This window comes from Schistocerca cancellata, chromosome 3, assembly GCF_023864275.1.
Source record: "Schistocerca cancellata isolate TAMUIC-IGC-003103 chromosome 3, iqSchCanc2.1, whole genome shotgun sequence".
Lineage (NCBI taxonomy): Eukaryota > Metazoa > Arthropoda > Insecta > Orthoptera > Acrididae > Schistocerca > Schistocerca cancellata.
In genome coordinates this window covers 401,675,472-402,197,739 of record NC_064628.1, presented here as the reverse complement: position 1 = coordinate 402,197,739, position 522,268 = coordinate 401,675,472, and the positions used below count along the sequence as shown (strand labels likewise).

General features: G+C 43.1%; 1 protein-coding gene across 3 annotated transcripts; it reads right to left on the bottom strand.

Annotated features, from left to right (window-relative positions):
* Positions 1-37,733: 37,733 nt before the first annotated feature.
* LOC126175147 (histone deacetylase 5) lies at positions 37,734-363,765 on the bottom strand. Of its 3 annotated transcripts, XM_049921708.1 has the most exons (23): positions 363,663-363,765; positions 290,006-290,102; positions 205,362-205,487; positions 160,968-161,110; positions 142,569-142,676; positions 142,354-142,485; positions 133,683-133,792; positions 132,020-132,147; positions 129,154-129,276; positions 128,219-128,355; positions 121,082-121,189; positions 119,257-119,401; positions 115,470-115,708; positions 97,916-98,065; positions 95,019-95,142; positions 92,671-93,171; positions 89,513-89,676; positions 84,065-84,184; positions 82,197-82,319; positions 69,442-69,582; positions 66,011-66,181; positions 49,227-49,369; positions 37,734-43,661 (listed from the first exon to the last, which is right to left on the bottom strand). In XM_049921708.1, the coding sequence occupies exons 4-23, from the start codon at positions 161,106-161,108 to the stop codon at positions 43,601-43,603; spliced, it is 3,069 nt and encodes a 1,022-aa protein (XP_049777665.1). In that variant the 5' UTR covers positions 161,109-161,110; positions 205,362-205,487; positions 290,006-290,102; positions 363,663-363,765; the 3' UTR covers positions 37,734-43,600. The 3 variants fall into 3 exon arrangements, with proteins under 3 accessions (XP_049777665.1, XP_049777664.1, XP_049777666.1); XM_049921707.1 differs by lacking the exons at positions 290,006-290,102; positions 363,663-363,765 and adding an exon at positions 260,066-260,218; XM_049921709.1 differs by lacking the exons at positions 205,362-205,487; positions 290,006-290,102; positions 363,663-363,765 and adding an exon at positions 260,066-260,218.
* Positions 363,766-522,268: the final 158,503 nt, after the last annotated feature.

The window sequence follows — 522,268 nt, the reverse complement described above, 5'->3', positions numbered from 1 at the left end:
GAAAGATTGCTCACCATACAGTGAAGTTGCTAGGTCACATACAGGCACAACAAAAAGATTACTAAACATTTAAGCTTTCATACAGAAGGTCTTCTCCTGAAACAGACAAAATGCACACACAGGCTTACACAAATGCAGCTGGAACACACTTGACCACTGTCTATGGCTGCCAGAGCCTTCTTCCAAAATAGAAATAGAAAACACACACACACATACAAATGCAGCTTTGCTTGGGTGAATGTGGGTGTGTGTATGTTTTCTATTTCAAAAGAAGGCTTTCTGGCCAAAAGCTTCTGTGTTTAAATAGTCTTTTTGCTGTGCCTGTCTGTGACTCAACATCTCCTTTTCATAATATTGTCATTAAACATTTCTGTAAGTTATTCACCTTTATCACACTTGCAGGTCACTTTTGTGTAACTAATTTACAAATACTCATACTAGAAATGTAAATAATTTCCATGTAGACAATGCAGTGCTCTCTAGGGTTAGTGGCTCCCACAATTTACCAGAATAATTGGATTTGAGAATCTAAAATCTGTGTAACTGTAATACTCATATTGCATAGTACCTGACTGCCTGTACATAGATGGCTAATAGCAGTCTTGTATTTAAATGCTTTTGTTAATTTACTGGATTAAAACAGCAGCTGGATAGCACCGGAAGAGGAGCAGTGGTCTTCTGCATAACAAATTTTTCTTCTGTCATACATACACAAAGTAATCTGGAAGTCATTATCATAGCAGTTGGAGTAGATTAGTGCCAGTCATAATTTGTTGTCAGTATACTTTACAGAAGTAGCCAGCAGTGGTAGCTGGCTGGTTTGACGTCCCAGAAGACTCTGCTATGTGGTATGATTTGTGGAATGTGACTCATGAATGAATGAATCTGAATTGAAGGGCAAACATACCACCTCATACCACACATAAAATTGTGATTATTGGTCCTGTCCCATGTTGCTTATAGTTCCCTCAAAGCTTACCAGGCTGAATTTTATGTACTCTAGAACACATGTAGAGTGGACAGCACAAATAAATTATTTGTCCTTACTGAGTTGTCACAGGTTGTGAGGCACATAACTGAATGTGCTGTTCTGTTCCAGCATATATAAGCTTTTGCAACAAATGGTTGCATCGTCAGGAAAGAGGGAAGGAGAGGGAAAGACGAAAGGATGTGGGTTTTAAGGGAGAGGGTAAGGAGTCATTCCAATCCCAGGAGCGGAAAGACTTACCTTAGGGGGAAAATAGGACAGGTATACACTCGCACACACACACATATCCATCCGCATATACACAGACACAAGCAGTCATTTGTAAAGGCAAAGAGTTTGGGCAGAGATGTCAGTTGAGGCGGAAGTACAGAGGCAGAGATGTTGTTGAAAGACAGGTGAGGTATGAGATGCGAAAATTGAAATTAGAAATTAGCGGAGATTGAGGCCTGGCAGATAGTGAGAAGAGAGGATATGCTGAAGGCTGAAGGGCAAGTTCCCATCTCCGGAGTTCTGACAGGTTGGTGTTAGTGGGAAGCATCCAGATAACCCGGACGGTGTAACACTGTGCCAAGATATGCTGGCCATGCACCAAGGCATGTTTAGCCACAGGGTAATCCTCATTACTAACAAACACTGTCTGCCTGTGTCCATTCATGCGAATGGACAGTTTGTTGCTGGTCATTCCCACATAGAAGGCTTCACAGTGTAGGCAGGTCAGTTGGTAAATCACGTGGGTGCTTTCACACGTGGCTCTGCCTTTGATCGTGTACGCCTTCCGGGTTACAGGACTGGAGTAGGTGGTGGTGGGAGGGTACATGGGACAGGTTTTACACCGGGGGCGGTTAAAAGGGTAGGAGCCAGAGGGTAGGGAAGGTGGTTTGGGGATTTCATAGGGATGAACTAAGAGGTTACGAACGTTAGGTGGACGGCGGAAAGACTCTCTCGGTGGAGTGGGAAGGATTTCATGAAGGATGGATCTCATTTCAGGGCAGGATTTGAGGAAGTCGTATCCCTGCTGGAGAGCCACATTCAGAGTTTGATCCAGTCCCGGAAAGTATCCTGTCACAAGTGTGGCACTTTTGGGGTTCTTCTGTGGGAGGTTCCGGGTTTGAGGAGATGAGGAAGTGGCTCTGGTTATTTGCTTCTGTACCAGGTCGGGAGGGTAGTTACGGGATGCAAAAGCTGTTTTCAGGTTGTTGGTGTAATGGTTCAAGGATTCCGGACTGGAGCAGATTCGTGTGCCACGAAGACCTAGGCTGTAGGGAAGGGACTGTTTGATGTGGAATGGGTGGCAGCTGTCATAATGGAGGTACTGTTGCTTGTTGGTGGGTTTGATGTGGACAGACGTGTGAAGCTGGCCATTGGACAGGTGGAGGTCAACGTCAAAGAAATTGGCATGGGATTTAGAGTAGGACTAGGTGAATCTGATGCAACCAAGGGAGTTGAGGTTGGAGAGGGAATTCTGGAGTTCTTCTTCACTGTGAGTCCAGATCATGAAAATGTCATCAATAAATCTGTACCAAACTTATGGTTGGCAGGCCTGGGTAACCAAGAAGGCTTCCTCTAAGCGACCCATGAATAGGTTGGTGTACGAAAGGGCCATCCTGGTACCCATGGCTGTTCCCTTTAATTGTTGGTATGTCTGGCCTTCAAAAGTGAAGAAGTTGTGGGTCAGGATGAAGCTGGCTAAGGTAATGAGGAAAGAGGTTTTAGGTAGGGTGGCAGGTGATCAGCGTGAAAGGAAGTGCTCCATCACAGCGAGGCCCTGGTGAATCCATCAGATTCACCTGGTCCCACTCTAAATCCCATGCCACTTTCCTTGACGTTGACCTCCACCTGTCCAATGGCCAGCTTCACACATCTGCCCACATCAAACCCACCAACAAACAACAGTACCTCCATTATGACAGCTGCCACCCATTCCACATCAAATGGTCCCTTCCCTACGGCCTAGGTCTTCATGGCAAACGAATCTGCTCCAGTCCGGAATCCTTGAACCATTACACCAACAACCTGAAAACAGCTTTCGCATCCAGCAACTACCCTCCCGACCTGATACAGAAGCAAATAACCAGAGCCACTTCCTCATCTCCTCAAACCTGGAACCTCCCACAGAAGAACCCCGAAAGTGCCACACTTGCGACAGGATACTTTCCGGGACTGGATCAGACTCTGAATGTGGCTCTCCAGCAGGGATACGACTTCCTCAAATCCTGCCCTGAAATGAGATCCATCCTTCATGAAATCCTCCCCACTCCACCAAGGGTGTCTTTCCGCCATCCACCTAACGTTCGTAACCTCTTAGTTCATCCCTATGAAATCCCCAAACCACATTCCCTACCCTCTGGCTCCTACCCTTGTAACTGCCCCTGGTGTAAAACCTGTCCCATGCACCCTCCCACCACCACCTACTCCAGTCCTGTAACCCGGAAGGCGTACACGATCAAAGGCAGAGCCACGTGTGAAAGCACCCACGTGATTTACCAACTGACCTGCCTACACTGTGAAGCCTTCTATGTGGGAATGACCAGCAACAAACTGTCCATTCGCATGAATGGACACAGGAAGACAGTGTTTGTTAGTAATGAGGATCACCCTGTGGCTAAACATGCCTTGGTGCAAAGCCAGCACATCTTGGCACAGTGTTATACCGTCCGGGTTATCTGGATACTTCCCACTAACACCAACCTGTCAGAACTCCGGAGATGGGAACTTGCCCTTCAGCCTTCAGCATATACTCTCTTCTTGCTATCCGCCAGGCCTCAATCTCCACTAATTTCTAATTTCAATTTGCCTCCGCTCATACCTCACCTGTCTTTCAACAACATCTTTGCCTCTGTACTTCCGTCTCGACTGACATCTCTGCCCAAACTCTTTGCCTTTACAAATGTCTGCTTGTGTCTGTGTATATGCGGATGGATATGTGTGTGTGTGTGCAAGTGTATACCTGTCCTTTTTTCCCCCTAAGGTAAGTCTTTCCGCTCCTGGGATTGGAATGACTCCTTACCCTCTCCCTTAAAACCCACATCCTTTCGTCTTTCCCTCTCCTTCCCTCTTTCCTGATGAAGCAACCATTTGTTGCGAAAGCTTGAATTTTGTGTGTATGTTTGTGTTGATATATATATATATACTCTTTGCCTTTACAAATGTCTGCTTGCGTCTGTGTATATGAGGATGGATATGTGTGTGTGTGCGAGTGTATACCTGTCCTTTTTTCCCCTAAGGTAAGTCTTTCCGCTCCCGGGATTGGAATGACTCCTTACCCTCTCCCTTAAAACCCAAATCCTTTTGTCTTTCCCTCTCCTTCCCTCTTTCCTGATGAGGCAACCATTGGTTGCGAAAGCTAGAGTTTGTGTGTATGTTTGTGTTTGTTTGTGCGTCTATCGACCTGCCAGCGCTTTTGTTTGGTAAGTCTCATCATCTTTCTTTTTAAATATATTTTTTCCCACGTGGAATGTTTCCCTCTATTATATATATATATATATATATATTTAAAAAGAAAGATGATGAGACTTACCAAACAAAAGCGCTGGCAGGTCGATAGACACACAGACAAACACAAACATACACACAAAATCTAGCTTTCGCAACCAATGGTTGCCTCGTCAGGAAAGAGGGAAGGAGAGGGAAAGACAAAAGGATTTGGGTTTTAAGGGAGAGGGTAAGGAGTCATTCCAATCCCGGGAGCGGAAAGACTTACCTTAGGGGGAAAAAAGGAGGGAAAAAAGGACAGGTATACACTCGCACACACACACATATCCATCCTCATATACACAGACACAAGCAGACATTTGTAAAGCAAATGTCTGCTTGTGTCTGTGTATATGAGGATGGATATGTGTGTGTGTGCGAGTGTATACCTGTCCTTTTTTCCCTCCTTTTTTCCCCCTAAGGTAAGTCTTTCCGCTCCCGGGATTGGAATGACTCCTTACCCTCTCCCTTAAAACCCAAATCCTTTTGTCTTTCCCTCTCCTTCCCTCTTTCCTGACGAGGCAACCATTGGTTGCGAAAGCTAGATTTTGTGTGTATGTTTGTGTTTGTCTGTGTGTCTATCGACCTGCCAGCGCTTTTGTTTGGTAAGTCTCATCATCTTTCTTTTTAAATATATTTTTCCCACGTGGAACGTTTCCCTCTATTATATATATATATTTAAAAACAAAGATGATGTGACTTACCAAATGAAAGTGCTGGCAGGTCGACAGACACACAAAAAAACACAAACATACACACAAAATCCAAGCTTTCGCAACCAACGGTTGCCTCGTCAGGAAAGAGGGAAGGAGAAGGAAAGACAAAAGGATATGGGTTTTAAGGGAGAGGGTAAGGAGTCATTCCAATCCCGGGAGCGGAAAGACTTACCTTAGGGGGAAAAAAGGACAGGTATACACTCGCACACACACACATATCCATCCACACATACACAGACACAAGCAGACATTTGTAAAGGCAAAGAGTTTGGGCAGAGATGTCAGTCGGGACGGAAGTACAGAGGCAAAGATGATGTTGAAAGACAGGTGAGGTATGAGCGGCGGCAGATTGAAATTAGAAATTAGCGGAGATTGAGGCCTGGCGGATAGCGAGAAGAGAGGATATGCTGAAGGGCAAGTTCCCATCTCCGGAGTTCTGACAGGTTGGTGTTAGTGGGAAGTATCCAGATAACCCGGACGGTGTAACACTGTGCCAAGATGTGCTGGCCATGCACCAAGGCATGTTTAGCCACAGGGTGATCCTCATTACCAACAAACACTGTCTGCCTGTGTCCATTCATGCGAATGGACAGTTTGTTGCTGGTCATTCCCACATAGAATGCATCACAGTGTAGGCAGGTCAGTTGGTAGATCACGTGGGTGCTTTCACACGTGGCTCTGCCTTTGATTGTGTACACCTTCCGGGTTACAGGACTGGAGTAGGTGGTGGTGGGAGGGTGCATGGGACAGGTTTTACACCGGGGGCGGTTACAAGGGTAGGAGCCAGAGGGTAGGGAAGGTGGTTTGGGGATTTCATAGGGATGAACCAAGAGGTTACGAAGGTTAGGTGGACGGCGGAAAGACACTCTTGGTGGAGTGGGGAGGATTTCATGAAGGATGGATCTCATTTCAGGGCAGGATTTGAGGAAGTTGTATCCCTGCTGGAGAGCCACATTCAGAATCTGATCCAGTCCCGGAAAGTATCCTGTCACAAGTGGGGCACTTTTGTGGTTCTTCTGTGGGAGGTTCTGGGTTTGAGAGGATGAGGAAGTGGCTCTGGTTATTTGCTTCTGTACCAGGTCGGGAGGGTAGTTGCGGGATGCGAAAGCTGTTGTCAGGTTGTTGGTGTAATGCCTCAGGGATTCCGGACTGGAGCAGATTCGTTTGCCACGAAGACCTAGGCTGTAGGGAAGGGACCGTTTGATGTGGAATGGGTGGCAGCTGTCGTAATGGAGGTACTGTTGCTTGTTGGTGGGTTTGATGTGGACGGACGTGTGAAGCTGCCCATTGGACAGGTGAAGGTCAACATCAAGGAAAGTGGCATGGGATTTAGAGTAGGACCAGGTGAATCTGATGGAACCAAAGGAGTTGAGGTTGGAGAGGAAATTCTGGAGTTCTTCTTCACTGTGAGTCCAGATCATGAAGATGTCATCAATAAATCTGTACCAAACTTTGGGTTGGCAGGCCTGGGTAACCAAGAAGGCTTCCTCTAAGCGACCCATGAATAGGTTGGCGTACGAGGGGGCCATCCTGGTACCCATGGCTGTTCCCTTTAATTGTTGGTATGTCTGGTTTTCAAAAGTGAAGAAGTTGTGGGTCAGGATGAAGCTGGCTAAGGTAATGAGGAAAGAGGTTTTAGGTAGGGTGGCAGGTGATCGGCGTGAAAGGAAGTGCTCCATCGCAGCGAGGCCCTGGACGTGCGGGATATTTGTGTATAAGGAAGTGGCATCAATGGTTACAAGGATGGTTTCTGGGGGTAACGGACTGGGTAAGGATTCCAGGCGTTCGAGAAAGTGGTTGGTGTCTTTGATGAAGGATGGGAGACTGCATGTAATGGGTTGAAGATGTTGATCCACGTAGGCAGAGATACGTTCTGTGGGGGCTTGGTAACCAGCTACAATGGGGCGGCCGGGATGATTGGGTTTGTGAATTTTAGGGAGAAGGTAGAAGGTAGGGGTGCGGGGTGTCAGTGGGGTCAGGAGGTTGATGGAGTCAGGTGAAAGGTTTTGTAGGGGGCCTAAGGTTCTGAGGATTCCTTGAAGCTCTGCCTGGACATCAGGAATGGGATTACCTTGGCAAACTTTGTATGTGGTGTTGTCTGAAAGCTGACGCAGTCCCTCAGCCACGTACTCCCGACGATCAAGTACCACGGTCGTGGAACCCTTGTCCGCCGGAAGAATGACGATGGACCGGTCAGCCTTCAGATCACGGATAGCCTGGGCTTCAGCAGTGGTGATGTTGGGAGTAGGATTAAGGTTTTTTAAGAAGGATTGAGAGGCAAGGCTGGAAGTCAGAAATTCCTGGAAGGTTTGGAGAGGGTGATTTTGAGGAAGAGGAGGTGGGTCCTGCTGTGACGGAGGACGGAACTGTTCCAGGCAGGGTTCAATTTGGATAGTGTCTCGGGGAGTTGGATCATTAGGGGTAGGATTAGGATCATTTTTCTTCGTGGCAAAGTGATACTTCCAGCAGAGAGTACGAGTGTAAGACAGTAAATCTTTGACGAGGGCTGTTTGGTTGAATCTGGGAGTGGGGCTGAAGGTGAGGCCTTTGGATAGGACAGAGGTTTCGGATTGGGAGAGAGGTTTGGAGGAAAGGTTAACTACTGAATTAGGGTGTTGTGGTGCCAGATTGTGTTGATCGGAATTTTGAGGTTTTGGAGGGAGTGGAGCTGGAAGTGGGAGATTGAGTAGATGGGAGAGACTGGGTTTGTGTGCAATGAGAGGTGGTTGAGGTTTGCTGGAAAGGTTGTGAAGGGTGAGTGAGTTGCCTTTCCGGAGGTGGGAAACCAGGAGATTGGATAGTTTTTTGAGGTGAAGGGTGGCATGCTGTTCTAATTGGCGGTTGGCCTGTAGGAGGATGCTCTGAATATCCCGCACGTCCAGGGCCTCGCTGCGATGGAGCACTTCCTTTCACGCCGATCACCTGCCACCCTACCTAAAACCTCTTTCCTCATTACCTTAGCCAGCTTCATCCTGACCCACAACTTCTTCACTTTTGAAAACCAGACATACCAACAATTAAAGGGAACAGCCATGGGTACCAGGATGGCCCCCTCGTACGCCAACCTATTCATGGGTCGCTTAGAGGAAGCCTTCTTGGTTACCCAGGCCTGCCAACCCAAAGTTTGGTACAGATTTATTGATGACATCTTCATGATCTGGACTCACAGTGAAGAAGAACTCCAGAATTTCCTCTCCAACCTCAACTCCTTTGGTTCCATCAGATTCACCTGGTCCTACTCTAAATCCCATGCCACTTTCCTTGATGTTGACCTTCACCTGTCCAATGGGCAGCTTCACACGTCCGTCCACATCAAACCCACCAACAAGCAACAGTACCTCCATTACGACAGCTGCCACCCATTCCACATCAAACGGTCCCTTCCCTACAGCCTAGGTCTTCGTGGCAAACGAATCTGCTCCAGTCCGGAATCCCTGAGGCATTACACCAACAACCTGACAACAGCTTTCGCATCCCGCAACTACCCTCCCGACCTGGTACAGAAGCAAATAACCAGAGCCACTTCCTCATCCTCTCAAACCCAGAACCTCCCACAGAAGAACCACAAAAGTGCCCCACTTGTGACAGGATACTTTCCGGGACTGGATCAGATTCTGAATGTGGCTCTCCAGCAGGGATACAACTTCCTCAAATCCTGCCCTGAAATGAGATCCATCCTTCATGAAATCCTCCCCACTCCACCAAGAGTGTCTTTCCGCCGTCCACCTAACCTTCGTAACCTCTTGGTTCATCCCTATGAAATCCCCAAACCACCTTCCCTACCCTCTGGCTCCTACCCTTGTAACCGCCCCCGGTGTAAAACCTGTCCCATGCACCCTCCCACCACCACCTACTCCAGTCCTGTAACCCGGAAGGTGTACACAATCAAAGGCAGAGCCACGTGTGAAAGCACCCACGTGATCTACCAACTGACCTGCCTACACTGTGATGCATTCTATGTGGGAATGACCAGCAACAAACTGTCCATTCGCATGAATGGACACAGGCAGACAGTGTTTGTTGGTAATGAGGATCACCCTGTGGCTAAACATGCCTTGGTGCACGGCCAGCACATCTTGGCACAGTGTTACACCGTCCGGGTTATCTGGATACTTCCCACTAACACCAACCTGTCAGAACTCCGGAGATGGGAACTTGCCCTTCAGCATATCCTCTCTTCTCGCTATCTGCCAGGCCTCAATCTCCGCTAATTTCTAATTTCAATCTGCCGCCGCTCATACCTCACCTGTCTTTCAACATCATCTTTGCCTCTGTACTTCCGTCCCGACTGACATCTCTGCCCAAACTCTTTGCCTTTACAAATGTCTGCTTGTGTCTGTGTATGTGTGGATGGATATGTGTGTGTGTGCGAGTGTATACCTGTCCTTTTTTCCCCCTAAGGTAAGTCTTTCCGCTCCCGGAATTGGAATGACTCCTTACCCTCTCCCTTAAAACCCATATCCTTTTGTCTTTCCTTCTCCTTCCCTCTTTCCTGACGAGGCAACCGTTGGTTGCGAAAGCTTGGATTTTGTGTGTATGTTTGTGTTTTTTTGTGTGTCTGTCGACCTGCCAGCACTTTCATTTGGTAAGTCACATCATCTTTGTTTTTAAATATATTTTTCCTTCGTGGAATGTTTCCTTCTATTATAACTATATATATATATATATATATATATATATATATATATATATATATATATATATATATATATATATATATATATATATATATATATATATATTATTGGTGTTTTGCCCTTAAAGAGCGCATTTGGACTAAACTACATGGCCAGTTCCTTTTGCTGCCTTCCTTGCTGCCCAAACTTCCCTCATTCGCTCACTGTGTTTCTGTTTCTGGTCCTCTGTCCATGCTTCTTGTCGGCTTTGTGTCTTCGGCTTCATCTTGATTGCCTTTTTGGTTGCCCATATTTCTTTCATCTTCTGGCTGTGATCTTGCTTGCGTTCTTCGGTCCATTTTATGCCTGTTCGTTTGTCACATTGTATCTCATGTAGTTTACTTTTCTTGATGATGTTTCTGAACTTTATTCTGTCGTTTATTGTGTCTGCTGTTATGTTGAGTTGGTTCAGGTCGTTTTCTACCTCTGCCACCCATTTGTTGTTTCTAGTGGTTACCCAGTCAAAGATCAGTTTGGTCAGCCTGTGTGATGGCATTCTGTATAGGTGTCCATAGAATTGTAGTCTGCGTTTTCTAATCTTTTCTGTGATTGTCTCCATAAGTTTGTACAGTTCCTCTGTAGATTTTTTGATCCATATTCCATTGTTGTTAGTTGCGCCAAATATTTTCCTAAGTATTTTCCGTTCTACTTTTTCTAATTGTCTGATACGTGTATGCCCTAGGATTAGTGTGGTCTCTGCTGCATATAGTGCCTCGGGGAGCACCACCGTGTAGTAATGGCGTAATTTGGCTTTTTGTGAGATAGACTTCTTGTTGTAATGATTCCACACTACTTTGTATGCCTTGTCCAGTTTAGTCTTTCTTTCTTTGTTTGAGTCTCTGTTATGTCCACTCATTTGTAGTGTTTCACCGAGGTATTTGAAGTTTGCCGTTTTGTAAATCGTGCCATACTTTGTGTTCAGAGATGAGAGTTTCTTTGTGCTCATAAACTGTGTCTTTTCGTAAGAGATCTGTAGTCCAGTTTTGGAAGCGATTTCGTGCAGTTTTTCAATAGCGTCTTTTGTTTCCTTTGTACCTTTCGTGACAATCGCCAAATCATCTGCAAAAGCCAGGCATTTAATCTGTAGGTTTCCTAAGGTTATCCCCTGTTGTGATGTTTTCCATTCTTTTATGATCTTATCTAACACCAGATTGAAAAGGAGAAGTGAGAGGCCATCGCCTTGTCGGACACCTGTGCGAATTTCAAAGGGCTCTGATAGTTCCCCACAGAACTTTACTTTGGAGGTCGTGTTGGTTAAAGTTTGCTCTATGATAGCTCATGTTTTGTTGTATACTTTGTATTCTGCTAGAATTTTGAAGAGAGTTTTCCGGTCGATAGAGTCGTACACCTTTTTAAAGTCAACATAAGTAATGATCAGGTTCTGTTTGTGTTGTAAAATCATTTTCAGGTTCCAAATTTGTTCCGCACAAGACCGCCCTTTACGGAAGCCTGCTTGGTATTCCCCAATCAAGTGGTCGGTCTGGCATTCTACTCTGTTCAGTAAAGCTTTAGAGAGGATCTTGTATGTGACCGGTAGTAGGGATATTCCTCTGTAGTTGTTCGGGTCAGTCTTGTCACCTTTTTTGTGTAGTGGGTGTATCAGGGCAGTTTTCCAGTCGTCAGGAATTTTCATGGTCTTCCAGATGTCTTCCAAGATCCTGTGGATGTCTTTGGTGAGTTCTGGGTCTTGTAACTTCCAGATTTCCGCGATGATGCCATCTTCTCCTGGTGCTCTACGATTCTTGAGTGACTTTATTATTTCTTTAACTTCTTCTAGAGTTGGAGGTTCACTATCTGGATTGTATGTGCTCGTTTCTGTCATCATTTCTTCCATGGGGGCGGGAGGGGGGGGGGGGGGGGGGGGGGTGTCCGTGTTGAGCAGTTTTTCAAAGTACTTTGCCAGAATGTCACAATTGTTTTTGGTATTGGTTTCTAGGGTTCCATCTGGTCTTCTGAAGCACAAGTTGGGTGGTCGATATCCAGTCATATTTTCTCTGAACGTTCTGTAGAAGTTTCTTGTATTGTTCTTCATGAAGTCCGATTCGATCTCTGTCAGTCACCGTTTGTCATACTGTCGTTTTTCACTGCAAATGATTTTGCTTGATTGCTTCTGTGTTTTCAAGAAGTTCATCCAATTCTCTTGGGATTTATGGCTACTAAATTTTTTCCATGCACTGATTCGTTGGTCAATAGCTTGGTCACATGTGTGGTTCCACCAACGGTGTTTCCATGTGCGTGGTGCTTGTGCTAGTTTCATGGCCTCTCGGATTCTTCGTGAAAGTTGTGTCCAGTCTGTCGTTTTCTCCATTTTAATTTTGTGTAATATTTTTGTCTGGTTTAAAGAAACGTATTCTGGATCTGGTCTAACAATTTTGTTCTTCTGGAGCTTTTTCTTGGGCAAAAGACGAATCCTGATCTGTAGTAGGTGGTGGTCTGAGTCGAAGTAGCCTTTACGGGTGTCTATGTTCAAAATTTCTTTTTGTGAGTCTTTCTGCACTATTACATGGTCGATTTGTAATTCTTGCTTTCTGCTGGGGAATTTCCATGTGGTAAGTTTTCGTGTTGGTTTCTTGAATTTTGTTGACATAATGGCAAGGTCGTGGCTTTTGCAAAAGTCTATCAAATGTTTTCCGTTTTTGTTGGTGTCCTTGTGTGGAGTATGTTTTCCTGTGATATGTCTGTATATCTTTTCTTTTCCGAGTTTGGCGTTGAAGTCTCCCAGTATTATTTTGACTCTATGTGCAGGAATTTCTCTGATAGTTTCTTCCATTGTCGTCCAGAAGTCATCAATTTCGTCCGGGTTTTTCCTGTTGTAGTCATTAGGCGATGCATGTGCGTTGATTATTGTGTAGGATTTATTGGCTGATTTCACTGTGATGGTGCTGATTCTTTCATTTGGTGATGAAAAGTCGATTATGCTGCCCGTGATGGACCTGTGTACTGCAAATCCTGTGCCAAAAAGCCTTAGGTTTTTCAGTTGTGTGTGTGTGTGTGTGTACAAACTGGCCAACAGTACTAGCTTACCCGCGACTTTGCATGGACTTAGGGCTCATTGGTAAAAAAACATTTCAATTATTTCAATTCAGTGCTATTTCTTACGGGGTATAACATGTAGATTTCATAAAATCTCTGCTTATTCATTTATTTACTTCCGAATGTAAACAATGGTGCCACCAATGTGGCTCTGTCATGTTAAATATATATGTTTATGCATTAAAACACGCACCAAATTACCAGAAATACGCTAAAAAGTGATATGTGTGGATGGATATGTGTGTGTGTGTGTGTGTGTGTGTGTGCGAGTGTATACCCGTCCTTTTTTCCCGCTAAGGTAAGTCTTTCCACTCCCGGGATTGGAATGACTCCTTACCCTCTCCCTTAAAACCCACATCCTTTGGTCTTTCCCTGTCCTTCCCTCTTTCCTGACGAAGCAGCCGTTGGTTGCGAAAGCTAGAATTTTGTGTGTACGTTTGTGTTTATGTGTGTCTATCGACCTGCCAGCGCTTTTGTTTGGTAAGTCTCATCATCTTTGTTTTTAGATATAAAAAATATACTAATTTGCACTTGAAATAAATGAACGTATGCGTGAATCCAACTGGAAAAATAGGAATCTAACTATTTATTAGGCATTTCTAACATTACAATAACACTAAACCAAATCTGAATTGATTTTAGTTTTGTCTTCTACTGTAAATTACTAAATATTTTTTCCAAATTTTTCAGAAAGGTCTTCATTATGTCTACCACATAGTTAGAACGCAGCATGTCATTCTCAATGGAGAGAAGTCTTCCAAAGTAAGAGTGATTTCAGGTGGGCCGCAGAGGTGTGTTGTAGGACCATTGCTATTTACAATATATATAAATGACCTTGTGGATAACATAAGAAGTTCACTGAGGCTTTTTGTGGATGATGCTGTAGTATATTGAGAGGTTGTAACAATGGAAAATTGTATTGAAATACAGGAGGATCTGCAACGAGTTGACACATGGTGCAGGGAATGGCAATTGAATCTCAATGTAGACAAGTGTAAGGTGGTGCGAATACATAGAAAGATAGATCCTTTATCATTTAGCTACAATATAGCAGTTCAGCAACTGGAAGCAGTTCCATAAATTATCTGGGAATAGGCATTAGGAGTGACTTAAAATGGAATGACCATATAAAATTAATCATCGGTAAAGCAGATGCCAGACTGAGATTCATTGGAAAAATCCTAAGGAAATGCAGTCTGAAAACAAAGGAAGTAGGTTACAGTACACTTGTTCGCCCACTGTTTAAATACTGCTCACCGGTGTGGGATCCATACCAGATAATTGTGTGGTAAATGGTATGTTTTGTTCTGTGCATTATGTTTTTGTTAGTTGTTTCATGGCTCACTTGCCCTGGCCAATTTTATTGTTTATATACTCCATACTTCTACCATTGGACAACAGTGTCACTCCCAGGTACTTAAAATTATGATACCCAGCACCAAGTTGTATGTCGTTAACAGCATTATCTCCCACTTTCAGATATTCTGTTCTAGATATGTTTATGACAAGACCCCATTTTTCATATTCTTTTCTTAATTTGCATAGAATGTAATTTGCATCTTCCTCATCTCCAGCTACTAACACTTGGTCATCAGCAAAAAATAAAGTGAACAAGATCTCATCATCTATGTAGTTACCCGTTGTAATGGTCGCCTGGTCGTAGATATTGCTAATTGCTATAATCGCACTATTTCACTCCCATTTATGGAGCTTGTTAGCACTTGATGTTAGGTTGGCGCCATTAAAATGCATTGTGTTGTAGTAATCGCTGCTACTTGCTGGATCGCTGCTGTCTCTCGATGCTGATGCTGGCTCTACATCTGGTTGTCTAGGGTTAAAAACATGAGGTCCCGTGTTTTTTATGTGCTTTTGATGATAAAGAATGAGCGAAACCAACAAATATGTAAACTTCAAATATTTATTACTCTGGTGGCCATCTTAATTCCACTGTCCACCAAAGACCATGACACAACGCAAAGTAGTATTTCCTTCACACGTTCTTTGCATTGTTTATCCACCTCAAACAATAACACACAAACACACTTTACCAAAGTGACATTCCGACTGCTTCTTGACCCTTCTTGCTGCTCGTATTTATAACATTGTCAAAGAACTACTAAAAAGAGATATAGTTTATAAGTCACATGTACATCTGTTATCATAATTTGTGCAGAAAAGTTATTAATTTGCATCGAGTGACATAATTTAACATGTTATTAAAATGAGAGACAGATTTGTTGACTTGACAGAATAATTCTTTGTTACAAAAAGGCTGTTTTTTTAGAAGTTTGTCAATTGACTTCTCTAATTTGCATAAATAAGTAAATAACATGAATTATTAAGAATTACATTGGTTTTCGTCTAAAATAGGATTGATTTCGTGAATACTGAGTGAAACAGCTCCTAATGAACAAATAGGTTTCACTGGGTGATTTTTATGTAAGGAGATCCAAAATACCTAAGGTGGCCACTATTTTTCATACTTCATATTAATTATTTAAGATGAACTTAGTGTTTTTACATGATGACATTTGCTGTATCAGTGATCAAGTGATATAAACTTTTGTGTGGGTCAGTTATTCAGTATTATTTAATGGGTTGACTGTTTATGGAGACATGTTATGCAATCATTGTTAACATACACAGTAACTTTTCTATAATCATAAATACTCGTTAAACTGGTTGAATTTGGAGGGTATCGCATACTTCGGACAGTAAAGCCTTTAATATGTTCCGTTACACCGTTCCTCTGCATTTCCTTTTCCAGGATTTTAGTGCCTCCTCTAGTTAGATCTTAAAGAGTGTAGGGGTGAGTGTGCATCCCTGGCGTAGTCCCTTTGTCACCTCAAACTCTTGAGATAGTTGATTTCTCACTTTTACCATTGCCATACAACCTTGGTAGAGGAGTCTGACAACTTTCATATCGTCTGTATCTTGTTCTGTGGGACTGTGTTATAAGCTCTCTGGAGGTCTACAAAGACAAGGTGGTTCATAAGGCCTCTTGCTGTCCTTTTCTCCACTAGGTTTTTGAGGGTAAATACTCCATCAGTACAGAAGTGACAAGATCTGAATCTATTTTGTTCTTCAGATTCAATTATTTCTTCTTCTATCCTCTTTTTTAGGATATGGCCATAGACTCTCACCATGGATGGCATCACACTAAAACCATGATAGTTTGCACAATTTCTCCTGTTGCCCTCCTTAAATATTCATGTAATTGTTGCCTTTTTCCACTCCTTTGGGGCTTCGACACCTCTGAGGCATTTGTCAAAAATCACTGTCAATATCACAAAGAGTTTTGACAGAGCTGCTTTAACCAGTTCTATATAAATTAATCCTGGCCCTGGCAACTTTCGGTTTTTCGTGGCATTAATTGCATTTTGGACTTCCTTCAGGGTTATCGGTGGTATATTGTCATTACTGATTTCAATGTCTCAGTGAATGCTGCTCTGATCTCAGTTAGTAGACCTTGGTAGTGTTGTACCCATTCCTGCATGCTAATGAGGTTTATATCCGCTTTATTGCGTGTTCTCATTGTTTTTAATACCTTAGAGGCTTTATTTTCCAGTGTATCCCCCATGCTTTTTTCTATCTCTTCAAGGGTTTTCTACCAGGCTTCTTTTTTGCCTGAATTACTGTTTCTGTGCATCTTTTCTCTGCTCTTTGTATTCTTGCCAATCATTGTTTGATCTTGACTTCAACCATTTATTTTAAGGTTTCTTCTTACTTTCTACCTTATCTTGTACCGAGTGGTGCTACCACTCATTACATATTCTATTACTCTTTTCAATTTCTTTTTTTCCCAATGCTTCATAAGCTGCATTATGAATGAATTCCTTAATCATCTCATACACATTGCCTGCAGAGGTCTCTTCAATGGTAGCAAGTTTTTCTGTTAGCCTTTGCTGGTACAAGAAATGGGTAGAACTATGGTCAAGGCTTTGTAAATTATATCGAATACTATTGGCTTTCTGTGGCTCAGTTTCCACTTGAATTTTTGTGTCTTTGATAAACTTGAAGAATATCTTAGACATTAGCAAAAAACGGTCTGACCCGCACTCCGCACTTCTCATAGCCCTCATGTCTTGTACTACTAGCTTTGTTGTTTGCTTTATTATGACGTAGTCTATAACGGACTTGAGGTTAACGCTTGGTTTTGTCCATGTGTATTTGTGGTTGTCCTTATGCTTGAACCATTCATTCAGAATTCTTCAGTCATTTTGCTTGCAGAATGCTGTCAATCTTTCACCATTATTATTTATGGCTTCTTCAGCATACTGTCCCACTATGTTGTCATTAGCTTTCCATCCTGTTCTGGCATTTAGGTCTTCTAGTAAAATGACTTCTTTGCAATTCCCTATATTTTCTTTTTACACTGCTATTACAGCAAGACCTGTTATATAGTCGCTCGTTACTCACTGAAGAACTCAGACAGCTTTTTAGTGATTCGTAACTTGAAAAAGCTATGTTCTGTAGAGAATACAGACACTGGCATGCACAAAAATATTCTTAATGTGATTATTGTTACAACATCTTGTCTTGTGTTGTAGCGTTAAGTCAAGCCCCGGCATGCCAGTCAGGAACATTAGTGCAGAGAGGGCTGTGAAGACGTCAGCCAATGACACGCAGATCGAGCCCTCTCTAGGACGACAACACGAAGAGAACATAAGCGCTGCACGCGACTGGCCTGTTCTCAGTTGGACAAGTTCTAGAGAAGTGTTATGACCTGCGACCTGCATAGAAGCATTCACTGTATTACTTCTCTTGTATTACAAATTGTATATACTGATGAGATGTCTTATTTGCATGTTGCCCTTTGCTTGCAACACACCATTGTAAATTCTCAGAGTTAAATACTGTCATTTATTTTCTGTAAATAAAATTAATTAATACGATTTGCTTGAATTGTTGTCTAGCGATCTGAGAAGGCAGGTTTCCTAGGCACCCTATATTTGATGAGTAGGCAGGATACAACATCTTGCAAGTTAGTTTCGAAGGTGTACTGAAGTATTCCCAGGGCTGGTTTAAAGCGGTCGTAGTTGTGGGAGGTTCCCAAGCTTGGTAGGGGGGCCCCTGTTCTCACTTTAGAAACAGTCAATTTTGCTGCTCAAAGAAAAAAATTCTTCAAATTAAGAATGTTAATAGGATGCATTCACACCAGTCCTGCAGTCAAGAGCACCTTCGTTGTTAATACTACTTTCAATACTGCTTTTCCTTAATACGGACAGCTTTGATTAATAGCGCACCAGCCGTTCTCCGTCTGAGCCAACAACACAGATAGTGAGGCAAGAACACGTCTTATGGTTTTTCATTGCTTACGTCACCTTTCAAATGATGAAGAAGTTAATCGAATGTTGTTTGTACATTCTCGAACAAAAAATGCTGTGTTTTGCTTTTATTAGAAGTTGATAAATTTGAGTGCTGGCTCTCTCACAAAAAATGGTTTAAGATACTGGTAAAGCTCGTCAGAAATTCTCTGTAACTGTGAACAGTACTGCAACCGTATTATTGTAATGTGCAGGTGGAAAAAGCTTTCACAGAGAATTAAAAACTAAAAATTAATGTATCAAGCAACTTGAGATCAAATTGTTCAAGAAGAAAAGCGGTGGAGATCGGTTTTGTTAAGCTTATTTTCCATAGTATGTTTACTTGTTGAAAGAAATCTTCCATTAAGAGCTGACCATGAAATGTGTGGAAATCCAGGTAATGGAAACTGTTTAGGGCAAGTCAAATTATTGGCAGAGTTCGATCCCGTATTAAATGATCATATTAATCATGCAGCTAAAACTCGAAGACTGGTTACTTAAGACTTAAGTGAGGGCAAACAAAATGGCATCATTATCATAATTTTTGATGGAGTTTTATTTGTCATAAGGAATACCATACTCAAAAATAAATATTATTCAGTAACATTGGTCTGTACACCATATTTAAGTCGCAAGGAGCAATGGTTTTAAGAGTGGTAAATGTGTTTTCCAAACCAAGAGCTCATTATATCAATTGCTGTGCTCGTAGCTTGAACTTGATCATTAGTGATGCAGTTAAATCATCTGTAACTGCACTACACTCTTTGTTGCTGTTGAAAAATTGTTCGCAATTTCTGGCTATGTGGAGTGGTAGGAAGCGTCCAAGAGACATGTAAAGCTGTCTCTGAAGCCACTGTGTGATACAATATGGGAGGCTAACATTGAAAGTGTTCAGGTTGCGAGCTTAAGAACATACAACTTGCATTAGCAGCATTAAAGAACTCTTGCAAAAATGCAAAAATTACATAATTTTCTCAGGGCTCGAGTTACATAGTTTACCCCCCCCCCCCCCCCCCCCCTTTTTTCTCTGCAATCTTGGTTGTGGTAACAGATTGATCTGTAGTGCAGCCCGAGACCTAGGTTAGGTTGTAAGGTGACAGTTTGGGGGTCAACTGAAGGTTCATTTTAGCAGCTCCCAGACAGCTTGACACACATGCGAGGAGCTGAAATCATGTATAAGTGGCGCCTCTTCGCGGTTCTGGCTACTTGGAGTGTGGCTGTTTGGTGTATAAGTATTGAGAGCAAGCAGGCAGATTCGTGCAAGCACAGAGCTTTCTGAATTAGAGTGGAGGTGTACACTACACATGATTCGTGTTTTGTTTGTGGCACATTTTTGAATTGTTTCAAAGCTATTGCAGGTTCCACATTTGGCTATTTCACTTTAACACTTCATTGTTAACTGTAAAAGTAAGCAAATTAGATATTTATCCACCACTTACACTCAGGAAAACCTAACCAGAAAAGAGAAGAGAAGCGTTTAAGCAGTGCAAAGACCAAATGCGGATATCTACGTCATTGTAGCTGCGCATGTGCACTAACATTTCCCCCCTTACAACTGATGTCAGAGTACTGGTGACACCATTTCAACATTACGTCTCAATGGTTATAATTGACCATGTGGAGTATGTGGCAGAAGGACTGCGTCAACTCTCCGACACCTCAACCTACAAAGCTGTTACCCAGGATCCCATTCCCTCCATCCAGACTGAGCTGCAGAAAATCCTAAAAATCCGAGGTCCCTCACAAGGCCTGACAACGGCTTCCATAGACTTACTCACTCCACCTGAGCCACGTACCCCTACCTTCTACCTGTTACCCAAAATCCACAAAGAGAACCATCCTGGCTGTCCCATGGAGGAGGCTTTCCTGAAGAACCAACAGCTGCTTCCCCTGGCCTGGTATAGGTTTATAGATGGCATCTTTGTGGTCTGGACTCATGGTGAAGAAACACTCCTTAATTTCCTCCATAACCTCAACTCCTTTTCGAATCTGAATTTCACCTGGTCCTTCTCGAAAACCCAAGCCACCTTCCTGGATGTTGACCTTCATCTTGTTGAAGCTCACATCCACACCTCTGTCCATATCAAACCCACAAACAAACAACAGTACCTTCACTTTGATAGCTGCCATCCATTCCACATCAAACGCTCCCTTCCCTACAGCCTAGGTATTCATGGCAAACGTATCTGCTCCAATGACGAATCCCTCAACAATTACACCAATAACCTGACCAGTGCTTTCCTCTCCCGCAACTATCCTGCAGACCTCGTCCACAAACAGATCTCCCAAGCAATACATTCCTCCCCGTCCAACAACAATGTTCCTACCCCCAGACCACACAGAAGCATCCCCCTTGTCACCCAATATTATTCTGGCCTCGAAAACATCAACAAATTACTCCGCCAGGGATATGACTTTCTCAAGTCAACCCCTGAAATGAGATCATCCCTTGACAAAATTCTCCCCACACCACCCAGAGTTGCCTTTCGTCGCCCCCCTAACCTCTGTAACATCCTTGTTAAACCCTACAATATTTCCAGACTACCTTCTCTATCCAGCGGTTCCTACCCCTGTAACCGACCCCGCTGCAAAACCTGCCCCATGCATCCCCCCACAACCACCTACTCCAGCCCCGCTACTGGTAAAACATACACAATTCAAGGCAGGGCCACGTGTGAAACTACACATGTCATTTATCAACTGACTTGCCTGCACTGCACAGCCTTTTACATCGGTATGACAACAACTAAACTGGCTGAGCGCATGAATGGACACAGACGAACTGTCCACCTAGGAAATGCCCAATACCCAGTAGCGGAGCATGCCCTCCAGCATAATTCTAGGGACCTAGGAACTTGCTACACCGTATGTGCCATTTGGCTTCTCCCACCCAACACCAGTCCCTCTGAACTGTGGAGATGGGAACTTGCACTCCAACACATCCTTTCATCCCGCCATCCCCCTGGACTGAACCTACGCTAAACAACCTCACTCCCATTTACTCTTCAGTCTTCTCCTCTTTCCCTTTCCTCTTTAGCCATTCACGCATCTTTTCATCCTACATAGTTGTGTTTATCTTTATACTATATACCTCTTTACTTCTGTATGCATCCTCTTTGGTTTGAAGCTGGCACAGTACTTACAGTAGAATATCTTTGGCTTCCCTCTGACAACCATGCCTCCATCCTTGCTACCCTCCCTATTTTCCTTTCCCTGTTGCTTCATAACCTGGGTTGTGAGTAACTGAATCTACTTTCCCTTCTTCCCTTTCTTTCCCCTCTCTTCTCCCTGATGAAGGAACATTTGTTCCGAAAACTAGGAACGTAAATTTTCGGTTCTGTTTTTTGTGTATCTATCGGCTGTACTGAGCTGAGGTAAGTACTGGCCAGCCCCTCTATCTCTTTGTTAGTATTTGTTTCACATCTTTATATGAGATTTTCCATTAATCATATTATCATCTTTGTGAGTGACATGGAGTAGCACATACAATGCTTAAGACGGCTGCAAGTTTAACATTGAGTACAGAGAATTCTAATTTTGTGTTAGAAGAGGTGTCATTCCTTGGTCACATAATTAGTGAGGACAGAAATATGACAGAACCAAGATTAGCTAAAAGCCATATGGGAATTGGTAAAGGAATTGCAATCATTCCTTGGTGTTGTGGTTTATTAAAGAAGATTCATGAAAGGATTTATGGATATTGCATGGCTGTTAACACAATTGCTGAAGAAAGGTTCAAAGTTCGTACAGTCGGAGGACTCTAAGCATGCTTTTGAGAAACTGAAAGAAGCTTTGACAGCAAGTCTAGTCTTGGTGTTTCTGAATTTCAGTAAGGAATTCGTTCTATCATGGAGTGCATCAAACATGCACTCGGTAGTGTGCTGAGTCAGGAGGTAGGGGATATTGGATGTCTGGTGGCCTATACATTAAGGCAGGTGAACTCAGTGGGGAAGAATTACTCCATGACAAAAATGGAAATGTTGAGCCTCATCTTTGGAATCATCTACCTCAAGTGCAATCTCCGTGGAAAAAAGCTTTTAGTGATAATGGATCATGCAACATTGACATTGTTGCTGTGGTTGAAGGATCCATGTAGTAGATTGACATGATGGGCAGTGTGATTGAATGAATTTGATTTTGAGGTCTTATGAAAACCCGGAAAGAAACACAGGAACACAGATGGATTTAATAGGAAGGTAAAGGTATTCCAAGTAGGAGGTAATGAACTTAAGGAATGGCAGACAGCAGCAGGAGATGGATGACAAATGTAAAAGGATTCTTAAACATTCACAGTTTTATGTGCGGGATGGGTTGGTGTGCAGAGAAACTAAGTTGAGACCTCGAGCGGTGGTACCAGGAAAGTTGAGGGTAAAGTATTACAGGAGTGGGTAAAGGGAGAGACTAGCAGAGATGTACTGATGGAGGAATAGGAAGGCAGACATGGACCAATATTTGTGGAATTTCATACAGTGAGCACAGAGTGTGGATTTGTGTTTGATAGGGTTGTCATTGCAGACGTTACATCAAGCATTAGTACTGATTCTGCTGTTTGTGATTGATGTCTTACTTTCCTTCAACAAAACAGCTTCAGGAAACAAATATGTACTCACAATTATAGACCATTTTTTGAGATGCATGGAAATGGTTGCAATGCCCAACTGACAGGCAGCAACAGTAGTGCAAGTGCTAGTAAATAATTAGATACTGAAATCCGGAGTACCTGAGATGACAGTGACAGATCAGGAAATCAACTTTATGTTGGACTAGCTGTTAACCACAGCTGATCTCCTGTATCAGTAGTGTTATTATGGTGAATGATGGTGATTAAGTAAGCTACTGTGCAATCAATAACATCAGCTGCCCCCATGTGTCTGCCTGTTTGTGATGTACACCAATATAATTTTTAGCTACATCCAGTGGTATATGTGAACACTGTCTGCAAAATGTGTCATGAGTCCAATTAGTAGTAAAGCAGTAATAAATTAAAATGTCAAGCAGTTTTACTGCATGAACGACAAAAAAAATACTTAGCACCAAACTTTTTTTCCTTTCATCTTTTAGTGGGGATAGTAAATGAGAAAAACGTTCATAAAGGTTTGAAATTATAAGTCCAAGTTTGTTACCAGTCACTAAGTGCTCTCATTCTCGGATATGGAGGAATAAAATCTGGGTAATTGTGCATTATGCCCTACGCTTCTTTTTCAGCCCCACCTCCATATGTTGGATGGGTACGTGGTTCTTACCCCCACAACACTTATTTGCAGATGGGATATGTGTACCAAGTTTGGTTGAAATTAGTCCAGTGGTTTTGGAGAAAATATGGAACATACACACGAGTACATACACTTTTATAATACATATGAATATCTTTTTTCTATGATCCGATTTTAATGAAATAAAGCCTATGCAGTGCCCCAAACTGTGCTCAAGTTACCTGCAAAATCTCCTTGGAAATTCATCAAGCAGCTTTGGAGATTAAAATGTTCAAAGACAAACACAACAGACACAATGGTTTTACAAATTTATTATTAGTATAGATTTGTTCAAAGAATTTTGTCAGATGTTGTGTGTAAAGAAATTGAGAATTAGTCCTCTCACCCTTAAGCTGATGGGAGGATGGAAGGGGTTCATAGAACATAGGGAATATGTTAGGATACTGTGTGCATGCATAACATACCAGTTGTGATGCCTGTTTAAAGTATGTTGTCTTAGTGTACAACTCGAAGCAGCATTCGAATACTTGATTGTCACTGTACAAGGTAATATATGATCATAAGATGCTACCATTACCATTCGACATGTTAAAGCTCAAGAAGGGTGAGATAGGAGAATCTGTTAAAGTGTTCATGAGAATGGTAAGAGAAATGTGGAACAGGGTGCGCAGAGCTAACACCGCGATGTCATCCAGATAATTGGAGCAAGAAGACACCTTCAGTGTCACTTGTTGTAAAAACTGTTGGAAGATGGCTGAAGAATGTCCACCTTGGTAGCTGCTCAGTCAGTGCAACAATTGCTGATGGAAGGAGCCAAGGTTTAATTCCCAGCTGGGCTGGGTCAGAGATTACCTCTGCTCGGGGACTGTTATGATTTGACTGTGACTGTTGAGATGGCTGTATGGGTGCATACCAAAAGCCAATTTAAAAAAATTCAGAGCAGAATCACTGCCAAAGCAGAGATGTTGATATGGAACAGCTCAATGTGAGCATTATTGACAAGGAGGAAATATTTTGTCAAATCATCCAAGGGAGTTGCAGATAAGCATCTTTGAAATCAATCTTTGAGAAGCACACGTCCCCTTGTACTTCGTTCACTAACTCTTCAGGGAGAGGGAGAGAGTACAATGCATTGACAGTGGACTTAAAACCTGCACAACAATTGAGTTGTCCATTGGATTTTCTGATGATGATGAGAGGTGATGCCCACAGACTGGCAAAGATGGATGTGACATTCCCCAGACCTGTGTATGCTTCAGCTCTGCTGCAGATTCCTCTCAAATGATTTGGGGGACATCTCATACTTTGATGAACTGTGCGTGTGCGGTACCTTTCAAGGTAATGTGGGTGAAAAAGTCTTTTGCCTTACTCAACAAGTTCTGAAAATACTTACAGTATTTACCACAGATCTTCATGAAGCTTTTGTGGGGGACATAGGAACAGGTCATTGCCACATGATCTGAGATTTGTAAGCCAAAGACGTCAAAGGCATTGAAACCCAAAATGTTAAGGCTTTCATAAGATGAAGCACAGTCACTGGAATTGCCTTAATTGTAAATCTGTACTGCATCTGTAGACATGTGGTAAGCATGACAACGTGATCCCCGTTGTACACGGCAGGTGGGGGGTGGAGGTGGTGTTGGAACTTTGAGCCACAGGAAGCTGAACTGTTTGAAGTGTACCTATTGATTGATGAAACAGAAGCCCAGTATTCAGCTCAAGTTGGACACCTGGTTCTGAAAACACAGGTGAATGAAAAGTGTCTTTGGCTTACATACAAGCACAGAGGGACATTGAGGGGTGACTCACAGCCCAGGATGATTTGAGCAGAGCAGAAATGCTGTAGCAGGTTTGAATTGGGAGCATCTCATCAGAAAACGTCTGATTTAGGAGTGCAGCATTGTTCATATTGACATGATGGACATCCATGGCTTCAGAACTGTGGTTGGCGTGTTAATAGATGGGCACCAAAATTTCTTTGAGCAAATGTCTTGGATATACACGATCTTTCTGCAAAACAGATATCTGGTTCAGCAGAAATGACAAGCGTCCCTATCATGAGAGATGTGGCATTGAAAATAGGATTGCAATTTGTCACCATTAGGCATTTGCCACAGGTGTGCTGTAGGTTGTTTACAGTGCCCAGCAAAAACAGAGACTTCGAGTGTAGAAGATCGATAGGTGACAATAGCGACCACTACAGACAGGAATATTCACAGCTCTGCAATTCCCGTGCCTCGATTATATGAATGACATCCTCAAGTGAGGGGTCTGATAGTTTAAGGACTTCTGAAGTCAGGAATCAGTAATATTTTGAACGACGGCATCCAACAATATGGCGTACTTGTACAATTTACCGCAGTGAAGTACAAATTTGCTGTTGTGGTTCATACCCCTGTAACTCCGTGAGCCACTGCAGATAGGACTGAGTAAGTTGGCACTTTGTTTAAAAGTGGCAGTGGGAGCTGACATGTAGGAGTCAAAATACTTATTAAGAGTGGCAGTGACCTCTGAGAAACTGGCTGAGTAAATGGAAGGAAAGTGTAATTCAAATGTGCAAGATGTTGGCACTGTCCAAGAAAAGAAATATGAAATATTGTTGCTGCAAAGTGTTGAAACAGCTGCCATTTACATTAGACCCACTCCTCTTGCACCACACCAAATTTGCAGAACAGCAAAGTCGATGAGTGTCCATTGTCATTCTCATCAGACCAGGTGACATGTTCAAGCAGGGCTCTCTGCAGAAGCTGTCACCTCATCCATCAGTTAAGAAAACTGCATCATATAAAACTCAAGAAACTCACATAACGAAACAGGTACCTCTTGTCAGGCGGCAGCCACGGTGAAAAAAAGAATATGTGGCAAAGATGCACAAAAGAAAAACAAAAAACATACACTTCACCCAAAATGTAAAGTTCAATGCTGGGGCTCAGGGAACCAAAGGAAGGTTGTACAGTGACCCCGTCATAGGTGAGTAGATACAGAACTGGAAAGCGAGGACGTGCCACCATGGTAGGAAACAGAAGACAACACCACAACCAGTCTCTGTCACCACTGATTTGTTGTATCGTGAATGATCGAACAACAGACAACAAATGGGGTGAGTAGTCAATGAGGTTTGTCCATCTACAGGCAAAGACAGAAAAACAGAATACAATAACACTTCAATAACTAGTGCTACCACTGAGAAGCGTGCACTACTTTAAGTGTTTTGTTTCCTGATTTGATTCCCTTTGCATCACCTGATTTAATTAGACTACGTCCCATTATCCTTACTTTGCTTTTATTGATGTTCATCTTATATCCTCTTTTCAAGACACTATCCATTCCATCAATGGCTCTTCCAAGTCTTTTGCTTTCTCCGACAGAATTACAATGTCATCGGCAAACCTCAAAGTTTTTATTTCTTCTCCCTGAACTTGAATTCCTACTCCAAATTTTTCTTTTGGTTTCCTTTACTGCTTGTTCAATGTAAGTATTGAATAACATAGGGGATAGGCTGTAACCCTGTTACATTCCTTTCTCAAACATTGCTTCCCTTTTGTGCCCCCCAACTCTTATAACTGCCATCTGGTTTCTGTAGAAGTTGTAAATAGCCTTTTGCTCTCTGTTTTTTACCTGCACTACATTCCGAATGTCAAAGAACAAATGCTATAAATGTGGGTTTGCATTTCCTTAATCTGTCTTCTAAGATAAGTTGTAGGGTCATCATCTCACGTGTTCCTACATTTCTCCAGAATCCAAACTGATCTTCCCTGGCGTTTGCTTCTACCAGTTTTGCCATTCTTCTGTAAAGAATTCATGTTAGTATTTTGCAACTGTGACATGAAATTGATTGTTTGGTAATTTTCACATCTGTTAGAAACTGCATTCTTTGGAATTGGAATTACTACATCCTTCTTGAAGTCTGAGTATATTTCAACTGTCTCATACATCTTGCACACCAGATGTAAAAGTTTTGTCATGGCTAGCTCTCCCAAGGCTATCAGTAGTTCTGACGGAATATCATATATTCCCAGGGCCCTGTTTCAACTTAAAATCTTTCAGAACTTTGTCAAATTCTTCTCACAGTATCATATCTCTCATCTCATCTTCAGCTACATCCACCTCCCTTTCTATAATATTGTTTTCAAGTTCATCTTCCTTGTATGGACCTTCTATATACAATGGTTGTTTGAAAAGTTCTTGGAACAGAGTAGAAAAAAAGTACTTACATCACTGAAATATTTTTTATTTTTCAATGTAGTCTCCTTGTAGATTAATGCATTTGGTCTAATGATGTTCCAGTGTGTTGATTCCATGTCAAAAATGAGTTTCCTCCAGGCCTGCAAAATAGTTGTCATTTCCGGCTATCACTTCTTAGGTTGACATGAATCTTCATCCACCAAGAAAAATTTTCAGTTTTGGGAAGCGATGGAATTCTGACCGAGCCTTATTCATAAGGTAGGTGTGGCAACAATTCATACCTTAATTCATGTAATTTTGCCATGGCGATGGCACATGTGTGCGGGAACATGTCAAGAGCCCATCTTGCAGATAGTTTTTTCATTTCTAATTCTTCAATTAAAATGTGATATACCCATTCAACTGGTGGCCCTCCACGACCATTTTGTGCACTTCTGCAATGATTTCTAGAGTGGTGACACATGTTACCTGACCACTGTGCGGATCATCATCTAAGGTCTCCCAACCAAATTTAAACTCATTTGTCCACTCTGCGTCAGCTGAATATGAAAGAGCAGAGTCCCCCAGAGTATTCTGGAAATTGGCATGAATGTCCTTTGCTTTCATACCTTTCTTTATGAAGTACTTAGTCACTGCTCAAATCTAAATTTTTCCATCTTTGCAAATCATTACATGGGAACAAGAACAGAGCCATGTCATTGCCACAGCTCTCTTCCAAGAGCACTGATGTGGCATGTGTTTACAGGCAAGAGTCTAATGAATATCACATGAACAACTCATTGCGCTAGCACTGACCTTTCGTGGTGATTCCGAGAACTTTTCAAACCACCATCATACTACTTCCACCTTTCAGCTCAGGGGTTCAGCATTTGTTTGCTGAGTACAGGCTTGGCGACCCCAGGGTTCCTTAGCTGGGGACTGGTAAGAGCTGCCAGTCCCCTGCCACCATAAGCTCTGGGCAAGCTTCAGCGACCATTGTGCAACACAGCTGTGGAACGTTGTGTGTCACAGGGAATGGGGATCTTGGCTCAACCGCCCAGATCATGAGGATGGGAATAAACCTCTATAAAAAAATACCCTCAATGTCAAGGTGTGCTGCACGCTGATGAGATGCATGGCTGTTGAGGTGGAACAGTCGTTAGTGGGCAACGTCTGGGGAACCTGCCGCACCTCAGTTGTATAAGGCTTACTCAGGCATGCTGGCCTCTGTCTGAGTGGAACCTTATTTCCCCAGCTGCTCGTGTGACTGAAATGGAACCCTAGAAATCTTCTTCTTCTCCTCCCAATGGGAAGGGTGTACCACCTGGGAGTTCTCACACCCATTCAACAAAAAGACTGAGGGAGGCTAGTCAACTTGTCAGTAGCGCGGCTCAAGGAGTCACGAATGACAACATCTTTGTAGTGATCATGAGGAAGGAGGGGACGTTTGGAAAAGTATCCCCCTTCTATATCCACAAAGGCTTAAAAGGGCTGACTGGTACACTAAAGTCTATTAAGCAGTTGTGCAATGGTTCCTTACTTGTTGAGACTAACAAGGCTAAGCAGGTGGTACTCCTTAAGAAGTCACAGAAATTGTGTGAGTACGACGTCATTGTGAGTTGCATAACTCCCTTAACTCCAGCAAAGGGATGGTAACCTGCCATGATATTATCGATATAGACGTTGCTGAACTCAAACAGGAATGGGCACCACAGGGGATCATAAATGTGGAACAAAGGACATGCAAGAACAGTGGAGAGACTGAGAAGACTGCCACTTTTATTGTGACCTTCAGTTCTTCAATGCTACCTGAACACATCACGGCAGGTTTCCTCCAACTTAGGGTAGGGTTCGGCCCTATGTACCTAACCCTATGCGATGCTTCAAATGTCAGCATTTTGGCAATACATACAACGCTGAATTACAGAGGCGATGTGACTTGTGGGACGTGTGGAAAGGCAGCCCATGAAGCTGGGACGGACTGTCCATCTCCAGCAGTCTGTATTAACTGCTATGGAAGTCACCCAGTTTGGAGCCAAGCCTGCCCTGTTTTTGTAGAGGAATGCAAAATTCAGGAAATCAAAGTGACCAAGCGATCCCCTATGCAGCAGTCAAAAAGGACTATCCGGCGATGAAACCCCTGTCTTTGCCACTTCTTATACTTCGTTGGTACAGAAACCCATTTCTAAGGATAACGCTTTGACTCAGATGACGTTCAGTGTTCCATTATCTACCTCTAGCATCTGTACTTGCACCTGTACGTGTCAGAGTAAAGGGAAAGACATAGCAATCCAGACAGCTACAACAGGAGAGACCAGTAATGCTTCCACAGTGCACAGACCGAAGGCACCCCAAAAGCAGAGTGCCCCTCAATGCCAAGTTTCTTCAAAGAAAAGTGGCTCTCACCATCCCCTTTCCCCCTCATCCTTGCTGGGAAAGGGAGCAGGGAAAGGATCCCAACATTTGGGTCGAAAGCTGATCTGGGCACTATCAGATGTCATTCTGGCATGTCTGCCTGATGATGAGGACATCATGGATTTTGATGCCTCATCACCAGACCTAGTCAGCCCCACCACTCCACCTCGCTCTGCAAGCGCCTCACCATCTTGGCACAAAGACAGGGGTAAATCAAGACCACATTGATGAAATGGCAGACCCTTTTGCCTCTGCCTTCAAGAGACTCATTTTAAAGAGACTGACACACCTGTACTTGGAGGCTATCACCTTTATAGAAATGACGACCCTACTGGTGACAGGGCAAAAGGTGGTGTTGCAGTGTTCATAAAGGACACTTTTTACTCATCACCTGTTCTCTTAACAACAATACTACAAGCGGTTGCTGTTCGGATAGTGGCCCATGTTGACATCACAGTGTGCTCTGTGTACTCACCACCCCATGAGCCTCTTGATAGTGGGGTCCTCACTCATCATGTTGATGAACTACCCACGGCCCTTTCTTCTTTTAAGGGACTTCAATGCACACAGTGCACTATGGGGGGTCTAACACCATGTGCCCCAAGGGTCATGTACTTGAGGATATGCTACACACAACAGATCTTATACTGCTGACCATGGGTCAAGTCACACATTTTAGCATCACTACAGGTTCATCTACAGCCATAGACCCCTCCTTCTGCTCGCCTGCTTTTGGGGACACTGCTCAGCCTTCATGGTAGTGACCATTTCCCTATTTGGATCCATCTGTCTGATGGAGCAGATCCTGAAAGAAAGCCACCGAGATGGTTATTCAAGAAGGCTAACTGGATGCTTTACAGGCAGTTAGCCATTTTTGAGCAATGTTATGGCATCCAGGACAGGGTGGATCACATTAGAGCTGTGATTCAGCCCATCCCAAAGACCCACAGTCCTCCTAGGCACTTCCACAGAGACCTGTTCTTTGGCGGAACAATGAGTGTCGTTTTGCAATCAGGCACAGGAGGGCAGCTATGCGCAGACTCAATCGATGCCCTACAGTTGAGAGTCTTGCAAACTTTAGAATGGGGCATACAAAGGCAAGGAGAATAATTTTGGAGAGTAAGCAGAGGTCTTGGCAAGAGTTCCTGAACTCCTTCAATAAGTCCACTTCCGCAAGTAAAGTGCGAGGAGCCATCAGGAGGATCTCAAGGCACAACTCTCAACTGCCAATAGCAGCTGTACGAATACAGGGGTCTCTGGTAACATCAATGAGGGATATAGCTCAGACAATAGCTGATTCATATAAATCCATTACGGCTGATTCCAACCAGGATCTCACCTTCCATCGATATCGGGAGGCCCAGGAAAAGGCTGATCTTGATTTCTGTTCCACCAACATGGAAGAATATGACCACCCTTTCTCTCTGTGGGAGCTGGATTCTGCATTGTCAGTTGCTTGTGATACCACCCCTGGAAGCTACCTGATAACCTACAGCATGTTGCAACAGTTGGACCGACGGTCGAAGAAACTCATCCTCCAGCTCTCAATAAAATTTGGATAACTGGCGACTTTCCCATCTTGTGGAAAGAATCTATTTTAATCCCAACTTTAAAAACCAGGAAAGGATCAGACATACCCTGGTAGTTATCATAGTATTAGCCTGACAAGCTGTATAGGAAAGACACTGAAGCGTTCGGTCAATCGGAGCCTAGTCTGGGTTCTTGAAACCAGGTCCCTACTCAGTCACTCCCAGCGAGGGTTCAGGAGGTGTCGCTCCACTCTCAATAACCTAATCCTGCTCGAAGCTGCAATTCAACAAGTTTTCCTTCATAGGCAACACCTTATTGGTATTTTCTTCAATTTGGAAAAGGCCTACAACACTACCTGGAGGCATAATATTTTGTCGCAGCTCCATCAGTGCGGATTCCGTGGATGTCTACTGACCTTCATATGGTCCTTTCTCTTGGATGGATATTTTGGATACAGGGTTGGGAATGCCCTTTCTGACCATTTTAAGCACGAGAATGGTGTCCCTCAAGGGAGTGTTTTAAGTGTCACGGCTTTCGCCATTGCAATCAATAGTATCACAACCACAGTACTATGTTCCTTGTTTGTGGAAGACTTCTCCATCTTTTGTGCACCCTCCAGCCTTGCCATGGCTACTCGGCAATTGCAACTGACAATCAGGCAGTTGGAGGAATAGTCTTACACCACAGGTTTTAAATTCTCATGAGAGAAAACAGTTTCTGCTGCTTTTAATTGTTGCCACTGTCTGTTTAAAACAGGTGGACACCATTCTCACTTTTAAGGAAAAGGTGAAGTATCTGGGTCTTATCTTTGATGAGAAGTTAACATGGTTGCCACACCTTAAAGAACTGAAACTGAGATGTCTCAAGGCCTTAAACATCCTTAAATGTGTCAGTCATAGGTCTTGGGGAGGTGACAGAGCACGTCTGCTCCAACTTTATGAGGCTTTTGTGCGACCACAGCTTGAATACAGATGCCAGATTTATGGGTCAGAAACGCCTTCATACCTTAAAATGTTGGATGCAGTTCATCGCGATGGCATTAGGCTGTCGACAGGGGCCTATCGCACGAGCCCTGTTATTAGTTTGTATGCAGGGTCTGGTGAGCCTCCACTGTATATTCTATGTCTTCTTCTTGTGGTATGCCAAGCTTAGGGAGCATTGTCCATTCCTACATCGCTAGCATCCAGTAATGTTGTTCAACCGCCATCAGAATGGCTGTTTGATCATCAACCACAAGCATCACGGCTATTTGGGATCCGTGCAAGGGAGAGCCTTGAGTTATTACAGGTGGGTGGCATTAAGGTCCTAAACCAGGGGTGGAGTAGGGCCTCCCCCTGGCTGCTACCAAGACCCAGATTAATTTTAGAACTGGCTGCTTACAAGAAGCATTGTACCACAGACTATGTTTTAAAAATTAAATTTAATGGAATTTTACATAGCCATCCAGATTTTATTACCATCTACACAGACGGTTCTAAGCAGGGAGAAGTTTTCAGTTGTTCTGTCATGTTCCTCAACACTGTCCTTAGGATAGGACTCCCAGAGCAGTTTTCAGTTCTTTTTGCTATCCTGAGGGCAGTGGAGCAGATGAGAAGGCATCGTGAGCAAACACTTCGTCTGTTCTGATTCTCCAAGTGCCCTTCTCGCTGTTGGACAGATGTACCCAGCAGATCAGATGGTGCAACAGGTACAGGATGCCCTCCTCCTCCTGCCCTCTGTGGGCTGTCACTTCATTTGTGGCCAGGAAGGCCATATGTTGGTGGGAGTCCCAGTGGCTGGAAGTGAGGAACTATAAACTTCATTCCATCAAGACTTCAGGGCAACCATGGATCACCTCCTTCCACTCACGATGGTGTGAAGAAGCAGCCCTTACTCAGCTTAGTGCGGGACATTGTCCATTAACACATGGCTTCCTCTTACGTATAGGGAGGAGCTCCCAGTATGTCAGAGGTGCGGGACACAGCTGTCAGTATGACATCTTTCAAATGAGAGTGTTTTATATGATGACCTGAGGGTTGAACTGGATCTCCCACAGCATCTTCCTTCTATTTGAACTGATAATGAGGTGAGTGTTGGTAATGTCTTAAAATTTTGTGTGGTGTACGGAATTCTTCCCAAAATAATGGGTGTGAGAACTTTATGTGTCACCGAGTGGCTGGGTCACATATGATTTCTAAGTCGTCATCAAGCCACGGATATTTGTCCCTTTTTAACAGCGTCCTTACAGGTATTTTATCCACGATTTTATTTCATTATCCTGACGTGTCTCGCTGGGATTTTATTACGAGCTTCAAAGAACCTCACCTTCTTGGGGTTGCTTTATGTTTCCTGTGGTGGGATCAGACGTAGTTTTCCAGTTTATTGATCTTCTTCCATAGATTGTGAAAATCTCCTTTGGTATAACATTAATGCAAGGGCGCTGATGACCTAACTGTTTAGCACCCTCCACCATAAATCATCATCATCATTCTTCTTTGCTTAGGACTGGTTTACCATCTGAGCTCTTGATATTCATACACTGTTTTTCATTTCCCTAAAAGCCTCTCTAATTAAAATTAATGCAATAACAATCCTCGGTCTTTGGACCCAGATTTTAGCACTACTATGAGTGCCTTCATCGGAAGTAAAACACTCAAACTAGCATGTCACACATAAAATAAATATCAAGCGATATTTAATTTTCCTGTAGGTGATATCTATCTTCCCCCTTGTGAAATATGCTTCTAAATCCTTACATTTAGCCATTCCTGCTTAGTAATTTTGCACTTCCTGTCACTCTCATTTTTTAACCTTTGTATTCCCTTTTGCCTTTTTATTTGCTGCGTTTTTAAATTTTCTTCTTTCATCAGTTAAATTCAATATCTCTTGTGTTATCAAAGGAGTTCTACTAGGCTCTGTCTTTTTGCCTATTTGATCCTCTGCTGACTTCACTATTTCATCCCTTAAAGCTACCCATTCATCTCCTACTCTATTTATTTCCCCTGTCGTAGTCAACCATTGTCTAGCGCTCCCTCCGAAACTCTCAACAACAACTGGTCCTTTCAACTTATCCAGGTCCCACCTCTGTAATTTGCTACCTTTTCCCAATTTCTTCAATTTTAATCTACAGTTCATAACCAATAAATAGTGGTCAGAGTCCACATCTGTCCCTGTAAATGTCTAACAATTTAAAATCTGGTTCCAAAATCTCTGTCTTATGATTATATAATCAATCTGAAACCTTCCAGTGTCTCCAGTCTCTTCCACGTATACGACCTTCTTTTATGATTCTTAAACCAAGTGTTAGCAATGATTAAATTATGTTCTGAGCAAAGGTCCACCAGGCAACTTCCTCTTTAACTCCTTTCCTCCATTCCATATTCAGTTTTACTGTATTAAATTTTCAGTACGTCGCTTTGTGTATCATCTTAGCAGTATGCGTGCGACAGCATGCTTACCAATATGTTCCAAAATGCTGCGTATAAGAATACGATTTCCCAATGCTTATACTTCAGGCTCAATTGGTGATAAAAAGGTAGAGTCAAGTGTTTTGGATAGCCTAAAACAAGGGACCATTTGTATATCCAACGGAAGGATTGTGTCACTATCCTACAGTACATGGTCAAAGTATGATCATTACACATTCCTACTGCTTAGGCAAAAGGAGCAAATTGGTTGGTTCTTTTTGCATTTGATGTGGTCTATGTTGGACTTGATGGATGTATGGAAGCACCATTAGTTCATGGCAGTTCTTCAGAAAATAAAAAAGAAAGGGTTTTTTATTATATTTTTGCTATCATCAGTGGACCAAACCCCAGCCACTGATTTCAAGACAACTACACACAGCAAATGGCTGAAATTTTTATGAGGTGTGTCTAAGATACCAATCTATAACTATGTTGGAAACTTTCTTGATATCTTTATCCCTTTCCAAGGTACAGAGGTTCAATGTTACATACAACAAAATTATTAAATGAATTGATTGATGATGGGTATACCTGTGATAAGCACATGATTTAATTAAACTGAAGGGTATAGCTGTGAATGAATTAATAATGAATGAGTAATGCATTTGCATAAATTCATGGGCAGTTCCTGAGAAAATCTCGTATTTTCACCGTCAGTAGTGGACCAAACCTGTCGCAGATTCCCAGATGGCTGTACATTGCAAATGGTTGTAATTTTTACGATATGTTCCAAAGAGCCCAGTCTTGAAAATTTTCTGTGCATCTTTATCCATTTCTGAGATACAGAGGTTCAAAGTTACCCAACTTGTACACATTAAATACCCTTATAAAATGCAGTGTCAGGCAAAAATGTAGTTTATGAAACGACACACCTCAGAAAAATATGGTGTACAGTGTGTCATTTTCATCAGACGGGTTCGGGAACTCCACGTTGTAGTACTGAAGTGCACAAAAATTTTTGTACACATAAAATCTGTTGTGAGGTGTAAAATTAGTTTTGTGTTATTTAAATTTCACATAAGTAAAGTATCAAAATTTTACGGATCCCTGCTGTGGCAAGCATAAGAAGGGAAGCAGCAGAAAAAAGGCGAATATGCTCCTTTTTATTTAAAGACTCTGAAAAGTGGGGTACCAGCTGCCTCAGTCTATCATCCTCAGATTCTCTAAAAAATTTTGCGAAAATATTGGTACGTAAACATATTCATGTTTTTTTTATGCTCGCAAAGAAGGTGACAGTGGCAGTAATTAAGAGATGGAGAAGTAATAAATACTGTAAGATAGCAGGCAGTGGTTGTGGTAAAGAAAGAGGGAGACAGAGAGGGACAAAGTGGCAGTGGAACATAGTAGACAGTGAGAGAACAGTGCTAGTGACAGCGAGAAGAGACAGCAACGGTGGGAAGGAATGAATGAGATGGTAGCAGTAAGAGAGAGTAAGAGAGAGACGGAGATAGTGAGAGGAGGCATTAGCAGTGGGGCAGTACGAAGGGGACTGTGGCTGTGACACCGGAGACAGCGACAGTTGGAGAGCCACAAAGAGGTAATAACAAAGAGTTGGGTCAAATGAATGAGTCGAGATGAGCAATCTGCAGTGGATGGGCACGAAAGACCTACAGCGAGGGACTGGTGGGTGTGAACGAGTTACAGGTAGGGCAGCTTGTGGGAGTGAGAGGTGAAGAGCACGTTTGAAAGAATGCGAATATGCTTGCATGGCAATATGTTGGTGAACATTTTTAAAGATGCTGAGAAAGATAGTATGAGGCAGCTGGTACTCCACTTTTCAGTCAGTCTTTTAATAAGGAGACCAATTTTTGTGCTACAATAGGAGCATTTTTCCACTGGTATACATATGGCTGTTTCTCATCTGTAAAATAAAAACTGAAGGATATTTTTAGTTCCATCTAGTCTGTAGACTACATATTTACCTGCTCCAAGTACGTCTTCCCCCTGAAATCCAAGTGTTATTCTTTTAATGCAAAAACCCCAAGTTTTTACTGAGTTTTTAGTTTCAGAAACTGCAATTGAAAACAAAATTCAGAATTTAACAACACAAATGTGTTTTATGTGTAATATTTCTATATTAAAAAAAAAAAGATAATCTGCTGTAAATTTGGAAAAGATGCAGTTTTATCACTCCCCTGTAAAATTTAGAAAAACCGACTTCTGTTGTTTCCACACTCACCGATTCAAATGTTGAATGTCTTTTTCTTATTAATTTAAGTTCAGTGGATAAATGAAAGGAAACAGACTAGACATGGTCTCAATGAATGGCATTATTTGTCTTGAATACAATTTCAGGAATGTAACTCGCTCAAAATTTTATGACTATATTTCAGACCAAGCAAAGATATTGAATAATGTTAATTTCTCAGAGAAATGCAATGAATTCATAAAAAACCATAGATATCTAAGCATACAGGTATAAAGTGCTTATGTTTTACAATAATGTAATGTGAAATTTTAGCTTCAAGGTATGATGGTCTATGAAATGTGGGAGCTCTGCATTTTAGACCTTCAAGTCCTACATTTCCCTTTAGCATCCAATATAATGCAATTTCATATTCCACTTTTCATTAAAACAATCCAGTAACTGTTTGCAGACAGCACAGCTTTAGTGCAGGCTAATTTCTTTTTCAGTATGCTAAAGGCTTGCAAATAGGGCATCACTCTACTCACAAGTTACAAACATCTGGAACTACACTTGAATAACCCTTACGTATTTCCACACAAATGTTACAACATACCTTAACACAAATGAAGTGACTAAAGAGACCAATATACCAACTTTCATCAAAATGGAAAATTTATTGATACATAAAATTCATTAGCGATAACAGTAACTTGCACGCTTCTGCTATTGCACACAATCATGCCATCAACAAATGTAAACATGTATTCTGAAAGACACTGACAACATACGACAGCATTATAGCTCTATACTTAATAATATTAACATGCTCTGTGGTTTAGCATTTACATATGGCAACTTTTATGTGACATAAAATTGTTACAACATATTCATAAAATAGATATAAATTTAACAATATACATCCACATGTTAAATGTAACAAGCAACAATCAAAAGTCACTACATGAGCATAACAATGAGGACCTACAATCTTTCAAACATTTATATTTCATCCTCGAAAGAAGCTTGAAATACACAATGCGAGACTACATCACAAGTCATACATGTGAAACACGGTGACAAAGTATATGAGATTCACTTAACAAGAGAGTAATTATACACTTGGTACCAAATTATTATTTTCACAGAATAATCTACACACAAAATATATATTAGAGATAGTGTGATTTACAGCATACCATATTTTATGAATTTAGATTGCTCGAGCAAATTCCTTCTGTCCTTGCTATACACACTGGTATAGTAATACATTTTATGACTGAAAACCAGACCAAACAAACTTGGATTTAAATAGCAGGTATTTCTTTACAGTTATTAGAAATCAGGTATAAATAACATTGTAAAGGGAGGGGGAGGGGTGAGAAGAGGGTAGAGAAATTTCTATTCTGCATATTTCTTCAAGAGTTATGGGAAAGTAATGTGGAGGCAAACCGTTAAAAACTCCTAGAATGACAGCAGGCACCTTCTAATTTATATAAACGGCATAAATTGTACTGCCAATTATATGCTACAGCCAGAATTCCACATCCACAAAATAAAAGTACAGAAATGTTCTACTAATGAATGAGAAATTCCTGTCCTGTAACACATTCACTGCAAGCGGTTATCGGCAGTAGGAAAGAAGGTCAAAATCAGTTGTTGGTACTATAGATAAGGTAAATACACACACTGCTGATGCAACCTTATAATGTGACACAAATACATACAGAATTAAAGTGCATTCTGTGGAAAAACTTAAAGAGATGTAGTGCATTTGATGCCAACTCATGTTTCTTTTGTACAGGAAGTGTTGACATTGAGTTCTTCAAAGCTAGGAGCTTTTCTATGAAAGAAGAAATACTTGCAGCATATATAATGATATTTTCAGTGACAGCATAAAACAAATTTCTTTTCAATTACTATATAGTTTTGTTGCTTTTTACTGGTGTAACAACTGCCCAACTATATTGTTAAGTCCAGCACGGAAACAATGCCAAATGTCTGTAGAGTTATATAGTATTTAAGGATCTCACAAAAAGAGATTCCATAAATGTGTCATTTTATGAATGTATAAAACAGCCTGAAACACAAGCTTTATGTTTGGTGTGAAAAGCTTCTGAATTCTGAGCAGCTGAGAATTAATTTTGTTCCAACCTGTCATCTACAGTTTATAATATTGTGGATTAACAACACATATCTTGTTAGCAACAGATCTGAGGAGAGACAGGAAAGTACTTCTGCTCATAAATTTAACAACTACTGAAAATTAGCTCTTGGTGTAGTTGACAATCACTGGAAATCCTGAACACGACAAAATGTTCACACAAAATTGTTAGCAGTCAAAATAAAGTCAGACACAGAATTTTGCATATCAGACAGATAAATCTCACACAACTGAAGCTCAAGTTTGGTAAGCTGATAGCATATATGCAACTCCTGTCCTATTGGACTGTCGTAAGACAACAACAAATACAGGAACTGCATTATATATGCTGCTTACAACATTTAAGCTTCTCTATAGGTTACGGAAATCCTTATTCTTCTATAGAATTTCGAAGAATTCCCCTCCTAATCACTTTTAATCCCCACAACTATGTAACAAAACATAATCATCTTGCAGCACTGATAGTTAAAACGGGTGGAAAATTATTTCCCCAATAATTAAGACTTTTAGGGATATGGTTAATTAAGATTCAATAGTTCTGCCATGATATTTTCTTGTACACCTAAAAATAATGTGGAGAAATATGCAACCTTCCAGTTCGTTTTATGCACACTACTTTCATTTTACATATGATGACTTATTTCTAAGAGCAAACCGTTAAAAGAAAAAGTTACCGGTGCTGTCATAAGAGACTAGGCAGCAGCATCTCTTATTACAAATCCTTCACACTGCAGCATTTAATGAGAGAAAAATTTGCTGAATTGCAATTAGACAATATTATGACAACTTTATCATCCTTTTTTTTTTTTTTTTTTTTTTACAAATTAAATCTGAGGGGCAAGGTCAGTGCTTTAAAAATTACGGATTACTGAAATAATACATTTATTTTAATTTTATTTACATTAGGTATCTGAAAATAAGGATTTATGTGAGCATTCCAACACATAGGCAAACTCACAAGTATTTCCCCACAAACTTTAAGTGACATTCAGGTACCTGAAACATATTTTATTTCTTTAAATGTATGGAATGTTCCACTGTAACTTTTGACTAGAATTAACAATGTGTATAAATACAAGTAAATTAATTTCAGTGTTCTCTGCCTTGGTTCCCCCTTTTTTATCAAGTGACATATACTTCAAAATATACTAACACACACACACACACACACACACACACACACACACACACACACACACACACACACATTATGACCACTCTGATAGATGATCTAAGCTGGATTATGCAGCTTTATTTATATGACAGAATGGGTTGATGTGTTATATATTTATGACACCCAGTATAAGTGAAAATTATTTTGATAACTTTCCTTGAACACACATTTGAGGGATATTATTGGTGTAATCTAATAAGAAACTGAAAAAGAGTTCCAAATCATTATTCGTGAATGTACACTACAAGAAAAGGAAAATACACTGAGAAAATCACTTACTTTCTCAAGAGTGAATGACTTTTCTTAGGATAAGCTACATGTGTTTAATTCATATGGTATGATTAATTAGAATGTTTATGTCAATTAGCACAATGTTCATACATATCTGTGACACATAAACCAAGGCAAAATCTGCCACACTTTCATTTGAGAGCTATCAGTGTAGAACTATTAACCATTTTTTTTTTTCTCACTGTGTGGTACACGTATTAAAAATTTATTCCACGTCTCTCAAGACCTCCAGGCAATATATTAAATGCTCAGTAAAGAGTAAACAATGTAATTACTTCCAAATGCAAAGCATTCTTCACAATGGTGAAGTTAATACAACTGGTATGTACAGAAGCACAAAAATTCAACCGAGTCAGGCTTATTTTATTGATTAACAAGATGCCCATCACACATTTCACACAGGTTCTGTTGTCTGTAACTTTGTATTAAATAACCAACTTGTTGAAATAGATACAAATTATCATAAGGACAAAAATACTTTTCCAATATTCTGTAGCTGATAAACTGTACACTTTCAACACTTTTGTCCTCACATATGTGCCATCATGAGACCAAACACTTTTCCTATTGTGCAACAGAAATATGGAAATATTTAGCAATTATAATATCTGCACAAACAGTCAACATAGTGAATGTGATACAGTTAGGTTTTAAGTTGATAAACAGCAAAATCAGAAGCAGAAATGGCACAGAATGTGTGTGTGTGTGTGTGTGTGTGTGTGTGTGTGAAAGTATACTTAGTTCACTAAGTAAATGGAGAAGAGTCAATAATTACCAATTTCATGACCTCAACCAAATTCTAGTGTATACATCTGTGTGCAAAAGTACAGCTAGAGTATTATGTAAAGACACACAATGAATAAAATACAGTAGATTAACATTACAAATAATGTTGTCTGCAAAACTAGGCCAGCAGCTAGGACAAACAAGGTAATAATCAAAGTGAGCCGCAAATTGCTGTTCACCATGCTCAACAAGTCCCAGCCGAACACAGGCACATGAGAGGGACAAATGTGCTGGTTGTATTTCCAAAACTACCCTCTACCTCCCTCCAAACTTCATTCCCTCTCTTCATGGCAAGGTGCTTCAAAGCAGTTTTCAGTGCAATAGGAAAGAGGATTGCTGTGTTCTGTCGGAATGTATCAGTATGACAAAGGAAAAAAAAAAAAAAAAAATAACGAAATAAGAAACCTGAACTTAACATGAAGTAATGACTTGCATGTGCCTGTTCACTGCTGACAGCTGTCAGCAATTTTTTTACTTACTTGTTTATTTAAAAGAAAAAAGAGTGTAAGAAGAGTGCCACGAGACATCAGTTAAGTGATGAAATACACTTCTTACGTTCCTGTAAGCTCAGATTTCAGGTAAGACAATGAATATGTGCAATCTTCACTTCTATTACAGATTCACGGCTACATAAATCAGGAACATTCAGTTCTACTTTCTCATACAGGAATGTCGGCATCTTACTTAGACAATACAGGCAGCTCTCATATATATACCATCATCACAACCATTTATAAAGCTCCTTCTCACAGTGAATGCAAACGGCTCATTATCGCATAAAATATTTGCAACTATAACAGTTATCTGTCAGATAAGAATAAACATTCTCTCACAACGACTATGGACAAACAACACTTGCATTTATTAAAAGTTTAACTTTTCAATGACATTAAAGACGGTCAGAATTTATATGTAACCACATATACAAATCTGTATAACAACAAATAATATTTCCCATTAAAAATTTGATCAGTTTTTTCTTTAAATATATATGTAAAATCCTTGACATAAAAATAAATGCTCTTCAAATCACGCCTGCACATTTATCACAATTACCATACAATTTAGCATCTCTGACATACCGAACAAGCTTGTACAACATATATTATACGTCGAGGTACACAAACATGAGCTCGACATACTTGTCATACAAATACTATGTAACACTTATGGACATGTAACTAATTACTTTTTCAACTGAAATTTAAAGTACATAACTGTTATATATTTTATCACAAAACTGGCTATTATATGCAACATCAATGTACAATTGCAACTCAAAACATGACGTTTAACACGTCACTTGTATAATCCCACAATATCTGACAAAGACAGAAAACTCGAGAAATAAAGTGTCCAGCACTTCATAAACTACTGTTACAATAAACTGTCAACATTTACCATTAGGCTATCAGTTACAGCCATATATTCACGCAATATACATAAAAAAAATAATGTGTAACATCTGACACTGTAAAAAGACATTTATATATATATATATATATACACATAGACACACACATGCATACATACAACACCTAATTTCATCAAATCATATTTCCTATAACTAATGTCTTTTGTATGAAATATTAATTACTTCACAAACAAATACTTCAGTAATAAATCTCCTTCTCAACTTCTTCACATAACAAGATACACTCTATGAAAAACAAAACATGCCAAAGTACTAAAGAAAATGTGTCAACAATACAACAGGGAGAGATATGGATCATACAAATACGTTTTTCACATTCGTTGCATCTGAACAAAAGTACAACACTGAATCAATACAGTCAACCAGTGACGTCTTTGCTTTCTAAGAACCTTCTCCGAATCAAACACAAACTTTGTGTTTCTTTCACAACAAACTAGGGCATCACATACATCGAGCCCAACAATCAAAAGTATGCATCATACATTTTCCAATAAGGAAGCCACTGCTCAATGAAACATTCTTAGAGATTTTTATAGCTGCACACAGCTTGCAGCCAAAGTACAATTCCAATACACTGGGTATATTTTCAACACCCATTTACAAAAAGCCTGCCTGGTTTGCAGTAGCCATTTATAACAATAATATTTTAGAAATGTGCAGTGGCTGTTCACTTCGCGTCATCCTGTTCCATAGGTTCCTCTGATGGCTCACGTGAATGTGGCGGTGACCTGCAACAACAATTTTCTTTGCAATAAGTGCTTTAGGAAATGTACAACAAGCACACATAAGTGCTACACAAAGAAAAATGTTTCCACCTTTCTACATGCAGGGTGATGCACCTAATTTTATTGAACAAAACAACTTTTAACTTTAAAGATACTTGTAATCTATTTTCAAGTTAATATGCAGTAACCAGGGCTTCAAAAAAAAGAGAACACAGCATTTTCACAATTTTGTTAATCAGTGAGATGTATACAAATTGGAACTTTGACCTTTTTGGTTTCAGACTAACACATACAGTCTGTTAACTAATATTGTGGCCAGGTTAACCAGCAGAAAAATGTATTTAACAACAAACTAAAACAAAACATATACACTCTACACAAATTGAAAGAGTGTCTGTATGTGGAAGGGGGGGGCGGGGGGGAGGGGGGGGGGGGGGAAAGAACATGGGAGGAATTCTTGATGTCAGCTGCATTTAGACTTTTTAGACTTTCTGCGGACTTAGCGATGACGCCTCAGAAAGAAATGCGTAACCTGCACTTGTGTCTCTTCTTGTGTATTTCACTTGAGAATTCAAAATAAACTACCTAAGGATAAACGCTCCCTCTATTGGGCTGTGAAACAACTAAGACGATATCTTTTACCACCTGTGCATAGTGCCTACCATGCTCTTACTAAGCAGACTATGTACAAAACAAATTCAGTGATATAGCTCTCTCATAGGTCTGATAATGAATTACAGAGTAAAGATACATTTAATACAGAGTTTATTTGTAACAATCCTGGATTTACCACCTGGAAGTTTACATGACTAATCCCTCAACCCAAGTGATACATGATGTACTGCTACTCATCACAGAAACCTGTGTCACTGGGATACGGGATACTTCATCAGATTGTAAGTTGGGCTGAAGTAATTTCTACACTATCACATTCCCTTTAGCACAAAAAATGTTTAGACCTTCGTGAATCCTATTGTTCAAGAGCAATTTGCATCTCAGTCTGGAGGCACTATTTTCTATGGAGAGCTGCATAAACCTTACAAGGCATGTTGTTGTTGTGGTCTTCAGTCCTGAGACTGGTTTGATGCAGCTCTCCATGCTACTCTATCCTGTGCAAGCTTCTTCATCTCCCAGTACCTACTGCAACCTACATCCTTCTGAATCTGCTTAGTGTATTCATCTCTTGGTCTCCCCCTATGATTTTTACCCTCCACGCTGCCCTCCAATACTAAATTGGTGATCCCTTGATGCCTCAGAACATGTCCTACAAACCGATCCCTTCTTCTGGTCAAGTTGTGCCACAAACTTCTCTTCTCCCCAATCCTATTCAATACTTCCTCATTAGTTATGTGATCTACCCATCTAATCTTCAGCATTCTTCTGTAGCACCACATTTCGAAAGCTTCTATTCTCTTCTTGTCCAAACTATTTACCGTCCATGTTTCACTTCCATACATGGCTACACTCCATACAAATACTTTCAGAAATGACTTCCTGACACTTAACTCTATACTCGATGTTAACAAATTTCTCTTCTTCAGAAACGCTTTCCTTGCCATTGCCAGTCTACATTTTATATCCTCTCTACTTCGACCATCATCAGTTATTTTGCTCCCCAAATAGCAAAATTCCTTTACTACTTTAAGTGTGTCATTTCCTAATCTAATACCCTCAACATCACCCGACTTAATTCGACTACATTCCATTATCCTCGTTTTGCTTTTGTTGGTGTTCATCTTATATCCTCCCTTCAAGACACCATCTATTCCATTCAAATGTTCTTCCAAGTCCTTTGCTGTCTCTGACAGAATTACAATGTCATCGGCGAACCTCAAAGTTTTTATTTCTTCTCCATGGATTTTAACACCTACTTCGAATTTTTCTTTTGTTTCCTTTACTGCTTGCTCAATATACAGATTGAATAACATCGGGGAGAGGCTGGAACCCTGTCTCGCTCCCTTCCCAACCACTGCTTCCCTTTCATGTCCCTCAACTCTTATAACTGCCATCTGGTTTCTGTACAAATTGTAAATAGCCTTTCGCTCCCTGTATTTTACCCCTGCCACCTTTAGAATTTGAAAGAGAGTATTCCAGTCAACATTGTCAAAAGCTTTCTCTAAGTCTACAAATGTTAGAAGTAAGGCATAGCACAATTAAAACTACTGCACTAATATAACGATATGAACCCTAATGACCGAGTACACTATGCAGACCAATAACCATTACGTTACTGAAGCTTTGTTCTTCCAGTAGTATGGTATAGTGTCAAATGAGTTATGATACTTTTCTTTGACAATACTGTTCTTCATCCTTTCCAGTTAGTCCCACGAACATTTATGCATTAACACATACTTTGGAATCATAAACAATTGTCATTAGCTCCTAAATCTTACTAAATGTCATCAAATGCACTGCTGTGGTATGCTGTAGCCTCTTTGCATGGGCATTCATTCAAACATTATGTTCTACAAATCATTTCATAAGCTAGAGACTTCAGAGATGGGAAATGAGTTGAGTTTTACATTAACAGGCATTCTTCTGTAGAACCACATTGTCTTTGTGTCTGAACTGCTTATCATATATGTTTCTTGAATTTCTTATCATACATGTTTCAGTTCCGTACATGGCTACATTACAAATAGCTTCAGAAAAGACTTACAAATACTTTAAGTTATATTCCATGTTAAAAATTGTCTTTTCTTCTTAAACACTTTTCTTGCCATTGCCAGTGTACATTTCATATCCTCTACTGCAACCACCATCAGTTATTTGACAAAGCAACACTGTCTTACAGTTTAAAATCTGCTTCTGAAACCTCTGCCTTAGCATTACATAGTCAATCTTAAATCTTGCAGTGTCCCCTAGTCTTTTCCTAGCCTAGTATACAATCTTTCTTCGTTATTGCAAACCAAATGTTAGTGATGCTTCAATTATGCTCCATGCTAAATTCTACCAGCAACTCCCTCATTCATTCCTTTCCGCTACTATTTTTCCACTGGTTCCTATCACAATTAAATATTCATCTCCCTTACAATCTGAATAATTTCTATTATCTAAATATACACATTCTTTCAATGTGGAGCTAGTGGGCATGTAAATTTGTACTACTGTGGAGGATTTGGCTTTGCTTTTATCTTGGCTATGATAATGCATTCACTATGCTACAGTTATGCAGCAGCTTCCCCACATTCCAATATTCTTATTCATTATTAGATCTATTCCTGCTCTAGTCCTATCTGCTTTTGTATTTATAATCCTATACTCACCTGAACAGAAGTCCTGTTCGTCCCACCACCGAACTTCACCAAAGTCCATTATATCTACCTTCAATCTGTTCATTCCCCTTTTTAAATTTTCTAACCTACTTACCTGATTAATGGATTTAACATTCCACACTCTGGCCTGTTGATGTCAGTTTTGTTCTTCCTGATGACGCTTTCCTGATTAGTTCCCGCCCAGAGATCCGAAAAGCGGATTATTCTGCCTCTGGACTGTTTTACCCACGACCTCTGGAATGTTTTACCCATGAGGATGCCATCATCATTTAGCCATATAATAGAGCTGCATGCCCTTGGGAAAAATAACAGCTGTAATTTCCCCTCAGTTTCAATTGTTCACAGTACCAGCACACCAAGGCAGTGTCAGCTGATGTTACAAGGCCAGATCAGTCAAGGCTATTTATATTCTGTGTTGTTGAGACGCAAACCATCCCACCTCGGCAAGGTCTGTGGTTCTAAATTTTCTCTTGTTTTTAACCGCAAATACTATTAGGGAGAATACATATTGGCGCACAAGTGTAACAAACCCCAACTCCCTGAAGACATAGAAAAGTGCTACCTCTGACTATTCTATCCTGAAAGGCATGGATAGAAACAGTTTATCATCAGTCATACCAGTAATACACCAAACCACACATTCCCATAAGTTCGCAATAGACTGAGTTCACGAAGTAAATGGAACATTGACAGTACGATGGCTTCCAATTCTAATGTGTGGTCTACTGGCTAACAGAGCAGTGATCTTACTAAATACCTCCCAATGTGCCACAGACATAGAAAAAGTTTGGGTCAAACTGAGTAACATGATTTGAAAACTTTCAGGGGATGGATCACCACCACTGATAAAATAACAGCCAGAGATTCCTGACCACCAGCTTTTGCCAGGCAGAAGTGACATTTTACCTTAAAGTCTGAATGACAAGTAGTAGTCTCATAGATGCCACTGTAAAAGCAGAATGATTTGTCGACATTTTAAAAACTTCCCGGATATGCTGGAAGTGGAGGAATAAATTAGAATCACCCAGAAGAATAGAAATGAATGATAAACAGTAATATCTTTCGTATGCCACTTGTGAATGGTATAGAAACCAAACACTACTGTCTAATTTCAAGAAAACTTCTTTCAGTGCTCCCACGAGCAGAGAAAGGGAGGCACCATGCAGTTATAGCTTCGGAGCAGCAAAGTATTCCCATTCTTTGCAAGGCAATGTGTGATACTAACTCGGCCATTGCTTCGACAATTGATATAATCTGAGAACACTGGAGAAAAATGCTGTTCAGGTTCAGAGCCATGCTGTCGAGCTGCTGAAGGGTCATAGACAAAACAAACCTCTTACCTGCCTCTCAAGACAGCAATGCCAGCTGTGATTGTACTTCTGGCGAGTAGCAAAAAGTCAGTCTCACATTTGGTGTACCACCATATAAACCTCTGTGTAAACTTTGCCTACTGATGTGTCATCCAGACCAAATTATCCTCAGAGGGTGTCTCATTATAGGAGGCTTAAATTAGGATGTATTTTTTGACTTTTGTTAAGTCATCCACTTCAGATTTGCACTATTATTCCTTAAACAAAATAGCAGCTGATCGATTCTATCATTTTGTGTAGTAAGTGCGAACATGTTTCCAAGATGCTGATCTAGCTCCAGTGGTAAGCACAAGAGAGACGTTTTGCATCATAGAGAAGTTTAACATTAAAATTACAAGATGTCAGGCAATGTATTACTTCCTTCCACATACACTTCACGAAATTACAACAGTATGAAAATCACAGGAATTATAGCTCATGTGGAGGGTTCCCAGTAGTCATTCTTTCTCCGCATCATTTTCAAATGGAACGAGAAAGGGAGGAACTAACAGTGATATCAGAAGTACCCTACTCCACACACTGAAATGACCTGCAGAGGATAAACGTCAATTAGATGTCAATTCAGATGCTCTTTTTGGTTGGTAATTGTGGTCTGAATAACTTCATTGTACATGTATGTCAACGATGCTAATTTTTTTCCCCTTTCTCGGGCATATCATCTAATATTTTTAGTCTTAACAGATCTACGTACACCTTTTTAAAGAGAGTACTTTCTGCTACTCAACTCACATTACCATTTTTAAGAAAAATACATGAAAGTAATAGTATAAAATTGTGTTACAAACTGTGTCATAAGAGTTTTGGCTAGAAGTGTGTGCCACATATGCCACTGCCCTCAGTATCTGGCTCTCCCTTCCCCACACCACTACATACAATGTCTTGACCCCGGCACTTGGTATGAGGGAACAGACAGCAGCACTTACTGCAGGCTGTTGGACTGATGCCGCATCGACAGGCTGGCCATGGCTGACAGTGTCTCCGACTCCTCCGCCTCCTTCTGCGCCGCCTCCATCGCGGACCAGCTGACCGTGTGTGCCGCTCTCTTCAGGCAGGGCCAGTGTGACAGCTGTAAATGAGTTGCATTTCAGTCTTACCCATTTCCACAACCACACATTGTCTTTCCAAGAAATTTTACACAAAAATCTTTCTTTCCTATACAGTTCCCCAACGGGGGCATTACGTCTTCACATTTTCACAGTGAGACCACGTCTCCGAGCATGCTGCAGGTTGTCAATTGGCACTGACACACCAGTTCTGGTGCAGAATGTTTATAGTAGAAACATTACTTGAGTAAAATAAAAGTTTTCTGGGTGGAGAGCTGTGCCGTGTAAAATAAAATGTATAAAAATGGCATTTCAACCAGAGCTGCTGCAACCAAAATATCAGTTTTATTCATTTAGTGACAGTTATTTTGCATCATGACAAATTTACACCCCAAAAACTTTTATGTGAACTGACAATCCTCAGTAATTAAAGTCAGTGATATTAGATTTAAAAGCAAATGCTTTCAAGGAAAATGTTAATTTCTCTAAATATTGTATATTTGAACATTTGAACTATGTGTGACACAATGGATTATGTGTAAAGTGACTGGCAAATCTCAACCTAAAGTAACAGCATCAATTGTAGTGAGTGGTGAAAAACTTAAGCAAAAATGAGACAGTTTATTCCAGGCATCAGCTTTATAGAACAGCAGGAAATTTTCAGCTTTGGACAGCATCATTTGCTGAACTCTGAAATCCTTACAGTAAGTGATTCTTTCCAATAAAATTGTCATACATCTTGTATACAGATCTTTCATCAGAGCCATGCTGAAAGCAGGGAAAATGAAAAAACGATGAAGGATGTAAGTTGTAGTGGAAAAATTATTAAAGAAGTGGATGCTTTCAAATATCTAGGAAGTAAGCCAGCCAGAAAAGGATACACACAGGAAGAAATTCCAGGGAGGATAGAAAACTCCTCAGAATTTTGTTACAGTGTATCAGATATAACTAGGAGCATACAGCTACACAGATATTCCTCAAACTACTGTACAGTGTGTGACAGGGGGTACCACTAGTCATTTCCTTTCCTGTTCCACTTGCAAACAGAGCGAGGGAAAAATGACTATCTATATGCCTCCGTATGAGTCCTAATTTCTTGTATCTTATCTTTGTGGTCCTTATGCACAATGTATGTTGGCAGCAATAGAACTGTGTGGCAGTTAGCTTCAAATGTTGTTTCTTTAACTTTTCTCAATAATATTTCTCGAAAAGAACGTCGCCTTTCCTCAAGGGATTCCCATTTGAGTTCCCGAAGCATCTCTGTAACACTTGCGTGTTGTTCAAAACTACCAGTAATACATCTAGTAGCCCGCTTCTAAATTGCTTTAATATCTTCTTTCAATCCGACCTGATACAGATCCCAAATACTCAAGCAGTACTCAAGAATAGGTCACACCTGTGTCTTGTACATGGTCTCCTTTCCAGGTGAATCGCTCTTTCCTAAAATTCTCCCAATAAACCAAAATCTACCTTCCATTTCATATTGCTTTGCAATGTTATGCCCAGATATTTAAAAAGAGTTGACTGTGTCAAGTATGACACTAGTAATACTGTATCCAAGCAAAATAAAATTATATAAAATAAAAAATATAGATTTGTTCTTCCTACTCTTCTGCATTAACTTACATTTTTCCACATTTAAGCAAACTACCTTCATCACACCAACTGGAAATTTTGTCTAAGTCATCTTGTATCTTCCTACAATCACTCAACTTCGACACCTTACTGTACACAACAGCATCATCAGAAAAAAACAGCAGGTTGCTGCCCACCCTGTCTGCCAAATTATTTATATATACAGAGAGAACAACAGTGGTCCCATCACACTTCCCTGGGACACTCTTGATGATACCCTTGTCTCTGACGAACACTCATCTTCGAGGACAATATACTGGCTTCTATTACTTAGGAAGTCTTCGAGCCACTTGCATATCTGTGAACTTATTCCATATGCCCGTACCTTTGTTAACAACCTGCAATGGGGCACTGTGTCAAATGCTTTCCAGAAATCTACAAATATGGAGTTAGCCTATTGTGCTTGATACATACCGTATTTACTCGAATCTCAGCCGCACTTTTTTTCCGGTTTTTGTAATCCAAAAAACCGCCTGCGGCTTAGAATCGAGTGCAAAGTAAGCGGAAGTTCTGAAAAATGTTGGTAGGTGCCGCCACAACTAACTTCTGCCGTCGAATATATGTAGCGCTACACAGGCATTCTTTGCAGGCACAAAGATAAATACTGGCGCCAAAACCTCTGCTTCAGTAAATAAATTAAGAAAAAAAAAAAAAAAAAAAAAAAAAAAGGTGGAAGACGAGCTTTTTTCTCCACCCCGAGTTTCGATCACTGCATTTTCATACATTATCCAACGAAGTAAATACAAATTCCGTATTGTTCATCATCGAATGTAGCAGCATTTCAATGTACTACGAAAATCCGACTGGCAAGACTGTTTGGGATGTTTGTTAATATGGCCAACTCTACGATTCTCTTCGCCATAAGAATAATACGAATATAAACATTTTGTCATGTATTCTTTTGTGTTTGCTGCTATCTCATTTAAATCCTGTCTGCCTAATAAACTACGAAACTAGAGTGAGACAACAGCAAACGTGGAAGAATACACATATCATGTCATGTTTATATTCATGACTAATTTCTGTGCAGAATGTAATGTACTAAAGAGGCGTCTGCAAAGATTTTCAAACGGAGAAAAATTTTCGCTAAACTCTTGTTCAGAACATCTATCATACGCAATCTATTATTTGGTTCTTGTTGATCATTATCAAAGAAGGCAGCAGTGTGAGTAACAACAAATAGCAGTCTCTAGACATTGTTTCGCTAATAAGACTATTCCTCTCTTTTTTTTTTTTTTTTTTAAATTGTAAGCGACGGTAGCGCGCACAAAAGCAAGCCATGCCAGGTCGTAAACACTCTTTATCGGAATGCAACAAACAATGCATGACACAGTACAGTAATGCATTGTCAGCTTAGAGTAACGTAAACACCTATAACAAAGAGAACGGCACTTATCTGATCAAAGAAAAATAAGCAATCAATTCAAACCAGACGAAGCACGTGAAAAAGGAAGGGTACCCGTATAAATATGGACGGAGCACCTGACGCATAGCAATGGCTACCTGGTGAAGCTTAACTGCTAAGCTTACGACTCGAACGAAACTACTGTAGCTGTATCGTCATTCATTTGACCTAAATTATGTCTCATATTACAATGGACCAACTTTGTTTTGATTTGGAGATGCGGCCTAAAACTTTTCTCTCCCCTTGAATTTCGAGTCTCAAATTTCAGGTGCGGCTTAGATTCGGGAAATTTTTTTTTCCTTGATTTTGAGTCTCATTTTTCAGGTGCGGCTTAGATTCGAGCGCGGCTTAGATTCGAGTAAATACGGTAGTTCACAGTATATCATGTGAGAAAAGGGAAAATAGCTGCCAAAGCAAAGATCATGATATAAAAATCATACTACCTACCAATTAATAACACTGGGTCAGAAAGCTGGGCCTGGACACAAGGGATCCTGTGGAATCATATAAAACACACTTCAAGTCAACCCCCCTAAAAAAAAAACTCTGGAGAGAAATGGGAGAGAGAGAAAGAGAGAGAGAGAGAGACCACCAAGAAGAGCTCTGGTACTGACAGAACCCAGAAGAAGAAGAAGAAGAAGAAGAATTCAGGGTGTGTAAGCGAAAAAAAGAAGAAAAAGCCTGGGTTTCCTGGTTAAAAATACACTTTCTCCCAGGTGAAAAATACACTTTTTCCTGGGTAAAAATACACTTTTTCCTTGTTGGGAGCACATTATTTTCATGTTACGTGACAATACTTTCCCTAGAGCTGTAAGACTTATCAATCCTTGGTGTGGTAAACGTCTTACACCAGCGCGCGACAAGCTACTAACTGCTGTAATCGCCGATTACAGTTAAAGATGACACACTTTTTTTACAATTAAGCATCCTTGGTATATAATTTTTCTACAATTTCAGTTGCAGGCATACTTCATACTTGTAAAACACACTATTAACCTGGGGGTATTTAAGACATTAACAGCTGTCAACGTGACAGGTGACAGCATGGAAGGCCACAGGGGTTGTTCAGCTACACGCTGCACTCCTGTAACTTTCCAGCAACAGCAATTAATGGTGCGCACGCATCCCATTGCAAGGTCCATCCCTCTTTTGCTTGCACTAGAGGAAGATAAGGAGGGCTATGCAACTGATAAAGGCAGTTGATAATCGTGTAATGCCAATGATTCTCTAACTCTTCTCAAGACACTTGTATTAATTCTTTCATGCACTACAGTGCTGAAAGTGTTCAGCAATAAATCACAGCACATATTTTAGTGTTTTAGTACATAATAGTATTTATTCATTATAGTTTTGTGAACAGGTATATTTTTTAATAAATTTAAATTAGTTTCTGCATAGGTGTGAAGCTGGATTCCTGAAGTAATATGGATGAAGTAGTGGGCTCCTAAAATGACACAAAGATATCAGTTAGTAAAAATGTGTGCTGGAAAGTCTGTGGAAACATCCATTTGGGGGACCTAGTTTTTAGGGGAAAAGTGACATCATCGAACAGGGACAGCCTAAACTAAATCTTCCACATTTAAATCCAGTAACTAAAAATTTTGTCAGGTATTTTCAAGAATCTTGGTACTCCTCTTACAAATGGTTGTGCAGCTGCAAGGAGATGCAAAAATTGTACCATGTTTTTTGTTTCCGTCCGATGTGTAGAGGACAAAAAATGGCATGAGTGACATGAACAATGTCAGCAACTTAGAGAACAGCATGGGAATTTCGAGGACCATATCACATCTGCATGGACCCTCATTAAATTTGGCAGTGCAAGGACAGATTTTTGTTTGACCAACATCTTGATATTAAGTGTTCAGTAGCGTCATTTCCTAGCTGCATAAGAACTTTGTGGGATGGCGGGTAAAATTTAATTATTTGTTTGTTCGCCGTTTTTCTAGCATGAGCCTGGCGACTAATTTAGTAGTCAGCCAGAAAGCGAAGGGAAACGTACTGACCTTAGTTTCCAGTCTGCATGGCCACATTCTGGTCCAGCCCACTGAAAGAAAAATTTCTATCCTCCTATTTCTTTGCATTTGTAAATTCACTATTTTCAATTGAAAACAAGTTTTTCTATACTATCAGCACATTTAGCAGTTCAGAGTTGACCTCTATGGCATGTTCCTACCAGATTATCTTTCGCCCTGACTAAAATTACTCAATGAAAGTTTGCAATAATTGTTCAAAATTAATGCTCGCCATAAAAGTGGAAATAAAGCCACCAGTTGCCACGCAGAATTGTAATTCACACAGACGCGGAATTGCAATTCACACAGATGGCACACTAACAGTTACTCTGGTGAATTCTAAGCGATCCAGGACGGTGTACAATCCTCGTGAGTTCACTATCCGTTTTTACTGCAAAATACGCGCTTTGTTACAGTTTGTCTCTGACGTCATCCGAGGCAGAGCGAGATCTGAAGTTTGACAGATGTGGATCTTACCGTAGCTGAGTGCGAAGTGAACCTCTTTACTGCCTCTCAGGCTGCATTTATATTGGTGCCGGAGCAGACGGCCAAGGGAACATCTGTTGTCTATGGCTAGCTACATACTGCAGCAGCCTCCACACGGCCGCTTTCTCAGGCAAATAAACTTTAATAATATAGTTACAAATTACTTCAGAAGCCTCTTAATTTTTATTTGTATTCAGTTAAGTTGTTTGAAATCAAAGAAAAAGTTTCAGCTCACTACAATTGCCTTCTAGAATTTTTAAAGTCGAACTAACGTAGATTGTTACCTCTGAACCAAATCTGTACTAGAACTTACGTCAGCAGTTATTAATACTACAACTCTCAAATTTAGTATAGCCCTATCACTTGGTATGTTTTATCATCCACTTTAACCAAAATTCTCTATCATTAAAAAGCACAGGTATTTAACCTACAACAATTTGGGTACATTTTAGTTACAAAATTTGTTTTTTACTTAATTACTCAAAAACTATAAGAGGTAGCTTAATGTGGTCTTTAAGTTACTGTTTTGGGGTGAACTGAAGCATAAAACAAATTTTCATGTTTCTAAGTCCATTATTTAGCGCCTCTCATTCTTCCCAAAAATGTGGATTCCGGTGTTAATTTTTTGTTATGTGGTTTTGGACACGTGCACCACTTATTTATGAGCTCTAACTGCACCTTCTGACAAAATTGTGGCTTTGTAGCTTCATTATTTAGTGCCGCTTATTTTTCTCTTAAAACGGCATTTCTACGTAAACTTAAGTCTAGAACATAAAGACTTAGTACTTAAACATTATAACACTAAACTATATTTTAACAAAGTTTTAAACATAAATTTTGAATTTTAATTTCATACTTAATTGTGGTGCAATACTTGCGTGCTACACGCAGACGTGTTAAGGTGACGTGGCGCTACTAGCAGTGAACTGGGGTAAGTCCCGTCACACTCGCTCACCTCTGTATCTCACACACGATACAGTGCTTGGGTTATTTCAACTTCCTTTCAGATGACAAGACGTAACAGAAGACAGTGATAATCGGGGTAATTATGTTGAACTGTTACACTTTATGGCACAGAAAAATGAATGTTTGTCAAACTACTTGCAGACTTCAACTGTTTTTCAAGATATCTCAAGTGACATACAGAATGACCTAAATGATTCCATTGCTGAAGTAATTTGTACAGAAATTTCGAAAGAACTAAAAGAAACGCCATTTGTTGAGGTTATTATGGATGAAACTTTAGGCGCTTCAAGCCAATCCGAACTTTCAACTGTTTTGCGATATGTAGTTATTATCCACTCGTGAAGTGTGTGAGAGATTTATGGGATTTGTTGATGTCAGTGATAATCGATGTGCTGCTAGTTTAATGGAGTATCTGTTTGGCTGCATAAAAGAACTTCATTGTGGTACAAAACTCAAGAGTCCAGACATACAATGGCTGTGCCATCAAGGCTGGCCAACATAATGGGGTACAAACACTTGTGAGATGCAAATACTCCTCAGTTCTCTTGCTACACTTATAAACTGAATTGAGGACTGAAAACAGTCTGCTGAACAATACACTGGACTGCAATTTTCCCCCCCCCCCCACATAGCTTCTGGTTTTGCCTATTTTTTTTTTTCTCCAAAATTGTCTAAATGATCCAATGCTTTGGATAAATTGATCAAACGACATTTTTCTTCAGTAACAGCAGATTAATCAAGCTACTGGCAAACTACAACATTGAGCTCACAGAGCTTTCCAAGCAATTTTACTGTGCTTTGTTTTGTGAAAATGTTGATAATGTCTTGCATCAGTTGACTGACAAATATGTTGACTTGGATAATTTGGAGTCCTTTCACATCTGAATTACAAAAAGTATAGCCAATATACAGGTAACTTCCCTGTGTCTGTATTTAATTCCTAGAAGGTATCCTATGGTGGGCATTTTGATATCCTTTGACTAAGGACTGAACTATTTCTGATATATTCTTCAGACGAATTCCAGAACCAGCCAGTATTTAGACAAAGTCAATATCTCACCTCCTGTGGTCTCACAGAAGCCATACCTGAAGCATCAAAACTAATGAAATCAATTTTAACCATTCCTGCAACCAGTGCTTTGGCATAAATATCATTTTCAGCGTTGGAGAGAATCAAAACGTATCTTAGAAATACGGAATTGTAAACCAGTCTGTCCCAACTTGCTTTGTTTTCCACTGAAAAACGATTGCTCAAGTCCATGAAACAACAAATGTCATTCTACGACTCTGTGATTGACGATTTTGATGAGAAGCAACCCAAAATTGACCTCAAATATAAATAAAAATTTGAGTACTGGAGCTTTTAATAATATCCTTATTCCTGTAAATACCATAAGAGGTATTTTCTGAGTATTCGGTATCACTCAGTAGGACTAATATTGACAAAGTTGTGTATTGTCCTTTAATAGATGGCATATGAAATTATTCAGTGTATTGCTAAGGCTTGATGCAATGCAGTAATGGTTAATCATAAACAATAACATGATGATTATAATAATAATAATAATAATAATAATAATAATAATAATAATCACAATAGTAAAGCTTCTCAAACTACCATTCCCAATATGTATCCGTAAGCTGTTAGAAATGTCAAAAGTAGTGACATCATGCCCACCGAAAGCAGTTCGTTGTTCCAAAGTATTGCATAAAGAGAAGCTTTACTTTCGAAGCAGATTTCCTTTTAACCAAGATGAGTTATGTTGTGCGTGAGAATGTGCAATGGATTTCTTAAATCACGGAGTGTTTGACTCTCATTCAGAACTTAGAGAACCACCGGGGTGGGCTAAATTATGCAGTGCGTTGAAGACAGCTCGACGGAGCGTGGTTATGCCAATGTGCCTGTACTGTCGTCGCACCAGATCTCACCAGAAATGCCACGGAAGGTGGTGCGGATGAATTGTAGTAAAGAGGCAGAGTCTGAAATCAGGTTTTGCATGTCCTTGTTGGCGGGTTGGAGGTTAGGCAGTTCAGAGAGATCTAACAGGAAATGAACGGCGTCGACTCGTGAAAGGAAATCAGCAACTATATTGTCAGCACCCTTTACGTGTCTTGACATCGGTGGTGAAGACCATGTATCTGAAGCGGCGAGGAGGCGGGTCAGCTGGCGGGTTTGTAATGGCCGGGGGTCACCAGTGAGGAGGATGCTTGGGTCGGTTTCACCAAACAACACTCCCGTTTTACAGTAGTTCATTTATTCACCTCTTTACAATACGCAAGGCTTACACAGAACTGACATGGCAGCACTGCACAAAGATAATGTTTAGCTTGTTTCAAAATATCTTTACTTTTAACAATTTTTTAAATGTTACGAATACCATAAGTATCGCCACTGTTTTATACGATGGTGCAGAACTTCCTGGAATTTTAGGAAAAGAAACCCAGCAAAAAACGGGTTTTGGAATGATCTTTGATGTGTGGTAACATGTACACTGCATATTTTCAAATCGTGAAAGCATAAATATGAATTCCACCCAATACAGCACTGTAGCTCCCAAAGCACTGAAACCGAGATTTCACTGCGCAAAGTGCTTTTGTCAGCCAATCGTAGCTCATGTTCTGTGATCTTGCCAGCCAATGACAGCACTTATTCAGAGCGTAGATTACGTGATGTCATCCACCAGTAACACCACTTTTAAGTAGCATGACCACACAAATAGGAAAAGTTGATGGTGTAGATTAATATGCATACAGTATAGCTACAAGAAAAGCTAAGCTTTCACACATAATTTTTAAATAATGGCATACATGGCTGGTCATCTGGGTTCAAAATTTTTCTAAGTAGCTGGTTCTCTAAGTTCTGAATGAGAGTCAAACACTCCGTGATTTAAGAAATCCAGTGCACATTCTCATGCACAACATAACTCATCTTGGTTAAAAGGAAATCTATTTCGAAAGTAAAGCTTCTCAAACTACCATTCCCAATATGTATCCGTGAGCTGTTATAAATGTCAAAAGTAGTGACATCATGCCCACCAAAAGCAGTTCGTTTTTCCAAAGTATTGCATAGTCTTTGTCCTAAAGCTTTTGACACATTTTTCTGTCAGCAGACACTTGCATGTGCACTGTGTTTTGCTGTTGTAAATGGCACATTTTCTTTGCAACTTAAGTTTTATTTTGGAGTTATTCTCTTGTTTTTTTATTGCTACAGTATTATTCTGTAGTGTAGTGAGCCAAAGTAAAGTTCTTTGCTGGAGTATCAGTTCTTACCAGTCAAAATTACAATAATTTAGCTGAAAGCCAAAACACTGAAAAATTCCTGCAATTCTACAAAATTCCCAGGTTTTTCCAAAATTCCCGCATTTACCCATATTCTCCAGAATGTATATCGTCGGTGAAGAAGCAATACCGTGTAAGTAGCAAAACAAGAATTTTACATGAAAGACAAAAAACTGTCTAAAATGCCTAATACATTTCACAGAGGCGCTAAATTTGCATCGTAGCACTAGAAGGAAATATTCGATCAAATAAAAATGTGGAGAAAAAACTACTCTTTAGAAAGCTGAATTGCGGCACATACGCAGAACTGTCTCAGTATTTATGCTATGATCTGTTACTTAAGCGGTATTTGTTTGTCAGTCTCCCAGCACGACTTGACACATGTACGATGGTATTTGTGTGCTGAGAAAGCTAGTAAGAACATGTTTTGGAACATTAATCATTTTTTTATTGAAACATTTCATAGAAACATTTTAAATAAATATACTGTTTTCATAGTTCCGATAATGTCTGCACATTTCTTAAAGAAAAATCCTAAATGTCACTCAAAGCTCCAACGTCAGGCACGTAATGGGGCCCCTTAGGGATATGGCTCCAAGGGAGGGGAAGAAAACCAATGTGCACTCCGCACTCCATGTGCATACCGGGGGGAAGTCACTCCAGATGTGTGAAGGGTCCTTCCGGATGCCGTGAAGGGTACAGGGTGCACCCATCTGCAGGTGGTCGCTAATGTCGGCACCAATGATGTGTGTCGCTACGGATCGGAGGAAATCTTCTCTAGCTTCCGGCAGCTACCTGATTTGGTGAAGACTGCCAGTCTCGCTACCGGGATGAAAGCAGAGCTCACCATCTGCAGCATCATCGACAGGACTGACTGCGGACCTTTGGTATAGAGCCAAGTGGAGGGTCTGAATCAGAGGCCGAGATGGTTCTGTGACCGTGTAGGCTGCAGATTCCTCGACTTGTGCCATAGGGTGGTAGCGTTTCGGGTTCCGCTGGATAGGTCAGGAGTCCACTACACCCAACAGGTGGCTAAACAGGTAGCAGGGGTTGTGTGGCATGGACTGGGCGGTTTTTTAGGTTAGATGGTCTCAGGCAAGTACAGAAAGGGCAACAGCCTCAAAGGGTGCTGGGCAAAGTCAGGACATGCGGGGACCAAGCAGCAATCGGTATTGTAACTGTAAACTGTCGAAGCTGCGTTAGTAAAGTACCGGAACTTCAAGCGCTGATAGAAAGCACTGAAGCTGAAATTGTTATAGGTACGGAAAGCTGGCTGAAGCCAGAGATAAATTGTGCCGAAATTTTTACAAAGGCACCGACGGTGTTTATAAAGGATAGATTGCATGCAACCAGTGGTGGCGTGTTTGTCGCTGTTAGTAGTAGTTTATCCTTTAGTGAAATAGAAGTGGATAGTTCCTGTGAATTATTATGGGTGGAGGTTGTGCTCAACAACCGAGCTAGGTTAATAATTGGCTCCTTTTACCGACCTCCCGACTCAGCAGCATTAGTGGCAGAACAACTAGGAGAAAATCTGGAATACATTTCACATAAATTTCCTCAGCATGTTATAGTCTTAGGTGGAGATTTCAATTTACCAGATATAGACTGGGACAGTCAGATGTTTAGGATGGGTGGTAGGGACAGAGCATCGAGTGGCATTATACTGAATGCACTATCTGAAAATTACCTTGAGCAATTAACAGAGAACCGACTCGTGGAGATAACATCTTAGACCTACTGATAACAAATAAACCTCAACTTTTCGACTCTGTAAGTGCAGAAAAGGGAATCAGTGATCATAAGGCTGTTGTAGCATTTCTGAATATGGAAGTAAATAGGAATATAAAAAAAGGGAGGAAGGTTTATCTGTTTAGCAAGAGTAATAGGAGGCAGATTTCAGACTACCTAACAGATCAAAACGAAAATTTCTGTTCTGACACTGACAATGTTGAGTGTTCATGGAAAAAGTTCAAGGCAATTGTTAAATGTGTTTTAGACAGGTACATGCCGAGTAAAACTGTGAGGGATGGGAAAAACCCACCGTGGTTCAACAACAAAGTTAGGAAACTACTGCGAAAGCAAAGAGAGCTTCACTGCAAGTTTAAACACAGCCAAAACCTCTCAGACAAAAGAAGCTAAACGATGTAAAAGTTAGCGTAAGGAGGGCTATGCGTGAAGCGTTCAGTGAATTCGAAAGTAAAATTCTATGTACTGACTTGATAGAAAATCCTAGGAAGTTCTGGTCTTACGTTAAATCGGTAAGTGGATCAAAACAGCATATCCAGACACTCTGGGATAATGATGGCATTGAAACAGAGGATGACACGTGTAAAGATGAAATACTAAACACCTTTTTCCAAAGCTGTTTCACAGAGGAAGACTGCACTGCAGTTCCTTCTCTAAATCCACGCACAAACGAAAAAATGGCTGACATCGAAATAAGTGTCCACGGAATAGAAAAGCAACTGAAATCACTCAAGAGAGGAAAGTCCACAGGACCTGATGGGATACCAATTCGATTCTACACAGACTACATGAAAGAACTTGCTCCCCTTCTAACAGCCGTGTACCGCAAGTCTCTAGAGGAACGGAAGGTTCCAAATGATTGGAAAAGAGCACAGGTAGACCCAGTTTTCAAGAAGGGTCGTCGAGCAGATGCGCAAAACTATAGGCCTATATCTCTGACATCCATCTGTTGTAGAATTTTAGAACATGTTTTTTACTCACGTATCATGTCATTTCTGGAAACCCAGAATCTACTCTGTAGGAATCAATATGGATTCCGGAAACAGCAATCGTGTGAGACCCAACTCACTTTATTTGTTCACCAGACACAGAAAATATTAGATACAGGATCCCAGGTAGATGCCATTTTCCTTGACTCCCGGAAGGCGTTCAATACAGTTCTGCACTGTCGCCTGATAAACAAAGTAAGAGCCTACAGAATATCAGACCAGCTGGGGGACTGGATTGATGACTTTTAGCAAACAGAATACAGCATGTTGTTTTCAATGGAGAGACGTCTACAGATGTTAAAGTAACCTGTGGCATGCCACAGGGGAGTATTATGGGACTATTGCTTTTCACAATACATATAAAGGTCCTAGTAGATAGTGTCAGAAGTTCTATGCGGCTTTTCGCGGATGATGCTGTAGTATACAGAGAAGTTGCAGCATTCGAAAATTGCGGCGAAATGCAGGAAGATCTGCAGTGGATAGGCACTTGGTGCAGGGAGTGGCAACTGACCCTTAACATAGACAAATGTAATGTATTGTAAATACATAGAAAGAAGGATCCTTTATTGTATGATTATATGATAGCGGAACAAACACTGGTAGCAGTTACTTCTGTAAAATATCTGGGAGTATGCGTACGGAATGATTTGAAGTGGAATGATCATATAAAATTAATTGTTGGTAAGGCGGGTGCCAGGTTGAGATTCATTGGGAGAGTCCTTAGAAAATGTAGTCCATCAACAAAGGAGGTGGCTTACAAAACACTCGTTCGACCTATACTTGAGTATTGCTCATCAGTGTGGGATCCGTACCAGGTCAAGTTGACAGAGGAGATAGAGAAGATCCGAGGAAGAGCGGCGCGTTTCGTCACAGGGTTATATGGTAAGCGTGATAGCTTTACAGAGATGTTTAGCAAACTCAAGTGGCAGACTCTGCAAGAGAGGCACTGTGCATCACAGTGTAGCTTGCTGTCCAGGTTTCGAGAGGGTGCGTTTCTGGATGAGGTATCGAATATATTGCTTCCCCCTACTTATACCTCCCGAGGAGATCACGAATGTAAAATTAGAGAGCTTCGAGTTCGCACGGAGGCTTTCCGGCTGTTGTTCTTTCTGTGAACCATACGCGACTGGAACAGGAAAGGGAGGTAATGACAGTGGCACGTAAAGTGCCCTCCGCCACGCACCATTGGGTGGCTTGTGGAGTATAAATGTAGATGTAGATGTAGAACAGAGAATTACACTGCACTGATACTCGTCACACAGTTACCTCTGTGATAATTTTCATTCATAAGGAATGTTGCCATAAGAACTATGACAATCTTCAGGAAGAACAGATTTAAGTTGTTGTAAATGATCCCATTTGGATTTCTTGATTTTCAGTCTTTCCTTGTATAGTTTCGGGAAGCAAACATCTCCAAGAATTTTTCTCAGACGCCTCGGTAATTCGATCCACACTTCGTTGAAAGAGCACTTGTAGTAAATAATACCACTTGGGAAGTACTGTATTGCCCTAAGATTGGTAACTGTAGGCTCATTTTTTACAGCTCTTCCAGGCTTGAGTTGTACAGCCACAAACTTTTCTCTGCATAGTTGATGAAAAAGGAATAATCCAGGTAATGGACTTTGTATGGCTGTGGCTTTTTCTCACTTCTTTAGATATCATAGCGTATTGGCTAGGAAGTGTAACTTCACGTCCTTTAAGCTTGCACTCAATGGAACTGTGAACTGAGTCACATTCCATCTGAGTACGGCCTTTCTCCAAAAACTTTTGTGTAATCAGTACTCCAGTATCAATTGCTAATCTTAAAAGAGCATTTGATAATATCACATTTATGTTCTGATATGTTCAGCCGTCAGAATATAGAATGATATGAACGGGATTTTCCTTAATCGTTCTGGATAAGGTGTCCATGATGAATGAGGCAAAACATGATGCAACCAAATCACCTTGTGTTTCATTGAACCAGTAGCTTACTGCATCACGACTTTCTAAATTATACATTGTAAAGTTATGAACAGCCAACTTTGTTTTATAATAAACTGCACTTGCACTTAAAACGAAGCTACTTTCACTGCCTGTAAGTCCAGTTTCTGCTGGGCTTCTTTCTTGTCAGCATCTTTTCGCATCCTTGCCTGCTCTTCCCGTTCTGTGTGTTGCCTTCACACGTCTTCACTCAAGTTACCAAGCCTGCATCTACAACACAAGTTGCACTGGCCTTTCTTGGGGGAAAATAAACTAATATTTCCATCTTCTAAAATCAAGTTAAAGGTAGCCCGACTTAATGGTGAAACATTCTCCGCATGACATTTTTCCACATAAGAGTCCATACAGCTGTTGTTTGGATTGTAGAATAGGCTCAAAGTGCAACTTCGAAGAGTATTTCCTGCAGTAATGCGACAGAAGTTTCGGAAGAGAGTCCAGGAATTCTTTCATGAAGGTTCTCTAATCTTTCTTCTCCATCTGTTTGATTCGAGGTCGTGACGATTCTGTATCAGGACTCGTCCCATGTGTGGAATTACCCAGCCAATATCGGACAGTCCATTCGTTAATCCCAAGAGTATTGAGAAACATCTTTTTGCATACTTTATGTTTCCCCAGCTCATTTTTCAAATGATAAATGAGTGTCCCTTTTCTCCTGGATTCGCCAGTGTTCTTCCCTGGATGTACGGTTGGAATTACCTCCACAAGGTTGATAAAGTAAACCTTCCTCTGATCCCATGACATCATTTCCCAAAATGTGTTAAATACTGCCAGCCTATCATCAGCAGAAAACTGATGACACTTCCTTTCAACGGATTTCTAGCACATCTTCGAAGTACATGTTGGACCTAATTGTCATGCCTCTCTCAGAGTATCATGAGTGATATTACCAATTTGACTTCTTTTGTATCCAACATACGACTGTCCATGCATTCTCAGAATTTTATTGGCATTTTTCTTCCAATCTTCAAGATGTGGTTTAGACTTCCTTTTCCTGTCACTGCTTACATCACCATAAAATTCTTGGCCTTCACTGTCAGCATCATTGTTGCTCCCTTGATCTTCCGATAATTTATCCAGAGTGTTTGGCAAACAATGAGCACCACCACATAGCAATGAGTGTGAAGTACTGTCATCTCTAGTGGAAACTGTGACTGTGGTTTCATTTTGAGCATTGTCGGATACAGCCACTGAAGTTTCTAGATGGAAAAATATTTATAAATTAATTTAAGGAGACCAAGATGGGACAGTCTAGAAATCTTTGGCAGAAATGAATAAAGCACAGAACGAGTGAAGTGGGGGTGTTCTGAATCATATCACAATAAGACTCTTGCAGTGCTACAAACATTCAAAGGTGAATAATAAAACAATTTTCTTACTGCTGTCAGTCACTCTGAGGAACGATTCTCCACTTTCATAAGCTGATTTCAGCTGAGAAACAATTTCTTCTTCAGTAAAAAGATCGTCATCTATTACGCTGTCTATTATCACGAATGAAGCTACAAGCACGGAACCACTTTTGAGCACTGTTAAATACGTAATAAGGCAGTAACAATGTGCTGTGGCTGTGCACGTTTTTGTATTTACACGGTATTGTTTACAGTATCCACAGATTGTACATACGCAGCATTTAATTCTCTACAGTTTTGCGGTATTGCCATCTATTTATTTGCTGTGTCACATACATGGTATTGTTTTGGATAGTCTTTTCATGGTAAATAATTAAAAATTCGGCATTATGGCGTTAAGAGCAGATGCACGTACTGTCAACAACATCTGCCTGAAAATTGAAAAATCAGCAATTTGTCAGTTACACGGTATTGTTTCTTCATCGACGATATATGCTCTATAATTGGAACACCATGAACAAGACGAAGAGACTAGGTGGAGGACGATGTGAAATGGAGAGGACTACAATGACAGGAAACAATGAATAATAGACTGTGGTAGAAAAGAGAAGATTGGAAGAGGCTTTTTGAATGAGCTGCATAAGCAGAAACTTTTCAGCAGGAGGAAGAAGAAGAAGAATCTTTATATGATAAATTCAGAAGCTCAATACTAGTGATTCTTTCTCTACAAATGATGTGATAAATCCTGAAGAAATATAATTTAAAAAATTAAAAATGAATTTTTCCATTCCAATCCAAAGATTGAGGCACAACTAACCTGAATTGCAATAGTCTTCTGCAGTGTGTCCACAGCATTCTGACACGGTGGTCGCTGCAGCTCGTCTTCAGACAGAGGGCTGGGTTCATCACCTAGGAGAGCTCGTACGCACTCTTCAGCTGAATCACATATGGAGGCCAGATCATATCCACCTTCTAGTGAGAGTATAACCTGAAAAAAAAAAAAAATAAATAAATAAATAAAAATGAAAAACCTTAATTATACTTTATCCACAAAACATATTAGCATTAATTCCTAGTTAACAATACAAACACAATAATAAGTAAATGGTGACAAAAGGGAGGGGAGAAGCTTAGACATAATTTGGTGAGGAAAGTCAGAAAATTCAAGAAAAAATTAATGTTCATTCAAATTTTGGATCACGATGAATTTAAGTGATTCTGTTAAAATGGCCAATAATCAACACACACAAATGCAATCTGATTCTGAGCTGGATAAAATATGAATGCAGAAGAGTCATTAAAGTAGTAGATGGATATTTCCACTTGCCATCTTTCTAAACACTAGCACAAATGTTGATGCTTAACACCCCAGAAGATGTAGAAACTGAGGAACAAATTATAAATGGAAACAATCTAAATCACAAAAGAGTTAACAGTGCAAACACAATAATAAAATGATGGGAGTGGGGACCAAAACTTCACACTATTCTCTTAACATATCAAAATGCAATCTTCCAAAGAATTGTTTACAACACTTGTTCGCTCGGTATAAGAAAGAAGCACTCCACACTGTGAATACAGCATAATCGAAAGGTAAATGCAGACAGTGCATGAGACCACTGTTATCTCAGTCTGGGTTGTCCATTCATAGTGCATAGTGTAGTCTCTTGATGAGCACACCACAGAACTGCAGAAACGCCTTAACAAATCTGTATTTGCAATTCGAGTGTTAGCAGACATAGGTGACAAAAAAATGAAAAAGCTTGCATACTTTGCCTACTTTCATTCCATAATGTGGTATGGTATAATATTTTGGGGTAACTCGTCAAGTCAAACAAAAGTTTTCAGAGTACAAAAGCGTGTAATACATATTATTTGTGGAGTAAATTCACGGACGTCCTGTAGAAACCTCTTCAAAGAACTGGGTATACTACTACTACCTCTCAGTATATTTACTCCTTAATGAAATTTGTCCTAAATAATATATCTCTTTTTCCAACAAACAGCTCAGTTCATACATAACAATACCAGGAACAAAAATGATCTGCACAAGGACTTAAAAGCACTTACTTTAGTTCAAAAAGGGGTCCACTACTCAGGAACACTCATCTTCAATAATTTGCCAGCAAACATAAAAAATTTAGTTACAAATAAAGATCAGTTTAAAAGGAGCCTGAAAGACTTACTAGTGGCCAACTCCTTCTACTCCATTGACAAATTTTTTAATAGAAACAAATGACGTATTGTATATATTCATACTATTAGTATTGTTATTTCAGCTTTAAAAAATTGACATGTTCCACATCCACGAGGATCTCCCATCACGGATCTATGGAACAAAAAACTAATCTAATCTAATGAAGTTGACAAAACAATACCACAAAGCCTGTTTTGCAGGGTAAAATACTATGCCACCTGGAAGGAGCTGGACACATAGCAAAGTCTCATTATCCTCAGATGTGCCACACAGTGTCACTTCGAGGTTTTGGCGACAGTTTTGAGACAAAGGAGACATTTGTCACAGGCTAGAATCAAGTCAACCGAGAATAACCACCCCACAGCAGGACCGGTATCTGGGCTTAACTGCTGGATGAAATCTGCAAGACAATTGGCTGCAGAGCATGCAGCTCCTTCAGGAGTAGTTGTTTCACAACAAACTGTGTATCGGGGACCCAGAACAGTAGGCTGTTTGCCAGATGTCAGGTCATGTGCATCCTGCTCACACACAGGCCCTTATTGCGGAGTCGGCAATATCAAAATTGGACCCTTTTCAGTATGCAAAATGGGTTTCATCACACATTACTACGGAGAGAAGCAGATAGCCAATACAACCCAAGGAACATCGTGGAAAGAGACTGGTTTTGTGGTGATGGCACCATGGTGCAGGAAGGCTTCACGTTAAATGGCCATACAGAGCTGCACACCTTCATTAGATAGTTAGCTAGTTACATGTTCCACAGATCATATGAACAGTTCTTTTACTGAAATGATGTGGAGTGAGTCAGTTTACAAGATATGTACAAATGGTTAATGTTTAATAATATTAAACATTTTATCATTTTCTTCCTACTCATGCAAGTACAATTAAAAACAAGTCTTCTTCTAATTTTTAAACTGGTTCCCAGATTTTAAATCTGCGAGCAGCAGTGCACTATGGGAAAGACAACAGGGTGGGGGTAAGGAGGAGGCTGGGGTGGGGTGGGGGAAGGATAGCAGGGTAGGGGACAGTAAAATGCCTAGGTTCAATTGGGAGGTTAGATGGAAGGGGGGGGGGGGGGGGGGGGGTTAGTGAAAAAGACGAGAAGCAAAAAGACTGGTACATTAGTGGTATGGAGGGCTGTGTTGTGCTGGAATGGGAAAAGGGAAGAGCCTAGAAGGTAAGCACAAGCGCTAACAAAGGTTGAGGCAAGAAGGTCTTGGGAACATAGGATAGCAGGGAGAGTTCCCAACTATGCAATTCAGAAAAGCTGGTGTTAGTGAAAGGATCCAGACGGCACAAGCTGTGAAGCAGTCACTGAAATGAAGAATGGCGTGTTCAGCAACAGGGTGGTCCAGGTTTTTCTTGGTCACAGTTTGTCAGAGGCCCTTCATGCAGACAGACGGGTTGTTGGTTGTCCTGCCCATGTAGAATACAGCACAGCGCTTGCAGCTTAGCTTGTAGATCACATGACAGGTTTCATAGGTAGCCCTGCCTTTGATGGGATACATGATGTCTGCTTTTGATGGGATAGGTGACTTTTGTGATGAGACTGGAGCAGATGGTGATAGGAGGATGTAATAAACTATTTGGTAAATGAAATATAAATATAGATTATATAAAATATTATTCAGGAACAGATCACACACCAGCTTACTTCTGTTGAGGGCTAATAAGGCTCAGCACCATGATTTATTCCTCAGACACCACTGTCAGATCAAATACACGTCCATGTGTTACTCTACTGTTGTGGGCACCTTACAACCATTCTGCTGGTTTCCAAAAATTAATTTTACGTGTTTCATTGTTTTAGTAGGGTTCTATTACTAAAAACGCATCAGTGTCAAATGGAAACATTAAAAAAAGGGGACAAAGAAAAGATAGGGAAAAGTACAATGTGTGCCATAGACTCAGTCCATAGGTTGCAAATTTCTGTAGCATCTGGTTAGAAATTTTTTTACTGAAAGAGTAGGGCAGGAAGGAGGGCTGACTGGGAATTTGTCCCTACTGAGACACTAAAAGAAGAGCATGTGACGATACAATGTACACACCTTTCCATCAGCGAGCTGCATCAGCTGATGAGTCATGTGGCCAAAGCACGCTGGGGAGACTTTGTAGCCACCCAAAGGAGCAGCATGCCCTGCAGCTGCATCAAACCCTGCAGACACCAGCACCACCTCTGGAGAGTACTCCTGAAAGTACAGGAAATTAATCAATAAATGGAGAATTTTATAGTTTCCTATTATTAACACACCTACATTACTTACATACAATGAGGAATTTTGTACCATCTTTCAACACCATTAGTGATAATAGAATGAAAAAAGCAGGGAAGGAAGAAATATTAAGAGTTTAACATCCCATTGACAATCAGGTAATTAATGACAGAGCACGAACTTGGATTAGGAAAGAAATTCGCCATGCCCTTTCATAGGAAGCATGCCAGCATTTGACTAAGCAATTTAGGGAATCATAGAAAACCAAAATCTGGATGGCGTGACAGGGATTTGAATCATCATCCTCTGAAATACAAACTGTGTGATAACCACTGCCATCCCCACTTGAAGACAATCAAATAATTTGTTTTTCATGATTCAAATTTTAAGAAACACCAAATTTCCTTTATGAACAACACGTATATCTACTGACAGAACACTTGTCAGTTCCGACTATTTCATAAGTTTCTATTATTATTTTGGGATTATGATCAAACACAAGGCACAGAGAAAGAAAAGTGGGGGAGGGGGAAGTGGGGGGGGGGGGTGAGTGAGACGTCAAAAGCTATTCCAATAACAATGATGCTGTCGCTGCTTTGTCAGTGTAACGGTACTTTGACTACCGCGCCTCCACCAATACAAAGATATGATTTACGATCGCACATGCAGAAGAGCGCTGCACCAGCGACCGATTTTTATAAATAATTTTGATATCTTTTTTTTACTTTTGCGTAGGTGTTTGTTTTTAACAACTAATTGATTACACTCTCTCTCTCTTGTCTTCATACGAAAGACGTGTATTTTTCGGCGCTGTGTTAAATATGCTTTTAAGTGGAAATTAAAATTATATTACGAAACGAAGTTGTTTCAATAGGGATTCGAAATGGTTATCCCCAAATTTGTAAATTGATCCTGACAGTGACAACTTGAAGAAATTTTCAACAGATGGAGAACAATGAAAACAGGTCATACTACAAGAAAATTATGAAGACAGCCACGAAGACTATATTGTAATTAGTACTGTGTTTCTAACAAGATTATAAGGTAAATTTCAACTAGTTTCTGATGCTATTTCTGTACAGTCGGAAATGCTATTTCCGTACACTATAGTTTGTAATGTTGCCGACCCGGTCTGCCATGCACGGTCAAATTACAGCACTATCTCAATCAATAATACGAAGTCCGCCTTATCCGTAACTTATTCCATCAAAATTCAAAACCCAATCAGATTTTCTGTTTTATATTTTCATGGCAGAAACCCGAGGAAAGGAAACACTACAGGGAAAGAAAAGTGGGGGAGGGGGAAGTGGGGGGGAGTGAGTGAGAGGTCAAAAGCTATTCCAATAACAATGATGCTGCTGCTGCTTTGTAAGATACTGATAAATTTACTTTAACAATTTCAATTTTCTGCAGTTTAAGATCAGTAATCCAGAACTGAAAGGGGGGAAAAACCATTATCAACTCAAAAACTAATTTCAAGATGAAATTTACCTGGCCCCTCCATCTACTAGCTGTTCATTTCGGCTTATAAATAAATAACATTTCATTTGATTTGATGGGAGAATGCTCGGAAATCAATTGGTTATGAAGAACAGTTTAACATTCATTATGAATGAAACGCTCGCAACCCTGTTGTAATATTCTACAATATTTATTATTTCTTATATGAACCAGTTTCCAGTTGTTACACCATTAGCACTTACAAAGATAAGTATGTGCTGTAGTGTGATTTTATTGGATCAAAGATTTTAAACTAGTGCATCTAGACAGTATCTCCATTTCCAGAGATGAAAAATGTTAATGTTAGAATTAGGAATAAACACGAAGGATTATTTCAATGTAAATGTGATGTAAGATTATTTAACTAAGATAAAATACGTGATAAGTTAACTCAACAAATTACAACAATTGTAAATAGAAGAAAATAATTGCACAATGAACTTCGGTGACATATCCCAAAGATGTGGCCGAACAAAATAATCTGGTCTTTAATAGGACCTAAATTAATAACAGGTAAGATATAACAGTGATATTAATCAGGTGAATGAAGCAGTTGTGATTATACAATGTAATTTTTTTAACACATCGGGAGCAATTATAGTAACCGAAATACAGGAAAATAGGGCATGTGAGTAGTAAGAGGGTAATTTACAACATGGCCTGGATAGGATTATGAGCAGTATATGCAGTTAGAAGTGGTGAGTAAGGGAACTGCATCTGGTAGTTAAGTACTAAGCTTGGGTTGATGAACATGGGTTTATTGAAGATAGCTAATCTTCCTTTATGGATGTGATGGAATATCGTGTTTCCCCTTGTAACTAAGGACTTCTTAAAGCAGATGATCTGCAAAAGCAGAATCTCCTTTTGTAAGTTTTCAACTTCTGTGGTGTTTCCTCAAGTGGGCCAATACTGCCCTGACAGATTGAAATATATAGAATTTGCCACAATTACAAGTAGTTCTATATATGTTCCACTCTTTTCCAAAGCTTGGGTGCTGTCTTCACCATGGGGCAAAAAGTGTCCAACAGTGTTGTGCACAAAAATGTTGTTTTTGCGTTACTGGATTTAAAGATGGCCATAGTTACAAGGTGAAACGTGATGTGTTATATCACATCCATAAAGAAACGAAGAAGAACTATCTTGAAAATTTGGAAATTAATAAACAATTAGCCATCAACCCAAGCCTATCACTGAATGATCAGATACAGTACCTGCCACTTCTTACTGCAAATACTACTCTTATTCACACGCCTGATTTTCCTTTACTTCAATTACTACACACATAAGAAAAAAGTTTCGCATCACTCGGTTCGAAGAGTTCCAGAATCTGTACATAAAATTGGAACAGAGATCAACATAAACACCATTTCCGTATTTTTTATTGCTCATGAAAAACCACACACTGCATGTTGTACCACCATACAGTGAGACCTTCAGAGATGGTAGTCCAGACTGCTGTACACAAAGGTACTTCTAACACACAGTAGCATGTCCTCTTGCACTGATGCATGCCTGTATTTGTCGTGGCATACTATCCATAAGTTCATCAAGGCACTGTTGGTCCAGATTGTCCCAGCCCTCAACGGCGTTTCGATGTAGATCCCTCAGAGTTGTTGGTGGGTCACGTCGTTCATAAGCAGCCCTTTTCAATCTATCCCAGCCATGTTCGATAGGGTTCATGTCTGAAGAACATGCTGGCCACTCTAGTTGAGTGATGTCGTTATCCTGAAGGAAGTCATTCACAAGATGTGCACGATGGGGCCATGACTGGGTGTCCATGAAGATAAATGCCTAGTCAATATGGTTGCACTATCGGTCGGAGGATGGCATTCACATATCATACAGCCATTACGGCGCCTTCCATGACCACCAGTAGCATATGTGGGCCCCACATAATGTCACCCCAAAACAGCAGGGAACCTCCACCTTGATGCTTCGCTGGACAGTGTGTCAAAGGCATTCAGGTTGACTGGGTTGCCTCCAAACACAACTCCTGTGGCTGCACGAAAAGCATTTTCAGCATGGTGGCATTGCTGTCAGGGTTCCTCTGAGCCATAATCCATAGGTAGCGGTCATCCACTGCAGTAGTAGCCCTTGGGTGGCCTGAGCGAGTCATGGCATCGTTAGTTCCTGTCTCTCTCTATCTCCTCCATGTCCGAACAAAATCGCTTTGGTTCACTCCGTGATGCCTGGACACTTCCCTTGTTGAGAGCCATTCCTGGCACAAAGTAGCAATGTGGACACGATCGAACTGCAGTCTTGACCGTCTAGGCATGGTTGAACTACAGACAACACAAGCCGTGTACCTCCTTCCTAGTGGAATGACAGCCGTGTACCGCAAGTCTCTAGAGGAACGGAGGGTTCCAAATGATTGGAAAAGAGCACAGATAGTCCCAGTCTTCAAGAAGGGTCATCGAGCAGATGCGCAAAACTATAGACCTATATCTCTTACGTCGATCTCTTGTAGAATTTTAGAACATGTTTTTTGCTCGCGTATCATGTCATTTCTGGAAACCCAGAATCTACTATGTAGGAATCAACATGGATTCCGGAAACAGCGATCGTGTGAGACCCAACTCGCCTTATTTGTTCATGAGACTCAGAAAATATTAGATACAGGCTCCCAGGTAGATGCTATTTTTCTTGACTTCCGGAAGGCGTTCGATACAGTTCCGCACTGTCGCCTGATAAACAAAGTAAGAGCCTACGGAATATCAGACCAGCTGTGTGGCTGGATTGAAGAGATTTTAGCAAACAGAACACAGCATGTTGTTATCAATGGAGAGACGTCTACAGACGTTAAAGTAACCTCTGGCGTGCCACAGGGGAGTGTTATGGGACCATTGCTTTTCACAATATATATAAATGACTTAGTAGATAGTGTCGGAAGTTCCATGCGGCTTTTCGCGGATGATGCTGTAGTATACAGAGAAGTTGCTGCATTAGAAAATTGTAGCGAAATACAGGAAGATCTGCAGCGGATAGGCACTTGGTGCAGGGAGTGGCAACTGACCCTTAACATAGACAAATGTAATGTATTGCGAATACATAGAAAGAAGGATCCTTTATTGTATGATTATATGATAGCGGAACAAACACTGGTAGCAGTTACTTCTGTAAAATATCTGGGAGTATGCGTACGGAACGATTTGAAGTGGAATGATCATATAAAACTAATTGTTGGTAAGGCGGGTACCAGGTTGAGATTCATTGGGAGAGTGCTTAGAAAATGTAGTCCATCAACAAAGGAGGTGGCTTACAAAACACTCGTTCGACCTATACTTGAGTATTGCTCATCAGTGTGGGATCCGTACCAGGTCGGGTTGACGGAGGAGATAGAGAAGATCCAAAGAAGAGCGGCGCGTTTCGTCACTGGGTTATTTGGTAACCGTGATAGCGTTACGGAGATGTTTAATAAGCTCAAGTGGCAGACTCTGCAAGAGAGGCGCTCTGCATCGCGGTGTAGCTTGCTCGCCAGGTTTCGAGAGGATGCGTTTCTGGATGAGGTATCGAATATATTGCTTCCCCCTACTTATACTTCCCGAGGAGATCACGAATGTAAAATTAGAGAGATTAGAGCGCGCACGGAGGCTTTCAGACAGTCGTTCTTCCCGCGAACCATACGCGACTGGAACAGGAAAGGGAGGTAATGACAGTGGCACGTAAAGTGCCCTCCGCCACACACCGTTGGGTGGCTTGCGGAGTATCAATGTAGATGTAGATGTAGAACTGATCCGGTGTCGGCCCCCCTCTGTCTAATGGGCACTACTCATGCATGGTTGTTTACATATTTGGGTGGGTTTAGTGACATCTCTGAACAACCAAAGGCACTTAGTCTGTGATACAATATCCACAGTCAAAGTCTGTCTTCAGGAGTTATAGGAACCAGGGTGATGCATAACTTTTTTTTGATGTGTGTATAATTTCTCTTGCTGTGTTGAAAAAATTACATTGTATAATCAAAGCTGCTTCACTCACCTGCTTAATATCACTATTGTATCTTATCTGTTTGTAATTTAGGACCTATTAAAGACCAGATTATTTTGTTCAGCCACATCTTTGGAATATGTCACCAAAGTATATTGTGTAATTATTTTCTTCTATTTACAATTGTTGCACTTTGTCTATAGTTCATTAATTAATGTGCCACATACTTTACAGTAGTTAAATAATCTTACATTACATTTACACTGAAATAATCCCTCTTGTTTTATTCCTAATTCTAACATTAAGATTTTTTACCTCTGGAAATGGAGATACTCTGTAGATGTACTAATTTAAAATCTTTGTTTCAACAAAATTTCAATGGCCCACATACTTATCTTTGAACCAGATGATCATGTAACAGTTGAAAACTAGTTTGTGTAACAAATAATAAATATTTGTACAATATTACACCAGTGTTGTGTGTGTTTCATTCATAATGTATAAAATATTCTACCAAGAACTCACAGAACAGTCAATCAATGCAGTTTAACATTCAGGTTAATTTAACTAAATTTAAAATACAAAAAAAAAAAAAAAATTATTTTTAAAAGCTATATATTTTCAAATTGTTTACAAAACAACCTTATCCACTTCAAAATATTCTCAACTAATATATTTGTCCCACCATTCCTCCCATTGTTCAAAACATTTTCTGTAGTCATCTTTAGAAATGGCTGACAGCTCCTCCTCCTCATTGTTTTATTTATTTATTTATTTATTTTTTCCTGGACTTCTGTAATGTTGTCAAATCAGTGCCCTTTCATGCCCCCTTTCCATATATGGAAATAAGAAAAAGGCATATGGAGCCAGATCGAGCGAGGCAGGTGCATGAGGCAGTGGAACCATGCCATTTTTAGCCAAAAACTGTCCAACAGAGATGGCTGTGTGTGCAGGTGTGTTGCCATTGTGGAAGAACCAGTCTCTTCCTGTCTCCCATAAATCGGGTCTTTTTGATGAACACTGTTGCGCAATCTTCTTAAAACGTCCAAATAATAGGTCTGATTGATGGTCGGACCGGGAAACAAACCCTGAAATTTGGACAGTCCATGGACATCCAGTACAAGGTTTGTCATCAATCGAAATGTCACCACTTTCAAATACAGCAAACCACTCGTACACTTCAGTTTTTCCCACAGTATTATCTTGGTAAGCTGTTTCCAACATTAAAACAGTTCCAGCAGCATTTTTACCAAGTAGAAAACAAAAGCTAACAGCTGCACATTGTTCCCTTAACCAAGCCACCATAAAAAACAAAACAAGAAAAAAACATTGCTAACAAACACAATCACTCCAGATGAACAGAACAAGCCAGGTCAACACAGGTGGCAGTGAACTGGCAATGAGTGGCAGAAACACAAACTACGCAAGATCCACCCATGTCAAGGTTTTTTTTTTTTTTTTTTTTTTTTTTTTTTTTTTTTTTTTTTTTTTTTGGGTGCGGAGATTACCCCCCCCCCCCCCCCCCCATAGGCATGCACTGTTCGAAAGCTACAAAACAAAACATAACAAACATCACTGTGGCAACCCTTCCACTACAAAAAGTACAATAAGGAAATCATTTCCAATTAATTTAATTCTTTGTACAAAATAAAGTCTGGCCTTAAGGAAAAAATTTACCCATATATTGTGTTATCTTAATAGAATAAAAGCAAAAATCGGGGCATACTTGCTAGGACGGATTTTAAGTACCAACCTACTTATAGAGAATTTTTATAAAGGTCTCTACTTTAACTTATATATTCTGAATACGACAAAATTGAATAAATATCCATAACATTTTTAATAAAACAAAATACATTACTGGAATTGTAAAAAATTGGCTGCACAAAACTTATGGGCTACATTTTTAACAATATTGAGTTTCAGAGGGCTTGAATTTTATGGAATAACAGAGATTTTAGTATATCAATACAATATAGATCAAATTAATGATATGAATATAATAGAGGGAAACATTCCACGTGGGAAAAATATATTTAAAAAGAAAGATGATGAGACTTACCAAACAAAAGCGCTGGCAGGTCGATAGACACACAAACAAACAAAAACATACACACAAAATGTCTGCTTGTGTCTGTGTATATGCAGATGGATGTGTGTGTGTGTGCGCGAGTGTATACCTGTCCTTTTTTCCCCCTAAGGTAAGTCTTTCCGCTCCCGGGATTGGAATGACTCCTTACCCTCTCCCTTAAAACCCATATCCTTTTGTCTTTCCCTCTCCTTCCCTCTTTCCTGACGAGGCAACCGTTGGTTACGAAAGCTAGAATTTTGTGTGTATGTTTGTGTTTGTTTGTGTGTCTATTGACCTGCCAGCGCTTTTGTTTGGTAAGTCTCATCATCTTTCTTTTTAACAATATACATCAAAGTTTTTCAAGGATGTTAGTATGTATTGTCTGCAGTTCACCAGGCACCTCGATACTAGCTCCAGCACCAGATTACAAAAAAAGGATGGTACAATTCGGATTTTTTGTTTACCACATTCCTGCTAGATGTGAAGGCCATATCGAATGACAGAGACTGTAGGAGCAACTGGGACTAGTGATCTAACAAATAAGTGAGGCAACAGTGTTGTCACGCATGTGACAAAAAAAAAAAAATGTGCCTGTTAAAGGTTGAAGAACAAAGAAAATAAGTGTGTTGTTGCAGGGCTATTTACATGGAAATATACTTCATTTCATTTAACAAGTACTTTTACAGATGCTTGGGTTAAATGATTATGTGATTTTCATTTAAAAATTAAAATGGGTTGTACAACAGAAACACGGTGAAGAAATATAAATCGTCAAATTTTAAGATTAAGAGAAAACTAATTTTATTTTCTATGAGGATACATTCATAAGAAAAGTGGTAGAAATTTTGTACTGTACATAAATATACATCAGGGATATGATGTGGAGGTTGATAAACTAGGAGAGAATAGTGAGAAGGTTTCTAGAATTGTGATTACCATTAAACAGATGGTGGGTAAGGCTGTGCAGAGGAAGGCCTCCTGCTGTAATGAACACTTCATTGATGGGATTATGAATTAAATCTGAGTGGCAACATCTCACATTAGGAGTTTGACAAACAAGTGAAAGTGTCCAACTCCTGAAAGACTAACTGAACACACAGACTATGTGTTATAAGGAACAGAACTATCCACATGAGTACCTGTAATCAATAATGACATGAACCATAATCATGAAAACAATCAAACCTGCACAAAATATAAATCATCATTAGCGAAAGCCAGAAGCTGGAAGAGGGCTACTGGTTGCTGACATCATCAAGTCAGACTCCTACCTTCTGAGTTCAATGAAGAAATTAAAGAACTTAAAGATAGCCTGTCCTTGATTGTTCAAACCCAAACAATGAAAGGCTCAGGGGAGAGTGCATACTGATTTCCAACAATCTTGACCAACATACCATGTCACTATCAAACACTGTCATAGTCATACAGTTAAATTACAGTAGATAGTTGTACAGTTAAATGCCAATAGAAGCAAACTCAAAAGTCTAGAAGTCTATAAACTCTGTCACAAACTAAGCACTGAAATACTTTGTCTACAGTAAGAGGTTAACCTGATGAGCATCCTGACTGTGTCTTCACTTGCAACCTGGACACAACATCAGCAATTTTAATATTAGATAATAGCTGGACCACTTCAAGAATCCACATATACGTGACAAACACATGGCTGCCATAGAAATAAATAAATATGCAAATAAAATCCAAGACTTCACAGATAAGATCCACAAGCTTGCATCATTTGCAAACAGAAGGAGACTGCTAGTGACCTCCAACATAAATGCTATATTCTACCTCTCGCATTCTAACTACACTCCTGGAAATTGAAATAAGAACACCGTGAATTCATTGTCCCAGGAAGGGGAAACTTTATTGACACATTCCTGGGGTCAGATACATCACATGATCACACTGACAGAACCACAGGCACATAGACACAGGCAACAGAGCATGCACAATGTCGGCACTAGTACAGTGTATATCCACCTTTCGCAGCAATGCAGGCTGCTATTCTCCCATGGAGACGATCGTAGAGATGCTGGATGTAGTCCTGTGGAACGGCTTGCCATGCCATTTCCAGCTGGCGCCTCAGTTGGACCAGCGTTCGTGCTGGACGTGCAGACCGCGTGAGACGACGCTTCATCCAGTCCCAAACATGCTCAATGGGGGACAGATCCGGAGATCTTGCTGGCCAGGGTAGTTGACTTACACCTTCTAGAGCACGTTGGGTGGCAGGGGATACATGCGGATGTGCATTGTCCTGTTGGAACAGCAAGTTCCCTTGCCGGTCTAGGAATGGTAGAACGATGGGTTCGATGACAGTTTGGATGTACCGTGCACTATTCAGTATCCCCTCGACGATCACCAGTGGTGTACGGCCAGTGTAGGAGATCGCTCCCCACATCATGATGCCGGGTGTTGGCCCTGTGTGCCTCGGTCGTATGCAGTCCTGATTGTGGCGCTCACCTGCATGGCGCCAAACACGCATACGACCATCATTGGCACCAAGGCAGAAGCGACTCTCATCGCTGAAGACGACACGTCTCCATTCGTCCCTCCACTCACACCTGTCGCGACACCACTGGAGGCGGGCTGCACGATGTTGGGGCGTGAGCGGAAGACGGCCTAACGGTGTGCGGGACTGTGGCCCAGCTTCATGGAGATGGTTGCGGATGGTCCTCGCCGATACCCCAGGAGCAACAGTGTCCCTAATTTGCTGGGAAGTGGCGGTGCGGTCCCCTACGGCACTGCGTAGGATCTTACGGTCTTGGCGTGCATCCGTGCATCGCTGCGGTCCGGTCCCAGGTCGACGGGCACGTGCACCTTCCGCCGACCACTGGCGACAACATCAATGTACTGTGGAGACCTCACGCCCCACGTGTTGAGCAATTCGGCGGTACGTCCACCCGGCCTCCCGCATGCCCACTATACGCCCTCGCTCAAAGTCCGTCAACTGCACATACGGTTCACGTCCACGCTGTCGCGGCATGCTACCAGTGTTAAAGACTGCGATGGAGCTCCGTATGCCACGGCCAACTGGCTGACACTGACGGCGGCGGTGCACGAATGCTGCGCAGCTAGTGCCATTTGACGGCCAACACCGCAGTTCCTGGTGTGTCCGCTGTGCCGTGCGTGTGATCATTGCTTGTACAGCCCTCTCGCAGTGTCCGGAGCAAGTATGGTGGGTCTGACACACCGGTGTCAATGTGTTCTTTTTTCCATTTCCAGGAGTGTATGATGACAGACAGCAGTATGATAATGCATAATTGAGGAAAGAAATCTTTACATGACAAACAAGGAGCCCCAGCCGCTCACTTACAATAGATAAGTTGGTTCTTCTAGCAACACAGATATTACACTGACAAATAACAGAGCCATACACTCCATCGGCGAATGGCAGAGTCACATAGGGCAAACACCAATGGCCACAATCCAATATTAATTACCTTAGGACATCAAACCTACAACACTGTAAAACATAAGCAGTTTCAAATTATACTAGAATAATTTATGACAATACATACAGAGGCAAGTACTTCGCAATATACAGGTAAACCCAAGGTCGTCTCTTGCCCACAGTTACAAAGACTTGGAGAAAACATGAGATGTAAATCCAAATTATATTAAAATGCACTCACTGCTATGGACAGACAAATTAGGTCAATGATATGTAGACTAGAAAAAGACTGCTTTAGGACAGCACTCATGACAACTGAACAAACTACAACAACTCTCTACAGGCACGAACACGATCTTATCATAATACACACATACTGTTACCTGCTCATTCACATGAGCAGTTGCTTTAGTAATAACTAAATTAAAGAAAAAGAAGTCCCCAGTACCCGACAGAATTTACTCTACAGAGATATAAATGATATCCTAAGAGTGAAGTGCACAAAACAGTCCAGAAAACAATAAATAGAGTATTTACAAAAAAATCTATAGATAAAGACACAGTATAACCAAAATTGTATAAGCAAGTTTGAATCATAAATAATTTGGCCCAAGTCCAAGAAAGGCTTTTGTGTAACTGCCTACGGCCCACAAAGAACTTCAAAACCTAAGCCCATATCATTTGACTTCAGGAAAGCAAATCTAGAGATAAACAATAAACGAAATACTCTGAATAGTAGAACAACCACATTGTAAATATGTATTTGCAATTTTACCAAACATTGCAGGTTGCAGTTTTAACAGACATTGCACTGCAAAGAGGTGTCCACAAGGATTGATGTGTGAATCCACCTTCTGGGACATCACTTGTCTACCTTTCCTAAAATTAATGGACGGGGATGACCATACTGTAAGTAATAGCCTCTGGAAACAATCTGTTACTGGTATTCTCAGCAAACATAAGAAGAGAAGTAAAGCCAGTGGAGCACCGCACACAATCAATTCATGGTTCAAAATTAATAACTTGACAATCTCTGCAGACAAAACCCAACACAATGCTCAAAGGTCTTTAAACGCAATAAATAAATGAATACTAACCCTCCCCTTGTCACATCACTTCCCTTGACTTTGAGACCACCCAGCCCATCTGAGCAACTGCCCATGGCATTCAGTCCATGCCATCGGGATTAAAAACATCTCCCCCTTCCTCTAATTTTGTGTGTGTGTGTGTGTGTGTGTGTGTGTGTGTGTGTGTGTGTGTGAGAGAGAGAGAGAGAGAGAGAGAGAGAGAGAGAGAGAGAGAGTTTCAGTTTTAATAGGTCTTGCTCTTAATATTTCCCATTGCATAGCTAGCAAACCAATGTTAAATAATCACAAATGTGAGCTAGTGCTGTCTGCCAACTCCTTAAAAAAATATTTTGTGTCAAAACTAGATTTTATTTTTATATTGACATGACTGTTACAAGATGAACACTAGGGTGCTCGACATGTGTTTTTCTGTTCACTTGAAAATTAGTTACAAACAAAATCAGCTAATCAAGGCTATATAAATGCACAACAGTTAAGACGGGAGATGCACACAACAAATATTATAAACTGCATTTATCTGCCACATACTGCTGCAAATGCACATAAATTTAAGAACTTTGCAAAGAGATAAGATGAATATAATTAACAGCAAATGGACAACAGGCACTACCTTTGCAATGGGCATGACCACAGTCCGGAATGCAGCTAAGTACTCCGCATCGCCCATCGGAGGAGCCAGGCCTCCCGACCACGCAACGTTTACATTGAAACCCAAGCCTTCCGCCATACCACACTGTAACAGAATAGCAAACTGTTACTTTCTAGAGGCAATTCTTAAACTCTAAATTAAGCTTAAACGTTTCTGTTTATTTATCTAGTTTGCAGACAAACAAATGGATAATTGGGTAATATGGAAAATCACAGAAAATTGTTCAAATCACGAAGAGACATTTGCTTTAGAGGTCGGACGCACAGTATAGCTAATAAATAACATGGGACAAAGGACAACTCAACCTTTCAGAATAATAGAATCCTTCTCCAGGGAGAAAAGAAGACATGGTTATGAGAGGTTGGGAAGTGGGCAGCAGACAGCTCACATCATGATAACATTAGAGTTACACAAATATAGCTACACAACCTCATGCTGCCTCCCAATGTCACATAGGATTCATCAATGATTTTGTGAATCTTTCTGAAGTGGGGAGGGGGGTAAGAATTTTCAGCAGGTGTGTGTATATAAAAAAGAATGTTATACTTGTAGAATCTTGTCTCATGGACTTCAAACTCAGTATGCAACATACACGAAAAAACGAAAATTATTATGTATATAACAGAGGGAAACATTCCACATGGGAAAAATATATCTAAAAACAAAGATGATGTGACTTACCAAACGAAAGCGCTGGCATGTCGATAGACACACAAACAAACACAAACATACACACAAAATTCAAGCTTTCGCAACCAACGGTTGCTTTGTCAGGAAAGAGGGAAGGAGAGGGAAAGACGAAAGGATGTGGGTTTTAAGGGAGAGGGTAAGGAGTCATTCCAATCCCGGGAGCGGAAAGACTTACCTTAGGGGGAAAAAAGGACAGGTATACACTCGCACACACACACACACACACACACACACACACACACATCTACACATACACAGACACAAGCCATGTATGTGCAGATGGATATATATGTGTGTGTGTGTGTGTGTGTGTGTGTGTGTGTGTGTGTGTGTGTGTGTGTGTGTGTGCGCGCGCGCGCGCGCGCTCGCACGAGTGTATACCTGTCCTTTTTCCCCCCTAAGGTAAGTCTTTCCGCTCCCGGGATTGGAATGACTCCTTACCCTCTCCCTTAAAACCCACATCCTTTCGTCTTTCCCTCTCCTTTCCTCTCTCCTGATGAAGCAACCGTTGGTTGCGAAAGCTTGAATTTTGTGTGTTTGTTTGTGTGTCTATCGACATGCCAGCGCTTTCGTTTGGTAAGTCACATCATGTTTTTAAAATTATTATGTATATTGAGATCAGATAGGATATGGCATAGGTCCTACACAAAGGAAAAAGACAAAGATAATAGAGTTCTTAAACAAGGAATTTTCTCATTAGAATTTAAATAAGACAAAAAAAGGTAGCTGAGGAGGACAAAAGTCATCTCCGAATATTGTGACAGAAGGAAACATGTAAAATAAATCATTTGAAGTTGGAATAAAGGATCAAATCGCTATTAGCACGAAACTCTACAACATCTGACACTTGAACAAAATGATTCTCTGTCCCTGCTTTTCATTTCTACATTCTTCCCATCACCATCAAGTGAAGACATGACAAGTTCCGAAAGCTTACGGTATGTCAACTTTCAACACTTTTGTCACATCACATCAGTGTCAACTATTGGTTTGTAGTTTCCTTGCAGAGGCTTACTAAAAGCTGACTTGTCACTTAGAAGCTTGTATCTACCTCAACTATTTCACAAGATCCTACTGCCTCATACAACTGCTATTTGCAACTTTGACTGAAGTGCTCTTTTACTGAAGTGCTCTTTTACCTCTGTAGGTCCTCCTGTGCCTGGGAAAAAATTTCCATCATCATGTCTATGGATTGATAGATACAAAATGCGTGGGTCATCGTAGAACATCTGTTGGGTGCCATTTCCATGGTGCACGTCCTAAAACATAAATTGTGAATGTTAGCTTATTGTGACAGATTCAGGTTACAGTTAGTAACAGCTTTATACACAGTTTTTAATACTGCAATCAGAAAAAAGGGCTCTACAAGATAAAAGAGTAAAAGCAATGTACATCCTATGTTTATATTTTAGGACAGTCCATAATTCAGGCTGTTCCAGCTTGCACATCTGCCATATGGCAATGGGCACAGACAGGCAGGGGTGAGCAAACGACTGACACGTGGGCAGTCTCACATACGCTCTGTCGTGTACGCTTTCGTACTCCAACGGTTGGGTGTCTCGTGTACATGCAGAATGCGTACAATACAGTCATCTGATGGGTGGCCTACACTATTTGCGACTGCCCGTGAGTGTGAAGAGGATAGCTGAGGGCACCCTTGCCCTTTGGGGCAGTGTTGGAACAGCCTGTATAATTGTTTGTATAATCCTTATTTATATTGGTCTTGATGACATCAAAAGTTGTTTTCAAACACTAATCTTCAGATTTCTAAAGTGTGTTGAATAATTCAAATTTCTAAGAAAATGTGAAGTATTAATTTCAGCCCCTTTAAAACACATTTATTGACAATATTCACATAAAATTTCTAAAAGAAACATAAAGAATAAATTTGTCCCACTTCTCCATATTCTATTCATAAAATAACTGGTAGTGTGGATGAGCCCATTTAGCTATTGCACTATGTAAATGTTTCCTAGCTTTCCTATGTGTCCACATTTATTTCATTGTTTTTTTCCCACTACATACCAATTTGCTCTGGACTGGCATTTTGAGGGAAATATTCTTTTTGAATGAAAACCTCTAATCACAGTGTGAGTGCAGAGTAGGTAACACTGTACATACCTTACATGTCAAATCACATACAAATGACAGATATTGAAAAAATGACATCTTTTTCTTTGTGGCAAACTACAAAGAATACAGGACAAACACTGTGGAAAAGAATACAGCTTAAATTTTACAAAATGGTGACTGTTCTAGTCCTGTTGTACAGGAATGAAACATGCATATTAAACTCTTAGATCCATGTAACAGAAATGACGTCTCTACATTTACTAAAGAAATAATTGAAAGGAGACTACACATGAAATGATAAAATCAGAAAAGAATTATAAATCTATCCAATAAGGCAAAAAACTGAGGATACCAAAACATATGACAACAAGAACGTAAATCACTACAAAATTAAGTGTGCATTACACTTATTCCAGATAATGTAGAAAGAGATGAGCTGTTAAACCAGAACAGGCAAGAGTCCCTAATATGCACAGTTGATGATGATGATGATGATGATGATGATGATGATGATGATGATAATGACAAGATGACATTATGACAAGGTAAACATCAAAACCGTACACAACTGTAATTCATCAACAATGAAGAAACATTACTTTCCCTAAGCACAGGGTATTCCTTAGAAACCGTAGTCATCATCATCACAATTTCTTGTTCTTCTTTCTTTTTCCTCCAGCCATGTCTAGCCACAGCAACTGTTCTTCTCTGATAATACTGGACTCTTAATTTCATAATCAATGTGATATTTGTGACTCCAAACATCTTATTTTAGTTTTAGTCCTGTACATCCCTTAAATTATGCGTGAATGGCTGGTGACATCACACAAAATCATCGTCACTCATAATGCGAAATATAGTTCATAAAGAAAGTCATCATCATCATCATCATTTAAGACTGATTATGCCTTTCAGCGTTCAGTCTGGAGCATAGCCCCCCTTATACAGTTCCTCCATGATCCCCTATTCAGTGCTAACATTGGTGCCTCTTCTGATGTTAAACCTATTACTTCAAAATCATTCTTAACCGAATCCAGGTACCTTCTCCTCGGTCTGCCCCGACTCCTCCTACCCTCTACTGCTGAATCCATGAGTCTCTTGGGTAACCTTGCTTCTCCCATGCGTGTAACATGACCCCACCATCTAAGCCTGTTCGCCCTGACAGCTACATCTATAGAGTTCATTCCCAGTTTTTCTTTGATTTCCTCATTGTGGACACCCTCCTGCCATTGTTCCCATCTACTAGTACCTGCAATCATCCTAGCTACTTTCATATCCGTAACCTCAACCTTGTTGATAAGGTAACCTGAATCCACCCAGCTTCGCTCCCATACAACAAAGTTGGTCGAAAGATTGAACGGTGCACAGATAACTTAGTCTTGGTACTGACTTCCTTCTTGCAGAAGAGAGTAGATCGTAGCTGAGCACTCACTGCATTAGCTTTGCTACACCTCGCTTCCAGTTCTTTCACTATGTTGCCATCCTGTGAGAAAATACATCCTAAGTACTTGAAACCGTCCACCTGTTCTAACTTTGTTCCTCCTATTTGGCACTCAATCCGTTTATATTTCTTTCCCACTGACATTACTTTCGTTTTGGAGATGCTAATCTTCATACCATAGTCCTTACATTTCTGATCTAGCTCTGAAATATTACTTTGCAAACTTTCAATCAAATCTGCCATCATAACTAAGTCATTCGCATATGCAAGACTGCTTATTTTGTGTTCACATATCTTAATCTCACCCAGCCACTCTATTGTTTTCAACATATGATCCATAAATAATATGAACAACAGTGGAGACAGGTTGCAGCCATGTCTTACCCCTGAAACTACTCTGAACCATGAACTCAATTTACCGTCAACTCTAACTGCTGCCTGACTATCCATATAAAGACCTTTAATTGCTTGCAAAAGTTTGCCTCCTATTCCATAATCTTGTAGAACAGACAATAACTTCCTCCTAGGAACACGGTCGTATGCCTTTTCTAGATCTATAAAGCATAGATACAATTCATTGTTCCACTCATAACACTTCTCCATTATTTGCCGTAAGCTAAAGATCTGGTCCTGACAACCTCTAAGAGGCCTAAACCCACACTGATTTTCATCCAATTGGTCCTCAACTAATACTCGCACTTTCCTCTCAACAATACCTGAGAAGATTTTACCCACAACGCTGATTAAAGAGATACCTCTGTAGTTGTTACAATCTTTTCTGTTTCCATGTTTAAAGATTGGTGTGATTACTGCTTTTGTCCAGTCTGATGGAACCTGTCCCGACTCCCAGGCCATTTCAATTATCCTGTGTAGCCATTTAAGACCTGACATTCCACTGTATTTGATGAGTTCCGACTTAATTTCATCCACCCCAGCCGCTTTATTGCACTGCAATCTATTGACCATTTTTTCGACTTCCTCAAATGTGATCCTATTTCCATCATCATTCCTATCCCATTCTACCTTGAAATCTGACACGTTACTGAACGCATTTTCACCTACATTGAGCAACTCTTCAAAATATTCCCTCCATCTGCCCATGGAGGGAATATTTTGAAGAGTTGCTCAATGTAGGTGAAAATGCGATCAGTAATGTTTCATTTTCTTTACAATTTGTTTTGCTCACTCTGCAAACTGCACATTATGGGAGTTGCTTGTTAAGTTAGGTTCCACTGTATTCTTTTATCTTCTCATTATATATCTCTTTCTCTCCTCAGACTATTTTGACACTGTCTTCTTCTGCTTATTGCCTTGGAATCCTTCCATTTTTAACACTTTCTTCTTAAGAATCTCTCTTTTGTTGCATCTTCTTTACCTATGTTGTTTCTTTTCAAATCTTTCCTAACTTCTTGAATCCAGTCTATTGTTGATGTCTTGTCCCAAAGATATTTAAAAATATGTCTGGTTAACCTATTGCCATTCATTCTGTATAAATGTCCAAAAAATAGCAGACACTTCTCCCGTAGTGTTTCAGTTATGTTTTCTATGTCGCAATATACTTCTTCATTACTTCTTAATTTCCATACCTCTCTATTTCCTAGTGGTCTGAGTATTTTTTGAATGATTCTTCTCTCTAGGGCTTCAAGTCTGTGTAACTTGTGATTCAATATTAAACATTCACTTGCATAAAGACTTTCTGGTTTTACTACTGTGTTGTAGTGCTGATTTTCAGATTTTTAGACAGAAACCTTTTGTTGTAAATGTTGCTAGATGTACCATATGCTCTCTCCATGTCATGTACTCTTTCTTCTACACAGCTGCAGTTTATAATAAAAATCCTTCAAGAAAGGGGAAAGTTAGTTTCAGTTCTCTCTTTGAAAATTAGGAAAAAATTACACAATATCTGTAACACCAACACAATGTTTCTACAAATGTTTTTAAAGACCCTGCCTAATCTTCACAACGGTAGCATTAAGTTTCTAGAGCCAGATGACTCATTTGGTAGGTTGGTAATTTTGTTGACAGGCCACTTAAGAGTTACAATTAAAATTCAGAGACTGTCATTAGATAATTTAAAATCGGCATTTTCGTATAACGTGTACCATTTAAACAGAGCATACCATAAAAGTACTTAGGAGACACAACTGTTATCCATTCCCTGTATGATTGGCATTTGGAGTGACGTCTTGTGGCAGTGATGGGAGCTGCGAGGTACTGTGCCACCCGATCCGCCTCCCCGCAGCGCCAGTCCGGCGCGAGCTATATTTTCTGTGCACTTGCTGAGAAGTATCCTCTACCGTGCAACGTTCACGCCAAGCTCCTGTATCCACATAACATCAGTATGAAGCACCTTCCTCTGAGCAAAATCGGTATAGAGCACCCTCTACTTTACAACATTAGTAAGAAGCACCCTCTTCCACATAAAACTGGTACGTAGCACACTATGTCACATAAAACTGGTAAGAAGTACTGTCCACCATCAGCACTGGTACAAAGGATGCTCTGCAACATAACATCGGTACAAAGCACCCCTTCTGCAAAACAGTGATATCAAGCACCCTCTGCCACGCAATATCTGTATGAAGCACTCTAAGCCACATAACGTGGGTATAAAGCCCCTCCATCACACAACATTGGTATAAAGCACACTTTACTACACAACATTGGTATGGAACACCCTTTGTCACACAATTCAGGGGCGCAGGATATTGGAGATGGCAATGGCATCAGTTTTACAATGGGAGGGACTTAAAATTCATCACAATTCAGCCAACTCGCAAGAAATATTTATAAATTCTATACACAAACCTTCCTTGTAAATCAGTCTACCTACTGGTGAAAATCGTGTCAAAATCTCTACAGCAGTTCCTGAGGTTTGGCCGAACATACAGACAATAGCGTTGTGTGGGATTTCAATTTATATATGTATACCAGAAGAAGAAGAAAAAGATGATGATGATGATGATGATGATGATGATGAAGACAGATGGATAGAAGACCACAAACTGTTGCGTTGTTGTTGATTAATTTAACACATCAACTCTGAAGTAAATATTCTTGTAGTTCTACTCACCCAGTCAACTACAAGGATCCTGTGTAGGTTTAACCTCTGTTGTAATAGTCGTGCTGCAATGGCCACTGAATTAAAGAAACAAAAGCCCATAGCCTGTGAAGCTTCTGCATGATGGCCTGGTGGGCGCACTATGGCAAATCCATTCTTGATGTCACCTGTTGCAGCTGGCAAAAATTTCAACTGTCAAAGCATTTAAAGCAACACAAAGCAACACACACACACACACACACACACACACACACAGATAGAGAGAGAGAGGGAGAGAGAGAGAGGTGTGCACTTGTGCAGCAGATAAACTGGATGGGTATGTAACAACTGAACAACATTCTAGTAGGAAGAACTGTTTACAGGGTTTCATCCCTTATACAGAGATCAATATTAAAACAAAGAAATAGAAACAAATTTGAACGCATTCTCTAAAATTTTGCTGTTCCTTAGCGCAATGTGAGCAGTTGCAATACATGCACAGTCATTTTTTCTAGAATCACAAGGAAAAGCCAAGAAGGAAAAGCGAAATATAGAAAAATGAATAAATAAGAAGGTATGTACCACTGGATCATAGCATCCAGCGGGCTTGCAGTATACTCGCTGGACACCATGAAGCGGCAGTGTATCTGGTAATTTAATACAAATTGAGAAATCACTTTGTACGTTGTTAAATGGTATGAAATCTGACTAAGATAAGCCCAAGAATTATAAAATTTAGCTTACAAGAGCTAGTTACAGAAGACTGCAAATAACTTTTTAAAGTAGAGGGTGAGATCAGCCGCCAGTTTAGCTCCTCCATGTTACTGTTACTCTCCCTGCCATTATTATCTTTTAGTCTGATATATTGTAAGTGTATTTGCGGTACCGTAATGTTGAATTAAACATACTTGCTGTGGAACAATATAGAGAATAATTAAAAATGACAGAATGGTCAGAGATAGTGGTCATGTACGCGAGAGGTGTGCTTGCTTGTGTGAATGAATGTGCATTTTCCTTTCTGAAGAAAACTTTAGCAAGCTCAACGTGTAAGTCTTTACTTTGTAGCTGTCTGCAACTCAAAGTGTCATCTTTACAGTGAGTACCAATTTGGCCTTTTCATAATATCATTAAATGGCAAAACAAAGCAATAAATATAGGTAAGCAAAATATTTGTATATTGAATGAACTATCTTCTGTTATCCAATGATTTTAACAAATATAAAATTGAAAAGTGCAGGTGCCAAAACAATGTTTTGTTACAATGAACTGTAGCTACATTTTTATTAGTAGGCAAATATGGCTAGCAATGAAACTTCCTGGCAGATTAAAACTGTGTGCTGGACCGAGACTCAAACTCAGGATCTTTGCCTTTTGCGGGCAAGTGCTCTACCATCTGAGCTACCCAAGCATGACTCACACCCCGTCCTCACAGCTTTACTTCTGCCAGTACCTCGTCTCCTACCTTCCAAACTTCACAGAAGCTCTCCTGCGAACATTGCAGAACTAGCACTCCTGAAAGAAAGGATATTGCGGAGACATGGCTTAGCCACAGCCTGGGGGATGTTTCCAGAATGAGATTTTCACTCTGCAGCGGAGTGAAAATCTCATTATGGATGGCTAGCAATGTCTCTAAATACTGTATCTAGGCTTATATTTTGACTTAACTACTAGTTCCTGTAGTCTTTATCTTAGGTGCTGAACATGGTAAGAACAAGTTATATTTGCTGGTATTTTCACAAGAGAACAGTTTCATGTCATCTGATTTTTTGTGTTCTTAACACTGTTAATAATACATAATTATTTCTCTTCTTGTCGACCTGCAGTTGTGTTTGACGGTCAACATTCAGAACTACAGCCGAGTGAGGCTCAAAGGTATATCTCACACACAACAAGCAGTATTTAAGAGTTAACATTAATTAATTCCCTGTAAGTAAATAAATAAGATAACCACTAATGCAGTAGTATTCTCACCATTAAGTGCAGATGGACTCTTCTATATCATATTTAACACATTTCACATATTTGTTAATTAGATGGACATGACCTAGACTTATATTTTATGAGTTATAAACATAGAAACTCTAATGAAACAATCTTAGTAGTGTGATGCTCTAACGAAAGATGTACTAATTCATTCTTCTGTCATTTTATCTCTAAATTTGTACAAAAACAGAGGCAAGAAAACTTTATATGTTCTTGGGAGTTACTAGCACTCCATTTTCTGTTCCAGTCAATTCTTCTTTCTAAACAGATTTAACCATCAGTGAGTGGGAACTGTCAACCATCAGTGAGTGGGAACTGCCACGGAGTAGAGGGCAGGCTGTTTTGTAGCCAATATCACACTAAATATTTTCATTTGGGTGTGGGGTGGGGGCGAATGGGGGGGAGGGGGGAGGGGGGGAGGGTGGTGGTGGTGGTGGTGGTGGTGGTGGTGGTGGTGGTGACGTGGCAGTGCACAGACCACTGGGAAAACTGAAGATGCCTTCTCTTGAAACCGCAAAGTACCAATCAAGAACAGTTAGGGGAGCGAGGAGGGTGAAGGAAAATTCTGTGTCCTTCAAGCACAGCTGGAAGAAACAAGGAAGGAACTGGTAAGCATTAGGAACTGGCAATTGGCAGAATGTCAGGGAAAAGAGAAAGTAATCTGGTAGTTCCATAATAACCACAGAAAATTTGTGTCAGCCAGTGCCAGAATTAGGCACAGAAGGGTTACAGGAAAATTTAGGAACAGCATATCAGGACATTGATGTGATCACACCAAGTGCAGGGCTCAGTAAAGTGATATAGGGCTTAAGAATCTACACAAGAGGATCACCTACTGATGGTGGGTGGGACAGGAGACTGGAATGGGATATATATATAACATACGGTTACAACAATCATACACCAATGTGCTTTTTGTCGAGATGTTCCAGTGTCTCTACTGACCCCACTTTAATGGAGTCATGAACTAAAGTCGTAAATGGCAATCATGGCAGCAGACTACTCTTATGTTGTACCAGTATTGTTCATGACTATCGATAAATCGGTTTCACAAAACACAGACTGCTTCTAATCTGGAGCGAGAAAGGAAGTTGGGACAAGTAATTAGTGAAGTACGAGTGTCAATTCGTACACTCTGAAATACACATTGCCACAACCTGAAATAAATAAACTAATTGCGCACTCATAAGTTCGACAGTAAATCTTACCTTTGAAAGCCAGGTCCACCACACACCCGACAGCTGTGCGTGCTGCTGTCGCCGTGTGAACGTCGTTCCAGGTGGTGTCCGAATCTACGCCGACCCCTCCGCATGGCAGCCGCACAAAGCTCTTGACCGGTAGCTGCGACAGCTTGCCGACGTCCAGTTTCTGCCTGTTGAGCGGGCTGGTGCCGAACAGCAGGGCATGTGCCTCCGAGTGGCAGGCACGGATCTCTTCGAGTGATGCCTTGCGCGCCCGTGGGCGCTGGCAGCGTGCCACCAGCCCCGTCTCCAGCAGACGTGCCCACACACTCTGCAGACGTCCGCCGTGCTCCGGGTGGCCCGAGTTGTCCCCGCAGACACAGGCGTGCTTCAGCATGGCCGAGTCAAATGCCAGAGCCGTCCCAGATGTGGGGCCAGCTCCCTCACTGGCACCTACAGCTACCAGAGGGCTGGACAGGGCTCGTGCCAGTGGCCTCCCAGACACTGACGGCCGGCCCAGAAATGAACCTGTGGTCGAACAAATTTTTTGTTCCTCGAGACCAGATAATCCTGTAGGTCTTTAATAATGACATACGTGACTGAGCAACGTGAGGAAAGCATAATTATTACACAAGACAATGAAATATGAGCCCAATAATGAGTGTACACGGTGAAGCAAAGAGAACGTTTTTCATGAATCGCGTAACTCAATAAAGAAAACAAAGTAATTAAAACTCCATTTAAAAATATGTTACAAGAGTGTCTCATGTAGAAATGTATCTACAGTATGAGTTTTTACATGACAATTAATGGAAACCCCAGGTTGGAATATCAACAATATTACGAAAAGAATAGAGTGCTACTCACCCAAAGCCTTCTTCAACATGAAAACACACACACATTTACACAGGCACCTCTTGCACACATGACCGCTGCCACCGGCAGCTCCGACTGTAATCAGTTCTGATCAGAGCTGTCTGTGATAACAGTGTGTGCATGAGGTGTGCTTGCCTGTGTGAATCAATGGGTGTGTGTTTTCTTACTGAATAAGGCTTTGGGCAAAAGCTGTACCATGCAACTGTCTTTTTGTTGTGCCTGCCTGCAACTCATGGGGTTATCTTTACAATGAGTAGCACTCTATCCTTCTCCTAATATTGTTGTTTATATTACAATTAAATGTAAGATATTACATTATAAAAAAATATGTAACAAGATACATAAACAGTTTTCATGTGACTTTAGAATGTGATCTTGGATTTTACTGTAACTATATGTCGTATTAACTGCAATAAAGTCTTGATATAATGTTGTGAAGGATACCAATAACAAATTATGACTAATACCCATCTACTCACAATGATAAGTTTTGAAATTTTGTGTGTGTGTGTGTGTGTGTGTGTGTGTGTGTGTGTGTGCGCGCGCGTGCACACACACTCACACGCAAGGGGAGGAAAAGAGCTACTTCTCTTCTACTACTTAGCTGTCACATACTTCAAACAAAGGACTTACTTAATTTTACACAGAACACTATCATCTGTCTCTACACTGGCGAAGTCACCATCTGTTTAACACAAACATTTGAGTTATAAGTAATTTACATCCCTGAGTGCCATTATTGTAATAACGAATGGCTAAGGAACTATTATCCCTCTGGACACCTAGGAACTTCACAAATGGAGACTCATTTAGTATGTGTCAGTCCATTTCTACTTCTGATTCCTGCAAGTCATTTTCATTTTTTTGGGATTACATAACATAAATCTTTATAAGATTAAGGATAAGCTGTTTCTTGTGAACTGACTGTAAAGCATGTTCCATTATTCTTCTAGAAGTGTCTTGTATGGGTGTATTTGGGCCCTTTAATATTGTCAACAACAGACATCACACTTTTTGAAAAGTCCTCTAATGCTCGCAGCAAATAAATTATGTAGGTAAGAAACAGAACTGGGTCAAGCACTAAACCTTGTGTGACACCATTAACATTTCTATGCTCAAAATTTAGTTTTCCACTGCTAATAAACAGTATCAAACAGCACATAACAAATTTCAGCCTTCAGTTTCACACAGACTTTGCAAAAACTGAATACCTCAAGTGACCACCACGAGATTTCCCAGTGTAAACGAGAGTGTGCAATACGTGCGTCATTATGTCAGCAATTAATCATTACATATTGTGTTCAACCCATTTGAAAACTATTTGGTCTCTAGGCTGAAAAACTTAGTTCAAAATGAGGTTGTGAAAGTTCATTTCAGCTGAGCCTTGTCCTCTGCCATCTTCAGTCTGTTAGTATTCTGAAGTTAACGCAAGAGACACGAATGAAATACAATAGTGTGCGATAATACGTGCCATCACGACGTGGAAAGGCTGTACTTACCATCACTGCCCTGTGCCGTGTGTCTCATCATGAGGTCACGCTGCTGCTGCAAGAAACGCTCGCGATCACGCTGCTGCCGAGACATTTCACTTTCGTCACTGCGGCGATCTGTGAGATCAATAATCTGAAACAAAAAAATTGTTTGACAGATCTGATCTGTTACAATGGAGCCAGTTACTGTCACACACAGAACTGCATGACGTATGCATTTCATTTTGGAATTTAAAATACTTCAATGAATTTTGAGCTTTAGTGTGTGTGTGTGCGCGAGTGTATACCTGTCCTTTTTTTCCCCCCTAAGGTAAGTCTTTCTGCTCCCGGGATTGGAATGACTCCTTACCCTCTCCCTTAAAACCCATATCCTTTTGTCTTTCCTTCTCCTTCCCTCTTTCCTGACGAGGCAACCGTTGGTTGCGAAAGCTAGATTTTTGTGTGTATGTTTGTGTTTGTGTGTCTATCGACCTGCCAGCGCTTTTGTTTGGTAAGTCTCATCATCTTTCTTTTTGAATATATTTTTCCCACGTGGAATGTTTCCCTCTATTATCTCCACCTACATAGATACTCAGCAATTCACCATACCACTACTAGTAGTATTACTACTACTAATAGTACCACTACTAGTCATTTCCTTTCCTGTTCCGCTCGCAAATAGAACAACAGAAAAATGACTGTCTATATGCCTCCGTATGAGCCCCAATTTATCTTCTCTTTGTGGTCCTTACTGGTAATGTACATTGGAGGCAGTAGAATCTTTCTGCAGTCAGCTTCAAATGCTGGTTCTCTAAACTTTCTCAATACTGTCCCTCAAAAAGAATGTTGTCTTCTCTCCAGGGATTTCCACCTAAATTCCTGAAGCATCTCTGTAATACTTGATGTTGTTTGAACCTACCAGATACAAATCTAGCAGCCTACTTCCGAATTGCTTCAATGTCTTCCTTTAGTCTACCACAGTACAGATCCTGAACACTCTAGCAGTACTCAAGACTAGATTGCACTAACATCCTATATGCATTCTCCTTTGCAGATAAGCCACACTTCCCTGGAATCCTCCCAGTAAACCGAAGTCGAACATTCGCCTTCCCTACAACAATCCTCAAATGCTCATTCCGTTTCACATTACTTTGCAATGTTATGCCCAGATATTTAAGTGACATAACTGTGTCAAGCAGGACACTATTAATGCTGCATCTGAACAGTATGTGTTTTATGGGTTTCTGCATTTCAAGCTTGCTGCCATTAATCATACCAACTAGAAATTTTGTCTAACTCATCTTGAATCCTCCTACAGTCGCTCAACTTTGACACCTTGCCGTTTACCACAGTGTCATCAGCAAACAACAGTAGAGTGCTACCCACTCCGTCCACCAAATCATTTATGCATACAGATAATTCCTTCTCACATTTCTTCCTTTCTCTCATTATTTCCTAAAAATCTTTGTCTAAAAGTTTTCTTTAAATGTTGCTGCTGTTTCAGTTTTTGCTGGTTTCAGATTTAATAATTTTTTTCTCATCAATATTGAGTGCTCTTCCACACCAACAATTCTTCAATATTAGGGCACACCCAACAAATATTTTAGTAAACAAATTCTACCTCATGATTTATACAAATCTTTTCGTGTGCCTGTCCACAACACATCATCTCTTTTGTTTGATGGGTACCAATTTATGGGATATTTCACCAAAATACAGACAAATTTAACAGTTCTTTAAACACGATTTTATTAGTCAAACATCAAATATTAAAAAAATAGAAATGGGGGCCCTCTACAGGGCATGATCATTCAATGTCTCACCCTTTAGCATGAAAATGGTCTCTAATCTCTTTCTGAAGTGTACGGATACACCACATTGTTAATCTGAGTTCATGTCAGTGAATTGTGAGGCCCTTTGAACTACACTGTACACATGCATAGTAATTCAGGGGATTTAAAAAAGGGCTTTCAGGTGGCCAAAATTCATTAGACCACAACATATAAAAATTTAACAAATTATACAAAAAACATTAAAGTTACCATTTAATTTTCTCCACTGATAACTAGTTTTGAGTCTAAGTTCATTACCAAATCATCCATTAAGAGCTGCAATACCATCCATTCCAACAGCCAAATGACCATTCATTCCAGTAAACACATCTTGTAAAGTAGTGCAGGAATGAACTTCATTCACCTAACCACGCAGCTGTCTATAGGAATTGCAAAATAAGAAAATTGTAGCAGAATACAGGAAGACCTGCAGAGGACTGACATTGGTTTAGGTTCCAGCAGTCTATCATCAGCATAAAGAATTGTAAGGTATCTTGTAAATAGGTGGAAAGATAAAGATTCATTACTGTTTGATAAAGTTATTGGTGATAAATCACTGGAAACAATTAACACCTGTTAAACTTCTAGGTGTAATCATTTGAAGCAACCTACAGTGAAACAAACACATAAAATTAATTGTAATGAAATTCGATAATAGACTGAACTTATGGAAATGTATTTTACCCAAGAAAGAGGCAGCTTACAAAACTTTCTTGAATATGGCTCATCAGTCTCAGACACTTATCACGTAGGGTTAATAGAAAGGATCAGAAAATCCAATGACGAGTGGCATTTTACATCACAGGTCGCCCTCCCATCACCCTCCCTTGGCAGGCATTACAAAACAGGCATTGTGCACCACAGGGAGGTCTAATGTTAAAATTCTGAGATGAATGTTGGAAGAAGAGTTAGGCAACACATTACTTCCTTCCATATACATCCAACGAAATAACTGCAACTGAAAAATCAGAGAAACCAGTGCTCATGTAAAAATTTATTGACAGTTATTCTTCCCACTCGTTGTTTGCGAGTAGAACATGATACCAGAAGTAACCTCCCCTTCCAATTATCCACCAACTGAGACACGAGACTGACCTCGGCTGAGTCATCAGCCTCCACCTCTGGGGCCTCGTCCAGCTGTCCAGCGGTGATCCCACCGGGCCCACCCCCACCAGCTGCTGCAGCTGCAGCTGCAGCTGCCTGACTGCGGCTGCCAGCCCGCGTCAGTACTGTCTGCCGGATTTGCTGAAACAATGTAGCAGCACGTCAGCATAATTAAAATTTTTTTTGAAAAACAGGACAATGACATAGGAAATATTTTTCTTTGACAGCTCAGTCTGTTCTTTTAGCTTTAAATGCCTTTTCTCCTTCATACGCAGCATTTAAATCATCATTCATTGTCAACATTCAGTATCAAACTGCCAGACAACTATACTACTTTAATTTCATTTACATTAGCAAGAAACAGTAGTTAATTTTTGGGTCACATAGACTTTTGAACTCTATAAATTCCCTAAATTTCCACTTACCATCTCCGGAAACCATTTAGGTGAGTTTAATGACAAAGTAAGACGTTCGAAGATGACTTCCATTACTTTCAGTGAATGCTCCAATCTCGCTTCAATTAGTTGATGTGTTTGTGGAATTAAGGGGAAGAAACGGTCGTTCGAAGACTGGCACAAATGGTCCTCTCTCTCTCTCTCTCTCTCTCTCTCTCTCTCTCTCTCCCCCCCCCCCCCTCCCTCCATGAAAAGCAAAGTGACCTCTGTCACACAGTGAGTGACATGTTGCTGAAATTCTTACAATGTTTTGCCAGTGGAATAGCATATATAATTCATTGTTACATTACAAATTTTGATGCACAAACAGGTAGTTGGATGAGAGAAAGTCAACCATCATCTTCGTCTTATATAAACTAGGAGCATATGCAAAGCCACAGTACAACATTATAAGAAGTCTGGGTATGAAAATAAAAATGCTCCAAGTGCAACATGCAGAAAGGTGCTTTCTTGGAAACTACTACAGTTTATACACAGCTGCTGTGAAAAATTCCCACTGCAAGAAAGTTGTTGATAAATAAAATAGTTTCGGTCAATGAAATCCCTACCATGCTAGAAGCAAACACGAAACTAAAATGCCAACAATTAATCTTCATCTCTTGTTCGAGAATATCTTCTCTAATTAATGTCAGCTCCTCAGTCACTCTCAAGAAATCAATATCAGTAAAGGACAGAAATAAAACACCACAAGACATGTTTTTGTCTTGTGGTGTTTTACTTCTGACCTTGACTGATATTGATTTCTTGAGAATTTGTATCAGGACAAGAGCACAAATACTAGTTCATGAGGAAAAAATAATGGAATGGACATTTGAATTAAATGAATATAATTTGGGGAAAGTAGGAGCTGAAGAAGGATGAGCTGCAAGTTGCAATGATGAGATCCTTCAGATACGTCCAAGATCATCAGCATTATTGATTACTCTAAATGAATCTCCCAGGGGAAAAAACACAGAAGAATGAAATGCAACATCTCCAGTGACTGATCTAACAACATCAAATACTCCATTTGATATTATTATGTTGCTGGTAACATATTTAAATCAGCATCTAATAGTGATTATCAATACAATAGAGCCTATGCAAGAAACAAAACATAAAGAGTACTCTCAACCTTGTACAAAAATGCATCTCCTGTGCCTTATCTTTCCAGTCACCCACCAACTCCCAAAGTCCCACCATCTGGTCACAGAGGATCATTCCCCTCCTGACTCAGTACCACCCAGGACTGAAGCAACTGAATTACATTCTCCGCCAAGGCTCTCTTGGTGTGCTCTGAAATTAGAAATGCCCTACTCACTATCCTTCCCACCCCTCTCATAGTGGTATTTCACCACCCAAAGAACCAACACAATATCCTCATCCATCTGTTCACAACCCCTGCTCCCAACTCCTTGTCTCACGGTTCATATCCCTGTAAAAGACCTAGCTGCAAGACCTGTCCCATACCTCCTCCCACCACTACCTACTCTCCAGTCTGGTCACAAACACCACCTATTCCACCAAAGGCAGGGCTACCTGTGAAATCTGTCATGTGATCTACAAGCTCAGCTTCAACCACTGTGCTGCATTCTACATGGGTATGACAACCAACAAGCATGAATGAGCATTGACAAACTGGGGCCAAGAAAAAACTGGACCACCCTGTTGCTGAGCACGTTGACAAACATACATCCTTCATTTCAATGACTGCCTCACAGTCTGTGTCATATGTATCCTTCCCACCAACACTAGCTTTTGTGATTGAGCAGGTGGGAACTTTTCCTGCAATATATCCTATGTTCCCATAACCCTTCTGGCCTCAGCCTTCGTTAAGTCATTGTCCTCACCAGTACAGCCTACCTGTTCCCATTCCAGCACTATAGAGCCCTCATTCCACCATCGCACCCAGTCTTTTTACTTCTCTTTTATTTTCCACTTTCCCCTCTTCCCACCTCCCCTGCCCACCGCCTAACCCCCAAACTGGAAATGACTGCCATACCCTCTCTCCACGTTGTCCCACGCACTCCCCAGCAGCACTGCACTGTCCACATCTTACTATCCCTCCCCCTCCCCGCCCCAGCCTTCTCCTTACCCTCACCAAGTCGCCACTCCCATCATGCGCTGGTGTTACTGCTTGCAGTGTGGGATTCAATTTCATTGCTACTCAAGGTTATTGCCGCTCTGCTCGGCAAAATGGCCAAGCAAGCATTCACAAGCTACAAATTTATCTACACAATATTGCAGATTACCCCATAATAAAACTGATAGATAGCTTCAACTTCTTCATTCATAATATGAAGTCAGTCTATCGCTGTCAAGCAGAGTAAGTGTTATGACAGGCACAGCGTAAATTTCAGACATTGACTGAATATGAGCATCTCTGTGAAACTCTTTTCCAAAGTTATTATTTCTGTGTATGTCTACCGCAATAGCTGATCTGCACTTTTGTGCCAGACTCTGAAGCAATGAATTCTCCTGCCTCTCCCCACCTCTCACACAGTAGCACCAATCAGTTTCCTGATTAGCCTTACTAGATAGCTTGACGAGTATAAAACAGTTACGAATCATTGTGTAAACACTGAATCACTAATGTGTATTACATGTATAACATGTAGCCCCCCTTTGAACATTAGAATGCTATATGAATTATCACAGACAGTTTAAACTAATAATGTATCAATGCAGGTACGGTATTAAAAAAATTTTCAAAAATCAAGATTTTTAAATAAAATTTAAGGTTTTTTCCCCGAGTTTGAAAATTCCCGGCTTTTTACAGTTTCCAAGATTTCAAGGTTTGCTGCACACCCTGTATTCCCATCAGCAGCCACATCTAAGTCATGTGAGGTTATCAGAATACAAGCATCCAATCATTATTGAGTATTCCTCAAATTTGGAAGCAACCGAGAGGAATGTCACATAACAGGACGCACAGGTTACATTATGTCAATGTAAGTAAACAACGGGTTGGATGTGATTGTACGGTGGGTTCCTTTATTGTTTACCAGAGAGATGACAGCTGACATATTGTGGGACCCTTCTCACCCATCCAATGTAAACACATCCTACTCACCTGCCCAAATGGTGCACTGTCGGCACACCCAGCTATCAGCGTGTACCGATGTTTACAGCAATTTGTCAGTCTGGCTGACCCTTTTTGATGCTTTGAACACCGGATGACAGGAATCCTGCACTCATCTAATATCTCCCACATGTCATACAGTGGAGCAGTTCATTCTGTACTCTGTACCAAGGTGGTGATTTTGCATGGTAAGACTGTTCGCCACTTTCTATCATCCAGCACCAAACGGGCAAGTGATCTGCCAGCACTGTTACAACCTGCAGAGACCCTGTCATCAACACATTGTAGGAGTTGACTGGAGGTGACAGTCTCCCCTGCATTTACAGTATGCCTCAACACAATCTCATGTGAAAAGCCCTGCGCCTATGTAAACTGTTGGGCCAAAGCCAGTAAGAAATCTGACAACATTCCAGTCACATACTGTGCTTATTAATTTAATTTGCCTGGTGATAGTCACAATTACAACAGATACTGCTAATTCAGCTACTTACAAGCTCAAATTTATAAAGCTCTGAGATTTGTTATCTGATCCATCATAAGATTTTTTTTCCATCACTTATTATTTCTTTCACCTAAGGCAATGATTTGTAAATGTGAAAAATTCTAAGCTGTATGCAGTTTAGAGTCCACTTCCACTGTATGCCCCCTTATTCCGACAGGGCAAAGGACTCTACATATGCACCAATTTACCAGCCAACTGAGCGACAAATTGGATATGTTTAGGTGCTTTGGATGACTGATTGACCAATTTTTCTTGTCAGCTGTTAGCTGGATATCACCACACTACAGCCCAACAGAAGTTCATCTCCTACATCTACATCTATAATCTGAGGACCACTGTGAACTGCATGGCAGAGGATACGTCCCACTATAACAGTTATTACGGATTTTTTCCATTCAATTTACATACGGAGTGCGGAAAAAACGATTTTTTTACATGCCTCAGGGCATGCTGTAATTAATCTAATCTTACCCTCATGATCCACAGGGAAATGAAATGTAGGGGCTTGTAGTAGATTCATAGAGTCATTTAAAGACAGTTCTTGAAACTTTGTCAGTAGACTTTCTCGTTTCTTCTTCTAATCTGAAATGAGTTTCTGAAACTTATAGGTGACACCTTCTATGCTACCTATATAAATAAATTAATAAATTTTACACGTACATCGTTTGTTTTGGTTTATGATCATGTATTTCCTGAGGAAACTAAAAGTCATGTTGCAGGTTTCAAGAATCATTTTAGTAATAACTGTGAGGACACAACTGCATTGAATTTGAGGGGTTTCAAGAATCATTTTAGTAATAAATGTGAGGACACAACTGCACTGAATTTGAGGTCCTCATAACTTTGAACACTGGCTAGAAACCATAATGCAGCTAACAGCCTCACCCTGCAGGTTACAGTTTCTCTCACAACTGTATTCTTTTTCATCGAATATGGTTTTTTGATGTTCAGTAGCTCCAAAACATATGTTCCCTCATTCTTATATAATTCAAAACATCATCAGCTTCCAGCTCCTTTAGTAACAGACCATGGGTGAATTACTGTCTCTGCATTAGCCGTGTCTTTGAGTCGTGTGAAGTTAGCACCCTTTTTTTCAGAAATGTATATTTTTTCAGAGTTCTTGATAGATATGAAATAGTTCTAGAGTTCTTTGTACAAAATTTCAATATTTCTGCAGAATTTAGCGAAGAAAACAACAATATTCGAAAACATTTTCATATCGAAAACATTCACTGTCAATTTTCGCAAAAATTAAACTCGTACAACAGTTCTGAGGACAGTTCTGACCAGAACCCCAAGAGCTCTATCGAAAATCCCAATAACATTTTTCTATGGCTATAATAGTTTATGAGATAAATTGATTTAATGTGGGATACACTTTCTCTACAGAAAATATAAATATATTCGTACAACAGTTCTGATGACAGTTCTGGACACCACGTGAAGAGTTCTATCGAAAATCCTGGTAGTATTTTTTTGTGCAGGTAATAGTTTAAGAGGAAATTGCAACATAATTAAGAACTCTATAAGAGCTCCCACTGTGAAGCTGGCACCCTTTTTTACAGAAATATATATTTTTTTCAGAGTTCTTGATAGATAAGCCATAGTTCTAGAGTTCTTTGTACAAAATTTCAATAGTTCTGCACAATTAAGCGAAGAAAACAACAGCACTCGTAAAAATTATGGTATTGAAACGATTTTCTGTCGATTTTTGCAAAAAGTAAATTCGTACAACAGTTCTGAGGACAGTTCTCAACAGAGCCCCAATAGTTCTATCGAAAATACAAATAACATTTTTTTGTGCAGCTAATAGTTTGCGAGATAATTGCAATTTAAGGAGAAAGTCTTTTCACTTACTGTGAAGTTGGCACCCTTTTTTTCAGAAATGTGTATTTTTTTCAGAGTTCTTGATAAATATGCCATAGTTCTAGAGTTCTTTGTACGAAATTTCAATAGTTCTGCAGAATTTAGCGAAGAAAACAACAATGTATAACATAGCTGATTCAGGAGTCCTTTCCTTCTGGTACAATTCTTACTGTTACCACAATAAAACACTTGTGCATAGATTCCAACCGTATTGATCATTACAAAAATATAACCAGTGACCAACGGCGCACATTTCTTGCAGCGTTGTACAAAGCATTCAGTTTATCCGCTGTGAAAATACCACACTTAACGCTATTGTAAAATTTACGATGGATGGCTTCTGTTTATCTACAGTGTCAGCATCTATTGAATTATCTTCATGCAAAAGTGATGCTAAGATCACACACTTCCCCTTTTTAGGTACGAAGGAAACTAGAGTTCAGTCTTGTGGAAGCGAAAAAGGGAACTGTGGGCAGCCCTTCTTTTACTGATAGCAAACTCTAGAGAAATCTCACGCTTGTTTTTCTTCATCATGCCAACAAAAGAGAAATTCTCCCTTCATAGCTCTATTATCATTCCAATACTAGTATACCAGTTGTCCGCTTTCGCATTTCTACCTGACTGATATATATGTTACACAGTCACAGAACAACATCAAAATGTTTATTGCTCAGTTGGTAAATCCTTCTGGTTGCAGCACAGGGTATATTTCCAAACTGTACAGGTAAAATACTTAAGAATCCACAAAATCATAGATTTTAAATCCATATTTGTTTGTATTGATAGGTACATATTGGTGAAAACTGCACCTTCCTCAGAATCCTTCCAGCTTCTTGTCTACTGTAACATTTTCTCCGAGGTATAAGATTTCTGGTTGTTGCGTACAAACACAGTAAATATTTCCCGAATTGCTGTTAGCTTGTCTACTTGTCTCCTTTCATCATGAATAGCGCGACTGTAAAATCTAAGGCACTCCACTATAAATTTGAAACGTTTTAAGTTCATTTGCGAGGTGAAATTTTTCAGTTCCATCCACATCAATTCCACAGAGATCTTCCAAGCTTTATCTGTTACTTTTGTTAACAACAATTAAAAACAAGAGACTGATGAAGGCTTTCAATTCAATAACATCTATTGATTTTACCGCTCTCTCACGCTGAAATGAAGCTTTGACGCTCTCAAAATGCTGAATGGAATACAAAACTACAATAGACAAATGTCGTCATCTATGAGGCAATTACAGCATCACAAAGGATGCTTTGGCTGCGCCTATTGTCCAGGTAAATTTCTAATAATATTATCCTCTTCGAACAATATGCTTTGGATTTCTTCAACATGATCTGGTACATACCACTTAAAATAATAAAATTCCTATAACATAACGCAACCAGGCGCAGTGTATTAATTTGATATCTGATGTTCAGACAGTGGACACTGACGATTAAACAGTTCAAACAGAATTTAAGTGCATTTTACATTATGGATTAGCTTTGTACTACTTACTACGTTGATAAACAAATAAATTAATTGCTGAAATGAAATACGAAAGGGCACAGTGGATAAAAACGAGCAATCGGCTCATATCTCATCAAGAGAGCATTAGCGTCGATACTGAATCATACAACAATGAAAGGCATACACAGAAAGGAAGCTATAACGTGAAGGCGCCAGTGCTGCCAATTGTTGACAAATAATTTACAGAATCACACAACAATGAAAGGCATACGGAAAAGGGAAGCTATTAACGAGAAGGCGCCAATACTGCAAATTGTTGAAAAGTAATTTACAGAAAATTTCGACATTTATCAATCTGAATAGCTGCGCCCGATGGAAGGATAATAAAAACTATGATACGTCCTTGAGACCTCTCAAGACCAAAAAATCATAAACAAAGCACAGCAACAATGCAAAAGTCGTGGCACTACATCAGGAAACAATGAACACGTGAACTGCGTCTTTTAAACAATCGACAAATGATGTCAGCGTAGCAGTTACAATAGAGGTAGCATGAAAGCTTCTCGCGGTAGCATCAAAGCTAATGACAACAACAGCTGCACTTTTTGGGTGGCGCGCGCCACGTCGTGTGAAGGCGCCCGCCAGCGCTGCATTTCACTCTTTGATCGGCCCCTAATGACTATACGTAAGAATACTACTCACTCTCCTGCGAATTATCATTATGCTCGTTCAGTCAGAGCTCTTGTGCAGTCGGTGCCTGTTGTGCAGTCGGTGCTGTTGTGTAAGTGATATTTATGAACCATAATACCCATAAAAATGTACAATTTACCAGAATTGAAACGTCTTCTCAGCATGGAGGAATTTAAAGTAATCGATGATAGAGGCATTCAATTCACTCCGTCTCATCCGGTCTTCCAAAAACTGTCTGATGCCATGGCCGACATCGACTCGAAAATGTCTTCAAAACATATTTACACAACAATTAAAGAAGATCGCCATGGCCTGCTTACTTTTGTTAGAAACACTTTCAGGCTGGAATGTTTCGTTGAAGAAAAAGACGACAACAGCAAAGATGAGTTGTGGAATGTTTTTGGTTCTTCATGCAACAAGGACATGACAAAGCAATTTGACTTACTACTGTCAGCAGAAAAATGGTCTTCCATAAAACCAACAAAGAGGAAACTTTGAAAGCCTTCAAGACTGGAAATAGAGAAATGGACCGATTTGATGGCTGATAAAATTTATGAACATCACAAAATTCCATGTGCCTTTTCTTTCAAATATGCGAAAATGTGTGAAAGTTCAAAGTACTTCTTGACGATCAAAGGAAGATGTACAGAATGCGGAGCCACTTTTGAAGGGATTACTCTGAAGAAGCGAAAAAAGGACAACGATAATATTCTGAACTGCAGACTTTCAAACTTTTCAGATGATAGTAATCACCTGAAAAGAAGACAACTTCGTGGCACGAGAAGACAACAGGTAGCTGCTAAACTGGTTGATTACAGGATGCCTGCAACTCTTTGGCGAAATGATGAAGCGAAAAATATGTCTTTCGGAGACATGATTCCTCCAAATTTACTAAATGCTGATGTCTTGAGAAAGGCTAAAGAACACGAAAGGGACAAACGATTTGGTATAACAACGAGTAAGTCTTTTGAAAACCTGTAAATCGCAAAGCATACAATCCATCGGGACGAAATTCACGCAGTCGGATTGGACCCATAATTCTGTATATATTGGCTGAAAGATCAAAGTCAGTTGCACAAATATTGTCATCAAATCAATAGCAGTGTATACGATTCAATAGATGCTACAGGTGGCATTGCATTTCGAGTTATTTCACGATTTGGGGATCTGTCAAACAGGGCTGACTGTGTGTAAATTAAGTCAAAGTACATATGCCTGTACCAGTACATGTGCATCCGCGAAGTAAACGTCACTAGTAAAGATCCAAATATCGTCAATCGATCATCTATCAGTTGCCCAACTTATCAGATGATATCCTCTAGGCATGACGCATAATTCTTGTCATTTTTCTTTATGGAAATCGTCAGATCTGGAGCTCCCATACCAAAAATCATGGTAACTGATTTTGGTAAGGCTTTGTTGGTTGCCATTTCTAGAACAATAGCCAATTGCTCGGACTTAACAGATTATTTGAATAGGTGTTATAGTCATATTGTTTTGCATGAAAGAGTAATTCTACCCTCGTGTTGTTTGAGAATAGATTTAAACCATTTTATGGTCATGATTTCGAGGTGGAAATGACAAGAAAACTGATGATGTTGAAAACAATGATGACTGACTTTTGGAATCAATTTTGAACTCTAAGGAATCTACTGCAAACTCGTGGGTTGATAAGGCAAAACGTATCTACAATGAAGCTGAAGTCATCACGAATCAGACTAATGATGACAATCCCTTTGATGTGAATCAGTACAACATTCCTAATGCTGCAGAGATGCTGAAAGAGTTGATGAACTATATACGACTGTGGACAGCTGTGATGTATCCTTCTTCTAGTATTCCTTTATCTATTCGTTCATCAGCAGCGATGGAAGGACAATTTTCATAATTATAGACAATAGGCTTTGGCAAGCTGCCTTTACGAGTAGACAAATTCATTTTTCAACATTTGAAGTGGCTGCATGAGGAAACAAAACTGTTAGCGCTACTTATGATGGAAAAAGAAGATTCAAAGCAAACTGTGAAGCACAAACCAACTGAAGTATCATTGCCTTACCATGAAGAAGAAAACTGGAGAGGAAAACATAAGAAGCTGAAGATAACAAACCCCAAAAGCAATCATATACTCGATAATTCTGAGAGCACACTGAACAATACCTTACGAAGTGAGACCCAACACGAAGATGGCAATGAGACAGAGTTAGACAAAATTTTAATAGTTTTTAATACAGATTTTCTCCTACTTCGAGCTCACTTATTATGAATGCGGAGAACAACAGTCAAGAGTGATAGTGTGTGTTTTCAGCGCTCTTCAGATAATAATTTACTGCCGAATTTGGACTCTAAAGAGATATTTCATTCCACAAAAGACTATCAAGAATCATACTTCACCAGGGATGCCACTGTAATTTCATCCTGTGGTTCGAAAAAAGAAGAAAACAGAGAGACCTGTAACAATAAAATGGAGGAGAGTGCGATGCTGAAAAAGCTTCAAAATGAAATCGTTGTCACATCGAGCATACAAGCTAAGAGCAAGAAAATACTACTTAGATGATTGCCCAAACTGGAATTCGACTAAGAAATTCATAGATATTAATTTGCCACTTTTCCTAAATGGGTCCTCAAGCAAATTCAAATCTGCTACCTACAACTTGAAGGGAACGTGCGGTTTCGATTCTTTGATGACCTTATTCATGCAAGCAATATCACTCAGTGATGATTTCAAAAGTAAAATTCAAATGGTGGGCCATCCATTTTTGGATCTGGCTTTGTATGTTTTGGACAAAAAATTATAAACTCCCAGCATTTTAAGCAGAGATTTGATATTTTATATGTGATACCGTTCCTAAAAAAAAAGGAGTAATCTCTCGAAAAATATTGTCTCTGAATGCAGGAATTATACGAGAAAATATTAAAAGATATCCCGATTTGCAACCAAAATATATCGTGTCTGACGTGCCTAAATTCACGCTATGTGAAACGACATTATATTTCCGTTGATACATATGTTCTTTTCAGACTTGGTTATAATTTCATGCAAGAGGCTGTAGATGCAACAAATGGAGTTCTAAAGACTATTTAAAATGCAAGAAATGTAAAGGAGAAGCAGTCGAAGAAAAGAAATTCGGATGCAACTTGATGATGGATACTAGTATAACAATTTGTCAACTAACTGAAGATCAGTTTCCTCCGAATCAAAGGAAGAAATGTGTTTTGCAAACGATCACGAAAGAAATCGTAGTCAACAATCAAGAGTACACTCTCGTTGGAGCCATTCATTCTAATATCTCCATCAAACACTACACGGCATATGTCTTCGATGGAACCTACTGGAAGCAGTACGATGACGTGTATAAAGATGTACAGAGAGTTTCAAAGGAAACGATAATTTCTCCGCACCTGTTCATGTATGTCACGACAGGAAAATTTTCAAATGGCAGCTACAAGACCGACGAGACGAAACAAGTAGTTCCCATAGGAACTTTGCTTTATAAGGTAAGCAACTGCTAAAAGTTGGTATCTAACATTACAAATACAGCTCTTATGTTAATTCTTAGTATCTTTGTTTCTGGTATCACAGCCTCCTGTTTTGGTTACTAGAATAAGAGCATTTTATGCCCTAAATTTCACGTATATATTTTTTGTACTTATTTTTCTTAGTTGTTTCACACCTCATAAATTCTAAGCTTATTTATTACTGAATTCCCTACATATGTATTTCCTTCTAGGTTTTATTGTATCCTGAAGAAGAGCTGTTAAAGGGACCTGTACATCACAGCCTGTAGTTTTTACTGGTACTTTGAAATTTAATAATGCAAGACTGTCAATAGATTCAGGAATGAAACTTTTATCAAAGAATTGATATATTGTGAGCTCCAGGTGAAAAAAATTGTAAATCTGTAGAATACACTGTGCAGTGAATATTGATGTTTTCTTACATACTGAATTACACGTAAATGTTATTTTAGGTTCAATGTACTTAACGCTATTCCAAATAAAAGATAAAAAACAAATTTTATTCTTTGAATTATTACATTGTTGAAACAGCAAACCAGTAATATTTACGTTTCATGTTTTGATTATTTTTAAAAAAATGTATTTAAGAGTAAATTTTTTCTCCTAATGATTTAAGAACATAATATGAGATACTGCAGCTTAAAATACTTAATCCATTGTTGAATAATGTGGTTCAGTGTGTAGGCAAGCACTATATTATTATTCATCCATTGCTTTGTTTATGTAGCTTTAATAGTGGATGAGATACCGGTAACAGTATCTCGGTATGCAAACACGTTGATTACAGAAAACTGAAACTAAAGATTTGTATGTCATTCTCTTCTCAATGTCGACATTGCAAACCATTCCTGCTCCATAATCTTGTTGATACCTTTCGTGTCCTTTTCATTTTCTTTATTTTTACTTCTTTTCTTTGTTATTCTGGCCTCCTTTTCATGCCTTCAGCAGCTTTTTCAGTTTATGTGACATGTTGCCTGTCCGCCCATACCAGCACAATGTTCATGTTGTTCCTAGTTTTGATGCCTGTTCTGCTCATTGTTTTTAATCTTTACTGCACCAGGCCGGCCAGAGTGGCCCAGCCGTTCTAGGCGCTACAGTCTGGAACCGCACGACCGCTTCGGTCGCAGGTTCGAATCCTGCCTCTGGCATGGATGAGTGTGATGTCCTTAGGTTAGTTAGGTTCACGTAGTTCTAAGTTCTAGGGGACTGATTACCTCAGAAGGTAAGTCCCATAGTGCTCAGAGCCATTTGAACCATTTTTACTCCACCATTAAAACAAATTGCTACTGTTGAAACGCATTCTGATTTTGTTTTATGGCATGTAAACATTTTTCCTGCACATACGACAGTCGACAGGTTCTTCAAAGAAATTACATAAACGAGGTTCTACGGAAACTGCAGCGCCCAAATTAAACAAAATGACATTTAAGCATCAGCATGACGAGGTACTGTACATGAAGTGTATATTTTTAGAATCAAGAAGAACCAGAAGAATTTTATTACGTAAAACTGTAATTGTTTTGAGCTCTCATGACATCCAGGACCCACTAACAGCTAAAAATATGCCCAGGACCCTCATGGATGAAAGTTAGGTGGCAACATCACCAGACGCTAGGATACATAAAAACATGTGCTGTGTGTAACGAATAAATTTGAAATTGCTATCGTTAATATTGTTGCAAACATTTGTTCTAGTTAGAAAGGAAGTGTGGAAGTTTGATGAGTTACACTACAGTGAGAGTCAAAAGTCTTTTCAATGTATAGAAATGTAAGTATATTTAAATGAATATATTGTACAAACGAACTAAGTAGTATGTTTAAATCGTAATTCAGTACATGACTGATAGAGGCGTTATTATGTTGAGGGAATAAAGTATTAACATTACTAAGGAGTTCGAAATTTGTAAACAAGAACCTCGTTTAGTTGGTCCTCACTAATCCAGATTTCCGGTTTATCCTGATTCATATTTCGTGTGCCTTGGTATTTTTCTCTTTTTTTCTTATAAAACGAAGATATGTAGTAGGTGAGGTACATAGGCTGCTTATCACTAGGCCGCTAATTTCGTCTAGTACTGCGTGATAAAGGAGCTCAGAGTGTTTGAATGACATTGTTTCTCAAGTATTGTACATTAATATAGCGGTGTATTGGTGTCAATCAAGTAAGTTGCATAGTAACCACGCCAACCGCACTCCACCAAAGCTCACTGTACCTCAGGTGTGCTTCTCGACAGGTGTGACACCACCTGGTTAGCGGCGTGTGTGAATGTATCTGCCCTCTCAGCCATCTGTTTTGCACTGACAAGCCTTCTCTCTTTGAATCATCTACGCGTGCACATCCCACGCTTCTACCTACAGTTACTACAAGCAGTCTTAAGAAGGTGTACCGGCATTTGTACAGTGCTGAACATTTAGACTTTTTGTATTTAGTAGAATATATATCCGGATTTTCGGTTATCCGGATTACTTCCGGTCCCACGTAGTCCGGATAAAAGAGCTTCTTGTGTACCGCACTGCACATTGTAACGTTGTTTATGTCTCACATAATTGCAAAATAAAAGTGAGAATTTACGATCTGTCCTCATAGCTGTACTTCTAGCAGTACCTCATCTCCTGCTTTCCCAATTTCGCAGAAGTTGTCCTACAAAAATTGCAGAAGTAGCACTCCTGGAAGAAAGGATATTGTGACGATGTTCCTTCGTCACAGCCTGGGGTTAGAGACACGGTCCGGCACACAGTTTTTATCTGCCAGTAAGTTTCACATCGGCACACACCCACTGCAGTGTGAACACACAATCTATTTCATAATCTATTGGCACCATAAAAATTTTATGAGGGTTTTTAAAAGAACTCTTTCGGTGCTATCCAGAACTGTCAGCAAAAGCGTTGTGCCAATTTATTATAATGTAGACCAAGTGGATCTCTCGTAAATGATATTATCTCATTAATTGTTATCCCCACAAAAAATGTTATTACAGTTTTCGGTAGAACTCTTAGGGTCCTATTAAGAAATGCCATCAGACCTTTTTTACGAATTTATTACTATTACATGACAAAAGTGAGTCCCACATTAATTATCCCATATAATGTCATCGTCACGAAAAATGTTATTATAGTTTTTGGTAGAACTCTGTAGGTGCTATTTAGAACTGTCATCAGAACTATTCTACGAATTTTGTTTTCGTAGAGAAAATGAGTATCAGATTAAAACAATTATCGTATAAACTATTATCGCCACAAAATTGTTTATATCAGTTTCAATACAACTCTTCGGGTGCTATCAAGAACTGCCAATAGAACTGTTATACAAATTTATTTTTTCCAAACTGACAAATAACTTTTTACTATACCAAAATTTTGCCCAGTTATTGTTTTCTACCCAAAATTCTGCAGAACTATTCATGTTTTGAGCAGGGAAATCTAGAACTATTGCATACATATAAAGAACTATGAAAAAACTGTATATTTCTCGTAAAAGGGGTGGCCAACTTCACGGGAAATGCTCATAAGCATTCCTTATTAAATGCAGTTACTACGTAAACAATTACTTGCACAGAATATGTTACCAGTATTTTCGATAGAACTCTTACATTGCTATCCAGAGCTGTCATCAGAACATACGAATAGACATAATTTTTTTAGAGTAAGTGAGCCCCACAATTAATCAATTATCTTACAAACTATTATAACCACAAAAAATGTTATTATGATTATTAATAGAAGTCTTGGGGTGTTATCCAGAACTGTTCATCAAAACTGTTGCACGAATTAATTTTTTTCTGTGGATACAGTAGGTCTACCATCAAAGCAGTTACCGTATAAACTATCATCGCCACAAAGAGATGTTATTAGGATTTTCGATAGAGCTCTTGGTGTTCTGTTCAGAACTGTTGTACGAATTTATTTTTTTCGAAAATTGACAAAGAATGTTTTCGATACGAAAATTTTTTCGAATTTTGTTGTTTTCTTTGCAAAATTCTGCAGGACTATTCAAATTTTGTACAAAGAACTCTAGAACTATGGCATTTCTATCAAGAACTCTGAAAAAAATGTACATTTCTGAAAAAAAGGGTGCCAAATTCACAGTAAGTGAAGAGGTTTCCTCCTTAAATTGCAATTATCTCGTAATCTATTAGCTGCACAAAAAACTGTTATTAGGATATTCGGTAGATCTATTGGGGTTCTGTTCAGAACTGTCCTCAGAACTGTTCTACGAATTTACTTTTCGCAAAAATTAACAAAGAATGTGTGCTATACGAAAATTTTTTCGAGTATTGTTGTTTTCTTCGTTAAATTCTGCAGAACTATTGAAATTTTGTACAAAGAACTCTAGAACTATGGCATATTTATCAAGAACTCTGAAAAAAATATACATTTCTGAAAAAAAGGGTGCCAACTTCACAGTAAGTGAAAAGACTTTCTCCTTAAATTGCAATTATCTCGCAAACTATTAGCTGCACAAAAAAATGTTATTTGTATTTTCGATAGAACTATTGGGGCTCTGTTGAGAACTGTCCTCAGAACTGTTGTACGAATTTACTTTTTGCAGAAATCGACAAAAAATCGTTTCGATACCACAATTTTTACGGGTGCTGTTGTTTTCTTCGCTAAATTCTGCAGAACTATTGAAATTTTGTACAAAGAACTCTAGAACTATGGCATATCGGTCAAGAACTCTGAAAAAAATGTACATTTCTGAAAAAAAGGGTGCCAACTTCACAGTAAGTGAAAAGATTTTCTCCTTAAATTGCAAAATTATCTCGTAAACTATTAGCTGCACAAAAAAATGTTACTGGGATTTTCGATAGAACTCTTGGAGCTCTATTCAGAACTGTGCTCATAACTGTCGTACTTATTTACATTTTGCGGAAATTGACAAAGAATGTTTTCGATACGAAAATTTTTTTCGAGTATTGTTGTTTACTTCGCTAAATTCTGCAGAACTATTGAAATTTTGTACAAAGAACTCTAGAACTATTTCATATCTATCAAGAACTCTGAAAAAAATATACATTTCTGAAAAAAAGGGTGCTAACTTCACACTACTGTGTCTTTGCCCACAGCTTTCTCTTGGTTGTTTTGGCTTCACTGCTCTAAACAGCCAAGGCAAATCACAGTTCTTGGGTCTGTGTAATATCAAGCAGTATCTCTTAGAACATAATCTCAATCAATATTCCTGCAACAATTCAAAACCAGCAATAGGACAGGGCAGCACTGTAATCACCAATTGCAGTTGTTCAGGACGTGTGTACGCTGCAACCAAATTTGTCAGTCGGCTGGACAGCCGATAAATTGGTGCGTGTGTCGGGCCCTTAAGTCACTTCAAAGGACATAGGAAGGCAAGGGCATTCCATCCCCAATTGAACTGTACCTAGTAAAGCAGTGTGGTAATGAAACTGACCTTTGGATTGATAACAGCTTTACTTTTACCAAGGGTGTAAATTGAATATGCGTAACATTATATCAGGGCTGCACTGTCGTTCAAGCTGAGCAACCTAATAAACTGCAAATAATCTTATGTCAGGGTGGAGAGATTATACTTCAATGAAGTTCATTTCTTATAGGAATCAATAAGTAACAGAAAGTTTTGAAGAGAAATTATGAAGATCAAGGGCAGAAACAATACAATATTTTATTTGGAAAACAAGGCATCATTCTTTCCCTGTTAAGACTGAACCTTGATAAATGATGTGCATTGTCTGACTAATTAGCAGGTGACTATACTGTCTTAATAATTTTCCATTGTTCAATTTAACAAAAATGTAAACTGTTTGAGGGTAACCAAACAATGATATTTCATGTTGTACACACAGAAGCACTGACTGCATCAAATACTAATGTACACAATTTGGTGCATAAGGCGGAAAAACAGACAAACTGAACAGAAATACATTACATCATTCCTCACTCCCGTGCTGGGCTGGTACAGCCAGAAATTAACACTCCACAGTAGTAAGGCACCAGTAGTGAGAGATCAGAGGAGCACTTACAGCCGAGGCTTACCTGTCTCAGGAAGTTGTGCTGCTGCTGTTGCTGCTGGTGCTGGAAGTCATCGTACTGAGAAGGAGAGTGCGACGGCGGCACAAGCGCCAGCACAGGGTGGCCCAGCGGAAGCGGTGCCGACTGCGTGCGTCCCAGTGGCCGGCGATTCAGACGGGCGTGTGCTACCTGTGCATCTGTAATGCCGGGTGCAGTTCCGAGTGTGGCACTGCCACCGGCATAGCTGTACTCACCGTCGATCACTGTCAGAAACAAGGCACTAATTCAGCTGGGAAATGTGGTATTTTTCATCTCGTTCCACATAAATTTCTATCGAGGTCATTAAGAGATGAAGCATGTGCTCGGACCGGGTAAAGATGGGGAAGGATATTGGCAGCGCCCTTTCGATGGAACTGTCCCAGCATCTGCCCCAAAATGATTTAGAGAAATGACACAAAATCTACATCTGAATGACTGGACAGTAATTTGAACTGCATCCTCCCAAATACGAGTCCAGTGTCTATCCACTTGCCACCCCACTCGGTTGGAGCTTTATTGACAATTCTCTATTAATTTTCTCATTTCCCTCTGAACAATACTCAAGTTGATTAACAGCTCAGAACACATGTAATCTCAGTCAGTCCATTAACGGGTCAGTATAATACAAGGTGTACAACTTGGCTTCCACCGGTTGCCGATAGGTGGCGACAACAGTAAGTAGCGGTTGAAAGAAACAGATCGCAGAAGTCAGGCAGTTAGCTTGGACCTTGCCAACATAAACTCATTCAAACATTAGTCGATTTGTGTCTGCATCATAAAGTTGTTCTTGATTGAAAATGTCATTTGCAGGTGGTGTTACTGGTTTGTTTCAGTATGAAGAAAACAGCAGCTGAGTCTCTTCGAATCCTCTCAAGTACGTTTGATAAGAATGCTATTAGTGAAAGAATGTGTCGTAAGTGGTTTCAACACTTCAAGAACGGTGATTTTAATGTCGTAGACCGGCATAGTGGTGGAAGAGAGAATGTTTTTGAAGATGCAGAACTGGAGACATTAATGAATGGAGACTCGCGTCAAAATCGAAAAGAATTTGCACGATTAGTGGGAATGATACAGCAAGCCATTTCAAAACATCTCAAGGCTATGGGCAAGATTCAGAAAGAAAGAACTTGGGTCCTGTGTAAGCTGAAGCCAAGAGACATTGAACGGTGTTTGTGAACAGTTGCTTCAGAGGCAAAAATGGAAGGGATTTCTGCATCGCATTCTGACCGGAACAAAAAATGAGTTCATTACAATAGCCCTAAATGCAAAAAATCATGGGAATAACACGGCCATGCTTCCATGTCGACAGCCAAACCGAATATTCATGGCTCCAAGATCATACTCTGCATTTGATGGGACCAGCTCGGCGTCACGTACTATGAGGTGTTAAAACCAAGTGAAACAATCACAGGTGCTCGTTATCGAACTCAATTAATATGCCTGAGCAGACCATTAAAGACAAACGGCCGCAATACAGCAAGAGGCACGATAATGTGATTTTGCAGCACGTCAACGCTCGACTCCACATTGCAAAAGAGGTCAAAACATACTGGGAATTGTTAAAATGGGAAGTCCTACCCCACCTGCCATATTCTCCAGACATTGCTCCCTGTGACTATCACCTGTTTAGATTAATGGGGCATGGGCTGGCTGACCGACACTTCCGATGTCATGAAAACATCACAAATTTGATTGATTTGTGGATCGCTTCAAAAGATGAACAATTTTTTCTACGTGGGATTCATACACTGCGCAAAAGATGGGAGAAATTAGTGGCTGGCGATGGAAAATACTTAAATACTTTGAATGATATGTGTGTAACCAATCTGTTTCATTAAAGCTTCAAATGTTGGGGGGGAAAAAAGCAGCGGAAGCAAAGTTGTACACCTTGTATAGTTTCATTTTGGTGGAACTATCCCACACATCTTATTTCTCCTTACAGCCATATTAATACAGTACACACAACTTCTCTTTTCACTAACTTTCATGCAATTTCTTTGCTTTGAGAGAATATGTGACTTTAAAATCTTGCCAAATACATGTGAACACCTTCACGGATAAGAAGTTTCAACATATCTAAAGCACTGTGCAGTCATCAGTCACAATACAGGAAATGTGATGCTCACTAAATTCTCATAATATTCTATTTGACCAGGAAAGCAGAGAAACTGAGTTATACACCTCAATAAAAGCAATGAACCTACAAATGTATTCACAGTACACCTTACAAACATTCAGTCCTCTAATTCCACCATATCACCCGGAACTAAATACTATAGAAATGGTAGGGAAGATATTAAACAACTGATTGGTATCAAATAATGTATATTTTAAACTCAAGAATGCTTGGAAACCATTTCAGTCACTCCAGAACAATGACCTGTAATTTGTAGAAATGTACAAGATTTTTTTTTTTTTTTTTTTTTTTTTTTTTTTAAATAGAAGTAGCATCTCACATCACGGTAAATGTTTGTTTTTAATTCTGGTTTCCAGTTTTGGTCTCTTAGTAGAACCTGTTAGCAGTTTGTGACAGTTACAACTTGTACTACACAGCAGCTGTGTGATGCAACACACCATTTTATAGCAGAACTAATGTTGCTAAGTATATGTCAACTTGACCCATAGTAAATTTATGTACTTCAGAACCTTGATCCGAGGATGGACTAAAAGACCAAAATTGGTAAGCAGAATTAAAAATAAAAATACTACGTACAAGCACTAAGCTGCACGATAAAGACAAAAATTATTATTGTATGAGGTGTCGAAAACAAAACTGACGAGCATAAAAATTGACAAATGAATAAGAAGAACTGGTTCTCAACCTTCATGTTAGTAATTCTGAAGATACCAGTGTCACTGACGGATCTAATCTCTTAAATTCTGACAACAATAAAAATAAATGTAACCTCATATATCGAATGTAAGTATGTATCTTCTCCTGCCCATTTTATCTTTCTAACAGGGTAGGATAAAAGAAAAGTGTCCTTCTCACAATGAGTAAAGAGCGTTTGCTTTGGATCAGTTATCGGTATATCCCCTCCCTCTTTCCAGAGCCTAGTGGTCTTTTGGCATCCGTATTTTGTGAACAGTCAGTCCTACTGTGTTACCCTACCAATAAAATCACTTGCTAACTCTCTGGCTGTGACCAAGTAGGCATGCAGCAGCCTGCAGAAAATGCATTCATGCACGGGCTTTGGCAACTGCACAGCATTTAACTTCACCACTTTTAACAGAGAGGTGCTGGTCAAGTTATATTCTAGGCACTATGCTCGCTGAAGCAGTGACCTTTCATTGGCCTTTCATTTGATCATTCCCCACAATTTATGATTCACCAGCACTCTGCCAATTGGCTCAAAATTCTATCTTTTACCATTTCCTCCATTAGTTATTGTCCCATGATACACCACAGTACTGGTACTCATTCTGAGTGAGTATCGAGCCTCACTGAGAATAGAGCAACTGCTCTTGTTGCTCTGAGGAGGGGACAGCAACTCTTGCGTAAGAATCAGTGCCCATACATCATTAAGAGAGGTGTAGCACATGTGCTTCACTCATTCTGTAATTCTTAAGTTGTTATAACCATTATTATTCTCAGCTCTTTATCGGTCACCTTCTGTAGCATACAGACAGCATTCTAATTTCAGAATAGCTTTCACTTTGTCATGGACTGCGCATCATTTTGAAAGTTCCTAGTGGAAAGCAGGAGAGAGTTAGTGGCAAAATTGTTTTACTTTGTATTTGTAGTTTGAAGGTTCTCACATTCAGCAGTTACCTGGTAATGTTGGGTAGAAAGGCAGAGTCCCCGGCAGCATTTGACCAGTGAGTGGCATTCCCAGCCTGGCTGTGAAGGCAGCGCGTACTTCCGCCTCTGACACTGTGCCCAACCCTGCACTTCCGTGCAAGTGCGTTGCATCCGGCTGAAACATTATAATATACAACTAACAAAATGTTACTGTCAAATTACCTTACTTAAGTCCAAACATTGTGCACTTGCACTTTCATTTAAACAATGACTATTTGTCATATAAAGCACTGATCTCAACAGAGATTTAAGGGAAGGAGGCCTCATGTATGAAGGTCATCCAGGAAGTAACAACCACATGGATTTAAAAAATCAACAAATATATTTCATTAACACACATAAAAAAACGAGGTTCACAAAACTGAAGATTACTTTATTTCTCTATATAATCATTTCCATTTAAGCACTTGACACTTCTGTCCATGAGCTTTAGAATTCTCTCATCAATGTTGGCTGTCACCAGTCCATTAAGCTACCTCCCTCTCACCACCACTTCCAAAATGTTTTCTGCACAGGAACTCTTTGAGCTTTGTGGCAAGGTGGAGATTGCTAGTGGCAAGATCAAGGCAGTCGACTGGATGTTCAAATAAGTACATCCAAGCTGATACAAGAATCCCTTGGTCATAACAGCAGTGTGAGTGTGAGCATTGTGACACAGAAGCATTGTACCACAATAAAGCATTTCACTCCCTCTAATTTGGGTTTCTCGCTGTAGTTTTATTGTTGTTGTTGTTGTTGTTGTTGTTGATGATGATGATGATGATGATGATGATGATGCTGTCATTGTGGTCTTGAGTCTGACAACTGGTGCATGTTTCCATGCTACTCTATCCTGTGCAAGCTTCGTTATCTCCGAATAACTATTGCAACCAATATCCTTTCGAACCTGCTTGCTGTATTAATCTTTCTTAAGGTGTCAAAATATAGATCTGCAGCAGTCATTATTTATTTTTGGCATGAAATCCACCACGAAGACACCCTCACAATCCAACAAAACAGTTACCAAACTGTTTACATTTACAAAGATACCTCAGTGTTCAGTCTGTGGTGAAGTAAGAAACCCCCCATCTCACAACCAGTGAGAAGCTGATCAACAAATCATTTCTATCTGTGCTATACCCTGCCCAAAATGTTAGTGCTATACCCATGTTCTGTTTTCTCTGTCAGTCACTCAGATCTCAGAAACTTCTGTGTAAAAATTTTACTACAGCTATGGTATTTGTACACATAGCAGGGAACGAGAAATTTTAAGTTGTCAAGTGTCAGGCATCTATCTTGCACTATTTTGTTCTTCACTGCATTCTTCAAATAGTCTGCGACGAGTGACACATGTCCGGTTTGAGTTCTGTTACTGTATCATCAAATGCTTCCTTTCGTCAAGTGTATGTTTCCACAATATCTACATTTGGTCATGCAAAAATTGTGTTACTCAAGGAACTTCGTATCACACAATTCATTTTAAACAGTTACAGAATGCACAATAACAACCGATTTCGATTAGCGTTCACGTGGCACTGAGACGAGTGCTGAGGAAACTGTTCACACTCACGTAGAGGTTCGATATCAGTTTGCACAGTGGGAACACACAACAGGTAACAGGTCATTACATCCTGGATTGCCCTCATATACTGGGCTCTTCAGTGCAGCAGACAGATGCCAGTAACAGCACTTACTTTTGAAGCTCAGACATTGTGAAAGTATAAATGAACTGGAACACTTAAACACTGCCAAAAACAGTTACCCCTAGCGTGTAGTGCAAATTATGTCAATCGACAGAGAGCTGGACACCACTGACCACAGAATGAGTCGGAGGGCGCCCCAGTGAGATGTTGGGCATGGATGGGCTGCTGTACAGTGAGAGCTCTCCCACGCTGCCCTGCTGGCTGCCACAGCCTTCACCTTCCTGTAAAACATTAGGTCTTAAGAGACAGAGAGAAAGTGTGTGTGTGTGTGTGTGTGTGTGTGTGTGTGTGTGTGTGTGTGTGTGTGTGTGTGTCTGTATCACATGGGAAAACACATGGAACATAAAAATTAAATACACTATTAAACATCTCTCTCTCTCTCTCTCTCTCTCTCTCTCTCTCTCTCTCACACACACACACACACACACACACACACGAGGTAAAACGGACCACAAAATTCTTTAATCCTCAATGAAGATGGCAATTCATGTCTTTGGATGGTTGGTCTACAGCTGCACTCTTTGTTTGACTTTTACTGATGCATGAGATGTCAAATCCACACTCCATCACAGTGTAAGTTTCTAGACTTAAGAATCATATTACTTTCCAATAATACACATTTAATTAGAAGTAATTGGTGTTATGTGCAGCTAAATAAATAAATACAACTTCAGATAATCTGAAGCCAGCATAGTTGCTTTTTTTTTTTTTTTTTTTTTTTTTTGTACAATACGTGTCTCACGACGACCGCAAACTTAACAAACAACAAAATCTTCAAAGACGTCACTGGAAATTTAAATTGTTATTGTGCCTACTGGACACATCTGAAACCATATGTTCGTTATCAATAATCTACTACACACAAGGTAGAGATATGTTAGATTTAATTATAATTATGTATACATTTTTAAAAAAAGGCTAAGTCAAATAGCAACTTATGCCATGCCCACATTCATATTCATGAAGTTGACTAAACTGTCTTACATTTTTAATACAGAAAACTGTTAATACTGCAGGCAAAGACCGACACATGCTTAGCAGAATGAAATAAAATATAAATTTCACTTAAAGTACTGAAGATAATCATATTTAATTGTTCTTTTCACAATCATCTTGACTGCCCTGAAAAATTTTCCAAGATTCAAGCTCAGTTAATTATATTTGTAAGGCAGAACTTTTTTGGCCACTGAATATGTAATTTGACTGTTATGACTCCACCTTTCTATTCAGAATGGTTTTACCCTTATTATTACATTATTGTTGTTGTTACATATCAAAAGTAATATGCTTCAGATATCTAAAACACAGCAACTGAAAGAATTGAACAAAAGCTCATCCCTTCTATTCCAGCCCCACACATTATCTCTCTTTCACTCTTGGCATTAAGCCAATGGCAAAGCAGTTGTTATTTTCATCACAATACAAAACAACAGAAATGTGAAAGCAGTAAGGTCACACACAGACAGATCTGCTCATTCAGCAAGAATTCCATTCATCAAAAAGTAGTGTCCTTAGAAAGGATACCAGAAGTAAGTCACTGGCTCGGCTGCTCACAGCTTTCTGTCCTTCCACAATGCATAATACTTTAGCATCCCTGCCAACAGACATACATATGGACAATGTGGCAAAGTAGTGCAGAAACCACAGACAGCACGAATGGACTGTCATATGAGCCACGAGTTCAGTTGCCGGTGGGGTTAGGCCAGGTCAGTCATTTCTTGTGCTGAGATCGACTAACATGGATGTGGCATTCACAACATGCATCACTAAAGAGTTCCACTTGTTACTGGTTTCCATCATTCGTGTTGGTCGTGTTTTGTGCTTTTCTCCATGTAAATCTCTATGCAGTGTTCGGACTCCTCTATGCAGTGTTCGGACTCCCTGCTCTCTCATAGATTGACCCATACATCGAGTTTTCTCTCTTGTGGAGTCTGCCCCACTGGCTTCAAGTTCGAGCATCTACCTTCAGCAGAGTAGTGACATTTGTGCTGACAGGATGATTTCATGCCAGCATCATGCCCGTACAGATACAAAATGTCCTACCTCTCATATGGGAGATCATATCATGTTGAAGAATGGCACATTGAGTTGCAGTGTGTCCTGTGACAACATCCTTAGCTTCCTCACCTGTGGCTTCATTTCACTTAGTTCTTACACGCAGATGTTTGATGTCACAATCTGATCATCATTATCTTCTACAGTGCCTACAAGATAACTTGTGACCCTGAATTACAGACAATATCAATTCAGTAAATTTATCTCGAGGACTTGGCCAGGAAATACCACTGAATAACTACTGGGGTCTCTGCTTAGATCTACTACAACAGCAGGCCCTCAACATTTTCAGTACATAGTTGGGGCTAGTGGTCTAGTTTTAAAGTGCTCATCTGGAAAGAAAAAGGCTTCAGGATCAGAAACATTTCAGTCTGCCTTTGACAAAGCCTCCATTTCCAAATGAAGTGAGGACTTGCCAGGAGTGAAATGTGATTCGCATTTCACATTAATCTGTAGGTCCTCTTTCCCCAATAGGATTACTTGGGTAGTACGGAGACATGCAGTTGCCAGAGTGACCTCCAGCTGAAAGACTTGCACTAGACCACCGAGCAGCATGGAGCCTTTGTAACAATCCATAGATTGTAGTGCACAACAAAACAAATGACACTTGCCCCTTGGGCCTGGAGGTCATATCTGGACCATTCCTGTAGTTGGCAGAAAAGGCTTAGAAGATAAGTTGTGAGAAAGGCTTAAACCAGAAGCCTCAAAGGTTCTGTGACAAGCTAAGCAATGGTTTCCAAGACATTATAAGAACTGTGGGGTCATTCCAAATGGCACTATACATCAGAGGCTACTACCCAAGTAGCTGACAGTGTGTGGGATCCATGCTACGATTTTTGTAGAGTAGGCAACTCTCCATCCAGTCCAGATAAGGATAGCTGTAGGAGATGGCAAAGCATTAGTATAAGAAACAAAAAATGATCCTTCGCAGATGAGAAAAATAAAATCATAGTTATCGACTGCTGAAGCATTTCGAATCCAGTGCAAGAGCTTGAAACCCATCTTAAACAGCAATGGATTTTATACAATATTTTGTACAGAACAGTGACTAATACTAAACATTGACAGCAATGAGAATTTTGCAGTGTATCTAAATGTATAGCAAAAGGATAGACTAATGGGAAATGGAGATCATGAATTTGTCTCAACAGACAAGAAACTTGGATCCACCAAGATAGAAATTAAAGCTGCATGCAAATTCGTTTGAGCAAGAGTAAGACACGGTATTAAGGGTGGGCATAAACTTCTAATTGGGCAATATCATCAATCAGAATATTCCCTAAATATTAAGAAAACATAAAAGAAAAACTCAGTTCTGTACTGTGAAGGAGACTTCAATCAATCAACAAATGAATGGTATAATTACAATTTTTACAAAGTTGGCATGACAACACATCCTATGAAGGAGCACAAAATGTCTTCTCTGAAAACTACCTAGAATAGACAAAACTAGAGCTAATGGCAACAAACAGATTTGACCTCTTTGAGGATGGTGATCCCAGTGGAGTTGCGGCAATAACGAGTACCAAAGTACAAGGAGCAACTAAAACAGGTGGAAGGATTTATACGTAGAGTGTTCAATCTTGAGGAGAAAATTAAATACTTACTTCTGGGCAGGAACATGCAGAGGAACTGTGGCTCAGGTTTAGAAGAATAACTGACAAAGGACTGGAGACAGACATATATAGTAGAACAATTCATGACAAGAGGAACGCTAAATGGTAAAAACTCTCTGTAAAGAAACTTTTGAGTAAATACAGACAACTGCATAATAAGTGTAAGACCAAATGATAAAGCTATAAACAGACAGATGATGAATGCAATGCAATTGGCTGTCAAATGACCAATGTGTGAAGCCTTCAATGGCCAATACGTGAAGCATTCAGTGTCTACGATAGCAAAACCTTAATGAAAACCTATCTTCAAAGCAACATGAAAAGACTGTAAGTGGTGCCAAAGGTACCATCCAGATACAGGAAACAGCACAATGAGAAGCAAAGCAAAAACAGAAAGGGTGAACTCAGTATACAAAGAAAAATCCACCAGTACTGCCCCAATTTAAGTTTTGCACCACTGCAAGAACTTGTAATACAAATATTAAACAAACAGGAAACTCCAGGTAGGAATATCAACAATGTAAGAGAAGACATATTGCTACTTAACCTGAAAAGACACATTAGGTTGCAGACAGGCACAATTAAAAGAAACTTACTAATGATTTCAGCCACAACCTTCATCAGTAAAAGTGAGAGACACACATCACTCACACACACAAGCAAATGCATGTCATGCACACATGACTGCCAACTCCAGCATCTCGGGCCAGAATGCAACTATCATGTGGGATGCAAGCAGTAATCTGGAAGGGGCAACTAAGGGAAGGGATAGTAGTCTACAGATGGGCAGAGAGAGATGAACGCTGTCTGGTGGAGTGTGCAGAGACTAGAATGCCAACAGATGCAACGTCAGGAAGTTGTGGGGCAGGGAGGTGGGGGAAAAAGGGAGAGGAGCAGGGGAAGATGGGTGGATGCACTGGAAGAGGGTAGCAAATAAACAGGGTGGGAGATGAGAATGGGGAGGAGATGACAGGACAGAGGGGGTGGGGGGTGGGGGGTGGAAACTGTTGAGTGGAAGATGTGGGAACAGTGTGTTACCATAGGTTGAGGCCCTTCTTTGAAGGGAAGGTACACAAACAAATCCATAGCATGGCCATGGGCACCTGCATGGCACCCTCCTATGCCAACCTTTTTACGGTCCATCTAGAGAACCGAAAACACCAAACCCCTTGTCCTGTTCCGGTTCATTGATGATATCTTCACAGTCTGGACTCAGGGCCAAGGCAACCGTATCCTCATTCCTTCACAACCTCAACACATTCTGTCCCACTGCTTCACATGGCTCTTCTCAACCCATTGTGCCACCATCTTAAATATATGTGTGTGTGCGTGTGGGGGGGGGAGGGGGGGGGGGATTATACTTCTACCTTTGAAGTGATAAAATAAATATTATTCATTTAATGAAGAAAGAGTTCTCAGGGCCAGGCACATCAAGTGATTAAATTCACAGGCTTATGGCCAAGCATTCGTTGGCTACTGTCAAGAAGTGTGACTGCCAGTGGGCTGCTGGTATGCCCCTTATGTACACTACCTGCCGGCTGTGACATCACTGGTGCCCATGGCATCGTCATATATGGGCGTGTGTAAACTCAGCATTCAGTGTGCCTGTTCGGCCCTGCCATTGCTGGATCCCACACCATGCCGAGCTGCAGGCCACAATTTCTATTTAGGGCATTATCAGTGATTTTTATTTCAATGGCTTCTTACACAGGACAAACATTACACGCTGTGGAACAATTCAGGAAGGAGCACAAAAGGTTTTATCGTCTATGCTACCCCGAGAAATCTGCCTTATCCGAGCATGCTTTAGAAAAGCAAACACTGTATAAAATTTGATGAAACATTTGTCGTTGCTCACACTAATGGCTTCTGGGATTGTGTAATTAAAGAAGCCCTTGAAATAAAAATCACCGTTAACACACTAAATACGGAGGGTCGCCTGCAGCTCGGCACGGTGTAGGATCCAGTGATCGTACGGTTGAAGTGGGTGCATCAAACAAATCAACATATGCCCATATGTGGAGATATCGTGAGCACCAGCAATGTCACAGTTGGCATTTATTGTAAATAAGGGTGTACCAGCAGCACACTGGCAGTCCTACCACTTGAGAATGGCCAAGGGGTGCTCAGCTGGAAGCTTGTGCAATTTTAATCACTTGATGCAGCAGCTGGAAACCTGAGAACTTTTTATTCAATGTTACCATCATGATACTCTGCATTCTTACATATTAATTTAATGCTCTAAAATGTAAACCTTATGAGGTTCCATAGATTTTCTATTACGTTGTGGCAAAGTGAGTCAATATCATTTCTAAATACTTCTTTTACACTTGGTTTGGTGTCAGCTGACGTAAATTCTCAGTCACGCTCCAAGTTTATTCGCTCCTTTGCTTTCACTTTTGCTTTCATTGTTACCATAGACAAAATCTACTTCTGCACCTGAAAGTTGTACCAAATGAAAATGATGGGCTTAAGGCTTTTATCAATAACAATGCATACTTGACACCAATTGTTCCACACCATATTGGCAGTCAGAGAATCCTCTTCATAAAATCTGAGAAATTTTACTACGATCAAAATTTGTAATTTGTAACATTCCTTCATTCACTGCAAACTTATCTTAGAACACACAGCATTTACTTCTCAATTTCCCAAATCAAGAAAACAACTTCTGACAGAAGTTATTATTGATGACATATGCTGACTACTAAATCTCGATGGGCTGCAAAAGAAATTACCAAGTCATAAGACTTGGAATGCTTTTCACAAGGTAAAGCAGCTTAAAAGACAAAAGTTGCAAATTGTCTGAAACAAAGTTCATGATCAGAGTGTGTATTAACAGTTTTGCCATATGGCAATGAGGTATGGGTTTTACACAGGGAGATCATTCAAAACTGAGCACTGCTCAGTGAGTGACAAAAGTATGGGTGACAAATAAAGTAATAGGAGAGAGGAAACCAAAGCAACAGATAAGGGAATGCATTGGAAGTTCTTTGCCACTTTCTGAAAGACCAAAAAAGGACATTGGAAAATATGTTGGATGTAGCTGTAGACTGTGGAGCACACAAAAGGCAAGGTGTTGTCTTCATTGAACTGTGGCTGTCAAATGGCTAATGATGATCTAATAAATATAAACAGTCATAACAGAGATTACTTTTAAAAATAATTTAGTCATGACCAAACCATATTTTTTTCTTCCATCCACAAACTGGGAATCAATGCACTACATTGTAGTTACAGTGCTCACATGAAACATTTAAATGTTTACTTTGGAATTAAGTCTGGGTAAAGCTCTCCCTTTACCCAAATTACGGTAGATCTTTTTAATTACCATACTGACAAATGACTAAATCACAAACTACATCAAAAGCCACTACGGCCTGTTCAGTGGAACAGTTGGATGATGTTTAAATGAAAGAGGTGTGAAGAGAGGTATATTTTGACTGCTTGGCAATATTTCTGAGGAATATGTGAGTCTGTCACTAATCACTCAACAACTCTGATATAGTTTTGAAACAATCTACTGTTTGCTGATCAAACCTATGTACACTTCTCTGAAGTGACTCAAGATATTTTTACCTCTTGAATTGGTGTGTTGCTGCGACCCATCTGGTGAGAGGGTGAGGGCTGGCGGCCTCCGCCACCTGGGATTGCAGGGGGGGAATTTGGACCAGAGTCCACACTGTTTGCTCCCACACCACCAGCATTCACTTCCGCTGCAACAATAATATCGGCAAGTTACATCTACATCGCTTAAGCTCGACAAATGTTAGTGTGATGTATCAAGAAATCATGCCGTGCATAACAAACATGCAAATTAGGCCAAGGCAACTAATAACTGGGAGCTGCCAATAAATTTTATCCGTATTTAAATATCAAAGAAAAGAGGTTTCACACTAAGTTCTGCCTGCAACTATTACCTATTAATATTTTCTCCTTTCAGATACCAGTAATTAAATGGTCATGATTACTCAATACAGATTTAATCTTGACATTTGAAATATATGCTGACACAAAAAAGCAATTTTCAATATTAATTTTTGCATCTACTGATGCTTTATTTGTGATACTGCTCCTAATACCATTTGAATATTTTGTTTTAAATAATAACTTAGAACTTGATACAGACAAAACATTTTCAATTTATTAAAAATAAAACTGAAGTTTCTGGGTAAAGTTTAATCAAGGGAGTAAAACGGTCTATCTCAAAATAACAAGTAGGAAAAGAAAACAAATGTATACTCAGTGCCGTATTTTTCCTATCCTCGCAAAAGAACAATAATAATTAAAGATTGTAGATTTCTAAAATCCCAAAGTACAGCTAACATAATTTTATTAAAAAGAGTATGCACAATGTATCCAAAATACTCTACTTAATGGGTGCAATAGTTTCCGAAATATCTGAAATGACTTTTTCTCAATAATAAAGATAATCATCAGTTACATCTGCCTAAGCTGTACTGTACATCACCAGGATGTATTTATTATTCCCACAACCAGGAAACCCCGCATACTTGCGAGTTGTGACTTCCTCTTGATGTTGGCCAGAAGTCGATCTTTGCGCCTGGCGATGGGGCTAGATCGGCGCTCAATCACCCTTTGCTTGAGTCGCACCTTGAGCAGGTTTGGTTCAGATGCTGTCGAGGGCATAGCATGGAGAGGAGTAGATACACCAATGTTAGAGCTACAGTCAGTCATATTATCGCTACGGTAAAACACACAGAGGCCACAGAGAGGATAGTGTGCTTGCAGCATGAAAGTACTTAGCATTCTGGAACACTACTCAAACTGAAGCAAGCTGATGTTCAAAGTAATGGATGAACATAAAAATGTCAGTAATTTTACCACATGTACTACTACCTCATTCTGCAAAAATCCTTCTGTGTCTCATTAAACATGCAAGATGCAACACACTGCAAAATAAATGAGCAGGTACGAAGACTCAGACAAATTTTTAAAAAAGCTACAGAACTTCAAGCAATTAATATTACATTTCTACATAATTATAATAAGAATTAATAGAGATATTAAGCAGTTAATATTCACACAAACACAAAACTGCATCAACAATAATTTAGTTACAGTTCTTGCTACAAAATGTTATCTTTAATAATTGTATTTCTACTTAATATCAAAAAGAAAAGCAACTTCAAAGAAACTGTGAAAATTCAGTATATATACTAGCTGTAAACTGCACTGAAATAGCATTACATCACAACTTAGAGAAGACAATGAAGAAGTAACATCAATGAAAATTACTGATCAAGTGTTGACGTAAGTACACTGAAACACCTGTTGAATTCTGAACTGGAGGAGATTAATTTATTTGAAACATGATTCAGTAAGTTACAAGATATTGAGGGGAAATGCTAAATTTATAAGTAAAAGCTGTGGGCCATACTGTTCCCACCCAAGGAAGTACTCAAGTGAAAAAGTACGGAAACAATTTGTATCTTATTCTTCAATGTCTTTCATTATTTTCTTATGGTGATAATGCAAAAATAATCCAGGCATTAACAGGCATTAACTTAGTATAATCTTAGAGCTGAGATAATTAAGACATGGTACTTCTCCTGTAAATTATAATCAAAAAAGGTAAAATGCCAAATAAAAGGAATTCTGACACACAGAGAAATCTGTTCCCCTGCATGTTAATGTCATCCTCACATTTCATAGTTACAATGATGTACAATCAAGGATATGAATGAAGCCAAGTTTTTAAAAAATAAAAGAATACTAACAATGTTATGCACAGTTACGGAGGGGGAAGAGAAGGAGAAAAAGCAACATTATCAGTTGGAAAAGAGTAAGGCACCAGGCCCCGATCGAACACTTCTTTACACAAAGTGATCTGTGGCATGAACCCCTTCCTTAGCTCACACTTAATATGAATCACTTGGGGGGGGGGGGGGGGGGGGGAAGAAAGACTGTGCCAAATGAATGGAAAAAAACTGGTAACTCTTGTACACAAGAAGGAGAAAACAAACAGAAACACGAAATTACAGACCAATATCCACAATGTCTGTCTATTGCAGTATCCCTGCGTGTATTCTAAATTTGTTCTGTCCTAAAATTAGCATGGATTTAAAAGCCACTGCCCATGTGTGGCAAAGCTGCTCATTTTCACAAACAATATCCTGAAACCACATGTGCAAGCCAACAAGCAAATTCACGCAAAGAATTTGACACTCTACAACAATGTTGACTGTCAACAAAAGTTCGAGCATGTGAAATAGTTTTTCAACTATATGGATAGTTTTCAGACTTTCGAGTGACAGAAGCCAGCATACTGTCCTGGAGTGTGAGCGTTTGTCGGAGACAAAGATGGCGTCAGGGATGTCCCAGGGAAGTGTGCTAGGACCGTTCCTGTTCTCCATGTACATTAACAATCTGTCAGATAAGAAGGCAGTGAACTGAGACTGTTTGCTGACGATGCTGCTGGATATGGGAAAGTATCAACCTCTAATGACTGTAGGGGGATTTGAGATGACTCTGACAGAATTTTTGTTTGGTGAGATTAAAGGCAGATTGCTGTAAATATAGGCAAATGTTAAGCTGAGGCAGGTGGGAGAAACATTCCCGTAAAGCTCATATACTGTATTATTGTTATCTTGTTTGACTTAATTACATCAATTGGATATATGGAATCAACATTGTGAAATAATACTAAATCTAACAATCATACAAAGTCAGTAGCAGCAAAAGTTAATAAGCATCTATGATTTGTTGAGACTGTTCTGCTCAAGTATAGTGCAAACGTGAAGGAAATCGGGCACATAATTCCTCTGAGACCCCACCTCAGGTACCACTCAAATGTCTAAGTGATTGGAAACCCTACTCTGTCAGATTATAGGTAGACACTGAGGCAATTCAGATGTGTTCTGATAAATTTGTTAGCACTCAGTTCAAACAGTACAAGACAAGAGTGTTATGGCAATGTTTCGTGTACTCGGATGGGAACTCTAAGAGGTAAGAAGACCGTCTCCTTGTGAAACGCTACTGAGCATGTTCAGAGAACTAGTAACTGTAACAAATTGCAGAACCCTTCTGCTGCTCTCAAAGTTCATCTTTCTTTAGAACAAATATGAGCTTGTAGAGGAGCATACAGGCAGTAATGTTTCCTTCACGCCATTTTTGAGTGGAATAGTAAATGGAACGACTACCAATGGTACAGAGCACCTTGCACTGCGTAACGCACAGTGGCTTGTGGTTATGTATGTAGAGGTAGAGGAGGAGGAAATGGGAACTGAAAAGAATAATAGGAAGAAATATATACAGCAAAAGAATGTCTAGAACAACTTTTCTTTACAAGTTCACTGATGCAGCTTTACACTGCAACGCGAAGTGGTGCAGCATTCAAGTTCCTGCAGTGCTGCTCACCTGTCTTCCTGAGAGGGAAGTCGTCGTCGTACTTGGCTACAATGGACGGCAGGCGGTACGGGTGTGCCCCTGCCGAGGACCCAGCTGCTGCCGTCCCCGGTCCTCCGTCATGACCGTGTAGGATACTCCTGTAACAGAAACTCACTGAGTTACCCTGACACTAATCGGCCAAAATTATTACCTGCAGTTTTAGTGGAGGCCCTGTACGCTACGATGTTGCAGTACTAATAGCTTTACGTGAGAGAGCTTTCGTCAAAAACATCTTCGTAAAACTTCATTTTACAGAAACTAAATGCTTCTATTAAAAACATACCATCTCATTATGACTATTGGAGGTAATGTGGAGCAAGCTGACAAAAGGGACTAATTGTCTCTCTGATTTTTGAGGCATATGTAATGAAAATTTTGGGATTGTGAGTGATACATATTTCTAGATGCAAATCTTAATGTCACTCTACTGTCAAGATGCTTTTAAGTCAGTTTGAGGACTTCTGAATGAGAGATGCATTTTAGAAGGAGAATCAACAACACACTGTGCATGGCAGCAGTAAGTTTATTAAGACTGTGCACAGTGCCAATTTAAACTGTGCGAAGTTCATTGAAAAGTAAGCCAAAATCACAGGATAATTGCAGTATGAGCTGTGCTGGGGGGGGGGGGGGGGGTTACTGCACCTTTGAGTAAGTGTGTGTGTGTGTGTGTGTGTGTGTGTGTGTGTGTGTGTGTGTGAGAGAGAGAGAGAGAGAGAGAGAGAGAAAGTGGATGCTCGAGCACCCAGGTGTGTTTATGGTAGGGGTTAAAAGGGAGCAACTTGTAAGAATAATTGAAAATAACTAACATCTACGCAATCCACAATTTTCAGGGTTGACAATTATGACATTTCGCCCCTAAAAAGGATTAGGATAAATAAGTAACTGGGCAATGTTGTGTAACTAGTGGATATTATCTATATTGTGGAACATTCTATGATACTCAAGCCATAAACCAAGATCACCTGACATGTCTTCACTTTTATCACCATTTTCTTTATGTATCACCGTCCAACATTTGTGAAAGCTGCATCTTCTGGTGTAATGTTTCCACTGACATTCTGACTATCTTTACCACTTTAATACTCTCTTCTGCAGTTAAAGAAATTATAAATGCACTTGGTGTACCAGCAGCTGTGTTTTATCTAAACTGTACAGGAATAAAGCATCAGCACCACCTTGCAGAAAAGTTAAGAAATGATAGAAGTACACAAGAGGACTGAAAGCACCTCATATTATGTATTACTCAACAACCCCAGACCCAATAAGCACACAAGAACTGACCACAGCACACAAGTCACAGTTCTACACGAGACTAAGGAGATACACTATTGTTTTACAAAATGCTCTCCCAGATTTTGAAAAATATTTTTGATAACTCAAAATCTAAGGAACTTTTCATTCTGTTTTACAGATTTTGTTTCTTGGGTTTGGCTGTTGTGCAAGTCCAGTGCTTACCTGCATTTCCTACACCACAACATTTTTACTAAAACATTTAATATTAATTACAGACACTGTTTAAGGATTATATTGTAACTCATACAGACTGTACCTGCTGCAATTATGAAACAGGTTATCAGAATTTTCTTCAAAAAATACTTTACTCAGAGTTAGCTGAAGTGCACAGCAGACTCACCAGTTGCGAAAATTTGACGCAGACCCCGACAGTGAAGACATCCCGGAGGCTGAAGTGGCTCCATTAGCAGCAGCTGCAGCCTCACACTGCTTCTTGTTTAGCAGGAAGTTCTGTAGAACAACAGAAGGGGATGTTTGTAAACAACAAGTGGGACGTCAAGGCTGTTACTGAATGTCACACAGCATGCAAAAATGTTATTACAATCTGGGCAATACACAAAATTTATTTCCTCACTAGTGGTCTACAGGGTGCCCCAGTACAGTGAAAAAGTAGAAGGCATAACGGGTTCAAGGAAACAGCTGATGTTTGTTTACTATAAAAAGAAGAACAGAACTCATCATGAATTGAGAAATATTTATGACAAATGAGAAGCAAATACAGAAACATTACATATCTGGATGGGAATGACAGCATAATAGTTACCCACATTTTCCACTGCCTTCTCGAGTGCCATGAGGAAGAACAGGCCAAATGACCTTACAAATGACAGCTGATACCAATTAAATAAAACACTCAGTAGCACCAATTAATCCCCTTTGAACACAACATATACACCATCATCAATTTATTATATCTTTCTGCATGTCTGACTTGTGAACAGAGACAAAAAAAGACTCCCTATAGCCTATAAATCTATTCATTGTGCAAATGTTTTCCATGTCCTTGGACAAAGCTTTTAAACTTTATCAGTGACTTAAACATAACCCCCACAACAACAAATAAAATGGTAACAGGAGTTAAGAGAAATAGAAATAGAAATAGAAATATTTGCAATGTACATATTAATGGAAGGAGTACTATCCAGACTGGCAGTCTCACTATGTGTAAATATAAAAATGAAAAAAACTTTAACAGACTTCAACTATTATTTATTCCACAAACATTCAAAGAGCCAGGTCACGCTCTGAAACAGCTACAAGTTTGGTGAAGGTGGACCTGAACCATATGAAAACCAGCAGACAGCAGTGGTATAGTTACTGGCCAGTCTTTGTTATATTAGTCTCTCGACTATATGGCACAGTAGGATAGGATGTGTGACTAACTGTGACTGCAATTGTGCACAGATTTCTATTAGGAATTGCCTGATATTATTCAGTTGATATACAAAAGAACAAAAACAGATAATGACACACAATTCCGGTTCTCATAATAATGGAAACACAAGTAAAAAAAAAGAGAGAAGAAGAAGAAGATTGGAGCCAAATGATATGCTATACAGAATTGACTGTTGTCAAATAAAGGTATTAAAATAACTGAATTCTTTCTAAACCTATTTTGTAGTAACATGCATGCAGCACTGGATAGTTTCAGTTGGTAATAATAGGGAATGAAATTTGCTCTAAAATCATCCAAAGACTCTTCGTTAATGTTAATATGCTAGGCTAGAGGAAACACTGGAGTAGTGTCCACATATTTCTGAAACAATGGCCTGACAGTCTAGGTGGGGCGAAGGAAGATCTGTGTTTAACAACCCTTCAGTGACAATATTACTAAGAGACAGGGATGAAGAAGAAAATCAGGTGTTTCTCATGATGATCTCCATTATTTCCAAAGGAAAGTTCTATCTGCAAGTCCGTATCTGAAACTCAACATCTCCACTGTATGCTGAGTTGCAGTCTATCCATTTCATAATATTGTATGTTAAGTGAAGTATTCTTTCCTTTATTGGTCACTGGACTTAGACAAAATAGTGTATATTTTACACAATCTTCTTATTTTGTGCCCATTCATATACATGCAGGTATTGACTACCTGAGAAATGGCCTCCACAGTTGATCAGTGGCAACCAACGCCTACTTTTCTGGATATCTGACTGTGCCATCAAGTCGTTTTATAGACCAACTACCCGTCGCATTCCCATCAACCTAGACATGTATAGAGTACACAAATTTCCCTTCCTCCCAAAAGTGTAATACCACGACATCTTCAATAGATTGTAAAAGTTATCCATGGATAAATAAATCTACTATTACTACTGATAGGGTGCTGTATATAATTTCATGGCATTTCTCTAGTATTTGGTCGTCATGAAAGCGTAAGCGCCTTTGTACCGTTTGAAATTATAAGCGCCCAGTGTCATCATAGATGCTGTGTTGCCTGGATGCTTGCTTGGACAATCTCTGCTGTGCAAGATGTGTGCACTGTTAATTGCGAGATGAGAAGACATAGTAGTCATCAATGGTGTTTTACAAGTAGTAGTACGGCATAGGCCGAGTAGTATGGTTGCAGTTACATACTGAGAAAGTGAAACATACTAATTTATTGATTAATTGTTCAAGATGAGGAAAGAGACTGAAGCACTTTGAGAAGAATATTTTATTATGATTATTTTGATGAGTAATACAAGAGAATCTAATTTAAGTCACCTGATTTCAGCTTTTGTACTTTACTGCGTCAGCTTTTAAAGAAAAAGAAGAAGAAGAAGAAAGTGAGTGAGTGTGTGAGTGTGTGTGTGTGTGTGTGTGTGTGTGTGTGTGTGTGTGTGTGTGAGAGAGAGAGAGAGAGAGAGAGAGAGAGAGAGAGAGCACTGCACCAGGCAAATCTCAGTAGTTAGTTGTAGCTCAGCAAATGCGACATGCAAGACAAGAGAAGTGTCACAATGTTTCCATTGTACATCAGATACGCCAAAAGTAAATAACAAAAAAGGAAGCACCGAGTTTTTCCAGAGCCAATTTATCATTTTAAAAGCTTAATGATTCACAGTGTTGAATTTAGACAGTATCCTTGTCATTATTAATATTTCAACAGACAGGGAATCAGATAGGCACTTTCATGTTACTTTCTCTCAGTCAGATTTTGCAACACATTCTTGCAGTCAAATTCTTATGTTTAAATTTTACGAATTCCTATGTTGTAAGTTTATGAAAGCTTACAAATAACTTGCACTGCCAGCAAGCAAAACTTTTAATAAATAATTACGATCATATTCTTTTTATTAAGATAACTTTCACAACAACAACAATAAAAATAACAACAACAACTACTACTACTACTACTACTACTACTACTACTACCACCACCACCACATTTCTGACACTGTGCAAATGACCATCAGGAAGATGTACTGACTGCCTATGCCCACACATCTGTCACATATCTAACATTTCAAAGATAAAAATTTATAAGCAGATTTGATCTTTAAACTTATAACAGACTTATTAATACTAAAAACATGATGGATTATACAGACATTTGCCAAGATGATGTTTTATAGCCCGATATTGGTCAATTCACACAGTAGTTTCCCTATAAGGCATTCGTAGTAAAACATTTTGTCCAGTTGTTAGAGCCAAATAAAGGAAAAATAACTTTGTTTAATAACTTTTTTTCAGGCCATGGATTGCTGTTTGAATATAATATATGAATGGTCCGGACAGATTTGAATTCCAGCACCTCATTACATGCCAGTATCCTGACCACCGTTGCATGTAACAGTGCAAACTAGACCAGTGTTACTTTCTGAAATGTTCACCTAAAAATTCATTGTAATTCCTGGCTACAAAAGTAATAATAAGGTCAATGAAATGTCATGAACCTAAGTAATCTGCGTAACAGTTTTCTGCAGGCACCCATATACATAATTAGATTAGATTAGATTAGATTAATACTAGTTCCATGGATCATGAATACGATATTTCGTAATGATCTGGAACGAGTCGAATTTTCCAATACATGACATAATTAGGTTAATTTAACAACATACTTAAGTTAATATAACAACTTTATTTTTTTGTGTGTTTTTTTTATTTTTCTTTATTTTTTATTTTTATTTTTATTTTTTTTTATTTTTTAATAATTTTTTTTCTTAATTTATATCTAAAAATTCCTCTATGGAGTAGAAGGAGTTGTCATTCAGAAATTCTTTTAATTTCTTCTTAAATACTTGTTGGTTATCTGTCAGACTTTTGATACTATTTGGTAAGTGACCAAAGACTTTAGTGCCAGTATAATTCACCCCTTTCTGTGCCAAAGTTAGATTTAATCTTGAATAGTGAAGATCGTCCTTTCTCCTAGTATTGTAGTTATGCACACTGCTATTACTTTTATCGTACTTTCTCCTAGTATTGTAGTTATGCACACTGCTATTACTTTTGAATTGGGTTTGGTTGTTAATAACAAATTTCATAAGAGAGTATATATACTGAGAAGCTACTGTGAATATCCCTAGATCCTTAAATAAATGTCTGCAGGATGATCTAGGGTGGACTCCAGCTATTATTCTGATTACACGCTTTTGTGCAATAAATACTTTATTCCTCAGTGATGAATTACCCCAAAATATGATGCCATATGAAAGCAATGAGTGAAAATAGGCGTAGTAAGCTAATTTACTAAGATGTTTAACACCAAAATTTGCAATGACCCTTATTGCATAAGTAGCTGAACTCAAACGTTTCAGCAGATCATCAATGTGTTTCTTCCAATTTAATCTCTCATCAACGGACATACCTAAAAATTTGGAATATTCTACCTTAGCTATATGCTTCTGATTAAGGTCTATATTTATTAATGGCGTCATACCATTCACTGTACGGAACTGTATGTACTGTGTCTTATCAAAATTCAGTGAGAGTCCGTTTACAAGGAACCACTTAGTAATTTTCTGAAAGACAGTATTGACAATTTCATCAGATAATTCTTGTTTCTCAGGTGTGATTACTATACTTGTATCATCAGCAAAGAGAACTAACTTTGCCTCTTCATGAATATAGAATGGCAAGTCATTAATATATAATAAGAACAACAAAGGACCCAAGACTGACCCTTGTGGAACCCCATTCTTGATAGTTCCCCAGTTTGAGGAATGTGCTGATCTTTGCATGTTACGAGAACTACTGATTTCAACTTTCTGCACTCTTCCAGTTAGGTATGAATTAAACCATTTGTGCACTGTCCCACTCATGCCACAATACTTGAGCTTGTCTAGCAGAATTTCATGATTTACACAATCAAAAGCCTTTGAGAGATCACAAAAAATCCCAATGGGTGGTTTTCGGTTATTCAGATCATTCAAAATTTGACTGGTGAAAGCATATATGGCATTTTCTGTTGAAAAACCTTTCTGGAAACCAAACTGACATTTTGTTAGTACTTCATTTTTACAGATATGTGAAGCTACTCTTGAATACATTACTTTCTCAAAAATTTTGGATAAAGCTGTTAGAAGGGAGATTGGACGGTAATTGTTGACATCAGATCTATCCCCCTTTTTATGCAAAGGTATAACAATAGCCTGTTGTTGAAAACAAAGTGATGGATGACTGTCAGGGATGATATTACTTCTTCCATTTATCACCAATATACACTCTAACACAAAAAAGGACATGCCATGAAGGAGTTATCCAAATGGGGCAGTAATTGGTACACATGATGTACATGTGGAGAAAAACAAATGATTACAATTTCAGAACAATCAGATCATTTATTCAGCAGAAAGAACTTCACAAATTACACACTTAAACAACATGTTGGTCTACCTCTGGCTCTCACACAAACACTGATTGAGAGAGAGTTGTTAGATATCTCTCTGAGGGATATCATGCCAAATTCTGTCCAATTGGCACTTATGGTCAACCTTAAGCACCAATTGGACAGAATTTGGCACGATATCCCTCAGGAGTACATCTGACAACATTTTTAATTGATGTGAGCTGAAAAACTGCTCGCATAAAGACCAGAGGTGGACTGACATGTTCTGACTTGCTCAATTTGTGAAGCTCTTTCTTGTGAATTAATCATTCAGTTTTTTCTAGAATTGTAAACATTTATTTATCTGTACATATACATCACATCTATTGATTTCTGGCCAATTTGGATAATTTCTCCATGGTGTGTCCTTTTGTCTTAGAGAGTATGTCACAACACCAGCATCATTTTCATTACACAAAAGAAGTCTTTGGAACTGCCTATGTTTTTGACTATGGTACACTGTTACAAATGTTTGGCTTTTGCAGCTTGCAGTGAACTGTAATTACACCAACAGTTTGGTTCAGATACTGATTAGCTTGGTATACCTTCTGTCAAAAAAACTCCACAAGTAACAGTAATTTCTTTCTATCTAACGAAGCCAATTGCAGAGAATAATTCGCCATTGACTTTCATTCTTGACAGAAGCTGTGTCATCACAAATAACCTTGCTTACAGTTACTGTTCATACATATAGTGTACAGCACTCTTCAATACACCTCTGGTACAAGAGACCCTTCTCCAATAGTACTATGCCTTCATTGTAAGTCACAGGGCTCCACCATTTCAACTCAAGAAAACAACTTTTAACTGTAATTGCCTATATGAATATGTGACATAGTGTCTAGTACACAGCAGGCTTACATTCATAACTGCACTAAAAAAACAACAGACTACGAGCACAACAATAAGAACTGAAAGTCACAAATAGACCACATTGCAGAACATCTGTAGTTCCACTGGTTTTTTTTTAAACTGTCTATGTTATGTACTATTTTACTTATGCTACGCATATTGCAGCTGCATAATTAGAACTTAATGCTGCATGCAATGTTTTCTGTATTAGTTTGACACACAAAAAAACTGTTGTAAAGTGTTTGTCCACTGTTACTCAGCTGATTAACTTCGATGTATCAGTGTAACAGCAGAAATCAACATCAGAAAACTCTTGTGCACTAATACATGGTAACCTACAGTTCTTTATTACTACAAAGAGATCTGTTTTTTGTTTCTGAATATGCCACTGTTTTCTCATATTTTTCACTTCTCAGATCGAACGTCAAAGTAACACCACTCAGTGAGTGTAAGGACCTCACGTGTGTGCTGTTTGTGCTGGCTTTTGATTCCAGTTAAAAATCCAATATTCACTCCCATGTACAAGAGCTGGTTTTGATATTAGATTGTAAAATGTGATTTGTATTTCTTTTATCATTTGTTTTACATACTGTTTATAGACTTTGAAACGGCCTTTGACAGTATAATTAGAACAAAAATATGGAGCTCACCACAAATTTTTGGAATTCCCAAGAAAACATTTGCTCTTTTCAAGTGCATAAATGAAAACTACATGGGCAGGTTCAATATCAAGGTCTGCTTTCAGATGCAATAGCAATGAAACCAGTAGTTAAGCATGTCTGCATGCTCTCAACAATACTATTTAACATAGTACTGATTCTTGTAATGACACAAGCAATGGATAAAGTGAGAGGAATAAAATGGAGCAATGGAACACATCTAGAAGACGTAGTTTTTGCAGATGACCTTTTCCTTCTGTCCCATAGCCTCAGCGACATGAAAGAGAAACCAGAAGATCTGAAATCTCTGGTGAAGAAAGTCGGTTTGAAAATTAATGTCCAAAAAACAAAAGATGTGCGGGCAAATGATAACACTGCAGAGCTTAAGCTTGGGAGCCAGATAATCGAAAGGGTGGATAAGTTTTGCTACCTTGGAAGCATAATTACACCATATGGCAGTGCAACAGAGGACATTAACAGCCACATCAACAAAGGCAAAGGCGCTTTTACAACTATCCGCTCTATCTGGGGATCGAAAGAAACAACGTTGAGGATCAAATTGCGGATATTTGAAAGTAATGTAAAATCTGTGCTTCTATATGGATGTGAAACATGGAAAGTGACAAAGCAGCTAATCCATAAGCTGCAGACATTCAACAACACACGTCTGAGGAACTTCCTGGGTATACAGTGGCCAAATGTCATCTCTAATGAAACACTCTGGGAAAGAACCATCCAGAAGCCAATTGAGCTGCAAATAAGAAGTAGAAAGTGGATACCAAATGAATATATTGCACGATGTAGAGACAATCAGTTGAAGCAGAAGGTCCACAGCAAGGAATGGGGTGGGAAAAAGCAAAAATACTAGCAGAAGACAGAACACGATGGCGATCCTATGTTGCAGCCCTATACTTCACATAAGGAGTTAAAGGAATTAATAAAAAACAAAATATCATTTGTTTAACAAAGTTTCTTGTTTAATATTCTATATTATTTATTGTACTTGGTTAAATTCTTCCCTGTATCTGTTTGTTTCATAAATTGGAAACTGGTTGACCAAACATATAAGATCTGTTACTTCATCTTCCCAGTGCTGTCGAATGAGTTTTTTTTTCCCCAGTTACATACACTGACTTTGTTTTAGTTTCAAGGTAGTACATAACCAAATTCAAACAAGTATCTAAAGGAACAATGGCATGCAGGAGACTTCTCAGGAAACATTTACACTCTTCTGTTCTCTTAAAACTTATTCATCTTCTTCTGTCAAGCTTCTACTTTCAAAAAAGACAATCATTCAGAAGATTAGCTATTACTATTGTCAATGCAATAATTAGGTGAACTAACAAATGTTTTTTCAGTACTTTCACTAAATCAAATTCCAGTAAATATTACACTGACAGCTAGTAAAATGAGCAAATGAAAATGACACACAAGTAACATTTTGTCCACCAGAAATACTTCTAAGGACTCATTATTAGGATAGTAATGGAAGCAATAGTTTTTGACAGGAAGCGGTAACTGTATGCTTAGGAATAATAACTCTAACGCGAAAAAGAAATGGCACTGCAGTACGTCTTTCTTCTTGCACAGAATGTAGTCACTTCTAGTGACCAGAAGCTACACACATACACAGTCGCCTTAACGCATTAAAGGGCACGCAGTTCTCTCGCGGTGCCCACTTCACCACACACCTGGAGCTTCTGCTTGACTTCAGTGGAGGCGACAGCGCTCTGCTCGTGCTTGTCCTTCTTCTTGATTGCCTCCAGCTTCTCCTTCTCCCTGCGTTCACGCTGTTCCTCCAGCTGCTTCTGCTGCTCCCACAGCTGTGGAAAAAAAGTGTGCTTATCGGCAGGTCCGGACTTCCTCTGTACAGCCGGAGAGAGGCCGAGACGGCGGGAGAGCTTACCTTGATGTGATGGCGGAGCTGCTGCTCGTGCTGCTCGGCCAGCTGCTGTCTCTGTGCCTGGAAGTGCTGCAGGAGGATCTGCTGCTGCAATTGCTGCTGCTTCTTCAGCTGCAACAACAAGCACCGGGCTTCACTTTTGTGTACCGAGAAAAACTACATGGCAGACGTGGAAAAGAATTTTCTACCGAGGAATCGAAGTGTACAATCAATTACACAACAGATACAAAGAGATAAGCAACAATCGACACATTCAAAAGACAGATACAGCATACTTAAAAATACTTACTATACAGTAGAGGGTTTCTTAAATTACAAAAGGACTTATGTATAGATTTGTGTTGAAATAAAGTCTCGTGACTGTTACGAAATGAAAAATCTCTCTACACTGTGGGAAAGACAACGGCGCCACTGATTTTGAAATACTTGAGTAGTGAACATTGTGCAAAATAAAATTCAACAGCACAAAATCTTACCGCAATTCCCTACTTCATTCATTTAACGAGATTTTATTTATTTCATGTTCCGTAGATCCAGTTAGTGAGTCAATCACAAGGATATGGAACGCGTCAAATTCTACAGGTTGCAATTTAAACTGACAATAAATACAAGGGCAATTCAATGCCAAATTGTACATAGTTTAAGACATACTATAAATACAGTAATAGATTCAATGTCAGCTAGATAACATAACAACCATTTATCAGAAAAAGGAGTTTCAAATAAAGGTTAAAAATAAGAGCACAAAGTTAAATCAGATATTAGGCCTACAAGAGTAAATACAGGTACAGCCAATCTGTTGTTACAAAATGTGTGCTAATGCTCAAATGCACAATAAAATCAATTGGACTACTACTAGACAATAAGTTTAGTGATGGTATAAATCATCTTTCAAATATTCATCCACAGTTTAAAAAGATTTCTCTGTCAGGTAATCTTTGAGAACTTGTTTAAATTTTGGCAGTTCTGTATGTACACATTTGATATGTAGTGGGAGAGCATTGAACAGCTTAATGCTGGAGTAGTAAACTCCTTTTTGTGCCAGAGCGAGACATTTCATTTCGAAATGTAGATTGTTTTTGTTTCTGGTGTTATCACCATGGAATTTACTGTTGTCTTGGTAGATAGAATAATTTTTGCACACAAAGGTCAGCAAGGAAAAAATATACTGTGATTCAGTTTTAGGATACCTATCTTCCGAAACAAGTGCCTGCAAGAGTGTCTTTGATGGACCCCAACCATTATTCTGACTGCCCTTTTTTTTTTTTTTTTTTTTACGGCGAAATTTTTTTTTTGCATGTGGTTGGTTCCCCCAGAATATGATAGCATATGACATCAATGAGTGGAAGTAGCCAAAGTAGGCAACCTTAATGGTGTCAACTTCAGCCACTGAATAAATTACCCGTAATGCATATGTTGCCGAGCTAAGTTTTTTTTACATAGATGAAGAATGTGAACTGACTAATTACATTTGCTGTCTATATACGCACCCAGGAAATTTGTATCTTCAACTTTCTGTATTGGTTGATCTCTACATTTTATGCTAATTTCATCGAGATTACTTTGTGATGTATGGAACCTCATAAAATGAGTTTTATTTGCATTGAGTGAGAGACCATTTGAGGAGAACCAATTTAAGATGTCGTTAAAAACAATATTTGTAGACTGTGATCTATCAAATCGTTAATTAGAATTGTGGTATCATCAGCAAACAGGGTAAATTTGCTGTTTGTCTCAGAACAAAGGGGAAGATCATTAATGAAGATGAGGAAAAGCAGTGGGCCCAAAATGGAGCCTTGAGGCACACCACACGTTATCGTGCCCCCTTCAGACGAGGCAGGTTCTCCAGAAGAGCCATTTAGCATTACAGTCTGCTTCCGATCCTTTAGATATGATTGTAGCCACAAGCCAACAGTACCACCTAAACCATAGTATTCTGCCTTTTTCAAAAGAATTTGATGGTTTACACAGTCAAAGGCTTTTGTAAGATCACAAAAAATACGCACTGGAGACATTTTTTTTGTTAATGGCTTCCAAAACTTGGTTGCTGAAAGAGAATATTGCCTGTTCAGTACAAAGACCGGCACGAAAACCAAACCGTTTTTTGCTTAAGATACTGTGGAAGTTAAGATGGTCTACAATCCTCCTGTGCATGAGTTTTTCAAGAATTTTCGAGAAGGTAGTTAATAGGGTCTACAATCCTCCTGTGCATTAGTTTTTCAAGAATTTTCGAGAAGGTAGTTAATAGGGATATTGGGCGATAGTTTGTAACAATGCTTTTATCACCTTTTTTAAAGAGAGGAATCACTACAGCCAATTTTAGTCTGTCAGGGACAATCCCTTCTTGTAGGGACGTATTGTATATTTATAACAGTGTTTCAGTATTTTACTAGAAATATTGTCCACACCAGCAGAATTTTTATTTTTTAATTATCTACTTACTCTTATGACTTCGCTTACAGTAACTGGAGGTAAAGATAACTGTGGGATTCTGTTGCTAATAGCTTTCTGTAGGAGGGACAATGATTCTTCCATAGAACCATTACAGCCTGTCTTCTCTGCTGCTCTCAAAAAGTGGTTATTAAATATTTCTGCAACCAACTCAGGTTTCTTTATGATACTGTCCCCTGTTTTAATCTCTACCTGAGACATGTTCCCTGTTGTCCTGCCAGTTTCCCTCTTTATTACATTCCATATAGTTTTAATTTTATTTTCTGAGCTTTCAATTTTTGTTTTTATGCACATACTTTTAGAGTTATTTATAAACTTCTTGAGAATGCTACAGTAAAGTTTGAAGTTTTGTCGTTTCTTTGGATCATTACAAGTCCTGAGAGAACTGTATAACATCCTCTTTGTTCTACAAGATGTTATTATCCCAATAGTGATCCAAGACTTCTTGGCATTGCCTATATAACTATTTCTAACTACTTTTTTGGGAAAGATGGACTCAAATACAGATGAGATCACCAGTAAAAGTTTGTTACAATTGTTTTATCAGTACGATATGAATCAGACATATACTGAATAATATTCGACGATTCTGTTCTAAAGCTTGTTTCTACGGTATTCCTCGCGATATATACGAAATTTTTCTCCGAGTGTCTGGCAGTTAAACTGTTTACACTCCCTCGCGAGTCAAACAAGCATGTGGACCTGCGGCGCCCTTCTTTGTCACCCACATCCGAGGGAGATTCGAGCACGGGTCGCACATGTGCTTCGTATGCAATCTCTTTTGCAGGTAGATACAGTTCCCCAGAGTTCCTACCGTTTGCTTTACCTACAACTCACCCTCCACTTGGAACCACTGCACACAGTTATTCCTAAATATTTTTCCGACGTGGGTGACTCCAGCTGTGACTCAATCCCGTAGTCAAGGCTTTTGCATTTCGTTAAGGGCACGACTCCGCTGCGCTTTTTACCGGGCAGAGCTTTGCCAGCTGCGCCGCCGGCCACACGTGAGTCATGGCAGTGACCTTGGGCGGCGGCGCCTCGCGTGCAGATCGATGTGGCAGGGGTGGTCGCCTCTTGGGCTCACTTTCGCGACACGGCTGGGCGAGCCCACGCCAAACCCAGCCTCTGCTACTCGGCCCGTTCTTTAACGCCAATGCACCACCGACATCAGTCCTAACCGATACTCCGTCACTCGTTATCTACAATAACGGAGCCACTCGAAAACTGAGACGCGGACTGAAAGGAAACTCGACTACTTATTTTGACCATTGTCACAAATCTTTTATTTTAACCAATATATTTATTTCCACACAGTAAAGAAAAATCCGCGCATCTGATATCACAGTGCCATCCATTCGTACTAGAAAACAAAAACGTCTATCGAAGTTTCTTCGGAAGAAAATGGAAGCCACAAATGACCAAGTGACCATTTGCACGACAAGCAGCGATCTTCAATTAGGGTAGTGCGAGAGAGTTTGGTTAGAATACTACGCGCGGAGCTTTTGATTGCGTAAGTACTCGTATTTGTTATTCAAGAAGTTCACTGTGAACTAAGAGAGAGTTAATATTTTGCCTTCACTATTTATATACGAACAGCTTCGTTAAAAATAAGAGACATCAACGTCCCTGGCATTGAAAAAAATCAAAATTACTCAAAGCGAAAAAGGCACCGGGGCCTGACAGAATTCCAGTAAATCACACCGAATACGCCACGCAATTAGCCTCTTTCTTGGATCATATTCGTCGATATCATCTTGCGCAACAGTCCCGTGCGACTGGAAAAAACGCAGGTCACTTCTGTTTACATCGTCGTCATAATCCTAGGTCGTTCCATGTTATTCAATGGGTCGGCGAATTTGGCTCCTTCACCAATTACGATCCTCGTACGTCTCTCCCTCTTCGATACTACCCCAGGTATGTCCTCTCTGCTTGATGTCAGCTTGTAAACAAATCTTGATCAGAGTTTCAGATCGTACATTGGCCTCGGTAGCCTTTTAGCATCCATGCGTCGTATGTCGTAAACGCCCACACAACCTCAGCCGCTGCGAGATTTTTTTCGCCTTGTAGTCTTTCTACTTGAGCCTGTTTTCGTATTTCCCCATTCATGGTCCTGAACGATACTCTAAGCATGAACATTACGGAAAGAAAATAAGCTTCTCTCAAGAGATCAGCACGGATTCAGGAAAATGCACTCGTGTCAAATACAGCTAGCTTTATTCGTAAACGACGAATTGCAAACAGTTCACGTTGGTGTAAAGTGCCGGATTTCCGAAATGCTTTCGACACTTCATATCGTCCACTACGAACCGAGATACGATCTTAGGGAATTCCTGAACAAATATGTTATTGCCTCGAGGTATATTTTATAAACACAACCCAGTGCGTTTTACTGGAGGGAAAAAGCTCCACAGAAACGAAAGCCGGCCAGTGTGGCCACGCGGTTAAAGGCGCTTCAGTCTGGAACCGCGCGACCGCTACGGTCGCAGGTTCGAATCCTGCCTCGGGCATGGATGTGTGTGATGTCCTTAGGTTAGTTAGGTTTAAGTAGTTTTAAGTTCTAGGGGACTGATGACCTCAGATGTTAAGTCCCATAGTGCTCAGAGCCATTTGAACCATTTGAACAGAAACGAAAGCAACATCCAATGTGCCCCACGACAGCGTATTAGGGCATCTAATGTTTTCAGGAGACGTAAACGATATACTAGATAGGATCAGTAGTAATATTCGACTACTCGCTGACGATGTGGCAACACATAATATTAGTACTAGGAAATGCGAATGGATACTTCTATTTGTTAAAAGGGTTGTGGTAAATGCAGTGTAACCGTAAAGGAAATCGCACGCAAGTCGCTTGCGCGACCAATTCTAAAATACTGTTCCAAAGTTTGGAGTCCTTATCGAGTGGGCACAACAGACGCTGAAGTAACTCAGGCGCACGATGCTGCGATCGTGGAACCCATACCAAAGTGTAACAGAAACGCTCTGAGAAATAAAAGACTACGTAGATCTGCTTTGTGCATTTAAACAACTTGTAGTTGACACTGTGCGGTCACTATTGCGTTTATAGCTTAGGGAACGTGAGATTTAGATAAGACTGATTAGGGAGTCTACGGAGGCATACGGAGACTCATTTCTTCGTCGTCCAATGCGCAAATGGAAAGGACATAAATTGGCTAATACTAGTACGGTGTACCCTAGGTAATAGCTTGCAGAGTGCATCTCGTGGACTGAACCTACACTAATTTCATGGAAACTAGCAAATGCTCGTTCAGGTTCTGAATAACCACGTTACAGGGAACGAGGCTCTCTATGTCCTAATTATCAGTCGTCTCGGAGCTACGAGCTTGTCCGTTTCCCAATATAATTTGTTCCCCGCTTGCGTAAATTCCCTCGGCTAGTTTCAAGAATCTGGCGGGAGAGCTCACACCCTGCACTGTGGACAGCGCTTCTTTTGATGAAGAACGTGAACACGGATGTTGAAAACACCGAAGCCCGTAAGGAAAGCTTCCCTGCCGAAAGTGGGCGCGCCGTACTGTATTACCCTATGACATGTTTCCTAGTCTGCGTGAACTGACCTCTGCGACGCTATTAACCCGCAGGTTACTCGTCTCCACAATCTCCTACCTAGGGAGTCACAGAACGGCAGTCTTACAAGGATTTATAGTTGATACAAAGCTCTTCCGCCGCTATTGTCAGCTTTCCACGCGACAGCCTCTAACTGTTCGTTGCAGCCCTCCTAGTATTGCTGCCCGCGAATTGGCGGCTGAGGGGCCATGTAGCTGGGGAAACGGCGACTCAAAATACCCGAATGTCGCATGTTAGGGACTTCTGCTAGATTTACACAACAACCTGGTTGCTCCCAGTATCGTTACCATTTCGTAACGGTAAATACGCCAGTATTGGAGTCACTATTTACCGTGTAAGTGACATTTAGAAAACTGTTGACAATGCACTATTTGCAACGAATAAAAAGTGTAGACGAATTTAATATAATTTTTTCTTACTTCAGCATCATACCCGACCACTCAAATGTTAATTACTGCACTGAATTTATTTACAGAGACACTGTGTATAGCGACTCTGACAGAAATAATTACTACGCGATGTGAACTCCTTGTTAACAAGCCACCTCGCAACGTCCGGTTGCCGAAGGTAAAGTTAGCAAAGGAGGGAGAAGAGACGCACAGACGCACACCAAAGTAAATTCCTTTGGGGTGCAGGAAATAGAATTACAATCTTCCCTGTGAAAACTTCCACATGACTGCTGACCCGCAGCGGGCACTTACAAACATAAAATTGTTGCCGAATTAGAAAAGGGTATATCTTTTATTCAGGCATTTGCTCTCGACAGTAGATATAATGCACGCAGATCAGGCATCGGAAAAAAGCAGTCCTTCGTTCTCTGACAGCTCCGAAATCTACAGAGACACGCCGGATCCACAACGTATGCTACTATAACATGACGTGTGTGTTACTGTTGTGAGGAAATGATATATTTCGGAATCCAGGTGTTAGAAATACAATAGAAAAGCTCTGTTTGAAAAATTATGATCACTGTTCCGGAGAGTCGTATGTCTAGGGAATGAGGAAATAACGAGTGCCTCGGGACAGACGAAGCCAACTGTCAATATCGCGTTTCCGCCCACCTCGTATTATCCTGGCTCGGCGTGACACTCGACGCGCGCCAGATGACGCCACTCAGCTTTCGCGGCTATGAATGTCGTGTGAACGGCGACTACTCGCCACCGCTACTCCACTGTCCGAACGTCTTGAAAAAGTAAGTACGCACCCCCCACCGGCGGGGAGTATATTTAGGTCACAATTAACGCGGGCTCTTAGGGGGAACTGCCAAAAGTCGGTGGTCGGACCTTTCAGAGGGATACCACGTGCCAGCGGTCGCAGGCCGACGGAAAGCAAAACGTGCAGTGCACAGAGAAAGAACGACTTGCTGCAGTGTCTTCCGCGCAGGGGAAACTTATGCAAGTTTCACCGTTTCCAACTTCATCCAATTCGAACAATTAAATCGAACGATTAAATTGCGACATTTGGGTGCAGAATAAAAATTCTGCACAATACCATGCTAACGTCATCGCGAAAAACCACCGACAATACATCTCGACAGTTTCAAATGCTGCGCACTTCAGTTTACGTGGGTGCGACGAGACTGCATTTCTGCTCACGAAGCAATACACACAATCTGAATTTAATTGTGAGCTATAAATGTGAGCCGAGCGGGAACAAAACGGCTCACTCGTCGATTGCGACGAGATGAAAAAGCCAGTCTGCGAGGTGTATTGAATCGAGGCGATGTGCGAGTTAAAGGTTCGTTGGTGCATGTCAACGCTTTCAAGTCGGGACAACAGAAAGCATAGCGAGAGGAACTAGTGGAAAACGTTGATACGGTATTTAGAGACGTCAAACGGCACTGGTGCTACCATTATCGTGACCCACTGAAATACACTGTCATCACCCGTGGCGAATTTCTCCTAGGTCTACAACTACAGGTGTAGCCTGCAAGACACTGTACAGTGCACCGTGAAGGGTGTTTCGTAGCAACGTTAGCCCTTTGGCGTAATGCGCAAGAGAAAAACGTCTATCTCTATGCCCCCGGTGCGTGCCCAACTGTCGCACAATCTTCTTCAAACACAAGTTAATAGTATTTATCCCGCAGGTGTTACGTAGCTGCTACGATTTTAATACTGGGACCATTAAATTTTCGTTTGGTCGGTGTTGTGCTTATTAGGACTCCACAAGCTGGTTCAGTGCTCTAGATGTGCTCGCAACTGCATTTGCAAATGCATTCCAGTTTTCCAGAATCCTTACAATAAATCCAAGTCTTCCGAGCACATTGACTAATATTGATTTTTCGTGATCGTCCCATTAGGTACCTCTACAAGACAGCGAACCGGAATTCCACCGATAAAATTTCCAAGATGATTGAGGGAGTATTTCGGTATAAGGTATCCGATGACACCGATGTATCCTCGAAGTGTATTTTATTCCGTTTCTTACCCCCATTTATCTCTGTGTCTTTACTACACAACAGTGCCCAAGTCGTCGGTACGCACTCCATTCACACGTGGTTACTGTTGCAGGCATCAGTAATATCCACTTTGCTCTTAGCACTCTGCACTGCTCGGGTTTGTTCTGCCGGCAGTGTCCGTTCTACTTCAGCAGTCGCCGTACACTCTGCAGTCATCGTGGTGGCTGACATTTTCAACAACACCTGTAGACGAACAGTTCTGCATTTTTATGTACATTACTATACAATGACAGAGCAGACTGAGCACATGGAGATAGAAGTGTACACGTATTCTGTGTTTAAAGTTTTGGTGATTGTGTATTGTAGGCTTTCTTAATGTAGCGCAGATATCTTCACAAACACAAAAGTAATTGCAGTAACAAGCAAAAGAAATGATAGTGACATCAACACTCTGCAACGTCCCACTGGATACCACAGCAGCCTTGTACAAGATCTCGGAAAATACCCCTTAATAAACTACGAAATTTTGTCTCTACATAAGATGTTACATGCTCCAGAACGTTACCACTACCTAGCAGTTGAGTGCTAATTGGTTATTTTTCCCCGTTATGGCTATTACCTTGCATTTTTTCACATACAAAAAAGAACTGTCTTTGATGACACTAGTGGGAAACTTTTTCAAAGTCTCTCTGAATACACTACTGGCCATTAAAATGGCTGCACCAAGAAGAAATGCAGATGATAAACGGGTATTCATTGGACAAATATATTATACTAGAACTGACATATGACTACATTTTCACGAAATTTGGGTGCATAGATACTGAGAAATCAGTATCCAGAACAACCACCTCTGGCCGTAATAACGGCCTTGATACGCCTGGGCATTGAGTCAAACAGAGCTTGGATGGCGTGTACAGGTACAGCTGCCCATATAACTTCAACACGACACCACAGTTCATCAAGAGTAGTGACTGGCGTATTGTACAGAATTCATCTTGATTTAAAATTTCATCTGTACAAACTACAGATGGTGCAACAATTGAGCCGGCCGCGGTGGTCTAGCGGTTCTGGCGCTGCACTCCGGAACCGCGGGACTGCTACGGTCGCAGGTTCGAATCCTGCCTCGGGCATGGGTGTGTGTGATGGCCTTAGGTTAGTTAGGTTTAAGTAGTTCTAAGTTCTAGGGGACTTATGACCTAAGATGTTGAGTCCCACAGTGCTCAGAGCCATTTTTTTGCAACAATTGAAGGACAACGATTACCAGTTACGATTAGGATTCTGTCAACAAATGATAACAAAAATAAACAATGACGATGAATTTCCAAAAAAAGTTGTGGTTGTCAGATGAGGCATATTTTCATCTCACAGGTTATGTGAATAAACAGAACTACCGTTACTGGGAAAACACAAATCCTAATGACATGCATGAGTGCCCTTTACACAATAGTTAAGTGACAGTATGATGTGGTGTTTCTTCACATGGAATTATCGGACCGTATTTTTTTTTCGCAAATTAACAGGGAAACACAATAACTGTCAATGGCGATCGTTACGTGGAGATGTTACGAACTTTAGTTACATCTGCATTGAAGAATTTTCCAAATGTTCAAGAATCCTGGTTTCAACAGGACGGGGCGACATCACACAGTGCACGGCAATGAATGACATGTGTGAGAAAAATGTTTGGCAACCGCATGATCTCACGATTCGGTAACATTCCCTGGCCCCTTAGATCGCCAGATTTATCCATTTGTGATTTTTTCTTGTGGGGCTACCTTACGAACAAAGTCTACACGAGTCAACCAAGAACCCTGTATGAGTTAAAACGGAGAATTCGGGATGCAATTCACAGATGTTGCAGCGGTCAATGAGGAATATCAACAGCAGATTTCACGAATGTATTCGTACAGGACGACGCCATCTAAAGGACGTATTTTTTTTTAAAAAATGATAAATGCCACCAATGTTTCGTAAATGGCAAAGTTGTAACGTTTCAATTACTAGGAATGCAATTTATTTCCCTCATCACTTCTAGTTTTATTGGATTGTGGAAAACGTTCCCGCTTTTCAATGTCACCCTGTACTTAGGTATAGACATGAGTGGTGAGACTGACCAGGTATATCTCCTGGTGAAAGCAGTGCTTTGGTACGATATGAGTGTTCAGAATGACCTGATTTATCTGCTAATGATAGGGTTACTTACATATATCGATGGGTAGTGACACTGATCTGTACCTGCTGGTGGAAGGGGAGGTATCGTGATGAGTGGTAAGACTGACCTGCTGCATCTCCTGGTGGAAGGTGTGCTTAGGTATTATTAGAAGTGGCAAGGCCAACCTGCAGCTGTAAGGTGTGCTTAAATATTGGATGAGTAATAGGACTGACCTGCTGTATCTGCTGGTGGATGGCGCGCTTAGATATCATGATGAGTGGTAAAACTGACTGATGTAACAGCTAGTGGGAGCCTTTCTTAGGTATCATGATGAGTAGTGAGACTGGCCTAATTTATCTGCTGGTGCAAAGCATACTTCAGTACAGTCTCAGCACACATGTGACAGTATGCGCAACCTAATGTATTCCAAACCCCTGCACATACAAACGGTATATTTCTGGGGCTCACATCTTGGGTTGTATTGGAGATAGAAAGGTAGGGTCAAGTGTTTTGGATAGCACTTGGGCCATGGCCACTTGTACACCCGACAGATGGATTGTCACAATGTCAGTATCGTACAGTGCAAGGTCAAAGTGTCAATATTGCACACTTGCTGTTAGTTATGCATACGGAGCAAATCGTTTGGTTCTACTTTGCATTTCATGTGGTCTATGGTGGGCCTTAAGCAACTTGTTGAGGCACCAGTAGCTCATGGGCAGTTTCTTCAAAACCTCAAAAAAGTGTTTTCCCACCATTTTTTCATATCAAGTTCCTGATTCCAAAGCAGCTACACACAGATAATGGCTGAAATTTTTACGATATTTTCCTAAGATCTCGATGTCAAACAACTAAGAAAATTTTCTTCATGTCTTTATTCACTTCCCAGCTACAGAGGTTCAAAGTTACCCTTCTTGTACACATATAATACGCACGCAAAATCACGTGAGGCGAAAACGTAGTTTATAAAGTGACGTAGCACGTAGAAATAAAATGTAAAGTGTCTTCGTTATCGCTAAAAAGTTGCTGTGAACTCCATTTTGTAGTACCGAAGAACACGCAAGATTTCTGTGCATGAAAATTTCAGTCTGAGGTGTAAAATTTTATTTTGCGTTATTTCATTTTCTGATAAACAAACTATCAAAATTTTACTGAGTCATAAAGTTCTTTTAATGTGAGTGACATGTCCTGCTGTGGCAGGGAAGAGAAGTGAACCACCACAAAAATGCTCCTATCAGACCACAAGAAAGGCAAATATTCTCCTGTTTAAAAGACTGACTGAAAAGTGGGATGCTAGCTGCCACATTCCGCCTTCCTCAGCACCTTCAAAAATTTTCCCAAAAATTTTGGCATGTGGATATATCACGCTTTCTTAGGCTGACAGGGAAGTAGACAGTGGTAGAGGGAAAGAGACAGAAAAGTAATAAATACTTAGGATAGTAGAGTGTGATTGTGGTACACAAAGGACAAAGGAGACAATAGCAGTGTGAGAGAAAGAAAGGGACACAGAGGCGGTGTAACATAGTTAATAGTGACAATCATCCTAAGAAAAGAGTGAAGGACAGGAATAAGGGAAAGGAGAAAGTGTAAATCGGTCAGAGCCAGTGACAATGAGAAACAGCCCGTGACAATGGCAACGAGGAAGAGAGAGATAATGACAATGAGAAGAGACAGCAGCAGTGGTAAGGACAGTGTATGAGAGAGAGGGGGGGACAGTGACAGCCAAAGGAGACAGGAGTAATGGGACAAAATGAAGATGACAGCAGCTGTCAGATAGGAGACAGTGACATGGAGGCACAGAGAGATAATGACAATGAGTTGGGCTGAATGAGTAACTGAGAATGGGCAAGTGAGAGTGGTCAGCTATGAGCGACTTACAGAGATGGACTGGTGTGTTTGAGTGATTTCTAGTTAGGGGAGCTTGTGGGAGTCAGAGGTGAGTTGCATGTTACAAAGAACTCTAATATGTTCACAGGCAAAAATTTTTGGGAAATTTTTTGAAGGTGCTGAGAAGGTAATATGAGGCAGTTGGCACCCCAATTTAGTGAGTGTCTTTTAAAAAGAAGCACATTTACCTTTTTTTCTTATCCAATCTTATCCAATAGGATAACTGATGTATGTGACGTAATTTCTCTGCTGGTGGAAGGGTTACTTATGTTTTTTCAAAATAATTACACCACCCTAGGTCGCAAGACACATTTATTCAAAGGTAACCGGTTTTGATCATTACACGATCATCTTCAGAGCTAGCCAGGTTGATGGACAATGGCTGTGTAGGGAGCAGGAACCGCTCACTGACAACAGTTTACTCTGACAACAGTTTACTACCGTCATTCAGCGGTACCTTCTCCATACACAGCCGTTGACCATCAACATGGCTAGGTGTGAATATCGTGCAATGAACGAAAGTAGTCGCCTTTGAATACATATGCCTTGCGATCTAGACTGGAATACGTATTTTCCAAGATTATAAATGGATCGCTTAAGCCTTCAATAATGTTTTCAAAAAACGTTTGTTAAGGTACACTGACGAGTAAGAGACTGACCTGTATCTGCTGGTGGAAGGTGTGCTTAGTTATATTACTAATGCTGAAGATTATGTAATTGCGGAAGGTGTACTTAGAAATAATGATGAATAGCAAGACTGACCATTTGTACCAGCTAGTAGAAGGTGCACTCGTTATACTGATGAGTGGTGAAAAATGCTTGCATCTGCTGGTAGAAGGCAGGGCTAGGAACAGTACAGAGTAGTGATACAAATTTCTTGTATCTACCAGTGGAAGGAACGCTTAGGCACAGTGATAACTGTTGCGTATACCCTGCTGTTATCTGCTGGCAGAATGCGTGCTTAGGTACAGTGTCGAATACTGAGCTGATCTATCTGATAGTGGAAGGCATCCTTTCGTACAGTGGGATTGTTGCGACTGACTTGCATTATATGCTGATGGAATGCGTACTTCGGTATGTCAATAAGCGGACAGAGGGTACAGTTGTATCTGTTGCTGGAATGAGTGCTTAGGTATGATCGTAAGTGGTGAGTCTGATCTGCTGTATCTACTGATAGAAGGCATGCTTAGGTATATTGATGAGTGGCAACACTGAGCTGCTGCATCTGTTGTTGGAAGGCGTGCCTCAGTATCGTGAAGAGTGGCAACACTGACCTCCTGTATCTGCTAGTGGAAGTCGAGCTTCGGTATCGTGAAGAGTGACAATACTGACCTGTTGTATCTCCAACTTACGTATTGTGGTGAGTGGTAACACTGACCTGCTGTATCTCACGGTGGAAGGCATGCTTAATGTTGTGGCGAGTGGCTATACTGACATGCTGTAACTGCTAGTGGAAGGTAGGCTTAGTGTAGTAGTGAGTGGCAACACTGACCTACTGTATCTGCTACTGGAAGACGGGCTTAGTGACATGGTAAGCAGCAACACTGACCTGTTGTATCTGCTGTTGCAAGGCGTGCTTCGGTATCGTGTAGAGTGGCACCACTGAACTGTTGCATCCACTGCTTAGGTATCATGGTGAGTGGCAACACTGACCAGCTGTATCTGCTGGTGGAAGGCATGCTTAAGTGTCATGGTGACTGGCAAGACTGACCTCCTGTATCTGCTGGTGGAAGTCGTTCTGTGCTTCGGTATCGTGAACAGTGGCAACACGGACCTGCTGTATATGCTGTAGCAAGACAAGCTATGCTTCAGTATCAGGTAGAGTGTCACCACTGACCTGTTGTATTCACTGCTTAGGTATTGTGGTGAGTGCAACACTGACCTGCTGTATCTGCTGGTGGAAGGCGTGCTTACTGTCATAGGGAGTGGCAACACTAACCCTTCTGTATCTGCTGCTGGAACCTGTGCTGTGCTTCGGTATTGTGTAGAGTGGCACCACTGACCTGTTGGATTCGCTGCTTAGATATCATGGTGAGTGGCTACACTGACCTGCCGTATCTGCTGGTCAAGGTGTGCTTCGGTAATTTGTAGAGTAGCACTACTGACCTGTTGTATCCACTGTTTACGTATCATGGTAAGCGGTAGCACTGACCTACTATATCTGCTGTTGCAAGGCATTGTTTCGGTACCGTGTAGAGTGGCACCAGTGACCTGTTGTATCCACTGCTTAAGTATTGTGGTGAGTGGCAATCCTTACCTGCTGTATCTGCTGGTGGAAGGCGCGCATAGTGGTCTAGCGGTTCTAGGCGCTCAGTCCGGAACTGCGAGACTGCTACGGTCGCAGGTTCGAATCCTACCTCGGGCATGGATGTGTGTGGTGTCCTTAGGTTAGTTAGGTTTAAGTAGTTCTAAGTTCTAGGGGACTGATGACCACAGATGTTAAATCCCATAGTGCTCAGAGCCATTTGAACCAAGGCGCGCATACTGACACGGAGAGTGGCAACACTGACATGCTGCGTCTGCTGGTGGAAGGCGTTCTGTGCTTCAGTATCATGTAGAGTAGCACCATTGAACCATTGTATCCGCTGGTTAGGTGTCATGGTGACTGGCAACACTGACCTGCTGTATCTACTGTTGCAGGCGTGCTTCAGTATCGTGTAGAGTGGCACCACTGACTTGTTGTATCCACTGCTTAGGTATCATGGTGAGTGGCAACACTGACCTGCTGATGGAAGGCGTGCTTCGTTAATGTGTAGATTAGTAACACTGACCTGTTGTATTCGCTGCATAGGTATAGTGGTGAGTGGCAACACTCACCTGCTGTATCTGCTGTTGCAAGGTGTGCTGCACTTCGATATCGTGTAGAGTGGCACCACTGACCTGTTGTATCCACTGCTTTGGTATCGTGGTGAGTGGCAACACTGACCTGCTGTATCTGCTGGTGGAAGGCGTGCTTAGTGTGATGGTGAGCGGTAACACTGACTTGCTGTATCTGCTCGTGGAAGGCTTGCTTCGGTATGATGTAGAGTGGCAACACTGACCTGCTGTATCTGCTGGCAGTAGGCGTGCTGTTCTTCGGTATCGTGTAGAGCAGGCTGTTCCAACCGAGCTCCAGGGAGCCGGAGCGCTCCGGAGTGCTCACTGCGGCAGCTCGGAGCCGGCGTGGAGGGGGAAAGCGAACTCACTGCCCCCTGGCCGCATACAGCCGCAACTGACGCAATAATCCGTGTTCAATGACAGCTATGACTAGCCGCGGGAGCCCTGTACCTCTATTGGAGGATACCTTTCTATTCATTGAGAGGGATGGTCGTCGGCAGTGTCTTGTATGTCATAAAGTATTTAATTCTGCGAAGAGGTACAATATACAACGACATTATACGCGTCTTCACGCAGCGCACTACGATCAGGTAGAAGGCGTTTCACGCAGAGAACTTGTAGCCAGGCTTAATAACGACATACCAGGAGACGCAAGTTTAAAAACGGTTTCGTAATACGGAGAGTATCAAAATATGCAACATAGTTCGTGTTCTGTAATGCGTGTATAATTTTCAGGTGAATGAGAGCGGAGAAAACACTACTGAATCTGCAGTTCGAGCAAGCTGCAGGGTCGCTCACATCATTGCGACGAGCGGCAAGCAGTTTTCGGTGGGACAACTCGTAAAATCGTGCATGGTAGCAGTTGCAGAATGTTTGTTTCCAAGGGAGGTGCAGGCAATTGATGGGGTTTGCCTGTCGAAGCAGACAATGTCCCGTCGAATCCTGGACATGGCAGCGGATTATGAAACACAGATCAGGAAAAAGGCGGAGAGCTTTGTTGAATTTTCGCTAGCGCTTGACGAAAGCACCGACATATCGGACCGTGCTCAGCTTGCAGTCTTTGTGCGTGGTGTCGACATGGAGCTGAAAGTAACTGAAGAACTCTTGGATGTGGTACCACTTGATGACACCGAAACAGGACGTGACATTTTTGAAGCTGTTTGTGAATCAGTGGACAATATGAATTTGCCGTGGGATAAGCTCCATTCTGTAGCGACATACGGTGCACCACAAATGATTGGGCGTCACCAAGGATTTGCTTCTCGTTTGAAAAATAAAATCAGGGATGAATTCGGGAAAGACATTTTGACTCTTCATTGTTTTATTCACCAAGAGGCACTGTGTGCTGCAACAGTAGAGCTAGGTGGCGTAATGAAAGATGTCGTGAAATGCGTGAATTTTGTGCGGCGTCACGGTATGAATCATCACCAATTCAAATGATTCCTGAAAGATATGGAAGCGGAGTATGGGGATATACCTTACCACAGTGCAGTTCGTTGGCTAAGTCGGGAAAAAGTTCTTGATGTTTTCTTTGCCATTCGTGAGGAAATATCCCATTTTCTCGAAATGAAAGGGGAAGAAATGCGTTGTCTGAAAGATATAAAATGGATATCTGACCTGGCGTTCCTATCTGACATAACTATGCATCTGAATAAATTAAATCTGTCTTTGCAAGGCAAAGGACAGCTAATCGTTGACATGCACGACGAGATCAAAGCGTTCATGGAAAAGTTACGTTTATTTGAGAGGCAGATGAGTAATGAACATTTAACGTTCTTCAATCGTTTTGCTTGTTTAAAAATACCTGAAGGTACTACTTTCGGCGATTACCAAGCAAAGTTAAAGCAGCTCATCACGTCGTTTGAAACACGATTCCGAGACCTCACTAGTTTGGAAATGGAACTTAAGGTGTTCAGCACTCGTTTTTCAGTTTCCCCCGATGCTTGTCATTGTCACTTCAATTAGAGATTATTGATTTGCAAAGTTCAACTTTCTTGAAAGAGAGGTACTACAACACGTCGGATCTGTCACGATGGTATCGTTCATTACAGCAAAAAACATTTCCCAAGCTTCACAACAATGCCACTCAGATCATGTGCATGTTGGCACGTATTGTTGTGAGCAGCTTTACTCAGCAATGAAAAGAGTAAATAGTAAGGAACGATCGTTTCTTCAGGATGTAACAATGAAGCTCATCCTCCGCATTAACGCTGCGAACACTTTGACGCCTGATATTTCCGATCTTGTAATGAAAAGAAAGTATCAAGCTACAGAGGCCCAATAAATTTAGTATGCAATTTCTTATAAAACAGTTGTTTCTAATTTATTTCCCGAACATCGTATTTCCTGGTGTAGCATGTCATCACGTCTTATCAGCTAAGAGTATGAGGTTGTCGATCTTGTAAGACGCAGCTGGCACATCAAAATGCTTGCCTTGCCGCCTGCCTCAGGCAGCCGTGCCACGCGCCGGCGTGCCGGCCCACTCGAGTGGCCACAGCGAGCGACGCGGCTCCCTGGAGCAGGGAGCGCTCCGCGGCTCACACCGGAGCCGACCAACTGGAACAGCCTGGTGTAGAGTGACACCGCTGACCTTTTGTATCCACTGCTTAGATATCATGGTGAGTGGCAATCCTGACCTGCTGAATCTGCTGGTAGAAGGCGTGCTTAGTGTCATGGTGAGTGTCAACACTGACCTGCTGTATCTGCTGGTGGAAGGCTTGCTTCGGTATCGTGTAGAGTGGCAACACTGACCTGTTGTATGCACTACGTAGGTACCGTGATGAGTGGCAACACTGAGCTGTTGTATCTGCTGGTTCAAGGAGTTCTTAGTGTCATGGTGACTGGCAACACTGACTTGTTGGATCCGCTGTTGCAAGGCATGCTTCGGAATCGTGTAAGTGGCAACACTGACCTGTTGTAGCCGCTGCGTAGGTATTGTGGTGAGTGGCAACACTGACCTGCTGTATCTGCTGTTGCAGGGCGTGCTGTTCTTCGGTGTTGTGTAGAGTGGCACCACTGACCTGTTGTATTCACTGCTTCGGTATCGTGCAGAGTGGCAACACTGACTTGTTGTATGCGCTGTATAGGTATCGTGGTGAGTTGCGACACTGACCTGCTGTATCTGCTGGTGGAAGGCGTGCTCCTTATCGAGTGGCATGCCGGGCAGTCCGACCCCAGCGGCAGCGATGCTGGCGCTGGTGGCGCCTCGGCGCTGAAGCACGGGGCTCGACGTGGGCGGTGAGTCACGCGCCATATCTGCAACCACCACGCCACCAACACTCGTAGAGTAAAGATCCTAATAGGCGTACGTCTTAGATAGTAGTGGAATGACTGGAAGCAGTATTTTAAAAAGATCAGTATTTTAAAAAGATAAATATAATGTTTCACCATATTTTGACGAAGTATTTGGAATGGGGTAAACGTAAACGGGACTATCTTCCGCGGTATTTCCCCAAGCATAGGCGGATATAGTGACCAACTCTTTTCTAAAAGACTTTCGGAAACATAATCTTTTGTAGAACGCTACACAGACAGTACCATTCTGTATGAAAAATGTGTAGGTTGTTTGCCTGTATAAAATTCTGTACGTCGCTTATATTACGTGCAAAAGTTACTATTTACTGGGTGTTATTTTCGTTATTCCCAGTCAGGAAAACTAACTACAGGTGTGAGAGCGTTGTGCTGACCTCGTGGAAAACCTAAATTAGGATGGCCGAACGCGTGTCTGAACAGTCGTTCTCGCGAATGCGAGTCCAGTATGCCAAGCACTGCGGCACCTCCCTCGGTTTCAGTTTAGTCTTCCACACACCGGATGGCCACAAACAGTCTGAAATGCTTGTAAGCGTGTTGCCGGTTAGGCTGTGATGAGAAATATTTGTTAAGAAAATAATTCGATACGTGGCGCCATTTCCGAGTTAATTAGCACTCAAGTTACCCAATCAGGCAGTTGCGAGCGCAAATTCAAGCGGTCCACCACGGACAATGTCGCCGAACGTGTTCTTCGTTTGGCTTCCTATAACCGAAGCATTATTTCTCACCACAACCTAGCGGGCAACACCCTTACAAGTTTTTCAGTCCGTTTCCTTCCACGCTGTATATTAAAGATAAACAAATTTTCACAATATTTGAAATCCGATTAAAACGAACAAGATAGATTAAATAAACGCATTTAGCAATATCACTTACACTCTTAAAATATCCGTATCACACTGATCAAAAGGATCAACGGATGTACTGTTTATACTTTATGTCATAACATACGAGAAACATCATGTAAGATTTCTTTAAAATCTGTAACTCATTTCTACTTGCATTATTTGTTTGCTTCGATCTACTTTGCTGTCTTTGTTTTCTGAGAACATAATCCTCCTTCGTAGTCTTCATGTGGAAATTCGAATTTGGAGCTGCACACATCAAAAATAGTTTGGTCCCTTTAATCTTTAAACCAACCAACCACATCAAAAAAAAATTCCTTCACCTCGGATCCAAAAGTTCCGGAACCTGTACAGAAAATTGGAAGAGAGATCAACATAAACATAATTTCCGCCCTTTTTACTGATAATGAAAACCACACATTGCATGTTGTATACCACCATACAGCGAGACTTCAGAGGTTGTGATCCAGACTGCTGTACACACCGGTACCTCTAATACCCAGTAGCATGTCATCTTGCATTGATTCATGGCTGTATTCGTCGTGGCATACTATCCACAAGTTCATCAAGGCACTTTTGGCCCGGACTGTCCCACTCCTCAACGGCGATTTGGCGTAGATCCCTCAGAGTGGTTGGTGGGTCACGTCGTCCATTAAAAGCCCTTTTCAATCTATCCCAGGCATGTCCGATAGGGTTCATGTCTGGAGAACATGCTGGCCACTCTAGTCGAGAAATGTAGTTATCCTGAAGGAAGTCATTCAAAAGAAGTGCACGATGGGAACGCGAATTGTCGTCCACGAAGACGAATGCCTCACCAATATGCTGCCGATATGGTTGCACTATCGGTCGGTGGATGGCATCCAGGCATCGTACAGCCGTTACGGCGCCTTCCATGACCACCAGCGGCTTCGTCGGCCCCCACGTGAAGCCACCCCAAAAAAAGCAGGGAACCTCCACCTTTCTACACTCGCTGGACAGTGTGTATAAGGCTTTCAGCCTGACCGGGTTGTCTCCAAACACGTCTCCGACGATTGTTTGGTTGAAGGCATATGCGACACTCGTCGATGAAGAGAACGTGATGCCAACCAATCCTGAGCAGTCCATTCGCCATGTTGTTGGGCCCATCTGTACCACGCTGCATGGTGTTGTTGTTGCAAAGATGGACCTCGCCATGGACGTCGGGAGTGAAGTTGCGCATCATGCAGCCTATCGCGCACAGTTTGAGTCTTAACACGACGTCCTGTGGCTGCAAGAAAAGCATTATTTAACATGGTGGCGTTGTCGTCAGGGTTCCTAAGAGCCATAATCCGTAGGTAGCCGTCATCCACTGCAGTAGTATCCCTTGGGTGGCCTGAGCGAGGCATATCATCGACAGTTCTTGTCTCTCTGTATCTCCTCCATGTCCGAACAACATCGCTTTGGGTCACTTCGAGACTCCTGGACGCTTCCCTTGCTGAGAGCCCTTCCTGGCACAAAGCAACAATGTAGACGCGATGGAAGCGCGGTATTGACCGTCTAGGCATGATTGAACTACAGACAACACGAGCCGTGTACCTCCTTCCTGGTGGAATGACTGGAACTGATCGGCTGTCGGACCCCCTCCGTCTAATAGGCGCTGCTCATGCATGGTTGTTTACATCTTTGGGCGGGTTTAGTGACATCTCTGAACAGTCAAAGGGACTGTGTCTGTGATACGATATCCACAGTTAACGTCTACCTTGCAAGAGTTCTGGGAAGTGGGGTGATGCAAAACTTTTATTGATGTATGTATTTCAATCTTGGAATATTTTAGCTACGAGGACGACATCATTAAATTATATTATACACTTACACGTCATGGCTAAATATAACAGCCGTAATTTCCCCTTGCTTTCAGAGAGGACATGTTGTCGTTCAGACATTTGCCCTGGCAACTGCTGCTTCTCCTCCTCAGGACCACACGTTAATCTCTCCAGGTAGCAGCCTGACATGGCTGTATCTGTAGTACGGCTATCAGTATCGTCGAGCAACGCCAGCCACCCAACCGCGTTAATGTTCACTGTATCATGAGGGAAGGGGCGGGACTTTTATTGAGAAACTACAGGTACTATTCTTATCTCTGTCAACAAATAAATATTTGACGCTAAATGTAAGCAACGTATAACTTTCTATAAGACAATATCTCGTCGGACTTTCCGCTTTAAATCTCCATAAAAAGCATTCGACTTTCTAACAATATTCACCAATTTCTTTGTAAGAACGCGTCTGACAGCCGAAGAAGTAACGGAATTAAGCAGATGTAAATGCAATGCCAAGGATGTAGCAATGACAGTGACCTCAAGCTAAACTGGATGTTAAAATGCAGTTGACTGAGCGTGGTGGCTGTAGATGGTGTAATTTCTTATCTTGCCTGACAAAAGGAAATAGTTTCCGATTCTCTGTCCACGTGAGGCTATTACATCGGATGTTGCATATTTCTGTAGAGGCACAAGATGAATTGCTTCAACAGCAGTGCCGAAAACGGTGACAGTGTCCGACCTCTCTGTGTGATATGACGTTGACATGCTGATCACGAACTTAAATCTGCTGTATCGTACGTAGACGGTAAAATTAACTAGCCCAAACAATGCAAATGCCTCTTTAACAAAGCTGGCATTCTTTCCTCAAACATGCCCCTACTGATGTTAAAAAGCACGAATTAACTAATCAAGTATATATTAAGCATAAAGTGATACTAAAATGTACTAGGGCATACACTTCTCGATCTACGTCTAAACATGTATTTTACGTACTCGCTGTCTAAATCGATGCACTGCCTACAATTATTTAGGATGCAAGTCAATGTCCTAGAGAGACGTACTAAAAGTATGACTACGTATGTCTCTGAGTACGAGATTAAATTTCTAGTTTTCAGCAAAATCGTACATAACTAGGCGGAATACTTGTACATGTACCCTGTAGTCAAAACAGACAAGGTTATAGACAACAGACTTCTGGAATAGTTTTGCAAATGATTGTCAGTTTCCTACAAGATGTACACAGTATAAGAGGGCGCGCTGAAAGGTAATGCCTCCGAATTTTTTATGTGAAAACTTTTCAACCTTTGTAAATAAAACAAACGCTATTAACATTATACATCTTTCTCCCTCATGCCCACATATTTATTTCTCAACACAGTCACCCTGGCAACGAACACACTTCTCCCAATGAGAGACTATTTTGTTGATACCGTCACTGTAGAATGCTGACTTTCTTGACTGCTTCATGATTATCAAAGTAAAGTCTCGAAGTGGCTCTTAAACTTTCGGAAAACAGATAAAAATCGGATGGGGCCAAGTCGGGTCTGTGTGGAGGATTATCGATGACAGTGAACCCAAGGATTTTGCAGATATCGCAGCGCTCGCGTGTGGACTGGCATTGTCATCCTGAAGGAGAGGGTGCTCTATATGTGGACGAACTCTTTGACTTCGGAACTCGATTACAGCACGCTGTAATGTACGGACATAGTCACATTACACACTACAATTCGGAGCCCTGTAGCGTCATGTAGACATGATGAATAAAAATGTACAACGTTAATAAGGTTTGTTATATTTAAAAAGCTTTACGAGTTTTCACACTAAAAATTCGGAGGCATTACTTTCCAGCACACCCTCGTATATATGGAGCAGTGTATTTTTTTGTTTCCGTTTGCAGGAGCCATTGTAGCTTATGAGGAGGAAGGAATTGCTCTGATTATGTGGGCACACTTTACTGATCTGATAGTTCCCTGCTTCAGAAACGGTTAAAGTCAATGGTATAGTTTTACAACCAGAAACAAATAATTCTTAATCACACTCAGACTGAGACGAGCGGTGGTCCCGATGACAAGTATCTGGCGAACAGTGCCACTGCCAGTCCTTTGTTTCCACTGCTACTTAGAATTCAGGACATTCTCGTTTGAAGTCTCTCGGCATGCAGTGCTAGCTTCCACACTTAGTAGAGTCTACTGAAGTTCTTCACACATGTTCTAATTTCTCCAGCTTCTTTGATTATTGGGTTCTAGCACGGATCTACTCAGGCTAAATCGTTAAGGCTATATTTGGCCACAGCAGATTTTTCTCCCCGAGATTTCTGTACTTGAAGTGCTGTTATAAATATTTTAACCCTGTCGGGTTGTTAGATCTTCCATCGGGCTCCCAGCCCATAGGTGGCAGATAGGGGAAACCCTCGCAGATATGGGTGGTACTGGAGAAATAAAATACGTAGGGTGGACCAAATACTAACATAGGCCTAAACCGAATAGTGTCTTTTGCGGCATCCAGCAGCTAGTGGTCGGCGTGTTGGCGCGGCTGCTACAAATATATCTGGATCTCAACAATCAAGTCTTGAACATTTGTGATGTCCAGCAGAGGTCACTACAACCACTCTCAACTAGGAAAAAACCAACAGGAAAAATATCCACTGCCCCAGGCCCGAGTAAATGTACTGGACGTCCCTGGTCATCGGATTCTGTGGGACCAGGAACATCATGAAATGGAGAATAGTCGGAGCGTCTCGAAATCTCTTCGCGAGTAGTATGCTGGCACACACTATGCAAATATGTCGGTCAAACTATGCAAACTTAAAACAGCTAACGGGTGTTCTAGGGAAAATTTTACACCAAAATCCTCGCAATACAAGAGCTGCGTTTCACAGACGAAAAACACTTCAACACAGAAAACTACAGGATCAACCTGCTGTCGGAAGAGGAACACCGACAATGTCTGGCACACGATTTTTGGTTCACAAATCAGTCAGAGGCAACATCCTACATTTCAGTTCAATACCAAAAAGAATCTCCACAATAACCTCCAAATCAGGAAAAAAAACATACACAATCATCAATGCACGTGCACCAACAAACGATCACAACGGAAAGGAACCACAAGAAGACGAAGTCTTTTGGGAAGACATTGAGGAAATAACAAACAAGACACCAGAAAAACAAGTTAAAATTGTATTAGAAGACTTCAATGCAGAACTAGACAAAGATAACACGTAGAAGGAAATCACAGGCCCATACATAGCACATAATCACACCAGGAAGAGTGGGGAACGTAGAAGGAAATCACAGGCATACATAGCACATAATCGCACCAGGAAGAATGGGGAACATCTCATACATAATTGTCCAAATTTTAACTTAAAAATTATTTCTACGTAATATCACATGCCAAGAGGAAAAGTCGAACATGGCAAACGCCCAATCATATACGAGGAGAATTCCAAGTAGATAGGGCAGGAAAAAAATAATAATACAAGAGAAATTATGAATGCAAGAACATGCAAAGGATTTTTCATGTCCAACCATCACTTGTTACAAGTAAAGATTACGCCAATCCCGAGAAGCTGAAAGACAACACATGACAAAATTGTAAGACCAGACAGAGAATAGTTGAAGACAAACAAAGACAAAATTATTGAAGAAATTAATCAAAATACAACAGAAAATTGGACAGACCACGCGACGGCAATTCAGAATGCAACGCGTTGGGATCAACTCCTAGGAAACGCAAGGTGGACCGCTATCAGGGCACTGAACGTAGACTCCTGGCATGGAAGTAGTTTAGCAACAACAGGGCATCAGAAACACGGCAGGATTTCCACAAAGTCCAGAAACAGTCCTCGAAAACTATTAGTAAAGTAAAAAGGACATACTACATAAGTATACTAAACGAAACCGACGAAGACTTCCACAGAAATAACATGTGAAATTTTTACAGAATATTTAGGGAAAATTCACAGGGTTATCACATTCTACATATCTGCTGCAAAAGAACAGAGGGATCTCTGGAAACAAATACTGAAGAAAATCTCAAAATTCTTAAAAAATACTTCGACAAACTCCTCAATTGCTAGAAGCCTAAAGAAAAATTACACTTCACGAAAACAATACCAAACGCAGATTCGAAACTGCCTACAATCACAAAGGTGGAGGAGATAATAAAACAACCAAAAACCAACAAAACCGCAGGAGAAGACGGACTCATCTCCGAGATCTGGAAACTCGAAGACCAGAACATCATACAGAAAATTCATAAAATTCTCACAGAAATAGGAGTACAAAGGATATTCTACAAGAATGGAAATGTGTGCTGATTCATCCATTCCACAAAAAGGGCGACAACACAGACCCTAACAACTACGGAGGTATCTCATAGCCTGTCCCCTACAAAATACTTTCCACGGCATTACTCACCAGGCTGGAACCACAAGCTGACACGAAGACAGGTGAATACCAAGCAGGCTTCGGAAAAGGAAGATCCTGCGCTGAACAGATTTGGAACCTGCGAAGGCTGCTGAAGGTCAGATAGACGAAGAACACTGTAGTCACATTCGTGGACTTTGAGAAGGCCTTCGACTCGACAGGCAGGCAGACTCTCTTTGACACACTACAAGAACATGGAATAGAAAAAAAAGTACGACACTCACACACTCAGACCCACTAGGGGTCAGACAAGATGATGTATCACCACTTTTATTCAACATGGTCTTGGACAAAATTATCAACCAATTGGAAGAAAAAGTAAAAGGGATACAGCTAGACAGAACATGCGCAAAACAATGCGATCATAAAATGTCAGGCATTTGCAGATGGTCTGGCAATAGTCAGCAACAACAGACAAGAAACACAAGAAGCACTGGAATATTAACATGAATCCTCTGCCAAAACAAGTCTACAGATATCACAGGAGAAAACGCAATACAAGGAAACAATAACACGCAGGCCATGCACACGAAATACTGAAAGATAAACGGAGTGGAAACTTTGAAATATCTATAAAGAAATAGCAGGATCAAACAAGGTTGGAACATAGAACAAAAACTTCGGAAAGCGTACAAATTGACATGGGCGCCCTACAATAAAAGAAACATTTCAAGACCGACCAAGCACTATAGTACAGTTGTACTACCAGAAGCCTCTACGCATCAGAAACGACCACAATCGGAGCAAAAGACATCACAGATACAGAAAAGAAAAAAATACATAGAAGTTAAAATCCTTAGAAAAAATTTTTAGAGCAGTACACAGACATGGTATATGGACGAAGACACTTACCAAAGAATTATACGAACACACAGACTCACAGACATGAATAGAAAATGCCCACTAAGAACACCCACTAACATTCTATGAACACATATGTAGAATGAATAACAGCAGCCGCGCGGGATTAGCCGAGCGGTCTAGGGCGCTGCAGTCATGGACTGTGCGGCTGGTCCCGGCGGAGGTTCGAGTCCTCCCTCGGGCATGGGTGTGTGTATTTGTCCTTAGAATAATTTAGGTTAAGTAGTGTGTAAGCTTAGGGACTGATGACGTTAGCATTTAAGTCCCATAAGTTAAAAAAAATTAATAACAGCAGACTCACAAAAAGGATTCTTGATGTATTAAACAGTTCAATAATAAAAAGAAATAGAAGACCTACAACAAGGATGAATCAGTAGGAAAATGATAAATGAAATAGATAAATTCAGGAACAAAACTATGAATACGAAATTCGGAGTAAAAGAAAGAAAGAAAACAGAGAGACATGGCAAAGGAAACAAGAACACAGACAAAGAACGAAGAAGCTTTGGGAAGAGAAAAAGAAGGAGACAAGAAAAAAAAATGAATAATCATTAACATTCAAGTTAATCACTGTCTTAGAGCAAAAATGTTTAATGTACACTGAGGTCACAGAAGTCATGGGATACCTCCTAACATCGTGAAACTTCCTGGCAGATTAAAACTGTGTGCCGGGCCGAGACTCGAACTCGGGACCTCTGCCTTTCGCGGGCAAGTGCTCTACCATCCGAGCTACCCAAGCACGGCTCACGCCCCAGCCCCCACAGCTTCACTTCTGCCAGTACCTCGTCTCCTACCTTCCAAACTTTACAGAAGCTCTCCTATAACATCGTGTTGGACTCCCTTTTGCCCGGCATAGTACAGCAACAAGACGTGGTATTGACTCAACACGTCGTTGGGAGTCCCCTGTCGAAATACTGAGCGGAAGCGTTGACGGTGCACGATTTTGTGCACGGACTGACCTCTCGATTATGTTCGATGGGTTTCATCTCGAGGGATCTGGGTGGCCAAATCGTTCACTTCAATTGTCCAAAATGTTCTTCAAACCAATGGCGGCCGGGTGACATGACACACTGTCGTACATTGTTTGGGAACATTAAATTCCATGAATGACTGTAAATGGGCTCTAAGCAGCCGACCATAACCATTTCCAATCAAGAAGCGGTTCAACTGCGCCAGAGGACCCAGTCCATTCCATGTAAACACTGCCCACACCATTATGGAGCCACTACCAACTTGCACAGTGCCATTTTGACAACTTGGCTTCGAGGGGTATGCGCCACACTCTAACCCTACCATCAGCTCGTACCAATCGAAAACGGGAATTATCTGACCAGGGCACCGCTTTCCATCCTTCTAAGGTCCAACAGATATGTCACGAGCCCAGGAGAGGTGCTAGAGGCGATGTCGTGCTATTAGCAAAGGCACTCGCGTCGGTGGTCTGCTGCCGTAGACCATTAACGCCAAATTTGGCCGAACTGTCCTAACGGATTCGTCCGTCGTACGTCCCACTCTGATTCTTGTGGTTATTTAATGCAGTGCTGCTGGTCTGTTAGCACTGACAACTCTACGCAAACACCGCTGCTTTCGGTTGTTACGCGAAGGCCGTCGGCAACTGCGTTATCCGTGGTGAAGGTAATGTCTGAAAAGTGGTAATCTCGCCACACTCTTTACACTGTTGATCCCGGTATACTAAATTCCCTGGCGATTTCCGCAATGGAAAGTCCTGTCGTGCGGCCATAATCACGTCGGAAACCTTTTCACACGAATCATCTGAGTACAAATGACAGCTCCGCCTATGCGCTGTCCTTTATACCTTGTGTACGCGCCAGCCGGGGTGGCCGAGCGGTTCTAGGCGCTACAGTCTGGAACCGAGCGACCGCTACGGTCTCAGGTTCGAATCCTGCCTCGGGCATGGGTGTGTGTGATGTCCTTAGGTTAGTTAGGTTTAAGTAGTTCTAAGTTCTAAGGGACTGATGACCTCAGAAGTTGAGTCCCATGGTGCTCAGAGCCATTTGAACCATTTGAACCTTGTGTACGTGATACTTCTGTCATCTGCATACATGCATATTGCTGCCCTACAATTTCTGTCACCTCAGTGTATTATATCTATAAAAATTATAAAAATGGATGTATGTACGTATGCAAGTATGTTCCACATCTCCTCCTAAAACACTGGATCGATTTCAACCAAAGTTGGTACACATATCACTTACAGTCTGGGAAGAATCACTGTGGGCGTAAGAACGACCCACCTATCAAAGGTTTGGAGTGAGCGTGAAAAAAAAAATACCCACACTTTAATTTTGCAGTATTCGAGAATGAGAGCACTTAGAGAGTTACAACAAATTTTACATATAATTTCAAAGCTTTACGATGCTACATTTTCGCTGTTCATGGAGTAAAACTGCCACATGAAGCGTGACGTGTTAATTTATTACTTATTTACTACTAACTGTATTCCTGACATATTTTGCAGACAGTATTCAAGTATACCACTGAATTCACCAGAAAAATTACATCATTGTACGACAACTTGTTCAGGAGATACGATGTCGTAAAAATTAACCTGCGTGAAAATGAAACTGCAGGGCGAAATTCGCTAGACATACAGGTGAAATACGTGTACAAACACGAGTGAAACATGTTAACCATATGTGAAATACATCTGACACGTGCGTATGCGATCAAAGCCACGGGTAAGCAGCTCATTCAAAATCCCTGGAACGATTTCAGTCAAGTTCGGTACAAATATTAGTTACAGTCTGGGAAGAAATACTACAGGGGTAAGACCCACCAGCCTCCTTTTGGGATGAGGGCGAGGAGATGGACAGACAGCGAGGGAGAAGGTGGTGCAGGAACAGATAAGAGGAAGACGGGGGGGGGGGGGGGAGATGGACACATATAGGGGAGGGGGGAAATGGACAGAGAAAGGGGAGTGGAAGAAATGCACAAGAAAGGAAAGAGGAGGAGATGGACAGACACAGGGGGAGAAAGACACTGGCAGAGGGATGGGGAAGGAGGAGATGAACAGAGAGGGAGTGGGAAGTAGAAAATGGACATAGATAATTGGGAACAGGGAATGGTCAAAGAGGTGGAGGTGGAAGTGCACAAAGAGAGGGGGGAAGGAGACTGGCAGGTGAGGTAGAGAGGTGGGGATGAACATAGGGAGGGAGGGAGGGAGGAGGGAAGGGTGAGGAGGAGGAGGAGGAGGAGGAGGAGGTGATGGACAGAGACGAGGAGTACTCCGTGTAAACATGTGCCGCTTTTTTAAGCTACTTCGCTATTCACACACTAATAGTGTTCACGGAGCGCAAAAAACGATTATTTATAAACAAAAAATAAATATCAAACGTAGTGACCACCGTAAGTAAAGAACAGGCGCCGCAAATACACAGAGAAAAAAAATTTCGAAATAACGTTATCTAATTATTTAAAAAAAAGGAACCTCAGTTATAAATTTCTTTTACACCAATGACCAGTACGTCCAATCTATTTCTCACACGATCTACTTTTAATATTAGGCGCAGATTCAGTACCGAGTCAATTGCTTTTTGGAAATCGAGAAATACTGCATTTTCCTGACTGTCTCGATGCAAGTCTTTCGGTATGTCACGTGACAAAAATATGTGTTCGGTTTCACATGATCGATGTTTCCGGAATTCATAAAGAAAGAAGGAAGTGTTTAACGTCCCGTCGACAGTGAAGTCATTAGAGACGGAGCAGAAGTTCGGATTGATCCAAGGATGGCGAAGGAATTCGGCTCTGACCTCCAAAAGAACCATCCCGGCATTTCTCTGGAGCGATGCAGGAAAATCGCGGAAAATTTAAACGTGGATGGTCAAACGTGGGCTCGAACCGTCGTTCTGCCGAATGCGAGTTCAAATGGTTCAAATGGCTCTGAGCACTATGGGACTTAACTTCTGTGGTCATCAGTCCCCTAGAACTTAGAACTACTTAAACCTAACTAACCTAAGGACATCACACACATCCATGCCCGAGGCAGGCTTCGAACCTGCGACCGTAGCAGTCGCGCGGTTCCGGACTGAGCGCCTTAACCGCGAGACCACCGCGGCCGGCCGGATGCGAGTCCTCCGGAATTTATGGTGGTTGGTATGGAGGAGGTCACTGTGTTCGAGTGTGTTTTATTCTGCCTATATCATTGTGATTTGTAAGCATATGTACTCTGTTTAGTGATACTTCTTTTATTCATTATTTTACTGGGGTAAGAACCACCAGCCTCCTGTTGTGCTGGTGTAAGATGACGCCGGCACACCATGGGGCAAAGAGGTTGCGACAAGATCGATAGTGCGCCTTCGTTTATTCATTATTTTACTGAGTATTTTACAACACTGCCCCCTCCCCCTTTCTGCTTTAATACGCCAGTACTGGGCCTCTTGTACTTTCATAATATTTCCTTGAAGCGTTTTTGCTTTGACACTCGTGTTTGTTACAGTTGCGTATTCGCGCCTAAGTGCTTCTCGTGCGTTTTTGCACATATTATAAAGAGTTTGCTCGATTTAACTGAGGCTGCGGACTCTTCATAAGCCACATGAATTTATTGGCAAACTTTTTTATCCCCCTCCCTTCTCCCTCTTTTGAACTCTCTACTTAATGTGTTAATTCTGGTAATGAAAATGTACTTGTGAAATCACACACGCTGCTCGTTGCAGCTATGCGCATATAGGGCGAGCAGGAGCGCCACCTATCAGAGGCGACCTAAGGTTAGTGCCTCTACTCTTCAGCCAGTTGGCGCATATTACCAGCTCTGTACGTAGCATATTTACACTGTGCAGGATCCGATGCCACTTTTCATATTTAAATCTCACGTGCTGGCGTAATATGCCATCATTCGCAGCACAGCAGGAATCGCAGTAGCAGTTAGCACTGCCACCAACACAGAGACAGGCAGCACATATTGTACGCGGGTTGGAACTTAAATAGTGACAACTATTTATTCACGACCGATATAAAAGAGATGCATGTTTGCATCTGTTCTCTCCTGCAAAGTAGTCACCAGCGTTGTGCAGAACCCGCTGCCAGCGATGTGGAAGGCGTAGTATACCGTTAGCAGAGCCTGTTCTGTTGATGGAGCGAATGGAGCGGTCTACTGCCTGTTGAATCTCTGGAACAGGTCTGAAGCGAACACCACGAAATGGTTCCTTCCTCTTCGAAATCAAATCAAAGTCACAAGGACTTAAGTCCGGGGAGTATTGTGGATGGTACAGTACTTCCCAGTCCCATCGACCGAAAAGAGCAGCCACAGCTTGCGCTGTATGCGCCCGCGCATTGTCGTGCAAAGCTGGTCGCAGGTGATGCCCCAAAAACGAACAGTAATACTGTGCCGTTAGGGTAACACCATCACAGTCGTACACGAGAATCACCATAACTTTAGACCGCTCCATTCGCACCATCAACACAACTGGCTCTTATACTACGCCTTCCACGTCGCTGGCAACGGGTTATACACAACGCTGGTGACAACTTTGAGTGACAGTAACAGGTGCAAACATATAACTCTTTGTATCGGTTGTGAATAAATAGTTGCCACTATTTAAGTTCCAACCCTCGTACATAGCGGACTTTGTAATTCAACAGCAGTGAGGCTAACGTGGACGAAGACCTTGCACCACAACGAGTTAAGTAAACTTTCCATTCTTATGAATAAAGAATCCAGTTAATCTATGCATGCAGTTTGTGTTATAGAAAGAGGATACCGGCCACCAAACAACATCCTCTACTTGCTTCTGTGGTACAGCTCTATAGAGACAACGAGATGACATAAACACACACACACACCCCTTTCAAGTGGCATATTACACGTTAATTGAGCCTGTGTCAAATATGTCTTAAGACAAAGCCCAATAGTAGAGAGCTACTACATTTAACTCACATATTTTAAAAGGTGAGTAAGTGATTGACATGCACATTTACTAGACAAATTTGTAAACATTTTCTGTAATTTTACTTGTTGTGATGATACTATCTCTGCCCCACACACGATGTCTTAATATTTGTTAATAGGTAGAATTCCTTCTGCAGGAGACAATTTTAAAACTGTAGAAACCATCGTTAAGGTTTAACAGACCTGTATCTTGCATCTGGCTGGCTATTATTTCCAATCTATTGAAACTTTGGGCTTGTATTTGTCCTGTATACACCGTGTTAATTATCGTAATAAACTGGTGATGGTTCCAAGGGGATGTTACTCTGGCACTCAAACACTGGTGGTTTACCCGACGAGATACTCGAATAAACGATTTTCATGCAGAAGATGTAGAGCACAGTAAGTGCTGAAAATGGGATGTATTTATGTGCCAAGTAGCACCTCTGCCTCTGCCCTCTGCGCAAGCATCCGCTGAGACTCTGCCCCGCACAGATGAGCTGTCCGCGTTTAATACACAACCTGCTGCGTCACTTACAGGGCGCTCATCAATCAGACTCTTTACTTAAAAGATACAGTTTTCTGATGTGTTTCCGCAGTATATCTTCATTATCTTGTAAAATACTTTACACGTTTGGTCACAACAACTGGCTGACACATCAAAATGTTATTAGTAAATATCAATTGCATTGCCCAACTGAAAGACGATTATTTCCTGTTTCATTATCTCAGAATTCTAAATACGTTTCAAAAATAATTAGCAGTACCTTTAAACAAATACAAGAAATGGACGAGTTGTATGCAATCAAAGCAAAGTAAATCGGGAAGTTTTCATTGACCGGAGATGATTAAATAATGTAAATTTCAAACAACTTACGGCCAAGCAGTTGGGTGAGGTCTGCTACAACCGCCGATATTTCGATAGATGCACACATAGCCACTTTCAAGGCAGAAATGCAAAGAGAGAGCTCTGTGCAACTGGACAGTTCTATGAACAGACAGATGGAATTAACGATGGGGAGCCCACTGTTACCTACTATTATCAATCTGTCTAAAGTATATTTCGAGGAACGTGCACTGGAGTCGGTGGCATTGATCCTTGCCTGCTTTTACAGATAAGTAGGTAACTCACTTTTGTTACTTAGTCTCATAGAAGTGAGAATTAAAAGAGCTTTTTGTGGTATCGCAGGAAGACTGGGACATGCCGTTTATTGGAAGCGAACTCACACTGATTTGTATCTTCAGGCTGCTAGTTTTCACTATCTGACTCAGCGTGAAGGGGTGCAAAGTATATTGGTTCATAGGGGCCATGTCTTCTTGGACCTTGGAAGATTGTCAGCTGAGTCCACTTCCAACTAATGTTACGCCAGAACGGTTCTAGTGAACGGCAGATAAGGCGCGCGTTGCACTAACGACTAACAGTGAATTGCGCGAGTGATAAAAATAACGAGATGGCACCTAAATTTACGGCATTTCGAACATGATGTCATACGTGTTTCTCCGACCATCATATAAGATGAGGGATATATTTAGGATGATGTTATCCTGAGCGTAAGCGTCACACCCAATTACAACAGCTGAGCGAATGTGCTAGTGCACTGTCTCGATACCGGTCATCGTGTGCAATAAAACACAGAGATTAATGATAAAAGTAAATAAAACTACAGCTATTAACAAGCAACAACAAGAAACACTACACAAACTGTTGTTCAGTTACATCTGCCTATTTACAAAGAAACCATGTTCGATTACCGAGCGAGGTGACGCAGTGGATAGACACTGGACTCGCATTCGGGAGGACGACGGTTCAATCCCGCGTCCAGCCATCCTGATTCAGGTTTTCCGTGATTTCCCTAAATCATTCCAGGCAAATGCCGGGATGGTTCCTCTGAAAGGGCACGGCCGACTTCCTTCCCCATCCTTCCCTAATCCGATGAGACCGATGACCACGCTGTCTGGTCTCCTTCCCCAAGCAACCAACCAACCATGTGCGATCAAAACATATCCATGTAAAGTGGAAGTTTATTCTCACGAAATCTTTTGTTCCACGTATATGATTCCTCTGTCTAAGCAGCCTGCGGTGTGTGAAGAAGTAAAGCAAATGCTTAAGTGGAATACCATATAACCATCAATATCTCCTTATTGCAGTCCATTATTAACTTAAATCAAACCAAACGGAAATATATGCTTAGTTCTGGATGCGCGTGCGATCAACAAAATCATCGTGCCAGTTCGCACAAAACCAGAAAATTTCGAAGGACAATTGCAGAAATTTTTAGGGTTACAGTACTTATCAACTTCAGATTAAAAAAATTAGTACTGGCAAGTAACACTGAGCAAAGAGTCAAGGAAGAATACTGCTTTTATTTCTGGTGGCCACAGTTACGGATTTTGAGTATTACCATTCGGACTCATTGTAAGTTCAGGTGTTTTTATTACTGCTCTATTCTCAGGTCTAGGCGCAGAATTACTGGAAAAAGTAACGTTGTACGTTGATGACATTCTTATAGCCACACAGACGAGGGAAGATCACGTTTATGTTTTAGAAAAAACACTTAAATTCACAAAAGAAGCTGTTGCAGTAAATATACAGAAATAAAAGTTTGTGCAAAATGAGATTAAGTACTTGGGACACATAATCAGCTGCGAAGGCAGTAGACCATATCCTCGTAAATTGGAGGCAATTAAGAATTTTCTTTAACTACACATCAGGAAACAATTAAAATAAATACACCTCCTGCTTGGTTTTCAAGGGAATACACTACTCCCCGTTAAAATTGCTACACCAAGAAGAAATGCAGATGATAAACGGGGTATTCACTGGACAAATATATTATACTAGAACTGACATGTGATTACATTTTCACGCAATTTGGGTGCATAGATCCTGAGAAATCAGTACCCAGAACAACCATCTCTGGCCCTAATAACGGCCTTGATACGCCTGGGCATTGAGTCAAACAGAGATTGGATGACGTGTACAGGTACAGCTGCCCATGCAGCTTCAACACGATGCCACAGTTCACCAAGAGTAGTGACGCGTATTGTGACGAGCCAGTTGCTCGGCCACCATTGACCAGACGATTTCAACTGGAGAATGTGCTGGCCAGGGCAGCAGCCGAACATTCTCTGTATATAAAAAGGCCCGTACAGGACCTGCGACATGCGGTCGTGCATTATCCTGCTGAATGTAGGGTTTCACAGGGTTCGAATGAAGGGTAGAGCCACGAGTCGTAACACATCTGAAATGTAACGTCCACTGTTCAAACTGCGTCCGCAGCTCGTGGTCGTGCGGTAGCGTTCTCGCTTCCCACGCCCGGGTTCCCGGGTTCGATTCCCGGCAGGGTCAGGGATTTTCTCCGCCTCGTGATGACTGGGTGTTGTGTGATGTTCTTAGGTTAGTTAGGTTTAAGTAGTTCCAAGTTCTAGGGGACTGATGACCATAGATTCTAAGTCCCATAGTGCTCAGAGCCATTTGAACCATTTTCTGTTCAAAGTGCCGTCAATGCGAACAAGAGGTGACCGAGACGTGTAACCGATGGCACCCCATACCATCACGCCGGGTCATATGCCAGTATGGCGATGACGAATAGACGCTTCCAATGTGCGATCACCGCGATGTCGCCAAACACGGATGAGACCATCATGATGTAAACAGAACCTAGATTCATCCGAATGGTTCAAATGGCTCTGAATACTATGGGACTTAACATCTGATGTCATCAGTCCCCTAGAACTTAGAACTACTTAAACCTAACTAACCTAAGGACATCACATACATTCATGCCCGAGGCAGGATTCGAACCTGCGACCGTAGCGGTCGCGTGGTTCCAGACTGTAGCGTCTAGAACCGCTCGGCCACACCGGCCGGCGATTCATCCGAAAAAATTACGTTTTGCCATTCGTGCACCCAGGTTCGCCGTTGAGTACACCATCGCAGGCGCTTCTGTCTGTCATGCAGCCATGGTCTCCGAGCTGATAGTCCATGCTGCTGCAAACGTCGTCGAACTGTTCGTGCAGATGGTTGTCGTCTTGCAAACGTCCCCATCTGTTGACTCAGGGATCGAGACGTGGCTGCACGATCCGTTACAGCCATGCGGACAAGATGCCTGTCATCTCGACTGCTAGTGATACGAGGCCGTTGGGATCCAGCATGGCGTTCCGTATTACCCTCCTGAATCCACCGATTCCATATTCTGGTAACAGTCATTCAATCTCGACCAACGCGAGCAGCAATGTCGCGATACGATAAACCGCAATTGCGATAAGCTACAATCCGACCTTTATCAAAGTCGGAAACGTGATGCTACGCATTTCTCCTCCTTACACGAGGCATCACAACAACGTTTCACCAGGCAACGCCGGTCAACTGCTGTTTGTGTATGAGAAATCGGTTGGAAACTTTCCTCAAGTCAGCACGTTGTAGGTGTCGCCACCGGCGCCAAACTTGTGTGAATGCTCTGAAAAGCTAATCATTTGCATATCACAGCATCTTCTTCCTGTTGGTTAAATTTCGCGTCTGTAGCACGTCATCTTCGTGGTGCAGCAATTTTAATGGCCAGTAGTGTATTATACGATTCTTCCCGCAAAATAGTGGCCACATCAGGGAACGCTGACGGAGGTGGCCAGCGATCACGTACGCTTCTCTCCAAAGTAAACCACAAAGGCTCAATGATACTGAAGATCTGGTGAATGTATTGACCAGGGGAAATGGGAGAAATACTCCTCGTGCTCACGAAACCAGTCCTGGACGATGTGAGCTGCGTGAACAGGGGCCCTGTCGTCTTCGAACAAGGCATCACCATTGCGGATGATGCGATTACGTGTTTAAAGGGACTAAACTACTGCGTCATCAGTCCTTCCTCATCATGAGAAATACACGTAAAACGGTGAAAAGCGAAAAAAGACTTGTCTAAGTAACCCACGGTCGCTTGGGGGGGGGAGGGGGTTATCCACCACGGGGGAGACTATCTACCCCACAACCACCCCCAACACTGGAAGTGGAGAAGTATTGTAGATTAGTGTGAAATCCGCTCTCCCTCAGGAAATGCAACGCTTTGGTAGTTGCCGTCTCGTCACCCACAAGCATCTGAGGCAGTGAGGCAGGCAAGCTGAAAGCGAACCTCAGATGGGCCGGCAGAGAACGTACTTTATCGTCAGTAGACGGCACAACACGACGGCGTCTTTCCGGGAGACCCGGAAAGGTGTGTGCCACAGCTCAGTCAAACCTTTAATCGCTCGCAACTTGTTTAGGATCGTAGTAGCCTGACATTCCAATCCCCAGAGCCTCTAAATATTGCGTCGTAGTTGTAATCTCAAGTGTGTGCCCGGTATCCTGATGTCAAGTTGATCTCTGGTAGTTGCGTCTCTAGTTACACGGTCGGCGATCACTTCCTGAAATGTCTATGTGACTAGGTGTCGAGACAAAGTTCACTGTCTTTCCAGAACTGTAGAGGTCAGCCAGTACGTCGTGGATGTTGGTGACCCAAAGATTTTTGGGACAGCACAGCAACTCGTGGAATCACTACAGATCAGAAAGTTTTTCACGGCCTGGGATTCGACGTACCGTAAAGCCTCAGATATGGTAACTCTGCGATATATGTACTGCAGGCACGCGGCAGAGAGTGCTTCTCGTATCCCCCTGCATGTTCAAAAGTGTAACCGACCCTGTCGTTGACTTTCGATCCGCCCGTGTAGATGCATACCGAATTAGAATAATCGTGAAGAATTGAAAGACACAAGTGTCGGAGAAGGGTAGGATCAGCATCTTTCTTGAGGCCACAGAAGGCCATATCACAGGACAGTGTACAGTCCACGAATGTTGTCCAGAGTTAGCTCTAAGAACACCGACTAACAGAGGAATATAGAGTCGGATCCCAGCTAGCCTACCCAGTTTGGGGCGATGTGAAAACAATCTGAACTGTTGGTTGTGGTTGGGTGGATGGTTTGGGGGGAGCGGACCAAACAGCGAGGTTATCGAATTAGGGAAGGATGGAGAAGGAAATCGGCTGTGCCCCTTCATAGAAACCGTCCCAGCTTTTGCCTGAAGCGGTAAGGATGGCCGGACGCGGATTTGAACAGTCGTCCTCCCCAATGCGAGTCCAGTGTGCTAACCACTGCGCCACCTCGCTCGGTATGTTAGTTGTCGAACAGAGTTGAGTGACATGGGTGGGTAGGCATTTGCCAGAAGCTGCTGACGACTAACACGCAGCGATGGGACACCGCCTCCCGCCAACGACCTGTCAACAGGACTCTAACGGAGAGCCCCGTTGCGAACCGCACGTCAGTTTGGTGAACAGGGTCTGGCAAGCTCAGTACAGACAGTGATGCCGAAACCACAGGCAACAGAGCTACAGCCCAAGATGAATAAAATCGGCGCTTTGTAAAATCTCAGAAGAACGGTGCGGTCCGCGCCCCACGAAGAGTGATAAGAAAAGAGAGAGCATTCAGCTTCTTCATGCAAGATGCCTTCATCCGGCAGACGAATCAGCTGTGTGTTAAATAAAATACCGAAGAACTGGAAAGTTCCAACGACGTCAAGTAACTAATCACCAAGATAAATGAGTCCGGGTGCACGGTCCGGAGTCTACAATAATGCGTAACCAGTGATTCTGCAGGAGAAAACTAATAGTCGTGATTCAGGGCCCTGTCACGGACTCTCCAGACAGCCCCCTGAAGTTGGCGCTCAGCGATGTGCAGTGATGCAGAAGCACAGTACATCGTCCACCACGTACAGTGACAGAGAGAGACTGTGGCGCCCGCTGCATTTACGGTACAATTGATGGCGATAGCGAACAGCGATACGCTCAGAACCCATCCCTCAGGGACTTCAGTTTCCTGCACATGTTGGTTGATGAGACTACGCCGGAAACTCCACTCGTGCGGTGTAGATAGGATGTGATGTCGCCAGGTGGTATCATATGTTTTCTGTAGGTCAAACAACACAACAATGAGATGTTGGCGATACGTAAAAGCATTGCGCACTGCAGATTCCAAACGAACCAGATGACCTGTGGTGGACCGGAAAGCCCGAAAGCCGCTCTGGAATCGTGATATATGCCCTCCAGCTTCAAGGCACCAACGACGGCGGTTGACCATTCGTTCGAATAGCTTACACAGGCCATTCGTCCGACGGATTGGTCCTTTCCCGGTTTCAGGTCAAGAATAATAAAACCTTCCCGCCATTGAGAGGGAAATACGCTCTCCCGCCAAATGCAATTAAAAAGCCCAAGGATATGTTTCAAGCTGTCGGCACGAAGATGTCTGAGCATTGGATTGTGGATTTTGTTGGATCCAGTGGCCGTATCTCAACACACTGCCTAAACGCTGCGAAGCTCCCAGTACTAAGAGGGGCATTATACGATACAGAGTCGTGTCCATGGAAAGATAGCGGTCGGCGCTCGGTAAGGTGTTTCCGGGTCAGGTAATGAGCATGATAATTATTGCAAGCCGTAAAACATTCGGCAAGTACCACGGGATCAGTGCAGACGTTACCAATGACAACGATGCCAGGAACCGCCATGGGTGGTGAATTGCCACAAATGCGGCGGAGTTTAGTCCATACTTGGGACGATAGGGTGTGGGACCGCATAGCTGAGACATATTGTTCCTGCTTCTTTTTGTTTATTAAAACCCGCGCTTTCGCCCGGAGTCTCTTGAATGCTATTAAATTATCCATAGAGAAATGGCCCTTGTACCGTTGAAGAGCCCTGCAGCGTTCCCCGACAGCTGCGGCTATAGCAGGGTATCGCTGCTGCTGCAGCATGAGTAATAGTATCAGTAGCATCCTGTCCCAAATTGTCGATATCCGTGACACGACTGGCTGCAAAGTAGGTGTAGAGGAGAAAGCCTACCAATACCAATCACATTTCGAAGCGACCAACGTGGTGCATGTTCTAGATATCTGTGAGTAGAGAGGGAGACAACGATAGGAAAATGGTCGCTGTCATAAAGGTAGTCATGGACACGCCACTGAATCAGAGGTAAGATACTTAGGCTGCAAACTGCGAGATCAATAGCTGAAAACCCTAGTATTCGGCCTCACAGTGTTGCCGTCCCATAGAGGATTACGGGCATTAAAGTCCCCAAGTAATGGGAATGGGGGATGGAGACGTGTCACTAAATCGAACAGCTCGTGATGACGGAAAGGTGCGTCTGGGTGTACATAAACATTACAATATAGTCGTCCGAACTGGCAGGTATACACTAATGGCCACGACCTCTAGCGCAGTGGTAAGGGGAAACTGCTCACTGAAAATATCATAACAGACCCCATCAGACGCTCTCTCAATATTAACGAGATTGGCACAGTAGGGTCTGTCGTATTTCAGAGCAAGGAGCTGAACAGCCGTAAACCGTGTTTCATGAAGAGCTATGCCAATTACGGAGTAAGTAGCCATTACATGTCGAAGTTCGGTCGAATGGCGCTACCAGCCATTACAGTTCCACTGAAGGGGCGTTGAATTCAGGTCCGAGAAATTGGCAAATGGAAAAGATGGGCGTGATTACTTCGGTACCGGGTCTTGGTCCACCTGATGGCGTAATCCGTGTTCCATGGGCATAGGCTTGACCATTGCAGGGCTGGGGTGTGGAACATCCCAGGCCTCAGAAAGTAGCTTCTCTTCTGCTTATACTTCTGAGACTTCGTTTTCTGTGAGGATTTCCCCATTTTTATCTTCTGCGAAAAAAAAAGGACTGTACATTCTAGTTCTTGCCTTGACAGGGGGGGGGGGGTGAGAAACCCAGACAGGTGTCCTCATCCTGACGCCAGAGGATTACTAGGCATCTCTGGCTGCACCGACTATGTGGGAACCACCAGCACTATACGTGTAGTGAATGAGGGAGCTGACGTTCCCTCCCCCAACTGTAGGCCAGGCCCTGGAACGCGACCAGGGCCTGGAGTTGTGCGAGACCCTGTCATCGTGTGAGGTGTGGACTGTGAAACGACAGTCGCAAAACTAGTGACATATTAGTTGGATGAAGTCTTTCAAACTTTTTCGTCGCATCTTAGTAAGACAGGTAGGAAGGGTTCTATACTCCAGAATTTTCTTCTCCCTCTCGAATACTGAGCATTTCAGTGTACGAGGAGGCTGCGGTTCTGGACAGTTGTCACTTTGAGAGGTTGGTCACAAGGGCTGTCTTTGCGGAACGCCTGTCCACATGCCCTGCAGACAGCCTCATTGGAACAGCTGGAGGACATGTGTCCGAACCTTTGGCACCTAAAACATCTCGTCGGACGAGGAAAGTAAGACCTGACATCACACTATGACCTGAACCTTCCCAGGTAAAATGTTGCCGTCGAAGGCTAGGATAAAAGCTCCAGTGTCCACTATACTATTCTCGAGTCCCTTCTAGATGAGGCGAACAAAATGGACTCGACGCCGTGTCAGATTACTACGCAGCTCAGTTTGAAGTGCTGAAGTGTTGAATTCTACTGAGGTTGTTATGAGGAGTAATGATAACTCCTATATCTCCTAACTTGACACAGGTCTGAAGTGCCTGTGATTGGTTGGCGTTTGATGTTTTGATCAGCAAAGATCCATTTCTCATCTTCTATATTTCCGCAACCTCCCCAAACCGATTTTCAAAATACTTTCGTCGCGCGGAGTGGCCGCGTGGTAAGAGGCGCCATGTCACGGACTGCGCAGCGCCTCCCGACGGAGGTTCGAGTCCTACCTAGGGCGCGCGCGCGCGCGCGTGTGTGTGTGTGTGTGTGTGTGTGTGTGTGTGTGTGTGTGTTTGTGTTCTTGGCGTAAGTTAGTTTAAGTAGTGTGTAACTCTAGAGTAGTGTGTAAGTCTAGGGACCGATGACCTCAGCAGTTTGGTCCCTTAGGAATTCACACAGATTTGAACATTGCAAAATATTTATAACGAAAAACGTAGGCCTCGTTGAAGCGAAAGGGCCGCCGCAAGTGCGGGAACAAATAAACAAGAACTCGGCAAACGGCCCACTTCCATTTCTCCTCACCTGGCTCTCTTCTTGAGGCACAGTCAGTGACGGACACATCGTAGGACTGTAAACTTCTGCATTAAAATCACTGTTTCTGACTGATGAGACGGCCGTGTTGGCACGGCCACCATTAAACTTGATCCGTTTCATTGCGGATCATCCGCCCCGATGCCACTCACTCCGATCGGTGGCTCTCCCCGTGGGCGCCGATCCGCCAAGGCAGAGGCCACAGGGGACAGTATCCGTTGCCTGGAGTTCCGGTATCCGGAAGTGGACAGGCGCCTACTCCTCGGCTGACACGGGAATTCAGCAGTTCAAGTATCGGCAGTGCGATCCCTGCATTGCCACGGCGCTACCACCGAAAGAGTACATGACAAGCCCACCACTACGGACTGGCTACCGCGCTGGATTTCGGATGCACAGGTAGATCCACTGGACTGGTAGGTCCAAAAGATAACAGCGCACAGAGGACAGTTAATGGACCCCAGTAAAGCGTCCCTCCCCAAACGGCCCGCACTTCGGCAAAACTTGGAAAGTCGAGGTCAAACCCAAAAAGGGAACCAGAAGCCGAAAAAGGAGAGAGAAAAAGCTGTAAAAAGTGAAATGGGCGAAAAAAATTCAAAAGTCCGAGAACAGTCACGAGACCAAGGTAAAAAAACTTGACCCAATAAAAAAAGACTTATTAGTCGCCTCTTAAGACAGGCATGGAAGGGCCGCAGGTCAATTCTAGCCCCCTGACACTGCAAGGGATACCACTGTGCAACCAACATTGTAGCATAGGATGGCCATGATCAGCGAAAATGGTTACATAATCACTGGCGGCAACGCAACTTTGCGGAGTTAACTATGGGGCCCGTGGAATATCACGACATGCCTCCACAAAACACCACCAAACCTCCACCACGTTTCATTCTTGAGACGTAAACTAGGCAAGAAGTTCGAAACGGTGTGAAACAAGACTCATCCGACCAAATGACATTCTTTCATTGCTCCACAGTCTAGGTTCTAAGGCTTCGGAACCACAGCGGTTTGTTGCCGCAGTATTGCCTCGAAAATGACAGGGCGGTCACCTATCGAAATATTTGCGGTTGTCGAAGTCATCCGGTTGCACTCCCGATAAATTGTTCGAACAACGTCGCCATTAAATTTGCGAAGTGCACAGCGAAGATTCGAGGCACGAACAGTTGTACTGCCGTCTATAGTGCGCATCATTTACGACGGAGGCCGAGTTTAGGTTCGTTCTGCGCATCTGACGTCACAAAATATAGTCCGCCAATGAACAGAGAACGACGTTGCCAGAGCTCGACTGCAGTGCAGAGCACGGACGAGTGTCTTCAGTTTTAGAAACGTTCAGTCATAAACAAAGTAATTGAATAAAAGCTATGTCTTGATAGCAGACTTTCTTTTATAGAAAGTTTGGAAAAAGCATTCTTTATACCCATTGCTTCATATTCTGTTAATTAATTAAACCAAATAAGCAATAAGCCTCCTAATTCAGGCGATAGCAAGGAAAGGTGTTTGTATCATTCTCATGAACCGCTTTTTCGTAATGAAGAACATCGGTAATTGTTTATTTCCTATTGTACTTCAACGAAACTTGAGTAATTCATAATCATAACAACAGTGTGCGTCGATATTTTGCGTAGTATTTTAGAGTCCTCTAGGAATACTGGTGAATGGCGAGCTGTGTTAGCGTAACGGTTAAGGTGTTTGGCTGCTAAGCGAAAAGTTCTGAGTTCAAACCTTGTTCTGTGCTTAAGATTTTCTTTACTTAAAAACAATATCGAAGTGTCTTACTTCATGAATTTATTCGTTTGAATGTAATTTTTTGAAATTTCTAGTGCTTTGTCTCTTCATTATAATCTTCAGTGGACAGTATTTTGTCTCCTCCATTGCCATGTCTCCTTTCGTAGTTTTGTGCTGCGGTAACACAATATTCAACGTTTGTGTCGGCTGATCAGTGTTTTAGCAAATAAATGCTGTTTGTGTGTGCCACACACAAAAATTATATTTGACAGCTCAGAGCACTTCACTGATACACAGTATATTCAACTAATGTTTTTGTATGTCCACAGTTTTGTTTAATGTATTTTGTCTACTTCCTTTTGACTGCTTGAAGTGCTTAAAATAAAGCTAAACGCGCCCGGTGTAAATAAAACTTTTATTACAGTCGCGAAAGACGAAATATTTCTCAATATTACATACGACACCTATCTGGTACTTAAATGAGATATTGTTATATAGTAAATGTTATATGAAATTTAGGTATCTTGTCCACATTTCATTCTCAACATTGTGGCAACTAAAATCTACCATACGGAAAGTATACGCTATGGAAACTCTTCAAAATTTCGTGCAATTGTTTACTACATTTAATGCTGCACAATAACTGCGTTGAAAACCGAAACAAAATTACGTCATTTGTGGGAGGAAGGTATCAGTCAAGAAGATGTGTAAAAATCAAATTTTTGGGCCAAATAGTTTTTGTGAAATCGAATGATAAGTGTGTCAAAGCAGTCGGAACACCAAGTGTCTGCACAGGCGAGTAGTGCAGTGATGACAAAATCGCGCACAGCACGGAATGTGGGGAGCACGTCTCTGTAGCAGCGAAAGGGTTAATGCGGCCGTGGTGGCTTTACTTCATAAACTGTGCGCTTCCCCCTAAAAGTAAGTTTGCTAACTATACTATATTACGGCGCTGCTTCTCTTGGTGCGTGCGTCGTTTGCAAACTGGCAACGCAGCAATCTCCCGCATCTGGGCGGGCACGCGCGAGCCGCCAAGATATAAGAATTTAACTATAGTGACTGCATAGTTGTACCAAACGACACAAACACGCTCGTAACGCGTTTGTCTCTCATAGTTATCTTTTTTCTTTTTTTATCACCAATATTAAAATTTTATTCCTTTTCTACGAGCTGCAGGATGGCTATTGGTAAGAGCCTTTTGGAAAGGCACAAGTAGAGAAACAAATGTTCTGAGCATCTGGAGATAATTAGTTAAAATCCCTAACTAGTTTCGCGTGGGTTACCAAAAGCAACAATATTAAACTGACTGGTAGCGGTATTTATGTTGATATTGAAAACTGATTTCAAGTCACGGATCTGAGATATCTATTGATTGATAATGGATAAGCCTAGTTGTTGCTGCATCGATAAGCAGAACGAGGCCGTATAAAGAGGGAAGCGGTCGTCCGCCGGAACTGCAGGCACTACTCGGTAGGGAGACGTATTCAGAGAGCGCTCGGGGCGCCAACAAAGCGGAAGACGCCACCCAGCGCCCCTGACAGTCACAGGTGGGTGACGTAAAGCGTCTCCGGCAGGGCTCCTGGGGGACCTGACTAAACGAGGAAGTCATCGAAAACCGATGGCGACGCCCGGCCACTCCGCACTGCTCCGGGGTCGAGACGGAGGGTACGCCACTCTCGGACTTTGCCGTCAGTAACCGTAGGCTCGCCGCACACGCCGCCTGTCGTGCGGGCGAGAGACTTCCTTCTCTCAACACAAGGCTCCGTCCTTATAACTGACACAGGACTATTACAACTACGGATGTTTTACCGACGGTTCGCCGTGCGATTCCAGTCACCGCCACACCCACAGCCCACGTCCCGACGGGGAAACGCCACTCCATTCTGATCTGCCATCAGCCGATTCACCCGTCACCATAGCGGTCACGTACCGAGCCAGACTCCTTCCGCGCGACGAATCTCAATCGGTGGCGACCTCTTCCTCGTGGGTGTGTCGGTGCGGCGGGAGGGGATGACACGGACGAACGAAGGCTGGCTATAGCGCGGTCTGCTGTTCCGCCGCTCCGGCTGAGTACCGCACGGTGACGCGTTCCCGAGCAGTCGTCTTAAATCATCGCAGAATTTGCTGAGAATTACCGCGGCACGCCGTGCGTGACGTCAAAGCCGCAGCATTTTTCCGCGCTACTCTGATTAATTTATACCACAGGAGGCTCTTCGGCCAGGTCTTAGCAGGTGGCGTCACGGAAGCCGTAAAACAAAGCACCTTCCGAAACCTTCTTACGCTAAGAAACCGGACCTCCCATTCTGCTTACAGCGTACCACACACTAAGTTTTCCTGAGGACGATATCCCTAGCCTCGGGACCCCTTTTCTTCCCTCGTGGTACAATTTTTTTTTTTTTTTTTTTTTTTTTTGTTAAGTTAGAGGCCGATACGGAAGTCAAGAGAGGCGGTAAGTTTTCTCTAGTCCGTTAATCGTCATCACTGTTCTGATACACGCCACCGGCCGCAGATCATACTTCACCTGTTTACAGGCCGATATTTATAATAAAAGTGAATCGACGTCTTCTTACCACTTTAATACAGCGGCACACCCGTTCGCGACGTCAGCAGTCGGTGATCTCTAGAAATTATTTACGGACGTCGCTGCTCCACGACTTATGGCCACTACACCGCTGGAACACTAGTTCAGCCCTTTCCCCAGAATAACCTCGTCGTTTTCGATTGAACTAAGTTCAGCATCAAAATAAACTGTGTGCAACCATAGCGATAACGTGGGTTCCCGTAACAAGCCTTAATAAGTTAGAATATTAAAATTAACAATGTAATACCACGATACCTTCGAGAACTGAGCATAAATCTCTGATGCGCCAAAAATTTGAAGTTCGCACAATTGAAAACGCATGGAATAGGTGTATACTCGAAAATCTCAGTTGATGATTATCAATTACCTTGTTGAAATGAGACGCTCATGTCACCTATCTCTGGCTTCACATTTTTAATGATTTGTCGCCACTATAGTTTTAAATACTAGGTAGTAAAGTTAATTTCCGGAGTACCCCAACGAAGTTTCATAGAACCGTTACTGTTTATAATGTATGAAAACGATCTAGTTGAAAGCGTCGGAAGCTCTGTAAGTCTGTCCGCGGATGATGCGGTTTTCTGTAAGAAAGTAGCAACGCCAGAAGACAGTGTCGATTTGCAGAATGACCTGCAGAGGATTGATAAATGGTGCATGGACTGGTAGCGTAACCTGAACGTAAATGTACGTACCTTATTGGGCATACATGCGAAAAGAAATCCATTACTGTATAACTACACTACTGAAGACAAAATGCTGGAAACAGTGAATACCATAAATTATCTAAGACTAACTATCCGCAGCAACCTTAAGCGGAATGAGCACATAAAACAAAAAGTAGGAAAAGCAGATACCAGATTCAGATTCATAGCACGAATCATACAAGGTCACAAGAAATGGTAAACAGTGTTTTTAAAAGTATCATTAACTGGTTTTCTGCGAATGGTCCCACCCTCAGCGACCAAGTGGTATGACCACACAACACAAAAAGTACGAAAAGCAGATACCAGACTCAGACTCAGAGCATGAATCATAAAGGAATACAAGAAATGGTAAACAATGTTCTTAAAATTATCACCGACAGGTTTTCTGCGAAAGGTCTCATTCTCAGTTTTAAAAAAGCACAACATATTCAGTTCTGCACATACAGAGGTACTAAACCAATATGTGTAACACATGGCGAGGAAATAATAAATAGGGTGGAAACTTCAAAATTCTTTGTGACCATATTGATGAGAATTTAAATAGAAAAAAAAACACATTTTCACATTTTGGAATTTGTAAAACAACTTATATCAGCCACATTTGCCTTAGAATCATTGTAAATCTTGGGGACACAAATAAGTATGTTGACATACTTTGCATAGCTTTAATAAATAGTGTCATATAAAATAATGTTCTGGGTATCTCATCTTAAAAGACAGAAAGTCTTCATTGCTCAGAAACGTGATGTAAGAATATGTGGTGCTCGACCACGATCATCTTGTAGACATCTGTTTTCTGAGTTGGGTATTCTGACTACCGCTTCACAGTATATTTATTCCCTCATGAGGTTTGTTGTAAATAATACACTGCAGTTCAAAAGGAACAATGATGTATATAATTACAATACTAGAACGAAGAAACGACATTCATTACGCCACATTAAGGTTGTCTTTAGCACAAAAAAATCCACCAAATTTTTGATAAATTACCCAGTAATATAAAATGTCTGGCAGATGGGAAAATAAAATTTGAAAACAAACTTAGAGTTTCTCCTACACAACTCCTCCTATTTTGTAGAAGAATTAATATAACTGTAAAGTGTAAAAGGTGGTGCGTAGAAATTACTAACTCACATCTGTAGAAACAATTTTTTTAAACGCTTTATAAATGTTCACCTTGTAGCCATATTTAAAAATTGTCATGTGTACGCAAAATGACTCGTTCCACATCATTACGATTTATCGTGCAATTGATCAATGGAACATGAAACCGACTGACCAATCAACCCAACCAACTTAGGGAAATAGAACTCATCCACGAAGGAAGTGGCTCACAAGACGCTTATTCGACCGATTCTTGAACACTATTGGTCAATCTGGGATCCTTACAGGTAGGAATCATAGAAGATCCGGTGCCAGACGCTGTAAGACAGATGTTGTGCATAACGGAGAGGTTTACTATTGAAATTTCGAGAGAGTACTTTCGGGGAAGAGTCGGACAACATATTACTTCCTCCCATACACATCTCGCGAAATGACCACGACGAGAAAATTCTAGAAATTAGCTAATACAGAGGCTTACCGACAATGATTCCTCCCATATGCCACTGGCGTGTGGAACAGGGAAGGGGAGGAACAGTTAGCGGTACCAGAAGTTGCGCAGGCCGCACGCCGTTAGATGGCTGCGGATAAATGAAGAAAGTAACACTAATTTTTTTATTCATAAAAATGGTAGTTGCAGACAAACTGAAACTGTTCATTTCCAATCATAAATGATTACGCGGCGTTAGTTTCCTTTGAGATTGGGCGTGTTGCGGTGATGTTCGTCAAGAATGCCTTTAGGGTGACAAAAATTACATTAACATCTCACTGAGTTTGAACGGGGTCGTGCTACGAGAAACTGGACATTCCTTCTACGATAGCGCAGAAAACTCTGGCATGAATGTAGCCACTGTATGTAACTACAGGTAGCAGTGGTCACGAGAATGTACGATCGTAAGAAGACTAGGCTCCAAATGGCCACATGGTATCACAGAGGGAAGACCACCGTGCCGGCGTACTGCTCTGGCGCATTGTACCGCATCTGCAGCAACTATTTGACCAGCAGTTGGCACCACAATGACGCAATGAACTGTTACAAATTGGTTTCTTCAACGACAGCTCCGAGCAAGGCGTCCTGTAGCATGCATTCCACCGACCCCAAACCACAGCCATTTGCACTTCAGTGGTGTGAAGCGAGAGCTCATTGGAGGACAGGTTGGAAGTCTGTTGTGTTTTATGATGAAATCTGGTTCTGCCTCGGTGCCAGTGATGGCCGTGTATTGGTGAGGAGCAGGCCAGTTGAGGCCCGCAACCTACCTGTCTGCGCGCTATAAACACACAGGACGTACAAGTGGAGTTATGGTCTGGGGTGGGATTTCATATGACACCAGGGGCACTCTCGTGGTTATCACACACACCCTGACTGAAAATTTGTGTGTCAGTCTGATGATTCGACCAGTTACGCTGCAATTCATGTACAGCATTCCATGGGGTGTATTCCAACAGGATAACACTCGTCCACAAACAGCTGTCGTAACCCGACATGCTCTACAGTGCGTCGGCATGTTGTCTTGACCTGATCGGTCATCAGATGTGTCTCCAATCGGCCACATACGGAAAGTCAGCGGACGACAACTCCAGAGTCGTCCCAAACAGCATTAACTGTCCCAATGTTGAGCGACCAGGTGAAACAATCGTGGAACTCCATCCCAGAAACTGATACGTGGCACCTGTGCAAGACACTGCAAGCACATCTGCATGCTTGCATTCAACATTCTGGTGGTTACACTGGTTATTAATGTACTAGCATTTCACATTTGCAATGGCTTATCTCACGCTTACGTTACCCTGTGATCTTGCAATGTTAATCATTTAAATGTATTACCTAGACAAATGAATTCTCAAAATTTCATTACTCTACATCATTTTTTGGTGTTGCGACTTTTTAAATACCTTTGCTGAGAAGGACATGTGAAGAACTTAACAGAGCGTGGAAGGCGAAGAAACACCTGAAAACGCACCACAGAGCGTAAATTCTAGATTTAGAAGCAATCTGGATTCACGTACAGAACACGTATGGAACATGTCTCAACAATATCTTTTGAACGGTGGGAAGTCTTGAGACGTAAAAGTAACTTCGGACGTGCCCCCAGGGGAATGATAAAGGGCCATTATATGCACTGGGTGGAATGCGTATAAGTGCAGATATTTTTATATGTGGCACTTCGACATGTACACACACCAGTGTGTTGGTTGTTTCTTTGCGTCCAACAGTCTTCCCACAAATATGTCACATAATTTACTACCTGCTGTTTTTTGAACAGCTCTAACTGCGCCAATAAGTGGACTAAGCCTGTCAGTACAGACCAACCGTTTTACGTACAGGCGTCCACGCTTCAACATCTGACCTGGTGCCCCAAGCATCAATGGCTTGTTCTTGCCACATGTACCTGGAGATATTGACTAACCTAAATACATGCTGCTCCTAATAACTACAATTATTAGTCTGCAAATGAAATAAAAACTGACGTAATGTTGTTGAGTACACCGTCTTCAGTCACCAATAGAAGTATACGTGCTTATACCCGTTACAGCCTGAACCTAGGAGATAACGTTCGAAGTTCCATTACGCTTTTCTAGGGTGATGTTTTATAAAGAGAAGTCGTGACAGTTTAGAAGTGTAGCGAAGTGCATAAAGACCTGCAGAATATTGACGCTCAGTACAGGGAGTGGCAATTAATCCTCGACGTAAAGAATGTACCACACTGTGAATACACAGACAGAAGCCTCTTTACTGTATGATTACAAAATTGCAGAACTATCATTGGAAGAAATTACGTAAATAAAATACCTAGTGTTGTGTCTAGACAAGACAGTCTAGACACAGGGTGAGGTTACCGAAAGGGCACGCGTCAACTCACACCGACTGGCGTGAAGTCTGGAACAGGATAAGTAATGAATGCTAATAAGAAAAGTACGTAGCTTGTATAATACTTATCTTTATTCCATCATTGTGGTACATCGCTATTGACGATACAAATTAGACTCTCTCCAGATAGGGTTAATGGCGCCTTGCTAGGTCGTAGTCATGGACTTAGCTGAAGGCTATTCTAACTGTCTCTCGGCAGATGAGAGAAAAGCTTCGTCAGTGTAGTCGCTAGCAAAGTCGTAGTACAACTGGGGCGAGTGCTAGTCCGTCTTTCTAGACCTGCCATGTGGTGGCGCGAGGTCTGCAAGTACTGACAGTGGCGACACGCAGGTCCGACATGTACTAATGGACCGCGGCCGATTTAAAGCTGCCACCTAGCAAGTGTGGTGTCTGGCGGTGACACCACACCTAGGACTATGGTTACGGAGCGATTTGAAACGAAACGACCACATAGAATTAAACGCGAAAAAGGCAGATGCCAGACTGAGATTCATTATAATAAAACCTCAAGTAATGTTGTGCATCAACAATGGACACAGCTTACAAAGCACCTGTTCGCCCAATACTTGAATATCGCTCGTCAGTGTGGAATCCGTACCAGATACGACTGATCGAGGAAGTAGAGAAGGTATAAAAAAAGCGGCGTGTTTCATTACATATCCATGTGGTAAGCATGAAAGCACCGGACAGATGGTTAACCTATTCCAGCGCCAGACGCTGCATGAGAAGCGTTCTGCATCACGGTGTGGTTTAGTGTTGAAATTCCGAGATCATAAGTTCCTGCAGGTGTCAACATATGTATTGTTTCCTTCTCCGTACATCCTGCGAAGGGACTATGAAACCGAAATTTGGATGCAATAATTACACGTCTGTTGTTTGGAACTGATAAACAATATTTCATTGAAAATATCCCCCCATGAACCATGGACCTTGCCGTTGGTGGGGAGGCTTGCGTGCCTCAGCGATACAGATAGCCGTACCGTAAGTACAACCACAACGGAGGGGTATCTGTTGAGAGGCCAGACAAACGCGTGGTTCCTGAAGAGGGGCAGCAGCCTTTTCAGTAGTCGCAGGGGCAACAGTCTGGATGATTGACTGATCTGGCCTTGTAACACTAACCAAAACAGCCTTGCTGTGCTGGTACTGCGAACGGTTGAAAGCAAGGGGAAACTACAGCCGTAATTTTTCCCGGTGGCATGCAGCTTTACTGTATGGTTAAACGATGATGGCGTCCTCTTGGGTAAAATATTCCGGAGGTAAAATAGTCCCCCATTCGGATCTCCGGGCGGGACTACTCAAGAGGACGTCGTTATCAGGAGAAAGAAAACTGGCGTTCTACGGATCGGAGCGTGGAATGTCAGATCCCTTAATCGGGCAGGTAGGTTAGAAAATTTAAAAAGGGAAATGGATAGGTTAAAGTTAGATATAGTGGGAATTAGTGAAGTTCGGTGGCAGGAGGAACAAGACTTTTGGTCAGGCGAATACAGGGTTATAAATACAAAGTCAAATAGGGGTAATGCAGGAGTAGGTTTAATAATGAATAAAAAAACAGGAATGCGGGTAAGCTACTACAAACAGCATAGTGAACGCATTATTGTGGCCAAGAGAGACACGAAGCCCACGCCTACTACAGTAGTAAACGTTTATATGCCAACTAGTTCTGCAGATGACGAAAAAATAGGAGAAATGTATGACGAAATAAAAGAAATTATTCAGATAGTGAAGGGAGACGAAAATTTGATAGTCATGGGTGACTGGAATTCGGTAGTAGGAAAAGGGAGAGAAGGAAACGTAGTAGGTGAATATGGATTGGGGCTAAGAAATGAAAGAGGAAGCCGCCTGGTAGAGCACAACTTAACCATAGCTAACACTTGGTTCAAGAATCATAAAAGAAGGTTGCATACATGGAAGAAGCCTGGAGATACTGGCAGATTTCAGATAGATGATATAATGGTAAGACAGAGATTTAGGAACCAGGTTTTAAATTGCAAGACATTTCCAGGGGCAGTTGTGGACTCTGACCACAATCTATTGGTTATGAACTGCAGATTAAAACTGAACAAACTGCAAAAAGGTGGGAATTTAAGGAGATGGGACCTGGATAAACTGACTAAACCAGAGGTTGTACAGAGTTTCAGGGAGAGCGTAAGGGAACAAATGGCAGGAATGGGGGAAAGAAATACAGTAGAAGAAGACTGGGTAGCTATGAGGGATGAAGTAGTGAAGGCAGCAGAGGATCAAGTAGGTAAAAAGACGAGTGCTAGTAGAAATCCTTGGGTAACAGAAGAAATATTGAATTTAACTGATGAAAGGAGAAAATATAAAAATGCAGTAAATGAAGCAGGCAAAAAGGAATACAAACGTCTCAAAAATGAGATCGAAAGGAAGTGCAAAATGGCTAAGCAGGGACGGCAAGAGGATAAATGTAAGGATGCAGGGGTAAGATAGATACTGCCTACAGGAAAATTAAAGAGACCTTTGGGAAAGAGAACCACTTGTATGAATATTAAGAGCTCAGATGGAAACCCAGTTCTAAGCAGGGAAGGGAAAGCGGAAAGGTGTAAGGAGTATATAGAGGGTCTATACAACGGAGATGTACTTCAGGACAATATTATGGAAACGGAAGAGGATGTAGATGAAGATGAAATGGGAGATATTGTACTGCGTGAAGAGTTTGACAGAGCACTGAAAGACCTGAGTCAAAACAAGGCCCCGGGAGTAGACAACATTCCATTAGAACTACTGACGGCCTTGGGAGAGCCAGTCCTGACAAAACTCTACCATCTGGTGAGCAAGATGTATGAGACAGGCGAAATACCCTGAGACTTCAAGAAGAATATAATAATTCCAATCCCAAAGAAAGCAGGTGTTGACAGATGTCAAAATTACCGAACTATCAGTTTAATAAGTCACGGCTGCAAAATACTAACGCGAATTCTTTACAGACGAATGGAAAAACTAGTAGAAGCCGACCTAGGGGAAGATCAGTTTGGATTCCGTAGAAATATTGGAACACGTGAGGCAATACTGACCTTACGACTTTATCTTAGAAGAAAGATTAAGGAAAGGCAAACCTACGTTTCTAGCATTTGTAGACTTAGAGAAAGCTTTTGACAATGTTGACTGGAATACTCTCTTTCAAATTCTGAAGGTGGCAGGGGTAAAATATAGGGAGCGAAGGGTATTTACAATTTGTATAGAAACCAAATGGCAGTTATAAGAGTCGAGGGGCATGAAAGGGAAGCAGTGGTTGGGAAGGGAGTGAGACAGGGTTGTAGCCTCTCCCCGATGTTATTCAATCTGTATATTGAGCAAGCAGTGAAGAAAACAAAAGAAAAATTCGGGTAGGTATTAAAATCCATGGAGAAGAAATAAAAACTTTTGAGGTTCGCCGATGACATTGTAATTTTGTCAGAGACAGCATAGGATTTGGATGAGCAGTTGAACGGAATGGATAGTGTCTCGAAAGGAGGATATAAGATGAACATCAACAAAAGCAAAACGAGGAAAATGGAATGTAGTCGAATTAAGTCGGGTGATGCTGAGGGTATTAGATTAGGAAATGATACACTTAAAGTGGTATAAAGGAATTTTGCTATTTGGGGAGCAAAATAACTGATGATGGTCGAAGTAGAGAGGATATAAAATGTAGACTGGCAATGGGAAGGAAAGCGTTTCTGAAGAAGAGAAATTTGTTAACATCGAGTATAGATTTAAGTGTCAGGAAGTCGTTTCTGAAAGTATTTGTATGGAATGTAGCCATGTATGGAAGTGAAACATGGACGATAAATAGTTTAGACAAGAAGAGAATAGAAGCTTTCGAAATGTGGTGCAACAGAAGAATGCTGAAGATTACATGGGTAGATCACATAACTAATGAGGAGGTGTTGAATAGGATTGGTGAGAAGAGAAGTTTGTGGCACAACTTGACTAGAAGAAGGGATCGGTTGGTAGGACATGTTCTGAGGCATCAAGGGATCACCAATTTAGTATTGGAGGGCAGCGTGGAGGGTAAAAATCGTAGAGGGAGACCAAGAGATGAATACACCAAGCAGATTCAGAAGGATGTAGGTTGCAATAGGTACTGGGAGATGAAGAAGCTTGCACAGGATAGAGTAGCATGGAGAGCTGCATCAAACCAGTCTCAGAACTGACAACAACAACAACAACAACAACAATAACAACAACAACATCCTCCATTGCTATTTATACATTTCTCCCACCTCTCCGACAGGCTATGAATGTCACACCAAAAAAGGTTCTTCTTTTGAAGTGATGCGATCATTTTCGTACATTTTCATACCAACTGAAGCGTAGTTCAGCGAGAGCGTGTCCCAGTGATGCAAACAGATGGTAATCAGACGGAGCCATGTCTTGAGAATAAGCCGCATGCCCTAGTATTTCCCAAGGGAACGCCTCGATCGTTTCCATGACCCGTTTTGCCGTGTGTGATGAGGCGTTATCGTGGAGCAATACGACTGTGTTGCCTTTTTCCATATTCCGTTCGGTTTTCACGTAATGCTCGGTGTAAATGGATCATTTGCTTTTGATAGCGATCAGTATTAATGATTTCACCAAGCTTCAGCAGCTCATAATAAATGACGCCCTTCTGATCCCACCAAATACAGAGCAGTGTCTTCTTTCCAAAGCGATTTTGTCTTGCAGTGAATATCCATGGTTTGCCTGGATTCACCCATGAGTTACGGCGCATAGGATTCTGAATATATATCCATTTTTCATTACCTACCACTATTCGATGGAGAAACGACTTTCTTTTGTATCTGGAGAGCAGCATTTCAGAAGTGGTCTTTCGATTTGCTTGCTGTCTTTCGTTCAGTTAATGCGGAACCCATTTTCCCACCTTCCGCACATTTCCCAGCTTCCAATGGAAGAGAAACGGCTTTCTGCGTCACATTCAACTGCTCCGCGAGTTCCTGTTGAATTTGAGTATCGTCATCATCCACTAAGATCTGCAATTCGTTGTCCTCGAACTTTTTCTATGGTTTCCCGAGTTCGTCGTTTCTCACGTCAGAATCACCACTTTTAAATTATTTGAACCACTCGGAACACTGTCTTTTCCCAATATCACGTTCGCCGAAATCTTCGACAAGCATTCCATGCGATTCTGCATCAGTTTCCTTCATATGATAACAGAAAACAATGTTGTCCGCAAATCGTAGTTCGTAGGCACAAAACTTGACATGTTTACGGGTTTGCAACCGATGTATGGAACTTGGGTTACTGTGTTGACATTTGTCGTCAGCCGTTACAGAAAGCAGATGGCGCTGCAGACGCGGTCTCACGGGCTAGCACCATCTATAGGGAAATTCCGATTTCATACCACCTGGTAGAATTAGACAGATTCCAATCGACACGGAGGCCTGCCGGCAACAGTTGTTCCCGCGCTCTATTCGCGACTGCAACAGGAAAATTGGTATGTGTCTCTGGTACACGAAGTGCCGTCCGCCACAACCTTGCGGAGTATACATGTAGATGCAGAAAAAAATCACAGGCTGTTTCCGTGGTTGTGCTCAGCCGGATCTACAAAGGGAAGCGCAGAGTAACCAAGTCCAGAATAGCAGATGGACGGCACTAAAGCTCTGCAGTAACAATGAGAGGTTCCCTACAAAACTGTAGTTGGAGACTCCCCAGTCTATGATCATATTCTACACTCCTGGAAATTGAAATAAGAACACTGTGAATTCATTGTCCCAGGAAGGGGAAACTTTATTGACACATTCCTGGGGTCAGATACATCACATGATCACACTGACAGAACCACAGGCACATAGACACAGGCAACAGAGCATGCACAATGTCGGCACTAATACAGTGTATATCCACCTTTCGCAGCAATGCAGGCTGCTATTCTCCCATGGAGACGATCGTAGAGATGCTGGATGTAGTCCTGTGGAACGGCTTGCCATGCCATTTCCACCTGGCGCCTCAGCTGGACCAGCGTTCGTGCTGGACGTGCAGACAGCGTGAGACGACGCTTCATCCAGTCCCAAACATGCTCAATGGGGGACAGATCCGGAGATCTTGCTGGCCAGGGTAGTTGACTTATACCTTCTAGAGCACGATGGGTGGCACGGGATACATGCGGACGTGCATTGTCCTGTTGGAACAGCAAGTTCCCTTGCCGGTCTAGGAATGGTAGAACGATGGGTTCGATGACGGTTTGGATGTACCGTGCACTATTCAGTGTCCCCTCGACGATCACCAGTGGTGTACGGCCAGTGTAGGAGATCGCTCCCCACACCATGATGCCTGGTGTTGGCCCTGTGTGCCTCGGTCGTATGCAGTCCTGATTGTGGCGCTCACCTGCACGGCGCCAAACACGCATACGACCATCATTGGCACCAAGGCAGAAGCGACTCTCATCGCTGAAGACGACACGTCTCCATTCGTCCCTCCATTCACGCCTGTCGCGACACCACTGGAGGCGGGCTGCACGATGTTGGGGCGTGAGCGGAAGACGGCCTAACGGTGTGCGGGACCGTAGCCCAGCTTCATGGAGACGGTTGCGAATGGTCCTCGCCGATACCCCAGGAGCAACAGTGTCCCTAATTTGCTGGGAAGTGGCGGTGCGGTCCCCTACGGCACTGCGTAGGATCCTACGGTCTTGGCGTGCATCCGTGCGTCGCTGCGGTCCGGTCCCAGGTCGACGGGCACGTGCACCTTCCGCCGACCACTGGCGACAACATCGATGTACTGTGGAGACCTCACGCCCCACGTGTTGAGCAATTCGGCGGTACGTCCACCCGGCCTCCCGCATGCCCACTATACGCCCTCGCTCAAAGTCCGTCAACTGCACATACGGTTCACGTCCACGCTGTCGCGGCATGCTACCAGTGTTAAAGACTGCGATGGAGCTCCGTATGCCACGGCAAACTGGCTGACACTGACGGCGGCGGTGCACAAATGCTGCGCAGCTAGCGCCATTCGACGGCCAACACCGCGGTTCCTGCTGTGTCCGCTGTGCCGTGCGTGTGATCATTGCTTGTACAGCCCTCTCGCAGTGTCCGGAGCAAGTATGGTAGGTCTGACACACCGGTGTCAATGTGTTCTTTTTTCCATTTCCAGGAGTGTAGTTTGAGAATAGCAGAATAGCGAAATATAGTTTGTTACTGATTTCTTTTGTCTTGTAATGGGTATACATCTAGAATTATAAATACTTTTACAAGACAGTGATACACTGGATTTACATTTTTTATGAAAAAAATCCTTTCATCGCAGCAATCTTACAAGTTCACGATTTATAGCGATCATAACCGCCCGCTGACAATATTTTTATTAGTGCAACCACTGGGAAGTGAAGAGTCACTCGTTTGCTTAAGCAGCCGTATCTTTCCCTGCCAGGGGACTAATGACCTCAGATGTTAAATCCCATAGTGCTCAGAGCCATTTGAGCCTTCCCTGCCTCGAACAATGTGAACACGAGAAGAAAGATTCCCGAAGAGATTCGGCACTCAAATCTTTCCCCGTGTGAGACACTGTTGCGCATATCTTCCTCCTGAGCAATGCTTTAACCTAATTAATCTCCGTAGGAACTGAAGAAAGTCGTTAAAATTGGACTGATAAAAAGCTGTTTTTCTAACGGAGTGCCAGAAACACGAAATCTATTGTTACATGAACCCAAGATGACTGAGTATTCATTGTATTACAGACACATGTAAGATTTCACGTAGTATTTGCAATTAATTTATAATGTTGTTGTTTTCGTTATTCCTCATCAACAATTTTTTTTATTGAAAGTTACAACAGCTTTCACGCAAACAACGCTGAAACAATATACAGTACGTAATAACACGTGTGAACTCATCTTGTCAAACCAATGCTGTCCTTTACCGATACAAATAATTCAGAAGGACGTATTAGCAGCACTCTTAGATTGTTAACAGGTGAAGCCGTCGTTTACGGTATAGTGTACTCAACGGAAGATCGAAACGAATTATAAATTATTTAGGCGAAACATATCAATCATGCGAAAACTGGTTGTCGCACCTGGTCAGCTAAAGTGAGAAATTCTTCTCGTGAGGGACGCCACCCACCTTGTTATATGATAACAAATAGAAAGGTAAAGATTGTCGATGCAACTGAATATCTTAAAGTTACGAAGTTCAATTGGATCCATCATCATATGAAAAATGTTGTAAGGAATGCGAAACAAAGACTTTGTGTTATATGCAGAACACCTGAGTGCACAAGTAACTGATTAAACTACGCTTGTCCATACTCTAATGAGTACTGCTGCGCAGCATGGTATCATTAACAAACGGAATTCGTCGAAGATATCTAAAAAGTTCAAATAAGGACGGACCGTTCAGTATTATAAAGAAATAAGCAAGAGGGCATCAAGAGTGTGATAAGCGATTTGGGATGGCAATCAAATCCACTGCGGCGAAATATTTTCACTAAGTTTCAATCAACAATTTTCACTTCCAAATAGCAAAGTATTTTGTCGATTCCCGCTTACGTAGAGAGGAATGATAATCGCAACAAAATACGGAAAACGAGAGAAAGAACGCCAACACTGAGGTGTCTACATTTCCTGCGCGTCATTCGAGAGTAGTACGGTAGAGATATAGATTGCAAGTTGTGTCTTCACGTGCGGACAGCAGACAATCGTGTAGACGTATGAGAGAAGCTGGACGCGCGGCTGTAACCAGAGTGGGGGGGGGGGGGGGGGGGCGGAAACGAGCCACTCCACACACGCAACCTCAAGGTGTTTGCGGCAGAAAGCTTTCGAGTGCTTATCGCAACTATTACGACATCTCTGTCAGATAACGTGTAGCGGGGAGTAAACATGCGTCAATGAGTTTTACGTACTGCACGTGTAGAAGCGACGCCTAGCAAATCGTGCTGTACACAATGGCGAATTCCCTTTAACACACAGCTAAGAACCTTACAATCGTTTACGAAACGGCTGATGGCTGATTTTATGTTAGTGACACGTTAGAGCGTACTAAGCACCTGTATCTAGGATTCCTATAGTAGACCGTCGTCGGTGATAGCAGGGATATTTTCTGTCTCCGATTGCGCATCTGACGTCTGACAAGTTTATAGTGTAAGGTGAGATGCAACACCACTGAACAACTGTGGATCCCGCTCTGCCTATCCGAGTCGTCGGATTAATGCTACACTACTGGCCATTAATATTGCTACACCAAGAAGAAATGCAGATGATAAACGGGTATTCATTGGACAAATATATTATACCAGAACTGACATCTGATTACATTTTCAAGCATTTTGGGTGCATACATCCTGAGAAATCAGTACCCACAACAACCACCTCCGGCCGTAATAACGGCCTTGATACGCCTGGGCATTGAGTCAAACAGAGCTTGGATGGCGTGTACAGGTACAGCTGCCCATGCAGCTTCAACATGATACCACAGTTCATCAAGAGAGTGACAGGCGTATTGTGACGAGCCAGCTGCTCGGCCACCATTGACCAGACGTTTTCAATTGGTGAGAGATCTGGAGAATGTGCTGGCCACGGCAGCAGTCGAACATTTTCTGTATCCAGAAAGGCCCGTACAGGACCTGCAACATGGGGTCGTGCATTATCCTGCTGACATGTAGGGTTTCGCAGGGATCGAATGAAGGGCAGAGCCACGGGTCGTAACACATCTGAAATGTAACACCCACTGTTCAAAGTGCCGTCAATGCGAACAAGAGGTGACCGAGACGCGTAACCAATGGCACCCCATACCATCACGCCGGGTGATACGCCAGTATGGCGATGACGAATAAACGCTTCCAATGTGCGTTCACCACGATGTCGCCAAACACGGATGCGACCATCATGCTGTAAACACAACCTGGATTCAACCGAAATAATGACGTTCTGCCATTCGTGCACCCAGGTTCGTCGTTGGGTACACCATCACAGGCGCTCCTGTCTGTGAGGCAGCGTCAAGGGTAACCGCAACCATGGTCTCTGAGCTGATAGTCCGTGCTGCTGCAAACGTTGTCGAACTGTTCGTGCAGATGGCTGTTGTCTTGCAAACATCCCCATCTGTTGACTCAGGGATCGAGACGTGGCTGCACGATCCGTTACAGCCATGCGGATAAGATGCCTGTCATCTCGACTGCTAGTGATACGAGGCCATTGAGATCCAGCACGGCGTTCCGTACTACCCTCCTGAACCCACCGATTCCATATTCTGCTAACAGTCATTCGATCTCGACCAACGCGAGCAGCAATGTCGCGATACGATAAACCGGAATCGCGATAAACTACAATCCGACCTTTATCAAAGTCGGAAACGTGATGGTACGCATTTCTCCTCGTTACACGAGGCATCACAACAACGTTTCACCAGGCAACGCTGGTCAACTGCTGTTTGTGTATGAGCAATCGGTTGGAAACTTTCCTCATGTCAGCACGTTGTAGGTGTCGCCACCGGCACTAACCTTGTGTGAATGCTCTGAAAAGGTAATCATTTGCATATCACGGGATCTTCTTCCTGTCGGTTAAATTTCGCGTCTGTAGCACGTCATCCTCGTGGTGTAGCAATTTTAATGCCAGTAGTGTATATTATGTCGCCATATGAAGGTTTTATTTGACACTTACCAAAAAATACAGTAAATACTCTCTGTTTAATTTAGAACACGTACTGGCGACATCTGTTCGACGAATGGCCCTAGGTCAATTCTTTGCCGTCTCCTGTGTTTTAATTTACACGCGGGATGCCGACAAATGTTATCAGCAAGCTTTAAAACTCTCCCAGTATGTAGGTGATCTACGCCTATTCTAAAACACGTCAGGTTACTGAGACAGGGTCATTCGCGCACTCATCTATCGGTTGGATGACTTCAGCTGCGACCGGCCGGAGTGGCCGAGCGGTTCTAGGCGCTACAGTCTGGAACCGCATGACCGCTACGGTCGTAGGTTCGAATCCTGCCTCGGGCATGGATGTGTGTGATGTCCTTAGGTTAGTTAGGTTTAAGTAGTTCTAAGTTCTAGGGGACTGATAACCTCAGAAGTTGAGTACCATAGTGCTCAGAGCCATTTGAACTTCAGCTGCAGAAACGTCGTTCACATGCACCTGGTGACAACATGCCACGCGCAGCTGCGACCTCTACGAACAGTACGCTGCCTTTGGGATCACATACGTTAACGGCGACGATGCTACCTCACTTCTCTCAAGCATATCGAACGGTAAGTTTCTATTCTGAAGCACTCTACTTCTACATAAGTCACCTTACGGAGCCTGGCTGAGAGTACTTGTGCAAATTTTGCTTGCACTTACCGTCTCGGAATTTTAACAGCGAACCAAACCGTGACGCGCAACGAACCTCTTGCAGCGTCTGCCACCGGTCTGCGGGTCTTCTCTACGGCGCCTATTAATCGGTCGAGGAGTTCTTTCGCGTCGCACACGTTCCGTGGTTACTTTCTCCTCTTTGCGTACCGTACGAATTCCGGAAGAAGAGAAGGACTCACCGTTGTGTGGTAGCGGCGGGGGCGGCAGGTGCGCGAAGGAGACGGCGGCGGGGGCGGCGGCGGCGTCCGGCCGGGGATGGCAGGGGCTGGCCGCGAGCGCGGCGGGCCGCAGGGGGCCTCCCGCTGCTGCAACACCACACATCACATCAGAAACGTATCTCTCCTTCTGCTGTGCCAGTTAGGAATAACACTATTTGCTGTATTAACAGAATGTCACTTGCTGAACTGCATCCCGAACCCACTTAAAAAATAAGGGAACGTGGAGGTACAACAATTGCTCTGTAAGGGGCTCATATCGAAACGAAGAATTCGGCATACGACAGTACATAATCCTGTCGCATGTTCGAGGCAACCTGTCAAAATACAGCCTAGTCTCTTGTGAAGAAAAGGAGATAGCCAGCTACGATTAACCCTTCATTACAATCGTGGGTTAATTTATTGTTCTCCCATTTACAGCTGCGTTTCTACTGTAACGTTGCCACTCTGCCTCTGTGTAATTGCAACGCAGGCTGTGCTTTCACATTGTGCAGGCGCGTGCTCAGCCACGACCATTATTTACGTAGTACGTTTCAGCTGAGGTCGAAATCTCCCCCACGAAGTTACAAAAGTTACTGTTCTTGTTTATTATCACAAACTGTTTTGTACCGAACAGAGCGGCGTTTGAACGGTGACCAAATTCTCGAGTTACTCTTAGATAGTGGAGACTCACGACTTACCAGATACACCGTCCGCCCCCGGTAGCTGAGTGGTCAGCGCGACAGAATGTCAATCCCCCGGGTTCTATTACTGGCTGGGTCGGAGATTTTCTCCGCTCAGGGACTCGGTGTTGTGTTGTCCTAATCATCATTTTTCATCCCCATCGATGCGCAAGTCGCCGAAGTGGCGTAACGTGGAAAGACTTGCACCCGGCGAACTGTTTACCCGACGAGAGGCCCTAGACACACGACATTTACTTTATCAGATACACCAGCTGCTTTTCAAAATACAGCCGACTTTAAAGACAATGATACAGAAATAGCTGAGCACCAAACTTACAGTGAAACAGAGGCCGATGAAGAGGCAGCAGAAGAGAACGTTCGGGATGAAAACCAAGAATAGCAAGATATGTGGCTTTTTATGGAAAAAACCGTTATAAATGCTCCAAAACCGCCCCAGGGTCGTTTACAACAAGATCTCACACTTGCCTAGCATCAAAAGCTCTGTTTTAGAAAGACCTAACTTGTCAATTGTTTGAGTCATGGTATTCGTTCTTTACCGACAATATTCAGTAATAGCTTATTTAATTGAACATGGTAATTAAAAAATAATAAAACTTACAGAAAAGAGTGCGAGCTCTGTATTTCCAACTTATACTAACTTGGTGAAGTTAAAACGAAGTCATTTCTAGGCATATTATTCCTTTCTCATGTATTCAAATCTAATCACGAAAATGTACTAACGTTATATTCTACCGGTGGAATACGACATAATGTGTCCAGAGCTCTAACGGGCTACAACATATTTTTATTTATTTTGTCTGCTTTGAGATTTGATCACATAAAGATCCGAGAATCTCAAAAGGAAACAGAGCGACTACTTTATGGACAACTGTAAAGCCATTATGTTTGCTCCAAATATACGACTTTAAATGAAATGTTAGTACCTCTGAGAGGACATTGTTTCTGTCCCATATATTTGAAATCAAAACTTGCAAAGTACGGTCTGAAAATTATGTGCCTATACGACGCAAAGACTCATTACTGTACTTATTGTCATCTTTCATAAATTCTGGCAAAGGGCAGACAATAATGACCATGACGATGATAATTTGTGGGGGATAATCCCCAACCCTGGCGGGAATCGAACCCGGGACCCCGTGATCCAGAGGTAGCAACGCTAGCCACTAGACTACCAGCTGCGGTCATCATTCGAGCAAGTACGTGCTTTGAAACAGTGTGATCTCATTTATGTTAGAACAATGTGGAAAATAAACGAGAAATCCCGAAAGAGATTCGGCCACAGATATCCATACGAGTTCACTCATTATTGTGTGGATTTATTCCTTATAAAACTCTGGTATCTTATTTGTCAAACAGAAATAAAGCAGTGGTTATAGTGTCATCGATGCACCATTCACCCGAGGTTAATTCACAGTCTTCCAAACTAAAAATCATCGAATTTCATAATTCAACTAAAGGCAGTGTGGACGCACGTGATCAGAAATGTGCACATTATTCAGTGCCCTAGGTTTTGGCCAACAACAGTATTTGGACCACTGTTGAATATATCTACGGTAAACAGTTTCATCATATGGAAAGCATCAAAGAAGAATAGCGAGATGGTGCGTCGAGACTTTATAAAACAACTCGGCATGGCATTTATGAAGGCAAATATGGAAGAGCGGAAAATTAATTCAGAAAATTTTCCTATGGGTTTCCTTACTGCAAATATTTTGGAAACGAGGAAATGATAGTAGGATCGTCGAACCTGCAGTGCAAGTCCAAGCGGGACCGAGTCAGCCAAAACACACAGATTCCACGAAGCCACATACATTCACGACTTAAAGACAAGAGAATTACCAAAACATGTTCTAAATGTCAAAAATACATGTGCAAAATGCATTCCATTGACAAAAAAGTTTGTCTTCACTCTGATGAATGAAAATAAGTGCCACTATTTAGAATAGGATCCTTTTCGTTGTTGTAGTTCATTCGTTCATGTACTACCTATTGTCATTTTTTGATTGAAAGTAGTTGTTTCAGTTTTCTTTATAGTTTACTTAACTGAGCATTATTTGAGTTAAAAAAATGTTTCTGAACATTGCTGAAGTAGATTTTCTTTGATTTTTCTAGTTAATTCCAAAAACTCTGTTAACAGGCCAATGTTAATGTAGAGCCTTAATTGTTGGGTATATCATGCTTCCTTTTTTCATGAAGATTGATTTTACATACATAGAAGTCTGTCTTTTATTGATTCTTTAACAATATTTTAGAGAAAAAGAAGACAGATATTAAATGGTTTTTGTTTTTGAGGGCGAAAACTACTCCAAGAAGCTACTAACGTCTAAACAGCGAGAGTAGTTACATGTTAAACTTAACTCCATCTGCCCCTAGTTTATATAAAAGATACAGGATCAGCTAAAACTGTTGCACATGGAACTATATGCTAACTGCTAGCATATAAGAAACAGCTTACAAGAACTAGCGCGAGAGCCCCATTCGACAGCTTTTACTCTACGCTGCAATAGGCATTCACGCCGTCTTGTCTTTCAGTTTTATCTCATTTCTTGGATGTTGTGTGAAACGTTTCAACGTCATCGTTATCAACCGTTATCACTGTACTCGAATTTTCACACGCTTTCGAATGAGATTATAAAAAAAATTAAAAAATAATTCCTACAACATCTGAAGGCTTAAGCGAATTAAACAACACGAACCTCTGCTTACTATCATGTGTCGAAAATTTCCTTTCGATGCTTTGAATAGTTCACGTAATGAAACAAAAATATGGTTCAAATGGCTCTGAGCACTATGGGACTTAACTTCTGAAGTCATCAGTCCCCTAGAACTTAGAACTACTTAAACCTAACTAACCTAAGGACATCACACACCTCCATGCCCGAGGCAGGATTCGAACCTGCGACCGTAGCGGTCGCGCGGCTCCAGACTGTAGCGCCTAGAACCGCTCGGCCACCCCGGCCGGCCGTAATGAAACAGGTCGAAGCCTTCGGTCTTTCACACTGTATCGTCACTTGCTTCTTTTTCGTTGCACATTAAGGAGGTTGTATGCCAGATTTTACATTTTTACTGCTAATCTTCTCCCACACAAAGAGACAAAATGTCTGAATGCGAGATACGATTTAGGTTTTACAAAACCTGAGCAGCAATCTGCAGCCCTTAGCTGATGACGCTGTGGTGTAAGGGAAGATGTTGTCGTTGATTGACTGTACGAGGATAAAAACACGAAATTTCTATTTGCCGTGATGAATACTAAGTTGGTCTAAATGTAGACACGTGTGAGTTATTACAGACGAGTAGGAAAGAAAAATTGCGTAATTTTAGAATACAGCGTCAGTACTGTGCTGCTTCACAGAGTCACGTCGATTAACTAGCTATGCGTAACGTTTCAAACCGATAGTCGACTTCGATGTACGGGGACAATTTGACGAAAGTGTAGCTCGTCTACAATGCAGACCGCATACAGAAAACAAGTACTGCTGGAGCGTTTGGAATCGCCATCAAGTCAAAAAATGAAGAGAGCGGACCAATTCAGAGGCGGGCTGCTAGATTTGATACAGGTAAGTTCGAACAACACGTAAATATTACGGAGATGCTTCCGGAATTCAAACGAGAATCCCTGGAGGGAAGACGATGTTCCCTTCTAGAAAAACTATAAAGAAAATTTAGAGATCCCGGCATTTGAAGCTGACTGCCACACGATTCTATTGCCGCCAACATACACTGCGCGTAAGGAGCACAAAAATAAGATACGAGATATTAGGGCTCAAAAGATAAGTCGTTTTTCCCTCGCTCTATTTGCGAGTGGAACAGGAAAGGTAACGACTGGTATTGATACGAGAGATCCTCCGCTATGCACCATTCGGTGGGTGCGGAGTATGTCTGTAAATATAAAAAAAAATCTATAATGTACATAAATAGATAAATTTCAGGTGGGTTTTGATAATTACAAAGAATAGATGAAGCAAAGTCTGACGGACATGCAGCCTTCCAAACAGTGTTTCTCGAGCAGAGAAATACTGATGTTTTCAACCCTAACCTGTAGCTGACTAATCTTGAGAAGTAGGAACGCTTCTATAGTCGTGGGTAGGTCCGACAGATCGTGTTATTTTGAAATGATAATAAAAATAAAAGTACGTTTTATTTTCATATTTGTTAATTAAATTTTGAAATTAAAAATGTTGTATTTAGCCAAATCAATTATACGAACTTCCGTTTTTCGCTCTAGTTTGTTGTTACACAAATCAATCTGCACTATGAAGAAGGTAGAAACCACTAGACAATGACAAAACACTTTTATGTTAAATTTTAAAATGTGTTTCTTAAAGGCTTAAAAACGAAAGTTTGAAATCTTCTTCTATGAACATTTCGACAAGGTCAAAGAGAGCCAAGTTACAAACACGAATTGCACAGTGGCTCAGAAGAAGTCACGCTAATAGGCAGCTTGCATTTAGCACAAAAGTATAGTGTGTCAGTATGACTCGTTATCATTAACTATTCATCATTATCTAAAAACGCATTTTTTGAATTGGTAGTCGGAAGGTGATTACGGGCTAGCGTTGAATTTTCGCCAATTTCATTTTCATACCTACATAATTCATCGTTCAACCAGTGCTCTAATATGCTACGTTGACTTTCAGGAACATTATTTAGAATTGCCATTACAAATATCCGCGATAAAACAGTGAAACAGAAAAAGTAACAAAAAGAAATAAACCGCATGACTACAGTCGCGGCTCCAGTATATCCGCGCGTACGCCGATACTCGCCTTAAGCCATCGGCACACCGACCGTGCATCGGAACACTGGGCGTTGACGTGCCGAGTTTTTGACTTCATAGCGTGGGGCAGCACGTTAGGGAGTCTTTCCGAACGAGCAGAGCAGCATCTAACATGTGAGATATTCTGAACGTGCGGTTGAACGTTGACCAATGAGATGGCAGAACGCCATCTACCTCACACGCACGCCATCTTCTTGGATGCAGAGTTGTGAGGCGCCATATTGGCTTCTATTTGCAGTTGAAGCCCGGATGTATACATGGCGTTTCTGAGACCCAGAAAACTGGGGAGCTCTCGAAAACCCTCCGATAACTGTACGATGCGTCGTAATAAAATGATAAGAAACGTTATATTCGCGATAAGGGAGTTATTGTAACTTGCGTATTATGAGAGTTGGCCATTTGAAATCAAATAGCATGTTGAGGATCCATTGTTCTTGGTACAATTTGTTATAATTAAATTTCAATTAGTAATATAGCTACATTTAAAGCTTTCAGGACAGGGTAACAAACTAGATGTGGTCTCCTAATACTTGTGATCCCGGTAGCGCAATGAGTAGCGTCACAGTTTCATGGCGAAAGTTTGAAGTTTTGATAGTTTGCATCCCACTACACCCAACAATTTTTTCTTCTAACCTTCGGTTTTTTAATAGGTTCTGATATTTTATTAGTTTAATGTACATACATGCTATAATGTTCGATGCTATGTAAATATACGGGCGCTGTTTTAGAGAGGTGAGTTTGTCCGATTGGCTTAATCTACAGGGCCCCTTGCACTACTTGCAGTAAGATATTTTGCCCGTTTTTAAGTTTTGTGATTCAGGTGTAGAGATTCTGCCACTGAGGAGGAACAGTAAGAATGACCTTAGGGTTGTACTAGAAAGTGACAATGATGAAACAATGTTTATCTTACGTGGAGAAGTATTCTAAACCTGTATAGCACTATTTGTAGCCGGCCTGGTGGCCGAGCGGTTCTAGGCGCTACAGTCTGGAACCGCGCGACCGCTACGGTCGCAGGTTCGAATCCTGCCTCGGGCATGGACGTGTGTGCTGTCCTTAGGTTAGTTAGATTTAAGTAGTTCTAAGTTCTAGGGGACTGATGACCTTAGAAGTTAAGTCCCATAGTGCTCAGAGCCATTTGAACCACTATTTGTAATGGAACTTATATAAGCCAAAGTCCTTATTTAGCGGACGTGGTACTCTCCTTTTTGTTTATAACATTTTCACGAATATTGAAGTTTCTACTTTTATATACTGCAGACAAAATAACCTGACTAGCATATGGGCAGGGGAGCAAAGTACGTTTTAAGAGTGTTAATATGGGAATTTTACGCCCGTCCATTACGTAAATAGTGTGATTTATGAGCCAGATACGGGCGGTAACTACCGCTGGAGCGCGTTGCGATCGCGTACACCACGTTGGGTTCGACGTACCGTACGCACAAGTCGCATCGTTTCTGAGCGTTCAGTAGCGCGTTGAACTCGGCACGCTCAACGTTGACGCTCGACAGCGCGGTCCGTGAGCCGACGGCTTTAGGAGCAGCTCCGAGCAAAACACATTCGTCACACAGCGCCGTCTTCGACTTACGGCCAGAAGGCACAAACGATCGGGAGAGTTCTGGCTCCCGCTACCATTTTTACACACGTTCAAAGACTGAACAGAGTTGTACTAGATCCACTACTACAGTTAAAAAGAGTTAAATATTTGGATGACACGTTTTCTACATTTCAGTTCCCAGCAGTGTGGTAAGTTTACCGTGCGACCTTTGTCAAGGAGAACCGACACGGTTTCTCCTATAGCGAATAATAAATCCCACTATCATTGCTAGTTCTTTAATGCTGAAACTGTCCGCCTGCTTAGCTGGCTGGTAACGTGCTTGCCTCCCATGCACTAGGCCCGGGTTCTATTCCCGGCCGGGTTGGAGATTTTCTCCGCTCAGGGACTGAGTATTGTGTTGTCCTCATCATCGGTCGCAAGTCGCCCAATGTGGCACCGAATTAAACAAGATTTGCGCTTGGCTGCCGACCCGAACGGGACATCCCGGCCAACGGTGCCATGGGAAAGAAAACTGTACGAAGATGAAAAACGAAAATTGTAAGAGGTATGACTTGTTTTAAACATCAGGTAACAGGTCTACAATTTGGCAATAAATAAATAAATACGATTATTTCATTTCAATGCGATACTATATCCGACCTTTTGTAGCACGAACGGCCCCATCCGCCGACCAGCCTGGACTGAGCGACGTGAAATTACGTCGACATTCCATATACTGCGAACACTCCACCATTTGACTGTGCTGTTCCGTTCTGTCCCGTTTCCGTGTACACGAGCAGAGCAGAGGTGGACAGGGACCTGGCAGGGCGGCAGCAGTTGAGTTGGCAGTGACGGCGCACAACAGGTGAGGGAGCCCTCGCGTGATGCCGAGGCAAGGCGAGGCTTGGCGGTCAAGGCCGCGCCTGCCCGCCGCCACACCGCCGCGCATTTCGCACCTTCCGCAACTATTCGACATACCTGAGCACCGAGCGGCAGGTAAGTCTCCTCATTAGGAAACCAGTGGCCAAGTTGTAACGTATACACTGTACGATCAAGTACAAGGTAGAAAACAGCCTATGGGATTAACACTTTCCACACTGAGCCGTTTATACATGTTTTGAACCTGCACTTGCAAGCATTTTCATGGACTTTTTATCGAAGTCGTGTAGAAAATATACAGATAGTAAACCACTTCCGTTAAAGTTTAAAACTTCTTCTTTCTAATGCTGTTATACGATTTTTTTCTGAACGTAAATACTTTTTTCTAGAAGGTCGAATGTTTTTCCAAAAAAAGGGTAAAAATCTAACTTCTAAACCCACGATTTTTAATGTTTGAAAGAAATAAGCATGTACAAAAGAACATATTTTATTGAAAAAAAAGTGCGTAGAAGAAAAATTCGATACGGAAGTGTAGCCCTTTTTTATCGAGCACAATTTATTCCGGTATGGTACTCTTTGAAACGATCAAAGTACGCAGAGACCAACATTCCACTGCTTATACCACCATCGTCTTTCTTTTTCACTGTTTCCCATTTCTTTGTTTCCTTTACCCACACACTTTACAGCACACTACGGCATTTTGTTTACATGCTGCAGCGGGGAACTTTTCTGGGAAGTGTCGCCCAAACACTCTGTCCGCCTTGGTGACGGTCCACCGTGTGAATCCTGAAGCCCCTCCACACCACCGTGAGTTGCTAGCTGTTTACCTAAGGCCTTCATGAAGCACATCAGAGATGTTGTCTTTTTGGTTGTTAGTTTGTACACAACCTAACTACTCACTATTGCAAAAGAAATAAAGGAAGGAAAACACTCTTCCACCATTTCAGTGCCCGCCGGGGTGGCCGAGCGGTTCTAGGCGCTACAGTCTGGAACCGCGCGATCGCTACGGTCGCAGATTCGAATCCTGCCTCTGGCACTGGTGTGTGTGACGTCCTTAGGTTAGTTAGGTTTAAGTAGTTCTAAGTTTTAGGAGACTGATGACCTCAGAAGTTAAGTCCCATAGTGCTCAGAGCCATTTGAACCATTTTTGAACCATTTCAGTGTCTTCCGACATAAAGGGTAATAGCTTAATAGCTGGTCAACCCTGTCTAGTCCAGTTTTACCATCGCTATAGTCTATTACAACATGTGGTTTACGTCTCTCTACTTGCCGTTTCTTGTTTCTGGTATTAGTAACAGTTCAAGTTCCTCGATGTTTGGTTGAAAACAGTACACTACCCTGGTTGATTCCCATTTTACCGCAAGTAAATATCCCTTCCTCCAAAGCGTCGTTTCCCCCATTCCAATCTTCACAACCTTCATTTCATTAGGTAGACCCTTCCTCTTTTTCATTACAGTGCATTCAATCAAAGTTTCATTCTACCACACATAGTCCAACACGGCAGAGGTTTGCATGGATCCTATCCATATGAATGCAGTGTGCTTTGCCAAAATAATCTCCACACAACCTCCCAATTACTGACAAGACAGCGTTATCTACATTGTTTGCTTTACCTGCGTAAATCTCACAATTCACAGCATAACCTGTTATTGAGTCACACAGTAAATAAAGTTTGATTCTGTATTTGTATGGTTTGCTTTTCATATACTCTCCGAATCCTATTCTGCCTCTTAAGGGGCATATTGCTTTTTCAGTTGTGAGGTTCAAATGTGGTTTGAAGTTATTATTACACCTTGTCACAAAAGAACTGAGGAAAGGCCTAATACCGTGTAGTGGATCATGTCCTGGCTGACCTCGTTTTTTCCGTGATGTTGTTCAAGAGCAGCATAAACAAAATTGAAGTAAATCTGTCTCTACTCATTACTCTGCTCGCCCACGAAGTATTTACAAATGCATCCTTTCACTAATAATCATGTGTTTTTAGCAACTTAACTACAGTCATATGCAAAACAATAGAGAAAAACAAGTATATTTCATGTATGTTTTCTACTGACTACCGTTGCCACATAAACTTCCTTTTCATAGACTACTACTAATTCATTTCATCAATTTTTTCTTCTGCATATCTGTTTGTTTCAAATTTTTATGTTGTTGTCATCTCATTGTCTAAAAACGCAGAGACATCAGTGACCACGTTTCGCGATGTATCAGGACAAGCGCCTGTTCTGGAACCCTCATCGTTATTTGTCCACGAGTGAATAAATACCGATATAAACCGCTATAAAAATATCAAAATAATTTGAGTCAACATTCCTTCTCTGCCCTGGAAAAATCACCAAACATAACCATGCTCCTTACACAACACAAACACAGTTACGCCCGTGGAAAACGATCGCACGGTGTCAACGTCCAAGCTACAGATTTATAGTGACCTCTGTCGGAAAGTAAATAAACTACTCTTGCCGCCAGTTCAGTTGACGGCAAAACGTTTTCGCATTACAAACGCCCAGAAACAGAAGTACCGTACAGTTCAAATGGCCCTGAGCACTATGGGACTTAACTTCTGAGGTCATCTGTCCCCTAGAACTTAGAACTAATTAAACCTAACCAACCTAAGGACATCATACACATCCATGCCCGAGGCAGGATTCGAACCTGCGACCGTAGCGGTCGCTCGATTCCAGATGTAGCGCCTAGAACCGCACGGCCACAACGTCCGGCGTACCGTACGGCATAAGGACTCTGTCCAAAGAGGTGTGCTTGCGAGATCGTATTGCGGATGGGCTTAGTGTGGAACAGGTGTTCGTTGCCTCCTGAACAACACGATCTTAGCTGTCTGTCACGCCGCACTTGGCACCTACTGAGGTCAATATTCACAAAACCGTGAATTCAGAAGCACAGAGCACGATTCCTTCATGTATATATTGTCTGTATGGGGGGCTTCTTTCATTCCAATGTACAGAATTATTTAGGAAGCCGTTACCTGTCAGCGTATAGGTAGTGAAACATGGTTCTATTGGAGCAAAGGTAACCGAATTAAAATTTAATCAGCGTGGTTCGGGCTTCAATTGTGGCTGTCAAGATTTTTTTTTTGTCATCCCATCTTTCACCTCTTACAATGAGTCGTAGGCGTGAAAAATAATACTCTGTGCGGTGGTTAGGAACCAGCATTTATCCGTCGAATCCACGGCAACTGATTAAATTTAACAGAAAGATAGGGCTGTACCACCTCTAATACAGCTGTCGAGGAAATCATTGTAGTTTTCAAACTAACCTTCGCGTCGATGACTGGTTGACATCCGAGCTACATTGACATTAAAGTGGGGAGAAAAGAAAACTGAACAGAATTACTGTTCTGAATTCGATGCGACGCAAGCACGGGAAAAAGTCGTTGCATTCTGTTAGGCAGACAAGCCAGGGTAATCTAACATAGCGAGAAATGAAATAGACTGTGCTGTTTCGCTTTACAACACTGTACTAGACGACAGCAGAAGGTAAACGTACACTGGATAACAAAAAGTGATGACTGAACTCACGCACCCCAACATCATTAGAGTTGCAGTTCTCTGTGACAAGTAGAACGGCCACTAGAATGCATCAGGTACTGAGTGATCACTGTAAAGAACACGGAGACGCCGCGTACTCGTGTAAATACCGCTACCAGCACGTGGCACTGTTGGGAAGGGGCCGCATAATCAGCCTCCATTTGGCCAGCATTTCCAATAGTGCAATAGCCACACTTGCGGGGCATCCGGACGTGACAGCGACCCGATGTGGACTGCATTGGAATGTGAGGACAGGCATACGCGTCGTCGAGGCTCCAGTCCGCCACATCTGCCCATCGAAAGGTAGCATCGCTGGCCGTGTTGTGCGCCAAGCAGGCCGTAAGCCCATCACATCTGCCCCTGCCGTCGCAGAACAAGTAACGTGGGAGACGGGGACTGGTGACGAATGTGTCAGCAATGAACCGTGGTTCTGCAGTAACTCAGATGACCGTCGTCGGCGATTATGGTAGCGACCTACGGAGAGGTCCCATTCTTCCAATGTGTTGCAGAGGCGCAAAGATGTTACTCCGGGCGTAACGGAGAGGGGAGCCATCGGGTAGGACTCGAGGTCACGACAGAGTGAACTCTGACGGCTCAATGGCGAGTCACGGGGCAAACTGCGTCCTCGTTTGTTACCTCCCTTGCGACAGTATTGTGATGCCATTTTTCAGCAGGACAAAACACACACACACACACACACACACACACACACACACACACACACACACACACAGCCTCCGCGATGTTGCCGTACTCTCGTGATCTGCAAGATCCCAGATCTGTCCCCGACAAAACATTTGTGGGAGTAGCGCGAAGTCAACTCTATCTCAGAGCCAATATCCGGGGTACCGAGGACCATTTACAAGAGGTGTGGACCAGTTTGCGTCAGGAGAGGATACAACGGCTTTAAGACAGTCTTCGCAACCAAATCAGTGGACGCATCCGAGCCACAGGAGTGCAACGTCATGCTAGTTCTTTGTTAATCTGAGTCGCTTTTTTAATCACTGAAATAACAACAATATGGGAATTCGCCTTGATGCAAAAAACTAAACTAGTTTCGGCGACAAATATCAGCATCATCAGTGGGTTCTTTAAATCTAAAAAATGCAGAAAAAAAGCACAATTATATAAACACAGTAACACATTATAACATTTTTACTGTTGGTTTTTTGAATTAAGGGTTTTCTATACATACTTTCATACTACCTTATTTATTGTATGTTATGGCATGTTTTTAGGAATTATTACCGCTGTTTGCGGCATATTTCCTGTGCTTTTTCTGTTGCTTTTTTTTTCTCAGCGTACATCATGTCATCTGCAACTGTGCGAACGGCTGTTAGTAAACGAATACTAAAATGTGAACTTACGTATGTCAGCGTTATACACTTGGGATGGAGGTAGTGTTGTGGCACACAGCTTTGGTGTATACTGGGCTGTTACTTAGTTATTCGAGCACTCACATTCGTTGGATGGCATATAGTTGATTCTATACACAGAAAAACTAAACTTTCACTTGATGCAGGATATAGAATGAGCTACATGCCGTCCAACGAACGTACACGAGTAACCAAATAACAGCCCGGTACACACCAAAACTGTATTCCACAACACTACCGCAACCCCGGGTGTATCATGCTGACATACGTTTACTAAACGGCCGCTCATTCTGTTGCAGATGACATGATGTACGCTGAGAAAAAACGGCAACAGAAAAAGAACAGCAAAAATGCCGCAAACAGCGGCAATGATTCCTAAAAACATGCCATAACATACAAGGTACTACATAACATACAAGGTACTATGAAAGTATGTACAGAAGCCCGCCCGGCTAGCCGCGCGCTCTAACGCGCTGCTTCCCGAGCGTGAAGGTGTGGGACCGATGACCGTAGCAGTCTGGTCCCTTTCATCCCCCAAACCAACCAACCAACCGTGAAGGTGTGCCGGTCCCCGCCACGAATCCGCCCGGCGGATTAGTGTCGATGTCCGGTGTGCTGGCCAGCTGTGGGTGGTTAAGAAGGTTTTCCATCTACCTCGGCGAATGCGGGCTGGTTACCCTTATTCCGTCTCCTCTACAATGTGTCGGCGATTGCTGCGCAAACACAGTTTTCATGTACGCGTACACCATAATTACTCTACCACGCAAACATTTGGGGTCACACTCGTCTGGTATGAGACGTCCCGGGAGTGTCCACTGGGGGCCGAACCGCACAATAACCCTGGGTTCGGTGTCGGGCGGCGGTGGGGTGGGTGGATGGACCGCTGTGGCCTGTTGGGTTGTGAACCACTGAGGGCTACGGCGGGGCGAAGCCTGTCCGTCGTTTCTAGGTCCCCCGGTTTAATACAATACAACTATAGAAAACCATCTTTCAAAATAAGAACAGTAGAAATGTAATAATGTGTTACTGTGTTTAATTTCACTATTTTCTGTATGTTTTAGATTTAAAGGACCACTGATGATGCTGATATTTGTCGCCGAAACTAGTTTGGGGGGATAAATAAATAAATAAATAAACAAATGAAGTGTTTTGCATCAAGGTGGATTCACAATTCCCATATTACTGTTTTTCTATGCAAACACGGACCAAATGGAAGAGTTCCAAGACAAAGTCGCTGAAATAACATCACATACTCTCCCAACAGGTGAAATTTCATTTAGTTTGCTCCACCCTTTGTGGGTGTTTCATGTTTTGTCGAGCTACAGTTGAGGGCCACGGACACTACCAATAGAAATAGTCTGGATAATTGAGGCAAGCTATCCCCTACATTTTAAAATACAAATACTCATTATGAAATTGTAGCACGATCCGCCGTCTGCGGTAACTCTCATAAATACGCAATGTACGAAACACTGCAGAATGTAACCGCACGACTAGCAAGTACATTCGATAACTTGCAGTTGTAATTGAGAGTAGTAGTTGTAGGTCAAATTAGCAAGTGTTTTACTTTCAATCCAAGACACTGGAATTGATCGGGTTATAGTTTCACTTTATTGGCTTTTTGTTCATAACAACACAGTCAATTAAGTATGAAAATTAACATTAACATTTTAAGATTACATGGTAATTTATAATTAAATCATTCAATTTATTTATGCCTGATATTTGTACGAATATTTTTAATGAGACAGGTCAGTGAACGCATAATTAGTTTTTACGATTATTAAAGACAGTCGAGTCCAAAGTATTCGGATATGTCGTACAATTTACAAGCAAAACGTAGAGTTTTTGTCCTTTCTTCTCTTAGCTAACCTGCTGTTACATTGTGTATTACGATACGATTCTGAATTGGGGGTTTTATGTTTGTTGTTAGGGAATCTGCATTTTCACTACGTTTTTCCACAATTTATTTTAGTGCAGAGCATTTGCAGTGCGACTTAATATAATGTGGTTCAGATCTGTTTACTCATCTACTAGATGTTCATTTAATGTGGGGGAATCTAACTCCGATCCTATGGCGTGCACGGAGAAACACGCGCGTTCAAACTTCTTGAATAACTGATGTAATATGTTTCCTATGCCTGTATTTAGGTCCAGATACGAATTTATTTTGGGGTTGAATTTAAGCTTACTACTTTCCATACTTTTTATTCGTGGCAGCCGGCCGTACTGGCCGAGCGGTTCTAGGCGCTACAGTCTGGAACCGCGCGACCGCTACGGTCGCACAGATTCGAATCCTGCCTCGGGCATGGATGTGTGTGATGTCCTTAGGTTAGTTAGGTTTAAGTAGTTCTAAGTTCTAGGGGACTGATGACCACATCAGTTAAGTCCCATAGTGCTCAGAGCCATTTTTTTTTATTCGCGGCACATACAGATATGGTACGAGACGAAGTTCAATTTAGTTAAATTTTGCAGCAGTAGGGATAGCTCTGATCAGAAACGACACGAGGATTCACCATTAATTTAGAATCCATGTTCAGAATAGCTTCTGGACTGTTCGGCGAGGAACGTGACCATAACGTGTTTCGGGCTGTCATGCCCCTGTGCAGAGGATTAACGTTTCTCATCACATTCTTTTCGTCAGCAGTACGTTGTCCGATCCTGCGGAGAACAAGGATATTTGAATATTTAGCGCCACATTAGCATGTTTTTACTATCAAAACAATATAAATGTGCGTGCATTTGATTAGATATAAAGTGAGACAGTTGTGTATACTTACATAGGCGGCGTATTGTCTCGCTACGGTCGTTGCGCTTTTCATGACAATGTATACGATGATGCAGTGCCAACAGCATACTACAAATACACTATATGATCAAAAGTATCCGGACACCTGCTTCAAAATGACTTGCAAGTTCGTGGCGCCCTCCATCGGTAGTGCTGGAATTCTATATGGTGTTGGCCACCCTTAGCCTTGATGAAGCTTCCACTCTCACAGGCATACGTTCAATCAGGTGCTGGAAGGTTTCCTGGGGAATGGCAGCCTATTCTTCACAGAGTGCTGCACTGAGGAGAGGTATGATGTCAGTTGGCGAGGCCTGGCACGAAGTCGGCGTTCCAAAATATCCCAAAGGTTTTCTATAGGATTTAGGTCAGGACTCTGTGCAGGCCAGTCTATTACAGGGATGTTATTGTCGTGTAACCACTCCGCCGGCAGGCCGTGCATTATGAACATGTGCCTGATCGTGTTGAAAGATGCAATCGCCGTCTCCGAATTGCTCTTCAGCAGTGGGAGGCAAAAAGATGCTTAAAACATCAACGTAGCTCTGTGCTGTGATAGTGCCACGCAAAACAACAAGGGGTGCAAGCCCCCCCCCCCCCCCCCCCCATGAAAAACGGGACCACACCATAACACCACCGCCTCCGAATTTTACTGTTGACACTACACACGGTAGCAGATTACGTCCACCGGGCATTCGCCATACCCGCACCCTGCCATCGGATCGCCACAGTGTGTACCGTGACTCGTCACTCCACACAACGGTTTTCCACTGTTCCATCGTCCAATATTTACGCTTCTTACACCAAGCGAGGCGTCGTTTGGCATTTTCCGGTGTGATGTGTGGCTTATGAGCAGCCGCTTGACCATGAAATCCAAGTTTTCTCACCTCCTGCCTGTTATTTTACTTGCAGTGGGTCCTGATGCAGTTTGGAATTACTGTGTGATGGTCTGGATAGATGTCTGCCTGTTACACATTACGACCCCCTTTGAAATGTCGGCGGTCTCTGTCAATCAACAGACGAGGTCGGCCTGTATGCTTTTGTTCTGTTCGTGTCCCTTCACGTTTCCACTTCATCGGAAACAGTGGATTAGGGCTGTTTAGGAGTTTGGAAATCTCGCGTACAGACGTACGACACAAGTGACACCCAATCAAATGGTTCAAATGGCTCTGAGCACTATGGGACTCAACTTCTGAGGTCATCAGTCCCCTAGAACTTAGAACTACTTAAACCTGACTAACCTAAGGACATCACACACATCCATGCCCGAGGCAGGATTCGAACCTGCGACCGTAGCGGTCTCGCGGTTCCAGACCGTAGCGCTGTTCGAAGTCCTTGAGTTCCGGGGAGCGCACCATTCTGCTCTCTCACGATGTCTAATGACTACTGAGGTCGCTGATATAGAGTACCTGGCAGCAAAATGCACCTAATATGAAAAACGTATGTTTTTGGGAGGGTGTCCGGATACTTTTGATCACATAGTATAAATCATTGTGGCACGATGGCTGGAGATGGGCACGATAGCCGGAAAGTGGTTCGGGATTGAAATAAAGCTTTCCAGTCGCAGCATCTGTGGGGCTGGTTGCGATATTCAGGAACAATCCTAGGCGGCGGCGTAGCTGGCGGCATCCAGCACGGCTTCCAAGTTGATCGGCAGCCGCGGCAGTCGCGCCCGCTCGCGGAGTGTCCGAGACGAGTGCGGTTAAAATGAACGAGTGTCAAAAGACGTTTTACTAAAACTTCCTATGAGGTGAGGTACACACATGCATAGTCCACGAACTGGAGGATCCTCTCGCCGGAGAGTTGGTTTTACTGAACGGAGCCCAATATCTCCATCCACTACTACTTCCCAATGGCGTGCTGGCACGACCTCCTGGCTCAACAGCTCTATGTCTGCTCCATTCCCTGGATTCCGACGTACTCTGGTCTTTCAGTTGAACAGGTACCGGAACAAATGAATCACTTTCTCTGTTGAGGACGCTGTTGAAACCACTTTTAGAGCGCTGAGTGAAGGAGCACAGAACAGGAAATTTTGCTCCAGTGCCATCCCGATCGCACGTAATTATGCACGTAAGACCAGAGTTCGCCTTTCACGGGAATTGAAACAGTCGTCCGGGAAAGTGGCAGAGCATAACGTAAATTCGACACCACTGTTACACGGGCGATATTTTCTGCGTTACTACCGAATAAGCAATATCGAATCTACAAATATAGTCAGTAAGACGGATTTCAATGTTACCAGTATCGCTTTGCCTGTTGCACTGATTAATGGAGCGCGAGAAGAGACCGCTGGCGAACTTCCGCGTGAGCCACAGTTCCTCTGACTACTCGGCGAGCTGTACACGGGCGTGGAAACACACGCTGTCGACTCCGCGGCGCCTCGGCGCGTCTGTTTTGCTCGGCGGCGGCTACTCCCCCGCGCGTGGGAGTGGCCGCGCTCTATTCCGGGCGCTGGCGTCTATTCCCGCGGCGGCGTCTATTCCCGGCCGCTAGACGCATCGCCACCGGCCACCTGCCCGCCGCTCTCGGCTCCGGCTCACTCCTGCCCTGTTCCGACGCGACTGCACTGCGAGTTGCAGTGGGGACGGCAGCTCCGTAGAAAACTTAGAAGATCTCACTCATCTGGTTGACGCATCTGCTGAGAATTTATCGTCCAGTGTCTACCTCTACTCGTGTATAAACACTTACTCCGCAAATCATCGCACAGAGCGTCGCTCTGGCTCCTTACTATAAAAATGCCAGTGAGATTTCTGTCCCATTTCTTTGCGTATTAGCGGTGGAAAAAGTGACTGTCTACTGTCTATATTCCTCGGTACGCGCCGTAATCTCTTATTGCCACGAAACCCGCTAAAAACGTACGATAGCAATAGAATTACCCTACAATTCCTTCGAATACCGGTTCTCTAAATTTACTCGACATGTTTCTGAGAAAACTGTGCCACCTCACTTCTAAAAATTCCTTTGCATGCGTCCCATGCATCGCTTTCTTTTATATGGCATCTACTGGTCTGTTAACAATCCCAGCAGCGTGTCTTACTCGTAAGTTATCTCTTGACTGACTGAGGGGAGGTTACGGGACTAAACGGCACAATATCTCTTGCCGTGCCTACTTGAAACGGTACTGGTACTAGCTCACGACCTGGCACGGTTCACGTGCACCTGACAGGGAAACAACGGCGGAGGGCCCGCGTGTTTTGTTTGGTCCGCGAGACAGCGGCGGCGCCACGTGGACGCGGCGGCGGCGCGCGGCTATTCTGGGTCCGCTAATCTTATCTGCGGCCCGCCTAGCGCAGCTCTCGCTGCTAGCCGCGTCGCGGCTCTGGCAGACCGAGCGCTCTCGCGCTACTTCGTCGCCCGACAACCTCTCTCCTCAAAGTACTCTGCCTGGACATGGGAGAAAGAAGAATCGCCGCGACAGCATCCTCCAGTTTCCAGCTTTTCATTTTTCGACGATTCGGGCTCTATGCCCATCCTTACGTGCACCTTCGTTTGTAAATCGCAGCCGCGTATCATAAGAGTCAAAGGGCTAGTACAAAACATTACCTGTGAATCGATACTCTACACAGTTCAGGTTGTTGACATACATGCAACATTCCTACACGGCATAGTGAATCTTCATTTTACTTTGCAACAGTACACACTTGCTTTTCGTGCGGTTTACAGTTACACAAAACGAGAGGAAACTTTCTTCATTTCTGTGTGACCACAGACTTGTAGTAACGAGCGAAATCACTCGAAACACCACAAAAATGTTCGACCCTTAAACGAATGATGTCAACAATGGTACACACTCTACGAGGTGTGTTCAAAAGTAAGGTGACTTTCCATTTTAATGAAAAAATGTTTATTTATTCGTCAATATTAATGTTGTCCCTTTCAAAGTAAACCTCCTCAGATACAATATACTTGTGCAAACGCTTCTTCCAATTCTCGAAGCACTTCTCATAAGCACTTTTTGGTACAGCCTTGAGTACTTCCAGCTACGCAGTTTTTATTTCCTCAATCGCTGAAAATCTTCGTCCTTTCATAGGTCTCTTTAGTTCTGGGAACAGGAAAAAGTCGCAGGGGGCCAAATCCGGTGAATACGGTGGCTGAGGCATATTGCCGTGTCGTTTCCGGCCTAAAAATCTCTCACAAGCAACGATCAATGAGTAGATGCATTATCGTGATGTAAAAGCCACGAATTGTTTTTCCACAATTCCGGACGTCTTTTGCGTATTGCTTCTCGCAAACGGCTCATAACGTCAATTTGATACTCCTCATTGACCGTACGACCTTGAGGCAAAAATGTATGATGCACTACACCACGGTAATTGAAAAAAACTATGAGCAAAACTTTGATATTTGATCGAACTTGGCGTGCCTTTTTCGGTCTCGGTTCTCCGGGATGCTTCCACTGGGACCATTCGGCTTTGGTTTCGAAGTCGTAACCGTAAACTCGTGTTTCGTCACCGATTGTGACCCTTTTCAGCAAATCAGCATCATCAGTGACGTCATTCAAGAGCTCCTGAGCAATGCTCATCCGACGGTTCTTCTGATCAAAATTGAGAAGTTTTGGAACAAACTTCGCTGACACACGTCTCGTGCCCAATACATCCCAAAAAATTGGATGACACGACCCGACCGATATGCCAACATCCTCAGCAACTTATCTTACAGTAATTCGACGATTTTCTCAAACAATTTTCTTCCCAGCTTCGACGTTATCATCTGTTTTTCATGTGCTGGGGCGTCCAGAGCGAGGTTGGTCATTGATATCTTCTCAGCCATCTCGGAAGAGCTTGTACCACTTGTAAACATTTTTTTTAACTTAGAACAGGCTCACCGTATGCCACTGTCAACATTTTACGTGTTTTAGAGCACCTGATTCAATTTTTCACACAAAAAGGGATGCAAATTCTTTGCTCAATATTTTATAATAATCGAAAATCGACGAGCACACTAAAACTTGTCTAACCTTTCTGTCTGTCAAAACAAACAAAGTATGCTGTACACCTGAAACTGTGAATGTATGTTCGAGAGATGAGTACCAACCTAACAAAAAAAAAGTCGATAATCGAATGTACGTTGTCTGCGCAATTTGAAAAGTTACACTTTTTGAACAGCCCTCGTACGTCTGCACCTACTCCTCTCTACTCCTTATGTGGGCTCACAACCTTTGTGGGAGCACGCGTGTGGCGAACCTGGAACCCTCAGCCACTACGGTACTTCTTCCTTTCCTGCGGTGCAGTCTCGCTCTCTGATTCTATTTTTCTCCGACTTGATCTGTAAGATAATACAACGTTAATAACCTAGCTTATCTACAGGGTACATTCTTACGCCACACTTTGGTTTACGCATGTTCGCCACCACAGCTGGGATAGAACTGCATATTTACAGAAACGCGGGCTCTGCGGGGACTGTCCCTGCCAACACCCAGCACAGTAGCCAGTTCCACGCGTGGTGTCTGGGGGCGGGGCTGTTGTTCGGGCTCCGCAACTAGGAAGGTAACACACTACTGGTGCCCGGGCTGCTCCTTCCCTGCGCATGGCGGACAGTAGGTGCTTCTTCTCTTCTGGACAATGGCCACTGCTCTGGCTGGGTGGTGAGAGCCCTCGACCGGAAGGCAACGTCGCAGCGGATAGCCGGCATTGTGGAAACACTTAAGTCACCAGTCGGTAGCCACGAGGCTTTGCCAGTCTCAATGCTCCAATGCAGATCGTTATGACCCCAACAACAAGTAACTGCTACCGCACATTCATTAGGAGAAATCCCTTCCCTCACTAAACTGCGAAGTAGTTCTGTCTTAATGAAATAGCCAGTCCCCGGCGTTGCTCTGTCGCAAGAAAGTCGGCGATACACCTGTCGGCGCAACATTCCAGAAGTGCCTGACATCATAAGAGGTATAATTTTTCACAGCGACTTACTGCTGCAGCCGGATGAGGAATTACGGGAAAACTTTAGAGAAACGAGATGTCCACTTCGTACGTTCAAGTCCGGTTATTTGCCCAATAACCATACGACAATTTCCTAATCGTGCGAATTACAGAATTCTTTTTCGTACAGGTGGTGTTGAGTCACTAACGCCCGCCCTCGAATGACGTTTCTCAATTGGAATGCGCTTCGAGGCTCTCCTTCGGGACCTCCGCCTACCCCCTCCCATCTTTAGTGTGCTTCCCGTCACATTTCGACGTCTGTTCCTCTCAGTACTTCCGCACTTTCAGGCTGCAGCGGAAAATGACATTGATGGCTTTAAAACCATGCATAGGACGGGATATCCTTTTGCATCGCTTGCCGGCGGGAACAGCATTCGTTGCTTAGAACGTGTACTGTTTTTACGGCGGGTCGATAGCCATTAAGAGAGCATGACACCGTGATGGAACACGTTTATTTTTAAGATTTTAAAAAATGAGGAAAAGTTGTTTCAGTTTTAAATCATAACACCAGAGAAATCGTGATAGAATGAAAAAACATTAGCATCAAAATGTAGAAAAAAAGAATGCCATGCTATTAATAGTTTCGACGGAAAACAGTTTGAGAAAACGTGGTCTAGAGAAGCGATTACCCGTCCAGTATTCATTCTGACGACGCTAGGCGCGGATCTGAAGTTTCAGGTAAAGGCCCTGCTCATTCGGAGATGACACATCACTGACTCCCCTAATTATGATGAAGATTGGTTTGTGGGCGACTACTCTAATTAACTGCACGCTGTCATGGAGACAACTGCTACGTGGCACATTTACTTCAGTTTGTTCCAGAAGGAATCCACCGTCGTACGTCGCCTCGGTATTGTTCGTATCAGATCAGCGCATACTTTTATATAATTACCCCCGCCCCCCACGTAGTGGGTGTGGAGCCTTACAGACAGCAGCTCACATCCTGGCGCAACACACCCTCCACCTGACTCTCCACCCAACGCACGGTCTTCGGACTCTTCGTCTCTAGTGTCGGAGGGCGAGGTATGCACGGTTTCCTCCGAGCGAGTGGCTTTTTAATTCTCAGACCTAGGTTTGACGGTCGTGGGAGGGACACCTCGCGCCTTACGCTGGGCCCCAGGGGACGCTAGACTGTGCTCACCTCACCCACTTACCAACCTCTTTATTTCTGTCATCTCGGGCCTACTGGTGCGCATTATGTTCTCTGTTTTTCCACTTTTACTTCTGCCTAGGAGGAGTTATTCACTTTTGTCTGATGGAATTACTTATCATCTGTGACATCAATATTGCTTTCAGTGCCTCATTTTACCACTCGTACACACTCTCACAATGCGATCAGATTTCTAACTCGTGGCACTAATTCCGGACGGACTACCCCACGAGTAACCTCGCTATTTACCCCTTCGACACTAAAGAAGCAACGACCCTGTTCCATTCCATTCGCAGGCGGCATGCGGGAAAAGACGCAGGAAGCGGCCTTCTGTATGAGACCGAATTTCTTTAATTTTACCGTTGTGATCTTCACGCAGGACACGTTTTGGAACAGGGAGTGACTAAGTTGCAACACTCGCCTAGAAAATCGAAAAATATTCAGAATTCTACGCCCCCGTATGGCAATCGTGAATTCTTGCACGGTTTCCACAAAATGGATTTGTACCCCACGAAAGGATCACTAACTCCAAAAACGTTACCCCTTTAAAAACCAGAGGGCTCGCAACACTGTCTCGACACTTGGGCCGCTCCGTCAGTTTCGAGAGCAGACTGCATGCCCCTTCAGTTGTCACTCTCGATGCCGCTAACAGCACCCCTTTCGAAAATGTTGCTTTCTACTGGGACTTTTCACAAGTATATTTTTAACATGTGCTGTGAAACATCTCACTTCCTGCGAAAGGAAGCCGCCCCCCCCCCCTCCAACCGGCGTTCCCCAACAGCCGGACGAGTACCGCATGGGACGGCCAGAAATGCCACGTTACAATGACCGTGTACACCGCTGCGCCCCGGAAGTTCACTCAGCACATCATTTGGGTATCCGAAGTGATCAAGTTCTAGATGACAAACGCGACCTTCGCTTGGAATAATTCTGTGAAACTGCTAAAATCCTAAATCGGAACGCACGGGTCCGGCAGCCAATTATCGGCACCTTTTACGACACAGGTAACTGTTTAACATCGTGCGCGTACTGCACCGACAGCTCACGGGATCGGCACACAGTATGAGCTAGGCGTCGCAGACTCGACTGCTGGGAAACGCTCACACCGCCGTGCTATTCGGCAGTGTGGCAAACGCCGGTTACCTGCGATGGTCCGTCGCGTGGATCGTCGGCGGGACAGCGCGACCTCCCGCGGACAAAGTGCCGGTCCCACGAATAGAGCGGCGCTGCTGCCTGGAGTTTCCTCCAGCGGGCCGCCGTATATTTAGCTTTATCGCGCGGGCCAGCAGGTTTCTTCATAAACATCTCGGCGCGGCTTTCACAACGCGCGCCTCGGAATAAACAAAGGCGCTATTTGTGGCCAAGGCCGCTGCCGGGCGGCGCGCCGCTTCCTGCCCGCGCGCTGGAGCGACACCACAGCGCTGTGCGGCTGCGAGTTCTGTGACGCATAACGTCAGAGCCTCTGTCAGATGCAGTCGTATAACGCAAGTTTTGGCGCTACCAGACTGTAGCATACTGCCTCGACTTCCGCAGAGGAACTTACCTCGACGTAAATAAACGTTGCGTATTGCTTATCAGAAAGCGAAAGAGTCAGTTCTGTTACACAACGCCACTGGAGATGAAGCACTGCAAACAGTAGAAATCTTTAAAGTGCTTTGGGTAACAGTCCGTAGCTATCTAGAATGCAACGATCACACAAAACTTTGTTGTAGCAAAACGATAAGTTGAGATTCACTCGAAGAATTAATCGAAATATGCGGCGTACTAATGTTTATATTCCGACAGCATACGTTCCGAGGAGTCAGGCAGCGTTTGAGTTCCACACGCATGTCCCGAAGTCGTGCCGACAGAAATGAGGAATTACTCAGACAGCGGCTTGCCGGCACTCGTTCTTCCCTGGCGCCATTCGCGAATGAAACACGGATGAGGGAAACGATTCTGGCACCAGAACTACCCGACGCCCGCTGAGTACAATCTCCATCTACATTTACACAGTCCTTCAAAAGGCCGCTGGCACAGAGTGTTTCCGGTTTTGTGTCACCGCTCGTTGTGAATGCTTTTTTCGCCTTGTTCTGCCTATGACGTATATAGTATGAAGATGGCGAATGTACTGCCGAAATCGGCTACCACTGTAAACTAATTCTGCGACTGCGCTCACAGTCGAAGCGCCCTTTTCCTCCAGTACGCAGCTGTAAAGCAAATATCAGCCGACGAACGCCTCTCAGAAGACGAGCCACACGCGAGCTAGCCCTAGCGCCACGCAAGTGCGGGCTTGACATTTGGACACGAGCCACGCCAGTCGCTTATAGAAGGCGGCACGCAGAGCTGGCGTGGCGTAGCGTGTCCCCTATCTAGACATCTACACGTGGTCCGAGCACGGATTTTACTTGTCGCCCTTGCTGCAACTTACGACAACCGCTCGGTTTCACAGACGGCAAACGGGTGTCGCTACCGCTGGCGCCTGGTGGAGGCACCCCGAGTTCCAGCCTTCTCATGGTTCCCTACACCACACAGGATTCTTGTAAAGTATACTCGGAGTAAAGAACTTAGCTACCGACGTTCCAAGCTTTTTTCCTTTTGGAGCCCCGCGTGCTGTTCTGTTCTGTTACGCAGGGCCTCGTCACATACGTGTAATTGGTTAATACTAGCCCCCTCCCACCCATCCACACCCCTTCCCACGCGATTGCAATCTGACAATCGAACCTAGTATCCCCAGCTCCAGAGGTAATTTGTAAACGGATCACCGCCACAGATCAATTCGTTCAACTTCATAAATCGGAATCTAGGTTATCGAAAGTAAAAAGCAAGGGAGTACCACACTCGAGGAACACAGAAAGCCATATGTGTTACGCCAAAAGTCCGAGAATGGTCAGATCGCGACTTGGCCGACAATTTCGCACTTTGGCCGAAGTCCGATTACCTGAAAGAATCGGCGAATATCTGACTTTGGCCAGCCATTTCGCGAATAGACCAGAGATTCCTGGCCAAAAGGTGATGTGAATCCACATACCTGTACGTCGGGAAATCCCTGGCTAAATAGCACTGCGCACTGTGATCAGGCAACAATGTGCGGTAGGCAGCATTTCTCTCACTCTCAGTGTTCACTGTGCCGTGCACGTGGTAGCTGCTACTTTTCGGAAAAGGTTCTGCCTATGCGCCTTGTTTTTCTTCATGACAAATTGGATGAACTGTGAGTACTGTTACGTTTTCTGGAATTTCCGTTTGTGGTATTTGTGCATCTTTCACATTTGGTAAGGGAAGGTCGGTTAATTACGTACGCTGCTTTTTTGTTTGTCTTTTTTTATTTGCTCCCACTTCGACGGTGAAGTTTCGTGAAATATGATGTATCGTCCCTCACTTGAGGTCCACCCTGGCCATTTTAAATAGAAAATATACTTACTAAACATACGTAAAGTGTGTCTTTTGTCTATTACTTTTTTCCTGTGAAGGCGGACGAAAAAATGATAATTACATTATTTTAAGCTTCATTATAACGAGTTTAATTAAGCTGGTTGTTTTGACAGCTGCCAAATGGTTCTCTACGATCGCGGATTTTTGAAAATAATTTCTCCACATAAGTAAATACAAATTAGGCGGCGACACCACCTTCGCAAATATGTCACTCACTCCATCGTCATTCGTGTGCTGCTTCCACTGTAATCTATATAAAACACTCTACTAACAAACGGTAGAACATACACATAAACTGAAAAAGTTTTTATTTTTTTCAAACAATGATTCAAAACACTTTAATAAAAATATGTTTTTATACAGAAACTGTATTAAACACTTTTTCAAAGACTTGAAAACATCTTGCTTTAACCACACCAATCCTGAGTAGGCCCTAGTATTCATGTTTATAACCGTCAGACAGACAGACAAGAAGGTTCCTGAAAATAGCAGGAGCAACTGTTTTAACCCTTTCGCGGTTGATGGGATACTTATTTCCCAACAAAATAATATGCAGTTTAGAGCATTTAAATCTCATATCTGTCTAGTGCTAGCATGCAGGGAGATGCTTTCAGAATTTTGAGAAAAATACTATGGACCATGGCGTGTGTATAAAGACGACTGTGGGCGATCAAAGGGGGGCGGCCTCTGTTCATAGGTGATACAGTGCATTTTTTTTTTTTTTTTTCACAACAGATCGGATCACCATCTTCTCCAATCAAAGAATGTCTGAAGTAACTAATTATTTTTCTGATACTTGACAAATATTGTTTTGAAACATTATTACACACCTCAGTAATTCCGATGGTGTGTACATAATTTATATTTAGTGCGATGTGTATGACCCCGGATACTTCACAGAACGCAAAAAACGTTTGTATGTGTTACTTCTATGCCAAAGACAAACGTTATGTTAAAAACTTTTGTCTGCGACATTTCACGTTTCTTATTGTCAGGAGAACAAAATGGGTTTTGGTACTGATCTGTTACGCTTTTCTGCATAATTGCCATCCTGATGAAATCATTCTAAAATTAAAAATTTAACTCCGAAAATCATAGGTCCACACGAAAACATGGATCTAGTTAGGTTCGTGGAACAGAAGTGTCCCAATTCACTTGTCCCACTTCACCGACTTTCAAAATTAGTCAGCTTGAAATTTCTTTGGGAGTGGAAATGTATTATTTATCACAAAGGAGAAAGGGTTAACAAACTGCTAAAAAACTGACATTTTTCTGATAAAGACTAATACCACTGAACCTTACTTTCATGAAAGTTCAGTCTTCCGAGATTTACTGTTACGTACCTTCTCAATTTCTAAATTTATGTGATCACTGAGAGATTTTTTTGTCAGTGAACTTGAGCTTAGCTTCCTTCCACAAAGGATTAACCATTCTCTGGGATGTTTGTTTCTATTTGTCAGCAGGCCAATTACATATACACTATAAAAGTTTTGGTACAAATTCATTTTAAACATACATTTGTGAGTTGCCGGTTATCACGACTTTGTCAACTTACATGCGTGAATTCGGCGGCTCTGGGAGGGAACTTCCCAAAAGGAAATCTGGCACTTGTGTGGCACACCTTTCAGATCGGCGAATCCCGGGCATAAGTACGTATAATGCATTCAGTTCAAATCACAGCCTACGTAAATACTGGTGAGTATTTTAACACTGTCTATGCTCGAGATTAATTTTAGAAAACAGGTTCGGGTTTAATTTTTTAAAACAAAATATTATCTTTTATAATACTGGGGGCTTTCTGAATTAAAAAGTTAACCTGAGATTATAATTCACCTCCCCCTTTAAATCAAAACTGGTAAGGTTTTGCCGGACTAATTTCCTCCATTCAGAGCTCACGTAATTGATGGACGTGCCCAAAATCGGCTACTGAACATACCGGTAGTAATTATTTGGTAGTAGGACCTAGGCTAACAGTCTTCCTCGGGCTGACCTATGGCTACTTCACACGGTAACGATTTTCACGATGAAGATGGGATACATGCAAATCGAGATTTGATATGAAAAGCAGATTCCTGGACACACTGAATACGCAGCTGCAAGAAAAGGCAAATAATAGCGGAATAATCACAAGAGACAGGTACTGTTCTTTTATAGAGGATGCTAAACAAGCCAAAGCAAAGCAGAGAAAAGAGAGTTCGACTATCGTCTACTACGGAAATGTAACGTTATTGCAGGTGGCGGAAAAGAAAAACAGTAAGAGGAGACAATAGCGCTATTTTGTACCATGTCCGTACAGAAGAACTGTTCGAAGTGCTCCACGATAATCATTTGATAATTGGACATGGAGATCGCACACGGATGGAAAAGAAACCGCAGTTTATAAACAAAAATGTCACCAAAGAGGTCATTCCTCTGTACCTTCGCTTACGCAAACTTTATCAGATTAAATTGTCTATTTCAAAGAAAGGTTTAGTTTATTTATCTAATATTTAAAGAAGTTAATTCAAGATGCCAGTTAGATCTGGTAGACATGCAAAGTAGCCCCGACGAGGAGTACAAGTTCATACTCAATTACCAAGATCACTTAACCAAATTTATATTATTACGACCCCTGGAAAGCAAAAGAGCAGAAGAAGTTGCTTACCATTTGCTTGACATCTTTATCACTATAGGTGCTTCAAGTGTGCTGCAGTCAGTTAAAGATACAGAGCTGTCTAACCGCGTTGTAAATGAGCTAAATGACATGTGGCCTGAACTGAAACTAGTACATGGAAAACCCAGAAACAACCAAACCCCAAGGTTCCGTCGAACTGGTCAACCACGATGTACAGAATATGATAATGACATGGATGCAGACAAATAACTCAGCACATTGGGCTGAGAGTCTTCGATTCATCCAATTCATGAAAACTATTTTTTTCATCACGGAATTCAGCAATCGCCATACGAGGCAATGCTTGGCTGTGAAGCAAAAATGGGGCTGAGTACTTCGAATTTGCCTAAAGAAATTATTGATAAATAATGACAGAGGAAGACCTTGAGAAAGTTAAACATGAAATGGAGGATGCTGTAAACGCAGGGATTACTCCCAACAATGAAACTGCAGCCGTGGAGGTTGAACCATCGGAAAAGTCGAGTCCAGTTACCTGACAGTAACAAGGTGAAAATATTCTATATGGTCTGTCAAGAAGAGTGTAGTGCAGCTCAATGTTGTATATCCTGCGGCAAAGATGTGCGTGCAGTTTGTGGAAGAAGTAATGAAACATCGGAAGCATACGGAAGGAAAATTATTTGTAAACTATGTAATGATAAACAAGAAATCAGCGAGAAGAGGGAAAGATCTCACTACAATTTGCAAACACAAGGTGCAACGAGGCTTAAAAATTCAGACGCAAATTTCCCACCTGCAAAAGTTGGTGATAATGTCATACCAGATGTTGACAGAGGTCGCGGAAGTTCCAGAAGCGTTCTTGCAGTTGTCTTGAACGTCGAAGGCATTTTCTACAAGCTGGCAATAGAACACTGGCGTTCTCAAGCAATTACATTCCAGAAACGAGTTCTCTACTCTGCGCGAGGAACTGCTCACGCTGGAACCCGTGGCCAAAGAACGATTTCGTCTTTACATTTACTGACCAGTGGCCAAGGATACGATCGATGCAGTTGCTTTACTAAATGCGCTGCAGGTGTAGAAATAAGAAAATATTGTGTAATCCCACATGTCATGAAGTAAATGAATACCAGTAGTTTCAAAAAAGATTTATAAAGCGAATAGACTGTATAAAGTTTATATTATTTATAAGTGAGATGGATAAAATAAATAGGGTACATAAAGCTTGAAATTATACATATTCATCCACATTCTATTTATCTTCCGATTCTGGCCGAACTATCTACGCCATTTCGCAAACTCGTCGACCAAGTAGCGAAGTTCAAATGGTTCAAATGGATCTAAGCACTATGGGACGTAACTTCTGAGGTCATCAGTACCCTAGAACTTAGAACTACTTAAACCTAACTAACCTAACGACATCACACACATCCATGGCCGAGGCAGGATTCGAACCTGCGACCGTAGCGATCGCGCGGTTCCAGACTTTAGCGCCTAGAACCGCTCGGCCACCCCGGCCAGACAGGGGCGTGTCAGAGCCCTTTAATGGAGTTAGTAAAGATGAGGTAAACGCTTCTCGCATCCTCTTCAGATTACGTGGAAATATTGATAAAGTTAGCACCAGATGAATAATTTTGCGATGGGAAGCACAATTAACTACAACAAATACACCGCTCAGCAATCTGGAGGACGAGATTACTAAAGTAACAGAACATATTAACAACCGGTGGCAATGACTGAAAGCGCGGAGCATGTTACCAGAGGTCTCCCAGTCGTGCCCAGAAAGCTAGATCTCACATGGCGTGACGTCAGATGACAACAGCGCCAGATGCGGCTGGTTCCGTAACAAGACGCAGTTAAAAGACCGTGAAAACACAGTGTGTTTGTCAGTCACTGAGCAGTTATCATGCACTGCGGTGGCGTCCATTACAACATAGCCCGGAGACAACATCTGGATAAAGGATGTCAAATTAAACACCTTGCAGTTGTGCCGTTTCCAACCTTATTTTATTTGGCAATCAGTTTCAGCGTATTACTACGCCACGCCTACGATTCTACCTCGGTTGTGATCTAAACATGGGCCAGCAATACTGGTACTAGTAGATTTTTCCTATAGCGAAGTAACTACGACGTCATTTTCTTTCTGTCGCTGGGTACCACAGTTTTGAAGCGCACGCAGCAGGTGTTGTCGAGTCCCCCCTATGGCCAGCGCCTGCAACAGCGGCTGGTGGTGCAGGCCGGCCGTTTCGCAACGCCAGCGGCAGCGGCGGCCGCCTGCGTCAGTGCGCCCAGAATAGACGCGCACGACGAACGCCGCCTCCATTCAAAACACGTCCGCTGCGCTGCGCCGCGCCCGGCGTACACACTGCCGCTCGCCTGGGGGATCCTTGAGCGTCTCCGACACGACGAGTTTCCTACCGATGGGAAACGCCTCTCCACAAATAAAGGCCCATTTAGAAAGCACCCACCGCTCGTGCCAAACACGGCTCGCCCTTTTCAAACGCGACATCCTGCGAGCCGTGGACGCAGGCCAACACACAAACTCTTTCTTTCTAATTTCCGGAGGGCGTCACGCTGTGGAATTCGCCGCCCTTTCTATCACATCACATCCGTCGACGTCCAATAGATTGCTTCAAACGAAAAGCTTACACCTTACATAATAAAAGTTTGTTCTGATGTAACATCACGATATTTTCGGCTACAACATAATTCTGCTTCAAACTGTCCGTCCACCGCGCGGGATTTGCCGAGCGGTCTGAGGCGCTGCAGTCGAGGACTGTGCGGCTGGTCCCGGCGGAGGTTCGAGTCCTCCCTCGGGCATGGGTGTGTGTATTTGTCCTTAGGCTAATTTAGGTTAAGCAGTGTGTAAGCTTAGGGACTGATGACCATAGCAGTTAAGTCCCATAAGATTTCACACACATTTTTTTGAAACTGTCCGTCTATCTTCACAACAGTCAGTTTAATCACACCGTGGCAACTGGTAGTGCATTTAAGTGAAGTTTTGGCTTTTGGTTTAGTATTTCCAAATTAATATTTATTGGAGCTTAGAACCACCTCTTTTTATTTATTCGTTCGGCATATACAAGGCACATATTACAGTGTCATTACAATCCACCAGGAAATTACAACACTACACAATGCTACTTATAGTTTTGAGCCAATCTATGGCTAGGTTAGGCAGGTAATGTATGTCCTTCAGTTCACCACTATATCCTGCCACTTCACACACCAGTGGGTGGTCCATTGTCTGGATTTCACCACATTCACACACGGGACTCTCCGCAAGTCCCCACTTATTCATTAGATGTTTGCATCTTCCCACGCTTGTTCTAAGGCGATTTAAGGCAACCCAGAGCTTCCGAGGGAGATCAAAACCATTTATCTTCTTGCTGGGGTCATCGATGAGCTTTTGGTTCTTGTGTGTCCCTTTGCGCCATGATTCCCCCCAGGCTAGCTTTGGGTCGAAGTCCTGTAATTCCCTGCCAATCTTCCAAAAGGGGGACCTAGATTTTAGCCTGTTGATGGGTGATAAGTCTTGGTGTATAGGGAGTTCTGGATAGTGTACGATCTTCCTATATATTCTTGAGGTCGCCATGGAGCGCCTTATATCAGGGGGTTCTATGTTGGCAAGGACTGGGAGCCAGTCACATGGGGCAGTCATAAGTGTGCCTGAGATAATTCTCATCGTCTCTTTCAGTTTGGTGTCTACTTTATTTACATGCGCACTTTTCGCCCAGACTGGTGAACAATATTCAGCCACGCTGTACACGAGGGCTAATGCTGACGTCCTTAGTGTATTAGCTCCGCACCCCCATGATGTTCCGGCCAGTTTAGACATAATGGCATTTCGAGATTTTAATTTCTGTTTGGTGTCTTCCAGATGGGAGCTATACGTTAGATAGTGCTCCCCGGGCAACGCTGCAGTAAAATGCAACGGCAAAAAGTCTACACAATTCCGGCGACCGGACGCTCAAATGCCTCCCGGCCGACAAGAAGGCAAACGATTCAGAACCACCTCTAATTTTCAATGAGATAATAAGTTTCTGGCAGACGGGGAGTAACTCCTACGAGCTAATCCTAATCCAACCATGTGTCACATAAGAGCATTGCCCCAATTTTTTTGACAAAAAAAAAAGTTTTTGGATCGTTGAGCGATCAGTCTAAGTATGAAGCCAAAATACTTCGATTTACTCAACTAGCTCCATACACAAGAAGTTTTAAATAATGAATTAAAATACCAATAAGAACTACTCTGTAGCTTCGAAAATACACTGCCCTGCCAGGATCTGATATCAGGTAGGTGACGGGGGCGGACAGCGGGTGGCGCCCTCCTCGCAGTACGGGAAGCTCCGGGAAGTGGTCGCCGCCCTCCCTCCAGAAGCCGCCGTCTTCGCCACCTCTTTCGGAACTGCCGTTGCACGCGCTGAAGAAAATACGCAGTAGGCGGTCGTCTCCCACTCCGTATCCCAGTATAGTTTAGGCGTATCTATCTGCGTTTGTAATAGGCCAAGAAGTTATGTCAAAACGAAGAAAGAAAATCAGCCAAGTGCCAACATTTTTCCTTGAAAACGGGAGGAGCAAAAACTATTACTTTGTCTTTCAGTTGAACAGGACTGACAATTTTAGTGAGTTATGGTAATATTTTTAGTACAGTCCCTTAGGGCAGATAAACTATATATTTCGTTGTTCTTTGTTTATTTTTGCCGTCTGCCATTAAATTGTTCTTGTTTTCCGCCCTACACGAAAGAAATAATTATATCACAGTTAATTTAAACCTCCATGTGATCAGCGAGTAATTCCACACCATTACTGCAGATTCATCCTCTTAGAAAACAACATAGGCCTAGATTTGTACCATACTAACCACAAAACAATGTTATACAAAATTCTCTTGTAACGTTCTATTTCCGCGTGATCAAAAGAAATATACATATTTTAATTGTTTCACTTCTGCATATTTCTAATTCATCTCCACAAACATTTCAGAGGCAAACTGTGCGTAAATGTATTAAAAACTTTCAGCGCAAACGTAAGGCAGTCTGCACACTCAACGTTCCTGACCAACTGCAGCAAATCTGAGTCTCTTAGACCGAACTGGCGCGAAATCTCAGTCTCTAAAACCAGCAGCGCTCTTGCTAGTTGTTTGTAGATTCGTAGGATCACAATTTCGCTGCTTCTGAAGTGACCTAACTCGACTGGGAAAGGGAAGTCGTCTTATCTCGAGTTATGTGACCTTCAGTAAAAGTCTGACTGGGCAGAAAGCGCTATAAAATATACTGGTGAAGCACTGTTCTCTTCAGAGTTACAGACATAAACTACACGCCATTTAAGAACATTAATAGTAGAATCTGTGGGTTCGCAGCACGTGCTGTGGCAACCACTCACATATGAGGCCTACAGAAAGCATTCTGGTGCGTTTGTGCACTGACCTCAGAAACGTCAACTGAGAAAGGTGCAAATATTAAATAAATACTTGTGTTCTGATATGGTGGCACATTATTCTCTGGCTCAAGAATCTCCCATGTAACGAAGACTACGCCATAATAATGATATGCCAGCCACACCAATGTTACTATTATTCCTTGACACAGTTTAGATAAAGCAGTTGATGCTCGCACACAGTTTGAGGCCGTGAAGTGCTCGCTACTACTATAACACACGCGACACTAATAGACTAGCGTCGTTGAAGTACAAAACAACATGCACAAAAACTGATATCAGTTCCGAGACTCTTCTCGTTTCCGTATTGGAATGTCTAGTTTCACAGAGAATCTGACTTCGTCGATTCGTCAATAGAATACTGAGATACGGACAGAAAGGTCACTAACGATCTGTGTAACTTTTGTGGCAGCAGTGACAGACGCACCAGTAGTACAGACAAAGATTGACGAAGTGTCGATACGAAAGACTACTTCTACAACTAGTAGACGTTTATTTGTTTAAGCCGCCTCCTCCGAGCACAGCTACTTCCTCTCCGAGGGACCGCCAGCGGGTGAAAGACAAACAGCAAAACGCTGCGCAGGTCACACTAAACGCTGCCGACACCAGAGAAACTCGCCTATACTTAAACTATTCTTTGTCATCTAACAGCACACGATTAAGTGGATATTTGAATGCTTGCACAGCTAAGGGCAAAACAACGAAATAGGGCGTGTAATAGACAACAGCAAAAAGAATTTTCAAATGTGGTACTAAATGAAACTCAGCAGTCATTTTGTACATAAAGCATCGCGGTTTTGCGTAGGCGACTCGATAAATTTGCTAGTACTTTTGTTAGTCATTTGTTTCCCCGTGTAGGTGGTTTCTGCCGTAAGTTTTTGAAATCTTGCTAATGTAACAGGTTTCTTTCTTTCTCTGCGAACTGCACTTCAGACAGCCTTCCGATTCTACCATTCTACACGTTCCTTGAGATTTAGTTATAAGCTTCTAGGGTGCCCGTCAGAGCAGCCTCTAACACCAGAATCCAACTGACGACTTTCAGCCCTTGCGTGGGAGGCAGCAAGCGAGGAAACAGTGTTTAGGTAAGCCGCAGCTACACTCTATTCGCTTCCATCACAACTCAAGTCAACTGCAAAAGATCGAGAGTGCCATCTGGATAAGTTCAACAGTGTGTAACGGGATATCCTCCTCTAGCTTTACTTTTCCTCAACAGTAGTTGTCGATAACAGTATTATTTTTCGAATTTTGGATAGGTCAATATTATCTCAGCTGCTTTTCTGGAAACATTCATATAATTCTATACACAGTACGTTATATTTAAAGTTAAATTTTGCGAAAAGGAAGTACTTTACTTCCGATGTTACAATCGATAAGCTCTAAATCTGAATGTACAGTTTCTTTTTTTTTTTCCTTTTCATTTTTTTAAAATTACGAATCATTTGGCACACTTAAATTTTCTATTATTAATTACCCAATCTAGTTCTGTTTGCTATGCTTATTTCTGGATTCATTTATAGAATGTTAACATGAATTAATAGAAATTCGTTTGTCAAGAAAAACTGTACACCCTTTGCAAAATGGTTACTACCGCGGAGTGAAGTAGTAATAAGCTTGTCTCTCATGTGATCGGACGTATTTTTGTGTTTTGGGCGAACAATGCAATTCCGGCTTGGTTAATGTGAAAATTCAAAACACACTATGGTAGACTAAAACGTGACAAAATATATTAACGAAACAACAAAAATTCTGCAACAACAATCTTCAAATTTATTTAGATCAATTCAACCATGAGGACGTAAAATGTGAGAATTTAAGCTTCAAGAATCAGATCCCTAGAGAAGAACAACTGGAGCCAACTCTACACGAAAACCTAAGTAAACTAGAAAGTTTATTGTAACCTTCGCTCCTCTCAAATTATTCATAAAAGTCTTTGCTTATTGCGGAAAATAACTGGAATTAGGAAGGAGGGAGGAGATTACAAGTAGAGCCCACTGCTTGTAACTGGAAGTGCTAAAACAGTGAAGCATTTTAGCGCTGAGTAAGAGTCCAGCACACCAACAAAAATTACCTCACACATGGTACCTATTTAAACTTATGCTTGCATGTGCGAATGTGTCGACAAAGCTGAGTTCAGTTTGGTATGTTTCGAGGCTGCAGTGCCGTCATTCAGGCTCGTATCGGAAAGCGAATACTACTCCAGCGTTCTTGTCAAAAACGGTTCAAATGGCTCTGAGCGCTATGGGACTTAACATCTGAGGTCATCAGTCCCCTAGAACTTAGAACTACTTAAACCTAACTAACCTAAGGAGATCACACACATCCATGCCCGAGGCAGGATTCGAACCTGCGACCGTAGCGCCTAGAACCGCTCAGCCACAGCGGCCGACAGCGTTCTTGTCGACAGCTTGACTTCTCTGCTCTCGTGGCGGGCTCAAGTTACACGAAATGGCAGAACTTCACAATAAATACGTCTGCGTAGTTTCAGGGGGAAAAGTGGGCATCCCTTCGCTGCACCACGGACTGCGAGTAGAAGTACTCGGGCACGCGTCCTCAGCAGCAGATCTGCGTCCTGTACACACGTGGAGACCACGCACAGTGCAACAAGTGTGCCTTCACGTCACGGAGCAGCTATGCGCGGGGCTGAGTCACGCGCCCCGGAACGAGGTCAGGCGGCGGCCGCGAGGTCCCAAATAAAAAACACCGCCCTGCCCTGCCCGCTACTCCAGCCTCACCTCACCTCACCCTCGTCCACTCCCCGGTGCAGTATACACGCTTATATCTGTAGACTCTCTGTGTTCCAACAACGTCTTGCTAAATGCACTTCTCTGAAACACTGTTCGCTCAGGAGCGAGACGTCTGCACCGAGCATGGCGCAAACTCATTCACTCTTCGTGTAGGCCTATAATTTAATAAGCTACTGTTCGTACACCGACATTGCAAAAGAGGCTTCATTTATTCGCTTATAGCAAGCTGACAACACTAAACTGTTTCAAATGAACAGCAGTGTCCACTCGACGGACAAAAAGGAATGGAGTGACGTTTGCCTTGAGAGCACATATTTCAACACCGTTCAAAAACTGCGCAATGTTCTGCACCTTTCACTTGAATACGCTTAACAGCGAAAGCAACTTGAAGGATCTAAAGCCACGAGAAAACTATCCCTATTAACGAGTGTTCAGGCTTTTGCCCCTGTTACTAACCATGTTCATGTGCGTTTTACAGCCTCCCCCTCTACCTGCCATAGAGATCGATTCAGAAATGGTTTCTACTGGTAGACAACAGCCTATATTTTTCTTTTTCTTTCCCTATTATTAATTTCCGTAAGATGTAGTTATTCCTTCTACCGTGCGCCTATTTCATTACACCGATTTATTCATTGAGGGCCGACTCGGACCTCCTGTTGTACTTGACAATGAGCTTCGCTTTCTTCTGTACTCACAATTCTTGCTGTAATGTTAATGGGTGTGAAATCTTACGGGACTTAACTGCTAACGTCATCAGTCCCTAAGTTTACACACTACTAAACCTAAATTATCCTAAGGACAAACACACACACACACACACACACACACACACACACACACAGATGCCCGAGGGAGGACTCGAACCTCCGTCGGGACAATTCCTGCTTTCTGTGGGACTGGGTTTGCTTGCGTTGCTCCTGTTAGGGGACACCGTCTTGTTTATGACTTACTAATTTCGATGATCAATCCCGTTTGTCATTATTTTCTGTGGAATAAATGTCTACAGAGTTTTCAGGTTTCATTTATAATGTTTGGCGCTCTGCTTTGGTGTAAGCAATACTTCTCTCCAGCTGTTACTGGCATTCTTGTCTGTTTTCAGAGGGACGCAAACGACGTCATGTTTACACAAATGCATCACTCGTTATAAAAAGAGCCGCCTAACTTGATACGCGCTAACGATTAGCTTGGAAGATCACGAAAGGTGTTTGTTTTTAATCGGCGCGTTGCTTTCTGCCGGAAACTAAAAAGTGCAAATCCACAAAATAGTGAAACAGCTAAATCACCCGGCGAGCACGCGACCCACAGGCCGTATTTGCCAACCACTGGTGTCCCAGAAAGTGCACGGCTAGTAACGAAACTACGTAACTAATAGCTGCGTTAGATACTTATATACACTGATCAGCGAAACAGAATGACCACCGACCGACCTGCTATCGATATACACCTGCCCAGGCAATAGCAGCGTCACCTGGCGGGGGATGACTGCTTGTCAGACACACGCACGGTGCATGCAGGATCAGGGAGCGTGCTGTCCTGCTGTAGAATGCGGAAGTCGCGCGATCCATCTGAGCTTGACCGACGGAAGATTGTGATGGCCCGGAGGCTCGGGATTAGCATTTCGGACATAGGTGTTCGAGGAGCGCTGTGGTGTCTTCCACACGTGGTGAAACCAAGGTGAAACGTAGTATTGGGCGGCCACTCCTCATTACAGATGTCGGACATTTTAGGCTGGGCCGACAAGTAAAACAGGGCAGGCGGAGAAGTGTAGCGGAACTAAAATCAGACTTAAATGCTGGACAGTGTATAAGTGTGTCTGAACAACAGTGCACCGAACACTCTAACTATGGGCCTTGGCAGCCGATGATCCGTGCAATTGTCAATGTTAACACTACGACATCGGGAACTACGACTGAAATGGGCACGCGACCATCGGCACCGGACGTTGGCGCACTGACAAGGCGTTGCAAGGTCTGATGAATCCCGATACCTTCTTCATCATGCCGGTGGAAAGGGGCGAATCTGTCGACTTCCAGGGGAACAGCTCCTTGACACCTGTACTGCTGGAGGGAGACAAGCTGGCGGCGGCTCCATTATGCTCTGCGGAACATTCACGTTGGCATCCGTACGTCGACTGGAGCTCGTGCAAGGCATAATAAGAGTCGAGGTGTGTCGTACGCTAGTTGCAGACCACGTATATCCGGTCATGACGATCATGTTTCACGGCGGCAGTGGCATTTTTCCAACCGGCTAGCAGGTAGGTGGCCGTAATGTTCTGGCTGATCATTGTATAAGTGTGTATTCACTGTTTTGTACGAGTACAGTTACCAGTCCTCACACTTTTGGATCGGTTGTCTGGTGCTTTACACTGAGCCAGCGAGCAACACTACAGGTTATGTTTCACTCCGAAAGGTGAATAGGTGTCCTCTGCTACAGTGCAGTATGCGCAAGTTATTTCATTTGACGACAAAATTCTGAAGCGGGGCTTGGGAGACAAGGGTCCTGAGGAAGCCCAGTTAGACGGAAGCACCTGACAGTGTGTCACACTTGAGCTGCGCTGGGAGTGTGTGCGCCTATGAATGGAACCGGGGGCGGAGGGCGGGGGCAGGTGAGAGCGCCGCCCCCGCTCTGCGGAATGCGCGGCTATTTTTACCGGTGATGTCTCGCGCCGCCAGGGGCCTCCTCGGGGCCGCCATGGCCGCTGCATGCAGATGGAACGCTGCAAACGACAGAATGTGGCAAGCACGCATCGTCAGTAACAGTGGCATATCCTGACAACGTTGCCGCGTTTCTAGAGTTCCAAAGAGTTTCAGATATATTTGCGCATCGATTAATAGTAAAGAAAATATGAGCACGTTGAATATCCGAAAACACGTGAGACTGGACCGAAGATTTCCCAGCAAAACAGAACACAGTATGTTGTTCCTAATGGAGAGGCGCCGCCAGATGTCTAAGTACGTCTGGTGGACTTTAAGATAGTACGACAGGGTCGCTGAGGTTCAGGATATATAAAACTGACCTGGCTAATAACATCTATAGCCGAAAAAGGTTCATCGCTCAGCAAATCCGTGTCCCAGAATGATTCGTGAAACGTATTGTGTATCTCGTATGTAACGATCAGACGCAAAAATTAGACAAAGACGTTGTCAGCAGGGTATCAATTAACCACCCATGAACGGAAAATGATACTGCCACATTACTTCCTCCTCAGCACAGCGCTCGGTGCTTACGGAGAACGGATGTAGATGCATAAAGCGCCCGAGTAAGCAGAATTTCCTTGGTGGTAGTGTTGATTTACCTTAGAGACATTCAACGATGATAAATTTGGGATGGTCGCTTAGGCTGTGTAGCCCGAATTTGCTGTTCTCTCCACAACTATTCTATGTAGACCGTGCCAGCGTACAGGCTTAGTGTGCGTAATTCGTATATTAATTTGAGAGAGGATATGTGAAGAAACCAACCTTCATGACAAACGCCATTTGGGCCATATTTAAATCGAATAAAAGACTATCGATCACAACAGCGTCGCACACACCCAACTGGCAGCGACGTGGGTACATTACCGCTGTTTGTGACGCCGAAACAGCCTGAAGCACGAGTAGCTGTTGAGTCCTCCACGTAGAGAACCCAGATAACCGCACAAGCTAAACATTCGCCAAACATTGCTGCTGCAAAAGCTCTCGCATGTCACACGAGCGTGCCAACAGCATAAAAACGGACTACCAATCACTGGAAACAATGTCGTCCTACGAGTCTATTTGTACATTCGTAAACACTGACTGTAAAACATCAGGAAACGCGTACAACTGTCTCCTGTGGAGATTCTGTGAAGGTGTGGTTTTTATATTCTTGCTTCCAATGGATCCGTTGGTTATCGATGTCTGTGAAACCATTTCAGAAAACATGTTCAATGACACTGTTACTGCAATGGGACAAGGATCTTGCCCGAACCCTCGGTCGTCGCATACACTGCCTGTTTGACCTCAATTTTTAGATCTTTCCATCCAGTCATACACTGGCCGTACCGTGTCCGCAAGGTACCGCGAACAAAGGCGACGCACGAAATAGTCCTACCCTTACCGACGAATCATTCCGGCGTTCGCCTTAATCCGCTTCGTCGACGTACGGTATTGTTATATGGGCGGACGGAGATTTGAACCATGTTTTTCCAGAACTGCGAGTCCGATGTTTTTACCACTGTGCCACCTACCTTGTGAATTGGTTTCAAGTTATTCCTCTTCTTCTTCTTCTTTTTGTACTTGGAAGGAAAGACGAAAGGAAGACAAGTTCGCATTGTGGGAGGATGGGGACGAAAAGCGTCCGAGCATTTCGCAGGGAACCATCCGGCATATGAGGAACCACGCTAACCTTAAAAGTGGATAACCTGACGGATATTTAAATCGCTGCCCTCGCGGATACGAGTCATGTGCATTAACAATAGCGCGTTGGATTTGTGTTTCCAGAATACAGGCCTTAATCCAGGGGTAGTCATCCGTTTTTACCTATCGCCCACTATTTTTATCTCTGCTAGCAGTAAAATATCCTAGCGTCCGCCAGCTCCACAGCAATGGTGAAGTAAGTTTATAAAATTTATAACACATAGTTACAAAAAGTTAAAACATAGAATAATACTTATCAAATGCTTTTATATAAAAGTTTATGAAAACCTAAAGAAAATGCCTTTAAGAATCCTACCGCCAATCGCCCACTGCGACAGCTGCAACACCCAATACTGGGCAGCTGGGACCAGTTGTCGTAAATGACAGGTGACGCACAATCGAAGCTGTGCATTATTTCCTGCCTACATTGAAGATCTTGCATTCGCTCCGAGAATTTATCTTTGGAACGACTAAGTTCAATATGCAACCTGTCTCCCAGGTTAATCGACGTTCTCGGTGAGCAGGGGGAGGGGGGGGGGCGGTAGTTCTGCCGAGGGCACCTATGCTTCTGTCCACTGTTCACTTCTGGAAGCTTTAGTCACTGTCAACAAGGAAAACCGCTAGGCTTTAAGCGAAAGGCAGAACAGTAAGGAGCTGCTATAGACACTAGTTACTCGTCCGCAGCCGGCACAGCAGGAGAGGGTGGGGGCAGGACAACGCGCGCGGCCTGCCCCAAGCCGCGCGGCGCAGAGCGTTCCCGGATGCCTGAAATAAAGACGAGCGGCCTGCGGCAGCCAGGTGGCCGAGTTTGGCACAACGCACCCCGCTCAGAATAAAGACGTGGCTGCGTGGCGGCTCCGGGGCGCTAATTAGGAACATCCTCGCCTACCGACGTCTAATCAAAAGCTCCGCGTCTTCCCCTCCGAGCTAGAAAACCACATTCGTAGGTCCTGAATTACAAGCAGACTCCAGCAAAAATTTTCGGTAATTTGTGTGTCATAGTCGCCGCTATCTACAGCATTGCTGTTCAGGCGTTCGGTATATTATTATTAATATTTAACAGCCTACCTCTTTTTCGGTTGTCCCACACATCTTGAAATTCGGCGTGCTATTTTCATTCGTCCGCGTTGCACCTGATACTTATTTGCTTCGAAACTCTTTAATCTTTAATGCTGCTGAATAGATTCCTACTTCTTTCCTCGTTTCTGATACAGCCGTTTCTGAAGCAGACCTTCGCTTCAGCAGGTAGCGTAGCGACTTTCTGTTTCTATTACCAGTTTAAAATTACGTTGGTTGGCTGATTTGGAGGAGGGTACCAAACAGCGGGGACAGCGGTCCCGGCGGTTAGGGAAGGATAGTGAAGGAAGTCGCCCGTGTCCTTTCATAGGAATGATCCCGGCATGTGCCTGAAGTGATTTACGGAAATCACAGAAAACATAAATCAGTACGGCTGACGCGTGTTTGAACCGTCGTCCTCCCGAAGGTGAGTCCAGTGTGTATAACCACTGCGTCGCCTCGCTCGGTTAAAATTACGTAAGGCTACCATGTGTGCTTAGAGGGGATTAGAAATGTTCGACGTAACCGAGTATTTCATCATCTTGCGATAACAGAACTTCACTTTGTCGACACTTCTAGTTCTGTGGTACAAACTGTTTACAATGTTTTTCCTTCCACTTCAACATAAGTTCTTCTTCGAGACACGACTTGGTGAGAGTTACTATTCTATTTGCCAAATGGTTTAGTTAATATTACAGTCGATACCTCTCATAATGACACTAGTGCTTTCTGCATGCAAATCATTTGTTGGATACTAGATTTCGGTACGCATCCTGACGTCCACTGCAGATAGAATGAAGCTACTTGTGGCACTTGGCAAGTTAATGCCCGATTAGTGTTGCAAGACAGTTTTAGCAGCTATTTATTCACCGTGTGTACTATTCTAAACTAGCTCTATTTACGCTGTTCAAGTTTTTCCTAGCACTCGCACTACGTACGTCAACATAAGACCTAAAGCTACCACAATATAGCATCGTGTGAGTTCCGATGAGAATACAGATATTTTCGACCTTGGCCTCAAAACGTGAAAAAAATTAGGCCGATTAGAAATCAAACTTGCAATGAAGCAGATCGGCATGTCACCTCTTCAGAAAGTTCTGGAAGTAAAGAATTATACCTCAAACTAGACTGTTGCAAGAGGTTTCACATTTTAATAAAACTGGCGATATTTTGAGAACTTTTTGTCTGGCCGCCGCAACGCTCGTCTGACGTGACGGAAGATAAACGTCGCACACTTCCCCCTACCACCGAGTGCAGCCCTCAGTATCGCAGATTATGGACTCGGGCTTCCGCATAGGCCAGTACGGCTTCCTGTCTAACCTGAATACTCGGCACAGCCAATCAAACGCTGTCAGAAGCATGACGGAAGCCTCGGATGTAATGACATACTTACCAGTGTGGACGAAGAAAAGTGGTTCGATGTTCAGAAGTTTAGGTCTAAAAGCAGCAATTACCTGATATTTATCGCTTAGTTTTCAATTTGAGAACCAGAAATACGTACAATTTCCACTAAGGGGGCAACTGTTGACTATCCATCACCAGCTCATCACACGCACACTCTTATCTTCAATTTATTAAGTTCTATCTCTCCAAAGCTAACCTTGCAGACGACCATTGACAACGACGACACAGTCAGAAAGAGTGTGCGAACAGCCTGAAAAGAATGACAGCAGCATTTCTCAACGCCAGATATCTTGTCTTTCGCACGCTACGCAGCAGCTTTCATTGGTTTATTTTTAGATCAAAATCTCAGTCGCACGCCCGATAACAAAGCTGCCCTTGAGGCGTCCTTTCGAACCGTGAGAACGTCGAATTCACTCTTCCAGCCGTGTGTATGATGTAGTCAGCAGGGCTACCACATTACCTTTTTTGGTTCTGATTTGAAGGAAACGCATACCTCACTTCGACACACGGGATTACAGGAGCCTCCTTCTTAACTTCGGCATTCCATTCGTTGTCAATACGTATCTGAATAATTCTTCGCTAAATAATTTCCATTTATTGTAAGGACTGTACCTGCTGCTATGATATGACAACTATAATTCTTGCGTAACTGTTTTATTGAGGAGTGACAAATATTTAACACACTCCTTTCCTCATCAACATGCAAAAATTACTTTTTGTGTTAATACACACGACATGAAACGTAAAAGATGCAATTTTCTGGTTTTAAGAACATACGCTGCGAAGAATGAAACAGGCTGCCGATAGTCCTCTCCGTCGTATTTCGTTGCAGGTTATCATCGACGAATCAAATAAATCATCTACCACAGTTTCAGTGGGCATTAGGCTGGAGAAGGATGCTCGCGAGAAGCTGTTAAATTGATGCTTTGGAATAACTCCCCACAACGCAGCTGTCTCACAAACGAGGATACAGCGTGACAACGATCTGTACGGAGCAATAGATAAACAGATCTGTCACGATACGAATTTTTAGTAGAGCAAGGATGAGGGAAAAGTATGGGGTAAGTGATGTGTTTCTTGAAATGGCTTTCTCCTCCGTGGTAATGTTTTTATTTGAAATAAACACTTTATTTCATTGGCGATTAAGCTTATTTCGCTCCCTTGGGCATTACAAAACCATATCGTACGAAAATTACGTTGTATGTTTTCATTAAAACGTCGGCACGTTACGATCCAAGCAGCAATGTGGAAAGATTTAAAATGTAGTGTCAAAGATGTGAAGTTGCAGACGCTCCTCGGGAAACGCATTACTTTCTCCATCTCGCGAATTGACCACGACGGAAACGAAGAAATTGCGAGGCACTTCTCGCCATCCGCCACAAGGTGTAAATTTAGGTCCAGAGCCAAGAGATCCGTCAGCACGGCCGGCGTACTTGCCGCTGAGTAAGCGTCCGCATATACCGCGGCCGCCTGTCGCAACAGCCCATAATCTCGGTGAGCGGCGCGGCGTTTATCTCGCTCCTGCGGCCTGCGCTAAAAATAGCGTCCGCCCGCCGCCTCACCTGGCCGCGGCTCCAGGAGGCCGCAAACGCAGTGTCACCAGACCCGTCGCGAGGACAGGAGTTCGACAATTTTTATGACCTAAGGAGGTTCCTGACCTCTGTGTAAGTAACGGTTCTTTGATTCAGCTGCCCGGGATCGCCAAGCTTTTTCAAAGATGAATCGGGTAAAATAAAAATAACTGGCGATAACAATCTGCGGTGTCTGACAGCACACGGGCTCTGCATACTTTGAAATTACTATTACGTAGTTTAATCATAAAAAGAATATTCGGATTTAACGTCCCGTCGTAAATTAGTTCTCATCGATAGAACACAAGTTCGACAAGAATAGGAAGTGAAATCGAGCATACATGTTTCAAATTAACCGTTCCAGCATTTCAATATGATGAAAATAATAAAAATTTGTGTCAGAATAGGATCGAACCTGGGTCTCTTGCTTGTAGCGAGCTGATTTGATCACCTCTCCATCAATTCATTTCTTTCATTTCAGTGAATCTAATAAAGTTGATAAACTTTAAATAAGCTAACGTGCCGCCTAATTAAATTTCTCGCATATTTATTGCAAAACGATTTAGAAAAGATATGTGTACGGTGCACAAATTGGCAACTGACCCTAAATAAAGTGTCAAGTCATCCACATGAGTGCTAAAACGAATCCGTTAATCTAAAGGCCGTTAATTCAACTAAATACCTAGCAATTACAATCAAGAACAATTTAAATTGGATTTAACACACAGAAAATGTTGTGGAGAAGGCAAACCAAAGACTGCGTGTTATTGGCAGGACACTTATGAAATGTAACAGATCTACTAAGGTGTGTACAATACGACTGTCCGTCCTCTTTTAGAATACTGCTGCGCGGTGTGGGATCTTTACCGGATACGATGACACAGATACATCGAAAAAGTTCAAAGAAGAACAGCACTTTTTGTATTATCGCGAAATAAGGGAGAGAGTGTCACTGAAATAATACAGGATTTGGGGTTGACATCATTAAAACAAAGGATTTTTTCGTTGCGACGGAATCTTCTCAGGAAATTTCAATCACCAACTTTTTCCTCAGAGACTGAAAATATTTTGTTGGCGGGAGACAGGATCTTCATGATAAAATAAGGGAAATTAGAGCTCGCACAGAAACATATATGTGTTCGTTTCTTCCACAAGCTGTACGAAATTGGAAAAATAGAGAATTATTGTGAAGCTGGTTCGATGAACTCACTGTCGGGCACTTAAATGTGATTTGCAGAGTATCCGTGTAAATGAAGATGAAGCGCGCAAGACAATAAAAACGTTGTACTATTACCCCGCAAACTATCTCCGTGCTATGAAGGGAGCCGAATATTCAAAATTACTTCTGTTCCCACCAACAATTATGCTGCTGCTCAAATCCGGAGTAGTTTAAACATCTTCCTCCCATGAAAAGCACGACTTGGGCGGAAAAACGCGCCAAAGTGTGTATATTATGCGTGTTTTTCGCGCAGCGGGAAATGCTTCCTAGTACGAACGCTATTATTTGCCAGCAGAGGCGGCAGCGAGTCGCTGGTCGAAGCTAATTGTAAGCTCTAAATCTGTCGCACTATAAGCGCAGCCCTATTACGTAAGTTATCGGTTACCTAACATTGCCAAGCCCAAGGTTCCCTTTTGTGCGCGCGCGTTAGTGTGTGTGTGTGTGTGTGTGTGTGTGGGCCTGTGTGTGTGCGCGCACGCGCGTGTGTACGCGTACATCCTACCGTCGGTGCGCTTTCAAGCCAAGCAGCGAAAGTGCCACGCGTTAGTCATCCAATTACTTCACAATTAACTTCACATCAGAAAAAAACAGTACAGAGGAAAAGTTGAGGGCACCGAGTATCTTAAATATATTCTTGAAGAGGTAGTCTGTCGTAGTCTACAGTACTGTTTGCGAGATCGCGAATTTCGTTAAAATGCAAATAGTTCTCCGTTCTTGATTATCTAGGCCCATACGTTCTGCGTACCGTATTGACCGCACTTCCAAATACTAATTACAGCCAATACATATTACCTAAGAAAATCAATTCGCGGACTTAGAGAACATAGTCTGGATTTATTAATTCTTTTATTACGTTATTTCACAAGTTCCATCTACTTTCATCACCAGAGTCTGTAATTAAGAACTAACTTTAATGTCAAAGGCACAGTTTGTATGTCAGTAGCAAGTGTGTGCCAGCACTGAAGACTATGTTCGTGACCTCCTGGACCGAACACTTGCACAGTGATGCGCCAACCACGTGGCCAACTCGCTCTCCGCACGTAACCCCTCAGGATTTCTTCCTACGGGTTTATGTGAAAGACCATGTGTGTACGTGAGCTTAGAGATATCCGCGGAAGAATTGCGGATGCAACAGCCTCCATTATACCAGACATGCTTACGCGCACATGGGTTGGGACAGAGTACGGTCTAGGCATTTCACAGGTTACAAAAGAAGCCCATTTGACAGTGCACGAATTTTTGGTACAAAACATTTTTAACTACTTTACACGATGTCGCAAACAGCAAGTCCCAATGTGTCTCAGTATTTTGTTTGTCATATTTGGAAATCAGAGAAGTTTCATGTGGACACACTGTGCTCTCTTTTTGTAGCTCTTGACATGGTATAAAAGAACGCTTTATTAAAATGTAATTATTGGTAAACGACGGCAACTGCGCATACCTCAATTCTTGGTTTCAGTGGAATGATGAGGTGGACTTTTACCAGTAATATGCCGTCTCGAATCACATCACTTTATTTTCCTCTACAAATCCAATAAGTTTCGGAGCTACAACTCCATTTTCAAGAACTTCGCCACATCGGCTTCTGATTATTAACTGGCAGCAAATAAACAACACAGTTTTTAGTTTTAAGAGAAAAGTTTCTCAGCCAAGATTTGCGAAAAAACTTATTGGTGGTTGCCCTCAATTGGCCACAAACTGTTTTGCCGTCTGAAAAAAAAAAAAGAAAGAAAGGAAAAACTTCCATACACATTTGGAATGATTTCACATGTGTGTGACTATTTACATGACACAAATGACATAATTCTATGCGCGACTAAGGAAGTCAAGCTTGTGTAAACAGAGTAATTTTTTTTTACATTGTTGCTTACACTGCATAATGGGCGACTCAAATTATTCGTCAAAACTTGCTATCTGCATTGATAATTGTTAGGTGTTATTCTGATGTAAATATCCCACGCAAAAATGTTAATGCAGTCCCTGAAAATGCACTCGTAGCTCCGAACGCGTGGGACTCTTAATACAAAAAGGAAGTATTGCGACTGAAGGCGACGTGTCACTAGCGAAAACACCCCAAACCTAGAAGCTGCAGCAACTGAAACCGCGCTGGCCGGTCCATTCTAGCGGCGTTCATTGACGGTCCGGCCCATTGTGGAGGGCGGCGACAAAGGCGGCGCTGTGCGTCGCTTGGCCGCCGGCGCCACTCACGCTGACGTCGGCGCCGTTCGCAGAAGGGCCTTGGCACGCGCAGCGGCGCAGGTGCCGACGCCGCGTGACGCAGGCGCGTGTTTACCAGCACGCGTGACGCACGCGGGACCGCACGTGGAAACTGCACCAGGGGAGCCCACACTCGCTGATCGTTGTCTACTGCCCAATTCTGCGGGATACTTCTCCGCTGCACACGAGTGTCTCATTTTAGAATTTGCCTACGAAAAATGAACTGCAGCTACCCCACAGCTCTACCACTCTACAAAACTTAATACTCGAATGATTAATAAAATTACCCGACTATGAGACAAACGGCCAATGCCTTTATGGAAACAAACGAGTATTTGCGGCTGCCTGCGGAACCGTAATTGTACCCAGGCGTGCACCTCTTCTTTGGAAGCAAACTGACGACCACGAATGTCTTCTTTCTTAACGGCTCCGAAAATATGGAAATCGCACGAGCAGATATCCGGACTCTACGGAGGACGTTACCGAATTTCCAGCGAAATTTCTGCAGCGTATTCAAAACCTAGTTATCACGTGGGCGAACGTTATCCTGTAACGGAACGATACCGTCCGTCAACGTTCCTGAGTGTGTGGACTTGATGGTGCGCTTTAATGTTTGCAGAGTGTCCACGTACCGCTGTACGTTAACTGAGGCGCCGCGTTCCAGAAAGTCAACGCAGAGCGGGCTCTTGCAGTCGAAGAGAAATGTCATCACGATTTTCCCAAGCTGGCGTACACAGCTTTCGATTTTTTCTGTGGGAGCGAAACCACGTGTTGCCACCCGCGAGAACACGGGACAGGAAACGATATTATCCACAGTTGTACAATTCTTTCTGTTCTACTTCTGCTCCTCCATCAGGCTGTGGGGAACCCATTGTCCACAGGGTATCCGGAACTTCAGATGCTCTGTCACGATGGCGTGAGTGGTACTGTGACGGATGCCTAACATAAGCTGAAAATGTCTTCCATCGGGTACCTCAGCAGTGACAGAAGGGTGATGCCGCGACGAGCCTGTCCTGACCGACTGGTGTTTTCAACGATACCTCACATTCTCTAAACCGTTTATTCTTCGCTGACAAAGGCACACGTGAAATAAGCCTACTGCGTACACTATACACAGCAGACATTGACAAAGCTTTCGCAGCCAAAAACCACAGTACACTTCGCTGTTCCCCTTTCCCGGCCTCAATAGTGAAGTCGGAAGCACATACCTGTACGACTCGCTGACGTCACGTAGAGCACGCCTGTCAGACACGTGGTTACGGCCATGAACGTTCGCACTGTTCCTTCCCGATTCCAAATAAAGTGCACCTCTACACAACACACACACACACACACACCTGCGTTGCCAAAGTCCGCGCCATGCTCTTTACACGGTCTGTCTCGTTTTCATTTGACTGCTCCTTATACATTTAAGATAGTGTGCTACTTACTGACCTGTAAACGGTGAGAACTTTGTCATAAAGAAATAAATACACTCTTTCCACAGCACTTACGCAACAGAACATGTAACTAACTCGCTGCCAGTACTAAGAATAGCAACTGACTTGAAAACGAAACCCATTATTAACTTTTTCTTCTGCGACGTTAATACGTCTTCCTTTCGTGGTGCCATTTCTGATTTAACGTAGCCGCGGACTCTGCTGTGGGCACTGAATATCACATCACCACGCCCCCTCAACCTACAAGCAGATTATTAACCCTCGACTTACCCAACCAGTTATAGGGTGGACGACAGTGTAGCTTGTCATTTTACATGCTAACAAATCAGTACCGGAAGTGAAAGAATCGACAGTGCTGTAGGGCAGATTCGACAGGCTAGTCTGGCACTTACCCCGCATGAAACTAATCGGCATTCGTGAGCTCATCACGAACCTAAGCAGTAATCGCAATACGGGAGAGAATCGCACGCGGCTGTTGACGCACATAAAGGAAAGCAGGTCAGCCCTTTCACGATCTCCTTAAAGACAGTTTGCTGATGCACGGAAATACACTAAAGAGCAACGGGAACCAGATACGCTCCGTGACTACGGCTATACGTACTTCAGCAAGAAACTGGCAATAGTTCTGTAGATTTCCTCAATATATACAGGACTACCATCACAGTGACTTTTCTACTGATAACATGCTTCTGTAAACTTCAGCAATATCTACATAAATGTTCTAGAGGCCAATTTACAGTGGATGGCGGAGGGTATTTAGCACCCATCCAGTCCCTACCTTTTCTGACCCCCTAGTAAATGGAACTACGGGAAATTGCTAATACAAGCGTCTCGTACGCAAAGTGTTTCGTAATGGGGCTCCACTTTCTCAGAATCCTCCCTGTGGTCTACTGAGATACCGCACATGAAGATTTTGCGAGAGTTGGTACCAGAACGTCTGTCCGCAGCAGGAACATCGCTGCCCGCGAGAATGACGCCCTCTGGTGGGAAAACAGACAGCGTGCACGGGCACAAGTTGTCAGTCAGTCCGAGTCTCGCTAGGGAGTATCTGTAGAACGTTGGTCGTGTCTTCGACTCTTCAGGTCGTCCAATGAGACAGTGGCCGATAAATAGACAGTGGTTAGTCTTCAGTAGAAGTGCAGCAGTGAACAGAATTATCATTTATGGGGACTGACCGCCTGCCAGAGATTTCACTGAGAACTGTTCGTTTGAAACTGTTCTTTGAATAATACACCAAGAAAGAAGTTTAGTTTACTTCCTTCAGTCCAGAGAATATTATTTACTCCGAGTTCATTGAACTGGAGTTGACGCAGGACTGACAGGCTACATTTCCATTCTACAACTGCCATAACCAGTGTTACCAAAGTTGAGTAACATTCACTGTTCTATGTTACTTTCATTGTGTGTGTGCTGCCACAGAATCCACGCATTCGTCCCACCAGGAAGGACACAATTATTAGTCTTTTTCAGCGGCAGGGAGATTTTCATCGAAGTGGGCGCTCTCAGTCCACGACACTCGCAAAACACGACAGGCGTGCACTCGACACCCCTACAATTGATCCTATGCGCTAGTTATATTTCGTGCCGTTTCGCAGCGTTATATTCTGTTATTTAATAGACGTGATTAAGTCACATTTGTCGCTGGATAACGGAATAAATGAAGAGGAACACAACAAAAACTGGCATTCGATTAGATCTAATACCGGATGGTAGCGTTAGAGAGTGATGAATGCAAATCATGGCACAAAACTGCAGTCTCGGCAAGGGAAAACTGGGACGTGGTGAAGCGTAATGGCACATGAAACAGCTCGCTGTTCGAGTGTTAGGGAACCGAAGCGCTCAGACCCGAGGGAAGCTATGTCCTGGAGAACCGGGCCGGGTGGCTAAGACGATGGTCACATGTTGGAGGGCGGTGGTTCAAATCGCCACTCGACCATCCAAATTTATGAATTCCATTGTCTCCCTAAATCCCGTGCAGCAAATGCCGGAATGGCTCCTTTCAAAACGATAAGGCCAATTTCTTTTCACAATCCAGGCTTGTGCTGCGACTCTAATAACACCATCATCGATATGACGTCAAAAGCTCTTTTCCTCCTCGAAAAATCGTGTGTGAATACGGAAAACAAGTGGTCAGAGAGACTATCAGCTGAAAAGTAACACCTCCGAATTTTGTGTGTAAAATGTCTTAAAGATTTTTCAATAAACAAACGTTATTAACATTCTACCTTTTCATTCATCATGCCTACATATTTGCAGTCCTCTGCCGCTACAGGGCTCCGAATTGTAGCGTGTAACAAGGCGGTATATAACGTGACTAAGTTCGTACATGAGAAACAGCGTGCTTAATCGAGTTTCGAAGTCAAAGAGTTCGTTCACACATGGGGCCCTGCAATGGCAGGGGCTTTATTGTGAATAGCAGAGTAATCACGTAGATATAGATGTAGGGAGCACCCTCTCCCTCAGCATGTCAATGCCACACGACACACGAGCGCTGCGCCATCTGTAACAATCCGACGCCTTGGGCTCACTGTCATCAGTCATCCTCCATACAATCCAGACTTGGCTCCATCCGATTTCCATCTGTTCGCAAAAGTAAAAGAACACCGTAGAGGCCTTCACTTTGATACGAAGCAGTGCATATATAGGTGTCCGTCAACAAGGTCAGTAAATCGACAGTGGGGAGAAAAGGGGGGGGGGGGGGGAGACCCGCGTTTAGTGACGTGCTCAGCTGGGAAACACAACAGCGTTACGGAGATGCTCGACGCACGCTACAAGAGAAACGCGCTGCTGTGCGATGAGGTTTACTGTTAATATTCTGATAGCGCCCGTTGCAGGCAGTAACTACGTTCTCCCGCATACATCTTTCTAAACGACCGAGATGGGGAAAAAATCAGATAAGTTACAGCCCATATGAAAGACCGACAGTTACGTGCCATTCGCGATAGGAAGAGGTGAGGGAAAATTATAGGTAAGGTGGAAGCAGGCAAAGTAATTAAGACTTATATAAGTTCTAGGGGACTGATGACCTGAGAAGTTAAGTCCCACAGTGCTCAGAGCCATTCGAACCCAGTAAGACTTACGTGCATCACTTGAATTTACTCTAGGAAACCACGTACGTATTGCCAGTAAGATACTGTGATAAAACAAAATGACGTGAGTCAGTTCGTGATACATGAGAGGGCAGCAGGCGCCTGGCCACATACCACGTTAGATTCCCTGGGCGGACGTTGCACCTTTAACAAGGGCGCCGGTTCACTACTCCGGCCTGGTCAAACACAAGCCGAGGTCAGCCTATAGTGGCTCCGCCGTGGACTCAAAGCCAAATACGAAATGAACAAGCTAAGGAAAGAAGAGAAGGCAACTGGAAAGCGCTCATACTTTACTCTTTAACTCGCTGTTTACATGTACCCGCCGACATCAAAGGCCACAGAGCGCCTCCCCGTTTGTAAACAAGGCAAAGCGAGCCGCGCACCCGTGGAATTTCCTATCTCTCGCGGTGGCCTTATCGACCCGGAGACCGACGCGACCCATTCGTTTTCTTCGTCCTACAGAAATTCTACGAAGATCTCCCCGTTGGGCTTGTTTTTGCAAGTTTCAAAAAAGAAACGCGAGACTTTTTGCGTCTGCTGTTAAAGCTAGGGAAATTTAGCTACGTAATCCTCGTCCACTGTAATAAACGCAACCAATGGTGCTTCGTAAATATACAACACTGACGACCCAGCTGAATCTTCGTATTTGCATGTGATTTTTCTGCAGTCTACTCAGAACTTCATAAAAGGTTTTACATAATACGAAACGCCACAATTCTTTAATGCCGTGATTAAATTATTGCATATGCGTGAAACATGTTTCGAGGTCCGATCTCATCTTCAGACAAATATGCCAATACAAAAATGTTAAACTTATATATATGTAGCATGGTGTATATTTAAGATAATTGTTTTTATACAGCAAATTTGCCTGGAAACGTGGTCATAATTATAAGTCACGATAACAGTCAACACCGCTGTACGAAAGTGCTTACTGTAAATACGTTTCTAGCAAAAACTTTCCCCAACACTTCCGCTCATTCGAATAATAAATTATCACGGTTTGCGTCACACAGAAAACATTACCCCGTTAACTGTGTGACACTCGCTTCCGTAGACAGTTATCGTCTTTAGTTTTCGACGTACTACACGGGTGCACCTTCTACAACGCTCTATACCATTATTCAGTGCCTCCAATATCGTTTATTTGATCGATACGCCACCAAAGGCCACAAATCTACTTTTTGAAGAGTTGTGGAAGCAGTCCCGTTTCTCATCTTCTAGAACAGCCACATTTCGTATCCAGCGGTCGCGCAAATCTTCTTCCGGATATTTCTCAGCGTACTAAAGCGCCGATCCCGTACACGGATAAAGACTACCCTTTACTGTCCGCAAGACAGTTGACGACAGATGGCCATTACAGGTGAGTGTCTGGAGCGAGCACACTGAATGCCCGAGCGAATCGACCGTTCGGTGATCTGAGACGGCACTGGAGAATGTTTTGCTGTACCCACCTAGGCGAAGATCGAAGACGGTGGCTGCCAATCTGGCGGCGACACGGCTACGGGGGCGGCGGTCGCTTGCTGCTCCTCAGCCAGGTCTCCACGCCACGAGACGCACTCACAATTCCGTTCGGCGTCGACCAGACTCGACGCTCTTGCGGCGGCGCCTCGCTTCCTACTGGCGGCCGGCAGCCAGGCAGGCAGCCGCGAGCGCCGCCGCGTACCCACCCAGCGCCCCTCGCGCGCCAATGCTGCCAACCTCGCGACGCTCCTCAGCAAAAATAAAAAAAATAGGAAGTTATGCGGTCGAGGCGCTGCCACAGCGAGTACACACATCCGCGCCTCACTGTGGGTGACGCTCCGCTCGCGATTGGGTTTTCTTCGCACTCCGAGCTTCCGCGACCATAATGCGTCTTATAATGTTTAAAACAGATATTTGGAATGTAATTGTGTTACAGCCTAGTGACCGACATCTGAGCAGAACGGCGACCACGAATTTTCTCTAGGCAAATACGTGCTATACAAAATGCCGTTCGCGCCACAGGTAAATGATCTTCGTCGTAATGTAACAAGAATCTACTTCACAATTCGTGTTCGTAGACTGAATCGGGGACACACGTTCCGACTTACCTGTTAGGTTTACCTACACGGAAGTGGTCCGCACTCATGCTACAGTAATCGTGACACGCCTTCGACTTTCGATAAAAATATAAAACTCGCAAGAAATGGTACGAGGACTGGCTTCTGAAAAAGCAAGCAGTACAGCTACATCAACCAGTTAAAAGAGCACACCGCTGAGACAAAGGATTATAATAATTTCCTACCTATGGATAGAGACTTCGTAACTGAAGCTATTTTCACTTGTGAAAGCCGATCAAAAACAGAAAACTGTTAAAATCGTTATCTACTCATAAGAAATTGTCAACAACACTCACATCTGAATCTTCTTGACAGTTTAAAACTGCGTGGCGGATCGGGACTCGAACCCGGAATCTTCGCTTTCCGCAGGCAAGTGCTCTACCGACTGATCTATCCAGCCAAGCATCAGTCGGATGACTATTTGCCTGCGAAAGGCAAAGATTCCGGTTCGACGAGCAGTTTTAATCTGCCAGAATGTGTCAAATCAACACACATTTCACTTCACAGTGGAGTGAAACTTCATTCTGAGGACACTCAAATCTCCGGAATTGGATCTTCAAACGTGAGTCCATTACTCTCGGTAACATCTTTACTCTCAAAAAAATCAAACAGATAACATTACCACAACGGCTCCAGAACGTCGTCTGGAGATGTGATTTCACTGCAGGTTAGTATGTGATGACTGCCTTCCTTTCCTAACGACGTGGTCCTTGTCAGAGTCACTCTAACTCGAGTAGTTTCCTCCGCTTATTTCGTGCAAGCAACTTCTCGCGCTCCGCGACTGTCTTGTGCCTCGGTTTTTTAGTTCCACGAACAACTTCCCGCTTCATGAAATTCAATGACTCATTAATTAGTGGTGTTCTTGTAACGATTTTCTATGTTGACAAACTAACACAATCTCTAAGACAAATGACACTACAAATTAGCACAACACTAACAGAGCTCACTTAGCACATGTGACGCGCTGACACGAAGACGAATCGCAAACACCAGAAGTGGACCAGTAAGCGAGTCGGGCACACGCTTTCGTGTGGAATCTGCACATGCGCTCAGAAGAGGAGAGTTTCTGTTCTGCTCCAGTCGACTGTACAATCTTGTTTAGCTGCACAGCTTCCTACGCACGCACACTCCGGTTCACCTGACCAGGTTTACCTGACATCTATACCGGAACGAGAACGCGCGCGCGCACACCTCTGTATAACAACAGCACCGTTTGTCGTGGCCTCGGGCACATTCGGCCTGGAATCTCGTTGACTGGAGCAGAATTGTCTTCTTTGATGAGTCCTGATAACCAACAAAGACGTGTTTGGAGACGCCCCGGACAGCGGTGGAATACCAGCCTGACTGTTGCTCGGCATATGGCACCACAACCGGGAGTGATAATCTGGGGTGCTACTTCTTTTTACATCAGGACCCGTGTGGTGGTCATCCGCGCGACCCATCCAGCGTAGCGTTACATCGACGATATTCTACGCCGTTTTGTGGCCCTTCATGGCAAGCCATCGTGGGCTTACATTCAGCAAGACAATGCACGTCTGCACACGTCCAGAGTTTCTACTGTTTGTCTTCGTGCTTGCCAAACCCTACCTTTGCCAGCAATGTCGCCGGATCTCTCCCCAACTGAGAACGTGTGGATCATTAAGGGCAGGGACCTCCAACCACCTCGGTATTTTGACGATCCATCGCGTCTCCTGAGGGATATCGTGCCAAATTCTGCCCAACAACTCTGTCGATCAATTCCAAGCAGAATAACAGCTCGCATAAGGCGCACCAACACGTTACTGCCTTGCTTAATTTCTTAAGCTCTCTTTCTTAAACGGATCATCTCTTTTTCTGGAATTGTAATAACTCGTTTGTCTATAGATATACGTCACATCTATCTATTTCCGTCCCATTCAGATAATCTCTCTCTTCGTGGTGTGTCTTTTTTCTGTCCTAGGCTGTATTTAAGGATCCATTTTTAAAAATTCCAGTTCGCAGTTTCTTTCAGCATCGTCTCCTGCTGTTAGGCGCTCTATCCTACACCACTCCTTACAACTGCAATAATCGCTTAAAGGAAGAAAAGAGGGGGTCATCAGTGTATTCGCGATGAACTACTTCACTCATTTTAGTGCTAACTACTCTGAGGCAAACCTATTCTGTCTTTTCCTAAACAGTTAGAGTCCTGTGGCGCTGTTCAGATGGCTTAGGTAGAGGAAATCTGCCGTCAAAGCTCATATGGCTTAGCTATAAAATATCTGCCGTTACGTTTTTACTGCTCAAAAAGATCAATGAAATGCTTTATGGCATCAATGCGTTCCACTGAGATACTTCATATGGCGAAGGCAAAGCGTATGGGGCAACAAATATTTTCAGTTTACGTTCTCAACTATCCTGTTCCATTAGAGAGTAGGCAAAGGGTTTTGAGTTCACTGTAGGGTTTCCATGTGTTTATATACGACCTTTCATAATGAAGAGGACACGTCTCAGGGTAGTTTTATCTCTCGAAAATGTTAATTTATCACTAAACCGAGCACAATAAGATAAATCTGAAATGTTAAACTCGATACCTTACACCGTTACAAAATCTCTGTCACATAACAAGATTTTAGTAGTTCCTATACTGAACGCGGACCGAACATTTCTGATAAACGTTTCAAAAGTATGCAACCACAGCCCACTCTTTCACCATTTTACCATACCAGTGTTCTTTTACTGATAACACATGTGTCGAACTGGAGATGAAAATTTGTAGGTTTCGTCTGAAAAAATATCAGGCGCAGAAGTATAAATGATTTGTCGATCTTGCAGCAAAAGAGGAAGAAATGACACCAGTCACCGACCAGGTTACGACAACGTACGTGTGCTGAACTATTATGGTAGGTTCAGCAGCTGCCAACTCCACAAAAACTCGAGACTTCGACAAAGGCTGCTGGTATCAGATGTCTACACACATCGCAAAATGAAATCTCAGGGTCGATGGCGTTCAGGTGCACGGTACTTATCGACAGGACATCTGTTTCAAACTCCTCGAAGCTCTTGACACGATGCTAAAGCTGCTGTTGTCCGTTGGCATATTCTACGATGGTCGGGGTGTGATAGAGGTCAGCAATAATAGTGGGGCAGTCCGCAAGCTTTCACACTGTGTTTTGCAGCGATCACAGTTCCGACGCAGACGCCGATGGAGATTTTCGCAGCAATATTCTCTCTCCACCAGCTCCCGCGATACATACGTGGAGCAGGTGTTCTCGCGAACACGAAGCATCCCGGAACACGCCAATTGATAAGATGTAAGGGAGGCGCAATTGATAAAGCAGGAATTGCTTTGCGTTGTTCCGAGGCCCGATTACGACGGCCCCATAAAGGCGTAAACAGTGCGGTCCTGGCAGACGGTGTCGTCGAACGCGAGCTGGTAGTCCGTTGCCGCGGACGACAGAATACACGGCGCGTCGCACTGCTGCCGCTTGCCCTGCACGGATTTTCTTGAGGCGCGGTCGTCAACCGTTTCATACACTACCATTCCTTTACCATTCGTCAACTTTCGATAGGTTCTAATAACGCTAACTGGTGAGCGTGAAAGGTCCAAGTGACATGTACGTGAATTTACAAAGTACAGGAGTTATAACTCGCGCCAAATTTTCTCAGTCTTCCAATGGGAACTTCGACTAGAAAAGTCCCATTTTGTAAAAAAAATTTCAGACTCCTTCCAGTCCACAACTAGGATTTACGCTCTGACTGAACAGCTTCGTCCTAGTAATCCAGTGTAAATTCAACTGTCCCTTATGCCTTCAAACAATGCTTATACAACCGCCGCCAATCACTGGACGTAATTTACTTGTACAGCGAAAGAAACGTTTTTAAGGGCAACGGTGGTCAGACACGTATTATACTGTCGGTGCGACCACTCTACCGAGGTCTGTTCGGTCGACATTAATCGTGCGGGAACCTATAACCCCGCAGGCTCCAACCGCCGCACCACAGTCCGGCCCGTTGCTCTGAATGTTGCGGGTGACGTATAGGCTTCAGCCGAGAATAAATAAGCTGGACGAGTTAGAAATAAGCCTGAGGAAATGAATGCGTCAGTTAACACTTCAGAATGGTGAAACCAGTGTAGCCTGCATGCAGAGCAGTGCACAAAGAAAAACTTAAACTTTAGAAGTAACAGTAGCGCATCACTGTTTGCCGACGTGAATACTGCAACTGGCTAGTCCCTCTGACAGTCGGCTTGGCACTCAGCAGTGGTTGACACGGTGGTCCACGTCCTAAGTGCATCTGGCAGTATACAAATGGGTCCAGGATTCTTACACTGCTGCAACACCGCACACCACACAGCATTATCTGCTAAGAAAACACTACGAACTGGTATCGGAGCGGCTATTACGAATAGTCTTCATTCTCTGCGTAGAGACCGTGGCGATAAAATTAGGTGGCCGCCCGCTGTGGCCGAGCGGTTCTAGGCGCTTCTGTCTGGAACCGCGCGACCGCTACGGTCGCAGGTTCGAATCCTTCCTCGGGCATGGATGTGTGTGATGTCCTTAGGTTAGTTAGGTTTAAGTAGTTCTAAGTTCCAGGGGACTGATGACCTCAGATGTTAAGTCCCATAGTCTTCAGAGACATTTGAACCATTTTAGAAAATTAGGTAAGTAACAGCTCGCGAAGACGCCTGCGAGTAGTCACCGCTCTCACGCCCATCCGTGAAGAGAAGAGCAACAAACAGTAATACGTGATACAATAATAGTGCCTTCAAGCACTTTATGTAGTCAAGCGGGATATATAACCTGTAGATGCAGAAGTGCAGAATTTTGAGATTATCTACGTGATGAAGTGAAATGTCGTACAACGAGGGCCTCCCGGCGGGTAGACCTGATGGCCTGGTGTCCATGTCGGCGACTTGCGCGTCAGTGAGGATGAAATGATTGATGGTGAAGACGACGCAAACACCGAGTCCCTGGGCGGAGAAAATCTCCAACCCAGCCGGGAATCGAAGAACCCCCCCAGCATCACAAGTCGGCGCGCTGTCTGCTCGGCTATTGAGGTGGACATCTGTGTGATGAGCCTCGTAGATATTCGCGAGATGTGATTTATCAAAAATTTCTCTCCGCGGTCATAACCAGAAGAGCTCATTGTCCCGTCTTATTTTTTCTCCCCCCTAAGCGCCGATGATATCTTAAATCTGCGTCGTAGCGAGTCTCCTTGAGACACACACACACACACACACACACACACACACACACACACACACACCTGATGCACTGTACCGGAAGGCTGCGGCCAACTTGCCAGCACGTCGCGCTGCCCCGTTTCAGCAGTTTGTAATAAAGAAGCCAGCTCAGCTAGCCCCAGTCATTGTCAAGGTAGAGCACTAGAACGTCTCGGAACCTCAACCACAAGAAACACAAGCAAAGCTCGTCGAAAAATATATCTTACATGACTAAAATAACCCTCAATTTTCGTACTGCTGCCACTTCATTTATTAACGACGACGACGACAGATTCCGTAGTTCCTGTCACGGCAGCGGTCTCCAATGCCTAGTGTTGTCGTAAGTAGCTTTAAACTGATAATCCCTAATTTTCAAACAGCAGCGAGAAACGGCAAACAATAACAGGTTGGAAAATTTGGAAATCTGTGGTAAGTTTCTATGGGGCCAAACTGCTGAGGTCATCGGTCCCTCGGCTTACACACTACTTAATATAACTTAAACTAAGGACAAAACACACACACACACACACACACACACACACACACACACACACACACACACACACACACACGCGCGCGCGCGCGCGCACCGAAGCCTGCGGGAGGACTCGAACCTCCAACGGGGAGAGGCCGCGCATACCGTGGCAAGGCACCCTTAGACTGTGCGGCTAACCCCGCGCGACGGCGTTGGAAAACATCTTTTGTCGTAAGGAAAAACGCTATAACTGTCGAGCAGTTTTCGTTCACGACATTTTAAAAAAATGGTTCAAATGGCTCTGAGCACTATGGGACTTAACTGCTGTTGTCATCAGTCCCCTAGAACTTAGAACTACTTAAACCTAACTAACCTAAGGACATCACACACATCCATGCCCGAGGCAGGATTCGAACCTCCGACCGTAGCAGTCGCGCGGTTCCGGACTGCGCGCCTAGAACCGCTAGACCACCGCGGCCGGCCACGACATTTAAAACAAACTAATTAAAACAGACTATTTACTACGACACAAACCACTCTTCTCCAGCAGCAAGGTTTATTTAAGAGACCAGATGAAAAGTTTTTCGTCTGTAATGTTTTGCTGTGCTTTCGTAAGCTCTCATTTATTACAGAAACGGAATCACAGTAAATTATACATCATGTATGTGGTAATATTGTTTTATTTTTGTCAACCAATTCTTACTGAGTCGAAGAATTGTGCAAAACAGAAATGACTTTGGCATAAAGGGAATGCCATGAGCAGTATTCTCCGCACAAATGTATCACCGAAGCATGAAGCTTAACTTACTCGATAGCTAGAAGCTCAGACATACATCTTCCGCTATAGTCTAATAGACACACAAGACATGTCAGATAACTGTATTTGACGTACATACAGGATATTCGAGCTATAGGTATACACGAACAAATACTTATAACGAAAGAACTCAACATTTTATGTTGCCGGGTAAATACGCAATCGACAGAGTCAGTCTCCAAGATGTGATTTTCACGAACAGTGCTGACATATGGCGCATGTGGACAAATGTTTACTGTGCAGCAGACAGGCGTAATCCTGGCAGTCAGTCAACATGGTAGACGCCGCAACGAGAGGTGCAGCGTATGCTACAGGTAGCACAGTCAAACCCCGTAACACGTGTTGATCAGCGTGCAAGAGGAGAATGGAACTTGGATCCACAACTCTTCGAGAAATTGGAAGATTCATTTCGAATGCTAAAACAGATGTGAATGAAGAGACCGTGGAAGGTGTGCGCCAAGAATTAGCTGGAATCCATTAGACGAGTTAGTAGAGAACTTCTGCACGACTCTGTGTACCAACGTCTCCGGTTAGGTGTGTACAAACTTCACTAAGCCTGAGTACCTGTATCACCGCAGACGATGTGACATTGCTGTATAGACGAAGAGAGCGACTACCTCAATGTAGTGCTGGTCACTTTCGAATCTGCCTTCCACGTGTAAGGCAAATCAAAGATCTAAGTCGAAACAACGCCCCTGGGTAGACGACATTCCCTCAAAATAATTGAGATCCTTAAGATAGCCAGCTCTTACAAAATTATACCACCTGGCGTGCAAAATGTGAGATAGGTGCGATACCCTGAGACTTAAGTGAAATATTAATAGCCGGACGGAATGGCCGAGCGGTTCTAGGCACTACAGTCTGGAACCGCGCGACCGCTACGGTCGCAGGTTCGAATCCTGCGTCGGGCATGGATGTGTGCGATGTCCTTAGGTTAGTTAGGTTTAAGTAGTTCTAAGTTCTAGGGGACTGATGACCTCAGAAGTTAAGTCCCATAGTGCTCAGATCCAAATATTAATAATTTCTATTCCAAAGAGAGTAGGTACTGACAGGTGTGAATATTACGGAAATAACAAAGTACTGTCACAAATTATTTACAAAAGAATGGAAAAACGAAGAAGTGGCCATCAGGGAAGATCAGTTTTGAGTTTCAAAGAATTGTAGGAACACGTGAGACAATACTGACCGCCCGAATTGTCTTAGAAGATAGGTTGAAGAAAGGGAAACGTAAGTTTATAGCGTTGGTAGACATAGAGAAAGCTTTTGAAAATTTTAGCTGTACTGCACCTTCCAAATTATAAAGGTAGCAGGGATAAAATACATGAAACCAGACTACGAGAGTCGAAGGACATGAAGGGTAGCTGTATTCGAGAAGGGAGCAGGGAAGGACTGCGACGCACCCTCCACGTTCGATGAGCAAGCAGTAAAGGAAACCAAGGACAATTTAAAGATCAGGGAGAAGGCACTGTAGTTCTTTCATAAACAGCAAAGGACACAGAAGAGTAGTTGAACGGAATGGATAGTCTTGAACACAGGTCGTGAGATGGGTATCAACAAAAGCAAAACAAGGACAATGGAATTAAATCAGGCGATGCTGAAGGAATTAGATGAGACATTAAAAATGGTACACGAGTTTTCTTATCTGGGTAACTAATAACTGACGACAACCGAAGTAGAAAATACAGAATGGCTACGGCAAATACAACATGTACGAAAAAGATGATTTTGTTAACATCTAATATAAATTAACGTGTTAGGAAGCGTTTCTGAAGGGAATTCATCTTGAGTGCAGCCTTGTATAGAAGCGAAACTGGATGCTATAGAAGAATGCTGAAAATTAGATCGTACAACTGATGAGCAGATACTGTATCGAGGAGAAAAGATACTTATGGTTCAACTTGAGTAAAGCAAGATATCATGGAAGGGTCAATTTGGCATTGGAAGGAAGTGTGTGTGTGGGGGGGGGAGAGGAGGGGGGTTCAAATTGCAGAAGGAGACCAAGGGTCGTAGGTCATAGCAGTTATTCAGAGATGAGGAGAGAGGCTTGCACAGGAGACAGTATCTTCCAAACGAAGACCACAACAAGTAAAACAACAACGATAAAAGAAGTAACGTGTAGTTCCTGCGGAAATGTTTACACTCTTCAATTTAAAGAAACAGTTTAGGACACACCTTTTTAAAGACTACCAGACGGTGGTAGTAAATTGTTTTTATTTTTATTTTCGGATTTGGTACAGAGTCTAGCAGCTCGTTTCAAGGTCCGGTTGTTCATCACAGTGGCGTAAGAATGGTATTATCTTCTTCTCTTATAGCACTAAACGAATGCCGGCCGGAGTGGCCGAGCGGTTCTAGGCGCTTCAGTCTGGAACCGCGCAAACGCTACCGTCGCAAGTTCGAATCCTGCTTCGGGCATGGATGTGTGTTACGTCCGTAGGTTAGTTAGGTTTAAGTAGTTCTAAGTTCTAGGGAACTGATGACCTCAGCTGTTTAAGTCCCATAGTGCTCAAAGCCATTTGAACCATTTGAACTAGACGAATTTTGTGTGTCGCGTTATTTAAAGTGTTTTTATCTTTACTTTCAGATCTGACGATGTCCAACCACGTAAACGGACAAATGTGACTTTTTTCAGAAGATGAGGTCCTTTGCAGTGGCAGTAATTGCCGCCGTGGTACGTGACCAGCTGTTCCCCTGGCCTGGCCTTGACGCGCCGCCCCGGTCGGCCTTCACCCCGGTCGTCAATGCCACGCGGACCACCGCAGTTGGCACAACGAGACCGCGAGTGCATTCACGACACACTAGTGTTTACCACTGAAGCGCCTCGCCGGTTCACAAAGCATTACGCTGTTACACATACTCTGATAAATCGTGTTGACCCGCGCCAGCAGTGAGACAGTGGCTAGGCCAGAGCACGAGTGACACGCCGCGTCCCGCGGCCTCCGGTCGGCTAGGTTGGCTGCCGTGCGCTGCGCTGCGGATAGGCTTCTGGGAAGCGGCCCGGCTTGGCACGCCAGCCAGCCAGCCACCTGCCAGCGCCGCCTCGCATCGCCACTGCCGCTCTCTCGTTAGCACCGCATATCCTACCGAGTCGAAATTAAGTATAATCCCCGTACCCGAGAATGATGACCAAATCGTACGACTACAGACCTATCGACATATTACTTCCAGTAAGTAGATCTGGCCTCTGAGTACCATGGTCGTGAACTGCTAAGAGAGCACCTTCAAGCTTGCAACATCCGCGACAAATACCTATTAAGCTTCCGGATATACCAACTGCGTTACAACTGCATTACTACTTGACTTTCTCAACAAATGTTTTAGTTCGATGGATAGCTTAACACTTTGTTCCATTACGGTTGTGGAACACTCCGTCTGTGGTATAGGTTTTCAGTAATCTCCGCAAACAGTCACCTTTCGTGCTGGTACAATTTTTATTTTCCCTTTGTCTATATCCTCTGTAAAGCACGTGGAAGTTGTTACCTGCGGCAAAGCCTGTGTAATGCCGCATAATCAACGAAACTGCCGAACATAGAGAGCATTTTCTAAAATGTTTTGTGCCTCAAGCGTAAACCTCAGAAATCAAATAACCCCACACAGAGATCTCCAGAATACTATGAACTACTACTGAAAACTGTACCATTTTACGATGAGACGCCATGCCATTTGAAATCAGTAGTGGGAAAATAAAAATTATACCATTACGAAAATCTGGTAGTAGCAATATTTTCCGAAAACCTTTAGATACCTTAAAACACCAAAATATCGACGACTCGCGTATGTGTTGGAGAAGCCGTCACGGAAACACATACTATCAGGAGTCCTCTACGAGTCAGTTCTTGGTTCGTTACTTTTATCCCTGTATACCAATTACATTTCATCTATATGACACTTTCTTAAAACTATTACTTATTTGCTGATGACATCCAACCGTTTCTAAGCGCCAACCCTAACAACACTAGTTTTGTCATAATTATCAGATTTGGTTCGGCACAACCTGGATCTTAAAAACTACAAAGATGCTCATCATATCGCACCGAAAGCTGAAAGGCGAATGCTTTCGTGAAAAAGTTACTCACCTTTGATGATACCTAGTTCGCTTGGAAACTTCCGAAATAACTCTGGAACACCGTATACACCGGAATGACCACAATCACAGCAACAGGAAATATTATTCTTACCCACATGTAACCCACACACTTACAAGAATATTTCTGTATAAATAAAGAAAAACTCTTTATTCTTGGCGACTCTTTACTACTGTGATTTACTCCAAAAAATAAGAAAACTTACACAATTCTAATTAGCCGCGAATGCTTGCGAATATGTTTAACAGTCCGCTGTTTTATCCGGTCAATCGTTCCCAAGCACAGTTAGGGTGTTTGCGTTCGAATATGCGATGTAACTTTCGAAACGCTTGGTTTTCTTCATTGGGTTCTTCGTGACGTATGTCCACAATACTCCTCGCAGTTCAAATAATTATCATTCCGTAACTGCAATTCCAGATCTGACACGACGTGTCCTCCACTTGGCTATAACTACGCACACCACAAAACGTTTCCCCCTCCACTTCAGACATTCAACTCTGTGCCAAACACTCCAGTAACTGTGTCTGAGCCAGAACCACTCTGCACACAAAAAGTGGTTGAAATTTCAGCTCTTGTTATCGGTGTAGCTTCCCTCAGCATAAATCAGATGTCTTCCTTCTCCGCAGCGGCGAACTAATAAAGTTTTCAGACTGTCAATAATACACGGGCCTTCCTTATTCCTAACACCACTCCCTCATACCAGTGGACCACTTGCTTCAGCACTGCTACCGTTCATTATTCCCATCGACAGAAACTATATGTTTTCAGAAAATTAGTTAACAAATATTAATATCGGACGATTATGACTATTATTTCTACTATTACCTAAAATTCATGTAAACTGAATAGTATTTTTAACGCTCTAAGGGTGTCTGAATGAACGTAAGAAATGGCTTGAAGGCCCTAATCTTGACAAATAAAAGAAATGTATAAATATTTCCAAGAACCTGCGAACGGTGGCAGTGAATAACAGAGTGCGGCGAGCATCAAATAAGGGAAATTCGAGCATGTGTGCTCGTATAAAGGTAACGAACAAACATAGGCTACCTTCTTTTTCACGAATTGCAAGATTATTGGTGTCAGCATAACTCTTTTACTCTTTACAAAGTTCTTCCCAAATGGAGGAAATCGATTCTCGATGTAGTCACGCAGCTGACTTTTACAATGTCCTAAATTTTGACGTCATAACTGTACAAATGGAAGATTATTCCAACCTGAGAATGTCAATAGAAACCTAAATATTCATCTCCGACCATTAGTTTCTCATTTAAAAGTAAACTACTTACAACATAAGCTTATAACAATTGCACGCCGGCCGCGATGACCGAGCGGTTCTAGGCGCTTCAGTCCGGAACCGCGCGACTGCTACTGTCGCAAGTTTGAATCCTGCCTCGGGCATGAATGTGTGTGACGTCCTTAGGTTAGTTAGGTCCCATAGTGCTGAGAGCCATTTGAACCAACAATTGCACAAGTGACGGTCGCCGGTATTAATGCATTACAACTTAACACACTGACGTAACTGAACTCGGGTATCAAAATAATTTGCCACCACTGTTTGCACACTTTATTGATAAGGCTGCCTTTGCAGCTCCAACAGTATCCCGTAAACTCAGTGACTAGTTGACGGATGCAAGCTGCTGATTCTCCTCCGACACGATACAGCCCCATGTTCTCACACTGTAACTTTGTCAAGAATCTTCTCACCTGTCTCTGGCTCGAACGACCCACTATCTCGTAAGCTTATCTCCACTGCCGAGCCACGAACGTCGATGGGTCAGACGACAAAATGTGCCCCATGTGAACAGCCTAAATCCGTTTCCGACCGTTCATTTGTTACCAAAAAACAGCCAGTTTAGGATTCTAGACAACCTGTAAAATCGTTATCCTTCATGTTTCGGACACTTTCGGTACGGAATGATTTGAGCTGCAACGAGTGCACAAATAAAGTTGTGAGGAAATTAATGTCAAAAAATTTTTGGACTTCCACCACAATAGGAGTGAGGTAAGGGGAAGCAATTTCTACAATACTTTTTCCGGTATCGTGCGGCACGGAGGTCGAATGCCCGCCAGGACAGACGGACTCGGTCGCCACGTGATTGCTGCGGCTGATAGCGTTCCACGCCCAGCGCACAGCCTGTCGGTTCAGACCTCGCGCTTCACACTCTCGAATCTACTACGGCTGTTTGATAACTATCTCCTAGTCACCCGGTTACTCTCCCTGAACGCATCCCGGATTTGCTCTCGGTCTCGTCGTCATCGTCGTTGTGGCGCCGGCTTTGCGTAGCACCTCGTTGTCGTCTAGGTTGTTTGTCCTCGTTCCGGTCTGCTGCCTTGTCCGCAGTCTGTCTGTCGCATTTCGGTCGCCTACGGTAAGTTTGTCCGCAGGTGGCTCTCCCGCTCGACGGCTTCCTCCGCTTCTCCACTTCTTCCTTAAGCCCGACGTGCGCACCGATATCCGGCACTTTTCAATCTCACTCTGTAAACAACTGTATCCTAACTCCAAATATCTCCTTATACAGAGACAGAGACTACTCAGCTACGTCTGTCTACGAATGACGTGCCAATTACTAGTGAAACAAGAGCCTCACTAGTGAGAATACTAAGATCAGATAAAGGAAGCGATACAACATCGAGGCCACGCTATAACTGAAATGTATATCAAGTACATTATGTTAGCCAGGAAGGGAAATAACCTGAATAAAATAGCGGCAGCATGCTTCCATTTTGAACGCGTGCAGAACTTGAGTATGTATGATGTAATATTAACACACATCTTAATTCCATATCGACCTAGGTAAAAACACACATTTTAATCAGTAACGGATGCTTCCTCTGGTTTAGTAAGTTACTGGCCTCCGATATTACAAAAATACAGATTAATTCGCAAGTATAAGAGACCACGATCGGGCCAGTCGTAACCTACGACTGTGAAACCTGAATATAACGAGCACTAATGAGCGATAGCTCAGATTATTTATCTTAATATCGTATACTGTTGTTTATGTAGCTGTCTGTCACCTCCAAATTTTAATATTTTCACACTGCCACGAATTACGAAACTATACTCGCAAGCACACATTGTATCACTGTTTATGACATATTCAACAGTTCAATGTTTCGTAAACAATAATAAAACGTTGTTTGCGAATCAATTTCACAGTTACGACCTATATTGTTGTTGACAGCTACGTAAACAGTACGTGCTGTTAAGAAAAACAAAGGGAACCTACTGACGATGAAACTTCACTGAAACATATTTGCGAGAAGAAAGATCATTGTGTTTGCTCAAGGCACGATCCCTTACAATCATGTACATGTAGCACTTCTTAGTAACAATAGCACATAGAAATCTATAACAAATGCTAACGGGCTGACATTGTAAGATTCGAGAAAGACGAATGAGAAAAAAATGTTATGCCTCGAGGCCAACTCGGACAAGAAAGATAGAAATACAGCGAAAACGTGGATAGAGGATAAAAAACTCTTACACCAGAGGATAGCGAATAATCTCACTGCAGCAAACATAATGCAGGAGACTTGTTGAAGACGCTAAGACATACACTAAGTTGTAATGCCATAAGAACAAGAAGACAGTGGGCGATTGCACGTGCTTGTTTAACCAGCGCTGGAGAGTAAAATAAATGTTCTGCAAATTCCCGTGCGAGGCATTGTAATATAGTATGTGGGCCTCCAGACACTGAGATGCGAACGGAGGTGCGGCGACACTTTGTACCCTCTGTCACACACTGCACAGCGTGAACCAACGGTCTTAGTGCGCCGTCTAAAGTCTCTTCACTATTCACTATTTCATCGCTATGTATTAACCAATCCAAGGTAAATAGTCAGCCGGATAATTGAGGAAAACCAGTATTCGCAACAGATATCGCACACAATGCACCAGGGGAGGATATTATGACAATCAAACATTGTATGCTGTCAATCATTACCGAATTAGAGACCACCAAAAACTTGCCACTGTGTAAGTTAAAAATGTAGAAAAATAAATCTCACGCGTAGCATATATGTTATGACTCTTGTTTGGGTGAAAAAAATTAAAAAAAATAAAAGAGGGAGGGACGGGTCTCTTGATCACTTCAGGAAAATCCATTAGAAATACAACGTCCCACTCCCAGTAATTTTCTTTCTTACAATGGACACACAAAATGAAATATTTCCGTGATATAGCGACAAAAAAACGCAATATTTGGTTCAAAAACTTTTCTGAGTTAGGAAAATTCCTTATCTCACCGAAACGATAGCAATTCTAAGGAAACGGTTTGATGTGCAAACATCTCAATTTCAGACGAAGTGATTTCTTTTGTTTAGCTCACACCATCTTGCACAGCGGGTTTGATCACTTTTTCTGGCGATAAATTATTTAAGCTTTGCAACATGCCACGGGAAACTGACAACATAAGTGGGTAGACGAAGTATGTATTTTGGAAATTCCCAACACATTAAGTCAGCCGGATGCATACAGATGTGACATGTAGCGGAACAGCCGTTTTTATTCTTCAAACGGAATAAAATAAGCCACAGATCGAGAATAACTAAAAACATTTGTTCCATCGCAATGCACTTCTTGTGTGCACACTCACTACATCTCAAACTCGCAAATAAGAGAGCAAAGAAAGCCACCGAAAAATATACATAAATTCGCTATCTTGCAAATTAGGTCCATAGCAAACACCTTTCAGTGCATTACGGTCTTCAGCTGAAAGCAACCCTGCTACTCCTGAAAGTGTCCTGTCAGCCTTCCATTAGGTCGTTATTTTCTTATCGCCAGCGAAAAGCTTCTTTGGTCCGCCTACTGTAGATTTAGGTGTATGAGTGTTTCAACCGCATACTTACAGATTTTTTATAACTTTTTCTGCGATGACCATACCGGATTTATTCCTACTATTAGTTAATCTTAAATCGTTTAAATAAATGATAATGCCGGCAACAGAAAAATAAAGTGTCAGCAGGAATCGCTCAGAAGAGATGAGGCGTCAGCCTAATCTTTCGGAATCGCGTCGCTGCTGTTATCGCAGCCAGTAAGTAGTAGCCTCTTTTTCGGACAAACAAGCTGTTTCATCAGCGACCGCCACTGACGATGACTCACTTCTCCTCGACGCAAACGCTACCTTATCTGCAGCCGCCAGGTCGCGGGCCTCAGATACTGATAGGCGGGCGCGCTGCGCCTGTGTGTGTGTGTGTGTGTGTGTGTGTGTGTGTGTGTGTGTAGTGGGAGGGGGGGGGGTATTAAGGGGAGGGGTGCGGCGGAACAACTTGTAGATGATCAGTGCAGCAAAGATTCGCAGCCCACCCAACAACATGAATAAATGTATTGTAACATGTCTAAATTGACGAATTTGAATACGTGATCGGCGATAAATCCCAGTAATCAATCACAGGTTTTAGGTGTTTACGTAGGAGTTTCTGTCGGGAGCGATTTAAAATTGAACGATTATATAAACATCGCCATGGTGTAGGTATACGTCAGGCTCAGAAGTACTGGAAGATTCCTCAGTAAGTGCAATTCAAGCCCTAAAGGGGTCATTAAAAGACCCACTTTCGACCAATTCTGGAGCATTGTTAGTCGGTATAAAATCCTTATTAAGTATCATCGGAAGATATAGCAAAGATACGAAGAAGAACTGCTCGGTTCGGTTGAACGTCGGTCGACAACGAAGGATACAGAGGTGGAGCCCAAACTAGGATTGGGGGATGGATGGGGAAGGAATTCGAGCGCGTGCTTCCATAAGAAAAAAATGGTTCAAATGGCTCTGAGCACTATGGGACTTAACATCTGTGGTCATCAGTCCCCTAGAAGTTAGAACTACATAAACCTAACTAACCTAAGGACATCACACACATCCATGCCCGAGGCAGGATTCGAACCTGCGACCGTAGCAGTCTCGCGGTTCCGGACTGCGCGCCTAGAACCGCTAGACCACCGCGGCCGGCGCTTCCATAAGAACTACGCCAGTCTTAGCCTTAGGGAAATTACGGAAAAACTAAATCTGGATGGCCGGACGGGAATTTGAGCCGCCTTCCCTCCAAAAAGAGCCCAGAGTGTATCACTACTGTGCCAACTCGCTCTGCCGGGTTTGTTCAGTCACGGCACTGTTATGCAAATGCTCAACGTACTGCAGTGGGAGGCGCGCAACGTCGAACGCGTCAACCACCAAATTCCGAGAGGCCACGATCCACACTGAGTCAACATACTATTTCATCCACGTAAGGTTGACGTAAAGACCACGACGGTAAGGTCAGAGAAATGAGTCATACAGAGGGATACAGACGGTCTCCCTCCCCTCGCATCATGAGGAAATTTTGCTGGAAAGGGACGAATGAGGCTGGTACGGCGGTTTCAAAATACAAATGTCGGTGTAGCTGATCGCCTGGAATCGATGCACTATGCAAAGCTCTAAGGCAGGGCCGGCGACAGCGTGCCAAACTCCACGCGTGCAGCGTGTCAGACCACGTGTGGGGCAAGGTCCGGCCTGTCACTTGGCCTTGCTCGGTCGTTCTCGGAAGTACCAGGAACAGCGTGACACTTCATTTAGCACTGCAGTGTGGCATTTTGCGACCGGCACAACTCTCTATTTTAGGCAGTATCGTGTTGTCAGCACTGTTTACCCCCTTGCTACTTGTTCGTGCTACGAAGGACATTAACAGGTCCAGTGGCTGTTTGCACAAAAAGGGGCAGTCTAGCGATCTATCGTCACAATCTTTTAACATGAATGATTGACAGAAAAGAAGGATGACAATTCTCAATTCGCATAAGCGACGCGTACTGCTTATTTGCTACGAAACGAGATTACAGTACTGTGCAGAAAGAATTTAAACTTTCAAATGACAATGACGAGCAAAAAATTACACCGACTGACAGACGGGACTCTGTTGTTCTGAACATCGAGAAGAACTTTGTGCTGTCGTAAGACATCGACTGCACGCCGACCAGCGCAGCGCCGGGAAACGGCATCACGAAGGCGCTGCCCGCTCTTTCCGATCCCCCAGAAGACAGTGTTCCGCGTCCCCTGTCAGCGCTGACTCAAGCAGCCGCTCGTCGCTATCGGCCCTGTTCCGTCGCACACTTCGAGAGCATCAGTACTGTGTAATAGGAAGACGGAACTTAGCCTGCATTCTTCGAGTAGTAATAGTGGGTAAGTAATTACAGGAGGCGCAGGAAGCACATCAAGCCACTAGAAGTTAAATTATATTTCTTTCCTATTTAGAAATAAAGAGTTCTATTAATTTGAAAATGTTATGTGCAGGTCATTTTGGATTCCAGCCATCGGCCATCGCAACTTCTTTCCTTCCTCGTTTGTGTCGGTGCTGAGTCCCACAATAACCGACACGACACACTTCATGCTAAATTTGCTGGCACACAGTATTTGAAGAAACTGGTGGTACGAATAGTAAAATTTCTGAAGTCGCATCCATTATTCCATTTTAAGCTGCAACTGTTTTCAGTGGTGACGAATGAAGAGAACGGAGACTTTATATATTACTGCAGAGTGCGTTGATTAAGTCAAGGGGACGTCTGGAACTATTTTTCCATTTAAATCTCGCTATTGTCGGATTTATGAAGAAGAAAGGAGTGCAGGAACGAATATTAGAACATCCGGAACAGATTGCAGACTTCGCTTTTCAAGTGGACTTGAGTACACACTACCCATAGTAAAACACTGCATTTCTTTCTGATTTGATGGGGATGCATTTAAAAAGAAAATCGCGCTGTAGAAGGGACGCATTCTGACAAAGACGATCCAGTTCCCTAAGCTCACCAGCATTAAAGAAAGCATTACGTTTGCACAATTCATTGTATGAATTACAACGATAAGTTTTATAAAGGTTTTGAGCACGCTGTCAATCTTACATCTGTTTTCGAGCTGCTTCCAGGACCGTTTGCCGTTTCAGTTGAAGGCACCCCTGGCCATCTGCAGATGTAACTGACTGACCTGCAAGGTAATTCCAGTTTTAATTACAAACGCCTGCCGCTGGTGGCCGAGCGGTTCTAGGCGCTTCAGTCTGGAACCGCGCGACCGCTGCGGTCGCAGGTTCGAATCCTGCCTCGGGCATGCATGTGTGTGATGTCCTTAAGTTAGTTAGGTTTAAGTAGTTCTAAGTTTTAGGGGACTGATGACCTGAGATGTTAAGTCCCGTAGTGCTCAACGCCATTTGAACCAATTACAAACCTATTTACGTTAAAAGTGTCCAAGGAGCCTACATTGTTTTTCTCAGAAAGATTCTCATGTCTCTATAATGGGGTTGCAAAAATGCTACAATATTTCGATCGACATATCTGTGTGGAAGATCTTTTTCGGATTAAGCGGCGCGTTCGCAGTTTTCCCCTCTCCCCCCTCGCCGCGCTCAGACAGCGCGACGTGGTGGTTGGGGAAGTGTGAAGCGAGGACGAGTGCTTTGGCCCTCGGGCCCGAGAACTAAAGTTGTCTACTTGATACTGATTATAAGAAACAACAACAATAAAAAAGGATAACAGACAAGGATCTCATACTGCACAACAATTATCTAGAAAAAGGCGGACGAGAGTAATGTAAGCAAATGTAAATCTCGTGTTTTCAGCAGTGTATTCGTCTAAATGGCTCGACATTTGGGCGAGTTTACATCTCAGACTGGAAACCCTAGAGCAGGTATGGGCAAGATTTCGGCTTGAGGGGCACGAAAGCAGATGTGCGCGGCTCGACCCTACGACTACATCGAGCTATATCGGGCAAAGTCGAAACTGGTTTGCCTGTACAGGATGCCATCTTGCTCTTTTGTATGAGTAGGAGGAAATACTCGATTGGATGGGAGACTAGCAGGGAGATTGTACAGGATGTTGTTTCGAAAAGAAAGTACACAGCAGTAACTGTCAGGTACTATCGCAGGACATATAACGGTAACAGAAATCTTAAGTTACAGAATTTTTCAGTCACCCACAAAAAATTTCTTATGATTTTTCTAAACCAACTCTTTCTCAGCCCAGAATAAACAAGCAACAGAAAACGTGGGTTTGTTTTGAAGGTCTCTTTTGTGGTTGGAAGAAGCTACAATCGCTGTGAGTGTGCAGTGTGATACGGATTTTATAAAGAGTGATATTCAAGACTGGTTCTGTGCGTTCTGGACCTCGCAATTAACAACGTGTATGGCTGGGAAATGGATAAGCTGTTGCAGCGAGCCACCAGTTTGCTGAAAAACAGTTTGCCTGTGACTGGCAACTCAGCACATTATTCCGCCATTGTTATTCCTATGGCTCATCACACACAAAGCCAGTCTTAAATATGGCTCTTTATAAAATCCGTATCACACTTTATGATCACAGTGATTGTAGCTTCTTGCTTCTTACAACCACAAAAGAGACCTTCAAAACAAATCCACGCTTTCTGTTATGTATTTACCTGGGCTGAGAAAAAGTTACTTTAGAAAAAATATAAGAATATTTTTTTAGGTGATCGGAAAATTCTGTAACTTGGGATTTCGACAGCCGATATATATGCCTATAACCTATTAAAATTTCATTAACACAAGACAAATACATTTCAAGCTATATAATTTTGAAGTGATCAGCTCGTTGGTTAAGAAGCCGAAAATCGGACAATCCTTACTACAATCTAAAATAAAAAATATATATCAACTTTAAAACGAAATTGTTTTATTTAGCCTAATCAGAAGAAAGAAGAAAAATATTGGTAAAACTCATTTTGTGATAGGTCTGTTGTTTCACTTGTAATTAAAGGTTAGCTTCAAGTCTTCATAATAATAAAAAAAGATCGACAGAAGGCTTGCGTTCAAATGAAAATAATATGAAAAATAGGAATTATGATCAAAACATTCCAGTGTGGTTGCTTTTCTCTTAATGTTGTTTTTCACTTTGTCCAGAACAATATAGAAACAATTTTTCAGAGATTCTGTACAAATGCTGGAAGCGTTTGGGATATATGCTCAGTTCTTTCATTACATCCATCTGATCCATTCATATCTCTCTGACAGCGACACTTCAATGTGAACTGGTCACGTTCCTTGCGCGCCACGACCCTGACTCGCCGCCGCCAGGGCCCTATTCTGTATCTTTCCGCCATTGTGCCGATCGGTTAGTACGCGAGCGCACCGAACGGTCTCGTTTTCGAAGGAGAGCCCCAACATTATTCTGTAAGCAATTCGGAAGCGATGCCGAATGGTCCTAGCAAACCGAAACGCTGTTGTCAGTTCTCCTCGCGCCAACCAATCAGAAGCAATCTGCCCCAGATCAGTGTGTGCGCACTTCAGCCACACAGCGGCGCGAAGTCGAAGCGGCTATCACGGCTAGCAGCCGACACAAACACGTTTTTCTTCACAGTACCGAAAAGAGTTGTTACAGTACGCAATACTGTTCAAATTTGGTTGACCACGTGCTTCCAGGAATGTATGATAATGATAGAATGATGACTGTGTTCTGGACACTGCCATACATGTCCCATTATGTCATTTTATTCTCATTTACATCGAGGTTGCCTTTGGATTTTATGTTTTGGAATATGAGTTAGGAATGGAGTGTAGTACATCTATAGAAACACCCAAAAAATTCGTCACTTTTTTGTTTTCCATCGTCCCTTAGTTGCTTCAAAATTCATGGGGGTACATTCCGTCTATGCAACTAATTGAAGACCGTGTGTTTGTTGCCATAAGCGTTTTGCTTCTTTTATTCGTGAAAAAAAAAATGGTTCAAATGGCTCTGAGCACTGTGGGACTTAACTTCTGAGGTCATCAGTCTCCCAGAACTTAGAACTACTTAAACCTAACTAACCTAAGGACATCACACACATCCATGCCCGAGACAAGATTCGAACCTGCGACCGTAGCGGTTGCGCGGTTCCAGACTGTAGCGCCTAGAACCGCTCGGCCACTCCGGCCGGCCTTTATTCGTGAAGATGCTTCACAAATAAAAGAAGCGAAACGCGTATGGCAATAAACAAACTGCCTTCAATTAGTTGCATACACGGAGTACATCTCCATGAAACCGAAAAATTGTTAAAAAATTGTTTACGAGAGCGTCAAAGAATAATAAGATGCATAGAATGTGGTTGTAACTCGCTCCTAGAGATACAAATGACGAAGTAGCCTAGTTCCCCACATAATACATCAACGATTTGGTTCGTAACAACAAAAATTAAAAAAAAAAATTCTTTTCGAGAGCGTGTAGGGAGTGCAGCTATTGAAGTTCGTCATAGCAACATGCATCTGATGAATCAAAATGTTTCATATATGGTGGTATAGTCTTGTTTCATGTATGGTGGTATAGTCTGTTAAGAACTCCATCACAGATAAATACTTGCGACAAGCTAGAGTATAAAGACGATTGCTGCTAGTTTCATTTGCAGTAATTTAAGTTGTGCTCTTAGATTCCTGTTTTGACCACACTCTCGGAAATCGGTACGTATTCAGAAAAAATGGTGAATTATGTATGTATGACAAGAAAAAGTATAAATGTCAATGTCAGTTGTTTCACACATTGCAATTTCATTTTTCATTTCTCAAACATATGGAAGTCACGAAATCGACTATACTTGTTACTGAGAAAGGACGTTCTTATGTGTAAATAACAACGAATATATCAGAAGTCTAATAATGCGTTACAAACACAAATAGCAAAAAAAGAATTATCGCAACTAGCCATATGCGACATGGCAGGTCGTTGCCTTACCGACTTGGTTACTACAATTTGCATGCTTTCAGCCCTTTATTTTACGTAATTCCAGTCAAGAGAGACGTAGGCTGACTTCGTTGCCGAATAATGCGAGCTTAAAGCCGTAAATCCAAGAAATTTTGGAAGGTTTCCTATATCAGGCTTTACAAAATTCCTTTGCATTGTTACTTAAAAAGTTTTAAACACGTTTCGATGATTAATAAGTACCCCATTTCCGGAAAAATGGATGCGAAGTCACTAGTAATTTCAGCTAATACTCCTGTGATAAACATAAGCAGAGCCGACCTTTTGAAATGTGATGATTTTTTTAAAACTCTTAATTATGTAAAAATAACAGGTATTTTGTGAGAATATTGATCAAACCTGTTTTTTATGTTATAATCATTCTCGGTAACAACAATACAAACCGTATTTCTAACAAGGAAAAATAGTCTACTTTCAGCTCACTTTCCTCCTGGACGCGTCCTGGTGATTCTTCAGTAGCACAATCACAAAACCTGAAGCTAAAAACGCTCAATATGTTTTTTTTTCCTTTATTGTAATTTTAATCACCTATACAGGCGGGCTGGCAGCAGCACATTACGCTGCTCTTCAGCCTTAAGTGGAACAATAACATGACAGAGGTGATACAGACAATACAAAAAACGGCGGGCAAAAAAAAATGGAGATACAAAAAAACAATAAACATGAAGCCGTCCACGCTGCACGATAAAAACACTAACACTTGTGGACACGGCGCACAAAACACGAGAACGGCGATGGCACATGTGAACAGTGGAGTCGTAACTGCACGAAACACAAAACGAAGCACACACACGAGATACTGATGGTGATGATCTCCGGCGCGCGAATGTTCGCTATGCGTGTGCGAGTCCGGGGACCTGCCAAGAGAGGAGGAGTAGGAGGAGGAGGGGGAGTGGGAGAGCGAGAGGGGAGAGCAGAGATGCCACGGGCAGGGGAGAAAAGGGGAGGGAGGAAGAGGGAGGGGAAGCCCGGGCGAAGAGGGGTGGAGGGAGGGGACGTGGGAAAAGGAAAGAGAAGGGAAGGGATGAGAAGGGAGGGAGGGTGCCTAAAGGAAAGGACACCGGAAGTGGGGGGTGGGGCAGGGTCAAAGTTGATAGGAGGGGTAGATGGAGGGGAGGAGGGCATCATCAGGGAGGGGGAGCTGGCGGAAGCCACCTTGGGAGAGGGTAAGGAGGGTGGAGAGATGGAGACCGGGTGGGACGTGGGAAGACAGGCGCGGCAGCGGGCGGGGGTGGGAGAGGATCGGGGAGACGAGCGGGTGAGGAAGATCGAGTTTACGGGAGGTGTACAGGATCCGTATCCTTTCAAGGAAAAGGAGGAGGTGGGGGAAGGGGATGAGATCGTACAGGATCCGCGTAGGGGAGGGGAGACGGATGCGATAGGCGAGGCGGAGAGCATGGCGTTCAAGGATTTGGAGGGATTTATAAAAGGTAGGGGAGGCGGAGATCCAAGCCGGATGGGCGTAACAAAGGATAGGGCGGATGAGGGATTTATAGGTGTGGAGGATGGTGGAGGGGTCCAGACCCCACGTACGGCCGGAGAGGAGCTTGAGGAGACTGAGTCGGGAGCGTGCCTTGGCTTGGATTGTCCGGAGGTAGGGAGTCCAGGAGAGGCGACGGTCAAGGGTGACGCCAAGGTACTTAAGGGTGGGAGTGGGAGTGAGGGCGATAGGACGGCCATAGATGGTGATGTAGAAATCAAGGAGGCGGAAGGAAGGAGTGGTTTTGCCTACAATGATCGCCTGGGTTTTGGAAGGAATCAATATGTTTAAAATAATGAATCTTACATGTCAATAAACTATACCGAACCGAATGAGAGCGCCATACCGAAATCCAAAACCTCTCGCACAGTTGTCGAAAAATCGGCAGGAGGACTGATTGGTAACAGGTCTCAGCAGCTTACCTAATAGGAAATTCAAGTAAAGAACAGAAAATAACGTCACCCCCGAGGCTAACCTACTGCCCCGATCAGCATGAACGATACAGAATAGGGCCCCAGGCGTCCGCGCCACGCCATCTCTGTTTGGACTGGACCTCACACAGGGCGAGACGAGGCGGAGCTACGACCGCACCACGTGACCTGTGTGCGCTGCCACGCGCAATTCACACAGCGGCGCCGAGTGAGACACATGAGCAATTCACACTGAAGTGGCGCTGTCAGAGAGATCCGAATGGATCAGAATACATCGTCTTCATCAGACGAAGATGTTGATGCACTTTGTTTTGTAACTTGTACATGTTGAGCAGCGAAGAAGATATTGAGTACATACGTTATGGTTGAAAAATTGGAAGAAATACGGCACATCTGACTTAATGAAAGAACTGAACATGTATACCAACCGCTTCCATCATTTTTACAGACTCTCTCAAAGGTGTTTTTATACTGTGCTAGACAAAAATGAAAGAAAGGCAACGAAATAGAATGTTTTGATCATTTTCATTTGAAAATATTAGAACACTTTTCCAAAGCACATTTCACTGTCGTACATCAGAAATACGATGCGATAGAGATTTTGCCCTTACAGAGAGGAACAAAATACCCTTTCACCCAAACAACTTAATTCTAGTCATTGCAAACGCAAAGGACGATAGATTCCTTCTGTGCAAGACGTAACCAGAGGATGTCAGGGAACTTAGTGTAGTAGATCAAGGGTTGGAAGAGGCCCGATCAAAATTAACTGAGCATGTCTCGCTACACATTTTACCTGACAAACAAAGGGAAAGGTGAACTCTTGAACGTCCAGTAATTGTGGATTTGTCAAAGTAATGCAAAGCAGTGAAGAGGTACGGCAAGAAAAAAAAAATCTGTCGCTAGATAGTATTTCAGTTTCCCGTCTCTTATACGATAAACGTCTGACAGTAAAAAATGCCAAGAAAAAAGTCTTCCTTGACATGTGACAGTATACCTAAGCTGAAAAACGGAACTTATATTAACTACCACCGAGTGTATAATGAATTTCGACATGTGTGTGGCAAAACGCATTGACTGAGGACGGAAAATGTAACGCTGACTGTACATATTTAGTGTAATATGAAGAACGTTATATTTTCCATATATTCTGTTGCTGCTTGTGTGCCTTGGGCAGTGTTCTTCTTTCTAGAAATAAGCTTTCAATTTCTGCAACAAGTAACAGAGAAAATCTAGTGTTTCAACAGCACAATGTTGTAAATTTGCAGATAAAACGTTGTTCGATCATGGAAATAAGAAAAATAGCGCCATTAATCGAAAATAACATAAGCAACTGTGCAATAACTGCTACAAAAATTTGCAGAATGGCGTTTTATCTCATATACACCGCCTGCATCATGAAATCCCAAATAACTAAGCATGTAACAGTTTTTTGTTCCCCTTTCTTGTTACAATGCAGTTCTGGTGAACAATTTAATTGTATATCTTCACGGACTATATTATTCATAATGAGGTGTATTGACTAACCTGTTTCGTTCGGTTCTCCATCGATGTTCCGCTACGCTTTGTCTTCACTGCGACTGAGATTTTTTGTTTGCTTACGACTTATAATAGAGAACACATATTTTTAATTTTTCTCAAAAGTTTTCGTTAAACTACAAATCATCTCGTATTTTTACACTTTATGTTAGTGAAAACAGCAGCGCAGAACTTTTAACACCTCTGATACGCATCACTTCGATGCACCACGGGAAACAGCGCTACGTCCCCGTCACGTGTACACATGACACAATTTATGCGTGCAATGGGCCCTGGGAGCAACGACACGTAGTACAGCTCCTGCGGAGTTTCCTAAGTAGGTGAGTGGTGCTGACAGAACTGCATCTGTGGGGATGGGACGTGAATCATGCACACACCGGTATATCAGTAAGTGAACTGCCTGTAAGGATCTGCATACCATTTACGTTCTGAACTACAATTTTGACCTGGCAAGAATTTCCAAAAGAGTGCACACCCCACTACGTGGAGAAAGATTCATCCTAAAAACTAGTTGTTTGCTGCCGTCTGGCGTTTTGCAGATTTACACTTGCTTTGCCATCAATTATTACATTATAGTTATTACTTAATGTGATATGACAGCATATTACAATACTTTAATGGAAACGGGAGAACTGTAAACAGGTACGTGGGTGAGGCACAATTGTACTTGTTCGCACCAACTGGAAATCTGCAAGGCAGCTGCTTACTGACAACACTTGCGGTCAGAAAAATGTGTCTACATCACTGTGCTGCACATAACACAACATACTGTAATAAGCTAATGTTTTAACTACTGAATATTACGAGCCTCACACACAGCGTTCAGTATTCACATCAACACTAACTAAACTAAGGAAATTCAGTCTCTCTGTAGTTTGTTTGTTTATAATAGTAGTAGGGTAATGGAGTTTCTGGCACACATTGTTAGTGTCGGCTGCATACATTCAGGACCAAACTTGACTGATTTATGACCTCCCCTTAAGCTATTGTTCTGCTTATTGATTTATGACCCTATGGAAATAATCTCTCCTTCAGAAACCCCACCCTTCCCCTCCATCACCACCTCCCCTAACCCTATGTGAAATCCTCAAACCTCCCCATCGCCCCTGTAAGCGCACTTGTTTATCAAATTAACTGACTAATTAATTAATTGATAAATTAATCAACATGTCCCCCTCTGGGAAATCCCCCATACACCCTCCCCTACCCACGTATTTAATTTCATAGCACGAGGTCAGATTTCATAGTGTATATTTTTGTAAAAAAGTATCAAATCCTTGCATGTTCAGATTTCGAAGTATACTTTAGCAAAAAATAGCTTCGTAGTACCAAACCCTTGTGTGTTCAGATTTGGACGTTAAAAAAAGTGTCAACATGTGTTCAGATTTAGATGTTAATTTTTCTTCTTCTTATTTTAGCATATATCCACCAAATCATGGATGGGCTGGAGGCGGAGAGGTTGCAGCAGCAGCACCAACACCATGGTAAGTAGTATCTATCTTCTTCTTCGTATACTTAATATGCTGCTGATATTTAGTGGTCAGAGAGACTTTCCTGTTGTACATGCTTTCGAGTATCAAAATCGATAACTAACTATTTTACTAAGAATTTCGTAGTACTGAATATTGTTTCAGTAAATATCCAGCAGACAACTGATGACCCGGCTGCTGAAAGACAGCAATGGCAGCATCACCATTGTAAGTAGTATATATTTTCTTCTACATAGTACTGCACATATATGTAATATGCATCTGTTAGAAGAAAGAATTCTTATTCTTTGGTTTCGAGGAACAGAAGCAGGGAGGGACAGAGATTGTGACGCCATCCAGGAGGAACAGAGCTTGTGACGCCATCCACATCACAGCTATTGTGTAAGTACATATCAGTTCAACAAATTTTTTTCTTTATATTATGTGTTTATGTTTTGTTTTTGTTTTTTTTTTTTTACATTAAATCAATATGTTACAGTTGTAGATGAATTTGGAGACCACAATCGATTGATCCACAGTGGTTGAGGTGAGGAGAAGCCTGAGTGGGTGGAGGAGATGAAGAGAGAGCTTCATCGCAATGAGGAGATGCCAGATAACCAGAGGGATATGTCACGAGGTCAGAGCAGTTTAGGTAGTTTATACATGTATTCATTCTATTTAAAAATAACAAGTGTCCTTTCTTTCCCTGCAGCAGTGGGTGATCTGTAGAATGATGTACTCATCTCTCGTTATCCTTTTTCTCTACAACAACACCATCTATGCAACATGCAGTGACACAGGTACTGAGAACGATGGGAAAAAAAACCGTCTAGATGAGGACCACTCCACAACGCTGATACACAAGAATCTACAACCATAGTCATAGCCCTTGGTGCAACACTGCTCTGGTGTCCATGGGCCACACTCCCTCCGGCAAGTGGTTCAGGGATGTGGCAACAACCATCTCCACAACCAGAACTGCAGCCAGGCTGCTCACACTGGGGCAACACACGATCTCCTCTTCCAGTAAGTTTTTGCCCGAACCTCCCTGCTCCACCACACAACAGTCAGCAGCAGCAGCAGTAGCATCACTATCAACTTTCTGTAGTTTCAGTAATAGTAGTAGCAATCTTGTGAGTAGTGGCAGCTCCCTCTCCCATCCTTTCAGTGAAGGACATCATAATAGTAACACAATACCACAATTGGAAAACTTGGTGATTGCAGGCGCAATTGAGGAACAAACATCGTTTACTAGATCGAGAATCCAGCACAATGGTACTGTGACCCGGTAGGGTTTCAACAGGTTTGCTTTACTGCTCCATAAACAGAGCTCCTCAAGGTCGTCATGATCCTCAGTATTGCGACATTAAATGTAGCGCTCTGGTGTGTATTGAACTGTCACAACCCCAAAACATGCCTACGGGTTTGAAGAGAAAAGTCTTCACTTTCATTGATGGGATAATAGAGTGATAATAAGGAGCACATCAATTACCGAGCAGTTTCAGAAGTCCACCTTGACTGCCATACAGGACCAGTTTTCTGTGTGGAAGTTATGTCTGTACATAGAGGGTACAGCTACATCAAGCTTCCTAGTGATGTAGTTGATACAAAGGCATGTATTAATGTCAAAAATAAAAACCAACCAGGCTTGTTTTGTATGGTCAGTCCGACTCACGAGAGAAATTACGAGAAAAATCCACTGCGTACAATTTGATATGATAATTACCTAGGCATTCGTGAATGTTATAAGTTTAATGGTATCGAGTACCCCCGTCAAGATCCAGGACATACCTAAATTTATGGATATCGGTTCATGTTTATGGCCTGGAAAAACGTAAGTCTGACGAGCAGAATGTACATATAGTTCTTGGCTCCCTCCATTTCTCAAAATGTGCCTGTGAGCATAAGATGCACATAAACAAGTTGTCAATACTCAGATTAGAAAAATAAAGAGAAAGGCAATTATCATTATGTTTGGATCAAAAATATGTCCCTACTCCTGTTTTCTCAACTGAGTAACCACAAAAGTGTTTCAATGAGTTTCCGACAAAAAAGTATTTAGCAAAGCCTCCAGAAGATTGCGCATTCAATACATATTGTTATGCCCTTTGAGGAAAGCAAATTCATAAACTTTAAGAATGCTCACCATCAGGAGCAATGCCATTTGTGGTGTACGCCAACTCTGAATGCCTCCTCACTCCTGTGACCCACTGTGATGGTGACTCCACAACTGCACATACTACCTGCACAGAAAAAAATGTACCATATGTGGCTGTGATCCAAACTTCATCATCCTATGATTCACATCTTAACCACTACAAATCTTATGTCCGAGATAGTCCTGTGGTTTGGTTTCTCACTGAGCTTGAAAAACTTTCATGGGAGGTTGATAAGCTTTACAGCAACAAACATTTCTGTGACCAAATCGAAGAAGAATGAAGATTTGTACAAATATGCAGTTGTGTCTCATATTTGAGGACTGCCATTAGACAGAAAAGCAGAACTCCTTGTACGGTTCACTGTCATCTTATGGGGAAACTCCACGATGCTGCTCACAATACAACCATTACCAAGGCACATACTCGTTTCCTTCCATAATTTAAGTGGGTGCTACATTCACTTCCTTGTTGAACATTTGGCTGGTTTCAGCTGGCAGAAAAATTAGGGCTGTGTCCTATCTGAGAGTGTTGAGAAATATATTTCAGTCTCCAAACAAATGATGCCAAGAATTACACCACGTTTCCTAGACTCATATCGTTTTACGAAGGCACTGCTTCAGAAATATGTTAAACTCTGCCTAGAGAGGATATGCATATCACTTGCGCTGCATTCCCCAACAAGGAAAGCTTTCAACTTGTGACTAGGAAGCGGTCGTTCCCGTACAAGTATCTGGATAGTATGGCAAAACTCAACGAAACTAAGCTATCCAACACAGCTGCATTCTCCAGCAATTCTACAAGCGATGCCACAACAGATGCATGTGTGAGCATGTGTGAATGTCAGTTGCTTTACATGGACGCAGACATGCGCTTGCTTGCAGACGTTTCTGAGTCTATGCATGACCACATGTTCTCTGGATCCCATGTTTTATTACACGGCACCTGGTTTGCCCTGGGACAACCCCACCCAAGGAAACGAAACTCAGCATTTAACTACTGAGTGATCCTGCTGTGCTTGCTTTCTTTGAGTGAGGGATCTGTGGGACGCTTTGCCAATGTATACATAGGCACACCAAGGCAAATAACACACATATGGGTGAAAGGTTCAGCACATCCTTTGATTCCAGTTACATCATATACTTGGATTAGTATGCATGATTCGTATGACGATTTACCACATTGTTCAGAGTAACTAGTTCTGCGAGCAGGATCCATCACAAACTGATGACAATGGGGAATAATAGGAGATACAATATCCATGATTATAATCTCCAGTAGTGTTTCAGATTGGGGATGGAGCTGTTTAAAATCTCCTGGGTTATCTCCTTCAAGCAATCCCCCTGGGTGAAGAAGTATATTGATTTGAATACGACTTTGAGAAAGATTTTTTTATATTAATGAATAATTCAGTTTTCGGTAAAACAAAGGATAATTTTAGGGAATATCGTGAAATTTTGATTAAAACTGAATGGGGTGGGTGTTGTGGCGTAAGAACTCGTCGCTAGACAAAATTTTAAATAGGTCACAATATTCTATCAGAGCTTTGTGGCTGTTGAGATGGCGGAGGTTGCAGTGGAGTTCATGAAACTCATTTATGTGTGGATGTGCATACTAATTCTATTGAAACTCCTCATGTACTGCTTTCACTATTGATTTGTGAAACCTTATTTCATTGATCCAAATTACTATATATGGATACAGATAGCTTTGAATGAGGACCACAGTACTGAATTCGACGTGTTCTCATACATGGCTGATAATCTGTATGGTATTGTTCTACAGAACAAGAAGGTTATCGACCTTATAGAAGATGAGCCAAATGAATTGCCGATTGTGGACTTTGTATGTCTGGGAGCAAAAATGCATGCCTATCACAGATTTAAGATGCCACACATAGACAGGCTAAGGGTTTGTGTGTCATATGGCATGAAGAACCCTCTCTATCAAAGACTATTTGCAGTGCCTGTACAGCAGTGTTTGCGGTGCTGCACTGTAGCCATCGTATATGGTACAGCAAACTGGTATTCGATCGAAAGCACATGAGGTGTACACTGCACTGGAATCTAATGTCGGCCTGTCGTCCCTAGACAATAAAAGGGTTTTTTGTGATGATGGGATTGAAACACTCTCCTACTCACATTATTCACTTTTTGAGAGAGAGGAGGTGGGGGGACTCAGATTCAGTGAGAGGGAGAGACTGAGATAGGGTGTAAATGCTGCAGAATAGTATGACCCTTTTATAACAGTGGAATTTTGTATTTTACTCTCTCTCTCTCTCTCTCTCTCTCTCTCTCTCTCTCTGTGTGTGTGTGTGTGTGTGTGTGTGTGTGTGTGTGTGTGTGTGTGTAAATATTTATTTATTTATTTTGGCACACTACATCTGTACTCTGTACACCAATGTAAATGTATTTGCACCCAATGTATGGTAACTAGGAAAGTATGTAAAATATGGATGCGTACGTGCTGATGAAGGAAAAAGATCTTGTATCTTGCTAGTCGTTTGTGTTTGTAAGAATAGTTTTTAAGTTTCACCTGCTCCTAGCCATCCAAGTCAGATTAGTTTCTAAGTGTGCATAGTTCACAACTCATCAGAATTATTGTTTTTCATCCATGAGACTGCTGCTAAGGGGGCTGTTGTAGTGTAAGAATAAAAGTATCTCGGCATCAGTTATCCATAAACACAATCTGAAAATATTTCAACCAGTGATTTTTTATTTGTGAGAAACAAAGTATGTGAAAAAGCTTCAAACTGTAATCTCACGAATTGAACTGCATCTCAAGAATCAGACTGTAGCTGTGAGAAAGGAATAAATGGAAAAATTCCTTACCATAGTCTTTGTTGTTGTTACTTAGAAAAAGAAGCTATCACAATTATATATCTAAAGAATGTGCAGGACACAAATGACATTAGTTTAGAACTTTAAGGTCAAGTTTAACATGGAAGATAACAAAATATATAGAATGGCTGCACGGGATTATCCCTATCATGCAGCACAAACTGGCTTGTACATAACCCTATTACCTCAATAGACATACAGTAGAATGTTGTTAAAAACCATGTAGTAAGTGTTCTGTACGATATTTGTTAGTAGCTGACATTGCACGGTAGTGATTGGCGTTGTGTACAGAGAAGCACATTGTAAACACTCTTTGTTAGAGTTCGCAAATTTTAAACTGTCTTGCACAGGGTTACATAAGCAATCTATTCTGTAGTCGTATATTGCAGCCTCAGAGCTCGTAATACAATGGCTCTTAGGCTAAGAACACTTCACAAATGTAGTTGTCAGTAACTTGGAGTTGACACCTGGGCTTGTGATCTGACATATATAAATTTTTACTTTGCATTTGGAGGTCAGCCTCATTGAAAATCTATTCCAGTCATCTTATTTCTATCCAAGATAAATGACTGTCCCCCTGGTCCCCAGTGCTTTGATGTCAACTTTTTCTCATATTCCTCTTGCTGACACATCCTCCTTCCCATGCACAATTTTCCTGCACCAAGCAGACATGGAAGAACTCCCTCAGTTTCCCCACATTTTGGCGTACTTTCCCTCAATTTATATGTATTTTCCCTTAATTTTCGTAATTTTTCCGATTTTATGTCTACTTCTGCTCATGTGATCTTGACATCACTTCTCCCCAAATATTCTAAAATTGCTTGTAAATGTAGTACCGTTGTCAACACCTAGTCCAACTGTGCTATTTTTCCATACTTGTGTGTGTCTGTATCGGTTTTACCTTAGAGGCCTCCGGAGCATATTCCAAACCTACTGTGGTGGAATCCACCTTCAGACACTGCCCAGGACATGTAATGGGTGGATTCACCTTCAAACCCCATTCCAGCCATAATGTGTAGTGGATCCACCTCCAAAGCATATCCCGGCCACAACGTGTGCTGGATCCACTTCTGAACACTGTCCCGGCAGTAATGCGTGGTGTAACCACCTCGGAGCCCTAGCCCCAGCCATAGAGCACTGTGGATCCACCTTCGAACCCTATCCCGACCATAACACATGGTGGATCCACACTCGACCCCTATCCCGTTACATAATGTGTCGTGGATCTACTTACAAGCTCTATCCCGATCCTATCACAAACTTACCCTGTACCCATCGTTCTACCATTCCTAGACCGGCAAGGGAACTTGCTGTTCCAACAGGACAATGCACGTCCGCATGTATCCCGTGCCACCCAACGTGCTCTAGAAGGTGTAAGTCAACTACCCTGGCCAGCAAGATCTCCGGATCTGTCCCCCATTGAGCATGTTTGGGACTGGATGAAGCGTCGTCTCACGCGGTCTGCACGTCCAGCACGAACGCTGGTCCAACTGAGGCGCCAGGTGGAAATGGCATGGCAAGCCGTTCCACAGGACTACATCCAGCATCTCTACGATCGTCTCCATGGGAGAATAGCAGCCTGCATTGCTGCGAAAGGTGGATATACACTGTACTAGTGCCGACATTGTGCATGCTCTATTGCCTGTGTCTATGTGCCTGTGGTTCTGTCAGTGTGATCATGTGATGTATCTGACCCCAGGAATGTGTCAATAAAGTTTCCCCTTCCTGGGACAATGAATTCACGGTGTTCTTATTTCAATTTCCAGGAGTGTATTTATTAATTGTACTTAGTCTAAGATCATTGTTATTATCAGCTTGGCGGCTGCAATATACAACTACAGACTCAACTGCATGTCTGACCATTTGTAAGACTGTTTATGTGTTTCAAACTCTTAACAAACAGAATTTAAAATATGCTTCTCTTTACTCTCTACTAATCACAACCATTTGCTAACAGCTACGAAATACCTTACAGAGCAGTTGCTGTATGGTTTTTAACAACATTCTGCTGTATGTCTATTGAGGTAGTCTGCACAATAGGCATATCCCATGCAACCATTCTATAAATTAAGTTATCTTCCATGCTAAACTTGACCTTCAAATTCAAAACTAATGTCATTTGTGTCCTTCACATTCGTTACATATATAATTGGGATAGCTTTTTTTTGTAAATAACAACAAATACATATAGTAAGGAATCCATTTTTTACATTCTCACAGGCATAATATGATTCTTGAAATGTAGCTGAGTTCTTGAGATTACAATTTGAATCATTTTCACATAATGATTCTAACAAATCCAAAAAATCACTTTAAGATATACAGTAAAAACTAACGCAGAGCTACAGTACAACAGACCATTAGTACCAGTTACATGGATGGACAACAATAATTCTGACGGGCTGAGAACTATGTACATTTAGAAACTAATCTGACTTGGACGGCTAGCAGCAGGGGAACCTTATAAACTATTCTATTTACACATGTACATGGCATACATGCTTGCTCAAATGAACACAGACACACACACACACACACACACACACACACACACAGCTTGCAAGATACAGGATTTATCTTTTTTTATATCTGATTACTTTTTTTAATCAGCACACACACAGTGTATGTCCATATTCACATATATTTCTAGTTAGCACATACGGTGTGCAAATATGCAAATATATTTACATTGGTGTACACAGTACACACATAGTGGCATAAATAAATAAAACACACACACACACACACACACACACACACACACACACGAGTTAGTTACACTGTGATGTGATAGAGTGTCATACAATTCTACAGCATTGATACCATGTCTCATTCTCTCCCTCTCACTCAGTCTCCCCACCTCTCTACCTCTCAACAAGTGAATAGTGTGAGTATAGGAGAGTTTAATCCCATCATCACAAATGATCCTAACATCTAACTGTAGCGCAGTGTAAAGCGCACATCCTTTTGAATGAATACCAGTTTTTCGTACTATCAGCAGCATTGGGGCCATCACTGTACAGACACTGCAAATAGTCTTTGTTAGAGAGGGCACATGATGCCATAGAATGCACACCCTTATCCCGCTTCTTTGTGGCACATATTCTTGCTCCCAGATCTAACAGCTACACAATTGGCAATCCATTTGCTCGTTCTTCGTAAGGTCGATAATCTTCTTGTTGTTTGGAAAAAGACCATAAGCATTACTGGTTCTGTATGAGGGTGTGTCGAATTCAATGCCCTGGTACCTAATTACTTCACATGAGTCACAGTTCTTGACCCAATAGATGAAGCTATCTGTATCCATATAAGGTAATTTAGAATCAGTGAAACAAGGTTTCGAAAATCCATAGAGAAAGCAGTACATCAGGAATTAGGAATTTGGATACGTCTAGTATGCACATCCCCACATAAATATGTTTCGTGAACTTTATTGCAACGTTCGCCATCTCCACAGCAACAAAGCTCTGACTGAATATTGTTACCTGTTTAAAATTTGGTCTAGTGATGCATTCTTTTACGCCCCAATAACTATCCCGATTGGTTCTAATAAAATTTCACGATATTCCCACAAGTTCTCCATTGTTTTACCGAAAACTGAATTATTCATTAACTAAAAAGAATCTTCCTCAAAGTCACACATTGTAGAAGCCCTCAGTGTCGTATTCAAATCAATATACTTCTTCAACCAGTGGGAATGCTTGTAGGAGATAGCCCAAGCCATTCTAGCCAGCTCCATCCCCAACTGGAGACACTGTCACGATCATGGATAATGTATCTCCACTATTCCCCAGCACTGTCATCAGTTTTGGGATGGAACCTCCTCGTGAAATTAGTTGCTCTGGACCACATGGTAAATTGGCGTGCACATCATGCAGAGTAATAGGGTATGTGAATACCCCATATCAGAATCAGCCACCATAACCTTGACCTTTCCATCTAATTACTTCCATTCGTCCGTGGGCACGAATCAAAACTCATCAATCAGTAGTGATTTTTGCATGGCATGCCCATATAAGTTCTTTACAGCCTTGTGCATAATGTAATTCGAATCTGAACCGGTCACCAATACGTGGGTTAATTGCCTTGGCATGCCTATGTACACAGTGGCAAAGCCTCCCACGGATCCCTCGCTCAAAGAAAACAAGCACATCAGGATCACTCAATAGTTCGATGCTGAGCTTCATTTCCTTTCCATACTATCCAGGTACTTGTTTGAGAAAACCCACTTCCTAGTCACAAGCTGAAACTTTCCCTCATTGGCAAATGTAGCTTGAGTGATATGCATATCATCCCTAGGTAGAGTTTCAGTAAGTTTCTGGAGCGGTGACCACATAAAACGTTATGAGTCAAGGAAGGGATATAATTCTTGGCATCATTCCTTTGTGGAATGAAATGTATTTCTCAACGCCCTCAGGTAGGAGACAGCACTAATTTTTCTCCCAGGCGAAACCAGCCACGTGCTCAACAGTGAATGTAGCACCCTTAAATTATGGAACAAAACAAGTATGTGCCTTGGTAATTGATGCCTTAAATTGAATTTATTGTGAGCAGCACCACGGAATTTCCCTATAAGATGACAGTGAACTGTACAAGGAATTCCTGCTTTTCCCGTCTAATGGCAGTCCACTAATATGACACACAACTGCATTTTTGTGCAAATGTTCATTCTCCTTCGAGTTGCTCATGGGAACAATGTCGCTGTAAAACTTATTAACCTCCATGAAGCAGGATTATCTCCAACGTAAGATTTGTAGTGGTTAAGATGTGAATCATAGGAGGATAAAGTTTGAAATGCAATCACATATGGTACATGTTTTTCTGTGCAGGTAGTATGTGCAGTTGTGGAGTCACCTTCACAGTGGGTCACAGGAGTGAGGAGTCATTCAGAGTTGGCATACACCACAAACAGGCATCGCTCCTGGAGGTGACCGTTCTTAATGTTTATGTATTTGCTTTCCTCAAAGAGCATAATAATATGTATCAGATGCACTATCTTCTGCTGGCTTTGCTAAATCCTTTCTTGTCGGAAATTCATTGAGGATCTTTGTGGTTGTCCAGTTGACAGAATAAGAGTTGAGATATGTCTTTGAGCCAAACATAATGATAACTGCCTTTCTCTTTATTTTGCTCGTCTGAGAATAAGAGCATGGTTGCAGGCATCTGACACTCACCGGCAAATTTTGAGAAATGGAGGGGTCCAGGGACTATATGCTCGTTCTGCTCACCTGCTTACGTTTCTCCAGACCATAAACACGAACCGATATTTCGGTATTCTGCGCCTTAAATTTAGGTATGTCCCGGATCTTGACGGGGGTATTCGATACTGTCAGAGTTATAACATTCACGAATGTCCTGGTACATATCGTATCGAAATATGCGCTGTGGATTTTTCTTGTAATTTCTCTTGTTAAGTCGGATTGACCATACAAAACAAGCCTGGTTGGTTTTTATTTTTGACATTAATACATGCCTTTGTATCAACTACATACTTAGGAAGCTTGGTGTAGCTGTGCCCTCCATGTACTGGATCACAGACATGATTATATATATCAAGCTGTAGTACTCAGTTGAGTTATATGCTGACCCTCTAATTTTAACACAGAAAACTGGTCCTGTGTAGCACTCAAGGTGGACTTCTGAAACCGCTCGGTGATTGACATGCTCCTTATTATCACACTATTATCCCATCAAAGATAGTGAAGACTTGTCTCTTCAAACCCATCGGCATGTTTGCGAGTGTGACAGTTCAATACACAGCACAACACTGCATTTAATCTCGGGATACTGCAGATCATTAACAATCTTGAGGAGCTCTGTTCCCAGAACAGGAAGGCATGCTTTCAGAAATGCTACACGGTCACGAAACCCTCCTGGTGGATCCTCGATCCTAGTGAACAATATTCGCTCTCCAAAAGTATCTGCAATCACCAAATATTCTATTCTGATGTCCTTCAGTAAAAGGATGGGAGAGGGAATTGCTGCTAGCCACAGGATTACTACAACTATTACTATAGCTACAATTAGTTGACGACGACGCTGCTGATGATGTGATGACTGTTGTGTAGTGGAGCAGCGATATGTACGTACCTTGCACTTTGGGAGAACATGGGGAAGGAGGAGAATGTGTGTTGCCTCCGTATGAGCAGCCTAGCTGCAGCTGTGGACATGTTTATTGCCACATCCCTGAACCACCTGCCGGAGGGAGGGTGGCCCACGGACCCTAGAGTGGTGTTGGTGGAGCGCCGGCACGGGGGTGACGGTGGTGGCCAGAGCTACAGCTGTTTGTGTGGCGGCAATTTCCTGCACAGCAACGAAGACCATCTTACACAGCAGAGCATGTCACACTAGAGCTCGTCTACACAGTTGTTTCTTCACTGCCCCCAGTATGTGGGGTCTTTGTCTGTGGACATATCTACCCTGCAGTCAGAGGGAATTCGCGTTGGGAAGGTTTTAACAGTGCAATTACGTGCATTGAGTTATGCTGAAGTCGATTTTGTAACAGTATTGCTTCCACGATCGAAAAAAAGCGATCCATTTAATTATTTCTTTTTGATGAATTTTACAAGACCTGCAGCTTCCAAACCAGCTGAGATTGATGAGCTTTTTCCGCCAAATAAAAGAGAGATCCGACCTAAGCAAACTGAATTTTAGAAACAAACAGTATAATCTTTGCTATTTAATTGACATTGATCCCCGTGATGACTGGGTGTTGTGTGATGTCCTCAGGTTAGTTAGGTTTAAGTAGTTCTAAGTTCTAGGGGACTGATGACCATAGATGTTAAGTCCCATAGTGCTCAGAGCCATTTGAACCATTTGATTTGACATTGATCCGAATTTCGTGTAGTGAGATCCTTCCTCTCCAGCACAGAGTGAGTCTTTTTCCAGCCAGTTTCCAAGTGGGGAAGAGGGTGGCTGGGGGTTTCCTAGAGAGGAAGGGGTTAATTAATTTATAAGTTTAATAAATTAGTCAATTAATTTGATATAAAAATGTGCTTGTATGAGCCCCTGGGGGTCATAAATCAATTAACATCACAATAGGTTAAGGGGAAGTGTAGGGGTCATAAACCAATCATCCAGAACGCCCATTACCCTACTACTTATAGTTACGAAATGTCTGAATGTTGCACACTGTTCTCCAATTTCTCGGAATTCTATGCCAGAATAATTTTTAGAGCGACTGAAATGTTATTTCATGGCGCTCATCATTTCCTCTGAGAGTAAAAAGCGTGGGCTATTTTCGGAAAGTCCAATGTCACCCTGTTACGGATTTTTGTTCATTAATAAAATAGTTGCCGGCCGGGGTGGCCGAGCGGTTTGCGAAAGGATGGCACGAAACGTCAGTAATGCGATTCTGCTTTTTTTCCGTAAACGAGTTGGATGACAAACGGGGAACCGACCGACACACAGAAGGATTCTGCACGTGAGGTGTGTCTTAATTCTTCGTCGATAGCGTTAAGCGTTTTGACCCAGCAGTGGCGGTTACATAAAGCGGTCGCCTCGAAATCGACCCGGGTACTGGCCGTCCGTCACGCGACAGCCGCCCAGCGGGCCTCGGCGGCCGCCACCTGCCTCCGCGGCTGCGCTGCCAACCACAGAGCCTTCTGGCAGCTGCACCAGCTACAAAGTAACTGCCCTAACCGAATGAAACTAATTTTAAAATACAGATAAGCGTCAATCACGCAACTGTAAAATTCCAGAGTCGTTACGCTTCGAACATCGATTTCACACGAATGGTGCAAGTCGCTCGAGAAAGAATACCGTGTAACAAATCGTTCTTACCAGCAGATTTACACGAGATATTGTATGGGAAAAGCTATAAACACAAATTTGTTAGAACATGCAGTACACAGATTAATATTTATCGCAACAGCAGCTGTTAGGTCACGGTACGTCCTTCCGTTATCGTCGTCGAAGTGGAAATGCAGTTTCAAACTAGTGGTTACAACACAGTGGAATGGAGCAGTACGCACACTTGACAAGGGCAGGACGTAGCATAGTGCAGCAATTTCTGCTACGGGAAATACGATGCTGTAACTAAGGCACGCCTGTGTGGACAGTTTCTCTGCCACACAAGGTGTTGTTTCTTGACAGATTTGGGCTTCTGTGGTCTTTGGAATCCTGACCTTCAAACACCTAATGTAGAAAAAGTTTTACTGGTAAGTGACCTCGATGGGTGGTCGAGCAGCCGGCGGAAGTGGCCGTGCGGTTCTAGGCGCTGCAGTCTGGAACCGCGAGACCGCTACGGTCGCAGGTTCGAAGCCTGCCTCGGGCGTGGATGTGTGTGACGTCCTTAGGTTAGTTAGGTTTAACTAGTTCTAAGTTCTAGGGGACTAATGACCTCAGCAGTTGAGTCCCATAGTGCTCAGAGCCATTTGAACCATTTGGTGGTCGAGCACACTTTACTGCACTTTAAAATAATTTTTATTCTGTTTTACCTGTTCGACTTGTCATAGTCCCCTCGGCAGTAGAAATTTTCTTTATGCAGGTTACTCGTAATAAAAAAGATTGTATTGCCTTCAACTGGGCAGCTCAATCCACGGAATCATTACAAGAAATGTGATCGGTCATCACATAGCAACTTTAAAAAGTTAATGTACGAATATAGAGCGCTTTAAAAGAAACCTAAAATATTTAGTATTGACAGACTAGCCGCGCGGTCTTGGGCGCTTTGTCACGAACCGTGCGGCTGCCCCCGTCGGAGGTTTGAGTCCTCCTTCGGGCATGTGTGTGTGTGTGTGTGTGTGTGTGTGTGTGTGTGTGTGTTTTGTCCACAGCGTAAGTTAGATTAAGTAGTGTGTCGGATTAGGGACCGATGACCTCAGCAGTTTGGTCTCATAAGAACTTACCACAAATTTCCGATTTTTTTATTGGCAGACTCCTATTCTGTTCATTAATTCTTTTGCAGAACCAATTGATTCACTTATTAACTATATCACATTTTATGTTATACCTGATTTCGGCAAATCTTCAGTGCAGCAATGTGATCTTGCAAGGCTTTCTCACAAATTGCTTTTGTTTCTGCATGCCTACTTGTTAGAAATAATCTAATGCACTTTGCTGTCTACGCAACACCTAAATGTTTGTGATAAGCCGTTTGATTAAAATGGAAATGGAACGGCGTATACGATTTTTTTTTTACCATTTAAGGTAGAGTCTGTGAAAAGAACGCAGGCATAACAATCCTTTCGTAAACACGCATATCTTTGAGACACACTGATGAAGTAGGTGAGTTCTTCTACGTATATCTGTTTCGGAAGCCGAATGCGTGCGGCTGTGAGGCCAGACGTCGCCGACAACTGTTGCCGGAGAGCGCTGCGGCTGCAGAAGACGTTCTGAGTGACCGCCAGCCACGGCACACGCGTGCTCCACCGCGGGCGTTTCGACGTCGGCGCGCCGCGCAGCGGGTTGCGGTGCGCCGGCAGGTCAGTGACAGCGCCGCGGGCGGCACACACGGCCACCCAGTGGGCCAGGCCGCGTGCGCTCGCCGTACACTACGTCGAGTCGTTCGACGTGTCTGCGCACAACTCTACGGTGCAGGAAAACCGGCGCGTATGCGCCTAGTTGTTAGTTGACTGTTCAGGTAAATCGCAGTGCGCGCACACACACACACACACACACACACACACACACACACACACACACACACACACACACTTCCGACGGAATGATGTCACCAGGTCAAAAAGAGTGCATCGAGGAATTTATTCAAATCCGCCGCAGTCAACCTCCTCTGTGGCTAGTTAATCGCAAGGAGTACCCAGATCGCGAGTGCTAACAACTGGCGCGATCGAAACCAACAGAAAAAAATGAACCTGCTGCCAGCTGCTCTCCAAAATAAACAGTATTATGCAGCAGTTGCAAACCTTTAAGAGAATGCGTTAGGGTGGAATCCTCGAATTCACAAGACAGTAACTAATGGTACCTTGTTCGTGTCTCGAGAATAATGGCGACGTTATCCTTTGAAATAATGGCTGATTTAGATTATTGTACCGTATCGTATTGCAGTAGATTATTCGAACACTATACTGTGTACACGGAGGAAAGCTTAGAATAAAGAAAGGAGGATTCGTGTTCAAAGTCCCGTCGATGACGAGATCGTCTGATGCAAGATTGGGGAAACGTCGGGAAAAGAAATTAGCAGTGTCCTTTTCAAAGGTAACATCCCACTATTTGCCCGAAGCGAAGTAGCGAAACATTAATCCGAACATCCAGCCAGGCGGCGGTTTGGTCTGCCATTCTTCCTGAACTGAGCTCAGAGTGGTAACCAGTGCACTTCCTCGTTCACTGAAAAGACAACACTTCGCAATATCAGTAGCAATCATCAGAAGTATCAGAAGCTCCAACTTCAAATACAGGTATATTGCAGTTTTGTAAATCATACCGGTCCGAGCCGGCCGCTGTGGCCGAACGGTTCTACGCGCTTCAGTCCGGAACCACGCACCTGCTACGGTCGCAGGTTCGAATCCTGTTTCGAGCATAGATGTGTGTGATGTCCTTAGGTTAGTTAATTAGCTTTAAGTAGTTCTAAGTCTATGGGACTGATGAATTCAGATGTTAAGTCCCATAGTGCTTTGAACCATAACGGTCCACTTGCACTACAGGTGATGGAGCTAAGCTCTTCACGTCAGGTATTTCCTGAACTGTTAAAGACACCGTAATTCTGTTCTCACTCAAATGAATTGTGAAAAGGTCCTCGCTCCAGGACATACGGTCTTTTTTCATAGTTACATTAATTAGTAAGATATCGATATCAACTTCACTTTTCGAAATGCAACTATAGTAATTTCTGTTGGTAGGATACAATGGAATTTCGCTCTTCAAAATCCAATTAGTATGGTTTCGGAGAAATGGCTCTGAGCACTATGGGACTTAACTTCTGAGGTCATCAGTCCCCTAGACTTAAAACTACTTAAACCTAACTAACCTAAGGACATCACACACATCCATGCCCGAGGCAGGATTCGAACCTGCGACCGTTGCGGTCGCGCGGTTCCAAACTGTAGCGCCTAGAACAGCTTGGCCACTGCGGCAGGCGGTTTCGGAGAAATAACAATATGTACTACTTAGGATTTATCTGGTACGAATAAGAAACAGACTGCCGTCTTATGCTCAAGTTGGTAGTGACATATGCAACTATCCCCTCCGACCGATGGGGCGCTCTAATTTGACTAAGAGAGTCTGCTTACAAACGTGGAATAGTGGAGAAAAGTTTACTTTAAAACTAATACTAATCACATTTCGCGAGGTGCGGTTGGACAGACACACCAACTGCAAGGCGAAAGAGTGGCGTCTAATGAACTACTACAGTGGTTCTGCTGTTGTTCCTGCCAGAGCCTTGAAAAGTGTACGTCAAAAATTCAATGGATTTGTAAAAACGGTCATTAGGGTACAAAGATTATTAAATAGTAACTTTATGTAAGTAGTTCACTGTCAAGATAGACACTAACACTTTAAAACTCATCTGAAACGGCAAATAAAAAGCAAATGAGAAAAGTACGTCGTCCTAGAAATTTCATTTGTCATCAACTGTTAGAAATGCCCACCACGTATTGTACTGCATGTTTGCAATTGCTGGTGCAAAGACTTCTGAAATACTAGAGATTACTTCGATATCACTGCATATGCCGCAACAATTTGATGTTTTAAGTCCTCTTCGGTCATCGGAACATGTGAAAACTTCATCTTTGAGTTTGTGGGAACTTCACCTTTGAGTTTGAAAGTTGGACGTTTCACATGCTTTTTGTTGGAAAGTTGGCTACTGCTTCTGCCGTTGCGTGCATACACAAACACTGGAGTCTGAGACATTATTATCGCGAGTGGTAGCGTGCGAGCAGCCTACCCTGACCGTACTGATGGGGCCAGAGGAGTTTTTGGTGTTAATCGAGGATTTTTGGTAATTTGCCTTTCTTTGCTGCACGTAGTTGTTGCTTGCTTGCGCAATGGAGGGATTTTGACAGATTTGCATATGCATACATTAAAAGTAATATTCATATCTTCGTTGTGACCAGATACGTGATTATTGATTACTGTGACGGTGGAATAATTGAAGGTTTTCCTAATCAAACTGTCCAAGGAAATGAAAGGTCTGAGTCAGGTCTGTCAGTGTACGAATCTTCCATTTTCAGAATATAGTAAATTAATGATTTTATTGATCCCTTTCATTTTTACACTGCTTAAGGGTTCTCGACTGAACTCTACAGGATCATTTAATTTCTATAAAAATAAAACAAAGCAATAGTTGCATTAGTAGTCATGTGTAAGCATTGCGCTCTGCATGGATCGCAGTTTTAATTTTGAAAGTTCCTGGATGCATTGTATTTATGCAGTTGCAGCGGCAAGACTAGGTAAGTAGTTGTCTGTCGCGTGCAGCAGCACTGCAGTGTAATTCTTAGGAGACGCTAGATAGTATTTTTTTAAAAATGACAGTCAGATACTACACAATTGATTTTTCATGATTTACAGGAAGCGAAATTAATTTCTGTTTTATTTCTCTATCAGAATATTGACATGTCGGAATAAGAGTTTTCATAATACAAGTTGTATGGCTACATATTAGATTTTCACTAGATTGCCTCGCAATTTTTTACGGAAAAAGTACAGGAAACAGTAATATTGTCAGAGACTGAGCTTCACAGCCGGCCGTAGAGGCCAGATTTCGAACCGCGCGATCACTACGATCGCAGGTTCGAATCCTGCCTCGGGCACGGATGTGTGTGATGTCCGTAGGTTGGTTAGGTTTAAGTAGTTCTAAGTTCTAGGGGACTCATGACCTCAGATGTTACGTCCCATAGTGCTCAGAGCCATTTGAACCTTCACAAATTTCCGACCGTCTTTCACCAGTCTAATAATATTACAATTCTTGAGAAAGACTTTCAAGTTCACACCCGAGAAAAGAGGTCCAGAGGCGTCAAGTGAGGCGAACGTGATTCCGAATGCAGCTAGCAGACAGAGGTTGGGTGAGCGCTGTCGTAGCCACAAGCGAGTAGCGAGCCGCGCACCCATCGTGCTGGCACCACGTACATCTGCGCATTTCAAGTGGGACTTCCTCTGGGAGAGCTGGTACCACTTCAGTATGCAAATGAGTGACTGTTTTAAGGCTTTCAATGCCCTTTTCTGCCGGCGGGGATTTTACAGGTTTTATTCTTTATAACTATTTTTCAATATTGCGCTGCGCATGTAGGTTGATTTTCTTCATTTTGGTTTCCCAATTTCTGATTTGCACTTATATACTTCTTAGTCATGGATTACACTACATCTGAATTCAGTATAAGTCAGGATTTTACATGGATTAGGAATAAAATAATAATAATAACAATAACTACATACATAAAACATAAACTATAGTAATTTAGACAAGTAGACATAAAGCAACTTAGAGAAGTACGGATTAGAATAAAGTATAGGCGCACAATGTGTTATAAAAAGATGGTTCAAATGGCTCTGAGCACTATGGGACTCCACTGCTGAGGTCATTAGTCCCCTAGAACTTAGAACTAGTAAAACCTAACTAACCTAAGGACATCACAAACATCCATGCCCGAGGCAGGATTCGAACCTGCGACCGTAGCGGCCTTGCGGTTCCAGACTGCAGCGCCTTTAACCGCACGGCCATTTCGGCCGGCAATGTGTTATTACAATTTGGATCTTGGTACTTGACCGTTACAGGGTATTAGTTTAAGTTCATATGTAGAAAGGAAGACGGGTTGGTGATTAATAGTAACAATAATTTATACTACAGGGAGGATGGACTGCTACTGTGCTGGAGATGATGTTTGAAATAAACATCTTTCAGTAATTACAACTACGGGACATACACTATGGCGACATACACAACAGTACACCAAAACCAATTTGGAGAGGTGTAGGTGAAAATAAAATAAGATGACAGAATTAATGGAAGCAACTTAGGGAGTTGCAAGTGAAAATCAAGTTAAACGATAAAATTAATATAAGCTCACACTATGTTATTACAACTGGGTGTTGGTACTTGACCATTATGAAGCAGTAATTTAAGTGAACATACAGAAACTGTAAGGGAGGGTGTTAGTGAGCTGGGTGGAGATTTTAAAGTGAAACGGAGAGTTACAAAGATCACAGCTAGCCCACTATAATAGGTGCGGTTATGGATGTTTTATAGGCTCAGGCAGTCGACCAAATTGTGTTGCGGGTACACTGTTTGTGATGTGGTGGTGTTTTTGTACGTTACAGGCAGCTGCGAGCTTGCGCGAGCGCGCGTGTTAAGGTGTGCATGGGTGGTCCGCGCAGCGCCAGGCGCTCCGTCCGAGGTACGCACCGGACGGCAGCGGCAACCGTAGTGTTTTCTAGCCGTAGCTGTTCCGACTGCTATGTACTTGCGCCTATAGTAACAGAACAGCACAGCACAGTCCACAGGAAAGCTTAAATGAGGGCGACCAGGAGACTGAACGCGCGGTACAACTTAGAACACGTCACACAACTAAATTCCCACATAGGTATAAATACTGGACCTGTTTCACACTCAGTGTCAGCGAGCACCAGAGGGAGATACCGAGTTACGCGGATTACCGGCAGAAAACCCGTTTTCTCCAAGATGACAATGCAGGGCTAACTTTTTTCCAAGTAACATGTGGACAATAAGCCAAAACATCTAATTTGTTCGCTACGCTCGTTGCAGGCTCGCTCCTTACCCTCTGCGTAGTATTCCGGTCTTTTTTCCAATATCAGTTTTTTTGCACATTCGATCTACTGTCTTTTTTGTTGAACACCGTCTGTCAATAAAGGCTTTGTATGTAGAATTAAACTTCGCGTTCCTTCTGCATTCTCCGTAAAGAAGTAGCATATCTTGCTTAATAGAATTTTGAAGCCTGAAACGCCGCTGAATTTGACCCCTTTTCAGTACTGCGTTTATGCACGGCGGGGGTGTCGCCCTAGAATTAGGCTGTGCTCCCCACCAGCTGGCACTCGCGTCCTTCAGTGGGCTCCGACCGCCACGTGCTTCGATTCGTCTTCAGCGGCGTCCACATTGTAACCGCACATAACGATTAAAACATTACGCGAAATACACTATCTGTGTAAAAACAACGTCAAGATAACGAGAGGACGTCTACAGGAGTAATCGACATCGCTAAGTGTTATCGCGAAGTTCGTTTTGTTACCGGCACCTAATTCTAACAGCTGTTCAAATAATACAACGATTCCCAAGAAAACTAATTCAACGCACTGCAGCACCGAAGACGCGCCACCCGAATCAGTTGCACATCAGCTTTGGGGACAGCCGTCATTTCCCGAGCCATAATTTGATTTTGCGTAATACATACACGTTCATACACATGCAAATTGGAACACATCTGCATAATAATAATAATAATAATAATAATAACATCCATCCGTCCATACATACATAAAGGCCACAATGTTCTCGTGGATCAATATCGTGCATAACTGTGGTGTTGTTTGTGCAGTTTAGCGTTCGTGTTGTTATGGATCAAGGCAGGGAGCGGGTGACACCCAATCGAACAGCACCACGTGTAGCGACGGGCTACACACTCCAACTAACAGAGCGATCACCGTGGGCAGGGCACATGTCACCACACCGCGATACACAGCGGAGAGTTTGGAATTTCATTCAGGACACTGCCGCAAAGTGTAGTGATCAGGAACATTACACCGACACCTCTCCTCACCTCACCTTGCCGACCAAATACTGGCGACACAAATTTTTAACCACTCGAATTCGAGCCTGCTACCGCAGAGCTGAGCGCTACTATGAAGACGTGCGCCAAGTGATTTCCTGTATAAATTCTCAGTACAAGTCAACATCATTTTAATTCCATTTGATGAGATAAAAAAAAATGGTTCAAATGGCTCTGAGCACTATGGGACTTAACATCTACGGTCATCAGTCCCCTAGAACTTAGAACTACTTAAACCTAACTAACCTAAGGACATCACACAACACCCAGTCATCACGAGGCAGAGAAAATCCCTGACCCCGCCGGGAATCGAACCCGGGAACCCGGGCGCGGGAAGCGAGAACGCTACTGCACGACCAAGAGCTGCGGACTTGATGAGATAGATTGTGATGACGTTAACTCGCTCGCATACCCACTGAGGTACTTAAACATCGGACGACTTATGCGATGTAGACGAACATCGTAATTCCATTGTTAAAATTATTTAAGACTTACTTTTTAGTGGTGATCTGTTCATAATATTGTAGAGCACTGCTAAAAAAATAAAAAAAACATATTATCTAGACATCATGATGAGAAATTTGTAATTATGGATTTTCATCTGTAAATCATAAACATGACAAAGAGTACACAGAGATACCGATATCCTGCCTGAAGAATTTCTTTTTTAATTCTTTTTTACATTTAGCATATTGCAAGACTAATTCTTGTTTCCTAACATATATCACACACTTTTACCCAACACAAATATGAAAGGTACTTTAATTATCTGTAAAACTCCTATGGTTCTCTAGTCTGTATTGTATAATATGTAAATAAAAAACTTAATTAATAATGTATTACCAGTTGTACGGAATTATGTATCTATGTTTTAAGCTGTGTAGAAGTCGATAATCTGTCAACCGCCACAGTTCCAACAGGTGGACGTTCATGGTAGTCACTGTGTTTACACCGCTTCCGTCAGCTATAGGCTGGTGGTGAACACGAACACTTGTAAACGGCGCAACAGAGTTATGTTTATGTTTGTACGTAATACTTTTACATCTAACATGCCGATGTAGTGTGATCTTCATGGTAGTGGGAAGTGTACATGCAATGCGAAGCAATTTGCAACACTGATGAACAATACGATGTAAAAAAATTTAAAGCATGAGGTATGTTTAGATTACGGAACGAGACGGTTTATCAAGTTGTAGTATCATCAATATAAAATTTTCCTATCGATTTCTGTTCGTCCTCCTGTAGATCCTATAATGACAGCATAGCTCTGTCGAAACCAGTCATCCAATAAAATGCTTTTTAGCAATCTTGGCCTCTGAAGTTTTCTTCAGTTATCATTAGATATGACAACTTTCTAAAATTATTTCAAGATTTTTAAAATAAAAAAAAACTTTTTATAAGAATATTAAAATATTTGTACTCACGTAACTAAAACCTTAGACCTAAAAAGCTTGTAACTTTGTACCCAACACTATCACTATGGGTAATTTCTCAGACCCACCCACCGTGCTGATTTCGAATCCATGCATCTGACTGTTTCATTCAATGACATACTGCTTTCTTGGCGATGTTTTATTTCGACGGGCAACAAAAGATGAGTACCAAGTTCCAAGCCTTTTAGCTCAAATGTTTTAGTTATGTGAGTACAAATATTTAAAAACTGTTATCAGTGGATGTCTCAGTTGCCTGTTAGTGCCATGAAACAGGTAGTGATCTACATTTACAGGACTAAATACAGTTGAAGCAGTCTATTAATACCCAAGACGACCTTTTCTTACAGTTGGAGGTGGTACTGGCTTCAGTCACGCAGCTTGAAGCTGTTGCCAATGGGCGGCGCGAGTGGGTTCACATGGCTCTGAGCACTATGGGACTTCGAACTAACCTAAGAACATCACACACATCCATGTCCGAGGCAGGATTCGAACCTGCGACCGTAGCAGTGCAGCGCCTAGAACTGCACGGCCACCGAGGCCGGCGGCGCGAGTGAAGATGCATAGTACGCCCCGCGTGCTCTCCTGTCCCCCTCCTACCAGATCAGTACTGTGACCGCCCCTATAACTGGCCGCATAGAGAATGATTCGTCACCCTTGGTCGAATGGGAGGTGGTTCCAAGGTGTCGCCTACAGAGAAAGACCTTCAGTGAGGCCGACGAAAATGTTTCGGACGCTGTCTATGGCTGACAAAGCTCGTGACCTCGACGCAGTCGTTCGCCCTGTACCAGAGAAAGCCTCTCGGTCCGCAAGATCATATAGGGTGGGATTACTGGAAGTTGGGAGCTCCAACACTACACATGTAATGGGCCTCTGCAGGATACGGCTGCCAAGGCAGGGAAGAAATCCTGTATGTACTCTGTGTACACACTGGAAAGAGTGCTTCTGGATCCCATGGAGAACACATGGTGCAGCCAACTGTAGGTGCTGGCTCATGTAGGTACTAAATATTTGTATAGCTTTGGATCAGACGACTCTCTCTGGTTTCGGGCGGCTATCCGAATTGATGGAGACTACGAGTCTTGCTTGTGAGATGAAAGAGGAACTCGCCATCTGTAGCATCATCGACAGAACCGACTGCGGACCTTTGGTACAGAGCCCAGTGAAAGGTCTAAATCTGAGGCTCAGACGGTTCCGCGACCGAGTAGGTTGCAAATTACTCGACTTGCGTAATATGGTGGTGGGGTTTCAAGACCTGCTTAACAAGTCAGTTGTCCGCTACCCGCAGGAGGCGGATACATAGGTATCGTGGCTGTGAGGCATTGACGGAGCGGTCTTAAGGTTAGAGGGGCTCGGGAAAGTGCAGAGAGATTTTCTGTCTCAAAGGATTCAGGGCGATCACAGGAACCAACAATTAGTACTGTAGTTGTAAACTGTCGTAGCTGCGTTTGGAAAGAACCATAACTCCAAGCGCTAACAGAAAGCAATGAAGTTTAAATCATTATAGGTGGCGAAAGCTGGCTAAAGACAGAAGAAAGTTCAGTCGGAATTGTTACACATCACCTAACAGTTTTCAGAAAGGATGGATGAAATACAGTTGGTGGCGGCGTGTTCGTTGCTGTTAGAAGGTGTTTATCTTGTAGTGAACTTGAAGTAGACAGTCCCTATGAGTTGGTATGAGAGGCTGTAATGAGGCCGAATACAGTAGCATCGAATCCACCGAAAATAAATGCAAACTTCTTATATTAAAAAAAATCGCTTGATGCCTTCCTAAGAGACAGCCAGTCTCCACTCCTTTCTAATCTGACTACGTAAGGGTAGATCAGATGCGGTTTAAATTAAACAAAGTAGTATCGACAGGAAGTTAGAGATATATACCAAACAAATTAATGAAAGGTGGTACTGATCCTCCTTGGTAGACGAAACAGGTGATAACACTGTTGCAAAAGCAACGAAAAAACCTGCCAAATTTAGAACACCAAAAGATCTCCTGTGTCACTAAGCTCGAAACTTAGCACAGACTTTAATGTGAGACACTATTCACAGCTTTCACAATGACATCCTATCTCGAAATCTGACAGAAAACCCAAAGTGCAATTATTAAAAACAGTTTTCCGAAATTTCTTCGCCCAAGAACACGAAGTATATATTCCAGAACTAGAATCAAGAACAACTGCCAATATACATAACTTAGAAGTAGATATCCTCGGTGTAGCGAAGCAGCTTAAATCCGTTAATAAATGCAAAGTCTCCAATTCAGACGGTGTACCACTTACGTTCCTCACCGAGTACAGCAGCTCCAAACTTGGTAATCATACACAACCGCTCACTCGACGAAAGATCTGTACCAAAAGACTGCACATGCCACACCAATACGCAAGAAAGTAAATAGTAGTAATCCGCTGAATTAAAGACCGGTACCACTGACATCGATTTATAGTAGGATTTTGTAACATACTGTATACTGTGTTCGAACATTATGAATTATCTCGAACGTAATGGTCTATTGACACACAGTCGCCACAGATTCAGGAAATATCGTTCTTGTGAAACACTAGCTTTTTATTAGCATGACATTACGAGCGCTATCGATGGGTGATCTCATACTGATTTCACGTTTCTAGATTTCCAGAAGACTTTTGAACGTTCCTCGAGGCTTCTAATCAAATTGCGTGTCTATGGGCTATCCCTTCAGCTGTGCGACTGGATTCGTGAATTCTTGTCATAAACGTCACAGTACGTAGTAGTCGACGGAAAATAACCAAGAAAACAGAAGTGATGTCTGTGGTTCCCCAAGGAACCGTCTACTAATTACAAAATCCGGTGCCAAAAGTAAAAAAAATCGTTTTATTGTAAAAATATGGGCTATCTGCCTAATCTTCGTCAGTAAAAATCGGGCTATCTAGTAATCAGCGTGGAAGTGGTTTAAAACATTGCCACCAGAATGCGCCAGGTGCTAAGTGCCACCTGTTCTGAAACAAAATCCGGGATATGTGCCCGTGCCGTTGTTTTTAGTTTGAAGTTCGACTGTGTTCAAGTTGCAGTGATTAGTTCTGTCTGTCGTGTTTACTATTGTGGTTTATGTGGTGGATGAAACAAGAAAACGTCGGAAAAGGGGCGAAGGTAGTGTTTCCCAAATAAATAAGAAGCTAAGAGCCGAGGGAAAACCATATGAGAACAATAAGAAAGTTACTGTACTGAAAAAGCAACCGCCACTTGATGAGGTAAGTGTATATGATAACTTTAACGCCTTAGGACTAAGGCTTTTTTGAAGAACTTCGCTTGATTATGATTTTCTGTGGCGTTTTAGGATAACCTATGTTTAGATTATGCAGACCACGTTAGGTTATGTTTGACTTGGTTCCTGGACTATAGTAGACCTACTAACTGCAGAGTAGCAAACAAACAGGTTATTCGTGGCAGTCACAAACTATTTAAGCCTCTAATTCCCGTGTTTTGTTTGTTTTGTTTCATGCCAGTGCCGCTATCAATGTGGAGACGCTGCATTGGAACACAAATTAAACATATTCAGTCAGTTTTACTCATAGGTGATAATGTTAAGCAAAACTCTTATTTGATGCGAAACGTAAGTGTATGCAATGTTAGAAGAAAACGTCGTGGTTCTTACGAAGAACCCGAGCAGAGTCGCAGACAGGCTAGTGTTTTCTAGTTTGGAAAAAACGTTCTGGAAATATGCAAAATTACCAGGCGAAGAGTGGAAACCTTGGTAAAAGCAAAAAAGAGTGGTGATGTTACCTACCTTTAACGTAGGGGAAATTAAAACAAAGAAAGGAAATATACAACTGCTGACGTAAAACGCATTGTTGAGCACATCAAAAGTTTCCCTAAGGACGAAAGCCATTACACAAGGGCTAAAAGCTCCCTTCTATTTTTAACCCAAGATTTAAATTATAGAAGGCTTTTGTTACGCTTTATCCAAACACAAACATTAGATGTTTGTACTACAAAAAAGTATTGAAAGAACCCCGGGTTCGATTCCCTGCGGGGTCAGGGATTTTCTCTGCCTCGTGATGACTGGGTGTTGTGTGATGTCCTTAGGTTAGTGAGGTGTAAGTAGTTCTAAGTTCTAGGGGACTGATGACCATAGATGTTAAGTCCCATAGTGCTCAGAGCCATTTGAACCATTTTTTATTGAAAGAACACTTTCCCAAACTGAGATTTCACCGCCCAAGAAAAGATACCTGTCACACATGTGATCTGCTTAAAAGTAAAATGTTGAATGACTCAACCAATACAGCTGTACATCGTACTTCACTAGAATTTCATCACAGATGCGTTGAAAAAGCTAGAGAAGAGATGAAGCGTCATCATGTACATTCTACCACTCCTAGAAGTGATACGTGAACAGTATAGATTTACAATAGGTTTTCTCTTTACCAACATTGTCACACTGTCAAATGTATTATTTACGTCAACTTTCTTGTTACAACTCAGCATTGTATTTGGCAGATAAGAATAACGGTTGTATGTTTCTTTGGCACGAGGGCATGAGTGGCAGGGGAGGCAACGAAACAGCGAGCTGTGTGTTAAGGGGGATTAAAAGTAAAATTACCCAAGAAAAAAGTTAATAGTGTGGTCTAACAACAGCTGCGACCAAAACAAAAATCAAATGGTATTGTTCCTATGGATATACTTGGTCTGTAATGATTTCTTTGACGAAGTTCACCACAAGTGTGTCGTCTCTGGACACTCGAACTTAATCTGTGACCGAGACTTTGCTCTAATTGAAAAAAGGAAAAGAGAAGAAAAATGTGAAGTTCGTTTGTATCTTGCGAGAATTTTGTGTAATGCCAATAGCAAAACTCCTTTTCTAACCACTATGATGATTTTAATGACTTCTCCAAAGTTGCTAAAGAACACCTTATCACAAAAAAGTTAGAAATTTCCAAGGCCGTTTGGCTCAAAGTTTCCAAAACCAACACAGGAAAAGTGTTTACAAAAAAAAAAAATTCAATGAAGTTGAAAAGTGGACACAAACGAATGTATTCAAAATAGGTGTGAAGATGGAAACCATAAAAGGCTTAGATCTACCCCAGCTTGAACTAACAGCCAAATTGAAAACTGAGAAGGAGGAGGACTTAAAAAAAAAAGATACCTTATCTCATATAAGAAAACAAACTGTTTTACTAAAATCTGACTGAGTAAACACAGTAGCTGTTTATAGAGTGTAACATCGTAAAATTTTGTTTATAAAATAGTGGTACATTAATACAAAATGTATTTTTTTAAACTTTGTAAAAGGCATTTATTTTCAAATAAAACTTGTAAGAACACAGTAATGTGCTTGATTTTGTCTTTGTTCTTAAACTAGTTTGTTTGCTAACAGTGCTTCCGTAGACCAAACTGACCTTTCATAATAATATAGTTATCATAGAAAAACTGTAAACAGTAGTTTCCAGATTTTTATAATACTAAAATTATTATTATAATCCTTCCCACACCCCTTTATTTACAGATATAAGTGGTAGACTTAGCCCGGTTTTTACGAGAGAGAGAGAGGTTGGATATTAGAGAGGTTGGTATATAGCCCTGTTTTTGTTTTGTTCGATCAACAATTTTTTGTTGTTGTTAAATATTTTACAGTAACTTTAAAAATGTTTGTAGATTAACTGTCTTCATTTGTTTAGGCTATAGAAAAATAAGGATATCAAAAAGGAATGTTTTTTGCGATTTCCTCAAAACAGCAGTTGTGGCACTTACCACGGATTTTATGAGTAGTCGACAACTGTTATAGGATCTCTGCTGCAACAGATCTACTAAAAAGACTGCCTATACTACGCTTGTCCGTCCTCTGCCAGAGTATTGCTATGCGCTATGGGAACCTTACCAGACAGAATTGAGACGGAGGACATCGATGAAGGCCAAAGAAGATTAGCTCGTTTTGTATTATCGCGAAATATGGGAGACAGAGTTATGAATGTGCGGGTTGGTGTGGCAATCATTAATATTACGGCTGCGGCTGTATCTTCTCCAGAGTTTCGGTCACCAACTTTCTCTTCTGACTGCGAAATATTTTACTGTCACCAACCTACATAGAGAGAAACGACCGCCGTAATAAAATAAGAGAAGTCACAGCTCGGACGGAAAGACTTACGTGTTCGTTTTTGTCACGCGCTGTTGGAGAGCGGAACGGTAGAGAAATAGTCTGAAGGTGGTTCAAAGAGCCCTCTGCCAGGCACGTGTGAAATGCAGAGTAGTAATGTACATGTACGTGGCAGGTTCGGCTATTTACGGGCATATTATCCTTTCTTATTAGTTTCAAGCAAAGCCCATTTCACCATATCTAATTATGGCACAGAATGATACAAACAGGACATTTATTGACTTCATTATCAGATATAAACCTAACTCGGCGAGATAATTAACCTGCAAAGTACATTAGTGTGACTGCATCATTACAATACACGCCACAAAATTTAATGTAAAGATCAAGCACCATATTAAAAGAAAAAATATAGGGAAATCTCTAATTTTAAAGTTTCCTTTACAAACACGGAAGAAATTGCAAATATATTTGGCAACGGGTTATCCATGAAACTACGAGAAGATAATCTTCATTTCCTCGTTTGGTATAGAGTCCGTTCTGTTTTCCAATTATCTTTTGTTTGTTCTCATATTTCCGGAACGAAACCACGGCATGCGAGCCTATATCCGTGTGGTCTGCCTTGGCTAATGCTTTCTCTGCTCCTTTTGTCCACTGGTTTGCGTTGTTAACATCGAACTGGTACATACCGAACAGAAATGTTGTTAAGAACGACGCCTCATTTCCGGCTTCCACCGATGACACTCGGAATATTTCGAGTGTCTATTGGATTGCTTCGGTGGCTGCGGATTAAGGGAGTTCCGTTGTAGTGTAAAATACAAAAACTTGCGGTACCTCATCATCCAAATTCATTACATCGTCGTCAACTCAAAATCAAACGTGACACTTGACATTGTACCTACTGCAACTACACTCCGCTAGCAATCTTCTTCCTGTTCGATCAGCGACAGGTGTGCAGCAATAAAGATTGTCGGTAAGCCTCCTCCTGGTCTATAATTTCTCCAATTTTTTCGAACTTTACACGGAACACACATTCTGGAAACTTTGACAGTAAAACCGTGCGTCTACCACCATGTCTCTGTTTTATCGTCTGCCACTGGAATTGTGGGCAGTTTCCGCAAAACCCACCTTATGCATTTCTTAAAATAGTTTTAATTTTTTTAACACATACTCTTCAGCAGCCTCTAAAAGCCTATGCAGCCAGCTTCAGAAAAACTAGCTTTATTCCGGAATTGGGAACACAGAGATAACAATCCGTTTTTGCCAAACTTTCCTCATGCGTATGTAGCAGACTTTTCAAAACTCCCTTTATGGTGCTTCGCTTTTCGAAGACGTAAGTGGCACTGCTGCGTCTTCTCATAATTTGTTTAGTGTGGAACAGATGTCTGAACAAGTATTTTTCTGACTCTGTTATAGCACTCACTCCTGGAGCGGTAGAGTGTAGCGCGTGTTGAAAAGTAATGCCTCCGAATTTTTTATGTGCAAACTCTTAAAGCATTTACTAACATTCTTTATCTTTATTCTTCATGTCTACACGTTTGCAGCTCTCTGCCTTTAGACGACTCCGAATTGTGATGTGTAACACGGCGGTGAGTAACGAACTACGCCGATGCATGACAAACAGCGTCCTCTGAATGGGTTTCGAATTCGAAGACTTTGTCCACACATGAAGCATGACAATGCCAGACACACACGAGCGCTGCCTCATCTGCAACAGTCCGAAGCCTTGGGCTTACTGTCACAGATCGTCCTCCATACAGTCCCGACTTGGCCCCATCCGATTTTCATTGGTTTACAAAACTCAGAGCCCTTAAAGGACTTCTCTTTGACAATGACGAAGCATTGCAAAGCACAGGTGAGACTGTGGCTCCGTCAACAAAGTCAGTTCAAATGGCTCTGAGCACTATGGGACTTAACATCTGTGGTCATCAGTCCCCTAGAACTTAGAACTACTTAAACCTAACTAACATAAGAACATCACACACATCCATTCCCGAGGCAGGATTAGAACCTGCGACCGTAGCGGGCACGCGGTTCCAGACTGAAGCGCCTAGAACCGCACGGCCACACCGGCCGGCAACAAAGTCAGACATTGTACAGTGACGGTATTACCAATCTGGTCTCTCGTTCGAAGAAATTTGTTCAACGCCAGGGTGACATGTAGACATGAAGAATAAGGATGCAGAATGTTAATACCGTTCGTTATAGCTGAAAAGCTTTAAGAGTTTTCACATAAAAATTTCGGAGGCGTACCTTAGTATTATACTCCGCTTGCTTACACTGAGTTACCGTATTTCAATAATCTATTACATTCTGCAAGACACAAGAACAAAAAGACCCATTCTTTCTGTCATATATGGATATCTCAGCACCTGATGGATATGTTGTAGATACTACTGAAGCTAAGGCCTCTAAATCAATTCCTATCGAGTATAAAATAAAAATTTGGTGATGGATCCTTAGTACAAGTTTGCCTTGCTACATTTAAGAAAAAAACATGTATTGCAGGATCTCGCTCATGGGACTGCACTACCGGAATGAAGAAGTGACTCGAGAGCAACTCAAGCCGACATAGGAATCACGCAACAAGTGAAAGAGTACATTTTGGAGTACAGTGATTGTCATTTTGTCATTACAGCAGAGGGGAAAATGAGGACACATTTACCCCCAACATTACATGAAAATATAATGTAGGAAATTTTTTTGCAGAGAACAAAGACAAGTAGACAATGAAAGCTGTTCTGTCTTTAAGACAGTGTTCGATATGAATTTTAATCTCGGCTTTGATAACCCTCACAGTGACCCCAGCTCAACAGGCAAGGAGTTCGAACTGAAATTAATAAAGGTCGAGGAAACTGAAGTGACTAAAACCTACCTGTGTTTGCACGAAGCCCACACAAAGAAATTTCACATCATCATGAACACCTACTCTGACGTCAATGTAAAAGTTACCTTTTACATGCAACAAAATCAGCCTCTGCCAAAGCTCTCTACTGGAGAAGTGCTTAACGCACGACAGCTGTGGTTCTGTAACCTGAGTGTAGTGATAGGTGGACCAAACCAAAGTACTATCAAACATATTCCTCCATACATGACGTGAAAGAAAAGCTGGAAGAAGTGCAAATGAAATCCCATCTGCAATACATTTCCTCCTACATTATTTCGAAGATAGGACTAGGGACAATAGTCAACGAGGAGTAAACTTGATCTTTTTTTCAGACTTTTGCACCACCCAGAACAAGAATGCTATAACGCTCTGTATGCTGACACATTTTACGGAAGGCACTAAAGTATTCTCTGAACTTACCGACTATTTTCCCATTCAGGACATAACTTCATGACACTAGATCGTGTATTGGGCAGCGATAAGAAGGAACATCGGAAGAAAGAAGAGATCATGTATCACGTCGTGAGTACACGAATATTCTAGCGAAGTTTGGAAAGATGCTGGTGTGGGGAGAAGACTGGTTTTCCCATGACGTCGGATTTTTAAAGCCCTTTCAAAATGACGGATGTGCGAGAAGTAATTTACAGCCAAACCAACGGTAAGATTGAATGTGGTGATCAAACGACGTATCTGTGATCTTTTGAAGAAGAATACTCATTCAAAGCCATGAAACGTGCAGCCGTTATTCGCAAGAAAAAGCATGTGAGTGAGGAATAGAAGAATAATGTAAAGAAGTTACAGCGTTTCCTTATCATTCCTACGGATGCTGCAAGTTTCTACAAGAAGATCACGATAGCTAACTGAGAATTTATGGATAAAAGTCCCCGAAGTCGTGTAGACGAGAAAAAGAAATATTATTTTAAAATTTTACAGTGAAAAAGAGTCATTTAATATTCAAGTATCACTGTTGGTGAGTGCAAAGCGAAATTTAAAAAAGAAAACGAATTTACTACTTCCAGCAATTGATAAACTACCAAAAAGTTTATGTACATGTAAAGACTATCATAAAACGTATTCAAAATTGTACAAAATATGCTAACTGTAAAGAAGAACTCCTATGAACTTGATTGTTAAATTAAAAAAATTATTCTTGTAAAGTTTATCTATTTATTGCATAACGCGAGTTTTGCAAAAACGGTCCCCAATTTAAATTTCCCTGGCGCTGTCGTGGTTTCGTAAATCTACCGTATGTAGAATGCAAACTACTAGAGTTAGAAGTCTCGTCTACGATGAGATCGCCAGTGACTCAATAGAAGCTCAGAACTGACACAGGTGGTAAAGGAAGATTATTGCACCCTCATCAAAGGGACTACAGCGGCACTTACCTTATGGGCCGGAATGGAGTGGATCGCCCTCTTCCAGTGTCTTAGCACTGTCTCAGCATGCTCGGTCACAAATATCCATGAAGAACAGCCTACAGAGCTCATAACACGTGTGCGAAATCAATAGGCCCAGTGCCTCGTTCGCTTCGATAACTCGCGTTTTGGATTGTGTCTGTTAACGTTGTTTGTCCCAATTAATTTCTTTTATGCCTAATTTTAGAGATAATTTTCCGATACAAGTATTATATGAGCATACGTATGTTGCAAATAGCATGTGTATTAATTATATATCTGAAGCTGAAATGGCAAGAGAGTAACGGAAAACCGATACGTAATATAAAGGTGACATACCACTGCAACAACATACTGTCAGCATACACTCAACACACAAAATATTTGTTTACATTTTAAAATAAAGTAAATTTACGTACACTGATAATGCCACAACTGCGGTGCAACATTTTCGGCAAACGCAAATAAACAACCGTGTTCTGGTACAGGCGGACCCTGTCGGCTGGTTTGGGTCTAAGGGACTGAACAGCCACATCATCAGTCCGTCGGTCCAGCGATAGTTCATCTAGAGTCTGCGACGTCCTCCAGGAATGAGAGTGGATGATGAAAGTATGCACGAGTGGTCAAATCAAGGCATTTGTCGCAGTACTAATGCTATAGCCGAGAAACAGTTTACGGAGAAATAAAAGTAACTTGGACGGGTCGGGCCGGTACATAGGCCAGAGCAGACGAGTGAGGCGTCTTCCAGGGCTCGTCTGTGGCAAGAGACTCCCCATCCGCAGCCGACGCCAATTCAAGTTCCAACCCATTAAGGGCGAAGGCAGTTACAGATTAAAGAATGCCTTCCTGTCGATAAGGTTCATAATAGGAAACATGAGAAGGGTAAATACGTCAGCCCAACGAGGTGAGCAGCACTCGAGGAGGCAGAGTCGTGTTATTCCCCTCCCTCCGCCGGTCGCCTGCGCGGTACCCGTGAGGCACACCCGGCCAGCTAGCGCGCCAGGCGTGCTGCCTACTTCGGGACAAACGTAGGCGGCTGCGTCTACGTCTGAGAAGGAAACCAGGCCGGCCGCGGTGGTCTAGCGGTTCTAGGCGCTCAGTCCGGAGCTGCGCGACTGTTACGGTCGCAGGTTCGAATCCTGCCTCGGGCATGGATGTGTATGATGTCCTTAGGTTAGTTAGGTTTAAGTAGTTCTAAGTTCTAGGGGACTGATGACCACAGATGTTAAGTCCCATAGTACTCAGAGCCAGGAAACCAGCAACGTTCTGCGACACTCGAGTGAATGGTGACTTGCTACTTTTCTTTCTGTTCCTTTCTCTGCTACTCTTCAGCTCATTTCAATTATCTTCCTCGGTTGCGACCGTGGAAGCATCTTCTGCTCATTTGCTAGCTTATGCCCAGGTACGAGTAGCATCGTATTCTAGTGTTTCTAAAGTTTCTTCGTCCTAAAAAGCGTCGACCACCTACTGCAAAACTATTTAAAATTACGACAGTAGACGGTTAAACTACTCTTCTTTTTACCTATAAAAAAAGGAAGAAGTTGAGAATTTATCGTTCATCCGACGGCGAATACATCAGAGACGGGACACAATCTTGCACTGGAAAAGAACGTCCATACTGTCCTTTCCAAAGAAAACACCCACAATTTCCATAAAATGTTAAGAAAACCCAAATCTCGATGGTCCATCTTCGCCAACTTGCTGGGAGCCCTAACAAGGAAAAGGGCATCGTATTATCAAGATTCGAAGAACCTATTTCAGAATCCAGACGAGATAAGGCGGTCGTCGGAAAGAATTGAAACATTTGTCTTGGAAAATGTTCTGTAGTGATCACACAACCGAAGGGACAACTATTAACCTTTACCTATCACTACTACGTATCGTCAAACTGTTCAGAAGCTGCAATTATAAGAGTCGAGGGACAGCCATTGAGAAGGGAGTGAGACAGGGTTGTAGTCTATCCCCTACGTTATTCAATCTGTACAAAGACCGATTAGTAAAGGAAAGCAAAGGGAAATTGGAAAAAGGGCGAAGAAGAAAAAAAACTTCGGCATTTCCTGATGACATTGTAATTCAGTCAGTGATGGCAAAGGATTTGAATGGAAAGCTGAACGCAATGGACAGTGTCTTCTAAAGTGGTTATAACATGACCATCAACAAAAGCGAATCCCGGGTAATAGCCGACCGGTGTGGCCGTGCGGTTAAAGGCGCTTCAGTCTGGAACCGCGTGACCGCTACGGTCGCAGATCCAAATCCTGCCTCGGGCATGGATGTGTGTGATGTCCTTAGGTTAGTTAGGTTTAATTAGTTCTAAGTTCGAGGCGACTGATGACCCCAGAAGTTAAGTCGCATAGTGCTCAGAGCCATTTGAACCAGCCAACCCGGGTAATAGTGAAATTAAATAAGGAGATAATGATGTGAAATAGGCTACGATATGAGACACCGGGTAGATGAATTACGATATTTGAGCAGCAAAGTTACTGAAATCAGCTGAAGTAGAGTGGATATAAAATACAGACTGAAAATAGCAAGAAATGTGTTTCTGAAAAAGAGAAATTTAACTTGGAATACGAATTTAAACATTATGCAGCCTATCCTTTGGGTGCACGTAGCCTTGTACACAAGTGAAACGCGGGTGGTACACGAACGACAAGAAGAGAATAGTTTTCGAAATGGGGTGTTACAGAAGAAAGATCACACACGTTGCCCTGGTAATGGGGGAGGGGGGGGGGGGGGGAAGGGAGGAGTGTGGAGGCTGAAAATTGCAGAGGGAGGCCCAAATACAGTTTAAGCAGGTTCAAACAAAAGTAGGTTCCAGTAGCTATGCAGATATGACGATGCTGGCTCAGCATAAACTAGCGTGGAGAGCTGCATAAAAACAGTTTTTGGACTGGAGAAGACGACGACGAAGTTATTTCCAGTAAACAAAAAACACACACTTTCGATTGTGTGGAGCAAAACTGTTTGTAATTTTCTGTAATTTACAGTGTAAGGACCAAAAGAAATGAATATACAGATAAATGATTGAAACATGAGCTGCGAATTGACGAAAATCACGTATCAAAATGGTCTCCACTTTACGACACTTAAGGAACACGCAGTATGGAAACTCCCAGAACGCCACAGATGGACAAACGCACGACGACACGGAATCAGTAAAGTATCAACCACTTTGTGGACGATCCAAGGGTGTCACAAGGCGCGGGGTGGAGAGATGTGGTATTAAATGTTGTCCAGAAGCAGATTCTATTTCACATTTGTGCTCTTTCGAACAGACTTCCTTTATTTTGATTACTATTTGGTTGTTATTTCATACTTTGAAGTTACTTATTCACTTCCACAAGCCTTATTCTTTCATTCCCTGCTCATCTTGAATGCAAGTCCTCACACGTTCGCAGATATGGAGGTGTCACAGAACTTTTTTAAGCAATCCAAAAAGTATCGAGACGGGATTAATAATACTAAAAAAATAGAGAAAATTTAATATGCTAGCTTTTACGTTTCAGCTGTTCTACATAGTCTCCCTCACTTGAGTACAATGCACAGAACGTTCACAAAATGATTCAAATGGCTCTAAGAACTATGAGACTTAACATCTGAGGTCATCAGTCCCCTAGACTTAGAAACTGCTTAAACCTAACTAAGCTAAGGACATCACACACATCCATGCCCGAGGCAGGATTCGAACCTGCAACCGTAGCAGCAGCGCGGTTCCGGACTGAAGCGCCTAGAACTGCTCGGCCACATCGGCCGGCAGAACGTTCAAACAACCGTCTGAAACTGTCAGGAAAGCCCATATTTCAGATGTCGTTCAACTCGTGCGTCACATGGGCTTTAGTGCCGGTGATGGCATCGAAGTGTTGACCCTTCATGTCAATTTCTGCCCTATGTAGTTTTGCGCTACGTTAAATTTACAGCAGCAAGCCCCGTCACTCGTGACGAATTTTCTAGAAAAGAATTGTCTAAATTTTGTACTTCAATCAAGTTGCGGCTGGCGTCCACGCGTCCTCGGTTCTTTTTTCCGGGAGTCAATGTGAGCGGGACAAACTTTACACGCACTTTCCTCTTCTTCGAATCATTCTGGACAATATCTTGATCACTGATGTAATGAACTATAGCCGCCAGTCCGCCACTCACAACGTCTGGTCACAACTGACTGATGCAACAAATGTTTACAATTTTTAGTTCAAACTCCCACTGTAGTTTCTGCACTGGCGTCACTTATATGCTAGTGTTAGATGACCTGTGTATTGTCACCCTTGGAGAGAGAAATGAGACGTAAGGACGACAGCAGATTCGTTTAATTAACTTATTTGTTCCGCCCCTCAGCCGAGATACATGAGGAACAGCTCGGTGGAGGCGTCCAGTTGCCTCTCGTGCGAAACAATAGACGTCCGGCACTGCTGAGAGTACAAAGAGTGGGCTCGAGCGTGGCGTCACTCGAATGACGCTGTCAGCGATGTCTCCAACTGCGACAGTGATGACAGCGGGGCAGCGGTGCTGACGATACCGCGGAGGCGGCCGTGACCTCCCTCCAGCCAGCGGGCGGCTCTCTGCTCAGCCGGCGGCTGCACTCGTAACTCAGGGCAGGCTGCCCCGTCCTGTGGCTAAACAGCGGACCCCGTATTGCATTCTGGGAAGTCGCTCCAGGTGTCACAGGCTCGTTGTCTAGGCTGTGGTACTGAGGCGAGACTATTTTGGTACACGAATAGCTGAGTACTTGTACACTCCAGACTATGTTCATTTAGGGCTTGAAGCACGTACTCTAAGCACTTCCTTGCCGGCAAGCGAGGAAAAATTTCTGTCGTTCCACTAATGTACTGCAGAGTTGCTATACTGCACCCAACTGGCTCTGCTTCGCAACATATGTCGGCCGTGTTTTGCTTCGCAACACGTAACACTCTTGCCTACCTGCGGCTGGCTCTGTTACAACTCACTTCTGCTCTAGCGTTCTTTTTGACCGAATACGATCGATACATTACACTAGGAATAACATCAGTCTCGTTAATTTTTGGACTGATGGTGCATACATACTCAATCGATATCAATATGTGATTCCATATGATTCAAATTTTTCATGTTTCATTTCCTGTTTAGAAATCATGCTGACATTTGTTGTCTCTCTCCGAACCATTCGAAGAGTGAGACGATAGACTTCCTGGAGGAGGAGATGGGGGACTGTTTTTGTGAAGTAATGTCACCAAACCTCATATCAAAGTACCACTGTTTTAGATACTTTTTTCAGAATTATTTCCCCAATTAAGTTAGCTACCTAATCAGCAGTAGGAATATCAAAACATTTCTATTCTTTAACCTAGTTTTCCACAAAGTACAGTGTTTTAGTAATATTAATTAATATAGAAAGCATTTACTTACACAAGTTTTCTACACAAAATACGAATGCAGTTTCATATTCCTTACATCAAATACTACCGTTCGAGATGCATGACAATAGAATTTCATTTGATTTTTATTTTGGAAACTTTACGGTAAAAGTAGGAAAATGAAATGTCGATAGTAAGCCTCACAGATAGGAATAGAAGTTATTGAAGAATGCTTGAGATTAGATGGACAGATCGGATGACTAATGATGAGGTACTGAATAGAACTGGGGAGAAAAGTACTTTATGGCACAATCGGAGTCAAAGAAGGGCTAGGTTGATACAGCACATCCCGAGAAATAAAGTATCGTCAATTTGGTACTGGAAGGAAAGTGTAGGGGCAAAAATTTTAGGAGACGAAGGCTTAACTTTACTAAGTAAGTTCCAACGGATGTAGATTACAGCAGATACCGCAAATATGAAGAGACATGTACAGGATAACCTAGTAGGGAGAATTGCACCAAAACAGTAGTCTCCCCGGAGAATTCAACAAGAACATGCCAATTTTTTCAGTGTTTCTAGCACTATAATCCTTATTTTAACGTGGCTCAATCAGTTTCTTGTAAATATAATTTCCATGAATAAAGAGTCGTTTACTCATGACATTTAAAAAAAGAAATCGCACTGCTAAACAGTTTCTGTCTTTTTTCGCTACTCTTCAAGTATTGCTCAATGCAATAAAAGCTGTACAGTTGACACTTGTTTTCTCCTGTTCTCGCAGTTAATGTATGCACAATGTCTGTAAATACTCAACTTACGCAACCACCTTCCAACTGCCTGTGGCCTTCTGCATAAGGGGTCAGGGTTCTACTCGGCACTGGATGGTATCCTGTGTTCGGTATGTTACACACCGTCGTCCCCCAACACCAACACGGTTTGGGAGGCGGAGTCTCTGTGTACATCTTTGGCACTCTCTCTCGCCTACTATCGCCAATGAAATGAGTAGAGTTAAAATGTTCTTGAAACCAATACTTGTTTACACTATACAATATCTTCGCCTACCAACTCTGGCGCGAGCATGATCACTTCCTCTAATTACCTTTCGTCGTGTAGTTATCACCCTGCACAATTTGTTTGGATCGCACTGTGGCACATGTATTTTAAATATTAACTAATATGGTATCATATTCTGATAAAAAAGTACATTAGTGAGATAGGAAAGTACGTTATAGGGCTGAAAATGAGAGCACGCCATTCTGATGGAAGTACCAACGTCAATGCCGCCCTACACACAGAAGCCACGACAATTTCACAGCGCACTACATTTACTTCCGCATTACTGCTTCTGCTTGGTTATTCCTAGGTTCCAATTTGGCTTCGTACCAAAACGAAGACGGTGATTCAGGAGAGCCATTTAGTTATGTAAGAACACTGCTTGGAAAAAAATAATGATGCTTAACTTTTGCGTTATATTCTTAACTTTTGCGTTATATTCACCATTTCAGTATATTTTGACTATAAATTAAAATCCGTCAGATTTAAGTATTTTTAAAAAAATATATGAAAGCTCTAACGGCGACAGTAACATACCTAACATCAACTGACGTCTAAACTTTTTCTATTTGGTTTCGTCCTTATGTTTGTACGCTTGGTTAATTTCTATCTTGCTTCATAATATTTCACATTTACGTTTCCGACATAACGCGTCTGTCGAGCAAATGTTAATCCTGATTTTAACGTATTTTGGAACAATCTTTTCAAAGAGCAGTATATACTCAACTTAGTTTCCAGTAATATACTTATCAAGGTATTCATTTTTTATTGTGACGAACACTTTTATGTCGTTCGTCACTTCACCTGGTACACATTTATCAACTGAAGACATGGAGACTGTCTTTTGCACTTTTTCAGAGTACCTATGTGTACGCTGGCGTAGACACATACTTTCGGACGGCATACATCTCGGGAGTGTCCTGATACGTCAGCGTTAAGGTAATTGTGTGTAAGTAAGATTGTTGTTTCATTAATGCTGGATTTCAGACTTATTAATAATGTTAGATTTTTGTCTTTTTCAATTTGCTTAGTAGAATCGCAAAATGCCTTAATGCTGAAATCAGCAGCATCGTGAACTAGATGAGACACGGTGCCAGCTAAGCTCAAAAACATAAATAAAGCACTGTTAAAAACAATCACGGACTCATATACTGACGTCACGTCTTATCTCTAGCAATAAGTGTCTGATCCTTTTGAGGGTACCGAGAGGTCCGCTTGTCTCCCTCCGAAACAAAGCAACCGCCCCCTCTCCCTTCCCCTTAAAGCGATACTGCCCCCAAAGGCAAAAATTATGTTTTGTCTGGCTACGCAGATCTTGTGGTGTCACCGCCAGACACCACACTTGCTAGGTGGTAGCCTTTAAATCGGCCGCGGTCCGTTAGTATAGGTCGGACCCGCGTGTCGCCACTATCAGTGATTGCAGACCGAGCGCCGCCACACGGCAGGTCTAGAAAGACTTCCTAGCACTCGCCCCAGTTGTACAACCGACTTTGCTAGCGATGGTTCATTGACAAAATACGCTCTCATTTGCCGAGACGATAGTTAGCATAGCCTTCAGCTACGTCATTTGCTACGACCTATCAAGGCGTCAGTACCGGTTACTATTGATACTGTAATCATGTACAGTCAAGAGCGACGCTCATCATTAATGGATTAAAGTTAAGTATTCCACCAGCTACGTCCATTTTTCTAAAGTCTAATTTCCTGTTCCAGACCTCACGCCAGCCTGCGTGAGCTAAAACGCGTGCCTTTCGGCTTCCTCTAGTATACCGGTGTTGGCTCTCCTGCCAACCCACAACAGATCTTACTACTGCAAAGGTGCATTCGGTTCGCTGGTGATGACACTATCCTACCGTCGCTCTACGATCAGCTACGACCGACACTCCGACAGATGTTTGCGAATCAGAAGTACAGGCGTTGTTTTACTTGAAAGAAACATACCTGACAGACCTGTTCTCACATGACCTGTTGAGCCACAAGTTAACAATGCGCGACTATTATCAGCGCTCATATGTGCTCCGTACAGTACTCAAGAGTTTTATGTGCGAAAGTTTCTTAAGACTCCAAAGAGGATTTGCAAAGTAATTAGTGTTTCTTTTAACAAATGCATTTGGTGTGTGTGTGTGTGTGTGTGTGTGTGTGTGTTTGTGTGTGGCTTACGACCGGCCGCGGTGGCCGTGCGGTTCTAGGCACTTCAATCCGGAACCGCGTGACTGCTACGGTCGCAGGTTCGAATCCTGCCTCGGGCATGGATGTGTGTGATGTCCTTAGGTTAGTTAGGTTTAAGTAGTTCTAAGTTCTAGGCGACTGATGACCTCAGTAGTTAAGTCGCATAGTGCTCAGAGCCATTTTGTGGCTTACGGGCTCTCACCGGCGAGGTTATCAACGCTTACACACATTGAAAGAAATAGAAGTGGATAAAATTACGAAAGGAAACCTATAAAATAACAGTCACACACTCACTCACTCCTAGCTCGCTTTGACGCACACAATCACGCACGCCTTAAAACAACGGAGAAAGTGTGAAAGGTGCTATACCTGGGATTAAAACAGAAGTAAAACGATGGAGGAGCCAAAAGAAAGGCACAGGGAAATGTAACTGGCTGATCACTTCCAAAAAAAACGTGGAGAAGCAGTCACTCTTAACACGTTACAATCTTCTACCTAAATTTTTTGGAAACAAATTGGACAAATCACAAAACCTTCAAACGACTGTGATGAGAGTTTTAATGTTACTTAAAATAGAGGGCAGATCTGTTGGTAAATCTGCCGCCGCCAGCAGTTCGGAAAATAAAACACAGTGTAATAAAATATGGCGCACAGTGATCTGCACGCCACATGCACCACACACTGGAAGATCCTCTCGCCGGAGCAAGAAATCTTTCGTCATTGGGCTATGGCCTATGCGAAGACGAGTAAGGAGAACTTCGTCCCGTCTGCGCGTCTGGAAGAAGGTACACAACAACCGCGTTGTGGGCTTTACTAGAGCGAGATTGTTGTCTGTTACTTCCAGCCACTCATCTTCCCATCGATGCACGACGATAGCTTGCAGGGGGATTGCACAGAGAACTAAACGCGGATCACGACAAGCATCCTCGGTTATTACATCCGCCCTTTCGTTCCCTGCAATATCCACGTGCCCTGGCACCCACCAGCAGGACACCCCTTCCCCAGCCTTTGTGGCCGGAGGAGAGGATCCTGGATATACTGGACTACTTTAACAGCTGGATATAAGCGTTGCAGAGACCGAAGGGCACTCGGGGAGTCGAAACACACGAGGAATTTAGCAGGCGTGGCACACCTCGTCTGCTCCAACGTCCTCAAGACTGCGGATAGTTCGGGAGCGAATACGGTGAACTCTGGGGGCAACCACATCTTGGGCACACAGTTTGGGAAAACAATATAGCAACCAAAGTAGTCCTCCTGTTTCACTCGTCAATGAAGAAAGCTACAAAATTGTGGTCCTCATTTAAAACGCCGGAAAATATCACATTAAAAGCAGCAGGACTGCAATCTCTCCTGTACTGCAATACATTTAAAATTACTCTGGGCCACTGCTGCAACCAGGGTGGCAGTCACTTAAAATCCCGGATTTGAACCTGTATATGCCCTACACCAAGGGAACCCAGCACACATCTTGCACGGATCCTGAACGGTCTCGTTGCCCGCGGACGATTGGTTAAGAGGCGTTTCATAGCCGGACGAGCAACGGTATGGTATGGTGGGGAATTGGGCGCAGCGAGGAACTTTCATGCCTGACGCACCACGAGAAGCTACCGCCGGATAGTAAGTGGCGGTTCACCAGCCTCAGCACAGGGACTTAGTATGTGTCTGGTCCTGTAAGCGACCGTGGACAGCCTGATCTCATCACAATGTACAACGTCTATGAGGTACGAAGGCCTCGTTGACCCGTACGCTGTGCACCCACACTCCAGCCGCGATGACACAAAGGCCCGGTTAAACTGGAGCAGACGCACCCTGCCTGCTCCCCAAGCCCTGTGGCTAAGACACCTCAAAATTTCACGGAACGCAAGCAAAATGCTTAGGACAAAAAATAAATAAATAAATAAATAAATAAAATTAATAAATAAAAAAATCAGCATTATTTATTCCACAGCATCTTGGCCAAAGGCATGTAGATAGACAGAAGGTCGCTTGTGGAAAGTACGACGCGACCGGTGTGTATTGCATCAGGTGCGATAGATGTCCTGCCAGGCACGATGGGCAGACTGGCAAAGGGTTTGGCATTAGGTTTAGAGAACAGCGAAGTTCTAAGAATTCGAAATTACTTTAAGCAAACATTGGTGGCTTTGGCCACTCTGTAACAGGTGCAGCTAATAACTTTATAAAGTCGTGCACAGAGAGGGTACGAGGCAGATCTTAAGACATTCTTGAAGACATTGAAATTGTGCTGATCCTAAAAGCTTACCACCAACATATCGTAATAATTAGGTCGAGTTAACGCATTACAATATAATATCCAATTTTGCCTGCCTTTCAAGTACGTAATGACGTGGTTTATTTACTGCCCGGTTACTGATCCTGGGCTTGTTATTATGTGCTCTTGAATCTGATCTATTCCATTTGATCCATTTTTGTGGTACAATATTTTATAGATTGTACTGTAATGTTACACCCCCTCCCCCCCCCCCCCAAGTGACCCACGGATCTTTCCGTTGGTGGGGAGGCTTGCGATACAGAGAGCCGTACAGTAGGTGCAACCACAACGGAGGGGTGTCTGTTGAGAGGCCAGACAAACTTGGGGTTCCAGAAGAGAGGCAGCAGCCTTTATAGTAATTACAGGGGCAGAAGTCTGGATGATAGACTTCGCCTTGTAAAATCAATCAAAACGGCCTTGCTGTGCTGGTACTGCGAACGGCTGAAAGCAAGGGAAAACCACAGCCGTAATGTTTCCCGAGGGCATGAAGTTGTATGGTTTAATGATGATGGCATCTTCTTGGGTAAAATATTCCACGAGGAAAAATAGTATCCCATTCGGATCTCCGGATGGGGACTACTCAGGAGGACGTCGTCATCAGGAGAAACAGAACTGGCGTTCTAAGGATCCGAGCATGAAATGTCGGATTCCTTAATCGAGCAGGTACGTTAGAAAATTTAAAAAGGGAAATGGATAGGTTATTAGATATAGCTGGAATTAGTGAAGTTCGATGACAGAAGGAGTAAGACTCCTGGTCAGGTGAATACAGGGTTAAAAATACAAAGTCAAATAATGGTACTGCAGGAGTAGGTTCAATAATGAATAAAAAAAATAGGAACGCGGATAATCTACTACGAACAGCATAGTGAGAGCATTATTGTTGCCAACATAGACACGACGCCCACACTTACCACAGTAGTACATGTTTATATGCCAACTAGCTCCACAGACGATGAAGAGATTGAAGAAATGTAGGATGCGATAAAAGAAGTTATTTAAATAGTTAAGGGAGACGAAAATTTAATAGTCATACGGGATTGCAATTCGATAGCAGGAAAAGGAAGAGAAGGAAAAGTTGTTGGTGAATCTAGAATGGGGGTAAGGAATGAAAGATAAAGCCGCCTGGAAGAATTTTGCACAGAGCGTAACTTAATAATAGCTAACATTTGGTTCAAAAATCATGACAGAAGGTTATATACGTGGAAGAGGCCTACAGCAACTGGAAGGTTTCAGATAAATTATATAATGGTAAGACAGAGATTTAGGACCAAGTTTTAAATTGTAGGACATTTCCAGAGGCAGATGTGGACTCTGACGACAATTTATTGGTTATGAACTGCAGATCAAAACGGAAGAAACTGCAAAAAGGCAGGAATTTAAGAAGATGGGAACCATTGACAAGAACAAGGGGAAAAAACACAGTAGAAGAAGAATGGATAGCTTTGAGAGATGAAATAGTGAAGGTAGCAGAGGCTCAAGTAGGTAAAAAGACGAGGGCTAGTAGAAATCCTAGGGTAACAGAAGAGGTATTGAATTTAATTGATGAAAGGAGAAAATATGAAAATGCAATTAATGAAGCAGGTGAAAAGGAATACAAACGTCTCAAAAATAAGATCTACACGAAGCGCAAAATGACTCAGAAGGGTTGGCTAGAGGGTAGATGTTAGGATCTAGAAACATATATCACTAGGAGTAAGATAGATACTGCCTACAGTTTAATAAGCCACAGCTCCAAAATACTAACACGAATTCTTTACAGACGAATGGAAAAACTAGTAGAAGCCGACCTCGGGGAAGATCAGTTTGGGTTCCGTAGAAACACTGGAACACGTGAGGCAATACTGACCTTACGACTTATCTTAGAAGAAAGAAAACTCTCTTTCGAATTCTGAAGGTTGCAGGAGTAAAATACAAAGGCCGAAAGGATATTTACAATTTGTAAAGAAACCAGATGGCAGTTATAAGAGTCGAGGGGCATGAAAGGGAAGCAGTGATTGAAAAGGGAGTGAGACAGGGCTATCCCCGATGTTACTCAATCTGTATATTGAGCAACAGAAACAGCAAAGGACTTTCGAATTCTGAAGGTTGCAGGAGTAAAATACAAAGGCCAAAAGGATATTTACAATTTGTAAAGAAACCAGATGGCAGTTATAAGAGTCCAAGGACATGAAAGGGAAGCACTGACTGAAAAGGGAGTGAGACAGGGTTATCCCCGATGTTACTCAATCTGTATATTGAGCAACAGAAACAGCAAAGGACCTGGAAGAGCAGTTGAACGGAATGGATAGTGTCTTGAAAGGAGGATATACGATTAACATCAACAAATGCAAAATGAGGATAATGGAATTTAGTCAAATTAAATCAGGTGATGCTGAGAGTGTTAGATAAGGAAACGAGACACTTTAAGTAGTAGATGAGTTTTGCTATTTGGGAAGCAAAGTAACTGATGATGTCGAAGTAGCGAGGATAGAAAATGTATGCTGGCTATGGCATGGAAAGCGTTTCTGAAGAAGAGAAATTTGTTAAGATCGAGTATAGATTTGAGTGTCAGTAAGTCTTTCCTGAAAGTATTTGTATGGAGTGTAGCCATGTATGGAAGTGAAACATGGACGATAAATAGTTTAGACAAGAAGAGAGTAGAAGATTTTGAAACACGGTGCTACAGAAGAATGCTGAAGATTAGATTGGTATATCATGTAAATAATGAGGAGGTACTGAAATAGAATTGGGGAGAAGAGGAATTTGTGGCACAACTTGACTAGAAGAAGGGATCGGTTGGTAGGGCATGTTCTGAGGCATCAAGGGATCACCAATTTAGTACTGGAAGGCAGCGTGGAGGGTAAAAATCGTAGAGGGAGACCAAGAGATGAATACACCAAGCCGATTCAGAAGGATGTAGGCTGCAGTAGTTACTCGGAGATGAAGTCGCTGCACAGGATAGAGTATCATGGAGAGCTGCAGCAAACCAGTCTCTGGGCTGAAGTCCACAACAACAACAAAAACACTGTAATGTTGCGTAATATGGGTCTCAATTATTGCTGTGACATTTGGATACCTAAATCTACATAGATACTCTGCGTATGACATTTATGTGCTCGGCAGAGGGATCATCGAACCACGTTCACAATTCTCTATTATTACAATGTCGTACAGCGCGCGGAAAGAACGAACACCTATGTCTTTCCGTACGAGCTCTGATTTCCCCTATTTAATCACGGTGATCGTTTCTCCCTATGTAGGTCGGCTGCAACAAAATATTTTCGCATTCGGAGGAGAAAGTTGGTGATCGAAATTTCGTGAATAGATTCCATCGCAACGAAAAATGCCTTTGTTTTAGTGATATCCATCCCAAATACTCTATCCACTCTCTCCCCTATTTCGTGATAATACAAAACGTGCTGCCCTTCTTTAAACTTTCTCGACGTATTCTGTTAATTCTATCTGGTAAGAATTCCACACCGCGCAGCAGTGCTCCAAAAGAGGATGGACAAGCGTAGTGTAGACAGTCTCCTTAGTAGATCTGTTGGATCTTCTAAGTTTCCTGTCAACAAAACGCAGTCTTTGGTTAGCCTTCCCCACAACTTTGTCTACGTGTTCTTTCCGATTTAAGTTGTTCGTAATTGTAATTGCCAGGTATTTAGTGTAATTTACGGCCTTTAGATTTGATTTATTGTGTAACCGAAGTTGAACGGATTCCTTTTAGCACTCATGTGGATGACTTAACACTTCTCGTTATTTATGATCAATTGCCAATTTTTTTGCACCATACAGATATCCTTTCTAAATCGTTTTGCAACAGTATATGTCTGCAACTCCACCCTCTTGTGCGTGTGGTGACGCCAGTGGCCTCCGCCGTGAGACGAGAGAGTACGTCGACTAGGAGTGGTGCTCCTGTACGCCGAGGCGGCTGGAGGGATGGCGTCCGCAGTTTCCCCATACGATGACAGTTGGTTAACCGTCAGGCTCTCGACACTACTACCCGGGACCTGATCTTATTATTTTTCGTTTACGTTCTATGTTAACTCGGTTTTAACATGTCAGTTTCTTCAATGGGTGAATTTGATTCTTGACGCCCTGCTTATTGTCGGTAACAGCATTTTATTTAGAGAAGGTCGAGTCCCCATCCTATCCATTTTATGGGGTTAATATTTTACCCGTATATATTTTCATATTGGTTGTCATATGGGTTATAGTGATAGGATAGGTGCCCGATTTGGGATCACAATGTGGACTGTACGTCTTGTATTTTATTCAGATGTATATCTGAGGATGTGATCGGATATCACGAGACCGGTCGTGTTCCTACAAATAACGGTTCATATACGGCTGGAAGTGGTTAATTTGTCAAATATGGAATACATTAAGTTTTTTGTTCGTCATGATAATTGCTTTAATACTGGTAGAAACTGAAAATTAAAATATTACGGTATAGGTTTTTATTTACTAATAAAATTATGTAGAAAACGCAGTTGTGTTTGTTTAGCATAGGAAACGGTCTTCTGTGCGACGAGACGCCTCGTACAACGTGAACGACAGTGCGTCGTGTCGTCCTCCGCCAGCAATGTGCCCTACACTACACGGCGACTCTCTCCGCCGTGCTGTGACGTCCGGCCCTCATGACAGATTAAAACGGCGCGTCGGGTCAGGGATCGATCCCCGTCCTTCGGCGTCCGCCGATACGGCTGGCGCTGTACTCACACAGCAGTGCTCTACCCACGCGCTTCGTCTTTCCGCTTAAAATTAGTCTTCCACGATCTGGTAATACGGAAATACTGTTTGTAGATCTGCCTCGTAAGGTATGTATTGCAATAGTAAGGAGCGTATACAATTGACAGCAACGTGCTCGAAAAAGCCTCACGAACCTCTCTGAGAAGGAAGTAACGCGACGAGCTTCTCCCGCGGGTTCTGTGAGCCAAGTCGACGGTCGTCTCCCAGTGAGCCCGCAGACAGCGGGCGGTTCCCGCAGAGTCATCCACGAGCAACGCACGCACTCAGAACAATGTACTCGCCAAAAGTATACGCACATTTCAATAACCTCTGAGCGCAATGGCTCTGCCGCATACCATTGGGGATTGCTGACCAGCTCTGTTCTATCCACCCTCCTAGATATGGATCGCGGACCGACAAATAAAACTCGAGACAAGGTCGCATTTTTTCCTTGTACGTGACTTCTTTCGTGGACTATACTTCCTTGCGACTCTTACAACTAAGCAATCTCTTTCTCAAAACCAGATTGAGGAGGACAACGTGAAAAATTGCTTACGAAATTAATTTTTTTTATGACAAAAGGCGCTCATTTTCAAAACTCTGCCATTTTTTTTTTTCAATGACGAAATTAATTATACCCATCACGTGCAATTTTGGAAGCTCAGCTAACTATCCCTCTAAGGTTGCCATGGCTTTATTCGACTCAACAAGTATTCCAGTCTGTAAGGGAATAGGTGCAGCATCAGGTACTCACTTCGCGTGTATTTGTCCATCATATTAGTCCTCTACACTTCCAGAGTATTGCTAATCCTCGGAAGTCTGATCAACAAAAACTATTACTCTGGCACAGAAAAAGAGAGACATAGAAATGGCCATAACGAAACCTATGTAGAGAATCGGCGTAATTCTTTTTAAAATGGAGCACACATTGTAATTCAGCAGCAAATTCTAGGAGTATGAAAGTGATATCCCGAGGAGATCAATACAATGCGACGCATTTGGTGTTTGTCCGACCAGGCTCCTTAATCTCTGACCACTGAAGATGAGATGTTCATAGAGGAAGCAATAAGATTCCTTCGTCATCCCCGGAGCTCAGATTGTTGGTAGACTTGGGGGAGGGGACCAAACAGCAAGGCCATCGGTCCCATCGGATTAGGGAAGGATGCGGAAGGAAATCGGCCGTGCCCTTTCAAAAGAACCATCCCGTCATTTGCTTCAAGTGACTTAGAGAAATCGCGGAAAACCTAAATCAGCATGGCCGGACGCGGGTTTGAATCCCCGGAGCTTTGAATGTATGTTCGGGCTACTTTTCTCTACAGTGGCCGATGATACAAGTCTGCAAAAAATGTATAATGAAGTAAATGTGACCACAATCAATTCCTCTCTGCAGCGAAATCTGCGCTGATCTGAAACTTCCTGTCAGGACCGAAGCACAACTCTCGATCCGTCCTCAAGACTTTTGGTTCCGCCAGCTTTTCATCGACCTCACAGAAGGTATGCAGGTTAACTTTTTTTAAGTCTGGAAGATATGAGATGAGAAACTGACAGAAGTATAGCTAGCACAGCTGGAAGAACACTTGCCCACGGAAGGCAAAGGTCCCGAGTCCGAAATTCGATCCGGCACACAGTTTTAGTCTGCCAGGATGTTTCATATCTGTGCACACTCCGCTGCAATCTCATTCTGGAAACATCCCCCTTCCCCCTTTCTCAGGAATATCCTTTCTTGTAATAGTGCTAGTCCCGTCAGTTTCGGAGGAGAACTGCTGTGAAGTCTGGAAGGTAGATGAGGAACTGACGGGTATAAAGCTATGAAGACTTGTCGCGAGTCGCACTCGAATAGTTGAATCCGTGGAGCATTTGCCCGCGGAAAGCAAATATTCCGTGTTCGAGTCCCAGTCCAGCACACGGTTTTAATCTGCCAGAAAGTTTCAAGAATTACCACGTCTAGCGTATTTCTGTGTGTGCCACAAACAGCTACGAAATGAGTTACACTGTTCCAATGGCCGAGTATAACAAACATTATGGGCGGAGAGATGAACAGAAAGCCGGCCGAAGTGGCCGTGCGGTTAAAGGCGCTGCAGTCTGGAACCGCAAGACCGCTACGGTCGCAGGTTCGAATCCTGCCTCGGGCGTGGATGTTTGTGATGTCCTTAGGTTAGTTAGGTTTAACTAGTTGTAAGTTCTAGGGGACTAATGACCTCAGCAGTTGAGTCCCATAGTGCTCAGAGCCATTTTTTAGATGGACAGAAAACGCCCTAAAGTGCGGATGCAGTCCGTCCCTTCCCAGAGGTGGGCGCCACGCACAGTGCGAGCCTGGATGCGGCAGATGACAGCGGACCGTGCGCGCTGCTCTCGACTTTGCTTTTACCCGAACCACGCTACGTTTTTCCCGGCGGGTTTATCACCGCCAGCATTTCAGCGATACACGGCACGAGGCAGGAGCTTAACTCGTCATCTCGCGCCATTTAAATGGCCATTAGCCGCCTCGCAGGCATCTCGCCGCGCCTGACTCACGCGGCAGGAACGCGGCGCTGGTGCCTGTGACGTCACCCGGTGCCGGGCGGCGCGGAGTGGGGGGCGCCAGATGCCGCCGCTGACCGCGGGGCAGATAAACCGTGACGTGGGCCGCTGCTGCACGCTGCGCCACGCAACGTCACCCACATAAACATCAATAGTTGTAGAGTTTTCTCTGGTTTTAACACACTTCTCTCAGTGAGATCTCTTAAGTTATTCAGCAGATACTGCACGGAAAGCATTTTTTTTTATTCTACCGACGAATTTTACATCCGTAAAAGCCACGGAAATGTTGTCAACACTGCGAATCAATACCTCCAGCAGTGTTCAAGTCGACAAACAATCTAAGGTAGTCCGCAAGTTGACGAAGGCTTCCACACCATACCGTTTAAATATTTTTCCAAATTTCTGCGATATTTAGAACATCCGAGGCGTTGTGCGCGGGCAGTCACCTCAGAATTACAAGTAAGTATCTGAGTTAATATTCTTGTAAAGGTGGATAAATCCAAGGGAACGCTAACATGAAAGGATGAGAAAAACAACAGGTTGTAATATTAGTGGTAAACTTCTCGACCGTCTCTCATTGGGAGTAATACACGAAAGAGCGTGGAATGGAGAAAAACGTGAAAACAACAGCAGGAAGTGTGGAGGAGACTTACACTGCTGCCCGGTTTCTGAGGAAAGTGCTAGGCATCTGTAGAAGAAAACAGCGTATAACAGTTAGTGCCATCAATTCTGGAGTACTGATCCAGCGTTTGAAGACCATGTCAAATAGGAATGACAGGAGATATCGAACGAATCCAGAGATAGGTCAGTAAAAAGTCGGTATAGCTTATACCAAAGAATGATGAGATGGTCGGGAGACTTAAAAGGGAATCTCATTGCTCATGGGATAGTGCATGAATTTCCACCCGGCGGACAGCCGTAGTTCTTCTGCAGCCGTTGACTGCATGTTTATACAAATCAGACAATCCAGTTAGCAATTACGTTGCACTTTTATTCGAACGACCAGTTTAGTCACAATTACGAGACATTACTTTAAATGGCGTCAAAGGAAACACGGAGAAACTTAATCATAACAAGAGGATCAGCCTACACCACTACTTCCTTTCTTCGGAGCCACATTAAATAAAATACAGTAAAGGACAATAGTGGTCTCAACGTGTTTGAAATTATCAGAAGCTCTTTTGAACGCGGTAGAAGTGACGTTGGTCAGCCTATGCGTACGATTTCGGAACGTTGCACAGAACACCGACGGCACATGAATACAGCCATTTTGACGAATCTACTGTTGCCGAACAAAGCCTCACAAACATACGATCATGTATGATGAAACGAAAATCTTATGCTCTGCATCTACCTACTGGGATTCTGTCATCAAAGAAACTATTGAATCAGGTTGGGTACTCATGCGCTCAGAGAGAGAGTGAGTGAGAGAGAGAGAGAGAGAAGTGAAAAACTTTTATCCTAAATAACAATGCCAAACATTAAATCTTTGCTAGCACAGCGTAGAAAAGTGTATACTTTGGGACCAAATATAATCTGAAAAGTGTAGACACGCGAAAGCAATAAGTGTTTACTAGATGTGAGCTGTACTGAGCGCCTACGGAAACAGTGTGAGGTAATATGTTGTGCTGAGACATCACGTCATAAGACGAGAAACAACACGTGCGTAGAACGCCAAGCGCTGCTTAGTCGTCAAAAAATGGTTCAAATGGCTCTGAGCACGATGGGACTTAACTTCTGAGGTCATCAGTCCCCTAGAACTTAGAACTACTTAAACCTAACTAACCTAAGGACATCACACACATCCATGCCCGAGGCAGGATTCGAACCTGCGACCGTAGCGGTCACGCGGTTCCAGACTGAAGCGCCTAGAACCGCATGGCCACACCGACCGGCCTTACTCATCATCTGTAATAGTATTTCTGATGACATTTACAGACATAGCTGTGAAATACTACACTGTCATTATACTGAATTTGAAATATCAGTTGAATCTGCCCACCTGCTGCTAAACAATAATACCCATCAGAAACGGAAGACAAACTGCTGCAATGGGTTAACTTAGGACACACGTTTTATAGCAAGTGGCCGCGCCGTTTCAGGCGCCTGTCACGGATTGCGCGGCCCCTCTCGCCGGAGGTTCGAGTCCTATCTCGAGCGTGTGTGTGTGTGTGTGTGTGTGTGTGTGTGTGTGTGTGTGTGTTTTACATTGCACATGAGCAAATAAGCTCCCAGATGATGGACGAAAGTACGAAATACCTGTTGCTATGCCCGTATAAGCAACAAAAACTTCCGAATTAATGCTGTTTGGGACAGGTACAGAAGTTTTTACTTTCTTTTAGGCAGGCACGACGGAACGGCGCTGATAACGGAATAGGTACGATTGTGGGCAATACGGCGAAATGAATTTCGCGTTGTGGACGGCAGCTCGGGATGCTGCTGTCCTGTTGTGTGCTGGACACGACCAGGTCGATATGCATCCGCGTGTAGTCTTCACTCTTTCAGAACAAGCTTCGACATTTCTTTTCTTGTCCTGATAGTGGAGGGTACTACTTCATTCAGCAATTAGATAAGTTTGTGTTTCGTATGTAATTAGTGTTGTGTCGACAGAAGTGCCGACACAGTGTTATTTAGAAGGGCCGAATAGGCACGCTATCAGCTCACCCAGAATATCGTGAAGTCTGAAACAGGATGCTCAATGAATGCTAATAAGAAAAGTACGTTGCTTTGGGAATACTTAACTTTAATCCATCCTTTTGGTATACATCGTTTATGGTGAATACAAGTAAGACTCTCTCCAGATATGGTTAACTGCGCCTTGCTAGGTCGTAGCTATGGACTTAGCTGAAGGCTATTCTAACTGTCTCTCGGCAAATGAGAGGAAGGCTTCGTACGTCTAGTCGCTAGCAATGTCGTCCGTACAACTGGGGCGAGTGCTAGTCCGTCTCTCTAGACCTGCCATGTGGTGGCGCTAGGTCTGCAAGTACTGACAGTGGCGACACGGGGGTCCAACATGTACTAATGGACCGCGGCCGATTTAAAGCTACCACCTAGCAAGTGTGGTGTCTGGCGGCGACACCACAATTAGGTCTCATAAACTGATGAAAATGAATTTCATATCATCTGTAGTTAATAAGCTGGAGAACAAAGATCTGTTTCAGCGATATTCTGAGAAAATTCCACACCGTATTACGTAGTTTCCAGATGGCGATACCTTATCTGTATCGCTGAATTAACTTCTTGCAATAGTAGTGACGAAATGTGCAGGTTTATATGGAATTCGATGATGTCTGGTAAACTCAACACTTAGCACTGGCAAACTTTGCAGTACCAAGGAAGCAGTCCCCAGAGTCATAATAAAGCAATGACAACATTCAGTGCAATAAGCTAATCTTGAAGATGAAAAAACGATGCATTAAAAGGATTTCGGATAGCCTTGAGGAAATGAAACAACAATTGGGAGGTGGGGGCGAATTAGCGGTGACCAGAGAAATGCACAGTCCATATTGGCAGCCACACATCGATGATGATGATGATGATGATGATGATGATGATGATGATGACGATAATTGGTTTTTGCGGCGCTCAACTGCGCGGTCATCAGCGCCCGCCCGTGCTGAGTCCCAATTTTTACACAGTCCAATTTTTTACACAGTTCAGTCTAGCCACTGTCAGGAATGGTGATGATGAAATGATGAGGGCAACGCCAACACCCAGTCTCCGGCCAGAGAAAAATCCCCAACCCGGCCCTGAATCGAACCCGGGACCCCATGATCCAGTAGAAGCAATGCTGGGTACTAGTCCGCGAGCTGCGAACACAGCCACACATCGATGATGACGGACGCGAATGTTTTGCTTGGAAATGGTGTGAAGATACAATCTGCAACGGGTCTGCTGTGGAACCACACTGGATGAAAATGTTGAATGAAGTTCAGTCGTTGACAGCTCAAGAAACATCTACATAACGTTCAATTTCTGGATAGAGTGTCTCGATATGAGGACTGCATTTCAAGTTCTTTAAAAAAACTATGAGAAGAACTTTTTTTGGTACAAATGGTTTTATCGTTTCTCAAAAATTCACATTTAAAATGCACGCTCTTTTTACATGCGTTCACAACCATTCCGACACTCTTTCCATTCAGATGTTGCTACCTAAAAAACACGATTTCGAAATCATTCAACAGTGAGTTCCTTGAGGTGACGAAAATGGAATTCCACACATTTTTCGTTTGACATAAGGGGAAAAAAAGAAGTTACGTGGTAATACAGGTGTGCGGTCAATGTCATATTAATTCTACGTTTCTCTTCGTTAAATAATACATTCTTTGACGTGCTGTGTGACATGACACTGTCGTAATGAAGAATGATTCGACGTTTTCGGCAGGTCCGCCATCATGTATCATCCTGCCCTCTAAAGCAGCGGTCGCGACACGGAAAGTGTAACCAAAGAATGAAGCGATCAGCTTCTCGTCTGCTGGCCGTTTCTACTTGTTTCTGGTCACCTTGTAACGACCAAACAATTGGTTGCTGCTTTGTTTCCGGAACGTAACAATTATCCAAATTTCGTCCCCTGTGACGGCGTTTTATACCGTTTTCTACACTTCCTCGGACAAAATTTTTGGGCCTTTCCTTCCACCAAGTGACGTTAGTCACTTTCTGAGTTGCGGTCGAATTGGTAATGGATCTTCATCCTAGATCGATACAGACGCATTTGTTGGATGACCAATATTTGCTGACCTCCGTGAAATTCATCGCTGATGGACGCACGACGACGACGAAGCTACGCAAACCAATTGTAGGGTTATGTGGTTTATTACTAAAAGGAGAAAGACGCAATTCGAGGAATTTCTGCACAACACTGTTTCTTTAAACTATCACTTGAAACAAATTACTCAGCCAGTTTTTTAGCTGACATTGTACTTAACATTAATAAGAAACAAATTTGAAAACAACTGTAACGTCAATGTTTGTAAAAACTAAAATACGTCCCTCACACTCGGCCATGAGTCCGCAGGACCTAGAACTGCATCGTCCGCTCTGCTAGAAACTGCAGGAGGCAACTGTGTTCAACACCCACAGAGAAGTCGTGGGGTTCTCTGAGAATATGGTTAACTTGGAGATATTATTATTCTTTCTTTTCTCAGACGTTATGTCTGGTCAAAAATAAAAGTGACGCGGACCTTGATCAAGTGTGACTTCCTTTTAACTGTATGGTATAAGCTACATTGCATTTAGGAACTTTCGGGTTATTGAACATGTATCAAAAATTACGGATTTCTGTAGTTGTATATATACGTTTGGATGTAGCTGTATTGCGTTAATGTACTGGTGGATATTGTGCGGTATGACTCCTGTAGTTGATAGTATAATCGGTATAATGTCAACTTTATCCTGATGCCACATATCCTTGACTTCCTCAGCCAGTTGGATGTATTTTTCAATTTTTTCTCCTGTTTTCTTCTGTATATTTGTTGTATTGGGTATGGATATTTCGATTAGTTGTGTTAATTTCTTCTTTTTATTGGTGAGTATGATGTCAGGTTTGTTATGTGGTGTTGTTTTATCTGTTATAATGGTTCTGTTCCAGTATAATTTGTATTCATCATTCTCCAGTACATTTTGTGGTGCATACTTGTATGTGGGAACGTGTTGTTTTATTAGTATATGTTTTATGGCAAGTTGTTGATGTATTATTTTTGCTACATTGTCATGTTGTAATGTCTCTTGCAGCGGTCTCTCCGTGATATTTTCAGAAATTTTATAAATTATATAACTCAGTACAAATCTCGAAATATCTCTTCTTATCTTACCGATTATCAATGCAAAGTAGTTTCAAGCCCAATTATTCCTTGGAGCGTCCATTTACTCCATGGAATAGCTTCTCTGCTATCTATGTTTTCTATTAGGAAAAAAGAATAGGGACTTCTTGCCGATTAGTCGGGAAAGAAGGATGTATATGTATGTATTGTTGAGCTAGTCGCCATCTTGATGAGATTCTGTATGAGAAGGAATTTAATACATGAACTAAACTAAAGTAAGTGTGTTCGCGTATTATTTAACGGATTATTATTATTGACAGTGTCTGCTTACTACGCTGTGTTGCACGGGATCAGTGGGGAACGTCTGATTTACACTGGACGAACCTGCCTTTTTGTATGCTCAAGATATCCAGTTACTTCAAATAAATAGGCTAACACGGTCTTACCAGCAGATCTCCGGTCTTCCCCATGTGATCACCGAAAGTTAATAATTATTACAAATGTTTCCAGGAGATCCGACTGACAATTTTCGTCGCACCGAGACTTCGAAATTGCTTCACTGCCTTATGGAATTTAAGTTAAGCTTAATTTAATCAGGATAGAACAGTATTGATCTGTGTGAATGTGATAAGCCTGCTTTGTCAATGAAAATTCCCTTAATATACGCATGTTTTTACTGTCCTGATCAGTGAAGCTAAATCAGGCAGGTGTGAGAAAGGTTTTTAAATTTTAGATCCCATACAAAATATATTTAATGTCTTCTGGGGTATACTGTATTTGCTAGTATTGTACATCCACTGGTGATGTGATCTACTGTTTCTATTTGTTGTTTGCAAAGTCTGCATTTATCTGTTGTGGCATTGGGATCTTTAATATTATGCTTGCTGTAATATCTGGTGTTTATTGTTTGATCCTGTATTGCAATCATGAATCCTTCCGTCTCACTGTATATGTTGCCTTTTCTTAGCCATGTGTTGGATGCGTCTTGATCGATGTGTGGCTGTGTTAGATGATACGGGTGCTTGCCATGTAGTGTTTTCTTTTTCCAATTTACTTTCTTCGTATCTGTTGATGTTATGTGATCTAAAGGGTTGTAGAAGTGGTTATGAAATTGCAGTGGTGTAGCCGATGTATTTATATGAGTGATTGATTTGTGTATTTTGCTAGTTTCTGCTCGTTCTAGAAAGAATTTTCTTAAATTGTGTACCTGTCCATAATGTAGGTTTTTTTATGTCGATGAATCCCCTTCCTCCTCCCTTTCTGCTTAATGTGAGTCTTTCTGTTGCTGAATGTATGTGATGTATTCTATATTTGTGGCATTGTAATCGTGTAAGTGTATTGAGTGCTTCTAGGTCTGTGTTACTCCATTTCACTACTCCAAATGAGTAGGTCAATATTGGTATAGCATAAGTATTTATAGCTTTTGTCTTGTTTCTTGCTGTCAATTCTGTTTTCAGTATTTTTGTTAGTCTTTGTCTATATTTTTCTTTTAGTTGTTCTTTAATATTTGTATTATCTATTCCTATTTTTTGTCTGTATCCTAGATATTTATAGGCACCTGTTTTTTCCATCGCTTCTATGGAGTCACTGTGATTATCCAATATGTAATCTTCTTGTTTAGTGTGTTTTCCCTTGACTATGCTATTTTTCTAACATTTGTCTGTTCCAAAAGCCATATTTATATCATTGCTGAATACTTCTGTTATCTTTTGTAATTGGTTGAGTTGTTGATTGGTTGCTGCCAGTAGTTTTAGATCATCCATGTATAGCAAATGTGTGATTTTGTGTGGGTATGTTCCAGTAATACTATATCCATAATTTGTATCATTTAGCATGTTGGATAGTGGGTTCAGAGCAAGACAGAACCAGAAAGGACTTAATGAGTCTCCTTGGTATATTCCACGCTTAATCTGTATTGGCTGTGATGTGATATTATCTGAATTTGTTTGAATATTAAGTGTGGTTTTCCAGTTTTCATTACTATGTTTAGAAACTGTATCAATTTAGGATCTACTTTGTATATTTCCAATATCTTTAGTAACCATGAGTGGGGTACACTATCAAAAGCTTTTTGGTAATCAATGTATGCATAGTGTAGCGACCATTGTTTAGTTTTAGCTTGATATGTCACCTCTGTATCTATTATCAGTTGCTCTTTACATCCTCGTGCTCCTTTGCAGCACCTTTTTGTTCTTCATTTATAATTTTGTTCTGTGCTGTATGTGTCATTAATTTCTGTGTAATGACTGAAGTTAATATTTTGTAGATTGTTGGTAAGCATGTTATGGGGCGATATTTAGCTGGGTTTGCTGTGTCTGCTTGATCTTTAGGTTTCAGATAGGTTATTCCATGTGTAAGTGTATCAGGGAATGTGTGTGGGTCTGCAATGTAACTGTTAAATAATTTAGTTAGATGTGAATGTGTTGAGGTGAACTTCTTTAGCCAGAAATTTGCTATTTCATCATTTCCAGGGGCTTTCCAATTGTGCGTAGAATTAATTGCTCAGGTGACTTCATGTTGCAAAATTATCACTTCAGGCATTTGTGGTATCATCTTGTATGTGTCTGTTTCTGCTTGTATCCACCGTGCATGTCTGTAATGTTGTACCGGGTTTGACCACATGTTGCTCCAGAAGTGTCCCATGTCCGTTATGTTTGGTGGATTGTCTATTTTAATGTGTGTGTTATCTATTGTCTGGTAAAATTTCTTTTGGTTTGTGTTGAATGTTTGGTTTTGTTTCCTTCTATTTTCACTTTTCTTGTATCTTCTAAGTCGTTTGGCCAATGCTCGTAATTTCTGCTTCTTTTCATCTAATTGCTCTATTGCTTCTTGCTGTGAGATTTTACCTAACCTTTTTTGTTTTTTGTCTGATATTTCATTTATTATAAATTGTGTTAGCTGTCCGATGTCTTTTCTCAGTTTTTCTATTCTGATCTGTAGCCTGTGTTGCCATGCTGGTTTTGTGGGTTTCTTCTGTGTGTTGGTTGATTCTAATCTCTGCCTAGTGTGTATATTTAGTGTAGTGAGTGCTCCTACATAAACCAGTAATTGTAACTCTTCCATAGTTGTATTTTCATTTATTTTGTTGTGTATGATTGTGTTGATAGTTGTTATTGTTGTTTCGACTTGTGGGTTATTTGGTGGTCTATGCAAGAATGGTCTGATGTCTGTATTTGTGTATTTGTATTCTATATATGTCAACTGAAATTTTCTTCTATATCTAACTTGTGAGTCACTTCATGTTCTATTTGTGTCTGTTCTGGTGGCTGTCTTAAGATTTCGTTTTCCTCTGATTGTTTAATTGACGCGTTTTGTTCTTTGTTTGTTTTCTCTGGGATGTTTGAGTCCATTACTGTATTTTCTTCTTCTTCTAATTGCACATTATTTTGTTCCATTATTATTATTATTATTATTATTATTATTATTATTTCTTTACTTTTTCAGACGTTAAGTCTGGTTAAAAATGGAAAGTGACGCGGACCTTGATCAAGCGTCACTTCCTTTTAACTGTACGGTATATGTTATATTGCATTTAGGAACTTTCGGGTTATTGAACATGTATCAAAAATTACGGATTTCTGTAGTTGTATATATACGTTTGGATGTAGCTGTATTGCGTTAATGTACTGGTGGATATTGTGTGGTATGACTCCTGTAGATGATAGTATAATTGGTATAATGTCAACTTTATCCTGATGCCACATGTCCTTGACTTCCTCAGCCAGTTGGATGTATTTTTCAATTTTTTCTCCTGTTTTCTTTTGTATATTTGTTGTATTGGGTATGGATATTTCGATTAGTTGTGTTAATTTCTTCTTTTTATTGGTGAGTATGATGTCAGGTTTGTTATGTGGTGTTGTTTTATCTGTTATAATGGTTCTGTTCCAGTATAATTTGTATTCATCATTCTCCAGTACATTTTGTGGTGCATACTTGTATGTGGGAACGTGTTGTTTTATAAGTTTATGTTGTAAGGCAAGCTGTTGAAGTATTATTTTTGCTACATTGTCATGTCTTCTGGGCTATTCTGTATTTGCTAGTATTGTACATCCACTTGTGATGTGATCTACCATTTCTATTTGTTGTTTGCAAAGTCTGCATTTATCTGTTGTGGTATTGGGAGCTTTAATAATATGCTTGCTGTAATATCTGGTGTTTATTGTTTGATCCTGTATTGCAATCATGAATCCTTCCGTCTCACTGTATATATTGCCTTTTCTTAGCCATGTGCTTGATGCGTCTTGATCGATGTGTGGCTGTGTCAGATGATACGGGTGCTTGCCATGTAGTGTTTTCTTTTTCCAATTTACTTTCTTCGTATCTGTTGATGTTATGTGATCTAAAGGGTTGTAGAAGTGGTTATGAAATTGCAGTGGTGCAGCCGATGTATTTATATGAGTGATTGCTTTGTGTATTTTACTAGTTTCTGCTCGTTCTAGAAAGAATTTTCTTAAATTGTGTACCTGTCCATAATGTAGGTTTTTTATGTCGATGAATCCCCTTCCTCCTTCCTTTCTGCTTAATGTGAATCTTTCTGTAGCTGAATGTATGTGATGTATTCTATATTTGTGGCATTGTGATCGTGTAAGTGTATTGAGTGCTTCTAGGTCTGTGTTACTCCATTTCACTACTCCAAATGAGTAGGTCAATATTGGTATAGCATAAGTATTTATAGCTTTTGTCTTGTTTCTTGCTGTCAATTCTGTTTTCAGTATTTTTGTTAGTCTTTGTCTATATTTTTCTTTTAGTTGTTCTTTAATATTTGTATTATCTATTCCTATTTTTTGTCTGTATCCTAGATATTTATAGGCACCTGTTTTTTCCATCGCTTCTATGGAGTCACTGTGGTTATTCAATATGTAATCATCTTGTTTAGTGGTTTTTCCCTTGACTATTCTATTTTTCTTACATTTGTCTGTTCCAAAAGCCATATTTATATCATCGCTGAATACTTCTGTTATCTTTAGTAATTGGTTGAGTTGTTGATTGGTTGCTGCCAGTAGTTTTAGATCATCCATGTATAGCAAATGTGTGATTTTGTGTGGGTATGTTCCAGTAATATTATATCCATAATTTGTATCATTTAGCATGTTGGATAGTGGGTTCAGAGCAAGACAGAACCAGGAAGGACTTAATGAGTCTCCTTGGTATATTCCACGCTTAATTATTATTATTATTATTATTATTATTATTATTATTATTATTAGAAACTGTCTGAATCCAGCGACGTCAGTGTCTGTGTCGTCAACTTAACGAAAGCTTTCGAAACTAACAACTGAGATACAATCCTGGGAGTACCCTCAAAAATATATGATTGGTGGGACGAATTTCCAACTGAAGGACTCTCTGGTACGTTCTCAAAATACATAAATGATTTGTCAGAAAAGGATTATTCGCCGACGATACTGTTCTCTATAGAGAAGCATCGTCGTCAGACGGTCGTACGAAACTGCTGAAAGACTGTGTTCATTTATGAAACACAGCCTGCGATCAGCTTAGAGAAAGAAGCGGCGACACTTTCTGCAGGACCCGCCCATCACTTTGTATGATAATGCTCCAGCACATATGGCACAAGTTGTGATTCATATGTTCGATTTATGGGAGTGGGCAGTCTTGTACCATGGACGTAAGCCTTTGTGACTTCAGTCTGATTCCTAAGATGAAGGAAGCTCTTCATGGCATTTGCTTCAGAACTGTAACAGAGATTCGTCGGGCAATAGACCGCTCCACTCTTAAATATCAACACAACTGGCGCTGCTAAGGATAATCTATGACTTCCACATCGCTGGCAACAGATGACACGAGTGAGATTAGGGTGTGTACAGAATCATCGTGTCTCCTTAGCTGTATCCGCGCGAATGGAATTGGAAGAAAATCAGTAATATTGGTACCAAGTGCCCTCTGCTGCATACTGCACAGTGGTTTGCGGAGTATGTAAGTATACGCATAAGGTGTCCGGATTTACGCCTCGCTTTCATTTTACGCTTCAGTCAGCTGCACGTCTTTGAATGGCACTCGGAGTGCGGCTAGTGACCCGCTGTTGCCTGGCAAGACAGCGGAGATAAGAGGTGCGCGACAGCTCCACGGTACTGACGCGTACACTGTTTGACGAGGCCACTGAAATACTTTCACGAGATTTCCGTGTCACTGGCATCTGATATCTCAAGATTGGTGGCACGCCAATATCACCCCAGAAACCATCGCATCTACTACTGTTTTGGTAACTCACTGTCTGATTTCGACGAAGATATGTTTTTGTTCTTTTTGAGTAAAGTTATTGTAAACATATAGAGCTAGTCTGGTCCAATAGAAACGGTTTGGAATTCAACACTGGGTTGTCCCCTATGACTGACTAGAGATCTCTTGCCTCCATAATGGATAAACTCTTTAGTTATTTTCAGCTGGTACTGCATAAGCAATTAATTGAGCTGAAAAAGGACACGGAGTTAGTAATCTACTAATACAAGATACAATATTCTGATGTCGAATACCAAAAGGTTGAACGATTACCGAGAACCACCCACCTATCGAATGTGACACATTATAACAGAGTACTGGGTTGGGACTCGAACCCAGAAACCCGGCTGTGACGGGCATGTTTCTTACACCACAGCTATCAGAGGCAAGACTCACCACCCGCCCTCTTTCTTATGGTCCAAACTTCGCAGAAGCTCTCCTGCGTATCTCACTGCAAAAGCAGTCCCGGAAGAAAGGAGTCTGGAACGCACGAAAGCTGTTTTGGAAAACCTGAGCTGCGAAGGTCGGATACTTTCAATCGCTACCTGCACCGGCTTCCAGTTCCGGTCCAGTACACATTTTCGATCTGTACCACCGATACATGTCCGGAGCAGACTTTGCTGTGGCGTGCCGACGGGGGAGCTTGTTCACTGTTTAGCACAACGTCGAGGACGAGACGGCTGTTTCGCAAGACGCCAACTATGGCGTGTGACCTCGGCCGCAGAAGATCCGCGAGTGTGTCCTGGGTGAACCGAGAATATCTTCACACGGGACTGCGTAACAACTTAAGTGGAGCAGCTAGCAATGAGATTTCCGGCAATGTTACGTGTACAGCCACGCCAGGATACGTCTGTTTTAGAAAAACGCCAGCTCAAGGCGTGCACTGTACGACGTTTACAGTCGTGGCAGTTAATTCATGTCATGGAATGTCAAGTAAACACATGTCTTCAGATTAACTAACACGTGATACATCGACAGAACATGACTGACAGGCATCATCCATATAAGGAATTGATGATGATTTCCAACGAACAACACCATAGACCTGTGCAAACAGTGGGTCAGCTTATCTTACTGTAGGAAAGGCGCTTCTCTGCTACATCTACATCTATACTCCGCAAGCCACCTGACGGTGTGTGGCGGAGGGTACCTTGAGTACCTCTATCGGTTCTCTCTTCTATTCCAGTCTCGTATTGTTCGCGGAATGAAAGATTGTCTGTATGACTCTGTGTGGGCTCTAATCTCTCTGATTTTATCCTCGTGGTCTCTTCGCGAGATATACGTAGGAGGGAGCAATATACTGCTTGACTCCTCGGTGAAGGTATGTTCTCGAAACTTTAACAAAAGCCCGTACCGAGGTACTGAACGCCTCTCTTGCAGTCTTCCACTGGAGTCTATCTATCATCTCCGTAGCGTTTCGCGATTACAAATGATCCAGTAACGAAGCGCGCTGCTTTTCGTTGGATCTTCTCTATCTCTTCTATCAACCCTATCTGGTACGGATCCCACACCGGTGAAAAGTATTCAAACAGTGGGCGAACAAGTGTACTGTAACCCACACACTCAATGCCGAAATATTGCTGCTGCTTGAACGAAAAGGCACAGTTTTAATTGCAGGGCAATAACAATTCAGAACGTGAGAGACAGTACAACAGAAGCTTCAAGTGCCTAACGAATCACAGACACAAGGGGGGTAACGACACAGCTTCATCTAAAGAAATTGTGTTGGATTTCTGGTAACTGCTAGTTTGAAGCAATAACGTGTCAAGTCAATATGTCATGTGTGCGGATCATCTTAGGAAGACCCAATCTGGTCCCACAGTCCCATCACAAAACTGGTAATACAGTTCCATCACAAAACTATCCGAGAAGATGTTTAGCGAGTTCACAATCAAAACTCATGAGGTAAAAACGCACTTTCTAAATGTTACAAACAGTCTTCCAATACATCAAACGTCACATTCAGGCTGTATTATTAAGAAAAATGCACAATACTACACTTAGGATCTACACTGAGAGTAGACCAAGGAGGTATTGGTTAAGAAATAACGTTCACCCTTACTTGAAAGTAGGAGAGGAGATTAAGATTTAACGTCCTGATGATGACAGCATCATTAGAAACGCAACAAAAGTTCCGTCGGCGAAGAGAATCGATCTTGTCCTTTTTAAGGAAACCTCGTCGGCATTTGCCTTATGCGATTTAGGGAAACAGCGGAAAACCCGAGTCTGGATGGCCACAGGGAGATCTGATATGTTGTCTTCCGAATACGCGTCTTGGCTAAAGGAGTAGCGAATTCTGGCCGTACATTATATCGGCACATCTTGGTTCGCTAATCTACAGTTTACAAAGGCATGCTTCGTTGAGTTATTGGCAGCACAAAACAGTCCTCTTGACAATGAAAAATTGACGGCAATAGTTGGCCAACGCTTCTTTACAGCCCTCACTAAACATCTGTTCCATCAAGAAAAATCCGATGTTTCTCCTTGCAACACGATTATTTGCCTTTTTCAATATAGTCTTTCAGAGCCCTTCACAAAGAGAAGAAATCTGACATTATCAGATCACAACGCTAGTAATGAAATCTGGAGCAAGTTTAAATTTCCAGGAACAACACTGACGAGCGATATGAGACTGGAACAACACGTAAAGTACTGTTAGGAAGATTCAGATTTGTTGGGCGGGTTCTGGGGAACGATACACAAGGCGCTGATGCGAACAATTCTGGGGAACCACTCCAGCTTTTGCAGTAATATCGAGTAGGTAAAACAGCACGCGCTGCTGGAATCGATTAGAGGGTGGTGTAGCCCACACGACTGGGTAACAGAAATGCTCGGGGAACTGACTGGGAATCTCTGCAAGAAAGGCGAACAGAGCACTACCTCTGATCTAAGGACAACTACATTCAACTGTGGTGCGCGAACTTTTGTGATAACTAACCTAGAAAACTAGTATTTTACAGCAAATTTCTAATGAAAACACTGTAACGCGGAGTTTAAAGTTTATTATTTAAGAATGAATTCACGAGACTATAAAGATGAAAATAACTATTATTAAGTTACTCAACACTATTACTATCGCTAAGAATAATTATATTTTTAAAAAATGGGGAGATTCATGTCCACGCAAAAATCAGTATTTTAACTTTAAAATAACATATTTAACTAACAGCTAGGATTAGGCAAACGCATGTTAAGAAAAGGAATGAAACAACAAAACAAATTTCGCATATATTAAATTCAAATACGATACATTCGCAAACACTCAGCCCGAAAACGATAGTAATAAGTAATGTTATTGGCCGATAACTTTGCAGTTATATCTCATACAAGTAAAGCTACTTATTATGTCCTTATAATGGGAGCAGTCATTATAATGCTCTGATAAAGGGTCAAAAAATTTTTGGAGTTATTTCCAACTATAAGTCGTCTATTATTACGCCAAAGAATTTTTTAATAAAAATAAGGTCTAATATATTTTTAAATTCATTTGACTTTTGATATTTTAGTAAAACTCTCACGGTGGTGACATGACCTTGCTATGACGTCAAGAGTCAGTCAAGTGTCAGACGCTACGAATCTTAACACATCTTGGAAGTCTCCCATAATATCTCGCCAACAAATTACGTTATCTGAATATGGTTACCCCCAGCTTCGACATTCAAGAATCCACGTGTAGCATCAGGAAGTAAAAACTCCCCAGGTGCTGGTTTAGGTGAATTGAGGCTGGAAGAAACTATAAAATTCCGTTAACCATTCTTCTAAGTGTCTTAGCGATTTTACCCAATGGGAATTTGACGCAAGGGAGTGCCATGCTGGAGATGCGAAGGCTGATTTAATTCATATGAGTTTTTGGAAAATGAAAGTAGCATTATACCGTACCGCCACGCACCCTGTTACGCGTAGTACATGAATTATCGAGTGTCGTCACAGTTCCGTCAACGTCGGAATAGCTAACAATTCGCAGTTCGTGTTAAGTCTGTAAAATTCGACATGATGACCCATCATTTCAATAGCACAATGGTCACAGACGATCTGGTATAGTGAAGGGGGTGGAAAAAAACAAAAGACAGCTTCAGGACAGGTGATCGTTTGTGTGTGTTCGTATTTCTTTCCCCAGTCACAGAGCAGAAGAGGGTTAGAACGAAGGGATACAAGTGTGACACTGAAAGCTTCTCTTGCGGTGATCAACAAGTATCTCGGCAACTCTTCCCGGCCATCGATTTGGCACTCCACTAGTTCAAATTTCTCTCTAAAACAAGTTTCTGATCATAGCACTATAATTCGAGGTTGAAATAAAGACTGTTTGAAGCTACTGACAATGAACGGTGAAGGCTAGGCACTAATCGAGGCTGCAGTACTCCACACACTGCTGTGACTTCGAAGCATCTGCGGGCGCCTTCAGTTCTACAAATGAGCAAACGCACACTCGCTCATTTACCTCGGACACGTGCTAATGCTCTTATTGTCGGGTGTGCATGAAATTACGGCTTGATCATTCAACAAAATGTGTGGTGACGACATGATAAACATTTAAATTTGAGTACTGTACTCAAAAATAAAATCACGGTTAGGATTAAACGTCCTGTCGATGACAAGTTGTTTAGGGACAAAACACAAACGCAGTCGGGGATGGATAGCAGTACAGCAAAGTGTGTTCTGGCACAGCTGACACTGTTGCCAGATTTCCGATCACTTCCCCTTCCCCTACGGCGTCATCGATAACATAATGCAATATTGTCTGATTTCACCCTGAGCCACGGAAATTGGCATATGTATAAAATGGCGGAAAATTTTTAAAAAATGGTGAATATAAAAAAACACCATTGTCTCCATGGGCCACGCTCCTGCCCCTCTTCCAGTTCTGGGACAAAAAGCATTGTCTGCGTGGTTGTCAGATCACTTACCCCAAGTTTGAAATGGCGGGAAATTAAAAAAAAAGTTCTTGGCTTTCCCAACTTGTATGTCGTTACAGTTCACTTGCCGTAAGTTTAAGTCCACACAATGTCGTCATCGTTCCCCCACCCCCTTCCGCCGCCGGTCTCTCTGAGGTTGCACTTCAAACAATTGTTACACTAAGTTTGAAACCCAAAGCTTACTTATCTTGAATTCAAAATTCACTATTCCTAAGATTAAAATGGCGATAAATTAAACCGCCTACATACCCTAAGTTTACTATGACAGGAAGACCTCTGGTTGTGAGAACTAGAGCACCTGGCCTAACTTTATAACTCACTGGCGCAGTCTGTGCGGATGTCAAACACTCATCACTGTCGTGTGTGGGGACGTATGTGCGTATGAGAATAAGAACAGGACGGGAACAACGGCGTCGATGTCTAAACAAACGGTACACCGAGCAGAGCCCCCGCTGGCCGCACTGGGCCGGGAGTTCCCTTCAGCCGTCACGCTGCCACGACCTGCTGTCTCTGTGCCGCGTTTGCCTGGCTTTAAGTGTGGAGGTTTCGTGCGCAACCGCATAGTACTCTCCACCTAGACGCCTAGGTCTGGTGGTCCAGCTTCGACCTACACTACCTGTATACGAACCTGCCTGCACCACGTCGTCAGTTCAGGCAATTCGCCCCAACACAGTCAGCTACGTCGTTTCACAATTGACCCTGCTGTACACCGTCACGCCTTATATCACTGACAGTGCTCCGCGAACCCTTCTATGCCCGCGTTCGGTCAGTACAGTGCTGTCGTCTATCACTGTCGTGGCGGGCCATTAAGGGCCGTAAGGGAGCACATCTGCAAACTGTAGATCAATATCGTGAACGTACAGCTACGACAAGTGAAATCGGTGCTCGTCGGGAAGCATTAGTCATTCACCTCCAATTTCATTTTCGAGTGGAATTCAACCGAAATCAATAAATATTATACCGCCATCACTGAATTTTGCTTTGAGATCAGCAAATATAGTACCGAAATCTATCAATTTTCTACGTAAAACAGAATTTTAATGTTAAATCTACTCTCGTACTGTTGAACATGTACATCGAAGAATCAAATTCAGTTATTAATTCAGCAAAAGACGCAAAATAGCTAAAATGTCACACAGCTATTACGTCTAAGCGGTCCTGCTTCACTGTGTCTTTTACGTTGCCAACTGAACATCAGATTTCTCCACAGGATTTCTGAATGTTGACAGCTAACATACATACAGCAAATCACTGAATTTTCACCTCAATTTTATGCTAAATTCAACGAGTATTGTATCGAAATGAGTGAAATCTATACCGAAAGCAGCGAATTTCACGTCAAACATGGTGGTCCATGCCATTAGTTTCATCTGGGCTATAAATGGCTCTGAGCACTATGGGACTTAACATCTGAGGTCAGCAGTCCCCTAGAACTTAAGAACTGCTTAAGCCTAACTAACCTAAGGACATCACATACATCCATGCCTGAGGCAGGATTCGAACCTATGACCGTAGCGGTCGCGCTGTTCCAGACTGAAGCGCCTAGAACCGCTCGGCCACAAAGGCCAGCGATACGTAACAGTATGATCCTAGCAGGGGCGCGCCTGATTTCATTTGACACCTGTTGTCATGTATACTTCATTAGCACCTCAAAACCCACTCCTAGAAGTGATCGCACTAGTGTGTTCCGAGAACCGTTCCAACAAATGGACGTCTTCCATTCGCTTTACGAAGTCAAAGAACGATTCCACTGTAACCGCCACAGCCTTTCATGATCATAATATAACGGTTTGAGATGTTTTACACAAAGTCTAATGACACAACCTCTCTCTGTACCGTCACTGCAAAACAGAAAAAGTGTTGTGAAACCACATATAGGGAAGTGGATTGGAATAATACAATCATTTCACATGTTAGCGGTGCTTTACCGCTCAAGTACATTACGTTTATGTATTTAGCTGCTGATATGCCTTTCAAATCTCTGGAGGTCTTAAAAATGATACTGTACACAGTGTTATCGAATTTCCAGTATGCTTTTGGTTTTAACCAGTGCCTGTGGTAAGCTGTCATCTTGTCATCTGTCACAGTTCGTTATCAGTCGTAACTGAAAAAAAAAGACTATCGTCAATACGAATGTCACTGACCAAGACAATGAAAGCAAACTCTTTGACCGAAATATGCGTCCGCAGAGCAGCAGCATTTGAGGTTTGTGCCGTTGATATTGTACTAACGTCACGAACAGAACAGATCAGTAGCTCACGCCGATCTATCTCTCACGATAACTGTCCAGCACATGATTAGGTAAATGTGTGCAGAGTTATGGTATAATCGCACCAATTCCTCTTACTGATTAAAAATGTAAGAGGGGACGTTAAATAAGTAACGCAACACATTTTTTTTCTCGGCCAGTTGCGGTTGATAAATGCGGAAATCGTTCCAGGACATCGTGGAATATTCCCGCTTCAGACCCCTACAGTTTCATGAAGTTCGGGCGCTAACGTAGCCTTTATAATGGCGTCTGTAACGGGAGATGAACCAGACCATCGTAGATATTCGTAGGCGCTTGCAGAATGTGTGCAGAGACCCGACAGTGAACAAAAGCATAGACAGTCGTTGGGCGAGGTGTCTGTCATCATCGCAACAAGGTCGTGGAATTCTGTCCGATCTGACTCCCGCAATGTGTTCTTTGCCACAAGAATGTAAACGAACTTTTCCTTCTCCATGACAACGCAAGGGCACACACAAGTCTGCACACGCGAGAGGAGCACACAAAGCTTCTTCATTGGAGTGTTCGTCCTTGTCTACCCTACAGCCCGTATCTCGCACCTTCCGTCTTCCATTTGTGTGGCCTAACGAAGGATGCGGTCCGCGGGAAGCAGCACGTGGATGACGGTGAGGTACACCAAAACTTCTGATTCCGACGTCGACTAGTACAGTGTTATCATGCGCGCATGCAAACCTTCTCAGTAAGGTGGAGTAAGGCCGTCGCATTGAACGCAGATTATGCTGAAAAAGAAGATTTTGTAGCCTAAAGAGTGGAGAGTAATACACTGTATTGGAATCCTGAATAAAGCCAAACAGCTTTCAGAACAAAAGATGTTGCATTCATTATAGAACGTCCCTTGTATTAGACTACTATTACAGTGAAGCACACGTAGCACGATTTAGAGCTTGTATCACTGACACCTATTCTACTGGAAGACAGAACACAGCTCATTATACCGGATTGGGAATTTCACACCTCTCAATACACATAAATGACAGACATAGACACCAAATGTTTTTAAAGCATTCCTAAATCATTCTGGACCAACACTGTATAAGATCACAGTTTCTGGCTTTCCAGAGGTAGCATGAGACTCGATCTCACAAGCACTGCAAATACCTCCAGACATGGAAGAGTATTCCTTCCAATTGATGAAAGTTTCTTCTTGGTACATACTAGATAAACGATGATAAGTGGCACAGGTTTGCGATCGAAGTTAAACGGCGACGTAGTACATACATTCGCAACTGTTACAGAGGACGAGCAGCGAGTTGTCGGACAAACATCGCAACTAAATACGTAAACGTGATGTACTCGAGCGGTAAAGCCCCGCTTCGTGATCCTCACGCGCAACGTGTGTTGGAGGCCACAGAACTGTTCTGCAGTCAGCTTCAAATGCTGGTTCTCTAAATTTTCTCAATAGATTTTCTCGAAAAGAACGTCACCTTCCCTCTATGGATTCCCACCCGAAGCATCTCCGCAATACTTTAGTGTTGTTCTAACATACCGACAACAAGTCTAGCAGCCCGCCTCTGAATTGCTTCGGTGTCTTCCTTTAGTCAAAGTCTACCAGCTTAGTGGCACAGAACGAGCAGTATACCGCAGACGTGTTTATGCGCTCCTCCGAGAAGGTCGTGTAGGACTTCACGTTAAATGCAGCGCAGAACCGATTAGCGGGCCAGAAAATTTCTGCACGCCTGTCGTTTTCTTCGACGGCGCGAAGGAATTATACCATTTTTGTTTTCCAGAGAGCGCAGGAACGTGTCTGTAGTTAAGTTCTCGCCCACTGCGACTGAGCTGGTGGATTCTATGGACTCGAGTCAAACAACACAAGGGTCGAAAGCTAGTCGCGCACGAATACCATGTGGGGAACAATCGATAACGCCAAATCGCCGAAACGAGTTCGTCGTGTAGCTCGGGTCACTACGACTAAATAAATAAACAGCGCAGCAAAAAACTTGTACTTAAAATATATCGTTGTTGGACCTCAAGCGAGCTGCGGGCACACTGGAAACGAAATATCTGAAAATCGATATTTGGTTTGTTTGCAACGCACGTTCTTTCTCCGAGTTTACTTGTTTCAACATTTCTCTTACATTCTCTCTCGCCAGTCAAGTAAGATGGCAATCTTTCAAGCGCCCTTCTGTATACATGTTTAATGTCCCTCGTAGTCCCAGCTGCTATGGATACCATACAGTTGAGAAGTATTCACGTATGCTCCATACATAATAATTTGTATAAATAAACGGCAATTTCTGTACATACTACCAATGAACCGTAACCTGCCTCAGTATTTCTACACACTGTTATTAATAAATATTTGTACATTAGCGACTCTTGTAGGCTCTGATGAATCGTGCAGGATATCAAGCGTTTACGTTTTCTGATTGCACAAATTCTCGTATGCACTCGATAAACAACTTTCCCATAATTTGCCCGAATTGATTTATTTAAATTTTACTCTCTGAACATTTTTGACGAAGTCGTTGCGCGGAAACACAACCTCTCAATACTGCATGCGAATCTCCTCACGCAGTTACATCAAACGGTCCCGTATCGATTGCCGACGCGACTGCAGAGACCGATATAAAGAAATACGCGATTTGCGAAGCGTTACCCAGGCGACCAGCCCTGACCCGACCGCGTCCTTCCTAGCGAGCCTCTGGACACTGGTCAGTATTGAAAAGGCTCAGTCAATTTCACGGGCACGGAATGGATGTAGGCGATGTGAATGAAATCGATAAATTCGCAACGTCGTGAAGCAATATCACTGAAAACAGTTCAGACACGCTGAACTTGCAATTAAATGAATATGTCATGGGAATTAAAAATTGGGGTTCGACGAGACCCGAACGCGTATTTGCCGCTCAACCACCGGGCTATCTGAGCACGCCTCCTAGTCTGACGTTCCCGCCTACTATTTCCAAACACTACTACCAGACGTTTCCCACGGATTACGTGGGAAAAGCACCACCGAGGCGAACAGAGAAGTTGGACGGCAGCGTCTCACCATCCCACAATGGACACAGTGTGTACCAAATCAATTATAATTCGGCGAAACGAAACGAATGAGTAAATGTGGATGAAAGGAATTAATCATATTCTGGCACAAAGTTTAATCTGTCGCAACTTATTCGCTACATTGCGGATTCAGCATTTCTAAACGGTCCCCAGTGATGTCGTTTCTTGTCACTGCATTTTGACTCACTTCATCGACACGGATTCATTCAATTCAGTTCAGTGCGCCGAACTGAATTCGTGTACCTCCCGAGATCCCGTCCCGCAGGCTCGCTTAGTTGGCCTAGTGGTCCAGACGACTGCCACCGTCACAGTCTGGCACAGGCGTTCGAACGTCACAAGACATTCGCCGTCAGGCTGTCTCCTCGAGTCCCGACGACTGGCCCTCCCCTCCGAGCATCAGCATCGCAGTGCAGCGCCGATGGCGCGGCAGAAATCTCCGGGCGTGGCAACGAGGCGCGGTGACATTTCTCCGATACGGAGGCGGGCGCCGCGTGATGGCCGGCCGAGAAAAATAACGCGGAGCTAGGCAACGGACGTCCATCTTAGAGGAGGAAAAACAAAACTGGAAAACATGGGCAGCAACACTCACAACCAGACCAGCAGTAGGCTGACAAACAAATGCCCCGCATCCAATGAGCGAGCCTTCTTGTTGCGATTCTGGACTTACCGAATACAACGTACAAGGAGTGAAAGGTCAGCCACAACGCGTACAGAAACCAAAATCAAATTACAATTCTAAGACTCTGACGACATGAAACGGACGCAGTAGTCTCTCCACTGCCTTATTCAATCCGCCCGTACATGATGAGAAATTTGCGAGGGAAATTTAAGACCAGGAAGAAGAAATACGAACTTTGAGGTTTGTTGATGAACCTATAATGCTGTCAGAGACAACACATGGTTGGAAGATGAATTGAACGTCATGAATTATCTTAAAGAGCATTAACAAAAGTAAAACAAGGGCAACGGAGTGAGGCAGAGTAACTGACAGTAACAAAAGTTTAAAAAAAAGCATAAAATGAAGACTGGCAACAGCAAGGAAAGCTTTATGTAAATGAGGAATATGCTGACGTGTAATATACATTTAAGTGTTACAAGTATTTTTTGGTTTTATCTTTATAAGGGACGTGAAACATGTACGATAAACCGTTCGGACAAGAAGGGAACGGTTGCTTCTAAAGTGTGGTTTTACAGAAAAATGATGGATATCAGATGGACAGAATGGATAACTGACGAAGAGGTTCTGAGGCGAGTTGGTGGAAAAAGAGCGTTATTGTGCGACTTCACTAAAATAAAGGACAAGCTAACAGGACACATCATCACGATGCATAAGAGCTATAGTTTATTTGGTAATGGCGAGAAGTGTGAGTGGAAAAAATTGTACGCGGAGAACGAAGCTTGAATATAGTGGACGTACGAGACTACAGAGGTGAGGAGACTCACGCAGCGCAGACCGGAGCACAGATGTGCAGCAAACCAGTCTCCTTACTCGTGGAAACAACAGCAAGATCGTCCATAAAAATGCCTTTTGCTTCCGAGAAACCTAAGTTCACACATAAACATGGTTGTTCTACTCGATTTTACGACGTACTTTTACACAAAAAAACTCAATGAGAAGCTGGATTGTAATAGTTATTCATTACAGCGAGTTTTACAGTCTTTGATATCACCAGATGACAAGTTTTGAAAGAACAAAAGGAAACGTGTTTCTGTTCCAACAGGTTAAGTGCATACTTCACACCACATACCGTTCTTATCAAGTCAAGAAGATCATGAGATAGACGCACCAAATGTAAAATAAACTCTTCGAATAGAAAAGGAATATCAAAATTTTACGATATGTCTGAACGTCGTGGACATGTTACTAATTCAGTGATAACGACGACTCAAAAGCAAGTTTTTAATTACGGGTCTACAACGATCTCTTGCACACTGAGAAGCAGATAAAATAAAAGCGTAACAAATATGAAATTTCTGCCACTATAGCCCCTAATTCCCACTGTTACATACGTCTCGCGTAATAGCCCCTAATTCCCACTGTTACATACGTCTCGCGTAATGACCATGAGGAGAAAAGTCGAGAAATTAGAGCCGATACAGAGGCTTTCCAACAAAAATTCATCCCACACGCTATTCGCGAGTCGAACAGGGTTGGAGATCTCAGTTAGCGATACAAAAAGTACGCTCCGCCACACACCATTAAGTGGCTTGCAGAGTCTGATGTAGATGTAGATTTTAAGCTGTGACAGACTGTTTCTACATAATATTTTCTTCAGGTACGGTTCCATGGCAAGATTTTGTGTACAAAAATTAAATTTCCAACGTAAAATTTGCATGAAACGAGTTTCAACAAAAACTCTGCGTGTCTTACACATATCAGAGAATACACTTTTCATTTGTCACAGTAAGAGAACTGAAACAAGATGTTAAGATAAAATAGATGACAGAGCTGAAGGAGTCGAGCCTTTTTGGCTTTGGCAGGGAGTAAAGAATCAGGGGAGGAAATATTTAGTTTCGTAAATTTCCTATGCAGAGAATTCAGTTCTCGAATATTCGTTGTGATACTGTAATGCAAATCGTGTGAGAAACGATAAACTTTAAAATTTCATACAGAGGTTGAAAATTACAATCATTTACACAAAACCTTATCTCCTAATATCAACCAAATCGTGAAAATTACAGTAATGGTGATTAAGGATAGATCGAACAGAATATACCCCTTAGAAAACGCTTTAGTTGTAAATCTGCCAAGAAGAAAACTGTAAGATCGAGAAATAACGCCCACCGTCTAATCGAACGTTAGTGGGGCGCTTTCGGCAAGCCAAATTACCAGAAGGTGGTGTGCGGTAAGTATTCCAGCAATTCGACTAGAACGTAAAGGGACTCAAACGGTTGTGGAGCGCAGCGCAACGCAGCGAGAGGAACGGACGCAGACTGCGTGTGGCGGCGTTACAAGGCTGCCGGCGCAGCGCGTTACAGGAAGGAGCGCGCCTTCTCCGTCACAACATGGCCGTGCCGTGCCGCGCCCTTCCCAAAAACGCGCCTTGACGATCCCTAAAAGTACGCCACCTCGTAACGTAAAAATGGGTGTAACATACGGTGTGGAAGAACCGCAGCAGATACCTGGTTCCGATGGGCTCGCCGTAGCGCAGACGGGGGGCTGATGACGAGCCAGCGGATAGTCGCGCCCTGGCAGGCGACTGGCAACGAGCTAGTTCTGGCGACAAAACCTTTCCTTCTCCCGGAGCGTTACGTTACGTTACGTTACGTTCCTTTCCGGCGTGACGTACGCTAGGGACGCGCGGCGCGACTACCTGTCAAACGCCGCAGCTGCGCCGCGCCCGCCCCCCGGCGGACAATCCGTGAACTCGGTCGAGCGGCGCCCGAAGGGCGGCGGACAACGCCGAGCGCAGACGACGGCTGTCGACAAATGACAGGCGAGCCGCGGGAAGTGGGCGATTTTCACGCCACCTCCAGCACCAGCTCCGGTCCGCACGCACCCGGGTTTAGGTCAAGGTCGCGCCGCGCAAGACACATCGCTGGAGACCACGCGACCCGGGTCAGATCCTGATATCTGAGAACCAACTCTTCCGCGGGTGCTGGTTTTAATGCGCAGCTTCACCTTCGCTATCGAGCTCATTAAGGACGCACGATTACTTAATCCGGTGTCGTTGCAACTTTGCAAAGCAATATGTCGTGTTCAAAAATTTCGGAATGAGTTCCACCAGACAGCTGCTTTTATACTCATTCGTTGTGAGAATAAATTAATCGGATTAATGTCGAACGAAAGAGCGGCCTTTACTCGACTCGACTCTCATGTGAGAAAAGTCACGAATACTTGCGAGTAGTTAAATAACGCTTACACAACTGAATTTTTTCTAGAGGAGGGATGACTTTTATTTATATGGTAATGCTCTTGGGTGATTTTTTAACTATTTTGGATGCAAGATTTATACAAAAATATGTACCAGTTTTCAAAACATACTCTGTACAGTTTCTATGATTAAAATAACTAATTAAGAAATATTCTCCGTTGTAATAAATAGTAAAATGACCATTCAATAATTGCCACGCAAAAAAATAATAACAATATTCAATTACACAGTGGAATATAGCGAACCAACCACATACGTGTACTCTGGCGGTCACGAGCTGCTGCGCACTACCACACTGACTTGCTGATATTTTCATAGTGATGCCCAGTAGTTGGCAGCACTTGCGCACTATGAAAATGCTGAACATACACCAACGTGTACTTCAGGTTTCCACTGGGAAAAAGTACTTCAGTTGCAGCGGAGACACGGTAAAACTTAATGTTGACAAGAAGGGCTGAAAGGGTTAAAATTTCGTGTGTCTCATGTACGCTGATCAAAAGGCGGCGAGGAGTCGAGGGATGGAAACAATGACGCCTTGGAAGGCCACTGGAGGGAGTAAGCACCACATCTGTACACACAAGTCATCTAATTCCAACATATTCCCAGGGGGGGGGGGGGGGGGATGAGCTCTGACGACATGTTCAATCACATCCCAGGTGTGTTCGACGAGATTCAGATGTGGCGAGTTAGGGAGCCTGCACATCAACTGGTACTCGACACTGCGTTCCTCAAACCACACGATCACACTCCTGGGCTTGAGACATGGCGCATTATCATGTTGAAAAATGCCACTGCCGTCCGGAAACATGATTGTAATGAAGGGATGTCGCGCTCTGCAATCAGTGTACGACACTCCTTACCCATCATGGTGTTCCCAAAAGCTCCACTAGACCCAGGGATGCCCACGTGAACGTTCCCCAGAGCATAATGGAACCGCTGACAGCTTGTCTCCGTCTCACAGTGCAGGTATCAAGGAGCTGTTCCCCACGAACACGACGGCATAGGTATGGGGATTCATCATACCATGCAACGCTCTGCCGCTGCGTCAACGCCCAGTGCCGATGGTCACGTGCCCATTTCAGTCGTAGTTGCCGATTTCGTAGTGTTAAAATTGACAGTTGCACGGATCGTCGGCTGCGGAGGCCCATCGTTAGGAGTGTTCGGTGCGCACTGTGTGTTACGTCTACTCTGCCCAGCATTAAAGTCTGATGTCTGTTCCGCCACAGTTGTCCTCCCGTCCTGTTTTAACAGTCTGTCCGGCCTACGACGCCCGACGTATGTAAAGAGGGGTGGCCGCCCAACCCCACGAGGTCTGGACGTGGTTCCACCTTGGTTTCGTCACGTGTTGAAGATACCGCAGCACCCCTGGAAAACCCAACAAGACGGCGTAGTGTCCGAAATGTTCGTGCCGAGCCTCCGCGCCGTCACAATCTGCCCTCGGTTAAACTCACACAGGTCGCGCGCCTTCCCCATTCTACACACTGACAGCACACTCACTGATACCACATACACCGTGCGTGTGTTTGACTGGCAAGGTGACGCTGCTGTCGCCTGGACGGGTTTATGTCGATAGTAGATCGGTATTCATATTGTTATGGCTGATCAGTGTATCGAATTCCTATAATAATTCAATATGATCTCCAAAGAAAATTACACTGACACAAGAGTAAGCCAAATACAAATGTCGTTTTGTGCTCGATAAATCCAAACACGGATGGAAAATTTATAAAGAGCGCTCACAAAAAATGGAAAGTGAACGTCACGTCGACAGCCAACGCACTAGGGACATAAAATAATTTACGATTGGACAACTAATGACGATATTTCCCTAAAATCCTCTCGCATCCGGTCAGAGCTGTCGCGAATATTTTTCATGATAGAAAACTGTGACGAAAGGATTTGTACTTAAAATTAAGAGTAGACGCTAAGATTCAAAGTGGTACAGAGAAAAAATAAGCAAAGACTCATACTAACAACGTACACGACCGGTGAACTCCAATCGAACGACGCTGTGTGCGTTTTGGAGCCTCACTCCGACTGTGCTGCCAGGCGTGCATCCGTAATTGTGGGCACTGTGCCAAACAACGGCGACTGTGCGAACTCACCTGCTGCGGGACTTGGCCGTCGGGAACCCTCTGTTCTACGAGAGGAACGGCTAAGAACAACAACGTTGACGTCTACAGCGTGAAACAGAAAAGGACGACCACAAGGTTCTATGACTTAGCGATCAATGTATGGTTAACATTTTGAATTTTTAACGTGTAGTTGTTTTGGTGGTAGTGGTGTTGGAGGTGGTGTTGGTGGTGGTGTCTGTGGCAATACTGACGCATTATGTAATAGGAACTACAGGTGGCGGTTTTGTAACATGTCGGTAACTGAAGGCAGTTGACTATTAACAGAGAGCTTATCGGTGTTTTACCGAGTTGTTGTTTTCATTTTCTGCACAATATTTCGACGGCCGATCCAGCAGCCCTCATCAGGTGCTGCGAGTTTTGCTGCCACGTGCACTCGCTGCCTGACTGTCAACTGGTGTCGCTGTTGCGCCGCTGTTTATAGCCGACTTCGACTCCAGACGCCCACTAAACCTTTGGATGCTCTTTCGTAATCCGTGAAACAAATTCTCTCAGCTCTTCCAGCTATGGTGAATGTGATGGCCAGCTAGTTTTTAATAAATTTAGTGCCGGGCTGCAAGCGTTACTTGAACTGAAACCGCCATTCATGTTTATTAGGTCTTCTGACTTTTTTTTCGATAGGACTACTTAATTATGCTCCGCCAGATACTTGGCGTTTGCACCACACTACTAGTCTCATCGTGCTCATTCAACGAGTACTAGCGATCCCGGCAATACTTTGCAGTAGCTAAACGTGCACTGGAACTGGATTATGTCGTAATTTCCTCCCTCCCCCCTCCCTGTCCACCTACTCCTCCCCTCTCCTTTGTCCATCTCCTCCTCGTTCACCTCTCTCCGTCCATCTCTCTATCTCTGACCTTGAGCCTTGTTTGTTTTTACTGCCAAAGAAACCTTGATGGGAATTGAGTCATTTACCATGAATAGGTAAATCATTTTGGATCATCGTTATACAGGGTACGGAAGATCTCTCCTCCTGCTGGACGTGTGAGGATACTAGCTTCAATGACAGTACTTTGCATAGCGTTAATCTGGCCTGCTAGCCTTGATAAAACTGAATACGAGACATAACACGAAACCACACGACAGAAAACGAAACCACACATTTTCCCAACACAGCATTTTCTTTCTCGCAATCGGTCGTTATAGGAAACCCGTACATTTTCGTTTATAAAAATATATAGCCTATACCCGTCTGAATGATTATTAGCGCAGCGCGAAAAAATTTTTGGTAAATCAATAAAGAATTTTTCCAGATTTTTTTCCTAATAAGTTTTTCCCTTTATATAGCACATATATATTTATGTACCACATATCTTACAAAATATGTAGCCTCTGTCAGTGCGAACGTTTATTAGAGTGTTGTTGTTGTGGTCTTCAGTCCATGCTACCCGATCCTGTGCAAGCTTCTTCATCTCGAAGTACCTACTGTAACCTACATCCTTCTGAATCCACTTAATGTATTCAACTCTTGGTCTTCCTCTACGACTTTTACCCTCCACGCTGCCCTCCAATATTAAATTGGTGATCCCTTTATGCCTTAGAACATGTTCTACCAACCGATCCCTTCTAGTCACGTTCTGCCACAAATTCTTCTTCTCCCCAATTCTATTCAGTACCTACTCATTAGTTACGTGATCTACCCATCTAATCTTCAGCATTCTTCTGTAGCAACACATTTCAAAAGCTTCTATTCTCTTCTTGTCTAAACCGTTTATCGTCCAAGTTTCATTTCCATATATGGCTACACTCCACACAAATACCCTCAGAAAAAGACTTCCTGACACTTAAATCTATATTCGATGCTAACAGATTTCTCGTCCACAGAAATGCTTTTCTTGCCATTGCGATTCTACATTTTCTATCCGCTCTGCTTTAGCATCATCAGTTATTTTGCTGCCCAAATAGCAAAACTCATCTACTACTTTAATGGCCTCATTTTCTAACCTACTTCCCTCAGCATTACCTGTTTCAATTCGACTACATTCCATTATCCTCCTTTTGCTATTCTTGATGAGCACCTTTTATCCTCCTTTCAAGAAATTGTCTATTCCGTTCAATTGCTCTTCGAAGTCCTTTGCTGTCTATGACAGAATTGCAATGTCATCGGCAAACCTCAAATTTTTATTTCTTCTCCCTGAACTTTAATTCTTTCTCCTTTACTGCTTGCTCAATGTAAAAACTGAATAACACCGGGGACTGGCTACAACTCTGCCTTCCCAACCATTGCTTCCCTTTCAAGCCGGGCGACTCTTAACTGTCATCTGGTTTCTGTACAAGCCGTTAGTAACCTTTGCTCCCTGTATTTTACTCCTGCTACCTTCAAAATTTCAAATTCCAGCGAACACTGTCAAAAGTTTTCTTTAAGTCTACAAACGCTAGAAACGTGGGTTTTCCTTTCCTTAACCTAGCTTCTAAGATAAATCGTAGGGTCAGTATTGCCTCTAGTGTTCCTACATTTCTACGGAATCCAAACTGATCTTTCCCGAGGTCGGTTTCTACCAGTTTTCCCTTTCTTCTATAAGGAATACGTGATAGTATTTTGCTACCGTAACTTATTAAATTAATAGAACTATAGTTCGTAATTTTCTCACCTGTTAGCGCCTGCTTTCTTTGGAAATGGGATTATTTCTTCTTCTTGGAGACCGGGGGTATTTCACTTCTCACACATATTGCTCACCAGATGGGAGAGTTTTTTCATGGCTGGCTCTCCCAAGGCTATCAGTAGCTCTACTGGAATGTCTTCTACTCCCGGGGCCTTGTTTCGACTTAAATCTTTGAACGCTTTGTCAAATTCTTCATGCAGTATCATATATCCCTTCTCATTTTTCTCTATGTTTTCTTCCATTTCCATAACATTGCCCTCATGTAAATCTCCCTAGTACAGACCCTTAGGTACTCCTTCCACTTTTCTGCTTTCCCTTCTTTGCTTTGGTCTGGTTATCCGTCTGAGCTCTTGATATTCATACAAGTGGTTCTCTTTTCTCCAAAGGTCTCTTTAATTTTCCTGTAGGCAGTATCCATCTAACCCCTAGTGACACATGCTTCTAGATCCTTACATTTTTCCTCTAGTCATTCCCGCTTAACCATTTTGCACTTCCTGTCTCATTTTTTAGACGTTTGTATTCCTTTTTGCCTGCTTCATTTATTGCATTTTTATATTTTCTCCTTCCATCGACTAAATTCAATATCTCTTCTGTTACCCAAGGATTTCTACAAGCCCTCGTCTTTTTACCTACTTGATCCGCTGCTGCCTTCACTATTTCATCTCTCAAGGGTCCCCATTCTTCTTTTACTGTATTCCTTTTCCCCGTTCCTGTCAATCGTTCCATAATGCTCCCGATGAAATTCTCAACCCCCTCGGTTTCTTTCAGTTTATCCAGGTCCCATATCCTTAAATTCCCACCTTTTTGCAATTTCTTCAGTTTTAGTCTACAGTCCATAAACAACAAATTGTGGTCAGAATTCACATCTGCCCCAGGAAATGTCTTACAATTTAAAATCAGGTCCCTAAACCTCTTACCATTATACTATTACATAACCAATCTTAAGTGTTATTGGCGTGCTTATGCTTCCGCTACCGCCAACCCTCTCACAGAGTGACTTCCGTATCTGGGAGAATAAGGAGTTTCGAGTATTTATGATAAAATATACGTGCCTCTTTGCGTGCTATCAATCGCAAAACACCTCGTTTCGATACCTTGAACCGTTTATAAAATATGACTATTGTTACGACATTATTCCCGATGTAGACGGACAGAAATGGGCACGTCACGCGCCACCGCCTGACAGATACAATAACCAATATCAAGAGAACGAAATAAGGTATCGTCCTGCTCTCGGTTTTAAATAAAATTTCGACATTTGTCTACATTTCATACACAGCAATGTTTGGGCTAAAATCAACAATACGCAATGCGTTTTCACTTCCGAAAACTCATTAAAATTTTGTGCAGTACTTTACTTAATCTGATGCAGTGCAGTAACTCTGAAGAATAACGAAAAGAAATTCATTGCTTTATCGAGCAAAGATATCAGACTGTAAGGTGTGCAAAAATAAAATTCTTTCACTAACAGTTTTCTAGGAATCGGGAGATAAGTATTTCATAGCGGCTGGATTACCATCTCTCGGGGCAGATAGCAACATTTGGCGAGCAGAACAGTGATCAAAAAGCTGCTCTCAACACGGACTGTAGATAGCATGTCTGTAGTAGACATAGGGTTAAATTTTGTAAATAGCTCACCACCGAGAAGAATGAAATAAAATTAAAAGACAAATGTTAACAGCAGCACGACTACAACCCGAGCCGACGACTTATCAGTCCATATGCTTAAGAAGCACTCGTGATCTAGGAGTAGCGTCTTTGATTAGACATCAAAACATCCTCGGTCCCGGGTTCGAACCCCGCCACCGTAAATTAAAATCGTCAGCAGTGGCGACCGAAGACTTCCAGCATAATATGTCATCCATTTTTCAGCGAACAGCATTGTCAAAGAGGGCGGAAAAAACGGCTGTGAGCACTATGGGACTCAACTGCTGTGGTCATAAGTCCCCTAGAACTTAGAACTACTTAAACCTAACTAACCTAAGGACATCACACACATCCATGCCCGAGGCAGGATTCGAACCTGCGACCGTAGCGGACGTGCGGTTCCAGACTGTAGCGCCTTTAACCGCTCGGCCACTCCGGCCGGCACAGAGGGCGGAGGTAGAGGTTCACGGCACCCTTGTTGCCCTTGGGGTGGGATACTTCCCCTAAAGATGGAAGAATCAACGTTAATCAACGACATGTGGATGCAGAAGGCAATGGAAACCACTGCATTAAAGACACGTGATGTATATCCACAGGACATGGGGCCTGAAACTGAGGAGTGTCATGATCTTTCCATTGGCAAAAGATTCCGAAATAGGCCCCCATTCGGATCTCTGGGAGGGGACTGCCAAGAGGGAGGTGATATGAGAAAAAGATTGAATAACCAACGAAAGAATAACGTTCTACGAGTCGGGGCGTGGAATGTCGGAAGTTCCAACGTGGTAAGGAAGGTAGAAAATCTGAAAGGTGAAATGCTAAGGCTCAATCTAGTTATAGTGGAGGTCAGTGAATTGATATGGAAGGAAGACAAGGAAGGATCTGCGATCAGATGAATACAGGGTAATATCAACAGCAGCAGGCAGAAAATGGTGTAACGGGAGCAGGATTCGTTATGAGTAGGATGGTAGCGCAGAGAGTGTGTTATTGTGAACCGTTGAGTGATACGGTTGTTCTCATCAGAACCAACAGCAAATCAACACCGACGACGATAGTTCAAGTAGCCATGCCGACGTAACAAGCAGAAGATAAAGAGGTAGAGAAAGAATACAAGGATACTGAATAGCTAATTTAGTGCGTAAAAAGAGATGAAAATCTGAAAGTCATGTGGGACTAGACTGCCGTTGTAGGGTAAGGAGTAGAAGAAAGGGTTATGGGAGAATGTGGGCTTCGTACTAGGAATGAGAGAGGAGAAAGATGAATTGAGTTCTGCAATAAATTTCAGCTAGTAATAGCGATTACTCTGTTCAAGAATGAAAAGAGGTATACCTGGAAAAGGACGGGAGATATGGGAAGATTTCAGCTAGGTTACATCACAGTCAGACAGAGACTCCGAAATCAGATACTGGATTGGCGGACGTACGCAGGAGCAGATATAGACTTAGATGACAATGTAGTAGTGATAAGTTTAAGAAACTAGTCAGGAAGAATCTCTGCGCAAAGAAGTAGGATACGGAAGTACTGAGGAATGAAGAATACCTATAAAGTTATCTGAGGCTTTAGATACTGCGATAAGGAAAGGCTCAGTGGGTAGTTCAGTTGAAGAGGAATGGACATCTCTAAAAAGGCCAATCATTGAAGTGTGAAAGAGAAACACCGGGACAAAGAAGATAACCGCAAAGAAGCCGTGGGTAACAGAAGGAATACTTCACTTGATCTGGGTGTTGTGTGATGTCCTTAGGTTAGTTAGGTTTAAGTAGTTCTAAGTTCTAGGGGACTGATGACCATAGATGTTAAGTCCCATAGTGCTCAGAGCCATTTGAATCATTTCACTTGATCGATGAAAGAAGGAAGTACAAAAATGTTCAAGGAAATTCAGGAATACAGAAATACAAGCCACTTCGGAATAAAATAAATAGGAAGGGCAGGGAAGATAAGGCGAAGTGGCTGCACGAAAAATGTGAAGAAATCGAAAATTAATTGAGTGTCGGAAGGACTGGATCAGCGTATAGGAGAGTCAAAACAACTTTCTGTGAAATTAGAAGCAGGGCGGTAACATTAAAGAGTGCAATAGGAATTCCACTGTTAAGTGAAGAGGAGACAGCGGATACGTGGAAAGAATAAACCGAAGGCCTCTATGAGGGAGACGACTTGTCTGGTGACGTCATAAAAGAAACAGGAGTCGGTATAGACGAGATAAAGGATCCAGTATTAGAATCAGAATTTAAAAGATCTCACAATTACGAAGATTTCAAGAGCCGACAAATGCGACAATTATCGCACAATCAGCTTACCAGCTAATGCATCATCGAGGTTGCTTACAAGAATAATATACAGAAGAATAGAAAATAAAACTGAGGATGTGTTAGATGACGATCAGTTTGACTTTAGGAAAGGTAGAGCCACCAGAGGCGCAATTCTGACGTTGCAGTTGATGATGGAAGCAAGACTACAGAAAAAAAATCAAGACAGTTTCATAGGATTTGTCGACCTGGGGAAAGCGTTCGACAATGTAAAATGATGCAAGTTGTTCGAAATTCTGAAGAAAATAGGGGAAAGCTATGGAGAGAAGTGGGTAACATGCAGCATGTACAAGAGCCGAGAAGGAATGACAAGAGTGGACGACCAAAAATAAAGGGCACACATTACAAAAGGCGTAAGACTGTTCAATCTATACATGAAAGAAGCAATGACGGAAATAAAAGAAAGGTTCAAGAGTGGAATTAAAATTTAAGGTGAAATGACACCAATGATAAGATTTGCTGCTGACATTGCTAGCCTCAATGAAAGTGAAGAAGAATTATAGGATCTGCTGAATGGAAAGAATGGTCTAATGAGTTCAGAATATGGCTTCAGAGTAAATCGAAGGAAGACGAAAGTAATAAGAAGTAGTAGAAAATAGAACAGCGGAAAACTTAATATCAGGATTGATGGTCACAAAATAAATGAAATTAAGCAATTCTGCTACCAAGGCAGCAAGATAACCCATGATGGGCGCAGAAAGGACATCAAAATCAGACTAGCACTGGTAAAAAGGGCATTCCTGGCCAAGAGAAGTCTACTAGTATCAAACATTGTGGGGAAACTGGAACAGAAGAGAATCGAAGCATGTGAGATGTGGTGCTACAGACGAACGTTGGGGGTGGACTGATAATGTAAGGAATCGGAGAGAAAAGGAATATGTGGCAAACGCTGACAAGAAGAAGGGACAGGATGACAAGACATCTGTTACATCAGGGAATGACTTCCATGGTACTACCAGGACCAACAAATAACTGAGGATGTTTGTTGCAAGTTCTATTCTGAGATGAAGAGGTTGAAGGGGAAAAAAAGGGTAATACCATTTCAGCACTCGACACTGGTTTCCAGTTATGGTGGAGAGAGCGCTACCAAACACGTTACAGTCTGCTTTATTTGCATACCATCACACATTGTAAGAGAACTGGCGTAATTTTAGTGCGATTTAAGGCTCGAATCGGAAGAGAAATGGCATAATTTTAGTGCAATACTTACGGTGTGCTGTAGCACATGAACACATGATCACCGGCCGCCACTGAAGGCGGTATTATGTTCAACTAAAAAAATTGTACAAATATACTACACTAAATGCGTCCGATTTGGGTAATTGCTGTCCGTCCTCCAGGCAATGCAATTCTTTGTTTCGCTTCTGCTTCCTCAAAGTGGCCGCTACCGCTTAAGCAGTCATCACACGGGGTGAGTTTCCTAATGTTTATGCGGAGCTGTACTAGTTTTGTGGCGCACTTCCGGGTTCGATTCCCGACGGGGTCAGGGATTTTTCCTGCCTCGTGATGAATGGGTGGTGTTGTGTCGTCTTCATCATCATCATTCATCCCCATTACGGTCGGAGGAAGGCAATGGCAATCCACCTCCACTAGGACCTTCCCTAGTACAACGGTGTGGGTCTCCCGCATCGTCCCCTACGCTCCTCGGAGTATGGGACCTCATCATCATCATCATCATCATCCTGTTATTTCACGTTGCGGAGGCATTGCTTCGCATGAAACACAAAATAAGTTCTGCGTCACTGGTAGAACTTGGGAGGCGCCATACTGGATTTCGTCATTTTCAGTCGAAGCCTGTGTTTGATGGGTTTTGTATTACAAATTATGTCCTAAGAACATATTCAGTTTCTAAGCACCAGCACTTTGAAGGTATTTCGAAAGCGCGTAGTTACTGGTACGATTTACTGTAACTGTTGTAAATATCAACACTTCTATTCTGTATTACAACTTGCGTGTTATGAAAGTACGCCATTTTTAAGCAATGGCACACTGAAGCTTCGTACTTGGTTTTACTTGTTATAATCAATTATCAGTCACCGACATACACAGGCGATTGAAGCCCTCCGGTTTGTTTGTTTCTTTTTTTGTTTCAGGGAGCAAAAACAACTAAGCTCATACGCGCCCATGACAGAACCTTACAATACTAATACAAAAATGGAGTTAAAAGCGATTACACGTCAAGCTCAATCGATGGAAGGAAAGAAAGCTAAGAACAAGGACTTCTCCTTGGAGAGAGGTCCACAAAATAAGCCGTAGAGACAACGGAGGTACCGAACTAAAAATTAAATGTCCTTCGGCTTACTGCTATGACGGATAAAATGAAAATGCGGTCGACAGCCCACGCGTCGTTCGCTAAAACGGCCGATCAAGCAGACGGCAAACATACATTAGAAAGTAAGTGATTAAAAAATGGGCATTCAGTCAGGAAATGGCGAACTGTCAATGGTTGATGACAAAGTCCACAAACTGGTGGGGGATCACCACTTATCAAATGGCGGTAGCTAAAACAACAGTGCCCAAAACGCAACCTAGGTAAAATGATCCCTTTGCGGAGAGAGGTCCGAGAGAAGATTGGCCAAGCCATTGGGAGAGGTTTAATTCCCCAGAGCTATTCCCCACGAAGGGAAGACCAGTGGTGATGCCAAAGTGACACCGTCTGCTGACAGACGGCAACACGGAGAGCATCGGAAGGAATGGAAGAAATAGCTTGCCGAGGTAGGAGGACTGCAGCCTTGGCAGTAATTTCGCTTCCCGTCAGACCGATGTGAGCAGGTGGCTCCCTTCAAGAGTGAGAAAGTGGAAACTTTCTTGGACCCGTTGCACTAAGGATGGACTTCGTACAGCACACAGAGAAAGGGAGCAGATGACACAATTGAAAAGCCGGTGTCGCCGGCTGTACTGCGTGGCCTGGTACAGGGCGAGGAGCTCTGCTCTAAATACTGAACAGCGTTCCGGAAGCCGATACAGAAAATCGTCGTCCATGGTCAATCCGAGAACGGTCAGTGCACACAAAGGTACTATCGTTAAGTTCCGTGCGAAGGTCGAGAAACTTACAGCGACAGATCGGATCTGGAGTAGTTTCCTCAGGAAGCGAATGACGTCCAAGGTGAACACGGGCCGCCGCACGAAGCCAAGGCAGTGAAGGGTTCGCACTCATCGGGAAAGTGGCAGGCAGCGTGAAGTTAAGCCACCGGAGCAATAGCCGAAAGCGAACTCCAGGAGATAACATACACTCCTGGAAATGGAAAAAAGAACACATTGACACTGGTGTGTCAGACCCACCATACTTGCTCCGGACACTGCGAGAGGGCTGTACAAGCAATGATCACACGCACGGCACAGCGGACACACCAGGAACCGCGGTGTTGGCCGTCGAATGGCGCTAGCTGCGCAGCATTTGTGCACCGCCGCCGTCAGTGTCAGCCAGTTTGCCGTGGCTTACGGAGCTTCCTTCGCAGTCTTTAACACTGGTAGCATGCCGCGACAGCGTGGACGTGAACCGTATGTGCAGTTGACGGACTTTGAGCGAGGGCGTATAGTGGGCATGCGGGAGGCCGGGTGGACGTACCGCCGAATTGCTCAACACGTGGGGCGTGAGGTCTCCACAGTACATCGATGTTGTCGCCAGTGGTCGGCGGAAGGTGCACGTGCCCGTCGACCTGGGACCGGACCGCAGCGACGCACGGATGCACGCCAAGACCGTAGGATCCTACGCAGTGCCGTAGGGGACCGCACCGCCACTTCCCAGCAAATTAGGGACACTGTTGCTCCTGGGGTATCGGCGAGGACCATTCGCAACCGTCTCCATGAAGCTGGGCTACGGTCCCGCACACCGTTAGGCCGTCTTCCGCTCACGCCCCAACATCGTGCAGCCCGCCTCCAGTGGTGTCGCGACAGGCGTGAATGGAGGGACGAATGGAGACGTGTCGTCTTCAGCGATGAGAGTCGCTTCTGCCTTGGTGCCAATGATGGTCGTATGCGTGTTTGGCGCCGTGCAGGTGAGCGCCACAATCAGGACTGCATACGACCGAGGCACACAGGGCCAACACCCGGCATCATGGTGTGGGGAGCGATCTCCTACACTGGCCGTACACCACTGGTGATCGTCGAGGGGCACTGAATAGTGCACGGTACATCCAAACCGTCATCGAACCCATCGTTCTACCATTCCTAGACCGGCAAGGGAACTTGCTGTTCCAACAGGACAATGCACGTCCGCATGTATCCCGTGCCACCCAACGTGCTCTAGAAGGTGTAAGTCAACTACCCTGGCCAGCAAGATCTCCGGATCTGTCCCCCATTGAGCATGTTTGGGACTGGATGAAGCGTCGTTTCACGCGGTCTGCACGTCCAGCACGAACGCTGGTCCAACTGAGGCGCCAGGTGGAAATGGCATGGCAAGCCGTTCCACAGGACTACATCCAGCATCTCTACGATCGTCTCCATGGGAGAATAGCAGCCTGCATTGCTGCGAAAGGTTGATATACACTGTACTAGTGCCGATATTGTGCATGCTCTGTTGCCTGTGTCTATGTGCCTGTGGTTCTGTCAGTGTGATCATGTGATGTATCTGACCCCAGGAATGTGTCAATAAAGTTTCCCCTTCCTGGGACAATGAATTCACGATGTTCTTATTTCAATTTCCAGGAGTGTAGAAGAGGGACGCGCCCCATACTGGCGGTCAAAGGAGTCATAGAAGGAGGAGGCATAGGATGGATGGCCGGGCTTAGCAGACAAATAGAATGCATATCCGATAAGGAGAACACCACGTTGGTATGACAGCGACAGTTGTATGACGGCGACAGTTCGGCACCTACTGCACAGACTCTCAACTGGGCTAGTGTAAAAGGCACCAGTGGCAGATTCCACGATGGTGGATTGTATTTAGATGACTTAAGATGGACGGACGTTCGGATGCACGTAGGAAAAACCCTTAGCCGGGCGGTGTGGCCGAGCGGTTCTAGGCGCTTCAGTCTGGAACCGCGCGACCGCTACGGTCTCAGGTTCTAATCCTGCCTCGGGCATGGATGTGTGTGATGTCCTTAGGTTAGTTAATTTTAAGTAGTTCTAAGTTCTAGGGGACTGATGACCTCAGATGTTAAGTCTCACAGTGCTCAGAGCCATTTGAAACACCCTAAGGAAGGAGAGGCATATAGCAGTGAGTTGCAATTCCCTTAGTTTCTATTATGCTTGCAAATCAAGATTTCGGCTATAAATAGCCATCTTCATTGCATTTTCCTTGCAATTCAACAGACTCGCGGCAGTTCACGTCACCCTATGTTCTTACAGATGTATAGACAGAAGGATTTATAGCCGAATTCTGGATCTACAAGCTGATAAAAACAAATGGGACTGTCACTGACTGCTATGTGCCTCTCCTTCCTTACAACCTACGGTCGCTGTGCACAATAATTGCTGATGGAATCAAAGTTAGTTAATCCGTAGTTGTTTCGAACGGACAAGGGAGCGGTATAAACGTAGGAGGGTGGTCCGATCCGCTCTCCAGGAAATACCGCTTAGGACACGTAGGACCTAGGAGGGACCAGGTACAACTTGCGGCCTAGTAAGACACTGAAAGGACATAGAAAGTTTTCTATCATCAAGCATGAGCCCCAGGAATTTCGTAGTTTTAGCGAACGGAAGAGCAACAGGTCCAGGATGTAAAGACCGTGGAAGAAAACCATTGCGCCGTCACAATAGAAACGGCTTTGTCAGTGGAAAAGCGAAAGGCATTGTCGATGCTCCACGAGTAAAGACGATCGAGACATCGTTGAAGACGCCACTCAGGGGACAAGTCCATGGAGAACTGTAACAGACCGCAAAGTCGTTGACGAAAAGGGAGCCGGCGATGCCCAGTGGGAGACAGGCCGTTATAGGGCTAAGGGCGATAGCAAATAGGACGACGCTCAGGACGGAACCCTGAGGCAAACCGTTTTCCTGGATAAAGGTGTCCGACAAGGCAGAACCCACTCGTACCTTGAAAACTCGGTCTTTTAAAAAATTCCTGAAGAAAACGGGGCAGGCAGCCTCGGAGGATACCAGTCCTCCAGCAGGTGTCGTAGGTTTCCTCCAAATCATAAGTGGGTCGACAAAGTGACGAATAGTCAACTGAAGAAAGGCGCGCTTGAAATCCACATAGTACAGCGGTTACTAAATTGCGAGACTCGAGTTACCATGGCAGCCGGGCATAAATCATACGTTCCATGATCTTGCAAAAACAGCTGGTGGGAGAAACGGTAGCTAGAAGTAAGTTGTTTGTCATTACTAGGCTTAAGTATGCGTATGACATTTGCTTCACGCCAGCGTTTGGGAACGTGCCTTCTGCCCAGATGCGATTGTACGTTTGAAGGAGAAAGTGTTTGCCTGCAGGAGAACGGTGCTGCAACGTCTGAATGTGGACATCGTCCGGCCTTGTGGCGGAAGATCGGGATGAAGTGAGATCATGATCCAGCTACCTCATAGTAAAGGCGGCATTGTAGCATTCACGATTCTGAGAAGAGAAGGGTATCATCCGAGCCTCCTCCACTCGTTTTCGGAGGAGGAGGGCAGGATGATAGTGGGGGAGCTCTAAATCTCCTCAAAAGTAGCGGCCGAAGGTGTTGGAGACAGCAATGGGGTCCATAATGACATCATCTGCTACCGTCAGGTTGGAAATGGGGAATGAACCTTGGTTCCAGGGAGCCGTCTGAGATTGGCCCACACAACGGATGAGGTAGTGAAAATGTAAAAAAAATTCAACTAGCGTTTTTGCTATCCCGAAGAATGCGAGGACATTGCTCACGCAACTTTTATAACAAATACAGTTAGGAATCGTTGGATGATGGTTAAAAACGCGGAGAGCACGTCTCCGTGCGTAAACTGAGTCGTGGTGCGGCTCACTCCACCAAGGGACAGGGACACGGCGCGAGAAGATAAAGTGCGAGGAATGGAACATTCTGCAGCGGTAAGGATAACGTTAGTAAGATATTCTACCTGGTCATCACAACTGGGGAAATGTTGTTCGTCGTCGCCGGCCGCTGTGGCCGAGTGGTTCTAGGCGCTTCAGTCCGGAACCGGGCTGCTGCTACGGTCGCAGGTTCGGATCCTGCATCGGGCATGGATGTGTGTGATGTCCTTAGGTTACTTAGGTTTATATAGTTCTAAGTCTAGGGGACTGATAACCTAGATGTTCAGTCCCATAGTGCTTAGAGCCATTTCAACCATTTTTTGTTGTTGTTCGTCGAAGGTCGCCAGGGAGGAGTAAAGCCTCTAGTCGGCCTTAGAACGTTGCCAATTGGGTTTACATGTAGGTGGGTTAAGAGTCAGAAAACGGGAAGCACACAGGAAATTGTTGCTGGAGTACGTGTCATAGAGAATGGACCACTCGAGACGACGGGTAAGCTAGACAGTGCAGAACGGGAGGTCCAAATGGGAATAAGTGTGGGTGGAGTCTGAAAGGAACGTGGATGCTACAGTGTTAAGTGTTAAGGCAGATCGGGTTGAGTTCATTGAGAAGGTGAGCCAAGGGGGCACCTCTCCGACAGGTTCTCCCCAAAGGAGGAGATGGTGTGCATTAAAGTCATCAGTAGCAAAAAGGGATGAGGGAGTTGACCAATAAGCTGGAGGAAGTCGGCCCTGATGACAGCGAATGACTGAGGGATGTAAACGTTACAATGAGAAATGTGAAGGGAGGAAGGGAAATGCGGACTGTAACTGCTTGCAGCTTTGTGTACAATGAGATGGTTTGACTGTGAACGTTATCCCGGATGACCAGCACGACTCCTTCATATGATGGAATGCCGTCCTCGGGGGGAAGGTCGAAGTGGACCGGAAACAAATGCGAGAGATCAAAACGGTCGAAATTTCGTTTCATGAAGGCAGAAAACAAGTCGATCCTGCAATTCCAAAAGCAGCTGTAATTACTCCTTGTTGGATCTAATACTGCGAACGTTCCACTGGAGGAGAGTCATGAAGGGGAAAGGGGAGGAGGGAAAACTGAAGCGTTGTCACCTGGTGGTTGCCGAATGCCACCCTTCGAAGACTCACATCTACAGGGCGCTGGGGCGTCGGCATTCTCACTGGGTCGGCCTGCGGATTCCAGGGCAGAAAAACGGTTGGCCGTACGCACGGCGAAACGGAGGTCAGTCGGGTGAGGATATCGCGAGGCGACACCGTTGAAGATGATCTCCGAATCTGTGAAGGAGACGACAGTTTGCCTTCGTTTGATTTCTTACGGCCTCTGCAGTTGGTAGATGATGACTTAGATGTTTGTTGGTTGGAGGGAAGTAAAAAGTCTTTGCGAGAGCATTCCTTCTGTCCTTTCTGGCCTGCCGGTTGTGTAGCAGGAGATTTCACCGCCGGAGGCGAAGATCTGGTGCCTTGTTGCACAGCTGGAAGAGGAGATGGGAATGTTACTGTAACACTGGACGCTTTTACAACTGTGGTGCTGAATTGGAGGTCGCAAGTCTGCGTGGTCGTGTCCTTTGTGGAGCGAGGTGTAGCAAGAATGGTATTTTAAGTGCCAGATGGTAAAACGCAGGGCTTTCGACTAACCAACAACTTGTGAGCGACAACGTAAGACACTTCTTCATTCACCCACACCTCCTGGACGGACTGCTCATCGAGGTACACGGGCATTCTCACGATGAGGCTGCGTGATAGCCATTGCGATTGATACAGCAGGGAGAAGGTGACGGGCAATCGCCCTCTTGAGCATCTCTACCACAAATAACACATTTGGCTGTGTATCGACAGGGCACTCGAGTGTGGTTGTAACGTTGACACTGGTAGCTGCACATTGGGTTTGGAATGTACGGTCGGATCGTGGTGACTTCATAGCCTGCTTTGATCTTTGATAGAAGCACTATTCTACCAAACGTGAGAAAGAGAGTGCGTGTAGGCACTAAGGTTGCATCAATCTTTTTCATTACGCAATGGACTAACGCCCTCATCAGAGAGATAAGTTTGGTTATCTCCCTTGGTCAGATCATTGAGCGGTCTAGTGTAAATACCACCACGCAAAAGAATTCAGCGTTCGATGGCCCTCGACACGAACAGTACAGCCGTGGAGGAGCAAAGCTGCAAGCAGTTGTTGGGTTTGAAAATCACAACTGACGTCCAAAAACCACGTGCCATTACATAAATGAGAGCAGGAGTTCGCAGGCCTGCAATTGCACCAACACCTTCCTGATTAATAAACGGATTAATCGTAGCAAAGGGCTGACGTTGTTCAGCACTTGATACCATGAGGAACCAAGGTGCAGCCGGGGGAGTTTTAGAATCTGTAGAATTCCGTTTAGTGTTGAAGTAGACTGATATAGCGATAGGTTCCCTGCGAGAAAATTTCCCGTGACTGCCAGTGTCTCCGATGGCACGCTCCTTCCAACTGGGGGGAGGGGCCTCACCGGCCTTACGTGATTGTTCACACCACAGATCACACCTCCTGAATTCCTGACAGAGTGACCAATAGGCAATTTAGGAAGGTAACAGCTCAGGCAATCGCCCCTCCCTGGGCCTGGCCTGTACCAAGGGTACGTATGAACCTTACCTGTCTACCCGGGGCTGGGAATTACGCGTTACCCAGTCACCTGTTACGTGTCAGACGCGTGGGTCGGCCTTCAGCGGCACACAGGGAGGAAGAAGTAACAACGAAGAACCTCAAACGCTGAAGCGAGGAAGGGTTGGAGACGCAGAACATAGAAAGAAAGAAAGAAAAAAAGAAAGAAAGAAAAATCAGTGAAGGGACTGTTCTGATGTTAGGCTACTAAAACTTCACAACACATTCCTGAAAATATCCGTATTCCCCAACGGAAGGGACACAAGCACAAATTCACAAAACTGTGGTGAGCCTTCTGGTGATCGTAGCGTAGAATACAATGTCGTACACCAAGTAGATAAACGCGCTGAGTTACTAACAAGTAAACCTACCCCAAGGATACAATTCGATTTTGATCGGCTTTGAACATTATTTTGAAGAGATTATAAGGTGCCCATAACGGCCATTAAGGGGGGCGAACTTCCCCTTGAAAAACATTCAGTTTAATATTTCTCAATGAAAACCGTTGAAACGGTAAGATATATAAAAAACTTCAAATAAAAGTTCTATCGTTTTTGATAGATCATACTACAGTGCATCCATATTTGTCGCAAACGATATTTTTTTCTGCAATCAGTTTCCCCACTATTTTGTTTTTCACTTTGACATATGAAGAATAGCAAAACGTATGGCATTGTTAGTAGTAAGTTCAGTCATGTATGATGAACTGGTATTCCACAGATGCATTTGTCAGAAATAAGCTAGACACATGTCTACACTGCTGTACGTGCGTCCGATATACACTCATGCTCATAAATTAAGGATAATGCTGATACAAGGTGAAACAACGCTCTGGTGGGCGGTTTGCGGGTTTAAATCACCCCGGGGTATGACCATGTGGTGCATTTGACCTGCGGTCGTCGCACGGTGGCGCTGGCAGCAGTCCACATACGCAGAGGTGTGTTGGTGCATGTCAGAGGACGGTGCAGCGAGTAAGTGTGCAGACGTTTTCACACGTGCTAATGGTGACTGTGTGTTGAAAATGGCTCAAATAACACATATTAATGACGTTATGAGGGGTTGAATACTAGGACGACCGGAGGCTGGTCAAACACAGCAGGTCGTAGAACGCGCCCTCCGTGTGCCACAAAGTGTGGTCTCAAGATTATGGCAATGATTCCAGCAGACAGGAAACGCGTCCAGGCGGTACAGTATGGGACGCCCACAGTGTACACCACCACAAGAAGACCGATATCTCACCATCAGTGTCCGCAGACGGCCACGGAGTACTGCAGGTAGCCTTGCTCGGGAACTTACCGTAGCCAGTGGAACAGTTGTCTCCAGACACACAGTCTACAGACAACTGAACAGACATGCTTTATTCGCCCGGAAGTCTACAAGGTGCATTCCACTGACCATGGTCACAGGAGAGCCCGTAAAGTCTGGTGTCAAGAACACAGTACATGGTCATTGGAATAGTGATCCCAGGTTATATTCATGGACGAGTCCAGGTATAGTCTGAACAGTGATTCTCGCTGGGTTTTCATCTGGCGTGAACCAGGAACCAGATACCAACCCGTTAATGTCAGTGAAAGGGACCTGTAGGGAGGTAGTGATTTGATGGTGTGAGGTGGGATTATGACTGGTGCACGTACACCCCTGCATGTCTTTGCCAGAGAAACTGCAACAGGACAGGTGTACCGGGACGCTATTTTGCACTAGTATGTCCGTCTTTTCAGAGGTGCAGTGGGTCCCACCTTCCTCCTGATGGATGATAACTCACGGCCCTACCGAGCTGCCATCGTGGAGGAGTACCCTGAAACAGAAGATATCAGGCGAATGGAGTGGCCTGCCTGTTCTCCAAACCTAAACCCCATCGAGCACGTCTGCGATGCTCTCGGTCGACTTATCGCCGCACGTCTTCAAACCCCTACGATACTTCAGGAGCTCTGACAGGCACTGGTGCAAGAATGGGAGGCTATACCCCAGCAGCTGCTCGACCACCTGATCCAGAGTATGCCAACCCGTTCTGCGGTCTGTGTACAAGTGCATGGTGATCATATTCCATATTGATGTCGAGGTACATACGCAGGAAACACTGGCGTTTTGTAGCACATGTGTTTCGGGATGGTTTTGTCAACTAATCACCAATACCGTGATCCCTATGTGCCTATGCTATACTACTGGCCATTAATATTGCTACACCAAGAAGAAATGCAGATGATAAACGGGTATTCATTGGACAAATATATTATACTAGAACTGACATGTGATTACATTTTCACGCAATTTGGGTGCATAGATCCTGAGAAATCAGTACCCAGAACAACCACCTCTGGCCGTAAGAACTGCCTTGATACGCCTGGGCATTGAGTCAAACAGAGCTTGGATGGCGTGTACAGGTACAGCTGCCCATGCAGTTTCTACACGATATCACAGTTCATCAAGAGTAGTGACTGGCGTATAGTGACGAGCCAGTTTCTAGGCCACCGTTGGCCAGACGTTTTCAATTGGTAAGAGATCTGGAGAATGTGCTGGCCAGGCCAGCAGTCGAACATTTTCTCTATCCAGAAAGGCCCGTACAGGACCTGCAACATGCGGTCGTGCATTATCCTGCTGAAATGTAGGGTTCCGCAGGGATCGAATGAAGGGTAGAGCCATGGGTCGTAACACATCTGAAATGTAACGTCCACTGTTCGAAGTGCCGTCAATGCGAACAAGAGGTGACCGAGACGTGTAACCGATGGCACCCCATACCATCACGCCGGGTGATACGCCAGTATGGCGATGACGAATATACGCTTCCAATGTGCGTTCACCGCGATGTCGCCAAATACGGATGCGACCATCATGATACTATAAACACAACCTGGATTCATCCAAAAAAATTACGTTTTGTCATTCGTGCACCCAGCTTCGTCGTTGAGTACACCATCGCAGGCGCTCCTGTCGGTGATGCAGCGTCAAGGGTAACCGCAGCCACAGTCTCAGAGCTGATAGTCCATGCTGCTGCAAACGTCGTCGAACTGTTCGTGCAGATGGTTGTTGTCTTGCAAACGTCCCTATCTGTTGACTCAGGGATCGAGACGTGGCTGCACGATCCGTTACAGCCATGCGGATAAGATGCCTGTCATCTCGACTGCTAGCGATACGAGGCCGTTGGGATCCAGCACGGCGTTCCGTATTACCCTCCTGAACCCACCGATTCCACATTCTGCCAACAGTCATTGGATCTCGACCAACGCGAGCAGCAATGTCACGATACGATAAACCACAATCGCGATAGGCTACAATCTGACCTTTATCAAAGTCGGAAACGTGATGGTACGTATTTCTCCTCCTTACACGAGGCATCATAACAACGTTTCACCAGGCAAAGCCAGTCAACTGTGTATGAGAAATCGGTTGGAAACTTTCCTCATGTCAGCACGTTGTAGGTGTCGCCACCGGCGCCTACCTTGTGTGAATGCTCTGAAAAGCTGATCATTTGCACATCACAGCATCTTCTTCCTGTAGGTTAAATTTGGCGTCAGCAGCGCGTCATCTTCGTGGTGTAGCAATTTTAATGGCCAGTAGTGTATTAGCGCCAGTTTTGTGTAGTGCCACGTTGTGTGGCACCACATTCTGCAATTATCCTTAATTTGTGAGTATGAGTGTATATTCGCTTCAATGCCAATTGTCATCTCGCGCGCCTTCCCCATTCTACACACAGACAGCATGCTCACTTCTGCACATGCACCGTGCTCGTGTCTGACTAGCAGTCATTCCTCGCCAGGTGATGCTGCTATCCACTGGACGGGTTTATGTCGATAGTATGTCGCTAGTCATAATGTTCCAGCTGATCAATGCATCCACTCTTTTAATTGTATTTATCTTTTAATGTTGTGTTCTGTTTGTGTTTTCTTTTTATGTTTGCCTTTTTTCAATTTGTAACATTTTTTGATTTAATTGTTTTATTTTTGAAATTGTTTGTACAAGTCACGTCTTGCTGTATCGAAATTTCCGTTATTTGCTTTTGCGTTTTCTAAATGCTTGTGGGACTTTCTTTCTACTTTAATAGAAGTATTTTCAGTAATATTTGTTATTGGGTAAATACAAGGGATGTTCAATAATTAATGCAAGATTTATTTCTGAAAACAGGTTGGTTTTATTAAGGATTCCAATACACCACGTTACTCCTCACTCTTTTGGCTACAAAGGACTATTTTTCAAAATAATCTCCGTTCGTGCGACGACCTTACGCCACCTTAGCCAGTATGGCCTGCAGGCCCGCATGTTACCACTCTACTAGGCGACGTCGGAGCAACATCTTGCAGCACCAATAATCTCCCCATCATCCTCGTACTGCTTCCTGCTGAGTGCATCCTTCATTGCACCAAATAGAAATAGGAAGATGCGAACTCTGAAATCGTTTCTTCAATTCGAACATTGCAACAGGCTAGCACGCGGGAGGTGAGAGAGGCTTCCACGACCTTGTTGGGATGACGACAGACGTCTTGCCCAACTATTCTCTATGCTTTTGTTCACTGCCAAGGTCTGCGTAGACATTATGCAAGTGCCTACGAATATAAGCGGTCCTCTACTTTAACGCCAAAAGAAACTCAGTGACTTGTCCCTGCTTGGAACGCACCTCCGTTGCAGACGCCATTTTGTAGGCTACGTATAGCGCAACCACCAATCGGAGGTGGCGCAGTGGTTAGACACTGGACTCGCATTCGGGAGGACGACGGTTCAATCCCGCGTCCGGCCGTCCTGATTTAGGTTTTCCGTGATTTCCCTAAATCACTCCAGGCAAATGCCGGGATGGTTCCTTTAAAAGGGCACGGCCGATTTCCTTCCCCGTCCTTCCCTAATCCGATGAGACCGATGACCTCGCTGTCTGGTCTCCTTCCTCAAAACCAACCAACCAACCAACCAACCAACCAACCAATCGGAACTTCATCAAACTACAGAGGCTGAAGCGGGAATATTCTACGACGTCCCACAGCAAATTCCGCATTTCTTCAACTGAAATTGGCCGAGAAAAAGAAAAATTCTTTCTGAACGCCCCTCGTGTAACTGCACTCCGTCTCGGGAGTAAGTTTGCTCGATTTTGTGAACTTTTGTAAGCTGATGTTCTTACTGGCTGGACAACTTTCCTTTTCGTCTTTTTAAGTGTAAATGGAATCAGATTTTTATTTATGGATACAACAGATAGGACAACATGACTAGCACACAAGCAAGGGACGAGATGTGCGTTTAAATAGAGCTGATGCAGGAATTTTACGTGCGTCCATTTGCGTAAAACAAACCGCATGGTTTGCGAGGAAGGTACGGCCGACAGCTAAGGCTCGAGTGCGTTGTAGCCGCAAATTACGTTAAGGGGAGCCGGAGGTGCCCATGCTGCCCATGTTAAAATCACTAAGTTTGAGGAACATTTATGAATAAACTACCAAATAGAAAAATTTGAACTTTTTTTTTACATATAGAGTAGTTTAGTATTGCAGTTATGACAGAGGGATTTTGGAGTATCTTTTCTAGTTTCCTTCCAATTATTTTTTTTTATCAATGACCCAAATTTTTTTTACAAATAATTGCTTTATAATTAAACTGAAATGAAACTACTGAACATATTGCCAAATGGCTGTGTTATAATGTAAGTTTGACCACTAGGAGTGCTGTATAAAAATTTCATCTCTCTAGCTTGAGTGGATTTTGAGAAAATGTTCCTTATATTCGAAAAATTCTAATTTACGGGAAATGGCTATCAAAGTTTCTCAATACATTCCTGCACTATAGGATGGGTTATCAGGGTCTTCTTCTTCATCCTCCAAAAGCTTCCTCTTCTGTCTTCTTTTCTGGCCTGTTGTTCCATCATACTTCATATGCCTTTCTCTTCTTTCTGCTCCTCTTATCCTTTCTCTGTCAATATTTCTTAGTGCTCGTACAGTGTTCACCCCAGCTGTAAATCCTAATGCCTTCAGAACTTCACACTTCACACTGTTCCCTTGGTTGTAGGATGCTATTGCATCATAAATGCCAAAGTGCAGTGTTTTTATGCTTACAAACACCCTTTTAGGAATCACTTTCCAAATCATTGTTTACGCTCTCATTAGGATTCTGCGTCTTTCCGTGTAGACATTTGTGTAACAATTCTGGCTGTGCTAAGTCATGAAAAATTGGTTTTATTTTATTTATCACAGCTGCTGGCAAACCATGTTTGTGATCATAGTCGTTTTTTGCATTATATTTGCACCAGGAATCTTTTGGGCACAGGCTGTGTTGAGGGTATTCATTGGAAGAGGCAGTATGAAGGAACAATGCCCACACTGCTTTTCGCATGACACTAAAATTACTAGTATTTTGCCTTATAGCATACCCATAGTATCTCTGTAGACGTTCAATCACCTCATCAGTAAGCTTGCCTCTCCCTCCTATTGTCTTTCTATCACTGAGCTTACTTGAACCCAAAGTTTGTTTGAGCCTTCGAAGCCGTGCGCCCATACGCTTTTGCACATGCCCAATGCATTCCAACTTTTCAACTACAAATTCATTTCCATATGGTTTCAGTTCCTCTATAGTCTTGAAACCTTTGGAGTCACCATCCCCAAGGTAGTATTTGTACCTAACGTTGTATCTGGGAACTAAACGTTCAAAAATTTGTTTCACTCCATCCACTTCCATTGCTCCACTTGATCCACTAAAATTTGCCTCACAGGTTCCACTGTGCTCTCCTTTGATTTTATTTTTGCACCTACAATGTTTTGATAATATTGCAACATCTGTCACTTTTGTACTATCACCACAAGTAGCAGTTACAACCCCATTCAGGGATTTATGACTCCTCTTTTGCCAGGAACCATCTAATGCCACTACCAAATCCCTAGAACCACCGTTCATTTCTACAGATTCCTCCACTGCTTCCTTCATGGTTTTCAAAGCCACATCTTCAACAGAGGATCCTACCAGTTCACAGTAGTACCCAAATTTGCTTGGAGGCGATGGCAAGTTCATAATACCACAAAACAGTTTACCAGCAGCAGACCCTTTTCCAATGGATCGAAGACCATACACAAGTCGAACATTCACATCAAACACTCTAGATCGTCCGTTTTCACCAAAGAGACTGGCATGTGAATTGTAGACAGTCACTTGATACTTGCAACATGCACAGATTATCTTCATCTCACAAGCTAAACCAAAGTGCTTTGTTATCTCTAGTCCCACTCCTACACTTGAACACATTTTGCACAGAACACTTTCTTTCAGCACAGAAGATAATAATCCAATATTCAGTACTTCGTTAATATCATCACTGTCACTAACATATTCACGAAATCTGTCACTTCCACCAGTCAGCTTCTTGCTAGAAGATGTCACAGGGCTTTGGCCGGCCATGTGTTGCTTAGCAGAAGAACTGTTTCAGTAATTGTAGTATCGCAACTTGGCATTAGTGTTAATTTTCTTTTCCCTACGTTCTTCCTCTTCTTATATACACGGTTACTAAAACGTGGCATCGTAACCAGAACAACGCTTTACACAAGAAGTATAATACTACCAACAACAGGCGCAACACTGAACTAATTCGAAACGGTAAACAGCAAAGAGACGATGTTCCGCGCTCTTAGCGCTTCATTTGTCACAGAAAACAATGTAGCCAACCCTTGCACACTCGCTGTATGCGTAACATAAGGCGCTGTATGCGTAACAGGCCGAGAAAATCCCAAGCAGTTCGCCAGGAAGTCACGAGAGGATGTTAGATGCATTCAGCGGCCGCCCATTTCCTCTGCAGGCGTGGGGGAAAATGGTAAGAACTCCACTTCTAGGGCGAGTAGAACAATAATTCAAAGTTTACATTAAAGAGGAATGTTCCAATTAATTTTCGGTAGCAAAAAAAAAATCGTAATTTTTTGGATTTGACCACCTCCGGCTCCCCTTAACCATCACATCCCGTGCGACACGGCAGTCATGCCTCGTGCGGTTCTATTCCCCGTCCGCGTGCACATCGTCAGCTGTCTTGTTCCGAGTGAGGACGGCTTTATGGCCTCTCGGCGTACTCTCAGGATCTCTATGGATACTTGGGAATTCTTAATTCCCTTGAGTTAACACACTCCAACATCCTTTGTTCCCAAAATAGTGGTAATACAGTGGGGAGCCTATGTACCCCATAGCAGACAGATGATTTAGTGTTAAATCTGTCTGTGGTTTTTTCTTTTCTTTCTTTTCCTGGGACATCCTAATACTATGATTTTTTATGTCTTCTTCTTCTTCTTCTTCTTCTTCTTCTTCTTCTTCTTCTTCTTCTCGTCTGCAAGTACAAAGAGGGTAGAGTGTAGTCAATCAGTCCTAGGCGACACAAGTGTTTTGTAAAACGACTGCGACTGAATTTAATTCGTGCAAGAGTAGTACAAAATGCTCCTGACAGCGTTTGCCTCATATACAAATATTTGTGTCCAGTACCTTTCGACGACGGGCGGGAATCTGCTCCTTTTTTATCCACTTCGTCAGCCTGTTGCTGCTGCGGCTGCCACTGTGCCCTTTCACTCACATTAATGTGACCTTTTTGCTAATTTTGCAATCTATTTATTTGCTGCATAATTTCACAAACGACTGGGTTGCTGTGTCGCTGTATAAAATGATATTAAAAAATCATGACTCCTCCTCGGGATCGATTAAGATAACAATTCTGCCCTCAATGCAGTTTCCTATGTACGTGAGTACTTCTAAAATAGCTACAAGCTCTCCCGTCGTAATAGACGTTTCCACTTGTCATTTATAACGTCCCCAAGCCTGTTTTACCTGGTCTGTGAATGTAAATCCCGTGCAATCTGAATTCTTGGCCTCATCTGCACCTCCATATAGTACACTGGCGTCCGTATTGTGGCCTAAAGACTTGTCGTATCGCCGTGACATGCTCTGAAAGGTTATCATAGGTATTACTCAGATTGTTTATTTTGATTTGTGTAAGTGATGTCAACAGTTGTAACACGATAGAGCTGCAGTAGGGATCATTCTGCGCTGGAGTTGTTCTATTTCAAAGCAATCAAGGAAATACGTCGGCACATGTTTGTTGTTCTATTAGAGTCCGGCAAAACAGTCGATCGCCACCGTCGGGATATTCTGCACAATAAACGATCTCGTCAACTGGCTACGTTTTAAAATAAACCTGAATGCAAGATAACACTGTCGGAGGTGCAGTTGTGCCTCTAATGTCTCCCATAACAGTGCATTTGTATGTGTCGTTTTCGTCGCACTTACACAAACGCTTTTACACTGTGTTTTGTCCAGACCAGATAAGGTGGTGGTGGTTAGTGTTTAACGTCCCGTCGACAACGAGGTCATTAGAGACGGAGCGCAAGCTCGGGTTAGGGAAGGATTGGGAAGGAAATCGGCCGTGCCCTTTCAATGGAACCATCCCGGCATTTACCTGAAACGATTTAGGGAAATCACGGAAAACCTAAATCAGGACGGCCGGAGACGGGATTGAACCGTCGTCCTCCCGAATGCGAGTCCAGTGTCCAGATAGGGTGGAAATGCTTGCAAACCCACAACAGATGCATGCGTAGTCCAAGTGGGGACGAATAAGTGTTCGGTAAACGCTCAGAGTCACACTGGAGTTTGCTCCCAGGCAACACCCGTAACTTCTTTTAAAATATTTATTGCTCTTTAGCAGTTCTGTTTTACTCTTCCAACACGTGAACTCCGTGTGAATTCGTGGTCCATTTACTACATCATGTTGTTTTGTGCCATATGAGACCATTAGACCATCGAGAAACGTAGGTCGCAACCGTTTGTACAAAGACAGTTACTCGTAAATGGGAGGATGCACAACTCTTCACTTTCGTTTGATCGGATCCGTCTCGAGGAATAGTACCTGGAAGGAGGGGAGAAAACCAGGGTGCAGATCCCCACACTGGGGGAGGGGGGGGGGGCGTCCCTTTCTGAAATAGACGCGCCAACTGCTCGCCGGGTGTGACTGAGGCCCTTCAGTTACACGTGCGAACAAAGCGCGCCCAACACAAACACCGCGCTCGACCGGCCACTCGACTCTTCTCTCATTAACGCCTCAGATTGACGTAAGGTCCGCTCTCGACATTCAGACACCTTCAGACTTTCGTGCGAGGCCGGTCAGAGCACTTTGTGAGGTTTTATCTTCAGTGACAGAAATCAGCGGAAATAAATTGGAAACAAACTCATTATCTTACATCACTGCTATTAATCTTACATCAGTGCTATTACTCCATCAAAGAAAATTAGTACATCGAGAGGCACTTGACTGGGAACAACGTAAATTACCGGTCACATATTCGCTGCGATTATTAATATTCAATAGAAGTAAATACATATTCTGCAAGACCTTAAACTTACGACTAACTAAAGGACTAACTGGGGACTGCCAATGCCGCTACCGTAAAAATAAATCCATCTCCTGTTCTCTTTAATACAGATAAAGGGGAAGACGTCGGAACTGAATGTAGATATCCACAAACTGTAGACATCAAGAAGGGCTGCACACAACGAAAAACATAGTTAATATTAATTACACTGATTTAAATGTGTACAGAAGAAAAACTTTGTGCCGAATACAGATCTCAGCAGTGGAAGAAGACTTTTTAACATACACACTGGACTGAGACACGCAGACGCCACCACGCATGTATTATTTAACATCATCTTACAGAATACTGATAAAGAATCATCTAAAACTCACATCAAAGGCATTCAGCTGCAGAGTAAGCATTACTAAACTCGCCCATGCGAAAGGTGTAGCTCAAAAAAATTGTTCAAATGGCTCTGAGCACTATGCGACTTAACTTCTGAGGTCATCAGTCGCCTAGAACTTAGAACTAATTAAACCTAACTAACCTAACGACACCACACACATCCATGCCTGAGGCAGGATTCGAACCTGCGACCGTAGCGGTCGCTCGGCTCCAGACTGTAGCGCCTAGAACTGCACGGCCACTCCGGCCGGCAAAGGTGTAGCATTAATAAGCAATTTGAGGATACAAGTAATCGCAATGATGCAAAACTATTACAAAATGCGAAGAAAACGACACTATGTAATAGGGCGAAAAGAACATAATACCTGACGACGAGTAAGAAAAACCTAACTGATGACCACTGAGAGGAAAACGAACTACCTTTCATGTGAGTCGACCGTTTCAAGTAGTTTGGGAGCTTCTACAATAAAAACAAACAGATATACAAGTATACGGACGCCTAGCAGCTACTTACACAACATTACAACCATACGAAAACATTAACGAAAAAGAACCATCCGCATCAACTTCAATATTCCCTAGTACCGTTCTACTATAATGATGGTATCTTTATACGGACGAGAAACCCTTAACCCTTAGAAAAAAGCAATGAAAAGAAGCTGTTACGATTCGGAAGGAAAATAATAAAATTTTTTGGGCGTGTTCAACTGGTTCAACTGGCTCTGAGCACTATGGGACTTAACTTCTGAGGTGATCAGTGCCCTAGAACTTAGAACTACTTAAACCTAACTAACCTAAGGACATCACACACATCCATGCCCGAGGCAGGATCCGAACCTGCGGTCGCGCGGTTCCAGACTGTAGCGCTTAGAACCGCTCGGCAGGCCTTTGGGCGTGTAATCGATTAAGATACACGAGAACATAAGCTGTATTTATTATTTACTCTAGTGGATTTCATAAATTTCTAATTTACACATATACACACATAAAAATTGAAATCAAACAGTCTCTGCCCAGAAACGAGAAGTGCTACAGCAATTTCTTCCTTTCACAACTCCTCCTCGTTGCAAGAATTAGGAAAACAGACACTGACACATATAACTGCCCACGTCGTGTTGTGCCGACGCCACTGTAGCTTGAATGGATTTTTAAGTTTGTTTTATATGCCCGACTTCTAATTTCACCACACAAGTCTCCAGGGTTGAGCAGTTATTGCCCGATGACGACACGCAATACAGTTTGTTAAAGCGGAGTTCGCCGTTATTAATTATGTTTCTAGATTTAATTTTATTACTCGTACAGAGACTCAACGTTCCTCTGTTTAACAGCGCGCCGTCAAAATAAGTATGAAATGCTAATGTTTTTGCAATACATAATGCCGACTATTGAGTTAAAGTTCGTACCTATTTTGCCATTTTAGAGAAGAGAAACCTTAAGCGGTTCAGCTTCTATAGTCTCAGTATCAAATGTTCACTAATTTCAGTTTACTTCCTATCTCAATTAAGAATTTAACACAAATTATATATCAATGTCATTTCAGAGATATTACGTCGGTTCCACACTAACGGAATAACACGTAATTGTCATTTAACATCAATTTTATTAATAATCCTTTTTTCTTATGACGTAAACGTTAATGAACGATCACTATCTAGGAGGAAAGAGGGATTTATCCTGATCATGAGATAATAGCTTTTAATGAGCCCGCAATCGTTAATTAAATAAAAAGTCACGTTCAAGGATGATATGCGAACAACTTTCGTTACGTCCGTTTTCACGTATCTGTCAAAACTAATCCTGTTGCCCACAATTCAAATTAACACTGACGTTAACCCCTTTTGTCGGAACATCGAATCGTAACTATTATGTGAAAGTTTATTCTAGTCCCCTAATTAATTCCTTTCAGATACGCGCACGACCGAACAGCAGAACGGAACACGAACGACTTGTTTTAACAACCGAACAACGCAAAGACGTTACATTACGACAATGTCCGCCCAATGAACATCTCTTTGACTTTATCTTTTCTACTCTGCTTAATTAAATTATCCTAATTACAATTTATTCAACTATTTAACGAAAACATCTAACAAAAAGATAAATTCAACGTAAAAGATCCGTTATATACAGAAGCTTCCCGTCTGTACTTCTCCACTTTGTACCCCCTTTTGCTTATGAAAAACTGAAGAACTAGTTGGGAACTTCCAATGTGACTTCTGTACAAGAGATCTATGCTGTTTTCTTTGTCCACTGCAACACAAATGAAAGTGAATACCTGTCCCATTCGTTGATAGCATCAGGTAGAAGTGGCCGCTTGTACGACTCGGTAAGCGCCCTAAATCCTAGTACAAAATAGAGGCAGATTAATTTTACAGTCTGTCTCAAATACCCATTCCCTAAATTTATTTGTACTTCGATGAGGAGTGAGGGAAGACCATATGACAACACAACGATGTCTGTTTTGGAATACCCGATTACAAAAGCGTCGCGTTACCAAATATTTGTTGAAGGAAATGTTTACTTTTTGCCCAATAATACCTCGTATAAGACTCTTGTGTCCCTTTCGCTTATAATTTCTTGTCGGACGATATTGTTTCTTTGAGCAGCGATTTGCGCATTTGTAGTCTGTATTTGTGGGCTATCGATGTTTTGGAGGTTAACAAGTCACGAGTCTTACACGTAAATGACCTTGAGGGAGGAAGTTCCTTTGGCCACGCGGGCTGCAGTGTACTTCCAGCACTTCGGAACCCCTCTACATTTTAGCAGATGTGTGAGGCACCGTCTCAACCATTCTTACCCTAATCACTGGATTGGCCATGGTAGTACAATTAACTGGCCATAAAGATAGCCAGATCTTACGCCGTTAAATTTACGTTTATGGAGCTAGATGAAGTTTGGAACGTTCCAAAGAAAGGCGAATACGTGACATGAGCTGCCTGGTAGCATCAGTGGCGCCGCTGCTCTCATTAAGGAACGTGCAGAGGCACTCAGACAAGCAACGCAACATGCTCTGCCAAGAGCGCACGAATGCTCTTAAGTTGACGGAGGCATTAGAACATTTACTGTGAACTGTACAACAGCTGTAATGTGACGTGTACGACAATGGTTGGAGGTGAATGTGTAAAACTTTCGTATTTCAGAACTGATACTTCGTAAAATGCATGTTGTGATATTTACAAACTGTCGTACGTGTGCCTACATATGTCAGTATGAAGCTTTTTACTTCCTCTCGTGCCCCTGAATATTGATCATTCCTCCTGAGACAGCCTGTATATTCTTCGGACTACCAACTTTCCCTTTGCTTACTACTGGCTTGCCATCTAAGCTCTTTATATTCGTACAGCTGTCGCTCTTTTCTCCAAATAACTCTTCAATTGGCTTTAGGCGGCATCTATCTTTTCCTTTGCAAACTCCACAAGCACAGTGTATCACGTACCACTCTTTAATCATTCGCCTTCCTGTTCCATTCGCAAGGCGAACGAGGGAAAAACGTTTGTCCATGTGCTACCGTAAGTACCCTGATTTCTTTCATCTTGTCTTTGCGGTACTTATGCGACATGTACGTTCGTGGCAGATCGACGGTTCCGTCGTCTGTTGCAAATAAACGGTTCTCTTAACTTTCTCAATAGCATTTTGCGATAAACATTACAAGATTGTTTTTCCTACTCATCTGCATTAACTTACGTTTTCCCATATCTAGATCACGCTCTCATTCAACACATCAAATAGAAATTCTGTCGGACTCATCCCGTTAAGTTCCTAGAGTTATTCAAACGGGACGCTACCCCAAACGTGACAGCGTCACCCAAAGCGTCAGCGGTCCGATCACACTTCCCTGAAGCACTCCTGACGATATCTTTGTTTCCGTCGTCCAGGACGACGTAATGGGTTCTATTACTTAAAAACTCTTCGAGCCACCCACATATCTGGGAACCTATTCCGCATGCTCGGACAAATGTGGCAATGTGTCAAACATTTGCCGAAATTTAGAAGTATGAAATCTGCCTGTGGCCCTCCATCCAGGGTTCGGAGGATATTGTCGACAACAGGGCACTCCAATTTCGCACAAGCGACTCTTTCTGGAACCAGTGACGATTTTCGGGTAGAAGCTCCTCTGTATCAAGGAAATTTATTATATTAATCTGCTGAAGGTTACTGGTCTGTAATTTTAAACGTCCGTTCTTTTACACTGCTTACACACGGCAGTTACCTATGCTTTTTTCCAGTCGCTTTGGGCTTACCTGCTATACCGCTTTGCATTTTCTACCAACACTGCTTTTTAGATGTCTTCAATGGCATTTACCTGTTTCATCTGCTGCATTTTTATATTTTCTCATTCTCTTAATTAATTCACTATCTAATATGTCATTAAGTACTTATACTAGGCCTTGTCTTCTTGCGTATTTGATCATCGACTGCCCTCACTATTTTACCTCTCAAAGCTACACACTGATCTTCTACTGTACTCCCTTTCCCTATTTCAGTCAATCGTTGCGCAATACTTCCTCCGAAACTCCGAACTTCTGATTCTTGTAATTTATTCAGGTCCCATCCCATTAATTTCCTAATCATCTGCTATTTCTTCAGTTTCAACATGCAATTCATGACCAATAAATTACGGACAGTATCTACAACTGCCTCCGGAAATGGTTTGTGCTTTAAAATGTGATTCGAAATCTTTTTCTTACTATTATATAACCTATCTCAAACCTCCCGGTGTCTCCATTTCTCTTCCACGTATACAACCTCCTTTCACGATTCTGAAACCAAGAGCTGTTCATCTAACAGCAGACAGAATTCTGTTTTACTTGCATTTTCATTCACACCGCCAAACTTATCTCTCCTTGCTGGTGGCTACGAAAAACGTAGCTGCACTCGGCGATTCTGCAGTCAGCGTACCCACGAAAATACACAAGAGAGAATGCCTTCAGTGTACTGTTCTGCGCGACCTTAACAGCCCTTGGCCACAAGTGAAAAAAAAAAGAAGGTATTTTTCGATGCACGAAACCTGGGGATCCTGGAAAATAACTTTATAACTTTAACGTGAAGTTTTTTTTCCCATTACAACGAAGTCGTTCAGCTATAGGTACAGTAAGGATGGCGCCTTTGTAAAATGTAGTTGGGAGTCAATCTGACGCGAATCTTGGTCTTCTGTAACTTGGAAAGTATTGAAATTACGTACAGTCTGTATAGGGCTTCAGCGTCAGTTTCGTCGTCAGTAATACAGGAGAAATAGCTGTTCCTAAATACCAGAGGTTGTTTGGTATTAAGCCGGCCGAGGTGGCCGAGCGGTTCTAGACGCTACAGTCTGGAACCGAGCGACCGCTACGGTCGCAGGTTCGAATCCTGCCTCAGGCAGCACACACATCCATGCCCGAGGCAGGATTCGAACCTGCGACCGTAGCGGTCGCGCGGTTCCAGACTGTAGCGCCTAGAACCGCTCGGCCACCCAGGCCGGCTTTTCGCAGCAATTGGCACCTAAATACATCGCTAGTTATGTGAAACACGCTGTCTCATCTGGAGCACAACAGTTTCCAACTGCAGTCATTATTGTAACTGGAAGGTGACGTACTAAAAGCCAAGCGAAAATCAATTTAAAGTAAAATTTCAAAAAAAAAAAAAAATCGGAAATTCTATGATAGTATAACAGTAAATCATACAACCACTGAAGATGGGCATGTTGTCTGATACTGATGCGATCTATGTAAATAAAACAATAAAACACGCAGGTGTGTGTGTGTGTGTGTGTGTGTGTGTGGCTACAGCACGTCATTCATCAACTTTATGTATTAAAAATGGTAAACTTGTGCTCCTAGAAATGGATGACCGGGTTTCTACAAACAAATCAAATTTATTCGCTTGGTCGCGAATTTATTCTTTTGCACATGAGGGGTGCTTGCAGTGTATGAAACGGAGTGAAAAATAGGTGTCCACGTCAGTTCTAATTACTAAGTACGTAGCATTTAAAGGAAGACCGAGGCGGACAAACTTAAAGGGAGACAATGAACTACGATCGGTGACAGGAAAGCACGGTTATTTTACACACAAGTTAATGGAGTGGCAAACTCAGTGTCACAATTATTTGCAGCGGAGCACCGCTTGTATTTTCTAGTGCCGCGTGCCACGGTGTGTCGGGTTATATAAGACACCCCGTGACGTACTGGGGTCAGCTGTCAGTACCAGCTGTTCGCTGTGGGCGGTCGCGTGTGTGTGACTGGTTTCACGTATTTATTAAAGTCTTCGTGTAACTTTGTAGAATGACGAAGCGAATTTCATTAGCTTTTTTCAAGGTAGTCTGGCACTTTTTTATTCAACATCTAGCTACCGTCCACTTTCAAATGGAGCCGGCAGTTTATAGACCCGCTGACCCACGACGCGTGCTTCAAGAACATGGGTACAACTGCGCTGCCCGGAGCGATCGGGATGAGCGCCGACCGACGCCGGTGAACTGGCTTCTACGCAGCCCAAGAAACCTGCAGGATGCTGCCGGCCCGTGCAGTGTGACAGCGAATAGCCCTAGTACGGTTTAGCCGGGCATACGACATATTTATACTGTCAAAAGTTCTTTGACAAATCTTTTACAAGTCACGACCACGCTCTATATGTGGCACAGTATGCCGTCAAAGATTTTATAAAAGTTTTCAATAAAGTATGTTTGACAAAGACTTTTACTGTGTAAATACTTGCTGCTTGTAAGGAGCGAAGAGGTGGGTACAGAATACCGGCTGCTGGGCTAGCGCCCGCCAACTTCAGGCGCTATGTTCACATTGGGCTCTCAATTCCGGTTTTCGTAATCCCAGTTCCCAATACCGCTTTTGGTTGGTCATAAAACACCCCTACATCAGTTCTGGAAATGCGGTTCTAGCCGCTGGATTTCCTCTTCCACGATCGATATTCGCTACCGCGTAAAGTCTCTATCGTTTTCTCTAGGTTCCTATTCGCATATAAAAATGTCGGCTAATCTGGAGCAGTATCTTTTTCTTTAGCGAAGGAGAAGAAGAAATGCTGGACTGACCGAAAAGTTTTCCAACTACCGTACTTCACTGATTTTTGTGTAATGAAGGAGAAGAAGAAGAATTATTGGACTGACGAAGATAACGAACTACCATAGATCACTGAAGAGAAATAACCATAGCCTGCCTTAAAGGTCCGCCGCATTTTCATGTGCTCTGTCAACTGACATCCAATCTTTGGCGACATGATGTTGCAGATCTACTAAAGCTAATTCATTATTAACGAAAGTAGTTATCCACTAAATCAACTCAATTAAGTTCACTGATATCAAATGAATGGAATCAATGAAGACGTAATAAGATGAAATAAATCGAAACCTTTCAGAGATGCTGAACCTGGCACGAAATGAATACGCTTTAACTAATCAACACTTGTGCCACGCCAGGAGTCGAACCGGGACTTCTACACTTTGCAGGCAGGCACCTACACCATGCCTTACATAAGAACAAGCTGCTAAGGATGTTACAAACATTAGTCTACATTGATTTTGTATTATGCATCTGCAATTCTAAGCTCTCCACTAAAATTACATCTAAATATACATTTCCATGTACTCGTTCCACCCTCTAAGAGGACATGGAAAAAAATGACCTATACCTAAAAATAAATACCTCCTTATGTAAGGAGGGGCAACAAAATATTTTGTCACACGGAGGAGAAACTTGTTGATCGATTTTGTAAAAGAATTCCGCCACAAAGGAAAACGCCTTGCTTCTATAGTGTCATTCTAACACGCAATCACATCCGTGTTTCTTCACAGCGCAAAACAAAAAGCACTTTTTTGGCCTCTTGCTACGTGCTGTCAGTCTTATCTGCCAAGGAACGAACACTGCCATACAATACTCTACAAGATAAGGGACAAACTACAGTGTAAGGAGTTTCTGTAGCGCATCTATCGTACATTGAAAATATACTTCCAGTAAAAAAAAGTCTTCAACTGCCTTCGTTACAAAATACACTACATTACTGTTCAAATTTTCTAAACGCAATCCTTAGATATGTAGTTGATCACTCAGGTTTTACACTTAACTTTACACGAGAACGAAAACGGCATTGACTGTAAAAAAAAAGTGCGGTGTTGAGAATGATTTTTCAAATGTTCCATCCCTATTGATTTCATTCATTTCAGCGAAATTAATTATTTTCGTATATGCTACTTCTGGCAGACACAACCTTTCGTTGCACTGCTTGAAAAAAAAACAAGGAGAAAATACTAATGACTATGAAGGTAAGAGTCAAGTTTGGGGGCCTGCCCAGACAGTCTAATGGTTAAAGTGACTGCTCGCTAAAGGTAATGGTTCCGAGTTAGAATCTAGGTCCACCCGTAATTTCCATTTGCCAGGACATTTCCAGAATTACACTATGTCCATTCCCATGCTCGTTACATTATTTTAACAATAGCACGAAATCCGTAAAAAGAACGAAGATTGCATTTTAGCGTCCTGTCGATGACAATGTTATTAGGGACGAAGCGCACGCTCGGATTGGGGAAGAAAATCGGCCGTGCCCTCTCAAAGAAAACATTCTGGTATTCGCCATAGCGATTTAGGGAAATAATGCAAAAGTTATATCTGAATTGGCGGGCAGCGATTTGAACTACCGTCACGTCGTTCCATCCTCCAACTAGAAGTGGCAGTCTCCACGATTGCCATTACTCAGGTATATTGTAGTATGGAAGTCCGTCAGCAAAGCTCTGCCAAACCCCTCCAGTGTCGAAAACTATGAGGAATTATGTTGTGAGTGATAGCATTTCGAAACGTTTAGGCTTATTCTTGAGCAGGTCGTCTTCGCGATGTCGCCCAGTTTCTTTTGGCACGTGCTCGAGGAAACATACTACCTAATCGAAAGTATCCGGACCTCTATTAGTGGGCATTAACATGGGCCTTTCCAACCTTCGGCTTGAACTCTACTGCGGACACTTTCTGTGAGGTGTGTGAATGTCTGTGGAGGAGTGGCCAGCTCTTCTTCCCCGAGAGCCGAAGCCAGAGAAGATAGTGATGGCCGGCGTAGGACACTGCAGCGAAGTCGACGTTCTAACTCGTGCCAAAGGTTTTCCACTGGGTTCAGTTCGGGACTCTAGCCCGGTCAGTCCGTTTCCCAAATGTTATTGTGCACAAATCGTTGCTTCACAGATGCTGCTTTATGACTAGGTTCATTGTGACGCTGATACAATCATCTTCTCCAAACTCTTCATCTACTGTGCGCAGTACGCAATGCCGTAAAACGAGTGCATACCCTTCTACGCTTAGCGCTTTCTTGGGCGCAGTAAGGGGACCACACTCTGACCACGACAAACGCCACCATGCCGTAACACCACACCTCACACGTACTTCACAGTTGACATTACGTAGTATGATGGTAGGTAACATTCTATAGCATTCTGCAAAACCAAACCTTTCCGTCGGGTTATAATAGGGCAGAGCGTGATTCATCATTCCAAATTACTCGTTTCCAGCCATTCAGTGTCCAGTAGTGTCGCTATTTGCACCACCTCAAGTATCGCTTAGCAATGAATACAGAAATGTATAGTTTATGGTGAGCTGCCGGACCATTGTACGAGGCGTGTTTTTTTAAGTAAGTACCGTTTTGCCACACCGCGGCCGCAGCGCTACGGTCGGCGTTCTGCGCATGCGCACTGGGTACCTACATCTGTTGTCTGCGCACTGGCGCCATTACAGTCTGATTCTTCCCTGTTTACGTTGTGTGCTGAGTGTTTAAGATGCCTCCGATAATCGTGAGTCCCGCCGACTGTACAGTATGGGCTGTTGTAAGATTTCTTAGTGTTAAAGGCCTAAAAGCGATCGATATTTATCGTGAGATCTGTGTAGTTTACAGAGAAAACATTATGAGTGATGGAATGGTAACTAAGTGGGTGAGAGCATGATGAACAACGGAGTGGGCGTCCTTCGGTCGTTAATGAAAGTTTGGTGCAGGAAGTGGACAATAAGGTGAGAGAAAACATGCTTTACGATTTCCTCCTTGCGGGATGACTTTCCTAATGTTTCTCGTAGTGTTTTGTATGGCATTGTGACCGAGTACGTGAATTACCGTAAATTGTGCGCACGTTGGGTACCGAAAATGTTGACGGAAACCAATCGTTTGGACAGTGCACTGACTTTCCTTGAGCGGTACCACAACGACGGTGATGATTTCTTAAGCCAAATTGTTATGGACGATGAAACATGGGTGGCCTACGTCACATCAGAATCAAAGCAACAGTCCATGGAATGGCGGCATTCAGATTCACCCAGAAAAGTGAAGCTTAAGCAAACAATTTCTGCCCAGAATAATCATGTGCACAGTTTTTTGGGACAGAAAAGGAGTACTGCTTGTGGAATTTCTGCCTTGTAATGAGACAATCAATGCAGCAGCTTACTGTAAGACATTGCACAATCTGCGCCGTTCAATTCAGAACAAATGACGTGGCAAATTGAGCAAGGGCATCGTTTTGCTGCAAGAAAATGCTCGTCCGCATGTGGCGAATCATCACATATTTTCGATGGGAAACTCTAGACCATTCTCCGTACAGCCCCGATCTTGCACCCAGTAACTACCATCTGTTCCTGCACTTAAAAAAACACATGGGCGGTCAGCGTCTTCATGACGATGACGAAGTCAAAACAGTGGTGATGCAGTGGTTAACAAGTCAGGCGGCAGACTTCTATGAGCAGGGTATTCAAAAACAGGTGCAATGTTATGACAAGTGGCTCAATATTGACGGAAATTATGTAGAAAAGTAGATTAAGGCTTTCATGTAAAAATAAAATTATTGAGATATCTTAGCATGTCTTTTTTAAAATTTCAAAACGGTACTTACTCAAAAAACACGCCTCGTACTACATTCCTTTTACTTCCATACATACAGTCATTGCGCTAGCGGGGGTGCTGATAGCACTTTGGAACTCACGAGTGATTCCTTCCAGTGGTTTTATGCGATTTCTTACAACAATCCTCCACAGTGGTCCCTATCCGTCAGTCCACGAGATGTGCCTGTTCTAGATTTAGCTGTGGTTGTTCCTTCGCATTTCCACGTCACAATCGCACGACCAGCAGTCGACGAGTTGAAACGTCTGTTCGTAATTTGTTACTCGCGTGTCACACTCGAAGTTACTGAACTCTTCTAAGCGGCCCATTGTGTTGTTACTGCTTCTCTACCGACCACACAATACTCTCCGTCTCCTTTTATACAGGCGGGTGGACAATACTGCATTACATAGTCGTGCCCCGAGACTTTTGATCAGATAGTGTATAAGCATCGACGCAAGTCAGAAAAAGAACATCTTCATGCCTTTTCTGGAGTGGTGTGCTGACTGGTTTCCTGTCAGTTGCAAAATAGTTGTACCTGGCATAATCCTTGACGACAATAAATGTCAGAAATGTGTACTCGCACTCCCAGAGTCAAAGCAGGGCTGTGGCTGTTTAACTTCCGTTCGTGTGTCGGTTGGTGAGGAATGCGGTGCGCAAATTTTGTCACTGTAGATGGTTTACCGTAACAGTGGTTGTAGGGTACAATGGCTTACTCCTGCTGAAAAAAGGTACGAAATAAAATTAACATTCCGCGATCAGTCGACGACGAAACAGGTAGGTCTAGAGAAGAAGCACGAGCTCGGACTGCACAGAGATGGAGAGTGAAATTGGCTGTGTCCTATTCAAAGGAACTATCTCAGTATTAAAGCGATACAGAAAACTCGTGGGAGACTTAATGTGATTGGCGGGCGCTTCTGCAGTGTGTAGACTACTGCCTTAGCCACCATGTTCGGTTCATCAAAACATTCTTCTGTTGCGATCCGTGGAACTTAATAGGTACCGTAACTTTAAAATTACTTGCATACTAATCAACGAGAAAAACTATAATGTCGCTTCAGAGATATTTAGGCAACTTGTTATACAGTAGTTGCGGACCCACAGAATCTAGAAAGCGTGATACTAGTTTGATGCGTTCTTCATAAATGCGGAATTTTTATAATGACGTGCGTTAATCTCTTCCATATTTATCATGTTAATTTCAGACCTGCTGATTCAACGTTGTAATTTTTCTGAGTTCTCCCAGATGCGCACATCATCTTCCGTGAGTGAGTCTAAGCAATTAAGAAAAACAGATTCCCAATACTAGAATATATAATAAGCACTGTTCGTTGCATGTATCTTCTGTTAAAATATAAGCTTTCATAAATTTCACTCACAATGGCATTCTTACAGAACCGTATTCGCATATGCATGCCTACCAACTCCCTCACGTGCCTGTTCAAAATGTTCAAATGTGTGTGAAATCTTATGGGACTTAACTGCTAAAGTCATCAGTCCCTAAGCTTACACACTACTTAACCTAAATTATCCTAACGACAAACACACACACACCCATGCCCGAGGGAGGACTCGAACCTCCGCCGGGATCAGCCGCACAGTCCATGACTACAGCGCCAGAGACCGCTCGGCTAATCCCGCGCGGCAAGTACCTGTGCATGTTATCAAGATTATGACTGACGTCAAAATAACGAGATATGCTTCCCAGACCATCGTTGATTTGCTTCGACACATTGAACGGGGCTGTGGGAACTCTATCGCTTTCTACGTCGGTTAGAGAGTCGCTCACTTATCTGCCCTGTAACGAATAGTTTATAAGGTTACGTAAAACATCATTCTAAGTCTGTATTTCGTTACAGTAACGGCACATAACTCGAAACTGTGCTAAGCAATTCAGTATTCACTACGAGTATTACATCCCTGGCTGGAGGAGGGCTACACCTTGTTCTATATTTATACTTCTGTTGGGCCACAATCCAGTAGAAAATTCGGAAATACTGCAAAATCAAGTTTACAAAGTCCATGTGAAAATGAAATCATGATATCCAAATAGGTGTATGATTTCACGCAAATCATTTCTGGCATCATTTTGAATTATGTACAACAGAGGAATACTAGCAAAATGAAACAAGGTTACTGTCATAATTCAAAAATCATACAAGGAACTCATACTACACTCTTTCGCTCGAGTGTCTCAATTTCAGATTACAACTGAGCCATACTCCTTGAATGGTAAATCAAGTATGCACATCATTTCTAAACTACACCATTCCTCACAAGATCTGAATGTCATTGAAGCTTGACCTGTTGCTATTGCTTTGAACAATTGTTTTTTGTATTTGGGTTAATTACTGATACCCACACTGACAGTTGGCAGCCGTTGCAGGCAGACACAGTGAAGCGCTCGGAAGTAAACTGTTGAGCTTTCATTCGTTTCGTTTATTCCAGGATTTAAAACCTGCGTTAAGTGAAAATCAGTGGTGTGTTCATAAGCTAGTGTTAACTTTTGTCCGCCGTATAATCATTACGTGTTGTCTCGGATCCGTTACAGTGTTTTAAATAATTTCCTGACAGCGTCAGTTTCAGTATGTTGTTAGAAAATATCGTGTATTTAAAGTTTTCGTTCGCTTCACTTCTGGTACTACTTACGATCAATGCACTTCGATCGTGCTATTCTATGTCAGCCTGAGGCCTGGAGGTAACTGCGCAACTCACCGAAAGATAAGTTTTACTGATTATTACAGTTTGTGTGTGTTGTACTGCTTTTTAATTTTTTGTAAGAGTAGCGTCTCGTGTGTTCACGTGAATGTTGCCGTAAGTTAAATGATACGGGAAAAACATGTCAAGACTGTGGGATGGTGTTTCATTGGGAATAATGGAGCGGAGAAGCTAAGAAAATGTCAGACGACGCTCTTCCACGGAGTTGTAGATTATGTAGTATATATAAGAAAATCTTGGAGGAGGGAAAAAAGATTTGTGTCCCCCAAGCAGAATTAGAAATGGCATATCTTTAATTAGATAGGATAAAGAGGGAAACAGACACTGGGAGCTGGGACGAAGGTGACAAACAATAAGCAAAAGGAGAAAACCTCAGTTAACATTTCAAATTCCGGTGAGAGGTCAGTTTGCCTTGTTACCTGATATAGGGGAAGAGCCTCAACAATATCTTGAGTTTAATCCGGTGCAGCACACTCGTCGGTACGCCTTTAAGGCTAGTTCTGCAGGAACGTCATGTTTTGAGAAAAGAGTCTTGTTACATGAGTGCAGTCACGGGAGAGGTGTAGGCCAACCGCAACACGAAAAGCTAGGCGTAGAACACCAGGTCACAAGTGTCGTGAAACCTAGCGCTGAGCTTAGCCAGTGATAGAGAATATGGGCCCAGTGTAGAGATTTGATGGCGAGGATAAGGTACTTATTGTAAGAGGAGCAGGAAACAGTCTGGCTAACAACTCAGAAAACAGCATTAAAGGTGAGCTGGAGAAAATTTGAGCAGCAACAACACACAAACGTGTGGGGTTAATCGAAGTTTTGCTGCGACATGACCAGCCCTGTGTTAAAACGGCTGTTAGCTGTGTGAACAAAGAGTTGAGCGAGTTGAATACACTAATCGTGGACTGTACCTAAAGGAAAGGGGGGGGGGGCGAGATTAGCTGAGCACCTTGCACAAAGTGTAGGGGGAGCAAAAAGCACACAAGACAAAATCCCTGTGCTCACTGAAATCGAAGGGGCGCATTTTTTAGTATACAGTCACGTCACAGACAGAGGGTACTGAAAGAAATTAGAGCAGTACAAGATCATAATAGATGAAACAATTTCAAGAAAAATAAAATTAATTTGTTTCAGCGGAACATCAGAGGGTAGAAAAACAATATACATAAGCTTATTGTATGCCACGAAGATGTGGAAAATTCTGAAGGGACAGCTGTTCAGTTCCTCTCTGAACACAGCGTAATCACAGGGATGGAGAAGGTAAATATCAGGGATTACAGACATGCATCATTTTCGTCTAGAGGTGGAATTGCAACATATGTAAAAGTTGGACGCAAAGTAAAAAATATTGAAACAAATAGTTTTTGTGTTTGATCATAACCTAGACAAAAGTGCTTGTGAATTGTTAGGATATGTCTCTTATAATAAACACATCAGAAAAAGTTTTGCGTCACCTCGGTTCCGAGAGTTCCGGAACCTGTACAGAAAATTGGAATAGAGATAAACATAAACATCATTTCCGCCCTTTTTACTGCTCATGAAAACCCCACATTGCACGTTGTACCACCAAACAGCGAGACCTTCAGAGGTGGTGGTCCAGATTGCTGTACACACCGGTACCTCTAATACCCAGTAGCACGTCCTCTTTGCATTGGTGCGTGCCTGTTCGTCGTGGCATACTATCCACAAGTTCCATATTGTCCCACTCCTCAACGGCGATTCGACGTAGATTCCTCAGAGTGGTTAGTGAGTCCATTAAAAGCCATTTTCAATATATCCCAGGCATGTTCGATAGGGTTCATGTCTGGAGAACATGCTGGCCACTCTAGTCGAGCGATGTCGTTATCCTGAAGGAAGTTAAACACGTGCACGATGGGGGCGCGAATTGTCGTCCTTGTAGACGAACGCCTAGCCAATAGGCTGCCGACATGGTTGCACTATCGGTCGGAGGATGGCATTCACTTATCGTACAGCCGTTACAGCGCATTCTGCGACCATCAGCGGCGTACGTCGGCCCCACATAATGCCACCCCAAAACAGCAGGGAGCCTCCACCTTGCTGCACTCTCTGGACAGTGTATCTAAGGCGTTCAGCCTGACCGGGGTGCCTCCAAACACGTCTCTGATGATTGTCTGGTTGTTGCACATGCGACACTCATCGGTGAAGAGAACGGGATGCCAATCCTGGGCGGTCCATTCGCTATGTTGTTGGGCCATCTGCACTACGCTGCATTGTGTCGTGGTTGCAAAGATGGACCTCGCCATGGACGTCGGGGGTGTAGTTGAGCATCATGCAGCCTATTGCGCACAGTTTGAGTCGTAACACGACGTCCTGTGGCTGCAAGAAAAGCATTACTCAACATGGTGGCACTGCTGTCCACAGTTCCTCCGAGCCATAATCCGTAGGTAGCGGTCATCCACTGCAGTCGTAACCCTTGGGCGGCCTGCGCGAGGCATGTCATCGACAGTTCCTGTCTCTCTGTATCTCCTCCATGTCCGAACAACATCGCTTTGGTTCACTCCGAGACGCCTGGACACTTCCCTTGTTGAGAGCCCTTCCTGGCAAAAAGTAACAAAGCGGACGCGATCGAACCACGGTACTGACCGTCTAGGCATGGTTGAACTACAGACAACACGAGCCGGGTACCTCCTTCCTGATGGAATGACTGGAACTGATCGGCTGTAGGACCCCCTCCGTCTAATAAGCGCTGCTCAAGCATGGTTGTTTACATCTTTGAGCCGGTTTAGTGACATCTCTGAACAGTTAAAGGGACTGTGTCTGTGATACAATATCCGCAGTCAATGTCTATCTTCAGTTCTGGGAACCAGGACGCAAAACTTTTTTCTGACGTGTGTAAATGTTGACAGTCTACACATCCCCTCTAGGAAACTATCAGCTATCTATGAGAAATCTAGATGCGTGGTTGAGCTACCTTTCAGACAAGAAGAAACAATTAGTAGTTTAAGGTGATTTCATTGTAGATTTCTGTAAAGATACGGACAGGACAAATGAACGAGAATTATTATTTGGGTGCTTCCATCTAATTTCAGTAGTCAATTTTTCAACATGTGTGCAGCAAAATAGGAGGACACTTATTCATAACATCTTTATGAACAGTGCTTAAGTTGAAATAATTAAAGTGTACCGAATTGCTGACGGACAATGAGGCACAGTTAATGGAAATAAAAAGGATATATCTTACAACCCGGAAGCAGGTTCATACGAAGCGAGGCTTGTTAATGAGAACAGGATAGAATGTTTTAAGAGTAAGCTAAAAGGGGTGGTGAACGATGAGGTATATGTAGAAAGAGATGCTAATGTCAAATTCTATTTATTCCGTAGTATATTTCTATCTATATTTCAGAGTTGCATTCCTAAAAAATTATCCAAAAGAACTATTAAAAAAACAAAAAAGTAAGCTGTGTATAACTAAGGGAATTATAAGAGAAAGAGGGAAATTTATGTAAATGCCACAGTAAATCCCTACTCGACTTTACATGCGTACTACAAAAAATACCGTAGTATTTTATGGAAAGTGATCAAAATGTCCAGAAGTATGGATGTCCTAACAGAAATCAATAACACAAATAACAAGATTAAAACTAATGGGATATTTTCAAACGGACGACAGGCTAGCCAGTCAGTGCACAAAATTCCGTAACTATTGAACTAAATGACAACGTTGTGATAGATAATTCACAAATTTAAAATACTTTTAACAACCACTTTCTAAACGTAGCAGCAAGTACAGGATTAAACAGTACGGTTGAAGAAGCAAGAGAATATGTTAAAAATGTCGTTCCACAAAACTTTAAGCAACCGGCAGTTCCACCAACATCCTTCACTGAAGAGAACATGTGGTGTTGATGGAATTTCAAACATAATTTTGAAAAACTGTTCCAACTTAATAAGTAATGTCCTTAGTGATATATGGACTACATCATTGGTACAAGGAATTTTCCACGCATGTTAAAATAAGCAATTATTAAACCTCTTCATCACTAAGGTGACAACGCAGCCTTACGCAATTATCGTCCAATTTCCTTACTGACCTCTTTTTCCTAAATATTCGACAAAATACTGTATTCAAGAGTTGTCACACACACATATATGGAAACAATTTACTTATCATATTGTAGAATGGATTCCAGAAAGGTTGTTCGACTAAGAATGCCATTTGTGCATACATTCATCAAATAGTACAAGTCTTCAATAATAATATATAATATATCGACAGCTGGTATTTTCTGTGGTCTCTCCCAGGCCTTCGACTGTGGATATGAAAAGCTTAAATTCTATGGCTTTACCCACAGCTAGTTTGAATCATACTTGACAAACAGAATGCAAAGGTTGTGCTGGATAATTCAGAAAATGTCGGAAGGGTAGAAAATTTTAGTGACTGGGGAAAAATCACAAAGGGAGTCCCACGGGGTCCACTCCTATTCATTATATATGTGGATGACCTTCCACTTAACATTCAACAAGCAAAATTGGCACTTTGTGCAGATGATACTAGTGTTGTAATAAATCCTATTTGAGAGAAAGCAACAAATGAGTTAGTAAATGATATTGTACAAAGAATTATTTAGTGTTTCTCTGAAAATTGACTCTCCCTAAATTAAAAAAAGAACTATACTTAGTTCTGTACAACAAACTGAGTCATACCGACAATTAACGTAGCACGTGAGCAGGAGTCAGTATGTAGAATAGAATGCCCAAAACTTTTGTGTGTACATACTGATGAAAGTTGAACTGGAAGAAGCATTTTACTAAGCTTCTCCAACCATTAAGTACAGCTACTTTGCTAATCTTGGAAACAAACATATTAACCTCCTGCCATATTTTGTATATTTTCACTCAATAATGTCGTACGGAAATATTTTCTGGGGTAACTCGTCACACAGAAAGAATTTACTGACTGCAAAAAAGTGAGCAGTAAGAAAAATATGTGTTGTTCACCCACGGACCTCATGTAGGTACCTCTTCAAGGAGCTAGGTATTTTAACTGCGCCATCACAATATACCTACAACAGTACAGGGAAAATGTCTGTTATTATTTGTCAGTAGCTCAGAGAAGAGCTCAATATGCAGCAATAAAAATTTTTGATCATTTGCCCAATAGCCGGCCAGTGTGGCCGTGCGGTTCTAGGCGCTTCAGTCTGGAACCGCGTGACCGCTACGGTCGCAGGTTGGAATCCTGCCTCGGGGATGAATGTGTGTGATGTTTAGCTTAGATAGGTTTAAGTAGTTCTAAGTTCTAGGGGACTGATGACCACCGATGTGAAGTCCCATAGTGCTCAGAGCCATTTGAACCATTTTTTTTTGCCCAATAAATTAAATTGCCTGACAGGTAGAGAAACGAGTTTTTAACTGTAATTTAAAATCACCTCTGCTGGACAACTCCCACTGCAGTGAAGAATTTCTGCTTAAAAAACTCGTTCCATATCATTTCGATAAAAGAATCGTTCAAATGATCTATGGAACTCGTAACTAACTAATATGCAATGATAGTTAAGGTACCGAAGGTTCTATACTTTTGAAGTGGAATGCTAACTGCTGAAGTGGACAGATGCTTGCGCGGTGGAGGGAGTTAGGAATAGGGGAATTAACTGTGATGAAAATGGGTATAGACTTCCGGATTGGAAGTGCTGCAAACTATAGCAAGAGCGTCACAGTTAAGGGATTAGTTGTCTGTTATTGAGTTGGATAAAAGGTGCGGAGTATTATACATATAAAACACACCTGCTCATTTCAAGAACTTTCTCGGTATAGGTAAGAGAACTGGACACACAAAAGGGAATTTGGTAACGCCGTATACACTTTTCAGAACACAGTGAGCCCTATGGAATTCGCATTAGCGCCGTCGCTATCGTCGGCAGTCCTGAAATGAACCGTGATTGGCTACTGCGAGGGCACTGTAGCTGTACTGCTGTTCTACATACACATTCTGCAAGCCATTGTGAAGAGCTTGGCAGAGGGTACTTATCACTGTACGAACTTGTCATTGTTAAGCGACTCTCAAGAACCGAGAAACTACTCAAACAACTCAACAGCGTTGTTTGATAATTTCAAAATGTTGAACTACGAGCAATATCAGAAAACCCTTAACTAGCCGACAGCGATTTGGACAGCTAAAACGTAAATGATAGCTTCGACCACAGACCCTGTAGCCCATTCAAACGCACAGACGAAAAGATTTTCAAATCATTACGTTCCTACATAACACTCAAACAATCGAGCCATTAGTGTCAGCAAAGAGCGTAGTTTTTCACTGTTTGCTGGAAACATTTTGATGTGTCTGCTAGTAATATACAGAGAGGGCGCAGCACGGCAAAGCCAACTTCCAGTCTCCACAAAGGCCGCACACAATGTGGATTTTGTTTTGATCCGCCTAACGTCACACATATCGTTCTCAAGTGAACATCCATTAGCTAAACGCGGATATAAGCAGACGCACGTCTCCCTTCCGACAGATTGTATTGTTACTTGGACAGTGTCAAGGCCGTGCCTCAAGACAGCATAGGACTTGCCTGCAGCCGTCGCTAAGAAGAGCTCAACTGGGCGTTCTACTAGCTATTTTAGTCTTCCTTCACTGGATTCAGGCCTAGAACAGTGTTCAAAGATTGTTCAGTGTATGTGAACATTATTTTAACAAAATTGCCACGTGTCATCTTCACACTCAAGTTACATGGTGTCTACCTTCTCTTGAAAAATTATTTTTAAATTTTTCTAATAAGTGTTGCCGTCATGTGTGCCGTAGTTTGTCTGAACCTATTTGGTCCTGTGAAGAGGCAGCATAATTGCTGCGTGCTAGCAAGCCATCTCAACAACAGCAGCTACTTTCGGTGGGGAGGGGGAAGACTACTTGTGAATACAACACACATGAAACCATAACGTTTCAAAGGCATAGTTGACTTCAAAAACTGTAGCCTATCCCGTCAACATATAACTGTTTTTCTTGCATCAAATTACTAATAAACATTCTAATTTGCGTTACCAGTGGTTTTAAGTTTTCAATGCTGCTGATCTAAAACGATAGCCTGGTTTCAAGATGCAATTCCTAGTACGCATTTCAAAATGAACCGAGGTATCCTTTTGATAAAATTTTGCTTAGCAGCGACAGCATAGTGTGGTCATGTTGGCAACGACCGGCCATGAAGTAAATAATCAACGCAGTTCCTGCTCTATGGATGACAGATTCTTGTTTGTATCCTTGTCCGCTTAATTAGAGTAGATTCGTACTTGTTCCATAGATCATGAATACGACACTTCGTAATGATGTGGAACGTGTCAGGTTAATAAAAGGTGTCTATACAAGATATTACATTAGACAAACATGACACTCAATAACTTTTTTCTTTTTTTGTGTGAAGGTGGGGAAATTAACCCACTTACTATTTCCAAAAATTCATCTAATGAGTAGAAGGAGTTGCCATTAAGAAATTCTTTTAATTTCCTTTTAAATGCTATATGGTTATCTGTCAGACGTTTGATGCTATTTGGTAAGTGACCAAAGACTTTTGTGGCAGCATAATTTACCCCCTACTGAGCCAAAGTTAGATTTAACCTTGAGTAGTGAAGATCATCCTTTCTCCTAGCGCTGTAGCCATGTACACTGCTATTACTTTTGAATTCGTTTGGATTGTTAATAACAAATTTCATAAGTGAATATATATATATATATATATATATATATATATATTGTAAGGCTACAGTGAAGGTCTCTAGCTCTTTAAATAAGTGTCTGCAGGATGATCTTGAATGAGCTCCAGCAATTATTCCGATTACACGCTTTTACTCAATGATGAGTTACCCCAGAATATGATGCCATACGTAGGCAGAGACTGATGAAAATAGGCGTGGTAAGCTAATTTACTGAGATATATATCGCCAAAATTTGCAATGACCCTAATAGCATAAGTAGCTGAACTCAAACGTTTCAGCAGATCTTCAGTGTGTTTTTTTTTTCCAGTTCAATCCCTCATCAATGCATACACCTAGAAATTTTGAATATTCTACCTTAGCTACCGAGTTCTGATCAAAGTCTATATTTATTAATGGTGTCATTCCATTTACTGTGTGGAATCGTATATACTGTGTTTTGTCAAAGTTAAATGAGAGCCCAATTTACATTTGTGTTAATATGAATGTCACCTAACTCCCAGCATTGAAAGATTGTTGCCAATTTCAGCTCACTACGCCTCCGCTGCCCTAAGTAAAATCCTTTTGAGTAGTAGTAATACATTTTCTGCGCTTGAAAATACAACAGAAATGTCATAAACAAGTACTTACAAAACACTGCCTTAGTTGTGTACGTTTTCAACTCTGAAATAGGGCACATCTTCACGGAAGCATGAAAGTCTGCAAGCTTTAGGAACATCGCAACTGTCTGATACTGATGTACGCAATACAGAAAGCCACGAAATTATGGCATGATGCAAACACAATGGCTGTTGCAAAACTACTGCATACAATGTTTGCTATCTGAAGTTGTCAGCAACCGGAAACAATTGAACACTGCCTGATTAGTAGCGATTCTCTCCACTACCGGCAGCATAAGCACAAATAAATTCCTATTCCGGACGAACTATATCTATATATCAGCTAAGGTAAAAAACAAACACAATACGAAATTCGCCTGCAGTGCATTAATTTGTGAAACAATCTCCACAACTATTTGCAAGACTGATACGATGTTGTATTACAGAGAATGTCAGTTACGAATTTTGTGACAACAGTGAATTCGCATTTTCGACATTTACTCAATTCCTTAGTTTCCTCTGTTCTTTTAGTCCATTGTCAATAATAACATTAAATTTTACCTGTGTTGGCCGCCCTCATCTGGGAACGACAGATACACCGATTATTTTCGGATGGAACGCGAAATCGGCTTCTTCGGATTGCCATGGTAGAACAATAACCACTATCGCGGTCATTTTGTGTAGTGGGACGCAAAGATTCCAAACAACTCGAAGATTCTGGAAATCATCACTAACACCTTTTTTGGAAAACCATTTACAACCACTGCTTCGCCAAAGTAAGTTTTCGGCTATTTAAAAAAAAACGACTGAGCTTTATTTTACACATCCGTTAAAAGAAAAATGAAATAATTCATAGAAGCTACTATAAGAGAGGTATGAAAATATAATACATAACTAAGATATAAAAGCATGGAGGTAAAAAAAAAGAGATGGCGCTATTGACTTATGCTGTACGTTGTTTTGAAGCCAGAGGGGGGAGGATGGGCGGGCTGCCGCCTTCTAAATTACCCCAAAATATTAGCAGACTACTTTACGATTGTTTCTTGGTCATTACTTCTGTTGTGTGCACGCAACAACTGTTTCGAACACTAAGAACTACAGTGCTCACATGAATAGCATAGTGTCAAGGAAGGCAATTACGAACGTGTTTCTGTTCTTGAATGCATATTTGCTTTAGTAATACAACACATTTGGCCTCTTTAACGTAACTTGGTTTTTGTTGATATACTTCGATTAACCAAGAAGACATGGAATTGATATGAAAAGCGTGCTTTGAAATTCATTTAATTCTACATTTACTATATTTGTTTTGATAGCAAATAAAACTGGAACTCCAAAACCAATTCATGTTTGCTTACTGGTAAAGCTTCTTGTTCGTTACATTTTCAGCTTTCAACGCGTATGCACAATATTTTTAATGTTCACGTTTGCAAAAACCTACTTGTTCTTTGCCAGCCCATCAAGATGTGCAATGTGGAAAGACGCAAGGCAAGCTATCTTATCTTGTGCCTGTCAACAAAGTGAACGATTATTGAAATAGAACGACATAGAGGTAAACCTCCATGCAGAATAGAGGCCTCGTTTTATTAGACTATCAGCACTTCAGTCTCACTGTAGTTTACACATCTTTTCATTCTGAAATTTTATCTATCATGCGTCATTCAGTGCATGACCAATATTAGCAATTTCAACGGTAAAAAAAGTTATAATTTTTTAAACATGTTCCAGCATTATGCAGTACTATAAATGTGATTAAGAAAATGGTCTCAAACGTTCAGATCCCGTAAAACGCTTATTTTGCTTTAACATGTATGTAAGTCATTTTTTCAATAATCATAGCCTAATATTTTGTGAGATACAGATGTCCCCTTCGAACAGTATCCTATCTGTTTCTTTTTCTGGAATGTTTCTCCCCAGTAACTCTGCCAGTTTTTCAGGAATAATCAAAGATATCACAATTGAAAAGTACATCTACTTTGACCATCCGCTTCATTTTACTTTTGAATTTCATTCTGATGTTTTCAAAGTATATAAGACTGCACCATGCTTTGTGGTATACCAATAGTCTGGTTCATGTTCCACATAAAATTTGCACGATAAATGGTACTTATGTGGAACGAGTCACTTTATATTAACATTGTGAGGTGACACATTAAGTCCGGACCTGCAGATTTTGGCTGATACGTCATCCAAACTAGCTGCTTTATTGTTTCTTAAGTGTTGTGATTGCAAGCCAATCTCTACCCCTGCGGTATGTCGCGTTTTTACCGTTAGTTCTCGCTTTTGTGGATCATTTTCCAAGTTGTGAGCTTTGAGTAGCTTGGGCTGATTTAAGGTTTCCTTGAATTGGTCAACCCGTCAGACAACGTGTTCATCTTTTGTAATCAGAAGTTTGCCGTATTTATGCTTCGTGGAGCCGTTTCAAAATTGGCCGAGCGGTTCTGGGCGCTACAGTCTGGAACCGCCCGACCGCTATGGTCGCAGGTTCGAATCCTGCCTCGGGCATGGATGTATGTGATGTCCTTAGGTTAGTTAGGTTTAAGTAGTTCTAAGTTCTAGGGGACTGATGGCCTCAGAAGTTAAGTCCCATAGTGCTCAGAGCCATTTGAACCAATAACTTCCTAGCATTTGTTGACCTCCACACATCCTTCGACAGTGCAATACGAAACAAGATGTTCACTGTCCTTAAAGGGGCGTAGGACGTCAAACGGGCCGACTTCGAGCAGGAGAGGCACCACAGGACATTTTAATTTTCATTGTCTATACTTTTACAAATAAATTCATAAAACTTTGTCAGCATGACCAGGAAGGATTTAGGATTTACACTCATTGTAGTGGAATTTCAAAAATATAGCAAAGTAATCTTTTTTTTTACATGTCAAAATTCATCATCTTTTCACTTGGCCGCACTTGTTGCTGTAGGTACACTTTTCTTCGTAAGTAAGTGAGATTCTTCGATGAATTTTGCACAGCATACAAACAATACTTACAGGTGTATGAAAGTCTTAGAGTTTATTTAATTTATGAAAAAATGAATGAGTTGTTATATTTTAAACTTGATGTTTAGAAAAAACTCAAATTTTATAGTTATCTCAATTTTTACCACAGTTGTTAATAGATCTGGAGTTTCATACACCTGTAAGTATGGTTTTTATGCTATGCAAAATTCAACGAAGAATCTCTCTTACTTATGAAGAGTAATGCACCTACGACAACAAATGCAACGAATAGTAAGTGAAAAAATGATAAAATTTCACATGTGAAGAACATTTATTTTGATACGTTTTTGAACTAGCTGTGAGCGTGAATCCTGAATCCTTCCTGGTAATGTCGAAAAAGTTTTATGAATTTATTAGTAAAAGTATGCAATGGAAATTAAAAAAAAATTCCTGTGGTGCCTCTCCTGCTCCAAGTCTGCCCATTTGACGTCCTACCCCCCTTAAAAGATTGGTACCACCACTGTCGTTCAATTTGTAAATCAAAGAAGCAACGAAGTAAGGGAAAGGAAATTTCAGAAGAGGAATAAAAGGTCAGCGGTAAGAGAAGGCAATGCTGCGGTTCATAGACAAATCGGTTCTTTTCGCGGGACGTAAAAGAGACTTGGGAAATGTTGTGAGAGGCACTGGCAGAAAGAAAACAGTGAGGACGAGCAACAGGAGGAGAACTTCATCAAAGGTGCGAAAAAAACAGCAGTGATAGTATTTTTCTTTTGTCTACGAAGCAAGATTACGAAGGGTGGCCGAAGCAAGGAAGCTTTCCGAAACAGACTAGCACAGTCGAAGACAGGTTTCTGCAATGGAAGGATTCTACCGATATCGGAAGTCGATACGAAAATCATGAAAAGTTCCCTGAGAGCGGCTGTCTGTATGGAAGTGAGACATGGCCCACCGGAAAAAAAATGGTTGAAATGGCTCTGAGCACTATGGGACTTAACTTCTGAGGTCATCAGTCCCCTAGAACTTAGAACTACTTAAACCTAACTAAACTAAGGACATCACACACACCCATGCCCGAGGGGATTCGAACCTGCGACCGTAGCGATCGCGCGGTACCAGACTGTAGCGCCTAGAACCGCTCGGCCAACCCGGCCGGCAGGCCCACCGGAAATCCAGGGAAGAAGAAACTGAAAGCATTTCATACGAACAGTGAACAGGTAAAGTACGAAATGAGGAAGTGCTGCTGCGAATTGATGCGGAAAGAAACATATGAAAAACCCTTACGAGTAGGGGGGAGGGGGGGAAGGTTATCGGGACACCTGCTACGGCACTCGGTTAAACTGGCGTCGTAAGGAGCAGTACAGAAGAAAATTACTAGCGCCAATTATAGAGTGTACCGTAGTTACAACACAGGAAATAGAGATGTCCAACTATAAGGTAGCCGAAAAAATGACGGCTTTTATTAAAAAGTCATTTAGCGTATTCGCAAACGACATTACGAGGAGTGTGAACGGCGAGGTGTGCGGGTCCGCTTTTAGCAGGTGAGTCAGGAAGAGCGGAGAGGAGAGAGGCAGCTTCCCATTTCACGGCTGTTACCACCGACGCGCGGGCCAACAGTCAACACGTTACGTAAGGCCGCCGCGACTGACCACACGTCTCAGCTGTACACTCGCTTGCCCACAGTTCTCGTGTCCAATCACATGCCAGTCGCAGACGCTCTACCAATATGTTCCGCCGACGCTACGCTGACTACCTTCAACCGTGGAACGCAGCAAAAACGGTGCTATGTTGTAAGAACGTCGAGCTGTTGACACGCATGATGACACGAGTTTTACAGAGCAGAGGAGAACCCGCGATCGCGGAATTCACTCTCGCCACGCTGAGAGCAGCACGGCAGAAGGTGGTGCCGAACTCCTCGCACACTGGCACGGCCGAGTAACAGGCGCTCATCACATCTCGTCACAGGACGAAGCGCTCGCAGTGGGCGGGTCAGGCAGAGGGGTGGCCTGGAATCTCACTCACTGGAGCAAAACTGTCTTCAGTGGTGGGTCCCGCTTCGAGCTGAGCCCCGATGGTCAGCGAAGACTTGGCTCGAGACGCTGCGAACAGTGGTGGGATACCAAACTGACTGTCACCCGCCATGTGGCCCGACAACCTGGGTGATGAACTGGGATGCCATCTCTTTTCATAGCAGGACCCCTCCGGTTGTCATCCACAACACCCTTACAGCACAGCGGCACGTCGACGATATTCTACGCCCCATTTGTTGACCTTCCTGGAAAGCCAGTTAGGTTTACATTTCAGCCAGATAGTGCCCTACCGCACAAGGTGTTTGTCTTTGTGCATGCCAAACCCCACACTGGTCAGCAACGTCACCGCGTTCTCCCCAATTGAGAAGGTTTAGAGCGTTATGGCCGGCCAGAATGGCCGAGCGGTTCTAGGCGCTACGGTCGCTGGCTCGAATCCCGCCTCGGGCATGGATGTGTGGGAAGTCCTTAGGTTAGTTAGGTTTAAGTAGTTCTAAGTTCTAGGGGACTGATGACCTCAGCAGTTAAGTCCCATAGTGCTCAGAGCCATTTGAACCATGGTTAAAGCGTTATGGTCAGGGCCCTCCAAACTGATCGGAATTTTGACGATCTAACGTGCCAATACGACACTACATCCCTCAGGAGGACATCAAACGATTCTATCAATCAGTGCCAAGCCGAATAACTATTGCCATAAGGGCCAGAGGTGGACCAACGCATTATTGACTCGCTAAATCTGTGAGCTTTTAGTCTTGAAGAAAAAAAAAAAAAAGTTTGTGAAATCTTCTAATCCCGCGCGGCATTTTACTCTTGAAATAATCATCTAATTTTTCTGAAATTATAATCCCTTGTTTCCCTGTACGTGCACTTTACATTTACCGATTTCCGTCCCTTCGTATAATTGCTTCATGGTGCGACGTTTTGTTTTTTCCCCTAGAGTCTATGTCAAACTCATTCGATGCAGTGCTCGGATGATTGGTCCAGGATAGCAAATCATTTTGGAGAGAGGTAGATTTTTCCGCACTGTCCTGGCTCCATTGGTGGAAAACATGCAGATATTCCTTCAGCTGCATTTTGCGCACTATACTTTAATTACGAACATATATTGTTGTTCTACTTGCCATAGCAAAAGTAAATTGCAGACTAATAATGAACTAAGGATGGGTTCGCCTTTTTGCAAGCGCCATTATTGTTTTATCACCAAAACTCGTTTCACCACAGTGGTGACATCCAAAGGATTTTCAAATTATTTTACTAAAATACACACATACAGCTTATTTTTAGGTTAACGAATATGATATATCAGATTTTGTTATCATTTAAATTGAATGTGCACTTAACCTTTTATTTTTATTGTGTGTGTCCTCTGGCTGCTAAACAAAATCAGCCGCATCTCTAAGTACACCATTTCATCCGCAAACATGTGGGATGTTATAAAATCACCTGCATTGACTTTGTTGTTTGTTATCCAATCTTTAAAATGTATGTTCTGGTAAAATTTATGGCGTATGACAAATGACTACCAAATACTACAACGCTAAGACCAAAAACGGGTACCTATATGAAACAAATTTTTTCACCAGAAAAAATTTGTGCTATTTTATCAGGGCGTACGTTTTAAAGATTGGGTAATAAACAAAAATAATCAATAGATACGATTTTCTAACATCCCTCAAGTTTGCAGAAGACATGGTGTACTTGGAGATGTGGCAAATTTTGTTTGGCAGGCACAGGACACACACAATGTACAATAAAAGATAAAATGCACAAATAATTTAAATGATAACACTTTAAATGACTACCCTAAAAATAACACCTAAGTATTTATCTTAAGAGAATAACAAAAAAAACCACTGAGTATGTCACGACTGTGGTGAAAATGTTTGGGTGCTAAAAGAAAACAATAATTCATATTCATAACATGTAAGATTTCACGGCAGGCGTCTTCATTAACAGCGGGGAAGTTTTAATTAATGAATAATTCGTATGCTTCCAAAAAGGCGGACCATCCTTAATTCACTATTATTTTTATGCAAGCACGGAAACTGAGCGCAAAGCTCCAATACGACAGTAAATTATAGATTTACTGTGTTCGATTTAGGCACAAATGACAGAAAATCGGATGGAGCTGACCTTCAGGGCATAGAATTTAATGAGCTGGTTGTAAGTCACTGAACGATGGTCAAGTGCAAACCGTTCACGAAAACCATAATATCGCACCCCAGTATGAAAAGATACACGACTTAAAAATGCAATAGTTGACAAAACAAGACACACTGAAATAGCGCAAGTAGCATAGCAGTGCCAGTTGCAGCACATCCAGTGTCACGTTGCACACTTGGGCTCCCACCCCACACCCCCCTCCCCGGCGAACTGCCACAGATTGATCAAGGTCACACAAGGTAACACTCTCCGCACTCAGGCAATCGTGCGAGTTATATTAGACGTAATGATGTAACTTTATAGAAGTAGTGTGACATGAAATTGGCAGGAATCCCTGTCAGCCACTTGGAGCGAATTAAGTCGTGGGAAACCCCTCCCCTCCCCCTGGATCAATGAGGATAAAGCACCCTCCCCTCCTGCTCCCCCTCTCTGTCTCCCCGTCTTCATCTTTTCTAACTGGGGGGCATACTCACGAGCTGGGCGGCATAGGGAGAGGATCAGGCTTTACCTATTATTGTTAGTAGCAAATCACAGGGTCTCGTCGCTGGAGTCGTATAGCTACAGCTATTTGTTGATAACAATTTAATATTACATAATTTCAGGCGCACCAGCATAGACCCCACCCAGACTGATATAAAGTACTCTCACAATTCCCAAATTTTACGTATGTTTTCTTGTCTTCCACATATTTTCGTGTTTCCCCCATCTTTACTTATTTTTCACTAATGTTTGTATTTTTCCGGATTTTCCACTATTTTACGCACTTACCCAATTATGCGAGTTCCAACCCAATGCTCTCTACATCACGCGAACATCGCATTGCATCGCGTCACGTCGTCTCGCAGAATCACGTCGCGTCGGAGTCAATGATGCTCTCAGGTAGGCGGAATGCAGCATGGTCCCGATTTATGTGTTATTGTTAAGCCACCACTACACTACTAGTGTGTCAGGTAGCGCCTGATCCTCTCCCTATGTCGCTCGTGAGTATGCCCCCCAACTAGAAAAGATGAAGACGGGGAGACAGAGACAGAGAGGGGGAGGAGGACGAGAGGGTGTTTATCCTCATCTGTGAGTTAGAAGTGACCACATTAGTTGAAATGACATGACATCAAATTAATGATGTAATAACAAGTTATACAAGCACTACCAGTTTCTAACTAAAAGATAGTGTATGTATAAGAAATACCACAGCACAACAGACAGATAAACCCTCATTGCATTACCAGATTTTGCGACGTCTGATTCCTTCAGCCAAAGACACTGTATGTGTAGTACAGCGTCTCTGTAGAGGGGAGCAGTCTATAACAACCCAAGCCAGAAGCGTGCCGCCTGTGGGATAACCCACCCCTCGGACTCCAACGTGTAGGTTGTAGCCGCAAACAGAGCCCCCCCCCCCCCCCCTTCGAACCACTCCACCACAGGGTGAGAAAGTTGCAGTGCAATCCTCTGTGGCCTGATGGCTCACATGAGAGATATTGTTACTATATTAGTTGTGGCCGAGGGATCTCCCTCCCACAGTACTAATGGCAAAAAGATTCAAACACTTCGTTGGATATACCAAAAATTGCTACAAATACAGATTACGAAGAGCTTCCCCGGCATTCGCAGGCTGAGTGAGCCAAGTGAGATGCTGGTAGGATACGGAAATCCTCGAGGGGCTGGGGCTGCCACCGAAGCCCTCGCCATGAACGAGAGGACTCCACATGCCTGCCCAAACACTAGCCAGACCGTCTCCTCAGTCACAGTAGAAAGGTTTGCACATTGTATGCGTAATGGTTTCTGGCCTGGTGGCTGGCACGAGAAACTTTTTTTTTCTGGGGGGGGGGGAGGGAGGAATACCACCTAGACATACCAGTCGTAACTCGCAGACGCCTGCACACTCACCAGAGGAAATCTATTGACGCCTTTGCAGATAAACGTTGCGAACAGTTTAAGCGCCAAGCACTCCCCTCCCTTCCCCTCTTTTGCTCTAGGCCAATAAGTAATAACGCCCCCCTCCTCTGCTAACCGTCACGCTTTTGAAACTAATGCTTATGTCTGGGTGAACCCATTTTCAGCCAGGCAGCACTCTCAGGTCGAATGAAGGCACATATTTATAATTACGTAATCTAAACAAAATGAACCCTGCAATATTATTAGTATAAGCGACATTGCTATAAATCTCGCATATTAACTACGGGAAGATCCCAGTATGGCTACTGCTATTAATGTAATTTCGAATGATCCATACAATTCCAAAGACATTACATGTGATGTTTTCCTCTGACTCCACTGTGCTGGGTAATTTGTTTAGAGATGACACGTTTAAGATAGGGTGCTCGATGATTATATTCTACATCTATTAATCCAAACTGGTACGGGTCTCAGACAGACGAGCAAACCACATAATGTGGCTTTATAAGTTTGCTACTTGTATTTCGTGCTAGTTAATCTTTTTTTAAAACACATCTTACTAACTAGAAGACGTCTCTCAAAAAACCAATAACGTAATGTTGCACTAGGTACCAATAGGTTCAATCAACACGCTCGTATTAGTGAACTCAAATCGGACAATGGTCATTTCACGAAAACACTACTAAGGAGTGACGTCAATAGCCAGCGCACGTTTTGCGTGAGATAAAAGAAATCAGAGATCGATAAATACATTTATAGCCCACATTCAATAAACCAACTTGGTAAATGTCACAGAGTGTTGGTAAATGTCTGAAAATTCTAAAAATCTTGTGGCTGTGATAAATAATTATACATTCGGAGGCCAACTGTAGGTATTTATTTACAACAGCATACTTACATTAGCAGTATGAAACAAACGTTTGCAGTATAACACACCTGGAAACACTTTTTCTGCCAATCATAGCTGCAAGGGCATAATGAAGCAAGTTCCCCACTCTTGTTTCTGTAAGTAGTAACGTGGGCAGGCGTTACATCGGAGATTAAAGATCAGTTCCATCCTTGCAGAAACTACTAACGAACGAAGGATGGGTCCGCCTTTTTGTATATACATATTACACGTACATACAAAATTGGGACCGATCCTTAATTCGTTGTTAGTTAAATAATAATGTTAAACAGTTAACAAATATAGACATACAAAGCATAGCATTGTAACCAATTACCGGACCTCATCATATGCGATGTATATGCAGCTATACAAGTCACTAGTATTTAAATTAATTCTGTCAGCCTGATGTCCGGCGGAGGAATTTCGAATTCCAACATAAAATCGGCCACGTAACAGCTGCCAGGGGGGTATCGTGGTTTTTTTATGTAATCGATTTCCACGTTAAAACTATAGGCAACAGCACGTTGTTTTATAAAACATTATAGAGCCTTGTTGTATTTTTGAGTATCAGGGTCTCGTGTTGCATTCTGCCATTACCGAATAGTCCATTAAAAGTAGAGTCCTCCACAACACGTACACATACAGCTAAAAATGTAGCACCTATGAATTCTAACTTTAGCGGTCATAAAATGTGCGGCACGAGGGCCTGGTGCAAGTCTTTCAACTGGACCCCACTTGGGCGTCCTTACAACTACCGGCACACGATTATTCCCGGACAGTCACCCACCCGAGTACTAGCTGCTTAACTTCACTTAGCAGTCATAAACAAAAAATGTCACAATCAACAACATCTAATCTAGTATCACTTCCACTGTGTGGAAGTGGAACAGGGAGAGAAGATGCTAGTCGTGGTACGAGGTACCCTCCGCCACGCACCGTATGGTGGATTGCAGAGTATGTATGTAGATGTAGATGTAGATGTAGACTGTGGACAAGTTACAGACTGATCTTAGCGCTATATACGAGGGTAAGTCAGTTATTATCCGCAAAGTAGAGATAAAATTTTATTGTAATCAAATAGGAAACTTAAAAGAACGTAAGTTTTCGAGATAGTCTCCTTGCGTTTCAACGCACTTGGTCCTGCTGATGCCCTCATAAAAGAAGGTTCTCGGCTGAGCTGCGAGCCAGGAATGTACCACTTCTGTCACTGCTTCGTCCGAGGCAAATCGAAGGCCCCTTAATGCTTGTTTCAGTGGACCTAACAAGTGATACGAGGATCACTCTTAAAAGAAATGCACACTATTTTTTTTAATCCATCTTTTATTCTACATGTTTGAAAGTTTTACAATGTGTAGATACATCCTTTAGGAACAACATTTTCATTTCTCCACATAATTTCCATCCCTCTCAACTGCCTTACGCCATCTTGGAACCAGCGCCTGTATATCCGCACGGTAAAATTCTCGACCAGCCTGTTGGAGCCACTGTTTGGCAGCGTGCACAAGGGAGTCATCATCTTCAAACCTTGTTCCATGAAGAGAGTCTTTCAGTTTCCCAAAGAGATGATAGTCACATGGAGCCAGGTCGGGACTGTAAGGCGGGTATTTCAGTGTTGTCCATCCGAGTTTTGTGATAGCTTCCACGGTTTTTTGACTGACATGTGGCCGTGCATTGTCGTGCAACAGCAAAAACATCCTGCTTTTGCCGATGTGGTCGAACACGACTCAGTCGAACTTGAAGTTTCTTCAGTGTCGTCACATATGCATCAGAATTTATGGTGGTTCTACTTGGCATGATGTCCACAAGCAAGAGTCCTTCGGAATCGAAAAACACCGTAGCCATAACTTTTCCAGCAGAAGGTGTGGTTTTGAATTTTTTTTTTTTATTGGGTGAATTTGAATGATGCCACTCCACTGATTGCCTCTTCGTCTCTGGTGAAAAATGATGGACCCATGTTTCATCGCCTGTCACAATTCTTCCAAGAAATTCATCTCCACCATTCTCGTACTGTTCCAAAAGTTCGCTGCATACCGTTTTCTTGTTTCTTTGTGAGCCACTGTCAACATCCCGGGAACCCACCTGGCACAAACCTTTTTTAACGCAAACACCTTCAGTATTCTTCAAACACTTCCTTCTCCTATCCCAACGTAGCGTGACAATTTGTTCACTGTGATGCGTCTGTCAGCAGTCACCAGTTCGTTAACTCTCTGCACATTGTCTGGAGTGTGTGCAGTACGAGGCCTGCCGCTGCGAGGACAATCCCCAATATTGCCGTGCCCGCTTTCATCGCGTAACGTGCTTGTTCACCGACTAACTGTACTGCGATCGACAACATCATCTCCATACACATTTTTCAACCTCTTGCAGATGTTTCCCACTGTCTCGTTTTCACAGCACAGGAATTCTATGACAGCACGTTGCTTCTGACGAACGACAAGTGTAGCATCCATCTTGACTTAGAGCCGTTTGTACTTCACAAATTGAGCAATTTAACAACGCGTTTGTCCATACCTGCCCCTTATGCAAGCAGTTACTTGATTTTGCATTGATCGACAGGTTATTAGATGTCCTTCTGCATGACATCGTGCCGAATTCTGTCCTACTGCCGCGTTAGATCGTCAAAATCCCAAGCTGGCTGGAGAACCCTGTTGCCATAAAGCTCCAAACGTTCTCAACTGTGGAGGGATCCGGCGACGTTGTTGGCCAAGGCAGGGCTTGCCAAGAACGGAGACAAGCCGTAGAAACTCCTGGCCTGTGCTGGTGGGCATTATCGTGCTCAACTGTAATGCCCAAAATGGTTTGCCGCGGAGGGCAACAAAACGTGGCGTAGAATATCGTCGGCGTACCGCTGTGCTGTAAGGGTGCCGCAGATGACAACCAAAGGGGTCCTGCTATGTGCTATGTGGCGGGCGACTTTCAGGGCGGTATCCTACCGCTCTCCAGACGTTCTCCAGACACGTCTTCGCTGGTCATAGGGATTCAGTTCGAATCGGGACTCATCAGTGGACACAAATCTACTCCAGACAATGAGATTCCAAGGCCGAATGTACCTGACATCACCGGCAAACTGACTTGTTGGTGTAGTGAGGTCAGGGGTAGTCGGCGCCTTGAGGTGTGCCCCCTTTCAGTGAGCCACCTATTAGTGGCTCTTATGGTCACTGCAGCACCCATTGCCCATCGGATCTACGGTAACGATGAGTCCGAGATTCCGGGTGCCTCTCTGACGACTGCTCGGTCCACAGGGTCTGTCGTCCCTCTAGGTCGACTGCTTTCCTCTTGACGCTGTGCTCGGCCATGGTTCATCCATTCCTGCCAACATCGTCGAATGGTGGAATCGCTCCTTTTCAGTGTGGAACAATTTAATGATTACTCCAACTGGCTTCTACGAGCCCAACTACAGGTCCTGTCTTAAATGCGTATGTACTTCATGCACTTCTCTGCGAGTCGCAGTTACTATCCAACTGAGTACACAGAACAAAGTTCACAGAGACTGTTTACTATCCTTGCCAACTGGGCGGTGGAATCGCGCTGCAATATCACAAATTCATCCATCGGTCGCCAAAGCTGACAAAAAATGGTTCAAATGGCTCTGAGCACTATGGGACTTAACTTCTGAGGTGATCAGTCCCCTAGAACTTGAACTACTTAAACCTAACTAACCTAAGGAGATCACACACATCCATGCCCGAGGCTGGATTCGAACCTGCCACCGTAGCGGTCACGCGGTTCCAGACTGAAGCGCCCAGAACCGCACGGCCACACCGGCCGGCCCCAAAGCTGATAATTTTACATTTTTCATTGATACCTGTATGAATATCAATTTGGAACCAATTTGAATAACGTTTCATGATGATTTTTTTAGGTCCTGATTGTCTCTTCTTTTTTAAAGGTAGAATCTTGTTGATGTGTGGTATTGCATACTACCACTACCGTCTAATACGTGCCGTGAAGTGGATACCCCAGGGCCACAGTGTGTAGGCGAGGAGACCAGCAAAGGCAAGAAACGTGCACAGTGCTACCCGCACACAAAAAAACGCATGCTTATCGGTGTGTATTTATTAAAGTATCAGCCCAGATGTCTGTAAAATATTTGAGATGCAGCCCCCAAGCCCGACAACCATGTGGAAGCATGTGATAATGCGGACGACTTTGATATCTTTTTAAGGAGAAGTAACGTGTATTCTGATAAAATAACATGCGTTGCCTATATTTAGGTCCTCTTTGCAATGCAGATGCACCTTCTGTAATAGTAAAGGACTCAAAATACATATATTTTTCTTTATACTAGCACACATCAACATCATAAGTTTCCGTAACCGAGTTCTATGGTAAATAATTAATCATTGTAGATACTTAGGTAACTTTTTGTATAATACTTTCACATGCCAAACGTAGTATCGTACAAAACATCCCGGTAAAGGCGCAAGATGACAACACTTTCTGGTTATAATTTCTAAATTTGGCTATAATTACGCTATTTTTTGAACATGTGATGTGAATGCTCCAGGGCCAGTGGTGGTAGGGGAGAGGTGGTTTCCTTTCGGTATGGGTCATGGCATACAACTGTAGGAAGTTCCTTTAAAAGACACGCAAACCACTTTATAGCAAGAGAGTAATTACTTATATTTTTAATTTATAATAACAGATGACAGTAAAATGTAAAACGCAGGGATGGACACATGAGGTCGTACGCAGGCACTTATAATTATCTGAATGACACAGATCATTCAGAAGAGATTAATCTACCATACACTGCCATAATTAGGAGATGTTATTGTTGTAGTTGTGGTCTTCAGTCCAGAGACTGGTTTGATGCAGCTCTCCATGCTACTCTATCCCGTACAAACGTCTTCATCTCCGAGTAACTACTGCAACCTACATCCCTCGGAATCTGCTTACTCTATTCGCCTCTTGGTCTCCCTCAACGATTTTTACCCTCCACTCTTCTACATCTACATCTACATCTATACTCCGCGAGCCACCTTACGGTGTGTGGCGGAGGGTACTTATTGTACCACTATCTGATCCCCCCTTCCCTGTTCCATTCACGAATTGTGCGTGGGAAGAACGACTGCTTGTAAGTCTCCGTATTTGCTCTAATTTCTCGGATCTTTTCGTTGTGATCATTACGCGAGATATATGTGGGCGGTAGTAATATGTTGCCCATCTCTTCCCGGAATGTGCTCTCTCGTAATTTCGATAATAAACCTCTCCGTATTGCGTAACGCCTTTCTTGAAGTGTCCGCCACTGGAGCTTGTTCAGCATCTCCGTAACGCTCTCGCGCTGACTAAATGTCCCCATGACGAATCGCGCTGCTTTTCGCTGGATCATGTCTATCTCTTCTATTAATCCAACCTGGTAAGGGTCCCATACTGATGAGCAATACTCAAGAATCGGACGAACAAGCGTTTTGTAAGCTACTTCTTTCGTCGATGAGTCACATTTTCTTAGAATTCTTCCTATGAATCTCAACCTGGCGCCTGCTTTTCCCACTATTTGTTTTATGTGATCATTCCACTTCAGATCGCTCCGGATAGTAACTCCTAAGTATTTTACGGTCGTTACCGCTTCCAATGATTTACCACCTATGGCATAATCGTACTGGAATGGATTTCTGCCCCTATGTATGCGCATTATATTACATTTATCTACGTTTAGGGAAAGCTGCCAGCTGTCGCACCATGCATTAATCCTCTGCAGGTCTTCCTGGAGTACGTACGAGTCTTCTGATGTTGCTACTTTCTTGTAGACAACCGTGTCATCTGCAAATAGCCTCACGGAGCTACCGATGTTGTCAACTAAGTCATTTATGTATATTGTAAACAATAAAGGTCCTATCACGCTTCCTTGCGGTACTCCCGAAATTACCTCTACATCTGCAGATTTTGAACCGTTAAGAATGACATGTTGTGTTCTTTCTTCTAGGAAATCCTGAATCCAATCACAAACCTGGTCCGATATTCCGTAAGCTCGTATTTTTTTCATTAAACGTAAGTGCGGAACCGTATCAAATGCCTTCCTGAAGTCCAGGAATACGGCATCAATCTGCTCGCCAGTGTCTACGGCACTGTGAATTTCTTGGGCAAATAGGGCGAGCTGAGTTTCACATGATCTCTGTTTGCGGAATCCATGTTGGTTATGATGAAGGAGATTTGTATTATCTAAGAACGTCATAATACGAGAACACAAAACATGTTCCATTATTCTACAACAGATTGACGTAAGCGAAATAGGCCTATAATTATTCGCATCTGATTTATGACCCTTCTTGAAAATGGGAACGACCTGCGCTTTCTTCCAGTCGCTAGGTACTTTACGTTCTTCCAGCGATCTACGATAAATTGCTGATAGAAAGGGGGCAAGTTCTTTAGCATAATCACTGTAGAATCTTAAGGGTATCTCGTCTGGTCCGGATGCTTTTCCGCTACTAAGTGATAGCAGTTGTTTTTCAATTCCGATATCGTTTATTTCAATATTTTCCATTTTGGCGTCCGTGCGACGGCTGAAGTCAGGGACCGTGTTACGATTTTCCGCAGTGAAACAGTTTCGGAACACTGAATTCAGTATTTCTGCCTTTCTTCGGTCGTCCTCTGTTTCGGTGCCATCGTGGTCAACGAGTGACTGAATAGGGGATTTAGATCCGCTTACCGATTTTACATATGACCAAAACTTTTTAGGGTTCTTGTTTAGATTGTTTGCCAATGTTTTATGTTCGAATTCGTTGAATGCTTCTCTCATTGCTCTCTTTACGCTCTTTTTCGCTTCGTTCAGCTTTTCCTTATCAGTTATGATTCGACTACTCTTAAACCTATGATGAAGCTTTCTTTGTTTCCGTAGTACCTTTCGTACATGATTGTTATACCACGGTGGATCTTTCCCCTCGCTTTGGACCTTAGTCGGTACGAACTTATCTAAGGCGTACTGGACGATGTTTCTGAATTTTTTCCATTTTTGTTCCACATCCTCTTCCTCAGAAATGAACGTTTGATGGTGGTCACTCAGATATTCTGCGATTTGTGCCCTATCACTCTTGTTAAGCAAATATATTTTCCTTCCTTTCTTGGCATTTCTTATTACACTTGTAGTCATTGATGCAACCACTGACTTATGATCACTGATACCCTCTTCTACATTCACGGAGTCGAAAAGTTCCGGTCTATTTGTTGCTATGAGGTCTAAAACGTTAGCTTCACGAGTTGGTTCTCTAACTATCTGCTCGAAGTAATTCTCGGACAAGGCAGTCAGGATAATGTCACAAGAGTCTCTGTCCCTGGCTCCAGTTCTGATTGTGTGACTATCCCATTCTATACCTGGTAGATTGAAGTCTTCCCCTATTACAATAGTATGATCACGAAACTTCTTCACGACGTTCTGCAGGTTCTCTCTGAGGCGCTCAACTACTACGGTTGCTGATGCAGGTGGTCTATAGAAGCATCCGACTATCATATCTGACCCACCTTTGATACTTAGCTTAACCCAGATTATTTCACATTCGCATTCGCTAATAACTTCACTGGATATTATTGAATTCTTTACTGCTATAAATACTCCTCCACCATTGGCGTTTATCCTATCCTTGCGGTATATATTCCATTCTGTGTCTAGGATTTCGTTACTGTTCACTTCCGGTTTTAACCAACTTTCCGTTCCTAATACTATATGCGCACTATTTCCTTCAATAAGAGATACTAATTCAGGAACCTTGCCCTGGATACTCCTGCAGTTTACCAATATTACGTTAACTTTTCCTGTTTTTGGTCTCTGAGGACGGACGTTCTTTATCAACGATGATAATGTCCTCTCTGGTAAGCCGTCAGGTATTTTATCGTTTCGCCCAAGGGGGGGTCCCTGTAACCTAAAAAACCCCCGTTTGCACGCCACACGTACTCTGCTACCCTAGTAGCTGCTTCCGGTGTGTAGTGCACGCCTGACCTGTCTAGGGGGGCCCTACAGTTCTCCACCCAATAACGGAGGTCGATGAATTTGCAACCATTATAGTCGCAGAGTCGTCTGAGCCTCTGGTTTAGACCCTCCACACGGCTCCAAACCAGAGGACCGCGATCGACTCTGGGCACTATGCTGCAGATATTAAGCTCAGCTTGCACTCCGCGTGCGATGCTGGTTGTCTTCACCAAATCAGCCAGCCGCCGGAAGGAACCAAGGATGGCCTCAGAACCCAAGCGGCAGGCGTCATTCGTTCCGACATGTGCTACTATCTGCAGCCGGTCACACCCAGTGCGTTCAATAGCTGCCGGAAGGGCCTCCTCCACATTACGGACGAGACCCCCCGGCAAGCACACCGAGTGCACACTGGCATTCTTCCCCGACCTACCCGCTATTTTCCTGAGGGGCTCCATAACCCGCCTAACGTTGGAGCTCCCTATAACTTCCCTCCAATATCACATTGGTGATCCGTTAATACATCAGAACGTGTCCTACCAAACGGTCCCTTCTTCTAGTCAGGTTGTGCCACAAATTCCTCTTCTCCCCAATTCCGTTCAGTACCTTCTCATCAGTTATGTGACCCACCCGTCTAATCTTCAGCATTCTTCTGTAGTACCACATTTCGAAAGCTTCTAACCTCTTCTTGTCAAAACCATTTATCGTCCATGTTTCACTTCCGTACATGGCTACACTCCACACAAATATTTTCAGACAGAACTTCCTGACACTCAAATCTATACTCGATGTTAACAAATTTCTCTCCTTCAGAAACGCTTTCCTTGTCATAGCCAACCTACATTTTATATCCTCTCTACTTCGACATCATCAGTTATTTTGTTTCCCAAATAACAAAACTCGTTTACTACTTTAACTGGCTCATTTCCTTAGTTTTTTTATTTTTTTCCATGAATTTTAATCCCTACTCCAAATTTTTCTATTGTTTCATTTACTGCTTGCTCAATATACATATTGAACAACATCGGGGATAGGCTACAACTCTGTCTCACTCCCTTCTCAACCACTTCTTCCCTTTCGTGCCCCTCGACTCTTGTAACTACAATCTGGTTTCTGTGCAAATTGTAAATAGCCATTCGCTTCCTCTGTTTTACTCCTGCCACCTTCAGAATATCAGAATATTCCAGTCAACATTGTCAAAACTTTCTCTAAGTCTACAAATGTTAGAAACGTAGGTTTTTCCTTAGTTAACCTATCTTCTAAGGTAAGTCGTAGGGTCAATATTGCCTCACGTGTTCCAACATTTCTACGGAATGCAAATTGATCTTCCCCGAGGTCAGCTTCTGCCAGTTTTCCATTCGTCTGTACAGAATTCGTGTTAGTATTTTGCAACCGTGACTTATTAAACTGATCGGTAATTTTCACACCTGTCAACGCCTCCTTTCTTTGTGATTGGAATTGTTATATTCTTCTTGAAGTCTGTGGGTATTTAGCCTGTCCCAAACATCTTGCTCACCAAATGGAAGAGTTTTGTCAAGACTGGGTGACCCAAAGTATCAGTAGTTTTAATGAAACATTGTCTACTCCCAGGGCCTTGTTTCGACTTGTGGAGATATGAAGCAGTATCTGCACTGACCGTAAATTCGATCATCCATCGCCAACGAGCATCAAAGCAGCAAATTTGTCACAAGTGATACTACCGGAGAAAACAATTGAAAAATGGTTAAATGTACGAAAAATGATGTTCAACATTAACAAAGTACAAGAGGTAGTATTAGGTGCTAATCTGTATCACGGTCCTTCCCCCAGTCTTAAACACAGATTTGTCATTATGGTACTGTGGTTCAAATAGTCTCTCTTGTAGCTTGAGCACATTGATCTAGTGCTTATGTCATAAGAAAATTTTGGCTATACTGTATACCATACCGATATCTTGTGTGACCGTGTCGTATCCGTATTTTCCGATTTTTTGACATTTTTCGGTATTTATTCAATTTTTATGTGTTGCATATGTAAATGTACATGTTTAAATATGGCCTTATTGCTTACTTTTTATACCATCAACTCTGGTGTAGAATCCCACCCAGCCAGGGTATTTCCGTATTTGTCCAAATATCAGAACTAAGTGCCAAAGCGAACGCTGAAACACACTCGCACACATACAAAGAGCGTTCAAAAGTTTTGCACAGTCGTCTCTAATTTTCTTTTATTTTTTGCAGGAGGAGAATGAATTTTTTTGTGAACATACTTGGAACATTTAGCTATAAGTTGGTATATAAAAGTATTTTCTTTTATTTACAGGTGAGCCATAATGGACCGTGAAGTAGATGTCAGGTTGCGACAACGGTCGGTAATGGAGTTCCTCTTCAAGACCGGCGATGACTTTGCCACATCGATTCACAGGAAGTTGCTCCCTGTTTATGGGGAGGACACAGTGGATCGCAGCAGTATCCAGTGGTGGTTGCAGAGGTTTAAAGAAGATCATATCTCTCCACTGGACAATCCACGATGCGGCAGACCATCGACGGCAGTGAGTGATGTGAATACGTAGACCATTGATCAAAGCATCCAAAATGACAGATGTGTGACGACACGATAGCTTGCTGAAATGACTCGTTTGTCATTGGGGAGGTAATAACAGCGGCACGTAAAGTGCCCTCCGCCACACACCGTTGGGTGGCTTGCGGAGTATAAATGTAGATGTAGATGTAGGTATCTTCCGAACGATGGATCCACCAGCACTACGTCTGGGAATATAATTCGGGCTGGGCCCAGCATTCGGTATGTCGAGGAATATTGTTAGGACTGGATTCAGCCTGTGATACATCCCGAAATATTGTTTGGGTTGGATCCACCTGTGCAAAGACTGGGGTAACGGTACGCTCAGTGCGCCGTCAGGGAATTCGGGCAGCCACCCAGTGTGAGACAAGCGGACCCGCGTCTAGCCTTCTTCCTGACCTAGCTCTTCCGCTAGCTTCCATCTACTCCGCCGTCGCCGCCGTTGAGGTCTTCGTCGTAACAGTGGAAAGGGGTCGTACGAGGTATAATCACCCGGAGCCACGTGAACCGAGATTCTTTTGGACCAGGTATGGCAAGAACCCTGCTCCTTTTTCGAAAAATAAATGTAGCAGCTTCAAAATTCACGAGTATTTACAAAATCGCAGCTGTCTTCAGTCATATAAATTACTCAAAAATCAGCGACAAATATAACACCACCACTCAAACTGGCACTTTTTTTTGATGACAAGTGTCCGAACTGAATTTTAGTCTCGACCGCTTCACTGTCCTGCTGTGCTTGGGTCATCAGTTCCTTCCTCTCGGCGTTTGCTTCTAGTTTTTCTCGGATCAGCACGTAACGTTTAAAAGCAATAACTCGACTTCTTCCCAATTTCGGTAAATGGCTGCTCAGTATGAATGACACTGGGTAGCGACAAAATACATTAACTTAGCGAAGTGACCAGGCGAAGCAACTTCGTCAGATGTTTGATTTGATTTCTCATTCAACATGTCCTTGTCTCAGTGTCGGTTAGACCATCACTGAGAGAGCACCGCGAGTTCCTGCTGCTAATAAGGCCAGTATGCCGTTTGTTTATTACATATTTTTACGAGCTTCAAACAGGAGGGACTTCTTCTCAGTTACCTTTGTAGTTACTAGTACCTTTTTGTAATTTCTTGCGTATTTGAGTGCTTACTAGGAGCAACCTTTCATTTCATTTTAAAAACTGTGTGTCAGTTAGACCATCAGTGAGAAAGCACCTTGAGTTCCTGCTGCTAATAAGGCGAGTACACTGTTTGTTTACTACATATATTTATGAGTTTCAAACAGGAGTGAGTTCAGAAACGGATAGGCACTGTGATTGGTGTGTACAGATGCAAGGTGAGTTGGTGACCCTTCACTCACAGCTCCAGGCAGTGTTGGCTTCCGTCAGACAACTTGAGGCTGCTGCCAAGGGGCAACACTGTGGGGGAACGGACGCGAGGATGCGAGGGACGTCGAGCACGACTGACCCCGATCGATCCACTGCTGTGGCCAACCTGGGTATTGCCTGGACTGAGGTTGACGCCTCACCCATGGTCGAGTGGAAGATCATTCCAAATTCTGGCAGACATTCCGTGGGCCGATCGTAGGGCCTCCCCAATTCGTTTGACGAACAGGTTTCGGGCGTTATCTGCGTCTGACTAAGTCTCTGAGCCGGATGCAGTCGTCCACCCTGTTCCAGAGGAAGCTTCTCGGCCCGCAAGGTCCGGGCATTCACAGAGGGTGGGTTTGCTGGTAGTTGGGAACTCGTAAATTAGGTGCGTAATGGGCCCCTTAGGAACATGGCTGCCAAGGAAGGGAAGGAAGCCAGTGTGCACTCCGTGTGCATACCGGGGGGAGTCATTCCGGATATGGAAAGGGTGCTTTCAGATACCATGAAGAGTACAGGGTGCAGTCAAGTGCAGGTGGTACCCCATGTTGGTACCAATGAGTGTGTCGCTTTGGATCGGAGGAGATTCTCTCTGGTTTCGGGCGGCTAGCGGGAATGGTAAAAACTGCCAATTTTGCTTCCAATATTAAGGTGGAGCTCACCATCTGCAGCACCGTCTACAAACCGACTGTCGTCCTTTGATGCAGAACCGAGTGGAGGGTCTGAATCAAAGGCTCAGGCGGTTCTGTGACCGTGTAGGCTGCAAATTCCTTGACTTGCGCAATCGCTTGGTGGGTTTCTGGGTTCTGCTTAATAGGTCAGGAGTCCACTACACACAGGAAGCGGCTACACGGGTAGCGGGGGCTGTGTGGAAGGGACTGGGTAGCTTTTTAGGTTAGAGGTTCTCAGGAAACCACAGAAAAGGCGTCCGTCTAACAGGGAGCAGGTAAAACACAGAAGGTATTTGTAGAAACGATCGGTATTGTAGTTGTAAATTGTCGTTGCTCTCATGGGAAAGAACCAGAGCTCCAAGCCCTAATAAAAAGCACAGTTATAGGTACGGAAAGCTGGCTAAAGCTGGAAATACATTCAACCGAAATTTCAAACGACCTAACAGTGTTCAGAAAGGATAGATTAAATACAGTTCGGAGACAGTTCGGAGACCATGGCTGCGGCTACCCTTGACGCTGCATCACAGACAGGAGCGCCTGCGATGGTGTACTCAGCGACAAATCTGGGTGTACGAATGGCAAAACGTCATTTTTTCGGATGAATTCAGGTATTGTTTACAGCATCATGATGGTCGCATCCGTGTTTGGCGGCATCGCGGTGAACGCACATTGAATGCTTGTATTCGTCATCGCCGTACTGGCGTATCACCCGGCGTGATGGTATGGGGTGCCATTGGTTACACGTCTCGGTCACTTCTTTTTCTCACTGACGGCACATTGAACAGTAGACCTTACATTTCAGATGAGTTACGACCCGTGGCTCTACCCTTCATTCGATCCCTGTGAAACCCTACATTTCAGCAGGATAATGCACGACTGCATGTTCTAGGTCCTGTACGGGCCTTTCTGGATAGAGAAAATGTTCGACTGCTGCTCTGGCCAGTACATTCTCCAGATCTCTCACCAATTGAAAACGTCTGGTTAATGGTGGCCCAGCAACTGGCTCGTCACAATACGTCAGTCAATATTCTAGATGAACTGTGATATCGTGTTGAAGCTGTATGGGCAGCTGTACCTGTATACGCCATCCAAGCTCTGTTTTGACTCAATGCCCAGGCGTATCAAGGCCGTTATTACGGCCAGAGGTGGTTGTTCTGGGTACTGATTTCTCAGGATCTATGCACCCAAATTGCGTGAAAATGTAATCACATGTCAGTTCTAGTATAATATATTTGTCCAATGAATACCCGTTTATCATCTGCATTTCTTTTCTGTGTAGCAATTTTAATGGCCTGTAGTGTAGTTCCTGCGAAATAGTATGGGTAGAAGTTATACTTGATAATCAGTCTAAACTATTAATTGGAACGTTTTACCGACCCCAGACTCAGAAGATATAGTTGCTGAACAGTTCAAAGAAAACTTGAGTCTCATTTCATATAGGCACCCCACTAATACAATTATAGTCGGTGGCGACTTCAATCTACCCTCGATATGCTGGAAAAATTACTAGTTTATATTTAAAGCCGGCGGTAGGCATAAAACGTCATCCGAAATTGTACTGAATGCTTTCTCAGAAAATTATTTTGAACAATTAGTTCATGAGCCTACTCGAAGTGTAAATGGTTGCGAAAGCATACTTGACCTCTTAGCAACAAACGATCCTGGGCAAATAGGGAGTTTCATGACGGATACAAGGATTAGCGGCCACAAGGCCAATGCTGCTAGGCTGAATACCGTAACACCCATAACGATAAAAAAGAAACGCAAGATACATCTATTTAAAAAAAGCTGATAAAAATGCTCTTAACGCCTTTTTAATAGACAGTCTCCACTCCTTCCAATCTGATCACGTAAGCGTAGAAAAGATGTGAAATGATTTCAAAGAGATAGTATCGACGGCAATTGAGAGATAATATCCCACATAATTCAATAAATGATGGTACTGATCCCCCATGGTACACAACATGGGTCAGATCGCTGTTGCAGCAACAACGAAAAAAGCATGCCAAATTTAAAAGAACGTAAAATCCCGAAGATTGGCAAAGTTTTGCAGAAGTTCGAAATATAGCGCGTGCTTCAATGCGAAATGGTTTTAATAATTTCCACAATGAAACTCTGTCTCGGAATCTGGCAGGGTCATATATAAAGCACACCAGTGGCAAGACGCAATCAATACCTGCCCGCATCTCGTGGTCGTGCGGTAGCGTTCTCGCTTCCCACGCCCGGGTTCCCGGGTTCGATTCCCGGCGGGATCAGGGATTTTCTCTGCCTCGTGATGGCTGGGTGTTGTGTGCTGTCCTTAGGTTAGTTAGGTTTAAGTAGTTCTAAGTTCTAGGGGACTTATGACCACAGCAGTTGAGTCCCATAGTGCTCAGAGCCATTTGAGAGCCAATCAATACCTTCACTGAGCGATAACAATGGTGAAGTCATCAATGACAGTGCCACCAAAACACAGTTATTAAACACGGTTTTCCGAAACGCCTTCACCAAAGAAGATGAAGTAAATATTCCCAAATTCCGATCAAGAACAACTGCCAAGATGAGAAACAGAAACAGATATCCTCGGTGTACCAAAGCAGCTTAAATCACTTAATAAAGCCAAGGCCTCCGGTCCAGGTTGTATACCAGTCAGGTTTCTCTCAGAGTATGCTGATACAATAGCTCCATATTTAGCAATTATATATAACCACTCACTCACAGAAAGATCCATACGTAAAGACTAGAAAACTGCTCAAGTCACACCAACACCCAATAAGGAAAGTAGGAATAATACGCTGAATTACAGGCCTATATTATTAGCGTCGATTTGCAATAGGGTTTTGGAACATCTACTGTATTCCAACATTATGAAGTTCCTCGAAGGAAACGATTTATTGACATATAGTCAGCACGGATTCAGAAAATATCGTTCTTCTGAAACACAACTAGCTCTTTATACTCATGAAGGAATAAGTGCTATCGACAGGGGATGTCAAATTGATTCCATATTTGTAGATTTCCAGAAGGCTTTCGACACCTTTCCTCACAAGCATCTTCTAACCAAACTGCGGGCCCATGGAGTATCGCCTCAGTTATGCGACTGGAATCGTGATTTCCTGTCAGAAAGGTCACAGTTCGTAGCAATACACGGAAAGTCATCGAGTAAAACAGAAGTAATATCCGTCGTTCCCCAAGGAAGTGTTATAGGCCCTTTATTGTTCCTGATCTATATTAACGACATAGGAGACAATCTGAGTAGCCGTCTTAGATTGTTTGCAGATGATGCTGTCATTTACCGTCTTGTAAAGTCATCAGATGATCAAAACGCCTTACAAAATGATTTAGGTAAGATATCTGTATGGTGCGAAAAGTGGCAATTGACCCTGAATAAAGAAAAGTGTGAAGTTATTCACATGAGTACTAAAAGAAATCAGCTAAATTTCGATTACGCGATAAGTCACACAAATCTGTGGGCTGTAAATTCAACTAAATTCTCAGGGATTACAATTACAAATAACCTAAATTGGAATGATCACAGAGATAATATTGTGGGTAGAGCAAACCAAAGACTGCGATTCATTGGCAGAACATTTAGAAGGTGCAACAGGTCTACCAAAGAGACTGCTTACACTACGCTTGTCCGCCCTTGCTGTGCGGTGTGGGATCCGCATCAGGTGGGACTGACGGATGATACTGAAAAAGTTCAAAGAAGGGCAGCTCGTTTTGTATTATCGCGAAAAAGGGGAGGTAGTGCCACAGATATGATGCATGAATTGGAGTGGCAATCATTAAAACAAAGGAGTTTTTCGTTGCGACGGGATCTTCTCACGAAATTTCAATCACCAGTTTTCTCAAAAAATGTTCAAATGTGTGTGAAATCCTATGGGACTTAACTGCTAAGGTCATCAGTCCCTAAGTTTACACACTACTTAACCTAGATTGTCCTAAGGACAAACACACACACCCATGCCCGAAGGAAGACTCGAACCTCCGCCGGGACCAGCCGCACATTCCATGACTGCAGCGCCTTAGACCGCTCGGCTAACCACTTTTCTCCTCAGATGGCGAAATCGTTCTGTTGACACCCGCCTACATAGGAAGAAATGATCATCACCGTGGTACAACAACCGGGTTAGAAAACTGCTGCGGAAGCAAAGGGAACTTCACAGCAAACATAAACATAGCCAAAGCCTTTCAGACAAACAAAGTTTACGCGAAGCGAAATGTAGTGTGAGGAGGGCTATGCGAGAGGCGTTCAATGAATTCGAAAGTAAAGTTCTATGTACTGACTTGGCAGAAAATCCTAAGAAATTCTGGTCTTATGTCAAAGCGGTAGGTGGGTCAAAACAAAATGTCCAGACACTCTGTGACCAAAATGGTACTGAAACAGAGGATGACAGACTAAAGGCCGAAATACTAAATATCTTTTTTCCAAAGCTGTTTCACAGAGGAAGACTGCACTGCAGTTCCTTCTCTAGATTGTCGTACAGATGACAAAATGGTAGATATCGAAATAGACGACAGAGGGATAGAGAAACAATTAAAATCGCTCAAAAGAGGAAAAGCCGCTGGACCTGATGGGATACCAGTTCGATTTTACACAGAGTACGCGAAGGAACTTGCCCCCCTTCTTGCAGTGGTGTACCGTAGGTCTCTAGAAGAGCGTAGCGTTCCAAAGGATTGGAAAAGGGCACAGGTCATCCCCGTTTTCAAGAGGGGACGTCGAACAGATGTGCAGAACTATAGCCTTATATCTCTAACGTCGATCAGTTGTAGAATTTTGGAACACGTATTATGTTAGAGTATAATGACTTTTCTGGCGACTAGAAATCTACTCTGTAGGAATCAGCATGGGTTTCGAAAAAGACGGTCGTGTGAAACCCAGCTCGCGCTATTCGTCCACGAGACTCAGAGGGCCATAGACACGGGTTCACAGGTAGATGCCGTGTTTCTTGACTTCCGCAAGGCGTTCGATACAGTTGCCCACAGTCGTTTAATGAACAAAGTAAGAGCATATGGGCTGTCAGACCAATTGTGTGATAGGATTGAAGAGTTTCCAGATAACAGAACGCAGCATGTCATTCTCAATGGAGAGAAGTCATCCGAAGTAAGAGTGATTTCAGGTGTGCCGCAGGGGAGTGTCGTACAACCGTTGCTATTCACAATATACATAAATGACCTTGTGGATGACATCGGAAGTTCACTGAGGCTTTTGCAGATGATGCTGTGGTGTATCGAGAGGTTGTAACAATGGAAAATTGTACTGAAATGCAGGAGGATCTGCAGCGAATTGACGCATGGTGCAGGGAATGGCAATTCAATCTCAATGTAGACAAGTGTAATGTGCTGCGAATACATAGAAAGATAGATCCCTTATCATTTAGCTACAAAATAGCAGGTCAGCAAATGGAAGCAGTTAATTCCTTAAATTATCTGGAAGTACGCATTAGGAGTGATTTAAAATGGAATGATCATATAAAGTTGATCGTCGGTAAAGCAGATGCCAGACTGAGATTCATTGGAAGAATCCTAAGGAAATGCAATCCAAAAACAAAGGAAGTAGGTTTACAGTACGCTTGTTCGCCCACTGCTTGAATACTGCTCAGCAGTGTGGGATCCGTACCAGATAGGGTTGATAGAAGAGATAGAGAAGATCCAACGGAGAGCAGTGTGCTTCGTTACAGGATCATTTAGTAATCGCGAAAGCGTTACGGAAATGATAGATAAACTCCAATGGAAGACTCTGCAGGAGAGACGCTCAGTAGCTCGGTACGGGCTTTTGTTAAAGTTTCGAGAACATGCCTTCACCGAAGAGTCAAGCAGTATATCGCTCCCTCCTACTTATATCTCGCGAAGAGACCATGAGGATAAAATCAGAGAGATTAGAGCCCACACAGAAGCATACCGACAATACTTCTTTCCACGAACAATACGTGACTGGAATAGAAAGAACAGGTAGAGGTACTCAGGGTACCCTCCGCCACACACCGTCAGGTGGCTTGCTGAGTATGGATGTAGATGTAGATAAAATAAGAAAAATCAGGGCTCCCACAGGAATATTTAAGTGGTCGCTTTTCCCGCGAGCCGTTCGAGAGTGGAAAGGTAGAGAGACAGCTTGAAGGTGGTTCATTGAACCCTCAGCCAGGCACTTAATTGTGGATAGCAGAGTAATCACGTACATGCAGATACTGTGTCTACCAATAGCGGCAAGAGCGCCAAATTCATTTGAGAAACCCATCAGCAACAGCCAAGCGGACACTAATTGCAATAACAGCGTTCTTATTTCTATCTCTGCTTTTTTTCCTTTTTGTGTCTCTTTCTTCCTTATTTTCCAGGTCTACTGAGGAGTACAGATTCGAGTTTAAGGCACTTAAAACAAAGCGATCCTGGGAAGCCTTCTTACAGTGTCTGCCGAGGTACGAACACGAGCGTCTCCCGCATGCGGAAGTAGTACTTGAAGAAATTTGACACCTCATGCGGTAACTTGGGGCTTTAACTTTAGATACGTATTGCCTAGGACCGAGAGAAAGCCAGAATTAGTCCTAGCATCAGCTTTCTGACCAGCTACCAGGGTGAAAAAAGTGGCTCTGAGCACTACGGGACTTAACATCTGAGGTCATCAGTTCCCTAGAACTTAGAACTACTTAAACCTAACTAACCTGACGACATCACACACATCCATGTCCGAGGCAGGATTCGAACCTGCGACCGTAGCGGTCGCGCAGTTCCAGACTGAAGCGCCTAGAACCGCTCGGCCACACGGGCCGGCTACCAAGGTGAGGTCGCCTCCAACACCCGCTGGCGCCAGATGATGAGCTTCCTGCGACGACACCTCGTTGAAAATTAAAGCGAATACGGAGCCTCAGCACAGGACATTCTTCGCAGGCATTATTCTTGAATAGAAAGGGGTCAAATGATAATGCTACCAGAAGTATCATCCATCGCACACCTTAAGGCGGCTTGCAAAGGGGAGATCGACAATTAGATATCTGCTTATTTCTCTCGAAAGACGCAGAAGGGAATTCAGAACCGAACTTGTCCATGACCGTCAACACGGTCAAGCGTCAGAGGTGCCGCAGGTGAGAATTCGTCAGACAGCGAGGATGGGGATCTGCCGCCTCGGCGGCAGAGACGGGGTGACTGATTTTTCAGGCGCCCGTCACGCGTGCACGCACATGCCAGAGGTTGCGCCGTGGGGGCGAGCCCCGATAAATCCGCTTTACGACGCCGGCCTCCACTAAAAACAACCTCGGTGGAGGCGGCAGCGGCGGCGCCGAGGGGCGGACGCGCAATTTTTAGCGCCGCGCTGCCCGCCGCCGCGGCAGGTGCCCGCCCGCTCGCTGCTCTGGATGTCAGTTTACAATGGCGCGCGCGCCTCGCCGCGCTAAAAATAGCTGCCAAGGTCGGCGGCTGAGCGCCGCGGCGGCAGAGGCAGAGGCGCAGTACCGCCGCCCGCCCCCACCCGCCCCTCCGTGCGCCGGCCGGCTATATTTAGCTCAGCCACTGAAATAGCGCGCCGCGGCCAGGAATAGCGGCGCTCACCCACAATCGATACCTCGCAGCGGCGCGGACCCGGGCGCCGCCCCACGCTGCGCGAGGCGCGACCGCAGCGCCGCGGTGGCCGTGCGGCCAACTGAATTACCGACCGGAACCGACGGGATACTTTATAGCCGTAATGTTGACACATGCAGCGCTCTGTTATTTTAATCAGCCCAGCACGACTTGTTCGACCGCTGTCAACGTGTGTGATCAGTACCGCCTAGTCATGTCCAAGTACATGTCTCGTGTACGAGGGAGTACGGCGCGAATCTTCACAGGCGCGTCAAATTGGTGGAACAATCACAGAAACGCTGTGGAGTCGTTAACGGGTGGACTCTCAAGTACGTTGAGGGAAACCTTCTAACAAAGATCCACGATCCACTTCACGGAGCTAAAACTACTGTAGGTTGTAATTAAAACACTCCTCACAATGAGGCGTAAATTGTTCCAGTCAACGAAGACCAAAAGGTCGAAAACGGGAAAAAATTCGTGTAGTCGCAAAATTTGGTACAGTGTACGGGTGAGTCTGATGAATAACATACCAAACATTCCGGCCGGTAAGGTGTGGGCGTGGCGTGTAGGTGGGGACATTTAAAGATCACTGTTTTACGTTTCTCTTCAATAACTCGAAAACCGCGGCCTCTTGCGAAAATATTTTCCAGTACAAAATTAACTATATCAAATTTCCTGCAATACTAATACTTATCGCGTTGCGGGTGATGAAAAAACCGCTAAGGGTAGGTAGGTCGACGGATGGTGGTCGTCACATCCCCCCGCCTGCATTGGTCTGCAAAGTGAAGAGGGACCAGGTCATCCCCACTCTAAGTACCACTCTGCGTCACAAGGAGCAACTACAGGACGTTTCACTGAGTTATGCCGACGCTGCACAGCACGCCTGATGAATCACATGGGACGCCGTGTGCAGACATCGCCGGGGGTGATTATTTCCAGAACGTGCGATAACACTAAATAGAATAGAAATATGAATTACTAATACAGTAATAATAACGCAAGAAAAGCATACAGGCAGGTTCTACGAAAATCTCTGCACACTTTTCCTCAATGCTAGAGGGAAACTGATTCTAAATATACTGTAGGGCAGCCGTAGTGCTCTTCCGGGATAGGCGACTTCCCCCAGTAGGAGTCCGCAGCTCGTGGTCTAGTGGCTAGCGTTGCTACCTCAGGATCACGGTGTCCCGGGTTCTATTCCCGGCCGGGTCGGGGATTTTCTCCGCCTGGGGACTGGGTGCTTGTGTTGTCCTCATCATCATTCAGGAAGTGGCGAGATTGGAACTGGAAAGACTGGGTACTTGTACGAGCGCCGATGACATCGATATTGAGCGCCCAAAAGAAAAAAAACAACATCATCATCATCATCATCCCCCACCAGGAGCGCTTCTCGTTTTTCAGTTTATAGACAGACTGCACCTCCCCATCAGTTCTCTCGTGTGAGTAGACAAAATAACTTCACCGATCTAGTGCTTATATAGTGGAGTTATTTTCAGTTTATGAAGTGGGTATTTATTTACATTTGTTAAGTAAGCTGCTATGTAGAAAAGCTGGTGCTGTCAACTGTCTACCAGATTGAAGAGCCTGTGTCAGGTGTAACATGCTGGCAGTATATATTCACAATGTTGATTTCATTGCCTCCACAATCGGTGGCTGTAATGGTTTCCATGGCTTGAGGTGTCAAATGCATCACCTCAGACTCAGCTCTTCAAACAACTGGGAGGCTTAAATTGGCTTCCACTATAACATCAGGAGGTCGCCTAGGTGTTACGGAACTTGAGATATTTCAACCCAAGTCAAGCAATGCATTGCAGCAGATTACTGTTTTAGATTTAAAAATGATCAGTCCTATCTCATCACACATGCTGACACCCACCCCGGAAGATATACTGTGGATGCGTGGTAAAGTGGTTCCACTTATTGCAGCCCACTCTTACAAGTCACAGAAATGCCAGAACGGAAGAGAGATATGCAGTCTACCAGTAACACAATTAAAAGCGACGGAAGTGCATTAACTTTCTGGTCAGTCATTAATTCACCACCACAATTACAGGGCTTCGAATACGCTTTTAACGATAGACAGCGGCAGGGTGCCACTTTACCAATTCAATCCCTGTCCCACAAACACTACAAAAGTCACTGGCATCACAGTTACAAATTACACACTTCTCAAGCCGTTCTCAACCAATGCACACGTGCTGGGGGAAGATGAACTTTTCCGTATGAATGCTACAACTGCAGGACAGGATGACTACGAATTTCCCCTCTACCAGTGTAGAGCAATCTACAGAGATATACGTAGTTTCCGTCAACGTGCGTTTCTTTGTTAGTATTATCAACAACTCATATCCATATTCAACGTAGTGTTAACATACTTTGTGGAAAGCCGAAGTCTCCCCCAGGAGTGTCCGCGCCCTACGTCGCCAGTGATTCATAAAGCGAGCTGTGGAGGGGTCGGATACCCTGCAGTTGCTACTTGTCAGGTACTGTAGAATCACCTGCTCGCTCTTCAGTTTGCAGTTGAAGGCAATGTGGGCCAACTTGGACCATAATGAAAGACATTGATCATCTCGATACATGTAACAGTTAAAAAAAGTGTTTCGATTACTGTGATACAAACATTAGCAAAGTGAGTAACGCTGTCATCAAAGCCTGTGAGCATAGAGCGATAAGCTGAGCGAAGAGCCGAAAACAATAGCTGGGACGGCTACATTACAAAGTCCCAATTCGGGCGTGACCACGTATTCTCGACTCGGCAAGAAGCGAATTTTTTTTTACCTCGGTGCCACCAGCGTAAATAAAGGACAGGGCGCGAGATCGGACCGGACAAGGGCGGCAGAACGTGCGTCACGGGAACACGGTAAATGTAAATCGGGCTGGCAGAACGAGGTCTGATCACAGCCCTTCGCCAGGACAAGTGCACCAGAGGGCATCGAGTTTTTGTGGTAACTTGCAAGACTCGTGTTACGTCACAAATTGTTACGATTTGCAAAGCACTCGATGCTGGTGAGCGTCGAGGGTCTGCGCACTCGCTTGTCTCGTTTATTCTGTGTACGCACGTCCCGTCCTCGGATATTCAGGCTTCCTTTCCTCGAACGGTATCTTTTTCGCCTCACAACCCGCCAACACGTAAAGAATCTGACGCTGAGCAGGAAGAGTCATTTAAGCAACAGCGCCTAGAGGTTAAACCCAAGAAAACTGAGTGTATGCAAACTGTACCGTGGACATGTGGCACCGTCATCACAGAAAATAAACGGCGCCGAGCCACTATTGTGTCCTGAAGCTAGAAATTTCGCAACCGTCTTACGGGATATGCTCCTACAGCAGTTACCCGACCAGTAATTCTATATGACAGTAACAACAAATCACGAAACGTATGTGTAGAATGTAAGTGAAAATGTTGCGCTGGTGCCACGCAAGGCTCGACCATACGGAAAACGAACGTGGAACGACACGAACGGAGTGACGGCAATCCCCACGCCGTATGTGGAGCGGGTACAATGAGCAAGAGCGGCGCCGGCACCCTCTATTACAGCCTGAAGGGGTGTCGACCCCGTGGTCGTCCCCCTCTCAAGAACCGACGCATAGGGTAGTTTTGGCGAAATCCTGCTGTCACGCGGCATCCGTCGTATAAAGACTGTCCGAAATCCGTAAGTTCAAACCTATCTGTGTGGTTGTCGATCCTAAGCTACTCACTTCGAAGTAAGGAACTAATTAGTTGTTCTATAGTTTCCTGTAGAGACATAATTTTATTGAATTATACCTGTTTTCATAAATCAAAGATCGAATTTGACAATTTCTAATCGAATACTTTTGGAAGAAGGCGCTTTGTTCATAATAACCTAAATTTTCGCGTGACAAAACTTGATTCTGGTGAAACGTAAGATACTTTCGGTAACAACATAAAATTACTTGAAATTATCCGTCTCTTTGAGTATCGTTGTTGTTACCTGAATTTGCTTTATTAACTTTCTTCATCTGACTCGAGTTTTCATACTTGGTTAGCATATAGAAAATTACCACCGTCATTACTAATACTTCAAGTTACAACAACCTCTTATCAGCAGTAAGATGAAAGGTTTGCGGGGGATAGCTCCCATGCATTAATCTATGACAGTTTCATTGAAAAGTATTCTCAAATATTTGAAGTATCAAAGTGAATGCACAAGATCGAAATACGTCGATAATGGCCATTCGTTTCATTTAAACGACAATGTTGTAACTGACCGAAACACTCATAGAAATGCACCCATTACTTAAGAGATAATTTTCCCTAGAATATACAAGGCCAGATTTATAAATGATCATTAAAATGGAATACATCATCTATCTGTCAGGGTCCTTAAATATCGTTTTGACCCAATGAATTTGCTTTCGTCGTTATTTGACATTATGGAGCTACACATTTCTCTCAGAGACATTTTACATTTCTTTCGTGGGGCTTGTTTGATGGCGCAGAAATTATGTCACAGTGCTCTATAGTTAAGAGAAGCCGCTCGGCCGAAGGAGAGCAGCTGTGCGCAGTTCTGGAGAGAGTTGAGAGACCATATTCTTTGTTCTGTGCCGAACAATTATAAACAAACATTACAGAAAGTTTTAGTTTTTCTTCTTCTTTTCCTTCAGCGTTTGTACCGCGTGCCTGCGGCGTCCGCTACATGGGTCCGTTGTCTCCATTTCGCTCTGGACTGATGACCACAGATGTTAAGTCCCATAGTGCTCAGAGCCATTCCATTTCGCTCTATCACGGGCTGCAACTGGGTGAATGTTCACGCATTTAAAGTCTTTATGAATTGTATCGTCCCAACGTTGCTTAGGTCGTCCTTTGGATCTACAGCCGACGACTTCAAGTGTGTAACCCGCCTTGGCAATTGAGTCATCACCGGCCCGCCCGTAAAACATGCCCAAACCATCGAAGACGACTCTCAGGCATCTTGTCTTGGATCGGTGCAACACCAAACTGTTCCTAATGCTGTCATTAGAAACGTGATCTAACTTAGTGAGGCCCGCTGTCCACCTTAGCATCTTCATTTCCATTACACTTAAGCGGCGTTCTGTCTCAACTGCAGTCGGCCAGCACTCACAACCATACAAGGTGAATGGTCGGATGACAGTGCGATAGATTTTTGATTTTAAATTATCTTTCATCCTGCGGTCGCAAGTGACTCCGGTTGTTGTTCGCCACTTCATCCAGACTGCCTGAGTTCTGGTGTTGACCTCCTCGGTGAGTCGGCCGTCAACGGTGATCGTGGAACCAAGTTACTTCAAACTTACTCACACGAGTCAGATCTTCACCATTAATCGTGCTGGTTCCCATTTCATGTTTTTCTGATGTCATGTACTAGGTTTTCTTCAAATTAAGGCGCAAACCGTGTTGCGCTAACCGGTCACTCCATTCTTTGGTTATGCTCTGTAGATCAAGCTTGTTTTCTGCTGCCAGCATCACGTCGTCGGCATAAAGTAGGGTCCACGTTAATGGCTGGTGCAGGTCAGCTGTCACGGTATTCATTACGAGAATGAACAGAAGTGTTTTTCAACCACTTAAAATCATCTCAGACAAAGAAGTCGTCGACCTCTAACCTTGGACAAACCAAAGACCACTAGGTACGTATAAATAAATTCACGGCAAGTGTGGATTTGACAAATACCAAGGCGTCGACACCACCTCACCATGCATAACGTAAGGAAACGGGTACAATTCATATTGGGGTCAACTGAACACAGAATCGTTGCTAATGATTTCGGACGAGCGTGGCTTGTGGAATACCACAGCCGACACGATGCCAGCGCAACTACTGCGACAACTGAAAACGTCATATTTTTTGAAGAGGTCACGTCTTCACTCTCACTGGTAACTGAATGTTTTCTGCCGGCGGAAATATTTTCAGCCACTGGTTCCCAAATAAGCAGTTTAGTGTGCACAATTTTTATCTTAATGGTTTGGACCACGCTGTATTTCGCGTTGGAATGGCCAAAATCAGGACTCACACCGAAGCATAAAAGGAGTCATTGTCCCCTAGTTCCAACATACTACAGGATGGCTTATATTTCTACGAAGTAGCGTCCTCTCTGCACTACAGGGTTTTTGCGTGCTGGTGGCTCACAGGACATCCAGATGCTACAGAGCTTGTGCAGATTTACAGACATCTGCGCGTTAAACATTAAACGAAGCACAAGGTTTAAGTCCCGACAATGACGAGGCCGTATCTTTCACAAAGGAAGCGTCCCGACATCTGCCTCGAGCGATTTAGGGAAATTAACGAAAATCTAATTCCGGATGCGACTCGGAACACGGCGCAGTCGCTGCGCCAGCTCGCTCGCCGATGCCGACGCTTCCGCTACCCCAGCGGCGGCGAAGTGCAGCCGCGTGACGGCTCGCTTCTGCCGCAGCTGGTGACGGCGCTATTTGTGAGGCTGCGGCTGCGCCCCGTGACGTCACGGCCAGGTCCGGGATGAATGGCGCACCTGCTGCCGCGCGCGTTCATAAGGCGCGTCACACCACGTCGTGCTACCGAAATAAACACCGTCCGACGGCGACGGTTCGTGCAGAAGTAGTCGTACCGCTCGCCTGCCATTCACCGCAGAAATTTCAGTAGACTGCCTGGCTGTTGTAGATGTCGTCGTCTTCAGGAGGAGGAACGGTTCGATGCAGCTCTGCACGCCAGACTATCCTGTACGAGTCTCTTCATCTCTGCATAACTTTCGCCCCGTACACCTATCTGGACACGCTTAACGTATACAAGCCTGTGCCACCCTCTACAATTTTTGGCCCCAACATTTCCCTCCATTACCAAAGTAACTATTCCTTAATGTCTCAGGATGTGTCCCGTAAAGCGATCCCTTCTTTCGATCAAGTTTTATCAACGCGGTTCGCTTCAATACCTCTTTATTACTTATTGTAACATTCAGCACTCGTATGTAACGTCACAAATTGAAACTTACGGTTTCTTTTTGTCTCCACTACTTATCGTCCTTGTTTCAATTCTGCATAATCCTACACTCCAGCCGAATACTTTCTCAACACACTTCCTAACACACAAATGTGTACTCATCTTTTTCAGGGACGCTTGTCTTTAGATTCTTTTGGGGGCTGTTCACTCTGGAACGATACGGCAAACTGCAATATGAAGGCGGCGGGAAGCGACGTATACCGATGTGACACCCGTGTCCCGCTTGGGACGGTACAATATGAGACACAATTCACGATGCCACTCGCACAAGACAGGTAACAGCTTGAATCACGTTTCTGTTTCAGTTGCAATCATGAGCTTTTCTGAAGCGGGCGGGCGTAGTTTTAGCGTGTCATTATATAAAGGAGGTACTGGTGGCACCTATGCAATGCTGTAAATATCAAACGTAGTTCGGCTGTTGTTTTTCGCGTGCTCTCTCAACGCGAACACAAATTTCGCGAATTGTACAGCACGAGTACACATATCTTCCACTTTTTGAAGCAACTGCTATCAGCTATCTGACGAAGTAGAATACAAATTTTCGACTTACTATTTCTTTTACTGGGAAGCTACTCATTACAGTAAAGTAAGTTCGATGAAAACGTGTGAATGACGTTAAAAATGCCACCAGGAAAAGTTTATATTTTGTAAGACCAGCTAGTATCGTACTTCATTCAATGTCGTACACACTTTATATATATATATATATATATATATATATATATATATACTGGTTTACAAATTAATAAAGCTAGAATAGCGTTTCTACAACAGATCAGTTTCGCGAAGTAGTGTATGTTTCAGCTCGAGGACTATTCAGAAGAAATGTTACTGGATTTCAAATGAGAGCAGTCACCGTCTAAGCTGAACTCTGCATAGGGGTAACGAAGTGTTCGAAAAAAGTATTTGGTCAGCCGGCACTGTGTGCGGGTACAGCGGTGGCAGTCGCTCCACACACAGGCTGTAGATCTCGTTCATTACTATCCGCGGAAACCACGCTGGATTCGTCTCACACGATTCGGCGTGAACAGCGTCAACTGAAAGCGGAAACACTATTCTGTTCCAACAACTCAGGAAGAAGAAGAAAATTATCAATCGTTACCCCACATTTCAAACGACGTATGCCTACATCTACATCCATACCCTGCGAGCCATTGAAGTGCGTGACAGGGCGCTTCCCACTGCACCACCTATTAAAGCACACGCTCATTCGACACGCGTATAGAGCGCGGGAGAAACGCCAGCTCCAGTCCCTCTGGGCATGCTGTACCTGGTCAGATCAAGTCTTCGCCGTCCCTGCGGGCACAATACGTGGCGGGCTGCAGTATATTCCTAGGCTCCCCACAAAACACTAGTCCCCGAAACTGTATCAACTAGGCTTTCGCGGCATAGCCGGCGCTCGTCCGCCGGTTACGGTCTCACAGCAGCGCCGGTGCGCTCTCCCGTGCTCCAAACAAACTGTCACTATCCGTGCAGCCTCCCTTTATTCAGTATCCCCGGGTACTTCTATTTGGCACATATGCCAATTGCTTGACAAATAGTCTAGAATGAGCGTCGCCCCTCTCTCCTGGTGCTTCAATATATGAAAGAATGACGAACTGTGTAGAGCGTGCTAACGTACTCTGCTTCTCTCTCTTCCACATCCGTCCGTTTCCTTTTCTTTATTCCTATCATTTTCTGTGTTCTTTCCCATTCTTTTTTCCAGTGTACAGTGTCAGCCTCTAACTAAGTATGTTCCATCGAAAAAGTCTAGGCGTGTTCGTGCAAAGACACTATGGCACTTAACATCTGAGGTCATCAGCCCCTAGAACTTAGAACTACTTAAACCTAACTAACCTAAGGACATCACACACAGCCATGCCCGAGGCAGCATTCGAACCTGCGACAGTAGCGGTCGCGCGGTTCCAGACTGAAGCGCCTAGAACCGCTCGGCAACTCTCGTAATCCGCAAGTCATTCACAGAGTTGGACAAAAATATACAAGTACTAGATACACAACAAATACGGTGAAGGTGACCCGAAGGCATTCAAACGACTTTCAGTCGTCTCGGAATGGATAGACACAGATCCTGCACGATTTTCAAGGGAATCTTGTACCGCCGTTCCTGCAGATATTACCATGCTCTGGTAACGGCGATGCAGACGGATAACGACCACGCACCCTTCTCTCCAAAAAAGACCTCAAAGGCTCGATAATACTGAGATTTGATGTCTGTGATGACTCAGAAAACGAATTCCGGGCGGTGCGACTCTGTCAACAAGCACCTTGTCGTCTTGGAACACAGCTTCAACATCGCGAACGAACACGATACTATGGGATGCACTGGATAAGCCAAAATGGCCAAATAATGTCTTACCGAGTAACCGTGGGGCTCTTGCAAAACCACGATATGGTTGCTCAAATCGCCACGGAACCCCCGCCATGTTTCATTCTCGTGACGAGAATCGGGCAGAAGCTGGAAACAATCGGAAACGACTTTCATCCGACTGCTGATGCTGACAGGTTTCGCGAAAGCAACATTCAGTTCTGCACAGAATTTTGCAGCTGTTGTCCCTTTATTTTTCGCCAAAATCCTCTTCAGCGACCGTCCGTCACGTTCACTCGACATACGCTTTCTTCCACGCTGTGACTTGGGAGATGTTGGTTTCCCGCTTTCCCTGTATGCGGTGGCTATAGAGATGTTCGATAGAGTGGCTCTCGAAACACCAAACACTTCGGTTATGGAAGCACACACCACACGAGCATCAACAATGTGCAACTTTGCTCCGACATAACGCATCCACAACATCGTGATCACCAGAGACACTTGCAACATGTTGAGGACATTGCGCAGGTGGCGTTCGTGCTCAAGTACAACTTGTAACCTGCACGCTCGGTTAGCGTATGCATTAATATTCACGCAAGCATTCCTCGCAGTTCTTCCACATATTTATCCGACTCCTGTATGTTGCTTGCCGGTGTTATCTGCTACTGTTAGCAAATCTGTGAGAACTGGGCCTGCATTAGGATTGACGTGTCGGCGTACATAGCAGTTAACACGGCAACAGCCCTTGACTGTTACCCCCTGCAGCTCGACAGCCAGCCTCAGCCCCAGCGCCGGCACTACCCCAAGGGCAGCCACGTGTCTCGTGCGGCGCGGCGCCACAGGCCACATGCGACTAGCGCACGCGACGCCGCCCTTAGCAGGCGCGTCCAGAACTCACGTGCCACGTAATGATGGCTACAGCTGCCGCAGCACGTTCAGGGGTGTGCCGTTAGCTTTCTTCCCGGTAGGCTCGATCAACACGAGAGTCTTCCGGAAACCACGTTGTTTTCGCGAGCGAACACTACTGAGAAAATTCAAGCAACCGACATCGGAAACCGACTGTAGAACGATTCTACCGATACCAATGTACATTTCGCGTAAGATCTGCGAAGACAAAATCAGAAAACTCAGGGATCGTACGGAAACATGTCCACGGTTGGGGTTTCTCCTCACTCTACTTGCGAGCGGAAGAGGAAAGCGAATGAGTAGCAACCACCGCCACGCAGCGTATGGCGGCTTGAGGAGTAAGTACGCAGACGTAGACTGTTCACAATTAAGCTGAAATTAAACGCCCAACACGCATGACCAGTCTGTGACGAGCAGGGTGTGAAAATTGCCCCTGTAATTTAATTCGTGTTTGGCTTCCAGGAAATACGATTGGTTCAAAAAACCTTCAGAGGTTTCTTTAATTTTCCTACATTGTATGCACATTTCTGCAGCTTTGCATTTCTCCTGTGGCGGACTATTACTGCTATATTTCGAGAACGTTTGTGTTGGAGTATCTCCGACAGGAGAATTGTCTGTCCAACGCGGGCGGTATTTGTAATTGAGTGTAGTTCCCGGTAGTAAATACGTTCTTGCCCGCCCGGTTAGCCGTGCGGTCTAACGCACGGCTTTCCGGAATGGGAGGAAGCGCCTGGTCCCGGGCACGAATCCAAATGGTTCAAATGGCTCTGAGCACTATGGGACTTAACATCTATGGTCATCAGTCCTCTGTAACTTAGAACTACTTAAACCTAACTAACCTAAAGGACATCACACAACACCCAGTCATTAAATACGATTACTCACTCGAGTAGGCGCACGTCTCGCATTCCTAAACTCAACGCTATTGTAGTCGGGACATACCAGGGAAGCGCCCCGCATAACGAGTTACGGACTCCTGCTAAAGATATCCTCTGTAGAGGGATAGATACCGACGATATTCATTTCATCACGACTCAACAGCCACCACACATTTAATAAATCGCTGATTGCGCGGCGTTGCCGGTCACTTACAATTCTACGCTGGGGGGGACAAAAGTCATGGGATACCTTCTAATTTTGTGTCACACCGGCGTAGTGCAGCAACTCGGCGTGGCGTGCACTCAACAAATCGTTCGAAGTTGCCTACGTGAATACTGAGCCATGCTGTCCCTATAGCCGTCCATAATTGCAAAACTCTTGCCGGTGCAGGATTTTGTGCACGAACTGACCTCTCGATTACGTCCCATGAATGTTCTATGGGATTCGTGTTGGGCGATCTGGGTAGTCAAATCATTCGGTCGAACTGCCCAGACTGTTGTTCAAACCAATCATGAACAAATGTGGCCCGCTGAAAGGCGCATTGTCACCCACAAAAATTCCATCGTTGAATGGTTGCAAATGGTCTGCAAGTAGCCGAACATAACAGTTTCCAGTCAATGATAGGATCAGTTGCACTAGAGGATCTACTCCATTCCATCTAAACACAGCTCACACCATTATAAAGCCTCCACCAGCTTTCACAGTGCCCTGCTGACAATTTGGGCACATGGCTTCCTGCGATTTGTGCCACACTCAAACCTTACCAGCAACTCTTACTAGCTGAAATCGGGGTCCATTTGACTTGGCCAACGTTTTCCAGTCGTCTATGGCCCAACACATATGATGACGAGCCCGGGAGAGGCGCTGCAGGTGATGTGCTGTTGGCAAAGGCATTCGCGTCGTTCGTCTGCTGCCACAGCCCACAACACCAAATTTCGCCGCACTTCTAACACCAATATCGATTTAAGTAGTTTAGACAGTGTAATTATGTGTATGTGACTATGAATTAGTTGTTATTTACTAGTTAAGATCTTTGAATTGTCACAGGGAAGTTACCGCGCGGGGTAGCCGCACGGTCTACGGGCACCTTGCCACGGTTCGCGCTGCTGCCCCCGTCGGAGGTTCGAGTCCTCCCTTGGGCATGGGTGTGTGTGTTGTCCTCAGCGTAGATTAGTTCAGGTTAGATTAAGTAGTGTGTAAGCCTAGGGACCGATGACATCAGTTTGGTCCCATAGGAATTTACATCGCCACCTCAGAGGGCAGTTAAAGTTTGTAATGTACTTATCGTAAAAAAAACTTAAATAATGTTTAAAAGTAATGAAACTTTATAAAACATGAATGTTAAGAAAGAGAAATGTGTACGTAAAAAACTGGTTCATGCTTAGGGATCTTGTATTGTATAGTAAAAAAGGTATAGGGAACCCCCTCCGCTACGAAAGTGGCCTGGCGCGCGCTGGGAGGTGGATTTGGCGGTCGATCTGGGCGGCTACTGGGGGAGTACGCTACGCTGTCAGTGGCTAATCGTTGTACGGTTAACATCGTATGTGCCAAATGAGGCATTTGAAAGCCAATTTATATTGAAATTGCCTCGAATATGGTTTCGGTTGTCGTATTATGCTCTCGTTATTATGGAATGGCTCTAAAACGAGGATAATACGTTGCCAAGAAGAATTTACAAAGAACATTCAACAGCAAGAGTGTGAGACCAAATAGCCGCCACGTGCTTGCCACCACTTGCTCCACTGCTCCGTCTGCTACATGAACTCAGATATGCCTCATAGTATGGACCAGTGCGTTACTGTGAGTGGTTTTCAATAATAATACCAGTGATATAAATATGTGTGTGAACCTTAAAATTGGCTCTGAGCACTATGGGACTTAACAGCTATGGTCATCAGTCCCCTAGAACTTAGAACTACTTAAACCTAACTAACCTAAGGACATCACACAACACCCAGTCATCACGAGGCAGAGAAAATCCCTGAACCCGCCGGGAATCGAACCCGGGAACCCGTGCGCGGGAAGCGAGAACGCTACCACACGACCACGAGCTGCGGACGAACCTTAAAATTGTCCTGATCATGAAACCAAGGTAGGGGCCCATCCTAAACGTGCAGAAGACCGAGTATCCTGTTTCTGAATAACTATTTATTTGTGTCTGCATTAAATGCGGCAAAGTTCAGTGCCAAAGTGTCTAAACGTTGCTAGTTAAACTACCTGCTTCACAGGTAGTGAGAAAGGCACACAAATTGAACTTATACGAAAGTAATTTTGCTTTGATTATTACTATGAGCTTCTTTCTGAAGTTAATAGAACTTGATATTTGAATTACTTGTTTTAAGTCTGAACATATAAATTGTTTCAAGTGGGGTTAGAAATCAATATTGACAAATTGCAGTTTGTTTCTGAAATAGTCACAGAATTTTCCTGTAAAGACAGTTTCAGTTTATGGGTCCTCACTATATTCTTTTCTATTATAAGAGAGATATACGGAATATTGCACTTGCTAAAGAAATCCGACACATTTCCATAATAGTGATGATGATGTTTGGTTTGTGGGGCGCTCAACTGCGTGGTTATCAGCGCCCGTACAATTTCCCAACCTTTGCTCAGTCCAATTTCGCCACTTTCCTGGATGATGATGAAATGATAAGGGCAACACAAACACCCAGTCATCTCGAGGCAGGTGAAAATCCCTGACCCCGCCGGGAATCGAACCCGGGACCCCGTGCTCGGGAAGCGAGAACGCTACCGCGAGACCACGAGCGGCGGACTTCCATAATAGTGTGAGTATAAAAAGTGTTTATGTAGTGTTATTTAACTTCATTTGTGGTGTTTGTATGTTAGTTAAACCAGGGCTCTAACTTCCTATGATTGCTGATCTGTGGAAATAGTAACTACTGCTACCCACTACTCAGTTAGTCCGGTAGTCGTGTGTATTCATTGCACTATTTAAAAGGAGTATTAATGAAAGTCACTTGAGCAATTCAGTTTCATTTTTATTTATACTTAATGTTTCAAATTATTATGCCTAATAAGGCTGACGACCGTTTGTTGTTTCATTCACGTGATCTTCACTACTTTCATTACTTCCAAAATAAAGCCTTTCAGTTTTCAATTAATTGACATAGATACGAAATTACTGTTCGATACCCTACACCCATTACGTAAACACACGGTCAAAACACTTCTAAATTCCTCCCAGAGGGTAACGCTAGCTTGCTATATAGTGTTATACGTGGCTTTTACGGATCAGAACTTAAGGTTCACTTGCAAGGGAACTGCGGCTCGCATTATACACTGTCCTAACCGATATATTCGTCGTACGTCCCACACTGATTTCTGCGGTTATTTTACGCATTGTTGCTCGTCTGTTAGCACTGACAACTCTATACGAACGCCACTGCTCTCGGTTGTTACGGCCACTGCGCTGTCCGCGGTGAGAGTTAACGCCTGAAACTTGGTATTTTCGGCACACTCTTGACATTCTGGATCTTGGAATATTGAAATCCCTAACGTTTTCCGAAATGGAATGTTCCATGCGTCTAGCTCCAACTACCATTCCGCGTTCAAAGTCTCTTAATTCCCGTTGCACGACTATAATCGCGTCAGAAAGTATTTCACATGAATCACAGGAGTACAAATGACAGCTCCGCCAATGTACTGCCGTTTTATACCACGTATTCACAATTCTATCGCGATATGTGCATAGCACTATCCTGTTACTTATGCCACCTCAGTGTATACAAGGTGTATCAAAAAAGTATGGCAAGATTTTCAGGAAACGTGCCTCACACGTACAGTGAGAGAATACGCTGTATGGACAAGGGTCTAGAAATGCTTTAATCCATGTTACACCTGCCTTTCTATAACTTTTTAACATATTATGGGAAACACAGGTAAAAAAAAGGACGTTCCAGCACAGTAACAAACACTTTCCTAATGAAATATTGAAAATGCCCTTGGTTAATAAGGGTACATGCATCAACCTGCCATCGCTCTGAATGCTTGATCCGTGATTTATCCCTAGAGAACTGCGAAGTGTTTCACTGTCTTTCACAAAACGGGCAAGAAGACATCTTTTACCAGGGTTCGGTGCACAAGAGCTATCAAATGCCCCCACAAACGAAAGTTTAGAGGGTGTAAGTCCGGCGATCGTGGAAGCCAAGGCACTGGTCCACCTCCACCTATCGTCTGTCACGGAATCTGTTATTTAGAAGCCAAAAAATATTAATACTGAAATGAGGAGCCCCATGGCGCAAGAATTACAGGTTTTGTCGCACTAGTAAAACTACGTGTTCTGACACAACAGATCGAGTATTCTCAAAGCCTACGGCCCAATTTCCTCGGTCGCAAGCAGCTATTCGCAGTGCGGCCGGTTTTTCTGCTGGAACTCCAGCTGGCTGAGCGAGCGGCCACAAGACCAGCTTCTCACGCAGCGTTCAGTCTGTCGCGCTCCCAACCAGGACGCAGTTACGGTGTGCAACGTGGAGCGTGTATAAACTGATTTCCTAATTCTGGAAGTGCAAAAAATCCGTGTAATTTTAAGTTCCCAGAGAATAAAGACGGAAGTATGAACATGGAGTACTGGCAAACAAGTACCATGGACCTTATTGGGAGAGAGTGGAAGAAAATGAAACCGGAAGAAAAAAATACAGTTGGCAAGTACGAAAACTTCACAAAACTTGTATTTTTTACTTATATTTATTTATATTTACAAGCCCGTTCCTCTTAAAATTCCAGTTAGAACACAGTTTTAAGATTTATTCTGTGCAGCAGTTTTGCGAAGACTAGAACAACAGCAGTCTGCAAAGTGGTGTCTTAGAAATTTTCTGTTTGTGTTTCTTCTAATCCCGCATGCAGACATAATCGTCAATAGACGTGGCAGTGTGCCCTCAAGGTTGTAACCGTTAACAATTCTCAAACAGATGTGAAGTAGACAACATGTCTGAACTGCACTCTCAACAAAATCAATAATTCATATCCAGGTGTCACTTTTCTGCTGGATAGTGTCTTACGAAGTTTTCACGCGGGGTAACAGCCTCGCCAGACACAAATACAAATGGAAGAGGTGTATCCCAGGATAGCTTGGAAGAAGTTTAGATTGTGGAAAATTTAATGCCTACGTGTAGATTTTTTTCCACAGATCATTTGCTTCACACAAATATGAATGTCCTTGATGCCCATAGCCTCCCACATCACTGTATGTGGAACAGTAATTGTTATCTGCCACAGCAACTAGGACAATCGAAACCTTATGGTTGAAAAATTCACATGCCAATCGGAATGGTTTTGTAATCATAACGTGTTTCAGATCAACGGTTCCTACACGATGAGGAGAACTGGCTCAGACTGATTTCCACACAGTCCTCAGTTTTTGGATGTTCCATGAACTCTTTTCTGAGCGCTTCCCATAAGTAACACCATCATCACGAATAATGCGTACAATCCAAGGACGACGACGTAGAACCTCAATGTGTAGTGAATAGTATGAGTTCCCCGATCCTAGATACCGGAAAATTATAATCAGCGCGTTATAATGCATATAAATATTATTGTAGGTAAGGAGTTACAGTAACGTTGGAAAGCATGAAGGACAGCGATATGAAAACCTTAAAACAGCAGGAAGGCAGAAATAGAGACGTAGTAAAGAACAAAAAGCCTTCTCTGTGTAGCAAGCAAATGACCATTCTCCAGTCATGTTTTCAATTAAGAGAATAAGTTATTGAGACGTATTAAAATTTACGTTGTATGTTCCATTAGTTTTAATAACTGAAATACAGGAAGAGAAACTTCTATTTGGCCGTCTGACTGCCACTACCCGACAGTTTTTCCTGCTCTGTGTCGCCGCCTCACTTGCTGGAATTCCTACCACCCCTCTTCCAGCCCAAAGCCCGCTGGAAAAACGCACGCGGGGCCGTTAACCAAAGAATCCATGGTTAAGTTCCTCCGTTGAGGCTGGGTGGAACAACAAGAGCCAACGACAAAGTGTCACCAACGACACCGGCCCAAACGTTGACAGAAAATGTTTGTTGGTGACGTGATTGCACAATTTTGTGAGCATTTTCGATAGCCCGTATGTGCTGCTTGTGAAAATTTTATAATCTGATCACGTTGAAACGAAGCCTCATAGTTAACAGCACATCTGCACTAAAGTGAGGGTTGACACATTGTTGAGTGAACCACTCGTACAGGTAAAATGCTTTTTTATTCCAGTCTCTGATCACAAATGAATTCTTAAGACGATGACTGGTTTCAGTCTGTAATGACCATCCTCAGATCTGAGGATGGACATTACAGACTGAAACCAGTCATCGTCTAAAGAATTCACTTGTGATCAGAAACTGGAATAAAAAAGCATTTTACAGTATTGGATCACTGTTTGTATACGCGATTATGTCGCAGTTGGTGAGACTCGTACAGGTATAACCGTGCAGGAAAATCAGCTGCTTATAGTGCTTGCATACACCGTACTTAGTACGGATACAGCAGGTTCTCATGCAGCTCTGTCCAGACAGTCATGCGGAAAACAGTACATACTGCAGCTAATTGCCTTACGCTGACATTACGACCGTCGTGAATTGCACGTAGAAGTTCCTCCTCCGGCTGAGGTGTTGTCGTCCTCCTGGGCCTTCCCCAGTCGCGGATAGTAGGCTTAAACGTCTCGTGCTCCCTAACACCACCATCAGTTGCTTCAAACGTCCTCCTCTCGGGGCACCATGGTTCTGGAAATGTCTTCAGATACAAACAGTGAGCACCACCTCTGGTGATCCGTACAGCAAATGGGAGTCTGCCAACTCCGCATTTGAGTGCAGTTCTCCTGAACTATAACCGAAACAACGTTCGCGATTAATACTAAACAGTCGACGTTACGCAGTTGAACAGTCCGTGATGAGGCTCTGAGCACTATGGGACTTAACTACTGAGGTCATCAGTCCCCTAGAACTTAGAACTACTTAAACCTAACTAACCTAAGGACGTCACACACACCCATGCCCTAGGCAGGATTCGAACCTGCGACCGTAGCGGTCACGCGGTTCCAAACTGAAGCGCTTAGAACCGCACGGCCACACCGGCCGGCCGTCCGTGATGAACACAACACAGTTGATGCTACATGCCTTATGCTACTAGAGCAATTAAGTTAGTCCCATGTCAACAGAAGCAATGGAGTGAGTCGCATGTCAATATTATTTTCGTTCACTTGCAACAATAAACACTGGCGCTGAACGTAAGAATTACAACTTACTGTATATTCTAACCAAACGTAATCAAGAGGGTATTTTGAACATTTGATGGAAAAAAGGGTTCATGTAATGCTAGTACATTCTGTTTCTGTGTGTTTCCCATGATTAAAGTGATTAAAAAGAGAAGCAGAAAATGCGCTCTAACTAGGAAATACAGCGTTCCGGATCAGTTTTATTCCTCTACGCGTGAGGTATGTTTCCTGAGAGTCTGGTCGTGCATGTTTGGTTGGCATTGCTTCAAGGAGCGAAGGAAGGAAGATTGGGTTTAACGTTCCGTCCACATCCAGGTCTTCAACAACGGAGCCCAAGCTCGAATTGTGTCAAAGATGGGAAAGAAAATCAGCCGCGCCTTTTCCAAAGGAACCATAGCCTGAAGCAATTTAGGGAAATCACGGAAAACCTACCTCTAGATGGTCGGACGCGTGTTTGAACCGCCGTCCTCAGAATACGAGTCCAGTGTGCTAACTACTGCCACAGCCACCTCGCCCGGTGGCACTGCTTCGAGGCACCAGTGATATGCCGCCTTAATGTCGCCCCCGTACACACTAGTTAAATGTCGTCGGGTTTGTCGTCAATCGACCCACCAACTCCAGAAAACTATAGATTCAGCGCACTAATATGGTTCGTTTCCGATATTTTTATGTGACATAGCCTTCACACCAACATCCCATTCCTGAGTACGACAGCACGAAGTCCTTCACCTAACTGTGCCAGTGTGGTACACTACACTCCAAACTTTCCGCATGAACCGCGGAATGAAGGCATGGAACACTGTTGGTAATGATCAGTCCGTAGGACAGGCAAGCTAAGCCCCTGCCCCTAACTCTACCCCTACCCCCAGCCCCCACCACGGTGCTACTCAATTGGAGCAGGCTGTGTGCAGGCTCCGGATTTTGCCCTGTCCTTTCTTCTCGTCATACAACACCGCACTGTACAAACATCCATTACACATTTAGTGAACAGACACACTCGGAACAACTCTCTGACACCGCAAGGGAAGGGTCGCTGTGCGTGGAGGGAGCCCAACAACTCCTCGGGGACTACCAGTCGACGGCGCTACACGATTTTCTCTTTACTAAATGTACCTGGATTGTACTCTAGCTCTCAACGGAGCAAGTCGTCCGAACTTATGCAGTTCATTAAGTGACCGTGACCCTGACGACATCGGCGTTCAAGTATTTGATGCGCTCGAAAATGACTCGTAATTTAACAAAAAACCGGTTGTAGCAACTCATTTGGCCCCTGGGGCGTTTAATTTCAGTAAAGATGCAATCAATCGTTGCGCTTTGAGAAGCTGCACCTCCGTTACTATCGATATGTCAGAAGCAAGGCAAGAGCCAATTACGACCGTCGTGAGGAAGACTCGGAGGTGCACAGAGAGGAAGCCGTGTGAAGGCGTAGCAGCTAGAGCGAGGAAGTTCACTGCTGGATTCCAAGTGGTACGAAGATACAGATGGCTATAAGGCCTATTAGGTACTTGGAAACCTCCCCATACTACACACACGAAGAAAAGCCAAGATCGCGACATTCCACACGAAGTTTATTTTGTGTTTCTACGGAAACCTGCTTACTCACTTAACGAAAAACCGATTTAATATTCGCAATGCTTTTGACAACTCTGGCAAATACTTGTAGGTAGCACTAGAAATTCAAGTGACTCGTCAATATCGTGAAACACACAATAGCTACTGGTAGTGGTAAGGTTTTACCTCTGCAGAGCAGTATGTGGTATACACGGAACTTGTCTCCTTCTTGTGCTAACTTTGGAGGATGAAACGAAGCTTAGGAAAACCATTACTGGACAAGTACAAACTGCGACTGGACCAAGACAGGGAAGCAAAAAGAGTGTCTGCAACTGCCGAATGCAACCTCAGGAGTCCACAGTTACACGTCCGATGGCGAAACCAAAGATTAGAAATTATGCAGCATACGTTATCATTTGTGGGTTAATAAACTAACATCCTCGATTGAGGCTGTCTTTTAACTGTGACATAACGTACCCTGACCACATTACTCACCCGTTTCAGCACTTGCGGTGCTGCTTTCGTCATCATGCCTATGATCCCCACATGTCGCTTACCAGCAACCCTTTCATTTCAGTATAACCGCTGAATCACATGTCATCAGGGATCTGCCTCAATTACCTCTGTGATTCTTTCCCCTTGCCTTAAGCAACGACTCAAATCTTAATATGTCCCAACCATTCTGTTTCTTCGTCTCACTATGTTTTGCATTAGACTTTTTTCTCGCTGAATTTGCCGCGCATTCTCAGGCGCCTTGTCACCGTCCAGGCTGCTCCCCCCGTCGGAGGTTCGAGTCCTCCCTCGGGCATGGCTGTGTGTGTTGTCCTTAGTGCAAGTTAGTTTAAGTTCGATTACGTAGTGAATAGTCTTAGGGACCGATGACCTTAGCAGTTTGATTTCATAAGACCTTACCACAAATTTCCAAATTTTTCGCTGAATCTTTGTAGAACTTCTTCACTTCTCACTCGATTAAACTGTCTAATCTTCAACAGTCTCCCGTAACACAACATATCAAAGGCTTCTAATCGCATCATTTCTCTCTTCCTCACTGTACATATACCGCACCTATACGGAACTGCACTCCACACACAGTTTTACGTCACCGCTTATGTGCTCTCAAGATTTAATTTTTGAATGATAGAACCTGTTTCTTTTTACAGAAGGCCTCGGTAATCTTTGTCAATGTGTATTTCTCGAACATTCCTTCCTTCCCAGACGGTAGCCGGCCAGAGTGGCCGAGCGTATCTAGGCGCTTCAGTCTGGAACCGTGCGGCCGCTACGGTCGCAGGTTCGAATCCTGCCTCGGGCATGGATGTGTGTGATGTCCTTAGGTTGGTTAGGTTTAAGTAGTTCTAAGTTCTAGGGGACTGATGATCACAGATGTTAAGTCCCATAGTGCTCAGAGCCATTTGAACCATTTTTCCCAGACGGTAAAATGCGCCAGCTCGTCAATGGTCTCTTGTGCAGGTTTAGGATTAAGCCATCCAGCATACGCACGCCATTACGCTGACGGTGTCTCGGTTTATATGAACATCACGGCCACCAATTAGCACATCCTCGGCTTCATTCACCACCCGATTCAGTTCCTTCAGTTGCAGCTGTGTCGTGAGCGAACCGAACTCACGCTGACTCTGTACCCGTGATAGACTCTTCCTACATCGTGGTAGTCGTGTAGTTGCCCCAGTGCCCCTTCAACTCACACATTACATATCGTGAGCAGCCCTGCCTGCGCAACACACCTCTCCTGAGTTTGGCCTCTATTATCATTCTGGCAGTACTGAGTAAACTAGAATGCTCCACATTAATAGAGTTGCTTATAATTATATAGCTGCAATTCATACTACACTTCCTACGACTGGAAAATATTGTATTCCGTCCCACACACTTAAAATCCCTCTCCAAATCCAAAAATACAATGCAAGTTTCGTTATTTTTCCTGTCCTCTATTATTATCTGCAGCGCATAAGCTACTTCTCGAGTGCCTCTGTTTCTGATAAATAGACCACGGATTTTTAGGTCGTAAAAAAGTGTGTTTTAGGCACGTAAAATAGGCTCCTTCAGTAGTTCATTTAGGCTATATAAAATCTAAAATAGGCTGTAATAAAAATGATGCAGAGAAAATAAAGATAAATTAAAATACACAGTGTTGACAGTATGAACATCTTATTAGTCATTAAAACAAGGAGAATGAACATTTACACAGTTACAGAGCACAGCAATCTACAACATTAATGTTGAACATAACTCCTAATATTTTTGAGTTCCTGCAAGATAAAGATCTCCGTAAAAAAGATGAGGCAATGGTTTAATTAATACATTCGTAGTTTCACATATTCTGACCATAGTTAGCTTCACAATAAAAAACCAAAATCTTTTCTAGGTTTTCTAGTGAAAAACTGTGGCGCTTGTCAGTCAGAATCAATTTATACGCTGAAAAAGAACGTTCTACATCAACAGATGTGACAGGGGCGTACTTCATTTTCGGCACATGTTGGACATGAATGCTGCAGTCAGGAGTGCTGGATTTTCCACTAAGTACAGGGTTATTACAAATGATTGAAGCGATTTCACAGCTCTACAATAACTTTATTATTTGAGATATTTTCACAATGCCTTGCACACACATACAAAAACTCAAAAAGTTTTTTTAGGCATTCACAAATGTTCGATATGTGCCCCTTTAGTGATTCGGCAGACATCAAGCCGATAATCAAGTTCCTCCCACACTCGGCGCAGCATGTCCCCATCAATGAGTTCGAAAGCATCGTTGATGCGAGCTCGCAGTTCTGGCACGTTTCTTGGTAGAGGAGGTTTAAACACTGAATCTTTCACATAACCCCACAGAAAGAAATCGCATGGGGTTAAGTCGGGAGAGCGTGGAGGCCATGACACGAATTGCTGATCATGATCTCCACCACGACTGATCCATGTTTTCCAATCTCCTGTTTAAGAAATGCCGAACATCATGATGGAAGTGCGGTGGAGCACCATCCTGTTGAAAGGTGAAGTCGGCGCTGTCGGTCTCCAGTTGTGGCATGAGCCAATTTTCCAGCATGTCCAGATACACGTCTCCTGTAACGTTTTTTTTCGCAGAAGAAAAAGGGGCCGTAAACTTTAAACCGTGAGATTGCACAAAACACGTAAACTTTTGGTGAATTGCGAATTTGCTGCACGAATGCGTGAGGATTCTCTACCGCCCAGATTCGCACATTGTGTCTGTTCACTTCACCATTAAGAAAAAATGTTGCTTCATCACTGAAAACAAGTTTCGCACTGAACGCATCCTCTTCCATGAGCTGTTGCAACCGCACCGAAAATTCAAAGCGTTTGACTTTGTCATCGGGTGTCAGGGCTTGTAGCAATTGTAAACGGTAAGGCTTCTGCTTTAGCCTTTTCCGTAAGATTTTCCAAACTGTCGGCTGTGGTACGTTTAGCTTCCTGGTTGCTTTATTCGTCGACTTCCGCGGGCTACGCGTGAAACTTGCCCGCACGCGTTCAACCGGTTCTTCGCTCACTGCAGACCGACCCGTTGATTTCCCCTTACAGAGGCATCCAGAAGCTTTAAACTGCGCATACCATCGCCGAATGGAGTTAGCAGTTGGTGGATCTTTGTTGAACTTCGTCGTGAAGTGTCGTTGCACTGTTATGACTGACTGATGTGAGTGCATTTCAAGCACGACATACGCTTTCTCGGCTCCTATCGCCATTTTGTCTCACTGCGCTCTCGAGCGCTCTGGTGGCAGAAACCTGAAGTGCGGCTTCAGCCGAACAAAACTTTATGAGTTTTTCTACGTATCTGTAGTGTGTCGTGACCATATGTCAATGAATGGAGCTACAGTAAATTTATGAAATCGCTTCAATCATTTGTAATAGCCCTGTATGTCGGCAGCTGCACACTACTCCTTCAGGCCAGTGTTCTGCAAAACCGTTTGCATTTTTGCCCGTACTTTTTCCCCTACTTCACCTGGCGCTTCATCAATTTTCATTTTGACTTCTTCAAGCAAAGAAATATTTCGTAGTTAGGTCTCCCTGAGCCTTCTAATTGTGAAATTATTCTTGCCATAAATGTGTAGTGGGCCCCAAATGTAAGATAAGTCCCGTTTTAAAGAACAATCTTTGACTAACTCCATTGCTGCAGTTACAGATGCATCATCCTCCGGTATATTTTCAACCACCTTCTGGACAGCTGAGAGATGCGTATTATGGTATTCTGCTGCTATCAGCCACGTGCCCCATCGTGTGACAACAGCCTCTTGCGGCAATGGGACATGTGGAAGCCGTTCTTTGAATGCCTGTATTCTTGATGGTGCCTTACAAAAATTTTCTTCATCGTAGATATTACTTTACGAAATTGTAGCCTTACTTGCTCTGCTATGCGGTTGATCCCATGCACTACACAAGTTACGTGCAGCATCAATGGGAAGAATACTTTTAGTAGTTGAAACGCTGCTATCATGTACAGGGTGTTACAAAAAGGTACGGCCAAACTTTCAGAAAACATTCCTCACACACAAATAAAGAAAAGATGTTATGTGGACATGTGTCCGGAAACGATTAATTTCCATGTTAGAGCTCATTTTAATTTCGTCAGTATGTACTGTACTTCCTCGATTCACCGCCAGTTGACCCAATTGAAGAAAGGTAATGTTGACTTTGGTGCTTGTGTTGACATGCGACTCATGGCTCTACAGTATTAGCATCAAGCATATCAGTACGTAGCATCAACAGGTTAGTTCATCACGGACGTGGTTTTGCAGTCAGTGCAATTCTTCGTGCAGTTGACGATAACCCTAACGTCATCGTCAGAGAAGTTGCTGCTGTACAAGGTAACGTTGACCACGTCACTGTATGGAGGGTGCTACAGGAGAACCAGTTGTTTCCGTACCATGTACAGCGTGTGCAGGCGCTATCAGCAGCTGATTGGCCTCCACGGGTACACTTCTGCGAATGGTTCATCCAACAATGTGTCAATCCTCATTTCAGTGCAAATGTTCTCTTTACGGATGAGGCTTCATTCCAACGTGATCAAATTGTAAATTTTCACAATCAACATGTGTGGGCTGACGAGAATCCGCACGCAGTTGTGCAATCACGTCAACGACACAGATTTTCTGTGAAAGTTTGGGCAGGCATTGTTGGTGATGCCTTGATTGGGCCCCATGTTTTTCCACCTACGCTCAATGGAGCGCGTTATCATGATTTCATACGGGATACTCTACCTGTGCTGCTAGAACATGTGCCTTTACAAGTACGACACAACATGTGGTTCATGCACGATGGAGCTCCTGCACATTTCAGTCGAAGTGTTCGTACGCTTCTCAACAACAGATTCTGTGACCGATGGATTGGTAGAGGCGGACCAAGTCCATGGCCTCCACGTTCCCCTGACCTCAACCCTCTTGACTTTCATTTATGGGGGGCATTTGAAAGCTCTTGTCTACGCAACCCCGGTACCAAATGTAGAGACTCTTCGTGCTCGTATTGTGGACGGCTGTGATACAATACGCCATTCTCCAGGGCTGCATCAGCGCATCAGGGATTCCATGCGACGGAGGGTGGATGCACGTATCCTCGCTAACGGAGGACATTTTGAACATTTCCTGTAACAAAGTGTTTGAAGTCACTCTCGTACGTTCTGTTGCTGTGTGTTTCCATTCCATGATTAATGTGATTTGAAGAGAAGTAATAAAATGAGCTCTAACATGGAAAGTAAGCATTTCTGAACACATGTCCACATAACATATTTTTTTTCTTTGTGTGTTGAATGTTTCCTGCAAGTTTGGGCGTACCTTTTTGTAACACCCCGTATGCATCAGCATCAGTGACGACCAGAAGCACCTTACTCTCATCCACTCTGTTTGGGTATAGCACCTTAAGCCCATTGTTCACAAACTGTGCTATTGTTTGCTGGTTAGTTTTTGCACGCTGTTTTGAGTAAATCAAATGAGCCCTGGATGGAGCATCTGGATCCGGCTTGCCAGTAATCAGGTTTGCGATGTAACGGCGAAGACTGTCAGTAGTTTCATCCACAGAAATCCATATACAAGATTCTCCAACATCTCCTCGGATTCCGTGCAATGCAGCATTGTAAGCCGAATCCATATAATTCTTACGTAAAGTTTACTCAGCAGGAATAGACTGATGGCAGTATTTCTCAAGAAAACCTCTGGAAATAGGGTTTTCTAGTTTCCGAAAGGGGATGTTTGCTGCCACAAGTGCATGACACAAATCACTGCACAACTTGCTTTTTTCGGAGGATTCACCAGATTTATTGATTAAGAGTTTGCTTCAATTTTGACTTTCGTTCAACATTAGCTTTATGTGCGATTCCACCTGCAAGCTGAGTTAAGTGAGATTTCTTAACATTCGAAACCTAATACGAGAGAAAAGGGAAATGCAGTTTAGAATCGCATATAAAGAGTATTTCGTATTACTGAAGGATAGCGATAAAGAAGAATCCTAAGTAACAGGAAAATAAGAAGTCTAAGAAAAACATCAACTAACCTCCTTGTTGCATGCTTGGCAGAAAATAATTTTCCCATCTGTTGTATAATGCGGAAAATCTTGCAGCCACTGCCTTATATGAGTAGACTTTGAACTAGCTGTTTTCGGCATGGCGTAGTATTCTCACACAGAAACTAGAATTTATTTTGCACTTAGAACGTCAGTATCACTTAACACGTCGGTCGCTACACAATTTACTGATTTGTTTTCACTGTGAAAAAGTGAACGATGACCAGTTCCTTTTTTTGAAGTACCGTACTCTTTGCGGGACATATGGCACCTGACAGATGGCCGCCCCTTCTGAACAAGCGAATGGAATCCACCGGTGCTTCAGATGAAAACATAGCCGGCCGCGGTGGCCGTGCGGTTCTGGCGCTGCAGTCCGGAACCGCGGGACTGCTACGGTCTCAGGTTCGAATCCTGCCTCGGGCATGGGTGTGTGTGATGTCCTTAGGTTAGTTAGGTTTAAGTAGTTCTAAGTTCTAGGGGACTTCTGACCTAAGATGTTGAGTCCCATAGTACTCAGAGCCATTTGAACCATTTTAGATGAAAACATCTCACTACTGGCAAATTATTTTTCGAACCGGAAAATTCACGTATAATACCTTTCACGAAACAGAGTAGTTTGATAGGGCTGCCTGTAGACAGCAGCGAGAAAATGCGCGAAGGACAGTAATTTAGCTATAGAGGGCGTCTACGATTAACATTGTGATTTTTTAATCCTTGCTCACCTTAAGGCCTATGAAACCGTTTCTTTGCGAAAATACACAGCTGGCTAGAATCCTATGAACTAAATATTTTCAAATATAACATTTAGTACTCCCACGTTCGATTCTAATGTGTAACTCAAATCTTTGACCGGTTACCATTCGCGCACCGAAGTTAGGCACTGTCGTGCTCGGCGCGTACTTGGATGGATGACCATTCAACTGTGCCGAGTGCTGTTGGTGTAAGACAAGCAAAGGAATTGTAAACAGTCTCTAACGACCTTCGCCTTCGACGAGACGTAAAGCCCTAAGTTTACTTCCTTTTTCTAATCTTTGAAAAGACAAGAATTCTATGTCAGATTAACGAAATAGGTACTTTTTAGGATTTTGATACCGAAATAGGCAAAATTAGGCGTCAACGTCGAAATACGCAATTTTAGGTCCTATAGAACTAACGGTATTCAGTTTAGTCAGTCATGAAACGCATAAGTACCAGTTTATATGAAAATTGGAACTTAGGAAAAAAAGTAGGTTTTAACCTGAAGAACCGTGATCTATTTTTTACATATGAATAATAAAACACCTATAAAGAGTATTTGGTATTAACAGGGATAACGATATAAAAAAATAAAAAAAGACCGAAGTGTTAGGCAAATACGAAGCATGAGCGCATATCAACTAGCCACCTTGCTGCACGCTCGGCAGAAAATATTTTTTCCCATCTGTCGTATGGTGTGGAAAAACTTGGAGCCATTGTCTTATATGATGAAATAGGCACTTTTTAGGATATTAAAGCCGAAATAGGCAAAAATAGGCACTAAGGTCGAAATAGGCTTTTTCAGGTCCTATAGAATTAACGCTGTTAAGTGTAAATAGTCATGAAACGCAAAAGTACAAATTTTTATGCAAATAGGAACTCAGGAACAAAATAGGTTTTTGCCTAAAATCAGCGGTCTACTGATAAATCCAAGCGTGGAGACGTAATAAATCAGCAGTAAAGACACACCGAGATAATTTGTCAGTTCTGATCCCACAGCTCTGACTGACATTGTATGTTGCAGAACTCTATCAACGCAGGATGCTAGCTCGCGATACTCAAAAGGAAATTACTGAGCACAAGAATCTGCGAAACTATTCCGATTTCAGGCAGTCTTCTCTAGAAATCTATGAACAACTGGACGACACCGGGGCTGAGTTATATCGCAAGGATTTTATAAGGAGCAGTCAAATGCGTATCGGGACGGGAAGATTAACGTCTCGTCTACTCCCGTACCACAGACACGAAGCACCGGCGCAGCTGGGAAAGGCAGCGGAAGCAGTCGACCGCGATATCGTGGGAGGAACCGTCCCCGAATGGGCCTACAGCGGTTTACAGCAAGCACAGAAAACGTATACAAGGATGGAGGACAACCCGACGCGCACGTGACCGCTCACGAAGAACATTCGCCCATCACTGACCGAAGTTTCCCGACATAGCGGACGGAGAAGCCAGTCCCCGGCGTGAGGAAGGCGCAGCCCAGTACACAAAGCCGCGGCGTGTATTCATCGACCTCGGTTGCGTTACGACAGAAATGCTACGAGGAAAAAGCGAAAGACGGGAAGCGTGTGTTATTTTGGATAGCCAAGGACGCCTCTCCAAGGACAACGCCATTGCGAGTGAGCGGCGGGCACGGCAAAGTTGTCGACGATGGCGCAACGTAAGGGCGATTTTCTGTTTCTTTTATCTGTGCTTAAGAAAATCACAGCACTGGCTGCTTCCCAGGAAAATTTCTGAGGCATTTAAGTGATAACATCGATGTAGTTTCAGCACGAAGCAGAGAGAGGGATTTCTTTGGACTTTTGCTTCCCGTGTTGAGAGTCATCGTCTGAGGGCACGGAGGCCTTTGCTCGGAGTTTGAGGACGTAGGAATGTGTGCAGAAGAGCCAAAGAAACTGGTACACATGCCTAATATCATGTAGGGCCCCAGGAGCACGCAGAAGTCACGACGTGGCATGGACTCGACTAATGTCTGAAGTAGTGCTGGAGGGAACTGACGCCATGAATCCTGTAGGGCTGTCCATAAATCCGTACGAGTTCCAGGGGGTGGAGATCTCTTCTGATCAGCCCGTTGCAAGACATCCCAATATGCTCAATAATGTTCCTGTCTGGGGAGTTTGGTGGCCAGCGGAAGTGTTTAAACTCTGTTCCTGGAGCAATTCTGGACGTGTGAGGTGTCGCACTGTCCTGCTGGAATTGCTCAAGTCCGTCGGAATTCATAATGGAAATGAAAGGACACAGGTGATCAGACAGGATGCTTACGAACGTGTCACCTGTCATAGTCGTATCTAGACGTATGAGGGGTCCCATATCACTCCAATTGCACACGCCCCACATCATTACAGAGCCTCCACCAGCTTGAACAGTCCCCTGCTAACATGTAGGCTCCATGAATTCATGAGGTTGTCTCCATACCCACACACGGCCACCCGCTCGATACAATTAGAAACGAGGCTCGTTCGACCAGGCAACATGTTTCCAGTCATCAACAATACAATATCGGTGTGGACGGGCCCAGGCGAGGCATAAAGCTTTGTGTCGTGCAGTCATCAAGGGTACACGAGTGGGCCTTCGGCTCCGAAAGCCCTTATCGATGATGTTTCATTGAATGGTCCACACGCTGACATTTGTTGGTGGCCCAGCATTGAAATCTGCAGCAATTTTGGAAGCGTTGCACTTCTGTCACGTTGAACGATTCTCTTCAGTCGTCGTTGGTCCCGTTCTTGCAGGATCTTTTTCCGGCCGCAGCGATGTCCGAGATTTGATGTCTTACCGGATTCCTGATATTCACGGTAAACTCGTCAAATGATGGTACTAGAAAATCCCCACTTCATCGCTCCCTCGGAGGTGCTGTGTCCCATCGCTCGTGCGCCGACTTTAACACCACGTTCAAACACACTTAAATCTCGGTAAACTGCAATTGTAGCAGCAGTAACTGAACTAACAACTGCGCCAGACACTTGCTGTCTTATACAGGCGTGGCCGACCGCAGCGCCGTATTCTGAGTTTTAACATTTGTATATATTTGAAAATTTTGCAGATTTGTAGTAAGTTCGTATGGGACGAAACTGCTGAGGTCTTTGGTGCCTAGGCTTACACTCTACTTCATCTAACGTAAACTAATTACGCTAAGGACAAGACACACACCCACACCGGAGGGAGGACTCGAACCTCCGTCGGGGGGAGCCGCGCAAAACCTCCGACGGGGGGAGCCGCGCAAACCGTGGCAAAGCGCCTGAGACGGCGCGGCCACTGTATTTGAATACGCATGCCTACACCTGTTTCTTTGGTGCTTCAGTGTATATAGATCAGCACCCAGTGCATATACGAAGGTGTCTTCATTATTGTTGGCCTCTTCGACAACTGAATTTACGGCATTCTTTCGGCAAGAAACATGGAATTTGCAACGGCGAAACTTCAATAGCTAGAAAGCTCTGTCGTGTTATTCGAGATAGTTCACATCTGGACCTGTAGGTTCCTCGTGATGCGGTGAACGTGAATGGTAACGTGGAGAATGCCGGATAAACTGGCCGAGGAATCCTAATGCCGATGTGTGCTTCATTGATGATTTCGCATTTACCTTACACGCTTTTCCTAGTCGCAGATCGCGGGTCCTCGGAATACTGACTGGGCATAAACGGGTCGCACGTATCCGCACGGCACGTCTTCCTCTGAAGATACCCAAGGGGAAAGCACGTGATCTGGACGCTTGACAGAAGAGCAGTACTGGGGAGGGGGCCGGTTTTCGACAACACTACTCGCCGCACTTTCCCGTTACACGAGCTCCGTCGCGAGGCACATTTGCAGGTGTGACGAGAACATCGCGACTGGACGGTGGAACAAGGCAAAGGCATCGTCGACGTTCGCGTCGCGACATGCCGGCTCCCGTGAGCGCCGTCTGAGGTACTGCACGCCGCGGTCAGTCTTAGACCGCGAGACAGGTATTCCGGGGCCAGATTCAGACTCTGTTCAAATGGCTCTGAGCACTTTGGGACTTAACATCTGAGGTCATCAGTCCCCTAGAACTTAGAACTCCTTAAACCTAACTAATCTGACATCGCACACATCCATGCCCGAGGCAGGATTCAAACCTGCGACCGTAGCGGTTCCAGACTGAAGCGCCTAGAAGCGCTCGGCCACACCGGCCGGCTCAGACTCTGTAGCGACGCTCGAACCGCTGTTATAGATGTCCGTCTCTTCCTCTTCACCGCTGATGACTCCTGACCGGACACGACACATTGCAGCAAGTAACTACAATGAATTTACCCAAGTGCCTACGAACACCAGAGATACTTCTCAAAAAACCCACGCCCGCTCACGCGCTTTCAAATTCTTTTAAGTTTTCCGTACAGGAAGAAATACTCCGTCCGCTCTAACTGCCGACATTTAGGGCCAGCACCACCTGGGCGCAGAGGCCCCAGAAAGCGTCGCAGGCAGACTTGCAGAGTCGGCTCTACCTGCAGACGTTGGGGCCTGCAGGGCGGTGGCAGCCGCGGTTGCCCTCCGGCCCGGAGGGCGCCCGCCACGTCCCCGGGCCGGGCCGGGCCGCCTTAGCCGTGGTCAATACGCGGCACGCACGGCGCGCTCACACGGCGAGGCGAGGCGAGGCCACTATAAATAGCTCGCCTCTCGCCGGCGGCGGCGCGCCGCGGTCGATACATCGATAGCGGACGGGACGGCACGTGGCGGGCCGCCGCACTAGCCTCACGCTACCTCTGCTGCTGCTGCTGCTGCTGCTGCTGCTGCTGTTCTTCTCGTGGACTCCAGACATTAATAGCAGTAAACACTACATAGAAATGTAGACTGCCAACAGCAAGGAGAGCTCCTCTCAAAATGACAAATACGTTACCATTTATTCGTCTGAACTGTAGCCTTGTACGTAAGTGCAATGCGGACGATAAACACTTCACACCAAAAGAGAATGTGGTGTTATACATGAATGCTTTAGATTAGATGAGTACATCCAATAAGATAACAAGGTACTGAATGGAACCGAACGGGGAAATGGCTTATGCCAGAACTTTACTAAAAGACAAGGTCGATAAATAGGACACAACCCGAAGCATCGAGCAATCGTCAATGACTATGCAGCAAGCGTCGGCCGTAAAAACTGTTGATAGAGACCACACGGAATTGAAAGTGGTGAAGCATGTAATGATGCAGAGACGACGGGACTGGCACATGCGAGATCAGCGACTGGTTTGCTGTATCTTTCCAGACTCGTCTATCCTGTGCTGGGCTCTTCATCCCTGCGTAACTACACCAACCTACACACATTTCGATCTGCCAACTGTATTCGAGTCTTTGTCTCGCTCTACAAGTTTTAGGCCCCAATACTTCCCTCCACTACCAAACTGAGGATTCCTCAATTCGTCAGGACGAGTCCTATCTCAACAGATCTTATCTTTTCGTCATTTTCTGTCATAAATTCCTGTTTTCTGCAATATCATTCAGTACCTCACGATTAGTTAGGAAACTACTGCGAAAAAAAAGAGAGCTTCACTGTAGCCAAAACCTCTCAGACAAACAAAAGCTAAACGATGTCAAAGTTAGCGTAAGGAGGACAATGCGTGAAGCGTTCAGTGAATTCGAAAGTAAAATACTATGTACCGACTTGACAGAAAATCCTAGGAAGTTCTGGTCTTACATTAAAACAGTAAGTGGCTCGAAACAGCATATCCAGACGCTCTGGGATGATGATGGCATTGAAACAGAGGATGACACGCGTAAAGCTGAAATACTAAACAGCTTTTTTCAAAGCTGTTTCAAGGAGGAAGACCGCACTGCACTTCCTTCTCTAAATCGTCGCACAAACGAAAAAATGGCTGACACCGAAATAAGTGTCCAAGGACTAGAAAAGCAACTGAAATCACTCAATAGAGGAAAGTCCACTGGACCTGACGGGATACCAATTCGACTCTACACAGAGTACGCGAAAGAACTTGCCCCCCTTCTAACAGCTGTGTACCGCAAGTCTCTAGAGGAACGGAAGGTTCGAAATGATTGGAAAAGAGCACAGGTAGTCCCATCTTCAAGAAGGGTCGTCGAGCAGATTGTAGAATTTTAGAACATGTTTTTTGCTCGCGTATCATATCATTTCTGGAAACCCAGAATCTACTCTGTAGGAATCAACATGGATTCCGGAAACAGCGATCGTGTCAGACCCAACTCGCTTTATTTGTTCATGAGACCCAGAAAATATTAGATACAGGCTCCCAGGTAGATGCCATTTTCCTTGACTTACGGAAGGCGTCCGATACAGTTCCGCACTGTCGCCTGATAAACAAAGTAAGAGCCTACGGAATATCAGACCAGCTGTGTGGCTGGATTGAAAAGTTTCTAGCAAACAGAACACAGCATGTTGTTCTCAATGGAGAGACGTCTACAGACGTTAAAGTAACCTCAGGCGTGCCACAGGGGAGTGTTATGGGACCGTTGATTTTCACAATATACAGGGTGATTCAAAAAGAATACCACAACTTTAGGAATTTAAAACTCTGCAACGACAAAAGGCAGAGCTAAGCACTATCTGTCGGCGAATTAAGGGAGCTATAAAGTTTCATCTAGTTGTACATTTGTTCGCTTGAGGCGCTGTTGACTAGGCGTCAGCGTCAGTTGATGCTAAGATGGCGACCGCTCAACAGAAAGCTTTTTGTGTTATTGAGTACGGCAGAAGTGAATCGACGAGAATCCGCGGGAAACAACTCAGTATGAACGTGACTCGCCTAAGGTGAACGTTTTCTGTGCCATTTCAGCCAATAAAGTTTTTGGTCCCTTTTTCTTCGAAGGTGCTACTGTAACTGGACTACAGTATCTGGAGATGTTAGAGAATTGGCTGTTCCCTCAGCTCGAACAAGAAGCACAACAATTCATATTTCAGCAGGATGGAGCGCCACCACATTGGCACTTATCTGTCCGTAACTACCTGAACGTCAACTACCCGAGGCGATGGATCGGGCGCCAGGCAGCCCGTGACAGAGCATTTGATCACTGGCCTCCAAGAAGCCCTGATCTTACCCCCTGCGATTTTTTCTTATGGGGGGTATGTTAAGGATATGGTGTTTCGGCCACCTCTCCCAGTCACCATTGATGATTTGAAACGAGAAATAACAGCAGCTATCCAAACTGTTACGCCTGATATGCTACAGAGAGTGTGGAACGAGTTGGAGTATCGGGTTGATATTGCTAGAGTGTCTGGAGGGGGCCATATTGAACATCTCTGAACTTGTTTTTGAGTGAAAAAAACTTTTTTAAATACTCTTTGTAATGATGTATAACAGAAGGTTATATTATGTTTCTTTCATTAAATACACATTTTTAAAGTTGTGGTATTCTTTTTGAATCACCCTGTATATAAATGACATAGTAGATAATGTCGGAAGTTCCATGCGGCTTTTCGCGGATGATGCTGTAGTATACAGAGAAGTTGCAGCATTAGAAAATTGCAGCGAAATGCAGGAAGATCTGCAGTGGATAGGCACTTGGTGCAGGGAGTGGCAACTGACCCTTAACATAGACAAATGTAATGTATTGCGAATACATAGAAAGAAGGATCCTTTATTGTATGATAATATGATAGCAGAACAAACACTGGTAGCAGTTACTTCTGTAAAATATCTGGGAGTATGCGTGCGGAACGATTTAAAGTGGAATGATCATATAAAATTAATTGTTGGTAAGGCGGGTGCCAGGTTGAGATTCGTTGGGAGAGTCCTTAGAAAATACAGTCCATCAACAAAGGAGGTGGCTTACAAAACACTCGTTCGACCTATACTTGAGTATTGCTCATCAGTGTGGGATCCGTACCAGGTCGGGTTGACAGAGGAGATAGAGAAGATCCAAAGAAGAGCGTCACAGGGTTATTTGGTAAGCGTGATAGCGTTACGGAGATGGTTAGCAAACTCACGTGGCACACTCTGCAAGAGAGGCGCTCTGCATCGCGGTATAGCTTGCTGTCCAGGTTTCGAGAGTGTGCGTTTCTGGATGAGGTATCGAATATATTGCTTCCCCCTAATTATATCTCTCTAGGAGATCACGAATGTCAAATTAGAGAGATTCGAGCGCGCACGGAGGCTTTCCGGCAGTCGTTCTTCCCGCCAATCATAGGCGACTGGAACAGGTAAGGGAGGTAATGACAGTGGCATGTAAAGTGCCCTCCGCCGCACACCGTTGAGTGGCTTGCGGAGTATAAATGCAGATGTAGATGTAGACTGGCACATGCGAGATTAGCGGCTGGTTTGCTGTATCTCTCCAGACTCGTCTATCATGTGCAGGGCTCTTCATCTCTGCGTAACTACACCAACCTACACACATTTCGATCTGCCCACTGTATTCGAGTCTTGGTCTCGCTCTACTAGTTTTAGGCCCCAATACTTCCCTCCACTACAAAACTGAGGATTCCTCAATTCGTCAGGACGAGTCCTATCTCAACAGATCTCATCTTTTCGTCATTTTCTGTCATAAATTCCTATTTTGTGTAATATCATTAGTACCTCCCGATTAGTTATCTGATGTATGCAGCCGATCTTCACAACCATTCTGCCGCACCACATTTTAGTAGCTTTTAGTCTCTTGTGTAGGAAAACAATGCTCAGAAGATACTCAAAATGTGACTACAAAAAATTTCTAAGTACAAACCACGTAATGAAGGCCAATACTACATGAATGCAGCGATACAAAACCAAAGCTGTCCTCAAATCGAAGGTCGGTTTGAACAACGCAGTTCTTTACTACTCACTGTCACTTTGAGGGCGGCAGTCCTTTGCTTCCTCCGACATTCGAGCTGACTTACCTAGCCGGTAACGGCGAGATCTATACACTTTGACGTGGGCCCAAAATTGTACAACAAAGCGTACTCAGAAAAGAAACCAGCGATTAGGTACTGAACAAATCCTAGGATCGACAAAGGATTGAGCACCGGACCTTCCAGTTAAAGTCTGCCACTTCCCTTCCAGCAACTGGGGCAGTTACTTTTAACCTCCTTTTCAGAAGTGTTTAGTGTATCTCATGTCACGTACATCATTATAATGAATTACAAATTTTAAGATTAGGTGAACTTGAAAAAAAAGAATGATCGTTCTACCCGCTGTCGACTACGAGGTCATTAAACAGGTAACACAGAGCTCCGAATGAACACGGGTAAATCAGACGATGTGCCGTTGCTTTTTCAAAGCAACCATCCCGGAATTCACCTAAAACAATTTAGCGGAACAGCACAAAATCTAAAGCTGCATAGTTGGATGGGACTTTGAACCTGCTCCTCACGAATAGCAGTCCATTGTGGAGCAACAAATTCTCGGTTATGCGTCACTATCTCTCTTTGTTTTTCTGTGTCTTTGCGTCTGTTTTGCTGGTACAATATTCTGAAGACGCAACCTGCCTCCACCATCAGGAGTGCTGCTGCTGCTGCTGCTGCTACTGGAATGTGAGGGCGGTTCGACACGCCCACGTCTGAAGGGCGGCGCTCCCTACTGGATACGAATCCAGTTCAGCGTCACCGCCCCCCGTGGTCAGATGCGGGTCGAAGCGTTCGGAGACCTGAAGGTGGATACTAGCTTCCGTGTCACGCCGTCTCTGCTATCCAAAAGCCATGCTCTGCTGGGGCAGTGTTTCACAGCTGCCGACTCACAAGCCTGCACTTTACTACCACCAGTAGCAGCCGATCATGAAGGCTAACAACGTATTCGAAATACTGTACCAGCAAAACAGACAGACACACATACACTAAACGATTTACATTGAGTTCACCTTGTTTCGTACCGACATACACGTCATTAGAGAGGGAATTCTGGCTATTTGATGAAAGATATGGCTAGAAAGCGACCTAAAGCGTTTCAGAAAAAACTTAACAAACATAAAGGTGGTCCGAAATAGACTGAAATTAGTGTCTTCCTATAAATGAAAGTGTGTCACAGATATTGCAATGTCATAACGACTAGGGTCACGATCCAGTTGTGACAAAAAAAGGAAACTAATATCTAGCATTCGTCGCCACATTACGTGTAAGGCTTTGGGGGGGGGGGGGGGGGGGGGGCAGACAAATACAATTTTTTTTTAATTCAGGAAGACCAACCAGGGCCAGAACCTACTCCTTTTCCATCTCGTCACACGTCTCGAGGTAGAGACTACCATCACAAGACCATGTCGTTCTGAGGGTCATCGGAGAATTTGGTCATCTCTGGCTCCGGGTACATATGTCAACCCAACCCTACTTTTTTTAGGCCCAGACAGAAGACAGACATATACATGGACTGTAGACAAAGACTCTACCAGTTCTCACCAGTTTTGCCGGAGCTGTTCACCACTACGCAGAAAGAGCAGTAACTCAGCAGTGTTAATAACGGAGGTAGGAAAGATATGGTGAACAGTGCCACGTATCGTCGCGGCCTCGTTTACTCGGTGCGAGAGCGTTACGAAGGTGTTCAACAAATGTCAGTTAGAGGCGCTACAAGAGATGCGTTGCGCATCACAGAGAGGTTTACTTTTAAAATTCCGAGAGCGTACGAAAAATGATTCAAATGGCTCTGAGCACTATGGGACTTAACTTCTGAGGTCATCAGTCCCCTAGAACTTAGAACTACTTAAACCTCACTAACCTAAGGACAACACACACATCCATGCTCGAGGCAGGATTCAAACCTGCGACCGTAGCGGTCGCGCGGTTCCAGACTGTAGCGCCTAGAACCGCTCGGCCACCCCGGCCGGCCCGAGAGCGTACGTTCCAACATTACTCAGGCAACACATTATCTCCTCGAAATGACCACGACGGGATGATCAGAGGAACCACGAAAGGTTACCGATGGGCGCCCTTCCCAAACACCATTCGCGGATGACACGGGGAACGGAGATTAGTTAGTGCTACCAAAAGTACCCAGTGCCATACGCTCCGAGGTATCCCGCCAAGTAGACAGGTTCTTTCTGGAGTAATACTGAACATTAACATAATGCTACATATTAAACACACCATATTATTATTGGTTAGAGAAAAATTGTTATCTGCCATGTCGGTACTCCAATTGCCACGTATACGCAGGCGAATAAACAAACTCACTGCGGATGGTAGAGTATCATTTTTTCTCGAAAGTTGACACAATACCCACGACTGTCATTGCTAGACGCTGTTTCATGCAATTCAGAGGAGCGACTTCCCAGCGCACAGGACGCTCTCTCCCCTTCACAGACCACTATACAGTGTACTGCTGTAGTACTGGAGAGTGTCTTATCACGACGAAGGATCCACATGCGACCTCATGAAGCGCATGTGTACTTTTTAGGGACCAAACTCGGCCACCGAAGAACACGTAGCAGACCGCATCTCGTGGTGCGACTAATAGTTAAAGAGGCAACGTATTGCAACAAAGTCACTGACTGAGAAATGAGTCTGCCGGTAGCAGTCTGAGAATCCCAGTCTGTCGTCAGGAGGAAAACACACACATCTCCTAGGGCCTCACGTGACACTTTCCAGGCTCGTCATCTGACACATTTCGTGCAGCAGACTACAAGGTTTTTAGGTACTCTCGCACTGCACTTGCGCTTTTCCCAAATTACTTTTCCTCGCAAAGAAAACAAAATTTTGCAGAACCTAGGGTGAATTTCATTAGTTATGTGGAAAATACTGGAAAGAAACATTCCGATGAATGATGTATGAGGATAAAGATTTACACCGAGAGTGTAAGTAATTCTTTTCAAGAAGTAGTAAAAATGTGTCCGTATTTATGTATGTAGTAGCAGTCTGCTCAGACTATATACGAGATATTCTAGAACGACTATCGGAATTTACTATCAAGTATTGAAGTACAGGGTGTCCGTCATTAAAGTTCCAGTTTCAAAACGCTGTAGAAAGAGAACCACTGATCAGAATGACGTCAGCATGTTATTGACGACAGGGGTAACGTCATGGAACAAAAATAAATAAATAATAAATAAGTAAAATCTGACCGATAGATGGCGCTGTAAGCGTCAGAATATGCACACCACCAGACACACTGCTGTTCCTCAGTTGGCGTCCAAGACGCCCAACGTGAGTCTCTCCCTGAAGGATAGGAGGCTGCTGGTAAAGCTCTTCTACAAGAAAGGTGACTCTGCGCCAGAATCCCAGCAGAAGTTCCGGACACTCAAGGACATGGCACAAGGCATTGATCGGATGTCTGCTAAGGGTCTGGAGAAGATGATTACAAAATTCGAAAAGTCAGGTTCTTTTGAAGTGCAGTGAGGCAGACTGAGGAAAGCAGTTGATCCGACGTCTGTCGAACATGTGCCCACTGCACTGCAGGAGGAATCGAGCGGTGGTGTGCAAACATGCAGGGCCGGGCAATTGCCCGAACGCTGGACATGCCTGCGAGCACAATGCATAATAGCCTACGAAACGTCCTGAATTGCTACCCACACAGAATCAACCATGCTCAGGAGTTGCTTCCTGCTGACCTGCCAGCAATAAAAACATTCACTCTGAAATTTCTTGCATGCGTGTTAAGTGGATAATGAATGGCCACGAAACACTCTGTTGACAGACTAAGTCCATTTACATCTTCAAGGATATGTCAATATGCAGATTTGCAGAATATACGCAACGGAAAACCCACACGCACATCAACTGGTACCGTTCCATTCTGCAAAGGTGACTGTGTGATGCCGGGTTGACGGCATCGTTTATAGCAGGACCGCATTTTTTCGAGGAGATGAGTCCTGCGGATCCTGTTACCTGTACCGTCGCTTGTAAAGCTATGAGTCTTTTGTGCACCAACATCACCCTTCAACAGTGCAGGAGGAGGGGGTTTGTGTTTAACGTACCGTCGACAGCGAGGTCTTTAGAGACGGAGCACAATCTCGGATTAGGGAAGTATGGGGAAGGAAGTCGACCGTGCTCTTTCAAAGGAACTATTCCGGTACTTGCCTGAAGCGATTAAGGTAAATCACGGAAAACGTAAATCAGGACGGCCGGACGCGGGTCTGAACAGTCGTCCTCAATGCGGGTCGAATGTGCTAACCACTGCGCCACATTTCAACGGTGGACATATATGGGTACGACCATTTTTATGCAAGATGGCGCTCCTCCGCACAGTGCACAGCCAGTGAACCGGTTGCTGCAGACGCATTTCGGAAACGGTCCAATTATCAGCCGTCATTTCTCAACAGCCTGCCCGTCCAAATCACCTGAACTTAACCCGTATGACGTCTGGCTGTGGGGCTATCTGAAAGATGTTGTGTTCAGTGCTCCAATTACGAACATAGCTGCACTGAAGGTACGCATTGCGCAACGCATTCTGAACGTGACTCCCGAGACACTCCTGTCTGTTGTGGAATGTGGACAGCATGTTGAATATGCCTTTCGCTAGTCTCACGACAAATAGAAAGCTATGTAATTTTGCTTTCTATGCGGTTATTGGTCTCAGGGCAAACACCGATTTCCCCATCCGATGTGGTACGACGTTGCCGTGGTGGATGGGCTTACCCAACTAACAGCGCTGCAACTGTTGACTACCGAACTTGTGCAGCCATGCACACTGAACAGTAACATAGCCGTCGAAATGCAATTCATCTCTCAATTGTAGCCACAGCCGTCGAATTGCGGTTTATCTGTCACTTGTAGCCTACCCTATCACCGTTAAAATGCTTACAGCGCCGTCGATTGCTAAAATTTTGGTTAATTTTTTTTTTGTTCCACGGTGTTTACCCCCCGTCAATAATTTAGTGTTTAAATTTACCGTCATTCTGAAAAGTCGTTCTTTTTTTTTTTACAGCGTTTTGATGTTGGAAACTTAATACGAATACAATGAACCTACCTGACGCGAACGCATTCTCTTGTTTGTTGGGACTGGAAACAAATTACAAGTTGACAAGAACGTATTTGTATTTTATGTTAAACGGGGGCCTAGAAACGACGGAGAGGCTCCGTCTCCGCCGCAGCCGCAGTGGTCCACAACTCCACGACGACTACCGCAGTCGGGAACGTCTCAGACCAGACGAGTGTAACCCCTATGTTTGCGTGGTAGAGTTATGGTGGTGTACGCGTACGTGGAGAATTTGTTTGAGCAGCAATCGCCGACGTAGTGTAGCTGAGGCAAAATAAGGGGAACCAGCCCGCATTCGCCGAGGCAGATGGAAAACCGCCTAAAAACCATCCACGGATTGGCAGGCTCACCGGACCTCGACACAAGTCCGCCAGGCGGACTCGTGCCGGCCGGCCGATGTGGCCGAGCGGTTCTAGGAGCTTCAGTCTGGAGCCGCGCGACCGCTAGGGTCGCACGTTCGAATCCTGCCTCGAGCATGGATGTGTGTGATCTCCTTAGGTTGGTTAGGTTTAAGTAGTTCTAAGTTCTAGGGGACTGGTGACCTCAGATGTTAAGTCCCATAGTGCTCAGAGTCATTTGAACCATTTGGATTCGTGGCCGGGACCAGGCGCTTCCTCCCATTCCGGAAAGCCGTGCGTTAGACCGCACGGCTAACCGGACGGGCAAGAACGTATTTACTACCAGGAACTACACTCAACTACAAATACCGCCCGCGTTGGACAGACAATTCTCCTGTCGGAGATACTCCAACACAAACGTTCTCGAAATATAGCAGTAATAGTCCGCCAAAGAAACCTCTGAAGGAAAGAGAAGCAGCTGAACGAATTTCATGCTGGGATATCTTGTTGAACAAAACCTAGTTCTACAATAGTCCGCCCTGCTATCACGAGATAGGAAAAAAATGTGTGAAAGATACCACAGGAAAAATGCTCCTACAGGAATAAAAAATGGGAATATGCTCCTTTTTAAAGGAGTGACTGAAAAATAAGGTACCAGCTGCTTCATCCTACCTTCAACACCTCCTTCAAAATTTTCCCATAAAATTTGGCATGCAAACATATTCGCATTCATGCAACACACCTGTCACTCCCACAAGCTCCCCTAACCAGAACACCACTCACACCCACCAGTTCATCGCTGTAAGTCTTTCATGCCCATCCATTGCATTTTGCCCATCCTGCCTCACTCATTCGGCCCAACTCATTGTCATTACCTCTTTGTGCCTCTCCAACTGTCACTGTCTCCTGTCTCACAGCCACAGTCCCTTTCGTTCTGTACTACCACTACTCAAAATGGTTCAAATGGCTCTGAGCACTATGGGACTTAACATCTATGGTCATTGTCCCCTAGAACTTAGAACTACTTAAACCTAACTAACCTAAGGACATTACACACATCCATGCCCGAGGCAGAATTCGAACCTGTGACCGTAGCGGTCGCGCGGTTCCGGACTGAGCGCCTAGAACCGCTAGACCACCGCGGCCGGCTACTACCACTATTACTGTCTCCTCAAACTCTCATTGCCTCCCTCTTTCTCTGTCTTACTGCTACTACCTCACTCATTCCTTCCACTGTTGCTGTCTCTTCCCACTATCTCTCTCTTCCTCGTCATTGTAATATACTCTGTTTTTCATTATCACTTGCTCTCACCTACTTGCACTTTCTCCTTCCCTTTATTCCTCTGCCACTGGCACTATCTTCTTCACCTTTTCCTTACACTGTTCTGTCACTGTTAACGATGTTCCACTGCCACTGTGTCCATCTCTTTCTCTCACACTGCCATTGACTCCGTGCCACCACAACCACTATCTATGGCTCCTATCTTCCAGTATTTATTACTTTTCCGTCTCACTACCACTGCCACCTTTTCTGTTAGCATAAAAAAGCGTATACATGTTCATACGCCAAAATTTTTGTGAACGTTTTTAAAGGTGCTGAGGAAGCTAGAATGAGGCAGCTGCTACCTCACTTTTCAGTCACAGTCTTTTAAAGGCAGCTTATTCGTCCTATTTGTGCTTCATATGGGCATTTTTTCAGCTGGTTTCCTCCTTTTCCCTGCTTCAGCAGGGCATGTCACTCATATGTAAACAACTTTATGGATCAGTAAAATTTTGATAGTTACTTATGTGAAACTGAAATAATGAAACTTAATATTACACCTCAACCCGATTGTATGTGCACAAAAAAATTTTATGTGCTTCATCCCTACAACGGGCGTTACCCAGAATCCTTCTGATGATAACGGAGACACTTAACGGCATATTTTTCATCGTGCTACGTCACTTTATAAACTACGCTTCAGCCCCACGCAGAATTTTACGTGCGTATTTTACGTGTACAGGTGAGATAACTTTGAACCTCTGTATCTCGGGAATGGATACAGACCGGGACCTTAGTAATACTTGTATATCCTAATAAAAATTATACCTACTTGCTACGTACAACCGTCTTAGAATCTACGGGTCGGTTTTGGTACCCAAAATCCATGTTTTTGGGGTGTTTCTCGATAACGGATACATAATTTTGAAAATTGGAAAACGTCAGTTCTAGATAAATGTCTATAGAATACAGCGTTACAATTTGAGCAATTAGTTGCAATTAGTTATTTAGATATTCGCTGCTGACGGCGAAAAAATGGCGAAATCAACGCTTTTTTCCGGTTTCCTTAAGAACCGCTTCATACGCTCCTTAACGCCCACTATAGACCACATCAAATGCAATAAAAACCAACCGATTTGTTCCCATTTATCTAAGAAGGAGGAAGTGTTCAATATTCAAACTTCGACCTAGTACTGAAGGATAGTTCAGTAAGAGGCTCCTACTGTTTGGTATACAAATAGTCCTAGCCTAAGGGCTATGCAAAACACCTGACCCTACCTTTCTATCAGCAACAGAACCCGAGGCATGAGTCGCGGAAGAATTCCGTTTTTATGTGCGGTATTTTTGGAGCATATTAGGTAGTGTATGCTACCGCACGCGTTCCAATTACGCGAAGGGAAGAGGAATTACACACGACACTGACTGGCTCAAAAATCGAAACAATGCGCCTGCCGTAGTCGACATTTCCTCAGGAGTTTTAATTCTCTTGCGGTAAGCAACTAAGACAGAACTATCTCCCCTGGTGTGCAAGATACAGGAGACAAAGTAATAGCCTCAGACATCAATAAGAATGCTAGAATTCCAATAGTAAAGAAGGGAGGTGCTGAGAGGTGTGAATATTAGCGGCTATTAAATTAATAAGTCATCATTATAAATAATGATACAAATAGTTATTTAGAAAAGCACTGAAACCTGGTAGATGCCAATTGCGAATCTAGTGGAATATCACTTCGGGTTCCACAGAAATGCTGGAACACGCGACAAAATAATGATCCTACGACTTATCTTAGAAGATAGATTACGGAAAGCAAACCTACGTTTACAGAATTTGTTGATTTGGAGTAAGCTCCTCACTATATTGACTGGAGTACACTTCTTGAAATTGTGAATGTAGTAGGGCTAAAATACAGGGTGCGAAAGGCTATTTACAACTTGTACAGACACCAGACGGCAGTTATAAGAGTCGAGGGGCATGAAGTGGTTAAGGAGGGACAGACAGGATTGTCGTCCAACGCCTATGTTATTCAGTCTGTACCTTGAGCAAGCATCAAAGAAAACCAAAGGAAAATTTGGAGAAGGAATCAACCTTGAGGTTTGCCGATGACATTGTAATTGTGTCAGACACAGTGAAGGACTTGGAAGAACAGCTGAACGGAATGGACAGTGTCTTGAAAGGAGGATATAAGATGAACATCGACAACAGCAAAACAAGGATGCTGGAATTAAATCAGGTGATGTGAGGGAATTAGATAAGGAAACTAGACAGTTAAAGTAGTAAACGAATTTTGCTATTTGGGCACAAAATAAATGACGGCGGCAGACGAAAAGAGCATTAAAAATGCAGACTGGCAATGGCACAAAAAGCTTTTCTGAGGAAGAGAGATTGGCAATGTCACAAAAAGCTTTTCTGAAGAAGAGAATTATTTTAACGTAGAATATAGTGGGTCTATCTTTATAAGGAAGTGAAAAGTGGGCGGTAAATAATATAGACATGAATAGAATACAAGCTTCTGCAATGTGGTGCTACAGAAGAATGCATCCCGAGGTATCAGATAGTAGTCAGTTTGGTAATGGATAAGAGTATGGAGAAACAGGCCAAAGTTTGAATACAGTAAGCAGTTTCGGATGGATGTAGGTCGTTGACGCAAGGGTGAACAGACCTGCGAAGAATAGAACAGCGTAAAGGGGGGCATCGGAGCGTTATTCGGTTTAAAAACCACAATAATAACAACAACAATAATCCTATCGTAAGTTAAACAAGTCACGGAGAAGAGGGATTTTCTAGTGGTTGAGGTGGTAGAGTGTCACTTGTTCCACACAGCGTGCCGCTGTAAACAGACAATGTGCTCTCTCCCACACCGCACAGTTTTGTTAGACACGTGATTACTGATAAAGAACCCCTTGAGTGCGCGGGCGAAAGTTCATTATTTAGTACGGCTCATCTGAAAGTGTTGTGTTAACAATTATGACAGGAGAAATATTACCAGCTAACGATTCACACTACGTGCATCAGGAGGGCAACAGGAAATGAGTGCCCGGGAGGTGCAGTGATCAACCTACTATGGGACGAATGTATTATACTTCAAATGGACATCGTCGACATTCCATAAATCTTCAAAACAAACCATTAACTTGCACCACAAACACCGAATTAAAGGTGGCGCGCCACAGTCATCACAAAGGTTCACACATCGAGATCGAAGACTAATACCTTGGGATTGACAAGCCGTGCAAGACGTTCTGCTAGGTATCCACTCTTACAGAATGCATACAGAATCAATTTGGTGTAACGAGGTGATGAGAACAGATGGAATGTGATGCCATGCAACCGAATGTGAAACAGTCTGTCGTGGAGCTTATCGTGAAACTGCCTACCCTCTAAGGGGTAGCTGCAGATAGTGCGATATATGCTTTACAAGCAAGAAGACGACGAACATCCAGAGGCTGAATTTGTCCAGTGGTTCCAGGTAGTATGAACTGCAGTGTCACACACTTTTCAGGAGGGATAGTTAGTTCTAAATGAATACGGCTTTTATATGCAGATAAGGAGTCGAGCAAAAGCAAGTTATTTTGACCAGATATTGGCGAAAATCGCTGCTCATACCATAGTTGTAGTTCTCTTACGCCCATGTTCCCACTCTTGCTTGGCGTGCCGTAAATATCGCCTACTGCCTTTGCAAGATCACGCACACGAGAAAGAATAGTAAGGGGCAGAGCACTTTCAACTTGGCCGGCCGCGGTGATCGAGCGGTTCTAGGAGCTTCAGTCCCAAACCGCGCTACTGCTACGGTCGTAAGTTCGAATCCTGCCTCGAGCATGGATGTGTGTGATGTCCTTAGGTTGGTTAGGTTGAAGTAGTTCTAAGTTCTAGGGGACTGATGACCTCGGATGTTACGTCCCATAGTGCTCAGAGCCATTTGAACCATTTTGAACTTCCAACTTATCGCAGCACAATAAGTAACTTACCAGTCAGTTTACCATCCACATTAACAATCGGCACTGATGTTAGTTGATCTTGATACCTCTAATTTTCAGGATTCCTTTCATCTACATATCCTCTTCAAATCGGGATTGGTCGACGTTGAAAACAAATTCGATATTGAGCGATGAGATAAGTTTGTTTATCTCCTCTACATTTTTTTTTTTTTTCGGACCGATTCCGCAGTTTCTGTGTATCGTCAAGTTGACGGTTTGTTGGGAATTTCAGTAATTATGTTTAGTATCGTCTCCTTGGAGAACAATTGTCCTTTACAATTTTGCAGAAAAGCTAAAATTTTGTCTCCAACTTCTTTCCCACTCAGAAAAACTCCTTGGATTCGTTTCTGACGAAATGTCAACTTCGCAACTATTGTTGTAGATATAATGTAATGTTAACTTTGTTTATCGTTGCCATCGCTCTGCTTCGTATGAACACCACTAGCGCTGTTGTGAGTTACTCGTCCACTAAGCAGTTCAAGTACGCTCCGTGGCCGCACCATTGGATACCTCCAGTGCCGCACTTTGTTGCCATTAGCAGCCAACATTGTGTTTGCACGCTAGACAATATGTGGGGCGTTGAATGCCGTAGACATCACTGACCTTATAAGACCTCGCACTCAAGGGGTCTACTGAAGCACGAGATACAACCTGTCGGCTTTAACCAATGTCACCATAGGTTGCTCATAGATATTAATGTCTTTACTTTCCAGCCATAGATAAAAAATAGATTGTCTGCTGCGGATAAGCGCCACCATTGTAAATTAAAAAATTGAATGTGGTTTTAAAAGAGAGCGCTAGATATTGCGTAAAATTTTTTTGTGTGCATTGATTTAAATAATTGGTTGTTTGCAACTCATTCTTAGTGAGTTTGAGATAATTAGGACTTATAGTTTTTTTTTTTATTTTAGAAGAATTTTTAGTTTTTCATTTTCGTTTGTAGGTGTGGATTTATCTATTCCAATGAATCTGGATGATTTGGTTCAAATGGCTCTGAGCACTATGGGACTTAACATCTGAGGTCATCAGTCCCCTAGAACTGAGAACTACTTAAACCTAACTAACCTAAGGACATCACACACAGCCATGCCCGAGGCAGGATTCGAACCTGCGGCGGTAGCGGTCGCGCCGTTCCAGACTGTAGCGCCTAGAACCGCTCGGCCACACCGGCGGGCTCTGGATGATTTAAAGGAGGCTATGGGCGTAGACATGTTGGCCACGATTCGATGTTCAGAAATGTATGGTCTTGTTGCCGATTAGGTTCGGTGTCGTGAGTGCGGCGAACATATGCGCCTGGCAAGTGTGTCTGCTCGCCGTACTCACGACTTATTCGTATGGGGCTGCAGCAAAGATCGGTTGTGGCGGTTCATTAGACGAGGAACATGGTTCGAGAAATCTAAGCTCGCCTTGAGCGATACCATAAAAATTACATACTGTTGGTGTTTGAGGTATCCTATGTGGCTGTGTGTGCATGAATGTTGTATGAGTGAGCGAACAGTTCTAGATTGGTACTCTTTCTCTAGGGAAGTTTGTGGGGAATATATAAAGTATAGTGGGCCATTGGGGGGAGGGGGGGGAGGGGGAGGAGGGGGAAACCTCCGGCAGGATTATGCGTTTGGGGGACTGTAGTCTCAGGTCAAGAATGTGTCGATGTAGTTTTTAAAGTAGTTCCCAATCGAATGAAGGAAGTTTTGGTCACATTAATTGAAGATCATGTTGCAGAGGGTTCCGTAGTGATTTCAGATGTTTTTTTTCATATAGGGATTTGGGGAGTAGGAGTTATCAGCATCTTGTTGTTAATCACAATATTGAATTCAGATTATTATCCACTGGGGCTTGGACGAATAGCACAGAAGTTTATTGGTCAGCTATTAAATCTGCTGTAGGGAGGGGGAAACGACGAATTTTGACACTATAGAGTCACTTAGATGAATATTCATGGAGGCGTAGTGTACCCGATACGTTTTGCCCGTTTAAATGTTTTCTTAAACGTGTATCGTCCAAAATTTGCTAGTTTAATTTCAGATTGGGATGGGGGATAAATGTGTGTGTGTGTGTGTGTGTGTGTGTGTGTGTGTGTGTGTGTGTGTGTGTGTTTTCGTAATGTTGTGTTTCTTGTGTATGTGGGTATGTGATTTTTGTTGATGTCTTTCTAGGCGAGATTCGGTTTTTTTGCAGACGAGTTTCCGTGTGGTAAGTTCAGTATTTTATTTTTTTGTTTTACTGCATTTGTCTATTTTGACGTATTTCATTCTTGTATTACACCGTTACGTATGTTTTTGTCAACTGCAGTACGTAATACAAATTTTGCAGTTGTTGCTTTTCGTCCTTTTCCCAGCACTAGTATCAGCACGATTTTTTCGCGTCTATACTAGCACTACTAAAGGCGAAAAGACCGACAGACGTAAAATTTGTATCCGGTACTTCAGTTGACGTATAAAGGTCAACTGAAGTGCTGGATACTGGTACTACCTAGGCGAAAACAGCGATATATGTAACATTGGTGTGATTTACCTATATAGGTCAACTGAAGAGCAGGATACAAATGTTATGTATGACGCTATTTTTCGTCTTCCGTAGCAATAGTATCCTATTCTTCAATTGACATACGTAGGTAATGGAAATGCCGTGTGGCTAGGGCCACCCGTCGGGTAGAATACCTATGTTATAAATGTCGTTATTTCCCATTCTCTAGTACTACTATTCTATTCTTCAGTTGACCTATATGGTTCAACTAAAAAATGGGATACAAATTTCACTGCTGTTGGTTTTCTTGTCGTCGCTAGTAAGACTATAACTTTCAGTCGATACAATTAGCGTCCAGGGGGGAAAAAAGTACCTCATACTGCAGTACTGGATACAAATCTCATGTGTGTCGTCTTCTTGTGCCTTCGCGTAGTTCAAGTGAGGTACAGGTTGCCAATGTAACGTACGCCGATTTCCTTGTTATATATCAACTTAAATATGGGATACAAATATTACATACGTAGATCTTTCCGCCGTCGGTAGTACTATTATCTACGTAAGAACACACTATTAGTGGTAATGGAGGCGAAAGAAATAACACATGTAAAATTTGTATACGGTATCCCGTACTTCAGTTGACCTATAATAGTTCAACTGAACAACAACATACTAATGCTAACGAAAACGAAGAAATCGACGTACGTTAAATTTGTATCCCGTACTGCAGTTAACCTATACATCTCGACTGAGGTTCGAGATACAATTCATACATATCTGCCGTGAGGTATTCTATGCTATCGCTACTTCTATCACTTTTTTCCCCTTTATTTTCCACAGAAGTACTAGGACAGAAACAAGCGATATGCTTAACATTAAGATCAAAATACTACTGGCATTGATATAGGACTACCATATTTTTTCCCTCCTGTATTCCTTTGTTTCTGAACGCTCCTCTCAGTTGTTACGTCTATGTAATAAATGACCTCTGGCAAATTCTGATGTCATTGGTCAAAGCCGACAGGTTGTATCCCGTTCTTCAGTAGACCCCACTCAAAGGGTTACTTGTCAGATAAAAAGAGTTCCCAAGTTTCCACAGCACGCTACATCACTATCTGGTAGCAAACTGAAGTAATTTCTTTATCTCTGAAGGCCACTGTTCCACTGACGTGAACGACGAATGTAAACACTCAACAGCGCCTTCATAGTAACGAGTTGTGCTTCTTGCTGATTGGTACTTTTATCTGGATATAATTATATTAGTAATATTCAAAGCTTTCTTTGATAGCAACATTTTTTGTTCATTATGAAATAAAGATAATAATTTGCGACCAAGGACGGTTTTGAATTCTACAAATTTTATAGACTCGGCCGCTGTGTACTTCAATGTAATTATGTCACACTTCATCTAGAAACGTGCTGCCTTGTGTGTTCAAAACAGGTTGTATAGCGCGTGCGTTTTAATGAAGGAATACTTCTCATCTATGTTACATTTATTTTTGTCGGGCAGAAAGTCATATCATTGATCCGAAGGTCGAAGACTATGTGATTCGTCCTATTTTGGATGTTTGCTGATAAGGGACCACAATATATTCCTTACAAAATAGTTTTGCGATGCAACCGCAGGTACAATATTTTTCAGTAAGTTACGCTGACTAATCTGAATGGACTGCTTCAGATATGTAAACCCCGCCCCATCAACTGCTCTGGCCCCCTCCTCTCCGATGTAAATGAATTCCCGTTTGGCACACTCACGGACCTAGTCCACACTGGAGGTTTTGGCCCGCATAAAATTTCATTTTTCAGTTGAGTCGTAGTTTGCGGAAAGAAGGCGAAACCTCTCAGTGGGGGAGGATTGTGGTTCGTGGGATGGAAGGACTCTAAACAAAACTGAAGCAGCACAGTGTAGTACAGTATGTAGTGACAGCTATATCAGATTGTTGTACAGTCCTGCGACTGTGTCTGCGGTTTGGGTCAGGCATTAATCCGCAATGACGGCTGGCGCCCTGCGGTTTCCCTCTCCACGCTGCCTCGTGCTGATATGTGTGACGGGCAGCGGCAGCAGGCGGCGCGCCCCAGACGCCCTGTTCTGTATCGTTCAAACCCATCGGTGCGGTGGGTTATCTTCGGTAGTGACCATCATTTTCGGTTGTTCATCCTAAGTTCCTATTCTGCAAGCTTCTGAGACCTGTTAACGATCGGTCCTGCCGCCGAATTTCCGACAACAGTACCGAGAGGTGGTTACGTTTCGGTATAGTCACTTGTTGATTCAGTGTGATTTATTTACACCTGGAATTTATTATTTTAACCGTACTGAGGGGTTTTAACTTCAGATTTAGTGATTATGCTTTACTGAAGAATCAAAAGGACGCATCCGAGTGGAAAGTGAGTTCAGAATAGACTGTTTTCCTTTGTTAGACATATTGTTTATATTGTTCTTACTGTGAATGCTTATAACATCAAAAAACATTTTCGGTCAATATTCTCACAAAATACCTGTTATTTTCAACGTAATTACGAGTTTAAAAATCATCAGATTTCAAAAGATCGGCTCTGCTTACGTATATGACATGCATCTTAGCTGAAATTGCTAGTGACCTCGCGTACTTTTTCCTGCAAAAGGTTTACTTATTAATTATCCAAACGCATTTAAAATTTTAAGGAACAATGGAAAGGAATTTTGTGAAGCCTGACAGTGGAAACCTTCCAGAGTTTCATGCATTTACGACTTACGCCTGCATCATTAGGCAACAAAGTCAGCTTGCGTCTCTCTTGATTAGAAATAGAACAACAAAGGTCCAGCTCTTTGCGAGTTGTAGTAGCCAAGCGTTTAAGGCAACGAACTACAGTGATAAAAGTTCGTAGGTTCGCATACCGCTGGGTATGACAAGATTTTTTTCTGCTTCTTGTTAGTAACACATTCTGAGGATTCGTTATTTTTCTGAAATATTCGTTGTTATTTACATGTAAGAACGCACTTTCTCAGTAATAACTGTCTTCGATTTCGTGAGTTCCATATCTTTAAGAGATGTACGAAGAAATTTCTGTGTGTGAAACAACTGACAGTGACATTTATATCTTTTATTGTCACAAATAAGTCGCCATTTTTTCCCGAATACTTAGCGATTTCCCAGCGTGTGGCCACACAAGAATCTACGAGCACAACTTAAATTACTGCGAATGAAATTAGCTGCAATCATCATTGCTTGTCACAAGTATTTATCTGCGACTCAATCCTTAACAACAGTAGACAGAGATGAAAGATCCCTGCCATAATATTTTTAGACTGTATCACCAATATACGAAACATTTTGATTCATCAGATGCATGTTATATACTACGACGAACTTTAACAGCTGCACTCGATAGACGGCGTTTTTTATAAATTTTGTTAGCTGCACTCGATAGACGGCTTTTTTTATAAATTTTGTTTTTAAGACCCAAATCGTTAACGTATCATACCAGGAAGTAGGCTACATCATTATTTGGATCTCTAGGAGCGAGTTACAACCACATTCCGTACATCTTCTTGTTCTTTGACACACACCAAACAATTTTTCTTTTTCATGGAGGTACGTTGCGTCTATGCAACTAATTGAAGGCAGTTTGTTTATTGTCATGTGCGTTTCGCTTCTTTTATTTGTGAAGCATCTACACAAATAAAAGCGGCAAAAGGCTTATGGCAATGAACAAACTGCCTTCAATTAGTTGCATAGTCTGAACATAACCCCATTAATTTTGAAGCAATTAAGGTACGATGGAAAACAGAAAAATTGACGAATTTTTCAGGTGTTTCTGTAGATGTATATGTGCAGTGTGATACTACACACCATTCCGAACTCATATTCCGAAACGTAAAATTCAAAACAAGACGTCGATGTGAATGAGAATAAAATGACATAGTATGACATTTATAGCAGTTTGCAGGAAACAGTCAAATATCCTATCATTATATGCACGCATGGAAGCACATAGTCAGCGATATTTGAGAAGTACTATGTACTGCGAAGAATAGCGTGTCTGTGTCGGCTGCTAGCTGTTTCAGGTTCGTGCACTGTGCGCGCAGCAGTGCGCATGCGCGGACCTGAGGCAGATTGCTTTTGATCGGTTGTCGCGAGGAGAAGTGACAACAGCGTCTCGGTTCGCTAGGACCATTCGGCATCGCTTCCGAAATGCTTGCAGAATAATGTGTGTGTGTGTGTGTGTGTGTGTGTGTGTGTGTGGAGTGGGGGGGGGGGGGGGGGTGTCTCCGAAAACAATGCTGCTCGGTGCGCTCGCCTGCCGATCCGATCGGCAGAGTGGTCGAAAGATACAGAATAGGCCCCCAGGCCCTGGGTGTGAGGGTCTGCCGCGACGTGTTTCCCCCACCCAACGCCAGAGACGTCTCTGTAGTTACAGGCAGGCGCTAATCCAGGAGAGCGCAGTGTTAGCATGATTTATGATGACTGCAGAGATGGCAGGGGTGGAGTAAGGGCGATACTTATCCTCCACCCACAATGCGTTCCTTAGAGATGGTATTTAGACCACATTCACTGTAGAATACTTATGTCCATGGTGAGTGTCTCCTTCCCACCCTCTTCGATTCTGAGATATTGAGTATGCCAACGATTTTTACAACAATAACAAGTAATATTAAGATATCTTAATATAATAATATGAGAGTCATTCAATAATTAAAGAGGCGAGTTGGTCTGGGGAAAAACTGTTAGTAGGGCAAGTTTGGTACTTTTATTGCCTGAAGTTGGCGTCACTGGGATGAGCAGCTGATCAGATTATGTATCCACACTGTTTTGTTTATAATCTAAAAAAAAAATTTCAAGACGGCGAGTCTGCTTGAAACGTCCACATTAGTTGAACAACTGTTATTCGTTTCCGACCGCCATGTGACTCTGGAAATGACAGTTGATAAGGTTCAAGTTAGTACTGGTACAGTTCATAAAATTATCTGTAACAAGCTGAAGTACCGCAAAACATGTGCAAGATGGGTCCCAAAGAAATTGACGCGGCTACACAAGGAAACAAGGTTGAGAGTGTGCACACAGCTAAAGGAAAGTTATGAAAGAGAAGGTGAGCACTTCCTCAATAAAATATTAACTTGTGATGAAACTGGGATTCACTGTTATGAGACAGAATCGAAAAGATATATTGGAGTGGAAGCACAACAACTCACCTGTCAAGAAAAAATTCAAAACTCAAGCATAAGCAGGAAAAATCATGTTGGCGATGTTCTGGGATGTTGAAGGTCCAGTTTTTTGTGATTATCTCGAACAGCAGCGTACAATGAACAACTGTTTTGTACATACTTAAAAATACTAAATTTTTAGGAAATTTATGGTAAGGGCTACTGGACCAAACTGCTGAGGTCATAGGTCCCTAAGCTTACACTCTGCTTAACCTAACTTAAACTAATATATGCTAATGGCAACACAGACACCTATGGCCGAGGGAGGACTCCAACCTCCGACGGGGGGAGCCGCATGAACCGTGACATGGCGCCTCACACCACGCGGCTACCCTGCGCGGCAGAAATACTAGTTACAGATTTTGTGCATGTGTGCACTGGTGGGAATATCCGTTGACATTTACAACGAAGGTATGTGAAGTTAATCACACTAATCAGAGTTGTTTAATTTTTTGGGAAACATTTTTGTTTTGTTTTTTAGTTTCTGTTAAAAGCGATGAACCGTTTAGAGAACGGACAATGTAGTCCGAAAGTAGTCACAATAAGCACAAATTTTTGAACGCAACTGTGACTGAATCTGAAGAAGAAAAGAAATTAATTAGTTTACATCAGTTCTCATTATGTCGCTATTCAAAGCAATTTCAAAAATGGTACAAATGGCTCTGAGCACTATGGGACTTAATATCTATGGTCATCAGTCCCCTAGAACTTAGAACTACTTAAACCTAACTAACCTAAGGACATCACACAACACCCAGTGATCACGAGGCAGAGAAAATCCCTGACCCCGCCGGGAATCGAATCCGGGAAAAGCAATTTCAAATGAGAGTAGTAGATCACAGGAAAATTTTAGAAATACGCGAGGTTTGTATTTGTTTTATGAATCCAGATACCAACAAACTTTCAGAACTTCAACAGCTTCGCAATTTAGAAGATATAAAGTCGAAATGTTCACTCAAGCACTGTTAGTATTTCAATTAGCACTAAGCTTTTGGACATCAGTGAGTGTACTATGCCTCTGGAAGTGTGTGAATGATTAGTCTTTCCGATTTCTTTTGCTGAAAGGTCTTTCCCTTCGTGTATTGGAACACTTGACTTCCTTGGACTCACAAACATGTCGGATTTGTTTCTCGCAGAAAGCACAATCAGCCACTGAATGGGCGCCTTAGCTGTGTGGAACGTTCTCTACAGCCCATCGTGCTGAATGTACATTCACATGAGTACTATGGAGATAGCTAAAAATTACAGTTCCTCGCCACTTTCGACAATGTTACTGTTATTCTGCATTACACTTCTTAAGTCGGCTCAAATTTGAAAATGGACGCATGTGGAAAGGATGACGCCGTCAGCCGCGTCTCGGGGACGCCGCGTCGTGTCAGGGGACCCCGGCAAAATCGGGACAGGGCAAACAAAGGCTTGTCTTTAGTCACACTCTGTTTCTTTCGTTACTTGAACGGAAAATCGTAGTGACAACACTGTTCACACACTGTGAGGTGCACCACGTTCCAATCGTTTACACAGTCGTTTACATCACGAGATGCAACGCACTATCTCGTCTTCCGTTAAGGAATAAGCATTAAGCGATCTCATTTTAAGGAGAATGATGTCTTTTGAAGCCAAACCGAGCATCTGTCCACGTACCTGCACGACGTCCACCGCCAGCTGCTGCCTCATCTGTTGACGCTATCTGATGAACAGCTGCTGCACAACAACAGTTAGGAGTAGACGTAGCTCCTGGCTGGTCCTTTCCTCACACCTGCTCTCGGGACCAGAGCGGCCGGCGGAAGCTCCCTGCGCGCTTGCCCACGCCTAACCGTGGCGCTCCCATCCCGTGTCGATCGCTGCTGCCGTCTTCTGCCACCGCGGCGTCACGTTAGCGCTCGCCACTACTCGAAATACACTGCCGCCGCGTTAGGGTCCGTCTGCTCTCGGAAGCAATGGATACGGTTCTTCACGCTCGGCGCCACTACCTCGCGAATAAATTTGTATTTCGGACCTCCGGAGTTCCCTCCCCCCTCTCTTCTCGTATAGGTAGTAACTTCGGGATAATTATCGTTTCTCTCTCGAATAAAAAAACACCCTCCTAAGCAATAACCAGTACTTAATAGGAAGTCTTTCTTATTATTGTCACAAGACAAACCACTACTTCCAAATTCCTTTTCAGTTCGTGGAACACGCACCTTCTTCCCAAAACCGAAATGTCCAACAGGAAGGACACACTGACGGCACCCTGCGCAGCCCCGTTCTGATCTGCAGGTGCAGCCGCCGCCCTCCCTCCCTCCCTCAGAGTTTACCGCAAAGGCAGCCCCTCCAGCTAGCCACGCCATACGGGCGGGACAGGTTGCTGATCGCATTTGACTTATTAAGTCTGCTATTAGCTCCCAACATGCCAGCAATACGGAGACGAGACAACATTTATCTTACCATCACACTTCACGTTCTTGTTGAGGGGAAGAGAAATGGGACTTTGGTGAATTTCCTCTACATTCCCTCGCATCAAGACGCAGGACAAAATGTGGGCCTCCTCGGAAAGGAAAAAACGCACAAGAGACATTTAGTTCACCCCAGTTTTAAAACGTAGGACTACATCCTTGAACGTAATACAGTGCTTCTGGAGAATAAATGACTAAAACCCGAGAGGAGACAGACCGCCAGTACAGTAACGTGCTTCACGGACTGGACGTGAAATACAAGCAGATGACACCTGACATAACGTCCGTCACGATGAAGAGCCTTGCACCACGGAAAATTCAAAATGGCTCTGAGCACTATGGGACTTAACATCTGAGGTCATCAGTCCCCTAGAATTTGAACTACTTAAACCTAACTACCCTAAGGACATCACACACACCCATGCCCGAGGCAGGATTCGAACCTGCGACCGTAGCGGTCGCGCGGTTCCAGACTGTAGCGCCTTTAACCGCTCGGCCACTCCGGCCGGCTCGTCACAGACACCCCAACTCTGTCGTACCATTGAAAATCAGAAGTCAATTTAAAGTACATATTATATTTGTAAGTCATACGGTGACCGGCAAATAAATCTGTGTGACAGGTAAGCAAACGAAAATGCTGCTGTGCGAACGGGACGCCTCAATGCACGTGACAGGCGGGCGGGGGGTCTCCGGCACTCGCCGCGGAGCCGAATCGAACGGCGCGCTATCGAGCCGGTGTTACGCAAGCCGGCCGCGGGGCGACTCGGCAGGCAGGCGACACGGCCGCGGGTACTCGACACGCGCGGGGGAGGGTGGCAGCAGAGACCACCGCCGGTCACCACCCACCTGCCTGTCTGTAGATGCCACAGCGTCACCGCTTACGTCCCGCACTTAAAACACCACAGATAATCCGGAGGCCCACCTGCGCACATCGTTATCTACGAGTGGGATTTCGAAAAAAGTGAGTAATTAAGACGGAAATGCCACTAAGCTGCCGATAATTAGCGCCATTCCAGGAGACCGCAAAACACTCACACTGCTACAGGAGAATTTCTTATCGCAAAACCGTGTAATTCCATTCAAATCGCAGTCGGCAGGATCGGAGTGGAGGTAGTCGTAGTCTACAGCTTATCTTTCCAATACAGTCGCCCAAATGTCTGTTTCAGTTGGAAATCCCGTCAGCTGTAGCGTCGTGCAGTTACTGTCAACACAGAGCACGCTACCCAGGGCAGCTCGCTCCGCGTTTACTGCGGCATATCGAGACACGAAACGAAGGGTGCGCAAGTACACTACTGGCCATTAAAATTGATACACCAGGAAGAAATGCAGATGATAAACGAGAACTCATTGTACAAATATATTACACTAGAACTGACATGTGATTACATTTTCACGCACTTTGGGTGCATAGATCCTGAGAAGAACCATGGTTCAAATGGTTCAAATGGCTCTGAGCACTATGGGACTCAACATCTGAGGTCGTAAGTCCCCTAGAACTTAGAACTACTTAAACCTAACTAACCTAAGGACATCACACACATCCATGCCCGAGGCAGGATTCGAACCTGCGACCGTAGCAGTCCCGCGGTTCCGGACTGCAGCGCCAGAACCGCTAGACCACCGCGGCCGGCGAGAAGAACCATCTTGATGTGACTGGGCATTGAGTCCAACAGAGCTTGGATGGCGTGTGCAGGTACAGCTGCCCATGCAGCTTCAACACGATACCACAGTTCATCAAGAGCAGTGACTGGCATACTGTGACGAGCCAGTTGCTCGGCCACCACTGACCAGACGTTTTCAACTGGTGAGAGATCTGGCGAATGTGGTCGCCAGGACAGCAGTCGAACATTTTCTGTATCCCGAAAAGCCCGTACACGACCTGCAACACGCGGTCTTGCATTATCCTGCTGAAATGTAGGGTTTCGCAGGGATCGAATGAAGGGTAGAGCCACGGGTCGTAACACGTCTGTAATGTAACGTCCACTGTTCAAAGTGCCGTCAATGCGAACAAGAGGTGGCCGAGACGTGTAACCAATGGCACCCCATACCATCACGCCGGGTGATACGCCAGTATGGCGATAACGAATACACGTTTCCAACGTGCGTTCACCGCGATGTCGCCAAACACGGGTGCGACCATCATGATGCTGTAAACAGAACCTGGATTCATCCAAAAAAATTACGTTTTGCCATTCGTGCACCCAGGTTCGTCGTTGAGTACACCAACGCAGGTGATCCTGTCTGTGATGCAGCGTCAAGGGTAACCGCAGCCATGGTCTCCGAGCTGATAGTCCATGCTGCTGCAAACGTCGTCGAACTGTTCGTGCAGATGGTTGTTGTCTTGCAAACGTCCCCATCTGTTGACTCAGGGATCGAGACGTGGCTGCACGATCCGTTACAGGCATGCGGATAAGATGCCTGTCATCTCGACTGCTAGTGATACGAGGCCGTTGGGATCCAGCACGGCGTTCCGTATTACCCTCTTGAACCCACCGATTCCATATTCTGCTAACAGTCATTAGATCTCGACCAACGCGAGCAGCAATGTCGCGATACGATAAATAGCAATCGCTATACACTACAATCCGACCTTTATCAAAGTCGGAAACGTGATGGTACGCATTTCTCCTCCTTACACGAGGCATCCCAACTACTTTTCACCAGGCAACGCCAGTCAACTGCTGTTTGTGTATGAGAAATCGGTTGGAAACTTTCATGTCAGCACGTTGTAGGTGTCGTAACGGGCGCCAAACTTGTGTGAATGCTCAGCAAATATAATCGTTTGCATATGACAGCATCTTCTTCCTGTCGGTTAAATTTCGCGTCTGTAGTACGTCATCTTCGTGGTGTAGTAATTTTAATGGCCAGTAGTGTATTATTTGACAAAAAAATGGTTCAAATGGCTCTGAGCACTATGGGACTCAACTGCTGAGGTTATTAGTCCCCTAGAACTTAGAACTAGTTAAACCTAACTAACCTAAGGACATCACGAACATCCATGCCCGAGGCAGGATTCGAACCTGCGACCGTAGCGGTCTTGCGGTTCCAGACTGCAGCGCCTTTAACCGCACGGCCACTTCGGCCGGCTATTATTTGACACTGATTTAATGTCCAGTTAAATGAAAAGTAATAATGACGGTTGCGAAACGACACGACGCGATCAGATACTGTCTGCGACAAATTGTTGTGTGTGTCCCTCCATCGGTCGAGGCGAACGCCGGGGCGTTCCTTTGAAGAGGACATTCCTTCATCGACCTTCCCAGATCCGAGCCTGCGACTCGTCTCGTCCCGTAGTTGACAGGACATATAGTCCTCAGCGTTCCTCCTTTTTACAACTGCGAACTAATACAGGCGACAGGGAAGTGTTTGGCCCGTGTTGACTGCGGCCCGCCGCTCGCCGGCCGTCACACGTGCACGTCTGGCGGACGCACCGGCATCGACACTGCAACACGGCCGCGTGCCGCAGACACTGCGGATGAGAACGCGCGCTACGCCAAAAATGCGACGAATCGCGTGTGCACGGCGGCGTCAGTAGGGCTGAGCAGTAAGAGGTGTTTGAGAAACGTTTCCGTTAACCCCACTACGTCGACATTGCAGCTGTGACTGATTTACAAGGTTCGAGCATCGTAAACATGTTAAAACGTCTCACCTTTCTAGCTTACTGATGCTTCAAGAATAACACCAGTCAAATTCTTCGACTGTCCTTGATATCAATAGTAGCTTAATAAATAGTTTATGAATACTGGTGCAGTGTATGCAACCACGTCATGTTTCTTCGCGAAACACTGTGTCGTGTTGTTGAGTTATAGATCGCCGATGCTACAGTTAAATCGCCATTTTTTGTTTATGTAGTAAATGTGATGTCTACATGTACTTTCCACTAGATATTTCCACTGCAAGGTGCTGGAAATAAAAAGACTCAACAAATGGCGAGCAAATGTACACAAGATAACGCGACAAGGCAATACTGGAGTCAGATTGTAAGCAGTATGCCTCGGACAGCCAGTAAACAACAGAGACAACAGGCACTAGCGGTGCGGTGGCGAGCGACGTGACCCTGCCTGCCATACGTGGCAGCGGTGAGGAGAGGCTCCGAAAACAGTAACGAGAAGGGCTCCGGAATGAGGAGAATCTCGAACAAGATGCCAAACAAGAAGGAGAAATCACGTAAATTATGCTGTGAATCGAAGAGGACTGCAATGAGAGTAAATGTTGAAGGAGAGACTGTGGGAGGAAAGAGACGACTGGAAGGCGCTCTGTGAATGATCTGCGTAAGCAGAAACGTTTCAGGAAGTAGAAGAAAAGAGGAGGAGGAGGAAAAGAGTTGCTTCGAAATGCTCTAGGCACTACGTCTGCTGACGAGGAAGTGTATCCAAACACTTCTGCTACCATTTCCGGAGAGATACTGTTGACGTAAACGTTTTCCACCACGGAATACCGAAACGGCAAGCTCGGACAGAGCGACTACCGGCTGTAGACCTAGTGGGACATGAGACACGCACTCTGATTCGAGAACGACTTGACCAGCAGGCATCCAGACAGTATACAACCGTCGACGTTCCTTTACTGCCTGTGTGTTGCTCTGGACAAGCGTTTTCAGCATTTCCAGGCGCTACTTGCTATTGTTACGATTTTCACTGCATTGCTCAAAGACGTAAGTGGAAAGGCCTTCAGTAACAATAATGATAGTTTTCAGACGAAAAAATGTCACTTAGTTTTTATAGGGAAAAATGAAGAGGAGAGTTGGATTACGTTATCATTTAACACATATCAAAAAAAGTTTGGCATCAGCTCGGTTCCGAGAGTTCCGGAACCTGTACAAATGGTTCAAATGGCTCTGAGCACTATGGGACTTATCATCTGAGGTCATCAGTCCCCTAGACTTAGAACTACTTAAACGTAACTAACCTAAGGACATCACACACATCCATGCCCGAGGCAGGATTCGAACCTGCGACCGTAGCAGCAGCGCGGTTCCGGACTGAAGCGCCTAGAACCGCTTGGCCACTGCGGCCGGCGAACCTGTACAGAAAATTGGAATACAGATCAACATAAACATCATTTTAGACCTTTTTATTGCTCGTGAAAACCATACATTACATGTTGTACCACCACAGAACGAGACCTTCAGAGGTGGTGGTCCAGATTGCTGTACACACCGGTACCTCTAATATCCAGTAGCACGTCCTCTTTGCACTGATGCATGCCTGTATTCGTCGTGGCATACTACCCAAAAGTTCATCAAGGCGCTGTTAGTCCAGATTGTCCCATTCGGCATGTTGTTGGGCCATTTGTACCGCGCTGTATGATGTCGTGCCTGCAAAGATGGACGTCGCCATGGACGTTGGGTGTGAAGTTGCGCATCATGCAGCCTATTGCGCACAGTCTGAGTCGTAACGTGACGTCCTGCGGCTGCACGAAAAGCACTGTTCAACTAGGTGGCGTTGCTGTCAGTGGTCTTCCGAGCCATAATCCGTAGGTAGCGGTCATCCACTGCAGTAGTAGCCCTTGGGCGGTCTGAGAGAGGCAGGTCATTGACAGTTCTTGTCTCTCTGTATGTCCTCCATGTTCTGTTTTTCAGAGCCATTCCTGACGCAAAGTGACAATGAGGACGCGATCAGACCGCGCTATTACCCGTCTAGGCATGGTTGAACTACAGACAACACGAGCCGTGTACCTCCTTCCTGGTGGAATGACTGGAACTGATCGGCTGTCTGACCCCCCCCCCCCCCCCCCCTCCGTCTAGTAGGCGCTGCTCATGCATCGTTGTTTACATCTTTGGGCAGGTTTAGTGACATCTCTGAGCAAATGCACTGTGTCTGTGATACAATATCCGTAGTCAGCGTCTATGTTTAGGAGTTCTGGCAACTGGGGTGATGCCAAACTTTTTTTGATGTGTGTATTTCTTATCTCCTTATAATGGCAGAGGTCATACGTAGACCGGACATTAACGTGGTGGATAGGCCGTGGCGAACTCTTAATAAACCAAGTAATTTATAAAAATACTTTTATAACAAGCGAAACGAATCAACGTTGCTAAGTAAATTGTAAAATTTTTTAACTCTTAGCAAAGTCAGAGAGCAAAGGCGATCCGGATATTTCCTGCTACGAGGAATTCTGTATCCGAGAGGTAAAGCTGTAATTAATCAGTAGGGGAACGCGATGCCATTATGAAGAACAGGAATCCAGCTCCAAGGCACATCGAATGGTGCTTACCTTGGACTCAATAGAATGGCGGATACGGTAAACTTGGAAGTACACTGTTACACACGCAGAGATTATGAAAAAACTCACGGCGATATGTGGAATGCTGGCGGCGTCCTCGGTGCGCAGCGCGAGCGCACGCAGCGCTAGGCGACTCTTCTCACGAGGCGGGCGCATCTTCGGCATACACTCGTCACCTCCATTCTCTTCCCATTCCGCGATCCGTGACGGTTCCTTTGGAAGGGCACGGTCGATTTCCTTCGGTATCCTTTCCCGAATCCAGCTCGTATCCGTCTCATCGCTGACTGGACACTAAGCACTGATCTTGGTACCTTCGTATCGGTTAGGTTAAGAAGCGGTCCGTGGCAACAGGGACGCCAGCTGCTAGACGTGCAGAGCCCGCCGGGCTACGCGCGCTGTCTGCGCCGCGAGGCTGCGACGTGGGCGGCGAGGGCGTCCAGCCAGCCGTTGCCGCCTCCTCCACTGACAGCCGGACTCCCGCGCCGATAATCGCGGTGAGCATCCCTCGCAGCTGCAGGGCTACACTTGCTTCTCCCGAGAAAAACGGACTCCCTGTGACGTTAATCTGTCAACAACGGCCACAGTAAACACGACACACATTACAGGTCTAACATTGCGCCTTCCGCCGTCTGCCAGTCGCGCGCCTATTCGATGCTTTTTGTCGCCGACATCACAATGCCGTCTCGTGCGTACCTGTATTTGCAATGAACCGAAGTGGAATGACCACGTAAGATCAGTTGTAGGCTAATCAAATGCCGGCTCAAATTCCTCGGAGGAATGAAAACGTGCTGCCTAACGACAGACAGCAGGAAATAACCGACTGTCGACGTTAAAATGACTCCTAGCGACTTCTCGCGCTGATTCTGCAAACTGGCTGCACACAGTGGCGAGCTAAAGGAAAGTATCTCCCGCGTTTATCGTCACAGCTGTCCATGGCTGACTAGTGAATGACGCGCCTCGTTATCATAGCGTCTTCGTAGCAATCACGCCGCCGGCAGCCCAAAGCTGTCATGAAAATTAAAACTGCTCGGTCGTTTAGGCATTTCGATTGCCTCTCTCACTTTTCGATTACACTCATACAGTGCTTCTGCTAAAAAGCGATCAGTAGCAGAGCTTACATCCTGACCACAGAACTCATTATCCTCGTACGGAACGGAGGGGAAATAATATGATATAAACAACCGAATGCCGTTTGATTCAGTGGGATTACCGCCAGCATAAGCACGAGACTTATAACTTCGCCATCTATCGTCGCTTCTGTATTACGTTATACTATCTCCCGAGAGCAACAAAAAGGATCACTCATTAAACTCAAAACCAGAGGTGGAAGTAACTGATTAACAGCCTATTTTGGAAATCGTATGCTAATTTCATCACCTGCGTGACACTACCCGTATGAACTTTAAATGCATTACCTCTAACTGCGGTAGACACGTATCTGGACATACACAGGCCCACACGGAGTTCTGACTGTGCAGGACGTATACAGCAATAAGCATCGTGAGGCTTAAGCCATCGGCAAAGGCGTACACGTTCAGAGTGAAGAACTTCTGCCATCATAGTGCGGAAAACAGCGTTCGAAAAATCTTTCCGTACGTGTAAGGCAATAGCAATTATAAGAGATATTCTGAATGTGTGTTTCACTCAAGACTAATGAAATGTAAGAACGCCAACTGCATCACATGCACGCCATCAGTCGCCAGAAACAGCTGCAGACGCCATATTTGTTTTCAGTTAAAACTAGGAGAGTAAATTCGGTACGGGCAGTTTTCATATGAAATTAATTAATTGATCAATTAATTACCCCCACACACGGATGATGTCTTGGGTTTTCGCCAGCTGCCATGTGCTCCCCACACGCTCCACTCCCCCTACCCCACCTGCCCTATAGCCGGGAAATTCGAATTGTGCCGGGAGTCTCAAGTTTTGGCGAGAAATTAAAAAAAAGAATGGGAATTTCCAAAATGGCGGGAATTTCTTTGTCCCCAAACTTTGTTAACGCCGTACCCGGAAATTCAAAATAGCGGGTGCCTATTCTGTGTCTCGAACCCTGGTCCTTCTGGATGGAAAGCCTAAGTGCATCCCCCTACACAGGGAAACTGTCTAGCTGCAGGAGGGGAAGGCTAGGTTAGTCTATTTCATTTATTTGGAGTGGGAAACTGAAGTACAGATTGGCCTAATTACATAATTAATCATAAAGACTGGGCCTACTTACACTTCTATATACATAGCGCTACACAGGGAGCGCTATAAATCGTAATACAGCTCAAAAATTGATGATGTCATACAACTGGTGTTATCCTGCTGAGAAAAAAGTTCACAATGCCACCCGAAACTAGTGGCAGACATACTCAAAATAAACTCTACATAGGGTGATCCATTCACCTATAAGCTGACGGGAAAAGGGCTGGAGTGGAAGGTACTATCTTTATTTTTGGCGGGAAATGTGTTCAGCAGATGAGATGCCGGTGTTGGACAGGGAGGAGTTTACTAAGGATATAGCTGAGGACTGTGTCTATCGCTGTTTGACGTAGGATTTCACTACAGACGCCTCCCGCTGCGTTGCTCGATAATCACCCTGGTGCTCGAATTTCAAATAAATGGTGCTCTATTTCGCGACAACTTCATTCTATTTCACTTCCCCCGAGAGGCGAGCTTAGTGTAGCTGATATGTAACTTGCACGTATTAAGAAGGGATAGGACCGCAAACCATCACCTAAAGGGTTAGGAAGACCAATACGTCCTACCACAACTGACGGAAAATGCTTCTATGGTCTAATTGCACATCAAAATTGTCGTGAAAAAACCAGCAATTGTAAACAAATGCAATACATATAGTGGGAATTGAGAAAATAATTTTAATAACACAACTACCGCAATAATCGACCCCGAAAGATCGCACCAGGAGAGAGGGGGCGACACCTGCACGTGTCTTCTACTATTTTGCTGCAAAAACTACCGATCACTGTAGACCGTTCTTGGTATTTCGAAACCTTCATCGGAGTCAAGAAAAAGAGAGAATTTAAACTCCGGAAAAAAAGTGTACCGAAACATGCACATTAATCGATTTCTTTCATTTTAATGGACAAAAATTACAGGTTTGTGAGCATCCCTGACATTTAAATCACTGTGTCTAAATATTTTGTCATGCAAGAGAGCGTCGCAAACATTTCAGACACATGAAATAACATTACGGCTCTGAGCTGGTTAGTTCGTAACCGAGGAGAACACACGTGCAGCTGCTGCCCCTCTCTCCTGGTGCGATCTGTTGAGGTCGATTATCGCGGTAATTGTGTTATTACAATTATTTTCTCAATTTCCAGTACATGTGTTGTATTATGACCCGTTGTTTACAAGTGCTAGTTTTTTCAAATGGTACAAATGGCTCTTAGCACTATGGGACTTAAGATCTGAGGTAATCACTCCCCTAGAACTTAGAACTACTTAAACCTAACTAACCTAAGGACATCATACACATCCATGCCCGACGCAGGACGAAAACAACGTGAGACAGCTGGGGACACACACGCTGTACTCATGTTTTCTCTCTCTTGTAATAAACGTTATTTATTTACAAGTGTAAGTCCGCTAATGCAGAGCAGACGCCGAGGCGGAGTCCCGTCGTCAAAATGGACGAGTGAGTTCGCATCTTTGACACCGAGACTTGTATCTTATCACAAAAGTTTTTGGTAGTGTTGACCGCGGCGGAATGGAGCTTCCCATTAGAGCTGAGCATTAGCCGGATCTTTATAGTTGCCGTAATTGTAATGCTGCGGAAGATTAGTTCTTTCGTCTTATGGAAACTTTTGACTTCATTATGGGACACATGATTTTGCTTTGAACAGCTCGAGTTTCAAATTTAAAAAAATAAAAATAAAAATAAAGCCAGCTGAAGAAAACTAGATTATTCGAAACCCGTTCCTTAATCAGTGGCAGAAAAAATAAAGAAATGGCGAGAGACGCAACAGAACAGGAGAAGGTAGATCGCTGTATCTCTGCAGACAACCAGACAGAATTTGTGGGCGTAGTGGACAACAGTGCAAAGTACAACAGGAATTGAAGTACGGAACCGTTTCGACCCTTCAGTTTTAGCAGCAGCAGCAGCAGCTGGCGCCGGTCGCTGTATCGACCGCCGCCGCCTCCTCAGGGCCGATCGCAGCCGGCCGGCCCGCCGCCCCCTGTTGCGCCACCGCCTCGCCTGCCTCCGCCACGCCTCTCACAGCCCGGGCCCACTCCACGGCCGTCAACACGCCACGGACGAATCCGCTGTCCGCATCGACAATAAATTACTCACATTCCGCTCAATGAAAAGTCTCCTTTTGAAGCAACCTCTTCTGTCGGTCGTTCGTGTACGATATTTCGACGACGTGACTCGCTCCCCCTGAGGCGGGGAACGCCCCAAGAAGACAGCGCCTCGCGCGGTAGAAATATTGTACGAGAACGGCGCAACAATCGCCAAAAGATCCGATTATTCCGACATGCCATCATTTCGCCGGGAAAGCCTTAAGAATTACAGCCTCTTAATACGCAGACAACCCAGAATTCTCGAGTAAATGCTTAGCGGAATCACATTTCCCAGATTCGAGTTTTCGACGACTTACTCGAGAGACATTCGAGTACGCCGTTACGCGTTCTCCAGTCGGCCGAATTATGACACGGGGACGTCACGGCATAATGCAAGTTGCACATGCTACCCGAGATTAAGTCGATGCCAGTGACTGCAGGACACTAGTAACGACCTTGATTTAGTCAGATAGGGCAAGACTCATTTATTTCTGTGTTGCCTTTCAACATACACCACCCTATTCCACGCACCACCGAGGATGTAGTCGCTATACGGCTGAAGTTATAGATATACATTCTGATCTGAATGGGGTTTTTGATGGCAGAATCCCAGTAAGTAGATGTATGGGATAATATTTCTGTTTCATCAAACATAATCGTATATTCCTTAATGAGATTGTGTTCGATGGTACTTATAGTGGCGTCTGAGCTGCGTGCAGCGTTCTGAAATCGTCGTCTTATCCTTTTCACCAATGGAATTGCTACTAAGATCACCAGATGTCAGAACCACCAACACCAACGCTGTCTTTTATTGGGCACCCCCCCCCCCCCCTTTAACTTCCTCCAGTGGCTGGAAAATGGAGTGAATACCGTGTGTGCCCAGGACTCTGCCTCTTATCTGTTCTAGCTGCGAAGAAAGGAACGAATGTTATCGACTGATCATCTTATGATGATTCATTGTGTCTGTGTTTTCGTTTTTTAGAGACATATAATTAAATATTTTGATCGCTACAGCCATTTCTTATATGTCTGATCTTGGACTCTAGCTGTTCCTTGCCAGTGACAGTTTCAGCTCTGTGTATCAGCTTATTTAGAACTGCTTTCATATCGGCTGATGATGAAACCTTTCTGCGCTGAGGTACAGGTCAGTGTTTGTAGGTTCTCGGTAAAGACTATTTCATTTGTTTGACGAAACAGAAGTACTATCCCGCACATCTACCTACTGAGACTCTGCCATCAAAAAGCCGTTCAGATCGCAATCTCTATCTACAACTTTAACCGGGATAGGGACTACAGCTTCGATGGCGCGGGGAATCGAGCGCTCCGAGTCTAAAGGCAACAGAGAAATAACAATTCTTTCACCGTCTGACGAAATCACCATCGCTACCAACGTCCAGCACTCACAGACATCGACTTACCAGATGTAGAAGTATGAAACCGGAATTTGGTTACAATAATTACACGTCTGTTGTTTTGAAAATGATAAACAATATTTTATTCAAAATAATCTGCATTGCTATTTATACATTTCTGCCACCTCTCTGGCACGCTATGAATGCCACGAGAAAAAAAAAACACAGTTCTTCTTTTGAAGCGAATCAGTCAGCGAGCCATTTTCGTAATTTTCATACGGACTGAAGCGTTGTTCAGCGAGAGCGTGTCCCACTGATGCAAACCGATGATAATCGGACAAAGCTTAGCGTGGAGAATAAGCCGCATGCCCCAGTATTTCCCAACTGAACGCGTCGATCGTTCTCCTGATCCGTTACGTTCCCCTGACCCGTTATGCGTGTGTAATGCGGCGTTATCATGGAGCAATACGACTTTGTGTTGCCTTTTTCCAGATTCCAGTCGTTTTTCGAGATTTAAATCGATCATTTGCTGTTGGCAGCGATCAGTGTTAGTGGTTTCACCAGGTTTTAGCAGCTCATAATAGATGACAGCCTTCTGATCCCACCAAACACAAGAGCATTGTCTTCTTTCCAAAGCGATTTGGCCTTGCAATGGATGTCGATGGTTTGCCTGGATTCACTCATGATTTACGACGCCTAGAATTCTCAAAATATATTCATTTTTCATCAACTGTCACTATTCGATGAAGAAACGACTTTCTTTTCAATCCGGCGAGCAGCACTGGACAAGTGGTTTTTCGATTTGTTTGCCGTTTTTCATTCAGTTTATGCGGAACCCATTTTCCCACTTTCTGTACATTTCCCATAGCTTTCAACCAAAGAGAAACGACTTTCTGCGCCACCTTCAATTGTTCGGCGAGTTCCTGTTGAGTTTGAGTATCATCTTCATCCAAGAAGGCCTGCAATTCGTTGTCTTCGAACTTTTTCGGTGGTCTCCCGCGCTCGTCGTTTCTCACGTCAAAATCATTACTTTTTAATTATTTGAACCACTCGAAACACTGCGTTTTCCCAAGAGCACGTTCGCCGAAAGCTTCGACGAGCACTGGACGCGATTCTGCAGCAGTTTTCTTCAAATGATAACAGAAAACCAATGTTGTCCGCGAATCGTAGTTAGTAGGCACAAAAATCGATATGTTTATGAGTTTGAAACAGATACCGATGTCCGGAACTTGGGTTACTGTGTGTTGACATTCGTCGTCAGCCGTTACAGGAACCAGATGGCGCTGCTGACGCGGTCTCAAAGGCCCTATACTGACGGCTAGCACCATCTGTAGGGAAGCTACGGTTTCATACTTCTACACCTGGTAACCTCTCGTAGTACGTGCAACTTGCAGTACGCCGTCACGTCCCCGTGACAACATTCGGCTAACTGAAGTACCAAAAGGCGTACTCAAGTGTCTTCTGAGGAAGACAACGGAGGAAGTCTTCGAAAGAGCGAGGCTGACAAATATGACGCGACAAGAACTCCGCGAAGCATTTATTCCAGAATGTAGCCGGGTAAAGCCACGTTCGTAGAGGCTGAATTCCGTTTCAGCTACGGTCATCATTCGGTCTACTGTGGAAGTGGAGGCTGAACTATTGCCCTTCCTCCTCGCTAGCACGGGGAATGGCGCAATACGGGGCTATACCGTGTATCGGAAAGCTACGTACACGGACCGGTACTTCCATAAGCTCTCTGTTCATCGCACGAGGCACAAGCGCAGCTTCATCGACAACCTGGTAACACCCGCAACAACAATACGTAAGACGTGGCATCTCAGGCACGGGACACAACGTCTACATGAGGCAAACCGTTGGCGTTCTAAGGAGCAATGGGTATTCCACGACAGGCACGCACGGTGTGGGAAGGTCCAGCAACCCGTGAAATCACATAATCGATGCAGAAATCCGAGGCACGGCCATATATCCCCAGAATCTCCGAAAGCGTGGCATAAAAACAGCATACACTCTGAGCCGTGCTCACTCCCACCTATGCGTTTGCGTGAACTTCGCTGTCTATCTGTGTTTGGTTTCCCGCCCTTGTTGCGGTTACGTCGTGGTTCTTCTTCCTTCTACGTGTGGCAGCAGTGATGTGTATCGATATTTGCGCCGTGTACCACCTTTGGTTTGTGCGTACAGTTTCCGATTAGGGGGTCAGGAGGCAGTCGTTCGGTTGTTGCGGACGAGGGAAGTTATCTCCGCGCGGTGCAGTCGGCTGGGGCCCCTGGGCAGTGTCGGAGCGTGTGTGGAGATGTCCGATCGCTACGAGCTTGGTGCTTCACCGACCCACGACGTCAAATTTGAGTAGTGGTTTCAGCTACCCAAGCTACGTCCATTCATGTCGTGGTGGTTCGTTTCGGTGGTTTTCTGTTGGGGAGGTTTTCCTGTGCGCAATACCGAGTGTTTCTACTGCTGAAATTTAGCCGCCATGCGGTGCAACTAACTATTTTGGTCGACTACTATTTGAGTGCACCAGTGGAATTTTCTGTCTTGTGGCCGTTAGTGTTCTGGTTACCTGCCCTGGCCACTTACGTAATTTCAGGCAGCGTCCTTTCCTCACCTGTTGTCACTGTCCAACATGGTGTGTAATTCTGACAGCTAATACATACTCCATTGTGGATTATCATGTTTGTAACCTTTCCGGTTTGAGTTCTCATATACTGATTGACGGAAAGCAAGTCGTGTCGGTCGGTCCGTGGCTGTCCCCTGGTTGGGTTCTGACGGATCAAGTGTAGTTGGGCTCACCACCTGTCTCGCCTAAGTGAACGAGGGAAGACCGACCTCCCTGGAGGCTTCTGAGTGCCACCGGTGTTTAATTATCTGTATTCAGCTGCTTAAAATTTAAGGCTTATGGTTTTTTCTTTTTTCTTAAAAATTTTTCAAAATTAATTCTTAAATTTATCTTTCAAGCTTAAACATTGCGGCCTTCGCCTTTAAAACATTATGGTAATACATTTTAAATTTTGAAACTTAATTGTGGCCTTCAGCCATTAGTATTGCACCTTGCATATTTATGTTCTATCTACTTAGCCTTAGGGCTTTCCACGTAGCCGTGATACCTTTTTTAATTTATTTGATTTGCGTCTTTAATTGCATTTTAATCCTGTTGACTTTTTAAGATTTCTTGTTGTTAAACATTCTGGCCTTTTTCCTAAGTCTATGGTAATATATTCTAAAATTTGCGCAGCGTGGGATAAGGGCAACACATCTGTCAACGTTAATGTTTAAATTTATGTAACCATTTACTGACATCATAAATAGTTTCATTGCAATATAAGTACATGTAAATTACATCTTGGCAGAAAGTGTTAAAAATTAAAAGATTTATTATCAGGCTCCTCCGAATATGCTGAATCTAGTGTCTGATCCTTTACTTCGATAGCATTTAGGATGTTATGCAGTGCAGGTGTTTTTCTATTACAGGGTGAATATTGTTGTACACCTTTCGAATCCAGAGGACCAGTGGTGTGTTTAACTGGTGTGATCATACCAAGGAAATTATATAGAAATCTTTTGTTAGCTAGTTACAGTTGCTCATTTAGAATGTGTTGCGGTCAACTGAGCATGTGAATATATTTCTAGTTCTTCTATGAAATCCATTTTCTTGCCTTCGTTTGTACTATGTAACATAGGTAAGCTGTACCTAATGTTATAAATAGGTAAGCTGTACTTAGTGTTAGACAAGTGTGCCTGTGTTGATGCTCGTGAGTGGCTATTGCAGATTTACTCAATTTTTTTTAATTTTTTAGTTTATTTAATTTATACATGCACTCCGATGGCTTTATAATTTTTCGTTAAAATTTCTGCTTCCAGCTGTTGAAACAAAAAGAGAAAAAACAAGAGGTAAAAATAGTAGAAGCATGTTATTGGCATGTTGCACGTCCCACACATGTTCCTTACACATTTAACGTGTTAGGTCAACAGGAAATGAATGATATTTTTATATCTTTCCTTAATCGATAATCTTTACATTATAAACAATAAACATCGAGTTTGACGCACAAACTGACATTAAGAATATTACGCAGAGTACCACTGTATCATATTTACAATGCGTGTGCTGGAGTGTGCTGGAGTGTAGCTATGTATGGAAGTGAAACATGGACGGTAAATAGTTTAGACAAGAAGAGAATAGAAGCTTTCGAAATGTGGTGCTACAGAAGAATGCTGAAGATTAGATGGGTAGATCACATAACTAATGAGGAAGTATTGAATAGGATTGGGGTGAAGAGAAGTTTGTGGCACACCTTGACCAGAATAAGGGATCGGTTGGTAGGACATGTTCTGAGGCATCAAGGGATCACCAATTTAGTATTGGAGGGCAGCGCGGAGGGTAAAAATCGTAGGGGGAGACCAAGAGATGAATACATTAAGCAGATTCAGAAGGATGTAGGTTGCAGTAGGTACTGGGAGATGAAGAAGCTTGCACAGGATAGAGTAGCATGGACAGCTGCATCAAACCAGTCTCAGGACTGAAGACCACAACAACAACAAACAACAACGTGCTGTTCGCAATGCAACAGCTTATACGTCGATCTGGAAAGCCGTAAGGACGATAACAAAACAAATCGCCACGCACTGGAACGTACGTTAAGTGTGTACACGCGACTAAGCTTTTGTCAAAAGTAAATGCAAGCACCTTAGCATGTTTGTATTAATGAAAATAAATGCTGTTGTTGTTGTTGTGGTCTTCAGTCCTGAGACTGGTTTGATGCAGCTCTCCATGCTACTCTATCCTGTGCAAGCTTCTTCATCTCCCAGTATCTACTGCAACCTACATCCTTCTGAATCTGCGCAGTGCAGAGGCAGACGACGTGCTGCCCCTTCAGACAGCAGTAACGCAGCTGCCTTATATCGAAGCCGCAGCGTCTGCGTTCCGAATCGCTTAGAGTCAGCCCGCCAGAGCAACACCATGTTGCATTTAAGACGACGCTGAAACACTTTCCACTTCCAGCGCAATACCGGCGGAAAAAATTAACCTCACAGTGCAGCAGCGAAGGCGGCTGATTCGTCCTTCTTTGCAGAGTTATTCGGTCCCGGTCCAGAGTCTGGACTAGACCTTGACTCTGCTTCCCGCGGAGCCAGCTCAGCTGAGCTCAGTGCTGCGGGCGGCCGATCGCTGCACGCAGCTACGTACCCGCTGCCTTCCCCCGTCCTAATTCATCCGAAGCACGCCAACCCCTTTTCTCTTCACCTCGGGACTGGCAGAATAACTTTTATTTTTCATACAGTACTACCACATTATCATTACTTACTCTCTCTCTCTCTCTCTCTCTCTCTCTCTCTCCCTTTTCAGCGATCACAGGCCCTGCATACCACGCGCTGCACCAACGATCTGCTTCCACCGCCTTCTATCTCTCGCAGCCTCTCTCCACCCTGCGGAAATTCCTAACGCTGCGATGTCCTTCTCTGTTATCTTTCCACCTTGTACGAGGTCGGCCCAATGGTCTTGTTGCCTGGAGAGTTCCTTCAAATGCTTTCTTGGTGGCACTGTTGCCGGCCGCGGTGGTCTAGCGGTTCTGGCGCTGCAGTCCGGAACCGCAGGACTGCTACGGTCGCAGGTTCGAATCCTGCCTCGGGCATGGATGTGTGTGATGTCCTTAGGTTAGTTAGGTTTAAGTAGTTCTAAGTTCTAGGGGACTTATGACCTAAGATGTTGAGTCCCATAGTGCTCAGAGCCATTTGAACCATTTTTTTGGTGGCACTGTTGTTTTCCATTCTGGCCACATGTCCAGCCCATTGCAGTCTCCTAATTTTTAATTTCTGTATTATAGTGAGTTGCTTCATTAACTGATAAATTTTATTGTTCTTTCGAATTCTCCATACGGCATTCTCCAACACAGGTCCCCAGATTTTTCTCATTACTTTTCTTTCGAAAACATTCAGTTTTTCTCTTTCATTATTATTATTGTTTTTTAAACGATCGATTTGTTATGAGGCGATCTGTTTGGCTTAGGGAAAGGAGAACGCGTCAGGGAGACTGTCCTGGCGTCACACTCGAGAAAGCAAGCAGGACCTGAGTGAAATCAAGATACTCTCGTGGGATTTCTTGATCTAGAAAGAGTTAGACTGTAAAGATGCTGGAAGATATCTTGAGACATTCATACAAATAGGCATACACTGCAGGAAAAGGCGTGTAATATACGCATGCTCGAGAACCAAGAGAGGGCAATATGAATGGTAAAGCCAGAGAGAAGTCTCCCGATTATGAAGGGTGCGAGGCAGGTTGCAGTCTTTGTCCTCTGCTGTTCAACCTGTACATCGAACAAGCAACGGAGGAATTAAACTGAACGTTCACAAGTGGTAGTAAAAGTCAAGGTGGTAGAGCATCAAAGAGGAGTTTCTGCTCTGAGATGGCGGGACTGGCAGAGAGGAGGAAACCGTGGTGGGCTGCGTCATATGAGCCATGACTCTCGCTCCCCAGAAAGGTAACTTCGTCTAAGCCAGTACAGCGTGCGATCTGACCGAGTGCCAGCAGTTGGACCGCGCCTACCAAGAGTTAAGCACAAAGTGCCTCCGTCGTCCAAATCAACCTCACGCTTAACCGAAAGCTGCAAAAGTGACCTAAAGTCCCTTTTTCGACGTTGGAGGATCTCATGTACATACGGGGAAGCAGCTGAACGCTGAGAGGAACTGCAACTCGTTGGCTAGACTATAAGCGTGCTCCAAAACATGTGCACCTAAACAGTCTCAAAAAGCGACCGTCCTGTTCCACAGCACTAACAAGATCCTCGAGCTGCCGAAAAAAACACTGCTGGCAAGTCGTGAAACAACTGCTATACCGCCCCAAACTGGTTCCACCGTGTGACTCACATAAGGGAAAACTGGATAGAGCAGAAGTCCTGGAGATCATACACGGATGCAACTTAGTGACCCCGCCCCCATCGACCTGGGCATGCATCAGCTGCCAACGGTAGTCGTTGAGACACCGGGAGGACGCCGGTTCGAGTCCTCGTTCAGCCATCCGGGTTCACCTTTCTGCCATTTCCCTGAATCACTTAAAAGCGAATACCGCGACTTTTTCTTTCAAATCAACGCTCCGGGTTTTGTTACCGCTCAGACGGGACGTTAAAATGGCAATCTTCTTTCCTCCTTACAACCACGGACCCTCTTCTTTTGATACCTCTAGTATTTCGTAAACAGCGTCCATCAAATAATAGTTCGCAGATGGGAAAGTAATTTGTTGAATTGGTAACACTTTTATATTTTTCATCTGTCTACTTGCAAAGTAACACAAGAGTTGAAATATCTGCAGCAGTTCGATGCCTTGCGTTCACCGTCATCGATCATCCTTCATACAGTCCCGACTTGGCCCATCAGATTTTCATCTGTTTCCAAAACTTAAAGAACACCTTCGAGTACTTCTCTCTGATAGTAAAGAAGCGGTGTCTCCCTCAGCAAATATTTTACAGTTACGGTATCAACAACCTAGTGTCTCGTTGGAAAAAATGTGTTCGTCGCCTGGTTGATTATATTGAGATCAAATAAATTATGTAGACATTAAGATTGAAGATGTAGAATGTTAATAACGTTTGTTTTAATTTAAAAGCTTTAAGAGTTTTCAAACAAAAAAATTCGGAGTCATTACTTTTCATCACGCCCTCGTACCTTCAGAAAAGCCTTCCTAAGACTTCAATTTAGCGATACAGCAAATTAGTTTCACCTTCACATACTACCATTTGCCGTTTCGATAACAGGGACTGTTTACGAAATATCTGGAGAGCCCAACTCACGTCCTTCTTTGACTATGTGTAAGTAATGCTACGCATGTGATTATGTCATTACAATATTCTGTGATCAGCATTTGTGCACACCCAACAACTCGCTTTTTTCGGATTCAAATACGATTTATTATTTCCATTTTTCGCAATTTCCGCCGCCCTATACATCTAGTGTAGAAAATGACAGCTGAAAATCTTGCAGACTGTTACGTGAGCTACTTCACCGTTGGTAGGAGACTTCAGTGTCACTCACCTGCTCCAGAAGCTGACTGGTCGGACTGGCGAGGAGGTGTGTGTGTGTGAGAGGGAAGGAGAGAGAGAGAGAGAGAGAGAGAGAGAGAGAGAGAGAGAGAGAGAGGGAGAGAGAGAGAGACTACTTCTACTGCTGCTAGTGAATCATTCCAGCCGCTTTCTCTGGACAATCGGCCAGCGCAGCCCTCATTGTTTTACCTGCAGACATTGTTTGTGCTTTATGCTTTAATCGACTAGAGTCACTGTCCGAAAATTACTCAGGAATTTTGAACAGTGCGCAAAATGTTGATATTGTTAACATTTACACTGGGACCAGTTCTCAACGTCTACGTCCATCCACAGATCTATAAACTTAGTACATGCTCTTGCTCTCGCTCTCGCCTGCGTTTGGTGTAACAAGCGAATGTAGTGACTGAGAACTGAGGCCTCCTACCCTCTGTGCAAGTATATTTGTCATTGTACTATTAAGATTTTCAAATTGATCCGCGTCCATAGAGAGACAATACGGGATTTGTGGTGCTGCCTCGATGCAAACACTTCGTTACCCTCAAACTAGGATTAGCGATATGGCTCTAAGCACTATGGGACTTAACAGCTGAGGTCATCAGTCCCCTAGAACTCAGAACTACTTAAACCTAACTAACTTAAGGACATCACACATATCCAAGCCTGAGGCAGGATTCGAACCTGCGACCGTAGCTGCAGGGCGGTTCCGGACTGAAGCACCTAGAACCGCTCTTCCACAGCTGCCGGCTAGTCTTAGCGATAATCTCGCAGTAATCGGTGATTCTTTTTCTTTTTTTTTTTTTAAATTATTACACATGGAATCTAGACTGTTCTATAATGAAATACGTTAACTTTAAATGTTGTTGTTGTGATTACTTTTC

Bases quoted from the DNA above. Each gene is read 5' to 3' on its own strand.
- LOC126175147 (XM_049921708.1), bottom strand. From the start codon at position 161,108: ATGGCGCGTGACTCACCGCCCACGTCGAGCCCCGTGCTTCAGCGCCGA. The intron at 89,677-92,670 runs GTAAGATTTACT...AATTTTTGCCAG, and splicing joins GGTGGACCTGGCTTTCAAAG to CTGCAACAGGTGACATCAAG. The intron at 69,583-82,196 runs GTAGTGCCTGTT...CTGTACTTTCAG, and splicing joins TGGTCATGCCCATTGCAAAG to GAGTACTCTCCAGAGGTGGT.